This window comes from Petromyzon marinus, chromosome 1 (assembly GCF_048934315.1).
Source record: "Petromyzon marinus isolate PM22_M1 ecotype Great Lakes invasive population chromosome 1, UKy_Petmar_22M1.pri1.0, whole genome shotgun sequence".
NCBI classification, from domain to species: domain Eukaryota; kingdom Metazoa; phylum Chordata; class Hyperoartia; order Petromyzontiformes; family Petromyzontidae; genus Petromyzon; species Petromyzon marinus.
The window spans coordinates 19,903,118-20,479,833 of record NC_133667.1 but is presented as its reverse complement, the minus strand read 5'-3'; the positions used below and the strand labels follow the sequence as shown (position 1 = coordinate 20,479,833).

At 42.0% G+C, this 576,716-nt stretch overlaps 2 protein-coding genes across 2 annotated transcripts; both read right to left on the bottom strand.

Moving 5' to 3' along the window:
• Positions 1-137,913: 137,913 nt before the first annotated feature.
• IGDCC3 (immunoglobulin superfamily DCC subclass member 3) lies at positions 137,914-206,159 on the bottom strand. Its single transcript, XM_032970158.2, has 14 exons — positions 205,330-206,159; positions 199,060-199,428; positions 174,226-174,370; positions 173,674-173,804; positions 170,899-171,039; positions 167,348-167,506; positions 161,994-162,159; positions 151,293-151,540; positions 148,733-148,897; positions 148,110-148,298; positions 147,511-147,615; positions 145,933-146,074; positions 143,775-144,006; positions 137,914-142,138 (listed from the first exon to the last, which is right to left on the bottom strand). Exons 1-14 carry the CDS (start codon positions 205,397-205,399, stop codon positions 141,668-141,670), a joined length of 2,733 nt encoding a protein of 910 aa, XP_032826049.1. The 5' UTR covers positions 205,400-206,159; the 3' UTR covers positions 137,914-141,667.
• A 6,354-nt stretch (positions 206,160-212,513) lies between these two features.
• LOC116951417 (immunoglobulin superfamily DCC subclass member 4-like) lies at positions 212,514-558,944 on the bottom strand. Its single transcript, XM_032970032.2, has 20 exons — positions 558,134-558,944; positions 531,369-531,845; positions 485,018-485,159; positions 470,956-471,089; positions 466,082-466,219; positions 376,479-376,634; positions 366,316-366,494; positions 363,442-363,670; positions 350,026-350,190; positions 345,989-346,126; positions 328,463-328,630; positions 323,423-323,680; positions 286,818-286,919; positions 282,103-282,286; positions 270,973-271,100; positions 262,454-262,624; positions 245,413-245,541; positions 241,025-241,145; positions 227,722-228,019; positions 212,514-224,319 (listed from the first exon to the last, which is right to left on the bottom strand). Exons 1-20 carry the CDS (start codon positions 558,216-558,218, stop codon positions 223,819-223,821), a joined length of 3,903 nt encoding a protein of 1,300 aa, XP_032825923.2. The 5' UTR covers positions 558,219-558,944; the 3' UTR covers positions 212,514-223,818.
• Between the last annotated feature and the right edge of the window lie 17,772 nt (positions 558,945-576,716).

The following is a 576,716-nucleotide window of genomic DNA, read 5'->3' as shown; positions in this document are numbered from 1 at the left end:
ATCACGACGTTTCGGCCACAACGCAAGCGGCCGTCTTCAGGTGAAAGGTACAGACCTGTCGGGACGACAGAGCTTCATTGTCGTCCCGACAGGTCTGTACCTTTCACCTGAAGACGGCCGCTTGCGTTGTGGCCAAAACTTCGTGAGAATTTTATTGTGTTATTTTATTATTTTATTCTCATTCTACGTGACCTTACCGAAAGAACCAAAGAAGATGAATCCTTGCAGTCACGAAAGCTTTAAATCGAAATTTAGCCACCTTTAGTTAGACAGGGTTTTTAAGTACTGTAGAGTGAGATGACTCTCTCAACCTGGTCACTAATGGGTATGCAAGCATATCGAATTCAATTTTTTTTAATTTACAATTAACTTTTTTTATTCTAACTCTGTGATTACATTAAATTCTAACTATATGATTTCACTGCCCTGAGATAAACATCTATATGCAGTAGCAGATTGCATGATAAGTTCGGCAACTCTAACATAGAGGTAACTTCAAAGGGATATCAAAAGTCCCCGTGGTTCTGGGATATAACCTGTTGTTCTCTAATACAGGGTGATCGACTGCTCTGCGAGAGTTTTGAATGGACATTTTTATCTCAGGATATGATGCGAAAAAATTAGACAATATTGGTGAAAAATTGACAAAAAACTATTGATATTTTAATCCTAAGAATATTTAAGGATCTCTTGAGCTTCACAAATATATATGCTTAAACGTAATTTGCATCAATAAACACAATTCTTCATATATTTTTACCTTCAGCTGCCTACATTTTTTACAACCAGCTTTGGTAATAACAGTTGTCCTTTGAGCAGTGTTTCTGTTTAGCTAAAACTGTTTTCAAGGTCACCCTCTAGAGTTTATACTTTGAAAAAATATGTACAGGTTAACTGGCTTGTACACTTCAGTGGACGTTAAAACATGCCATCATTTTTCTTGCAAAAAAGTGCTAATTCACTGACATTTTGTGTCACTTGATGTAATATTCCCCATCCCTGTGATTGCATATGTAATGAGCGACTTCTGCGACGAGTCGTGTAGAGGGTACTCTTCTTTATTTCACGTACAGGCACAGCACAGGCCAACGTTACCTTCTTCCTTTTCCAAGCAAACACTTTGGATATTAACGTTCTACAGACTGCACACGCGGTTGATCGCACGGCGGATTCCGCCCGTCCACTCCCGGCCTCTTCGCTGGCTGACGGCGTGCCGCCGGTAAGGGCGGTGAAACTCCGCAGGAGATCCGCCACGTGGCCGAACGACGGGGAGAGATGTCGGCGAGCAGCGACGCAGTCCGGACCCAAGACTCCACACACCGACCCCGAGTCCTCCTCCGCCTCCGCTTATATTGCCGCGGTCGCGGCCAATTTATAAGGTTTGTCAGTAAACAAAACATGCCAATTATTTACTAGTTCAGCACACTGGTATGTTGGAGAATAAACCCACAACATTTGCAATTTGAGTACAACGTTTCGCCGGTAATTACAACCAGCCTCATCAGGCGACAGTCAGAGTTGTGGAGAAATCCTCCTGTTTCATCGCATTTACCGACACATTTAGATTTACGCGATCTAACCCAAAAAAACACCTCTATTATGGATATGGATCGGAATAGCCTCCGTGTTAAACTTGACAACCACCGTCACCGACACGGCATGGGGATGCTTTTGTTCAGCAGTGGATTGACAAAGGACTGTAACTTTTTCTAAGTATAAAACACTCACTTTTGAAAATGACGTGAATATTTGTTATGTTTGTAGGCATGCAAACATTCACCCCCCCCCTCCTCCCAGCAATTCAATTACGCGTCACGTTTTGGGGGTCGTGATTCGATTCAACAAATATTTTTTTGTTTGTTTCACATTTGACACGTTTAAATTTGTTTCGTTTGTGTTCACTCTATTTTTCGAAATGGAAGATAACACGTATCATCAGTTTAACACGTAAGCATTCGCGACCAATGTTATTCATAATAACGGTTGTTGGGTTAGATCGCGGAATTTATAAATGTGTCGTCACTCTCCACCACCCGACACGGCCAGTAAGGTTTGTCACGTAAACAACGCGGCAATTAGTTACTAGTATAGTGTAGTGTATAGCGTAGTGTACTACTTCAGCCCACCGATGTGTTGGAGAGTAAATCCACAACATTTACAATTTGAGTACGACGTTTCGCTGGTAATTACATCAACCAGCATTATCGGGCGATTTGTCAGAATAGTGAAGCAATCCACTTGCTTCAGGTCTTAAATAGAGCAAGATGACATCATCGCTGTAAACCCATTAGGTGCAGAGATCAGAGGCAGAAGGGGTTTATTGTAATTATATAATAGTTTAGTAATCAGTTAATTAGCATGCGTTTCCTCTATAAGGAAACAGTTATAAGGGGTATTACTTAATAATACGCTTCCAGGCCGCACTAAGCATGTAGCTGTCAGAGTAGTTAAAATTATTTGTATTTCTCTCAATTTTAATGGATTCTCAAATTAGTGTCGGCCAATAATAATTATTTTTACACAACACTTCAACGTTACCATAATTGAGTGTCCTTGTTGGCAAGCATGTTCTGCAACTGTCGACAGTTGTGTTTGAGAGTATTTCATATTTCTTTGGTGTTCTTTAAGTTTTACGCTGATGTTGCATCCCGTCTGTCCAAGATAGTATCTGCGACATAAGCAATTTATCCGATACACACCTTCTGCTGATAACTTAGGCAATTCATCTTGAGTAGAAGATGCTAGTTTTTTTTTATTTTGTGTACCGTGCCAAATCTTACTCTGATTTTTAGTTTTCATGACACATTTATACTTATGCGATCTCAACCAAAAACCTTTATTATGAACTCATATCATGTACCACATAATTTGTATAAATTGTAAACATTTGCAGTGCTATGCAGTACATGTATATAATGATTAATAATTAAGGTTGTTAAACAACAACTGGTAAATGAGTTACTATTTTTTTAATTGATTACCGGTTCCTAAAGTCATTTCAGTAATGGGATGCACCGATTGGCACACCGGACATGCAAACGGTGCGGTGACTCAAGCCACTGCGTTGTACATTTACCCCTCGCTTCCCATCGTAAAGGTAACGGTGCAGCCCTTCAAGTCCTTTGCTCGTGCAACTGCTAGTGGAAGGACGTCCACTAGAGAGGTACCTCTCGAGTGTCTATGTCCTTCTCTTCCACTTGACATTGCCCAATTGTCTTGGGAGAGGTGGGCGTACCCACAATTTACCCCACCAACACGTGACCTCTCAATGGATTCACTGCAGTGTATTCATTTATACTGCTGAGTGCAGAGGTGCGGGCGGCGGATTTTTATAAACTTGCCCGATCGTTTCATCTGTTGCAGTGGGAGATGGATTCGAACCAGCGACATCTGGGATTGCAAGTCCAGCGTGTTAACCATTACAGCATGGCAGTTAACCTTCCTTTCTCAGTGAGAATTTTTATTTCTTTCAATGTCTCTTCCTCTATTTCTATGTGTGTTTTTTTCGGCCACTCGTGATAATCTAGGTTATAAAAGTTGTGCATTTATAAATGTACTTCCTTAATTCACGTTTCAATTTAACACCCAGAGACGTGTTAAAAAGCACGCAGCCTTTGTGCATTATGCAAAAAACTCGCAGCATTTCCTGAATGATCTTCTTTTCTGAGGTCACCATGCAAATGCATTTGAGTAAATTACTAACAGCAGCAGTGATGCAATGATAGACAAGTGTGGACAAATTTTGATTTAAAGCTTTCGTGACTGCAGTAATTCATATTCTTAGTTTTTTCGGTAAAGTCACGTTGAAGAGAAACAACAAAATAACAAAATATATATAAAACAATAAAAAATTCCCACGACGTTTCGACCATAACTCAAACGGTCATCATCAGGTGTGTCGGTTTGCATAAATTTATTTTGAAAACGGCATATTTATTTATATATATATAAAAAAATAACGTTTGCGTCACGCGCAACGATTGGCAGTTTGCCCAGGACTAGTCCATCTATTTTTTGAAAAGAGGAGGGGGGAGACGAAATTTGTTTTTATGTATGCTGTCTGAAAGCCACTGTAAGCGTGAACAATCAATCAAGAACTGAAATGATTTATCAAATCTTTCCAATGATTGCTAAGATAGAATCCATCTTCTCGGTTGAAATTGTCTCTGTGCTTGTATATGTGAATAGCCTCATGAACGAATCTCTCATGGAAGCCAGATGGCTTACAAAGAACCTCCGTCTTGGAAAAGTCAATGGCATGTGAGCCTACTGAATTAGAACAATGATCTGCTACGGCCGAGGTGTTGGTCCTACCGTGTTTAAGGTCTGCTTTATGTTCACGAATGCGGTCCGAGATATGGCGTTTGGTTTCTCCAATGTAACTACTACCACAGAGGCAACTTAGTTTGTAGACACCAGGGTATTGTATGTCCGGAATCACATCTTTTACAGACGGAACCAGATCACGGATTTTATGTAATGTGTTGAAACGGACCTGGATCTTGTGTTTATTCAAGATTTTGGAGATCTTTTTTGTGATCCCAGCAATGTAGGGTAAAGTGATGGTTTTGAAAGGCTCCTCAAGAGGGTTCTTCTTCATGGTTTGAGTGATAGCTTTGCGGATTGTATAGTCGGAGTAACCATTAGCCCTAAGAGCTTGGTGTACGTGCTTGAGTTCACTGCTTATGTGTTCCTGGTCGGATATGCATTGGGCTCTATGATACAGAGTCTTAATGAGAGAATTCTTCTGTGATGGATGGTGGTGGGAATCCGGTTTCAGATAAGCATCCGTATGGGTAGCTTTCCTGTAGACAGAGTGGCTCATTGAACCATCAGGTCTCTTTTTTTAATTAGGACATCCAAAAAAGGTTTCTTGCCATCTATTTCGACTTCCATGGTAAATCTGATAGCTGGGTGTATGGAATTGATGTGGTCGAAGAATTGGTCTAGAGCAGGCCGGCCATGTGGCCAGATGACAAAAGTGTCATCCACGTACCTCTTCCATAAGGTTGGGCGCAGAGTGGCAGTCTGGATGGCGTCAGTCTCAAATTTCTCCATGAAAATGTTAGCTATAACTGGAGAAAGGGGGGAGCCCATTGGGGTGCCCTCAGTTTGTTTGTAGAAAGTTCCATTCCATGGTAGTTATACAAAAATAAAAAGAGATCCCACCAACAGCCTCGTCACACAAACCAACAAAATAATTTCTGATTCAACCGCATTAATTGATCAATCTAAACAGTTTTCGTTGAAACCTTCTGCTGCCAGGCCACCAAGATTATACGGCTTACCAAAAATACATAAAGTTGATACACCTCTTCGTCCCATAGTCTCTACTATCAGCTCCCCCACCTACAAACTAGCTCGTTTTTTGTCTGAAATCCTGCGTCCTTTCACTGGAAAAACCACCTCTGCGGTACAAAATTCTACTCACCTGGTATCAACAATCAAGGGTATTTCCCTGTCCCCAGACGACCTGCTTGTCAGTTTTGATGTAGTTTCCTTATTCACCAAGGTTCCTGTACCTGACACCATTGCAATCATTGAAGACTTGGTTAATCAAGGACTAAACACTGAGGTACCCCCCCTGGTGAGACACTGTTTAACCAATACATACTTCACGTGGAATGGAACTTTCTACAAACAAACTGAGGGCACCCCAATGGGCTCCCCCCTTTCTCCAGTTATAGCTAACATTTTCATGGAGAAATTTGAGACTGACGCCATCCAGACTGCCACTCTGCGCCCAACCTTATGGAAGAGGTACGTGGATGACACTTTTGTCATCTGGCCACATGGCCGGCCTGCTCTAGACCAATTCTTCGACCACATCAATTCCATACACCCAGCTATCAGATTTACCATGGAAGTCGAAATAGATGGCAAGATACCTTTTTTGGATGTCCTAATTAAAAAGAGACCTGATGGTTCAATGAGCCACTCTGTCTACAGGAAAGCTACCCATACGGATGCTTATCTGAAACCGGATTCCCACCACCATCCATCACAGAAGAATTCTCTCATCAAGACTCTGTATCATAGAGCCCAATGCATATCCGACCAGGAACACATAAGCAGTGAACTCAAGCACGTACACCAAGCTCTTAGGGCTAATGGTTACTCCGACTATACAATCCGCAAAGCTATCACTCAAACCATGAAGAAGAACCCTCTTGAGGAGCCTTTCAAAACCATCACTTTACCCTACATTGCTGGGATCACAAAAAAGATCTCCAAAATCTTGAATAAACACAAGATCCAGGTCCGTTTCAACACATTACATAAAATCCGTGATCTGGTTCCGTCTGTAAAAGATGTGATTCCGGACATACAATACCCTGGTGTCTACAAACTAAGTTGCCTCTGTGGTAGTAGTTACATTGGAGAAACCAAACGCCATATCTCGGACCGCATTCGTGAACATAAAGCAGACCTTAAACACGGTAGGACCAACACCTCGGCCGTAGCAGATCATTGTTCTAATTCAATAGGCTCACATGCCATTGACTTTTCCAAGACGGAGGTTCTTTGTAAGCCATCTGGCTTCCATGAGAGATTCGTTCATGAGGCTATTCACATATACAAGCACAGAGACAATTTCAACCGAGAAGATGGATTCTATCTTAGCAATCATTGGAAAGATTTGATAAATCATTTCAGTTCTTGATTGATTGTTCACGCTTACAGTGGCTTTCAGACAGCATACATAAAAACAAATTTCGTCTCCCCCCTCCTCTTTTCAAAAAATAGATGGACTAGTCCTGGGCAAACTGCCAATCGTTGCGCGTGACGCAAACGTTATTTATATATATAAATAAATATGCCGTTTTCAAAATAAATTTATGCAAACCGACACACCTGATGATGACCGTTTGAGTTATGGTCGAAACGTCGTGGGAATTTTTTATTGTTTTATATATATTTTGTTGTTTCTCTTCAACGTGACTTTACCGAAAAAACTAAGAATAAGTGTGGACAAGTTTAATCCTCATTGGGATTCATCAGCACGTCATAGTCACGAATGCCCACTGCTGTAGAATCTGCCTCCAAGAACTAGCTACATACGATGTGAAAGCATCGTATGTATCCACACTATTCGGGCGATAAACTATTCGGGCCATAAGCTTGGCATATGCCAACAATAATAAAATATCCAATGGTTGGATAACCCCATAAAAATACTTACAAGACGACCTTTAACAATCTCAGTGAGAATGAATTTAAATTGATCAATCGATGCATCTTTACGTGCCTCATATTTATCATAGGTGATTGTCAGAAGGCATCATTGCAGTATTGGTGACAAGCGATTATGTAATGTGCTTGATATGACATCTGCACACAGGTGTCCTGAGTCTACCATTGTCATTAACACGATGCATATATGAACAAATGGGCGACTGATTTTTTGTTGTGAAATAAAGTCTAAGTTGGGGACTTATGCACAAGTAATTGAAAAATATTTCACTCTCCACAGATAGGTTATTTTTGGTTGATGACAACTTGTAAAACAATGTAATTAACTGACAAAGTGTTTTAATACGTTTATCATTCATTGGAAGGCGCTATCAAAAAAACAAACTGTAAAAACAAAAATACTCATCATGCCATTCGGGTCGTGGGATTTTGTATTACGATAGTTGGTCAATGCTGGGTCAGTGCCAGTTGGTGAAGGTGGGAAGCAGAGAATGTGGGACCACAATAACCGTACACATGTGAGTTTTGCTGCACTTTCCTCTGCTGCACAACACATAGCCCCCACGGCCTATGACCAACTTGCTGCACATGTTGGTAACGCTTTGCAGGCATTCTTCAGGCTCGAACCCGCTTAGCTTCTGCGATCTTACGACATTGGGTGTATTCCCTGTAATTTGGTCGTAAGAATGTCATGACTCACAAATGACGGGAGGATGTAAAGTCGCACGCACAAAGGAGGTTGCACCACGTGTTTATTACGGAGCATTTGTCAATGTTTACAACACGGTATTTATAATAGTTCCTTTGTTCAGCGGAGGAGTGACAGTCTCATTAAAAACCAGATAACACCGATTACATGCACAATACCGAGAAAGCCCCTAACTCCGCCCAGTAGCTTTTTATGGTCACCAACAGCCCATGTATTTTGGAACTTGGATTTTTGTCAGATATTTTTGGTGTAAATATTACCCTCATTTAACAACATTGTTGAGGCTATGATGAACACATTTTAAATATATTTTTTTAAAACATGAAACGAATAACTCAAAGGCCGTATATGATGTGAAATTACATTACAGTTAGCTGTGTGGAACACTATGACATGGCACAATATTAATTAAGCAGCGTGCTTTCTGTTGTCAAAACATGATTATTGTGGAAACGCACAAGCATACACATAAACACAAAGACAAGGATCCCCGTATAGTCCTAAAAGACTAATGGGTCAAGTGCTATTCGTGGGCACGGGACACTAAAGTGTGAGTTGCCAGCGCCACGCCCGACCACTCTTGTCTCTCCAGTGCTCATGTTTACACATCAGGTACTCGTTAACCGCCTTTCGTCACTAAGTGGCAGTGACATTGCCACGGCGCTTGTGCCAAGCCAGGTGAACTTTAAGGCCACGTGAAGTGTCGAACGCCCGCTGGCAGGAGATCATGGGACAGACCCGAGTGCCAGAGGTTGTCTGACTGAGATGACTGGCCTGATGCACCACCTGTGCCCCCCTACTGTGCCAACTTGCTGTGTTTAATCCGCCCGACGCTCCACTCGTTGTAAGCATCACTCCTCTGCCCTCCGTTGTTGCTGGAGGGCGTCTGCCTCCCATCTGCCCAGAAGCAGCGTCCTTCACGAGCCTCCTCCACAGAGGCTGATCTTCACACCGCTGGTACCAGTCTTTGTCAAGTTCACTCAGCTCCACGCCCTCTTATACCACGTAACTTCATCTCATCTCTAGCCCGTGCCAAGCCCGTTTAGCCCTCTCTATCCGGCCAAACAAAAGCTCTTTCGGCATGCGGTGGCAGGGAATGCGGTCTACATGACCTAGCCAATGCAGCCTTGCCTGCCGGAGGAACTCATTGATGAGACTTTGTCTAGATCTTTCAAGCATTTGTGATTTCCTCACACAATCCAGCCTGGTTAAACCCAGGATGGATCGTAGGCAGGCTAGCCTGAATGTTTTTCACCGGCAAAGATGTTATACATTATTAGGAGGGTCCACGTTTTGCAATCATAGAGACGGGAGGGCATGACCATGGCCAAGAAGACCTGAAGCTTCGTGTGGAGTGACAGACCAGGCAGATTTCACACAGCATTACGTAGCTGACGAAAAGATGCCGCTAAAATTATTCCGGAGCTAGTTATAAGCACACTGCCTAAGTACGGAAAACTCTCTACTCTCTCCACAACTGCCCCATCACCAATGGGGAGTTGAGGGGGTGGAGTGTTTTATGGCACAATACCGAGGCAGGTGCTTAGTTTTGGTGAGGCTGATGGTAAGACCCCACCACCTCTTAGTGGCACGTTCCAGGTTCAGCAGCAGTGTCTCCAACTCCTCCTCGGAGTGAGGAGCAATCACCAGATCATCAGCATACATAACATGGTTGACCAATAAGGAGCCATCCCTCGACTGCACCCGGGCATCCATCAGCCTACCATTGTATCTGTACCAGATGTAGATTCCTCCAGTACAGTCACTGAAGGCTTCTCGAACTACGTGGCCAAAAAATATGTTAAATAAAGTGGGAGCCGAGAACATCCCTGTCGCACCCCAAGGTGAACAGGGAATAGCTCCGACTCCACACATACACATGAACACACAGACACAAAGCAAAATAACGGGATTATATCACACGTGTGTTTTGGAATATTCAGAGATTAAACTATTTCAAATGGGAATGAAAACCGAAGCCCAGTTCATGATTTAGGGGGGATATGACATTGCTGAAAGTTCGGTCATGTAAAACGTGTTGTGAAACCAATTTTCTGTAAATCGTAAGGTGTTTAACTTCCTCCACATGACATGAACCATGCACAAATCCATTACGCAAATGCCAACCGTGCTGCTCTGAGATGAAGGGTATATTTTGTTTGAACAGATAAGGTCCACTGAACTATACAGCTCTTTTCAGAAGAGACCCGGCCACAAATTATAACTCAACGAAGTGGCTTATCATGCGGAAACTTATATCAGCCAAATACCCTCAACGATTGTTTTCTAAATGTGGAGGGAAAAACCGGAGAATTTGGAGAAAATCCACGCGACCACATGGAGAATATGCAAACTCCAAGTATACAGGCGTCAGGGTAGTTAACATCTCGCCACCACGGCTCCCTTTGCAGAACAGCATCATGACACAAGCTAGAGATGACTAATCGGACTTTAATTCTTCTGTTACAGCTATATACATGTAGGTATTCGTATGTATGTGTTGCAAAATGGTTACACAAAGAGTGGATTTATGCTGCAACAGTGTGGCACCATTTGGAAAAGTGGGTGAGAGGTCTATTCCCTATGGAATGAGTGCATCTTGCCAAACTCCTTCTGTAAATATTGGAGGTTTGATAAGCCACAACGGTTGTGCACCTTGATTTTATATTTAAAAGTCAAACGTGGCCAATGCCACCGATGCCACACCACACATCACCATTGATCCTCACTACTGAAAGACACCAAAATAAGTAATAATTCAAAATACTTTTTTTTTAAAACACGCTTTAATGAAATGTACCGTACGGGTAATGGCAGAACTCCACGACTCCAGGAAGTGGCCCCGAAGCTTTCCATAACGTAAGGGTGTGGGGGCTAATGCCCCCCCCCACTCCCCACTATGTGGGGGCCGATCTCCCCCTCAATCACCACGAGCGGGGGGGGGCGCCACTTCTAATTGGTGGGGGCTGATGCCCTCCCCCCCACCCACCATTGGGGGGGGGGGTCAATCACCTCCTCCCCCTCCTCGCGCGGGGGGGGGGGTGTGGCTATTGCCTCCTCCCCCCCGTCCCCTCCGCATTTGTGTCGCTCGTGCCCCCCGCCCCATCGATCGGGTCACCCCCCCACCCCGTCCCAGGGTCCTCTTGGACCGACATAGCCAGCGGCTGGCCGACACCGCCTAGGGGTTCATTACGCGCGTGCCCTTCCCCCCAATCGCGCGTCCTAACCGCGTGGATCACGTACTTGTTTGGCTCGCCGCTGTGTGGGGTTTAATTAATAATTTCCACTAAGCCGTTGTGTCAACAAGGCGACCGCTCCCACAGCGGTCCGGATATTACGCGCGGTCCCCCCACCCACGCGTTTTCTCGGCGCGACGCTCGCGAGCGTCTCACAGCTAACACTGTGGTGCACACAGACACACGTGACACTAGAGCGTGTCTCACCGTTAACACTGCGGTGTGCACACAGACACACGTGACACTAGAGCGTGTCTCACAGCTAACACTACGGTGTGCACACAGACACACGTGACACTAGAGCGTGTCTCACCGTTAACACTGCGGTGCGCACACAGACACACGTGACACTAGAGCGTGTCTCACAGCTAACACTACGGTGCGTGCACAGACACGCGCCGGCGCGGGCAGCCGTTGATATTTTAATATGCGCGCGCGTCACACCCACACTGATTTATAGTCGCCCACACACCGTCGTACGCCGATCGCTGTCCCACCGCTCTTCACACGCACGCATGCACCACGCATCACAACGTCAGTCTGTGCTAAGATTTATTTCCCGGAGCGAATAGGGGACCCCTGTTTATGTCCCCCTCCAGCCAGCACCCTTCGGACAGCGCCTAACCTCCTATCACCTGGCCGTCGTGAAGTGCGTCTATCCTCCAAGCTCGAGCTGACTGCGAGCTGGGCTGAATTGCCCCCCCCCCCCCCCGTACCTACTTACCTCTTCAGCTGACCGATGGGGACTGGGGAAGATGCTCGCCTTGGAGACTTTGCCTGGCCGATCGTTTTCAGCTGCACTCTGCAGGCGTCGCACGGACGCTGAGGGCGGCTGGTTTCTCCACCACTTCAGGAGAGTTCTGATCAATCTGCCCCTCCAGCCTCCTTGTGCCCCAAAGCCCCTTAACCCCCGGGTCATCCTGCGCATCCAATCGAATCCTCTCTGCGGCCGTTTTTGAGGGGGGGGGGGTTGCGTCATCCCCCCCTCCCCTTCCCATTGTCTCTTTATCTGCGTTCCCCACCGTTGACTCACCGATAATCCCCTCGCTCCCTCCAACTTAAATCAACTCTTATATGCCGAGGGGCTTTTCCCTCCCACCCCACTGTTTACCCTGCCGCTGGGTGCTGGCCTTGAGGTCCCATCCCCCCGTGCTGTGTATGCTTCATCGCGGCCAGCCTGTAAAGCTTTATGCCCCCTTTTTTTGGGGGGGGGCCGCCATGTAATCCGGTCTGGGGGCTCAGCATGTGAGCATTTAGTGGGGCGTGCATGCGTGGGGGGGGGGGGGGTGCAAGGAGAGGGTAGCGCCGGCCGAGCTGCTCCACTGCGGTGGCACCACATAGCCCCCCGGGGTGTCCGTCCCCGTCCCGGGTTGGCTGGAGCACCTCGCTTGGGCCGCCCCCATGAGGTAGCGCCGCGGAGTCCGCGGGACTCGCCCGGTCCTTATTGCCGGTCTCGGGAATGGCGGCTCCGTTCCTTGGGGCTCCCACGGCGGTCTGCTTCTCCACTCCACAGCCTCCTCCCTCGTCATCTGTGGGCTGGGGAACAAACTCAGGAGCAGAAGGGTTTAGGGGCCGCCGTCCCCGCCGCCTCCTGTCCAGGCCGGGGCCTCCCAGGGGTTGGGGTCCCTCGGGGCCCATGTACGGTGCGAAACCCCCGAATATGGGGGGCGCGGGGATCCCGGGGTTTTGGGGTACTCGACTGGCGGGGGTCTCTCTCGCCGGGCTGCCCTCTATGGTTTTAATCGGCGGACGTTGACCACTGTCTCTCGGCCCCTCTCCCCGCCCTGGATCAGAACCGTCCAGGAGGAGATCTGCCGCACCACGGTCCAGGGTCCACGCCAGTAGGTGGTCAGTTTCCCCACCTGTCTGGCCCGTACGCGCGGGGTGTGCAGCCACACCTTAGAGCCCGCTGAGTGGAGGGGGGTTCCATGCGGGGCCGGGTGCCCTGCTCCTGCCGCTGCTATGCGGCCTCCCCCTGTTGGTAGGCCCAGCCGCGGGCCCCTTGCAGGGTTCCCATCAGGTGCTCTACGGGCTGGCTCCCTTCCTCCGGTTGTGGCGGGGGAACGCCGAACAACAGATCTGCTGGGAGGCGAGACTCACGAGCAAACATCATTAAGAACGGGGTCTGTCCCGTATATGTGTGTACCATGGTGGCGTAGGCGAACAGGGCTTATGGTAGGTCTTCGTCCCAATCCTGTTGATTGGCGGCCGCCATACATTTGAGCTTCCCAGCTAGGGTCTGGTTCATACGCTCCACCATCCCATTCGCCTGGGGGTGATACGCCGTAGTTTGGTCCTTCTGAATTCCGAACTCCCAGCACAGTGCCTGAAATAGCTCCGCCTCAAACTCACTACCCTGGTCAGTAATGACTCGTTCGGGGATCCCATGTTTAAGCACGTAATGTTATACAAATGCCCGGGCGACCACAAGGGCCATTTTATCTGGGATGGTCACCGCCACGGGGTAGCGCGTGAAATACTCTACCGCCACGAGGATGTACTGGTTGCCTCGGTGGGATCGTCCCTGTAGGTCGATCCCCATCAGCTGGTTTGTCCGACTGATGCGGTCTCAGGGGTACCTGGTACCGCGCCGGTTTCTGCCCACACTGCTGACAGGCCCGGCAGCCCTGTACCCAGGCGGCCACATCTTGCACCAATTTAGGCCAGAGATACTGGCGACGCATAGTCTCCCAAGTGCGCCGTTCCCCATCATGGCCCCCGAGCGGGTGGTCTTGCACCGGCCGCAGCAGCTGGGGCCGCGCCTGCGCGGGGACAGCTTCGGTTTGTTCCCTCACCACTCCATTCTCTACACACAACCGGGCATACAACCTGCTCCAGGGTCCCGGTAGGGCGATCTTTTTATCCCGCAGGGCCGCCTCCACCGCCGCCAGGTCCGGATCCCGCTGCTGGGTCTGTCTCAGCTGCTCGTCATCGAGGCCTGGGAACGCACAGCCGACGTCCTCTTGGATCCGACCGGGCGGGGTTGAGCGGCCCGTCGGGCTCCAGGATGTGGGCTCCATGGTCGCCGAGTGGTCCACTGGGTCCCTGGCTCCTTCTGCAGGGGTCTCTGTGGCACATACTGCACTTTCTCTCACCGGAGGGGGGTTAGTCTCAGCACGCTCCTGGGGGGCCGTTGCTTGTCGGCAGCGTCCCCCCATGAAGCACGGGCAGGCCTCCTCCACCCTCATCTCGGCGCACACCGCGGGCCGCCTTGACAAGGCGTTTGTGTGCGTCCGCCCGGCCCGGTACTCGATCTGCAGGTTGTATTCCTGCAGCTGCGCCAGCCATCAGGCCATCTGCCCCCGCGGTTCCTTGAATGTGAGGAGGAACTGTAGAGCATAATGGTCAGTGTGCACGCGACATTTCCTGCCGTACAAATACGGCCGGAACTACTTACATGCGAAAATTACGGCATACAGTTCCTGACGGGTCACGCAGTAATTCAGCTCGGCCCCGCTCCGAGTCCGGCTGGCGTATGCGATGACCCGCTCCGTCCCATCCTGCACCTGTGACAACACCGCGCCCAGCCCCCTGCTGCAGGCATCGGTGTCCAAAATAAAATCAGTGGTGGAATCGGGGAAAGCCAGGGTGGGGGTGTGGGTGAGGTGGTCTTTGAGGGTGGTGAAGGCCGTCTGGCAGGCCTCCGTCCACTGATAGGGGTTCTTAGGGGATGTGAGTTGGGTGAGGGGGCATGCAATCTCGCTGAATCCCTTCACAAATCGATGATAATAAGTGGCTAGCCCCAAAAATGACCTGATCTCCGTCAGGTTCCTTGGCCGTGGCCATTCCACTACAGCGCGCACCTTTTCCAGATCGGTGCGCACCCCTGCCTCGCTGACACGGTGTCCGAGGTACCCCATCTCACGCTGCGCAGGTAACACTTATGCGGCTTGAGCTTGAGATGGGCTACTCGCAGTCGTTGGAACACCTCTCACAGCCTGGACCAGTGCTCAGACAGAGATCTACTGAACACTGTCACGTCATCCAGGAAAATTTTCCCACTGTTCCCACTGTAAGCCCCGCATCACCAACTCCATCAACCGCTGGAATATCGCAGGCGCGTTAGTGAGTCCGAACAGGAGTACTCGGAACTCGAACAGTCCCATCGGGGTGGTAAACGCGGTCTTTGGCCGATCCTCCTCCGCCATCTCCACCTGCCAGTACCCGGACACTAGATCGAGGGTGGAAAAATACTGCGCCCCTGCGAGACTGTAAAATGTGCCAGCGATGCGGAGATGGGGAAGGCGTCGCCGAGGGTAACTGCATTTAACCTTCGATAATCGACGCAAAACCGGGTCGATCCATCCTTTTTCGTCACTAGTACAACCGGGGCAGACCAGGGGGTCGCCGAGGGCTGGATTATGTTATCACGGAGCATATCCACAACTGCCTTTTTGATCTGGGCCCGTTCAGGCGCGCCCACTCGGTATCCGGGGAGTTTGATGGGTCAGGCTGCACCGGTGTCAATTTGGTGCTTAACAAGGTCTGTCCGGCCCACATCTGAATCGTGCTCACTGAACATATCGGCGTACTCCCGCAATAACCCGCGCAGCTGATCGGCCTCCCCCTTAGGTAAATCTGCCTAAGGCACATGTAACGCATCACGCAAGGGGACGACCCCGGCTCGGGGAGTTGGGCCGACTCGCCAGGCCAGGTCCTGGTTGTCTTCGGGGCGACCGGGGTCCTCAGCCCAGAGTGCAAACACTGAGTCGTTAGAGTGGCGCGTGTGCATGGGGTGTACGGTGGCTACCGTGGTGCGTCGTCGTAGCATTGCCAGGGTACAATGTGGGTTGAACACCCGCATAAACAGTCGGCCCCCGTCTGCGTTGACCAGCGTGGGTGAACCCACAACTCCGTACCGCGCCGCCAACTCCGGGTGAGAAGTTAGCATTACCTCGCCCGATGGTCGGTGTGTGGGGTCAGTGGAGGGGGTTGCCACTGGCACCAGCATCTCGGCGAGCGGCCCGATGGTGACGGCCGACACCAGCGTAGCGGCCACGGGTGCAAAGTGGGGGCGATTCGGCTCGGGTCCCAGGAACGGAATCCGCTCCCCGCTGGCCTCCACGGTGGCGCATCGCTGGCGGGGCTGCACGTTGAGCCCCAGCTTTTCCAGGAGGTCTGTACCTGCGATACACTCATGGCACAACACACTCGAGACACAGAATTCCTGGGTGCACACCTGGCGTCCGAGATGGACTTCCAGGGTGACCCTCCCCAGCAGCCCCATCCCGGCTCCACTCGCTGTGTGCAGTGCGCGATCCGGGGCCTGCAGGCGGCCCACGTCAACCCCAAGCACGCTGCAGTGCGTGGCGCTCACGAGTGAGGCCACCGCCCCCGTGTCCAGCAGAATTCGGGTGCGCCGGCCGCTCATCTGCCCTTCTACCAGCGACGTGGCTCCTGTGATTCCCGCCACCAACTCCTGTAGCCAGTCGCCAGAAGTCACCGCGTTCTTGGGTGTTGTTGCCAGAATCTGTGTGGAGGTCACTCGCTCGCAATTATTGTCTTTTTGTGTTGGGACCGTGTCGATTGCACCCCTAGTTGGTCCACTCCCTAGGGGGCGTTGAAGTTAAACCCTGGCGTGTGTCTAGCGCGGGCGATCTGAGGACAGTCTCTCACGAGATGCCCTCGACGGTCGCACAGGTAACACGCTCGGGGGAGGGTGGCGGCCCTGTAGGAGCCCCGCCGCCCTCTCCCTATTTCCCCTCCAGTACGCCGCTGCCCAGACTCTGCCTCTAGTCGGGTCACTCTCCCAGTTAGCCCTCCTACCTCGGCCTGGACCGTCTCCACCGCAGTCTGCAGCGTAGTCATATGTGCCCGTACTTGGGCTACCTTGTTGTCTACTTGGGTCACCCTTTCACCTACTTGGGTCACCTTGTTGTCTATCCCCCCGATGCCCGTCTGTATCCCCGCTACCCAGCCCGGGGTTGTCTCGCGGGGTCCCGGGGGCTCCCTTACCCGTCCCCTTACCGTCCTGGCGAGCTCCTCCTCCTCCTCCTCTTCCTCCTCTGGGAGCAGGCTCGCGATGGCGTGCTCTCGTCCCAGCCCCCGAAGCAGTGCGCGCTCACTAGAAAGTCTCTCACATTTACGCGCGCGCACGACAAGGGCGTGAAAGGAGAGACGTGCACAACTTACGTCGGGCTGCCACCACGAGGTGCGAGCCAAGTACCGCTGGGTCTTCTCGGCGGCGAGGTCCTCAATTACCTCAGTCGTGTACCCCGGGCGTGCGATCTGTGTTAGCGCGCGCACGTCCTTGGCATAGTTACGAAAGTCCTCGCCGGATTGGCGGCGGCGTGCCTCTAAGGCTGCCTTTGCCTCCTCCTCATCACACGCACCGAAGCGCAGGTCAAGTCGGCGCATCAACTCTTCTCACTGGGTTTGCGCGCTTGCGGGTAGGGCCTCCACAAAGTCAGCTGCCCGCCCATCCAGATTCATAGTAAGTTGGCGTAACGCCTGCGCGTCCGTCCAGCCATTAATATCTTTAGCCCCGTTGATGTTGCGGGCAAACGCTTTCCATGAAGGGGTCCCCTGGCCGGTGAACACATACCTTATTTTCGCATGGAGTACCACGCATTTCTCCCGTGGGGATGTGGGGGTTCGTACCACTTCTGACACCAATTTGTGGGGGCTAATGCCCCCCCCACTCCCCACTATGTAGGGGCCGATCCCCCCCTCCCTCACCATGAGCGGGGGGGGGGGGCGCCACGTCTACTTGGTTGGGGCTAGTGCTCCCCTTTCACTCCCCATTAGGTGGGGACCGACCTTCCCCTCACCCACCACGGGCAGGGGGGGCGAACATGTGGAATATGTTGTCTCAAAGTGATGGGGTTCATTGTACCACAAAAAGTGGTATATGCGCTGGTAGTCTAAAAGCCTCGCTGTGTCATGTGGGATCGCCAAGTAAAAGTTAATCTCTCTCCTTTGAAATCGAGTCATTATCCAAAACGTCAGCATAAAAAAAAATTATTGACAAGGCATTCTTAATCATCAATGTGGTGAGTGCTATTTGAGTAGTACCTGTGCACCACTGTAAAACCAGTTCCTTCATTTATCACAACTTGTGTCAGAGCCACAACGTCTGGTCGGGTGCTGTGCGTGTATGGCAAATATTTACAGTACTATACTGGGCAACATCTGCCATGAAACCAGCAAGTAAAGCAGTAAAAAAACCCAATAATGTTACACAAGAAATAGCTACTTATGAGTCTGTTGCCCTATGACGCAGCAATCTTGTCATGAAATCAACACGTAAAAATAAGTAAAACTTCCAAACTATAAAGAAAACTAAATATGATTATTTTCAACATTGCAATTTAGGAGATAACTGTTGAAGGGAGCGGGGCAAAGATTCGTGGTCAAGCTGTAGGAAATATTTAGTCTAAGAGAAATAAGAACTTGAAACTATCTCATTAGACCTCCTTTGCCAGTACCAACATATAATAGGGTTTTTCCCCTTTTTTCTGGCACCAAAACTGAAACCTTTTTTACAAGGATTCATGTCTGCATTAACCACAATACTTGCAGTCAAAATGCAAACAAAAAACATACTCTGATAATATATGCATTGTCCTTGAAACTGATTGGCCTATGGCGCCCCCCAACAAACACAGCCTGTGGAACCCCCAAACAACCACAGCTTGCGGTGGCCCTGAACAACTACAACCTGCGGCACCCCCAAACAACGACAGCCTGCGGCGGCCCCCAACAGACTGGTCAAGCAAATCCTTACGATTCACTGGCACAACGTGCGGTGGGCCTTCATCCAGCAGTGGATTTAAGCACCAAAAAACCTCGAGTACTAATGTAATGGACAGAGCGCGGCTCTGCCTCAGGGCAGCAGCGGAGAGAGCACGGCTCTGCCTCAGGGCAGCAGTGGACAGAGCGCGTCTGGCTCCCTCACGGCAGCAGTGGAGAGAGCGCGGCCCTGCCTCAGGGCAGCAGTGGACGGAGCACGGCTCTGCCTCACTCTCACTCACCCGTCTCCTCTGAGCTGCATGCGATTGTGTGTGAGTGTGAGTGAGCTGTGTGTATTAGTGAGCCGTGTTTGAGTGAGTGAGCTGTGTGTATTAGTGAGCCGTGTGTTAGTGAGTGAGCTGTGTGTATTAGTGAGCCGTGTGTGAGTGTGAGTGAGCTGTGTGTATTAGTGAGTGAGTGTGTGAGTGAGTGTGAGTGAGCTGTGTGTATTAGTGAGCCGTGTGTGAGTGTGAGTGAGCTGTGTGTATTAGTGAGCCGTGTGTGAGTGAGTGTGAGTGAGCTGTGTGTATTAGTGAGCCGTGTTTGAGTGTGAGTGAGCTGTGTGTATTAGTGAGCCGTGTGTGAGTGAGTGTGAGTGAGCTGTGTGTATTAGTGAGTGAGTGTGTGAGTGTGAGTGAGCTGTGTGTATTAGTGAGCCGTGTGTGAGTGAGTGTGAGTGAGCTGTGTGTATTAGTGAGCCGTGTGTGAGTGAGTGTGAGTGAGCTGTGTGTATTAGTGAGCCGTGTGTGAGTGAGCTGTGTATTAGTGAGCCGTGTGTGAGTGAGTGTGAGTGAGCTGTGTGTATTAGTGAGTGAGTGTGTGAGTGTGAGTGAGCTGTGTGTATTAGTGAGTGAGTGTGTGAGTGAGTGTGAGTGAGCTGTGTGTATTAGTGAGCCGTGTGTGAGTGAGTGTGAGTGAGCTGTGTATTAGTGAGCCGTGTGTGAGTGTGCTGTGTGTATTAGTGAGCCGTGTGTGAGTGAGTGTGAGTGAGCTGTGTGTATTAGTGAGCCGTGTGTGAGTGTGAGTGAGCTGTGTGTATTAGTGAGCCGTGTGTGAGTGTGAGTGAGCTGTGTGTATTAGTGAGCCGTGTGTGAGTGAGTGTGAGTGAGCTGTGTGTATTAGTGAGTGAGTGTGAGTGAGCTGTGTGTATTAGTGAGTGAGTGTGTGAGTGAGTGTGAGTGAGCTGTGTGTATTAGTGAGCCGTGTGTGAGTGAGTGTGAGTGAGCTGTGTGTATTAGGGAGCCGTGCTTCTCGGGTCTCCGAGGTGCGGGGCGCACCACAACACGAAGTGGGCAGCTCGCGGTCACGTGATGCACTTCAACCAATACGGGGGCGTACATGTTTGGGAGGGGCGCACCTCTGGTTGGCTGCTTGGTCGCGGTCACGTGACACACTTAAACCAATCCGTGCCGCGTTAATCACAGTCACAGAATGACAGAAGGACAGATCTGGGATATTATATATGTATAATCATTGCACTCACACTTTTAGTCACCAAGTGTGGCCCATTTTAAAGACCTAATTAGGATTCACATGTTTTTTCTACAGACTGGCCTCTCCAAAATAAGAATGTAGAATTTCCATTGCTCTCTCTGGGCTGTCAACAAAAGTCATTACAGCTCTCTGATGCATTTTTGGGTTGTACTTCTCATTGCTGAGCATGGTTCCTCATGTTTTTCTCCATGCGCTGAGAGCTTCCTAACTGTGGACACCTATGCAGTAGAAATAATAAGTGCCAAATGCGTATTTGACCATGGAAGCACTTTTAATGTAGTTGAGCACGCAAATCAGATACCTATACAACTGTGCCTTTACAACTGTGCTAAAACCATGGAACTATAAAGGCAGTCATGTGAACCTGCATGTGGATGTTTATATTAAACGTGTGCCAACATCATATATCTCAATGTCCTGTAATCTGGTCGATGTATTTTTAGAGCAAAGTGCCGAACGAAGCAAAGAACCGAACGACTGAGCAAATTAGTTTATTTTTATAAGAATATAATGAGGGAGAGAGGGATGTTAAAGATCCCGTGATATAATTTGCAAGAGCAGGCCATTGTGTGCTGGCATTATTTTCCAAATATGGCAAATTTGAAACATTACCCACAGATTACTCTATTGGAATATACATCATGGCCTCGACTGAAGAAAAAAAACAATGCAAGACCCTCATGCAAAAGAGTCACGGCACTCAGTGAATCTTTCCTGCACAAACATAAAAAATACACTTACAATGGGGAGGGTGTTTGTGCAAATTGTAATCTCATGTTTTACGAGTAAATTTTTATAGAGTGATAATATATTTCATACCAGAGCACATACCGTACAGGTCAACTATTATTTACTTTCCAAAAATTGCTTTAATGCTGCATAGTTTAAGTTTACTTGAAACATTAGCAGCAGTGCAACATTACATTAAATATAGTTCAGTTTTAAGTCAAGGAGAAATGGCACTGCAACCGAAAGTTAAACTTTGGAGATATTTCACAGTTTAGTCTCCTCGAGCTTGGCGACTTGAATTACGGAACCTTTCAAGAATGATGTGTCGATTGGGGTGCCATTGCTTCTCAAGTAAATTGAATGTGATTTTATAATGCTACTGTTTCAACAAAACGTAAATTACGTAGCAGTAAAGCCGTTTGTGGAAATTAAATAATAATGCACCTGTTCGGTATGTGCTCTGGAATGGAAAAAATGTACCCATAAAGCATAAGATTACAAATTGCACAAACGCCCTCCCTTTGTACTATTATGTTCATACTCTTTGGTTCTATTCGGTAAAGTCACGTAACAAACAACAAAAAATAAAAAATTCACGACGTTTCGGCCACAGCACAAGTGGCCTTCATCAGGTGAAGGGACCGTGCTGTCATGAGGACAGCGTTGGAGTGAAAACAGCCAAGCCCAGGTCGCGTCCTTTAAGCTGTGTGGGAGGAAGAAAAACGCTTGACAAAGGAATTAGTATAGAAATGAGCACGATATACGTAGGAGGTGTATGGGCCATGATGGACCAGGAGCGGGTGGGGACCATAACGGACCAGCAGCAGGGGGGGGGGGGGGAGTAGAGTGAGTGAGTGGAGTGAGTGAGTGGAGTGAGTGAGTGAGTGGAGTTAGTGGAGTTGAGTGAGTGGAGTGAGTGGAGTGAGTGAGTGGAGTGAGTGGGTGAAGTGAGTGAGTGGAGTGGAGTGAGTGAGTGGAGTGAGTGAGTGAGTGGAGTGAGTGAGTGAGTGGAGTGAGTGAGTGAGTGGAGTGAGTGGAGTGAGTGGAGTGAGTGAGTGAGTGGAGTGAGTGAGTGGAGTGAGTGGGTGGAGTGAGTGGGTGGAGTGAGTGAGTGGAGTGAGTGAGTGGAGTGAGTGAGAGGAGTGAGTGAGTGGAGTGAGTGGAGTGAGTGAAGGGGACCAGACTGTCCAGAGGATAGCGCTGGAGTGCACACAGTCAAGCTCAGACCGCGACCTCTAAGCTGTGTGAGAGGAAGCCGAGCGCCCTGACAAAGGAATTAGCATAAAAGTTAGCATTTCATTGGCGGACTTAGAATGAAGGACGATGTACTGGGGGGGAGCATGTGCAGACAGGCGAGGGGGAGAGGGGGGAGCCCACATATTGATGGTGTGAAAAGGGAATTTAAGCAGCTGCGAAAGTTTGGGATACCACTACTTAAAAAATATACTGTACCATTGAAAATTAGCTTAAAGTTTGGTTTGATTCAGAACATCTTTCCAATGGTTGCTTAATTTGAAACCATCCTCTCGGTTGAAATTGTGTCTGTGTTTGTAAATCTGAATTGCCTCGTGAACAAATCTCTGATAAAAACCCGTGGGTTTTCAAAGAATCTTGGTATCGGAGAAAATTATATCGTGATCACCCACAGTGTTGTAACAGTGATCAGCTACGGCAGAATAATTCGTTCTGCCGTGTTTCAAATCTGATTTGTGCTCGCGGATTCGGTCAGAGACATGTTGTTTCGTCTCCCCGATATAGCAGTCACCACAGGTGCAGATCAATTTGTAAACTCCGAGGTACTATAAGTCAGGAATGACATCCTTCACGGAAAGGATCAGGTCACGGATTTTGTGTACTGTATTGAACCGGACCAGGATCTTGTGTTTGTTTAGGATTTTGGAGATCTTTTTAGTAACGCCTGCTATATATGGTAGTGTGATGGTTTTGATCGGAGTATCAAGTGGTTGTTTCTGTATGGAGGGAGCGACAGCTTGGTGGATGGTACAGTCAGAGTATCCATTCCTTTTTAGGACCAGATGTACATGTTATAATTCACTGGTCAGGTGGTGTTGGTCCGAAATGCAATGAGCCCTATGGTATAACGTTTTGATGAGAGAATTCTTGTGTTGGGTGGTAGTCGGAATCAGGTTTCAAGTAGGAATCTGTGTGGGTGGGTTTCCTGTAGACAGAATGTCCCAATGAGCCATCAAGTCTCCTCTCAAACAGAACATCCAAGAATGGCAGCTTGCCATCTTTCTCCACTTCCATGGTGAATTTGATGGTGGGGTGTCTAGAATTAATGTGGTTTAGGAAAAGGTTCAAAACCAGGAGGCCATGTGGCCAAATGACGAAAGTGTCGTCTACATATCTCTTCCACAGGGAAGGTATGAGGGTGGAAGTCTGGATGGCGTCTGATTCAAATTTCTCCATGAAAATATTGGCTATCACTGGTGACAAGGGGGATCCCATGGGGGTACCCTCATTTTGTTTGTAGAAGGAACCATTCCAAGTAAAGTAGGTATTGTTGAGGCAGTGCCTAACCAGTGGAGGTGTATCGGGTCTAGTCCATGTTGGACCAAATTTTCAATTATTTCAATGGTATCAGGTACTGGGACCTTGGTGAACAAAGAGACCACATCGAAGCTGACAAGGATATCGTCAGGGGACAGTACAACGTCTTTGACCATAGAAACCAATTGGGCTGAGTTAAGTATTGCTGAGGCGGTCTTGCCAGTGAAAGGAAGCAAGGTATCTGACAGAAAACGGGCTAGTCTATAGGTAGGGGAGTTGATAGTGGATATGATGGGTCATAGTGGGGTGCCTTCTTTATGAATCTTGGGAAGACCATAGAATCTAGGGGGTCTTGCAGCAGAAGGTTTTAGGGAGGGACGTTTAGTTGGGTCGATTAGGGAGGTCGAACTTGTGATCATCTTGTTGGTTTTTATCGCTAGGCTATTAGTAGGGTCATTTTTTGATTTTTGAGTAACTTCCATCGTTGAGCAGATTCTGGATTTTGTTGTTGTATGACTCTTTATCCATGAGTATATCACTTCTGTTTTTTAAAATTTTCCGCCGTAGTTGATCACTGTTACAACACTGTGGGTGATCACGATATAATTTTCTCCGATACCAAGGTTCTTTGCAAACCCACGGGTTTTTATCAGAGATTTGTTCACGAGGCAATTCAGATTTACAAACACAGACACTATTTCAACCGAGAGGATGGTTTCAAATTAAGCAACCATTGGAAAGATGTTCTGAATCAAACCAAACTTTAAGCTAATTTTCAATGGTACAGTATATTTTTTAAGTAGTGGTATCCCAAACTTTCGCAGCTGCTTAAATTCCCTTTTCACACCATCAATATGTGGGCTCCCCCCTCTCCCCCTCGCCTGTCTGCACATGCTCCCCCCCAGTACATCGTCCTTCATTCTAAGTCCGCCAATGAAATGCTAACTTTTATGCTAATTCCTTTGTCAGGGCGCTCGGCTTCCTCTCACACAGCTTAGAGGTCGCGGTCTGAGCTTGACTGTGTGCACTCCAGCGCTGTCCTCTGGACAGTCTGGTCCCTTCACTCACTCCACTCACTCCACTCACTCACTCACTCCACTCACTCCACTCACTCACTCACTCCACTCACTCACTCACTCCACTCACTCCACTCACTCACTCACTCCACTCACTCACTTCACCCACTCACTCCACTCACTCACTCCACTCACTCCACTCACTCACTCACTCCACTCACTCACTCCACTCATTCCACTCACTCACTCCACTCATTCCACTCACTCACTCCACTCACTCACTCACTTCACCCACTCACTCCACTCACTCAGTCCACTCACTCCACTCACTCCACTAACTCCACTCACTCACTCCACTCACTCCACTCACTTACTCACTCCACTCACTCACTCCACTCACTCACTCCACTCACTCACTCACTCCACTCACTCACTCCACTCACTCACTCCACTCACTCCACTCACTCACTCCACTCACGCACTCCACTCACTCCACTCACTCCCCTCACTCACTCTACTCCCCCTCCCCCGCTGCTGCTGGTCCGTTATGGTCCCCACCCGCTCCTGGTCCATCATGGCCCATACACCTCCTACGTATATCGTGCTCATTTCTATACTAATTCCTTTGTCAAGCGTTTTGCTTCCTCCCACACAGCTTAAAGGACGCGACCTGGGCTTGGCTGTTTTCACTCCAACGCTGTCCTCATGACAGCACGGTCCCTTCACCTGATGAAGGCCACTTGTGTTGTGGCCGAAACGTGAATTTTTTTATTTTTTGTTGTTTGTTACGTGACTTTACCGAATAGAACCAAAGAGTATGGATCCTTGCAGTCACGAAAGCTTTAAATCTAGAATATTATGTTCATGTTTGTTTGTGCAGGAAAGCCTCACCGAGCCTCGTGACTATTTTCCATGAGGGTCCTGCCAAGTTTTTTTTAGTGGGGGCCACAGTATATATTCAAATGGGATAATCTGTGGGTAATGTTTCAAATGTGCCATGTTTAGACAATAATGCCGGCACACAATGGCCTGCTGTTGCAAATGATATCACGGGATCCTTAACACCCCTCCCTCAACACGATTAATTTCTCAGCTTATTTTCTGGTAAATTAAATAATAGTTGACCTGTTTAGTACACACATTTACTTGTGCATATACATGGGTACTAATAAGTGTTTTTATACAGGATCATCATTCACGCAAATTGCATCTCACAGCACTGCACAATCCACAACACATGGAGATGTGTATATATGAATTCGTGTTGGCCAATTATTGCGTTTTTATACACGTCGAAGGAAACCGGAGCGCTCGGAGAAAATCCACGTGTGCGATGGGGAAACACTCTATCCCATACAGATTGAATAGATGTAGATTAGTCTACACTTCGCTGTACTGATTTATTTTGACGAGCCAGGGTATGGGACCTTGACACCCACAGGAAGGAAGTTTGTATCATTCACCAACCCTCTCTTCCACAAGACTGCTAACAATAATACGTAATACATAGCAAGACGGCGATGCTAGATAGTAAAAATAATATTCCACATTACTTATCTTATCCATGAAAAACGTGAATTGGACGAAGTTAGCACCTGGGGAAACTACGTAGGGGTTACTCCTCTTATCTGTCGAGAACATGGACAAAAAGGAAAATGTGGAAGAGGTGTAGAGTAGGGGTGCAATCCCATCAAGAGTAGCAGCATTGGCATGAGTCACAGCACGATGATGATATCCATCATCGTTGGCATCTTCATCATTATCCTCTTATGAAAAATAAAATACACAAATTGTATGATTTAGCACCCACTACAACCACCTATGGGGTGGCCGCTGTTACTGAAAAAATGTGGATAATGGACATAAGCTACAACTAAACTATTGCACAGTAATACCTCGATGCGTATATCCGACAAAACGAAGTTGCGGTAAAACAAATTTTTGATTTATTCCCATCATTTTGCACAGAAATAAAAAACACACTGAAATAAATAATGCACGTTTCTATATAAATAAAACAATGCGATTATAATAGGATATGGATTCTTGAGCGTTGCCTATCGCGATGGTCATTGAATGTTTGTTTACATTCGTCTCGGCCAATCAGCGCACTCCCCACAACTAAATCCAGATCCCTTCTCCCATCGAAGCCATGTACGGACTCTACGGTGTTTGGTGGGCAATGCAACCTTATGACTGCACGTAAAACTACACTGGTGAATAGTGAATATATTTTACAGTTAACTATGTTTATTTCCTTTATGTCAGTTTTTTTATACTGTGTAGTATAAAATGTATTATTTTCTTTACAAAATTGTCTTTACGTAGAAGGGAAACGTGACTTTACCGAAAGAACCAAGAATATGAATCCCTGCAGTCACGAAAGCTTTAAGTCAAAATTAAAAAAAATTGTCTTTGTTTACAATATGAATGGTAAGATGTGAAGTTATTATAAGATGACATGGTAAGTTACGAAGGCTGGGAACGCATCCTCAGTACTAATGTTATCAGTAATTCAATATACGAAACTTTCCTATACAAAAGCTCTAGGGAACCCATCTCCTTTGTATATCGAGGCATTACCGTATTCACCAGGTAAACCCACTGAGATATCTGCTCCTTTTCAGAGACGACCTGCCCAAGCATGATCGCTCATTGAAGTGGGAATGTATATTACCCCAGTAATCTAAACGCATGTTTCTAAACGTGCAGGGCAAAACCGGAAGGCTCGAAGAAAAAAAATCAACAGGACCACGTGCGGAGCATCGAAACTCCAAATATATCATAACAATGACAAGAGCACCCTCCTGTGGCTAATATGTGAATGTGCACACAGAGCTGCCGTGCTTTAACAATAGCGAGGGGCACTCTTAGCGGGTCTCAAAATATTGGGTTCAGCATGGCCAATCAGCAACGCTTTGGCATTAATCGGTAGTAGTGCCACCGGCTTTCCAAAATGAACTGAGACAGCACAGCTTACAGCACAGCTGTCTGAGTTCACTGAAGCCTCATATATAAGTCACAATGAGCTCGTTGCTAACTTGCCGAATACATGTATGATTCTTCCGCTTTCAGGACGTTCACAATGTCCACTTCAAACCAAATGACATCACCCTGTACTATTATTGTTGTATTAACATTTACACAAACCCACATTTCACCTCCAATATATATAAAGCATATTTCCCCCTATTCACGTAGATTTCGATTTCACTATTTTGCAGAATTATTGCAGATAACCACGACACGGGGCACTGACAAAGAACACGGAGGACTGGGAATGACTATATAATATGGATCGATGCATGCAGGAAATTACGCCAAGGCAAATAAGAACACATATTAGAGCACGTATGAACGAAAGACACCTTCGCGACTATTACAAACAAGTGGGCTTGACCATCACATACCCGAATAAAGGATCGCGAAACGAGACTGGTGACAGAATGGCTGCCCAAGGAGGGAGCATGCACAACAAGATAACCACAGAGGCGCATTCTGGAATTGCAAGAGGATAAGGGAATGGCAAAGGCATGAGGCACAGTGGTAAAGGCTGTTCAGTGAGCAGGCGGTGCAACTGCACTGAGTTCCATTAGCAGGAGTGGCCTAGGCACCAGGCTAAGAATGGCATGGAGGGTGGCCAGGGGACCCCGTTTCATTATTTGCACCATAGCCATTTGTTGAGCACTGGTGAGGAACTCTTTATTCAACGGTGGATAGGTGATGGAATGTTGACGATTGTTTATATGTATGTATGTTGAACTTATAATCTTAGTCACGTTGAAGGGAAACAACAAAATAATAAAATATATATTTTTTACCGAAAGAACTAAGAATATGAATTACTGCAGTCACGAAAGCTTTAAATCAAAATTTATGTTGAACTTATTTAGCACCGTATGTAGCCAACATGTTAATTGGAGGTGTGGGGGAAGGACAAACGTAACACTAACAATCAGTTTTAAAGGAATGCGTTAAATCAATCTAGACTTCAAAGTTCATAGTTCCAGTGGCTTCCTAATATTGCGATGTCTTTGTAAATGAACATAGAAATTAATCAACATGTCTAGATGCTGCTGTGATGTAGCAGTGCACTGGACTTGCAATCCAGAGGTTGCCAGCTCCATCTCCCAGCGCAGCAGTTGAAATAATGTGCAGATTTATCAAATCGGTCCCGCCTCTGTCCACCCAGCAAAATAAATTAGTACGCCACGGTCGATCGGCGGATCACACGTGGTGTGTCTGGGTACTCCCACTTCTTCAAAGATGTCTGGCCGGCATGGAAAAGTAGGCCAAATACCCTCTAGAAGGACACTCTAGAGCCCCCTTTAGTGGACGACCTCTTATCTGCAGTCACGCAATTACTGGGCATCACTTTTACCTTTAAGTTATAATTGCCACCACCACTGGCAGATGCTGAATGAGGCTGTTGTTACATTACGCCAATACTGTATGTTATTGCACTGCATGATTGATTCAGGTTTCTGGTGACCTCGGCTGTCTGAGGCGCTAGAGTTAAGGCTGTTTAATTAATAACTTGAAGCATAAAAAAAACTAAGTTAGGCATACATCTCTGCACAACTGTGTTTACAACGAGCAAGCAACTTGTAATTGCAGGGCCACAATTCCACCCACAAAAACTGTGCGTGCCTTGCTCAGGGAGTCTGACAACGTCAAGTGTTTTCGGTAACTGCTGCCTGCCACTAACATTTGCAAGGTCAGAGGTCGCTGGGTGGCTCAGATGATTAACGCGGGGCGCATGCAGGGATATTTTAACTGAGCTTGCACCGCTGAGTCTCCAACAACAAACACAACGTACAAGCAGGGTTTCAAGCGCATTTGAGTTATAAGGATTCAGCTCAGACAATGATGGTCGTAAGGTAGCAAAAAATTAAAGGTTCAGCTCTGTAATTACTCTTTGGTTCTATTCGGTAAAGTCACGTAGGTAAAAAAATAAAACAACAAAAATCACGTCGTTTCGGCCACAACACAAGCGGCCTTCATCAGGTGAAGGGACCAGGCTGTCTCGAGGACAGCGCTGGAGTGAAACACAGCCACGCTCAGACCGCGACCTTTAAGCTGTGTGCGAGGAAACAAGGTGCCTTGACAAAGGAATTAGCATAAAAATGAGCATTTGATTGGCCGACTTAGCATGATGAAGGCCGCTTGTGTTGTGGCCGAAACGTCGTGATTTTTGTTGTTTTATTTTTTACCTACGTGACTTTACCGAATAGAACCAAAGAGTATGGATCCTTGCAGTCACGAAAGCTTTAAATCTATAAAAGCTCTGTAATTGCTTGTTCATGCCACTGCTGGCAGAAGGGCCTCATTATAGGAAGTTATAGAGAGCCTCTCTAAAGGGTATTTGGCCAACTCTTCCATGCTGGCCAAACGTCTTGGAAGAGTTGGCAGTGCTCACATTTTACCCCACCACACGCAACCTGCCGATCGACTAACATCAGTGTACCCTTTGATACCACTGGGTGGGACAGGAGCAGGACTCTTTAATAAACGTTGCCCATTGCTTCAACTGCCATGCCAGGAGAACAAACCGGCGGCCTCTGTATTACAACCCCACTGTGCTAACTATTACACCACAGCAGCATACCACCGATGCTCGCAAACAAGTTAAATACATCTCAAGTGAAGTCCAGCTGCAATGACTAATTCAGGAAGTAGGGACAATGATTACCACCACTTCGCTGCTAATCCCTACATCGCGCGGTGGCAAGGGAGGGCCAGTGCGAGCTGGATGTGGCCCCCACACATGTCAGCTGAGCAGGAGCAGCAGCGGCCTCTCTGTGCTGGAGATTATTGGCAACAATGAGCAGGATCCCACTCTTGACTCGCTGGGGGGCCTCAGTGGCGCGACGTTGCTCTGCTGTGGCCCACTGGAGCAGGCACTGCAGGTGTGTGGCAGGCTAAGAATTAGGCATTGGGTAGCTCCATCAGATGAATGCTTTCCCTCGCTCTACACAGAAGTCGATGTGTTCCAATAAAAGGGCGCACAAAGTAAACCCGCGCGAGACAGCTGCCTTACGAGTAGCGCATGCAGTACCCAAACAATGTTGTTCCATGTCCGACCGCACAGTCGCATCTGAGTGGCTTCAAACTACATGCTGCATGGTGAATTTTGGGTTGAAATCGTTCAGCTGCTTTAATGCAAAATCGCACAAACCAAATCCGCGTAACGCGAGGGAAGGCTGTACTTATAATATGGACGTTAGCAGGACAAGACGCGACAGTGAGCAGTGGGACCCAAGGAAAGGACATAGAGAATAATACAACCCCAATTATTGTGAGCAAAGCCCATCCCTAGAGACATCTGGTGACATTGTGAGTGACTCAAGCCAACATCACATCCTTCAGTTGATTCAAGGTGACTTATCATTATAAGTATACACGCATAACTCGTGAATAAAAAGTTCCACTTCCCATTGTGTGTGTGTGCATGACGTGCCAACATAATGACGAGCAGTTCCGGATTATCCTCGTAGCAAAATGTAGCTGCATATGCTACAGGCCCCCCACTTTCAAGGGCCCTGCGCTAAATGCTTTCAAGCTATCAATTCCGGTTCAGTGAATCTGCACTTGCTCTATTACTATAGTACTATACTGCCTTCAGCTTTTATGAACGACTGGGTGTTTAAGGTTAGAGATTTGTCGTATTATCTGGCTGTATAGCGAATGAACAAATACAATTACTTTACTATGTACGTTAAAAATGTGTGTTTTAATATCTATGTTTTATTTTAATTTAATTTAGGCCCCGCACTAGCTTAATCCGACACTGATCACGAGCGTCATTGTGGAGAATATAAATAACAAAATTAATAAGTAGATAATGTCTCCTTAACATATTCGTCCATCAGCGTTCAAAAATTAAAGGTATTTCTTACACAACCCATCAACCACACAGACCTCTGGACGTGCATAATTTCAGCAGAATGTTTTCAAGACGAGCAAACTCTGCTTTAATTCTGCAAGTTGCCATGCATTCTGTGCCAACCCATGTTTACAACGCGTGTGATAATACCAACGTAATAATGGCCTTTATTTAGCCGAGAAATAAAATTGCTTTGGTCTCAAGATTTTCTTGTAGGATGGTGAAATGGGATGTTCGGTCAATTGCTTTAATGCGTGCTTGGCATGTGAGGGGGGAGGGGGGGTTCACAGAACACAGAACCTCACAGATACGAGGGGTAATACGTAGATGGATTCAAGAATTAATTGATGTACTAACACTCATTAACCTCAGCCCAAGTCGAGGCAGTCTCCTATGCGAGTACTAATCAGGTTCAACTGTGGCTCAGCTTCCGAGATCTTATTAGATTAGAGAAATACTGTACGGGGTGATTTTGGTCACGATACGTTATAGATTAGTTTGATCCTTTGAACCTGAAACTGGAATAAATAAATTGGAACAATGCAGACGGTTTTGCATTGCCATTTGTTATTAAAATGGCAGCATTTTTTGTTTGTTACCAATTGTCCATTTGGAAATGCTTAAAGTAAAAGAATTGAAGGTGAAAATCCACATTCCTATGGTGGACACCATTCTCTCCAAAGGACAGACATACTTAACTGTTTTAAAAGTAGCGGCCATGTTATTCCATCCAAGAGAGATGATGATGAGTCGATGACTAATCAGGATTTTAACTCCAGACATTCTCTATTTTGAGATGAACAGCCTTCCACTTTACTTGCTGATAGTACCGTGCAATATAAAGGTGATCCATTAAAAAAATTTCTAAATGATTTCTAATGACCATATGACTTTCATCTCAACCAGCAATTTATTATGGTGAAATCGATTACTATATCTTAGAGCAGAGAGTGTTAAAGATTAAGGAAACATTCAGTTCGGTGGACGATGTGTAGAATCTTTCATAAAAAAAGTTGTATTCTCTCTGTGTCCCTTTTATTTGTCGGGTATAGATAAATGGATCACCCTGATCCATTTATGTTTTTGTATCACCTTGCATATTAAGAATCTATAAATTCACTCCCATCAATTTAGCAAAACGTTCTTATTTGGAATCACAAATCAAATCAAGGATAGATCGTCTGATTTATTTTGTAGCTCGTGAAAAATGTCATTGAGACAGAGATATTATACCCATAGCAATCTATGCAATGCATTCTTACACAATGAATGCACGTATTATGCGCACAAGCAGACCCGCAGTTGAGTAGACTGGTCAGCAGATGGCACCAAGATTCCTTGACAGAGGCTTGTGAATAATGCCACTTGCCAGCTCGTGACAGCCACCCTCCAGCAATAAGACCCCCTAAGGATAACCCATAACCCAGAGCAATGTGTCACAGTCGGGACCACAGGTGATCTGTGTGTCAATCAACTCAGTTAACCCAAAATGTCCCCATGATCTCGTGACAGCATGACGTCAACACCCCACATCGCCTCAAACAGCACATAAAACACTGGCAATACTGTACCACCACTACTACATAGTGGCAATAGGGAATATTTTTTTTGTTATACACTTTAGAACTTTGCAGTTAATTATGATATGGGGAATCTAATGTACACAATATGAATACTATATGATTTAGTCTTCCTTACTATAATGTGCCGAGTAATTAATTGTATGACTAGTGTGCAGTATTCTGTTTCATGAAAAACAAATTCAACTGCATACATAGAGCAAAACGGTATTCTTTAAAAAGCTGCGGTTTCTTTTGAAAGTTAAATATCGTGGCAGCAGGTGGGTAACCTATTGCGAACCTAATCTCCATCAGTAACACAGATCCTAAAGTAGTAGGTGATTGACAGGAGGCTTAAGACTGCCAGCTGTAATCAGAGGGAAAGACAGAAGGATATTAAGTTCCCGAGTTTAGCAGTGTCGGGTATGACGGAGGATGGAGGAAAAGCTGATCACCAGAGAAACGGAATATGGATGGTGAGACAGAGATGCACAGCAAGAGTAGTTCAACAGACACGTGGCATAATCTACGAGATTTCAAAAGAGCTTTCATCATAGAAACACGAGTAGAAGAGGCGACGGGAGGCAACAGAGCGATATTGAGATACAGGAAAGAGATATAGGCAATAATATTATCTCGTGAAACCACAAGATCAAGCATTTGTTAAAATAATATCTACACACTTCTAAATTTGCCAACATTATCAACAAGGCCCACTGTCTATCCGCCGCTGGACAAAGGCCACATTTACAGATGTAAATCATTCATAGCCGTGTGAAGTTACAACACGTTTCACTCGTGCACATGAACCTATTACATTGCTCTATTAGTCTATTGTATGTATGTACATGGACTACTGTACCGAGTTAGGTTCCAGAGGCCTGTTCGTAAGTCGATTTGTTCGTAAGTCCAACTTTACTCCTGTCGATTTCAAGCATGTTGTACGGCATGCACACTAAACACGGAAAAATGGCTTTAAAAGTTGTATAATCTCCAGTCGATGTAGATGCCACTGGTTCTTCATGTTCTACAGATGTAGATGCCACCACCGCCACCTATTGCGCAGCAGTTGAACTTACGACTCTCGGTCCGAACAGGCAACTGGACTTACGGACAGGTTTATTCGTATCTTTCAGAGGTCGTAAGTCGAATGTTCTTAATTAGAGGAGTCCATGTATGTTGAACTTCTTTTGCATTGTATGTAGCGAACCGTGCTAATCGGAGGTACTCATATGTAGTAAAGTGGTCCCTCTTGCAGGTCCATTGGCTGCCAGGCTGTCACTAGCCTTGTCCATCAGCCATTATCGTTTCAGTTGTGTCCTGTCCTAGCCCAGTAACCTTTGTTTCAAGTCAACAGAGTATTGTCTCTGATATATGTCACGTGTTCCTTGGCGATATTCCAGGCATACATCTCTGCATGCTTTTGTGCACTTTTCAAATGTGTCTATGTTCTCTTTGTCAATGGCGGTATTTACGATCCACACATCAAAGTTGGCAGTATGCACTAACTGAAATATGTACTTGTGAAGCTAAAGGTGTTTGGTTGGCTGGAGCGGCTAATGCTATGCCCACGAACGAGCGCCTCTTAGAACCTAGGTTTGGATACTGGGCAGTATGCAAGTGTGGATAAACAATGAAGTGTTCAGTCAATTAAATTCAACCAGACCATTGTATCTATGTTTTCACCTGAATTAAGTTCAAGTTTATTTTGTTTAACCAGGTGGGAACTCAAGAAACCAGCACAGTCTGCTTTAGGGGAGTGACCTGGGTCATTAGCCTGCAGTCAGTGGCGATGATCGCTTAGGGTAGTCTCATTTGAGTAATTTGCAGGTGATATTTGAACTGGCAAATTTGATCATAGAAGGGGCACACAATGGCCTACTCTTGCGAATCACATCAGGGGATCTTTAACGTCCGCTGTGAAGCAGACGGCGCCTATTTTTACAGTTATTACACTCGCAGTAATAATCAGGGCGGCCGTTGGATCGGAACCGTGAACCCCTGCAACAATTGGAAAACGCACTACAGATTGGCCCATCAGACTGGCTTAGTTATATATATTTTAAAAAAATTATATAGTAGTTTCAAAGTCAACCACTCTCATAAGTATACGTTGTGCGAGACAGATATTTAAAGTATTGAAGATATAACCTCTTTTAGCCATAACCCTTTTCATTATGAATCTCTTTATTTTTACGTCGCACCCTATTCACATATCCATGGCCAGATAAATCTTTGCACGTGAGATACAGTAGTTACAAGGAGAAAAATATAACTTTGATGCAATCCCATTGACAAACTATGTGTTCTCTGTCAAACATAATCTTTATTGAGCATGCAAAATGCAACCACAGCTCTAGATTCTGAGGGAGAGCATTTGGCAAGGAGGTCAAAGAAGGGGAAGTTGATGCGACAAGCATTGTGAGCAGGAGGTAAAGACAGAGACCTGGGGCCAATGAGGACCTTGGTATGGGTCATTCCGACAAGGCCGGCGTGGCCCGGAGCTGGAGGCAGTCCGAAGGAACCCATGGCAGGCAGTGCGCGTGAAGCAAATGAGGCCTGTATAGAGAACAACTTAGTTTTGTGGTGTAATCTTCTCCATCGTGACGTTATACTCGTGTGTGTGTGTGGAGAAGTACAAACGCGCCTCGCCTTTGTGGAAGACATTTGGGATGGAATTGACAAATGACAATAATCCACGGCTAAATTCATAGATGTTTTATTCAAACATTTTTTCGGACGAAAATCTTTCCGATTAGTTTTTTTCTTTCTCCCAAGCACTACTGGAACCCACACGGGGGACTGTGCAGCAAGTGACCTCTGACTGCTTATGCACATTGACGGTTGTCCGTCCCACACATTAGCTGCAGCCACACAGAGTGCACTTCCCAGAGCTCCTCGTTATTGGCAAGAGCCCCACCGAGACTATTTGTTACACTTCCCAAGCAACATTCTCCAGCCTGCGATTCATATCAGCTAGCTCTGGACCATCCACATCCCATCCATCATTGCGACCTTCTGCACGGTTCTGACCGAGCAACTGCCAGTCAACCCAGGCTGTAACCAGCACGATGAATATTGCATAGGGGGGGATATGCAATATTAATGTGTCACTTTGCATTGCCTCTGAAATGGTTTGTGTGAGGAGACCCCAAGTCAGTAATGTGAAGTAAAGTAAAATGCTCTTGAATTGTCTTCATCTCTTCGTGAACACACTGCATATATATCGTTGTGGTATGTGCACTTTTGTTTTGAAAATAAGAACTCTTTCTTCGTGTGCAAAATTTACCTGAGAATGAGAATGTGTCTATTAAACGAGTTTAATATGCAGAGAATGCTTCACCAAGTATTGATTTGACCCTAAACATGGGGAAATACGGTAACATCCCTGTACTAGATTGTATTAAATGAGTTTTTCAGTCTCCTAAAGGTGTCTAATAGTAGAAAACATTTGAAAGTCAATTAGAGTGATGTTAATCCAGGTCGAGTGATGAATTTATCTGGCACTGCACTGTATTTCTGATGTTTTAAAAATAAACTCGAATATAAATCTTTCCCAATGTGTAGCAGCCCTAAGGAACAGCACTCTTTTTTTTGTAAACATCCACCTCATTTGAAACATTTCCCGACTTTAGGGAATTTACCTACATTGCTTTTATTACACAATAGCAATCATGTTATTGTGGTTTACGTTGATTATCTAGAATATTGAAGTATATATGTATCGTCTGCCATGATAGTGACATAACACTGTGCAAGGTTAGTGGAATACACCTGCATGCCGCTGCATCACGCAGTATGCACATATCCTCTCGAGAAGAATTCATCAAACAAGAGGCAATGCCCGTTCCCTCTATCTTGCCTCAGCACGTTGCCTAATTTAATAAGCCACAGCAAAACACCATTAAAGGCATTGATGACAGAGAAACAATTGGGCTGTCGACACAAAAGAGAGACAGATTACATGGGCAAATGGTGTATAATGTCCATATCGAGCTCCACATGCGAACAAACACTCAACTTTATTTCCAGGACACAAAGCAGCATTTGGTCAAAGCTTGAAAACTAGGATGACTTCGGTTGAGATAAGATTTTGTCATATGCAGTTTATTTATAAACTGTGTAGTGTAGGCTGCAAATACATATTTGTAGGTGTACCATATTATGCATAAGCGACCAAAATGATACAATCACAAGAACAATATTGTACTGGATGTATTCACAACGTCATGCCTGAAGCACTAATCACTGTGAATCCCGTTAACATGTTTATGTTGTTGAATACTGGATTTCTTAAAATGATGCTCCATTTATATCATACATTTCTGTATACTTCTATATCATTTTAAAACACATAAAATGGCTTCATTCAATTGGACAGAATACCAAGAAAAAAGAACAAGGAACAGTAATTAATACTTTAATATCTAACGAAGGACCATTTCATTTTTAGAGGCACCACCATGTCAACACCTAGCCTAGGGCAGATGAAGATGTTTAGTTTGAGTTTCTGACAGAATGAAGTACGTAAGCATCTCATTACAAACACATTTTTGTTCAAGTATTTTTAATTTACATGAAAGCCTGCCTTAATTTTCAATAATAATTAGAGCAACCGCTAGAAGCCGCTTTACAAGTCAAAAAGGAATAGGAATTCATGTTTGTACATTCACATGCTCGATGTTGTATGTAATGGTTGTATGTAATGGTTATGCGTGACCCCTGCAACAACTAGAGGCCGCTATATTCACCAGAGTGAATAATTATACGTTACTTAATTTAATCGTGACACTGAAATTAGACAACTCATACATACATACATGAATGGTAAAATATCAACTCTTAGACACTTGGTTTCATGCATGAGATAGATAAACGATGTAAAAAAAGTAATCGGATGCACCTATAAGCACGCAGCAGCCAATCCTAACACTGCATTGGATTGGGGCGTGAGATGTTCTGCAAAAGCACCATGAATCATACTATCAGACTGTAAACCCCACACTCAAACACTAATGTGTGACACACATTCGTGTGTGTTTGTGGAAGCACGTGCTATTTGGATGCTAAGGTAGTGCATCAATATTTTGTAATATTCTGCTGAATATAGCATTCTGCTGAATGAATATAGCAAACGCCACGTGACATATTTAGATGGCGATTGCCATCAGTCAGGCAGTCCATTAGTGTTTGTTTAATGGGCTGCACACTGCTGATTATTCGGAGATCCCGAAACCAGGGTTTCGTTTTAAGCAAATTTTACTCTCACAGAATGTACATTGGTTGATATAATCGTCTTTTATTTTGTTTAAAGCATTTATTTAATTAGTTACTTGAAGATACAGTATATCAGTCAGTTTTTTGTTGTTTACACAGGGTGGCTGGGAATATGTATATCCATGGCAATACAAGTTCACTGTTTCACAGCAAGCCCATCGTCAATAAATATACTCCTAAGGGAAGGTTTATCCATGCTGTGTCAGTAATAGGGGTTGTATGACTGCACTTCACCATATGAGGGGCGGGCAAAGGAATTAGTTCAGATATCACTTGCCACTGACATCTTGGGTCCTTCCAGTCTTGGGTCCTTGAGATCGGTCCTTGGCCCCGAGGCCAGCTAAAGGTCGCTTTCTCAGTTTTTGTCCTTGACCTTGTCCTGGTCTCGGGGTCTTGTCTCGGTCCCAGGACTTAGCTTACAGTCACCGGCCTTGATGCTGGCCTCAGTCTAGAGCAGGGGTCAGCAACCAAAAGAACAAGAATATATTTTTTTCTTCCAAATTCGGTAAAAAAACCCCGCAATCTTTCAAGATCCGCAATGCATGTAAATACGAGACAGTCCTGATTAAATAACGTCACGAAGCAGTCCTTAAAGAGCCACATGCGGCTATATAAGGTTGCCGACCCCTGGTCTAGAGGATCCAACCTTGAATTGGCCATGACACGGCCTTGACCTCGCCGTGACCTTGGGGTTCACAGCCTTGGCCTTGTGGCTTTCGGCCTCAGCCTTGGCCACAGCTTTGTGGCTCCTGGCCAAGAAAATCCAAGTCTGCCTGATTTATAACGTAGATGACCGTGCGCGCATACATAGACCCACATATACCTACACATGCAACATCCCTGTCCCTCAATCCACATCCCCACCTCGATCCTTCCATAATTATCCCTCCATCTCACTTCATCCACTGAAGTTAAAAAAAAGTAGAATTCGCAAGCATCTTTGGATAGAGTCTCAGATTGTACATTGAACTGTACATGTGTAGTGGATTAACACGCGCATACAGGGGGGAACGGTAAAGACTCGCGAGTTATGGACAGTGGGGGGGTTACGTCGGGCCGGCCAGGTGTGGCGGCACGAAACTGTGCGGTAATGACGGGCCAATTAAGCCAGGGAGCGATGTACGGCTGTGATTGGCTGGGGTTGGTGTCAAGGGCGAGGAGGCGCCGGGATGTCTGGGAATAGAGGGGGGCAAGTAACAGGTGCGGGGGGGGGCGTCGGTGGCACGTGGCCTAATTAATTGGTGGGTAATGAGAACGGGGATATATTCGGGAGACGGGAAGACAGAGGGGAGTTGTCGCTGGGACAGGAATGAAGCAGGTCGGGGAGAACCGGAGCGAAGACATAGGAGACAGAACAGGCTTGCAGTAGAGTTAGAGACCAGCAGAGACAAGCAGAGACGGAGTGGGACAGAGACAGAGACAGTGGGAGAGAGAAGAGACAGAGATACAGCGTGAGACAGAGACAGAGAGAGACAGAGATACAGCATGAGACAGAGACAGAGAGAGACAGAGACAGCGGGAAAGAGGCAGAGATAAAGACAGAGACATCGAGCGACGGAGAGAGACAGGGACATTGAGCGATGGAGGGAGACAGGGACATCGAGCAACGGAGGGAGACAGGGACATCGAGCAACGGAGGGAGACAGGGACATCGAGCAATGGAGGGAGACAGGGACATCGAGCGACGGAGAGAGACAGAGACATCGAGCGACGGAGGGAGACAGAGACATCGAGCGACAGAGGGAGACAGGGACATCGAGCGACGGAGGGAGACAGAGACATCGAGCGATGGGGAGAGACAGAGACATCGAGCGACGGAGGGAGACAGAGACATCGAGCGACAGAGGGAGGCAGGGACATCGAGCGACGGAGGGAGACAGAGACATCGAGCGACGGGGAGAGACAGAGACATCGAGCGACGGAGGGAGACAGGAACAAAGAGCGACGGAGGGAGACAGAGACATCGAGCGACGGAGGGAGACAGAGACATTGAGCGACGGAGGGAGACAGGGACAAAGAGCGACGGAGGGAGACAGGGACATTGAGCGACGGAGGGAGACAGGGACATCGAGCGACGGAGGGAGACAGGGACATCGAGCGACGGAGGGAGACAGGGACATCGAGCGACAGAGGGAGACAGAGACATTGAGCGATGGAGGGAGACAGGGACATCGAGCGACAGAGGGAGACAGGGACATCGAGCGACGGAGGGAGACAGAGACATCAAGCGACGGAGAGAGACAGGGACATCGAGCGATGGAGGGAGACAGAGACATCGAGCGACGGAGGGAGACAGAGACATCAAGCGATGGAGGGAGACAGTGACATCGAGCGACGGAGGGAGACAGAGACATCGAGCGATGGAGGGAGACAGAGACATCAAGCGATGGAGGGAGACAGAGACATCAAGCGACAGAGGGAGACAGGGACATCGAGCGATGGAGGGAGACAGAGACATCAAGCGATGGAGGGAGACAGAGACATCGAGCGACAGAGGGAGACAGGGACATCGAGCGATGGAGGGAGACAGAGACATCAAGCGACAGAGGGAGACAGGGACATCGAGCGATGGAGGGAGACAGAGACATCGAGCGACGGAGGGAGACAGAGACATCGAGCGACGGAGGGAGACAGGGACATTGAGCGACAGAGGGAGACAGAGACATCGAGCGACGGAGGGAGACAGGGACATCAAGCGACAGAGGGAGACAGAGACATCGAGCGATGGAGGGAGACAGGGACATCGAGCGATGGAGGGAGACAGGGACATCGAGCGATGGAGGGAGACAGAGACATCGAGCGACGGAGGGAGACAGGGACATCAAGCGACAGAGGGAGACAGGGACATCGAGCGATGGAGGGAGACAGGGACATCGAGCGACGGAGGGATGCAGGGACATCAAGCGACAGAGGGAGACAGGGACATCGAGCGATGGAGGGAGACAGAGACATCGAGCGACGGAGGGAGACAGGGACATCGAGCGACGGAGGGAGACAGGGACATCGAGCGACGGAGAGAGACAGGGACATCAAGCGACGGACGGAGACAAGGACATCGAGCGACGGAGAGAGACAGGGACATCGAGCGACGGAGAGAGACAGGGACATTGAGCGACGGAGGGAGACAGGGACAGCGAGCGATGGAGGGAGACAGGGACATCGAGCGACGGAGGGAGACAGGGACGACGCAGAGGGACAGTGAGGGATTGGGGAGGAAGCGGAGAGAGTGAGACGGGCGGAAGTGTGGCGAGTGAGCTGCGGCTAAGCGGAATGACGGAGTCACAGACGTGATGTGAAGAGTCACAGACGTGATGTGAAGAGTCACAGACGTGATGTGAAGAGTCACAGACGTGAAGAGTCACAGACGTGATGTGAAGAGTCACAGACGTGACGTGAAGAGTCACAGACGTGACGTGAAGAGTCCCAGACGTAATGTGAAGAGTTGTAATAAAAGTGGTGTCGGAGAAAACAAGAAATTTGTCCGCGTCAAGTCGACCACTACACATGTAATCGGCTATCCCACTCACACCTCCCAACGGTGTCTAAACTTAACTATTTTTTTTATTTTACCACGTAAAGCCCACTGCACTGCATAGCTCTTTTGCAGAAGTCACCTGGCTACAAATGATATCTGAACTAAGTGGCTTATCATGTGGGAAATTGTAGCAGCCAAATATTGTACTCTAAACGCATGTTTCTAAATGTTGAGGGGAAATCCGGAGGACTCGTAGAAAAGGTCATGCAAATATGAGGGGAACATGCAAACTCCAAATATACAGGCGTCAATGGGGATTGAACTCACAACTTCTTGCATACCCGGCGAGGTAGTTAACATCTCGCCAACTTGGCGCCTACTTAAGTTCATCACGATGGTGGTGAAATTTCAGACTGATGACTACAATATTTTGTCTGCAGTCGCAACATCTCACTTATTAAAAAAAATGCTGTTACATAGATAGGAGGGCACGTTCCAAAATCAGTATGCATTGTTCATTGCACGAATAATACATATTTCTAAGTGGACATATAAGATTAAAACATACGTTAATTTGTGTAATTATATATAATACCTATGCAAGAAGTCGTATAATGCGATAAAACAACATATGCTGTGATTCCCTGCAGTATCAAACGATAAAACATGTATTATTGCCGATCAGCTATTCAATCCGTGAGATTAAACTTGTTGCAGATGGCAGAGATGATAAATGCAATGCAATAATTACATTCTATACACACACACGGTAACTGCGCACAGGATAATAGGCCAAAAACCTCAGCAGCAAATACAACCAGCAATATCTATTACAGTTGTAATAGACGAGAGTTAGCATGTTTCTTGAAATGGGCAAGGTTTAAGACCATTGGAAGAGACAATTTCATATTCTGGTAGTGTTATGTTCTTAGTTCTTTCGGTAAAGTCACGTTGAAGGGAAACAATAAAATAATAAAATATATATAAAACAATAAAAATTCTCACGACGTTTCGACCATAACACAAACGGTCGTCATCAGGTGTGTCGGTTTGCATAAATGTATTTATTTTTAAACGGTGTATTTATTTATTTATAAAAAAAAACGTTAGCGCCACACGCAGCGATTTGTCAGTTTATTTAGAAGGACGAGTCCATCTATGTTCTGAAAAGAGGAGGGGGGAGACGAATTTTTTTTATGTATGCTGTCTGAAAGCCACTGTAAGCGTGAACAATCAATTAAGACCTGAAATGGTTTATCAAATCTTTCCAATGATTGCTAAGCCAGAATCCATCTTCTCGGTTGAAATTGTCTCTGTGCTTGTATATGTGGATAGCCTCATGAACGAATCTCTCATGGTAGCCAGATGGCTTACAAAGAACCTCTGTCTTGGAAAAGTCAATGTCATGTGAGCCTACTGAATTATAACAATGATCTGCCACGGCCGAGGTGTTGGTCCTACCGTGTTTAAGGTCTGCTTTGTGTTCACGAATGCGGTCCGAGACATGGCGTTTGGTTTCTCCAATGTAACTACTACCACAGAGGCAACTTAGTTTGTAGACACTTTAAATCAAAATTTCTGGTAGTGTTGTTTAGATCTGCAAGTGTGGTCGTTTAACACAATACGGATGAACGAGTCTTTGAACATGGTGGAGGAAGCAACGAGTTAAGTTCACAGGAACGGTGATGATGGCAGGGATAGAAAAGTGACACCGCTGGTGAGTAAGTGACCATTATGTAAACTCCTCCCCCCCACCCCCACCGTGCCGGTCCAGTACATCATTTTATGCTAATTCCTTTGTCAAGGCGTTTTTTGCTTCCTCCCACACAGCTTAAAGGACGCGACCTGGGCTTGGCTGTCTTTACTCCAACGCTGTCCTCTGGACAGTCCGGTCCCTTCACCTGATGAAGGCCACTTGTGTTGTGGCCGAAACGTCGTGATTTTTGTTATTTTATTTTTACCTACGTGACTTTACCGAATAGAACCGAAGAGTATGATCGAAGTAAATCGGTGAGTGTTGGTTGGATCGTCAATGATCGTGACTGCTTTAGTTTGAATTCTATTGAGTACAGTAAGGTAGATATGATAATAGTATTCCAATTTTGTAGCAGATTTTGTGCTTTGTATAGTAGTCATAATTATGTGGAGGTAATACAGGCTTTGGCTTGGCATAATCAATGTATGTAAAAAAGGAACATTCCTGGAAAATATGTAATAATCGTGGACATCAAATGAATGAATCCATTTCAAAAATATGTATTCAGAAATTATACAACCATGGAATGATGCAAACAACCATCATTCTACTGAAAAGGGAAACAAGTGATTTTAAAAATTACAGATCCTTTTACATCCTATCACATGTTTAGTTCATTCTCTATGGGTCTTTCGGTTTTAGTAGTCTGTTATGTTTTTAAGTCAGCTGGCCAAGATTGGGAAAACATTTCACCCAAGCAACCGTTGAGCACAGACGAAGTGTTTCTAACCTAAATTTAAAACTAACAATAACATCTATGAGAATCACAGTTAAGAGACAAACAAAAAATATACTATTTATAAGATTATTTAAAATAGCGTTTCTTTTTACTTAAAATCTCAAACAGATCAGAGGAAACAAAATTTATGACAATTTAGAGATTTAAAAAAATCACATGGGCAAGCTGCATTTACAAGATGCATTGCTACATTTAGCTAAATATTGAACCTGATCATAGGAACGACAAATTAAGTGCGAATACCATTGTTCCCGACGTTTTTAGACGAAGAACTCTTTTATTCAGTGAAATCAAGGCCAAACTATAAAAATACAAATTTAAAAATATCAAAACCATTTATAGAATTGGAACAGTTGGGCTGAGATCACACAACGAAAGTGAATAAATGCAAAAAAGGAATCAGACACTCATAAGTATGATTAAGATATATTAATATAAACGGGGAAAGGATTTACCATGTCAGATTTGCTGACAACATAGTCATTATGCCAATGGAAATTAAATGTAAGAAATGATTGAAAGGCATGATGAAGAGGGCTGCAAAGCTTATGTAAAGATAAATATCAGTTTCCCACAACAAATAATGTCTCATATTAAAACCAGTTTTCCTGTCCAGGAAAAAAAACATTTATAAATCATTTGCAAATAAAAGCACAATTTCCGTGGTTTTCATTTAGTAGAAATATGATGAAAACGGAGTGATTGTAAAGATCACAATAATGAACAGGATATATATATATTTTTCTCAAATGTGAACACCGTTTGAAATGGGAGATAGACAGTCTCATCCACGATCATAGCAAACAAGCATATGCCTATTGATTGTCTAATTGACAAGCCAAGTCTACGAACAACTTGGCTTGCATTGGAGCCAAATTGGGGCAATATGTCAACATGTTCAAACGATCACTGGGGCAGTGTTTATCTCCACTCTTCTCTGAGGTGGTGGTGGAAATTCCATACTGATAGTGGCGTGCTGCCGTCTTTCAATACAATGACTACTGACACCTGAATATATGGTACATTTTTTTGATCCCAGAGAGGTGCTGATTGGCTGAGTTGATTCCTAAAGAAGGCTTCGGCAGACACCGTAACCCTAAGCAGAGCAGTGCGTTTGAATCCTCATGCGAGACCCTCGGAATAGAGTGGGAGGTTGATCAGCAGGGGGCAGCTCGTAACCTTTACGGGGCTGAGTTCACCCGTTGGCGAGCTCCTTGAGTTGCCGCAATGTCAAATTTCATGACACATTACAATGTCAAATTTCATGACACAATACAATATCAAATTTCAGGATATGATGATTATCATGATATCAGTTTCCCATAACCTTGCAATGTTGTTTCACAATATTACTGTATTGTTTTGGTTCTTTGGTGTATAAATAAAGATTGTAATATATCTTAAATTGCAGTTCGCTCAAAGGCAAGCATGTCATGAATCCTATTTAAGTATGTATACAATTGCAGCTCTAGAGCCTTTAACATGTATAAAGCACATGCTGTCAATTGAACCAACACAATTATATAGTTGATTTACTAAAGTGATGACGTCCTATAATTTCCTTGCCATGAATAACTCTGAATATTTTTTGGGATAGTGATAATTCAATGGATGAAAGCTCTTTGTTTTAAACTTTAATAATTATGTTTCTTATTTTCTAAATATGTTGTCAGGAAATACAAAACAAAAATATAACGAGCAACAATATCACGATGTAACACAATTCTGAAAAGCCGACGTTTTGATTACCATGGTTTTTTTCCTGTACAATGAATTGTATTGTCACTTATTACTTTAACCCTGCGAGCTCCATTCTTAAGCTGATGTTTAATATGTATTTGAACTGCCTAATTGCCCAAATTAATAACGCCTATTGAATAACCACATGCTCAGCTGAAATTTAAATGATGATTTAAGTAAAATTTGTAGATAAAATTACCTTTTACATTTTGTCACTATTATATTAACGATTTGCATTAGTCAATACAGCAATTCCAAACAAAGATATTATTTTACCGATTTAGATCTTAATGTATGTAGTAATTGTAAATACAATTTCAATTTGCAGCTCTTTCTCAATTCACTGCCGGGATAAGAAGCGATCCACCCCATGTCCCATGCCGGTCAAGGGGTTTGCTGGACCATACTTCACCACAATGGTCGGTGCAGGGTTGAATATAATTCCGCAAGAAATGGTTGAACTTTAAAATTTGAAAAAGTGATGAGAATATAAATACTTTATCACTTGAGTAAAGCTGTCCCTAAATGGATGTATCACAATAAAATAGCAAGTGTATACGTTAAAAAGATCAAACGATATGCATATTTGTAAAACAAAAAATTTGTATTTTTATTTCTGCACAGATCAAATAGCTAACCATTTACAAGCACTCATTCAATCACCTTTTAATGCTCTAACATTGTTGTGTTAATCATAAGAGCATAGTGTTTTCAATCAGCATTATACCTACCCTCGGGAAAGCGTACAAATAGGTTACCAAACCATAAGGCACATGTTTTAAAAGTATATACATAGATACATCTTTAAAGTTTATACGTGTATTACCAAGCGTAAATAGGTTAACACATATTATGGAATATAGTGTTATATGTGACAGCAGTATAGATGCTTATAAAGGAACGTGTTAGAACAATGGAAAATGTTGAGATGTGGTTGTATGGTGACGAATTGCTATAATCAGTTGAAGTTGGCAAGAAATAGGCAATGAATAATAGCTAGAGTGTATCCACATAGGAGAGAAGTCTCATGGAAACATTCAGAGAAGGCAAAATATCTCGTCTTGGCAAACCTGTCAGTGAGGAAGGTTTGCTGAAATGGGCTCTAAAAGGGAGGATGCTGGGGGGGAAAAAGTCAAGACGTAGAAAGGTGCTGCTCGATAATTTGAAAGGGGGATCTTGTAACGAAATGAAGAGGAAAGCGCAACATCGGATAGGATTGAGGGAACTTGAGCCAAGAACCTGCCACGCAGCAAAGAACTGAAGGAGACTTGTATCGAAATTGCAGTATTTAAACAAATATAAATCGCTGCTTCTGGAGGTGAAATACACACAATGGCGTATTCTTTATTAATTTAGTTAGTGGTATATTCAAAAGTATATAAGATTCGAGAATTAAAAATGACAACAGCACGGTTGACACTTAAGAGAAATGTAAATGTGCGGGTAATCGTGTATTTTACCTGGTTGGCGAAATGCGATGCCAACAAATTGGCTTCCTCTCGAAGAACAAAGCTTCCCCTGGGCTTCCCCCAGAATCTAACAATGTGCAATGTCTTGTTATTGTATACAGCGTCACGAGACGTGGTGGCACTGCTTAGATGCTTCATGAATCCCAATTGTATTATATCGCACATTGTAAAACAGTTTGCTTAGGGGAAAAAAAAAAAAAACACTTGCCAACGGATTGTCCGAGAGCGTTTAGAGGCGTTGTGTTATTTCTTTGCAATCAGAGCTTACGAAGACAAAGATGCAGCCGTGGGATTTCTTGATCACACCACTGCTGGAAGAAGGGCCTTTCACGAGAATTTGTTCTCGAGAGCCACTCGAGCGGCGTTTCCCAAACTTTTGTTGGCCCGTGGACCACTCAGCCGATGCAAACATTTACGCTGACCACCCAGCCCCCCCCCCCACCCCTGGTGAAAAAACGCATTCACTTCCCTCTACATACCACAAATACAAAATGATTCATATTACAAGAACATAAAACTTGTTTTTTTTTACGTAGCTAAACGTTTTTTTTAGGGGTAACATTTAGATCTTAAGGTTGGGGTGGTTGTAATCAGGGTCGTTTACCTAACTTCATTTTTTATTTATTAATAAACATCTGCAGTAAATATTAATTTTCGTCTGAAACAAAAGGTTATTATTGCCATTATTGTCCGGATCAACCTGCATTGCATCACAGCCGCGCGGACTACCTGGAGGACCGTCGCGGACCACCGGTGGAGCGGGTGGTTGGAGCGCTAGGAAGTACCTCTAGATGGAGCGCTAGGGAGTACCTCTAGATGGAGCGCTAGGGAGTACCTCTAGATGGAGCGCTAGGGAGTACCTCTAGATGGAGCGCTAGGGAGTACCTCTAGATGGAGCGCTAGAGAGTACCTCTAGATGGAGCGCTAGGGAGTACCTCTAGATGGAGCGCTAGGGAGTACCTCTAGATGGAGCGCTAGGGAGTACCTCTAGATGGAGCGCTAGGGAGTACCTCTAGATGGAGCGCTAGAGAGTACCTCTAGATGGAGCGCTAGAGAGTACCTCTAGATGGAGCGCTAGAGAGTACCTCTAGATGGAGCGCTAGAGAGTACCTCTAGATGGAGCGCTAGAGAGTACCTCTAGATGGAGCGCTAGAGAGTACCTCTAGATGGAGCGCTAGAGAGTACTTCTAGATGGAGCGCTAGGGAGTACCTCTAGATGGAGCGCTAGGGAGTACCTCTAGATGGAGCGCTAGGGAGTACCTCTAGATGGAGCGCTAGGGAGTACCTCTAGATGGAGCGCTAGAGAGTACCTCTAGATGGAGCGCTAGAGAGTACCTCTAGATGGAGCGCTAGAGAGTACTTCTAGATGGAGCGCTAGGGAGTACCTCTAGATGGAGCGCTAGGGAGTACCTCTAGATGGAGCGCTAGGGAGTACCTCTAGATGGAGCGCTAGGGAGTACCTCTAGATGGAGCGCTAGAGAGTACCTCTAGATGGAGCGCTAGGGAGTACCTCTAGATGGAGCGCTAGGGAGTACCTCTAGATGGAGCGCTAGGGAGTACCTCTAGATGGAGCGCTAGGGAGTACCTCTAGATGGAGCGCTAGGGAGTACCTCTAGATGGAGCGCTAGAGAGTACCTCTAGATGGAGCGCTAGGGAGTACCTCTATATGTTGTTTTGGCCAGGTCACGTGTGTCCCTACCACACGTGTTACCTGCCGATCCACAGTGGTGTGCCCATTTAAGCCGCTAAGTGGACAGATCATTAATACGATGCAATAATTGTGTGTTTCTGTTTTAAAAGGCATGCCATGAATCAACATTACCACCATCTTAATTCTCATATTTTTCTACGTGCCAAGTTTGATCTTGGAATAGATTTGGCTTCGAACAGCAGTAAGCACAGAAAAGAAATATCATCCGATTTGGTATTTGCAGTATAAACTTTTGCTGCATTATATGATTGTATAAGCACACCCTTTTATCATAGATAATGCTTTGTTAACAATAGTTTCACTAAATATTAGGGAAATATATTGAAATTAGACAACTGTGTATTTGGCATAGAATGTTGCGCCCACTAAATTGACCTTATTTTGGCTCATTGAGTCTTAAAGATGAATTCTGCAAACTCAATTCATCCGAAAAATCAATAACTAAAATAAACTATACCCGGTGAACTCATCAATATTCATTGCATCACGCATGCATTATATAATGCATATTAATAAGCTCGTAGCTGGAGCCCTACCATTAACACCTGGCTCGTGAGTGACATTGCTGTTCAGCAGCATATCCACCTCCACCCTGTCCCTCCTTGTACTTGGAAGTGAATGGCAGGCAGGCGCTCATGAATCATTCATGAGTGAACAATGTCATCGCTTATTTATTACTGATGACATGAATAGATCACTTAAAATTAAAATAAAAGCGGTGTGCCTTAAGTCTTCAATTTTAAACCTTTGTCAAGATGGAGAACACGCGCACAACTTGCATTTGACGTGGACATTTACTACAAAAAAAGGCGCTCTGGTTGTGAAGCATCATAATATAGGACGTTATGTACACGGTATCAATTGAAGCTGTAGTCATTCAATATTGACCTGCAAGAGACACGAGCTTGTTCCTTGTATGGTCTTTCATAACACGCTTCGCTGGGCGGTTGGTGGTGCACACCTGTACTTCAGCACTGTGGAGGCAAGGATTGGAGGATCGCACAGATGTCGTGAAACTCCCATCCTTTGGGCATTTGAGATTGTTATATAGCCTAGCTTGCCATAAGATTACAGGACATCAAAGTGTGGACTAATCTCCATCTGTTTCCATCCGTACGGAGATCGAATGTTGCTCCCCTTCTTGCACGCGTGGGTTTTCTCTGGGCACTCCGGATTACTGCCACATGGAGTTGGCCAAACTTTACAATTTAAGGCCACAAGCGTTTGGGAAATTGTTGTACCAGTTCTGGCTGCCTTCCCAGTCGCCCGTGGTTTCCTGCGCCTCTGAATCTGAGGAAAAAACTGTGTACGTTACAATTTTAGAATGAATACATTTGTAAATTAATATGTGGTATCTCAATAGGCCGCTATCTGGTTAAATAACACTGCTTTTAAAATGCAATGAATATGTACGGTACTAATTGTAAATGTATTAAATGAATAGAATTACATTTTTGCAGTCCTTAAGGACACTTAACTCATTCCACTTTGTGTAATCGATGTATCAAAGCCTCCCGCTTCTTCCTAAAGCCGGTTGATTTTCCTTTTCATGGCAGCTGCTGAGATATCGATGAGGAAGGCACTAGTGTTAGACGCTTTACATAATTTAACACCAGTGGTCCGGGTTTGTAATATATGTGTAATGAGGTTTAAGAAAGAATAAAAAAAGAAAGCCCTCAAATGACCTGTATTACTTTGCAATAATTCAAGCATGATGTATGCATGTTGAACTTCTTTCGCACCGTACGTAGCCAACCGTGCTCATCGGAGGTGCGGTGGAAGGGCAACAAACTAAACACAAAGAGCAGTTCTAAAGCAATTTAAAAGTGCATAGCTCCAGTGGCTTCCTAACATCGAAAGCAAGAGCATCATCATCAGCAGCCATTGTCTATCAACTGCTGGATGAAAGCCTCCCCACCCTGCCACCATCCCTCACAATCCACCGAGATGACTCTGCATGAACTCCACCTCAGCAGTGGTCGTCCTCTATTGCATTCTATGGCTAGCTTCGTCCATTGGCCATCATCTCCACTCGTGATGTCTCCTGCCCGAGCCCACTTAGTCTTCTTAATAGTCAATGTGATGCATTTAATTTATGTTTGTTCCCTGATTTATGGGTTCATCGTTCTCTCTCTCTCAGTGTAATTCCACACGTGTACCTCGCCATGCTTCTTGTCACACTGTTCATCTTTTGTCCAATCGTTCTATGTCAGTGTCCATGGTTCTGATTGATATGTCATAGTGGGAAATATACACTGATGCATTGTTTCTGTTCATTATGAAATTCAGTATTCCAAAAGCACTCCATCCTGATCTTGCTTACCTCTTTATTTAATCATTTTGATCCTGATCCATATTTAAGAAATTTATTTAATTGACTATAGGTACACCAGTAAATGAAACCTAAATCATCTATTGCTGGATAGGCATTTTCTGCCAACATTTGGATGAAAAAATGCCTAAATATCATATTTTCCAAACATTTCTTCATTTATCAGAAAATGCCTTTCCATCAACATATTAATCAAACGCTCATATTAATTTGTTCAATACAAGTTACAGGATGTTACATTAATCTTTTGCATTTTACTATTTAATAACGAGACAATGTTTGTATTTACATATAATTTCTCACGTGCCATCTGACAATTGTCAGATGCCTTGCAATGATTACGAAATAAGCTTTGTGAAAAGCATGCTCATGTAATTCACAATATATTGTTTTTGAGATCATGACTGTGACGCCGCTGCCGTATTACAATGGATAGCACGCTGAACTTGCAATCTAGAGGTCACAAGGTTCGATACTCCCCTTCTGTCTAACTAGACATATAAATGGTCACACCACAGATAGTTCATTAGCAGGTTGTGTGTAGGGGCGTCACGTATGGGTACGCCCACCGCTTCCTTTTCATCTAGCCAAAATCGAAGAGTAGACCAAAGTACCCTCTAGAGCAGTGGTTCTCAACTGGGGGAGTGCGGACCGCAGGGGGTACGAGGCAATGTCCCAGGGATATACGCGAGGTGATTTATAAATGTGTGAGATTATATCATACGTGAGAGTCATTGATGAATATTCATGGTTGAATCTGCCAATATAAAATAACTAACCTAAAATTTTAATCCGTATGGTAACCTCGAACGATAAAAAAGAGACCTATCTAAATTCATTGATCGTAAACAATGTGGTTTCCAAGACGAGAGTAACCAGTGAGCCCGCATGCAGCACGTCTGTTGACATTTTTTTTATTCCCTTGCAGTTACCAGCTAGATGGGATACCTCACAAAATGGACAATTGGTTAAAATATTGATGTTCATTATTCAAACATGCATTTCTCAGAACCGTGTTGGATCATGCAAGGGGGTATACTGGGCCGAAACAAGATTCAACAAGAGGTACGATAGCCAAAGAAAAGGTTGAGAACCACTGTGGGGTGACGGTCTCTCTAGAGCTCCATCTTGTGTGTCTCTCTAGACCTATCGTGGTTGGAAGACCTTTCGGTCAGCATTGGCACGAGCAAGTCATTCAAGGGCAGCACCTACATAACGAATCAAAATACACAATCCTCTGGAGAAAAAAAAATCTTCTCGACGCAGTTAGACTACCTTGGTTAAATGAATGACATTGATTATTCAAATAGTTGGGTTTCTCAGAGCTGAAACCATCGTCCTCCGTGTTGATTTCGTCATCATAATCGATGTCCATCACCAGTGCTGGAAGGGCGATTTTTGAAAGTAATCAGCCTCCTATTGCTGATCACGTATGTAAATATACACATAATTTAGGGAGCAATATATAAAATATGCTAATATGTGTTTTTCTTTTTCATAAGTGTAATCCGTCTTTGAGACGTACTTTATACATTATTAACATCCTCGATAAATAATAATGAAAAATTGGAGCATTCATGGACATTTTTATCGATACAAACATCCACTTGGACTACTCCAAATATCAGGGCATGCACAATTCAACGTTATTGATAACAGCTATTTCAATTCCAGAAATGCACCAGCCTTGGAAATTTTTCCCCAATAGCTGACGGAGGAAATGGCAAAGCCGATGAAGAGCAAGGGCTATATGTAGCCCAGCTGCAAGGGGTTTTGGCAGAGTTTACGTACAAGTAGATGCTCCCTGATGTCTTTTGCACTTCTCAGCAAGGTCAAATCCAAGCCCAATACACGAGGGGTGAGGCAGAGGGCATTGGCTGGAGACCAGCTGGCCACCCCTCAATCATCAGATCCCCTTCGATGTGGAGCAATGGTTGTTGGCCCTGTGCTTGCGATGCACATCTCACAGGTGACGCTTTTGTTATCGCGGGGAGGTCCGCATGCTGGCTGCTTTTCAGACAAATCCAAAGCGTGTTCACGAACAGCAGTGAAACCAGCAGTGTGTCCTGCTCTTTCAGAATTAATGGGCACATTAAGAAGACACCCAGGGGCTGGCCTACAGATTGGGCATGTTTAGAGGGGGGTGGGGTTGTGGTTTGCATGTGAGGACTTCATGGTTAAGTTGAGAACGTAAATTTCTATTGCGTCAGCGGCATGACAGATCAAGTCTAATTGGAAAGATAAATCCACTTTACTTGTCCAAGATAGCCCTGCCACCACTAAGCAAACAGCCTAATTTGGAGCTAATGGTCCTCTTTTCATTTTAAACCTTTAAATGTGTCAGCACATATGGTTGGTGGTGCAGACTTATGCCTTCAAGAGGCAAATGGTCCACTTGTTAATGAGGTTTTATCAGAGACATTGATTTTCCATATTTTTCCTTTATTACTCGATGAACTCGTATATCATGATTTTACCACTTTTCAGAGTGGAACACTTCACACTCATGTGTGTGGATAATTTTGGTGATGCGAAATAACATGTTCATTTATGCAATTTTAGAGATCAGTTGGTGCCATGTAATTAACGCCACCTGCAGATCAGGACACATTGAGGCAGTAGCAACAATGCACGCACGGTAAGACGTTTCCTCTCGTAATAATATCGTATTTGTGAACATATCGTAATATTCAGATAAAATATGAAAACGATCTCACAGTGCTTATACTGGAGTATTGAAAGATGCCGACTCATGCCTTATCAAATCGAGGAAAACGCCAATTATCTACCATAAATTGTTGCGGATAAGCACATTTGCGGATAAGGGGCATTTACGTCCTGTTTTCGTGAATTACAACTCCACTTATGCAGCACTAGTATTTGCAATAATTACACATTTTATGGATTTCCATGTCGTATATCCACTGCCGGATTAGAGCCTCATCAACGCTGGACAGTGTGGGTTGGTGAAGATGGGGGGGGGGGGGGGGGAAGAGTTCAAAATAGAAATGGAATTTGCTACACTGCCTCTGTTGGCCACAATGCCCAATGCTCCTGTCTTTTACACCTGGTGGTCACCCATCCAGGCACTATCCAGTCGACATCTGGGCTTAACGTCAGTACTGCAACTGTTATCCGTAATAATCACGAAGCCAAGGGATGGATTTGACGCAAGGGTTGTTTAGTTCGCCTCAAGGCTGCCGCGTTGACTGGAAGATGGCAGCCAGTGTGACATCCTCAACGTTATCAAATATCATCACGCATTATCCTCATTATCATTAACATTGTTGTTGACATAATCTGCGTCCATAGTGTTTAATATCATCATAATCACCAATTGTTGTCTTCATCGTCATTTAAAAGCATTTCTAACAATATTCATTTAGCACATGACTAAATGTGTGCTTTATTTCTCTGATTTCTATCCCAAAGTCACAGCAAACAGGGGAATAGAATACTGTAGTTTCACTGTATCCAGCTCGACTATATGAAGATCAATACACCATAATACAGATTTTTTTGGGGGTTAGATTGCGCAAATATATAAATGTGTCAGGTGGTGGTGGGTTTAACGACACATTTATATATTTACGTGATCTAACCCCCCCAAAAAATCTGTATTATGGATGACATTGGTCGCGAAAGCCGACGTGTTAAAACCAATACACCATAAATTAACTTACAGTGTTTGTCGTCTACAATAACTATCACCTATTAAATTGTTGTTTAATATAACAACATTTGTCACAGGTCAACATGGCCAATGAACATCATGCATCACAACTCATCACTTCCTTCAATTGGCTCTTAAAGTTATTGCAGTTAACTTCCAGATACACTCCTACCATATTCTTTCAACTGCTTTCAGGTGTTCTTGGTGTATGTATATTGAACTTCTTTCACACCGTACATCGCCAACCGCGTTAATCGGAGGTGCGGGGGAAGGACAACAAACTCAACACACACAAAAACAGTACTAAAGAAATGGGTGTTGATCTCTGAGTGCTGTCTCCATCCTGCACACGTGCTCCACCTATATATATTCCTGCTGACATCTTTAATGCTTCATTGCCATTTTATATATTGAACTTCCACGTCGCCTGCACTATACTGAAATGGAGTTACAGCATTCGCAGCATGCACTCATATTCAAATGTCAGAAGCTTCTGATGATTTGGATCTCATTGGTCTCGTGTGCCTTTGGTAATACTGTGACTAAGCTGTTGCGAGTACCATTGGCTTACTGGAGACGATGTTTCTGTTGTTATATTAAACCAGAGTTCCAATATATGGATATAGTGGGACAAATTGTTTGTTGATACTGCACAGGCTGTGGTACACACGCACCTTGAGGCATGCGTTGAGTTTCCTGTCATTTCGCGAGACACTTATTCATGCAATATTTAGTACGCAGGCTAACATCATCCAACTCACTCGTTGTGACGAGCTCATAAATCATTTCAGAACAATGGAAATGTCAGGCTTCAATTCACTGCTGCCGAGCTACAGTCATGCGTGTCATGTAGGCGTTTTAGCCATCACAAGAACCTCTCTTTGTATTGTTACTGTTACTTTTTCAAATGTTAATCTTCCTTGCTGGACAAAAAAAATACCCTTCACAATGAAACATATTTTTGCGTGTTGTTAATGATAACAGCATGCGCACTAAAAATATTTAGAGCGTTATTCAGCATATATAAATGTTTTGTTATAGATGTTTTCATAGTGATAATAATGAGGACTCACTATCTTCACGAAGCTATAATATATTTACGTCAGAATGATACTGAAATGAGATCACACAATTTGAACTGTGTAGTAAAATGTTGAAGTAATTGTTAATCCAAAAAGTGCAAAGATGGAGCAATCTCTGCACCTTCAATTCACACGGTTGGCTACTTACAGTGCAAGAAAAAATTCAGCACACACACGTACACACAATCTTCAGCAGCACATAATCATGAAAGTATTTGTAACAATTATAATATGTTCGCAAAGACCTTGGACTTTCAAGTCTGAATAAGATGTTTGTCACAAATGGCAGGGTGGTCATTAGGAGGTTTATAGAGAGGTAAACTAATTGTTAAAATCTTCATATGAGCAACTATACATGTTGTATAGTGGTTTGAGCTACCTCATGCACTGTCTAAATATTTTGTAATCATTGATGACATCTTCATGGACAGCCGGTACGTTAACAACTAAATATGTTAACGACAACAACACAAATCCATTACGAAGGCATGCAATTTTTTAATATCTCCCTCCATTCGAATCACTTAACGAAAAAGCATTAATTTCCCTTTGTTTAAATTGAGACGTGGACTTGCATGCCACTGCAATGGGCATGTTAACCGTTTACCTCCGCTCCTGTACCAAGCAGATATGTAGGCACTCGGAAACATAAATCAGTATTTGACATTCATGGATAATGTTTCCCGTTCAGGATGAAGTGGCACCTTGTTTCGAGAAAGAGTCGTCAAGCAGAGCAGCTGCGTGTGACAGACTTGCGTTTCTCCTTGTTTCCTTTTCTGAAAATAAATCGTATGAAGCAGATAATTTTGTGTCGGTTGAAACAAACAATGGTGAAAATGTATAAAGTAGTAGTAGTAGCCTTCACGTAGTAAGATAAGACCACTAGATCTCCGGCAGAAATATTAGAGGAAACAATATATATTTGTTTTATGGTTGTCCGGATCAATACATATTTTTTTGATTTACACACACCTGTTTCATCTGCAGGGGGAAAATACAGCACAGAATGTCGTTATGGTATTCGCTCAAGTGCTGACTGAAAACGTGCACCAGTAATGCACGGTGTGTAGAGCTCTCGGGAGGATCCGCTGCTGGATGATGGCCGTCTCATGCCTGCGGATTGTGGGAGTTATTTCACCATACATCACCACGCTGGCCATTACACTTTGATGCCATATTTTGTTTCAATCTTACCGTCGGCATCATGTCGTGAGGTAAGGATAAAATAATTTTCAAACCCTTGCAGCTAGCAGTGCATCATCCTGTGCCAGTGAGGAGCCATCCATTAACCATGTGGCTTTTCTTAATTCTCATGTACGGAACAAACAAATGTAAATAAAAAACGAAATATACTTGTGTTGGGTTTTTTTTGTACACAGTATTTCAGTGACCGAGCTGAGCGAATTAACTTGCTACGGTTGGGAACCCACAGAGAAGCCTTGGTAGGGCCGTTGGATTGTGTAAAAAAATATATACGTGTGTTTTTTTTGTGCCGAAATATTTTTTTTTGCGTGGAGATACAGACATATTAATACACCGTAATGGCTGCTTATCTATTTTGTTACTTATATTCTCAACAATGATGCTCAAGGTTGTTTAGTTTGATCAAGGGTGGCTTCCCGGACTCAAGCATAGGACCTCAGGAGGGCTGATCCCTGAGTCACTTGGCCACCTCAACAGATGGATACAATGTCTTGTTTGAGATAGAATTGAGAGCATCCTGTGAACGTGCAGGGTAATTGGATAGTTTCTTGTTTAGCACGCTTATCTCTAAGCCAATTTGCATGGCTTCTATGATTCTAATTCAACTGTTGTCTATTATATGTTCAGCTTATTAGCTACTGTGAGGCAAAATGTTAAAGCAGCTGGTAAATTTGTTAGAGTAGACTGAAGCATTTCAATTTTGAGAAATAGAAAATAAGAATACTAAAAGATTTAAATAATTAAACATTTGGAATAGCTTTTATTCTTAAGTGGTAATATAAAAACATGGTTTATTTCTGTGTCAGAAATTGACTTACATGTAAACTAGTTCAAATCTAGATGAGAATAAACCAGATTTCCTGATATCCAACATATAATGTAACATGCCCAATAGTGAAGTTATAGAAGATACCTGGGTGAATCGTTTCATGATTATGCTTACCTAAAACTTTTGTATTTCAGCGACATCCTTCATAATATTCCAATTAACGAAGCATTTTGTTGAAATAAAATACTATTTTCCCCAAACGTCTTGAAATGCAAACAAATTGCATGCAGATATGCCTTAAACAATATTGATCTAATTTTCTATCCTGTTCTAAACAAATTAACGAATTGTATTGAATTCACTGTGGGTATTAATAAAATATAAATAAAGTGCATGAAGAACATGTTAGCGGATGGCAAGTGAAAGTAAAACAATACTCACGTTAAAAAAAACACGTGGGAAAATATAAGTATCCATTCACATTGGCACTCATTATATAATCAGTTGAAAGTAACATCTGCTATTTAACTCAACAGAGACACGCAGATGCTAGCAGGATAGTGGGAATCCCTCACAGTTTATTAAATTGTCTCCCAGTGCTTGCGATGACTATGGGTTTCAGATGTCACGAGTGAAGAAAAAAAGTATAAATGATGTAGATTCAAGGGGGAGATGTCTTTTTTTTTTCTTTCTCAAAGCATGCGAAAAAGTTCACCCTCGCACTGACACGGCACAGCAGGTTGAATGACAGGTGTCACGACCTGCTGAGCCTTGACACCGCCTTTCAGAAGAGAATGGGACACGATGTAGGGTTGCTCAATGGTTCTGTGCCAAGGGCGTGGGGTTGGGTGGAAGATTGCCTTGTTCTTCCCAGGTGGTTGACGCGTGAAGTCAGATGACAGTAGCTTTCCCCGGTTATGGTTGTCCGGGAGATCGTGGGCGTGTGCATTGATAAGGAATTTGGGACAGCAGTCAAGGCAACAATGAGTTAACGTATTCAATAGAGGCTCTACATGGGGTCACATCATTCAAAGGCAATATGCCACAGTGTGGAGGTCGCTTTGATCACGTATTTGGTATGCTCATTTTATGTTTTATGCTGGGTTTTAAAGACCCAAACCTTAACAAAGGAGTACTGCCAATATACGACACCACTAAGTATATGAAGATGGATAATATATGAATATGTATTGTTTAAATTAGGAATGTCCATGAGAAGACTGCAAAAGCATGTGTGGCCTTTAGCATATTTGCCACCAAACTATTTTGCAGAGCAAAAATTTGCATCACTTTATCCAATCCACATTTGTAAATGTGAACAAGCTGGTATCGTCATGCCCAGTAGTCAGCCATTTGTACATCTGTAGCGGAATAAATAGGCGCATGGGGGTAAATGGTGAGATCGCGCAGGGCAGGACAGCATGGTCATATTGGGACAGCCAGGTGCCATGGTTGGGACGATGAGGTAACGATTAGGCCAATTAAGCTGGGGGAGCCAGAGACGGCTGTGATTGGCTGGTGTTGTTGTCAGGGCTGAAGTGTGATTGGCTGGTGTTGTTGTCAGGGCTGGAGTGGCGTCTTGAAGTCTGGAGAAGTAACAGGCGCACGGGCACGCGGAGCGGAGTTGGGACGCGGGTTAATTAATTGGATTAATTGGAGAGTAATGAGAGCGGGGATAAATTGGGGAGACGCGAGGAGAAAGGGGAGTTCGATTAGGGGGCTGGACGAAGCAGGACGTGGAGCAGAGCTGAAGTGGAAGCAGCCAGCAGTGGAGAGAGCACGGTGATAGCGGAGAGCAGATATGAAGCAGTTAGCAGTGGAGAGAGCACAGTGATAGCGGAGAGCAGAGACGAAGCAGTTAGCAGTAGAGAGAGCACAGTGATAGCGGAGAGCAGAGACGAAGCAGTTAGCAGTGGAGAGAGCACGGTGATAGCGGAGAGCAGAGACGAAGCAGTTAGCAGTAGAGAGAGCACAGTGATAGCGGAGAGCAGAGACGAAGCAGTTAGCAGTGGAGAGAGCACGGTGATAGCGGAGAGCAGAGACGAAGCAGTTAGCAGTGGAGAGAGCACGGTGATAGCGGAGAGCAGAGACGAAGCAGTTAGCAGTGGAGAGAGCACGGTGATAGCGGAGAGCAGAGACGAAGCAGTTAGCAGTGGAGAGAGCACGGTGATAGCGGAGAGCAGAGACGAAGCAGTTAGCAGTGGAGAGAGCACGGTGATAGTGGAGAGCGGAGAGCAGAGACGAAGCAGCCAGCAGTGGAGAGAGCACAGAGACATCGGAGCTGACGGAGAAGTGGAGGAGAGACAAAGGCGGCGAGCGAGTCGAGTGTGGCAACAAGGGAACTGTGGCGCATTGAGGACATGTGGAGAACTGTAAATCAAGTGGTGTTGGAAAAAAGACAAAAGTTGTCCGAATGAAATCAACCGCTACACATCAATACCTTAACCTAAATCCCACCTGATAAATGCCTGCAATTAAATTCCATATGTGTTAAAACTGTTCCTATTTAACTAAGTATTTATCTTACAAAGAAGCCAGTACACCTTAATAGGTCCTCAACTTTTTGAAAGCATGGAGGTTAAATATTTGTAATTGCCTCATCCCCATTGTACTAAATACTAAGCATTTAATCAAGATTATGTTGTCAATAGTCACCATTTATATAAAAAAACAAATATGTATGTTGACAGCTAGAATATGGTAATAATAATCTAAAGATGTGTGTTTGATTTGTGGTCCTGGAAGTGTTAACTGTAATAAACCGGTGAAAGAAACCTAATATAAAGGTCCTGGTTTTAGGCAACCCAGTGGCGAAATATTCACACATTGTGAATAGGCTATGATAAATGAGCGTTTGCTTTCCTGAGCAGAACCGAGGTTATTGACAGCCACCCCTCCCGTCTTCCCTTCCACCACGACTCCCACGGCTTCCACTTTCAGAGTAATCTTACCACACCACGCCACTACACACACACACCTGTTACCGAATGCTATTGATCAATGCACAAAGTGTTGAGCCTCTGTCAGTTGGTTCATTGGAAATCTTTCAATCCACGGTGATAAAAAGCTTTGAAAATTTCTACATTTTCACCTGAAGCTTTAGCCAAAGGCTCAGGAATACAAATCGCTTACACTTTCGGTTAGCGAAAGCATGTGGAAGCAGACACGGTCAATGAATCCAATGTTGGGGTGACAATGCAATCAACCCAAGAAAATCCTCCCCTCCACTCCTACAAAAAATAGAGAAAATGCTTTAGCTTCTAAAAGTGAAAGTCGGCAATCTTGTCTTATTATGTATATTCTATTTCGGTGCTATAATAATATAGTATTACATTATATTTAAGCTTCATTGCTCGCTTTTTACGATTTTATCGAGTATTAATTGCCAGGTTTTATTTCCTCGGTGAAAATACTTGAATATAATGGTCTAGGTCTTTAACATAAACATTACAGAAGATTTTAAACTTGAGCACTTTCGCGTAAAACTGACTTAGGCACCTGACTGCAGACTTAACATGCCAATACGTGTCATGTGATGTGACCATATGTACATTTAGAGGCATAAACACAGAGGGGGCGTGGTGATGCAGTGGTTAGAGCACTGCGCTCTGAACCCAGCGGACCAGAGTTTGATATGGCTGACATTAGTGGGTGAGTGATCTCTGAACCAGTCCTAGGGCCCCCCACCTTCGCCAGTTTGCACCGACCAGCATGGTGAAGTATGGTCAAATCTCCTCCAAAACTGGCATGGATCGAGTGAGGAGGGCCCTGACCCAGCAGTGAATCGACAGAGGGCTGTGCATAATTTTGACTGTAATAGGAACAGTTGACATTCCTTTACCTCGTATATTCAATCAAGGACAGATACAAAATAAATAAATATATCGTTCAGTAATGCGCAACGCAGCATATATCACCGCACGTCATTTTAATTGAACGCCCGCGTTCATGCAATGGCTGAATTTAGGATACCGGTCAGCAAGGTGCGTGTAGAGCACCTGCAGTTTTAAACACATCACAATAACTCATTGTTGTATGTAAAACGAGGGGGCAGGGCGGGGGTAGGGTGGGGGGGGGAATGACAATATAATCAAGCTAATTGCCTGTCAACCCATTAAAAGACCGTCATTTCTTCAGATGATTAGACATGGTAAACACGGTCAGTTTACCGCAATATTACTGCAAAGACCATTATTAAATGCCAGAAGTGACAGCTTTTTTCACGTTAATATTGACCTGGAGTATAATTATGAGGGCCAGTGGTAATCATAGTCGCATTTACAAATTAAAAGAAGCTGCTGGAATGCACTATCATCTTCGCAACATTAAGCGGCATGTATAAACTGAATATACTAACTTAGTGGATTAATTATATTTGTATTAACATTTTAATTAACGTCCCTCCAGCGCTGTCCTCCAGACAGTCTCGTCCCTTCACCTGATGAAGGCCGCTTGTATTGTGGCTGAAACGTCATGAGAATATTATTGTGTTATTTTATTTTATCAATTTATTATTTTATTCTCATTCTACGTGACTTTACCGAAAGAACCAAAGAAGATGAATCCTTGCAGTCACGAAAGCTTTAAATCGAAATTTAACCGCCTCTACGGGGAGGGATTCCACACAACCTTAAGATCATTCAACAGACTCCGGGATAAGAAGGCTCAACTAATCGAGTCTCTCACCTTTCTGAAGAGATGCCGTGACTCTAAGGTAATACCAACCGCATTTACACTAACCTCTGCTGCTGCAACTTCTCTCAATGCAAAACGAATTCTAGCTAGAACTAGCTTCGCTCTTATCTCGGAAAAAATCAGACTTACACGCACCGAACTCGATCAGTTAGACAAGACACTCTACAAATCACACTTAACATTGACAGCAACAATGTCTACATCGGATTGGGAACATGTAGACAATATGACTACCTCTTCGGCTGCCACTATGTCGACCAAATGTAGGGACAATATGATTTCCAAATTCAATCACCTCTCCAACAAAACATCGGATCCACACACCGAAAAGATAGACGTCAACAAAGTCGTAATTCATCGCAGTAACAGTTCCATTTCTGATGGTCTGGAATCCGTTTTAGCTAAAGGTCTAAACTTTGCTGTCACACCGAGACACTTACCGGTTAATGATATCATTGCCCATGTCGACGTTGCACTCAAGGGCTTGAGTCACATCTCTACAGACGTAGCAAGATCTGAAATCGCTGCAACCCTCAAAAACGCTAAGATGCCACCCAGCAACATCAGCAAAGATGAACGTTTTGAATTATATCAATTAAAAAAGAGAGATGATATTGTCATCCTCTCAGCCGACAAGGGCAATGCCACTGTCATCATGGACAAAATAGAATATAACAACAAAATTCAAGAACTACTCAACGATGGCAGCTATACAAAAATAAAAAGAGATCCCACCAACAGCCTGGTTACCAAAACGAACAAAATCATCTCTGATTCAACAGCATTAATTGATGAGACCAAACAGTTCTCGTTGAAACCCTCTGCTGCCAGACCACCAAGATTATATGGCCTTCCAAAGATACACAAAGAAGATACACCCCTTCGTCCCATCGTCTCAACTATCAACTCCCCCACCTATAAACTGGCACGTTTTCTTGCTGATATACTGCGACCTTTCACTGGAAAAACCACCTCTGCGGAACTAAATTCTATTCACCTGGTATCGACAATCAAAGGCATTTCCCTGTCCCCAGACGACCTGCTTGTCAGTTTTGATGTGGTGTCCTTGTTCACCAAAGTCCCGGTACCTGACACCATCGCTATCATTGAAGACCTGGTTCATCAAGGACTGCATACTGGTGTACCCCCCCTGGTGAGACATTGCTTAACCAACACATTCTTCACCTGGAATGGAACTTTCTACAAACAAACTGAGGGCACCCCAATGGGCTCCCCCCTATCTCCGGTTGTAGCCAACGTATTCATGGAAAAATTTGAAACTGACGCCATCCAGACTGCCACTCTATGCCCGACCTTATGGAAGAGGTACGTGGATGACACCTTTGTCATCTGGCCACATGGCCAGCCTGCTCTAGACCAATTCCGCGACCACATAAATTCCATACACCTAGCCATCAGATTTACCATGGAGGTCGAAAAAGATGGCAAACTACCCTTTTTGGATGTCTTAATTAAAAGGAGACATGATGGTTCAATGAGCCACTCTGTCTACAGGAAAGCTACCCATACAGATGCTTACTTGAAACCAGATTCTCACCACCATCCATCCCAGAAGAACTCCCTCATCAAGACTCTATACCATAGAGCCCAATGCATTTCCGACCAGGAACACATTACCAGTGAACTCAAGCACGTACACCAGGCTCTCAGGGCTAATGGTTACTCTGACTACACAATCCGCAAAGCCATCACTCCAGTCATGAAGAAGGATCCTCTTGTGGAGCCACTCAAAACCATCACCTTACCCTACATTGCAGGGGTCACTAAAAAGATCTCCAAAATCCTGAATAAACACAAGATCCAGGTCCGATTCAACACAGTACATAAAATCCGTGATCTAGTTCCATCTGTAAAAGATGCTGTTCCAGACATACAGTACCCAGGCGTTTACAAACTAAAGTGCCTCTGTGGTAGTAGCTACATTGGAGAAACCAAACGACATATCTCGGACCGCATCCGCGAACATAAAGCAGACTTGAAACACGGTAGAACGAACTCCTCTGCCGTGTCAGATCACTGTTATAATTCAGTGAGCTCACATGACATTGACTTCTCCAAGACGGAGGTTCTTTGCAAACCAACCGGCTACCATGAGAGATTCGTTCATGAGGCCATTCACATATACAAGCACAGAGACAATTTCAACCGAGAAGATGGATTCTGGCTTAGTAACCATTAGAAAGATGTTTTAAACCATTTCCGTTCTTAATTAATTGTATTTTACGATGACCTTCAGACCGCAGCTCTTTCGCTGGCATTGACTCTTAATACCTCTCACACCACGGTTAATGGTATGGTTTACAACATGGGGTATAACAGCGCCTCGCAGCTGTCTCTCTCCCCCTCCTCTGTTCCGACCATGGATGAACTCGTCCATCTGAACGGGGCCCGTAGCTATCCGTGTTGCTAAAGTTGAGGGTAAGAATCCACCCATTTTTTTCGCCATATAACATTGTGATATATAACGACTTATTGTTGGTAGCTTAGCTGATTGGAGAATATATAGAGTTTATTGATAACATTGAGGTAATTTATATTTTAGTTTTTTAATTGGTTCACTATATAGTATTCATTATATATTGTAGTGTATACCCAGTTACTGTGAATAGCTCAGATGTGTAGGCCTTGACTTCAACATAGCCATATCTGTGACCAGTCACAAGCTAATCACTCAGTTATTTCAATGCTAAATTCGCCTAGTTATTTCAATGCTAAATTCTCCTGTTTGATTTGTACTAGGTGTCTCTGTGAATGTGTATGCTCTGACTTTAACATAGCTATTTCTGTGACCAGTTACAAGCTAATCACTCAGCTATTTCAATGCTAAATTCTATGCTAATTCCTTTGTCAAGGGGTGCCTCTGCGGATATGTATGCTTTAACTTAGCTATTTCAATGCTAAATTCTATGCTAATTCCTTTGTCAAGGGGTGCCTCTGCGGATGTGTATGCTTTAACTTTAACATAGCCATTTCTGTGGCCAGTCACAAGCTAATCACTCAGCCATTTCAATACTAAATTCTATGCTAATTCCTTTGTCAAGGCGCTTTGTTTCTTCTCACACAGCTTAAAGGTTGCGATCTGAGCGTGGCTTTTTCACTTCAGCGCTGTCCTCCAGACAGTCTCGTTCCTTCACCTGATGAAGGCCGCTTGTGTTGTGGCCGAAACGTCGTGAGAATATTATTTTATTTGATCAATTTATTATTTTATTCTCATTCTACGTGGCTTCACCGAAAGAACCAAAGAAGATCCAGAACGCTGTTTTGGAAACACGCACATACTCTCCGTGATGCGGATTTCTGCATCAAAACGTGGTGGACCACTTAGTGGCATTCAAGCAGCGTGCCCAACAAACACCTAATCAGTAAACACACCACCACAATGCCCAGCTTCCGCAATACGCAGCTCATCAGCGAGCCCACCACCACAATGCCCAGCTTCCGCAATACGCAGCTCATCAGCGAGCCCACCACCACACTGCCCAGCTTCCAAAATACGCAGCTCATCAGCGAGCCCACCACCATACTGCCCTGCTTCCACACTACGCAGCTCATCAGCAATCCCACCACGACACTGCCCTGCTTCCACACTACGCAGCTCATCAGCGATCGCACCACCACACTGCCCTGCTTCCACACTACGCAGCTCATCAGCAATCCCACCACTACACTGCCCTGCTTCCACAATACGCAGCTCATCAGTTGGGCCCACCACCACACTGCCCAGCTTCCACAATACGCAGCTCATCAGCGATCCCACCACCACACTGCCCTGCTTCCACACTACGCAGCTCATCAGCGAGCCCACCACCACACTGCCCTGCTTCCACACTACGCAGCTCATCAGCGAGCCCACCACCACACTGCCCAGCTTCCGCAATACGCAGCTCATCAGCGAGCCCACCACCACAATGCCCAGCTTCCACACTACGCAGCTCATCAGCAATCCCACCACTACACTGCCCTGCTTCCACAATACGCAGCTCATCAGTTGGGCCCACCACCACACTGCCCAGCTTCCACAATACGCAGCTCATCAGCGATCCCACCACCACACTGCCCTGCTTCCACACTACGCAGCTCATCAGCGAGCCCACCACCACACTGCCCTGCTTCCACACTACGCAGCTCATCAGCGAGCCCACCACCACACTGCCCAGCTTCCACAATACGCAGCTCATCAGCGAGCCCACCACCACACTGCCTGCTTCCACACTACACAGCTCATCAGCGAGCCCACCACCACACTGCCCTGCTTCCACACTACGCAGCTCATCAGTGATCTCACCACCACACTGCCTGCTTCCACACTACGCAGCTCATCAGCGAATCCACCACCACACTGCTCTGCTTCCACAATACGCAGCTCATCAGCGAGCCCATCATCACACTGCCCAGCTTCCACACTACGCAGCTCATCATCGATCCCACCACCACACTGCCCTACGTCCACACTACGCAGCTCATCAGCGAGCCCACCACCACGCTGCCCTGCTTCCACACTACGCAGCTCGTCAGCGAGCCTACCACCACACTGCGCAGCTTCCAAAATACGCAGCTCATCAGCGAGCCCACCACCACTTTGTCCAGATTCCACGATACACAGCTGATCAGATAGCCTACCATCACACTGCCTGGCTTCCATCTTCCAAGGAAATAATGGGCAGTGCTTCATTGGCTCTGCTCAAACCACAGAAGATGCGATTACCTGGTGCGTAAGTGGAACATCCACGAATCCAGTGTATGACTGTGGCTACACACACCGAATCATTGACCAAAGAACTTCGCACAGCGCCAAATATAAATAGATAGGTGGAGTATCTGTAATTAACACACTCTCAGGCAAAGCCACTGAATGGCTAAGTCACTTTGAAGTGCTTCTCTATAAGTTGCTCTTCATAAGCCATACACATCATCATCATTATCCCATTTGTCAATCCACTGCTGGATGAAGGCCTCCCCATGCCATGATGGTCATGAGAGTAATTTGACCATACTTCACCATGCTAGTCAGTGTCGGTTGGTGAAGGCAGAAAAGATAGACATACGATCATAGAAGTACAGGACAACGTTGTAAAGGCCGCCTCCAGGTTACCATGGTACGATTTACGACGCAGAAACTCGATTTACGACGCGCCTTCCAACATAACTCTGAACACATTTGCACAGAGTCAATCTGGTTTCTGATGTGGCTTGGTGTGGAGCTTTAGATTTTTTCAAGTTTATTTGTGCGTGTTGATTTTTTTACCGATTTAACTCTGTTTAAACACACTCCCTGGTTCTTTCGGTAAAGTCACGTCGATAGAAAAAATAATAAAATAAAACACGACGTTTCGGTCACAACACAAGCATCCGTCTTCAGGTGAGAAAAATTATCTGCTGCTGTTGCTTTATATAGGCACCGGCGGGAAGGGGTGGGGGGGTTGTGGCGTGCATGGACGGGTGGGGGCTGGAGAAATGGTTAAATATTGCTGATAAAATGAAAAAAAATAACACATCGGCAAGTGATGTTTCGATTCGGAAATAGGGTCCGATTTACGACGGGGGTTCCAAGAACGCATTGTGTCGTAGAAGCGGGGACCGACTCTATTTTGCGGCACCGCACTTTGCTGGACACCACGTACCCCACAGCACCAATGACAGCCTGTTTTCAGGATGGTGGTCACCCATCCAAAGCAATATCGGGCGCAACTCTTTTTCACATCCGAGTGCTCATTAAATTGAGTGTATTCCGCATGAATTGGTAATAGGCACATGTATACGATACATACAAATTATACCCACGCAATTCGAAGCATGTGTTGTCAGTTTAAGTATTTATGTTAATCAATTAATCGATATATCATTTCTCCAATGATATTGAAACCGTATTTGCAATAACTGACTTGTAACACATTAGTACGTGAATCTTAGAGCTAATGTATAATTCTGAAGGGAATTTGGGCTTTCTGTTAATACAGTATATCCATGTATGTTGATGCACATGGCTATTTATTGTCATATGTTTTCTTGCCTGTACTGAATGGCAGTCATATTCATGGCATTGTAAAAACACGACCAAGGTATTGATGCTACTACCTTTATTCACACGTTGAGTTTTGATACAAATGTTCCCCCTCTAACACTCTTCTAAACCTAACCAATTTAGCTAGGATTCCTTATCTGCCAGTCTTATCCCTTTGCCCACCTGCTATTGCATAATTTAGTATGTCTGACCTTCCTGAAACTACATGTAATGGTTTTAAAGTATATAATGAAATAATGTATATTCTTTCAACAGCTCTAAAAGCAGTGACCCAGGTAGAACAATGGATAGCCATGCATATATTCACAAGAACATTTACATTTCTTGATCAAGATGAAAGCCCATGCAGATTGTGTGAAACCACAATAATATTTTTTTTGTAGATAACGTAATTTCATTTTATAGATGTACATGCACTCGCAAAGTGGTATAGGCTACATGTTAAAATGTTAGCTTTAAGCTCTAATATGCAACATGCCACATATTTGGAAGTGAAGCAATATATTTTCCCATATCTATTGTGTCCTTGCACTTACATTGTGTGAAATATATCCACTCAGCAAATATGAAAATAATACATCTTAAATCTTTGCCTGTAGGCTGTAAACACACATGCCTTATCAAAATGTGCTTTGTCCAGCACTATACTACGTTTTGAGAAGCAGAATGAAGTAAAGAAGGATTACTGAAAATCCCTATAGAATGTTATTTTAGATATTAACATTATGACTTTGAAGATGCAATTCCTCTACTGTACCTCTAAAAAAGACAGCCAACCATGTAGAGCCAGTGACTTGATGTGTGCAGCAAGCACAGTTTAACACAGGGTTCATAATACAGTTGTTTTGAGTTGTATTACATCAATATAAATGTGTAGTGTATTCAACGGAGACACACTCTTGAACTTGGAGGCAACACGTTTATTTTATAACCCAAGCAGGGTAACTACATAACGCACAAAGATAGTGAACTAGACCCCAACAGGGTAACTACATAACGCACAAAGATAGTGAACTAAACCCCCAACAGGGTAACTACATAACGGACAAAGATAGTGAACTAGACCCCAACAGGGTAACTACATAACACACAAAGATAGTGAACTAGACCCCAACAGGGTAACTACATAACGCACAAAGATAGTGAACTAGACCCCAACAGGGTAACTACATAACGCACAAATATAGTGAACTAGACCCCAACAGGGTAACTACATAACGCACAAAGATAGTGAACTAGACCCCAACAGGGTAACTATATAACACACAAAGATAGTGAACTAGACCTCAACAGGGTAACTACATAACGCACAAAGATAGTGAACTAGACCCCAACAGGGTAGCTACATAACGCACAAAGATAGTGAACTAGACCTCAACAGGTTAACTACATAACGCACAAAGATAGTGAACTAGACCACAACAGGGTAACTATATAACACACAAAGATAGTGAACTAGATCCCAACAGGGTAGCTACATAACGCACAAAGATAGTGAACTAGACCCCAACAGGGTAGCTACATAACGCACAAAGATAGTGAACTAGACCTCAACAGGTTAACTACATAACGCACAAAGATAGTTAACTAGACCCCAACAGGGTAACTACATAACGCACAAAGATAGTGAACTAGACCCCAACAGGGTAACTACATAACGCACAAAGATAGTGAACTAGACCTCAACAACGTAGCTACATAACGCACAAAGATAGTGAACTAGACCCCAACAGGGTAGCTACATAATGCACAAAGATAGTGAACTACACCCCAACAGGGTAGCTACATAACGCACAAAGATAGTGAACTAGACCCCAACAGGGTAACTACATAACACACAAAGATAGTGAACTCGAACCCAACAGGGTAACTATATAACGCACATAGATAGTGAACTAGACCTCAACAACGTAGCTACATAACGCACAAATATAGTGAACTAGACCCCAACAGGGTAGCTACATAACGCACAAAGATAGTGAACTAGACCTCAACAGGGTAGCTACATAACGCACAAAGATAGTGAACTAGACCCCAACAGGTTAACTATATAACGCACAAATATAGTGAACTAGACCCCAACAGGGTAGCTACATAACGCACAAATATAGTGAACTAGACCCCAACAGGGTAGCTACATAACGCACAAAGATAGTGAACTAGACCCCAACAGGGTAACTACATAACACACAAAGATAGTGAACTCGAACCCAACAGGGTAACTATATAACGCACATAGATAGTGAACTAGACCTCAACAACGTAGCTACATAACGCACAAATATAGTGAACTAGACCCCAACAGGGTAGCTACATAGCGCACAAAGATAGTGAACTAGACCTCAACAGGGTAGCTACATAACGCACAAAGATAGTGAACTAGACCCCAACAGGTTAACTATATAACGCACAAATATAGTGAACTAGACCCCAACAGGGTAGCTACATAACGCACAAATATAGTGAACTAGACCCCAACAGGGTAGCTACATAACGCACAAAGATAGTGAACTAGACCCCAACAGGGTAGCTACATAACGCACAAAGATAGTGAACTAGACCTCAACAACGTAGCTACATAACGCACAAATATAGTGAACTAGACCCCAACAGGGTAACTACATAATGCACAAAGATAGTGAACTAGACCTCAACAGGGTAGCTACATAACGCACAAAGATAGTGAACTAGACCCCAACAGGGTAACTATATAACGCACAAAGATAGTGAACTAGACCCCAACAAGGTAACTACATAACGGACAAAGATAGTGAACTAGACCCCAACAGGGTAGCTACATAACGCACAAAGATAGTGAACTACACCCCAACAGGGTAGCTACATAACGGACAAAGATAGTGAACTAGACCCCAACAGGGTAGCTACATAATGCACAAAGATAGTGAACTAGACCCCAACAGGGTAGCTACATAACGGACAAAGATAGTGAACTAGACCCCAACAGGGTAGCTACATAACGCACAAAGATAGTGAAGTACACCCCAACAGGGTAGCTACATAACGCACAAAGATAGTGAACTAAACCCCAACAGGGTAGCTACATAACACACAAAGATAGTGAACTAGACCTCAACAGGGTAACTACATAACGCACAAAATAGTGAACTAAACTCCAACAGGGTAGCTACATAACGCACAAAGATAGTGAACTAGACCTCAACAGGGTAACTATATAACGCACAAAGATAGTGAACTAGACCCCAACAGGGTAGCTACATAACGCACAAAGATAGTGAACTAGACCCTAACAGGGTAGCTACATAACACACAAAGATAGTGAACTAGACCTCAACAACGTAACTACATAACGCACAAATATAGTGAACAAGACCCCAACAGGGTAACTACATAACACACAAAGATAGTGAACTCGAACCCAACAGGGTAACTATATAACGCACATAGATAGTGAACTAGACCTCAACAACGTAGCTACATAACGCACAAATATAGTGAACTAGACCCCAACAGGGTAGCTACATAACGCACAAATATAGTGAACTAGACCCCAACAGGGTAGCTACATAACGCACAAAGATAGTGAACTAGACCCCAACAGGTTAACTATATAACGCACAAATATAGTGAACTAGACCCCAACAGGGTAGCTACATAACGCACAAATATAGTGAACTAGACCCCAACAGGGTAGCTACATAACGCACAAAGATAGTGAACTAGACCCCAACAGGGTAGCTACATAACGCACAAAGATAGTGAACTAGACCTCAACAACGTAGCTACATAACGCACAAATATAGTGAACTAGACCCCAACAGGGTAACTACATAATGCACAAAGATAGTGAACTAGACCTCAACAGGGTAGCTACATAACGCACAAAGATAGTGAACTAGACCCCAACAGGGTAACTATATAACGCACAAAGATAGTGAACTAGACCCCAACAGGGTAACTACATAACGGACAAAGATAGTGAACTAGACCCCAACAGGGTAGCTACATAACGCACAAAGATAGTGAACTACACCCCAACAGGGTAGCTACATAACGGACAAAGATAGTGAACTAGACCCCAACAGGGTAGCTACATAATGCACAAAGATAGTGAACTAGACCCCAACAGGGTAGCTACATAACGGACAAAGATAGTGAACTAGACCCCAACAGGGTAGCTACATAACGCACAAAGATAGTGAACTACACCCCAACAGGGTAGCTACATAACGCACAAAGATAGTGAACTAAACCCCAACAGGGTAGCTACATAACGCACAAAGATAGTGAACTAGACCTCAACAGGGTAGCTATATAATGCACAAAGATAGTGAACTAGACCCCAACAGGGTGCTACATAACGCACAAAGATAGTGAACTAGACCTCAACAGGGTAACTATATAACGCACAAAGATAGTGAACTAGACCCCAACAGGGTAGCTACATAACGCACAAAGATAGTTAACTAGACCCCAACAGGGTAACTACATAACGCACAAAGATAGTGAACTAAACCCCAACAGGGTATCTACATAATGCACAAAAATAGTGAACTAGACCACAACAGGGTAACTACATAACGCACTAAGATAGTGAACTAGATCCCAACAGGGTAGCTACATAACGCACAAAGATAGTGAACTAGACCCCAACAGGGTAACTACATAATGCACAAAGATAGTGAACTAGACCCCAACAGGGTAGCTACATAACGCACTAAGATAGTGAACTAGATCCCGACAGGGTAGCTACATAACGCACAAAGATAGTGAACTAGACCCCAACAGGGTAACTACATAACGCACAAAGATAGTGAACTAGACCCCAACAGGGTAACTACATAATGCACAAAGATAGTGAACTAGACCCCAACAGGGTAGCTACATAATGCACAAAGATAGTGAACTAGAACCCAACAGGGTAACTATATAACACACAAAGATAGTGAACTAGACCTCAACAGGGTAACTACATAACGCACAAATATAGTGAACTAGACCCCAACAGGGTAACTATATAACACACAAAGATAGTGAACTAGACCCCAACAGGGTAACTACATAATGCACAAAGATAGTGAACTAGACCTCAACAGGGTAACTACATAATGCACAAATATAGTGAACTAGACCCCAACAGGGTAACTACATAATGCACAAAGATAGTGAACTAGACCCCAACAGGGTAACTACATAATGCACAAATATAGTGAACTAGACCCCAACAGGGTAACTACATAGCGCACAAAGATAGTGAAATAGACCCCAACAGGGTAACTATATAACGCACGAAGATAGTGAACTAGACCCCAACAGGGTAACTACATAATTCTCAAAGATAGTAAACTAGACCCCAACAGGTTAACTACATAATGCACAAATATAGTGAACTAGACCCCAACAGGGTAACTACATAACGCACAAATATAGTGAACTAGACCCCAACAGGGTAACTACATAATTCTCAAAGATAGTAAACTAGACCCCAACAGGTTAACTATATAACGCACAAAGATAGTGAACTAGACCCCAACAGGGTAACTACATAACGCACAAAGATAGTGAACTAGACCCCAACAGGGTAACTACATAACGGACAAAGATAGTGAACTAGACCTCAACAGGGTAACTACATAGCGCACAAAGATAGTGAACTAGACCCCAACAGGGTGCTACATAATGCACAAAGATAGTGAACTAGACCCCAACAGGGTAGCTACATAACGCACAAAGATAGTGAACTAGACCCCAACAGGGTAGCTACATAACGCACAAAGATAGTGAACTAGACCCCAACAGGGTAACTACATAATGCACAAATATAGTGAACTAGACCCCAACAGGGTAGCTACATAATGCACAAAGATAGTGAACTAGACCCCAACAGGGTAACTACATAACGCACAAATATAGTGAACTAGACCCCAACAGGGTAACTACATAATGCACAAAGATAGTGAACTAGACCTCAACAAGGTGCTACATAATGCACAAAGATAGTGAACTAGACCCCAACAGGGTAACTACATAACGGACAAAGATAGTGAACTAGACCCCAACAGGGTAGCTACATAATGCACAAAGATAGTGAATTAGACCCCAACAGGGTAACTACATAACGCACAAATATAGTGAACTAGACCCCAACAGGGTAGCTATATAATGCACAAAGATAGTGAACTAGACCCCAACAGGGTAACTACATAATGCACAAAGATAGTGAACTAGACCCCAACAGGGTAGCTATATAATGCACAAAGATAGTGAACTAGACCCCAACAGGGTAACTACATAATGCACAAAGATAGTGAACTAGACCTCAACAGGGTAGCTACATAACGGACAAAGATAGTGAACTAGACCCCAACAGGGTAACTACATAATGCACAAAGATAGTGAACTAGACCCCAACAGGGTAACTACATAACGCACAAAGATAGTGAACTCGAACCCAACAGGGTAACTACATAACGCACAAATATAGTGAACTAGACCCCAACAGGGTAACTACATAACGCACAAAATAGTGACCTAGACTCCAACAGGGTAGCTACATAATGCACAAAGATATTGAACTAGACCACAAGCAGGGTAACTACATAACGCACAAAGATAGTGAATTAGACCCCAACAGGGTGCTACATAACGCACAAAGATAGTGAACTAGACCCCAACAGGGTAACTACATAACGCACAAAGATAGTGAACTAGACCTCAACAACGTAGCTACATAACGCACAAAGATAGTGAACTAGACCCCAACAGGGTAGCTACATAATGCACAAAGATAGTGAACTACACCCCAACAGGGTAGCTACATAACGCACAAAGATAGTGAACTAGACCCCAACAGGGTAACTACATAACACACAAAGATAGTGAACTCGAACCCAACAGGGTAACTATATAACGCACATAGATAGTGAACTAGACCTCAACAACGTAGCTACATAACGCACAAATATAGTGAACTAGACCCCAACAGGGTAGCTACATAACGCACAAAGATAGTGAACTAGACCTCAACAGGGTAGCTACATAACGCACAAAGATAGTGAACTAGACCCCAACAGGTTAACTATATAACGCACAAATATAGTGAACTAGACCCCAACAGGGTAGCTACATAACGCACAAATATAGTGAACTAGACCCCAACAGGGTAGCTACATAACGCACAAAGATAGTGAACTAGACCCCAACAGGGTAACTACATAACACACAAAGATAGTGAACTCGAACCCAACAGGGTAACTATATAACGCACATAGATAGTGAACTAGACCTCAACAACGTAGCTACATAACGCACAAATATAGTGAACTAGACCCCAACAGGGTAGCTACATAGCGCACAAAGATAGTGAACTAGACCTCAACAGGGTAGCTACATAACGCACAAAGATAGTGAACTAGACCCCAACAGGTTAACTATATAACGCACAAATATAGTGAACTAGACCCCAACAGGGTAGCTACATAACGCACAAATATAGTGAACTAGACCCCAACAGGGTAGCTACATAACGCACAAAGATAGTGAACTAGACCCCAACAGGGTAGCTACATAACGCACAAAGATAGTGAACTAGACCTCAACAACGTAGCTACATAACGCACAAATATAGTGAACTAGACCCCAACAGGGTAACTACATAATGCACAAAGATAGTGAACTAGACCTCAACAGGGTAGCTACATAACGCACAAAGATAGTGAACTAGACCCCAACAGGGTAACTATATAACGCACAAAGATAGTGAACTAGACCCCAACAAGGTAACTACATAACGGACAAAGATAGTGAACTAGACCCCAACAGGGTAGCTACATAACGCACAAAGATAGTGAACTACACCCCAACAGGGTAGCTACATAACGGACAAAGATAGTGAACTAGACCCCAACAGGGTAGCTACATAATGCACAAAGATAGTGAACTAGACCCCAACAGGGTAGCTACATAACGGACAAAGATAGTGAACTAGACCCCAACAGGGTAGCTACATAACGCACAAAGATAGTGAAGTACACCCCAACAGGGTAGCTACATAACGCACAAAGATAGTGAACTAAACCCCAACAGGGTAGCTACATAACACACAAAGATAGTGAACTAGACCTCAACAGGGTAACTACATAACGCACAAAATAGTGAACTAAACTCCAACAGGGTAGCTACATAACGCACAAAGATAGTGAACTAGACCTCAACAGGGTAACTATATAACGCACAAAGATAGTGAACTAGACCCCAACAGGGTAGCTACATAACGCACAAAGATAGTGAACTAGACCCTAACAGGGTAGCTACATAACACACAAAGATAGTGAACTAGACCTCAACAACGTAACTACATAACGCACAAATATAGTGAACAAGACCCCAACAGGGTAACTACATAACACACAAAGATAGTGAACTCGAACCCAACAGGGTAACTATATAACGCACATAGATAGTGAACTAGACCTCAACAACGTAGCTACATAACGCACAAATATAGTGAACTAGACCCCAACAGGGTAGCTACATAACGCACAAATATAGTGAACTAGACCCCAACAGGGTAGCTACATAACGCACAAAGATAGTGAACTAGACCCCAACAGGTTAACTATATAACGCACAAATATAGTGAACTAGACCCCAACAGGGTAGCTACATAACGCACAAATATAGTGAACTAGACCCCAACAGGGTAGCTACATAACGCACAAAGATAGTGAACTAGACCCCAACAGGGTAGCTACATAACGCACAAAGATAGTGAACTAGACCTCAACAACGTAGCTACATAACGCACAAATATAGTGAACTAGACCCCAACAGGGTAACTACATAATGCACAAAGATAGTGAACTAGACCTCAACAGGGTAGCTACATAACGCACAAAGATAGTGAACTAGACCCCAACAGGGTAACTATATAACGCACAAAGATAGTGAACTAGACCCCAACAGGGTAACTACATAACGGACAAAGATAGTGAACTAGACCCCAACAGGGTAGCTACATAACGCACAAAGATAGTGAACTACACCCCAACAGGGTAGCTACATAACGGACAAAGATAGTGAACTAGACCCCAACAGGGTAGCTACATAATGCACAAAGATAGTGAACTAGACCCCAACAGGGTAGCTACATAACGGACAAAGATAGTGAACTAGACCCCAACAGGGTAGCTACATAACGCACAAAGATAGTGAACTACACCCCAACAGGGTAGCTACATAACGCACAAAGATAGTGAACTAAACCCCAACAGGGTAGCTACATAACGCACAAAGATAGTGAACTAGACCTCAACAGGGTAGCTATATAATGCACAAAGATAGTGAACTAGACCCCAACAGGGTGCTACATAACGCACAAAGATAGTGAACTAGACCTCAACAGGGTAACTATATAACGCACAAAGATAGTGAACTAGACCCCAACAGGGTAGCTACATAACGCACAAAGATAGTTAACTAGACCCCAACAGGGTAACTACATAACGCACAAAGATAGTGAACTAAACCCCAACAGGGTATCTACATAATGCACAAAAATAGTGAACTAGACCACAACAGGGTAACTACATAACGCACTAAGATAGTGAACTAGATCCCAACAGGGTAGCTACATAACGCACAAAGATAGTGAACTAGACCCCAACAGGGTAACTACATAATGCACAAAGATAGTGAACTAGACCCCAACAGGGTAGCTACATAACGCACTAAGATAGTGAACTAGATCCCGACAGGGTAGCTACATAACGCACAAAGATAGTGAACTAGACCCCAACAGGGTAACTACATAACGCACAAAGATAGTGAACTAGACCCCAACAGGGTAACTACATAATGCACAAAGATAGTGAACTAGACCCCAACAGGGTAGCTACATAATGCACAAAGATAGTGAACTAGAACCCAACAGGGTAACTATATAACACACAAAGATAGTGAACTAGACCTCAACAGGGTAACTACATAACGCACAAATATAGTGAACTAGACCCCAACAGGGTAACTATATAACACACAAAGATAGTGAACTAGACCCCAACAGGGTAACTACATAATGCACAAAGATAGTGAACTAGACCTCAACAGGGTAACTACATAATGCACAAATATAGTGAACTAGACCCCAACAGGGTAACTACATAATGCACAAAGATAGTGAACTAGACCCCAACAGGGTAACTACATAATGCACAAATATAGTGAACTAGACCCCAACAGGGTAACTACATAGCGCACAAAGATAGTGAAATAGACCCCAACAGGGTAACTATATAACGCACGAAGATAGTGAACTAGACCCCAACAGGGTAACTACATAATTCTCAAAGATAGTAAACTAGACCCCAACAGGTTAACTACATAATGCACAAATATAGTGAACTAGACCCCAACAGGGTAACTACATAACGCACAAATATAGTGAACTAGACCCCAACAGGGTAACTACATAATTCTCAAAGATAGTAAACTAGACCCCAACAGGTTAACTATATAACGCACAAAGATAGTGAACTAGACCCCAACAGGGTAACTACATAACGCACAAAGATAGTGAACTAGACCCCAACAGGGTAACTACATAACGGACAAAGATAGTGAACTAGACCTCAACAGGGTAACTACATAGCGCACAAAGATAGTGAACTAGACCCCAACAGGGTGCTACATAATGCACAAAGATAGTGAACTAGACCCCAACAGGGTAGCTACATAACGCACAAAGATAGTGAACTAGACCCCAACAGGGTAGCTACATAACGCACAAAGATAGTGAACTAGACCCCAACAGGGTAACTACATAATGCACAAATATAGTGAACTAGACCCCAACAGGGTAGCTACATAATGCACAAAGATAGTGAACTAGACCCCAACAGGGTAACTACATAACGCACAAAGATAGTGAACTAGACCCCAACAGGGTAACTATATAATGCACAAAGATAGTGAACTAGACCTCAACAAGGTGCTACATAATGCACAAAGATAGTGAACTAGACCCCAACAGGGTAACTACATAACGCACAAAGATAGTGAACTAGACCCCAACAGGGTGCTACATAATGCACAAAGATAGTGAACTAGACCCCAACACGGTAGCTACATAACGCACAAAGATAGTGAACTAGACCCCAACAGGGTAACTACATAACGCACAAAGATAGTGAATTAGACCCCAACAGGGTAACTACATAACGCACAAATATAGTGAACTAGACCCCAACAGGGTAGCTATATAATGCACAAAGATAGTGAACTAGACCCCAACAGGGTAACTACATAATGCACAAAGATAGTGAACTAGACCTCAACAGGGTAGCTACATAACGGACAAAGATAGTGAACTAGACCCCAACAGGGTAACTACATAATGCACAAAGATAGTGAACTAGACCCCAACAGGGTAACTACATAACGCACAAAGATAGTGAACTCGAACCCAACAGGGTAACTACATAACGCACAAATATAGTGAACTAGACCCCAACAGGGTAACTACATAACGCACAAAATAGTGACCTAGACTCCAACAGGGTAGCTACATAATGCACAAAGATATTGAACTAGACCCCAAGCAGGGTAACTACATAACGCACAAAGATAGTGAATTAGACCCCAACAGGGTGCTACATAACGCACAAAGATAGTGAACTACACCCCAACAGGGTGCTACATAACGCACAAAGATAGTGAACTAGACCCCAACAGGGTAACTACATAACGCACAAAGATAGTGAACTAGACCCCAACAGGGTAGCTACATAACACACAAAGATAGTGAACTAGACCCCAACAGGGTAACTACATAATGCACAAAGATAGTGAACTAGACCTCAACAGGGTAACTACATAATGCACAAATATAGTGAACTAGACCCCAACAGGGTACCTACATAATGCACAAAGATAGTGAACTAGACCCCAACAGGGTAACTACATAATGCACAAATATAGTGAACTAGACCCCAACAGGGTAACTACATAGCGCACAAAGATAGTGAAATAGACCCCAACAGGGTAACTATATAACGCACGAAGATAGTGAACTAGACCCCAACAGGGTAACTACATAATTCTCAAAGATAGTAAACTAGACCCCAACAGGTTAACTACATAATGCACAAATATAGTGAACTAGACCCCAACAGGGTAACTACATAACGCACAAATATAGTGAACTAGACCCCAACAGGGTAACTACATAATTCTCAAAGATAGTAAACTAGACCCCAACAGGTTAACTATATAACGCACAAAGATAGTGAACTAGACCCCAACAGGGTAACTACATAACGCACAAAGATAGTGAACTAGACCCCAACAGGGTAACTACATAACGGACAAAGATAGTGAACTAGACCTCAACAGGGTAACTACATAGCGCACAAAGATAGTGAACTAGACCCCAACAGGGTGCTACATAATGCACAAAGATAGTGAACTAGACCCCAACAGGGTAGCTACATAACGCACAAAGATAGTGAACTAGACCCCAACAGGGTAGCTACATAACGCACAAAGATAGTGAACTAGACCCCAACAGGGTAACTACATAATGCACAAATATAGTGAACTAGACCCCAACAGGGTAGCTACATAATGCACAAAGATAGTGAACTAGACCCCAACAGGGTAACTACATAACGCACAAAGATAGTGAACTAGACCCCAACAGGGTAACTATATAATGCACAAAGATAGTGAACTAGACCTCAACAAGGTGCTACATAATGCACAAAGATAGTGAACTAGACCCCAACAGGGTAACTACATAACGCACAAAGATAGTGAACTAGACCCCAACAGGGTGCTACATAATGCACAAAGATAGTGAACTAGACCCCAACACGGTAGCTACATAACGCACAAAGATAGTGAACTAGACCCCAACAGGGTAACTACATAACGCACAAAGATAGTGAATTAGACCCCAACAGGGTAACTACATAACGCACAAAGATAGTGAACTAGACCCCAACAGGGTGCTACATAACGCACAAAGATAGTGAACTACACCCCAACAGGGTGCTACATAACGCACAAAGATAGTGAACTAGACCCCAACAGGGTAACTACATAACGCACAAAGATAGTGAACTAGACCCCAACAGGGTAGCTACATAACACACAAAGATAGTGAACTAGACCCCAACAGGGTAACTACATAATGCACAAAGATAGTGAACTAGACCTCAACAGGGTAACTACATAATGCACAAATATAGTGAACTAGACCCCAACAGGGTACCTACATAATGCACAAAGATAGTGAACTAGACCCCAACAGGGTAACTACATAATGCACAAATATAGTGAACTAGACCCCAACAGGGTAACTACATAGCGCACAAAGATAGTGAAATAGACCCCAACAGGGTAACTATATAACGCACGAAGATAGTGAACTAGACCCCAACAGGGTAACTACATAATTCTCAAAGATAGTAAACTAGACCCCAACAGGTTAACTACATAATGCACAAATATAGTGAACTAGACCCCAACAGGGTAACTACATAACGCACAAATATAGTGAACTAGACCCCAACAGGGTAACTACATAATTCTCAAAGATAGTAAACTAGACCCCAACAGGTTAACTATATAACGCACAAAGATAGTGAACTAGACCCCAACAGGGTAACTACATAACGCACAAAGATAGTGAACTAGACCCCAACAGGGTAACTACATAACGGACAAAGATAGTGAACTAGACCTCAACAGGGTAACTACATAGCGCACAAAGATAGTGAACTAGACCCCAACAGGGTGCTACATAATGCACAAAGATAGTGAACTAGACCCCAACAGGGTAGCTACATAACGCACAAAGATAGTGAACTAGACCCCAACAGGGTAGCTACATAACGCACAAAGATAGTGAACTAGACCCCAACAGGGTAACTACATAATGCACAAATATAGTGAACTAGACCCCAACAGGGTAGCTACATAATGCACAAAGATAGTGAACTAGACCCCAACAGGGTAACTACATAACGCACAAAGATAGTGAACTAGACCCCAACAGGGTAACTATATAATGCACAAAGATAGTGAACTAGACCTCAACAAGGTGCTACATAATGCACAAAGATAGTGAACTAGACCCCAACAGGGTAACTACATAACGCACAAAGATAGTGAACTAGACCCCAACAGGGTGCTACATAATGCACAAAGATAGTGAACTAGACCCCAACACGGTAGCTACATAACGCACAAAGATAGTGAACTAGACCCCAACAGGGTAACTACATAACGCACAAAGATAGTGAATTAGACCCCAACAGGGTAACTACATAACGCACAAATATAGTGAACTAGACCCCAACAGGGTAGCTATATAATGCACAAAGATAGTGAACTAGACCCCAACAGGGTAACTACATAATGCAGAAAGATAGTGAACTAGACCTCAAAAGGGTAGCTACATAACGGACAAAGATAGTGAACTAGACCCCAACAGGGTAACTACATAATGCACAAAGATAGTGAACTAGACCCCAACAGGGTAACTACATAACGCACAAAGATAGTGAACTCGAACCCAACAGGGTAACTACATAACGCACAAATATAGTGAACTAGACCCCAACAGGGTAACTACATAACGCACAAAATAGTGACCTAGACTCCAACAGGGTAGCTACATAATGCACAAAGATATTGAACTAGACCCCAAGCAGGGTAACTACATAACGCACAAAGATAGTGAATTAGACCCCAACAGGGTGCTACATAACGCACAAAGATAGTGAACTACACCCCAACAGGGTGCTACATAACGCACAAAGATAGTAAACTAGACCCCAACAGGGTAACTACATAACGCACAAAGATAGTGAACTAGACCCCAACAGGGTAGCTACATAACACACAAAGATAGTGAACTAGACCCCAACAGGGTAGCTATATAACGCACAAAGATAGTGAACTAGACCCCAACAGGGTAACTACATAACGCACAAAGATAGTGAACTAGACCCCAACAGGGTAACTCAATAATGCACAAAGATAGTGAACTAGACCCCAACAGGGTAGCTACATAACGCACAAAGATAGTGAACTAGACCTCAACAGGGTAGCTACATAATGCACAAAGATAGTGAACTAGACCCCAACAGGGTAGCTACATAACCCACAAAGATAGTGAACTAGACCTCAACAGGGTAGCTACATAATGCACAAAGATAGTGAACTAGACCCCAACAGGTTAGCTACATAATGCACAAAGATAGTGAACTAGACCCCAACAGGGTAGCTACATAATGCACAAAGATAGTGAACTAGACCCCAACAGGGTAGCTACATAACGCACAAAGATAGTGAACTAGACCCCAACAGGGTAACTACATAACGCACAAAGATAGTGAACTACACCCCAACAGGGTAGCTACATAATGCACAAAGATAGTGAACTAGACCCCAACAGGGTAACTACATAACGGACAAAGATAGTGAACTAGACCCCAACAGGTACCTATATAACGCACAAAGATAGTGACCTAGACCCCAACAGGGTGCTACATAACGCACAAAGATAGTGAACTAGACCCCAACAGGGTGCTACATAACGCACAAAGATAGTGAACTAGACCTCAACAGGGTAACTATATAACGCACAAAGATAGTGAACTAGACCCCAACAGGGTAACTACATAACGCACAAAGATAGTGAACTAGACCCCAACAGGGTAACTACATAACGCACAAAGATAGTGAACTAGACCCCAACAGGGTAGCTACATAACGCACAAAGATAGTGAACTAGACCTCAACAGGGTAACTATATAACGCACAAATATAGTGAACTAGACCCCAACAGGGTAACTACATAACGCACAAAGATAGTGAACTAGACCCCAACAGGGTAACTACATAACGCACAAAGATAGTGAACTAGACCCCAACAGGGTAACTATATAACGCACAAGGATAGTGAACTAGACCCCAACAGGGTAGCTACATAACGCACAAAGATAGTGAACTAGACCCCAACAGGGTAGCTACATAACGCACAAAGATAGTGAACTAGACCCCAACAGGGTAACTACATAACGGACAAAGATAGTGAACTAGACCTCAACAGGGTAACTACATAACGCACAAAGATAGTGAACTAGACCCCAACAGGGTAACTACATAATGCACAAATATAGTGAACTAGACCCCAAAAGGGTAGCTACATAATGCACAAAGATAGTGAACTAGACCCCAACAGGGTAACTACATAACGCACAAAGATAGTGAACTAGACCCCAACAGGGTGCTACATAATGCACAAAGATAGTGAACTAGACCCCAACAGGGTAGCTACATAACGCACAAAGATAGTGAACTAGACCCCAACAGGGTAACTATATAACGCACAAAGATAGTGAATTAGACCCCAACAGGGTAACTACATAACGCACAAATATAGTGAACTAGACCCCAACAGGGTAGCTACATAACGCACAAAGATAGTGAACTAGACCTCAACAGGGTAACTACATAACGCACAAAGATAGTGAACTAGACCTCAACAGGGTAGCTACATAACGCACAAAGATAGTGAACTAGACCCCAACAGGGTAGCTACATAACGCACAAAGATAGTGAACTAGACCCCAACAGGGTAACTACATAATGCACAAAGATAGTGAACTAGACCCCAACAGGGTAACTACATAACGCACAAAGATAGTGAACTAGACCTCAACAGGGTAGCTACATAACGCACAAATATAGTGAACTAGACCCCAACAGGGTAGCTACATAACGCACAAAGATAGTGAACTAGACCTCAACAGGGTAGCTACATAACGCACAAATATAGTGAACTAGACCCCAACAGGGTAGCTACATAACGCACAAAGATAGTGAACTAGACCCCAACAGGGTAACTACATAACGCACAAAGATAGTGAACTAGACCTCAACAGGGTAGCTATATAATGCACAAAGATAGTGAACTAGACCCCAACAGGGTGCTACATAATGCACAAAGATAGTGAACTAGACCTCAACAGGGTAGCTATATAACGCACAAAGATAGTGAACTAGACCCCAACAGAGTAACTACATAACGCACAAAGATAGTGAACTAGACTCCAACAGGGTAGCTACATAACGCACAAAGATAGTGAACTAGACCTCAACCGGGTAGCTACATAATGCATAAAGATAGTGAACTAGACCCCAACAGGGTAACTATATAACGCACAAAGATAGTGAACTAGACCCCAACAGGGTAGCTACATAACGCACAAAGATAGTGAACTAGACCTCAACAGGGCAGCTACATAATGCAGAAAGATAGTGAACTAGACCCCAACAGGGTAACTATAAAACGCACAAAGATAGTGAACTAGACCCCAACAGGGTAACTACATAACGCACAAAGATAGTGAACTAGACCCCAACAGGGTAACTACATAACGCACAAAGATAGTGAACTAGACCCCAACAGGTTAACTACATAACGCACAAAGATAGTGAACTAGACCTTAACAGGGTAGCTACATAACACACAAAGATAGTGAACTAGACCCCAACAGAGTAACTACATAACGCACAAATATAGTGAACTAGACCTCAACAGGGTACCTACATAACGGACAAAGATAGTGAACTAGACCCCAACAGGGTAACTACATAACGCACAGATATAGTGAACTAGACCCCAACAGGGTAGCTACATAACGCACAAAGATAGTGAACTAGACCTCAACAGGGTAGCTACATAACGCACAAAGATAGTGAACTAGACCCCAACAGGGTAGCTACATAACGCACAAAGATAGTGAACTAGACCCCAACAGGGTAACTATATAACGCACAAAGATAGTGAACTAGACCCCAACAGGGTAACTACATAATGCACAAAGATAGTGAACTAGACCCCAACAGGGTAACTACATAACACACAAAGATAGTGAACTAGATCCCAACAGGGTAGCTACATAACGCACAAAGATAGTGAACTAGACCCCAACAGGGTAACTACATAACACACAAAGATAGTGAACTAGACCCCAACAGGGTAACTACATAACACACAAAGATAGTGAACTAGATCTCAACAGGGTAGCTACATAATGCACAAATATAGTGAACTAGAACCCAACAGGGTAGCTACATAATGCACAAAGATAGTGAACTAGACCCCAACAGGGTAGCTACATAACGCACAAAGATAGTGAACTACACCCCAACATGGTGCTACATAACGCACAAAGATAGTGAACTAGACCACAACAGGGTATCTACATAGCGCACAAAGATAGTGAACTAGACCCCAACAGGGTAGCTACATAACGCACAAAGATAGTGAACTAAACCCCAACAGGGTAACTACATAACGCACAAAGATAGTGAACTAAACTCCAACAGGGTAGATACATAACGCACAAAGATAGTGAACTAAACCCCAACAGGGAAACTACATAACGCACAAAGATAGTGAACTAGACCCCAACAGGGTAACTACATAACGCACAAAGATAGTGAACTAGACCCCAACAGGGTAGCTACATAACGCACAAAGATAGTGAACTAGACCCCAACAGGGTGCTACATAACGCACAAAGATAGTGAACTAGATCTCAACAGGGTAGCTACATAATGCATAAAGATAGTGAACTGGACCCCAACAGGGTAACTACATAACGCACAAAGATAGTGAACTAGACCCCAACAGGGTGCTACATAACGCACAAAGATAGTGAACTACACCCCAACATGGTGCTACATAACGCACAAAGATAGTGAACTAGACCACAACAGGGTAACTGCATAACGCACAAAGATAGTGAACTAGACCCCAACAGGGTAGCTACATAATGCACAAAGATAGTGAACTAGACCCCAACAGGGTAGCTACATAATGCACAAAGATAGTGAACTAGACCCCAACAGGGTAGCTACATAATGCACAAAGATAGTGAACTAGATCCCAACAGGGTGCTACATAACGCACAAAGATACTGAACTAGACCCCAACAGGGTAGCTACATAATGCACAAAGATAGTGAACTAGACCACAACAGGGTAACTGCATAACGCACAAAGATAGTGAACTAGACCACAACAAGGTAACTGCATAACGCACAAAGATAGTGAACTAGACCCCAACAGGGTAGCTACATAATGCACAAAGATAGTGAACTAGACCTCAACAGGGTAGCTACATAACGGACAAAGATAGTGAATTAGACCCCAACAGGGTAACTACATAATGCACAAAGATAGTGAACTAGACCTCAACAGGGTAGCTACATAACGGACAAAGATAGTGAACTAGACCCCAACAGGGTAACTACATAATGCACAAAGATAGTGAACTAGACCCCAACAGGGTAACTACATAACGCACAAAGATAGTGAACTCGAACCCAACAGGGTAACTACATAACGCACAAATATAGTGAACTAGACCCCAACAGGGTAACTACATAACGCACAAAATAGTGACCTAGACTCCAACAGGGTAGCTACATAATGCACAAAGATAGTGAACTAGACCCCAAGCAGGGTAACTACATAACGCACAAAGATAGTGAATTAGACCCCAACAGGGTGCTACATAACGCACAAAGATAGTGAACTACACCCCAACAGGGTGCTACATAACGCACAAAGATAGTGAACTAGACCCCAACAGGGTAACTACATAACGCACAAAGATAGTGAACTAGACCCCAACAGGGTAGCTACATAACACACAAAGATAGTGAACTAGACCCCAACAGTGTAGCTATATAACGCACAAAGATAGTGAACTAGACCCCAACAGGTTAACTACATAACGCACAAAGATAGTGAACTAGACCCCAATAGGGTAACTACATAATGCACAAAGATAGTGAACTAGACCCCATCAGGGTAGCTACATAACGCACAAAGATAGTGAACTAGACCTCAACAGGGTAGCTACATAATGCACAAAGATAGTGAACTAGACCCCAACAGGGTAGCTACATTACGCACAAAGATAGTGAACTAGACCTCAACAGGGTAGCTACATAATGCACAAAGATAGTGAACTAGACCCCAACAGGTTAGCTACATAATGCACAAAGATAGTGAACTAGACCCCAACAGGGTAGCTACATAATGCACAAAGATAGTGAACTAGACCCCAACAGGGTAACTACATAATGCACAAAGATAGTGAACTAGACCCCAACAGGGTAGCTACATAACGCACAAAGATAGTGAACTAGACCCCAACAGGGTAACTACATAACGCACAAAGATAGTGAACTACACCCCAACAGGGTAGCTACATAATGCACAAAGATAGTGAACTAGACCCCAACAGGGTAACTACATAACGGACAAAGATAGTGAACTAGACCCCAACAGGTAACTATATAACGCACAAAGATAGTGACCTAGACCCCAACAGGGTGCTACATAACGCACAAAGATAGTGAACTAGACCCCAACAGGGTGCTACATAACGCACAAAGATAGTGAACTAGACCTCAACAGGGTAACTATATAACGCACAAAGATAGTGAACTAGACCCCAACAGGGTAACTACATAACGCACAAAGATAGTGAACTAGACCCCAACAGGGTAACTACATAACGCACAAAGATAGTGAACTAGACCCCAACAGGGTAGCTACATAACGCACAAAGATAGTGAACTAGACCTCAACAGGGTAACTATATAACGCACAAATATAGTGAACTAGACCCCAACAGGGTAACTACATAACGCACAAAGATAGTGAACTAGACCCCAACAGGGTAACTACATAACGCACAAAGATAGTGAACTAGACCCCAACAGGGTAACTATATAATGCACAAGGATAGTGAACTAGACCCCAACAGGGTAGCTACATAACGCACAAAGATAGTGAACTAGACCCCAACAGGGTAGCTACATAACGCACAAAGATAGTGAACTAGACCCCAACAGGGTAACTACATAACGGACAAAGATAGTGAACTAGACCTCAACAGGGTAACTACATAACGCACAAAGATAGTGAACTAGACCCCAACAGGGTAACTACATAATGCACAAATATAGTGAACTAGACCCCAACAGGGTAGCTACATAATGCACAAAGATAGTGAACTAGACCCCAACAGGGTAACTACATAACGCACAAAGATAGTGAACTAGACCCCAACAGGGTGCTACATAATGCACAAAGATAGTGAACTAGACCCCAACAGGGTAGCTACATAACGCACAAAGATAGTGAACTAGACCCCAACAGGGTAACTATATAACGCACAAAGATAGTGAATTAGACCCCAACAGGGTAACTACATAACGCACAAATATAGTGAACTAGACCCCAACAGGGTAGCTACATAACGCACAAAGATAGTGAACTAGACCTCAACAGGGTAACTACATAACGCACAAAGATAGTGAACTAGACCTCAACAGGGTAGCTACATAACGCACAAAGATAGTGAACTAGACCCCAACAGGGTAGCTACATAACGCACAAAGATAGTGAACTAGACCCCAACAGGGTAACTACATAATGCACAAAGATAGTGAACTAGACCCCAACAGGGTAACTACATAACGCACAAAGATAGTGAACTAGACCTCAACAGGGTAGCTACATAACGCACAAATATAGTGAACTAGACCCCAACAGGGTAGCTACATAACGCACAAAGATAGTGAACTAGACCTCAACAGGGTAGCTACATAACGCACAAATATAGTGAACGAGACCCCAACAGGGTAGCTACATAACGCACAAAGATAGTGAACTAGACCCCAACAGGGTAACTACATAACGCACAAAGATAGTGAACTAGACCTCAACAGGGTAGCTATATAATGCACAAAGATAGTGAACTAGACCCCAACAGAGTAACTACATAACGCACAAAGATAGTGAACTAGACTCCAACAGGGTAGCTACATAACGCACAAAGATAGTGAACTAGACCTCAACCGGGTAGCTACATAATGCATAAAGATAGTGAACTAGACCCCAACAGGGTAACTATATAACGCACAAAGATAGTGAACTAGACCCCAACAGGGTAGCTACATAACGCACAAAGATAGTGAACTAGACCTCAACAGGGTAGCTACATAATGCAGAAAGATAGTGAACTAGACCCCAACAGGGTAACTATAAAACGCACAAAGATATTGAACTAGACCCCAACAGGGTAACTACATAACGCACAAAGATAGTGAACTAGACCCCAACAGGGTAACTACATAACGCACAAAGATAGTGAACTAGACCCCAACAGGTTAACTACATAACGCACAAAGATAGTGAACTAGACCTTAACAGGGTAGCTACATAACACACAAAGATAGTGAACTAGACCCCAACAGAGTAACTACATAACGCACAAATATAGTGAACTAGACCTCAACAGGGTACCTACATAATGGACAAAGATAGTGAACTAGACCCCAACAGGGTAACTACATAACGCACAGATATAGTGAACTAGACCCCAACAGGGTAGCTACATAACGCACAAAGATAGTGAACCAGACCTCAACAGGGTAGCTACATAACGCACAAAGATAGTGAACTAGACCCCAACAGGGTAGCTACATAACGCACAAAGATAGTGAACTAGACCCCAACAGGGTAACTATATAACGCACAAAGATAGTGAACTAGACCCCAACAGGGTATCTACATAATGCACAAAGATAGTGAACTAGACCCCAACAGGGTAACTACATAACACACAAAGATAGTGAACTAGATCCCAACAGGGTAGCTACATAACGCACAAAGATAGTGAACTAGACCCCAACAGGGTAACTACATAACACACAAAGATAGTGAACTAGACCCCAACAGGGTAACTACATAACACACAAAGATAGTGAACTAGATCTCAACAGGGTAGCTACATAATGCACAAATATAGTGAACTAGAACCCAACAGGGTAGCTACATAATGCACAAAGATAGTGAACTAGACCCCAACAGGGTAGCTACATAACGCACAAAGATAGTGAACTACACCCCAACATGGTGCTACATAACGCACAAAGATAGTGAACTAGACCAAAACAGGGTATCTACATAGCGCACAAAGATAGTGAACTAGACCCCAACAGGGTAGCTACATAACGCACAAAGATAGTGAACTAAACCCCAACAGGGTAACTACATAACGCACAAAGATAGTGAACTAAACTCCAACAGGGTAGCTACATAACGCACAAAGATAGTGAACTAAACCCCAACAGGGTAACTACATAACGCACAAAGATAGTGAACTAGACCCCAACAGGGTAACTACATAACGCACAAAGATAGTGAACTAGACCCCAACAGGGTAGCTACATAACGCACAAAGATAGTGAACTAGACCCCAACAGCGTGCTACATAACGCACAAAGATAGTGAACTAGATCTCAACAGGGTAGCTACATAATGCATAAAGATAGTGAACTGGACCCCAACAGGGTAACTACATAACGCACAAAGATAGTGAACTAGACCCCAACAGGGTGCTACATAACGCACAAAGATAGTGAACTACACCCCAACATGGTGCTACATAACGCACAAAGATAGTGAACTAGACCACAACAGGGTAACTGCATAACGCACAAAGATAGTGAACTAGACCCCAACAGGGTAGCTACATAATGCACAAAGATAGTGAACTAGACCCCAACAGGGTAGCTACATAATGCACAAAGATAGTGAACTAGACCCCAACAGGGTAGCTACATAATGCACAAAGATAGTGAACTAGATCCCAACAGGGTGCTACATAACGCACAAAGATACTGAACTAGACCCCAACAGGGTAGCTACATAATGCACAAAGATAGTGAACTAGACCACAACAGGGTAACTGCATAACGCACAAAGATAGTGAACTAGACCACAACAGGGTAACTGCATAACGCACAAAGATAGTGAACTAGACCCCAACAGGGTAGCTACATAACGCACAAAGATAGTGAACTAGACCACAACAGGGTAACTACATAGCGCACAAAGATAGTGAACTAGACCCCAACAGGGTAACTACATAATGCACAAAGATAGTGAACTAGACCCCAACAGGGTAACTACATAACGCACAAAGATAGTGAACTAGACCTCAACAGGGTGCTACATAATGCACAAATATAGTGAACTAGACCCCAACAGGGTAACTACATAATGCACAAAGAGAGTGAACTAGACCCCAACAGGGTAACTACATAACGCACAAAGATAGTGAACTAGACCCCAACAGGGTAGCTACATAACGCACAAAGATAGTGAACTAGACCTCAACAGGGTAACTACATAACGCACAAAGATAGTGAACTCGAACCCAACAGGGTAGCTACATAATGCACAAAGATAGTGAACTAGACCCCAACAGGGTAACTACATAACGCACAAAAATAGTGAACTAGATCCCAACAGGGTGCTACATAACGCACAAAGATAGTGAACTAGATCCCAACAGGGTAACTACATAATGCACAAAGATAGTGAACTAGACCCCAACAGGGTAGCTACATAACGCACAAAGATAGTGAACTAGACCCCAACAGGGTAACTACATAACGCACAAAGATAGTGAACTAGACCCCAACAGGGTAGCTACATAATGCACAAAGATAGTGAACTAGACCCCAACAGGGTAACTACATAACGCACAAAGATAGTGAACTAGACCCCAACAGGGTAACTACATAACCGGATCAGGCCAGTAACGTCCTGCCGGACCCACGTTGCGAACGTGACGACCAAAGACTGAGGATCGAGGAGACGTCGCCCAGCGGGTTGATTCCAGAAGACAGCCGTGATCGCTCTCGGGACTTCCCTTTTATGCTCCCGAGCACGTGACCTCGCTCCGCCTTCGGCCACGCCCCCTTCTGGCTCTTGCCAGAAGGTTCTCGACCAAGCATCACGTGTCCCTCGAGCCCCCTTTTGGGCCCCCCCAGACTGTCACGTCCTTTCGTGCCCTCTCACAGAACATCACCAGAACTATGCCCCCTAAGGCCCGCTTGCATGCCATATCCACTCTGGTGCCAGAGAGAAGCTCAAGACGTACAGTTCCACTCTTGTGACAGTGACTGGTGCTAAACACCATAGTGACTCCATTTACGTCACTACAAATGTGTCATAAACCCACCTCCACCCAACACAGCCAATTAGTAAGGTTTGTCACGTGAACAAAACATGCCAATTAGTTACCACTTCAGCACACCGGTGTGTTGGAGAGTAAACCCACAATATTTACAATTTGAGTACGACGTTTCTATGGTAATTACAATCAGCTTGCCAGAATTGTGAAGAGATCTTCCTGTTTCCGAACCCAGAGGCGTTAATGTATCATAATCCCTGCATCTCTTGTGGAATGCCAGTTCAGACATCAGTTTTACCCGAAACGTCGTACTCAAATTGTAAATGTTGTGGGTTTACTCTCCAACACACCAGTGTGCTGAAATAGTAACTAATAGGCACGTTTTGTTCACGTGACAAACCTTACTAATTGTCTGTGTCGGGTGGAGGTGGGTTTACGACATATTTACATTTATGCAATCTAACCACAAAAAACTGTATTATTAATAATATTGAATGCGAAAGCTGACGTGTTAAATTAACCCAGTGTACCTGCTATGGCAATCCTCATGACCCACCGCGGTACACCTCCCTTCCACCTATGTTCTCTATTCAGAATTTTTTTTTTAAGTACATTCATGCACCGAATTATTACAAAACATGCCCAGTGTGATGGTGCTTGCTCCCCAGTAACTTCGAGAGGGCTCTTTATTTTCACGAGTTCTACATCATGTGGGACGTGTTCAGCAATCATCAGGCACGTGAAAGGATATAACAACTTGATTTGCATTTGAACGGAAAAGATTGATAGGTAGGGGAAGGATTGCTTTCGTGGGACTCGAGAACTGGAGTTTTGGGAATCCTGGTTTAAACGCAAACAGCTACAGCGGTGACCAGATTAATTGTCAGGAAAAAGCCACATCTGTAGGAAACATCAACCAGTTAAGCAATTGGAATGAAGGGGCACAGCACTGTCCAAGTTACGAGAAGTAACCATTAATGTTAATGGTTACAAAAAAAAACTGTTCCACGTTGGTAGATAATATACAGTTGAGGCCGTAATTGCCAAGGGCGTCCAAGTCCACTCATTGATTCAGGAAAAGCAAAGCATTTTCCCTTTGGTTATTAAAATGGAAATATAACGGTCCCCGCTCAGAGTAATGGTGTTGGGATTTTATAATTGCATGACAACAAGGGGAATTGACTTTAAATAGAATGAAGTGAATGTGGTTATTTGTGTGGATGCACTGTTATTGTGGATTGCAAGTGACAATAAGGAGAGGGGGACAATTTAGAGCCGCATTTCATCCAGACGAAGGACCTCGGGCCAAAAAAATTGACAGCTGTACATCTTGCTGTCAATTCAGGCAATTATATTTTAACAAGCATTGCACCATATGTAACGAGAACCTGCCATTATTTTAATACACTTATTCCAATGCAAGTCAAATGTAATATACCTTTTTTAATACGTCAAATGTATTGCGATTCATTATTTTGCAAGAGAGATCTTGTTCATGGCAAGGTGTCAAAATGTCCCATTTCTCAAAATCGTAATGGGACAGTGCTCAGCTACATCTATGGCCCTGAACTAGTAGTGGAAATTACACATTCTCATGCCAAGTGCCAACTAGTATATAGGGGCAGTCATCTTTTTATAATTCAGTTATGTGTTTCATTATTTGGTTTTAAATATTTTTGGGTGATGGTGGATGAGGAGGTGCAGATTCACGTAAGATAGCAGAAAAACATACTTATCTTTCATAGATGTTCTGTTCAATCTCGCCTGCGTGGGCGCCATGATGGCGAAATGTTAGCTACCTTGCCTGGTATACAGGAGGTTGCGGGTTTGGTCCCGACCCTGATGCCTGTATATTTGGAGTTTGCACGTTTTCCCTCTGGCCGCGTGGATTTGTCTCTGGGTCCTCTGGTTTTCTCTCTACATTTAGAAGAATATGTTTAGAGTATTTGCCTGCTATAAATTTCCACATGATTAGCCACTTCGTTGAGCTATCATTTATGACCAGGTCGCTTCTGAAAAAGAGCTATGTAGCTCAGTGGGCCTTACATGATAAAATAAACAGAGTTTATAGTTTTATATTTTTTTGTGTATATAATTCGAAAACGTCTGCTTCGCAGCAGGTAGTATAATTTGGTAATTGCCAGCATACATTTCTTCAGAGATCCCTTCATGCGACGTCAGATCCACACTATGGCACCTTCCCATATACCCTGCATTAAATATGTGATTTCCATAGCAGGCAAACAAAGTTTCAGAGTTTGAGGCTTTGTCAAATTAAGTGGAAAAAAACGAATGCAATATGATGGATTTTCTTTCCACACTGTCATTGGTGATCAGGGTCAAACCATGAACTTGCTACAACTAAGAAACCCGGTCATACCGGACTCTGAGGAAACATTGTTTTAAAATTCAACTCATTCAGCCACAACTGCTTTAAAATCCTAACTGCTATTGCATATATTCTTGGTTCTTTCGGTAAAGTCACGTATAAGGGAAACAATAAAATAATAAAAATATGAAACAATAAAATTCTCACGACGTTTCGACTGCAACACAATTTAGAAGACCTGACCTCCCTGACACTGCATGTCATGTGGCTTCACCAAAAAAATGTTGCAAGGTTTTTATTTATTTTAACCACCCTAATAGCAGTAAATCAACAAAAAGGTATCATTGGGTAGCCATGCTTCTGGTCATAAGTGCATTTTATTTCCTTCATCCAGGCAAGAGTCCCTGAATATTTCCATCTTCTTGGAATGCACAAATGAGAAACCTATGCATATTTTTTATATATACCTTTGTAACAGCTTATACTTATAATTAATAGAAGCATGTATAAAGTTATGGTTATCTGTATATACGTTTTATAAACATACATATACAAATTTATTTAATACATACTGCATGTGCCTGTTGCTTGCTACACGCATCCTGAGTGACATGGCGCTGATTAAAATGAACGTGGTGGACTTTTGTGTGTATGTCCCAAATGATGTAGAGTGCCCTTTATTTGAGTCAGCACTTTCTACATGATGTGGTATGTGTTTAACAATCATCAGGCATGTCAAAGGTGCCTGAAACCCGGATTCAAACTCAGAATTTCAACGTGGTGGTTCAGTACTTTGATCACCAAGTCACCTGGCAACTTGATGTGCTTTTATCAAGGATTTAAGATAATTTTGTTTCATACTGAGTGTCTGCAAACGGGCCTATATATGTGTGCGTGTGTGTCTGCTAATGCAGACACTGAGAAATGCAAACACTGCTAGCTAATATAAAATGTCCAAATGTTTTCACCACACTGTTGAAGTGCAGTCTCTAAAAAATAAAAGAATTCAGTCAATGTCAGTCAAACCTTTTTCCAATTCCAGCTTGCTCACGCAGTTGCTTGTCCTCTTCTAAATTGTCCATTATTTTGTTCCCAATGATCTTCGTGAACAATTTATATTTGCCTGCTTGGAGGCTAATGGGTCTGTAAGTGTCCACGTCGGTTTTGTCTGCCTTTCTGATAAGAAGAATGATCGAGGCATCGCTCCGGAATTGAGGCATTTTATTTCTATGTGAATGTTTAGCAAATATGTCAGATTCATTTGTTCCAACGGTTGGCCCTGCTATGTTGGTAATGTCTACAGTTATTTCATCTGGTTGAGGAGCTCTCTCTTATTTTATACCACGAACGGGAGTATCTAATTAATATAAGTGTGGAAACCGTTACTTGCTATTCATCTGTAAAATGATTTGAGTACCGGGGTATACTGTGTGTGTATATATATAAAAAAAACACACATTCGACATTTATTCCACTAATTTTGAGGTTCTATAGATTTGCGTGAAGGTTCCACCTCTTCATCCTTAGGAATAACAATTGTGGAAGGACCACTAATAAACCTCCTTTTTTCAGCGTTCGTGCTTGCAATGCCATCTTCAATCATTGTTGTGTTGCGTTCTCTGATTTATTTCCCCATTTATTTCCTCACCGTTGTACAGAGTGTTTATACGTACACAGTGCGTATACATACACATATATATAAATGATTTAATGTCCCCTACCACCAAAGCAGTGTGCAGTATCCGGTCCGCTGGTTGCCAGGGTAACTGCACGTATTGTGTCCCACCAAATAAAAGCCCATTAGGTGGCCATTTATCCTGTAAAACACGGGATCATCACACATTTGCACAGGGCACTTGCGATCCCGTATTGGTGTCATATTGAAATGTCAAACGTTCCGTGCAATCCCATCTCAACACCACGGTCCTGGTCAGATGACAAACAAAACAATCAAAATAAAAAAAAGATATATATAAATTAAGAGAAAGCTGTTCACCCTCACAGCATCATTTCATTAGCTTCAATAAGCACATTTCATTGGTAACGTGTGGTCTGCGACCTGCCCGTAATAGCAGAATAACGGTGACAGCATCCGTCATGCTCCAGTGCCATTAGCAATCAAATGCAACCTGAAAATACTTTTCAGTCCTCCGCAAATAATATATGACAACACGAAGCATATATATACAGTACAGCTAGACTATACAACATTTATGATAGATGCTGTGAGATTAATACAACATTTTATGCAGGAAAACGTGCTTTTCATTCATGATACATTAGAAATCTTATCACTATGTGCCCTGTGCTCATGTCCGTCGGTGCATGCTGTATCAGCATGCCGTCCCTCCAGATACACATGTAGCGTATGGTGGAAGTGGGCAGATGTTGTGCAAGGATCTGAATCGGTTGCCTTTGCAGCAACTAAAGCCCCCCTAAACATTAATAATAGGAGTGTATCCACAGAAAATGTTATTGAAGAAAAAAACGTCGAAGCTTGTGAAAATAGAGAGTCGTGGGTAATTCAACCACAGGAAATGTGTTGACGTGTAGTTTATACCTGACACACAAGTTGGATAAGTATCCTGCAGGTCAAATAAATTATCGACCTCTAATTGGATTTTATCGAAGACATCAGCATTAATGTCCAACACTCCACAAAGTAAATAAGACCTCAGTGTCTCATCAAAGGAAATATATCCTTGCGTTATGGTACCACCTTGTAGAATAGAGGTTCACCATTAGCGAGATTTTGAGTGTGTTAATTTGACGAGATCAAATGGGTATTCGCTCAGTAAGCTGGTCCTGAAGTTCGGCTGCCACACACTCAGCCGTATGTGTATGTGTGTACAGCTTCTTTTGCACAGTACGGAGCCACCCGCCTCATCGGAGGTGCGGGGGAAGGACAACAAAATAACAAAAAAAGCAGTTCTAAAGGAATGCGTTTTCAATCTAGACTCAAGTCGAGATTTCGGAAGTTGTGATGGGTCAACTCTCGGAATGGCTTATCAGCCAAATGGCCAGCTGCAAAGTGGCCCAATTTAATCCCCATTATGACTGCAGTTTATGAGGTTAACCCTATTAACACGTAGGCTTTCGCGACCAATATCATCCATAATAGAGGTTTTTTGGGTTAGATCACGTAAATATATAAATGTGTCATTAAAACCCGCCACCACCCGACATTGCCAACTAGTAAGGGTTGTCGTGTAAACAGAACATGCCAATTCGTCACTAGTATAGTACACCGGTGTGTTGGAGAGCCAAGCCACAACATTTACAAACTGAGTACGATGTTTTGCCAGTAATTGATGAAGCTAGTTGTAATTACTGGCTAAATGTCGTACTCAGATTGTAAATGTTGTGGCTTGGCTCTCCAACACACCGGTGTACTGTACTAGTGACGAATTGGCATGTTCTGTTTATGTGACAACCCTTACTAGTTGGCTGTGTCGGGTGGTGGCGGGTTTTAACGACACATTGATATATTTATGCGATCTAACCCAAAAAACCTCAGTTATGGAGGTTAACCCTATTGTTGGTGAATATAATTTTTTTGATGAAAACATCCCAAGATTAACATTACCAACAGGATTGTTCTGTTTTTGAGGTTGCTGTCCTGGGAAATCTGTACATCTTACCGGCACATAACGTTGTCTATTATAAAACTAAAATAATAATACACCACTCGTGGCAATGCATTTGTTTGTACAGGCATCCTGCGAATTCGCAGTTACGCGATCCATCGTTTATCCAAGCGTTCAAGAAGCCCTGATGTTCCTCCTCATTAAGCAATCTTTGTAAGTAGTAATCTTTATTAATTATTATTAAACTCTTTAATAAGCTTTTTTTGCAATGTTAATAATATAACTATTAACAGTATACGTATTTTGTGAATCCAGGTCTAAAATAATGAAATTATACTTAATTTGTCTTCGGTAACGCAACCCCCCCTTGTACTATGTCTATGGTAACATCGACTTCATACAGCACAATTCTACTTACGCGCTGTTTTTCAGGCACACATGTCACGCGTTATGCGAGGGACGCCTGTACTTCTCCCCTGTACTGGCATCGTGAGATATTCTTATTCACATTTGATGCCCCTTTTCCTTTGTACTTCAGAGGTTGCAATGCTACCAACAATGGTTGTGTTGCAGCAATGGGTATGTGTACATATATGGGAATGGTGGTGGCACAAGTAAGCAACCTTGGTTAAATTCCTGATCACGGATAACACCAGTGGGCAAGTGGTATCTGAACCTCTACTATCCTATAGTAAGTCACCAGTGCTTGATGCAATATGTATAAACCAACACTAGGAAGACAATTGTGGCTTGAGATGGTATTGGCTGCCCCTCATGTGCTCTGCCAGCCTTAATAGGTGCTCACAAAAAGTACAGACCTCTTAATCTATAGAGCTAAATTGAGGTCTTTGTCTTTTGTCTGTAATGCACTGTTGAAAAATAATGCAGTTAAGACACAATGCAACTGCTAGTATTATTTAGTAACTCCGATTAGCACGGTTGGCGACGTACGGTGCGAAAGATGTTCAACATGCATGCACATTTTTTTTATTCTAGAATCAATTGAATATTTGTGTCAATATAGTATTTAAACTGTTGATCTTTGTTGTATTCAAATTATGGACTGGTTCAGAAAATATTAGAAATTTCCATTCATTGCTTTACTCGTCTCGATTTGAAGTTTTCGTGACTGCAGGGATTCATCTTCTTGGTTCTTTCGATAAAGTCACGTTGAATGGAAATAAAATACTCGTGTTTCTCAAATACTGAAGCTTTTATTTCAAATTACTTTTATAAATTCAAAACTCAAAGGTGTTTTAGCCGTGTGTGCCTGGATCCTGAGTAAGTGCCATCTCATAGGACATGCTGCTGCACTCTGAGGCTAAAGAAGGGATTTTGTAAATCTTTATTTGTTTGTGAGTGATACACCTCTCTATATATACACACACATATATGTATATATACACATATGTGCTTAATGGAAAGTGCAATGAGCTATTAACGTGGCATCCTTGATTCAATTCCTGGCCTTGCACATCATTGGCATTTGGTATTTGACTCTGTCCTGGCTTTCAGTCTACGCATACATAATACATGTGTTATATCCTGCTACGTAATACATATATAGTAGTAGAATAGAACACATTTATATATATTGCTGGTGTCACTAAGTCAAAGCTTTTAAGCTTGCGGTGAGAATCACGCGACTACTATAGGGAGCAATTATTCATTGATTGTGCAGAAATCATTCCACTCCAGGGTGATGGCCTTGAGGGGTAAAGGGGCACCCAGATGGATTTGCAACGAGCTCAGAATGTTACAGTGAGGAAGTGAACAGACGGCTGTAAGGACTCATTTCTTCTGAATGTGTGAATTTGGTATCAGAAGGAGATGTGAAGTGGCGACGTGCAGGAATACTGCAGATTTTAGCAGCAAATGTCATAGCGTCAGCAGCAAGGTGTGTTGAGCTACCTACCCGGCATAGCCACTGGTGGAAAATCTCAATTCCTACACTGTGGACAATTAAAATGCAGTACAGCAAGTGCTCTGTATTGGGCACGTGTGCATCAATCCAATGTGCATTTCACATAGGATTGATAAACAATGGGCACAACGCTGCAACTCTAAATCAAATTTGCATACCTATCTGTACATATTACCATAACCTTACATTGCCAAAACAGACCTCATTGTTACAACTTAAATTGAAATACACTACATTAATTTATATTCACTCTAGTTTATTATATTCAGAACACCATCAACTACTATAGAATTTTTTTTTATGATTTGCTTAACTTTCCTATACTTTGTACTTATGTTGTGTTTTTGTATTGTTTGTTGTTGCAACTTTCTGACCCGCCCCTACTGTACATCTGTTAAAAAGAGCTTCATAGCTCATCGGATTCCTTCAGTGTAAATACTGATTCTGCTTAACAATCCTAGACGAAATGCGCATGCATTGATGCGTACGTGCATAGGCACAGTTAATTAATTTGCTCCCGTGAACAAAAGTGAGGCCAAGTAGCCATGGAAGTGCTACAAGTGAAACGACAATCCGTGCATAGTGTGAGCGTACATCGCCAATGCTGTGCAGCAGTGGATGGAGCCTGGACGAGGGAGAATCGCACAGCCGACAATGGGCAGCAGCGGCATGCCCGATGGGAGAGCATTGCTGCTCGAAGCCAGGTGAACTTAATAAAGTATTAAAGCTTTCGTGACTGCATAAAATTACTCATTGCTTTTTTCGGTAAAGTCGGTGAACTTGTTTGCGGGTGTACACAGCGGCAAGCGGAGAAGCCAGCAGTGTGACAATTTGGCCTGCAGAGCGCCGGTGTCTCCAACACTGGAGGACGAGTAACTGATGTGGCCTTGACATGGCTTGGAAATGAGCAAACGAATTCGCTGAATAGGCCCGCATTTACAATGGAGGTTGTACGCAAACGTGCGAAGACTAACTGTTCTGTCGAGAAGTCCTTGAGACTATCAGATGTGGACTTTATTTGATTCAGTGAGTGGTTTCACATTCAGGCTTGTGAATACTGCATAAGATATATGTAGGCTTATGCGGAATGCATAGGCTTGTACGGAATATGTAAGAAAACTCCCATGCACTATTATTTGGGAAATAAAGTAAATGTGTTTCTTATTCTAATGCTTTCTGTCTGTTAAGCAGTCATTTTGCACACTGGGGTGGTGTAGTACCACACACACACACACACATTGGCAACTACGGGGTGGCCACAAAGTCTCGGTGCATGAAAACAAAATAATGTACCGCTATTCGAATACCACCCCCTGTGCTGTCCTGTATTCCCAGCATACAGCTGGACAAATTCTTCCAAGTGTGGGTGGCTGCTCACTGTAAAAAACAGTTCCACACAGCTGTTCAGAGTTCTCAATATTTGTCAATCTTAAGCGTGAAGTATTCCCCTTGATAATTCCCCAAAGGGTTTTGGTTAGGTCTCTTTTTCACGGTCGTGGACCCACACACTTGCTACTAGTCTTTCCTCTGTTGTTAAACTCGCTCGTGTCTGCCATGTTCAAACCCCACCTGGAAAAGCAGTAAATAAAAAGAACATTCATATTTGATGGAAAGGGACTTTGTGGCCACCCTTTTATGTACGCTTGTACATGGACACTGAATGGCAAGGGCACACATGCGGAAATTTTAAAAGACAAGGAATCCAGCGATTTAATTCAAACAACCAAGGCTCCTCTGCAACATAGCACACACCATGCAAGTCTTCACTTTTTGTATATAATACTAGAGGGTGTCCAAGAGATACTTTGTTTTAATGACATTAAAAAAATGCATTTTAAAATATAAGCCTCCCCTGTGTATATTAACTCAAGAACATAAAACAACCTCAAATTTAAATTCCATCTTCCTGAAATTTTAAGGTTTATTTTACATAATGGTAGCTTTTATCTTTTTAAAACGCGCGATGTTATTATTAGATTAAAGTCGTTATATCAGCTATTGGAAAGGGATAAGCGGAAGTTGGCAACATTGTCTAGTGGCGGCACCTCCGACGAACACGGTTGGCTACGTACGGTGCGAAAGAAGTCCAACATACATACGAGTAGAGCGTTTTGGGGCTGCAAGACCGAATAGCTCTGCAGCTGATTGCTCCGTTTCCACGACCATTGACAAGCTGGCTTGGTGGCCCAGGATGAACAGCTTGGCTTGGATACAGTCCTAATGCTGTGTGAGCCATGAGGCTCTGTGGTCTTCACCCCGCTGACTCCACCTCCACCGCCGCATCCATTACGTAGCATTATCATTTTAAAACAAATAATTTTACGTCACGTGTTTGTAACAACACACAGCTCTGAAGTTTAACTGCGTGAGAAATTCCATTGCCGATGCATCCTTTTTCCACTTTCACTCTGCAGTGTCACGGCTGGTTCTGAAGGTGGCCCTATGTGAAAGCACGTGGCTTCCTTCTGAAATAAAGTTACACGGTCCCTCGCAAATGTCGTTTGGTGCCGGGTCGAACCTATAAGGCTACTGTTGGGAATCTGGGCAATCCTCAATAGACCAATTTGTGAAATGTCCCAGCTTGCATCCAACTGGCCATGAAAGTACAGCACGTAAGTTTATATATCTATATATGACAATGTGAATGCCGATATGGCATTAATTTCACAGGGAAGTGGCGGTGCCGTTGGATAGTGTACTGCCCTATGACCCTGGCGATCTGGGTGTGATTCACAGCCACAGTCAACATCAGCGGAGAGTGATATCTGGAGTGGTTCTGGCTGACCCCTTCATTAACACATACTGACCAGCAGGGTAAAAAAAAATGATCAAACAACTCCTTGATTTACACAGTGTAGGGAGGTCTCCATCCAGCAGTGGATTGAATGAAAAAGGGTTAAAAAATATTCCTATTTGTCTTGGTAACTTAGTATCGGTGACTTTTTCATGGATGACCGGAGAGACAGCTTGGTCAGAGAGGTCAGGGGTGTGTGGAGGGGAAATGCTGTGGTCTAAATTATTCTACAAAGAAACCTGCATGGAATCAAATATTTAATTGGTTGCCACTCTATTGCATTGGACATTAAATAATAATGTAAAGAGTTTGCATACCCGTTTCAATCTATTGGTGGATGAAGGCCTCCCCAAACCCTGTTGTTCATGAGGAGAGTTTGACTAGACTTCACCGCACAGATCAGAGCGGATTGGTGAAAGGTGGGGGGGGGGGGGGGCAATTCGAATTTAATTTGCTTCTGATGTTAGCTGTGGCTAGGAATTGAACTCAAGTTGTTGAGTTCAGACTGCAGTGCACTAATCACTGTACTATTACATAGACTAACATATTAATCTGTATAAACCCCCCCTTACCAATAGGCATCGTTATTTATGATGCTGTATGTCATTTAAAGTAACCTTATAACAGTATGCGCTCCGCAATATATTTTCTACAAGCAGGTGATCTTATTTTGTTAAAATGTTTAATAATTTTCCAATGGTGAAGTGCTCAGAAACACATTGCTGTTGACGAAATAGGTTTATTCATTGGTTTTATTGTTCAACTATAAAACCATCCTGTCTTCTCTCAGATAACAGAGATTGCTGTGGTCTGTGGTTTTATCAGACCATGCTAATGGTTGGAGAATAAGCATGGGCACTTGGATGGTTAATGATTGTGTTTCAAAGCTTGGGCTTGGAATGGGTACAGATAGGATCTCTCCCACAGATCACAGCAATTTCCTGCTTCATCTCATTGGAGGCTTTGCCATCTTTTTGGCTCTAAAAATCAAACATGTCCACCATGGGATAAAAAAAAAATCCGTTATTGATGTTTAGAATGCATACCAAAATTATTTAATAAAAATGCAACTAAACAAAATACATTGGGCAGCTATTAATGAATAACTATGATTTTCTTGAGCCAATATGAATTTTAACCAGAAAATATTGAGGAAAGGTAACTGATATACATTGATTACACGTATAGAGCCTCAAGAGATCATCCAAAGATGAAATGAATAACATCAACATCAGAATGGCTTACTTTGATGTCAGAGTAATAAGCATATAATGTTGAAAACTAAGAATCACACCGTTGGAAGCTCAGCATAGGATCTCACAGCAATTTGCAGGAAATAAAATATCTAATTGTAAGTATGGCCGTTTTATTGAAATGACGTAATGCTGGTTTTCCATCTAAACGTAGCTCTATTTTGAGCATAACCACAGTAACTGTACTTTTATGGCGTTCATTTGTGGTCAGCATGAAACTGACGGTACCGCACAAAATCAACAGAAGCTTAAAAGCACCCAGAGCACATTGCGTTTTATGGAGCCCAGAACAGACTGGTGGCATTTACTGCTGGGCCGTGGCAGGCCCGTTAGGCTTTTACAAGGCCATAAATGTTTCCTGTCTGGGAGGATGAGTAAAGAGGCCAGCACCATCCTCTGAAATCAATATGGTTTTCTAAATCTACAACCGCACTTGCAGGATTTACAACTGATTGTTTGATTATTTGTTGGCTTAGAACTTCTATGAAACAATAAAAAAGTTGTGTGCTTTGACATAGCATTGTTCTTCGATAATGATTTGCATCAAGGCCTTTGCCTGTGATAATCTTTATTTCCAGATAAAATCAGAGAGCGATAAAAGAAACATGATTGCCGTTGCACATTATATGTTCCCTGTAGTTTAGACCCTTTCAACTTTATGCAATGACTGGAAAATGGGGGGCATTGGTTCACGTCGACATTACCCACAATAGCACGCAGCCATCAGAGTCAAACCTTTATGGAAAATTATTAGTGTGATATCGGGAACGCCACTATCTTAGCAGGGTCTTCCTGCCATTTTAATGTGTTTATGTGGGTGGCTGAACACATGAATTTGCTCTTCTACAGCCAATGATTGTGGTGCACATGATAGTTTTGGTGATCTCCCAGCTAAATTGTGTTGTTCTCTGTGTGGATGCATTGCCTAATACACCGACATAATCTTGCCCATTATTTCCACACGAACGTCTCCCTGAGTCGTGAGACTCACTTTTAGGTGGGCTTTGCAATGGAATGTGTCTAATTCCGTCAATGAGCGTTAAGCAATACATTGTTTAAGTAAAACGAAACTTTACACTTTGTCTGCGTAGCTTATAATGTGCATGGCTTCTAGAATTTTATGCAATACCTGCATCTTGCACTTCCAGTTAGCACGGTTGGCTACGTACGGTGCGAGATAAATTCAACATACATACATGCTTAGCTATGTGCATCAATCCGTGTGTGTGTGTGTGTGCTTTCAGGACGGATGGCATGATGGCTAACGCACTGCACTATGATCGTCGTAGTCCACACTCCTTTAAAGTCTGTGCACGTCAGTTGTAAGCGGTATTTGAAACAGAACTGGGTCTCCTCTGAAGCGACTCAGCCTTAAGCGAGTCACTCACGTGGTGCGGGTGAACATCAGCACTGAGGATAGAGAGAGGCGATGTACTGATGACACTACACGTCCATTTGGTGTACCAACCTGAATAGGTGACAACTTGATCCTTTACTTCAACGGAGTAAAGACAGTTTTCTGACAGATGGCTACACGTGTATTTCTTATATGTGTACACACGCTCTTTGCTTATGCCTTAGTTAAACCCCCTTTGGCGAAGAAGAAGAAGCAACAGAAAATGAAAGTCCCAAGGGAAAAACATGTATGTTGGTACATCTAAACCTCTCAAATAACATTGTCCTAGAAAATCAATGTGAACTTCATGGCTTCACGCGTTTGGGGCAGGAAGCCTCCTGCGTTGATCATCAAGAGCCTCCGGTTTATTGACAGTGCTAGTTTCCAGCAAAACTCAAGAGACAAATTAGCCTGAGTCCTTTATTTCTGCTTCCGACAATGTGTCAATTGCTGCTAGTTTGACAAGGGGCATCCAGAGATATCCCCACCACTTATAAAATGTACTTTTCAGAATGCCTGCGGGATCGAAGCGAGAGCTTTATTTGAGTTATGGGTAAGATGTGACACTATCTTTCTTATGTTAACCATTATGCTCACTGGTGAAACATAGAGCCCCAGGCGCAAGGTATAATATTGTTCCGAAACAATTGCAACACTACTGGTAAGTGGTATTTGTATTCCGCCTATATTGAATTTTAGCAGAATGTTATGTTCATAATCATTTAAGTTTAATAATACACCATTTACAAGCATATTTCCGCACAGTGAGTTTAGAGATAAACTATTTTAATACAAAGAAGACGAAACATAAGCAAACACATACCAATACGATTCATAATAAAGGTTTTTGGGTTAGATCGCGTTATTTATAAATGTGTCGTAACCCTCCACCACCCGACACGGCCAATCAGCAAAAAAGTGTCACGTTGACAAAAGACAAATAATTCACTACTTTAGCTCACCGGTGTGTTGAAGAGTGAATCCACAACATTCAACACACCGGTGGGCTAAAGTAGTGAACTATTTGTCTTTTGTCAACGTGACACTTTTTTGCTGATTGGCCGTGTCGGGTGGTGGAGGGTTACGACACATTTATAAATAACGCGATCTAACCCAAAAACCTTTATTATGAATAATATTGGTCGCGAAAGCCTACGTGTTAAACTGACATACCAATACGACTTACATCCAGTTATCCTCTCTGAAGTCGTACCATCTATCTTAGTTACATCAATAAAACGGTACACTACTGATATGCCACATATAACATGCACGTGTCACTGTTCTGCCCTCACATTAACCACAGCTCCTATTGTCTATGAGGTTTTGGCTACGTACAATTATTTGTTTTTCTGGTACCAGGTTCAGTCTGATATCCGTAAATTAACGGATAAAAATAAGACCGTCAAAAAGATGAAGTAGCCCAGGCCTTGGTAAGATGATTTGTGGGTAAAGAAATAATTTCTTAAAAACGTTGCATCTTCTGTTTATTCACAGACAAAATGAAAACGTTTAGTATTATCGTTAACATTGTTTTAATGGCAACATGCATGCCATATGAACATTCTCGCATGCTTTGAAAGCATAAATTAACATAAAATATTTTAGTGTTTCAATAAATATACGAAACAATGATTTATTTTAATGGTGACATTCATAAAACTTGCATCGTGGATCTAGAATTACCCATGTTAAACTGATTTAGCCCCTGGATGACACCCAATAATGAGAAATGGCAACACCCTTACGCAACTGCACTTAAGAAGAGCGGTAGGTATGTATTGCTTCGTAGCTGCAAAGGCGAGGGAAATTTAGACTTGAATGAAGCTGCAATATGTCGATAACTGCATGAATAATGTCAAAGGCACACAAAACATTACTCCAATTTGCTAAATAATCTTCTGTTAAAACGTTTGAAACGCGATGGACTCGTACTATATGTCAATATAAACTATGTGTAGGCAGCCCGCCCTGTCCCTCTCCTCCCGTGAAACGTAACGAGGTCGGCGAAATAGACAACAGAAATAATAAAGTTCTGCGTTGTGTTCTGTACTCCTGAGCAGTGGGTGACTCCACAGCAGATGAGCACCAGAGGTTTTTGAAACGCCAAACACTTTCTTTCAAAGTGTTATGCCGAGGCGCATTTGTGCGCCTGCAATAGTGACCAGACAGCACTCACATCACCCTACACGTCACAACAACACCTCAGCTCAATCCCTCAGCAGTGAGTCCACCCAAAAAATCTCAATCTGTACCGTGAATAGTCTCCACCAGTGATTCTTAACCTGGGGTGTATGCACCCCCTGTGGGGTGCAAGATGCCCTTTCTTAGAAGCAAAGGGGTGGATGCTGTAGTAAAGGTGAAGCACCACTAGTCTACACACCGCTCGGCGTGGCCTGATGTGCACCTGAGGCTTGGGGGTCCCTATCTCTGATCATCATTGCCTATTATCATTTTTTTTTAAACGCAACTCGCTCTCTCCCTGCAGCAATTACAGCAACACTTAACAGAGTGCCCAATTATATGTATGATTAATCACAGGTAAGCTCACACCGGCTACACATCGTTGCAAAGTCAAATGACCCAAGTGTCCTTTTTTATTGAGGATAAGAGGGGTTAAAATATGGCAAATATAAAATCACGGTATCCATTTTTAGTATATGAGTATAGTTGTTCACTTAATCGATCCTGTTATCTAGAATTTGCCAGGCAATACTGGATTTATGGCTTGGAATGTAGTTAAGGTTTACAATGCTCCACTGGAAATGCCTTGCAACAAGCACTCTCTCTGCAAATCATTTTACATTATTATCCATGCTACAGTTGATTCCACCATGTAAAGGAAACACAACATGAAAACTTTACATCTTATTACATTTATTCACGATCAAACAGTTTATTCGATAAATGAATGTCGTAATCCATCATTTCCGGAAGTTAAAATAAGTCGAGTTGTCATATGGGCTTTCAGCTCCCTGAGGTATGCATAACTATGAGAATGCAAAAGAAGTTCATATTAAATGAGCACAACTTCACGGTGAATCCCTCAAGATGCTGGGGGTTTTTTTTATCAAACACAAATATTCCATTGTAGTTAGAGGCAACGTGTTTGCTAACAGGTGCCCAGATGGGATCGCAAAACTAAACATTGTAAACCACAAAAATGCTGATTCTTGTAGCCCAATCAGTACGAAATTCGTTTTGTTTCATTTTGTGTGCTGTATGAGGTGGTATTCACATATTTGTCATTCACAGATTAGATGTCATAAACGACAGGTCGCCAAAATATTTTATATTGGTTTAATTTGTAAGAAAAGGTCACATGATCGTAAACTTGACTGCCCATCTCGCACACACAGACATGTGCAAACCCTTTGGGAGGTCATTTGCACTTTGCACAATTTTTATCTGCTCTTGCAGTATGGAAATACGTTCAGGAACTAAATGCCAATGTCGAGGTCTGCTAGCCACGACAGGAGTTCAGAACAGAGTTCGAATGGTTTTGCTCCTCCATTGATGGAGCGCAAACTCCAGTGGTTTACTATATCGTCCAAAAATATTTGGGTCTTTCGGTAAAGTCACGTATATAGGTTCAAAGAAAATAACAACTAGGACGTTTCGATCGCAGCACAAGTGGTCGTCATCAGGTGGAGAAGAAAGAGGGGTTAGACTCTAAAGGCAAACCGTTTATAAAGGTTTAAAATGGGCGTAGCCCAAGTGTCAGAACGGAGTGCGCGGGGCAAAAGAGCCCTCGGGAAAACTGAAGTTTGTTCTGTTATGCAATCATTTAATGGATGACAGAAATCGGAATATATAATCATCCTGTAAAATGAAAGAGCAACAGTGAGTTTCTTTCTCTCATACATTACAGATATGATAGTTTTTTATATTCATGTGCCAGTATCAGTATTCCCTGCAATGCCATTCACTGTTTTATGATATACTGCAATATACTTACTTATCTTTGTATTTTTTTCTCCAAAAGTTGTTTTAGTTACAAAACGATTCAGTTACACACAGAGGATATGAAAGGGATTGACATCAACACAAACACATTGCGGATTGCAGTTGCAATGAAAACCTGTCTACACCGCATGTTTCAATAAACTGTTTCAATAAACTCGACAACCCCCCTGGTGTCTTCCTAAGCTCTGATATCCCCGTAAGAGAAGGAAAAAAGAGGGAGGGGTGGAAGGGGGGGCTAAATACCCTAATTAATATTTTTAAGAATCAATGCCCACTGGATGCGAGGTAGTGAAGGGTTCCATGTTTGGTGGTAAGCTTCCTCCCCGCCCCTTAGTTTGTACTTACAGTGAGGGAAAAAAGTATTTGATACCCTACTGATTTTGTACGTTTGCCCACTGACAAAGAAATGATCAGTCTATAATTTTAATGGTAGGTTTATTTGAACAGTGAGAGACAGAATAACAACAAAAACATCCAGAAAAACGCATGTCAAAATGTTATACATTTATTTGCATTTTAATGAGGGAAATAAGTACTCTTTGGTTCTATTCGGTAAAGTCACGTAGGTAAAAAAAATAAAACAACAAAAATCACGACGTTTTGGCCACAACACAAGCGGCCTTCATCAGGTGAAGGGACCAGGCTGTCTCGAGGACAGCGCTGGAGTGAAACACAGCCACGCTCAGACCGTGACCTTTAAGCTTTGTGCGAGGAAACAAGGTGCCTTGACAAAGGAATTAGCATAAAAATTAGCATTTGATTGGCCGACTTAGCATGATGAACGGTGTAGAGGTGGTGTACACGCGGGTGAACATGCCGGTTGGCACGGGGGGGGGGGGGGGGGGGAGTTTACCTTCTGATGGTGTGAAAAGGGAATTTTTAAGAGCTGCGAAAGTTTGGGGTACCACTACTTGAAAAATATACTGTACCATTGAAAATTAGTTTAATGTTTGGTTCGATTTAGAACATCTTTCCAATGGTTGCTTAATTTGAAACCATCTTCTCGGTTGAAATTGTGTCTGTGTTTGCAGATCTGAAATGCCTCGTGAACAAATCTCTGATAAAAAAAAAAACCCGTGGGTTTGCAAAGAACCTTGGTATCGGAGAAAATTATATCGTGATCACCCACAGCGTTGTAACAGTGATCAGCTACGGCAGAAGAATTCGTTCTGCCGTGTTTCAAATCTGATTTGTGCTCGCGAATTCGGTCAGAGACATGTCGCTTTGTCTCCCCGATATAGCAATCACCGCAGGTACAACTCAACAAAGCTCAACATTATGTCGTGATATAACAGCGAAAGTTCCAAGTTTGTAAATAATTATTCCTAATTCGTGAAGAAATAGCTCTCTTTATACCCAAAGTGATCATTCAGAAGGATATTGTATCTTATTGAGCACCACATGGTGACATCATTTGTATATCAAAAGTCACAATTCATGTACTGTAGTTGCTTCTTTTTCTATACTGATTAAAGGTTACACAGTGCATTTTGTAATACAATCTAAAGTTGCTTTACATTAGTCATCATGAGGGGATGGGTAAGAAGTGGCTAAGCCAAAATAGGAAATGCTGTCTGAAAAGGAAAGTGAATTTATATAATTTTTACCTCCAACTTATTACAGAACGCATGAACATTGTTTAACTGCAATTTTTTTAATCTCAGGGGACCAGCAATTTACCTCGTGATGAATTTATTCAAAAGCAACTCATTTGGTGGCTTGCTGTAAACAACTGCATATGAATAGCCATTTGTGATCAATAGCTATTAATATCACTATACATTTTATATATATGAATATACTATTATTTGGGTCTTTCGGTAAAGCCACGTAGATAGAAAAATTATAAAATTATCACGACGTTTCGATCGCAACACGAACAATCGTCATCAGGTGAAAAAATATAGCGAGAGATGTGTCGAGGCAGGAGAAAATACAGCGGGAGAGCTGTCGAGGCAGGAAAGCTCTCGCAATACAAGGGCCACCTCCACAGCTGCGTCGTCGTTGTGGAGGTGCATCACCGATCTTACATTGACATGCAAATTCCACCTCTAGCCCCGCCCACTTACCCTTGGGCTACACCCATCTCAAGCCTATATAACGTCGTGTTTCAGCAGCTCACCGATCTTGCATTGACATGCAAATTCCACCTCTAGCCCCGCCCACTTACCTTTGGGCTGAGCCCATCTCAAGCCCATGTAACTTCGTGTTTCAGCAGCTCTCCCGCTGTATTTTCTCCTGCCTCGGCAGCTCTCTCGCTTTTTTTTTTCACCTGATGACGCATGCTTGCGTTGCGATTGAAACGTCGTGATAATTTTATAATTTTAAAATGTTTCTATCTGCGTGGCTTTACCGAAAGACCCAGAGAATATGAATTCCTGCAGTTACGAAAGCTTTAAGTCAAGATATGAATATATTCTTTAACTGTGGCATTACAAAATAATATACTTTTTAAAAATCTTATATCTCACCGATTAATTGCTTGGCATGTTTTATTTCTGAAATCTTCACAAGACCATTGCGTATTTTGTTTATATGTCTATACATTTAATATTCCAAAACAAAAGTAAAAATTATAAAACACCATAATTCACTCTGATACACATTAAACAAGTGACACACGTTGAATCATAAACAATGCCAAGCGAATGCTGTTCAATACAAATGTTTAAAAGTGCTCAGGAACCTCAGAAACTCTAATTTTGCTCGTGAGTTTTACATAACAATCGCTCGGGCGATTAGAATCTGCAGGTTAGGATGAAAGAGCGCTATCGCCATCAGCACCCTTCACGCCTGACATTTGGCAAGGATCACTACACTCTGGGTCATCGCATCTCACACACACTCCTCCAGCGGCTGCTTTATTTGGGGACAAGCGGAGGATTTACCGGTCAGCTCTGCACGGCACCCACATGGAGAGATAAACACATCTCATTACCCCGAGGGCCTATGTCCATCAGCCACTGACATTTCTGTAGAAGGGTCTCTTGCTTTTAATGCCGATCCTGCCTGTGATAAGGTAAAGAAAAACCACTGAAGCCACAACCACACACCTTGAACACTCTGTCTTTTTTTGCAGGGAGGTTTCCTTATATAATGTTTTCGTGTTGCTACAGTTTTATTATAACCAGTCCTGTAGCGATATATACATTCACAGAATTCAGCAGTTAAAAAAAATAATCATTTTTTATGATACCTGCGTCAAATCATGCTTGTCAGTGATGGTTATTTTTTATTCATGTATAGTTTATTCATTACTGCAGTTAATCTTGTCCCTGCACCCACCAGAGGCGCTACAGTGCATCACGAAATAAAAGGATCAAATCCTGAATTACTTGGCAACTGAAGTTTGACAATGTATCATTTTTTATAGTTGTGATATTAATCATATATCAATTATATTTAACTGTAATGCTGTATCAATCCAGTAATCATCGATTAGATGTAATGTGAAATGTATTTATTTTAACGTTATCTTTGTTTGGTTTAAATATTTTATGATGAACCTATAGTTTGTTGCAGTTCTCTTCTACATTTAGAGTTTTTTTAACACGAGGAAAAGAAAAAGTTAACTTCTTCCCAAAAAAAACTTCAACAAAAAACTTGATAGGATGATTGAATTTGTTGGTTGTTATGCTATATGTGTTATACCTGGCATATTTATATAATATAGCTCAAGAAACCAGCATGAGATGACAAATGGTCTAGAGGTTATGTCATATGAATTTTTAAAATTTCGTCCTGTTATTTTTTGCAAATAAATTTGTGGATTTATACCAATTGTACTTTGAATGTTTCACCGCACACTAATGTACAGTATTTATTTGTGTAAAAGTAATGATGACATGGAAATTAAAACTACATTTATTAAAATGTACTTGCAATGTCAATGGTAAATATTTACAAAAAAAAATTCCCAGTGTTCAGCGATACTGATTCTGGTATCCTCAGAGCATGAGGATGAAATGCAAGGGAAGGTTTATACTGGTAGGAACCCCCTGGTTACACCAGCCCACAGGGGATTACTGTGTCCGTCCGTCGTGCATCCAAAAATGGGAGGGGTGGGGCTGGGTGGAGAGGGGAGGGTAGGGAGGGGTTGGGTGGGGAGGGTGGGGAGGGGCTGCGTGGGGAGGGTGGGGCTGGCTGGGGGGTGGGAGGGGTGGGGCTGGGTGGGGAGGGGCTGGTCACCCCGTGGTGCCCTTATAAAACTCAACGTTTAACCTACTCACGCCGGCTTGTGCCTGCCCTCAGAGTCGGGCATATTTGCGGAATACACCACGTGGTGCCGCCGTTGACCCTGGCCATTGACCGAGCAACCCAACGTTCCTACCAGCTCCCTCCGCAGGAATGTGTTCATGCAGCACACTCTCCCTCCACCATGGACTGGAAGAAACCCACATTCATTGACGAACTATTGCAGCCAATATTCCATGCATTTCATTTTAATTTAACCGACTTAAATGCGAACCCACCATCCTCGTCATGGAAGATGGGCAGCACCATTAAACAGAGTCATCCAAAAGTGATGGTTTTGTAGTCCTTCCCCCGCACCTCCGATTATCACGGTTGGCAACTTACGGTGCGAAAGAAGTTCAACATACATACATGGTGAATGTGTCCCAGGGATGTATGTGTTTTCGTTGAGCTTCTCTCACACGGTACGTAGCCAAGCGTGCTATTTGTAGGTGCGGATCAGGTTCTGGGACTCCCTAACATAGCACAGCTACCAAAGGTAGATGAGCCCAGGGATCCAAAGAAATGTACAAAGACTGAGAGAACAGCTGCTACTGTCCAATATTTTGCCAGCCACCAACCATCACACCATAACATTGGCCATTAAATAAAAATCTTATGTCAGTTCAGGTGTCACCCAGATTAGCAATGCCTGTGTAGTCCGCTCGGGAACCATAGTTGCACAATATGACGTTACACTTTGTGGTCATCCCATTTTAAGGATAATTGCACAATCGCCAAAAGTAAAGCCTCCCATCAGGTCCGCATCTTGTCCATGAGACTGAAAAAGGGGTTTTCTTGTTTCTGGACTCCACAGATATTAGGGAGCCATAATGTCGAAATGTGCCTCCATCTACACTCTTCCATTTATCGTCACTCTTGCAAATGAGATAATCCTGGTCTGTTGATTTCTCACCTGTTTAAGCAAATAAACTTGAATCTTCACAAGATAATGATTAATAGGATGTGCCAATCAATGGATGGTAGGAATAATTGCGGATTGGCCCAACCTTACAGGTAATAGAAGTTGTGAAGAAGAGGGTGGTCGATAATCGAGGTGTCAACGTATTTAGTGGCTTTTTATATTCGCGTTATATTTTTAGCCTTCAAAAATATGTCAAGTCTCCTCTCACTGACTCACTGTCGAGTATAGAATGCTGGAAAACAGTCCTGCCATTCTAAGCCACTCTCCATGAAAATGGAAACGGACTTGACAATGCAGAAGTGGAATGACGCAGATGATACTAAAGTGGATGTAATCTATTTTTTGCAAAGAAAGCAATGAACAGAAAGTGCCAGCTGTGAAAGCAGCATATAAGGAAAATCACTTGGCAGGAATGTACATATATGACATAACCAAACCGACATGAAGTCACTCAGTGATGAATTATGTGCAAGGCTTCCATTGCTTGTCTTTTAAAACTGAAAAGCAGTCGTCACACGATTGAACATGAGCCCTTTATGTGGATGTAGTGTCTATGCTGTTTGTTTGTTATAAGCTCCGACTTTACATGAGACTAAATAACAATAATACTACATATGCATGTGAATGTGGTTAATTGTGCAGACATATGCAATATGTTGACGGTCTCCATAAGCTCAATGGGCCGCACAGTGGTTGTGAGAGGGGCCTCACCTATACCACCAGTATGGATTGAACAGAGCACACACACTACTCGTGAAACTCAACAAGTCTAAACCATTCCAGTGCTTTCTTGCCTAAAGAAATGCTGTTGGAAAACGCTGGTCCCTGATGCCCATTGGCTGAAGGACCAAAATGTTCCTTTATCATATTTTTGAAATAGACTCTCCACACATTATTATATAATTCCTACAATACAGTAGTTTTTTTAGGCGTGCATTTGTGCATTGGTTCATTGATTAATATTGATCCTTACGGGCGTCATGCATACAATGAATTGCGCCTGTAAGAATGGACTATTTACAATTCATGACGTTAAATGTCCATTAACATTTAGGCTAAAGGAGTGAACAAAGCTGTTCAAACAAGATAGAAACAAATCGCAAACAACTCAAAAGAGCTTTTAAAAAATGATACAATGAATTGATTTCATTTGAGTATGAGCAGATACTTTTATGATAGTATGTAAGGCTTCGTATCAACATGCTCTCTCTTATGTATCAAGTAATTATGTTCGTGTTTGAAGAGCTAGACATTTGGACAAGTGGTGACTATGTGGCTCAGGGTTCAGAGCAGAATCATAAAAAATATTTTTACTGGAGGAATCCGATGAGCTTTAAAGGTATTTGTCACGGATCTCCAGTAGTTTCACAGATGTCCAGTAGAGCACTGAGCTTGCATTGCTGAGAGCCTGGGTTTCATCTGGAAGGGCATCTGTGAATGAGAACGTTCTCAAGTCCAGCGGACTAACGGTCACAGGATGATCGCCGCTGACTACGCAAAACAATCATCAGATTAAATTATCAGAATTAATGTTTTAATATAAGTTCAAACACTCTGTGATGAATACTTCTCTGTAGCAAGAAGTGTGGGAAAGTGCGCCCCTCATTGTGTGGATATACACCATACAAACTATAAACTATTTTTATTTTGCCAGGTGAACTTCAAAGCTCTTTTTCAGAAGCGACCTGGCAACAAATGATAGCTCAACGAAGTGGCTTATCACGAATAATTTATAGCAGCCAAATACTCTTAACGCAACCACGGGGAGAGAGACATGTAAACTCTAAATATAGTAATTACCATCTCATTTTATAGAAGCAATAATATGAAATCTCCTCTGGTGGGCCATTCTTTAGCCCGGAGGAGTTTAATATTAATATTTTAGATCAAGTCAGCTGCAAACAGCACAGGATCAGCTGGCTCTAGTCAATTCTACAGATTCAGTTCTGTATTGGCAGATAGCCGTGAGAGATCCATGAGTGAGTGGGTGTAGGAGCTCCAAGACAAGGATGCAGACACTGTAGGTATCGTGGTTATCTGGAGACCCCCAACATTTTTAGATATGGCTAAAGTATGCATGTTGAACTTCGTTTGCACCGTACGTAGCCAACCGTGCTATTTGGAGGTGCGGGGGAAGGACAACATACCAAGGGGCACCCACAAAAATGTTCGACAATATTTATGGCGTTTTTGAGGCCATGGTTCGATCTTTTCAGCAAGGTGACACACATGCTGTTTTGCTGATGATGGACAATGTTAATATATAGTAGCACATGAACAGCAGTTAAATAAGAATCATTGGTTGTTTTTTTTTATATAGCACAATTCATGAAAGCTGCATCTCGCAACACCGCACAATCCGCAAACACGGAGGTGCATATACAGTATTGATGTTTTCAGCCAATTTCAAGAATGTTTATAAGCGTGGCAGAAAAGCAGAGCACCCGGTGAAAACCGAGACATCCGTGGGGGCTACACTCTAGCCCATACAGATGGAAGAGATGAAGGCTCGTCAAAACTTTGCTGGACCGCAAATTTCCTGCTAATCCGGGATAAGGTACCCCAACATGGATGAGAAGGGAGTGTCACAACGTGTGTGCGATCCACCAACCCTTGCTTCCACAGTGCTGGATTACAGGCGTTTCAAAGCCACCACTGACCGATTGTGCCACCACCGCCTAAACATCTCAGGCAGTGGGGGCTAAGCAAGGGGAGAACTTCATGGTTGCTATCTGTAATCTAACCAATAACGACCGAGGAACATTTTCTAGCAGGCTTCCCCCGATTTACATGGTGTGGCTGCACAGCTGCTCAAAATCCCTTTAATATGGCACACTGATGCAACATAAACAGGCGCATCATGTTGTTCCATTATATTTATCTTCCTGCGTATGCGAGAGGGTGTGCCAAGCACTTCTAAAAAAATAACCTGTAAATTAAATTTGTACACAGTCCTGCCATTGAATTTCTCATCCTATAAAAATGTGACGCTGCGTTGATGCACAGGCACAAACAACGATAAAACTCAACACACTCATCAATAACACTGCATAAAAGGAAAAACGATATGATACGTGACGTTTTTTGCCAATGGACCTTCTTCAGAGCACATACATCATTAATAACACTATGTAAAACAATTTTTGTTCCTGGTTAGTAAGTGTTATTTCGTAATTGCTTATGTACAGAAAATGGCTATTATTCCCCACAAACTTTGCTTTTGTGACCAGAACAGTGATATTTTGAAATTTACCTATTTTCAATGAGAAAATGGGCAAATTTGTCTTTTCGTTTACATAAAGTCCGAAAAAAAACCATGAATAAAAATTAACATGTATGTATACGAAAGTAATAAAAAAATTACTACAAAAGATTTAGAAGTGAGTAGTAGGTAAATTTAAAAATATCAATGTCTTGGTCACAAAAGCAAAGTTTGTGGGGAATAATAGCCACTTTCTGTACTTTTTAGGCATAAGCAATGAGGAATTCACATGTACTACCCAGGAACAAAAAAAATATTCCACAGTGTAATGAACGTATGTGCTGTGAACGCAAGTAATTGCCTGAAACATCACCTATTATATATTTTTTTTATTTTAAGGCAGTGCTATTGACGAATGTTTTGAGGTGTTTTTCGTGTCACAATATAGGAGGATGCTTTATATGATTTCAGTTAGCTGTGAGGGTGATTTAATTTGCATCAATGGGCCTCTGCAATCACAAGCCACACGGACTGGTTTGTGGATTGAAACTTACCTCGACAAAAAACGTGTAGGCCACAGGTGTAGTGACATGAATGGAGGGGTAAAGAGCATCCCAGTGAACGTGACGTAAAAATGTTTTATTGTCGACATGTCTCCACAACTATCATTAATGTGTAAAAACGGTTCTTCTTGTGAACATACAAACTCAGTGATTTAACCACTTGGTGGTAGCTGCATATTATACATTTGTTTTTCTTTAAAAACAAGACATTCCCATATTTATCACCAACCAACAGGTAAATGCAATCAAATTCGGACAAATTATTGGCCCACATTTATTGACTATACCACAACATAAAACATTTATAGCACCTATAAATAGAGCCTGAATCATCGCCGTCTTACTCCTTGCATTGTAAAAGTGGACCCATGTTTTGAGTGTTTACAAAGTTAGATTTTCTGAATTTGCAATCCAGTAACGCGGACATATTCAAACCACATAAAAGGAAGAAAAAAAAACATGATACGTGGATACTCTTTTCTCCGTGGTCAAGTTTAAGAAAAATCACACAAGTCAAATGATCTCAGACTGCCCATGACCCTATGCCTACACTGCGCACGACAGCGTCGTACACTGCAGCATTGTTCTGATAAAAGAAGGGCTTAGCAGCGAGTATTGCTTCTCAGTGCTCGCTTCTGTCATCCTTTTACTGCAATTTCAGCTGAAAGCCTCATTCCGAAGTGAGATGAAAACCATCCCGTTGCAAGTCAGGAACACTGCTCAGACTTCCTGATCCATTCAATGCCCTCATTTTCTCATCCCAGGATATCATGTTATATCTATTATGCAATTATGGGCTATGCGCGTGGAGAGAGCTGAAATGCCTTATTCTGGAGCGTGAGAAATGTGATACTGTGACCATATGTCAGGCACGAGATAGAGATTACCAAGGTGGCTTCAGAGGTTCGCCAAATCCACTGCAGTAATACAGTAAATTGAAAAACGATCGTAATATGTCACGTGCACTTTGAATTAATCTGTGGGATGAGGCCTGTGTCTAAATTATAGAATTCGGCAAGGCAATTTGTTACACAAGCTGCGGTGTATATAAAATCATTAGCAACTGGATGTAGCTTGCTCTTATTTTGGTAAAACTATGTTAATGCAAAATTACCTGACCACAAATTTGCAGACGTATTTTGCATTGTACCTTGGGTCCAACCTCATCATGTTAATTTAAACTTTTCTTTCGAGGGTAAACTCTTGACAACTCCTCTGTATAAGTGTTGAAGTACATGTACGAAAGTACACAGGCATGAAATATCTACCAAGCTGCAGCGTGTACAAAATAATTTGGCGTGTTGTGATTGGTACTGCAAGGTTCTATCATGTCCGTCCAGTGCTCAATGAGTTGTATTGGCTTCGGGTTAATTGAAACTCTTCTCTGGAGGTCAAACTCTTGAGAACTACTCTGTATGAATGCAATAAATTGTATTTAATAAATGTGTGTTATGTATACAATTCCAGTATATGCCTATATATGAATAGTTAGCAGATCTTCTGTATCATAATATACATTACTTCACACCCAGAATGTCGGTTGCTGTATATATTGGTATCATGAGAAAGCTATGCACATATTTAAGCAGCTACCAAGATTTCGAATGGACACCTTGAGTATTTCGTTTTATCTTAATTTCAAGTGATCCGTTCATGTCCCAGGAGACCAAAAACTAGAGAAATCATTCGTAATTCCATTGCTCACTCATAAGTGTATGCCTGCCTTTCACTTTTACGTACAAGAGTGGCAGGGTGAAGGTAGAAGTGGCGCTATACAGCAATGTCAAGCAAGAGCCAAGTCTTACATATATTATTAAATACGTACATGTACAGCCCTTGTGTTTATCCAACTGCTTTCCATACAAAAGAAGAATAACAATATAACAATATATCTGCTGGCCGATGGCTTGCGTGGGTGGTGGGGGTTATTAGACCAGACTTCACCGTGCTGGGTTGGTGAAAGTGAGGAGCATGGATGTGGGAGCATAGATTTTCAGTACAATGTATTTTGATGTAATGTCGCCTGCTGCCCATCACGTATCCCTGCAAGCCTATCACACCTTGTTGAGCATGGTGATTATCTATCAAGTACTCTCCAGCCTTAGCCCAGTTTAGCTTCCTAGATCTGAGGAGGTAGGGCACATTCATGGGTAACTTAGTCATAGGCATATTATTAAGTATGCCTAAATATAGCAAATTCCTCTCATCCAAGACAAAGTGTGAAGGAGGCGTTCCAGATAAGGGACCTCTCAGATAAAAGCAGTTGCTGCAGACAATCTAAAATAATATCCGCAGGATCTCTAGGTTACCGTACATTATGTCACGCAAGGGACAAAAAAATGCATTAATATATTCCATGTAAATTTCACATCATCTCTGTTTCCACTAATTGGGTGTGCCAATTTCAGGACAGTTTGGCAAGTCCTAGAGTCTCCGGGGTGAGCGGTGTCTCACAACACCAGACCCCAGGTCATGTCACACCAAGAAGTGCTCATTTCACACGGCCTGATAGGACTTAAAATGTTGACTCGTCTCCCTCCGAGCCAAACGCAAGGCGGCAAATGAGGCGAGGAGGCCCTCTCCTTCCTGACCGCCATGGCTCAGGAAATAGGAAGAGCCCCCCAGTCTTTAGCGGCATTTATTATGCCACAGCTTGCTAAATATGGCATGGAAATTGCAGCACTGAAGAGAAAATTGCCGCGATGTAGTTGAGCTCTACATTTTAGACGCATTAGCATTTAAGCACAGTACTGCATGATAAACTAAAAATAAATCCTTACCTTGTATTCAGGATAGCATGTTACCTGCCTTTGTTTTAACAAAGGAACACTGCCACGAATGTTGAATCCATTATTGTATGATAGAGGGAGTCATACAAGACAGTGGGTGATTCCATCAAGGTCACTGTTAATGCTAAGATTGGACAGCAGGTTTTTTTCTTAGTATCTCTCATCTAGTTTACGATTCTTGGAGACCTGCGGATAACACTAAGAGTTGTAGAAGCATGGCCCTTGCACATGTAACGCGTTGCAGGTAAGCGGATGATGGTTGAGAGAAGTTGTATTGTACATAATACTATACATGGTGAGTTCATTAACTAGTCATGAGCATATACACATAAAACGCTTTTCACAGTTTTTGTCTCATGGGATGCTTGGTCTCCTGTTGGCCTCACGTTCTTTGCAAGATATGCTAATTTTACATTGGTACTGTATTATAAAAAGAGATCATGTTTGTATGTATGCTGCACTTCTTTAGCACTGTATGTAGCCAAATGTGCTAATCCAGAGGTCGTTGGTTCAATCTCCTGGCGTGGCAGTCCATACAATAGACAGGTTTCTTCAATCCCCACATCTCTGTCCACCCAGGAGTACTAACGGGTACACCACAGCCAATTGCGATGTCGAATACAGCGGGATAAAGTGTGGATACTCCCACCAGTTCCAAGTCGTCTAGCCAGCATAGAAGAGTTGGCCAAAACACCCTCTTGAGTGGCTTTCTAGAGCTCCCTCTAGTGGATGCCCTTCGGCCAGCAGTAGAGTGAGCAAGCAATTGCAGGGCTGCACCATTACCTTTACCTAACTGAAACACTATTAGTGCCATAGTTTACCAACTATATTCCTAGCTTTTGTTTGGTACCACATTTATCATATTTAACCACGTCGGTGAAGAGGATGTTGAAATGTACCGATGTATATGCAGTATAAGGAAGCTCATCTGCAATGATGTAGGGGGCCAAGTCACAGATAACAGAATTTGTGGATTACAGAAAATTATCGCAGGTCATGAATCGTGGATAAGATGGCTGTGGATTAAAGAGTTGCCCTTGGATAATGAACAAGCCGTGAAGCCAGCCCGTTAAGAGAGCCTCCGTTTTCCAAGAGAATTCGAATGTACAATGAAAATGTTCTCACAAACGCACAAACGCACAAAAAGATGCAAGCATTGGATGCGCGAACTTGTGCCTATTCACATATGCGTTCGAGCGAGCCCTAACCGTGGCGGTGCTTAGCATGTCAGATTTTTTTAAAGTACTCATTGCCAATCTGTTCAAAGCGTATACAGATCTAGGCATTATAAGCATATTCTTGGGTCTTTCGGTAAAGCCACGTAGATAGATCAAATAATTAAAAATAATAATATAATATCGCAGGAAAGCTGATGGGAGCTATCACCACATTTTTTTTATTAATTGATATGTCTACGTGGCTTTACAGAAAGACCCAAGAATATGAATTCCTGCAGTCACGAAAGCTTTAAGTCAAGATTGAACCGCCTCTACGGGGAGGGTTTCCACACAACTATTAGATCTTTCAACAGACTTCGAGACAAGAAGGCTCATCTGATCGAGTCGCTCACTTTGCTGTTGTTTGTGAATGGCGGTTTGCCACCTTCTTCCACCTCCGTGTGGCCATAGCTCCCAACAGCTCTCCCGCGATATTGTTATTATTCTTCATTATTTTACCTATCTATGTGGCTTTACCGAAAGACCCAAGAATATGAATTCCTGCGGTCACGAAAGCTTTAAGTCAAGATTATAAGCATGCTGAACTTCGTTCCCACCATACGTTGCCAACCGTGCTATATTGCGGGAGTAACTGACAAAATTTGCTAATATTGCCCAGGCATAGCAATACAGTAAGTCCTCGTTTAACGCGATAGATGCGTTCCTGGAAAGTGCCGCATTAAGCGGAAAAATGCCTTAATAAAAAAACTATTTCCACGAAGTTTGGCGAGATACGATGTACGGCTGTATGCACACAAAGTAAGATGGCAGAACATGATCTGAGGGTACGCCACCGCGTTCCTGTATCATTCCGCTGAGCCACGCAGCTCAAGAAAGTAGTTTTGTTATCGACCGCTCAGAAACGGCGTTACAACGGTGTGCGTTCCGCATTAAGTGTTCCCGAATGGAAGAACCGTGCTATAGCGAAAACGCGTTGTGTGAGCACGCATTAAGCGAGGACTTACCATAAGTAAATTAATGCATGTAAGAGGGGCTAGGATATGCACACCAAAGACAACAACTTGGAGCACACGAGACTCTTATTTAACAAGCGGGACATTTAGTGAGCATCAGTTCGGAATTTCCTCAACATCACAATGGGCTTACATATCAACACAACCCACGGGGAGAGTTTTACATCGAGCTCCATTTGCAATCCGACTCATAGCTGAGCATTACATTAGAGGCCGGTGTGTCACAAATTTATCGCCATGGGTATTCATGTAGTGTAACAAGCTGTACCTCAGCTGTATTTAATTGACCTTCACCACAGAGCAGAGATGGCCAGTTTATGAAGACAAATTACCTGTACGACACTGCGCATCACCACCCTTCAAATGGAGTATTTCTCCCTTAACCACATCTATCTGTTACGTTGGACCCTACCAAGAGGGCTGTATTTCCCTTTGCCTGTGTCAAAAATGTCAAGTAAGTATCAGAGACAGTGTTGCTGTTCTTGCAAAGAAGACAGAAGATGGGGAGTCAGAGCCAGAAACAAGACACCATGCAGAGGTTGTAAATCATTTGTAGTTGAGGAATTGGCAGACGTTATATGGCCAGTTAGCAAGAGGAAGGTCTAAGAGTAAATAGCAGTGGGAGACTGCTTAGCCAGGTCTTGGAGGTCGAGTGTCGAAGGTAGAAAGTGTTTAAAGAGTTTTGAGACTATATAAAGCTCTCACGACAGTAGGACATTTCAGGATGATGATAACAACTCCAATCTCTTTCATGCAGTCAAAATATCTCATTGTAAAATAACAAGGCTGCGATGCCCCGATTTGTTGTCATGAGTGAAGCATGGCAACATTCAGTACCGTATCACCAAAATCGTGGACATCGCTTTTGCAGCACGCGTTGTTTTATCCGATGTGTGCCACAATATTTAGAGGGTGACACATATACTGCATGCACTAATTAATGGTGGATTGATGCTGTTTTAAATTAACTTCAAACTCAACGACCTCACCAGTGTTGAGGTGTACAGCACCATGGTCTTACCGAGCACCATGCCACATTATGTGACGCCAAGAAGGAGTGGTGCTATGCTCAGGTACCATAAACCATATTCTGTGGTAAGGCAAGCTTTGCAAAAAAGGTACAATCTCTCTCCAGGACAAATGCAAGTAAAATCAAGCAAGTGGCCATCTCATGCCCCTAGCCATGATTTGAACACGGGGGAAGCGTTATTATTGATTGAGTTGTATTCATCACACAGCAGGCATGATCAACACAAGCCTTAAGGCTCCTCTCTGATGCGCCACAATTCCATGGAACATAACTTTTACAGATTTGCATTGCCCGCCTGACGGCACATGATGAATGCAAGATACGTCCTCAAAAAATGCTTTGAGGCTGATGTTGCTCGCTTTCATTTACAGTTTTTCAACATGGGACTTCCTCCACATTTATGATGAGTGCTGAAGCGAACTTTGATATTGGCCGCGGACCATATGCATAGAACAATTCTTACAATAAAATAGATGACGGTCATGACGCAAGAACTTATCGTTTGCCATGTTTCTACTGAAATGGAAATCTTACATGTATGGCAACAAATGAACAACACATTACAAATAAGGCAGAATAAAAGAGGACCGCTACAAATGCTACGCATGAGATGGTTTAAAACATTCAATTGATGAATACAATAGCAACCTCCAACTGTGTGTCTGGATAGGGGAGGTCGGGGAAGGGGGTGGATCGTTACATGTTTAATATAATGAATCACAAGAAATGGGCGGCTATGACACAGCATAAACGTTTGGTTGAAGATGCAGCTTTTGGTTAGGGCCTGCATCTTACCTAGAGTGGTGTCTGGGGCTCTTCTCATGTCCGCCGATCGCACAGAAATCCCAGGTAATAGAAATGGCCAATCATTGGACGACAAAAAGATCGGTCCAGACCCCCCATGGATAGCAGAGTAGAGGCCTGTGATTCAGGTTAGTTTTACTGTATGTGACTGAAATGAAGTGGATATCCCTACAGAACAAAACTAAACCAGTTTGGAAAAAAATGTATTTACACCCGCTGGCAACATACCAGAATATGTGCTTCTAAATATTTACTCAACCCTAAATATTTACTTAAAGTGGGTTGTTTGACCATACTTCACCACTTTGGTCATTGTGGTTTGTTGAATAGAGGGGTGGGGTTTCAGGACCAGTGCAGTTATCGCTCGCCACTTATGTTAGCCATAGCCGGGGATCAAAACTGTTTCCAGATTCATAACGAAGTGCGCTCACCACTGCTTCTCCAGCCATTCAGTGACAAAAGGAAATAAAACATAAAGAAAATAGCATTGTGTAAAGCAAATATGTTCTCACTTCATAATTTGTAAACCTAAGCTTATTTTACAGTACTCATACAAATATTAACGTACTTTTTTCGTAGCCATTTCAGTTATAGCTCATAGTTATATGGTTGGAATGATCCTTGAAAACGAGAAGGAAAATAAATAACCCAAAGTATCAGTGACAGCATTATTATCACAGTACTATAAATAAACCCATGCTGAATGGTGCACATTACAAAAAATCTACACATTGAAATTCAATCCAACGATGTTGTTAGTGGCGAATGATAAATTACTGAAAAACTATATTATTGTCATTATTAACAAAAAAAACAACCACTAGGACAAATTATGGACAAGGTATCCTCTTCAAAGTACAGAAAAGGCCAAGCAAAATATTGCGACTGACTTCAATGTGGAGATTAAAATGTACTCGACATTGTGGTCTTAAATAGAGCGCACAATCCCTCCCTGCCTTTTCTCACTGTTTCCATGAACATACAAAAGGATCAACCATTTAAATAAACAATGTAAGCTGCTCTAACGTGCGCGGACGTCATATTGCGGATGCAATAACTCGCAACAAATACAATAAAGGTTCTTTGTACAGAAACCGATGCTGCAGTGCTTGCTAAACAATTACACTCGCGAACTCAACACGCAACCCCGCGTGTCTTGTCTCGTATTGTCGCCAGCACCGCTTAGCAACTAACGTCACCATGCCGTGTGTCCCAATGTAGGGCCACCCTCTCTCGACATGCACTGTGGCTGTCCAGGGGCCGTCCATAAATGACGTCACGCTCCTGGGGGGGGGAGGGGTTTGAGAAATGTGACGCCACATCAAAATGCGCAACTTTAAATAAATATAGACAACACGTTCACTCCAGCGCTGTCCTCTAGACAGTCTAGGCCCTTCACCTGATGAAGGCCACTTGTGTTGTGGCCGAAACGTCGTGAATTTTTTTTTATTTTTTGTTGTTTTTTTACGTGACTTTACCGAATAGAACCAAAGAGTATGGATCCTTGCAGTCAACGAAAGCTTCAAATCTACAACATCAGAGTGCAGCGCCACATTAAATACGCACTACAATGACAATAGTTTAAAGCGATTTGAAGCATGTTTTATTTTTTTGTGACGTCATATTTGGGGGGGGGGGGTCTGACTCTTTGTGACGTCGTGTGACGAAGGTTGGGGGGGGGTCAAAAATAGTCCAAAATCGCGTGACGTCATTTATGGACAGCCCCCTACTCACGCAAAGCGATCTCCGTTCGCAAGCACTGGTGCTGGAGCGCATTCTCAGCCCGTTTCTTAGCCGATCCCCGAGCTCCCGAACTGCTCCTGCCTTCTAGAGCCCCGTCACCGAAACACATCCCACGACCCCACGATTGGCATATCTCTTGAACCATTGCTCCACCTTGCGATCCTCCCATTGTCAGCCGATGGGACCTCCCAAACGTCGACGTTGTCCCCCCTTGCCCCGTTGTTGGCGCACCGTCGTCCTTCACTCAATCGATGTGGCCATTTTAGTACACAAAGATCCCCCGTATAGGCTTAACAGACTGTAGGGGCAAGTGCTGCTAGCGAGCACCTATTAAGGTGCGGAACGGTACACGAGGGGGTTGGGTGGCCAGCACCACGCCCGACCGGCTTTGTCTCCCTAGTGGCGATGTTTACTACACACCGCACCAGGTACTCATTTGAGGCTGAGTCGACATAGGGGAGGCCCAGGACCTGTTCAGATGATCGTCACCTGTGTTTGCCGTGAACGGGAATCGAACCCGGGTCGTTGGGTTCATAGCGCAGCGCAGCGCTAACCACTACACCACCGCTCCCCACACGCACTTTGTCACATTCAACGTGAGCTTCGGCATAGCCCCTTCTCCCCCGCTCCAGCCTAACACGCCAAGCACCGCAACACCATCCCCGAAGACTCGTTGTCATCACCCCCCCTCCCACCCCCACACGTTAACCGTCCCCGTTAACCCGTCATCACCGTCATTCATTCAACTCCGTGCTCGTAAGGGCACCGGGGGGCATCACGGTCAAAACGGAAGGGCGACGGATCAGTTCGATTGATTAATATCCATTCTCAAGCTCGTGTGTGAGAATACGCAGTCAACACGTGTTTGATGTTGTACGCTGTTGCGTACAATTGGTTCACGTCACACTTTCAGGCACGAAGAGGTGCGTGCGTTTACCACTCTGTTAAAAAAATATATATATAAGAAGAAAAGTGATCATTGAATCAAATTGGGATCCTTAATCATAACAATTCATCTAATCGCCTCGGGGATGAATTATTATTCTATAGATGGTGGTGAGGTCCACGCGGTGGGAGGTGGCTTCTTCATCATGAAGATGTCAGCCAACAGCGAAAAATGATTGACTGCGATCACAGTCAAGCAAATCATTGCGGTCTCATATTCACAACAACAACAGATAAAGGCATATAAACATGCATGTTGCATTACATCGATGAAACAAAACACGCAGAGGGGGGGAGCACAATTGTTTAAACAAACGGGCGTCTTTCTTGCAAAGAAATCCTGGTTGAAGGTCACAAAAAACACAGTGACAGGGCTGCAGCGGGGATTTTTTTCAATCGCGTTTGGCAGCTATAGTCTAATGCTGCAGATAAATGGGGTCTGCTGACTACAGATAAGGTTTCAACGAATACAAACAAACCTCACGGGGCTGCAGACGGTCTATTGTCATATTCCACACAAAAATATAAAGCGGTACAATGCTACAATTTTTTTTTATACTACCAAGTATATGATTATTGTGCTTCGGATTGTCCGATAACGTGATACATTTTCAATTTTAATTTAAAGATGACCTTTGGTGTGATTATCAATTTACAGCATAACAGTTTCATACACGTATTGATGGTAAAAAAAAATTCAAAGGCTATGAGTTGGCAAATACACACTCGCGGATGTCTGTTGACAGTAATAAATATCGTCTTGAGAAAGGCAAACAAGTGTGGACTACATTCCCCTTCATACAAATAAATGTTATGAATCTGCAGCTTTTCCTGCCAGAGTTTGCTATTGAACAAAATCCTAATCATATAGCTTTGGGTTTACGGATGACCTAGGGTCACAACCAAAAGGTATTTTGTCAGCCAATTAAAAGATTCCTGTTTGGTTGTCATGGGCCGTGTTGGTCGACCATCCCCTGTCTCAAATGACAAGGTCAAAGGTGCGAAAGTCAGAATATTGGCAGGTCTCTTCTGAGACAGCGTGCACGAGATGAATATAGGTCCGCAAGGAAGCACTGGCAGTCACTACGGTAAATAGCGATACTTTGAAGAGCTGCTTGCTATTTGCCATCATTTTAGCAATAAGCAACGTGGGACCGTGGAATGCAGCTAATTCAATACGATTTATTATACATTTTTTTCGGACAGTCAACAAAACGAAAATATTCTGATGACTTTAATTATCATTTAAGTATCCCACACTAAGGTGTGCATCGTTTGCTTCTATTGTTTATAAAATACAGTATTTTTTCAAGTGATATTATATTTATTTGAGGAACCATTAAATGGCACTGCGATTTAGTTGCAAGTGATTTAAACATCACAATTTAGAATAATTGTTCATAATCACCAACTCGTTGAAATGTCACGTAATATGTCGTGTTCTCTCTGCATCAGATGGTACACTCGTGAATGGATAGTTGACACCTGTGAACTGCTTTCTGTTTTGCGGCAGAAAATTCCGGTGGCGATATCTTTTTGCCAAGCAACTTTTGTCCAGTTTTTGATAAAAAATGTAAGTGCCATTCCACTCGGCAAAATGGACAGAACCCTTTTTCACTCATCAAACGACGGCGAATCCACGTAGTGGGATTGAGCTGCTACGATTACACCAGAACATCATGAAGCCACGGCATAATCTTAGCTCCTGGATGAGGCCGACCCATTAGGTCCCAGATCTTGACACACGTGTATACATTTGTTGTACGTAGCATACGTGTGTACAGGCTTTTATAATGTATTCGGTGGGACTCCTTTTATTAAATATATATATATATATCAAAGTGATTTCCTGCTCAATTCAAAGTGGGATACCACTCATCATTTGTTTCCAGTCCTGAGTCAGTGGTGGAAAATCCACATTTCTATAATGGGGGTAGGTATTTCAATGGGACAACCACTGAGGACTTTGCCACAAAGAGGTACTCGTTTGATCAAATCTGGAGGGATGAAGAGTGGAGTCGACTACCGAATAGAATTTGAACTCACAATGTTCTATCATGGGACCTTTTTTGTCAGTATCAAAGGATGAAAAATAAGAATAAGAATAGGATTTACCCTTAATGGAAATAAAACAGGTGTTAAGATGTTCAAACACCAAATAGATACTTTTTGCAAGGAATCAAGTCTGCATTTACTACACGTACTTGTGGTGAACATGCAAACAAAACATGCTCTGATAATATAGTACATATAAAGGTATCCCATGATATAGCTGCTCACCCCGAGCTATGCATGCTCCAATGTGTGCCTTTTACATTCCCTGGTCAGACACTGGTGGGACTAGGCCATAAAGAAGGCTGTGTCTTAATAATGGGTTTTTTGCCCTTTTATCTGGCAACAAAACTGATACCTTTTTTTACAAGGGATCATGTTTGCATTAACCACAAAACCTGCGGTCAAAATGCAAATAAAAAGCAACTCTGTTAATGTATGCATTGTCCTTGAAATTGATTGGTCCACACCCGAGACAGCTTTTCTTAGAGCCCAGTCTCACATGGTGTTGGACCAGATGACGTGAAGGCCAATCAGTTTGAAAGACAATGCATATATAATTATCAGACCATATTTTGTTTGCATGGTCACCACAAGTACGTGTAATTAATGCAGACTTGATTCCGTGCAAAAAGTTTATATTTGGTGTTTGAACGTTTTAATACCTGTTTTATTGGCAGAAAGGGTAAAGCTTATTTTTATGTTTCACCATTTCTTATTTCCAGCTCCACCACTGCAATGACCCTCGTATCCTCTTATCCGTGAATTCTATTACCAGTACGGCTGGGCTGAGCAGTGACGCTCATATTTATTGTGGACCAGCGCTTGCAGTGCATGTGTGTGTGTCCGAACTAATCTTTCAAACAATTCTGACCTTGACTGAATATCTCAGTGAGTGCGTAACGTATGCATGAACATGCCCTTTCGGTTTTAAAAACTAAACAACAAAGACACACAGACTCACATAGACACACGTGTAATCTCCCACACACAAGCACACGAACATATTTGTGTGTGTATGTGTCTTTGAGTGAAATAATGCGCACATACCTGAACCTGCATTTTGAGTCTATTCACAGCATATGGAACGGGGACATTCCACTTTCACAGAAATATGTTCACAACATTTGAAAATGGCCTATTTAAAACCTCTACTCGGAGGTTGACAGCTATCATTCCCCCAGGGTCAATTAAATGAATACCATTTTTGTGGGGACGTTAACAGTAGGGCGATTGACTCGCCGGCGCCATAGGATCGTGGAATTTCCACCGCTGGTTTCGGGTTGTAAACGGGAGATGAGCCCTGCCTCAAGCTCATTGTGCAGGAGATCACTTTTAATTGGAACTCCAAGACCAGGGGTGAGCAACCTGCGGCTCCGGAGATGCATGCGGCTCTTTGGCTGCCCCCTTGCAGGCAGCTCTTTAAAAGGTGACGTGAATCTTAGACGTAACTCAGCGTAAAGATGATTGACTAAATACGGCAGGGAATGTCTGGGTGACAACCAAATGTTCAGTCAAACTGTGTTGTTAACGAATAACTAAGGGATAAATAAACTGAAGAGACGCAGTTTATTCCATCACCTATTTGTTTAAGGCAGAATTTGGTTTTGTCATCGACTGTATATCTGCTGTGTTTGTGTATGTGTTCAAGTAGCTCTGCAGTGCAGACGCAGCTCTCGAACTATTTTAGTCAAAGACAAAAAAACAACAAAAAATGGCTCTTCTTCTTTGAAAGGTCGCCGACCCCTGTCCTAGCCCATCAATTCGGGGTAAATGCCCCTTTGCTCCCATCGGCCCTACACTGGCTGCACTCTATCCCCTCACACCGACTGCCTTTTGCCACGTGGAGCACATCTGCATAAACATGCGGGCATCTCCTCTGAGCGGGATGCATTTGGATGGATATGCATTTCGTGTGTTTCTGTTGCTATTTTTCCTTTCCACCGATAAGCGGCACAATGGCATCTTCCGCCACCACGTGCCTGCTGTCACTTCAACAGACGTCTCTTACTGAGCAATCAATACCACTTATTTATGCTCTTTTGAAGGTTGCTTGCTGCATGCAAATAATTTAATTTACGCTATAGAAAAAACACTTTAGCCCTCATTGTGAGACTATTCTAATCTTGCATGCGACAATATTTGAGCCCATATTTCCTTTTATGGTAAGCATCTCCTTCAGCAACTGTGCCATCTCATGCCACTAGTTTGTTTTAAACACTCTTGCCACAAGCTATGTTAGATGTGCGATGCAACATGTGCATGTCGTGTTTGAAAGTATGGAATGAAGAGTCAGTCAGGTTGGAGGCCTGGAGTCCAATGAATTCTCATTCTTAGATCAACTACTTTGTTTTTATCAACGAGAGATGTGTTGAGTTGATCGGTGATCAGGAGGAAGCGCTCGTAAAAAATACTCCTAGCAGAATCCCAAAAGATAAGTTAATTATAATTATTCAGTTTGGTCTTCTAATGTCAAGTTTAAATTACATTTAAATATATACTGTACAATGCACCACGCATGTGACATCTCTATCCAACAGCGTGTATTAAGAAACACATGTACTTTCATATAAATTGCTTCTATTAAATATTGACTTAAAACTTTCGTGACTGTAGGAATTCATATTCTTTGGTTCTTTCGGTAAAGTCACGTAGATGGAACAAATATCACGACGTTTTGATCGCAACACAAGCGGTCGTCAATAGGAAAAAGGGGTTAGCCTCTACAGGCAAACTCTTTAGAGGCTCACCCCTTTTTCCTGATGACGACCGCTTGTATTGCGATCGAAACGTCGTGATATTTGTATTCACTTATTTTTTTTCTATCTACGTGACTTTACCGAAAGAACCAAATAATATGGATTCTATTAAGCTTGACCTCAACCACGGTGGTGAGATGTTATCTTCCTTGCCTGGTATGCAGGAGGTTGGGTGATCGACGCTGACACCTGCTGTATATTTGGAGTTTGCGTGTCTCTCTCCCCGTGGTCGCGTGGATTTTTTCTCTGGATCCTCCGGTTCATACGTTGAGACTAGATAATTTTGCTGCTATAAATTTCCAAATGATAAGCAGCTTTTTTTGCGATCATTTGTGGCCAGATCGTTTTTGAAAAATAAGTGAATACCTTCGTGGGCTTTGTCTGGTAGGATGGGGATGGTTTAGTTTTATTTGTATTTGTTTGGGTGATTTGTTTACTTTGCACTTTGCACTATTGTCATGTTTTTGTATTGTTTGTTGTTGTAACGTTCTTACCCGCCCTGACTGGACACCTATGAAAAAATGCTTTATAGCGCATCGAATTCCTCGAGTATAAATAAATATTCACATTGTAAACTGTAAACGGAATTTCAACAAATATAAATGCCCATGCCTAATCACTCATTTAAGTGTTATATGTTTATTTTGTAAGACATGTTTTATGGGTGATTTCACATTTATTGTTTTCACATAGTGTTGCTTGTGTTCAATTTTTCATTGCCCTGCCCTAGAATTTATTGAAAACCAAATACAAATATAATGTAAAGGTGCACATTTCGTGGATAAATGAATTCAGTGAATAATATTTACGTGAATGATACTTATTTTAATCATATTTATTTTCACGTATTTAACTTTACTAGATTTTTTTTTATCACAGCCGGCACATTGTTCCATTAGTATTCGTTGCTAAAGCTGAGTCACACAAAGCACTAATCTCCATCATCTGACATTTAGGTTTTGATTTAATTGTGCTTTACATTTCACCCCGTGACCCCGGGCCTTGGCAGGGGTGGAAAGGTAGAGGTGGAAACCTTTGGAAAATAAATTCACCATGACCCTGCCTGTCAGCTCCAGAGGCCACTGCCGGAAGGGAAGCTAATGACTTTTCTTTAATATCCGCTGGCCATCAAAACCAAATGCCTACCATAATATCAGCAGGATTTATATAACCATGTCAATATTGCAAGTGTGGTATGTTATTACAGGGGGTCAAACTGCTAAAGGATTATTGATTTTTCTATATTATCAGCGTGAAGCTTCACAGGAATACGTGACAAAAGCACGTTCTGCGAAGATCAATTCATGGTTATTAAGACCCAATCAGATGATTTGGTTCAGGTCTAGAATCTCAGTAGAAGTGTGGCAGATTCCAAACCAACTTCTTCCACTGAAATAAATTCTACACACTACCCAAAATGCAAGTATACACACATGATGTACACATGTGCTAGTAGCTTGTTTACAAATAATAACCAAGCACACCAATGTTAAATGTATTGTTTTGTAATGGAAATGGCTCTGTCTGCTTTGATAGTGAAAATAATAAACACGCTTGTATGATAATTTACTAAGAGTCTCATTCACTGTATCCGTATGATTTGCAATCAGATGAAGTAATTGTTTGTCCTCTATTATGCTTTGTAGACAAATGTAATATTTCAGTTGTATGTTGTTTCATTGGATTAATTACATTACTATTTAAAATGTCTTTCTTGCTAAAGCAAAATCACTATTGTTATATTGGATCCCCCTTACCTATGTACTTTGTGATTATATTGAATCCCAGGCCTACTTTACAAACAGATGTCAGGACACTTTCACCTGGTTTTTATAAAGGACATTTCTGTCCTTCGTTATATTGCAGCAGTTCAAGTACACCTGTATCTGTCAATCTACTACCGAATGAGGGCCGTTTGTCATGGAAGTCGTGAGTTATTTGACCATACTTCACCATATTGGTCAATGCGACTTAGTGGAGCAGGGAGCACATGTGGGCGCATAGAAGTACAGTAAAACAATAGATCGGGTTGCACTTTTTGCCACGATGCTGCACAGCCCCGAAGATTCCTCCGACAACCTGAGCGTGCATGGTGGTCATCCACTGAAGCATTTTCCAGGCTTAAAAATCCTGCTTAGCTCATGAGACCATGCAGGTTCTGGGTGATTTAGTTCTAGGCAGCAGCAGCAGCAGCAAAAGTATCCTTCACGGAACTGTAAATGCAGGTGGTGATTCTCACATGCTTCAAAACAGATTGGTATATTTTCATGTGTTTAAAAGCGATGTAATAATACATGCAAGGAAGCTGTGTTTTCACACACTGCACGACTGATTAAAACAAACGTAAATACGTCTGCGCGAGAATCATTAATATCACAAAACTACGTAACTTCATGAACTGTCGTATAGTATGAAAATAAAAAATTACTGCCATTTCACAATTTATTGCTGGGTGAAGGCCTCCCCATGCTGTTAGTCATAGGGGTTGTTTGAGACCTTCAACACACTGCCCATGGAGTTTGGTGAAAGGCAGGCCCAGGAGCAGTTCAGATATCGCTCGCCACTAATGTTAGCTTTGGCCGTAAATTGAATTCAGGTTGTCGGGTTCATTTCGCAGTGTGCGAACCACTGCACCGTCGCTGCCCCCGCCATGTCCTGCAGTATGTAGTATTCACTGAACTGTAGTATGCAATGAAAAATGAAATTTAGTCAACAATATGTGATTATTCACTTCTGACATGTGCGTTTTGTACGAACATTACAGAAAAGGGATGTATTAACATGTACGAACACGTGGCCAACCAAGATTCAGAATTTACCAATGAAATTGAAACCAAATGTACAACAAATATTTGTTCAATATTATCTGTAATGGAACGTGACATTACATTATATAATTGCATCGCCACAACCATAATGAAAACAAAATTCTGAATGTCAGATGCGTACCCTGAAGAAAACTAAAATAAATTCACTATTTATGCGATGCCTTTTACAAATGTTCTTTTCAGAGCTAAAGGTAGTATCCCACCGTATGTGAAATAATTGCAGCTGTGCTGGTAAAACCGCGTGGAACACTGCAGCCATACTTAATTCTTAAGCTCAAGGCACATACATTGAAATGCATGTACTGTATATATGCATGTTGAACTTATTTCGTACCGTACATAGCCAAACGTGATAACCGGAGGTTATTGTTATTTTTCATTTGTGTATGTCATTTGTAGATTAATGGGGGTCACAAAACCCCAGCAGACACAAAGAGGCACTACCATAACCGTAATGTACAACATTCCACAGCCAAAACAATAAAAAAAAACTTTCACAGACGGACAACTGTAAGCTTATATGATGACAATTTATTTTTTACATCACTTTCGAGATTAATAGACAACCCCAGCTTAAGGCTGCTACTTTTGTCAATGAGAACAGAATACAAACGGTATAAAGCAAAACAACTCTGGTGAAATGGTGTTTTGTGTTTAAGTGAATGCTTCAATTCCATGTACAAAAGTGCTCTAACTGAAGTGCCATGAGGCGGTGATGTTTTTTTTCTATGAAAATGGCTGAGGCTTAGAGGTGAGTCAAACATTCAAAACACATTGGTTTACGCGGTTTCAAACAATGGTTCAGCGCACGAGCAAAGCTATTCACTAACACATGCTGGAAATTTGCTTACTTTCTTTCCAAAGCATTACAATAGGTAGATCAATAACATTTGTTTAAACCATAGCCGAGTCCATTTTTCCTACTCACTACCGCAACCTACTCAATACTTAGCTACTTCGCCTAAATGCTTCTACTTGTACTGTTTTTAAAGCACATATCAATCAGGGTAAAATACAATACACATACAAATCAATGTCATGTACGCACATAGTTTTCACCCTAAGTGTTCTCGTTACAAGAATATCAATCGGTCAACACAAGCATACAAGTGGTCACACAGTCCACTGGAAGAAAAAAAATGTAACCATCGAGATACAGTTCATGGCTAACCTAAGTTTGCTAGCAAACAATGGTTTCCTGCAAATGCCTTACATTACATAGTGAACGCAAAGATGAATGGCTGCAAAGTTATATTGTGAGGATGTGTGATCATTTGCATTTCCCCAATGCTAAATAATGCCCAGATAAGAAAAACCGGACAGCGTAAAAAAATACCCTGTGAATATTTTACATTCATCCGGAAACACGTATAAAACAAAAGTTTGTTCCCTCCCTGAGATGTCTGTGCTCCTCAAAGGTCACTCGATCACAAGAGAGCCACGTGTTTCAGCTGCACGGCTACAGTAGACACAACCAAGTTCAACCATTGCATGCACTATGCCAACCACATCGACAAATCTCAGAGCACTGCCAAATCATGGAACATCGAATTTGATGGGATTTCACTCAATTACTTTGGTCACAATCTGTCAACCAAGCGAGCTAATACGCCAGTCACAATGTGGTTTCCGCAGAAGCCTCGGATTGATCGATATTCGTTGGCGTTATGCATCAAGTTCTCGTGTTTGAGAGCTCCTCCGATGTGTCTATGGGGTTTTTTTTCGTGCTGTTCGGCATGAATTTCCCAGCTTGCAGAGCTAAATGTCAGACATCGCGCCGAACAGCCGCGCGGCACGTTCCGGCAGCGCATCGTCAGAGCTTCACAACACGGCCACGAGAAACTAAGCCGTGGTACTACCGATGTGCGAGTTTTGCATTCATGAGCGAGTTTTGAACTGTGGTAGTATTTTTTTTTTTAAAAGCTGTATTATTAACTGTCCAACATTTTTTTTTAATCACATCCGCAATATTTGATCACGCTTTTTTTCCTTCGCCGTATGTGAGACAACACGATATTTGTTTGCGAGGTGAGAACACTGTCATTTCACAATGTTCCAGTAAAATACTGACGGTTTTTTTTTGTTTTCAAGAGCACCAACATTTCTTGAGATTAGTGTGCAGCCTTCCAGCATTATACGAACACATATTTTGGTTTTTTCTTCATCAGTTTGAAGTCTGAGAGGTCCTTAGAAGGCAATATAATGATAAGCTGAGCAGTTTTAGTTCTCCTAATAAGCCGTTAACAATCTACAAAACAACATGCAAAAACACAAGATTTTTTTATTTTAATTTTTTACGCTTACAGGATTTAACTTGTGTTGCCATGTAATGACTAAACACTACTAAAACAGAGCAAGCTAGTAATGCTGATAAAGCTTCATAGACTGTGAAAACATGGTATACAGAAAACCATTTCCACAAAAAAATATAACTTGGCAAACAAGAAAGGAATACATGATACCTTAATGTTCAATAACACTTTTAAATATTTATATTTTACAGTAGTTTGACAATACCCCCCCCCCCCCGAAAAAAACTTAAACATTTTGGTTTTGATTTAAAATAAAGATATACCAACAAAGGTTATTTAAAGCCAAACTTACAAGTAATCAACTACAGCAATTTAGAGTTATCGTATTTTAATATCTGTAATCTAAGTGCTTCGTGAATAAAAATAACTGTCCACATATCATATGCTCAATTTGTCATGCATGGATAATTAATCCTTCTAAAACAAACACCTTTTACTTTGGACTACATCAATGTACACATGGTTCAGTTACATCTCTTCACACCACTAAAACAAATGATTTGGTCAAGAAGCATGCCTTTATAGTCTACACTTCAACGAAGTGTATTTCAAAAGGGATAAACAAAACAAGGAAATGTTAACATATATATTTCTTCAACATTACAACATGAAACCTGACATTTCTACATACTGGCATTAAATTACTTGTAATATGTAAAATTACTGCCTTGAGAGAACTGCAAGTGATTTGTAATGGAGAACAAAAACATAACACTTTGTCATACACATATTCTATGCACATTTCAACTTTGTTAATAAAAAACACAAAACATGAAAGATAATTAATAAAACAGCGAAGGCTGGATTTCATCATTGTTTGATATTGAATGTTCATACATTTTAGACTTCCTAATGCTTTAAGGCTTGAACCGTTGTATCTCCAATTGCCGCCCAACGACAGTATTTGACATTATCTCTCAATGATTTTGAGTATGACACAAATTAAATTTCAATATATAACAATATGAAGTCTCAGCCTCAATAACAAAATTCCAAAATGCCCTTAGGTTTTCAGCAAGCAACTAAAAGATGCGCATCATGCCAAAGAAATAAATTATTCTGGCTTTGGCTACATTCACTTTTTTTAAGAAGCCCAACTGGACGCTCAAGGCATCTGCACTGAACGGAGCACACGGAAAAAAAAATGTCTGAATCCTATGGTGACGCTTGCTTGCCTGCCGGAGTGTGGTAAAGTGTTGGGTCTGGAAGACACAGCTCGTAACAGCCACCTGTGAGGAAGGAATGTGCGAGTCTGAAGAGCCCAGCGTTGTTCGTGGAGTTGGTATTCATACTGCACTGAGGTAGAGGCCACAGCCCAACCTATCGACTTGCCACAGCAACACAGTTTTGTAACAGATGGATGATATAAAAAAAAACACATTAAGACACATGACATAACAATATGCACGTGTCTGTAAAACAATAACGTGTTTCTGTTTTTTTCTTTAACCCCGCAAGTTCCACACAGAGGTGTCAGTAGTAATAAGTCCCAGCTATAAAAAGCACCGATAGCCCCTTGCAGTTCCAGGCTGTGAAGCGGACGATGTATGTTGGTACTGGCTTCTCCACCAGACCAAGAGGCTGACTCTGGTACCTGACGGAAGAAAGAGACCTCACAAAGTCCCACGTACGCCACGTGGGTTTCCTGCTAGCCCTGAGGTAGATACGTTGGGCATTGAGTTTCAACTTTTGACCTGAGTGACAACACTGGCCTGTGACAAAATCTGAGCAAGGAGCTTCTCCATCTGAGCAATTGTATTATCAAATAGTGTAAAAAATTAACAAAAAATAACCTTGAGGTAGTTGCTTATTCCAGAAAATTCCTTCATCAGTGCTATACCAAAACAGTGGACTGGAAATCGGTAATAGCAATTCGACATTCAGACGGTATTTGTGGTTATATTAAAAAGTACTTTTGAAACATTTGGAAAGGCTCCTTGGTTGTTAGCCGGCCTATCGGAGTGCGACAGAAATCTCCGTCACAGCTGCTTTCCCACAGCCATTCTCCAACAGCTTGCAAAATGGTTTTGGGGAGGAATCGGCGGATGAATTGGTGACCACACCACTCGATAGGAGACTTGTCTCTTGGGCCTCATCCGTTGAAATGTCAGAGTTGCTCTCCTCCTTTGATTCATTTGAAACTTCTTGAAGGTCGCTCACATACGAGACAATCTCCACAGAAGCTGCTGAATCCACTCTCGTGATGGCGGTCGGCTGTGTATCGCACTGCGAGGTTAAGTCAGGGTTGAGCTCTTCGGAGGACTCTTGGCTCCTGTGCACAATGGAGTGCGACTCTTGAGGGACGTTCTGAGCCTTTTGCTGCTGATCCAACGGGTTGCCACGTGGAACCGAAGAAGAGTCGAAGTCCACACAGACACCATCCATCAATACGCCGTTATCAACATTGCTCAATGTTCCATTAACCTGCAAGAAAGAATACCACATATATGAATAACATTAAAGGTTACGCCCCCTTTTCACCCATGTATTAATCCCGATTCGCTATTATAAAGTCTCACTGTAGCTAAATTTTCACTTGTGTTATAGTCATGTATGCTGTTATTTCAGACTTTCGATTTTTACGTCTCAGGATTTAAATACTGTCTTCTATCATTCACACATTTGCAATCATACAATTATCTGTTAACATAAAACAAATATTTTTTTGTCAATTTAAATGGCCAAATATTATAACAAAGTCTACATATTTACAGAGTGAAGGGATAATGCTATACATTTACATACCTGTATTTTTATGTAAATTGTTATTGGCACTGCTTCAATGTGCAAATATTATTCTTTGGTATGAAACATCAGAAGAAAATATTGAAACAAACCACAGTCAACTGTTCTCTTTGGTTCTATTCTGTAAAGTCACGTAGGTAAAAAAAAAATCACGACGTTTCGGCCACAACACAAGCGGCCTTCATCAGGTGAAGGGACCAGACTGTCAAGAGGACAGCGCTGGAGTGAACACAGCTAAGCTCCGACTGTTCTTTATCCACTTTTAGACAATAGCCTCTCCAGGCTGGAAATAACCTTCTCTGCCAGGTGCACCTCTAATTCATCTCATGTCCACATGTAACTTATTACAGTACTCCACCCCCTCAGTGGTATGCATGCACACAAGTGAACAACCATTCACTGAATCCTCCGAACCCATGACTCAGTCTGCTTGACCCCTCATTCAGCGTTGTTCACTTCATCGCTTGACCACCCTTACGCCTCCACTCTGTTCACATAATCCTCCCATCGGCGTACCTGACCTCTCCTGCCAGTGCGTTTCAAAGTGGGTTGTACTCTGGGGGGTGCTACCCAGGGAAAGGATGGGGCGGGATTGCTAAGGGCCACGCCAAAACAATGGCAGCAAAGGGATGGCCAGGTGGGCATATCATGATGGTGGAATAGTGGAGGAATGACAGTGAAGAGAAGTGGTGATGATTACAGTGACGGTTGTTGCGATGAAGGTAGCAGCGATAGTAGTGATGATGATGATGACTGCGGCGATGATCATTTCAGTGGTAGAGTTGGTGAGAGGGAATGGACAATTTTTACATACCATTGTCACTTTTTGTACGACATGTATCTCAGAAAACATTAAGTAAATGCAGTATTGCTACTTAATATGAGTTAGCATCAGGATAACGCTACGGCACTAATTCAATGAAAGAGTATTCCACTTTTATGAAAGCGAAGCACAAGAGGATCAGATGTTTACCCCTTTTAAAGTGGTCACTGCGCTTGTGCCAACATCATTCCTGTGAAAATGAGCGTATGACAAACTTCTATTAAACTGTGCGAAAAAAAATAAAAAATAAAGAAGGAATAACAAGTTGAAGAATGTTAAACAGATTAACAACCCCCCGCTTCACAGCACATAATTAGGGGTGAAAAAAAACGTAACACCGCTGCCATTTTTAAAACATATACTAACTTTATCGTTGTTTCATCGCACCTCCGATTTGGGCAGTTGATTACGTACGTTGCAAAGAAAGTTCAACAGACACACGCACACACACACATATGGGCATCCCTCTACAGTTACAATCTAAACACTCACAAGGTCAGAAATGTCAGGCTCCGACACCAAGCACTCGAGTTCGCGGGGCTCGGCGAGCAGCAGCGTGGACTGGTGCTGCTGGGGCCCTTTCCTCTCGGTGCCCACGGCGGGGGTCGGCTGCCTGGCCCTCATCCTGCCACCGCCACCGCCGCCGCCGCCGCCGCCCGGGGCCGCCCCGTTGCTGTGCTGGCGACCCGCGCGCCCCTCGCTCGCGCCGGGCCACCCGAAAAACCTTCAACGCGCGCAGTGTGGAAAGAAACGGTGTGAGCCAACTCGGCAGAATCGCGAATTGACGGGTGAATGGCAAACAGTGCTTAGCGTTAAAATAATAAAATATCAATACATTACACATATGAAGCGTATTTATACGAGGAAGTCAAAGCGCCGTAAGTCAACAAAATAAATACGTGAATAAATGAATAAAATGTTGGACAAGGCGAGGATAATAACTGAGAAGTAGAGCTTAGCATATGACAAAAGCAAAATCCGTTGGGGCACTTTTGAAAATTAAGCAGTTCAGCTTCTCAAAGTAACGGTTGCTTAAATATTTCTTACGTTTAATAAGACACTTTTTAGGCGAAACTATGGAATGCGTATCCTCTACTGAATGGAGTGAGGATCCTATAGAAAAAAGAAAGTGTTCATGATGTCGGTGGACTAGGTCGTGGACAAGTCAGCTCATGGGTAACAGTAGCTGCCCTTGACAGTGATTCACAGGCAACGACGCAAGATGAGTCACGCCACTCTGCACTTTGCTTGTGCCGCAATACACACGCGCATTTTTTTTTTAATTCTGTTCATATCAATTGGTGTTCACGGTACGATGTGAGCACCCAGCCTCATTCACCTCCTCTCAATCACCAGCAAAGCAATTAAAGGGAAGCCCAGTCGTAGTTTGGGGTTTGTGTGTTTGTATTGTCATTGGTGTGATGCCACGCCAGCAATGGATTATTTTTGAAATAAAAATACATTTGCTTCATCGCCATTGCTGACCAGTTGGAAGGTGACGAGGTGAGGGACCTATCTGTGTGCATCCACTCACTATGATGCCTGGTCACGAGAAGAGCAATGACCTACATTGAACTCTCGATGTGCTGGGTGCATGAAACACAACGCATAAGGGTCCTGCAACTAATTGCCCCGTGGAGCTGAGCGATTGCATTTTCACTTGAAAGACATGAGCAGTGTGGCTTGCTTCATTTCGAATGCATTAGAGAACAACACCAGAATATGGTGGTGCCATCCACAGTCGTGAAACTGAAGCAATATTTTTTTGTCATCTAAATTATCTACATTACATTTTCATCTGAGTTTTTTTCTGTAAATACTTAAGGATCCATGGATAAAGGGAGAAATTGTGGATGCTTTGGACACCGTGCATAATAGATTGCACAGAGAAACGATTATGTTACTATGTTATTTTAAAAGTGCTATTGTATCCATCGTGATGTGAAGTTTTAGAAAATGTTACAGCAAAATGTAATGTGCTGTAAAATACAGGTTTCCCTCACTTCATGCAGATTCGATTAGTGCGATTTGGTACGTAAGCTGCTAATCTACTTCTACCCAAAATTTGCTATATGCAGTTTCAATCCACTCATATGCAGCTATGCGGTAAGACATTGGGCAACATTGTTGCGTGCACTGTATGCGCTACTCGGGGGGCAACTGTCTAGTGTGGTTTGGCTTTGTGTGCCCCTTTGATTTGGAACACATCTACCGCATAAAGCGAGGGAAACGTGTAATTTTCCCAGAGCATATAGCCAGACAATATTAAAAGTCTAGTCTAAAACCATTCAATTAAAGCTATTTACCCGACCATGTGAGAATTTTGTTTTTAAGGACAAATGTTACGTTGTAGATACAAATTATAATGTTTACTCTGTAGTAATGGGAAAATGTTCGTTTTTCAAGTTTTGGCTGTGACACCAGCTGCAAACAATTGTTTAATCTTGTAACTGATGCCAGATTATTTGTAAAGTGTACACTATATAAAAAAAGAACCCGCGGTTGTGATTTCACATAATTTCTGGACAGGTATAGTGAAGTGCCCACAAGACGTGAAGTAAACTGGCTTAGCAGCAATCACACTATCCACAAATCATCCAACCACCTATATCTGTGTGTGTGTGCATGTATTTGGTGCACAGGTGATGACCTGCGTCGGTATCCCAGAAGCAGGAAGAGGACACAGATGACGATGCAAGCCAGGCCAATGTGGATTCCGATGACGATGCCTGTGGTAGATGCCCCATCTTGCCACGTATCTCCCTCACAATCCGTGCCGGTTGGCTCCAACACTGGTTGAAGGAAAACAAAACATAACCCATAATGCAAAGCCCGCTTCTTGGCACCACCCATCCCAATTATACAATCATTCCTGGATCACTAAACCTCTACAAGACATATGGTCCTTTTAAATGTTGAATATAACTTATTACACCTGTGAAGTGCTGCCAGATATGTCAACGGGCAGATGCATGTCCAATTCTCAATGCCACTTCTCCCTGTGGTCATTACGAATCTGCCTGGGTGACTGACGTAGTTATGATTATGGACAGCTTGAAATTGACCATCACTCCTGGACTGATATCATCGTCAGCAGCCATTTATATCCTTTGCCTGATGAAGGCTTCCCCACGTTATCAACATCCTTTATGGCACTGTGACACCACAATCCATCTTACTGTTTTACGTGAGCTGATTTAATCATCACTCCATCTGTGCAATGGTCCTCCTCTCCAGTGAGTTCACCCTTTAGCTACCATTGTCACCAGTTTCTCGTGATGAGTCTTGTTCAAATCCACCAAACCCACTTTCCTTTGCAGTCAATTTGATGTCTTTTGATTTACATTTAATTCCTGATCCATGTGCTTCTCTTTCTGTCTCTTTAGTTTAATGCCAAGCATGCACCTGTCCATGCTTCTTTGCTCACTTTTAAGATTTTGTTTCATGTTTTTGTCAGTGTCCGTGTTTCTGATCCTGATGTCATCATCAATACACAAATGTAGAGGAGCCAGGCAAAACGTACAAGCATAATCATACAAGTAGAACGTTTGATCTTATATATGTTGAGACCATCGTTATTATTACAAACAATAACATTAACTCCTGGAAAGTACTGAAGATCTAAAAAAACAGTCTGCGAATTTGAACCCAAGATGCATATGATCAAAGCAAAAGTCACGTACAACAAGTTTGCTGCACAGAATAAAACATTCCCAGTGGATGGAATGCACTAGAAAACACAGCAGAATATTTAGAGCAATTGCAACTCATGAATGTGCATGAAAAATAAATGTTTCAATCAGTTCATATGACCTATTATGACACTTGGATCAAATATATGAACACTGATGAACGAAATGGAGTAGAACCTGGAAGGATATGCGAATACAAAATCATCATTCAAATACATTTAACAATCCGGCACTAATGAAAAACTAAAACAGCTTCTATAGCAATAGCAGATGAAAACAAGAAAAATAATTATTTATCAATTTTCATGTTCTGATGCTGCAACCAAGATTGTGGAATTGACACCAGAGCACATGAACATCGCAATAATACGGTTGTACTGACATACATATGAATTTGGATTACCCACGCTTCTGCAAAAAAACACATGCGATCAACCGCACATGCTTAGTATATAAGCTATTTGTGTTTTTGGAGCCAGTCGAATTTATTCTGATTAGAAGAAGCATTGACACGAGAATGATCGTTGGTGATTTACCTGCAGCCTGCGGGCTGTCTTTGAGTGACACGAGTCGGGCTGTGAAGTTTCCGTCTCCAAATTCGTTGAAGGCCAGCAGGCGAACCTCGTACGAAGCGTAGGACTCTGCAGGGCGAGCAAAGCAAACACTAAGACCCTTCATTCCACCTCGAATTAACGTACCGTATCGCTAACACTTGTTTTAATGCAATTTTAAGTACAGTGTATTAGCTTGGCTGACATTATTGGTAGTAAAAGCATGAACAAAAAATACATCATCACATGAGATTTCAAAGAAATTATTTTAAAAAGGTATATTTTTTCAGAGTTGCGGTCAAAAGCTCTTTACCTATTTTAATTCACTGTCAGCCATGCATATAATAAAGTAGTAAGCAATTGGAATGAGTCTAAAAGGATTCTGAATTGTGATTGTGAGGAATGACAGAGGAGGGCAATGAGTGCTCGAGTGTGGATGGTACAGGGGCATGAATATCAGCAATGAAATGCAATGCGCATGGCAGTACAAACAACGTTGGTGTAATCCGAAGCTTAAATCCTTCTGTTCAAAACTCGGCGAACCACTGCGTCCCACATTGTGCAAAGCACCACTGGTAACGTACCGAGGTGCGCGAGTTCGTAGCTGGTGACATTTGCCGGGAGCTCCAGGGGCCCTTGCAGGCGCGTCGAGTAGATCTTGCCGTGATAGAGCTTGAAGCCACGGATGCGGCCCAGCTTTACCGACGGCTCCCAACTCAGCTGCACGGCGGAGCTGTTGAGGATGCGCGTGAAAAGGGCCGGAACCGCAGGCACTGTGCGATGGCAGCGGGGGCGGGGGGGGGGGTCGAGCACAAGAGATGGAAGGCAGGTGAGAGGCACCAGCAGCCATGGCACCGCGGAATTTTAATATTACGGTCACTGCTATATCTCTCTCACAAGATGGACAATGCCATAAAAAGTGAACGTAAAATAAATATGGTAATAAAGCAACAGGAAAAATTAAAACTGTAAATTCTACGTAACCTACGTAAACCATGTTTCATGTCTCACTCTTTATGTTTAAAATATGTCGAGGCCATCATTATTACCACCACTACATTATTTAACACTGGATTCTGGACTGGAGCGCACGACCAATGTAAGGGAATCTTCGGAAACCAATGGCGCTTGACCACGTTGAGGGTAAAGCTTAGCAACATTACAATGGTTGACTCCGTTGCATAGTTGGCCATCAGCCGGGGATTACCTTCGCCGAGCGTTTCAGCGGTGACGTAGTCGGAGGGCTGGCTCGCTCCACCCGACGAGTAGGCCTTGACGTAGAAGGTGTAGTGGGTGGATGGCTCGAGCTCCAACACCGTGTGCTGTACGGTCGTCTGGCTCACTGCCTCCTGATACTCCTGATCCTCCGAGTCTGTGACAAGTCGAGAATTTTTTTTTACGTAGATTTGTGAGTAAAAGCAACAAATTGAAAGCCAAAGAAATCGTAAAAAAACGCTCATCTCATATCTAATGTACGTAAACATTTCGATTTAAAGCTTTCGTTACTGCAAGGATTCATCTTCTTTGGTTCTTTCGGTAAAGTCACGTAGAATGAGAATAAAATAATAAATTGATTCTACGTGACTTTACCGAAAGAACCAAAGAATACGTAAACATTTGTTTAAAAATATTTAACTGCAATTGAGTGTCTGATTACTCATCAAGAATTTAAAGTCAACATCAACGGAGCATGATTAATTTATCGTGTCACCGTGATAGCCTTTGATATAAGAATGGTGTGAATTGAATACCAAATGTACTGTACTTACTTAATTTCACAAAGTACAATGTATTAAACATTACTAAAATCAAGTATTGATCAATAATAGCAATTTAAAGGCTCATTGTAATTCCACTGCTGGATGAAGGGCTCCCCATGCCATGTCAAGCCATGGCAGGGGTTGCTTGACCATACTTCACTGCACTTGTCAGTTCAGATATCATTCACCACTCACATTATCTCTGGCCAGAAATCGAACTTAAATACTGGTTTCAGAGTGTACTATACCCACCACTTCGCTAATGTGAATTTCAATTAGGACCTTAAGGCGTATGAGCATGATGAAAAGTGCATATGCATGTAACATCACAGTTTTTTTTTCCGAAGCAAAATGTCATCTATGCATGTTGCTCCTTTTTAATAGGTGGATCTAGAACAAGTTCCAGCATCAACACCTGAAAAATGTTAAAGTAATGCCATGCCCAAATTGAGTAAGTAGAACTTCTCATATATGGGTTACATAATTTAGGTACGAGAGGAGTTTCTCTTGACTAGTGTAACATTATCTGTATGTGCCGTACACATCACATTCTGTCTGAACCCGCCTATGTCGCTAGCAATGATGTTGTCGCCAGCACATAGTGTTGTGATGCTCTCTCATTGCCCAGGTACGCAGTCTTGTTCAGATGTAAGATTATTTATTTCACACAATTGACCACCGAGAACAAACGCAAGGGAGATGAGTGATGAAAGGGGACCTAGCATGCCCAGGCCATGGGGGCCATAGACTTTTGTTAGCTGTGTTTAACGCGCCCGCTGCGCGTTAAGCAAGATTAAGAGTTCATGGCAAGCTGCGCCCCTCTGTGATGTCATGGAGCGGAACAACCACTTCTCCAACTCATCTATCTTGTTCGGGAAGGACAGGGCGAGCAAGCCGCAGTTTTATTTTATTTATATTTTATTTGGTTTTAACACGGGGATTGCTCTCTATTTATTGTCTACGGCCTTGGAAACTTCAACAAGAACCTATGCTTCCATATTGTACGCAATATTGTACACAATAGGGAGGGAAGATACGCTATAGACAGATCAATTGCAACTGTTTCCGCGGCCGTGATTGCATTTTCTTTTTTTGCTATCTGTCACCTGCGTTCTTATTCGCCACCCTTGGGAATCCTCGGCTAACGGAAATAACCTCATTTCCCAATTCCCATTTAAATAGATTATCTCTCCTTTGCAAAGAAGACCTGGGTGCATCTTGCTTTGTAAGGGTAGGATTATTTTTTCACAACAAAATAAAAAAAAAACACGTAACCAGCTCACGGGCCCTGTGAATATAATACTTTATTTACAACTGTAAGGTTGCATATTTCAATTTTGGCCTTGGGTCAACTTAGCATATCATCCTTTTTGGGTTCACTAAATGAGTAACATTCTGTGAAAAGTCAGCAGTTGTTATCAATAGGAAGACTGGTCTCTGCCATGAAAATGTGGAACTTCCACCACTGACCAGGGGTGGCTAATGCAGAGGATTACTGCCCATATCATGCTTGACCATCTTGGTGTTTTGACTTGGACAATGTTCAGGCCATGATATTGCACACAATGGCCTACTTCTGCTTACATAACAGGGTCTTTAATTATTACTTAACAGTGAACTTTGTAAATGGCCTGAAAAACATTGGTAACCTTCTACAAAAATTACCAAACAGCTTGGGCAATTAAACTTTCGACTGTGCATAGTGGCACTGTAATACATAAAGGCCAAACTAAAGTTTAATCACTCTGACTTTGCAGTGATTTGCTCTAAAACTTGCAGCTCGTAAGTGAAAAAAATGAAATACTAACTGGGTCGAGGATATGCTATGCACACAGTGTTCACATCATTTCGGGAGGACCAGCTTCTCTTTATCGAGGGACATTCATCCTACAATTCCACATTGGCCAGATACGTTTTATATGAAAAGCTTCAAACCGCCAATATCGCAGAGCCCGGCGGAATCCACCGCAAGCGGGCAAGGGGACGTGGGCACCGTCGTTGACGCACCCTGAGCTCGGCGGATGTGCAGCACGTAGCCGATGACGCCGTGGGGGTTTTGCAGGGGCTCACGCCAGGCCAGCTCCACCGCGGTGGCGGAGGTGGCGCGCACGCGCAGGTCCCACGGCGGGCCGGGCAGCCCGTCGGAGCCCAGCACGGCAAGGCGCGCGCTGGCCTGCGTGTAGCCGGCGCTGTTCTCGGCCGTGCACTGGTAGATGCCCTCGTCCTCGCTGCACACGCGCTGGATCGTGAGGGTGCTGCGAAGCCACGGCAGGAATTTAACGGTGTAAAAAAAAAAAACAAAGCCACATTTCACGAGCGGGGTTTTTTTTTTTATAATTGCACCGGCGTAACCATTTAGCCGCATTGTGGTGCACACGTAGCAGATTGTTAATGGCCACGGTTTAAAAAAATAATGTTCATGTATTTATGCCATATGTCAGTGAACAATTGTGCAATTTATTAAAATTACAATAAACGTAGTTAATCCAGTTACTTATTCGGAATTAACAATCTGCTGTCATTCGTATTGCACGGCATTGACCAGTTCATAAAACAGAATTCAAAGTGTAAACAATTATTACTGCGATTTGAAAAAAAAAATATTTATGCTGTGGGAGATCGACCACATTACTAGACCTCAGCACATGCAGCTGGGGACTTGTGGCGTTAAGAAAAATACTGCACATTAACCTCTGTCAGAAATGTTCCCTTCAAAGGAAGAAACTGATCACACTCTCTCCAATGAGACAATGATAATTGTACCATTTCACATGCTTCTTGCACAACAATTCGTGAACAATCTACGGCGCATTTTTTACGTTTGAATACGACGCAACCGTGCTATCTCACAATGGTGAGTTCATGCCAATTGCTTTCTCAGCAAGCTAAAGGCAGGGCTAAGCCAGGCACTGTGACCTTTTGTCCGTTTTGCACGATGTAGCTCTCAAAGCATCATCTATCATCGGCCCCTCGCTCACGGCCCCTTCAAGCTCTCATCAGTCTTTAGGCACCATAATTACAGCAGGGTGTGAGGCTGCCCCAAATACCCAATCCATTCTGCTAATGAAATCTCTTTGGGGAAAGGAAAGCCTTCTTTAGCCATACTGATTATTATCGAACAAATCTTTCATAAAAGTTGCACAATTGCGTGAATCTGAAAATAAGCAAAGAACTGCGAAGGGATCAAGTAAAATCACGTGTGTTTAGGGTGATACTCTTTTATGAATATTTCAAAAGCTCTAGATATATTCTAGCAGAGATGAGTGAATCCTTTTCTAAAATTGCAGAGGCAGGAAATCACACGTTACCCACTGAAATTCAATGTGATACATGTAATGCAAGCAACGTGTTAATTATTAGTCGGCTATGGAAACACTTGGTATTTAATAACATGTTCAGAAAAAAACACACCTCTGACTGTTTTACATTAATGAAAAATATCGTACTACAAAACACACCACACACCCTTTTCTTCTATGGAAATATAGTGATACGTGTTTGTATGCTGATGTCATTATCCTAAAAATCATAGCTGCTTCATGGTGCACTAGATAACTTTAATATAAATACGTTGCCTTTACAATGTTCATAAGCACATTAATGGGCAACTGGTTGTCTCATCCAGATCAATGGATAATCCAAGTAATTTCCATTAATTCTACATACATATATATTGGAACCTTTATAATTATTATTTTGGAAAAGCTATGGGCCAGATTCACGTTTTGACAAAATGGCTGAAAAGCATTGCAAAAAATATGATGAAAATGAACATTTGCCAAGATGGAAAATCTGGCCATATAATTATTGTATCGCCAGGCACTATAGTATTGTTTCCACAACCAGCTTGAAGTGAGTTGGACCTTTCTGGTTGGTGCAATCCCCAGGGGATTTGTGTTTCCATGATTTTAAAGCAGGCCTGGGTCACCCACATGTAAGCATGCCAGGCCAAGATCAGGTCAGCACTCATTGCCAAGGATGCTCAGACTCTGGGCACCTGGGCTCATCCAAAAAACAGTTGTGAAGTCATAGGGGTCACTGGGGTACGCAGCCTGTGGGCTGGGATGTCAATCGCTGCACTCAATTACTCCAGTGTCACAAAGTGTTTCCACGCTCATCCACTGCTGACCTCTTACAAAGTGATACTTACTGAATTGAGCCCCAGCGGATCGAGAGGCTGATGTGACACCAAGATTTGAACTCACATCGTTCCAAGTTTGAGCTGAGCACCCGAACTGACAGCGCCGCTCAACCAGAAATCTGAGTTCATATAACCGAAACCAATTGTGGAACTCTTCCAATCTGGAATGAAGTGGGGGTGCCCCATTGCAAATCAGGAAAATCACTGATTTTCAACCTGTGACAAAATCCCTTTTATATGTATATGACCTCCTGTCTGTTATATTGTGGGTGAAACGGTGAATTCACTGGCTCGACTACTCTTACAATTAACAGAGCAGATAACAGGAAGCCCTTGCTTCCTGAGTGTTGTCTGTGGTCGGCTACAACACACATGATGTACACGTGCTTCACTGGCATTTCTGGTAAATTGCTAAAATGCGGATGTTTAAAATATATTTCAGGTAACTTAACATTGGGTTGGCCTTAACACTAACCTAATGCCAAGGTTTGTGAAAAGCACAGTATGTGCAAATCGGAACATTTCCTGAATCCACAACTGGAATCAAAGTTAAGAGGGTTGCGTAGAAGACAGGCAAAGATTAACCACAGCAGGTTTCTTAAGAAGCACCTAAATCCCTAAGCTCTCTCAAATAAATGTTAATTGTTATTTGCCTCAGAGAAGCAAAGGACACACATCCAATCATCTTGCAGTACGGAACACATACATTGTATATGCCTGGTAGTTATTGTACTTAGCTGTTTATTCATTACCAGCATCTACGCATTTGCTGTGTAGGGGTACTTACCATTGCATACATTCATTAGTAAGGTCCTCAATTAAATGTTTTAACTATGGAAATAAATGAGATTCCTCTTATAACATATTGCAGTGATGTCAGCAAGTTCTGCTTGCACAGCTTACTCCTTATGAAGCATTGGCCAATCCACTTAACCCTTGCACTGACACACACTGTGGACACTTGAAACAATCAGTGAAAAATGTCATGAATTAACGTGGACTGAAACAAAAGGTTGTGGATCGTGTTCACTGGCTGCATAATGTACATGTAGCGTTTGATGGATTAGTTTAAGACTTTGGAAAAGGAGTGGCAAATGGCTTTTAGATCAATGAGGCTGTATAAATGTGAAGGTAATAAACAGATGGTCATGGATGCCTACTTCAGGGAGGCATAAATATTTTAGGTTTTTGGTCACTTTATGGATTACAGAGCAGAGCTGAACAAAATGAGGAATATTCACCTCTTGTCCAGGATTATATATTTTGGCGAAGCAGTTTAACACGGTTAATATATAGTTGCGCTGTCAGCCAAACTCTAAACATATTCTGCAGCAGTCAAGAGGAAATCAAATGTTTATATTTTTACTGGAAGATTTTTACTCTGGTCATATGAAACCTAAAATGGTATATCTGATAGCTAAAAATGGAATAGGTATATCTATGCATATACACAGTATATCATTATTTAACAGGATAATGGTTTTATTATTTCAAAATTATGTTGTAACATTACTCACATTTATTTATCTCAACTATATCAGTAATTAAAGCAAAAATAGATATACATCAACGTGTGTAAGCACAGCAATGTATTTATTACGAGATATTCGAGGAATAATGGGATTTTAGAGGAGTGATGTACTTTTATAATGCTATATATATAACAGTGATATTTAAAGTGTCTGATTTTATAAACGTTTTCATGGTAGAATATTTAATAATTGGCTACCAAATACAAATTTCTGATAGTTAATTTGTTGAAGAAAAAAATGAACTATGAGCTATGAATGTGGGATAATTAGCTCAAATTTGATTTACAAAACAACCGATTAAAATATATGCGAAGTTTAAATACAAAATACTGTTTTCATTTAAATAGAATTTACTTAACTTTTTCAAATTAATTATTTTTTGTGCCTGTAGTAGTTTCACACGTTGACTTTTGCGACCAATATCATCCATAATACAGGTTTTTTTTGGGTTAGATCGCGTAAATATATAAATGTGTCATTAAACCCGCCGACAAATCTGGCTGTTACCTGATGAAGCCAGTTGTAATTATTGGTGAAGCGTCGTACTCAGATTGTAAATGTTGTGGCCTGGCTCTCCAACACACTGGTGTGCTGTACTCGTGACGAATTGGCACGTTATGTTTACGTGACAACCCTTACTAGTTGGCTGTGTCGGGTATAGCGGGTTTAACGACACATTTATACATTTACACGATCTAACCCAAAAATTAATGCATTATGGATGCCTCCAGAAGTATACGTTTTTGTTTCAAAACCAAACACGATACAATTTGGATTAACAAAAGCATATTAATGCATCTGCATCTCAAAAAAATATAATAAAACAAATCCAATTAATTGCTTTACCATTTCATGGGACCTCCTTTGCCAGTACCATGTAATAGTGCCAACAATAAAATACATTTATATTTTTGTCATTCAATTTGGCTTGAATGAAACACAAAATTTAATTAGAAAACAATAAATGGCTAATCCTGCCCCTCATCTAGTGCTGATTCCATTCCTGCTGCACTGCTCCGCTGCTGCCCAGCCAAGGTGCAACAATTAAGCCCTTCAAATTCCGATGACATACGTGAACATCATAAGTTTTTCTTCCGAAAGTCAAGAAGAAAACGTAAAATAAAATAACTGTATCGTCTTCAGGCTTTCCCAAGGCCATGGGGGAGGACGTGTGGAACAGTTTGGCACCAGCTATCATAGAGTGCAGTCAGAGTGCGGTCATGTCGCTACAGTTCTCTGCGGTGAGTACAATTTATTTAAAAATAACGGCGCTATGCCTCTCTAAATAAAATTAATGCTAACCGCTTACGCGTTCCGAGATTCAGTGGTGAACGGCACCCACCTTCATAACGGGAAAGGGCTTAAGAGTCAAAATGCAGTGAAATCAATGTGACAATAATCATTTATGTTTGCTGCACAGATAAGTGGCCACCACTTGAAATCAATAATAATGCGACGTAATTCGCTTTAATACTTATAATCTAGAACCTGTTCAATGCATCTATATATTTTCATCACGTATCCAGATCACAGAGTAATAACCCCTAACTTTGCTCACATAGTATATACGTATGTACTCTTTGCATATCCAATAATTATATATAAATATGACTGTGGTAAAAAAAAATACTGAAATACATTTTTTTAACATGAAATCCCAATTCACGTGCTAGCAAAAAACATATTTCGACTGACTTTCAAAATAAAAATGGCTGAATCAGAAGAAAATTGTGGTTATTTGGCCATATTGTGGGAAATATTGACAAAACTGTCATTCTACTAGCACATAAATTAAATCCCCAAGACATTTTTTTTATTCCCAGCACCATTCACCTGCCAACAATGTTCCCAACATCTCAACATTCACTCGGCATGTGTAAGGCTGATCCAAAGTGGAGAGATGCAAAGGATAGAACAAGCAAAACAAATCTCACAATTGCTACATTTTCTAACAGGATACATTTTACACTCAAATAAAATCCAATAAAATTACAGCCATTTATAAATCCACTGCTGGATGAAGGCCTTCCCACAGTTTGTTGATCATGGAGGTTATTTGACCATTCTTCAGCATGCTGGTTAGTGCGGGTTTGTGAAGGGGGCAATCGCGTGGTTTTAAAACCACCGTGCCACTGCTACCTGATTTACAAGTTACTAAAATACAGTGAAATGTTTTAGCCAGAAGATTTTCAACTAGACCAAAAATAAAGCAATACATATATAAAAGAGGAAATATAAACATTGCAGTGAATCATATTCATAGAGACTCATATGGTGTCAGCAAATCATTGCAGTGGATACATTGGCAGAAGTTTATAAATAAGGAATAAAATATAATAAAGTAAAAGTGGAGTGATACTCATCTCTACCAGCAGCGCTAAGCCAGTGATGGACATTCCACACTATCATGACAGAATCCACTCTCTGCAAAGAATGACCACTGTTGACTTTTTACCAAGTGGTAAATATTTTATCGATCTCAGAAGGATGATAGGCTGACTTGACCCCGACAAGGATTTTAAATTGAATTACTCAAACCAAAGTACTGTCTGGTTGGATACATGATATAAACAGACAACACTCACACAAATATACACGTAGATGTAGATAAGACACCAACAATTGCTGACGTTCAAGGATGGAAAAACACTGAATACCTGTAACACACTATGCCAATATCCCCGCAATCCTAATAGCATCAATTGAGCTATTCACTCCAATAGACCATTGATTGTTACTTTGCTTTACTGCCTCATAAACAACCCCTTGGTAAGCAAACGTTTGTATCTGCTATGCTTCAGACTATATAATTAAATTCGAATTATGCATATCACAAGTAAATTCACAGCCTTATCTTTAATTGCTTTACGGCACAAATATAGGCTACCACAGCTGGCAGTAAACAATGAAAGGATTGTGGGAAGAGTGGAGGCTGTCAACCTGCTATTGTTGCACGTCTATTGTGGAACAACCAACCCGCGCAGTAAACACAGAGACCCCTTTTTATATCACTGGAGGTTGTTGGCTATGAAAATCTACGTGCCATTGTTTGGATTACTACGGAGCAATGTGTTGACGCTTAAGAGTGTTTAAAACAAACATCGATTTGCTTGAAGCTTTATTCAAATCACAAAAAAAAGCTTGACCAAAAACAATAAAGTCCGCTGGCTTTTAGTCAATCCCAATGTGTACCATCACTCGACCACAGCATAAAACTAGGTCTACGTTCTCCGCTTTTCGTCTCTCGCTCCTTCTTTTCCATTTAGACTTTTCCCGCAATGTAACGCTTGCCCGCTACATTCAGCCACAATGCATTAGATTGAAATCGTGTCATTGTTATGCTAATGCGGCCACTGTGTATATGCGCCTGTGCTTTGTGTGCCTATGGTGATATATGTGCGCACATGCTGTGCGCGCGCGCGCGGACTGCTCGTGTGTGAGTCACCTCGCGTGATGGGTGGGAGCAAGCTGGTTTTGAGCTTAGGGTTTTAAGTTTCGTGTCACATGGCTTAAAAATGCATTGTGTGTTGAGATGAGAGACGAGAAAAAAAAACGTCAGGCCAAGTACTGTACACGACAGCACTGATTACACCGTGTAACAAAAACATAGTTTTCTTCCTGGGTAGTAAGTGGTCTTTCCTCGTTGCTTATGCCTCAACAGTACAGAAAATTTCCCACACAAACTTTGCTTTTGTGACCGGGACGGTGATATTTAGAAATGTACCTATTTTCAATGCGAAAACGTGGTGTGCATTTGTGTCTTTCGTTCACATAAAGTCCTGGTCACAAAAGCAAAGTTTGTGGGGAATAATAGCCATTTTCTGTACTTTTTAGGTATAAGCAATTCCAAAATAACACCGAGTACCCAGGAACAAGAATTGTGGCACAGAGTGTGATTATGCAGCCAGCACTACCCCAGTGAAGTGCAATGGGGCTGAATGGATCACGCTGCATAATGGTGATGTTCCTTTTAGTTGTCCAATAGTCTTTGGTCAAATTACTCTCAAACGTACCTAATAGTGTGAGATTTCTTTAATGAAACAGGAATCAGCCTGGTGAGTAGTTGAATGGAGGACTGCCTGGGGATACTGGATATTGTAAGCATGGCCTGTGAGGTGACTAGGAGATGGTAGTACAGCAAATAGATTCATAAATATAACTGTGCAGAGCTTTGTGCGTTACCCCTTCGTACATGTGAGTTGTCTCTGGGTACTCCGTTGTCCTCCTATACACCAGTTATACATGTTCCAATGCAGGACAATCCTCTAATGAAAGAGTCTTGGAGCCCAGTGAGGCCTTTACAATTAAGTATGGGGCATGATTATGTATTATTCGCATTCGTACATAAAAAAGGTAAACGATACAATTGTTAATTATTATGATGTAATACTTAATAATCCATATGGTGACGTAGCCAACATACCATTCCAAAGACAACATCGATCTCACTTGGTTCTAACCAGCTCAAGTGGACCACTATAAAATAAATGAAAACTGGCACACGTAAAGCACGATCGTTTGTCTCTAATGAGGTATGTTTAAATTTAATGCATAAGACTTTTCGTTTCGTCGATTATTAAATGGTTATATTACACTTAAAATGCTTTAACAAAAGTAATAGCCTTTGGGTCAGCATGCCGGATGACAAAGGTGCTTATCCCGAAACGATTATCAGATATCTTCCTCTCATTACAAGAGAAATGAAAGTACATTAATTATCTAGCAACAGTTGCTAGGTTACATGCTCATTTCAAGTGTTGCTTGGGTTTCCTAATGAAAACAAAAATATCTCTGTTGGAATTCAAGAGGCAGGAAGAGGGGGGGGAAAGGAGAGTTTTGCCTCTAACCCTTCCTCCCACCCACGGCTATGACACTGCACTGTTCCAAACCCTCCAGACCTTTTCATGCCCACTCGAGCGATTCTCAACACGTTAGGTCACGGGCAAGCCCCTCAGTGACCCGCAAAAAACTCGGCATAAGCACAACCGTAACAGTGAAGGGAAAATGCAAACGGTGAAAAATAGCGTTTGATTACTATGATTTTTTTTTGGTCATACGCAGCTACTAAAGCTGTTTAAAGAACACCTTTTGGATGCGTTTTGAGTTCGTTTTTCGATGTGACATTAAAATGAAACCGAGCAGTACCTCTCAAGAAATGTTTGCTAAATGAACAGAACTTAACTTGGAATAAAACAATGAAAAAAGTGGACTGTCCTAAAATCAAGGTTCGGCTATTTATACTAATGATCGTTCATGATCAGCCATCATCGATCTACTGCTGGGTGAACATATTCCGAAACCATTGCCATCCCTCACGATCCTGTCATATGTTTTTTTTTTATCAACGTGTTATTTTTTCCTGTCTGTCGGTGAAATTCCAGGCATGCACCTCTCTGGATTTCTTTTCACACTTTTTTTTTACTTTTGTTCCCTTTTTCTTCGCCTTAATTTTGGCTGACTGAATTCATTAACATTGATTATGTTATTCACACAAGCTTTGCCCAATATGGGGATATATCACAAGACCACGTGGGTTGTGACTTAATATATAAACCGTGGTGACATGCGGATTTGTAGCAGCCAATGTGTTTCCATCCATTTAATTAGGGCTTGCGCATCCAGTGCTCATTCATCTTGAACTACCTCTTCAAAATAATCAGATTAAGTTCTTGATGAGCATTGCAAAGGCAGATCAAGCTGTTTCTAGTATAAACACGATCCGAAAAAAAATCCATCGTGAACACGTTTTAACTAAATTCAATAGCTGGATAAAAAACATGGGTCAATAGTAACACAACGGAATCCATTCTCTGTAGTAATACAAACACCAGATGAAACAAATAATCATTGCAAAGCCTAAGGGAACCATTAACACGACCAAGAACGATGTATATCTGAAGCATAATTCACCGAAAAATACCTCTTATGGAACACGTTACTCCATAAAAAAGAGTGCAGATAGATGGCTGGACAGGTTAGTTTGAGCTCTAACATCAAACCTCATTTTATTGACAGAAAGAGATATGTTTTTGTAGTAAAATACTGATAAGAATTACTTTCTCAGATGATGTAATCACCACATTATATTTTGACCTTTCAACAAATATGTAGGAAAATGTTCAGGACGATTCTGGAGTAAAATACATTTTATTCTTCCACTTCATGGATCTGTCATAATGTATTTACACAACCAATAAAACATAATTTTTTTAACTCTAAACATTTAAATAGAATAATATGAATGCAATTACATTAACAATGTAAATGTATTGTTCTTTTCACGCACTGGAACTTTTTATTTCTTTGTTATAACTCAAGTGAAACTCTTCTCACCTATACCTGTTATCACATACTCTGATTATCCGTGCCCACAAATTAATCCATACAAAATCCTATTGTGAGCTTCTCCACAGATAAGAGGATGCACTCAGAAGTGGCAGCAGATTAATTATATTATCTGATTCTGCGTTGATGTCATACCGTGGGAGTGATCATCCTTTTTGGAAACCTTTGTGCAGATAAACAGGAGTGACTTTGAACCAGTGGAACATTCGTCCTATTATCCATGTCCTACCACGTGAATTAAAAGGAATCATTTTCATTGATAAACACGGATAATGGGATCCACTTGTAGAAGGGCACCACGGTGGCAAGATGTTAACTACCTCGCCTGGTTGTGGGTTCGATCCCGACCCTGACGCCTGTATATTTGGAGTTTGCATGATCTCCCCGTGGTCACGTGGATGTTTCTCCAGGTCGTCCGGTTTTTTCCTCCACATTTAGAATCGGCATGCATTTAGAGCATTTGGCTGCCATACATTTCCAAGTGATAAGCCACTTGGTTGAGCGATCATCTGCGGCGAGGTCGCTTTTGAGCAATAGTTCTATTGCTCAGTGGGCCTTACTTGGTACAAAAAATACATACATAGTTTCGTCCAGTAGCACTCCCCACATCAAATTGGATAAGTGGAGGTTCGCCGTCTGCACGCTTGGCACGGCTCAGCGCTGAGAGTGCTCGACGAACGCTTGCATTACCTGTTGCCGTTCTGCAACCTGACGCGCTCGCTCTGGTGAAGGGGCAGCCCGTTGTGCAGCCAGATGATGCGCGGACTCGGGGTGCCTTGCGCGGAGCAAGTGAGCACAGCCGACGCGCCCAGAGATCGCGTCACCGACTGGGGCGGCTGCATGAACTCCGGTGGCGCTGTGGGTTGCCGAGGCGGAACAAGGACGTGAACCGTTAAAAAGCGACCCGTTTGGTTAGTGCTCCAAAGAGATGTTAACAGTCATCAGGAACCATTGGAACCTCCTTTGCCAGTAGCAAAATATGATTAGTTTTTTTTACCCTTTTATCTGGCAACAAAACTGACACCTTTTGGCGTCATCTGGTCCAATACCCATGTGAGACTAGGCTCTAAGGAAAGCTGTCTCGGGTGTGGACCAATCAATTTCAAGGACAGTGCATACATTATCAGAGTTATGTTTTTTGTTTGCATTCCGACCGCAGGTATTGTGGTCAATGCAACCATGACTACTTGTAAAAAAGGTGTCAGTTTTGTTGCCAGATAAAAGGGTAAAAAACTAATTATCATAGTCATCAGGAAACTAAGGTGAGGTTAGAATGAGTGTGCTTTCAAGGGGGATTTGATGGAACAACATTCAAGGGGCGTGAACACTTACTCATGCCAAACACTCAAGTTTGCCAAACGAAAGACTCAAACAATTCTTGGAAGTTTCTGTTTGTTACTCTTATACAAACACCACTGGTAAAGGGTTGGACGTTTGTGATGATTAATGTGCATTACACCAGGATGTGTATCTGAGTTATAGCTTTAGAATCGTAAATCAGGGCTTGTGGCAAATACGCTTTCACTGCTACATTAACCACCCCAGTTCACACTAAGCAAGCAATAACACACAAAGCATAACAGATATGGCCTGTTACCATCCTGATTTCAACATTAAAATGTATGTTCATGACTACAAATTTATGAACGTGGTAAAGTGTTCTCAGAAAGGGATCAACTTAAACCCAGGTAGCATTCATCACGATTTTAGTAGCCTCACAGAAATGGAGTGATTGTACGAGCCAGTGTTTATCAATCATTTATAAACGCACAATATCACGGTGTTGAAAAATGTAAGGATTCTGTAAAAAAAATGCAATTGCTTTATTTCAGTGCAGCACACTGCAATTATTTTAACCTGACCCTTTCACAAACACAACGAATGATGCATTAAACCCATCCATTGCCATCAAGTCACTTTAACTTAAGGAGCACGTCTTCCCATGTGCACACTACAGCTGTGCCATTGGCAGGGTGGAGTGGGAGATAAAAGTCAGTTTCCTTTAATAGTGAGACTGGTGATTAATGTTCACATGTGGTTTAGAGTAGACACCCTGGCGTTACTTTGCAGTTTCTTTGAATAGTCCCATCCCTTCATGTGACAGGACGCAAGTGAACACACACACACAGTATTTATCCAATGCAGGTGCATTACAAGGTTTTGTGGGCCTTGGTGCAATTGTAAAACAAAAATCCTTCAAGCTTGTACGGCAAAAACAAATGTTTTCAATGGAAACCTTATATTTCAATAGTGGTGTGTAGAGATAGGAAGCAGGAGGCATAATGTGTCTGTGGCCAGAGTACTGGGCTGACACTACTGACGACCCCGCTTCTAATCTACGCAGCCACCAACGATTAAATCAAGTGTAGCAGCAACTCCGTGGTCTCAGGCTGGTCATCTTGAGACATGACACACTGGGAGCATAATTGGAATGTGTGTTATTAATTTACAAAAATGCGAGCGTTACGTTTTGACAGCAGTAAAATGTGATGTGTAGAGACAATCATGACCGACTAAGTGATGTGAATTAGGCCTCCCAAACCATAAGGCCTGGAGGTTTCATCTTCTTGGTTCTTTCAGGTAAAGTCACGTAGAATGGAAATAAAATAATAAAAATAAAATAATAAAATTCTCACTCCCGGAGTTTGTTGAAGGAGCTTAAGGTTGTGTGGAATCCCTCCCCGTAGAGGTGGTTAAATTTCGATTTAAAGCTTTCGTGATTGCAGGGATTCATATTCTTGGTTCTTTCGGTAAAGTCTATGTGACTTTACCGAAAGATGAATCCCTGCAGCCTGGAGGTTTATTGGTTTTACTCAAAGCGCAGGGTCAGTGTCCAGTTCTAAAGTGCTTCAAGTCTCCAGATAAACACTTAAAAAGATGTGACCCTCATCATGAGTGAACCAAGTATTTGCCTTTTGTGAAATGCGATGCTAAAGCCAAAGAAAAGTGGTAAAAAGCTTTCACCAGCTCCAAGTACTACAATGATAATAATGACACAATAACAATCTTGATTTGAAGCTTTCGTGACTGCAGGCATCCATACTCTTTGGTTCTTTCGGTAAAGGCACGTAGTTAGAAATAAATTAAAATACAATTTAATTAAAATACAATTTAATTAAAATACAATTTAATTTATTTCTAACTACGTGACTTTACCGAAAGAACCAAAGAAATAAATTAAATTGTATTTTAATTAATTTCTAACTACGTGACTTTACCGAAAGAACCAAAGAGTATGGACACAATAACACAATGCCCTTTATTATTAACAACAATGACTTGTTAATAACAAAAAAATCGTAAAATATATATTTTTTTATATATATAGTTTTAGTTTCTTAAGTATAAACGACAAGTCGGACAGACGGCCACGTGCGCACTTATTTATATTGTTTTAATGAATCTTTCACGTGCAATTGCGTGTGGAGAAAAACAAGACGCGCTGCAGGGAGCCGCTGCCATTAGCGTCATGTCACCACGAAGAGGCATGGGCACATCACGTGATGCGCGGAGGCGCGTAAAACAGCGTGAGCCTTCCTTCCATCTCCCTGCATTAGTGGGTGCATCTCTGTTTACTCTTTGGGTTGTCTCCTGTTAATGTGGCCTCTTCCTGCGTATTGTTTTCGTTGCCTCTTTCTGCCCCGCCTGTTCTCTCTTTCCCTCTGTTACGCTGCCCTTTTCCTCACCCTTATTTTGCTGCAATCTCTCCATTTTTTTTGTGGTCTAGCTCCCTCGTCTTATTATATTTCGATGAAAAAGCCGTTTGGCAACACGCTAAATTGGTAAGCGCGCATGCTAACAGAATTGGGATTACTGAATGCATTCATGAAAATTAGAAGAAAAAAATTATCGTCTTTATTTCTCCGAGTGATGAAAATCAAGGAATCACGGTAACTAAACTGACGGTCGGGTTGGACTGCGTTCGATGCCACCATTACCAAGGAGATATAAACATTGAGAACTCTTAATATCCATCGCATTTCATTTCCTGCACAAAACCTCACTGTGTTAGCTTACATTGCACCATTATACCACAATTGTACAATGCTATTATTTTTAAAGGAAAACATTAACTTCACACCATCCGACCTTTCTTTAATTACAGGGACAAAATTGGACTTGTAGTATGTACGATCTTAACCGAACAGACTGCCTCACAAGCATAAATACACCAACGACAGACTTGGCAATGTAAAATTTTACTTAAAACGACAAACGAAGTTAAAACAAGACAGGCTATTAATCTCAAAACATGATGATTGTTTAATCTCCATAAGAAACTGCTAATGTGGACATCAATGGAAAAAAAAACTTGCCTAAGCTTCCCTGTTCTGACATGATGGATTGTCTACAAGACAAAAGGTCACACATGTATTCCATAATCTGTGCTTGCCTGTAATCCAATGCTCTCCCCATGCTCTCAAAGCTTCCAGCAAGCCGCGAGTAATTAACAGCTGCTGTGGCTCTTATCCCGTAAGAGCAGCCGAGCTCGCCCCCGCATGCGCAGGGCTTCCCGCTTTCCCCGTAAGCACGTGGAGACCACAATCTGCCACGCCCAATCGCGGATTACTGCCGCACGTCAACCACCAGTGCCTCTTGCCCACAACACACAAAAAACTGGCAAAGGTGATCCAACACTGCCACGGCCGAGATATGACTGGCGATATGCACCCCCCCCCCCCCCCCTCTGCTGTGCAAGCACGGTCGGCACTCTAAATGCAATGCAGATCCCTGCAGAGCCAAGTGGGTAATTTTCACGGGTAGATTACTGTCAAGAGTTTGACGGGCCTTTCACTCTCTTGTTTTCGTCTACGTGGGTTTTGCGAAAATGAAGCAAAAAAAAACGGCGAATATTCTTGCTTCAATTGATGCTTTATTACTTTATTTTATTGCAGTACAGTTTAACGGTTAATTACTTTTCGAGAGAGGTGTAACGATGCCTCAGTTCATTGATGAATATCCATGATTAGACTCAGGATATGTGCAAGCCGAAGAATGTATATAGTGTATATTGTATGTAATGGGTTTACATATCCCCTCCCACCACTAAATTCATGATAAACCAATGTTACAAGATGGTATATTCTGTTAATTGTGACCCTGAATCACAATTGATCAACATTGTTGGATGAGCATGAATCAATTACACTTCTACCTTTGACGGTAAACTTGAGGATCCAAGTGAAGTCTACAGTCTACATGTCTGCATAACACATTCAGTAATAAAAAAAAACGGAACATCTTCTCCTACACTAGGAATGTGATGCTTGACAAGCCTTACCAGCCTGGAGAATACTGGTGTCTGGTCTCCTCTGCTGCCCCCCTTAGTCTGAAGCTCACTTCCCACAGCCATCTCTCCTGTCCATTCCCTGGCTGAAGACCTTATTTTCCTCTACCTCGTACTGACTGCCTCTTTCTCTAATGAAATGACCTGATACTGTACATTTTCTTTCCCCAGGTGGCACATTTTGCGCTGTTCTTGCATGGTGTCTTGAGATGTGCCTGTTTATGGACAATATATAAGTCCACATCGTGTTGCTCATTGAATATTATGCTACAAGTGGATTCATAACAAAGGCTTCTAACATTATTTTCTTTGGCAGTGCACATAAAGAGTGAAATGTGCTCCGCCTGTATGGTATGGTTATAATGATGTGCTCCCAAAGTTTGGATTCATCTGAAAAATATGATAATTTGGCCTAGATACAATATTTTTTATAATAGAAAAAAATATATTATTTCGGATTGTCCTCAAAATATGACGTCACCGGACGTGATGTCACTTCTATGACATAATTCCCAAGCTTTGGTCAGTAAAATCTGTGACGTGACATTGGGTGATGCATCTTTTGTTCACAGGTAAGAGCCAGTAAAATGTGCACACAATGTAAAAGATCAGAACATGCAAATATCTGGAGAAAACCCCCCCCCCCCCCCCCAAAAAAAAAATTGTGTTTAAAAAAAAAAACTGAACATTTAAAAATCTACACAACGATATCCAAAAAAGGCTGTGTCCCCCTTCTACACCGAGTTGGTGCACTCACCCTGAACGATGAGGCGACCCTGAGCAGTGCGACGAACGCGTGTGCCTGGCCGGTTGGCGGCACACACGTACACACCGGCGTGCTGCACGGCTACGTCGGAAATCATTAGATTGCCAGTGCCCACCACCTGAATGCCCTCCACACCGATGGGGCGGCCGTCTGTCAGCGAAGAAGCACACGGCCGCGACAGAGGTGCAAAAAAAACAGCATTGGCGTCACGAGAGAAAAAAAAACATATATACGTTGACAACGGATTATATGTAATAGCTGATAAAGATTCCAATTTGGAATATTCCACAACGGTCTTTCATTTGGCAAGTGCATTCATTTGTTTTTTTTTTCCATTCAAAATAGGTGTGCATTAAAAATGATTCATTTTGCGATACCGTCATTTTTGAACTAGTGCTACCCACCTCACAACATGTGTCAGCAGGTACCACAAGCAATGTGCATGACAGTATTTGGGCAAATCAAATTGATACGTTTCAATATATATTTTGCTTAACTCAAAATAATGCCCAGAGAAAAAAAAACTAATTAAGTAACAACGCATATATTGTACATTTCACACATATGCTATATGTAAGTAAAAAAAACTGTGCTATTAAGGTAACTCATAACCAAGTAAAACATCTTTTTCTATATTAAAAAATGCAATTGAACTATATATATTTATCATTGTCAAAGGAGAGTAAATAAAGCAAGAGAATAATGAAATTCACTGTTTCAGATTAATTGTTAAATGCGAGCCCTGTGATGACAAAACGTGTAAATAATTGTTTTTAAAAAGTTATAGTATTTTACAAATCTTCGGGATACAATGTCCTTTAATTGTAACCACTGAGCGCCAGCACCAATCAAGTGAAATAAAAATGAAGGCATGCCAATTGCAACACCCTTTCACGTCCAATTGTTTTTTCTCTGTATTTCAGTTAATCAAGAATCAGGCTCCAGAAATGAAGGCAGAACACTCACGTCTTGAGAGTGAAGAGGTGACTGCGAGTGAGCATGCGGTTGGAAAGCCTATTAATGTGGGCGAATCCTAGCGCTACCTAAACAGTGCTGGGCAGTTGTGGCTTCTTAATGATTACGCAAAAAAGAAGCGGTAAAGACATTAAGGGGGAAGGGTGCCTATTAATAACAGGGATCTGTCATATTATTCCCACAGTGTGTCAGCAGGGGTTTATGGAAGCCTCCACTAATGATCAAAGCAAGTAATTGCAGTATGCATCAATCAGCCATCCATTTAAATTATGGCAGTTTCCGGCGCAACAATGAGAGCACTCCGAGCTCCCGGCAACGGTACTTAGTGAGCATCCTCGCCCCCGTACAGCAACGCTCTGAGTGCTTTCAATGCTCTTAAGGTAAACAAGAGGGTGCTTGCCTTTAATCTCGTCACCTTTGTCAAGGATAACGCTTCTCTCCATGTAACCTATTTTTACAGATGCATCATCGTCATCATCATCATCAGCCCTGGTCTAGCTACCGCTGGACGATGGCATCCACAAGTAGTCCCAAGCCCTAACGGTTTTGGCGAAGCACAAATCCACACATCTTCACTGTACAAGCCGATTTCATCGCTCTATCTCGACGGTGATTTCCCTCTCGGGTGTGTGTGTCCCTACTTTGGTTGCCACGCTGTCGGTAGTCCCGAAGTACATCTCTTAAGTCAACATGACATCTCTGCGTTCAATCTCTGATCCATGCGTTCCACTTTCTGACTATTAAATGCCAAGCATGCACATCTTCATGCTTTTTTGTGTGCTTTTCAGATTTTGTTTCATATTCTTTGTCAACGTCCATAGACGTGGTTTTCTTCTTACACGGCAACATTAATGATGTAGATGGTGAACTTTTAAATAATTTAAACTATGTGGTAGTTTGTTATGCTGGTCCTTTAAAGCAATTGTCTTAATGTCTACACTTATATATTCAGACCGTGTTGATTATTATGCGTTGTGGGACAATTATCATTTGTCAAATTGAGAACCTGTCCTCTGGTGATGCCCCATCTGCTACCTTGCACACATTAAGAAACCAGCGGTTATGTTAATATTAGGCCCTTATATGTTGGCCTCGGGGTGGAGCAGTGGCACAGTAGTTTGCTCACTGTAGCTTGAGTTCAGTTACCATCCATGGCTAATATCAGTGGTGGGTGTCATTTCACCCCCTCCCCCTTCAATAACCTACACTGATAAGCATGATAAAGAACAGTCATGACCAACATGGTGTGGAGAGGCTTTATCCAGCGGTGAATTGACACAATGCTGAAAAGAATGACTCAATGTTGCCATTATATATATATGAGCGAACAGAGTATGACCACTCCCTCAGTATAAACGTATTGAAAACACACACTAAACGAATATATTTATACACGAAATCTAGCTAATGTAACACAATGCCGAAAGGAGGGAAGAGGAAAGACCATACGCGTCAAGTCTCGTGAATTACGCATGAGACACGCATTTTTTTTTTATATATATATACGGATTCTCACATTGTTTGTTGTTCACCTTAAAACGAATGCACTCAGCGCTATTTTTCGCAGTGTCTCACCGCATCTGCTCCCGAAGGTTGCAGCCTTGCGTAAGGGTCAGCTCTAAAAGCTGTTGCCTTCTTCACTTACAGCCTTTCTATGACAAACAAGTGGGAAACAAATGCCAACTATCCAAGTATATAATTGTTCATTTGCTAAAGGGGGGTTGTTCACTAAGTGGCGGAAAATTAGCCCACCGCTGCTACGCAAACTCACTGGTCCTCCTCGCCTTTGCTTCTGTGACACGCCCATTTGCAACATTGGAACCAAAGAAGCAACCTTTGATATATTGGACGAAACATTCAGGTAAAGAATGTTTATAAGTGATGTCCTTACACTCTATATAGCTGTATTTTACACTGTATTTTGAAAAACTGGAGGTGTCAGTCAATGACTAACACAGTTATAATATTCGTTATATATTTTTTTTTATTATTGATGTATTTTTCCTATTTAGTTTTACCATAATGGACAACATTGTGGCATCAGAACCAAGAGAACAATCTGCTTTCTGCCCTCTTTGTAGATGGGATGTGAAAATGGCAGCATGAGGCGTGTATAACCTGACTGCACTTCAGGACAAAACTACCGTGACAATTGTTGACCCTGCTGTGAGGCGCACGTTCTTTGGGCAGAGGCTTTGCATTTAATATTTACTCAAATGTAAAGTATGATTTGTTCAGTTTTTGCATGTATAATTGGTTGTGAAAATGTCCATTATTTATTTTCACCAAGATTTAGTTTTTAAGTAGCGGTCTCACTTTATGTTAACCCTTTGTGGTTGCCTGTATATTTGGAGTTTGCATGTTCTTTTCGTGGCTGCGTGGATTTTTCCCTCCACATTTATAATTAACATGAGTATTTGGCTGCTGTAAATGTCACGTGATGATAAGCTACCTCGTGGCCAGGTCACTTCTGAAAAAAAACTCAATTACTCAGTATGCCTTACCAGGCAAAATAAAAAATAGTTTAGCATTTTTGTTTTGTTTCGATAGATGTTGCCGCTGCTCACCCAGCCGGCTCCAGGACACAATGGGCCGGGGGTTCCCTGTGGCGATACACTCCAGGATGGCAGTCTGGTGCACCGTCAGCGTGAGGTTCTGAGGGCCTGACAGGATCACGGGGTCCTTGGACGACTTCGCTGGAACTGCCGCTGAAAAAGAAACAAAAACATCACTGACATTTAGTCTCGTCGCAAAGGAATGCAAGAACCTGCTGGATGCCACACAGAGTAGCATGTTGCAAAATCCAATATTCAAGTAACTGCCTGGGGATATAAATCATTTTATATGGAACATAAGCTCTGTGTTCTCTGCAAGCTCAAAAGTTTTTGCACGAAATGATAACAAGCGTTGTTACTTCATTAAATGTATAAATAAGTGAAAGTAAAAAAAACAGGCCTCGCTTATGTTATCTCCTTTTCCAGCGCTAAGGTGAATGACCTTGTGATCCTGTAGGGACTGTGAATGTGAGTGCCGAGGTCCCTTAGGGCCTGTGGTCTTTGTGAAACCCAGTCTCACAATATTGGAGTGATGCCGCATTAGGAGGGTGGACTCTTGCTCCGGCTGTGCGAAGAAGTGGTTTGGTTGGGATTATTTTATTGTTGCCTCATCATTCTTGCAGTGACAGTTCACATAAAAGAGGGTGAAGTCACCCCTTTTATTTTAATTGTGCACGATTTTACATGGGAACGACCTACATTTCAAGCCTGCAGGAAAATGTCTTACCCTGGACTGTAACACACAAATTTACAGCATGTGAACTGCGCTGTCTGTGTGGGCTACATACACAGCCTACTGTCCATGACACAGTAATGAAATTAGCTCATATTCTTAGCTCTTTCGGTAAAGTCACGTTGAAGGGAAACAATAAAATATATATTTTATTATTTTATTGTTTCCCTTCAACGTGACTTTACCGAAAGAGCTAAGAATATGAATTACTGCAGTCACGAAAGCTTTAAATCAAAATTAGCTCATGTTTGAGGGAATTCTCAGATAAGAGAAATTGTTCTTGGATAATATCAAATCCTTGTTTATGTCACTGGTTTACTCTGTAGCACATGGCAAGCAAATTGGTCATATATGGCACATTATGCAGGAAAATCCGAGAATATTCTGTCCTTTAGTTTTATTTTAAATTCATACAAATTGTTGCAAATAATGAGTATGAATAATTAATACATATTTAGTTCATATCCACTGATCGTGACGAAATGAGCACTGCCGCGGTCAAATCTCGTGAGACCCACCGGCCCTAAGAGACCTGGGATATCACGAGATGAACCTGCTCGTGGTTATTACTCATGGTTACAGCGGGAAATACTCTTGTCCCGCTTGGCCCACAGTGGCACAGAGTGGAGCAATTATTGCTCCAACCTGTCTGTCTTGCTAGTCAGATAAAGAAAGAGCATGCCTTGCCCTTAAAGGAATAAAATGAAATTGGCCAATGTCACCCACTTTTATTCTAATAGTTTTTCAACGCGGAGATTACGTCGGGTTTAATAGTGATGGGTGCTTCACCGCGCGCAAAACAGAGAGGCAGCACATGGTGCAACGGTTATGTTTCAGCCACGGGACGTTGATTTATCCGTATCCATTGCATCTAGCATGGACTTACAGCCAGATTGTGCAGATAAATGTTTTAAAAACAACACATGCGGACGAGATGTGTCAATAATCTGGGTAAAATTACTGTTTAGCATCAGATTACCCTGTGGAACGATGAAGTATCGGGCATACAACCTTTATTGGTACCCTCAGAGTATTCTTATATGGCCCCTAAGCTCCAGCAGCCATGACATTTCTTTCACAATAATTAGTTTTTTTGGTATATAGGATGTAATCTTGCCTGCCTGAGGTGGTCACTCTGGGAATGACATTGTTGGCCCTGTTGTATAATTCCCAGGACCTACAGGTCACAGATTGATCCATCCCAATGTTCCTGATAATTAGCTAGCATCCCTTCCAGAAGAATGTTGAGATGGATTGAGGAGAGGCCGATTCCAGGCGTAGTCAGTTGGCTTTCTTTTCCTGAGGGCTCGGTGACATGTTTAAGTTGACTATTGGTAAGTGCCTCAGTGTCTAAAACAACCTCATTAATAGCTCATCCTCTGGATGCAACGAAATTCAGGACAGATGGGCAATTTTCTTACAAATGTATTTTGTTACAGTGTGCAAAGGAGCTGGAATGTAAAGTCTGACTAGTTGCACTGAGATTACACAAGAAACTGAGACTGTGTGTCTGTCACGTGACTTTGACAACTAGGCTTGTAGCATCTCATATTCCAAAAGTGGACATACACTCACAAGAATGTATTCACAGCCACATAGCAAGATGGAGGATATCCATTTCACTCACATAATAGCCACATATCAAGTCTGTTATAATTACATTTAAAAAATGTCCTCTGTGCCTTCTGCGTGTAAGGTGCTTTGCAGACAAAACATTCTACTCTGAAGATCGGTGGCGATCGAGAAGGTAACTGTTTTGCGGTTTTGATATCAAGGTCACAAATGGGTTTTTTGTTGTTTCGTTTTTATCCATCACCCAATTTATCTAAAAATCCTCAGGGGTCTGAAGATAACAGCTTTAACCGTGGATCTGCAGGCCAGTGTGGATTAAAACATTTGCATATGTGAGAGTTATTAAGAATAATACATCTACTGCATACATTGTAGATGCATGGGATTGAGAAAAAAAAAACCGGAATGAATAAGTAAAAAAACTAAAAGGGTATTTTTTGTAGTAATTCCACTCGGCATATAACATTGCATCCAACGCTTACGTGTGACCGTGAGAAGGGCATCCATGCTTCGTCTCCGTCCTGCCACATTGCTGGCTATGCAACGGAAGTAACCAGAGTCCTCTGGCCGAACACCTGTGATCTGCAGGACTCCAGAAGGTAAAAATGTGTACCTGTCCACAACAAAGAGCAGCCAGGCCACACACAGCTTTACTTTCAGCAACAACGTTTACACATTTCACCATCGTGAATCACTGTCGATGAGAACACATGTCTGCAATACCTACTTGCACACATCTGAAGGATTTTAGCTGAAATAACACCTTAGGAAATGGATTTCAGCTTTAAACCAGGCACATCACTCGGCTAACAATCTCAATGTTCAGCGGTAATCTATAGCACTGTTTTATGTTGAATTAGGGGAGCCCTTCTGAAATCAGGCCAGCCATTTAAGAGCAAGTTATCAAATGACATGAAACGAGGAATGTGGGCTTCATAGTTCACACACGTTGGTGCAAAATGACGTGAAAAGAACACTTTTCAGCAGAAATTCTCCCTATTGGCTCCGCTATGCGTTGAGAGCAGATTGATCACCTGTCGTCATCTTCTGTCAGAGCTGTACGGTTTTTCTCCCAGGTGACGAGCGGGTCCGGCCGGGCGTTGATGAGGCATTGGAAGCGGGCCACGCCACCTTCCTCCACTACAACCGGCTGTGGGTGCTGGCTGAACCGCGGCAGTGCTGAAACGATAGAAAAAAAATGAAAGGAAATCAGAGACCTCTGTCAGCAACGTATCCAGAAAATGCCTTCTTACGTGGAACACCAGAGCAATCAGCCGTTAATGGTTTGCTGACAGACAGTCTATAGAGACAAATCCCTCTGTTCCTATAATCTCACTTTGCAATAGGTCAAATATTCCAAATGTAATAGATTTGAGACATGTAAAAAAATGGAATTAAGATTTCAATTGAGCATGCGCCGTAATTTTTGTTAAGCCATTTTCAAATGTATCCTATCTTCCAATGGGGTTGACAGTGTCGTGAACAAACCTGTATTTGCTGGGTACAATAGACTTTAATTACACACTACAGTGATTTTGGATTGGAATTGAAAAAAACATAATAAGAACCATACATCTTGTAAGCCATTTGTATGTGTGCTGTGTAAGAAACTACCAGTATTACATTTGTAGTTATTACTTTAAATATAGCAGTGCAGTATTACATAAATTGCAGTCTTTTTCTGTTGGCTGAATTATTTTTTACAAAACGAATAATTTAATCTAAAAGTATTGTAAAATAATGAACATTATAAACCATTACATATAATAGAGGATGTAACATCCGATGAATGGCTTGTTTTAGTCATGTATCACCTTAATACTGCTCATATTATAACCATTGCCAGCAACTGAATATGCACTACCAAAATCCATGCGTTTACTTCTATAACCACATCAAAATGATGATCGTAATCATTATTATTCCATAATCACCGCCACTATTATTATCATCACCATTATGATCACTACAATCAATAGCAGCCATGCAAAGAAGCATGGCGAAGCGTGGAGCCGTGCATGCCTAGAATTACACTGAGAGACAGAAAGTGGAACAAATGTATAGAATAACAATTGCAAATCGTGGGCATGGGCAGAGATGATGCCCGATACACCTTTCTAGATGAGATAACGGCCAACGAATTATTGGTAACAGGATGGCAGCCAAAAGATAAAAACATGCCAACGAGGATGACTACCACAGAAATGAAGCAGTGAGATTAACTCATTTACAGGAGTGAGCGGGACGTGGGATGGTAATGGCATTGGAATGCCATCATCCAACAGGGGATGTCTGATGATGATATCACCATCATGGTTAATAATATCACCATGACAACCACCATAATAAGCACCACTATCATCACAGCTACTACCTTCATCACTAGACAGGTGAAGATTTCCTCCCGCATGATTCAATAGATTTTTACAATTCGACTCAACAATCGTTGTTTTGGTGAAAGAAGCCCCTCTAAATTGCTGCTGGAGTTACATTCACCAATTATGCTTTGCCTAAAATTTTTACATGCACAATTTGAAGCAGGTATCGTGAGAATTCAGAATCGATAACTCAATGCACCGTTAAAACCTATTCACCATTGTTATTGGACTGGGCAATTTCCCCAATCCATAGGATGGAACTGCAATTCAACTCTTGTAATGGAATGTGATTTGATGGGTTTTTGGCATTTTTTTTTCCAGTTTGAGCTATAGCCATCATGTCGCAGATCAAGAATATATTCAGAAATGTTGCAGAGAAGTGCATGGGCATGCAGACGGAAATGACCGTGGAAGGCATTTTTCACCGGAATTTTGGTAAAGACTTCGTGACCAATTCTAGATTTAAAGCTTTCGTGACTGCTAGGATCCATACTCTTTGGTTCTATTGGGTAAAGTCACGTAGGTGAAAATAAAATAACAAAAAATCACGACGTTTCGGCCACAACACAAGCCGCCTTCATCAGGTGAAGGGATGAGACTGTCTCGTCCTTTCACCTGATGAAGGCCGCTTGTGTTGTGGCCGAAACGTTGTGATGAGACTGTCTCGTCCTTTCACCTGATGAAGGCCGCTTGTGTTGTGGCCGAAACGTCGTGATTTTTTGTTATTTTATTTTCACTTCGTGACCATTTTATACTTTTCCCCGCAGAGATCGCACTTCCCTGTACACTGCTATGAGACAGATGAATGAACCCATTAAGGAATCAAAGCATTGTTATATATTACCAGTATTTTCCGAAAGGGATCTCCAAAGTGTGCTTTCTAATGAACAAGACAGTCACCGCGTCGCACACTTTCAGATGCGCTTTTGCGGCCGTCTAGAACGTTGTTTCATCCGACATTAGGAGGCCACTGGTGGTCTGCACTTTTAAATCTAGACTGAAAACTCATGTCTTGAGAACTGCTTTTTGTGTTTAGTTTGTTGTCCTTCCCCCACACCTTCGATTAGCACGGTTAGCTATGCAGGGTGCGAAAGAAGTTCAACATACGTGCAACTGAAATTTACACTAAAATTCCATTAATTGGAATCACCACTGAAATTAATGATTCCTGCATCTGCACTCAAATGAATGGGATTATTTGACAGCTTAAGTGGAATCCCAATGGAGGCACAGGATTCAGAATTAAAATGAACAGATCTTCTATAGACGATTTCTAGGCTGTATACATTTCATCCACACACAGCAAGCCATTGATATTGGCCAAAGTGAGGTCAAAGGGATGATCCAGTAAATCAGAGTTGCCTCTAGTTCAATTAAGTGAATTCCAGATCACTTTTCGAACCAGATATTGTTTAATTTATTACAGACGAAACATTGGCCATAAAGACTGCAAATGATAATGGGTGGCTTGAAAATGACCACATTTAAAGTCACGTACCCATTTCGAGAAATGACCGAGCCTCAATAAGAGACGCACAAAACGATATTATACGTGGGGATTATAGACCGGCAATATTATTACCTGAAAATTTCAATACACTACGCTGGGCAAGTGTGCTTTTCTTCACATGCAGCCGCCATGCCCCCCCCTATGCTAAGTAGGATTTAGAGGTGGTGTTCTAACGTGATCAGCCGCGTGCGGTCGCAAACCCCCACGGGTGGATCTGGCTGGCTGCCCATCTGCCCCTGCCCTCTCTCCCCACCCCGCCTACACGCAGCCGGCCACGCGCTGCCGAAACGCAATCGTGGGGATTCCCTCGCCCGCCTTGGCGGCCATCCAAACCGCATCCAACCCCGCGGTTGCTGCCGCGCTACAGGGATGCGTCCACGCGCACTGACACGCGCTGGGCCAGACGTGACAGTAGTGTAACATTCACACCCCCCCCCAATACCAATAAAGGATGCCACGGTGACAAAGACGACGACCCCCCACTCCCCCCCCCCCGTGTATAGCCATTACATACTTGTTGGGGCAAGTGCTGTTGGTGAGAGCCACAGATGAACCACGATACCTTGCCGATCTTGTCAAAGTGCATAAACCATCAATCACGTGAACTCCGGTCATCCTCGGCGGCGGCTTTTGGCTTGCCATCGAACAAAGGCGGGTCCACTGCATCGCGCGCTTTCAGATGCGCTTCTGAGACCATCGAGAGCGCTTCTTCTTTCCCATATGAGGAAGCCACGGGAGCTATGAACCCTTTTTTTTATTCCAGATTGAAAACCCATTTATTTTTTACTGCTTTTTTTGCGTTTACTTTGTTGTCCTTCCCCGCACCTCCGCTTAGTGCGGTTGGCAAACGTACGGTGTGAAAGAAGTTCAACATACAACACGGCACACGAGGGGGTGGGTGGCCAGCGCCACGCCCGGTCACGCTTTGTCTCCACTAAGTGGCGATGTTTTACACACTGCACCAGGTACTAATGCGAGGCTGAGTCGACCTAGGGGAGGCCTAGGCTCAGTTTAGAGATAATCGTCACCGGTGTTGGTTGATCGTGAGTGGAAATCGAACTCAGGTTGCCGAGTTCGTAGCGCAGTGAGCTAACCGCTGCTCCACCGCTCCCCCAGGGTTCCACGTCCAGCGCACATATACACAATGCTCAGCAAATGCAATGACGAGCCTATTTTCAGAGTAGACCGACAAGTGTGCAATTAGTCAAAGGGCGATTTATTAAGTTATATCATTTACATATACTGTACACCAATTAATGGCCTTGACATTTATATCCTTTGAAAGTTAATGATTCTAATTAAATGTTGCATGTGTAGCAATTTTAGGTGGGCACATGTGTACAACGGTGGCCCAAATTAAATCTCAGCATAAATGTGGCCGAGTACTTTTCCGCAACAAAACATTAATGAGTACGTAACAGAAGCATGAGGTGGTAACAATGTATCCTTAGAGATAATTAAATCATGAAATGCCGACAATGCCTTGCTGAAAAAAAATATAAACCTTCCCTGGAATTTAAGTATCTCACAGGTGCAAAACAACAGAATGGATTTTCCCTGCCTCCTCAAACCATACCCGCTGTGGATTTGATCTCTCTTAGAGCTTACCTTCACCTGTACCGAACATTTCCTGCCGCTTCTCGCTCTTATGTCGCTCTCATGTTACATTCGCACTTATTTTTGTTACATTCTTGTGTTTCGTTTACTAATACCTCATTGATGTGGATTATTCCTTAATGTATACTCGTTCACTGCAATACTCCTGTTTATGCATTTGTTTTTGTCGTCCCTTATAGAATTGCCGGGCAACTAGCTAAATGGGGTCATCCGTGTAACAAATAAATAAACCTAGGCGCAACAAAAATTAAACTGTATGCATGAAGAGTGTGGGAATCACCTTTGTGCAATATCTCTCTAAACGGTGCTAAGTAATAGCGACTGAAGCCAGATAAAACATGAGCAGTCTGTGTCAACTGTGTGCAGTAAAGATAAACTAATTCATTGGCATGTGACCAACATCTGAAGAAAAATGCCTGGGTTGTGTAATTGTAATTCTATAGCTACATTAACATTCACAACTGCATGTTCAGCTTCATAATAGTATAAAAAATTGAAATGTAATCGAATAACATATTCTACATAATGGTGAGAAAATACTGGACAAGGGACTTGTGCCAGCAGGGGGCAAGATAAACACTTCTTGAGCATTAAATTTCGATTTAAAGCTTTCGTGACTGCAGGGATTAATATTATTGGTTCTTTCGGTAAAGTCACGTAGAAGGGAAATTATAAAACAGCATTATTTCATTATTTCCCTTCTACTTTACCGAAAGAACCAATAATATGAATTATTGGGCATTGTAATACTTCAACATTCATAATAACATTGACACAATGTTGACCTGCCTGTGAACGTAATAATGATAATCTATAGCGATCTCTGTATTCATTTGAAAACAACTACACGGACTTATTTTCAACTTTTCAATAATGCATTGGGTACCCTTAGACACCCGGCTGAAGTTAAAGGCAACTGTATTGAACTCTGTATGTTGAGTAACATCCCACGTTAAATAATGCAACTGAGTTGCTTCTGTTTTTTTTTTACACACCGTTGCGAGTCACTAAACCATACAGTCAATAACATCCCATATCTCTCATCAACACAGCACGGTAATACGTTAGAGGCTGTGAAGGCCTCCATAATGACCCCTGCCCTCCCAAGCCCAAAGGGATCACCAACACTCATCATTGAAAATGTGCCGGCTCAGCCTATGAATAAAAAAAACTTGCCACTGATGTTAGATGTGGCCAGGAATTTAACTCTGGTCGCTGGGTTCAAGTACAATGCACTAACCACTACACCACTGTTCCAAATATTCTCATAGCCATTATCTCCAAACAGAATTAAGTTTACTCAGTGTATATCATCCTGTGTTTAGTGGTCTTCCATGGTGCCTGTGTCCTACTTCTATGCATGTAACTGTATTAGACGTTTGGCAAATTTGAAAAGCAACTGTAAAATGCGTGCTTAAAGTCCTGATAATAAATTAATAATCCTCCAAGTCTTCCCAGCTCTGTTTTGCATCCAACATAATTATTCATATGAAAGAATAAACTTGACAAAAATATGTTAGAATAAGTCATGACAATTTTTTTTTTACAAAACGAGAAACATAAAAGCAAATGAGAGGGAATTTTCGGGGTAAAAATGTGAGAACGAGAAGGATTGCAATTGAACAGGACGAGAAACTGGCACCAGTATGACGTGGATTTCATATAGCAGTTGAAATCACTGTAACCGATTTTACCACACTGTCCTGGATTCATGAATTCTGCCGTGGTGTAACGGTTAGTATAGCAATGTAGTTGTCCCCAGTTCGATCTCCTAGTGGAGCAGTTGAAACAACGGCCAAGTTTCTTACTGTAAAATCTCCCCCATCTCAGTCCATACCAAAAGAACCAAAGAGTATGGATTCCTGCAGTCACGAAAGCTTCAAATCAACATTAATTGTTTTTCCGCATTACATCGGCAGATCACATGTGGTGACATAAAGTGTGGGTACTCCCACCTTTTCCAAGACGTCTGGCCAGAGTGGAAGAGTAGGCCAAATACCTTCTAGAGGGGCCCCATCGACTGGAGCCCCTTATGCCAGCAGTGGTGCGAGAAAAGTGACAGGGCTGCACCCTTACCTTGGACCGGATTTATTATTCGTCTGCCCACTGAAGCACAGCTTAAAGTCAACATATTTATAGTGTAACCCTGTTGTGTACCTTCAGTTATATGCTATAAATGTTTGTAAGTCAATTACACAAAAAACTATTGTAAACATGGAACCACAGAAAAAGACAATGATATACCAAGCACTGTCATTTCATGGCATATACAAGCTTGAATACAAATATAAAACTGATGTGAAATGTGTAATGTTGTGGGAAAAAGCATATACCTTCAGAGTTATTCAAATTAAATCATATTTTAAAAAGGGGTTCACTATATTTAGTCAGTATAAATTGTTAGCTTTTTCTATACATTTATGAACATTTGTATTCTAATGGAATTCATTTTGGCAACCTGTGATCCGTAAAAGCAATCTGATTACTATATCTGCATTAACACACTGCACGGCGCATTTCACGATACAGAAGGTTTGTGACCTGGGGCAAGATGCAACACCATTTCCCGTTACCATCAAGAGAGTCATCACTGCAAAGCGATTAGCTTCACCGCTCTATTAATTTGTAAAATGCCTTTTCCTTATAATTATCGTTTGATTTGAAATCAAGCAACATTTTAGAGCTGTAAGACCCGTCGGTACATGGTGTATCTTGGTGAGCATTCCTACACGCAACCTCATTGACTATTCACAGTTCCTGCATAGCTGCCATTCCACAAGGGCATGGGTCAGCATCAGTGACCTTTCCCATATGAACTCTGCACTGGGATGTTGCGGGATAATACCAATTTGCATATCCGGTTGTGACCTTCCCCATAAACAGACACGCTTGCATGTGTAACCTTCTCCTATGCTAGCTGTACTGCACATTAGTGGTTAAGAGCTTTCAGCATAATTTCCATCCTAATAAGGCTTGTGCTATTTATAAATATTATCTTAAGGCTGTGATTTATACCGAAGAACGGTATGCTATTTATACAGCACTGCAGGAGATATGGCCATTCGCACTTTACCTAACCTACAACAAAGCATATACTGCGAATATTCACATCTCCCGTTGACAGCCCCATGTCGATGTATATGTTAAAAAACACGTCACTGTATTGGAAATGCGGACGTAATTAAGCGAACAGAAATGCTGTAATCTATAAAGATCTGTGTGCATGCTTAAATGGCTGAGTGAAAATTCCTCGGTATGTCAATGCGGTGGATTTCTCCCTTTTACTGGTTATAGCAAACGGAAATCAGTCATTTGCAGCTTAAATAACAGCCTCATTACTTTGTGTAAACAAAAGTCAAATGTTTTGTGAACAGGATATTAAAAGACACTTTTTTAATATTTCAGAGGAAGCCTAGCATTAATAGTATTCTATTACATGACTTGCACTTCAATAAAGAGGCCTATATTCAAGGCTTCATTAAAGTGGCTACTATAATTATTTGAAGCAACCCATTTTGCCACTTTGACAATATGCATGATTTTACATTTATTTCAATGTTTTATTTCCGAGGAATGTAACAATTCATTGGTTAAATACAATTTGTATGCTCAGAATGCATGCATCAAATTGGGCATGTGAGCTTTGATGTTTTTGGGTTCATACACGGTATATATAATGTTGTGTGCAATGGGTTCATGTGACCCCTGCAGCAACTAGAGGCACTGCCATTCACAACAATTGCCAAAACATCATTGACAACAATTCATGGAGTTTGACGAATCGTTATGTGCTGTACACCCCGATACCTTCTCAAGATAATGCACTGTGGGGTTTTGTTCCCAACAAGTTGTGGAAATGTAAGCTGCATTTTTGTTGATTGCCTATGTTTATTGCCTCTTTTTAAAGTGGAAGTGTGAGAGGATTTACAGCATTGTGGCGTCAAGAATTTCAAAAGTATATTGTTTCACCAGATGAGAGCGCTCAAAAGACCAGGAGAGTTTCATTTGCAAGAGTGACTTGGGGCATTAGTCTGCCAGTGTGGGGGGCAATGAGTGGTATGTATAATCCAAATTAAGTAATTTTAAAATTTGGCCAATTTGGAGCCTAACGCTTGTATACACAATGGCCCGTTCTTGAAAACAACGTCAAGGGATATTTAACGTCCATTGTGAAGCAGACACCGTTTAGCATCATTGTGGTTATTACACCCGCAGTAATAATTAAGGCGGCCACTGGATTCGAACCTCTGGAATATGCGGCGAATGTGCTTCCGCAAGGTCAAATCCCTGGCCAAATGCAGAGGGATGGTGATGAAATGGGGAAGCCTTCAGTGAGCAGTCGATAGACTATGGCCGTTAAATTATGGTGATGATGAAATTGCATGATTATTTTAACTTGGCAGCAGTCACTGGGAAAATGAGGTTTTTTTTCTTCTAAACAAACACGAAACCGCTAGCGCGTTACCTCAATATTTTATGGAACGGTACTACAATACAAAATATGCATTTTTTCACATCTCTAAAATTAGTTTTTGGGGCCAAACAAACCAGAATAAATCCAACATTGCCATCATGTGTGACCGACCACACAAGTCGGAAATGGGTCTTCCTTGTGTTCATATAGACTCCGGGGGGGGCTATTCTCCCAGTCTCTTCATATCACAAACCTACAACTTACTACAGATTAGATTAGAGATCAGTGATTGCCAATATTCTTCATTTCTTATTAATGTATTACGACTTCTGGCTCAGAGCAAAGTTATTTAATCAATTCTCACCTGCTTATATCTGAAACATAACTTATCTTATCGTAAGGCATCTTTAACGATTGTAAACCCAAGTATTTTTTTTCACAGTGTTAATCTCTGGCTCAACGTAGACAATAAGGCCCTGGATTTATTCAGGAAAGTGTAAACTGAGTATTAAGGCTGTATATTTTTTTTTTTATAAAGGCCTTGGGATATTTGAAAATTCAAATCACAAGTGATTTGGCATGCAGGAGGAAACCGGAGAGCCTGGGGAGACTCACACGTATGAGGGGGACAGCATTCAAAGTTCCGCAAAGAGCCATCACCTGGCCATCTGCCATTCAATTTCAGGCAATCTACCATTAGAGCACTCAGTTTATCTTTCCAGATACGAGTATGATTTGATCACGTGCTTTATACAAATTTTTTTACCACCACAGATTGTATTTAGTTTATTGTCCTTCCCCGCACCTCCGATTAGCATGGTTGGCTACGTATGGTGCGAAAGAAGTTCAACATACATACAAAACTTGCAAAATGCTTTGGTGCAACGGTTTGGGAAGGGCCAGCAGAGTGTGCATGCTGGGAGAATAACTGGAAAGATAACTGGAATCATAACTGCAAGAATCCCACCGGACTATTTTTAAATGTATAATTCACAAATACACATATTATATATATAACTTTTTCTGCACGTAGGAACGTGTTAAAATACTACCATCTATGCTATCAATGAAATAAAGCACAGATATGTGTAAATGATGGCCTGTGTATATATGTGTGTTACAAACTCTATAGGACAGCATGTCAATTCAAATAGAGTAACAAAGTTTGATTGCAAACGATTAAATGAATACAAATGTCGTTTTAGCCCATTCACAATTTATATATATCAAAATAGGCCACCTACTTTTTCCTCCGGGCTCTTTACTCCTTTTTTTCTAAAACATTATATCACTTACGTATGTATAATATTAATTTAACTTCGCAAATACCAAGCACATATAGGCGCTAATCTAGTATTAACCACATATTATTATAGATTGTCGAAGTGGCACCATGCTTACCACGGTGAATTATGAAACTATTAAACATTTTTTTTATTTTATCAGGGAAGGCCCACTGAGCTCTGTGACTCTTTTTCAGAAGCGACCTGGCCACAAATGATAGCTCAACGAAGTGGCTATCACGTGGAAATTTATAGCAGCCCAGTACTCTAAATGCATGTTTCTAAATGTGGAGGGGAAAACCGGAGGACCCGGATAAAAATCCCCGCGACCACGTGGAGAAAGACATGCAAACTCCAAATATACAGGCACCAGAGTTGGGATCAAACCCGTGACCTGCCGTATGTCAGGCAAGGTTGTTCACATCTCGCACCCGTGGCGCCCAATTTATAGGCCCGACAACCTGAGTTTGATTCTCGGTCACGAATAACACCAACCTTTACTGATCTGTGTGGTAAAGCACAGTCAAAGAACTTCCATGGTAACATAGGGTGGGTAAGACTTCATCCAGCAGTAGATTGACAATGGGCTGAACATTATTATTAAAATATGATATTCACTTCATAGCTTCTTAATCATGACAATAAATGCAGAAAAATAATGCTTTATGAAACCAAAAAGCATACTGTGCCGTGTTCGAATGCACCTCAATATCCTGTGTTTTTGCTCATTGCCAACGGTAATTTGAGTAACATGTTGAAAAGAGATTAGTTTGACCATCACAGTCTGGTTACTTGCACAATTGACATGGGAAACTAATTCCTTTTCAGCGTTATCATGGGGCATCACACCACAGCATACAATAGAATGCACTTACCAATCCGTTAAATGTCTCTCCAAATTGTATTAGCCTGATAGCTTGGTTAACCCTCAGCAGAAAGCCATCATGGCCATCTCAGTATTGACCGCTAGGGCAAAACACATAGCTCCAGCCTTTGTTTAGGAATGGTACGCCTCATTAACATTAAAACACAATATGAGACAAGATAGAACAATCTGCTTGAATTCTAAATCACTTAATCATCGCCCACAAAGATGAAATTAAGACATGAGGTGGTAATACATCAAATCAACAGTTTGTATAGCCTTATTTCATTGGCAAGAAATTAGCGCCTGTGGTTTAAAATAAAGTAATAAAAACACAGCAATGTTGGTGCACTTTGCTTGACCACAGCAATAGATTAATATCTTCATAGGAGTGCAACGCTCTAGTTCCATATTTGACAACATAATCACTGCTACTGTAGATCTTTATGTCTGTTTGTATTCATATTTTACAAGGGAGATCAGTGGTGCGTGAGCAGCAAGAACAAAACAAAAACGTCAATATTGCAGAGAATGCATACAGGGAGGGTCCTTCAGCAATTTTTCACAAATACACTGCATATTATAACTAAACAATGACAAGTACTTCACATGTTTGCCTTATATACTTTTATTAAATACTTTCGAATTCTGGGATCTATTTTTAAACAAATTTAACACACTACTTTTTTTACTGATAGCCATTTATCCTAAAAACTCCCCACCCACCTACTCACTTCCTCTGCTTCCCTTGCTACGACTCCAAGCATCTGGTCTGTGCCAGGGATAAACACATTCCAGGAAATTTGAGCTGTCCACAAGAAGGCTCTCACCCCCCCTTCCATTAGCTGCCCGCGGCAGAAACCGCTGAGGCTGTGCCCGACACAGATTTTGCTGTGTTATGGCCATTAGCGTTGCATTTGTAAAGCAGGAAATGCACGATTCTACTTATGCACCTTTTTTAAAGATAAAGCAAAAAATCAGAGGGAAATGTGGAGTGATAAATGTTTTGCAATGTGACATGTTAAGCAATAGCGAATCCTGTGACATCGAGATATTGCAACACGTCCTTTGACAGCACGACAAAAATTTAACTCCTCAAAGTACGGAGGCTTTTAAACGTTTTTTTTTTACGTTTCATAACTAGCTAGAAGAAATACTTTTTTTCTTAAACCCTTCTAAAATTAAGACTGTGCTATTTATAATCAATACATGTTTCTATGCAACATTGGTGCTTGTAAATACACCATTTCCATCAGTCTCTGACAGCCTGGCAGAACAAATTAAATTAACTCCACGGGAATTAGCACAAAGCCTCCTATTACACTCTCCTTGTTAATAATCCATGTCCAGTTGGCTGTCTCTAACCTCAAAACCTACCCCCCCAACTTGACAGCATGAGTGACTGATGGTGATGGTGATGGTGCGCAAGAAAACAAGGTCCACTAGGTAAACTCAAGAGCCCAGAGACACTGCCATCTGTTCCACACCCTGCACACAGCACGTTGTACCACATCAAGATTGCAGTCTCTCTCCTCTACTTCCAAAACAAAAAGACTCCATAAATGCACTGTCCTGTGTTCTGCGCACTATAAATCCCACACAGCTGGACAGAGATAAGGCAGTTTATGCATTGCCTGTTGGAGGGAGCACCTCTGAATGCTGATGAATTTATTGAGGCTCATATTAAGCTGGGCAAGCACCCTTTTTGCTAAGGACCTGCAAGTGGTTTGCACTATACAAGAGCATAAACCTGTCTAAGTTAAAAGAGCCAAAAGCATGCAAAGGTTTAACTCATGAAGCCAAAAAAGTTGAGCAAACAAGTGGTATTTTTTTTTAGAAACTAAGTAGTGATTTCAGCCAACCACAAGTAAACTTGGTTCCTGTTAAAACAAACATTCCACGAGAGATTGATATTCAATAATACTGATGCGAAGATCAGATTATTTTCAACATGACAAAAAAACAAAGGTAAAAATAATAATGATAATATTATTCGACTACAGAGTGCAGTTTAACATAATTATGTATTTGCCTCTTTAATGCAACATCGAAGCTTAGGATACATGTCTAAATTACATTGCTAGTACACAGCAATATCTGCGATCTTAATTAAACATTTAAATGTGGTATAAATAAAAAAATGCTGAATGTATATGTTATATATTTATGTCCATTTATCAAGTAAAATGCCAAAATGGGGAAATGTAAAACCTTGAAGGGTTTGCTTTTAGTTTGGATTAGCGTTCTAACATTTATTTATTTTATGGGCCATGAACATTCTTTTTGTGTAACTGTCACCCCTGATGGTTATCTTTGAAATATTTAGTGCTAGCAATGTGTTTTTTTTCCACTTCAATACAAGGAAGTCTCCACAACCTTTAAAGTTGGTAGGGTGCAACTTACTGCCCCTAACACAACACAAGCTTTGCAGTTTGTTTTAGTAGATCAAGCACGCACCTATGTGCAACTGTACGCCCCTCATTCAAGAGCTTAATACCTTGCGAATGTGAATCACCGCCATGTGTGTGAAATGTCGTATTTTTCCATTCGCGAAATACAATATACGTGTTAAAATACGTGTTCGTTTTTTTTTTCCCTCTAGCTGTATAATCACAAAACGGTGCAGTTATGCACGTGGTTTTTTTGGATTCGCAGTTGGTGTACTGCATGTTGTATAACTGTGTGTTGCTCTTTACTTTTGTTTTTTTGTATCAGGCAGTGTTCTTAAGAATGCAGGCACTTACTCTTGCCTGTTTATGACCTCTGGATTCTGACCTCACTTTAAGATGTTTTTCTTGTTCGTGTTTTTTGTTTGTTTGTTGTGGTTGCACCCGATTCAAGAGCCGAATGGCTCACAGGGCTATACCAAAGTAAATAAATAAATAAGTAAAACCTCCCCCCTCCTCCCCTCTCCAGTGTGGCCCCTGAACCTGGCTTGCAGGGTCCGGACATCTGCCTAGGAGATAAAGCAACTGACTCTTTGCTGAAAGCGCCTTGGTCAATTTCCATCTGTTTGTTGGATTCAATAGGATTATAAGAAAAAATGTCCCTTCTATTTTTCATTCGTCCTAAGAATTGATCAATAAAGCTGCATTTTAATAATTAATCAATGTTCATTTTGATTTCAACTGAATCTTTGTTCGTCTTGTTTTATGTGTTGCTTTCACGCTTTCAACTTGTTATCTTATTTCTACACAGGAGAAGAATAACTACTGATTTGTCTTTAGTTTACCAGTGTTCTAAGTTTCAATATTTTGCCCACAACATTGCTTTCTCCACAATATCTAAAATGTGTTTACCTTTATACTGAAGGCCTCATGTTGCATTCTCATCCATATAGCAGAGTGCCTGCTAACCAATTCATCTTGATGACTATAGCACTCCAACCTTATCTGATGTCCAAGTTGGCAAATGAGGCATGCGTCAGTCCTTGATGAATGCCAAATATCTTCTGATGCCCAATCATGTGATAAGAGAGCCCTGGAAGCTATACTTTTTTTTCCCTTTGGCCTCTTAAGGTTCTCTGCTCATTTTTTTGCTCGCTCTCTTTAGCGGGGCAGCAAACAGGATGTTAAAAGCCTGAGGAGCTCTGTGGGGAGGTCGGGGGAGGGGGATGACCCTGAGGGTCAGGCCAACCAAGCCGGTCAGGCGGGTCCCACCCTCTCCCAGATTAGGGCGCTTTCGCCCCCAGACCACAGGCCATAAACCACACAGCTCTCCAAGCCTCAGCCATCAATCTTGTTCACATTCAGCCGTGACCTCCCTGGCGAGGTTGGCGAGAGGGTTGGGGGGACGAAAAAGGGGCACACAAAAAAATACCCAATTCCTCAAGCGCACTCACCAACTTGCCTCTCTTAAACGTTTTTTATGGAGACACTTTCCAGAAGCCTTATACTCCCCAAGTTAGTTATTCCCTCTTTAAGTATTTACTAGGAATATTTCCATGCAGATTACACAAACTGATTTAGCCAATACACGTGAGTGGGGGAATAAAAAAATGTATGCAAATGCATACATAAGCCAATAATTGTAATCGCACAAATATTAACGTATTACAAAAAACACATCTTGACGTTTTTCATCAAATAATGACAGCCGATACATGAAGCGCCTCACAACAACATCACAACCATGCTAGATAACGGGATGGAGGATTTTTTTTTGTGTGTGATATCCTTAAATTAAAACCCCGAACACAAACAAAAAGGCCTCATTTCACATCGTCTGCAGCACAACGAGAGGCATTGCTGCCAGTCACACCCCCCCTGTGCGTGGCCCCAACATCCTGACAGCAAATGCAGCTCCCTCTGGCAATTTGCACAACAATCCAGCCAGCCTGCCTGCCCAGCCACCTTTTGAAGCGCGCACAGCCCTCGCGTGAACTGAAAGAAACGCCAACACCAAGGCTCTCCCACCCCCACCAAACCTTCTAACGCCTTTCCAAAGGGAGTCATCAATAACGTAGAAGGCTGTCCCCTCCCTCTCCCCAGCAGGGCTGTGACTGTGGTCGGAGAGGGCATATATTCTCCCCTCTCCCTTGTTCCGTTGCAACAATGACGCGAAAATTCTGCACACGTTCCAGTGAATATTTTCTCCGATGACGATCACATTTATCGGGAGATTATACAAATGCACGTCGTGCACTGTGTGCATTCCGCAAAAATAAATAAGCAATTAAGAGTGAAACGGTTGTGGTTTCTTTGCATTTTAAACATTTCAGGGACAGCGGGTGGCTCAGTGGGTGGTGGCTGAAGCAAGACACTTCAAGTGGAAACATCCTTGTTTCAAGTCCAATGGAGCGCAAAGACTGCGTAAAAGACAAAAAAATAACGCTTCATACATTTAAAAGTCGAAAAGCCTTTCCAATTCACGGGATTATTGTTTAACCTTTACCGATTTGCACTGGAAACCACTTATTTTCAAAGAGCATGAAATGTTGGTGCCATGAGTTGTTAGATGTCACGCTTAATTATGTATAACTGGCAATGCTTTCTAAAAAAACACACATATAGCCATTTCACTTAACACTGCAAACTAACAAACCATTACAGCACTTACACTAAGGCAGCAGTTTTTGATACAAATGTCACCTGTCAACTGCGTTCTGTAAAGTGTATTTTGTGTCACCTCTTTACATCAGGTACACTGACACAAAATTCCACGTGCCTGCAGAAAATACAAGGAACATGAGACCACATGCTCACAATAGAAATGGCACACTGAGGCTTCTAGCACTGGCTTGCACAAACAGAACCGTATGGACTGTTGAATTCCAATGATTCTCCTGCTAATTTCAGAAGCCTGAGCTTTTCAACACCTTCCTGCTCAGAGTGTCCAGCTTGTCCTAGATACGACAAAATAATAATAATGATGATACAACATTCGTGATTTACAGCCCTTTAGCAAGCCACTGCGACGAAAGTCATGGGTGTTGTTCAATCATACTTCGCCAAACTCGTCAGTGTGTCTCGGTAAAGAGTGGGGGTGGCCAGGATGAGTTTAGATATCACTCTTTACTGGTGTTAGCCGCAGAGAATCACACTTAAGCCAATGTGCTTTGTAGCACTGTGCTAAGCAATGCAGCGTCACTTAACCCTCACTTGTAAATATCAGAATAAAATTGTATTACATTTTTCTACATTAGAAGCCTTTATTTTATGAAAAATGCAAATCGATATAATTTATACTTCAGTACGTATAGATTTAAGCTGTAAAAATCTTATTAATAATTTAGGAAATGTTACATTAACATTATAAAGATTTACGATAATAACGTTATAAATACAACTAAAGTCAAATCCAGTACTGTATACCCACAATGAGATGCGTTACTTTAATGAAATTTTAAAAGCTAAAAAAGACTGGTTGAATAAAACTGTAAATAAAATCAATATTTAAAATAAAGAAATATATATAAGACTTTCCTGTCACTACATTCGGAACATTACTTTTTTTTTTAAACCTTTCTTTTACATCAATAAACACTTTGAAAAGGGTTTGAGCACTGCTGGTGGATACTCTTCAAGAACACATTTTCACTTTGGGCCCAAGCTAAGATTAGAAAGCGAGTGTAAAGTGCTATGTGGGACAAACTTAAGATCCTAGACGCCGATAAAAGGAGAATCAGTTCTTGACTCTGAGCCTGTTTATCAGATCATCCCTGAGGTTCTCTGTCCCAGCCGTCCTGGCGCAGAAGGTAGCAAAAGCAGCAGCAGCAGCAACAGAATCAGAAGCGCAACTCACAGCCAATTACTTGCCTGTGGTAACTGGAGAAGTCGTTTGTGCTGCAGGGATTAGAAGGAAGGATTAAAATAACTGGCAGGGCAATGCTGCATGACCAGGGAGGGGCCAGAAAGGTCAGAAGGTCAGATCAGGACTGCTGGGAAGGAGATTCGCCATAACAAAAAAGGATACTTGTGAACCCAAAATGAATATCTGGGAGATTCTAAAGGTGGACTTTTAAAAAAATATGTGTATTCAAAACGCATGATTTAAGAACAGTACTTACTGTATCTATCCCCCTGGCTAACTGCATTATCGTGCTGCTTGCTACGACATGCTGTCAGACATATTCCCTCAAGCTGTTTAAAAACGGAAACAAAGCTGCTCATTGAAATTAATGATAATGAAAATAACGTGCTTTCTTGGTATCAAAATCAATTTAAAAATAATAAATTACACCGTTTAACACAAAATATACTATATACACTTTAAATAAAAATATAATCTAAAAAACTACTTTACATTTGAATGACCGCTTTTAAAGATACAAAAAAAATATCCGCTGGGTCAATCAAAGCTCCAGAATTGTTTTGTTCAAACACAATTCATATTGTACTGTAAATTCAATCAGCACTGATTGAATTCTGTGAAAATACTGGCTCCCATAAAGGGAATGTGGAAATTCCACCACTGGCTAAGGGCCTTCAACAGAAATGAACAGCATTCCATGGCTGCTGTTAAAAGACACTCTGACTTTTACTTGAAGGCTAACCTTACTCTTTTTAAGTACTAATGTCAAGATTCTTTATGCCTATTGAGAGTAAAGGGACATTTAAAATACTCTCATTATAAACCTCAATATTTCCCAAAGGTCATTTGGCTGAATCATCGAGATATTCCGTTCTTCTCATGTAATTATTGCATTTTAATGAACCCTTTTTAAATGAAATAGGAACTATATACACGTATTACTGTGACCAACTAATTACGACAAAATCCCCTACGATGAAACCACCTGCAATTCGGACACTCACATAATCATATCTCAGAAGCTAAGGATGTTATAACCCTAGTAGTGCATGGGTGTGTGACCACCACGCATAAAAGGTTGTTATATGCTGCAGGGCTACGTGGTAGTGCAGCAAATCCAAGTGTTATACTACACTTATATGTCCTATTATATATATGCTTCCCGCCTTGACCTATTTAATTCTGTGAAAATACTGGCTCCCAATCGTGCATGTAACATTACATGTGACCATTTAACTATACTTGATATGTGTTATATTTTTGATGAACCATTAAAAAAATGAAACTGTTCACATGTACAACCAACACAATATATATTTTTAAATGTGATAACACATTGTCTAAGGCTGCCAAAATATACTCACGAAAATCATACAAATGTCAAAAGGCAATTGATCGTATTTAATTTAAATAGATTATTTTATAAGTATTTGTATACACAGTACCAAGTCTGTTTATACAGATGAATCAATATATAATACTGTGATGTTGATTCCACCTTGTACATAACTTTCCCATGTGGAAAGGCGGTACGTATTTGCGGGGATGTTTTAATGCATTTTATATGCCTCTGTCTACAGCCCTTTTTAAAACACATTTTATATCTTATGAATAAATCAACAGCATTTATGGCCACCACTGCCAGAATTCATAGCCGCAGACGGCAACATCCAAGCAAAGAAGACAATTTAGATTTACGACAGCCTTCCCTTTCCACCACTGGAAGTTGTAATTTCTAATTTCTAACATCGCAAACAAAACATTTTTCCTTGAAATAATACCTGGTCAAGTGCCAGAACTCCATATACCCGAAGGCTGCATTGACAAACGTTGGGTTTTTATTCACGTGTGGGCTTTGCCAACTCAGAAATCTCTAAACATTTATCCTACTCACCTGCAATTTACAAATTGCAGTAATTTAAATCATCCAGTACGACTAAAACAACACAAGTAAGATGTCTGACAAGTAAAACGTGAAGTTAAACGCCTGCAATTTAGGTAACAAGAGCCACCGTCAATTACTACGTATACAAACCCCTAAAGAATATAAGATGCATCATGGAATAGTGTGGGTAGATGCAGAAATATAAACAACGGATTGTGATCGCAAGCAAACCCACAAGGATTTGCAGTGCAAACTTGTAAAAGTGCAATTTGATGTTTATTTTTTTTATAACTGTTAACAAAATTTGTCAGAATTTAGCAACATCTATTGTTATATGTGACACACACGTACAGTATGTATATGTGTGTCCAACCGTTGTGAAACATAACTTGCCATTGATGATTTGAGAAACATAGCCAATTATGGTATTCAGACGACACTAATATGAAAATGGGATCATGGAAATTTGGGTTTATTTTCTACGCAAATTGTACAATGCCCTGAAGCAGATTATAATGCAGTATTACAAATGCTGCCAGTTATGGAATTCAGCATTAAATATAATTCATGTCGTGTTTAACTGCTTTCCTAATGCCCCCATATGTCTATTAACATATGTTAAGTTACTGGAAAAGAAATGTTAAAACTATATAGTTTATACATCATAGAGTAAATGCTACACTATTACCACTTGTGAATACGCTTGAAATTTAACGTTCAATAAAATGACAATGTAAGAATATGACGTAAAACTAAAATCTGACAGCAAATGAAATCACTGGGGATATTTTTGTTACAAACGCACGTTGTATCACCTCCGATTCAGTGGCCGTCTGGGCCTGCAAACAATGATGTCTTCTCCAACCTCTGCCTGATGACAGAGCTATGTGACTTCCTGCCAAATGTTAAGCCAACTGTCAGAACTCATAAATCCTACAAGGAGAAGAACAGATTGAACACCACGGCAGTAGCAAGATGAATGGATCGATGAAAATTATCTGCACAGTATCCCAAGAATGTTCCCCTGTACAGCACTTGATAAAGTTATCATAACACCGTTAACATTGGCCGTACACATTTCTTGTAAAGCTCATCTTTGCAAACAAAGTGTAGTTCCTTTAACATCCATATACTGCAAAGTCACGATGGATATGTAATAACAAAGAAAAAGATTTACAGTGATAGAAGATAGTTTACAACCAAGTATTATCGTTATACCTGTATTAATAAATAGTAAATGACAGTATTTTGTCAATCCACTGCTAGATGCAAGCGTTCCAACACCATGCTTTACTATATGGGTTGGTTAAATGGGGAGCGCAGCAGTAGTCAGATATCACTCGCCACTGATGTTAGTCGTGTACAGGAATGAAACTCAGGTGACCTGAGTTCACAAGGCAGTGCACTACTAACACCTGCACCTCCTACCTTTGTTTTCGTTTCAGTCTAGAAAGAAAAACGTTAGCAATTATCCTTTCAGTCCAATGTGGCTTTGTACGTCACGAAAATGAATTTTCCATACAATACCATGTAAATTATTACCTTTAACATTTCATCAACTGTGAAAATCTGCAATGACTGTTTTACATTAGATTTGTTTTCTTTCGCTAAAGCCTTAAACTGCATTGGTCTCCACAGCTGAGTGACAACACAATCAATGATTGTTAAGCAGTCAGTCATAGGTTTAGAAGGAAGGTGGTCAGCAGATGTGTGCTGCATTCTGCCAAAACTTCTACTCCCAATTATCGGATGCTAAAGATTCACTCCAAGATAAAAAAAAAACAGCAGGCACATGGAAGTGGTGAAGAGAGGGTCAGGTCATTCACCAGTAATATTACTACTATGACAGAAGCAAACAAGCTTGCCCATTGATGTCGTGTCTCTGAACTTGAACATGAGGTTCCCATCTGGACTGAGGATTTTTTTTTTATGTCAGAACAGAATGTTTGAAGTAGTGCTCTTGTCGTTTCGGCCACAGAGAAAAAAAAAGGTTTGCATGATTCATTTACGATTACTAATTATTGAATGTATATAGCGCTGCAATTTCACTACAGCATTGTTACATTTATAGAATAGTGGTCAGTCGTTTATCTCCCGTTAAGAAGTAGTTTAACATGTCCGATTATAACGCACGTAATTACGTGTGTTACTGCCCAGTAAACACGCAACATTGCGCCAATGTTGGCATGTTGGAGCAACGGTGGTCCAACGACTCATGTATACTTGGTGAATGGTTTTACAACGCATACATAATTACACGCATTGCAAAGCTTGCAATGTATTTCAAAGATACAGTTGCATGATTTGTACACATGCAGTGATCGGTAACCATGTGACTGTTATTGGAAGCTTACCCTTGCACTCTCACGAACAGGCACACTACTGCTGAGAGGAATACACATCCCATGATCCAACTCTAACTACTACTTCTTAAACAGCCAAACAATTAACAAGGACCCATGCTGTTGACTTTTAAGACATGAGGCACTCTAGTTTGTAAAGTGATCCGGCGAATAGGAAATAGTCTAAACCACCGGAAAAGCATCAGCAAGGTCACATAGCCGACAGTGTGCGGATCGCAAAGCACCAATCACGCTCCCCTTATAACCACAGCACACGCTGATGCAAGCTGATGGTCGCTAAGATAAACCTACAATTTAAACTAACAGCCAGCTCACATTCTGTACCGTAATTGCACAGGAGTTGTTTTCTTCTTTACTTATTACCATCTAATCTTTTGAAGTATTGTATTACTTTAACTGATGCACAGTATGCCATTTAAAATATAGGCCTGTTCCTGATGGGGTCATTGGTCATAAGCACAGTCAACAAAAATTGTCATCTTGAAAACGTTAATAAAATAAAATGAAATATCCTTATTAGTGTCCATCAAAAACATGTTTGCTTTGGAATCTGTTTCACACTCAAAATATAAAATATTTTTTAAACACTTTGTGTGCACATATTTCTCATGGTCCTGCTGATGTGTAACAAAGTGACTTTTACAGCCTCCTATAGAACTGCATTCCACCCTTCTCATGAGCATAAAGAGCAGTCGGTTGACATGTTTATTACCCTAGCAGAGACATGCCAAATTCTGTGGCATCTCAATGGCCCTGGCCACTGCTGAACATTTAGGTGACGGTGTGTAGTCATGCACACCCGTGTGATTAGAGTATCAAAGCTACTACAGCCTGGCCTCAAATGTCAGAATTGCTGTGCTGGCATGCTGAGGCACCGTGCGAATGATGTAAATCACTTACTGCTCCGATGGCAGTAGCAAGTGAAATACTTCCTCACGTGTCAGTGGAAAAAATTTGGTCTATTTGATCCATCGGAAATGAATACAAAATTTAGTTAAAAAAAATAACACAGCCAATCACTGCAGCTAATAAGAATACTGTACTTGGTAATAATTTGAATCATTATCAGCCATGATCAATCCACTGCTGGATGAAGCCCCCCCCCACAAGCTGCCACCATGTAATCGGTATGACATAAATCATATGGCGATTGAAGAGGGAAACAACTATTGGAGAGAGACACAACTGGAAAACACACGTGATAACATATACTCAGGGTAGCTGTTGAAGGTGGACCAGGATCAAAATATTGTAATTAAATAATAAGACGGATGAGAGCAGGTCAGAGTGCTTTTCAAAAACTGAACTTAACAAAGAAAAGCAGAGTATCAATGTCCCTCAAGCAAGAAGACAGTGTTTAGAAGAGAGTGTTTAGAAGAAGAGAGTGTTTAGCCAGGGCGCGTTATCTGCCATGACTTGGATCAGACACACAGACGTTAACAAAGAAAAGGGAACACTGAAAAGTGGTGTGGAAACCATGGGGAGGTGCATGCTCGTATCTCTACTACGAGACATAAAGAGGACCTGAGAATACAATACGCAAGTTGACTGAATCAAAATACGTGGGCTTGGGCAGGACATGACACTGTGAGGGATGACAGCCGGTAGACGAGACTAACGGCAATTTGGCATCCAACGGAGAGAACACACCCAAGAATACATACATCGCAGAGACAGTTATCAAGTCATGTAGATGGATTATGTATGACCGGGAGAGATGACAGGAGCTTGGGGAATTCTTCATCTAGCAGCGGATAGATCACGGTTTATGATAATGATGATTTGGCCAGTGTGTCTTGGTGGAGCCAAATATTGTGAGAGGGCCTACCACATAAGATGTCTTACCGACAATGGTTGGTGATGTGTTGTCCCGTAGTTGAAAAACTATAACTGAGCAAATGCACCCAAAGAGTTAAACAGCGCTGTAAAGGCCATAAGGGATTGAATTACACAATAAACTACTGTCATGTGAAAAATGCTAAATGTTGTCCTGAGATGCTCAGATGCTCGAGTATCATCTATGAAAGGTTTCTGAGACACATGCCGTCTTGCTTAGGAAAAACTGACCTGATAAATGTGTTTGGTTAATCAAATGAATGTACTGTGTTTTGAACACTGCATAAAAAAGCAGTAAAGATTGATCTGTGAGAGTCAAACCAAATTCGCATCAAAAACAATTACTTAAAATCACTTACCTTTTTTCTTAAATTGTCGAGCATTTACACGGCAGGCTATAATCGAACCTTTAAGCAACTCCATCATGCAACTGCAGATTTTAACGTTAAATGTAGTTAAATTAAACTTAACTGCAGTGTGTGACATGTTACAGCATTAACTATGGTGTATTAAGACAGCGCTCGGGATTTCAAATGGAATGGCTTCAGCAATGCGGTGATAGCGATCAGGTGTTATGCTGACTGAAAATGAAACGGTTTAGCCTATTGAAACAACCCTTTTTGATGCCATTTGATTACACATGCTCTCAAATTAGATCTGGTTTTGAATGTTCATGCTGCTAATAACCCATATGTTGCGTAAGGGATTTGGAGTATGGCAGCTAGAGAAAGAACCTGGGGTTGAATGTGGTGGTTAACATTTATACTCGAGATAATGTGAGAGATTAAATTAACACTATAACTACAGTTGCAGCTGATAAATACGAAACATTTCAGAAATGTAATGTACCTTTAAAGTATACAAGTCAAGTGATTAGTTAAAATGAAACGTATTGGTTGGTCATTTTGCGAGCTAATTGAGAGCTACATTAGTACTGTGCTAGTAAATTAGATTAACTTAATCATGTCTTAGGGACAATGTTTTATTTAAATTTTAGTTGGCAGTGATTTCGAAATTTGTAGTTGGGATTTGTTGGATCTACGAGTACGAGAGAATGGATGGCAAGTTATGATCATGGCGACGGCATTAGCCACAATGACCTCTTGACCTCCTGAACCTCTCACCACTACATTGGCACACACCAGCGTACGGTTATGATGCCGCCAACGCAAGACAAGTGCGTTGGAATCTCCTGTTAGAAAGTTGTTTACATCCTAACGTAACAAAAGAGCATCATTTAAATATAGCTGACGCAGGACCACTATCTTAAAATTCCCTGTGGTGCTTTGCCCCCATCTTAGGGACAATAATTTAAGTCAGTTGTGGGCGATTTACAAATTCGTCGTCGAGACTTGATGAATGCAGGAGAACGAAATAATCGATGGCAAGGTGTGGTGGTGTCGACGGCATTGGCCACGATGACCTCCTGACCTCCTAGACCCTTCAGCACAACATTGTTACTCACTTGAGGCCAGCACACGGGCACGGCGGCTCAGCAGCAGGCCGAAGCGATTCTGGGCCGTGCAATCGTACTCGCCCTCGTCCGACCCCTCGCGGCCACCGGCGCTCCGGCGGAACGAGGGGATGTACAGCGAGCCGTTGGGAAGGAGGGCGTGCGTGGCGGGGGTAGCAGATGCGGCGGGGGGCGCCGCCGTGGGACCGCTGCTCGCATCGCCGTCCATGGCCAGGTCGAGAGCCACGCCATCTCGCCGCCAGCTCACGGCGATGGGCCGCACGCCCTCAGCACGGCAGCTCAGCGCCAGCGGCTGCCCCCGCACGCCCACTGTGTCCTGGGGCTCCTCGAGGAAGGCGAGTTCGCTTGGCGCGCAGGGCCCTGCGGTGGTGGTGGTGGTGGTGCACGTCACACATTCAACAACAACCGATGCAGGAGTCATTCAAGAGTCAGATTTCCACGTGCATTTTTTGTAGTGGCATAAAACAATGGTTACATTATAGAGGTGCAACAAGTTGCTGCCACCCTCCCCCACCACCAATTCAAGGTTGTGATAACATTCAAGAGCCGATTTTTTTTAGCACTGTAATCAATGCAGCGGCCTCAGGTGGCTGAATGAGTGAGCCCAATTACCTAACACATATAATACACACGTTGAATCTTCCACACGCGGTTAGATGCAGGTGCCATGAGTTAAAAAACTAATATTAACTGATTAATGCATGCATCGTTACACTTTTATTAAACTACGTGACTCTTCTCGTCGGTGACATTCGTTGCTTGTGAAAGTGTTGCATTAGAATAACTTTCAGCAGTGCAGATCAAAGGCTCTGACCGTTTGGTAAATATAAACACTGGCGTGGCGCTGCAGAAGTTTATTGAACCTCATGCCTGCACGCTTTTGCAAGCCACGTGATGGACTAATAGCTTTCCATGACACAGTGATCATAGAGACCTCTTTAGGGGTAAGGAACAGAGGTGGCTCAGAGTGAACTATGCAACTTTTTTTTTGTTTATGGCCACAGCTTCTCCCAGGGCAGGCCTCCTTGCGCAAGGACAAAGAGCAGGAAATGAGGCCCTGTGAGCTGGGTGGATAAGCTGCACGTTATTGTGTGCTGGAGGTGTGCAGCGGACTGTGGCTCGATTTGTCGACACGAGCCATCGGTGGTTTGGGAGACAGCCGACTGTGAATGGGCTTGCTGTAACTACTTCCTGCTGTAAAAACAGTCTGGCCGCTCCCTTGTGGAAGCTACTAGCCGCATCTGGGCGATAAAACCCTTAAAGCGATCAGAGAAGGAAGCAGTGGGGAGGAAGGTGGGGCCACATGTAAGCCTACATTGATGCTAAACACGTGCTAAACAACACTGCCCACAGGAAACACTCCTCTGCCCTCAAACTGGAAATGCGTGATGTAAAATGTAATACCCCCACCATCATTATGGAACTGGAAAAGAGTGTCGATGCGCATTTCATGGCGAGGAATGCAATGTTAAGTGTATTGAGAAATGCCATTAAATAAGTCTTTCTGAAATATATGTTAGTGCAATTCAGTGAACTAGTAACATTGTGTACATATCTGGAACTATGTTTGAATCAAAAGAAGTTTTTTTTAAAATAATGCTTAACTGTGGTTTGTCCTTAAACTGTAAAAAAATATTTAGAAGCTATCCTAAGACCAATGCAACAAATCGTGCCATTAAATGCATGCAGACAAGAGCTCATTTCAACGAGGAACTGCGACCGCTATAGTCTCTACGAACTCAAGTGTATTAAATAAAAGCAGTCTCAGGCTCGCCCAATCAGATTCTGTTCAGAGTTACAACATACTTCATTTGTGGTTACAAGCATGAAAACACAAACACGCATCTTGTAAAACAGCCAATAAAATGTACGCTTGCCCCATCAGGAAGAGCGTCAAGCACGAGGCGGTGTGTGGCATCTCACGGCCAGGCTGCTCGGCCACCAGGGACCCACCCACTGAAGGGTCTGCTGTCACAACAGCCTCATGACAGACAGCATGCAGTATGTATGCATGCATGTTGAACTCATTTTTCACTGTACGTAGCCAACTGTGCAAATCGGAGGTGCGGGGGAAGGACAACAAACTAAACACAAAAACGCAGTTCTAAAGAAATTCTTTTCAATCGAGAACGAGTTTTCAATCTAGAAATTAGGTTTAAATCAGTACTCAGTCTTGGCTTGTGATTCATCACGTATTATTCTGATATGGATTAATCCATTCCATTTGCATGTGATATTCTATCAACTCAATTGGAACTTTCGATTTAAAGTTTTCGTGACTGCAAGGATTCATCTTCTTTGGTTCTTTCGGTAAAGTCACGTAGAATGAGAATAAAATAATAAATTGATAAAATAAAATAACACAATAATATTCTCACGACGTTTCGGCCACAACACAAGCGGCCTTCATCAGGTGAAGGGACGAGACTGTCTGGTACGACAGCGCTGGAGTGAAACAAGCCACGTTCAGATCACGACCTTTAAGCTGTGTCAGAAGAAACAAAGCGCCTTGACAAAGGAATTAGCATATAATTTAGCATTGAAATGGCCGAGTGATTAGCTTGTGACTGGTCACAGAAATGGCTATGTTAAAGTTAAAGCATACACATCCGCAGAGGCACCCCTTGACAAAGGAATTAGCATAGAATTGTTTTTTTATATTTCACATTTCCAAATTTGCTTGGCAAAATTAGGAAAATTAGCTGCAATTCCATTATAAACGCATTGTCTAACCAACAACTTCATGTCAGTATACGGACAGGTAAGCATTAGTTCAGGTTATCACGTAAATATATCAACTGCATACGGGAAACCAGACTTTCCACACGGTCACCAAAAGGCTTGTTTAGTTATTCACCAAAGTGATTTTCAACTAAAAACACACCGACTACTATTGCTTAGTTCATTTACTACTACAGTAGACTAACAACAGCTGGTAACCAATTTATGAAAAGTATTTCTATAATCAAACGGGCATTGGGATCTGCTCACCTCCGTTGGAGATTGTGACAGAAATTATGCTCACATTCTAGCCATAGGACAATCACAGTTGACTTCCCACGAAGCAGGACTTCCTTTATTGACCCAAGAGGCCGAGATGAATGATGGATTGAGCTGACCCTCGACCACGATTTAAATTCAGACCTTCGGATTGTGAGTTTAGAGTTCTGCCACAGCACCACATTATTGCCATCTGCCTAATCTGGTTTGTATCTTGTATTTTCCCGAATTTTAGTTAATATTTTCCCATTAAATATTTGGCTGATATGCCCTGTAATTTAAAATGTACCTCTGGAATTTTAATAGTTTAGTACTTATTCAAAGGCTTTTCGAGATGCAGTATCTGCATTTGTATTTACTTCAGTAATCTAGGTCTCCTTTGAAAAGAATGTGTGATCTCAATGGGCTCTCACATTAATATTTTACTATCATACTCCAATTTGCAATGCAATCTTACATTTACCCCTGCGCGTGCAACATGACTGACAAGAGTGCAATGTTCTTTCAACATTCTATTCAGGTGTCCCTTAACCAAAAAAATGGAACTTCAAGTCATAAAGGGCTCTCAATCAAGATTCTGGCTCACCTATGGAAAAGCAAAACCACCACGCGCAGCGCAGCCTCGTCCATTCAGCTTTTAATTAAGCCCACATCGTCCTTTCGTTGCGGCCAGTGGGATATTATGTTTAAAATCTGCCCATAAACAGTAATGAAAAACACGGCAATAAACCTAACGCTACCAATCAATACGTGGTCACTTCCAACGGCGTTGCCGCGGACCGGGCTCCATGTGCAGCAGAACGCAATAAAGAGGAGGAGGAGGAGGCGCTATGAGGAGGAGGGGGTGGGTGGAGGCGTCGCGTGAGCGGCCGTGCTGCTAAAGCCATGTATCACTCTCCCGGTCAAAACCCACGCTTTGTCCTGCCCGAGCAGGGAATCGCCACAAATGCCTTTTCACCGCCCGAGACCGGAGCGGACGAGCAACAAAGACGTGGCGAGTCGCGCGCGGCACGAGCGGAAGAAAAAAAAGCAAAAACCGCAAAGTCGGTTTTCGCGGAGAAATAGCGCTGCCAATTAAACCCCTTGCGCGTTTGCGTTAATGTGCGCTAAAGCTGGTTTTGATGGTAGGGTGGTTTTTTTTGTTATGTGGCGGTACTGTAGTGTTTTGTGTTAAGACCCTGAAAGGATCCTGACAAAACGCCCCCCCCCCAACCTCCCTGTAAGCGTGATCTTGGCAAGCAGTGGCGGTCGTGACGGGAATGGCCTTGCACAGTGAACACGTGCTCTGCTCAACTTCTTCCACGGTTTTTTTTTAACCCAACTCCGTGCGTGCCTCACTTTGCTCTTTAACGCATCTACTCTTCAGCTCCTCTCACGTTAGGGATACGAGTGTTTAAAACGCGAATTTGTATCCTGAATTGCACACGTGAACACATGCTCTACTATTATTAAACCAAGACAGCTTTAACCTGATAACTCCTAATTCAGCAGATGACTTTGGTTTCGTTTACAGATGCCCCTTCGACTACTCTGAACTTTTCTGGAAAACAGCAGCAAAGGCTGGCAACAGTACAACTACAGGACAGTCCACTTTGAGGTGCACCCGCGTGAGCAGTAGGTAAATACAGCTGGCAATCTTTGCGTGGAGCAGCTGTTAGCTATAACAACAGGACAATCGCCATCCAGACTGTTGCCACCGGGCTTGAATCATCAACACTAACTTATCCCACAGCTCGCTTCCAAAAATGATTGTTCCCCCATACGCTACAATATCACGGTTTCACAGCACCACGAAACACGGCGAGCTCAGTTTGACCACCGGTCACGGGTAACATGAGTGGGTGCCACGTGGTATCTGAACTGGTCCTTGGGCATCCAGCCCGCACTGACCAGTGTGGTGAAGTATGGTCAAACAAATCCCCAGCCGCGGATTTGACAAAAAAATTGGCAATTATGTTAAGTTTTAAAACCCTTAAAGCATGCTTTAAGAACCACCCAACAGACTAGCATGTGCCAGTTACATATTCTACACAGTTTATTGCACAAACGTGTTACTATTTCACTGTCAAAAGCTTTTTATTTGTTAACAATGTTAAGTTCTAATTGTTTCTAATGCTTCACAATGAACTCTCAGTTGTGTGATTGCCAACGTCACTCTGTGCGCTGTTTAGCTGTACCTGCTTTGATATTTCCTTTAGTAACCCGGGTCCCCCTCACTGCCGTCTCAATTGGTTATAAAGTTTCTGTATTCTATCTACGCTGACCAGATTCCATACACGAAATCCTCCCGTCCCCACACTCTTATCGAACGCATGTACAAACGATCTCTCGTTTAGATGAAAAGCCGCGGGAACAAACCTCCTCGTCGTCTAGGAGCATCACCGCAGGTGCACGCTACCACGTGTAATCCATAGAGATATACGAAAACATGACGGGGCCATCAAGCGCCGATGCTGCTATTCCGCACAACGCACCCTTTTTTTTGGCTGAGTACACCTAGGGTGAGTACCTTGCACGATCGAGGCGAAAATTGCCACCGGTGGGCTTACGTGGGGCCATCAAGCTCCCAGTCGACTGGATCCCCCATCCAAGATCCCAGCTTAGAAATCGTGTTGAGATCCCAAAACCAAAACGCCATGGAATTTGTCCCGCTTGAACCACCGATTCGCAAAAGAATATCCGTGAACCGCAATTTGGCAGTCACGCCAAAGCACGCAGGGTTTGAAGCAAGTGGCACTACACGTAGCGGTCTACTAAAACAAGAGTTGTGAATCGTGCGCCACGTGCTTCCTCGAGACGTGTGTTTACCTTACTGCGTATGGCGCGACTGTGACACATTTCCGATACACGCAATTTGGTGAGAAAATACATCGATGATGACGACGATGAGCGCGCGCATCATCATCATCACCATCACTCTTGAGCTACAAAGTTCAGCGATCAGGCTGGGGGCACGGGTAAACTCTTGCAGAGAGGAATCGAAGGAAGGTAATAGTAGTGGTAGTAGTAATAGTAGTGGGGGGGGGAGGAGGATTCCACGGCTTCACAACTTTTCGCTGCCCATTGCACAGCGCGAGTGGGGTTGCTCTTCTCGCAGGCACTCGAGAGTGCTCGCTTGTCGAGAGAGCGCGCGCGCGGAGTGGGATTCCACTCTCCTCTTTCTCTCTCTCTCTCATTCTCTCATCTCTCTCTCTCAATCTCTCTCAATCTCTCCCCTCTCTCTCTCTCAATCTCTCCTATCGCTCGCCACCGTTCACTCACCGGCCAGAAGCGTGAGCAGCATCGCCGTCACCGGCGCCCAGAGGCTGAGGTAGTTGTAGGAGACGGCCATGAGGAAGCGAAGCGAAAATAATAAGCAAAAAAAAACCGCCCCCCCCACACTACACCACACACTTTAGACCAACAACAACAAAAAGACGCCGCAACTACGGGCAGCAGCAGCGGCAGCAGCGGCAGGAGCTGCGGGTCGGCGAAAGCGACGGCCGTCCGGGTCGCCCGGGCAAAGCAGTCGCAGGGGTTGTCGGTCCCTCTCCGCCCCCCACGAGAGGAGCCCGCGGGAGTCACCACCACCACTACCACCACTACTACCACCGTCGCCACCAGCAGCAGCAGCGGCAGCAGCAGCAGCGGCGCCGAGAGCCGGGCCCGGCCCGAGGGGTCAGACGCCCTCGCGCCATCTTTGCGCATCCCCCCGAACGGCGCGCGCCGCCGCTTCTGTCCCGCGGTGCGCGCGCGCCGTCATCGCGGCAGCTCCTCAGACGCCGGTGGGGAGGAGGAGGAGGGTGGTGGTGGTGGTGGGGGGAAGGAGTTCGTGCCGGCGGTTGCCGGTGGCTGTGAGCAGTCGGTGGTGGTGGTGCTGCTGCTAGTGATAACGATGGCAGTAGTAGTGGTGGTGGTGCTTGGACGGGGGAGACACGCGATGCGACCCCGCGGAATCGCCGCCGCCGCCGCCGCCGCCCTCGACGCGCGCACAACGCCGCCCGGCTAAAAGTGCGAGCGCCGCGTGAAAGTGAGAGCGCGCCTCGTGTGCGCAGGCGAGCGCCGAGGCGCAAGCCGTGTCTTTTCACCCTCCCCAAACACTGCCCCCCCCCCGCCTCTCCTCCTCCTCCTCCCAACACACAGAACCCCTTCGCTGCCTCCCCCACCCCCTCTACACACCCCCCACGTGCGAGCGAGCGCCGTCTTCCAACCCCAACACTGCCCCACCACCAACCCCCCTCGCTCTCCTTGCCCCCAACACTCACGCACTCAACACACACCGCCACTAACCCCCCCCCCTGCTCCTCCCCGTGCGTGCGAGCGAGCGGCCCGTCTTTTCAGCCCCCCCCCCCAAATCCCTTGTCCCCCCGGTGCTCACGCAACGCAACGCCCCACTCACACCCCCCCACCACCACCCCCCCACCACCCCCCCTACCTACCCCGGGGCGTGCGTGCTTGCGTGCGCGAGCAATGCCTTTGCACTCTCGGGGTTGACCCCGCCCGCCCGCCCGCCCTCCTCCTCCTCCTCCGCCTCCTCCTCCTCCTCCCCGCCGCCGCCGCCACGCACACGCGCACACAACACCACCCCCACCAACCACGACTGCTTTGCCCCGTGCGTGCGTGCCAGAGCGGCGGTGTCTTTTCACTCTTCGCGCTCCTAACCCCCCCCCACACACACAGCGACCGACCGACCACCACCCCAGCAGCGCCTTCTCACCCTCCCCCACTACCGCCGCTACAGCCGCCCCCCCCCCCTCCCAAGGCACACGCATCCAAACACCCCTCCCCACACACACACAATACAAAACCACCGCCGCTATAGTACCCCCCCCCCCCCCCACGGGTGCGTGAGCAGTGTCACCCCGGCACAACACTCCCCCCACCACGACCCCATCTCCCCACTCCGTGTGTGCGCGCGTGTGTGCGTGTGTGTGTGTGCGTGTGTGTGTGTGCGTGCGTGTGTGTGCGTGTGTGTGTGTGCGTGCGTGTGTGTGTGTGCGTGCGTGTTCGTGTGTGTGTGTGCGTGTGTGTGTGTGTGAGTGCGTGTTCGTGTGTGTGTGTGTGCGCGTGTGTGTGTGCGCGTGTGTGTGTGAGTGCGTGTTCGTGTGTGTGTGTGTGTGTGCGTGTTCGTGCGTGTGTGTGTGTGTGCGCGCCGCGCCTCCTCGCTGAGTGCTTTTTTTTCGCAGCAGCAGCAGCACGTGGTGACGTGGTGACCGCGGCGTAACGCCGAGTGGGAGCGACCTCGGGGGGGGGGGAGGGTGAAGCAGCTGCGCCTCTCTCTGCCTCTGCTCCTGCCGCCGCCGTCTCGGCGTTGTGGGAGATTCGTGACGAGGTCCCGCCGCTCTCATCATCATCATCATCCTCCTCCTCCTCGTCGTCCTCCTAATCCTGCTTGCTCGTCGTCTTCTGGGTCCCGCAAGTGACGCTGGCCCATTGAACGTGTTTTTTTAAAAAAACACACACACACAAACAACCTGTGTGTGACCCTGCGTTAATTCTCAGTGGTGAATTGGTGCACGAGCGCAAATAACAACCACTCAACACGTTTGTCAATAACACTGCCCGAAAGAGGTGAACGGCGTGTATAAAAACGACCTTTTGTGGGAAATGGACCTTCCTTCTAGGAGCAGAATCATTGCCCGAAACGTCGCCTATTGACGAACGCGTTGAGTTACTGTTTTTTTTGTTATTTTTGTACAGGGGTGTGACCAATCGTCGCCTGTCTGCCTCCTCCCGGCTGCTTGATGGATAGTGGCACACGATTCCGAGCCGCGTTTCAGTTTCAAAATCGATGTTTTTATCCTGCCGTTTGCCCATTGTCAAGATTTCACTTCGCGTCTGCACAGTTTTGTTCGCTCTGTTAGCCTGAATGTAACATCGACGCAACATTTGTTCATGTAATTTGCATGAATGTGAACATATTTATGCTTGTTCAACAAGGAGGTTCTCAGCGTGTTTCGTGTGGTTAAATGCTGACATTAAGCGACACATTGGTCCACTTACATTTAGCAGGTGATGTGTGTACTGTATGTTGAACATCTTTCGCACCGTACGTAACGTGGTGATGTAAACACGCGTTAATTGGCCGATAACACCTTCATATATCGAGGACCGCAGAGCTTGGAGGGGAATTTGGCACTGGGTCACCGCCTGACTGCCTTTCCTGCTCGTCTGTGGTTCTTCCTCGCACCTCTGAGTCGGTACAATAACGCTCTTCACGAGCGAGGGAATACTGACATAGCAAACATGCTAAAATTAATGTTTTGATTTTCGTTACGAATGGTGAAGCAATTCAGTTTGGTGCAACTGATCTGACAGTTGTTTATAATTATGCTAAGCAACATAAAATAAACATCTGCAGCCCTTTTGACAATCCACTACGGCTTGAAGCCCTCCCAATCATCATTGGGGTTGTGTGACTATACTTTATCACGCTGGACAGTAAGGGTTGGTGAAGTGGCACCACCCACTGATGTTAGCCGTTGCCTGAAATCAAAGTCAGGTCGCCTAGCATATCACGGTGCACATGCCACTGCACCACCTTCTCTCCATGCTATACTTTGAAAAGTTAGATATTCTCGCGTTTCAGGTATACCTAAATTACAGGTGTGTGTGTGCTGATTTTGCAACTTGTTTTTTGCATGTGGTACACCGAGGGATTAATATATAAGGAGCATTTGTTTCATACTCACCAGTTTGGATGTGCATTGTTTCAGTAAAATTGTTCAACCTGGCGAGATGAAGAGGGTCCAGATGATAAATAACGTGCGATTGTCATTAGGAATGTGACCATCATTGGCGAGGTGAAGAACCGTTTTGGCCTTTCCTAGTCAACCTTGCAGAAATATTATTTTTTAAATGTATCTAGTGTACATTGCAGCGGAGGCATGACTTCTACAGATGGTGTAGAACTTAAAATTATTGTACAGGTAATTGACAATCCCACATACACGTGAACCTATAGTTGGTGATGTGAAAGGCTTTTGGTGCTATCATTGTATGACCCGCCATAGGTTTTCAATTGCCACACTCATTGAAGATAATATCATTACGTTGATGTCATAATGTGGAGTCTTAGATGTCTGTCGGAAATTAAGTGGAAATAGAGCAGAATGCTGCTATATTTCGATGGACTAATGTTTCATCTATAAAGTAATTCAAAACATACGTTTGTGTACCAAGCAAAACGCTCGTGAATTATGTATGTACTGTACCATTTAATACAAGGTAAAGCAGCGTTACGTGGTTAGCGTGATCCACTATGAATCTCCTCACTTAGTTTGATTCCTGAAAAATGATATCAGAATCAGTTTCTGACCTCCCCAAATCCCCCATGAGCAGACATTGCATTGGGAGGCATTCATCCATTGGTGAATAAAAAATGGTTAGAATTGATTTGATTTACATAATTTCATATAAATACAATAATTTACAAAGCTTGAATAAACTTGCATTGTGAACATGGTATTAGATGGTTGCATGAACATGTGTATTTGTAGATTTATATTTTTGACTAAATGTTTCCACTGTAAAAGTGTAATGTGTCCAATTTCTTTAGAATATCACGTTATCTAAGAATGTATTTGCAAATGAGGTCAACCCTATTGAGAACTGACGTATTTAACATAATACCTGTAGTGGGATTACAAATGTCACACTGACATAGTGCTTTTCACTATTGACCTCCAAAAATGCAGTACTGCAATTTGGAACGAGTAAATTTTTCTTATTTGAATTCTAAGTATTGTTTTCTTACAAGAAATATAAAACATGTTTCAATTGTTCTTTTGGCACATACCAAAAGCACATTTTAAAATGTGGTCTCCACCTAGAAATCAAATAAATATTTTGTCTGCCACCCCTGCTATGAATGCAAATTGCTCAAAACAGTAGCCAGCTACACATGTTTATTTTATACGTCAGGGCTAATGATGATGTTGGTCAGATGTATTGGGTGAGTAATAATATTCTGTCCCTCTTGTAAAACGTGTTTGAATTGTTTTTCTTTTCTGTTTAAGTAAGACACAAAAGTTATTCCATTGCTGTACAATGTCATGTGATACTACGCTGGTGTAATGCAGAGATGGCGTTATTATTGGCATAAAGATGTCGACTGGAACAATCAGCAGAACCCATGCCATTCATGGCACCACTCCTATCACAATTACTAAACCTTTTAGCTGTTGCACCATGAACACGCGACCTTCAAGGTCTGCTTTTACAATCTCCCATCAACTAGCTTGAGGTCTCCCCTCTTTATCGCTGACCTCTGAATGTCCACTCCAATGCCAGCCGAAATAACCTACCTTCCTCCATCCTGCACGGTTACCTAGCCATTGCGATCTTTCTTATTGTGTGGACAGTACCTGCTTGCTAAATTCTATTCAGTATTTCAAAGTTAGTTACCCTTTGGTGCTATGAAATTTATAGTATTCCTCACACGCATCAATATTGAAAGCCTCTGAGGTTTATTTTATAGTCACTTTGTTAAGCCACGATCAATTAAGAGTAAAACAAAATCCTATTTTCAAGAGAGACCCTTAGAAATTGCGGGGTACATGCCAGAGTAAAATATTATATCTCTGCAAGTTCCAATTAAGAATGATATGGGAACTGGGGACATACGCTGTTTTTTTTATTTAGTTTAATGAATAATTGAAGTCATATTTATTGTATTTCATATCTAAAGTTTACGACGATATTACACATTAATGCATGCAGGTGTATAGCTAAGGGTTAATGGTATTTAGCACCAGTGGTCTAATGATTGTGAATTAAGCACAATGCATGTATTTTTTTATGTGTAAAATAATTAGAAAGTTTTATATACTGACTGCACGCAACGATACTGTGCAAGCTTCATTTTATGCTGACAATAACACCCGGTTGAGGCTAAGGTTGCTTGCATTAAATGTAACTCGTAAGCCAATACGAACACAACCCAATACGAAGTATTAACCTAATTATTGAATACAGACCATTGTGCATTGTTGTGGAGCAGCACGAAAAACAATGTAGCGAGGGGTGGCGTCACAGTGAACAACACCACAACGTGCGCTATCGCTCTCACAGATACTTCACTGCAGTGTTGGCAGGGTGGCACAGTTATTACACTTGTGCCTCACAGCACGAAGCCCCTGGGTTTGATTCCTGGCTCGGGCACCTTTCTGTGTGGAGTTTGTAAGTTTTCCGGCGCTGTTTTGCATGGGTTTCCTCCAGGTTCTCCGATTTCTTCCAAAATTAAAAAAAAAATAATCAGTCTAACTGGTATTGGCCAAACATCCCAATGCTGAAAAAGTACCAAATTACTCAATCTGGACACATAGCAACATCGCCCCAACTGCGAAAAACCTGGCAGGACCCAACTGAAAACGTCTCAGGCTTTCCTGGAATAACAAGCATAATATGATATAAATACACCTAGAGGTCTGTTTATAAATATCTCCCATGACACTCTGCAAAACGCATAATGGATTTGTAAACACGGGGGGTGCGTTCTGCAGTGTTATGTTCCAGACCCATTCAGACCCCCTCCCCAGACCCAGTAAGTCTCACTCCTCTCTCACTGATGGACTAATAAAGCTCAAAGAAGGAAATGTAATACTTGTAGTGTACAATGATGTAATACAAAACAATGCTTAAGATCTATTATCATAGATACAGGCTAGTTGTGTTGGTGTATGTTTTTGTGTGCGTTTGGTTCACTTAAATATGGTCAAAAAGCCAAAACACATGTCAGTGGCTCGGGTGGACTCTGGACTACAAATCTTGTTCGGGCAGAATTTTTTAGTAAAGCGAAACGTTTTCTAGATAAAGGAGGGAGACGCAAGGGGCAGCCCTCCGCCCTATTGTTGGAGTAGGGGGAGAGCACGTGGCGTTGTTGACCGAAATTCAACAGGCTCCACGTGCACAGCCAGTCACCCCGCGGCCACGCAAAAGTCACGTGGAGAGAGAGAGAGAGCCGCGGAATCCCACAGCTCCTCAACCCGTGCGTGCAGCTGCGAACCTCATCCCGTGCCGCTTTCCGAATGTTTTTCGTAAGTAGGAAAAAAACAATACCAAGGAGTTGCAAATCCGTGCAGAAAGAACCCGTGCAGAGCGAGGGTCAGGTGTTTTGATTTTTTTTTGCGTTGAACCAGGCCGAACTGTTTAGATAGGGCGCTCTTGCCAATATCATCTCGTAACCCAGCAACATTTGTTTAATAAGCCTGATTGCCGATGGGATCGAGGTCTAGAGTTTGCTTGCTTAAACAAATGCTACGGGAAAATATTGGCCTGGAAAACCAATTAACCGGTGGCTAAAATGTGGAGATATACAGAATGGAGGTCTGAACTAAGTTATGTTTAATTGATTACGGTTTGAGGCTACCATTAAGGTTACAACATAATGTAATTTCGTCCGTCTTGGTAGTCGGTACTAATATACAGAATAGTCTCTGTAAGTGCATGACACACAAACAAAGGCAGCATGAGAGTACCCCTTTAATAACATAGTTGCAGATATACAGTTTACACGCATAAACCTCGTAGTCTGAATCATTGTTTTTAAAACCTCGACTGTTTACAAATTACGCAATATCTAACCGAGCTACACCACCAAATACTGCAGCAATGCGAGCCAACACTGATCAAATCTATTGACTACATTTGTACAAAGTAAGCTTTTGGTCATTATAAGTCTACGGCATCTACAAGACAACGGGATGTATTCATAAATACATTGTTCATACAAAGCTATTAAAAAATATATAAACGCATTACAGAATGGGGAATTTGGTTACATTATTACACTCGTTGATACATTGAAAAGATTCAGTACCTATACTCTTCCCGTAGACAATCTGTCACTCCAGTCACTCTACGGTGTGACACGGTCACAGGCGTGTGCACAGCTCTGCGTTCTGCGGCGATGCTATTCCGTGCGGGGGGCGGTGACACTGCCAAGTGGGTGTGAAGTCTGTTCCCGGTGAAATGCACTGAATACAACAACCCTGATAAGAATCCGACGTGACTTCAGACGTCCACACAACGTTGAAAACTTTAGGGAAAAAAAAACAACGATAGAATACGGTATTTTTTTTCTCTTTTTTGTGTGTTCCATCCCCTCGCCTATTATGTTCGTTCGTTTGTTTGTTTTAAAGACCCATGCTCATTTGCTTTAAAAGTCGTTACAATTTCCATGCTAATTAGGCATATGAACTTAACGTGAGTCACAGACTTTTAATTGATTTCTAACAATGCTTCACAGCATTGTGCAACCTTGACACTTTTCAAGCCTGTACATTCAATGTTGGGAGTTCCCACAATGCAATGACCCGGGCTTGGAGTTCACAGAGTTCAAGGACGTTGTTAATGCAGTCACGTGGACACCACAAAGTATGGCTTTTCACTGCGGGGCGTGCACAAATTTGGCCGTTGCGTTTGTGAATTAGTCGCACTGTTGAAGATGTAATAATATGCGATGATAGTGGCCAGCAGATGTTTTGTAAATCGAACCGAGATTGTGGATTCCCTGCTGTCACTGCCTGTCTTGCATATAATCACGTGTAGAGTATAATAAGAGAGGTCATCGAGTGCAAGGTGAAAGCTTCAACCTCAGCGTTTCACTCACCAGAGTCCACTTTTCTCAGCAGCAATGCTCTGACGGTATACGGGATGATTCCAGTTACACACAGCCTGCGTATGTCATGCACAACATGTTTTGGGATTTCTCATTAAACAGTTTACAGATAATAGAAAATAAAGTAAAAATTGCATAAAAATGTATTTTAAAACGTCTCGTTACGATTTGCAGGTAAAATAAAAAAAAACACATACGGCCTTGTTTTTTTGCACAAAGGCCACACAAGTGTATCGAAACATTCATACTGAAGGTAGCATGTACTGTACTGTACAGTAGTTATATTCCAAGATAACTTCGTTTTTTTTAATTATCCGTATGTAGTAGTAATCACTAATACATGTGTGTTTACAACAAAAAAACTAGTGTGTCGCATAACAGCAATGGAGCCAAACAAAATGTGAACGGAAATACAATTCTGAAACGGTAAATGCAACAAAGATCGCTGTCAATGATGTAACTTTTTCTTTCATGTCATCATTCGTGTTCAAGCTTTGTAATCTTTAATGAAGCCAATGTTCACGATTTATGTGGAAAATATGTTGCAATGACCATGCACTTGCTTTGAGAATAAACGGGTTGGCTTACAATGCATGACTGTAGTTGAAATAAGTAGCAAAAGAGCAAATAAATAATGTGGGTTACAGAGAGCTGTATGGAACCATGAACTACTGAATTATCAAGGTTATTGGCTGTTGTAAATACATAACGTTTTATTTAAGCTTTAGCTTTTTTAAATTTCACTACTTTAGAAGCCCAATGAAATGTATTATCCCTTTTGCGAGCGAGACCTCGGAAAGCATACGTACTTAGAGTCGATTACACCGTATTTGTGGGTAATGATCCGAATGAGGATTGTATGTATGATGCAGCACACAATTACCTACACTTCCAGGACCTAACCAGACACGTGTGAAAATCACTTGGTTAATATAATGCCTCGTAAACCGAATCGTCAACAAGAATGATGGCCACTAGGTTAGCCAAAAAACCCGTCTAATTCACATTACAACTGCCATATGCATGCAACGGTGTAACGTGTAAGAAAAATAAATCCTGCTATGGCCTCAATTAAGTTTGAGATCTGTGCATAGGATGACGTGTCTGTGGGATTGTGGTGAAGACTGGTGGAGACCACCCACTCGCAAAAGAAAACCCTTTTTAGTGCAGCCTGGAAATGGCAATCCATGCGCGACAATGTGCAATTGTTTAAGAGGCATGCCTGGATTTATGGTGTGCCAACACTTCCACAAGTGCGGTGGTAGTTCGTTTACTTTGGTGTGTTTGGAATGCATTTTTCTATAGTGTCCACGGTCGTGTTTAATAGCAGATAAACAATACATTACCACCGTTACGACTGTTGCATTATGATCAATGATAACGATGACACGTGTTTGTTTTTTTAAAGCCAAAAAATTGATTTCATAAAAACTGGAATCATATTGATGATGGTGTTAAGGTTTGTTTTTGTCAATGGAATTGTATATGTTGTATTTGAATACTGCTGTATATGTTGGAATGCTCGTGTATGTGTGTGAGTGACATTTAAGTGGGGAGCAGTGGTGTAGCGCTTGGTGTGATGAGCTACAAACCCGGCAATCACAGTTCGATTCCCGCTTAGGGCCAACAACAGTGATGCTTATCAAAACCGGTTCTGAGCCTTCCCTAAGTGGCACTCAGCCTCAAATGAGTACCTGGTGCCATGTGAAAACATTGCCACTAGGGAGATAAAGGCGGTTTGGCGTGGTGCTGACACCCTTGTGTGCCGTGTCGGCTTCCATAGGTTTTCGCTAACAGCACTTGCCCGTGTTAAGGCTATCGGGGGATCTTTGTCTTTGTGACATTTAATGGTAATTATTTAAACATATACGAGTTAATTATTACTTTTAACGTTTAGTTACCCTTCAAGTGTTGTAATACAAGGTGATTATTTGTTTTCATTGCGTGCTAAGCAGTCAGTGAATGGTAAAATTATACTCTGCTTTTTTTGGTAAAGTCACATACGAGTAATTCCTTCAGTCACGAAAGCTTCGAATCAAGGTAAAATTATAATTTTAACAATGCATCTACGAATGTGACTTTATAGAATGAATTGTGATTAAACGAAACTTATATACACGGGATGTCGTTTTTAAATATTAACACCATGTTTCTTATATAATCGCATACTCACGTAATTGTCTCAGAAGACATCTGCTTATAGTTCAATAGTCATATCCAGGTGTTTCCAATGCGTGCAGGTTTTTTTTACTGTAGTTGAAGGATTGAATGTATACCTTTTCAATGTGTCGTGTCCTTATGCATTACATCCCTGTCTTTCGCTCTTTGAGCCATCGTAATTTGTGTTACTTTTAAGAAAGCATTAACAATAGAGGATGGCCTGACGAGATAATGTCGAGAGATGAAATTGTGGACCAAATAATCATAAATCAAACTTTCAATTATAAAACAAGACGAAACTACACAATTTCTGATATACGGTTAAATTGCAAAGAAAATGTATAGCGTAATTATCAGCCTGAAGGAAAAGACAATTGATAAAAAAAAATGTTACATATATTTTAAAAGATGGGGTTTTAATGTCCACTGAATGCTATATCTTTCTGAGACACCGAATGAGTTTTGCAATTTATGAAAATCGGATTTGTGGATTAAAAAACTTAACATGTCAAGAAAGAATCCACTCACATGCACATTTTATGAGTGTCACAATGTATATGTGTGTCACCATGTATCTGTGTCACCAAGTATCTGCGTGTCAACATGTATCTGTCACTATGTATCTATGCATGTCATCATGTGTCTGTCACCACCATGTATCTTTGTGTGTCACCACGTATCCGTGTGTGCCACCATATGTGTCACCATGTATCTATGTGCATCACCGTGTGTCTGAGTGTGTCACTTTGTCGGCATGGTGCATCTCCGATTAGCACAGTTGGCTACGCAAGGTGCAACAGAAGTTCAACATACATACATGTATGGCTTCAGTCACTGCTGCAGATTAGGAAGTAAAAATCCAACAGCCAATGTGATGCTGCTCATTTCCATTCGTGGCCCTGAGCTATTGGTGCATATTCCACATTCCCATGGTGGTGCCCAGTCGTGGAACAATCTTCACTTCCTACAAAGTCGTACCGATTTGATCAACCCTGTCATAACAATAGGCTTAAGTCAGCTCTCGAATATTTATATCAGATTGTGAACCATGTCACCTGACTAGACAAGCAGTATGTAAAATACTTAGAAAACTTTTTTTGCATAACAAATCGCATTTTCTCTGTCTAGCATTGGGAAGTATGTGGAAATCACACGTGCAAGTTTAAGTCTGTGAGCCACGCGATAGCTTCGGGAGTTGCGCAACTAATACCGCTCAGTCCGCCGGAGAGCGAGCGTAGGATGCAGTTTTTTGTGATACGGTCCATTGCTTGGTTCGGGTGGCCGCAGCCACACTGTGGGTTGTATTTAATTATCGACTTGTGGAGGAGGTGTGCACAGCGACCAGTTGCTGTTCTGAAGCGGTTTAGTGGAGCACCGTGGTTTTATTGGCAGAACAAAGCCGTGCGGAGCAATGGTGGGGTCATCTATGAGGCTTTTATTTGAAAAACCTCACAAATAGCATTCAGCTTGTAAAATAATTTTGTGTTCTGACTTAGGCAACACTTTTGAAGTGTATGGCATCCTTTAATCCATGGGAGATTATGGATTTTCAGATTTCACTTTTTGAAAGGATTTATATTATTTGAAAATTTTCTGTTCTGACTGACACCGAGTGGCATAATTTTTTAGAATGGCTCACGAAACCACCATATTTGACCTCTCAATCAGAAAGATTTCTGGCTCCCAGGTGTCCTTTTATACAAGTAACGAGCTGAGATTAGGAGCACACTCTTAAAGGGAGTGCTCCTAATCTCTGCTTGTTACCTGTATAAAAGACACCTGTCCACAGAAGCAATCAATCAATCAGATTCCAAACTCTCCACCATGGCCAAGACCAAAGAGCTCTGCAAGGATGTCAGGGACAAGATTATAGACCTACACAAGGCTGGAATGGGCTACAAGACCATTGCCAAGCAGCTTGGTGGGAAGGTGAGAACAGTTGGTGCGATTATTCGCAAATGGAAGAAACACAAAAGAACTGTCAATCTCCCTCGGCCTGGGGCTCCATGCAAGATCTCACCTCGTGGAGTTGCAATGATCATGAGAACGGTGAGGAATCAGCCCAGAAGTACACAGGAGGATCTTGTCAATGATCTCAAGGCAGCTGGGACCATAGTCACCAAGAAAACAATTAGTAAAACACTATGCCGTGAAGGACTAAAATCCTGCAGCCCGCAAGGTCCCCTGCTCAAGAAAGCACATATACATGCCCGTCTGAAGTTTGCCAATGAACATCTGAATGATTCAGTGGACAAGTGGGTCAAAGTATTGTGGTCAGATGAGACCAAAATGGAGCTCTTTGGCATAAACTCAACTCGCCGTGTTTGGAGGAAGAGGAATGCTGCCTATGACCCCAAGAACACCATCCCCACCGTCAAACATGGAGGTGGAAACATTATGCTTTGGGGGTGTTTTTCTGTTAAGGGGACAAGACAACTTCACCGCATCAAAGGGACGATGGACGGGGCCATGTACCGTCAAATCTTGGGTGAGAACCTCCTTCCCTCAGCCAGGGCATTGAAAATGGGTCGTGGATGCGTATTCCAGCATGTCAATGACCCAAAATCACACTGCCAAGGCAACAAAGGAGTGGCTCAAGATGAAGCACATTAAGGTCCTGGAGTGGCCATAGCCAGTCTCCAGACCTTTATTCTGTCTCTCACTGTTCAAATAAACCTACCATTAAAATTATAGACTGATCATTTCTTTCTCAGTGGGTAAACGTACAAAATCAGCAGGGGATCAAATACTTTTTTCCCTCACTGTAGATGCAAGCGCAAATACAGGCAGAATGAATACAGATGCAGTGACAGTATTGCTGAATGGAGGGATAGAAATATATGGAGAGGGATTGTGTAAAAGAGAAACATAAAAGTACAGAGACAGTGATACAGATAACAAAAATTGTGAAACGGAAAAATACAAAGCGAGACACGAGAAGCATTCAATAAGACACACTCAAGAGACTGAGAGAGGGAGAGTGAGATGAAGACATGTGCACTTCTTCTTTCAGATGGCTGATGTAGACGCAGAGCAAAAGCTACAATTTCACATTCAGGTGGTCAAGCAAGATAACCAGTGATTTAATTGAGTTGTTTTCATTTATTTTACCCACGTGACTTTACCGAAAAGACCAAAGAGTATGAATCCTTGCAGTCACGAAAGCTTCAGAACTAGAACAAGATAACCAGGGCGGGAGTAGCGGAGTGTATCTCTGTGATGTCTCCTTCGTATTTGTGGATCGAGCATTGTGTCGTTATATGTGTTATGGTCTGTTCTGGGTGACCACAGTCGCACACCAGAGACTTTTTAATTTTCCATTTGTGCATCAGGCATGCGCATCTGCCATGGTTTGTGTGGATGCGGTACTGAGTGGACCATTAACTTTATGAAAGAGAAACTTGAAATGGAAGACATGTAAGACACGAGTGAAGCATAGGGAGAGAAATTGGAAGGAGATAGAAAGATAGACAGTGACATGGAAGGGAATGGAGAGAATCATGCATGGAGTCTCTCTAATCATGCTCAATGTGACACTAACATGTGGACAGAATTTCTATCATATTTTTATTTTAGTTGACCAGGTAAGGCTCACTGAGCCCTCTTTCAGAAGCGACCTGGCCACAAATGATAGCTCAACGAAGTGGCTTATCGTTTGCGGAAATGTATTGCAGCCAAATACTCAAAACGAATGTTGATTCTAAATATGGAGGAAAAAACGGAGGACCCAGAGAGAATTCCCCGCGACCACGGGGAGAACATGTCGACTCAAAATATACAGCGGGCGTCGGGGTCAGAATGAGGATCGAACGTCTCACCACCGTGGGCACCCCTGAATTTCACAGTGCACATAAATTTTACAGTAACTTGGCAGTACGACACCACTATGGCAGGGCGCTATCCTAACTTGTTTGATGCCTTGGAAAGGCGTTTTATTGTTACAATCCAACTTGCATGCGATATTTTCCTGCCAACCAATTGAATGCTTTAGGAATCGATGCGTTACAAATGAATGCAATCAGCGTGAGGGGTCAGGATATGGTGGTCTCAAGGCACGTCCACACCCGAGCAATGTTGCACAACCAAATCGTGCAACTTGACCGCCTGCCACGGCTTTGTCCACAATATAAGCGATGAGTTGGGCAACAAGGGTGTGTCTAGGTGTAGCTAGAGTGTTCCTGGCCATGCCCTTTACACTATAGCCCCACCCCTTTTCTGGGTAGCCCCACCCCTCAAACACGTCACAATTGTAACAACTATTCAAAAGTACACGTGATAAACTCCCGTGGTCACGACGAATCACTGAGCGGATCACTTGAACGTAGAATCTGTCTTTACTTTGAGCAACATCTGTCGCGCGACTGCTTGCAAATGGCAAGAGACGTACACATATAAGCGATTAGTTGCATGCAACCAAGTCGCGCAAACAAATCGCTCAGGTGTGGATGCGCCTCAAGCTCGTGAGTCTAAAAGACAGGGGAATCAGTTGAGGCTCGTGACCCAACACTCCTGGAATCCTGGTTTCCGACTGGATTATGCCAGTGAAACTAACCTGATTTATCAAACTTGTCAATCTGCACCCAGTTAAATAATACAGATGGTATTCGTAGCAAACACCTCTTATATACATGTTCTTAAATTTAAGCTTTTTTATCCCCATAGCACTATATTGTAAACAAGTCCAGTGAACCTGATCATCCATAAATAAAACTAGCATACTCTGCATGGAAATCAGTTCATGCAAACAGGTACTAAGCGACAACAAAAATACGTATTTTGGTTTTAAAAATAGATGTAGTTTACTCTAAAGTTTCTACCAATTTGTGCACTATCCTCGCCCCTTGGCTCTTTTCAACACATCTCCTGCATGGAAACATAATCTGCCCTTTTAATGTCGATAATCATTTCTATGCTGATGACACCGAGCTATATATTGACTCCACCAGCCACTCTCACATTCTGCCTTGACACAGTCTCATCTTGGATTTTGTTGTATTCCGTCAGATAAATGTTGCCAAAACTGAAAAACAGAAATACTACAATTGGAATATTTGTCTCTGGAGGCCCTGACATTACAATGGTAAATAGTGTGCACCATCTTGGAATTGTCATTGGATTCCAAGGCTTCTTCTCTTCCAACATATTTCTTCAGGACCTCATAACTCCATCTGTCCAACATCTTGTGTATCTGCCATTTCATTACACTCCAACTTCACGATTGTAACTCCCTCATCTACGCATTCCATACTCCTTTAGCTGATCCGATATCGTGCTGCTAGACTTCTCACCAACATCTGTCAATGAGACCACACTGCCCCGAACACTCCAATCGCTTCACTGGTTCCCAATTAAACCTGGATCAATTCAAGATCGCACTCACTGTCTTCAAGGTTCTTCATGGACTTTCCCCTGGCTACCTCTCCCCTCTCATCTCACACCACTCCCCTCCATGCACTTGCCACTTCAGTAATCAAGGCGTCTTTTGAAGCCCCCAGTCAACCTTTGCTGAGTAGGAGGTCATTCATTCTCCTCTGTTGACCCTCATAGTTTGTCTGAAACTTACTTCCCCACAGCCATCCAACTCCCTTCTTCATGTTCAAGACCAGACTCAACGACTGTAAGCCTCTTTCTATAAAGCACGTATGCCCCCTGTTTCTGTAGAGTGTTGCATTTAGACACTGCATGCATCCAAATTTGTATTGGTTTATTATTTCCTTGGCCGGTTATATATTCCGGATGGCCACGTAACTACATTTCGCAAATTCTACACGTAGTTTTATACACCATATCTGCATGGATTCAACCAACATAATTTGAATATTGAATTAAGATGCCGTATGACTACTAAAAAGAAAAATATACAAGTACAGTAAACATTGTCTACAATTCTTCAACAGTGACCTCACTATTATGATCCACATTGCTGCTAAAATACCACCATTCACATTCACATCCATACAAGTACACTTGCACAGATGACCTGATAGCTATATACACACTCACACATGGACACCCACTTGTATTGATATGCATGCGTGAACTGCATTCCTTTAGTGTGGTTAAAATGATAGCATTGTTAAAACATGTGCTGAGAGGATAGATGTTTTATGCAGAGAGTTATCTCACCCTCTCCAATGGGTTACATTATTGGAGAGGGTGGGATAACTCCACGGCAGAACCCTGCTCACATATTCGGTACAGGCGCAATCCTGCAGTTTCTTGGACATGTCACTGCCGGCAGAGTGGTCTCCACTGCAGTACAGGGAGATCTAGGGAGGACCTTTGGAGGGTATTTTGGCCTACTCTTGGAAGACGTGGTAGTTACCCACACTCTACCCTGCCACGTGAAAAGTGCTGCTCGACTAAGTGCGGTACTAGGTAAACACGGGCGGTTAGATTGATTAAACGAACAGGCAACCTCTGGATTGCAAATCAAGCGTGATAGCCATTACACCATAGCGACACCCTGCTTACATATTATGAAAAAATTATCCTGTCAGGGGATAGAGAGACTGAAACTGTTGTAAAATAGTACAATTTGTGATGAAATGATACACAAGCATGGCTTGAATGTTCTGCCACTTTCATGAAAGACACCGAGGTAGTTGAATTGAGGTAAGAACATCCACTGATGTTCTACACTCAATCACCTAAAGTACTGGGATGATTAGGAATATAATTTGTGATGCATAAAATCCACCCGAATAACGTTGTCACATATAACATTCTCACAGGTCACCTGGAACGTTCCTGCAAAAGCAGAATGAAACTCGCCAAGTTTTCTTGTTCCGCAATCTCTATGATTCCAATAGATATGTGTGCTTTTGTGTAAGTTTTCGTAAGGTAACTGGAATAAGCACTTAAACACAAACATCCAAACCAACATTAAATAATATTGGCAGTGCTGTCAGTTGGAGTAGTTTACTCATAATTGGAAGTCAACCCAGCATATTATCCCCCCATGACCGATAAAATCAGTAACCACAAGGTAAAATTACATCAGTGGTCGACCTGAGGAGAACCTGGTCCCCACGATGGGAATGTCGGGGTGTCCGGGGGAAGGATTCCCACCAATAGGAGGGGGAGTGGGACGGTGACAGGAGAAGGAGCAAGCGAGGAGATATAAGGGAAGCGAACGGGCGGGAAGAGGGAATCTTGGGGGGAACGAGATTGAGGTGGCTGGGGACAAGTGTGGATGGGAGAAAATGAATAAAAGACGAACCCCCTGCAACCTGGTGTCGGCTCTCCTTTACAGGAATATGGAATTTCCGTCATTTGTTAATGGCTGCCAATGGAAATGAGTGCCATCCCGAATATTCACTGCAGACACTTTTGAGACACTTTGACTTGACTTGATATTATCTTTTTTTGGAAATGATCAGGAAAGTATTCAATGAAAAGTCAGGCGTTGTAACTGTTCTGTTGTTAAAATAGTGTTATTTTCTGAAAAATGTATGCAACATAACTTCACTAAATTAACTTTCCTAATCATACATGGTATCTTTTCTTTGCCCGAGTGAACTTTGGATACTAAAACCGTCCACAATTCGGTTTGAAAATTTGAGGTAGTTTAGTGTCATGATTTTAAAAAACAACGGTTATAAAAACATTACAGTAGACACATGACTATACACTTTTTTTCTTTTGGCCACTCTAAATAATAAGAATAAAAAAACATTTTACATCATAGTAACACTCTGACATTCTGATGCTGTTGTAGATGATATAGGTTAACGTGTCCAAAAAAAGATCCAGTCATTTAAACAATTCCAGTCAATATGTATCAGTGAGTAACAACATCAATAAAACAAAAGGCATGTGTTAAACCCTGAAGAGATCAACAGAAGACACGGTTGTATTGAATGTTAAGTCCGGAAAATGCTTGTATTATTTAAAAGAGCGCTCCTGGAGTGCAATTACGGGCATGTGAGACTCCCCCCCCAAAGACCTGAGATGCCTGTAGTTGTTGACATGATATTCTGGTGTGGGATCTATGGGTTGTGGTGAATTAAAGCTGAGGTAGTGATGACGTGAAGGGTGTCGTGTTTGTTTCTGGAGCAGGGGCTCAACCCTGCCTCCGCGAGTCGCTGCGATGAAGCTGCTTGCGAACCGCGGCGACCAACTGGCTCCAAATGCCGTTCAGAAACAGGAGCCTCGGCAGTTGAGACGCCACTACTCTGAGCGTGCCTGCGAGGAGCGGAAAGTTCGCTGAAGTCTTTAGTACACAAATCTGGAGCTGGAACTCCAACATCTCCGTTGCCATTGCGGACGTCGCCCTGAGCCTCGGTGCAGGCAGTGAAAGCACAGTGTTCTGTTACACTGGAAATGTCCTTAACTGGGTCCTGAGCACGGCCAGTCGCGGCGTTGCCGTAAGAGTCTTCAGAGTTGAAAAAGTCCGCTTCATCTGGCAGCTTCTGAAATGCGCATGGCGATGTCTGGTTGTCGGTGACCTCCATCTCAGAGTACTCTGATGCTCCTTCGGCAGTGTTTGTCTGTAAAAAAAAAACATGATTAGAAATGCTGATTTTTTTTTTCAAAACTCTCTTAAAGTATTTTGCAACTTTTGAATAGGCTAAAATATTATCCATGGACACACCTATCATATTAAAATGACCAGGGCCTGCAGAGGCTGCAGTGTTTCACCTAGCAGTGTGGGAACCTCTCCAGCCAAAGCATTCATTTTTTTCCAGGAGGAAATACAGCATATAAAATAGCATACTTCTTACTGAAACGGTGGAATTAACTTTGATATATAAATCCAAAGTTATTCAACCGAGCTTTTACAACTATTTTTATTATTATTTTATTGTGGCTATGCTGGGGAAATTAAGTTTCACGTGGCTGTGCAACACAACTGTGGTCATAGTCATTGAGAAGGTTTCATTTGTTCAACCCCTCATTTTATGAAATGAAGAATTATTTCAGAAATGTTGCATAGCAGTATGCCCCGTGTTTCAGAGATTGGCTGCAGAAACCCTTTTATAGGATTTTCCTCTTAATCCTTTACACAGCAGGGGTCGCAATTTATCACACACCCTGCTGTTGGATTGTTTGCTGCACAACAATAAAAATATATATTTGCAATGCTTAGACATGGAATTTAGCCATATTGCGCACTAAACCAAATTCAATATGATTTTTTGGTGCAGTCATCAACTTGTTACACTTGTGATCCCAGTTTTATCGCAGTGTGGCGACAAGGATTCAAACCCAGGTTATTGTCGCTGATGGCTCTGCACTCTGACCTGGTCACCTCTCGAATATTGTTGTTGTTGTAAAAAGAACAGTTCGGATGAGGTCACATGTTTAAAAGTACAATTGTACAAAGCTGCCCCAATGAACTACATGGCATCCTCGTCTCTTGTGTCCTTCCTTATCCTGCTCCTCTCTCCATGCCTACCACGCTTTTCCTACCCACTATAGCCTCGTGTCTGAGACAAGGAAAATATATTTCCACTCGACACAAATCTAGGTGGGTTCAGAAGAGTGGTGATTGGGAAGCGAGGTGAGGGATTGTTCAGAGTTATGAAGACTTTTTACGAATGTAGGCAGTGTGTTCGAGGAGTGAGCAGAGTGAATAGTTATTGCTTTTTAAATCATCATACTGTTCATAAAATGTATTCTCTAAGGATGAACATTCCATCTGAGGGAGTGGATGTGGGATGAAGGAGTGCCAGTAGGCTTTAGAAACTGTTGGTCAAATCCTTATATATAATGTGGAATGTAATGATATCTTCAACTAGGATATGCTATATGCGCACCTTTATATTCTGTAATATTTCACTGCATATTTATAAACTGGCTCAGTTTCATATTTGAGGAAGACAAAAAGTGTTATAGGGTCACCATGATGTCACAAGTATTTGTAGAGTCAAAGCCCCGGATCACTTTTAACTCCATCTGACATCATGCATCTGCTTTACGAGTTGCAGGGACAGACTGAGCCCACCAATACGTACAGCACCTACTGATCTAGCATCCAGGATACATTAACAATACAACCAAAATGAGGTATAGGGCAGCACCACTACCTTATCCTCGTGGTTCTAATCGTTCATTATTAATGCTCAAAGCTCAGACAGCTGCTACGAAGGCCAAGACTTATGCAGTATTTCCATGGGAAATGAGCCAACTTGGGTCATGAACCAGGGAAGTAGGTTGGTGTCAGGTTGGCCTTGCCAAGCCAACCTGACACCAACCGGGCTCTGGTGCTGATACCAAGTGGGCCGGGAGGCTCCATTTCACACAGGGCCACACACTTTTGACAATGGCCATGATGTCAGTGGTGCCTCTCTCTATCTCTCTCACATACGTCAACTTAGTTTTGACTTCAAGCCTGTAGTTTTGTAAAAACGAAAATGGCAGAAAATGTACAGAATTAATACTTTTTGCTTGATATAGCCTAACCTGATTGACAATTTATCCACAACTCTGCACCTAGCAGTACATCATCCTGTTTACGTTATTGAAAAGAAGAGGTGGCTGGGTGGCTTGACAGAACATGGAGCCAGCACCGCTGAATACCTGGGTTCAAATCATTCATTAAACCAGCACCTGTGAATAAACAGTCCTCAAGTGCAGCAAGTTGATGGCCTCAGCCCAATTACCGATGACTTCACAAAAAATCCCCTCATTATTACCTTCATCTTTTCACTCAATTTGACAAGATTCTGACTCTAAACTTAAAACATTTTGGTTTGAACAGCATGCGACAAACATTCTTAGCAGGACATTAACAGGTGTGCCCTGAGTGAAAAGAAAGGTAACTTCCGAAATAGATCTGTGACATTATCTCGCAGGGTCGTACCCTGACACAGGAAAATGCACAGCAAGCTGCAGGGTTCTCAATGGAAAAATGTTAATCTCATAATATGATGCTGATAGCACAATCTGATTATAATTGGGGTAAATGTGAGCCCCTGTAATTGCTCACTCACACCACTGCTGATAGAAGAGACTCCACTATACGGTGGTTATGAGAGCCCCTCCAGAGTGTATTTGGCCTACTCTTTCATACTGGTCAGACGTCTTGGAAGTGAGAGAGTACCCCCGCTTTAGGGTTCTTCCTGGGTCACTGAGCCTCTTGCCGGCAGCCATGGAAATGTCGCATTAGTAATTTTAAGGTTCATCGTTCATGAACGATGCCTGTACAGCCATAATAATCCACTCATTCTTTTTGGCAAGGTGTACTGTATTGCCTCCAGACAAAGTGGAGGCACCTCGTAAAGAATGGTTAGCCAGCTTATACATTGCCATAGCACAAATGTTCAGTTTTGTTAATCAAAAATATTGTGATAAAATTCTACTGAACCACTCATTGACATGTTATCCTATTAATTGAAGATACCTTGTTTCTACTATCCAGACAAAACTGTATGTTTGATCAGACTTACATCATCATGTGTGACACTATTTTAGAACAATGTATACACAACATAATTATGAAGGCATCCATTTATAACTGTAAATGGAAATAGACAGATCAACGTATACATTTGGTGATCCTGCATTGGCAGTGGTGGACAAATATATGCAACACGAAAAAATCCAACACATTCATCAATAACACTGTGGCGTTAACAGTAAAATATAAAATAGGTGATGTTTTGGGCTATGCATCGTCTTTATGGCACGTACAAAAATGAACGGTCATTGCATTAAATTTTGCCTTTTATACATTTTTACTTGCAGGGCAACAGCGTTATTGAGAAAAGTGTTCTTAGCTCAACGAGCCTTACCCAAAATAAACTCACCGGTATATATATAGCTTAACACGCACTATGTAATACAAGTATCGAAGGAATGTATTTATTAAGAGAGGCAGTAAGCTTATGTAGCAGTACGCTCGCGTTTGTCCTGTCACCTTTGCACCCATGTCGACTCATGGGATTTACCTTAATCAGCTGCTGTGGGCTGTCCAAACTACGATATTGAGAGGTGCTCATTAAACTCTGCAGCTCTGCCTCCAACGCGGTTGGATGTGTGGCTCGCAATTGAACAAGCAGAGTGTCAGGGGTTGTTATTCCTCTTGCCGCACTGCAGAATGGGATTGCATGACCATTGCTGTGTGGTGTCATCAGAGTCTCCAGCTCATAGGCCTCAGGGGCAGCTTCTGCTGCTGATGCCTCCTGCTTCCCGTGTTGCACGGAGGGAGAGCCAGCCATCCTTCGTGGCACAGATGACGACGATGCTCTGGCATGCCAACGTGGGACAGGAAAGAACAAAGGAAAGCATGATGTTAGATCATTCGTGTATCTTGGGTCATCATCGGACTTGTATTATAAATTATCCATCCTAATTTACTGCCAATGAAAGAAAAAGGGATTGAATCGCAAAGAGATTTGGTGTGCTTGCCATTGCAACAGATTTCCTAAAATGTATTAATTGATTCATGGAGCAGCCAAGTTATATTTGCTAGCATAGCAGAACTCTTATTATCCATCATTCTCTGAAGCAGAAATCGTATTATCCACAGCCATCAGGGGATCCAAGGTTCTTCCCATTATCGATGGATTCCCAAGCAGTCATATGTATTTTTGATTAAAGACAAACGTTTAATCACATTTGTAATTGAGCCATCTGTATTGTGGCCTCGCAAGCTATTATATGCAATGGGTTTCCAGGTATGTGGCAAAGGGCAACGTACCGAAGAACCCTAAATGAGGAATTATATCCATGTTGAAAAGTATATCATAAATTAAGGATTCAGAATGGTGATTGGCGTTTATCTCACTTGTATATGTGTACAGTTCACACACATATTGGAGAGACACCTACGATTAGCACGATTGGCTACGTACAGTGCAAAAGAAGTTCAACATACGGTACATACAAGGCGAGTCCTACCTGCTGTTCCCAGTATGACTGCAGTGGTGCAAGTTGCTGTGCACCCTTAGTGTTGTGTTTATCATGTGAGTGTAGGCTATGTAAAGACCAATAAATACAGATTTAGACATTTTATCTAATCTAAAGGGAGAAGAGGCAATAAAAGAGTTTAACTGTGCCTAAGACATTTTACCAGCAGCTCTGGGAGGTAGTGAGATCTGGCGAGATTTTGCTTAAAGAACGTATTTTATTTATGAGACTGAACCAGAGTACTCTTTGTTTCTTTCGGTAAAGTCACGTAGTTAGAAATAAAATTTAAAAAAAATCCACGACGTTTCGATCACAACACAAGCAATCGTCATCAGGTGGGGCAACTACAGCAGGAAACAACTGCTGTTGTTGCTGTTGTTTCTTGCTGTAGTTGTCCCACCTGATGACGATTGCTTGTGTTGCGATCGAAACGTCGTGATTTGTTTTATTTTATTTCTACCTACGTGACTTTACCGAAAGAACCAAAGAGTATGGATCCTTGCTGTCACGAAAGCTTTAAATCTAGAGTTGAACCAGAGTAGTGCTTCGTCCATATTTGACAACAGAGATGGGGTGAATTCAGCATCAACGCATTTAATTCATTCATATTCTAAAACGTTTGTTAAATATTCAGAGTTATGCTGCATCATAGAACATGTATGACTAACAAGCAGTGTGTAAGACAGCGAGGACTGTGCATTGTTGGAGGTGATCTGAGGAAATATTTTGTCTGCGAGTTTCATATGCAGTGGCCTTGTCTCTCCACATAACAGATGCGTTTTACCATCCTTTTAATAAAATATTTCAATAATTTACTAATTACTATTTTACCCACCCTGTATTTAGAAAACCCATCTATTTAAATAATGATGTGCATCTAAAAATGAGCTGACGACCTGGGGATGTATTAAAAGTACATTTGGTAAAATAAGCCGGGAATTAGGAAGATGTTGGAAAATTGCTAAAGGGAAGCCTGCTGTGACCAGCTTAGCCGGAACAGTCAGCCATGACCTTTGATCCTGCCGCCACTATGATTGTAAAATATGCAGCAATGTACAAATGAAACACCTTAAATAGTACCGTTTGTATTATCGGCATTTTATTTCAATGTTACTCACAAGTTTATGGTTTACTCAATAAAAAAACCACAATGTAAGTATACTCAATGCTACCTTTGATGGAGGTCATATTTGATCATGAGTTCTTAAATTTCACATGTTGAAGTCTAATTAAAATATGCAGGAATGTTAGGAGATTATTGATAGTATTTTAAGTGTTGTTTGCTTGTAAAATATGAATCGTCTAATGAAATTACCATATATGCACCCAATTTAAAATCTCAGAAGCTTCGCAGGGTTGAGCCTGGTTAGAACTTGAATGGAAAATGTTTGGGGTATACCAGCTGTTGGAAACTTGGACAGGCCGATGGTAGTACAGCTGTGGACTCGTGAATATATATGCGCGGTGCTCTTGAGTGCTCTGAGTGTTATACCGGTGTATACACACCGGTATAATCCAAGTCCTCTCATGTCCGCCCACATGCCAAACACTCGTCAACAGAATTGGCAAAACATTCCAATGCAGGACACTCTTCGATAAAAAAAGTTCTGGAGATTCAGTGGGGGAAGTGACGGCATTGTCACACACTTCTATAATGAATCATATTCACCGTAAGCAAGGGAAAACACGGCAAAAAATATTTATGGACATCCAATTTAAGTTTTAACAAACGTACACTTGAGGAAAATAAAGATTTTATTTTGGAATATGTAGAAAGCTAACTACGTATGTGCTTGCTGACTCATTCACATACCCCCCGCTTTCCTATCTGACGGGAGCAACTCATGCATACGTGAACCTGTTGTGCTCGTTGACCTATCACCATTGTGGCTTTCGTGCATTTCACTTGGCCCCCTTGTTACCACCCAAGAGTGCCGATATGCCTGTTTTCTAACATGTCACATGTTCATGCACCAATCGACCACTCTCTGCAGCTTCTCGTCATCAATCCTTGATCTTTGAAACCTCACCTCAGTTTGTGTGCACTGAGTAATGGAGGCACACTTTTACCTTGTGTGATGTTGACTGACGCATTATATTTAAAAAGGCGAATGGTCAAGTCTTGTTATAATATATGTCCATGGCATCTAAGCATGAGTCGCAATATATTTTGTATCATCACGTATAAAAAATATAATACTTATATGTCTTTACGCACGCGGATAAAACATATCGTACACTTATTTGACGTGAGGAAAACATCACTTATCCTACCAGCGGCCCTATTATCCATGACTCCTAATATCCACGGGGTCTTGCCGATCAGCAATTTTTAGCATTATGCGTGGTTCGCAGAGAGACATCACGACTGGAGTTTGCCAAGGGGGAATGCCGTCACCTACTTTTGTTCAATGTCACGTTTGACTAAGTGTTCAATTAAAACTATGCCTAAGGTAGACCTGGGAAACTCGGATCATGAGAAAGACGCAGCTGTTAAGCTAAGACTCTGGCACAGGAGTTTTAAGTGCCGAACATAGACAATGGGGCCTGAATAATGGGGAGCTTTCAACAAATGATTTGATGCAATCCATTACTGTTATTGCAGATGTTAGATATCGCTTAATAGCTTTGGAATCTAACATGAAGAAGAGGTGTGGTTTTAAATCGAATTTGCATTCCAATCAAATCACGAAAAACGTGCCTAACATCATCAGATCTCAGAAGCTAAGCCGGTGCAAGACTGGTTATTAAATTAATGGTGACCACTAGGTAGTGTAGACATAGGGCTAGAAAGTGGTGCTCTGGCGTGGGTTTTGGGTTTTCTCCAGACTCTCGCATATCCTTTGACATGCCAAACACTCCTTTAAAGTTTTGACCAAAAATCCTAATAAAAACGAGATCTACTAATCAGTGAGGATTTATTGTTATAATAATAATCAGTGCCACAACAAAAATAATATGTGAACACAGTGGGCAGTAATTACAATTATAATTAATAGGTATTACTATAATTCATTATTATTCCTACATAAAAATAGTGCACATTGTGTTTTTATATAATCTTTGTTGTGCCATTGCTTTTGTGTGCCTTACAAAGGTGATTTAGTATTGGTGAATGTTTGTTTTTGTGTTTTCTCTTAACCAGTTTTCACGGGGCTGGTGATGCAGGTCCTGCAGTACCCTGGTAGTTTTGGGGAGCGATGGTGAAGACCCTACATTATCACTCACAAATGTATGCTATTCTGTCTTGGTGTCAGAAGTAACTCCTAAAAATGAAAATTCAAACAATAACAATCATTCCCAGCTCTTTTGTTAACCCACTGTTGGATGAAGTCCTCCTCATATCATGTCAGTCATGGGGGCTGTTTTTTTTTTACCATACTTCATTATGCTGGTCAATGTGGGTCGGTGAATGAAGCACCCGAAACCGGTTCAGATATCACTCGCCATTGCTGTTGGCCATGGCCAGGAATCAAACGTATGCTGCGGGTTCATCACAGTGCAGTTTGCAAAGTATTGTAAAGCAATGCTTCATTCAAGTTGAAACTTACCCACAGCTCAATGGTATAAAAATCTAGCATGTCTACCTTGAAAATGCTATTATTCCTCCATCACATGGTTAAATAAAATTCATTACATGATATATAAAAACATATATATACTTATTCTATTGCCAGTGATCCAGAGGTTTCTCCAAATATTTAAGCAAACTTCAAAGATCCGCAGTGGCACCTACAATTAAGTGTAAATAATGTTCAGTATGAGCAAAGTGCATACATTCAAGGCTCTCCATACAGGTGCGGGATAACAACTGTTTGCAGAGAACACTTACAATATACGGCATTTTCTCGATGACAGTTCAATAATGCGAAGAAAAATACATGGTGAAGTGACAGCTGACTTCCAGTCACCAGCAACTATGTAAATGCAGGACTGCATTAACATAGTTGATTTGTTTTGCCCCACAGATATTAATTCACTGTCCAACTCAAAGCTCGGTCCAGGTGGTACTATGGCTGTGTTCTCGTGTATCCTTTCAATAAAATAACAACAAACATCTCTCGATTCGAGAGCTCTCTGATGTCCTTTCGGGGTTGTGCCGTGCGTTGCTCAACATCATGTCACGTGGCACAACTCGAAAACAGATCGGAGAGCTACACAGCACAACCGTGAACACCTACACAGTGGTATAACTCTCAACATCACTTATTGTAGAGGCCGCACGCTGAATTAGACGCAACATTTAATGGGATTAAAGTTAGGTGAGGTTTCAGCTAACCCGAGGGTGGGCAACCACAAAAATCCATGTAGTGCGCAGTTCAATGTTTAACAGAAGCATCTTGAAATGCAGGATGCATTTTCATGTTATAGTGAATATAAGGCTGTTCTTTTTAACTCAGTGACCCAAAATACTCCAACTTGTTTGCTCATGTTTCAATTTTAGATTTTTTTGGAATTCCAAAGGTGACGTAAATTTACATTTAATATTAATAAATATACACAAATTGTAGTGAGATATTTACAACTACTCTTCACCTCTTAAAATAATAACGTTTCATAGCTCTAATTTATTCCGTTTTTAACGAGCCTGGTTGGTGATGAGACGCAACATATTTTAACCGGTCCAGAATGTTCTTGTTTAACATAGCTTGCGGGATCATGCTGATATGGAAAGCCTAGAGACTGATAGACTAAAACATACTTTAGTTTTTATGTGGAGAGACAAACGGAGTTCTGTTTATTTCATCACGAACGTTATTATAATTTCTATCATCAGTCAGACACACACAATCAGCTGTATGTAGGTTTGTAGGCTTACAAACGAGATATAGTATTACAGCTGTCGTGGGCCAAACGAGGCTACGATAATCAATCCTTCTCTCTGACCTCAGGCAACCCAGAACTTTGAATCACGTCTTAAGTCAATACAAAATACTTTTATAGTTGTGGTCATAGCCAGAGATGGGCAAAATTTTGCCATGAAGTTTATGTGTTTGTAGAGAATTTCAAATCGAGCATTCCTAATCTTAAAAAAGGATTGGGTTCTTCATGCAAATGTATTTTAATATTTGGAGCAAATGCCTCAGTTTAAACATAATAAAATATACGGGTTTTACCTTTCAAACGTTACTGTCGCATGCAATGTTTCCCATCCACCCATGAACGCACACAAAGACAACGATCCCACCTCTGTCATTGTAGACCACGGGGGCAAAAGTGTTTTTTGACAGGCACAGAACATGAGGGAGTGGTGTGGTCAGCACCAAGTCCACTCCAGTTGTCATTTAAAGCTGAGCCAACCGAGAGAATGCTCAGAATATGCTCAGACACCACCGATGTTATTCTTGGCCAGGGGTTGAACCAGGTTCGTAAGATTGTCGTGTAGTTCACCCGCTATCGCAGCTTATATACACAAAAAAGTCCTCTGTATGGCTGTCCAGACTGTTGAGGGAAGGGTTAGGCCAGTACGGCACACGAGGGAGTGGTGTGGTCAGAATCCGGCTCAACTGTCCTCATATCTCCATACTAAGCTTTACACATCACACTAGGTACTGATTTGAAGCTAAGTAGGCCTAGGCGAGGTACAGGATTGGTTATATTATTCCCCAATAATTTAAGCAATGGCTGGGAATTGAACTCGGTCACTAGGATCACAGCGCATTGCACTAATCGTTACGCTACCGCTTGTCATATAACACTGGATATTTGTGTAGTGTCACAATCAGTGCAACGGTCATGCAACCTATGAGACGTATTGAGGACTGCTGGCTCTCTCTGTTGTTTCAGCTCAGGGCATGTGATGACAGAGCCGAAAGGAGGAAGTGGAGGAGCACCTGGGACTCACAGTCCACTCCTTGTCCAGCATTTCCACAAAGATTGTGCGATACAAGATCGGATTGCACCCGAGGGAGGTCATTTAAAGTGCATGCAGCTTTGACCTTTGTTGTACCTCCGACTCGTGTCCAGTGTCTGTTTTAGGGAGGCTCATGTGAATGCATGCATGTTTTTTTGTAAGAAACCGGTGAGAAAGGTTGCCATTTTATTATTGTGAAAGCTCGCTCGTAAACAAGTTCATAGATGTGGCAAGAAGGATATTAAACATACTTTATAACAGCGTAATGTGTTTTGGACTGTTTTCTTCTGATGCCTGTATATCTGGAGTTTGCATGTTCTCCCCATGGTCGTGTGGATTTTTCTATTTTTTCTACCCACGTGACTTTACCGAAAGAACCAAAGAGTATGGATTCCTGGAGTCACGAAAGCTTCAAATTAAGATAGGAGCTATAAAGCTCAATGGGCCTTACTTGGTAAAATTTAAATATATATATTTTAGTTTAGTTAAAAAATAAATGTCAATAGTTTTCAGTTTTCTATCTGCAACGTGCTCTACTTACTGATAATTTAAACTCAATGCATCAGCAGCATATTTTTTATTTGTATTTGTCTGTGTGTGCATGCATGTATGTGTGCATATGTTACTTGAGTTTGTGATTCAATATGCATGTTTGTACAATTGCTTCGGTATATACCTGTTATAAAGACAATAAATGTGATTGTATAAATAATTTATCGATATCAATTTAACGAGTAAGTTTCATTTTACATTTATATGGAATATGAAACTTTATTAACCTTAAAACTGTCAACAACAATTATCTAGCTTCCTTACTTAACAGGGGGCACCGTGGTTGCATGATGTTAACTGCCTCGCCTGGAATACAGGAGGTCACGGGTTCAAACCCAACCCTAACACTTTCATGTTCTCAACATTTATTTCCCCTCCATATTTAGAAACTTGCGTTTCGAGTATTTGACTGCTATACATATCCACATCATGTGCCACTCCGTTGAGCTATCATTTGTGGCCAGGTCGTTTATAAAATAGAGCTATACAACTCAGCGGGCCTTACCTGGTAAAATAACAAAGGTTTAGACTAGTTTACATGCCTTCTGATCACTTTATTTCGCAAATTCTCACTGTTTTAAAAGATGTTCAAATTTACACTCGTGAAAATTCCACATACAATTGTACACTGCGTCACCTCTGTTAGCTCATGCCCTGCCATCTGTGCTCGGCCTACTTTCCTACGTTGTGCAGCATGTCCAGTTAATTGTTTTTTTACTACAGCGCAGCCTTAATAAATGCTTTAAGTCACGGTTAAAAGTTGTTGACACATCCCTATAAACCTAAGTTCGATCCCTAGATTTGGCCATCATCGGTGACAAGTAATATCTGAACCAGTGTTTGGCCTTCCCCCTTCACCTACGTACACTGACCAGCAAAGTAAAATATGGTACAGTAAAACAAAAATCCCATGACTAACATGATATAAAGCAGTCAACTGACAACAGACTGTAAGTTATTGCTATTATTCTTTGAACATGACCTGGACATGCTCAAGACGAGATGTGACGAGGGCACATTCTCCGATCTCCGCATGCCCGTCCTGTGGAGTGCAGCTGTAAATTAAGTCAGAGCAACTGGGTCTCCTCCTGGGTGGGGAGTAGTGACGCAGTGGTTAGCACACCGATCTGCGTCACCCGAGTTCCATTACCGACTGCGGCTATTGTCAGTGGTGAGTGATATCTGAAAAACAGACCTCTGAACCCCTTTCACGAACCTGCACTTAGAAGTGTGGTGAAATATGGTCAAACAATCCCCATTACCGATACAGTATGGGGAAGCCTTCGTTCAGCAGTGGATTGACATTTGTACGTGAAAAAAGACGGATTTCCGCAAACAACACTTCAGGGTTGTGACAACTGAAATGGTGTGCAACCTCAAGTAGAGTTTATAGGTGCATCACCAACAACTCTGTATTCAAAAGATTTGAACATGCCGGGGTACCATGTGGCCCGTGTAGTTGAGTGGTGGCATCAATGTATTCAGCGTGAGTGCTGACTGTGGCAAATGGTTGCTCGATTAATAAAGAATAGCCATTTAGATGATGGGATGCGCTTCAGAAATAACAATGATGAAAACTAATTTTCAGCCCTCTGACAATTCACTACAGGATGGAGGCCTCCCCAGCATGTCAGTCATGTGGGATGTTTGTGCAATATTCACCGCAGTGATTGATGTGGGTAAGTGAAGGGAGTTCCAAGACCTCTTCAGATATCAATCACATCGCTTACCACTGACAGTAGTGGTAGTGCCGTGATTAGCACACTGCACTATGGACCCAGTGACCGGGGCTCGATTTCTGTGCACTATAAAAACATGGCTGTTCTTTCTAAATGTGTGGATTTATATAAGTTTCACACCAACAGTTATGTTGAGGAGCATATAAATCAAATGTCTTACTCTTTCACCAGCAAAAACTCTGTACCAGGTGTAAAACTCAATCCACCTGCACAGAAAATAGTTCGTATCAACGGCAAGGCAATGCAATATTTTTGCCAGGATATCACTGCTAATTGGTGAGAACCCCACAAAATGTATGCATATGCATTGTGTGTGAAAGGCTTGCCACATCTTATCTGCACACACCATACTGAGCACAAACTTAGCCCCGTTTATTTGTAAACATTTGATCATCATTAATTCCGTCACAACTCCGTGCTAGCCCCACGCAGGTTTCCAACAGGTGAAATGTCAAAATAGAAGTTACTTCTATTTATAATGGAAATCATTTGTATGCTTGAAGAATAAACTTTGCTCAGTTATTCCCAATATCATTGGGCGCCACGGTGGTGAGATATTAAATGCCTCGCGTGGTATACAGGAGGTTGTGAGTTCGAGCCAAACCCAGACGCCTGTATATTTGGAGTTTGTATGTTCTCCCTGCGGTCACGTGGATTTTTCTCCAGGTCCCTCCGGCTTTTCCCTCCACATTTAGAAACATGCGTTTAGAGTATTTGGCTGCTACACATTTCCACATGATAAGCCACTTTGTTGAGCTATCATTTCTGGCCAGGTCACTTCTCAACAGGAGCTATGAAGCTCAATGGGCCTTACTTGGTAAATTTAAATTTATATTTTTTTAGTTTGGTTAAAATATTTTTTTCAGTAGTTTTCCTTTTTCTATATTGAACATGCTCTCCTTAGTGATCATTTAAACCCAATGCATATGCAGAATATTTCTCATTTTTATTTGTCTGTGTGTGCATGCATGCATGTGTGCATATATTACTTGAGTTTGTGAGTCAATATGCATAATGATTGTACAATTGCTTCGGTATATACCTGTCATATAGACAATGAATGTGCTCATATAATTAATTTATCGATATCAATTTAACGAGTAAGTTTCGTTTTACATTTGTATGTAATATGAAACTTTATATTTAGAATCAACAAGTGTTTAGAGTATTTGGCAGCAATACATATCCACGTGATAAGCCACTTAATTGAGCTATCATTTGTGGCCAGGTCGCTTCTCAAATAGAGCTTTATAGCTCAATTGGCCGTACCTGGTAAAAATTAAAATTATTTTTAATAGTTTCATTTATTGGAATGGTCATGCCAATAGTTGGAAGAGAGTCTGTTTTCTCCAACACATGATCCAAGCACAGCAAGTGTGTTGCTTGAGTTAAAGTTATATCAATAATCATCACGTTATGTTTAGAACCACTTGAGATCCTATGAAGTCAAAAAAGACGTCAGTACAAATACAATAAAGCGTATCGTAAAGCTTTCCACTCGAGAAAAAAAACGAAACCAAATAAAACCAAAAAGCTGTAGAACGTGGTCAAATAAAGCGGCCTAAAAGGTAACAAGAAATACGACAGAATAATTAAAGAGACAACATCACCAATATGTGGATGTCACGAATTATCGGATACAATTCTATTAAAACTCAATTTACCGAAGCTTATCTGGAAGAATTGCAGACAGGCATAGAATGTATGACTCAAAGATGTTCACGGCAAAAAGAGAGTATTGGTGTGTAATGCATGAGTTGGCCAGGACGTATCTCGATGGAAAGTTTTACACGAAACACATTATGCCAAACTTATGATGAGATTATGATATGATTTATGTTTGCTCAGCAGATGTGCCCAGTATGTGAGGGGACAGGAGTGTGGGAATATTGCCAAGTATCAGTGTGCTGGTGCTGTGTGGAATTGTTCCACACATTGCAGAGCTATTCTGATGAGAGAGGACTCTTTCCACATAGTGAGGAGGAATGGCTCTGTTTTTTGGGTCCACATTTTGCCAGACCCCCCCCCCTTCACCCCTCTTTAATTTGTGGATTAGGTCTGAAGAGTCTCAGGCTGGTGTGCATAGCTGTATTCTTGTGCCATCTGTGTCGGAAAATTTAAATAATGAAAAATAAACAGGTCACCAGAGTCTTGAATTGGCACCACTGAGAACCTGAGTTTGAATCTGGGAAAGCACCTGTGATTATAAATGCTGTTCTCGTGTGTAGTGAGTCCCATCTGGTCACCAATGAATGCACACAACAACCGTCACATTTTTCACTGACATACCAGCTGAATTGCTGCTCTGCAAATACATAAAAATGTATTGGTTTGGCTGCCATCCGATTAACATTTCACTTTAGCAGGGCATGTGGGAACATGCACCCTCTAACGTGTGGATAAAAAAGGTCACTTGAAGGGCTCTCTGCTCTCAAAAGAATATCTGTGTTTATCTCCTGTGCTGGGCGATGTTGTAACACAAAGGGTGATGCACTACTCTGTGGGAGTGGTGAATGGAAACATCGACTTAAAGCTTTCGTGACTGCAGGAAATCATATTCTTTGGGTCTTTTTGTAAGGTCACGTGGATAGGTTGAAAAATAAGATAAACAAAAAAACTACGCAACATAAGCGACCGTCATTAGGTGGAACCTATCTACGTGACTTTACCGAAAGACCCAAAGAATACAAATGGAAATATTGTTGCCTAGCATGATGTCAAAAGTACAAATTTTATAAAACTGGGAAAGTCAAAACATATTGGGGAAAATAATTAAGATATTGGCTTTGAAAGTATGATCGATTGCAAGCAAGTTTTCAAATATTCTTATCCACCTCCGATTAGCACGCTTGGCTATGTATGGTGCGAAAGAAGTTCAACATACATACATACTTGAGTGACAGTCAAGTAATTGCCTGCGTTAAGAGGCATTAATGCTGGCTCGCCCTAATATATCTTTAGAATTTCGATGTAAACATGGTGTGATGTATATGGCACATTAACATTTTGTAATGCACGTGTAACTATGCTATTTGTAAGGTGTGTTGCTAATATTGATACAATAAGTTGTTGTTCTTCAAGTAATTCATTCTCAATTGTGCTTGAACCTATTTATTTTTACAAAGGTATGGTAATTACAAATCAAAATCAGTACACTGCAAATTGAACCTCATTAAGCGGACAAACCTTTATTACAAACAAGCCATTTTGGTAGTTCATCAACGTCATAAAAAATATAATCAATTAGTACAGCGGTGGAGTAAAGGGGGAGGAGGAAAGTGGGGAAAGGTCCTGGAACAAACGGACTGAGTGCGGGGGATGATTCGGCATCAATTACAAAAAATGTAAGTACAACTTAATCCCCACGTTTAAAAATAAATTAACCAGTTAATCATGTGTATGGTTGATTAAATTACGCTTCAGTAATGGTTTACTGTAATACGCGCTGAGCACAGAGTCTGGAACCCCTCCTCTCCCCCCCATGAATATCGTACAAGTCAAACCAGCGTTTTTATAAATCACAGAAGCTTTATTTAACGATCACAGTAAAAGTCCTATTTGTACCACAGTAAATCGTCGTCGAAAACATGTAACATTATCTAGCAGGTGTTTGGGATTTTCATTGGTTGAACAGTATGCTTTAAGACAATGGTGAGATTTCTACCAGACTTCCTTGTCATTTATGTGGGGGAATTGCCATTGAATGCTGGCTACTGTAAAGTAGTATCATTAACGACTATAATGTCATTTAAACGATCAAGCCATTCCATGTAAGCGTTTAAACCAGGCAGTACATTTACAATTTCAGAACAAAGATAATGGAAACAAATTTATATTTCCTTCCAAAAGCATCAAGAAATCTAAGTGTGTTTCATCTCGACTTAAAGCTTTCGTGACTGCAGGAATTCATATTCTTTGGGTCTTTCGGTAAAGTCACGTAGATAGAAAAATAAAATAATAATAATTAAAAAATCACGACGTTTCGATCGCAAACACAAGCTTGATGACAATTGCTTGTGTTACGATCGAAACGTCGTGATTTTTATTATTATTTTATTGTTCTATCTACGTGACTTTACCGAAAGACCCAAAGAATATGTGTTTCATCTCGTTAGAGAACATTGATTTATTGAGTACAACGGAGCATGTAATATTTTTTACAGCATTCCTGCTTAAGAGCGGCAGCCCTGGAGGTACCTTTGCCGTGCTTTGTGATGGTGGAGAAGGCGTATGCCACAGACAACGGAGCCGCCCAGTGTCACACACACCCCGGCCATCACGCCCACCAACAGGTGCAAGCTGGTGCTTGAGAACATGCCTGTGAAACAAGCGTCGATGATTAAAAGCCAGAATCAAACGTCTTTTGTAGTGTTTCGTGATTTGTGTGTTTCTTTTCAGTGAGGTTTGTGGGGGTGCTGACACGGAGGAGCTCGTGTGTCGCTTGTTTGCACAGGTTCGTGGTTTAAGCCCAGCGGCCGCCCTGGTTAATACTGAGGGGTGTATGAAATACAATAAATATGCATGCCATCTGCTTCACAGTGGACGTTAAGGATCCTGTGATGTTAATCGAAAAAAAGGTCAGCCACGTGTGTGGGCGTCACTGCTCCAAATTTGCCAAATTTGAGCATTTCTCGCAAACTGCCCAACTGGGTCAAACCACGTAGCAGCAGACTTTACTCATCTTCGTGAAAGCGCCTTCGTGATAGCTTTGCACTATAAGAAGCGCACGGATACAAACGCTGATTTGGTTTGACGAGCAGTTGTTTGTACAATATTTATATGTGCAGAATATTTCACCCGCATGTGTATTGTGGCTCACTTATTCGTGTTGACTACAAATGCTTTAAAAGCCAGTCTGTATGCAACAAACCAAAATGTATTGCAGCAGCATGTTCCACAGCATTTTAAGGTGCACTTAAAGTTTTTGTGAGAGTGGTTAGCACATTGCACTATGCATCACATTCTAACCCACAACTAATATCAGTGGAACATGGAAAATCTTACCCTTCCAAAAATTACCCTAACCAGAAAACAAACTCCACTGATTGACACGGTCCAGCGAGGCCTTCAACCAGTTGCGGAATGAAAAGGGGGCTACGAATTAAAGAGGGTAAGTTAATTCACGAAGTTTTAGATAACGTAACTTTAAGCATTTTAACCATCCACATTATTTCCCTTGACAACCAGACGAATAAGGATGCGGTTGTTTTTTTTGTATCGAAAGCAAATAGCGGCCGAAAAAAAAAGTTTACATTGACAACTTTACATCAAGAACATTGTTCTGGTTTCATCCAGCGGTTTTCAACGTCTTTCACGCCACAGAATATGTGGCGCACATGTTTCTGCTGTGCAAAGCTCTGATTCCTGAAACACAAGTTATGCACGAAGTTATTGCCGTGAGCGTTGTGATGGCAGCGCATAAATCCCAGCCCTGGGTGAGGCCGGTTTAAGCCCTGAGCTGTGCCCAGCATACTATAGTGTGCTTATGATTACAAAGACAAACACAAACATGCCACGTATAGCCTTAACAGACTGTTGGGGCAAGTGCTGTTAACGAGCACTCATGAAGGCCGGAACGGGCACACGAGGGGGTGGGTTGCCAGCACCACGCCCGGCCGCCTTTGTCTCCCTCGTGGCGATATTTCCCAAACCACAAAAGGAACTCATTTGAGGCCGAGTACACTACCGCTCCTCATAAATCTTCATTTGATGTGTGTTGCCAACACGATGGCGCATCCGGAGAGGTTCAGAGGGATGACACTCGTGGAATAAAATATTCACGTAATAAACTGCTTGTGCGTGCAGTTCCATTGTCCTCGTGCAAATTCCAGACTCAATGTAATGGACACGCTGTGTATTTCATGCATTCATTGTTTTATTATTCATTATGTTTGTTTACCCGGGAGAGCCTCATTCCGTCTTGACACTCTTGTTCAGGAGGATCCTACCGACTGTTCGCAGTCATGGGTAATGTTGCGATGTGTAAGTCCAATTGAGTAATTTGCAGGTAATTGTTCAGCATTGGAATGTTTGGCCAATACCAGTTACATTTTACGTGTTTTTCCTGCTCTTATCAACAAACCTTAGATCCCGGAGGAATCCCCTGCAGATCAGCGAGAACATACAAACACCACACAGAAAGTCGCCTGAGTCGGGAATCAAACCCAGGGACTTCTTGCTATGAAGCACACGTTATTACCACTCCTCCATCTGCCATTTGAACGTGTGTTTAACAACATAAATTACACTACCGCTGATACAGACACACATCACACATTTATAAATACATTGTACCACCTATCCCGTTACGCCACGCTGGTCTCATGCTGCCAACTCGTCAGTCTCATGACGCCTGTTGACAACCCTCGCATTGCTCAGCTCCAAACGTGAGACATCCAAAAATCTGCAGTGACTTATTGAGCATTCGGCGTGAACAACGATAAACCGACCAGGTGGCTCAGCAGCAGAGCGAGTGGCTCACAATCGGTAGGTTGCGAGTTAAACGACCTGGTGAGGGGTTGACCCAGCCTATCATCCCTCTGGGATCAATAAAATTAGTGTTACACTGTGGGGAAGACAAAATGGGTGGTCATGAATTAACTTTCCCCTGTCGTAGGAATATGGAATTTGACAACTGGCTTAGGGCTGTAAACCAAGGCACTTCCTCAATCCTCATTTGATCAAAAAAAATCACCTTGACTTGACTTTTTTGAAAGATCAATAAACAACCCTATGTCTCAAGACTGGCATTAAATGTCTTCCAAAAGCATTTCAGATTAGGAATGATTGAAAAGTCTGTGGCGTGACAGAAGGCAATAGAAGGTGAAATTTTCTACATATTGTATTCCTTTTGAACCTGCAATGTTCTGGGTGTATTGACGTCCCAACACTTTAATCTTTACCAATGGTTCACGGAACATATCCCTTCAATTTCGGTAGAAAACGTATTTCTCCGCGAGGTTTTTTTTCTTCCTATTTCCAACTGTGGAAACGTGGGGTGGTGACTGACCAATTAAATTGTGGCATCATGAATGGTTGCTACTGAAACTGGAGACGTGTGATCTCGTGTTGTCCTGGTCAAACAGCATGGCATGTCTCAAATTTCCACTCCTATTCTTTGATAACCTGGCCAGGTGGCTCAGCGGTAGGGCGAGTGGCTGACAATTTAAAGGTTGATAAAATATATATATCTAACTTCGTGGGGAAGTCAGCAGTGGTTGTTCTCCTATGGATAGACTCGACCCCGCCATAGGAATGTGAAATTTCCAACACTGACTCAGAGATGTAAACAGGATATGAACATTGCCTAAATGCTCATTTGTCCAGAAAATGACTTAGATATATATAGGAATTGCAGTGTTATCGCATTGCGTATATGTTCTAAATCACCACGGTGATTTCTTCTACATGCCATACAACTGAGATCGTCACTTTGCTCACAGAAGCCAACTCACAATTTTCCTCACGTTAGTGATTCATGATGTGTCCATCAAATAAACTAACCTTGAGTTTCTCAACACAATGGATGTAAATATGATGCCTCTATTGCCACACGTGGTGTGGAAAAACTTATTCTGGAATTCACTGCCACTTATCCAGGAGCAGCTGACTATGAATGTCTCTGGTCCACCTTTTTTATTTTACTTTAATAAAGAACCAAGATTGTAAAAGTAAAACAAAGAAGAGCCCATTCTTAATATTGAATCGAAGACCAAACTCACAATAATTAATTGAATCACCAGTGTAGAGGGTTGTGGTGAATCAATACACCACTATGAAGCATTGTTGTTGATGAATCTTTGTATGTATGTTTAATTTATTTCGCACCGTACATAGCCAACAGCGCTTATCAGAGGTGGTGAGTTCATATAAACTTGTAATCGCACTCCGAGATAAACTCTTAGCAGTAGAGAACCAAAAGCTTATTCATGTCATCGGTAGTGGTGAAGTGATGGTTAAGGTCACCAAACCTCCTGCTTTCCCCCAGACAGTCTGGGTTTCAGAAAGGATGTCTCAGTGTCCTGAAGCTTTTTGTGAAAATTGGGATTTTTGCCCCGGTTGCACATTTTTGAGCCAGATACACTTTTTTTTAAATGTGGGCCTGGCACACACACACACACCACAGTGCAACCCGCTGAAATGCATGTGCGTTGTTTGCACGTCCCTGTGTGCAGGCCGAGCTCATGGAACTGCAGGGAGGAGCCTTGGGAACATGGTCGGTCAATCAAGGACACCTCCCAGACATTGAAAAATGTCTGGCCTCTTGTTCAACCCATGATACCTGGAAAGGGGTGGGGTGGTTGGCGTGGTGGGGCAGGGGGGTACCCGGGTACTGGGAGGGGTTGGCAGAGAAGTGTGCGGGGCCGACGAGCATAATTGTGCGGCCAACTTTAGGAAGAACGAGTCTGTTTTCTGTGCAGGCGGAGCCAGTGGTTTTGTGGGCGTGGTTAACGTAAAAGTAGGTGGGGCTTACCGTTCCAAAGTAGGAGCTGCCAGTTCAGCGCGAGTGTCGGTTGGAGCCTCCCAGAAACGTGACAGCCTTGAGCAACGGTGCGTCACATTGTGCGTGCAGACGGCCGACTTACCCGTGGGGGGAGTGTTCACCTCCTGCACGGGCGAGTAGGGCCCGCCCCCCACGACGGTGCGTGCGCCCAGCCTGAAGAAGTAACGCATAGCGCCCTGCAGCCCCTTCACCTCCGCCCTGAGAACGCTCCCTGCATGCAAAGACAGAAGAGACAGCGTGGGCCTGCAGACTCGGCAGCATTGCGGCATCAGGGAGCAAATCATATGTGGCTGATTTATGGTGTCTGTCCACATAAGGAATGGTAGACAAAGAAAATAACGAATGATTTTATTTCACCCACCGTTAACTGCCCGAATTTGTACATTTGCAGAAAGTGTCATTTTTCTTAAAATAAGCAATTGCCAAATCATACACGCACAGCTATGCATTGGATTGGGTACAATATATACAGACAATGCTAACCATGATTTGTTTCAAATTGGTAGTGATAGCTCTACAGTAATTTCAGGATTAGACTATTTGTGCTTTAAGCTCTTGTGAAGTCGCAAAGGCACACACAAAGACGCATCTGCTAATGCTGAACAGATCAACAGTTTATTCAGCATTCGCAACACTCTAGCAAGCATAAAAACATCTGATCTGTGAAGAAATTGTGATCAGCTTAATGCACGCTTTCTGTAGGGGAATAGTTATGGGTACAGTATGAATTGTATACGTTTTAGAATATGTTCATGAAGTTGAATGATCCCCATTGTTACTGGATAATGCACTAAATGCACTCTCAATTGTATTAACACTGTGTTTTAGCTGTGCGATCGATATTCATAATACATTAGGGATGAAATATGAAGTCACACTGACCGAGTTTTACAACTGGAAGAGTTGTAAAAAAACCTGTCAGGCAGAAAAGGGAATGTAGAACCTATCGCATGGGTGTAGGAACAGTGCAGTGGCAAGTGCACTACACTACGAGTCCGGTGATTTTAGTTAATTTCCAAGCCACAGCTAATATCAGTGGCGAATGAGATCTGAACATGTCCTGGACACCCTTCACCAACCCACGCTGATCGGCATGATGAAGTATATTCAAGCAATCCCCGTGGCTCATACGGCGTGGGAAGGCCTTCAACCAATTAGTGACTTGACAAAGGGGCTTTTATTATTGTGAACACAACAACCCACAGACTTGCCCAACCTTTTTCTGCCCTTTCATCTCTCTAATTGCCTTCACCTGGTCCCCGCTCCGGCACCCAGGACCTTCTTTCAAAAGACCTGTCAACAATCGGCGTCCAATGGGACGTCACTCGTTCTGGTGCCGCACCCGTGGTCGAGGATTCCCTTCCAGCCATCCCTGCTCCTGTGGCTCAAGATTTTCCTATTTACTCATACCTAAATACTTTTTCCTTTCCATACTTTTTTTTGTCAAAATTGCATACCTCACATATATCTGTGATTCATAAAGTGTGCATGCTACACACACTCACACAGATACACATGGCGTTTGTTCCAACCTAGGAACACTTTGAGGCCACGTGAAGCAGTGAATGGTCCCTCGTCAGAAGTCGTGAGACAAACCCAGCGGAGGGTCTGTGCGGCTCGTTCCGGTACGCGTGTATGTATGTTGAAGTTCTTTTGTACCCGGACATAGCCAAAACGTGCGAATCGTAGGTTCCTGAGAAGGAGACAAGCTGGAGTATCGCTCCCACCGCTGTGAAAGAGCAATTATATAGTGGATTGCAATCACATTTCTCTCTTATGAGGGAGAGTGAGACGACGTTGCCCTCCTGCGCCCCGTTGCAAACAGGCGGTGGACTTTTTAAGGAGGGTTCTATTTCATTGCCCACTGATTGTGTCTTGTTCATCTGTTGGCGCCAAACTTAAACACTGGGCACTACACAGGGATACATTGGAGGTGTACAGAGCTACGGGATGGCATGGGAAATACCGCATGTGCGTGCATTACAGTGGCGCGGGAAGGCTGCATTGAATTATTATAATAATTATCGACCTCGATCTGGATTAATGTGAAATACGGCTAGCCATGGCCTCACTATTAAGGGTTTTACTGTATTTACTTGGCAGTTCATCAGATCACCTGCTTTGGCTGTGATGTTTATGTAAATACACTGCGGGAAATGGCAAAATAACTTAATTAAATGAAGGCTGAACAGTTTGACTCGAGATACAAAGAGGAAAACAGAGGTCGAATACAAGTTCGCGAAATAATTGTATACATCTTTCAGAGGGACCCAACTGTGAAACACAGCACAGAGTGAGTGTACTTGGCACAGCTGCTGAAGGGTGACCAGGAGCAATAAAGATTAGATGAAGAGGTGGACGGGAGCATATTCTTTGGGTCTTTCGGTAAAGTCACGTAGATAGGTTCAAAGAAAATAACAAAAATAACATTTGTTTCTTTTCGGTAAAGTCACGTAGATAGGTTCAAAGAAAATAAACAAATGTTATTTTTGTTATTTTCTTTGAACCTATCTACATGACTTTACCGAAAGACCCAAAGAATATGAATTCCTGCAGTCACGAAAGCTTTAAGTCGAGATTTTGGACGGGAGCATGTCGGGGTGCTCTTGGAATGCTGAAGTTGATAATGAACATACCAGTGTGTCTGAACAAAATAAAGTTTTTAATCAGCATGTACTATCTGCTATGACGTATGTATGTATGTTGAGCTTCTTTTGCACCGTACATAGCCAACCGTGCTAATTGGAGGTGTGAGGGAAGGACAACAAACTAAACACAAAGAGCAGTTCTAAATCAATTCGTGTTTGATCTCGATTTAAAAGTGCATTGTCCCAGTGGCTTTCTAATATCGGAAGGAATATACCTAACATATGATTCAGAAACATTGTCATGAATGAAACATATGGAACAATAACTCAAATGTACGCAAAGAAGAATGGAGAGATGCATGCTTGAAGCTGCATTGAGAAACGGAGGAACGCGTGAATTAGAGGGCATACAGAGGTTAAATTTCGATTTAAAGCTTTCGTGACTGCAAAGAAGAATACAGAGGTTAATTATATGATCCAAACTATGAAGAAGAGTAATTGGGCTTGGGCAAGATATATGGGCAAGATATAACGCGAGCAGGGATGGTGTATTATGGTCAAAAAGGTGCTGTGTTTATTGTGTTGCATTGTGAGACCACGAGAGATGGTGGTGGCTTGGAGAGGTCTTCATTGATTAGAGGGTTTACTCTTGTTGTTGATGATAATAGAATATACACTTTCAGCGACACTGGCAGTTCGCAAAACGAACTAGTAATCCAGAGGCTGCTAGTTTGATCCCGCGACACAGCAAGTGAAACGACAACGGGCAAGTTTGTTCAATCCTCCCGCTGCTGTGAACCCAGTGGTATAAATGGTCACATCGTCAATTAGCAGGTTGCTTGTGGCGAGTTAAAGTGTGGGCCTTCCCACCTCTTCTAACACATCTGGCCAGCATAGAAAACATAGGCCAAAACAACTAAATAGAGGGGCTCTTTATAGTTCATTCGAGTGGAGACCCTTCTGGCAGCAGTGGTGTGAGCAAGCAATTGCAAGCCTGTACCTTTACCTTTTTAATATTGACCTTCAATATCTACACGGACATGATCTTACATTTTTCCCACAGCCCAATGTCAAGTTGCCTGTTATGGGAACTGAAGATTGGAAAAGTGAGGCTTGTGTGATTAAATAACACACACACAAATGAAAAGCGAATGCAATATTTACTTTGTTACTTTTTTAATCTTTCATAAAATAAAATGTGCCTGGCCATAACTCAAACTCGTGAAGTTCGGCTTACCTAGCGAGGCTTATGGCAGTAGTTTTTACACTACAGTATTGTGATTTCATGCTAGCAGATGTGATTGCCTCGTTTGAACCAAATAATGTATTCTCGTTTCCAATACTTGTTCTGAACTACAAATAAAGTTTTGTTCACGCTTAGTAAGAGTACAATTCTGTAACCTATAGGTGACATTAATTTATCTGTGTGTGCATTCAATACAACATGAAAATTGGATTATTATATTTTTGCATAGCCATTTATAAAGCAACACCTCTTCCAGTAGTAATACCATAAAATTGTGTAATTGTCTCATGTCATATGGAAATATCCCAATGTGTGCATTATACCCATATGTCTGCTGTTGATGAAGAAACAATCTGCTGGGAACGAGAGGCCACAAAACGAAGAGATTCCATCATAATCGTATGAACATATAAGCGAATTCAAGGCCATAGCCATGAAGTCAACATTGGGGGGGACCAAATGTTCCAGTGTGTCTGGGGGTCCCAACCCAGAAAAATATCTAAATTTGAAAACTAATTTCCTGCCTAAAATATTTTAAAATTCACTAACACAAGGGATGGATTTTTCTTTTTTACCAAAATGTCAAATAGTGTATTGTATTACATTGCTCTGTTTTTACTTTTTTACCATTTCTTGATTCATTGTATGTAATGGCAGATATTAGGGATTAATAAAGTACAACCATAACCACAATCATATAAACATAAATCTACGCATTGATTTATATGAAGACACGTCCCGATATTGTGGCCAAGGTATAACAAATTGTTGTTTTTATTTCCATAGCATAGCAATTTTTATAGCAATATATTGGGGGGGACATTTTGGACATATTTGAATATTGTGTCCCCCCCAATATATATTATAATTAGGGCCTTGAGCGAACTATTACTGTTATGTGGCCTATACTGCAAACGATGATCCACCCACATTGTCACGTAAGACATTGCACGGACAAGGATGTCACATGTACGATCGCATGTAGTCGAGTTGCCGCACACGTTGACTCTCGGCAACTCTCTGCCGTACGGAGTAAAGGATCGCCTTAGAAAATGTCTCCAGCGTCTCCAAAACAGCGTCGTTTGCCTGGCCCCCACCTCTCGCGAGTTCTTCGAACCTTGTGAAGGAGCTGCACTGGTTAGCAGTGCATTAGAGAGGTCCGGTTCAAGGTGGCAGTACTCGCTTTTATAGCAATGATAACCGGTCAACCAGCGATGCCAAGCACCCATAGGTACCATCACGAAACGTTACCTTATCATACATTTACATAGCGCCTTAACGAAGGCGCTGTACAGTGAACGAACTATGGTACAAGACGGTTGGCGAGATTAAACGAGATGAGTGGATGGGATATATATGTGGCGGTGGTGGCGGCGGTGGTGGTGACGATGGTGGTGGTGGTGACGATGCGTGGAATAAACGAAGATGGAAATGAGATGAGCGGATTCATGATTGGTGACCATGGGGAGTTGGGGACAGGGAAGGCGGCGTTAGTACGAGTGGGGAGGACAACAAGGGGAGAAGGAAGGGTGGGCAATAGAGAATAAGTGGGGTTTAAGAGAAGAGCGGAAGGTTGTGAGAGAGGGGTGACTCTTTGACGTGCAAGGGCAGTTGATTCCAGTGAAGAGGCGCTAGGCGAGAGAATGAGCGAAACCGAGACTCTGCGCACGGAGGAGGAGGAGGAACGGAAAGAGACAGCAAAGATATCGAACGCCAACCTACGCTCATCTTGCTATGGATCTGCTGCTGTGTGAGATCCACTCGGCATCGGACAGCAGAACGGAGTTTTCCATCTGCAGCCCCGATGATCAGGGAGAGTGTGTCAAATGAAGTCTGCTCAGCCGTTCGAATATTTATTTTTGTATTTTCTCTTCTGTTCAGTTTCATTTCGTTTTTAATTAAGAAATTTTAATTTATATCTGTGCAATCTGCGATTTCATCTCAACATATTGCTGAATACGGCGCATTACAAATCTTGAATGTATTGATTGTGCAGAGTTTTTTTTAACAAATATTCTATGTATTATATACTTCATGTATTTCATTTACATGATTTCCATGGGAGTAGTGCACAGTGGTTCACGCACTACACCCTGAACACATTGACCACAGTGTGATTCCTGCAATCCCGAGCTAGCCCCTTTACCAATCCACACTGACAAATGCGGTGAAGTATGATAAAACCAACCTTCACGACTCACATGGGTTAGATTTCATCCAGGAATGCTTCGATAAAGGGCTGTTATTATTTTATTATTATTGTTGTTATTAACATGTTTTCCATTTCCAATAATTTCAAATAAGTTTAATTCCACGATTACTTTCAAACAAAAATACTAAGTTTTACATGAGAAAAGAATATATGCAATATTTTCATTCGTCAATAATATACATCTCAAATATTTAAATTATGTCTGGAAGTACAGTGAAAATCCCAAACCACTCGCCCAGCACATTTAGCCGTAATAACTGTCTTCGGAAATGTCAAGTGGCTGTTTTGATGATAGATGGCCTCCTGGCAGGTTCAAGATAAATAGTACAGCAAATCACAGCTGACATTGTGATATCACTAACCCAGTCTTTGAACGTCCACGCCACTCATCCAGAACCAATAAAGTGTCCCGACCACACATTATCTCCCCACAGAAATTTTCCAAGGCTGTTCTCTACACGCTCCATCCTAAGCAGAAGATTTTGTTTTTGTTTTTAAAGATCAACCACGCTGTTAATATCACTTAAGTTGCACTTGGGATTGACACAGATGCTTATTACAATTGCAGTTGCTGCAGTCATTTGTAGTGTAGTTGCCTCAATTATAATTTTACAGTTGATATCTAGTCGCGTGTGGTTTAAATAAAGTATTTGCATACTGCATCATCTAATGTCACTGTGAATCAGAATCAGAATATTGATTTACACTGGAGAAATCCGATGAGCTTTGAAGCGCTTTTTCACAGATGTCCAGTATTGGCAGGACAGTGTATCTCTTGCCTGATTCCTCTTCTGATGTATTTTGCTACATCATGCAAATCTCAGTGGAGCTGTTCCATCCACTTAAATTCCACCCATTTTATAATTATTTGTTATTAAGTGTTGGTTCATGAGCGCTAAGATAACTCTATCGATTTTCCCGAATCAAATTACTTTTCAGTGTCAACCAACACGAGCCATAATGGTATTTGACAATCATTTGTCTTTCTCAAAATCTGATTAAAAGAATGGACGTGGGCGAAGATAGAAAACCATTTTTCATAAATCCGGCTTGCTCAAGTGGTTGACCAGACTCTCAGTTTTCCATCATTTTATTCCCAGTGATCCTCATGTACATGCAATCGGAGGGTTATTGGGAATGGAGTTCTCCAAGTCAGTGTTGTCTCCCTTTTTGAATAGAAAACTGATCGAGGCCTCATTCTATGGTTGAGGCATTTCAACTCAATGTAGATGTGAAGTAAACAGGTTTGGCTACTTTGGCTCCAACTGGTGGTGGCGCTTCTCTGATGATGTCGACAGGTGCCACGGTGGCGAGATGTTAACTACCTCACCTGATATACAGGAGGTTGTGGGTTGGATCGCAACCCTGATATCTGTATATTTTGAGTTTGCATGTTCTCCCTGTGCTTTCATAGTATTTAGCTGCTATAAATTTCCACGTGATAAACCACTTCGTTAAGCTATCATTTGTGGCCAGGTCGTTTCTGAAAATATCTATATAGCTCAAGTGGGCCTTACCTGATGAAATTGAAAAAAAAACTAATTTAATAGTTTAATAGGTATTCCATCTGGTACCGCAGCTTTCCCTGTTCTTGTTATGTGAAGTTTGCTTCTTGCAGTGTGACTTATGGTACTTCCTTCTCTCCACCTGAAAAAATGGTTTGATTCCTGGGATATATGATTGTTTATGTTGTAGAGATATGCATACAATTATTTCACAAACGCATAAGAGTCTGCCTATTATGTGCAAAGGTTTTATCTTTCTCCCAAAGGGATACAACATAAATCTCCTCATTGCTGCTTCCATGCTCCCATTGCCTTCTATGATGTCTTCAATCATCATTATGTTGTGCTCTCTGATTTATTTCTCATTCTCTTTTATGCTTTTTTTACAGAGTTCTCTGTATTATATCTTTTATTTGGCATATTTTCATACCTCTCTACCTCTACGTAATGTATTTCCTGGGTTTCAGATACAGTGTTTGCATTTTTACCTTTCCCCCCCAAGTTTCAACGTATTTTATAGTTACTATGCTTGCTTCTATTATAATTACTTACAGGAGAAACAAAGGCATACACTGGAATTGGGATATTATTAATAATCTCAGATTTGGTGTTGATGAAGTCATTATTACAACCAATGAAAATGTATTACAAGTAATAACTGAATATTTTAATAAAGAGTGCAAAGGTGGGCTGAAGATGAAAAAAAGAGTTTAAACAAAATTTAAGTAGAACACATTTTCTAAACAAACCAATGCTCGTTGGAGGGACACAACTGGAAAACACATCAGATTATGCATTCGTAGGGCAATTATTGAAGGAGGACTGGGATAAAACGATGCCATAAGGCAAGTAAGAGCAGATTGGAGTTGGGAAATTTTCACTTCATAGCAAAAAGCATCATATCAATGTGCCTAGAGAAGTACAATTTTATTCAGTGCACATTACCTACAAGAGCACAAGGATCTGCAACAAGGAAAACTAAGCAAAGAAAGTAGAACATTGTATTGGGCATTAAGAAGCGAACATTGTATTGAGTGTTAAGAAACGGAAGAGTGCTTGGACCAGAGGTATCACTTGAAGGGATCGTTGGCCGAAGATCAAAACTGATGATGGAAGAAATACGTCCAAGTGGACGGCCACCGTGGAGACGGAGAGATGACCTCACGTGCAGGAGTTAGACGGATTGTTGCGGCTTTTGGCTGCGAGCCATCGAACAAAGACGGTCACTGCATCGCGCGGCGCTTTCAGGTACGCCTCTACAGCCGTCTGGAACGCTCTTCCTTCCGACATTAGGAAGCCAGTGGAACTATGCACTATAAAATCTAGATTTAAAGCTCATTTCTGTCGAACTGCCTTTTTGTGTTTAGCTTGTTATGACAAGTACATGACTCAATGAAGAAAATAAGCCAATTTGGAATGAATGGCCGTTTATATACCGCTCGCTTCAGCAGCACCTTTTGTGAGCTCCCACATCACCGCAGGGGTGTACACAGGAATTCGACCATGCACGCAGGGGCTCTCATCCGTTTGGTTTTCAAATCTCTTGGTTCTCATTTCCCGAATCACATTCATTCACGAATGAACAGGGGCATGCCAGATAAACACGTAAACATCTTTCAATACTCCGATCAGCATGGTTGGCTACACACATGGTGCGAAGGAAGTTCAACGTACATATACGTATCACAATGCCTTGCTGTCATGGCAAGCGACTTGGGAAGGCCTTCATCCAGCAGTGGACAGAGCATGGCCACTGTTGTGGACGATTAACGTGCAGGCTGCAATGGTGTTTAGCAAAAGCCTGTGCAGCTATGCACAGAGAAGTGTGATCACGAGCACTCTTTGGTGATTGCGCTACATTTACTTCACGGTTTTACTGCGTTTGTCCTCGTGTAAATGCAGCTTGGTGCAGTACTCATTTGAGGCGGTTCCTTAATGATGGAAAATTGTTTACAAGGTTATTTTAGATTTCTAATGTGTTCTCCTCATTGAATTCAAGGTTACGAGTCAGTTACAATTGTTGTTCTGCTCACAAAAGAAAAGACAAAATTAGCTGACACTTTTATAGGATGAGGTTTACAGGCCTCAGTTTATGGACTGTTGCAAGTGTCTGGAAACAATTTGAGCTATAACGTTTGGAATATTTTGAATAACAATACGTCAACTTTGTTCATTTCATGTTTGGCCATCTGTAAAAAGCATTACTAACACAGAATAAAAGAAACAGTGGCTAAAAACAGCAATACTGATATAAAATGTTAACTACCAAGTAGCATCTAATGAGGTTTATTGAGGATTTCTAAATGGATGTGATTTTTCTAGAATCCAAATATTTTTTTCTAAATATCGCGTGTCATTTTAATGGAAAACTATTAACCAGTGGCCTCGTGTCTCTTACATCAATATTCATTTGTTTTCCTTTAATGCATATTGACATAAAATCTATGTAACACAACCAATTAAAATGTAACTAGTGAAGTGTTTTATATACATATATATATAAATTCACTGTCATACACAGCCCTGGCCGTAACAACTTAATTTTATTGGTTGCGGTGCTGTGGCACTCACAAAGCTCTGGGCATTTATAACAAGCAGGCAATTCTGTGGCTTTTAGGGCTAAAAGGTGGCTAATGGTCAGGTCGCCATCCCAACGGGTCTTTATAGTATTGACTTGGAGCATCACAATAGTTTGAAAGGGCCATTAGTAGAAAACTGCATTGAAACTGACAAGCCCATCCAAGAAATTACAGGAATGTAACCATCACGTCTACCATCAGCATGCTGGTGACACCAACTTTGACACATCTTATTTATCTCTTCCAGCCGGTAAGACCACACAACAAATGTGTGTTCAACCTTTGCCTGGTAAATTGTTTGTGTGAAACATTCATGCTTTTATTGCCATGTGAGGAATATTGCAATGGTTGACACGTAATGCGTATATGATAGCATTTTTGAGCTATGGTTACAGCTGATAAGTGGCCATATTTTTCATCATTCCAATTATCATCTGTACCCAGTTAGCGACTTGTTCATGTCTATTGAAACCAGTGCCTGGTGTGGAATTTGCTGTGAATGTGGATCTAAAATAACAGACAAGGTGCTTCGCAGAATTATTCACTCAAGATGGTGACATTTGTTGGGCATGAGTTACAGGTCCAGGATCTTGTAGAGTTAGTGTACACGACTGCCCCATGCTTCTGTATACATCATTCGTTTCAGAATGCTATGCACAAAAATAAAGTAATTACCGTGTAACTTAATCATAGGAACGGATGCAATGCACAATTGTAATATTCGTAGACAGCTCTAAAATATAGATTTCTAAGCTTCGTCCAAAAAATAAAATAATAATGTTTATGCATTTGTCAATCCTCTGCCGAATCAAAGTCTCCTCACACCATGCCAGCCATGGAGATTGTTTGACCATACTTGACCACTTGGGTCCATATGGGTTGGTGAAGAGGGGGGGGGGGAGCTCAGACGAGTTTAGATGTCACTCACCACTGAAGTCAGCCATGGCCAGAAAGCTAAATCAGGTCATCGGGTTCATAGAGAAGTGCACGAACCGCTCCACCACCATACCACAGAAAAGGAGGCTGTAGAATAATAATAATGCTACTTAAATGTAGATGTGGCTGAAAAGACTGCTTCATATTCTAAATCTTGACTTAAAACTTTCGTGATTGCAGGAATTCATACTCTTTGGGTCTTTCGGTAAAGTCACGTAGATAGAAGAAAAATAATAAAATAATTTGACATCACGACGTTTCAATCGCAAAACAAGCTCTCGCTATATTTCTACCTGCCTCAGCAGTCCGCCTGCTGTATTTTTTTCACCTGAAGACGATTGCTTGTGATGCTATCGAAACGTCGTGATTATGTTATTTTATTATTTTTCTATCTACGTGACTTTACCGAAAGACCCAAAGAGTACTTTAGATTATGTTTAGAGATGAGCACAGAACAGCAACAGAGGATGATTTCGATCTGACATGAGCAAATTGGAATTGTGTTTTATTTTTGGGATACCAATTGATAAAATCTAAATTGGTTAACCAATTTTGATTTCATACTCTGCAATGCTCTACAAATGAATGGACACAGTGATGGGAGTCAGCGGGTGGGGGCAAGAACGTACAGAGGAACGCGAGGGAAAGGAGGAGCTGGGGTTGAAGGGTTGCGATTCAGAGTACAGTTGTGCAGCAGTTGAGAGCAAGGCGGGAAGAGTGGTGACGCATGATTGCAGTAAGTGTGCATGTGTGTGTGTATGCATATGTATGTACGTATGGTGGTGATCCGGTGATCAAGTGCTGTTAGCGCCATCACCGGACCACACTTGCCCAACAGTCTATTCAGCCTATATGTGTGGGTCTTTGTCTTTGTTGTGATCTGGTAATTGCTGCTCACTCAGAAAAGGGAGTGGGAGGCGCTGCTGCTGAACCTGGAGCGTGCTACTCAGAGGTGGGGCCGTATCATTAGCCCCACAAAAACTAAGCACCTGCCTGGGTATGTTGTGCCATTAAACACTCCACCCCATCAACTCCCCAATGGTGATGGGGCAGTTGGGGAGAGAGTGAAAAGTTTTCCATACCTGGGCAGTGTACTTATGACCAACTCCTGTTTGACGATAGAGGTCTGACCTCTAATCAGTTGAGTGGCATTATCTTTTCATCGGCTGCATAACGCCATGTGGAAGCTACCTGGTCTGTCGTGCCACACAAAGCTTTGGTTCTTCTCAGCCACAGCCATGCCCTCCCTTCTGTATGCTTGTGATACGTGGATACCCCTAATGGAACATCTGGCCAGTTGGAAATATTCATGCCGGCCTGCCTACAATCCATCCTGGGTTTAATCCGACTGGGTGGTGTGAGTAGCTCAAAAATACTTTAAAGATCTGGACACAGTCCCATTAGCTAGCTCCTCCAGCAATAAAGGCTGCGTTGGCTGAGGCATATAGCCCGCATGCCCAGCCACTTCATGCTAAAGCAGCTTTTGTTTGGCAAGATAGAGGGGGATAAATGGGTGCGGCATTGGCTAGAGAAGAAATGTACTGATGTGGTATGAGACTTGCTGATGACTGGTACCAGCAGTGTCAAGATCAACCTCTGTGGAAAAGGCTCGTGAAGGACACTACTAGGCAGTTGGAGACAGTCGCCCTCCAACACTCACAACAACGAGCGGAACGCCAGGTGGCTAAAACACAGCAAGTTAGCACAGTAGGGGGCACAGGTGGTGCATCTGCCAGTCAGTTAACTCATGGCACCTGGGTCTGTCCCGTGAACTATCAGCATGCCTTCGACACTTCACGTGGCCTTAAAGTGCACATAACCCGGCACAAGCGCCACATAGTCTGGCATAAGTATCTTATACTTCATGGTCATACTCTTATCAACAGTTAATCACGGATAATTGGATACATTTCATACAACTTTAATGTCACTCACTAATCTTTGCTGGTGAGGTGAAAGTCAGGTGCCTTTTACTTCCCTGAGAACCTAAATTAAAAACTAAACTACAATTTTTATTTTACCAGGTAAGGCCCACTGAGTTATATATCACTTTTTTAGAACCTACCTGGCCAGAAATTAATAGCTCAACGAAGTGGCTTATCACGTGAAAGTGTATAGCAGCCAATTACTCTAAACCGGAGGAAAGACTGGAAGACCCGGAGAAAGATCGACGCGACCATGGGCAGAACATGCAAACTCCAAATATACAGGCATCAGGGTAGAGATCAAAACCCATGATCAAATCCACGACCTCCTGTGTATCACGGCGCATACAGTAACACAGGCAAGAAGCGGTCCCCTCTCAGAGCTGCATCTTGCCCAAGTGACTATGTGCAGCCTTCCAATTTTTCGATTAACTCGCACATACTGGGAATGTTTTACCACGAGTCCCTGGCTACTTTTGCTCTTGGATAAAGTGAAGAACCATAGTTTGTCCTGATCCCGCAGAAAATAATAAAACTTGATTTTTAAAAAAGCTATGGATAACAAGAGATTGCCCGTATGATATTTTTTCTTTAATCAGAATGCGAATATTTATTTGTACTGGAGGAATCCGATGAGCTATAAAGCTCTTTCTCACAGATGTCCAGTAGAGGCGGGTAAACACGTTACAACAACAAAGAGTACAACAACACGACAGTAGTGCAAAGTACAAGAAAGGTTAACAAATCACCCAAAACGCAAACCATCCCCATCCTACCGGGCAAAGCCCACTGAGATTTTAACTTATTTTTCAGAAGCGACCTGGACACAAATGATAGCTCAAGAAAGTGGCCCATCATTTGGACATTTATAGCACCAAGGTTTAGCCTTTTTGCGATGATTATTATTATTAATGTCGATATTTTCTGCTCATTAATGATTAGTTTGACATTACAAACCCATGCCTGCAGAGCCATAAACTCACGCTGTGCCTTCGTTCGTGGTCCACGACAGCTTTACCAAATTGAACAACTGGAGAGGTCATTAATAAGCATATCTTATGCACTTGAACACACGGGAACAAATGTGCTGACTCACGTGCAACAGCATATACATATCTGCGCACTATATCTTGTATAAATATGGATAAAGATGAAACTGCCATCGGCACTCAGTGTTCTCCATTCTTATCTCTGTATACAGTGTGGTGCGGGCACATTAATGTCTGTCATGCTAAAATGGTGTTCTGTGCTCGGCCTACGTAAACACTTCACCGTGAGAAAACATTTTATTACTTTATGCCAACCCTTCAGAGCCCCGTGGTAAAAGCAGCAGTAATTTGATGTGCGAGCATAAATGATCCCTTTGCGCGGCACATTATATGGCTTCGTGAGATAAGTCATGCTAATGGTGTTGCGCCCTCCAAGCGGTGGTCGTGACACTGCAGATGAAAGGTCACCGTTTTTTTGAGGGAACATTTGTTACAGTGAGGGAATCAAAGTATTTGATCCACCGCTGATTTCGTACGTTTTGCCCCCTCTCGGCTCTATATATGAGGACTTGTTTCAGCAGCCTGTTTCTCTCTCCCGCCTGAAGACGAGTGCTTGTGTGGCGATCAAAACGTCGTGATCTATTATTATTTCTGCCCACGTGACTTTACCGAAAGAACCAAAGAGTGTGGATTCCTGCAGTGACGAAAGCTTCAAATCAAGATTTTTTTTACCAGTTGGATTATGGTTAACACAACCATCTCAACACGAGACAAAGTATGTTACATAATCTACAAACTTCTAAGTTACAAAACCTAAGGAGACCCACCACCGACAGAGAAGATATTTACTACGATTTTGTAGCCAACGATGACCACAGGCTGAGACACTCATACATGTCCTATGTGCAAGAACCAGTTTTTTTTTCTCTGGTATGAATCTATTTTCACATTTGAAACCATGATTACTCGTCATTCTGGCTCAATACACGTAAAATACAGTGATCGAAAATATAACAATCATGAACATGATTTGCCCACGGGTCATGTGAGCAATTGGAGTATTCATCGCTGTGACTCTGGCAGCACTTACGTACATACAGAGCGGATAACAGAAGGAATTCCTATGCTTCAGTCCCCTTGCTATCACCCAGCCCCGATTCTTCATCTGGGGAAACAATGTCCACTAGCACTCGTTACAGCCACCACAGCACCTGAGTGACCTGCACAAACATTGTTAATCTGGGCAATGTCTGAGCCAGCAAGCGGCATCTTACCTAAACTCACATGAGGTTGTGGTAGTTAGTAGGACCCTGAGCAGTTGCCACTTGACTCGTAATGTTTGTTGATCAAATGTTTCTACCGGAAACTATTTGCTTTTTCTGCTGCTATAAATAGCCACTGATGGATATCAATGGCCTACCAGTGCTTCGACTCCAAATATCCAACCCCCTATCTTAATCTTGAGAGAAGGACAATATCCTGAGCAGGCATCATTTAAAATACTGAGCTACAGAGACGCATGTCTAAAACCATACAACCCTAATGCCGTAACAACAACCATTAGTGAATGGTATTACATAGGCCACCATGTAACCAGTTTAACCATTTATTGGATGTTACAGTCACCTCCTGGAGTTGAAACTGCCAATAGTAATACGTATGTGCTTTGCCTCTATCAATAGTGGTGAAACAACTCTTATCTGCACACTTCTTACCCAGGACTTGTATTATGCATGGTCAAGGTCGAACCACTAAAACTGATTTCCACAGAACGATTCCTCCTACCGTCGGTGTTTTGTCATGGATCAGAGGAATTATCCAGAAGTGGTTGAGCGTGCATAAAAAGAGTTGCAGAGTAAATTGTTCTATTATCAATTTGCGAGGTACACCTATAATTATTGGTCACCGCAGGAGCTAAACGATTGATTGATGATGTTGAGGATGACAATAACGTATTGATGCTTTGTTGATGAGGATTGCAATGAAGTTCAAGATGATGACAGTGATCGTGCTAAAAATGGCAATGTCTAAATGAAGATATGAGGATATGGTAGTGGAATGTGCAAACCCTATATCAAGCAGTGACAACAGGAATGATAATTAAAGAGCCTAAACAGCCCACCATCATGAATGACTGAGTACTGCCTTTTATCTGTGATCTGTTGAAGTCATACAAGCCATCATGAATTCTCTTCTCAAACTATGGTCTGCAGTTGGTGGTTCCCCTGTGGAGTTTTCATGTCTTTGCACTGCACTGCGCAGAGACTCTGGAATGCAATGACTGTGACTATCAAGAAAACCACAAGTATATCCATTCTATAGAAGAGCCTGGGTTTCTGAATGGGTCAGTGAGCTGGACTCTAATAATGCAAGTGGAGAACATCATCTGACTCTTGGGTGTAGGTGCATAGAGACGATGTTTGCAATTACATGGCAGAACCGAGTATGCAACTTGGACCGTTCCGATATCATGTGACAAGAAACGACTATCAACGTGTTCGAGAAGAGATGGTCATGGCTGCAGGTGCCGAATGGAGAGCAGAATACCGAGACGCACACTGGCGTGGACACCGGTAGATTTGGTGACCTAGGGGAATGCCTCAATCCAGACGGTGCCATACTGTTAAAGGAGACCTTAGAGGTTGTGTGTCAAGTGTGCAATCATCGAGGCATCTGAGAGAAGTCAATTAATAGTGCAGTGTAGTGGCATCAATTGAACTACAGTAATGACTTATTGATCTTCATGTAATAACATTATATATTTAGTTAACAAGTCGTGACATTTTGAATAATACTGAGGGTACCTTTGGCTCCATTGCATTTGCACCTTTAGGAAATCACAGACAACAACAACAACCGTCATTCGCCACTAAGTGGCGGGGTGACGTTACCACGACGCTTGTGCCAGGCTATGTGCACGTTGAGGCCACGTGAAGTGTCGAATGCCCGCTGGCAGGAGGTCACGGGGCAGACCCAGGTGTCACGGGTCGACTAAGATGACTGGCTGATGCACCACCTGTGCCCCCTACTGAGCCAACTTGCTGTGCTTTAGCACACACACACACACATCACCGCCTCTACTATATGGAGCCTTTGACGTTGAATGCACTGGATGGCCCGAGTGTGAGTGAATGAGACCTCACCTGGTCTGAGCAAGAAGGCCCATACATCGTAGGGCTGACTGTGGTTGGTGTTGTATAGTATGACGTACTCCAAGATAACTCCGTTCGGCTCAGCTGGGGGCTGCCAGCACACCAGCACGCGGCTGGAATCCAGGGCTCTCAGCTTGATGTCTTTGGGAGGATCGGAAGGCCCTGTGTGAACCGCACAAGCACATTCCGGGGGAGCGCATAAGTGGTGATCGTGTATACGCACACACAAAATGACAAAGATGTTCATATTCTTTGGGTCTTTCGGTAAAGTCACGTACATAGGTTCAAAGAAAGAAACAAAAGAACAAAAAACTATGACGTTTCGATCGCAACACAAGTGGTCAAAACGCCATAGTTTTTGTTTACCTATCTACGTGACTTTACCGAAAGACCCAAAGAATATGAATTCCTGCAGTCACGAAAGCTTTAAGTCCAGATTTTTTGTAACAGGTGTAGTTGCTTTTTAGTGTTTAGTTTGTTGTCATTTCCCCACACCTCCGATTAGCACAGTGCGAAAGAAATTCAAAATACATACGTAGTTCGTAAGCATATTCGTAAGCTGAGATATGACCTTGTGGAACGTCCAAAGGTAGTTCTGCAGTGGACCACTGCTGCACGTGTAATATAGCTCTCAGAGACACCGTCTTGTTCAGTTATATGTATATTTATTATTAATAAAGTCCGCCGACTCACTGATAACTTAACGAGTAACCACGAGTGAATATATACACTTGGGTAACTTAGATAACTCTATTCTGAGACAACATAACTCATAGCCTTCCAAGACTACAAGGTGCCCACTGCAGGATGACGAAGACGACCCGCTCCAAGGTGACGACGGCGACGGCAGTGCCCCCACAACAGCAGCCCAGGGCCCCGGTTCACAACGGCTTTTATCCCCCTCATGACCCGGCCACGCCCCTATTCCCGAAACCTCCCTCACCGCACCTGGCCCTGTCTGTCTCTGTTCGTATTACAATTTACGACCGTTAGGTCACGTGCTTCCCCTCACGTGACCCTGTCAAAGCTTGTCGCGTCAATCATTATTAGCAACCACTTAGGTCCCACATTACCCTTACATGACCCTGTCTGTTCCTGTTACGTTAATTAGTAACCGTGGCCACGTGGAGCCGTACTGTCCCTACATCACCCCGTACTGTCCTTACATATGTATTTGATGAATAATTTTCACAAATTTTCGATACAAAAAGAACATCTACATCCACAGATGATAGCAACAAAAACTTTCCCCATAATGCAACCAAGCATATGAGTGACCACTAGGAGGAAAGATGTTTATTTCATGGCTGTGTTCCACACAGGAACAAGTCCAAGGTTGAGGTGGCCGAGTGGCTCAGGAGTGAAAATACTGAGCCAGCACCACTGAGATCCTGGATTCAAATCTATGTTTCAACAGGGTTCTCAATTGTATTAAGTTTATGGTTTCATACTCTTTGGTTATTTCGGTAAAGTCATGTAGGTAAAACAAAAAAATGGTTTCAGCCTGGTCACCAACAACTCTACAAATACGTAAAAATGAAAATTGGATTTTAATGTAATTTTGCTAAATTCCAGCTCTGAGAATGAAAATACTGTGGATGTTTGACTGTCAAACTACGGATACCAATCTCATAGAAGAGGGTATGGGAAAGTCTGCCCCCTATTGTAGAGAGCTTAAAAAGGCCACTTGAAGAATCTTTAATCTCTTGCATCGCTGTTCTCAGGGAAATGAGGTCACTCTGCTCTGCAACATTCCCAAAGGGATTCTTTGTCTCGTGGCATGACACTCATAACACACGATAAATAACATTGTAGAAAAGACGACCCAACTGTATTTTTACAAGAAGTATGTTATTGAAGAAAAAAAAGAAAAACAGGGGAAGGTACAACACATGGTCAGATGGGGATCAAACAATATTTAAAAAATAAAACGTCAAAGGCAAGTTGAAGGCGAAGCTATAACAGGGACTAGAGAGGAGCTCGTGCAAGAAGCTGGGAGTGACGAAGGCTGAGAGACCCTGTGCTATTCATGGCCAGCACTCTGCCGAAATACCAGCGTACATTCTACAAGGACTCTTTGTGTGCCTTGACCTCCTGACATCGGGTCTGTTCTGGCAGTAAATGTTCCTCTGATATGTATACGTGCGCATCATACGCATACATTAGTGTACGCACATACCATTGCCGGGCTGGTACCGGACGACGAGCTGAGCCCGTTTCTACGCAACAATCCTTTATGAAACTACAACGAATGTGTTATTTAAAGCCTCATTAAGCTTAATACGCCACCGCCCGGTAACTTTCGACCTCATCACGTTTACTCGATGAATGAAAACTGCATTCCACGTGGGTGAACTTAAGCCTCATTAGGCTTTACTCTCAACCACCTGGTCACGTTTGACCTCAAGCATTGCCAATAAATGAAAGCTACATTGCATATGCGTGACCTTTAGCTTCGTACTGCTTTTCCCACTGCCTCGACCTGGTCACTGCTGTCCTCTGGTGGTGTTGATATAATAGCATGATATCTTTTAGGTCAGGTTATAGTCTTTTTGGACGTAGGTTAGAGGTCATACATAATTCATCTTCAATATATGTGCCTTATTCCTCCTGGTCAGAATTAGCCCTTACTTAACACTATAAGACTACATTTACTTAAGTGCTGTTATAAACAGTTTCAGTTTCTTGCATATGAGAATTATAATTGGGAAATATTAAATTTAAGAGGAATCTGAGTTTGGTCTGGATATCACCTCATCCATTAAATAATCACATCTATATCTCGCTAACATACCCGATTATAATAATGTGAATGCCCACATTCTATCATTGGCACCTTTTCACAATAACAAATGCTCATCATAGACTAAGAATGGAACAAAATAAGTTAAGTATGGACATCGGGAAAGAGGGCGGAACGGTGACACTGTGCCTAATGCACAAGGAATCGAGTCCCAGCCATAGCTAACGCAAGTAGCAAGCGATACCGGTGATGGCTGCACAAGTCGCGGCCCTCAGCACCTTCATGAACCAACGCTGAACAGAGTGGCTAAGTATGGTTTAAAAAAATGCATCTGCGACTACAATGGCATATTAGTACCTTGATAAGGGACTGTACATTATAATGTATTGAAGTGTATGCGCATACAATGGGACGAGATATATGTATTTAGAAATACATGCAAACACATACATATACACGACACACAGCATATACCCGTATACCTACATTACGGCATTTACTCTGCAGGTGTATTATAGCACACAATAGGGTGCACACAATTTCAGAGACCTATGCCCTTACGAATGCAGCTTGATATATACACACCCCACATGCATGCTGCTTACCTACAGAACACTAACAGAAGACAAGTCACAAGGTGTCCCTGCTCAAACGAATGTGTGGTGGTGCTCATTTCCATTTATGGCCCTGGGCCAGTGGTGGAGTCAAGCCACCGAACAACCACATGCGCACACTCGCATATATAATACATGACATGCACAAACAACACATGCGCAAAACATATACATAGTAAAAATGTGCTTTGTACCCATGCCGGAGAAGACAAACAATAGCCCGCATAAAACGGGTCATTGGTCACTTTAATACGTAGGCTTTCACGACCAATATTATCCATAATCGAGGTCTTTGGGTTATCGCGTGAATATAAATGTGTCGTTTATATTTACGTGATCTAAACCAAAAACTTTAATGACGGTCATTGGTGTTCGTGAGCGCCTATTAATGCCAGCATGAAAGGGTGGTGTGGCCAGAACTATGCCTTTCCGCCTTTGTCTTCCCATCTCTGATGTTTACCCACTGCACCTGGTACTGATTTAAGGATGACCTGACATAGGGGAGGCTCAGGGAGTGGCTGAGACGGCACCACTGGTGTTAGCTGTGGCCAGGAATCAAACCCAGGTCACTGGGTTCGAAGCGCAGTGGGTGCTAACCACTGTTACCACTCCCCTACCACATGCAGAATACACAAACGTGAACGTGCACAATTAACACGTGCATCTATACGTAACGGTACTGCATTATGAATGCAGTGGCCTGAGTTGTACTCATGGCCCCGGCTAACATCAAAGGTTAGCGATGTCAGAACGAGTCCCGGATCGCCCACTTCACTCCGCAACCATGATCAGCGTGGTGAAGTATGGTTAAACCCCCATGTGACCAACATAGCACGAAGAGAATTTGTCAGTGGATTTAAGGACAACGAATTGTGGTGTTGGCGAACACATAGTCGAACAACATTGAACTGAGAGGGTGATAGGATATCACATGCATACACATGCACGAATGTGTATGAACACAGCTCACTATATATGAACCTGAAATAGTTAAAGACATCTAGTTTCATGCATATAGTACTACATGTACATACAACATACATGCATACATCGGTGGAACCTATGATAAGGAGCAGTGGCGTACTGGATAGTGGCCTACGTTATTAATCTGGTGATCTGAGTTCCATTTCTGGCAAAGGCTGACAAGTCCTGGACTGCCCTTTCACCCCTTCACCAATCTGAAGGGACAGCCCAATGTTTGATGAAGAACGGTCAAACAACGCCCTTTACTGACACGGCGTGACAAGGCTTTTATGCAACAAACGGTTGTAAATGATTATGTATTCATGATAAAACATAATTACTTGCATTAAAAAAATTTTTGTTTATGTTATAGGAAAATAATAATTAAACTTGTATTTGCTGATTGGCCTGCTTCGGGAATTTCTAAGCTTTAAATGATAAATATCCATTGCATTCCCAAAGAAGGCCAATAAGCATTGTAGACATTCACTCGAGCAGCACCTTACATAATACCAAATACACATGTAAATGCACAACTATAAATACATAACAAACACACATATATATGTGGAGTCATACATACGTACAAAACACACACAGGCACATACAGAAATGCATACACATACATGCACAGCGCCATAATATGCATGCATACAAAGTATATAGCACGCCCACATGCATACATCTCACTGTCACCAAACATTGGAGCAGCTGTCACCGTCTACCCAGCCCCCCTGGCCCCTTCTCCAAGGCCTCTCTCGACACCTCCCCCGCTGCCCCCGCTTGGTCCCCATGACTCCTGCCCCTCTGTCCCCACAGCCACAAAGCAGCGTGGGTTACAAAAACACGTCAATGGATCTGGATCCATTGGATCCCAAAAATAACGACGGAATCAGACAGGATGGAGATTCAGCCCGATCGTGATATATGCTGTATATGTACGAGGATGCATATGCTGTATGTTGTACATGGGTTCCCCCCCCCCCACCCCTCATATAAACCAGAAGGCCAGAACGACACCACAATGGAACATGTGAATCACACTGGCAGGGAAGGCAAGCATGCTGGTAGGTTATACAAAATGATACGAGATCATGATTCACGACCTGAAATTTGACTTTGAAATTTGGACATGCAGCAATCGATGGAATATCAAACAAACAAAAAATGATTAGGTAGCCGAGTGGACTCGGGAGCTGAGAGCAATGAGCTGGCTCCACTGAGATCCTGAGTTCATATCTGAGTAGGTGACACGTGTGATGAGAATGGGTTCTAAAGTGACGCAAGTTGAGAGTCTCAGTCCAGTCAACAAAAGACTGCACACCCCAAATAAAAAGCCACACAAACAAATTGTAATGTTGCATTTCAACAAAATCCAGCTCTGACTAAAAAACTTGGTTTGATTGCCATGCCACCGAAATTCCTTTCATTGCGTACAAGAGGTGCACCACCGAATACGAACTTATTTTGAATTAGTCCCGAAAGCGGTCTGTGATATTACTTATTTAATAAATGAAACAAGATTATGCACTGCTTGAGGGTGGGATCACAACGTGAATGTGACCCCAGTGCAACCCTGCCCTGACAACAGGGTTGGCTGCCACTTTTGGCAGCAGCACGGGCATTACCCACATCAGCACACACAACAGCATGCCCCCACAACTACAGTACACATAACAGCATGCACTCAACTACAGCACACACAGCTGCATGCCCCCACAACTACAGCACACACCTGCATGCCCCCACAACTCCAGCACACACAACAGCATGCACTCACAACTCCAGCGTACACAACAGCATGCACTCACAACTACAGCACACACACCTGCATGCCCCCACAACTCCAGCGTACACAACAGCGTGCACTCATAAATCCAGCGTACACAACAGCATGCACTCACAACTCCAGCGTACACAACAGCGTGCACTCACACCTACAACCACACACAACTTGCACTCACAACTACAGCACACACAACAGCATCGACTCACAACTACAGCCACACAAAGGCTCTCCCGGATTAGCGTCCATAGCACATCACGTGGGTGACACGATGTGACTTTGTTGGGAATAATTTAGATGCAGGTGACATCACCCCCAAAATCGGGGTCACTCATCCCCCTGTCCACAGGAGGGCTGAGAGTGACAAATATTCCTATAATGACATAATGAATCGCAATAGACGTGTGTGTGTTTTTCTTCCCGGAATGATGTATATATATGCCTCCTTTACCCTTGATGCACACGTCATATTGTTTCATACCGCATCTGAAGATGCATTGACTTCCGGTTTTCCGACCGAATACATTTGCAGCGGAGTATGAAGGTGTGTTGTGGGAACTGCGCAATTGCATAATCACACGGACAAAGTGTGGGTTATCTTAGGTCAGCCTGTGGAGAAGGCGAAAACAGTGTGGGTCGTGTTAGGACAGCCAGGTGCAAGGGCTGGGATGATGAGGTAACGGTTGGGCCAACTAAGCCAGAGGATCAGCAACGGCGGTGATTGGCTGTGGCTGTTGTCAAGGGCGTGGAGGCGTCGAGATGTCTGGAGAAAGGCAGGTGTTTGAGGACGCGAAGCGTGCGGGGGCACGCGGGCCAATTAATTAGCGATAATGAGAATGGGGATAAATTGGGGGGAGACACAGGGAGCGGGGAGTTGGAGTTGGGAGCTGGACGAGGAAGATGTGGAGTTTGGAGACAGAGTTTGGAGACAGAGTTTGGAGACAGAGTTTGGAACCAGAGTTTGGAGACAGCGTTTGGAGACAGCGTTTGGAGACAGCGTTTGTAGACAGAGTTTGGAGACAGAGTTTGGAACCAGAGTTTGGAGACAGCGTTTGGAGACAGCGTTTGGAGACAGCGTTTGGAGACAGAGTTTGGAGACAGAGTTTGGAACCAGAGTTTGGAACCAGAGTTTGGAACCAGAGTTTGGAGACAGCGTTTGGAGACAGAGTTTGGAGACAGCGTTTGGAGACAGCGTTTGGAGACAGTGTTTGGAGACAGCGTTTGGAGACAGCGTTTGGAGACAGAGTTTGGAACCAGAGTTTGGAACCAGAGTTTGGAACCAGAGTTTGGAACCAGAGTTTGGAGACAGCGTTTGGAGACAGAGTTTGGAGACAGCGTTTGGAGACAGCGTTTGGAGACAGCGTTTGGAGACAGCGTGGAAAACGGAGTTGGAACAGAGTGTGAAGCAAGACGAAGTAGTTAGCAGTGGAGTGAGCGTAGCGATAGCGGAGCTGAAGACGCTGTGTGCGGAGTGTGCGAAGTCGCTGTGTGGGAAGACGCTGTGTGCGGAGTTGCTGAACGGGGAGTCGCTGAGTGCGAAGCAAGTGAAGTGATGGTGGGGAGACAAAGGTGGTGAGCGAGACGAGCGGAGCACGGCGAGCGAGCCGTGGTGACCAGGATACTGTGGAGTGTGGAGGACATGTTGAATGATGTAAATAAAGCGGTGTTTGAAGAAAGACAGAAGTTGTCCACGTAAAGTCAAACACTACACATTGTAAGGTCGCTCTCATTGCACACAAAGTGCTTGCCACAAATGAACCACAATACCTCGCTGATCTCGTCAAGGAGCACGTGCTCCTTGACAAACTCCGGCCATCCTCGCAACGGCTTTTGGCAAACATTGGACAAAGAGGATCACTGCATCGCGCACTTTCCGATGCGCTTCTACAGGCATCTTGAACGCTCTTCCTTCCGATATTAGGAAGCAACTGGAGCTATGCACTTTTAAATATAGATTGCAATTTGGATACTGTATATCCACATTGATGTATATCCAAATTACATTGCATTACATCAACAATCTTAATACGAGGAAACATGGGGAGCCATCTGAATACATGTTTTATATTCATATCAGCTTGCCGTTCATTACTCTGATAATTTAAAACCATTCATATACCAATTAATGACCCTTCACATACAATTTAACAGCTCCTGTTCTCATAAACTTAGGCTGGCCATTTATGTTTGGCGTTGTAAAAAAAACACATGTGGCATTTTTGCGCAAATTCCAAAATCCTGTTTTTGCTATACGACGCTTTTTGTATCGCCGTATTTTAAAGTCAAAGAAAATGAGCGATTTCACGAACAAGAAGGAGCAAAAGAAGATAAAGGCCGGTGCTCGGGTTCATCGCATCGCCGCTGTCCGTGCTCTAGGTCGGTGCTGGGACAGGGTGAGGCGTACTGTCAGGCAGCGTGCTCTGCTCCACGCTGGCTCCAAACGGCCCGTGGATGTCAGCGCCGTGGGACTGCACTGCGAAGATGTAGCGCGTATACGGCTTGAGGCCGCTCAGCAGCAGCTCTTCTGATGTGCTGCGGGGGGAGAAGGGGCGCAACAGCGACAAACAATTAAACCCAGACGCATGGTCTGAAAAAAAAGTGGTGGCCAATCTTCCTACACATGCCGACCAATGTCCACCATAAAAACATTTTCACGTATCACCAGGCACCGATCACGTATTTTCTTTTGAAATCAAAACTATTTTTAAAATGCCGTAATATTTTACAAAAAAATCGACTAATCTAAATAGTGGTTGTTCAAAGGGTGATGCAAACAAAATCTGGAGTTTCTTTTTTTTTTTTAAACAAATCTCATCTGCAACGGTTCCCGCAGACCAATTCCCACAGCAGTGATCTCCAGACCACAGCAGTGATCTCCACAGCAGTGATCTCCACAGCAGTGATCTCCACAGCAGTGATCTCCACAGCAGTGATCTCCACAGCAGTGATCTCCACAGCAGTGATCTCCACAGCAGTGATCTCCAGACCACAGCAGTGATCTCCAGACCACAGCAGTGGTAACCACCAATCCAGCGCAACGCCATTACGAGAGGGAATTTAAAACTGTTGACTTGCAGCTGGAGATGGCAGATTATATTATGATGGTGTGTCATGGAAAGACACAACAGTTTGGAGACATGTGATATAGTTTACATATATACACATGATATAGTTCATGTGCAACTTTATATTATGAGTAATTGGACAAAACACTTGTATACATATAGACAATTAACATATATTCACTGTGTAGTAGTCCTTTGAGAAATAAACTCTATTAGCCATCATATACTTGACTGATATAAAACAATGTTGATTATATGGTGGTGGTGTTGTGTTATTGGCTTCTAGTTGTACACTACTAACTACAGAGTTATTTTAAAGTTTAAATTAAATATTCCTGGTTATTTACAATCACACGAAACAGTTCATGGAGGGTGGGGAAAGCTGTGCTTGCTTTGAATTTTTTGGTCTTTCAACATTTTTATAAATTTGGATTCTTCCCCCATGTATGAAAATCATGGGTCCCATTCAGTGAATAAAAATTAAAAAGAAAACAGTGCTCTCATTTACCCAGAAATTCCTCACTGATTCTAAAGACCATTTTTTTCCATTGCTCCGCGTGTGCAGTGGATAACCCTCTTAGACAAATTCCCTCCTCGTGTGTCTGCCATCGTGCCCTGCCCAAGCACACTCACATTTTAACAGTTTATAATACAGTGTCTCTAACCTTGCCCTGGTTCTCTGTCCCACGTGTTCCTCTCTGAATTAGGCATTTTTGTTACTCTGTAAGATATTTTCTGAACATTGAATTGCCAATGGGATCGTCATCATGACGACCAATGGAAATGAACTCGACAAAATGATCGAATCATTTAAATGAAGAAGGCTAAAAAGTGTGGCTCCAGTTAACTATGAGAAAATCAAAAGTCACGTACAACAACAGGTTCACTAAACAATTGTAAATATATGTTCGAGAGACGCAACTTTTTGACACGTCAGAGTGTGTACAGGTGTGGGATTTATTGAAGGCGGTAATCTCCACGTTCCTCGAGCAATTGGGATGCGCACAACATCTGGGTTTCTGCCGCAAGGGAGGCACATATATATTTTAAAGAATTTCAGGAAGAGCCCTATAAGGGTACAATCGGTGTAAAACTGGTGAAAATGAATAATAATAAAATACTGAATGGGCTTTTCAACATAAAAACATAGCTGGATATTATGCACAGAAAATTATTTTCCTGATTGTAAAATGGATTTTGTCTGTGAAAATGATTCACTTTTCAGCATCATTTTACGAGTGACATGCCCAAGGCTGAAATGAACGAGTATTAGGTTTTACTGAAATGGCATTTGCTTCTAAGGTGGCTACAAAATGGTTGTCACACCTCAGCGGTGCGCTCATATTTCCAGTGGGTCGGGAAAGCACAGCGGTGGAACAAGAGCACCATTTGTGGGGTGCAGATGAGCCCACAATACACCCTCTCTTGTATAGGGAGTCCTGTGTGTAAAATCTCCGGTTAGCGAGACAGCTGTAGAGAAGATGGAGCAGTGTTGGGAGGCATTTAAACAATTAGCCTCTTCCTGCCTTTACCATTAGAAACACCTGCATTTACACTAGAAACAGCACTGCTACACCCCTGACAAACAGAGATCACACAGACTGGCAGTGTTTGTAGAAACACCTGCCTTTACACGAGAAACAGAGATTGCGCAGTGCGCTGCATAAACTCTGCCAGATGGAAGAGAGGCTTCCGTGAGATATGTAAGTTAATGGTAATGGGTTAATGAGCCAAAACCATGGCACGCACAGAAAAAAAAATCATTATAAACCCATCGCACCCGGGTTTAAAAGTCATTCCTAACCAAGGGAGGATGATGAACCCTAAAATCAATATTATGGATATCTCTAGTGCAGGCACCAGAGGATACGGTCACATCAGGCGTGCCAAGACGCTGGCTGCCAGATTACTGCCAAACGCACTACACAACAAGATTTATTGATGCGCAGTGCTGCACGCCATTCACAGATATGGTCCCCAGGAAAACATGACACATCATCTGTGCTGGAGCAATATCTCCAGGTAACATGGAAAAATAAGTCCAATACATATACGCATGTTGCTACACCTGCCTCTCGCACTGGAGCAGATTGCTTTGAAAAAATACAATTTATCTCAGTGACAAAGACGAGCAGCAAGTATATTTGGCACTCAATAATGGGTGAAAAATGCACAGACTGAATGCTGTATATGATGGGATTTTGGCTTGCGGAAAGAACCATTAATAAGCAATGATAGTCAATGATAATTGCATTGTTGCAAACGCGAGTATTTTTTATCGTGTGTATTTTTGCATATTTTATTAGTCTAGGATCAGCTAAACAAAATTATTTTTGACTTTATTCAATTCTACATGATATCTGCAGCAATAGCAATTCTTCATACTGGACTATTGTATTTTGTAAAAAAAGAAAACAGGTGGCAGAAACATGAAAAAATTGTTTCATTCTCAGCAACATAAAAAATCCTGTTCACTTAATCAAAATGTTCACATACTGTATTTTTATCATGATGTATACAGGGATTTCAGATGCACTGAGAGGGAAAAATGAAGAATTCTGATAAGGATGGACAGACGAGCAGAACATCATAACATATACACGGGATATTTAAACATACATTCAAACATGCAATTTTAAATTGTATGCTTAATTCAGTTTTAAGCTGATGCACAAACCCACCACACAGCCTCAGTATTCGCACATGAATACTGGAATAAAATCGTATTAAATTCAGTCTAATATATTTGGAGTGGTGGCGTGATGGTTAATGCATTGCATGATGAACCGAGCCCCCTGAGTTTGATTCCCAACCATCAAGGGCGAGTCGTGTATGAACAATTCCTGGGCTCCTCAACCCGTTCACCAAAACGCACTGAACAGTGAAGTGATATATCGTGGAATATCTCAGAGGCCTGACACGTGTTTTTATTTTGTGAATGTGTGTCCTACGGTAGTGTAGCGGTTAGCAAATTGTGCTACGAAGCCAGCGACCCGAGTACTCCCACTCATGGTCTTTAGGTCGACTCAGCCTTAAATGAGTACCTGGCGTGGTGTATAAACATCGCCATGAGGGAGACAAAGGCGACCGGGCATGGTGTCGGCCACCCACTCCCTCGTGTGCTTTGCTGACCTTCATAGGTGCTCGCTAACAGCACTTCCCCAAAAGTCTGTTACGGATATACGGAAGATCTCTGCCTTTGTCAGTACTTGGATAAGTCATTGTATGTGTAGTGACTGACTTGGAGACACTAAGAGTAGGAGGCACTCTGTTTATTAACACGGCATGACTGTTAACACTTTATAACTCGTCACTAAATGAACTACGGTTCCCAGTCAGGCCAGCTGGTAGAATGCCTGACTGGCGACGCCGAGATGGTGAAGACAGAGACAACGGCGATGACTCCAGCAGCAGCACGACGGGGATCCCACTCCACACGACAGCCTCGAGGTCCCCTACAGGGGCCCCTCTTATACTGTCAGCATGGCCTGGCTCCGCCCCCGGCCACGCCCACTTTCTGGAACCTACTAGCGGGTTCTTGATGTCCTGCTTCCGCAACCTTTCCCCTAGATCCCTCTCTAGTCTATCACCTGGCCTGCTGTCAGTCAGTGCTGCTGTAAGCTGCAGATCCCCTTCCCCACCAACAGACAGCGCTATGCTGCTAGGTGACCGATTCTATGTCACTACATCACCCCCCCCCCCCCCTATAAAAAATGTAGTCGTCCCGGCTGACATCACTCACCCTTGTAGCAGGGAGCTTCAAATAACAATATAAAACTGACAGGGACAATTATCAATTTCCGGAGAGAACCCACAATAATGAACCCGTGGCCCAGGGATTGAACAATGACCGACGACCGTCAGTGTGCCGCACTCCGCGAGTGTCGGGAAGGACCCCAGATCAACCGATAGCCACAGCCCGGCTCGCGCCTGCGGCCACCCACCAGAAGGCGTCGTAACTAATTTGGTCAATAATGAAAAAGGGGCGGGTTATCAAAACCTAACACTTTTGGAGCGGGTCCTCATCGCTGGGCCCCCAGGTGGGACGAGGATTGACTTCCTGGGGACATCCGGGATGATGTGTAAAAGGCCTAATGGGTGCGGCACCTCCCGAGAAGAAGAAAAAAAAGAAGGTGATGGTCGTTCCGTCACCCCCGGTCCATCTTTAGAAGGCGCTGCCGGTGGGTCTGCGGGCGTCAGGCGCTGGAATCCTGTGGGCCCGAGGAAGTGGAGATCGTCGGGGCGGAGGAAGATGAAGGCGAGGAAAATGATCCAGGGCCGGCGCAGCATCCTTTGGCGATGTGGCCCAGCTGGCCACACTTAAAACAGGTGATCGGAGACTTCCATGCTGGAAGGGGGGTCCCACCTTGCTGTTCCCGCTCCTGCCATCACCCCTCGCTTTTCCTCCCGTGCGGGCTCCGGACGAACGATGCGCAGGCTTGCTCCGGCTTCTGCAGCTCCAGCGCGTCCTCGTCTTCTGGGAATCCTGCGCAGGTGGCCACCGCGGGCCACCGCTGCAAACTGACGTGGGTCTGGATGCAGCGGGCCACCTTCAGAGATGTCAAGTCGTTCTCTTCCGTGGCAGGATGAGAGATGCCCAGCTCCTGGGCCAGCGACAGCTGTCTCTCCAGCGCCAGAGAGTCCAGCGCTGTCTGCTCCATCCGCGGATATGCTGCGTGGCCCAAGGCCAGTAACACACTGCGGAAGGCAAGAGGCGTCTCGGTCTCCCCCCGCCTTGGCAGCACGAATCTTCGACGCGCGTTGGTTGGCGGGTCGAAAATATCAGCAATCTGGGCGCATGCATGAGGCAGCATCGCTCGGTCCGCTGCGGGGATGGCCTCAAATGCCACCAAGGAGTCGTCGTCCAGCGCCGTGGGCAGAGCTCGCAGAGCCTCGTCGTCGGACCACCGTGCCAGGGTGCAAGCTGCAATGAAACAGTGCTGGAAAACCGTCCAGTTGCCCCCCGCAGCCACAAACTCCTTGATAAAAGGCAGCCGCTTTTGTAGAGCAGACACCTCCGCCAGAGCTGCCAATGGCGACTCAAATTTGACGAGAAGCGTTTCCCGCCTGGGCGGCCAAATGGCGGGCGATTGCAGCGCCCTGCTCACAGCGGGCCAAATGGTGGCCGCCCACGCGGGCGGGAGCTCCGTCGTTTCCCGTGCTGGCACGGTGGCAACGGTCGAGCTGCCTGCCTACTGCCCCCATGCTGCAGCATCCCCAGCAGACTTTGCATATCTGAGCTGGACCACCAGCTCCGATGCGACGGAGAGCAAGCCCGCGAGACGTCTGGTGAGCTCGCGCCACCCCTCTCCGACCGCCGGCAGCAAGGGGTCGACGTCCCTCCCTTGTTACTCCACCGGGACCTCCACCTCGGGACGTGTCACCGGAGTCCCCGATTCTGGGGCTGTCGGGGAGATCACATCCCCGTCGTCCTCTTCACCTGAGGACACTATCGGCGGATTCTTCCTCTTGGCCGACTTGATGAAAATATGACGATAATATTTATTTTCTTGAATTTCTTTAACACTTCTGACGCCAAATGTAGTGACTGACTTGGAGACACTAAGAGTAGGAGGCACTCTGTTTATTAACACGGCCTGACTGTTAACACTTTATAACTCGTCACTAAATGAACTACGGTTCCCAGTCAGGACAGCTGGTAGACTGCCTGACTGGTGACACCGAGATGGTGAAGACAGAGACAACGGCGAAGACTCCAGCAGCAGTACGACGGGGATCTCACTCCACACGACAGCCTCGAGGTCCCCTACAGGGGCCCCTCTTATACTGTCAGCGTGGCCTGGCTCCGCCCCCGGCCACGCCCACTTTCTAGAACCTACGACCGGGTTCTTGATGTGCCCCTTCCGTAACCTTTCCCCTACATCCCACTCTGGTCTATCACGTGACCTGCTGCCAGTTAGGGCTGCTGTAAGCTGCAGATCCCCTTCCCCACCAGCAGCCAGCGCTATGCTGCGACCTGACCGATTCTATGTCACTACATATGTTAAAACTAAATAATTTGCACGAATAACGGTTCTCCAGATTTACATTTTCTCTCTTTTTTTTTCGGTATGAATTCATCATCTGATTTTACAGTACAGTATTGATTCTGCGCAGTTGTCAAGACTCACATGTTAGTGGTGTTTGAAAATAAAATATAGGTAGTAAAATTACATACATTTGTAGTGGAGTAACGCGCATGGGGTTTTGCAAACAGTGTGCATGTACGTGTGAGGAGCCGCGGACAGCGAGGTCACATCAGGGCAAACAGGTGCTGTGAGAGAAAGCAAGGCGAGAGACGACCAATTAAGATGCATAGCCGTGATTGGTTGGCTGCAAATGCAGGGCAGAGTCGGCGCCTCGGAGTCTGCAGATTGAGGCGATAGCAGCGGACGCCAAGTGCTGGAGGCGACGGGAGGACGCCAGCTTAATTAGGGCGTTTAATGAGGAGGAGGAGGAGGATAAATACAGGACGGGTGAGGCAGGGAGTTGAGTCGGTTGGAGTGAATACGAGAGGAGAGAAGTCCGGGGCCTGCTCGACACACCTCGCCCTCTCCAGCGGTGATGGCTGATCCCCCACTGGAGGCAAGGGCGAGGTTGGAGAAGTGAGGGCAGACACGCTAGTAGTAGAGAGGCTAGCGGAATCCTAAGTGTGAGTTCGCGAAGACTAGCAGAAGAGAGGCAAGCAGAGTGTATAGCGAAAGGCTAGCAGTGGAGAAGCTAGCAGAGTGTACGGTGGGACGCTACCAGAGGGTGTAATGATAGGCCAGCAGCGGAAAGAGCGAAGCGTTGCAGGCAGGCTAGCAGTGGAGAGGCTAGGAGAGAGAGAACAGGCTAGCAGTGGAGAGGCTAGGAGAGTGAGAGAGAGAGCAGGCTAGCAGTGGAGAGGCTAGGAGAGTGAGAGAGAGAACAGGCTAGCAGTGGAGAGGCTAGGAGAGTGAGAGAGAGAACAGGCTAGCAGTGGAGAGGCTAAGAGAGTGAGAGAGAACAGGCTAGCAGTGGAGAGGCTAGGAGAGTGAGAGAGAGAACAGGCTAGCAGTGGAGAGGCTAGGAGAGTAAGAGAGAGAGAACAGGCTAGTAGTGGAGAGGCTAGGAGAGTGAGAACAGGCTAGCAGTGGAGAGGCTAGGAGAGTAAGAACAGGCTAGCAGTGGAGAGGCTAGGAGAGTGAGAGAGAACAGGCTAGCAGTGGAGAGGCTAGCAGAGTGAGAGAGAACAGGCTAGCAGTGGAGAGACTAGGAGAGTGAGAGCAGGCTAGCAGTGGAGAGGCTAGGAGAGAGAGCAGGCTAGCAGTGGAGAGGCTAGCAGAGTGAGAGAGAACAGGCTAGCAGTGGAGAGACTAGGAGAGTGAGAGCAGGCTAGCAGTGGAGAGGCTAGGAGAGAGAGCAGGCTAGCAGTGGAGAGGCTAGGAGAGTGAGAGAGCAGGCTAGCAGTGGAGAGGCTAGGAGAGTGAGAGAGAGAACAGGCTAGCAGTGGAGGGGCTAGGAGAGTGAGAGAGAACAGGCTAGCAGTGGAGAGGCTAGGAGAGTGAGAGAGAGAACAGGCTAGCAGTGGAGAGGATAGGAGAGTGAGAGAGCAGGCTAGCAGTGGAGAGGCTAGGAGAGTGAGAGAGAACAGGCTAGCAGTGCAGAGGCTAGGAGAGAGAGAACAGGCTAGCAGTGGAGAGTGAGAGAGAGAGAACAGGCTAGCAGTGGAGAGGCTGGGAGAGAGGGGGAGTGAGCGAAGCGAAGCAGGCTCGCAGCGCAAGCGGGCGAGTTGCGACGGAGTCACGTGGTGGTGGTGGTGTTGAACGCGAGGAGTTCTGTTTAATAGAAAGTGACACGGGAGAAATACATTGTCCGCGTGAAATAAAAACACAACACATTTACCAAAAAAAAATATTTTTAATATACATAGCAAAAATCTTTTGACAAATTACAACTTGAAATTGTTTTAAACATTACATTGAATAATAACTCGCATCCGAATAGAAGCAGCTTAAAACTTTCAATCAACCTTTTATCACACCATGTGATTCCAATAGCTCTCAAATACCTCCGATGAGCACGGTTGGCTATGCATGGTGCGAAAGACGTTAAATATAAATATGAACGATTTTGTATTGATAACAGATAGTGAGAACAACATGGTGTCACGGTTAGCACATTGGACTTGCAATCCAGAGGTCGCTGGCTCTTTTTCCTGGCGTGGCAGCTCATGTGATGGGAACGTTTCATAAACGCCCTGCATCTGTCCCCCTAGCAATGTGAATGAGTTCACCACATAATAATAGGGTTTTTCCCCTTTTTTCTGGCAACAAAATTTAAACCTTTTTTCAAGGATTCATGTCTGCATTAACCACAATACCTGCAGTCAAAATGCAAACAAAAACATACTATGATAATATATGATGCATTGTCCTTGAAACTGATTGGTCCACACCAAGGGACGGCTTTCTTTTGAGCCTCGACCCAATTGGTGCTTGACCACGTGACGCCAGAAGGCGTACAGCTCAAAGACAATGCACTATCAAAGTAATGAGGGCTCGGGGTGAGCATCTACATCATTAGACCTCCTTTGCCAGTACCAAAATGTAATAATAGGGTTTTTCCCCTTTTTTCTGGTAACAAAACTGAAACCTTTTTTTTACAATGATTCATGCCTGCATTAACCACAATACCTGCAGTTTCAAGGACAATGCATATATTATCATAGTATGTTTTTTTGTTTGCATTTTGACTGCAGGTATTGTGGTTAATGCAGACATGAATCCTTGAAAAAAGGTTTCAGTTTTGTTGCCATAAAAAAGGAGAAAAACCGTATTATTACATTTTGGTACTGGCAAAGGAGGTCTAATGATGAGTTCACCACAGTTAATTGATTGTCCGGTTGCAGGTCGTAGGGTAAAGTGGGGATACTCCTACCTTCCCCACAGTGTATAGCCACCATGGAAGATTAAGCTAAAATACACTCTCAAGGCGTTCACAAGATACCCTTCCTCCTGAAGTGGCGTGAGCAAGAAATTGCAGGGCTGCACCTTTATCTTTCACTGTTACCGATAGAGGTAAATATTCTGTGGAAATTGTATATCCCTTTTAAAGATGCAAATGCACCACCTATCTGCTTATAATTGAACTGATATCGCCAGTTGGGAAACTAATATAACATAAGGAAACAGCAAACGTAAAACATAAGTGATATAAGAAGGCATACATTGCGTGGCTACAAAAAAAATTGCCTAATTTGGAAATTACCCACAAATTACTCAATTTAGATTAAACATGGAAATCATCGCTCCCTACGGAACTTGGTTCAAAAGCGTTTAATGTAGCTGCTCCAAGTTTTTTTGGATCCAACTGGCAGTGTCTTCTCTGGGGAACACCACTCTGCCATGACTGTACTCTTTTAAACAGACATGATTGAGGTCGAAACAATTCAAATGCGAATGTACGTTATTGTTTTGTAAACTGATTGGGTTTGATGTACTTTATATATATTTTTATATTTTATATCTTGTTCATTAACTCTTGCTGCCACGTCTGTTTTGCTGGCGGAGTCGCCCTTGAAAAAGAGCCGCATAGCACAATGTATTATTTACTCAGACAATAAACTTCTGATTCTGAAAAGGTACTCAAACACCTTGTGTCCACTGGGACAGCTGTCACTGGGGGTCCCCTTTAAAATGTTTGAGATGAGATTTGATATAAAGTGCTCTGAGACACTCTGGTATATAGGGTGCTAATTATAAAAAATATAATCATGATCTATCTGACAATAATAAGTATTGTTTTGCTTGCAAGGTTATGTATTTCATTCGTGCAAATGAAACTAAAGGCATTTGCGAAAACAGGGCATCTTTCAAAATGTATGACTGTAATCAAAACTTTTATATGGTCAACCAGCGGCAGTGATTTAAGCATGGTGAACACTAATACGGGAGACTGCCTGTGAATGCAAGCTATTGTAGGTGTGGGCTATGAGATGACCACAGGATAGCCGTCAAGCAAATAATTGCATTCGTCTGTGCAGAGCTTGGAGTTTTATCTGGTTGTGTACTTTTTTTATTTCAGGTATTCTAATTTTCTTCCAGATAACAAATGCTAATTCATGGAATTAGTCTAATATCCCAAATACAGGACCCATCACTTTACAAAAAATACACTATTTGGTATTAACCTATAGACGTTGCTAGGCACCATGTGAACTAAACTTACATGCGATGCAAAACATCTAAAAACAAGTAATAACGAATATCGTGCATTTTAATTATTATTAAAATGCATGATATTTGTTTTTTTCCCAAAAAGTAAGAGATACATTTCTCTGTTTCCATCAACCTACGAATCATGTCCGGATCAGTTTAGTTTGTTGTCCTTCTCTGCACCTCTGATAAGCATGGTTAGCTACGTGCCGTGCAAAATAAGTTCAACATACATCAAAATAGGGCCATACATGCATGCACAAAAAGCAAGTCAGAATAGGGAATGCTCACCACGTGAAATAGAGGACGTATGAGGCATTAAACACTTCGCTGGGGCTGCAACGGACGGTGTAGTTGACGATCTTGGCGGCGGAGAAGAGGGGCTTCCTCCAGTGCAGCCACATGGTGGTCGAGCCGTTGGGGGTGGCCGTGATGTGAGTGGGAGGCAGCGGCACGTTGGGCTGTACGGATGGATCTGCAGAACAAGCTCACGCTGGAGTCCACGTGTCTTTGCTACCATAACATCACTCACGTGCCAATTGAAATATATATATAGGGGGTCAATACATTCATACAAATTTGATGCTGCTACTGAGTGCAAACTGCAGTGGTAGTGCCCACCTCAGACATTAACAAGGTTTCACTGAACGTTGCCTGGGCTGTGTGGGCTGTAATTCACAGCTGTTACAGTCTTTTTACGTGTGTGTGTGTGAAGTGGGGGGAGGGGGGGGGTTATTTTGTATCTCCCTTGCCAACACAGTAGTGCTGCTACCTTAATCATACCGAGCCAATTGGATCCTGACCCCAAGCAAACAGCTTGTGACATCCCTTGGCTTCAGCCATCGACAGCCACATTAAAAATTGCAAACTCAGTGGATCTGAAGGCATAGATGTAATTCGCCATCAAAATACCTCAGTTTTAGGGCAATGTATTGTTTATTTAAATGCTTTCACAAAAAAAATATCAATGATTTCTACATTTTAAAAAAATAGCGTGAATTAAATTTTGTTAATGATTTCCACATTTAAAAAAATATCATGAATTTAAAATTGTAAAATGTAAACCCCTTTCACCATGTCTGAAATATATGGGCAGATGTGGTAAACTAAATAATGAGTAAAAGTAGTTTAATGTATTACCTGTAAGAAAACAACCCGGTAATTACAATGTAAGAGATACAAGAATGAACTAAAATTGCGAACACGTGTTATATTATGCTAAAATAGAGGGTAACAATACTTAGCTTTATGAATTGTAAAACCTGACAGCATAAAAACACAAACTCCGGTCATCTTCACAGCAGTGGCTTTTCATTAACCATCGAACAAAGATGGTTACTGCATTGCACGCTTTCAGATGAGCTTCTGCAGCAATCTGGGATGCTCCTCCTTCCGATATTAGGAAGCCACTGAAGATATGCACTTTTAAATCTAAACTGAAAACTAATTTCTTTAGAACTGCTTTTGTGCGTTTAATTTGTTGTCCTTCCCCCGCACCTACGATTAGCACGGTTGGCTATGTATGGTGCGAAATAAGTTCAAACAAAAACACATACTACAAGGTTTGTAGTGGGTGTAATCATGGCAGTGAACATTCTCACTGGGGATGGGGCATGTGGGTGGGGCATGGGGGCCCCCTCCACAACACTGCCAACCACCTGGCTTAGAGCTGTTTAATTACATACGATGTAGACGATGATAAAAATGATGGCAGATGATTTTAATTGAAGTTGACGATGAGACGAATGGTAAAGATGACGAATGGTGAGAAGAGACGTGATGGTGACTTCGATGTTAAGTTAGTAATAATGGTGATAATGTTGATGATGTTGACAATCATGGCGACGAGGATTTTGGTATTGACGGCAACATGAATTATAAATGCATGATTATGATTCTTGATGAGGGCAGTGATGACGGGCGAAGAGGGAGATGCCCCAGTACCTTCTTTAGATCCCATCTTCACTCCTTAAATTCCGAACAACAAAAGCACAAGCCACTACTCCTACATTTTTCTACATCGAATATCCAAAATGAATATGCACGTACACTATGGCCATTGACAGCTAATCGCAGTGCGATTAATGTAAAGCTCAACTCGCATAATCCATTTTAAATAAATCATGGAGAAATCCTCATGTTATCCGTTTGATTACAACCTGTCATTCACAACTGTAGCCGATGGCCAATTTTTTTTTATTGATGTCCAGTGCACGCCAATTCTGTAGAAAGGCTTAGCTGCACTGCAGCAGTAAATATCTTCGATTTAAATTGTTTTTTTGTCTACGTCTATACAGTGCCTGAAAAATACAGAGATGATTGCCCATGAGTAATGTTATACGTATGTATGCAGAACTTCTTTCGCACCGTACATAGCAAAACGTGCGAACCGGAGGTGCGGGGGAAGGGCAACAAACTAAACACAAAAAGCAGTTCTAAAGAAATGAGTTTCCAATCGAGATTTAAAAGTGCATAGCTCCAGTGGCTTCCTATTATTGGAAGGAAGAGCAGTCCTGACGACCGCATAAAGTACACGGGTGTAATATAATAAATTACTGTCTCTCCAATACTGGTTGAAGACCTATACATGCCGTTTCATTTATGGAGGTTGCTTGCCAGTACTTTACTGGGCTTGTCAGTGTGGGTTGGTGAAGGGGGTGGTGGAGGCGGTGAGCCCACTGATTTTAGCCATGCAGAGGGATAAGTACTCAGGTTGCCAGGTACACATCACTAAGCACCATTCTATTCTTGCATATGGCAATATGTTCAGTAGCTAAATGCGAATGTCGAGGTCTGAGAGCCATGGGAAGGCTTCAGGAGAGAGTCTGTGGAGTTTTGTTATTCTGCCGTCGAAGGAGTGCAGACTGCATGGCTCATAGTTTTGGTTGGATGGCCACAGTCACGACACCACAAAAACGTGTGTTGGTTATAGCCCTCGCTATAGTCATTCATAGTGCTTGTTAGAATCGAGAAAACTCTTCTCAGATAAGCAGCACTCTGCCAATGGACTCAAAGCTGCTAGGAATTACGTGCACGATATATGTGGGGTGGTTGGTAAAATATTAATTCAGCTGCCCAATCAATCTACCTCACTCAAGCATCTATATTTTTTATTGGATAAAGCCAAGATTCTAAATCCTTAACTGCAAACTATTTCTCCCTTATTGGATGTGATCTGGTGACAGGTGTGCTGATGTGCGTTTTTGCTCAATGTTTTCAGTTTAGCCGAACGATTTGAAAATCCACAAGCTTGTCAATTTACAGGCATTATTACATGGCTCAAGGTACTTGCATCTGCATCTTTGCCAGTAGATAATGAGAGAATTTCCTCACCTATGATGAGCTTTCTATATTCTTACATATACATATTTTATTAAGCAGAGAAAAAACGAAATGTCCAGAGTCCATCATGAGTAATTTATCCCAGCATCACTATTTAATGATCCTGTTATTTCATTGTTATACCATGATTATTGAATATGCACGACCTTACCAATGCGTAATAGACAACACATGTCAAACCTCACCAAGCACTGTTGCAAAGCATTCTGGGTAATCCAGTACAAACACCTCATTCGAGACCCAAACATTATTTAAATGCATGCAGGTTTTGTTGTTGTATCGCACTTGATAAGAACACTTTTTGGAAATCTATCCTGTCTGTGTGTGCTTGTGTGCCCACGTGTATACAAGCACCTAATTCTAGACCCAAACATCGCACCTCCTGGCGTTGACATTCCTCGAAGACACTGGTGGAACCATCAACCGCATTAGAACATCAACAGGCCAATGCGCACATCTCCTTCATAAACGGGAAATTAAAGACACAAGCGACAGTTTAAAACTGTGGCCATGAAACCCCAAAACTATGGACCATATGTTTAACCACTGTAGTGTGTGCTCCTTCAATAGAGGAACAGTAAAACTACACAAACTGTCTCCATACGTTCTCTCGTTAGACCTCAACATTGGCATTTAACTCCTGAACATATTGCCGTACACAAGAATATAATATATTGTATGCTAAGAGGATCATTTCCTTGCAGACTTATATGAGCCAAAATAATTGTAGTAAATACGCAAACTTTAGACCAGCTTTGCCCATCTTGAGCTCATGAGCAGTCAGGTACACTAAAATAAATACTGATGATTTACCAAATATTATTGGTAAGGGCTATCTCTCCACACTGTCGGTCAATATCACAATTCCACCACAGCACTCAGTAAGGTTTTATACAAAATTGTATTAATAAAAAACAATACTGTTTACAATAATGTTTTGCATGCCCATGAATTGACCTTAGGTCACTCACTAGGTTTGTAGGCAGTGTGCTAACCACTGTGGCACGTAAAGCTATGTTACAGCTAAACAAACATTTGCAGAACACCTCCAAATACGATGTGCCCTTCTAACTTTAATGATTGAGTACATGTGCAAGGATTTACCAATTTGCAGAGCTCATGTGTCAGTGGCCTGGACTTGACGTATGGCCAAGAAACTACTCTACCTCCTCAATGCTTATATTCATACGGCATGTTGGGTACACACTTCAGGCAGAATAGCGTTAGCAATCATCCTAGCCAGGCTTCAGCTACCACACGACCCCAAACACAAACGGGAATGCATTCGCCCAAAGACAAAGATCCCCCGTATAGCCTGCAACAGATTTTTGGGGTAAGTGATGTTAGCAGGCACCTATGAAGGCAGGCACAGCACACGAAGGGGTGGGTGGTCAGCATCACGCCCGGATGCTTTTGTTTCCCGAGTGGCGATGTTTACACACCGCACCAGGTACTGATTTGAGGCTGAGTCGACCTAGGGGAGGCCCATGACCGGTTCGGATACTCGTCAATGGCGTTGGCCGTAAGTGGGAAATCAAACTGGGGTCGCCGAGTTCACAGCGCAGCGCGCTAACCACTGCACTACCGCCCTCCACGTGTGTGCAAAATGCATCCGCACACACACACACACACGCGCGCGCACAGAAACGTGTAACGGTACCTACCAACGCTTGGACTCCGTGCTGTCTTCCCCTTCCACACCGCGGCGTAGCCATCGCTGTGCTTGTTGTATGCCACCAGCTTCACCTCGTACAGAGTGTCGTGCTCTGCACAGCACGCATCACAACGGGTTGTTGCCCATTTCCTCTGTAGGCTTGACATTTATGCACGGGTTTATCTAAAAACTTACATGAGTGATAAAGTTCACAATCGGCTACTCCATTCTTTCAGTATGTGTGTTTTCACAGTATGTGGGATAGTATTCCGTGCATGCATGTGTTGTGTAGAATACTATGTGTATGTTTTTAAATGTTTCATGTAACGTGATACAAGCGTAACTACTGTCGAGCTGGAGTGATGGAATCAGCTCATGTCCAGGTTCTAGACGGATTGTTTTATTGCCAGATTGTGTGGGATGGTGATGAGGAGGACTTCGTCCAGCAGCGGATGAGTTATGACTTATCATCATCAGCCATGGTCAATCCACTGCTGGATAAGAGTCTAACGCCATGCCATCCCAATAATCTCCAATAATCCCTCTCACTCCTGAACATTCTAAACTAAACAAAAACTTCACATTTAAATTTTGATTTAAAGCTTTCGTGACTGCAGGGATTCATATTCTTGGTTCTTTCGGTAAAGTCACGTAGAAGGGAAACAATAAAATAATAAAAATATAAAACAATACAATTCTCAAGACGTTTCGACTGCAACACAAGCAATCATCATCAGGTGTGAAAACCACAGCAAGAAAATTTGAAAAAAAGTGGCAGATCACTGTTATAATTCAGTAGGCTCACATGACATTGACTTCTCCAAGACAGTGGTTCTTTGCAAACCATCTGGCTACCATGAGAGATTCGTTCATGAGGCTATAAATTGATTTATATATCTCTGCACTTTGAAATATACAAACACAGAGACAATTTCAACCGAGAAGATGGATTATGGCTTAGCAATCATTGGAAGGATTTGATAAACCATTTCGGTTCTTAATTGATTGTTCACGCTTACGATGGCTTTCAGACCGCATCCATTATTTTCGTCTCCCCCCTCCTCTTTTCCGAACATAGATGGACTCGTCCATCTGAATAACTGCCAAATCTCTCTCCGTGGTGCTAACGTTAAAAAAAAACCGCCACTATTTTCAAATGTTCTTGCTGTGGTTTTCACACCTGATGATGATTGCTTGTATTGCAATCGAAACGTCGTGAGAATTTTATTGTTTTATATTTTTATTATTTTATTGTTCCCTTCTACATTACTTTACCAAAAGAACCAAGAATAAAAAAAAACTTAACAGTTTTTATTTTCGCTGGTAAGGCCCACTAAGCTATATAATTATTTTTCAGAAGCGACCTGGCCACAAATGATAGCTCAACGAAGTGGTTTATCATGTGGAAATTTATAGCAGCCAAATACTCTAAACGCATGTTTCTAAACGTGGAGGGGGGAAACCGGAAGACCCGGAGAAAAATCCACACGACCATGGGGAGAACGTGCAAACTCCAAATATACAAGCATCAGGGTTGGGATCGATGCCCACAACCTCCTCCATACCAGGCGAGGTAGTTAACATCTCGCCACCACGGCACCCAGGGGCGGAGCCAGGGGGGGGGGGGGGGGTGACAGGGGTGACATTCTGCGTATAAGTGTACGACACTCGGTCTGGCGGACTCCGTGCAACTGCATTGTCAGAGTGTGTCCGCCAACCGATGGCGTCTAGTTCAACAGCCTGACGACTCTCTAATCATTCTTGAAATTAAAATTTGCTGAATGTCACCCCGGCCTGAAATCCTGGCTCCGCCCCTGACGGCACCCCTCATTCCATTACACGCTCCCTGCAGTGGTAATCTTGTCGGGCATGTTCTCTCCTTTGAATGCCATTCCATCACCCGTCTCGAGCATTGGCTTTCATCCCTTCCATCCATGATGTTTCATGCCGTCGCCCACTTACGTTCCTTAACATTCAGTGCTGTAAACAAGTTTCATTCGTTCTCCGATTCACGTGTTACTATGTCTGTCTCTCATGTAATTCCAGGCACGGGTTTATATAATGGTATTTCATTATATGCATGTGTATCGATTAGGTATTCTTTAAAATGAACCACCAAATGTATTTATGTTATATGATTTAAATAATTAATATTGAATGTGTTTGTTGGATAATAAATATTCAACAATTACTGTGTATTGAGCACCGACTATGGCGTGTCAAAGAGTCCGGGTGTGAGATCCAGGTTGACATTTGTCATAAAGAAAACGTGATTACTCATGTGTCTCTGAATTGATTTATATCTCTCTGCACTTTGAAATATCCATACAAAATGCTTATGCAAAGACATGTAATGATAGTTTAAGAGCTGACCTGAGATGCCACGTACTGACTAAGTAAGTTACAATTCTGGCAGGAGGAAGGACGTGAGGGTGAGGTCTTGTGAAGAGAGAGAGATGGCAAGAGAGACCTCTTTATCTTTGGTCAACTACGTAACATAATCTGCATTGTCATCAAAATAAGCAGATTTCCCAATTGTATTTCTGAGTGTATTCATATCTCCAAAGTGTTGAAAATAAACACTTTGTAGTCAGTAAATGTACATGCTTTACATAGGCAGATACTCCTTGTCTTACATAAAGTGCAGAAGAATTGTCACTCTGGAAACGTGTGGAAGCACGCGATCCATCGAGATTTTGTGGCACTCTTTAAATAAATGGAACAGACACGGCGACGGGCTCGTGCCGCAAGACTTTGCGTTCATGAAGTGGCTATGCACCTATGAGGCCAATTGAAATGTCCAGGTTCATAGCAGGGTGGCTGGGTGGCTCAGGGGGCTAATACCATGTCAAATACTGAGCCGGCACCACTGAGATCCTGGGTTTTGGGCAGCCACCCGTTGATTAAACTGGGTTCTCAACTCTCAAGTGTAGTTATCTGATGGTCTCAGCTGGGTTTCGGCATGGAAAAAAAACAATATCATTACATGGCATAGATTTTTTTTTGCGTAGTTACTGTGAGTACACTATAGCGCTTAAGATTGTACATTTTGGTTTGTTGGTTAGGTCGCCGGTTTAATCTCCACCGGTTGAAACAATGGTGCAGGTTTCTGAAATACCCCATCTCTATCCACCCAGCACTATAAATGCGTACACCACTTTTCATTGTCAAGTCGTGTTTGGTGGGGTAAAGTGTGGGCACTCCCGCCTGTTCTAAGACATCTGGCCAGCATGGAAGAGTCGACTAGAGAGGTTCTCTTGAGCTTCCTGTCGTGGAGGCCCTTCTGTCAGCAATGGCGTTATGTAAGAAATTGCAGAGCTGCATTTTTACCTTAACATTTTTATAAAGGCACGTAGAAGGGAAACAATAAAATAATAAAAATATAAAATAATAAAATTCTCACGACGTTAAAAGACTAAAATAATAATATATTTTTTATTATTTTAGTCTTTCCCTTCTACGTGACTTTACCGAAAGAACCAAGAATATGAATCCCTGCCGTCACGAAAGCTTTAAATCAAAATTTTTATAATGCTTTCCCACCTTATGACGGATGCTTGTGCTGCGCCCGAAACGTCGTGATTTATTTTATTTTCTACCTACGTGACTTTACCGAAAGAACCAAACAGTATGGATTCCTGCAGTCACAAAAGCTTCAAATCAAGATTTAAAATGTGTCTAATACTCTTTGTAGGGCTCAAAAAAGTATGTATGTAGTATCATAAGGTGGCCTCAGAATTAGTTCTGATGCCAGAGGGCATTCACTGATACGGGGTGGTACACTGCCCATTGTGAGAATTGTAAATCTAAATGTCTTCATGTTATGACATATATAACACATTCTTTAAACAATGGAGCAAATGCAATATATCCAAGATTTTTAATCCTCGTCTATCATACTGAGATCTATCACATTATGTTGGTAGTTAACAAGTGGTGAAAAGGTGTAGTCCAGTTCGTAAAGTTTGTGTTGCCCACATTGCATCCAAGATGTAGAATGCATTGCTTAAGCTCATCCATTTATCCAATTTGTTTCCTTTTGTTTTAAAATAAATCTGCTTTAATTAAACATGCATGCTTACTGACTTTATATGATTATGATCGACAGATTCTCTGACAATTATATTTAAGATACATCATTTGTCGTAGGAAAACTGTGTGTGCGAGAAAACTGCTTGCATGACATTCGTATTCCAATGGGCCATTTAAAATAATGTATTCATGGATTTGTAACATTTTACAAAAGCACCTATTTTTGTTTCTTTAAATGTGAACAAAAACCATCCAATGCATTTGATTTAGGGTAGCAACTGTGACAAGACGACAATATTTTACACGAGAAACGATTTACCTTTAAACCGTTTTGCTACATATCGTTAAACTGTCATTATTGTTGCTGATTTTGTTTTTCCTACTTATTTTATTTCCGAACAGAATATTAATGAAATGACAAACTTGATCATCACAGTTGTAAATAAATAACTATTATGCACTGAATTAGTGCTTGTGGAGTACTTGATGGTATGGCAATTACATGACATCATAATTTTAAGTTTATTGTAAATCATTTATTATTGAGTAACGGAAAGCATTTGCAATAAAGACGTCAAGGATTGTTATGATGAGAACGACTCAGCAGGCTTATGTCGAGCAGTTCCGGATTAAGCTAGTGCGGGGCCTGTAGCATTTGTTATAAAGGCGCCCTAAATATATTAAAAAAACACTAATATTAAAACACACATGTTTAACTTGCATAGTAAAGTAATTGTATTTTTTTCATTTTCTAGACAGCCAGATAATACGACAAACCGCTAACCTTAAACACCCGGTCGTTCATAAAAGTTGAAGGCAGGATAGTACTATAGTAATAGAGCAAGTGCAGAGTCACTGAACCGGAATTGATAGCTTGAAAGCATTTAGCATATGTTATAAAGGCGCCCTAAATATATTTTTAAAAAACACTAATATTAAAACACACATGTTTAACTTGCATAGTAAAGTAATTGTATTTTTTTCATTTTCTAGACAGCCAGATAATACGACAAACCGCTAACCTTAAACACCCGGTCGTTCATAAAAGTTGAAGGCGGGATAGTACTATAGTAATAGAGCAAGTGCAGAGTCACTGAACCGGAATTGATAGCTTGAAAGCATTTAGCGCGGGGCCCTTGAAAATGCGGGGCCCGTAGCATATGTAGCTACTTTTGCTACGAGGATAATGATATTATGCGGCACTGATGTCGAGTGAACTGCAATGGAAGAACCTTGAAGTAATCTTCATTCCTACTGGAAGTATGGAAAACCGCAACAACAAAAAAACAATACAATAAAAATGTGAAGTAAAAATCAATCAATCTTAATTTTTAGTGGCAATATCACCCACAATAGAGGTGGCATCAGTGCACATTACACTAGAATGGGAACGGTACAGGGGGGCGGGGCATGGAGCAACAGGAATTAAAACAGAAACCCGCCACGGCCTCAGCGGCTAACACCGACTGAGCAGAGTGAATTGCAATTGCCCGCAAAAGAAAGTGCATCCGTGCGCAACGAATAACAAAGGAAAGGTCAGTGGTAAATACAAATATATAAAGTGAGTGAAATATTTTTTTTTAAATAGGAAATTGACATTGAGATATTCACCATATAAAGAAATTCGATACGTGTCGTAAAATGAACAATTATATCGCAGAAGCCTTAATTGTAACATTTGTGAAACTTAGATTTATGCCTGTTTTACCATTGTTACAAACGGCAAAATCCAGATAAATGTGCCATGGGAGCAAGAGCTCTAAAGTGATGATAATGCACAAGTAAGGACTAATGAGCGTGATTATTAACCAAATTTAGAATGTATAACGTTGCCAAACCATAAAGATAATTTCCATGAACATATAATTTAAACTAAGTGGATTTTCCATCTTGGGTCTGGTATATTTATGATATATTCTTTATATCTATAAATGTATGAAAAACAGGAGCATTCCAACTGACAGACAACAATATGAGTTTCAGATTGGCTGGACCCCACTGAACAAGGGAATCAAGGATAATGAGATCAGAGATGATGGGGAGGAGGACTGTGATATTGTAAATTATAATTTTGTTTAAGTTAGTCCAATTGAATGCATTTATTATTCTGCAGGGACATCTGAATACACATTTTTTTGCCTTTGTCTCAATATCACACAAATGTCATATAATGAAGTAAGTATCAATTTAGCACACTCGCAAAGCAGTGCAGACTCACGTGTTAGAGAATTGACCACGGAAGGAGATATAACATAACGAAAGATTCCTTCCAGTGACACCAGGAGCGCACGCTCTCACACGCCCTGACACAGAGAAGTGTTATTTACATGAGAACCAAAACAATAATATTTTATTGTCAGAGCTGACATTTTTGTGATTTAAGTCATACTTTTTTTTTATATATGATAGGGTTTTTGTGTGAAATCATTGATGACCAGGCTGAGACTATAAACTCGTGAGACTTTGTAACCAGGTTCGAATCACAGGTGACCAAGTCCACATTTGAACTAAGGATCCTTAGCAATGTCAAGTCAGTGCTTACCACTTTGAGTAAACATTTTTTTTATTTATATCATTCTAAAATGCGATAATTATGCTGCATTTGGTACATTATCTCACAGGTTGTAATCCTCACATGTGATGTTGAACTTATGTAATTCTTATTCTTTGTTCTTTCGGTAAAGTCACGTAGAAGGGAAACAATAAAATAAAAATAAAAAATATATAAATATTTTATTGCTTCCCTTCTACGTGACTTTACCGAAAGAACCAAGAATATGAATCCCTGCAGTCACGAAAGCTTTAAATCCAAATTTATGTAATTTTGTCTACAAATTGTCAGGTGGTAGTGGAATTCAACCATGAACGTCACTTGAACTGGCTAATTTGTGAGCAAGCTGATAACTAGGCTTTCCAGCCTTTCTCCTATATATACTATATATACGTTTAAATACATCAATTTGGTGTCAAGAACCTTGCCTTGTGGCAGTTTGGTCAAAATGCAACAACCCCATTATTTGAATTTCACACATTTTTTTCTCTTGTATCATAAATAGGATTGTGTGAGTATATATATATTATGCACACGCATGCTTAGGGGTCTAATCATTAGTTGTTGCTGGGGGCCCCAATTTCTCTGCAAAACTATAAGAGCACCTCTGATTTTTTTTGTAGACTGCAAGCCTCCCTATATATACTTTGGTCATGCTGAGTCATTAGTCTCATAGTTCCATGGCAAATAATATACTGTCACACTTCGTTCAGGGGCTGGCAATCTGCCAAATGGCCAGTTGCACTTTCCAAAAAAATCAGCTTGCCGAAGAGACCATTGGAAAATTATTATTGAAATGATTTATCTAGCAAGACACTAATTACTCAAAGCAGCTTATTATGAAAAATGTTGGACAAGCTGCCAAAGGCTGTTTGGATCATTATAGTATTGGTGCGCTCTCCCCAGCCTAATACATAATGCAGATTTCTAAATTAGGCTGCTTGCTGAGCAGGTGATGCACACACACAAAAACTGAAAGAAGCCAATGTAACTTGAATCACCTAAATTTTGATTTAAAGCTTTCGTGACTGCAGTAATTCATATTCTTAGCTCTTTCGGTAAAGTCACGTTGAAGGGAAACAATAAAATAATAATATATATAAACAACCGAATGGGCTAAGAATTTGAATCACCTAATGCAGGACAATTCCTGTGCTTAGTACAAAATAATAATTAGGATCGTAGCGGAGGATATAAATAACAAAATAGGTAAGCGGACAATATATTTCCTTCAAACATCTGTCTTGCCACGTAAGTAAAACAATCGGCCCAATGGCCTTCTGCGAGTGCTTAATTTCAGCATCATTGATTCAAAATAATCAAATCCTAGACCGGTTTCAACACACAGTGTCTCATCAGAAGAGTCTGACTTGCTTGAATCAAAGCTGGGGAACTGCAGGGTGTTGTAATTGAGGGCCTATTCTTTAAAGATATGGGTCCTAATTTGACACAGAATCATACAATACATAACTGAAAATAATGAAATGTACCAATTAATCATATTAACTTTTGGTGCGATATTTTCCCTTGAAAAAATCCATTCAAAACAAAACTATGTTTTAAGTGTAGTGAATTTGATGCAGTAGTTTTCATCAAACCACGCACGAAATACATTCGGACTCGCATACATTTATTTTGTGCTTCATATACTATTCATAAAATAAAACAATTGTCTGGTCGTTACAGCAAAGGCTTATTGAAGAAGCACCATGGAGGCAGAATTCTTACGGAGGTAAACGTAATTCCAGCACCTTTAAAAAAAAATGCTGAAATCCCCAGTTATGAATCAAAATATCTGCCACCACTTTTGGAAGGCATTCTACCGTGTGTGCATCAGGTGCGATTGTCAAACTCCCCAGGATAGGGCAGAGTCAGGCCAAGGCCAGATATATTTGAAATGTCCCTGTAAATCACAGTCGGTGTTTCCACACTCGTAATCATGAACGTATGCAAGGTAGCGAAATTACACGGTAGAGGATATGGGGAAATTGTGGAGAGGATTGCATGCGATTCTCCGTGTTTTTACTCTGCTGTAAAGTGGTGGAAAATCTGAAGGAAATTCCTCCTGGTTTTAGCTCCTCGAATCCAGTATGTCCAAGCGAAATTACTCAATTCTTCATGTTATACAGAGTCTATAAATATGTGGAAGTCATTCTGCAAGCTATAATTTCTTATATGTGTTGCTGTACTTTCTAATACACAAACGCATGCACTTGAGTGCATGTGTTCTTGGGCTAATTGTATGTGTGGAATGCATGCATGCTATCAAATACATAAATTGCACAAACTTGCTTCTGGGCTGTCATTTTAGATTGTCAGTAAGAAAAACAATAATTGACTTCACTGGGTAAACAAAGAAACAATTTAAATATTTCAGCCGAGGAGTCTTCTGGGCCAGTGTTTCCAGCAGCATTAGTCTCGTTTGGTTTCTGCTTTCTGAGCATCAGCATCAGCATATTGTTAGTTGAAGAAATGGAGCCGGGCTGCTGAACGAAATTTGTAAAAAAAAAAAAGCCTGTTAAGCACAGTCCAGAAAATTGTACAAAATGTAATGAAGTAAAATTCTTCCTCTCCGTGATCCTACTACCTGCTAACCTTAATAGTCATGTGCGTTGTAGGTCTACAAAAACACGAATCGTCCATGCTTAGTATCTGCATTTTTCCATATCCTGCTTTACCAAAATACTTCTTATTATCTGTGATTTTTTTTTCATGATTAAGAGGAGACAGGTGACAAATTCATCCAACTCTCCGTGGATTATTCTACATTTTTAAAACACGGAAATTGAATCAATATCAAGCAGTGAAAACCAAACAGCCAAAAAGTGCACCAAATATATCATGAAAATTAAACAACTTCTAAATTGCGGCAAAATATGCAACGTAATTATCATTACGCATAATCGTGGAGAATGTTAATAACCAAATAAAAAAGCGGCCTTCCCATTATAATCTCTCTACAAATAATACAATGAAAGCGTTTTTCATGCAACCCATCTTACGATATGATAAATAAGGCAACTAAAGATGTTGAGAATATAAGTGTGGAAGTGACAAGGCAGAGGAAATTGTATGCAGGAAAGTGGACAGGTTACCGTGACAAAACTAAACACATTTTCTTCTCCAAACTTGTATCATTATTAACTGGTAATCTTTGTATGAGGGCGTTTCCGTAAGTAAATAGAGTTTTTAATTATTTTGTATTCCTCTCTTTGTCAGTCCACTTTTGTTTAAAATCGTGTACCTAAAGGGGTATGACCCTGGTATTCATATACAGCATGTTCCTAAATGTTCCACTCGCTAGGAGACATATCAAGAGATCAAAGATGCGTACCGCATTTGTACAACTGCAGTGAGTTATTATTTGTCAATTTGGCCACTGGGCGTGTAAAGGCAAGTAAAGTATATCAAGCAACGAAGCCGCAATATGTTGACAACTATTAATCATGGCGACGTTTATACATTCGTAGAATGGCTGCGTTGATACAAAACTGCATTGCATTATTGTAGGAATCTGGCTGATAATGTGAAACCTGTTTCATTGTTGTCCTCCATGTACATTTTTGGCACCCAGTGGGCACACAATTTGGATATTAAACTTGTCATGAATTAACATATGACATGTTTCCACACTTACCCCTGTAACCGCTGGTGTGTGCTTCATGCCCACTTACCTGCCACCTAAAATCAAGCTCTGAACATGAGCTGAAGCATCATAAACATGCTCACATCTTGATCGTAGCCATCCCACCAATTTCTAAATGTTTTTATTATGTTTAAAGTTGCTTCTATATTACTGCTTAATTCTTCGATTAATTTAATTTAATTACACCTTCAGAGGAAGAAAAACATAACAGCTCACTGCTCTACTAATGTGCATTTCTGCAAGAAAATCACCATCTTTATACCCTGGCCAAAGAAAATTGGTCAAAATAGATATTTCTCAAGATTACCACAGTCATTCCCAATTTACGATGCATTCTATACCAAAATTGCACCAACATAGGTTAAGGTATAATTACCAGTCTCTTCACTTAAGTGAAATAATTTATGCATACCAATTAAGTGATATGAATGCATACCAATAAGCACTTATACACCAATTCCTGGAGGTTTAAAGTACTTAATGTGCATGCTGGGTAAGCAGGTTTCTGAGAAAGTATATACAGAGGCAGAACACTGAATAATGCAGGTTGATCTCACCTTTTTATTTCCAATATAAAGACATCTTCAAAACTGCTACACCGTCCAGTCCCCGTTGCTCGTATTCTGGACCACTTGTGGGCAATTTATCACTTGTTACCATTTTGTAGGCAGCACACAGTAAATTCTTTAATAGTACGTTGTGGCCTACGCTATTAACGGTGATTAAAATGAATTGCCTAGAATGTGCTGCAGTAAGCTAGCCATGCTGGTACAAACCACATTACCTCCAGGAGAAGATTTCTTGCCGATTCATCAGCTGTGTCTGAACAAAGTGCACTTAGTGACACCATCGATTCGCGTACCATTTATACGGATAATAATAATTTACAACAAGTTAATCGACATCACGCTGGTTACCCAATTCCCTACTATGCCCAAGCGACTCATTGAGACCATCATTAACAGTATTCTTGCAGAAGAGCCACACAATACGATGTAAACAATCAATGTTCCCCACATAGACATACTTACATGCATTATATTATTTGATGCATTACACATATTACAATTGTAAAACACTAGGGGTGGCAATCTTTGAAGAATGAGCATTAAATATATGTAATGACTAATCCTTGGTTTTAGTTTTATAACCGTTGACCCATAATTTACATAGAGCAAGACCTTAAATCTTAAGACTAGACCTTGAACATTAATAGGTTATTGGAATTTTCATATTTTATCATTGTCCATGAAGATGATAGTGTGTGTGTGACTCACTGTAACAGGGTTGCATGTTTAAATCCCGATTGGCAGGCCACCGCCCAGCAACAATTCTGCTTTGAGCAATGTTCATAATCACGAAGCTACATGGTAAAAGGCGAATCGGTGGTGAAATAAAGTTATACAAAGTTGTATTTGAGTTTTGCTAAATGCAGACTTAAAAAAAAACCTTTTTGCATTTGATCGAGTTGTCGCGTGGCTGCAGTATATATGTTGAACTTCCTTTGCACCGTACGAAGTTCAAGGAGGTACATTTTGTAAGCAGAAAGTTATTTGGATGTCTATCAATTTAAAAAAAGTACAACTATTAAATGACATTCATGAGGTAAATAATATCGTACCCTTAATTATAAACATTTTGTTGTTAATTTCAAATTAAGTTTTATCGTGCATATTTGTAAGAAAAAAATCATAGACAGAACAAGATAAAATTCCTTTCCCTAAGTCCCCTGTGGAGCTGCTGTGGGCCTCTTTAGATGAGTCACCTTAGCAAGAGGGGAGAGCGAGGCTTGAGTCTTAGACGTAACTTTGCCTGCCCTATATTAATGATTTAAAATATGGAATGCGGTTCACTCGCATTATGTATTTTACATGCAAACAAACTCACTGGGGGGGGGGGGGGGGGGGAAACAAGCAAAATGTTACGACGTTTGACATACACTCTCGTGCAAGACTTGAAAAAAGCAACTTAACATGAATAGTTGAACCTCAGGTTCAGATTGGTGCGGTTTTTTAAAGAAAGCCTCCATAATTGGGGCTCCATGGGCATGTAGCTTCTGAGTTCCACGAAAACTAAAATAAAATAAAACGCTACAAAATGCACTACTCCACTTTGCTAAGCCGATCACTCGGAAGCCTAGTGTTTTGCATGATTGCAATCAAAACGATGGTAGCAATTCAAAAATGTCCTTTCAAAATAAAATAAAAATAGAGGCTGGATCACGAATCAGCCTTGCATAATGTAAACACAGCACGCGAGGGTGGTCTCTTATTCAGCAGCGAACATTGGCACATACGGTGGCATTTATAGCTAAGAGAAGACAGTTGTCCAGTGAATAAGCGTACACGGTGCACACTACGAATAGCACCAAATAACACAATGGGTACATTTAAAAACCCTCCACCAAAAGATGCCGTCGTGATAACAATGTTTGTGCGGCAATAATATTGGCACTGCTAATAGTGCGTGAAGGTGTCTCCCTTTTCAAGCGAGCGGTGGTGCGGCACTTGCCTCCGGAGCCGGCCCTGAGTCCAATGGCAAGAATTACAAATTCCCATGGCGAGGGCTAACAGCAGCTGTGCATACGGCAACCACTGCTAACTTTTCACAAAGTGGTATTCAATTTAAGTACCATGGAGATATGCTCACGCTCTATGATAAGTGAGACGCTTTTCAATTTGGCGATTTTAAGTGGGGCAGAACCTTGATCACCCAGGGCTCAGAACAAGACTAAGGCACTAATAAGTCTCTTGAGGTGTTACTTCTGATGAACGTTAAGTACGCTTTCTTGTTCCGTGTTAACTCGGAGACCCAAACATCTATGCTTAGGCACCCTTCGGGATTCTGAGGGTTGCGTGTTAATGTTTGCGCTTAAGTCGGAGACAGACGGTATTTTCCAAAAATAAATGTGATGGGTTTTTTCATAGACTCACCTACCAGAATATATTTACTTTAATTCTCCAAATGTTTTGCGAACCACTTCTGTACGTATACCCCATACTACAATAATTAAATCACAAAGGATTTAATTATTGAAGCTACCTTTTGATTTAAAGCTTTCGTGACTGCAGGGATTTATATTCTTGGTTCTTTCGGTAAAGTCACGTAGAAGGGAAACAATAAAATAATTCATATTCTTGGTTCTTTCGGTAAAGTCACGTAGAATGGAAATAAAATAATAAAAAATAAAACATAATATTTCCATTCTACGTGGTGACTTTACCGAAAGAACCAAGAAGATGAATCCCTGCAGTCACGAAAGCTTTAAATCGAAAAAGAAAATAAATTGTATTGTTTTATATTTTTATCATTTTATTGTTTCCCTTCTACGTGACTTTACCGAAAGAACCAAGAATATTGAAGCTACCGTTTTGAAATCAATGTTTTTATGCATACTCCATTTGTTTAGTTGAATAACCATTCAAGAACGTGGGCAAGTCCCAGCTATGTACACATTTACTCACTATGTTCAGAAAAGATGAGCATGTGTTACTTCTGTAAAAAAATATATTAAACAAACAAAAAACGAAACTAGTAATTCACATTTTACCCTACATTTGAAATGAAAATTTGTGCGCATGCAATACGTAGTATTTTTGGGCTTGCTTCCACTAACGGTCGCTGTATGATGGCCCAACTTCCAGTAGCCTGTGACATTCCCTGACCTACCTCCTCCATCGCTATCTCGTCGTCACCAGCGTTGTCTCCGCGTGGTTCGTCATCATCCCTGCCGCTGTTCCTTCGCCCCGCCGCCTTCTCCGTGCCATGACCCGCCTCACACTTCTGTGTCCATCAGCCGCGCACCCCTTTCCCCATCGGCCCACCACCCACAAACGAAATAACCTTCCATTTTTCACTAAACCTTCCACTATGATGAAAACGTAAGAATGTGTTACCCTTTCTGGCAATGAACAGGTGTTAAAATGTTCAAACACCAAATAGATATCTATGTCAAGGCATCAGGTTTGCATTAACCACACATACGTGTGGCAAAACATGCAAACAAACATGCTCTGATATTATAGGCAATGTCTTTGAAACTGATTGGCCTACACCAGAGACAGCCTAGTCTCACCACCAGTGTTAGACCAGAGAACGCCAAATGGTGAACAGCACAAATACAACGCAAGTATCAGAACACTGACAGCTCTTGAACGCCCTTCCTTTCCGACATTAGTAAGCCACTCGAGCGACGCACTTCTAAACGTAGACTGAAAACGAATTTCTTTGGAACTATACTCTTTGGTTCTTTCGGTAAAGTCACGTAGGTATAGAATAAAATAAATCGCGACGTTTCGATCGCAACACAAGCGGTCGTCCTCAGGCGGGAAAAAATATAATCCAGCAGTGGAAGTGCTTTTTGTGTTGAGTGTGTTGTCCTTACCCTGCACCTACGATGAGCACGGTTGGCTACATAGGGTGCGAAAGAAGTTCAACATACAGTACATACATACGTGCTAATGATGCACACGTGATTTGAAGTGAGATGCGCCTGTGGTACAAGAGGTAATCCAAGGTGCAGCCCTGCAATTGCTTGCTCACACCACTGCTGGCAGAAGTGCCTCCACTATTGAGAGCTCTATAGAAACCTCCCAGAGGGTATTTTCGCTTACTTTTATACACTCTTGTGATATATGCATGGCATATACTGTATATATCCTCTTTTCTGTGGTACATGGAACTTTTATTGCCTGAGTTGTGGTTATAACAACCTTATGAGAATAGCGCCTATGAATGCAAATATTTTACATGAGCATACAATGTTTTTTTTAATATGCTTTCAAAGCAGCGTAACATGTTTGACTCTGCTAAATATGCAAAATATATGAATTCTTCACTGTTGTCACTAGCGTATGAGTGCACCTTGTTTTTAATGTGTGGAGCAAAGTGAATACATGCACAGGAGTCTTGCATGAATAGACAATTAAACAGGCAGCACTAAATCTTGTAAAAAAATTGTATAAAAAGGTACACAATATCCCCTTTCAATACATCTGTATCACTTTACTGTTCTCTGTTCGCAGCCTTCAAGCCTTTTCTTCCCCACAGGGCACTTGGTCTCATGTCAGCACATGGGCAGGTATTTATATATATAATGCAGCACGCATTCTATTGAGTTCACTCCGATGCGAATAAACCATGAGAGTTTTCGACAGGGGTTTAAATGAGTCATTTCTCTCCATCCACGGCCGTAACCATGCCCTTGTGACAAAAGACTATGCCAAGAAAGCTCTGACAAAGCCGTGAATCAGGGCTGCCATAAACCCGCAACACTCAGTGACAACTCAATAGTTGCCCGTAAGCTGATGTCTATTCACCGGGAAGGGACGCCAATGGATCTGGAAAGGAGCAGCCGACCCAGGCGGCTTAAGGCAATGGCCAGCACTCTGTCCGCATCCTAACAAGGGGATTTTAGGCAAGGCATTTCCTTGTTTGTTTCCCTCCGGGCCATGCTTAGATGGGTAGCAGGGTCATTTGGACAGAGCAGATTGCTTGCATGAATTGTTAATGAGGTTATTTCGAATAAGGGCCCCTAGTGCCTCCTGGCAAGCTATAATGGACGATAGGAAAGCTTAGCTAAGTATTTTGCTTTAAAATGCTGCATACAATTTAACCGATATAATAATCTTTAGTTTGCTCAACTTCTAAAAAAACAAGTAAAAATATGTTTTATTTTAACATCAATATTATATCGTTAAATTCGCATTTTTAACAGTTAATTTACTCTGTTAATGCTGACGATGGCCACTAAAGGTTTTTATTGACCAATGATGACATGTTAACACAATATACAGCTGTGGACATTCCTTGGGTGCAAAGTGTGTTACAGGCACATACAAGCTTATCTGGTTAGAGTTTTATGCAGTCAAATACAAAATAAAAAAACAAGCAATTTCCACACACTCCAGCGAACGTTAGGCAGTATTCATTTCAATTCACGGTCCTGAGATAGTCGTTGAAATCCTAAATTTCCATGGTGAGGGCCAATCTCTCCATAGTGTAACCACTGTTGACTTCCCCCAAAGTGTTACCAGAGGGATGAAGGGCTGAGCCAACCCTTGACCGGGATTTGAGCTCACAACTAAGGCTGCAAAGAATAGCACATTTCACTGCCTGGCCTAATACTGAATACCTAACTAGGAATCTGGCCAGAGCCAGACCCGCAGCCGATTGAGAAGTCTCCTTAGTTTGATGAGTGAAGCAACCTCGGCTGTGTGGGGAATCACCAAAAAATGTAGTCTGGTGTAAATTCGACATTCCATAGCATCATTCATCATTTATAGGATAAAGTGTTGCCTATTAAGGCAAGGGTAATTATATATTTTGTATTATTACCATGTAATATGTGAATAGGTATGCAAGTTGCATCACAAAGCCGATCTTTTGTCAAACTCGTTGGGAATGTTAAGCTCCTAACACCGTTCATAAAAAGCCAATCGATTATATTATAGGGGTGAGGGCAAGAGTATTCTGCCACAGCTTTATGACATCATGGCATAATCCCTGCCTACTGCCATAGCCGACCAGACAGTCTCACACACGTGTGTGTGTGTGCATGGACACTTTGTGGAACGGTTCTGCAAAGAGCGGATTCATTCCGTGCAGCGCGGAGTCACGCCGTGAAGTAAATGAGTGGCTCCACACCTTGTGGCGAGAGCCTGTATGTTTTCAAAGCCACATGACAAAGAGTGCAACATCCGATGAGCAGCAACATAAGAGTGCAGATGAAACGTGTGTGTCCGCGTGTATACATGTCTATGACAAAGACAAAGAGTGATAGTGCAGCGGTTAGTGTGCCGCGCTACGAACCCGACGATCCAAGTTCGATTCCCACTCATGGCCAGCATCCGTGACGAATATTCGGACCGATCGTGGGCCTCCCCTAGGTTGACTCAGCCTCAAATGAGTACCTGGTGCGATGTGTAGACATCGCCACAAGGGAGACAAAGACGGCCGGGCGTAGTGGTGGCCACTCACCCCCTCATGCACCATGCAGGTCTTCATAGGTGCTCGTTCATGGAACTTGCCCCAAAAGTCTGTCAAGTCTGTCAAGGCTACACAGACGATCTTTGTGTCTTTGTATATGTCCATAAAAGTGTACATTGCAAAGACAGTATGAATTAAACTCGATTTGGTGCTTTCGTGACTGCAGGAATTAATCTTTGGTTTTTTCGGTAAAGTCACGTAGAAATAAGAAAAAATATAAAATTACATAATATACGACGTTTCGATTGCTATTTAAGGCCTCGGTACAGAGCTGCTTCACCTCTTAACTGTGTGCGTGTCTCCCACCATAGGTCTCTCTACGGTATGTATTCTATCACTATCTTAAATTTCACACTCAACTTACAATTTAACAATCTTTGAAATAGTGTATTCAACCAGGCCATGCGTTCATTGTGTTTTAACCGACCGTCTGTGTTGCTTTACATAGTTTCCAAAATTTTGCTAAACCCTGTTTTGATTTAGTGTGATGCTCCATCTCTCTGTATCCCCTGGTATATTATCTGTGTTAATTCCTTCTACTTAAGGTCTGTATACATATCTGCGGTTACGTGTTTCCTCTACCTGATGATGATTGCTTGTGTTGCAATCGAAACGTCGTATATTATGTAATTTTATATATTTTTTTCTTATTTCTACACAGTGTAAATTAGTCAACATGGCCAATTACACTGATGCCGCCACACCTTGTCACCACTTTCTTGCCGAAACACCCAGGAACATGTTACACATTTGACAACTACCCTCATGGGTCTGATTTTACACTACAACAAACACTCTGCTGTGATGCTTTCTCTTTGGTTGCTTTTGGTGACCTCAAAAAACGCCTTGATAGCCTTCCGTTCCTTAGCCCTTCACCGTGTGTTCTACATAATACAACTTGATATTCCTAGGCACATAATTGATCTTCACCGACACTTTACATTTTAAATGCGAAAGTTTTTGTCCCGATTCTGCACTCCTTTCCCCAGTTTAACACGTAGGCTATCGCGACCAATATCATCCATAACATAGGTTTTTTGGGGGGGGTTAAATCGCGTCAATATACAAGTGTCGTTAAACCAGCCACCAACTGACACAGACAATTAGTAAGGTTTGTCATGTATGTAAATGTTGTGGATTTTCACTCCAACACACCGGTGTGCTGTACTAGTAACTAATTGGCATGTTCTGTTTACGTCACACACCTTACTCATTGGCTGTGTCAGGTGGTGGCGGGTTTAACGACACAGTTATATTTACGCGATCTAACTAAAAAAATGTATTATGGATTCCTTTCCCCATCCGCATGCACAGATATTCAAAAGCAAGTGGCTTTAAAATTGCTCTGTTAATGTGCATTAAAATTGCTCTATTAATGTGCAAACAAAAAAACGCATTACTCCAATCTAACACAGTAATGTGTCCAACGGTAACAACTGACAATTGTAGTCTTCCAAATTGATTCATGAACGGATAACTCTGATGAAAAATCGAAGCCTGTAGGGCAGGCTTGACCGCTACAGAACACTTTGGGGTGGTATGGTGGCGAGATGTTAGCTACCTTGCCTGGTATACAGGAGGTCGTTCGATCCCAACACTGACGCCTGTATATTTGAAGTTTGCATGTTCTCCCCATGGTCGCGTTTACTTTTCTCTGGATCCTCCGGTTTTTGTCTCCACATTTAGAAACATGCGTTTAGAGTATCTGGCTGCTATAAATGTCCGAACGATAAGCCACTTCGTTGAGCTATCATTTGTGGCCAGGTCGCTTCTGAAAAAGAGCTATATAGCTAAGTGGGCCTTACCTGGTCCAAAAAACAAAAATTGTATTTGCAAGGAGTGCAACAATGTGTGCAATCGTGACACTTCATGCGCTACACACAACCCCCGCGGGGAATTCACACATGCACACACCTCAGAGAGCCATTCTCCCCACACTAAAAAACATTAACCTCAACCCGAACTCCTGTTATCCATGGAAACATTTGGACAACAGAATAAATATGCCCCTTGACTCCTCTTATCCTTTAAAAAAAAATGACCCAGGAAGGCCCTTTCCATTATCCATTGTAATCGTACAGTGTGATTCCGTGTCTAATGAAAGCACTAATCCACAGATAATTTGAACAATTGTAGATTGGCCCGACTCCGTGAATAACATACGTCACAGATGAGTGCACCACATTCAAGATAGTTGTTGTACACATGAAGAAAAGTCATAAAGTATATAATACAACATAACATAAAGAGATGAGAGCTTACGAGAAAACTTAAAGCAATGATTGTACAAACAGAGGGGAGATTAATATTTGAGAAGTACCGTACGGAAAGAGGAATGGTTTACAAATATGCTGATCCCGTGCCGAGCATATTGACGAGGAGTCACTGTGAGGGTACCAATTGTGGAACCGGGTTTTTTGACCAGAATGACAGCAGTGACCATGAACTTCCACACACTCCTACAAGGTCCGTAAGTGGAGCCATGGAGATTGACAAGACCACGGGTAGAAAGAGAGGGAACAACACCAGCAACTGCTGCTCAGCAATACTTCACTAACTCCACAAGTCAAACCAGAAACTATCACAAAGTGGTGGAGCGTGCAAAGACAAACTGATTCCAGTGCCTGGGGAGGTTGACACCACATTCCATAGATTGAGGCGAAGAGGGATTGATCGAGATAACTTTCAGGCCGCTTTCAACACCGTTACATCATGCATATTATGTTACTCGCTTTTTTTGCCCGTCCAAGGACGGGTGTATATGGCAGTGAATCTAAAAATATTCAAGAGAAAAATTGTTCATCTCATGATTATTAATGAGGGGGGAGAGGGGGGGGGTTGCCCCATGCGGAATGACGTCACCCCCTCATGGTTATTGGGGAGGGGTGCGGCATGTTGAGTGACGTCACCCGCTCATGATTATTAATGAGGGGAGGGGTGCGGCATGTGGAGCGCGCGACCTTCTTGTGCGTCCGTGTAAATTTCCACGCGGGCATGAATATTAATGAAGGGGGGAGAGGGGCTCTTTTGCAGTGACGTCACGCACGAGTGTAGCACTGTGCTGCGTAGATTTATTTTTTACCGTCACTTTCTGTAAAGAAACGTCGTCATATTTGAAGTGACTTTGCGCAATAAATTATTTAATTTGGCTCGACCTTCCTCTGCGTTAGTGTCAAAATCCACCCACTCATGAATAATAATGAGGGGGGGGGGGTGGGCCTCATGTGGAGTGACGTCACGCGGGGGGGTGGGCCTCGTGTGGAGTGACGTCACGCGGGGGAGTGGGCCTCGTGTGGAGTGACGTCACGCGCGTGACGGACAGACATTTCTGGGTGATCATAGTAGGTAATTTGCTACAGTGTGTCACACACGCAGGAAGCTTTATTCAGGCGTTATGAGCCAGAGTGTAATTTATAAAGAAATGAGACACTGACACTAGTAGAGTACATTCAGCATGTCTGTTAGGCCATGTAATTTGCATGGCTAGACAATGATCATTAACACACGTTGCCCATCATTAAAGAGGTCCTATCCAACTACTACTGTGACCACTTGCACATCAACCCCAGCATCGACATGACACTGAAGTCAGTGTATTGATTGCATTTGAGTAATCGAGCCCACAAATTGCTATCTTGGCCATCGCTGATGAGTACACAGGTTCATTGGAAGACAACACCACTCCGGCACAAGATATACGTGTTGACCCATTTCTAGATACCCCACCACAATAATAATAATGATGATGAGAAATTATAGAGACATTTTAAATACAAAGCCGCTTTGTCTCCCACTGATCCCAATAGTCTTATTCAATAACCCTTCTCTGTATATATGGATCTATCACTTTCACAAAATTCACTCACCTGTTGAGAATAAAGTAAAAGGATTAGTCGAAATCAGTGGGGTATCTATAAACGGATCACCCTGTATCTTCAGCACGGCAGCCCTGAAGTCACCCCACTGCAAGTTGCATTAGATGATGCAGCCCTGTCAGATAATCTTCTGAGTCTTCAACATCTTTGTGAAGTGCATGAACGTGTTATCCATCACAACCAATAACAACTCCTCTGCCAAACGTAAAGCCCAACTTACCTACCTGCGAGCAACCTGGCTACATCCATATGGATTGACCATATCACTCCCAGCACGACAACTGTGATATTGCAACTCCATGCACGACAACAGAGCAACAGCAGCCCCAACAGTTACTAATATAACTGTGGGAGTCTATGAACCTCATGAGCAAATGTACCACCACCAATACAACGGGCCTAAAATTCCAGTAGCTGTCACCCCAAAACCCACACAACTAGGCGAATAATTGAGCCACTGTCCACATCCTCTTCATTGGGTACAACTAAAGGAGCACTTATTTGTTGCCGGCACAATGCGTAGTAAATTACCAAACATTCCTAGAAACAATGGGGCAGTGTCCACTCCAAATAGCAAGGAAATGCTCTACTTTTATTTGGCATTCTCTGAGAATATATTAAACGCCGACCCAGGCTACCTATATGCTGCAAGCAAGGGGACCCATGCTTATATGAGGGGCAAGCAGCCTGACATCGAACTCAGTCCACCCACAGCATGACACATACGGCTCCAAAGCTATTTGAACAACCAATCTCGTTGGAATTAACATGTCCACTCACAGGCCTTCCAGGATTGATCCTAAAAATAAATGGGTGCAAGTCCCCAGTACTGCCAAAATAAGCCACCACCAGCTGATGAAACTGTTCAGAAAACCACAGCCATCGTAAACACGATAACACCATATTTACTTCATGGGACCTCCTTTGCCAGTACCAAAATATGAGAATAGGTTTTCCCCTTTTTTCTGGAAACAAAACAGGTGTTGAGATGTTAAAACACCAAACTGAAACCTTTTACAAGGAATCATGTCTGCATTAACCACAATACTTGTGGTCAGAATGCAACAAAAATCATAATCTGATAATATATGCATTGTCCTTGAAACTGATTGGTCCACACCAGAGACAGCTTTCTATTGAGCCTAGTCTCAAAAAGGTGTTAGACCAGAGGACGCCTTTTGCATATATCAGAGTATTTTTTTTTGCATTCTGACCACAAGTATTGTGGTGAATGCAGACAAGATTCCTTGTAAAAGGTTTCAGTATGGTGTTCTAACATATTAACACCTGTTTTGTTGCCATAAAAAAGGGGAAAACCTATTATCACCATATTTACTGTTTGAGTCATTACTATCACTGCTCGGCTCACCACAAACTAACATATGCTGTATGGATAACCTAACCCATGCAGCAGATGCTTGATACGCCATACACCAACCCTCCCCCCCCACAAAGTACCAATTATAAAATAAATGGCTGCGTTGGCAGGGTGTGCAAGCACAAACAAAAGCACTGCCACCATCACTGACACTGCCTTAAAACATAAATATATATGGTAGGTTCACATTTTAATAAATGGTCCTTTCTTCAGGGCAAAGCCATTCTCTATAACCACTTAATGTCACTAACCCAGAGTTTGGCACTGCCTTTTACACGAAGTTTTAGAATTGGTTTATTTCTTCCACAGGTAACGCAGGAAAGTGAGAGTGAATACCGAAAACGAAAACAATGTTTCCTACATTTTTGCATCAAGCTCATCAATCTCAGAACAGGTAAAAGCTAGAGATAATATGAATTTCTCTACGAGTCACATATAGCAAACAAGATGCATTATGCAATTGTGTGTCATATAGTTACCAATGTCATGGCAATACGTTATACAGGTAACTAATTGCCATGAGGGTTGGTGTCTTATTCAGATTATATTGTTGAGTAAGTACGGTGCAAAATAAGTTCAACATACATATAATGTCACTGGACGAGAGGGACAATTTAACCCAGCAAACTGGGATTCGATGAATACACTTCCAAGTGTTCCTCCTGTGCGAGTAATACTGCATTTTAATATCACATATTTTTAAAATATCTCACCTCGGCAAAATAAAGAAGCATACACCAACTGAGAACAAGTGCTAATTAACACCTTTTTATTATCAAGTGTTTTGTATGAATTCATTGCTTTTTTTAGATCTAGGTGAAAATCTGTTTTTTTTTTAAAGACTTGAAAATAAACATTCGTGAAATATTTTTTTTTAAACTACAGAGAGCAGGGTGTATAAAATTGTAAATCATTGCAGGAAACAAGTTGTCGACCATCAAATCAACTGTTTATTTTTCGTATTTGCTTGTAGAAATGTGTGCAATAATTCGATTATTTAATTATAGCCATGGTACAGTGGTGATTGCTCTCTGTTATGAGCTTGGTGACCCAAGTTAAATGTTCAGCCACGGCTAACATCAGCGGAGAGTGCAGTGTCTGTGAGAACCACTGTGCCACCGCTCTTCTCCTATCATCATCCCACCCTTCAGAGGGTGAAAACTAATTGTTTCTAGAGTGCAAACCATTTAGATGAATAATATTATCACACTTGAATGAATTTACACTTATTTAGCAGTTTTTTTTTTTTCTGGCAAAAATTAGCAATTCGCTTTTCACCAAAACACAAGTAAGGCCAAACATGTAATTCAGTGGATACTAACATCCTATATTTGCTACCTATTCAGGAGTGGAAGAGCAAGATGAGGACACATTAAGGGAGCGGCTCAGAGATAGACGCTGAAAATTTAGTTTCCTGCTGGGGTGTTAAGATATTTTGACAAAAAGGGTAAGATGCAGTGTAAAGAGGGTGGGTTATACACGAATATTCACCAGCATCAGCTACATATGACGATCATGCCTTTTTTGAGGCAGTGACATGTTGAAAATGGGTATTGGGGGGGGGAGTAAGGGGAACAAGAAAGTGGTGGTATGGGGTGCTGTTGGAACAGGAGCTGAAATGAGGGAAATGGGTACAGATTTTTAAGCGATGGTCAGGGGAAGTGCGAATGCAATGAGTGCTGGGTGGTCAAAGTGGCTAGATGAGGACACGGGGAGGGATATAAGTCAGGGATTATTGGAGGAAACCTTAACAAAAATGGCATACATATGTGGAACAGTGGCACAGTGATTTTAGCGCACTGCAATTTAAAGCCGGTGACCTGAGTTTGATTCCCTGAAGCAATCTTGCTCCTAATCCCGTCCACCTTTTCACCAATCTACACTGAGAAGTTTGGTGAAGCATGGTAAAAAAAAGCATGACTGATATCGTATGAAGATTCCATTATCTGGCAGCGGATTAACAAAGGGCTGTAAAATATTCACATTATACATCGAGCCTAAACCTGGGAGATTCTAAAAATTCCTAGCCTGAAATCACAATTATATTCTTAATATTGAATATCATTCTGAACAAGATTGTAATCATGTAATCATAGGAGTTGGCGGGCTGTGTGGAGCTTGCTGTAGTATTTAGTGACAAAAACAGGACTCACGGGGCCTGGTTAACCAAGTGGAATCGCAATTGAAACATATATACATAATGACTAGTGCACAGAACTGCCCCAATTTCACCCCGATTCTAGAACGGTGTTCAGGCACGATGGGAGAACAGGTGGGACCTGGTGGAGGCCTAGGCTATACACAGATGAAGTATGTGTAGACTGTCGAGGCTAGTATATACATGCTCCGCACAGTCCGGCCTCCCTCTAAACCCAGCAGTGGTTCTAGAAGGCCATGCGATGCTCCTAGACCACTATCCTTACTAGGATCACAACGACTATAAGTCAGACCACTGGAACCACCACTGGACTAACACTGGGGCCGCCATCAAAACTACCACTCGGACCACTCAACCAAACACTCATACTGTTGCGCCTACTTTGTACTACCACCAGTACAACCAGAATTACCACTAAGATCACTGGGACCACTACTCGGAATACTGGGTGTACCACTTATATATCTCAGTCCACTGGGACCAAGAGACCACCAGGACTTCACGGCCTATCATTCACACCAGTTGGATGACCAAATGGTTGGATTATCACTTACTCATGTATTCATCCACACATTTTCTTAATCATGTATATACGTATGCTTATTTTACACGGGAATCGCCCATAGAAGAAACGTGATTCCTGTGGGAATCGCCCACCTCGAAATGAAGCCTGATTTGTGGTATGGCAAAACATACTTTCCACTGGTTTGCAACTTTAAAAAATGTCACGTCAAAAGAAAAAAAGCATCGACCTGGAAATAATGACATGCTAAGAAATGTATTTGATCTATAGTATTCCTTACTTCATTCTCACAATGTTTAACATTGCCAAATCTTTACAATGTGTGTATGTGTGTATATCTCTGTATTTTGACACCGTACAAAATCAAGTTGTATATAATGTTGGCAGATTGCCAATAATATTTTAGAGCTCCAGTCTTCTTTGCACATACTGTATTACTTTTTATTGAATGGCGAGCGGAGTGACGTTTGCAAAAAAATATATCTATGTCTTCATCATCAGGTCTGTGGGCATTTTGTAAATCATTCAAATGAGTCGGCTTCATATATAACATTTAATAATCACCACTGCCTTACACCGTATTTAACACATTGATTTTAAAGCATATTCAACGGGAGCACCTGAACTTATTATGCTGGTCTACCAACTGACATCAAGCAAAGGGTGCTTTAGTGCCCAAATATTTACAGCACTCAAGTGACTTCTAACGAGGTAATCGAAACTCTGACCTGCCACTCCCAGAGCCACAATTCAAGTGGCTTTGCTGGCCAAAAAAAACCCCATATTAAATAGAAAATAAAATATCATCGTACTTATCCATGCTGTCAGTAATACAGGTACCACACTGGCATATCACATGATGCTGTTCCAGGATAAAGGTCAAAAGGGCAACTGAGATCATAAACATTGAGTACTAAGATCTTATTTTGAATGAAAAGAGACAAAAAAATCACAAAGGGTCATTGGTCATATCACATTTTATCTGATTCTTTCCATATTAAGTCAGCATAACAAAAAGAGAAAAACAGGTTGGCTGAGTTTGATGGACTCGGACATTTGGAAAGGTTATGAGAGAAAGGTCCTTGGGAATCCATCAGGTGATTAAAGGGGCATATATTGAATTGACATTTAATCTCTCCAACTAATGAAACCTCATGCTTGAATTGATCTGGCCAATGCAGGCTCTTAGCATTGGCCTGTGGGACCACATCTGCTAAGGCATGACAGTCCTTTCAGGCCAAGGTGTCGTGGTTTACTGTGTATTTATACAACCTACATCTAGCACAACATCTAGGCACAAGGTGGACACACAACACTGTCCTTGTCCATTTGAGTTCTATGTAACATATCTACAATTAATTTAACAGGAATTATGTTACTGGAATGTTGGGCATATTGTTTTAAATGAATGTGGTGGGTCCCAGGACTCTGTACACGAAGTATTACTGTGTAGATTAAACATTGATTCATACCTTTTAGACATTTGTAGCTCTAGAACACAGTTTGAAAGTACATATGACATCTCTGATAATAATACTGTGAGCGTACGGAAGAGGCCAGTTAATATTCATTAACGAGATGAGTGAAAATACCCCCCCACCCCCTAAAAAAAGAACCACAAACCAAAGAAGCATACACTTACGTCCTGTTTTACAACAGATAGATAACAGATTGACATCGAAGCCCTTATTCTGCACAATTGCCGAACTTTAGCAGACCCTAAAGCCCCAAATGAGGTTCCTTCTTCTGCGCTAAAACTGCGTGATACATTCTGTTCACAGGGTGGTCCAGATGTCTTGCGATCCCCATTTAATTCTCTAGAACGTAATATATATGTTTTATCGTAAGCGTTTATTTAAAACAGAAATAAATGTGTAATGAGGGTCACAATACACCTGGACCACCATGTACAACAATACGAAATGTGCAGTGTACTTGTGTGTGTCCATGCCACCTCTCAATCAAAGTAACACTCTGTGCATTGTTTATTCTACAGACACAGGTTGCTCCTCTAAGTAAATTGAACCTGGCGCTGAAAATGTATTTATATCATGATCTGAAAAGGACATAACCCAATAGGAAATGCGAATATTTATTTTATTTTATGCAGCCAGTTATCATTGCGCAGAGACGGTATTTTGGCAATAAAGTGGCAATTCACCTGAGCGCCTCAAGTGTATGTCCAACATACAACGCTTAAAGTATGCCATTCAAGGCAGTGTACTTAGCCTCCATGTCAGTGACACGAGTCTTTGTCAGCCTTCAGGCAGGTTGGTGCAAGGCCAATATGAACGTTTCTCTATTGGGATCTTTGGCATTAAAGAGCAGCCCTCTGAGATTTCAGACTTCAAAAAAAGTGAGCGACATTACCATTATCCTTGTTTCTAACAATACGTCAAATAATCCCACAAAGCCTACATAAGGCCAACAGAAAAAAAAATCAGTAGTGGCCACTCCATAAGCCCTCATCCCCCATATGCATCACTTATGGTCCTCTCCACTCTCTTATTCACAAATTGAGCCCTGCTTCTCCAATTAGTAGCCTAGACAACTCCTCTCTGCCTTCTACTCAGCCTAACAGGTACTCTTGGTCCGTTGGCGGTACAGAAGATGAAAGAGAACAGATGTACTTAAATATCCACCCTACCTCTTTGAGCAGCTGATACAAATTGTATTTCGGTAGGATGATGTATATTTTTTTATCAAGCAAACCGAATCCCACCGTAAACCCCATAAGCGTGAGGTATTTCAGAGAATCAGGGGGATCAGTCCAAAGATAAACTTGAGGAAAACATGCCTCAGATCACAGCAGATCCATCAAGTAAAATGTAACCAAACAGGGTTTGCATTTTAAGTCTGATAACTCAATGGTATGTTCTTTTTTTTTTATACCAGCTGGTAAGCTACGAGTAGCAAAGTGCACAATTGTTTTCACTCTGACGTAATTAACTTCATGAAACTTCAGTTAACTTTGTTGCAATTAATTTCGCTGATTTAAAAAAAATCTAATTTTATTGTTTTACCTTGAACTGTCTTTAAATCACCCAGCCAAATTATTAAGGCATTGAACAGCTGCTCAAAGTGGTACAGGGGGTATTTAAATATACATGGGGTGTTTTCTTTTTCATGTGCCAATTTAAGAAGTGGAACTGTAGTATTTAATGAAAAATGATTGAAATAAAGCTCCGCTCTCAAAAGTTATCCGACAAAATAATTTAATAATGTGCTTCATGTTACAGTTAATTGCTTTAGTTTCAAGAAGCATCGTGTGTAGTTGATGTAACTGTTTTTTTAACATTTACTGTCCTCTTCCAGATTGTACTGTATTCTACAGTTGTTATTTTATACATTCACAAGGATATAACTGTATTATTAAACAATATAATTTGTAAGGCAGCAATACAAATGTGGATTGCTGTAAGATTTGTTTTAAAATATGGAAGAAAATATTGTAGAGGGGAACTTTATAGAACCTTCTAGTTACGATAAGTCGTCTAAAATATTGAAAAAAATGTAACAGTTTTGCAGATTGTGTAACTGTTACATTACAATTAATAGTCAGAAACATATTAATCTGTAAATGTTCATATAAACGGTAGCCATTATATTTACATTACATGACAATTACAGCCAGTAGTAAGCTGTAATTCCAGTTTTAAATTACAAATACAGTACATAATATTGTAATAGATCAATGCTATCATTGTATTGTTTGCAGTCATCATAACGTGAGTTATTGGTGGGTCGTAGTAGATTGTGACTGTGGTAGTTGGTTTTCGGAGTGAACTGTAATTGCGTTATCGTGATAGTAGCTATGGGGTCACCTCATTAGCATGGTACATTTTTCCACCTATTGGGTAGAAACTTCGACAACCCCCACGGACCAGCATGGTGAAGTATGGTCACATTTCCCCCAATGTATATTGAACTTAACCCAGTCTCCAGTTCCCAACAGAAGAACACATTCCTGCGGAGGGAGCTGGTAGGAACGTTGGGTTGCTCGGTCAATGGCCAGGGTCAACGGCGGCACCACGTGGTGTATTCAGCACAATATGCCCGACTGTGAGGGCGGGCACAAGTCGGCGTGAGTAGGTTAAACGTTGAGTTTTATAAGGGCACCACGGGGTGACCAGCCCCTCCCCACCCAGCCCCACCCCTCCCACACCCCACCTTCCTCACCCAGGCCCTCCCCATCCAGCCCCTCCCCACCCTCCCCCCCCACCCAGTCCCTCCCCACCCTCCCCTCTCCACCCAGCCCCACCCCTCCCATTTTTGGATGCACGACGGATGGACACAATAATCCCCTGTGGGCTGGTTTAACCAGGAGGTTCCTAACCAGTATAACATCTCTGTGTGTGCACCTCCGGAGACACACACACACAGACACGTGTAGTAAAGAAAAGCTAGCTCCAATGAGTCTGAGGAAGAAATGTTTAATCAGTGTATAGTTCCTGCCATGGCATATCGATCCGAAACATGGACAATGACACGCAAAATAGAACACAAACTGAAGAATTGAGTGGTGCCTGCTTACCATTAAACTGAAATGCAGAAAGAAAACACACGGATCAGATAACACGATTAAATCAGATACATCACGGTGACTGTTAAAAAAAAAGTTAGTGGATTTCTGCAGGAGGCTAGGCCGGATAATGGCTGATGTACGAAACTGGTGGTGACATGGCCACCAGAGGTGGGATTGTGATCGACGGCTTGATCACCGCAAAGATGAAGCGGTGAAATCAACTCACCAGTGCTAATGAGATGGATTGTAGATTCGCGAGACTAAGGGGAGTGGCAACGACACAGGGAGGCGTTCATCCAACAGTGGATTGAACATGTCCGAGGATGAGGATCATGATTAACTCGCAGTAGGAGTGATGCCATTGTTCAATGCTCAACACATACAACTCTCACATGAGCCTGCCTAAGAATTACACCAGGGATGCAAAATCACAACCATTAGTGAGTGTTCGGGTTTCCTAAAGGTACCATCACCTTATGGTAACTATATATAGTAGAGATGATTATATGTTGGAATTTAGAAAAATAAAATTGTTGTGATTTTACAATTGTGTAGAAATGTTCAGGGAGTACACGTGACATTAGTAATTAAGAGGCGTTAAAAATGGAGGGAAATTACTAAATTAGGCATCTCATAAGCAGAGCCAAAATAACAATGAAATCCACCAATAAATAAAGCAAGACAAATATAATTCAACAAAGTATTGCAAACTGCCGCGTGTATCTTTGTGTAAAATACAGATATACGTGAGGTGAAATGAATAGGATTTTTTCAAGCAAAGATTGTAGCAATGGCAAAGCATGCTGTGGCATGTTTTATTTGGGTTTAACCAATAAGTAGCCACCTCCACAACTATACACAGCCACCCAGCAAAGCTGCCTGGGAATAATGGCACCTGAAGAAACAAAAAAACATCCAACAGGAGTGGCTACGGATAATGTAACTTACATAGTCTGCTCAGGAGATGTGTAACACGTAGGTTTTTGCGACCGATATTATTCATAATAAAGGTTTTTGGGTCAGCTCGCGTAAATATCAATGTGTTGTTAACCCACCACCACCCGACACAGCCAATTAGTAAGGTTTTCCATGTGAACAAAATGTGCCAATTAGCTATTACTTCAACACATTGGTGTGATGGCGAGTAAACTCACAACATTTACAATTGAGTATTCGCTGGTGATCACAACAAGCTTCATCAAGCAATTTGCCAGAATTGTGTCTTCCTGTTTCCAATCTTAAATAGAGCAATATGATGTTAATCACTCTGAGTCTATCAGGTGAAAAGATCGGGGGGGGGGGGGGGGGGTTACGCTAATAATATAAATTACAATGGATTATGTTAATCTCAAAATATGCTGTACATATTTACAGATGGGCTAATCACTGTGAGCTTATCTGCTCACGAGAGTACTGCAGAATATACAACGAGGGGGCCAGCTCAACCAGCGTCTTGTAAATGGCATGCACAATGCCACCTATCAAGGAACTGCAACGAGAATAAATGTATTGAAAGGAGACCATGACTGATATTCCCACCTTCAAGATAGTTAGGTATGAAGCAATGGAATCGAAATATGCACAAAAGGCAAAATATCAGTTTAGGACGCTTTGTGTGTATGTGTTTAATAGGTACTACATGAAATAAATCCTGCATGAGAAGAGAAAAATAAGTGTTTTAGCCAAGTAAAACACTTTTGACACAAGCTGCATGACCAAAGAGTGAATATGTTCCACGGTATTATTTAAATAGTGGGACAACGGCTCGTTATGAAAAACTATATAATATAAATTAATTGGTAACGATACTGAAACAACATGTGTAAACTGATGGCCCTTAAATACACCCTGGTGCTTGGTGCAATCATAGGTACTGTAAGACTGTAACCAGGCGTGTAACAAATAGTCCATGGGCCCAGACCAAAAAAATCACTTATTGGGACCACCTGAGGTGGCAGTCTCGTCATGATTTTTGTAATCCTCCATGTGTGTGGGACATATTCTGATATGATAACCTTTGCGGAGTGGCATCTTAGTTGTAGTGACCATGACTTTTATACCCATACCCTATGACAGGCGTCCGGAAAGATGAAATGGGCATTATTACTGAAAAACTACCTAGACCAAAGCCAGTTAAGTCACAAACTGGCCATTATTGGTTTAAATACACAATTAAAACACAGGATAATAAGGAATACCATAGTGAGGTAAGGAACTACTTGAATATTATAAACATTGACATTCGCATATACTTCGTCAATGATACATGTAATCCCATATATATCGTTAGTGATGGGTGTATGTGAAGAAGGTTACATTATTGTTATCAAGCTCTGTGTGTACTTAGATGGTGTTAACAAGGGTAGCCAAGTTCAGAATAACCACACTGTGCATCAATGTATACTACTACTACTACAGTAATACCATCATAATCACTACCCTATGTCACTCCTCAAACTGCTCGTCTATCTCGTCATCTGATTCCCTGAGTTCAAAGTCAGGTTCTTGATCATCCTGCAGTTTTTGGTTACTGCAGGTCTGTAACCTGCACATGCATGTGCATGTCAGTCCATTTGACAGGCACGTGCAGCTTTGGCATTTTGCATGAACACACACACTTGCATGTGAGCAGTTCCAAGACCACATCTGGTGTGGGTGGGGAGCGCATCCAGTAAATGGCCAGCTTGCCATCATCGTCTGTCCATCCATACACAGTAGGGGCTTGGCACCACAGGGTTAGCCTGCAGACAGCACATCCAGATTTCTGCCTGATAGTGAGCTCGTTGAACATGCATGAAGAGACAGTCTCTGCATGGTGACAGCTGGCTGGACTCGACTTCTACCCTTCTGGTGCAGAAGAGCTGGTGTAGCGCAGTTCGTTCACCTCACCAGTGTGGAACAGCTCATCACTCACATTCCATGACTGCCCTAGTCGACTAAACGTCTCTTGGCAGGAAGCGCCCTTTCTCACCATCTTCAGGGCATTCAGCTTCCCTCGACTGGCGAATGCACTGACAGTGTCGCAGCTTGTGAAGGCGTGTAAGCCAATTAGGCTGTCACAGATGCTGTCTTCAAGTGACCTTGCCAGTTTGCTGATATCGACAAACCGTGTGCGGTTCTGTGTCCCACATTTCTGGTAGATGGGACAGGTGATGTCCTTCTGGAAGCCAAGACAAAGCACCATGACATCAGTGTCCTCAGCTGTGATGATAACTGCCTTTGAGCCCACATTTGCTGCATGCAGGAGCAGATGGGTGTCAGCTTCTTCATGCGTGGAGTGCAGCTCTGCTACTTCCTCACACTGATCTTCTGTCAACTTGTAGCAGGTTTCCTCACAGGTCATGTACAACACCTTGCCATGCAGCATCTCTCTGTATCGTGGGAGTTTCCACTCTTCCACCAAAAACTTGATGAGACTGGTCTTGTTGGAGGGACTGCACAGGAATTTCCTCCACTGCTGGACGTGGTGTCCCCCTGCAATGTTATTGTACTGGAGAGTGGTGTCTGCACCCCAATTCAGTCGTTCAGCATCTTTGATCGAAGTCTGTCGGTTGACATCAAAAACAAAAACCTCAATCCTCTCACTCTGTGCCCTCTCGTGGAGGACCTGGGTCAAGGCTGACTCTGCCACCTGTGCAAAGGTTTTATTGTTGACATTCATTTTTTGGACCAGGCTCATCCCATCAATGATGGAAGTAGATGGGGTTGGGATGTCTTCTGCAGGAGACACATTCTTTTCAAGCTCTCTGGCAAGTGCAGCCTTGTTTGTTTTTCGTAGGGACCCATCAGCATTTGCCAGTGCCCATGGCAGTAGGCCCAGTGGGTGGTCAAGGACATCCTTCATATTCATCTTCCTGCTTTCAGCCACTAGGATCATGTGGCTGAACAGGTTTCTATCTGCCTTCAGTTCTACATCCTATTATTTATTTCCATGTGCTGTGTTTGTGTTGATATTGAATCATGTCTTAAGACTTTGATTGGTCATCTTGTTGTGGAATTTCACAGATGGTGGGTCCTCAGCTAACTTTGTTTGCTTGAATACCTGGTAGGCCTCTTCTCCTATCTCAAGAGCTCTCAAGAGAACCCTGGTCACATCAGGTGGAGCCATGGTGCCAGTGGAGAGGCTAACCAGATCTGTCTCATCAGGGGACATAGGATTGATCCAGTTATTCTTCATAAGGTCAATGAGAGACTGGACATCTGCTTCATCTCTCTTGATCCTTGGACCCTGTAGATTTGGATTGGGCAGTTTGGACCTGCCGTGACCTATCAGGTCTTTCAGCTGTCTGAGGTACATGCTTCTGTACTCAGCTGTTAGGTAATATTTGGTCACGGCTCCTGGCTTCAAGCTGAATCTCTTTGTCCCTCTAGCTGTCTGGGTGTCTTTGCCCACCGTTTCTCTATAGCTTGGTCAACAGGGATTCGGCCAAAGGGATTGGTGCAGCCCAGTTGAACTGAGAAGCCTCCTTCCATGAATTCCATGTAGACATCTGGGTGTGCGATGGGCAACTGAGACATCTGGGCGTAGTAGTAGGGGAGGTAGCATGCATAATTCATCCTATCATAAGCGAAGCACCATGGGATCATTGTGCGAATGCTTGCCATGTGTAATATCCAGCCTCCCTCTCTGGATGCTCAGATGAGCCCCAACAAGATTTCAACCATCTCCAAATAGGACGTCCAGAAGGTCGAGAGGCTGCCGTTTCTACCTCTCTGGAACTCGCGGTAGACCTCAAACAGTTCCATGATGCGTGCACATGAGCTGTTCTCGAGAACCTCCTTCAAAGAAGCTTCTGAGACTTCTTTCCCAAGGTTGTCAATGGTCCTCAGTGTCTCATCCAGGTGAACCATGCTTCCAACCAGGACAGGAAATAATTCCACGTACAAATAATATCAAAACTGACAAACTGAACAAAAATAATTATTTTTGCCTGTAGTACTTGGCCTTAACTAATAATCTTAACAGGTACATTGAGGGTAAAGTTAGCATCTTAGATATCTTTACTGAACATAAATAATACAGAACCTCCAGTACTTGCCTCACCTGCCCGTAAATGGTCATGAGCAAACGAGCTGCTAGAAACAGAAGGGAAACAGATAGCGCCAATCTATTCCAGACTTAACTAAGTCACTCAACCTGAAGAACAAGTGTGAACAAATGCAAGAATATATATGAAATACATGCCTCGGGGACAAACATCCATTTTGTAAATTATTTATTGTCTTAATTAACATCAGAGGTGTTGGAATGTTTTATTTGTAACGTCCAGGCAAATAGGCGTGATTGCGATAGGTGCAAAAACAGGTTTCCTGCGAGAAAAAATGTAACAGCTGCTCATTTGGAAAGGTTATCATGATTTTACATTATGAGACCTCCTTTGCCAGTAGCAAGATATAGTAATAGGTTTTTTATCCTTTTATCTGGCACCAAAACTGACTTGTGTTGTGGCTATTGCAAACATGATCCCTTGTATAAAGGTGTCAGTTTTGGTGCCAGATAAAAGGGTAAAAACGTTATCATGATTATATTACTTCTTTTGGTGTAACAAAAAAAATGGCACCATTGAAGTTTTGCCACCTTGGGTGGTACCAATATCTGGTCTGGCCCAAGGACTAAAAGCCTTAATTAATCAGTTAATATAGAATCTCAAGAGGGGGGGGTAATTAATAATTCCACTTGTAACGCGTTCACTTGTATAACAAGGTAGATAGCAAAATACAAATCCCTCCCCTTACCTCCTTCCCACTTCATTTACCACCAATATTTAATGTATTTATTTATCTCCATATATATAAAAGGCAAAGTTGTGAATATGTGTGTCTGTTCAAAATGTTTAGCGTACTTCTCGACATGCAACAAACTGGAAATTTGCCATGTGGGTACTTTCCAGACTGTACACCATGCAAAAATAAAAAAATACACTTCTTGGGGGGGGGGGGAGCTCAATAATGCATATATTTTTTGCACGGCAAGTGAGCTGTGACATCAAATCTGTCACGTGACCCGCGCATGTGAAAGTGTAACGCATTGTAGTGTTGTGGTTAGCGCGTTTTGCAACGAACCCGGTGACCTGAGTTTGATTCCCGTTGAAGGCTACCACCGGTGACAATTATTTGAACCGGTCCTGGGCCTCCCCTAGGTCGACTCAGCCTCAAACAAGTAACTGGTGTGTTGTGTGAACATCGCAACTGGATGAATCCAAGTCCCGGATGAATCCAAGTCCCGGGCGAAGCCGGGTAGCAAAGCTAGTTCATTATATGCCCCAGCTGTGAAATGTATACACCACTTAGTTGAAAACTGTGCTTACAGGAGTAAGTGTATGATATTCGTAAATATATTAATAATATTTTACTGGTGTTTTTTTTACTCCTTAAATATGAAAACTTTTCAAATATCACTACACTTGCAGTGTGGGCAGACAATACAAATTAACCCAAATGGGATGTTTTCCAGTTTGCTTCTTACCCATAACAAGTATGCAAAAGAGACAAATTAAATTATTATGTGAACTGAGAAACTAACTACGTTAACGTTTGCAGAATGACGCCTGGCGATTTCGTTAGTTAATGCAGATATATTTATGAGTGCTCAGACTAATATCACTTTAAAAAAGTGGAACATATCTTTGCCGACAAGCAAAAGGGATGTTTAATGTCGGTTGGCAGCCCTGAGTGGTGAAAAGTCCACCTTCCAAAAGGATGCCCACTGTTGACTTTTTACAAAGTGTTTTATATTTTATTAACCCAGAAAAGATGTTAGACTGACGCCACGCTTGAATGGCATTTGAACTCGCAACTTTCCGATTGCAAATTGAGTGACGCAACCACACATGGAGACTAATGATGTAAAACGTGGACAATAATACGTTTGGATAAGCACAAAATGGAATGTGGAAAATTACAATCCTGTACGTGCATTTGACAAAGCCAGCGCGCTTACCGAGGCCGGTGATCTTGAACTGCCGGGTCCTGCGGCGGAGCGACACGGGCCCAAACATCCACACGTCCTTGTGAATCAGCGTGGACATTCGTCCTCCATCCCTGTTGGACTCTGGTGGCTGTGCCTCATCCGTGCTGTAGGCCTTGCGGTAGAAGATGCGGTAGCCACGCACGCCACTCATGTTGGTGGGTGGCAACCAGATGACCCACAACGAGGTCGGCTTCGCCTCCACCTTCAGCTCTGCTGGGGCCAGGGGCACTGGGGCACACACACACACACGGGAAGTTCACCCTCTTGTGGGAAAATAGCAATCCATTTTTTTTTACAATACAATTGTAGAAATGTTTTTTTTAGTATGTGCATTACAACATGTGCTATACGTAATCCTACAGAAACAAACCAACTCAAACCTCTACCGTGCTACTCCACAACCACGCTGTGAACATCTATAATGGGTACAATGCATTTGATGGTTAAAATATGAGTCACAATTTTCCTTATTTAACATTGGGGTAGCCCATTATGATTCATTTTCTATTGTACAGTGAGGGAAAAAAGTATTTGATCCCCTGCTGATTTTGTACGTTTGCCCACTGACAAAGAAATGATCGGTCTATAATTTTAATGGTAGATTTATTTGAACAGTGAGAGGCAGAATAACAACGAAAAAACTCCAGAAAAACGCATGTCAAAAATGTCATAAATTGATTTGCATTTTAATGAGGGAAATAAGTATTTGACCGCCTCTCAATCGGAAAGATTTCTGGCTCCCAGGTGTCTTTTATACAGGTAACGAGCTGAGATTAGGAGCACTCCCTTTAAGAGTGTGCTCCTAATCTCAGCTCGTTACCTGTATAAAAGGCACCTGTCCACAGAAGCAATCAATCAGATTCCAAACTCTCCACCATGGCCAAGACCAAAGAGCTCTCCAAGGATGTCAGGGACAAGATTGTAGACCTACACAAGGCTGGAATGGGCTACAAGACCATTGCCAAGCAGCTTGGTGAGAAGGTGACAACAGTTGGTGCGATTATTCGCAAATGGAAGAAACACAAAAGAACTGTCAATCTCCCTCGGCCTGGGTCTCCATGCAAGATCTCACCTCGTGGAGTTGCAATGATCATGAGAACGGTGAGGAATCAGCCCAGAACTACACGGGAGGATTGAATGCACTGCCAGTGTCGCAGCCTGTGAAGGCGTGTAAGCCAATTAGGCTGTCACAGATACTGTCTCCAAGTGACCTTGCCAGTTTGCTGATATCGACAAACCGTGTGCGGTTCTGTGTCCCACATTTCTGGTAGATGGGACAGGTGATGTCCTTCTGGAAGCCAAGACAAAGCACCATGACATCAGTGTTCTCAGCTGTGATGATAACTGCCTTTGAGCCCACATTTGCTGCATGCAGGAGCAGATGGGTGTCAGCTTCTTCATGCGTGGAGTGCAGCTCTGCCACTTCCTCACACTGATCTTCTGTCAACTTGTAGCAGGTTTCCTCACAGGTCATGTACAACACCTTGCCATGCAGCATCTCTCTGTATCGTGGGAGTTTCCACTCTTCCACCAGAAACTTGATGAGACTGGTCTTGTTGGAGGGACTGCACAGGAATTTCTTCCACTGCTGGACGTGGTGTCCCCCTACAATGTTATTGTACTGGAGAGTGGTGTCTGCACCCCAATTCAGTCGTTCAGCATCTTTGATCGAAGTCTGTCGGTTGACATCAAAAACAAAAACCTCAATCCTCTCACTCTGTGCCCTCTCGTGGAGGACCTGGGTCAAGGCTGACTCTACCACCTGTGCCAAGGTTTTATTGTTGCCATTCATTTTTTGGACCAGGCTCATCCCATCAATGATGGAAGTAGATGGGGTTGGGATGTCTTCTGCAGGAGACACATTCTTTTCAAGCTCTCTGGCAAGTGCAGCCTTGTTTGTTTTTTGTAGGGACCCATCAGCATTTGCCAGTGCCCATGGCAGTAGGCCCAGTGGGTGGGCAAGGACATCCTTCATATTCATCTTCCTGCTTTCAGCCACTAGGATTATGTGGCTGAACAGGTTTCTATCTGCCTTCAGAACTACATCCTATGATTTCTTTCTACGCGCTGTTTTTGTGCTGATATTGAATCATGTCTTAAGACTTTGATTGGTCATCTTGTTGTGGAATTTCACAGATGGTGGGTCCTCAGCTAACCTTGTTTACATGAATACCTGGTAGGCCTCTTCTCCTATCTCAAGAGCTCCCAGTTATTCTCCATAAGGTCAATGAGAGACTGGACATCTGCTTCATCTCTCTTGATACTTGGACCCTGTAGATCTGGATTGGACAGTTTGGACCTATCAGGTCTCTCAGCTGTCTGAGGTACAGTGAGGGAAAAAAGTATTTGATCCCCTGCTGATGTTGTACGTTTGCCCACTGACAAAGAAATGATCAGTCTATAATTTTAATGGCAGGTTTATTTGAACAGTGAGAGACAGAATAACAAAAAAAATCCAGAAAAACGCATGTCAAAAATGTTATAAATTGATTGGCATTTTAATGAGGGAAATAAGCATTTGACCCCCTCTCAATCAGAAAGATTTCTGGCTCCCAGGTGTCTTTTATATAGGTAACGAGCTAAGATTAGGAGTACACTCTTAAAGGGAGTGCTCCTAATCTCAGCTTGTTACCTGTATACAAGACACCTGTCCACAGAAGCAATCAATCAATCGGATTCTAAACTCACCAACCATGGCCGAGATCAAAGAGCTCTCCAAGGATGTCAGGGACAAGATTGTAGATCTACACAAGGCTGGAATGGGCTACAAGACCATTGCCAAGCAGCTTGGTGAAAAGGTGACAACAGTTGGTGCGATTATTCGAAAATGGAAGAAACACAAAATAATTGTCAATCTCCTTCGGCCTGGGGCTCCATGCAAGATCTCACCGCATGGAGTTGCAATGATCATGAGAACAGTGAGGAATCAGCCCAGAACTACACGGGAGGATCTTGTCAATGATCTCAAGGCAGCTGGGACCATAGTCACCAAGAAAACAATTGGTAACACACTACGCCGTGAAGGACTGGAATCCTGCAGCGCCCGCAAGGTCCCCCTGCTCAAGAAAGCACATATACATGCCCGTCTGAAGTTTGCCAATGAACATCTGAATGATTCAGAGGACAACTGGGTGAAAGTGTTGTGGTCAGATGAGACCAAAATGGAGCTCTTTGGCATCAACTTAACTCGCCGTGTTTGGAGGAGGAGGAATGCTGCCTATGACCCCAAGAACACCATCCCCACCGTCAAACATGGAGGTGGAAACATTATGCTTTGGGGGTGTTTTTCTGCTAAGGGGACAGGACAACTTCACCGCATCAAAAGGAGGATGGATGGGGCCATGTACCGTCAAATCTTGGGTGAGAACCTTCTTCCCTCAGCCAGGGCATTGAAAATGGGTCGTGGATGGGTATTCCAGCATGACAATGACCCAAAACACACGGCCTAGGCAACAAAGGAGTGGCTCAAGAAGAAGCACATTAAGGTCCTGGAGTGGCCTAGCCAGTCTCCAGACCTTAATCCCATAGAAAATCTGTGGAGGGAGCTGAAGGTTCGAGTTGCCAAACGTCAGCCTCGAAACCTTAATGACTTGGAGAAGATCTGCAAAGAGGAGTGGGACAAAATCCCTCCTGAAATGTGTGCAAACCTGGTGGCCAACTACAAGAAACGTCTGACCTCTGTGATTGCCAACAAGGGTTTTGCCACCAAGTACTAAGCCATGTTTTGCAGAGGGGTCAAATACTTATTTCCCTAATTAAAATGCAAATCAATTTATAACATTTTTGACATGCGTTTTTCTGGATTTTTTTTGTTATTCTGTCTCTCACTGTTCAAATAAACCTGCCATTAAAATTATAGACTGATCATTTCTTTTTTCAGTGGGCAAACGTACACAATCAGCAGGGGATCAAATACTTTTTTCCCTCACTGTATAAGGGAGGCTCTGGGAAGCTGCAATTGCATAGAGTATGGTAATATATTGACTATATAGCTGTATACAATTGTACAATTATGGTCCAAATGGTGATACTTCCATGCAATGGCCTACTCTTGTAAATTATTCTGAAGGGGTCTTCACATCCAATTTACAGCACCAAGTGTGGTCGAGTGATTCTTTATTTTTTTTTTAAATATACGGGGAAGCAATATCCACTTAGATAAATATACTCTACGTATTCCAATACCTTTCTGGAAACCCATTGTGACTAATATCTCAGACCAAACAATTCACTGTTCTATTCGATCTCTTGTGTAGCATTTGTAATTTTACAGTTTCGTGTTAATCCAATTTTTTTCGTGTTCTACCCACTTTTCCCCAGTCCAACTTTTCTCTCCCTCTCTTGGAACTTTGAGCACTAGATTTAGTCGCACACTATGCCTTAATGGACAGAATATTCTTTGCAAAATGCAAATAAAACAATCAATAACTTGTCTTTATAATGTCCTTGTAATGCTTACAGAAAATCCTGACAAACACGCTTGATTCCTTCTCAACTGTAACATGTACTCATGAGAATTAATTATAATTTGTATCCTAAACAACTTAAATCTATGCTACAACACACTACTCTTTTCCTTCAGCCTTTGGCTCCTGTGGACTATTATTTTGTGTCAGTCAAACAAACAATACATCTCCATCAATCTCATTACAGAGATTATAAGTCACCATAACATATGATTCAACAAGGACTGGTAAAACATTCAATGTAGTTCTTTTTCCATTTCTTTATTTTCTTATACAACAGCCTCCTGCTTGCCCCACCAAGTAGAACTGTCTTGAATTTTTATTTTATTTTATTATAAAAGCCATATGTCTCACTTTAATAATAAAAATGGGCCAACAGCCAACGCAGGAAATATTGTCAAAAGGTCAGGAGTTACAAAATAGCATGGTGGAGGAAGACAGGAAGCGTGTCACAGGGTCAAGTGCACGAGGTATCCTATCACGTTAAACTCCGCGCACAGGTCATGCACGCCTGGGGCTGCGCGGTGCACAGGGCCCCACCCACCTCTGCGATTGATCGATGGCGGTGTGCGGTACTGCATCCACTCTGAAGGCGCACCGTACCCGGCAGCGCTCGCGGCCGTGATGCGCACCTTGTACACGCGGTTGGGCAGCACGCCGCCGAGCACCGCCTGCGTCTCGGAGCCATTCACCTCCACGTACCGCGCCGCGTCTGTGGGGCGGTGGGCATCACGCTGTCATTGCTTTTGGTGGGCAAAGCCCAGTGGGGGGTGGGGGGGGTGGTTGCCCCGAATGTAACATTTCTACAGGAGTCTGCACCCTGAGATGCAACTGGGGCGGGGGGGAATAGTAGAGGGGTACAATATCGGGCACATATTTAGATGGCCAATACATCTCAGGACATTTTTGACGTTAAATTTGGAAGTTAATAATTTCGGAAATTATTATTTACTATTCGCTCCCCTCTGAAATGTTTAGCTTCGTGCACCACTGCCCACAGCAACAGGGAAACCGAGAAACATAACACATCTTAAATGAGCAAATACACATTCTCTTTGGTTCTATTGGGTAAAGTCACGTAGGTGAAAATAAAATAACAAAAAATCACGACGTTTCGGCCACAACACAAGCGGCCTTCATCAGGTGAAGGGACGAGACTGTCTGGAGGACAGCATTAATAATGGTGGAAAAGTCCAATGCACATGTTAGCAATGCAACTGAACTGGTTAGAAATTCCCTACATTTGCCTGATGACAGTGTATGTTAATGACTATGCTATTTTAATGAATGTTTCTTTGACGTGACTTTGTGGCCTCATGGTTCAGAGGTCTCGTGAGCTCTGCTCCAATTAGATTACTCTCAAGTTTGAAGCCCTAAACCATACACCTGACATTGTGACAGAATGTTTTATAAATGTATGTTGTTTGCTTGGTGAAGATGTTAAAGGTCATTAAACAAAATTGGCAAATGTACTGGGGTTGTAGTATCATGTTCCTCTAACTCAGTGATTTGGATGCAGGGTTGGTGGATGAGATGACACGCAGATCTCTTTCAATTCTGCACATTATCAACACACACCGCTGGGAAAACTAAAGTCCCTTTGTTCAGTCTCAGTAGACCTCCCCCCCGATGTATTCAATCCTTTGTAAGATATACATATACAAATTGGAATCTAATGCCCCAAATTAGAGGCAACGTTTATGAATCACATAGAGGTGGAACTTGCATAAAATACCCACCTTCAAGGCACTGCATTGATTGTAGATGGCAGTGAAGTAAGTAGGTTTACGATCTATTCGTTTGAAGCTTAACTATTATCGATTCATATGAATGGATTATCTCTGTGAACTGTTTTCCACTCACAGACAAAGGAACTAGACAATACTTTGGGACTCCCATTGAGACATTCCTGAGTCAATCACTATTAGAGCATATGTATTGTATACAGGTTTCAAGATTAGTCATCAAAGTAAACTATGGTAGTATATTTAACAATTAATCATGTTGGATTCAATATCAATAAGACGTAATACCTCTCCATGACTTCTATCCAGCCAGCCTCCGAGGTCTTTCCTTACAATATCCCACCACCTTTTTTTTTACGTGTTTTTGCTGATTTCCGAGTGGTAATCTGAGTTCCCTCCTCCATCCTGCACAAGTTCTCCGCCCAGGGGCAGAGCCAGGATTTCAGGCCGGGGTGACATTCAACAAATTTTAATTTCAAGAATGATTAGAGTTGAACTAGACGCCATCGGTTGGCGACACACTCTGACAATGCAGTTGCACGGAGTCCGCCAGACCGAGTGTCGTAGACTTACACGCAGAATGTCACCCCTGTCACCCCCCCTGGCTCCACCCCTGTCTCCGCCCATCGTAAACTTCCCATCATTACATCTACACTACTACTCTCGTTTAACCTTGTATTCTGAACTCTCAAGTTGCTTATCCTATTCTGCCATGAAAATGCCGAGCATCCTCCTCATGCAACGATGTTCAAATGCCAGAAACTATTGTCCATTAATATTAAAATATAATAATGAATTGTTCTTTGTACACGGTCAAGACAATTTAAATGTGCAAACTTAACTGCATCTTAAACAAGCAAGAAAACATTTGAAAAATGCAGCTATCAACATTTATGTCTCGAGGCAACAGGCAAAGGTTGCAGATTCCCCAGGGCAGGCAAACGTGCAGAACGAGGGAAGATTTCTCTCCTGCTGCTGGGCTACGACTACCTTGAGTGAGCTCAGCAGCCACGATGATAATTAAGCATTGACCGATTGATTTAATGCCGCTTCTACTTACCAAAGACAAACCCATAATGTCTGACAAAACTGTCAAACATGCTGCAACGTCAATTGCACTTGCACAATGTTTTTTACGTGTAACATCATAATGCTCATCATCGTCATCGCCTTCAATAGGATGGGTGACCAATTGAAATGCAACACTCCAGCAATGCATTGGATGGCTCTGAGAGTAATACTTTATTGTCATGAATCCCAGCTATTGAGCACAAATATATATTTTTTACGATTGGATGGTTGAACACCATTGGTGTAGCTTTATAAAAATGAAAAACTTAAAATAATTTTCTTTAATGGCATTTTCTTTAATGGCAGTAATAGTTCAGCCCTGAGGCCAGCAAAATGATGTTCTCAAGGTTGTCTAATAAAATCCTGATAGAGCCAACTTAAATAACACTATGTAACACAATTTTTGTTCCTGGGTAATATGTGTTATTTTGTAATTGCTTATGCCTAAAAAGTATATAAAATGGCTATTATTCCCCACAAACTATGCTTTTGTGACCAGGACAGTGATATTTTGAAATGTACCTATTTCAATGAGAAAACGGGCGAATTTGTGTCTTTTGGTTCACATAAAATCAGAAAAAACAACATATTAATCAAAATTAACATTTATATATACTAATGTAATGCAAAAATGACGACAAAAGATTTAGAAGTGAGTAGTTTTTCGAGATTTACGATTATACTGTAAATCACTTTCACGAATCAGCCCCCAAATGTAGTCTCCCATCATGTTCTCGTTATACTGTACTTGGTAGCGGCATTCAAAGTCCAGTATATCCTGGTGGAAGTGCTCGCCTTGCTCCTCCGAGTACGCTCCCATGTTCTCCTTAAATTTATCAAGATGAGCATCAAGGATATGGACTTTGAGAGACATCCTACAGCCCATTGTGCCGTAGTTCTTCACCAGTCTCAACCAGCTCCACGTAGTTTTCGACCTTGTGATTGCCCAGGAAGCCACGAACCACTGCGACAAAGCTGCTCCAAGCCGCTTTCTCCTTACTAGTGAGTTTCTTGGGGAATTCATTGCACTCCAGGATCTTCTTTATCTGTGGTCCGAAGAAGACACCGGCTTTGACCTTTGCCTCAGACAACTTAGGGAAGAAGTCTTGAAGGTACTTGAAGGCTGCCGACTCCTTATCTACAGCTCTGACATTGTTTCATAAGGCCCAATTTTACATGCAGTGGTGGCATCAGCACCTTCTGGGGGTCCACCAGTGGCTCCCACTTGACGTTGTTCCTCCCCACAGAGAACCTGGTCTGCTGTGGGGAAACTTGGTAAAACTGCCTTGGGGAATGCTACCATTTTGAAGTCTCTGATGATCTCCCAGCCGTACTCATCATACTTCAAGGCGTCCAGCAAGGTCTTGATGCTGTTGTAATCCTCTTTGAGGTGTACCGAGTGAGCCAGGGGAAGAGACGGGTACTTGTTACCATTATGGAGCAGCACGGCTTTGAGGCTCTTGGATGAGCTGTCAATGAAGAGGCGCCACTCATTCTGGTTACAGGCGATTCCGATTGCCTCGAACAGACTGGTCACATTGTGGCAGACGCAGAGCCCATCTTGACAGGTGAAGAAGCTGCAAAAAGGTTGGTGATGCTTCCTCTGATCTGCGACTTGCACACTTTCATCCAACAAGTTCCACTGCTTGAGCCTAGACGTCAAAAGCTCGGCATTGGACTTGGTGAGACGAATATCTCTGATCAAGTCGTCGAGGTCTTTTTGGTTGGGGTAGTATGGGTTTCTCTCCTCAACTCCACCTCTGAAATTGTCATCTGGATATACAATGCCTTCCTCGCTCCCTGACTAGCTGCTCTCTTCAAGAGACGGCTGATATCTCTCCGGAGGAGTGGATACAGGGAGCTCATGGCAGGATGAAGGAAGGTCTGGATACGTGATAGCAGGTGCATTCTTGCCAGTCCGACGTTTGGAAGGGTCCACCATGCAGAAGTAGCAGTTGCTTGAGTGGTCAGTGGGTTCCCGCCAAATTCTTGAGATAGCAAACTTCATGGCTCTCTTTTCCCCTCTGTACCATCCTACAAAAATACATTTATTTCACCCATGACTAATATCTGATATATGTTTTATATATTTTTTCAATAACATTGAAAATTGTAAAACATTTGAAAATTAAAAACTTAGGCAGCTGGAACTAAACTGAACTGGTAGGCTGAAGGCCCCTGTATTGATACTACTTTTTATATTACTGGAAAGTTCTAGAATGTTTTAGAAGCACTGAATCTATCTGGAATGTTCTGGAAAATAGGTAAATTTCAAAATATCACTGTCCTGGTCACAAAAGCAACGTTTGTGGGGAATAATAGCCATTTTCTGTACTTTTGAGGCATAAGAAATTCGGAAATAACACTTACTACCCAGGAACAAAATATTAATTTGTTACACAGTGTAATCAGTGCAGCATCATCAGCCACTTTAGATTCATCATAATTTCCATGTTCGTTCAATAGCGAACCGTTCATAGTTTTAAGTTATTCATAATAATACCGTCAATATTGGCACTCTGCAGTACTCATTACCAGTCAGTGCCATTCTCGTGGTTCAACATCCAGTGTTACAATGAAACAACATTGAGGAATTGCATATACAGTATACGTACGTTCATGAATATCTTACAAGCATTACTACATCAAAGTGCGTGCTGTGCGATTCGCTTAATTCCCACGCCATTCGTTACAACACGCGATGTTAACTATTGAATTGTTCTGCACCAGCCTTGTTTACCACAAATTTATGATATCTCATGGTGTGTTCCTCAAGATAATTAAATAGCGTTTCACTTACACGTGTGTAGTTATATAAGACTGGCATATAATACAATACATAAATGCCAACAGCATTAATATATGTTACAATTTTCCTTCCATGCTCATATTCAATAAAACAATGTTTTTAAGATTATCTTTTTTTTGTACAAATCTCATCTGGTCTATTAATATTGTACGACATTAACTGTAAGACACTTTGATGGTCATTAGGCCTGTCAGTAGGAAATAGTGATGGCAATTCCACAATTAGCGATCATTATAAAATGGAGAAGTAATAGACATAATAATGGGTGGTACCAAGAGCAATTACAAAACACGATATTTATCATCTTTACAATGCCTATTAAACCTTCATTATCTCCAACGGGAGCAAGATAAATTGAAAATGTATGTACTTTTTTTCCTAGTATTCCGATTTAAGAGTCTATGTGTTTTATATTGAAACGTCAGTAAAATGACTATTTCATGGCAAAATGGCATAGTTATTGTTCACGTACCATAACAAAAAAAGTGCACAATGATGTTTTGCCTATATTGCAGAAGCCTGTTAAAATCACGCCTTATATAGTCACAGTCTTTATATAAGTCCATTGGACTTACTTCCAAGGGGTATGTTTAAATCGACTACATTATTGTTATTGTCATGATTGATGAAGATAATTAATGATCGATTATGGAAACTTCGGGAAATAAAGAAAGTGAAAGATGAAAATAACAATGGCATTTTCAACACGGCTACTGCCTTCATCACCAACAATGTACACTATTAGGCGTTAGTTAATCCTATTATCTGCAATAACCATGGATAATCATGGACAAGATGAATTATTTTAATGCAGATCATATGAAAACTTACCCAGTATTTGTTCGCGACTTGCTTCATACAATTCATTGCAATTCATAGTAGTTTTACCATCCTTATTCACAAAAGTAATTACTTTTGTTTCATTAACAATTATATGATAATTGTGCTTTTAACAGTTAGGTCATCTACAAAAAAAAAACATCTTTCCAGAGTATCAGTGAAGCATTACATTGCTAAAGAACCGCTCTGAATGTGACTCGAAAAGTTTTTTGTTGAGTCACTCTAAAAGGCTCCTCTTCCTCAACACGTGCATTCATATGCCAATGGCTGATTCACAACATGAGAGTCTTCTTATATATCTACACATTGAATATCCTGCATAGGCTAAAAGCAGGGAAAACCCACACTCCCTTATTTTTTTTCATTATATAATCAGTGATTATCTTCCCACTTTGATATCATTATTTATACATGGCCAATCGCCAATTTTGGAATCCAGAATCTAACTAATGTTTGCTCAGTGATTAGATACAGGCTTTAGCTACAAACCATCTAGCCATCACCATACATTTGTTTCCACTTTTGTATTTTCTCTACATATTTATAATAGGTTTCCGTAAAATTACAAATTATGTAAATGTAAGTACTGTGATAACAATGTCGGATAATATTTTTTTTAAATACATAGTATTGCAAGTATACGATTTTAGCAAAGTCAGAATTGTAAAATGTAATACAATCTCTCTGAATAAAGAATATTTCCTTTAGAATTGTCAATAAAGGATTTTTTTTTAAATAAATGGTTTATTGCAACACAACATTTACGATGCTGGCCTCTTAATTGTTTTCAATTGTAAACAACATGACAGCCACTTAATAATACCACACAACATTACTTTAGAAAAGCCCTTTACACACATGTGTCAAATTTAATTAAATGTTATAGGTTAGGGTTAGCCTAAAATGTTATTTCAGATTTCTGCAAAAAAAAACAAGAGCTCGTTGCAAAAATGCTCTGGGCTAGCACTTTATTTAAATATGTTCATAACGTTTTATTAAACGACATTTGTCAGACAATATTGTGTACATGTTTATGGATACAAATATAGAAAGGTACCAACACCTGCAGGACAAATGAACATAATATACTAGAAACACTATAATCATATCCATAATTCATTGGTTCAGGATAACAAAAATACAATTTTAATTATAAACAGAAAAATGTATAAATCTGTCTTGTAATCCTATGAGGTTAAACAATAATTTGCTGTTAAAGGGACTGTATCTCATTTATCATTTGTGGCCCAGGTCAGACACTGGTACTCACACGTGGCTCTGTTAGTTACCCTCTGCAATGAGCTTAATTAATCTTCACTTTAATTGTCGCAAGCTCTTAGTCGGCCAATAAGGTATTTCTGGATAAATCCTCGTATGACGACTCTACAACGCATATTCGGCACTTGCAGATTATATAATGGAGAGTAATTAGATATGTTAAAGAAACAGTTATACTTATTACCAACAGATAATGATTTAAATTACGCTTCAGTTTTGGTTGGTGAGACTATACGTTTTTATTTTAAACAACAGCTGCTACATTTGAAAGAGCAATGCAAATGTGTTTGGTTTGGAATAATTAATGTAGTTGTATAATGAATATTTCGGAGATAACTTTTTAGGAGGAATTGATTAAAGAAAAATAATTAAAGTCACTTTTTTATTATAACCGTTTTCATTACTAAAACATCTAAATACAGCAGTTTTTTTTCTCCATAAAAACAATGGGGTGGATAAGGAACCATCATAATGGGGAAGGTGAAATTACGGGAGTGGGATTATTATACGTTCTCATTTTGACATTTCATTTTAGATTTTATCTACCATTAAGAGACGAGGAAGATGGCAGCAATTTTTAAGAGAGGGGGACAATAAACAATACAATGTGCAATCATTACCACATCCACATTGAATCGGACCCAATTTTGGTGAATTCCATCTGAATGGGTTATTTAACTATTCATGCATAGGATGAGATGATTAATGTGTAGCCAATTTTACAAAACTAAAAACACATATATAAAATAAAGTAACAGTTACAATATACATATATTTGTAATGACACATTATCCATTGTTTTTGAGAATTATGGTCAAATATATGAATGGACATACAAACGTGTTGCTCTCCATATAAATTTTCTTATACTGTATTTGTCTTTTAGCCTATGTGCCTTCTGAACTAATTATATACGGTACTATTTCCTGAAGCAAGCCAACTGAGCTTCTTTCAACCTTCTGGTTCCCATTGCCAGTCAGGCTTGTTAAACAAATACTATTTCGAGATTTGAAGTTTTCATGATACAGTAATTTTGCTGTGACGGTTCCACCTGAAGACGGAAGCTTGTGTTGCCTCTGAAACGTCGTGATTTAATTCAGTTTATTTTTTATTTTTTTATTTAATTTTTAAACTACATGACTTGACCGAAAAACAAATACTAGTGAGTTACCAGCTCGTAAAGGCATTAAAGGAAGAAAAAAATGTTCAGCATTAAAACATTCACACATTCAAGAATGCCATAACAACAAACTAATAATAACGAATGTAACATTGCCCGTAATCTTTAGATGTTGTCAGAGGTAAATGATAAGCGTCCCGACTTTGGATGCAAACTACTGCACTGTCAGACCACCTGGTTACAATTATTTCAAGGGTTGTAAAACACATGTAAGATATCGTAATGAATGCCCAGTCAGTTTTAATTCTTCTCCGTTACATTCTATATACACAAGTTTTTTTTTTTAACCCCATTTTCAGACAAGTATCAAACCTGCAACAATTTGGCTTCCACGTTCTAGGTGGAACGTGCCTATCGTCTATTTAGACCGCACTGCAGTGGCCTCGGGTCACCCCGCACATATTTTAGACATTTGCTTTGACCCCCAGACATCTAAACGAACGCTATTAATATCAATTCTGAATCATAATCAATGCTTATGCGATGAACTACCTCTTATACACGACGATGTGGAGGGGGTGAGATTATTGATAAATAATGTGGATGCAATGGAAATTGTCACTGGATCTGCAAGCTGTGCTTCAGCGGTGAAAATGTTTCCATGCGCATAGCCCATAAAAGTGCTTTATGCGAGTAAATTTAACTCATTGTACAATATTCACTCATTCTTGGACACAGATAAGGACTCACAGGCGCAAGACACCATAGACAAGCAGGAAGGCAGCCATGCGATAACCAGTGCTAACAATTGCTCATCTCCCGTGGCCCTCTATATATTAAGGTGTTATCAGCAAATTAATTAGCGTTTACATGTGGGAAGAAACCGAAGCACCCATTGAAAACCCATGAATCTGAGGTGGAAACACTCTCCCATACAGATGGAACAGGTGGAGTCGAGATTTTTGCTGTAGTGCATTATTCTGGCAAGCCAGGGTATGGCAATTTGACACCCATGGTAAAGGATATTCTCGACAATTGTGCGATCTTGACTTAAAGCTTTCGTGGCTGCAGGAATTCATATTCTTTGGGTCTTTCCGTAAAGTCACGTAGATAGGTTTTTGTTATTTTCTTTGAACCTATCTACGTGACTTTCCCGAAAGACCCAAATAATATAATTGTGTGATCCACCAAACCTTGCTGCCTCCACAGTGCTGGATTACAGGCATGCGCCGCCGCCACCACCCAAACATTTATGGAACGTAATCTTTGTTAACTGAGCTTTAACAAATAATGCAAACTCATTTCTTCTCTGTCATCAGCAATAAGATGAATGTCATAGAGGTCCAATATCACAGGTTCTGGAAAACTTAGAGCCTTGGGACACAGGATACCAGGTAAGAGCAACCGAGGAAGCAGAGGCTTCCCATCAAGCAACAAGAAGCCACCATTGGACAAGCTTTAAAACAAATTATCCTCATCTCTCTCACGGACAAACGCGCGGGAGATTGCGCGAGGAGACCTGCCATACTCCGCATCACGGCACGTATGTAAGACAGCGTTTAGCAATTTGTCGACGCAAAGATAGCCTGCGGATCGTTTTAAGGGCGACTTGTGTCTCATGTTAATTTTCATGACCCCCCCCCATACCCGCACTTCATTATGGCGATAGCAGCCGTGCATTATTTAACACCTCGCCTTGTGAAATTGTGCAACCGTACATTTATAAAAGGGAAAATAAGATGGGGTGCGAGCAACAAAAGCGCTCAAAAATATATGATGAAAGCGGGTTCTCAAATGAAAAAGCCATCAAGGTCATTTCTAACAACTGTTATTGGCAAATTCTGCGGTTGATATCTTATTGTAATTGTAGATTTCATTAAAAAAATATCTATATTTACGAAGCATATTTACATTTTTATTTCATTCTTCTGTTGTACATTGCCAATGACCAAATAACTCTCATGTGCCCGATCTCAATCTCATATCAGAAACTAAGCAGGAATTTTGGCCTGGTTAGTAGTTGAACATGTGCCTGCCTGTGATTACCATGTGTTGTGGGTTTGGACTTTAGGGTGACCTGGATATGGCAGTGGAGAGGTTTATTCTTGAATCTATCTGTGTGGAACTTTTATTGTTACCCCTCGCGTGAATTTGTTTTCCTGGTTTCCTCCGACATGCCAAATGCTCATCTTAGTATGCGGTGCACTTGAAAAAGAGACTTAAAACGCAGTAAGATTTTCCTGCATGAAGTGTTTTTATGATTTCACATATAAACTTAAATAGTCTTTACATGCATGTGTCTGTGTATATGTGCATGTTTATTCCTGTGAATATATATTATCTTCATTTCGTTTCAAATGGAATTGAAACAACAACAAAAATTAGCGCGTGCGTCAACGCCTGAAGAAACATTTTAAACACGTCTCCTTTATTGCACTTTTATAGAAACCTAATTTTCCATCCTCGCTGTAACGGGTGCAGATTTAATATGAGCTCAGTATTTTTCCTGATAATTGCTCGCGGAGCAAGTTAAACATGTCCAACCAAGACAAGGGAACATGGAGATGTGGTCCCTGGCGGGTGGCTATCTCAGGCACAAATTAAAACGCTGGCTAGCATATATGACTGAATGGCATGCGGCGATAGCGTTATGTGATTTCTTGGTAAATATCTCAATTATTTATTACAAACAAAGATAATGTTCGTGCAGGCAGTGCGACCACACTGTTGGCATTTAAATATGTGCCAAAAGGAAAATGAACATTTACGGAAAATTTTACACCATCACGTATGTTTATTATTGATATATCTGCTATTTTAAGGTCCAATCTTCGCACTAAATTAAGTATTTTTTTCATAATACATTCTTGAAACCAACAACACTATATGTTAGAGCATTTCTTGAAGGTGAAATTTTTGTTTTGTTGTGCATTATAGATAAAAAAAATGTTATCAAAGCATATTTTTCATAGTCAAAGGCACTGCAATTACCGATGTTTTTTGTGTTGCTGTAAGACCTTTAAAAATGCTTACCCAGCAACACAGAATGCAGTTTATGATATAATAGGTGCCACTGAAATGGGTGAAAAAAAACGTCTTCTGAAAGCGAATGGAATGGTGGATTGAATGCAATTCTCTTAATGCTTGCTTTCCCTTTTGTTATTCCATAGTTCAATTAGCCCACTCAGTGCACCTGAAACCTTTGAGTGTTTTGTATGGCGCAGCAGCAATTAGCGTGTGTCGGCCGAAGGTCAATGCCGTAGCAAGCGCTGCCGCACGTAACACAAGCTTTCCTAATTAACTTTCGCTCAGAATTCATCAGCCATTCAGCAGGCCTCCCTTTTTGCATTCCACATTCATTCTTCAAAAGTAATTGGCCCAACACATTTTATATGGACTCCGCGAACAACTATTGATGCCGAAGGCCAGATATCTGTGAAGTTAATAATTATTTCTTTATTTGGCACATGGACATGTCACCTAAAAAGGTGCATAGCCATGAAAGTAATATTATCCTCTCGTTATGATAAACTTCAAGAATGACAAGGTACCATTTATTATCTTCCAAATATGCACCAAACAATATATTTCTTCATGACATACGAATATATGTTTTGAAGACAGTAGTCATTTACATGTTTAAGGCATCCTTAAAAAATTGATCTCAGAGAGCCATGCATGTAAAGGAGGGAAATAAGTGAGAAGTAACTAGGGAACAGAAAGGCTAAAGAGACAAGTTTGAGAACGAGAGAGAGAGTGGGAATGACATTAAATAGGTGGGGTCTTCAACCTGGACTTAAAAGTCTCCATGGACTGTGAGTTTCTGACCTCCAAGGGCAGGGAATTGCAGAACCTGGGTGCCGTGTGGACAGAAGCCCCGTGGTCAGCTCGGGTTCGAAGCCTGGAGCACGTTTATGCTGATTAGGGCACAATCGTTTGACGCTTTGACTTTCGATCACCAGACTGAAGGGACAGCAGGTGGGGGGAGCCAATGACCTTGGTTTTTATCACCGTTAAGTTGAAGAAGATTAGGTTACAACTGAGAGCGACGATGATAAAAAAAAAGTAGGACCAAGCATAGATTCCCGAGGGAAGCCGTATACAACCCGACTATCAGAAAAAAACTAAAACTGCCCAAAGTGACATTAAGCACACGGAACCATTGTAAGGCGGAGCCTGAGATTTCCATCATGAGTTCCAACCACTCGAATAAAATGCTGTGATCAAATTGTATCAAAAAGCTGTGCTAAGATCAAGCAGAACGAGAATGCTTGGAAAACCTGTGAAGTCTGCAGATGTTAGTCAATCATTGGCAACCCTGATCAGAGCTTTGTGGGTGCTGTATAACAGGTCTAAAACCTGAATAAAAAGGATCAAGCGAGTTGTTAAGGACAAATGGTGAAGAAATCGTGTGGCCACTGTACGCTCAAGCATTGTGGATGAATATTGAATATTTGAAATTAGACGAAAACTGCTAGTGAGTTCCGTGCCTAGGCCAAAAGTGCTGCTACGACTTCCATCTACAGAATCATTATCAGAATCTTTATTAATACGGGAGGAATCCGATGAGCTATGAAGTTCTTTTTCACATTTTGTCCCGTGGGTCAGAAAGTTACAACAAACAATACAAAAATACAATGGCAGTGCAAAGTATAGGAAAGGTAAGCGAATCGCTAAAAACGAAGAGACCTATACCAGTTTTGAGGGACCTGATGAGCAGATCTAAAACAAATGAGACCAAGGGAGCAAAGTTATTCCCGAGTTATCATGTGGGGAAAGGGCACAGAGGGCAGTGGGTAGAATGAGACCTGGCAATGAGCGTGGTGAGTTTAGAATTTTTTTTATCAGAGAACTCAGCTAACACTGTGCCCCTAAAAAAGAGGTGGTTGAAAATCAGGAGGGAGAGGGGCCGTTTTTGTTTGCAGTATTTGAGAGCGAATAGTGGTGATTTTATCAGAAAGAAATTTTTTTCTAGTGAATTGCAATGATAAGCAGAGATTAAGTAATTAAGCTGTTGGCCTGGATTCAGAAGGTGATTAACAGTGGCGAATAGAACTCTCGAATTATAATTTCCGGTAGCAATTCGGGAAGCAGGATGAACAGATTTTGCTTGAGAGATCGCATCCTTACGGACTGATGTTTAAAAACATATATTGCTCTGCATTCCACGATTGCATTGTTCTATACAAAACTGAGCATTGTATAATATATATACCCACATAGTATTTCTCATAAGTGAAAATGCATGTTTTATGTAAGCAGGTGTTACCTATGAGGGGATGGTCAATACTAAGCATTCACTGCATAGAAAACCTATCTCCCATTAAAAACGAGCCTCTTTCATGTTGTTCAGTAAGTCATTTATGGTAATCGCCATCTATTATATTTGCATTCCATGTGCAGCACATATACATATAGGCTAAATAAAATAAAATATAAATTTAGAGCGTTAAATGAGACAGATTTATTATTCAAATGTATACTTAATTTTTATTCAAACAATATATTGTTTGAAAACACATTTTTTTCCCCCATGATGGTGAATGAGCACAGGCCTGAAAGGCCAATAAGGATGTTTCGGTAAGTGAAGAGACGAAAATAATTTTTCCAAGGACATGTGTAAGTATAAATTAATAGAGCAGGTTATAAAGTTGGACTCAGGATGAGTAACATAAAGGTCATGTGTTACAGTGAAAGTTCGATTTAAAGCTCTCGTGACTGCAAGGATTCATCTGCTTTGGTTCTTTCGGTAAAGTCACGTAGAATGAGAATAAAATAATAAATTGACAAAATAAAATAACACAATAAAATTCTCACGACGTTTCGGCCACAACACAAGCGGCCTTCATCATGTGAAGGGACGAGACTGTCTGGAGGACAGCGCTGGAGCGAACAAAGCCACACTCAGATCACGACCTTTAGGCCTCAACTAAACCAAAGAAGATGGTACAGTGAAGTTCGCTAAACAATTGGAAGCAGGGGCGGAGCCACAGGGTGGGCTGGCTAGGGGGCTTAGCCCCCCCTGAAATTTTGGGAAAGTCGGTAATCGGGATAACCGGATATCCGGCTGCTGCAAAATGCTGCAGGCTGCCACCTCGTGCTGCCCTGCAGGTTGCTTGAGCGGTAGCCTTTAAAACTTATCGAACTTATTAGCCACATCAGCGGCTCCGACCTATTAATAAACTCCGCGTTCAAATCCAATAAAATGTGTTTTATACATTTGTGGCGCCCATTGGAAAAGATACACTGGATATCTCAGAATATTGAAGTCAGCCCCCCCCAAAGTGCAAAATCCTGGCTCCGCCCCTGCTGGAAGTATCTGTCAGAGGGAAACAACTGCAAAACCGAGCAGAGTATATATATACCTCGGATATCTATGAACGCGAACTGGGATCCAAATGATGAGATAAAGAGGCAGAAGACATGAGGTGTTTTTGAAAAGCTGAACTTGATAATGAAAGGTAGCGTAACAATGTGCATGACTCATACAACTTTTTTCTCATCGGTGTGTACTGCCTGTTATGACATACTGTATGCTTCTTAAACATGGACGTTAGTGAAAATAAGGACCGGAACACTGAAAAGTGTGCAAATAAATGTGGAGAGATGCATGCCTGGAATTACACTGAGAGACAGAAGAAAGAGAAACACGTGGATTAGAGAATACCGATTAATGATATCCAAACCATGAAGCAAATTAAATGGGCTTGGGTAGGACATGTCGCTTGAAGGAATGATGAATGGTGGTCAAGAATAATAATAGAACAGTAGCTAAGGAATGGAACACATGTGACAGGACTTCTTCCAACGAGGAAATGGAGGAATGAATTCCTATCATGTGGCTAGATTAGTTCATCACAAGACCATGAGACGTGGTGGTGGTATGGGGAGGTCTTCATCATTCAGTGGATTTCCGAATGCTGATGGTTTGTTAAGATGATATTGGTAGAGCGGTGGAGTAGTGGCACAGTGCGTATCGCACTGTGCTATGAACCCAGCAAACTGAGTTCAATTCCTGGCCATGGCCACCATGAGTGGCGAGTGATATCTGAACCAGTACAGGGCTCCCCTTTCACCACTACGCACCGATCAGCATGGTGAAACATGGTAAGAAAAAATACATGACAGTGTGGAGATGACGTCATTCAGTCGTGGATTGACAATGTGCTGTAAATTGTTGGGTTTTTTTGTAAGCATTACACTGTCCACATAGTCACTGTCTACTAATATACACTTGCCCAAGGACTTTTCAAGTTTCCTAATGCCAGCAGCACAGACGTCTCGTGGTTGATCCTTTAGCTATGACGGCACCACCGTGTTCGCAGCCAAGTCACTATCAAACCACCTCCACATATAGAGCTTCTTTAAGAAATCCGAACAGATGCAAGTGTGAAGAGGCTAGTTCTGAATGTTCCAGAACATCATGCACAAGATTTCCCAAGTGCCATTGTTGCGCTTGCAAAGGGTGTCTGATTATGTTGAAACAGTTCATGGCGTCTCTGACAAATGGTTTTCAAACAGGAATTCCCAAATCCCATACAATAAATACGTACAATACTTATATATACAGACGCTTTTGAATTTCTAGTGCATATATGCGCACCTCCGATGAGCACGGTTGGCTACATATGGTGCGAAATAATTTCGACATGCATTCGTATACAAGTCCTGCTTTCAAAGCTTTTGTTGCACAGATAAGGGTAGTGATGCAGTGTCTGCAATGGTCCAGCAAAATTATCAAGGGAAGCTTTACATAAAATGGTAGAGTTTGGCTTCTATAGCCATGGTGTGGGAAGGGCTAATGGAAACACGCCTTCTTTTGAAATTAATATATATTTTTATTAAATATTTTAACCAGGAAAGAAATCCCATTTGAAACGTATAATTTTCACAGGTATCCTGGTGCAATTGACAAAAAACTAGGCTGCAGCAGCAACAATAAAAGTTCGAGAACCAATTACAACACGACAATCTAATCTAATTTTAGATTAATAGAGCGCCTTCACTCAAGGCGCTTGACAAAGTAAAAAAAAACGGTTACAAAACAGGATAATTTAGATGCAGGGCCGGATTATGACATGCTGGGGCCCTAAGCTATGTCAATCTTAGGGTTCATAAATCGAGGAATGCCTGTATATTGTTGTCATATTGGAATGAAAATTACATTTTTAGAGAGTCTTTTTTCTCTGTCTCCTTCATTTTTCAACCAATTATGTAAAACTTGAAACTTCGCACGATAATTTATTTTTTAGTATGTAGAGGCCCCTCATAAAGCGAGACCCTAGGCTGTAGCCTACTTAGGTTATGCCTAAATCCGGCACTGTTTAGATGGCAGGGGCATACACGGATTGAAGAATGAGTGACCGTGATCGAGGCTAGTTAGAGATCACTGAAGGGTCGGGGACTGAAGGAGTGGATGGGCGAGACGAGGGAAGACGATGAATATGAGCGATAGAGAAGAGGTGAGCTTTAAGAGAGGAACAGAAGGAGATTTAGGAGGGGTCTGCCAAATGTACAGGGGAGGTTGATTCCAGTAAAAATCACAGCTTAAAACAGAAAACAAAAATAGTGTTACATTTTGCTTTAAAGCTTTCGTGACTGCAGGGATTCATATTCTTGGTTCTTTTGGTAAAGTCACGTAGAAGGGAAACAATAAAATAATAACAAATATTTTATAAAATAATAAAAAACATTTTTTATTGTTTCCCTTCTACGTGACTTTACCGAAAGAACCAAGAATATTATATACTTAGTTCTTTCGGTAAAGTCACGTTGAAGGGAAACAACAAAATAATAAAATATATATAAAACAATAAAAAAAATTCTCACGTTTCGACCATAACACAAACGGTCGTCTTCAGGTGTGTTATGGTCGAAACGTCGTGAGAATTTTTTAAAAATAGTTTTATATATATTTTATTATTTTGTTGTTTCCCTTCAACGTGACTTTACCGAAATAACTAAGAATATTAATTACTGCAGTCACGAAAGCTTCAAATCAAAATTTTACCAAGAATATTGTTACATTACCAAAGTACGAAGCACACAAATAGGCTCCAGATGCACATTTAGTGTGCCGATAAAAAAAAGTTGCGTGCGGTTTTCTGTATCGCGGCTGACCCGTGCATGCGCACCTCTGTAAATGAAGGCACGTTTTCCAGCGTACGTTGCGCAAAGCCATTTCCATGCGCGAGCGCATGTGCTCACCTTCACTCTGGGTGAAGTACTCGACGCGGTATTTGATGACGCGACCTCGGCTCAGGTCGCCGCTCAGGGGCAGCCAGGTGACAGCGATGTTGTTAGCGCTCCTGCTCAACAGCGAGATGTGGGGAGCACCCATCGGCACTGCGTGGAGGAGGGGTGAGGTTCGTGGCGAGGGGAACAGGCGGCAATTGAGACAAAACTCTAGTTCAAGACGCCAAATAGAATAGCTTGAGGTTTTCACCGAGAATATGAAATAATCCATAATTTTTTTTTGGTTCTAGATGCACGTCCCTTTGGCAATCCACTGCTGGGTACAAACTAATTAATTCGATATGTTGCATTGCCAGTGCTGCACAAGGACAATTAACAAGAAAACAAATATTGACGAATGTGTTGAGTTTTGTTTCTTTGTTAACACTGCTGTGTAACGAGCTGCCCACGCCGTGTAAGTAATTCGGGTTGTTAGACCATACTTGGCCATGCCGGTCAGTGTAGGTTTGAGAAGGCGAGGAGCATAGAAGTACCCTAAAACAATGGAATTTGCTACACTACCCTTTGCTGCCCGAATCCTACCACCAAGCTTAAACCCTGCTTAGCTTGCGAGACGTAAGATCAGGCACATTCCAGGTGATTTGGTCATTGGCTTAATATGGATATCATTATGATTGACATTTTGTGAATCAATTTAGTAGAATCCCACCGAAAAAAACATGCAAATCATCTGTTGGTGGATCAGCAAACACCCCACATTGGGAGTGCATAGAACACATATGCCTTTTTATATTAATGCCACGACGACCACAATCAATAGATAAGCATGCACAGAAAACCAAAACATTACAGAGAACAATGAAACAACAATACGTCATGTTTTGGGGACCAGTTATGCTTCCCACGGCCAACCGTGGGCTGCATAATGGTGGCGAGATGTTAACTACCTCGCCTGGTAATAGGAAGTCGTGGGTTCGATCTCGACCGTGATGCTCTGTATATTTGGAGTTTGCATGTTCTCTCTGTGGTTGCATGGATTTTTCTCCGGGTCCTCTGGTTTTTCTCTCCACATTTAAGAGTATTTGGCTGCTATAAATGTCCACGTGATAAGCCACTTCATTGAGCTATCATTCGTGCCCAGGTCGCTTCTGAAAAAAGAGCTGTATAGCCCAGTGGGCCTTACCTGGTAAAATTTAAAAGAGTATAAATAGATAAATTAAATAAACTAGCTCTTGATTCGTTTTTACATTTGCATCACTCATACCCTGATGCTCTTTGTTTTTACTCTATGTAAAACCCACCCAGGGGCAGATAGAGGAGTGAAATTGTATTACCGGAAGATCAACGTTGGTGGTATCAGTATAAGGAGGCCTTAAACTAGCATAAGTATGGCGGTTGCCCGTGAGTATCAATAGACCTTCGGGTCAGTAGTCTTTAAATGTCCACGTGAAAACCCATTGAGACAATTAGTACAATTTGCAAGATTGACCTGGGGAACCTGTCTAAAAAATTTGACTTGCCATTTGTTTTGTCTGTCCATGGGCAATGGACAATTTCATGCCCCCTAACTGTCACACCATGCTCAAGCACCCCATTCACCATGTGCCCTGTCTGCTAAGCAGACTGAGCACGATATGTCATTTACACTGGTACCACCGACATTGATGGTATCGGTAAAGCAGAGGTAATGCGGCTGGATAACATAGTTAAAGCACTCTTGCTTTTTAGCTGTTTGGTGCCTGGTTAACAGTTACAGATTCTAAAACTCTTTGATCACGTTGCAGGCCATTGCCATGCATCACCGTCTGCTCTCACGTCATTCAAAGAAGCTGCGGGCGGGGGGGGGATGTCACTGTGTGCTGAAAATACGGATTAACTCAAATTGCTAGCGGCTAGGGTTGCTACCTTTTGGATTTGCGCGTCCCGTTGACGGGTGCACCGTAGCGCAAGGGGGAGGAAGACACGGGGGGGGGGGGGGGGCGGGCGGGGGGGGTAACAGAGTGGTGGAGCCCCATGGCTGGGGTGGGGGGTGTAGGCAATGCGTTGGGCAGGTGGGCTGGGGAGGCCTAGAGAGCAGAGATGAAGTGGACGGTGGAGTGGCTGAATAGATCGGGGCGGGATGAGAGATGGCGCAGAGCCTAAGCGATGGGGTTATTTGGGGTGAGGGAAAGATAGATCGCCAGGAAGGAACCCAGTCATTGCCACCGGTGAGGTGCACAGAACCGGACACTTCATTGGTCTGGTTGCTTATGTCCTGCATCGCAGGCTTAAGAAACGGCTCATTTCCTGTGCGGACATTTCAATGTAACTTTATTTTCACTTGCCCGTTTGACTTTTTCACCGTGCGTAAGATAAAAGGTGTGACACAATGCTTTTGCACATTGGTGTTTTGCAATATGAAACTGTGTAATGTAATTCATATTGAGAATCAGTCTCGACTTGTCTTAATCAGAATATTTTAGAATCAAACTCAACATTTCACATTAATTTTGGTTCAGACTTTAATCTGCCATACTCTATGTAGTTAACTTTTGACAATTTATACAACCATCAGATATAGTTAATCATTGGATGATCCTTGATTGTGAATTAAATACTGTGAACATTCAGGGGTTAACCATGCTTCCTGCTGTATAGGTTACCCGAGTCTCCAGAAACCTGCTCAATTTCATCGTGAATTGTATCAGTCTTGACTTAAAGCTCTCGTGACTGCAGGAATTCATATTCTTGGGTCTTTCGGTAAAGTCACGTAGATAGGTTCAAAGAAAATAACAAAAAAATAAAAATTAACTACGACGTTTCGATCGCAACACAAGCAATCGTCATCAGGAGAAAAATGAGCGGGAAAGCTTCTGAGGCAGGCCGTTTTAAAGGGCTACACCCATTTCAAACCTTAAACCTTTAAAACAGCCTGCCTCAGCAGCTTTCCGGCTCTTTTTTCTCCTGATGACGATTGCTTGTGTTGCGATCGAAACGTCGTAGTTAATTTTATTATTTTTCTTTGAAACCTTTCCACGTGACTTTGCCGAAAGACCCAAGAACGCGAATTGCATGTTCAGCGTACACATGCATGTTGTGCATTTTTTCATTCATATCTATTATGTAAAGTGATATTGCAATTTTGATTTAAAGCTTTCGTGACTGCAGTAATTCATATTCTTAGCTCTTTCGGTAAAGTCACGTTGAAGGGAAACAATAAAATAATAAAAAATATATAAAACAATAAAAATTATCACGACGTTTGAACCATAACACACCTGATGACGACCGTTTGTGTTATGGTCGAAACGTCGTGAGAATTTTTATTGTTTTATATATTTTATTATTTTATTGTTTCCCTTCAACGTGACTTTACCGAAAGAGCTAAGAATGTATTGCAATGTCGCCTCTAAAAATCTCTCCTTCAAAGTATTGCAGCCTGCCTGCTCTTTAAAATGCAGCAGTCATTGAAATTGCCCTTTGTGAAGCACCCGAGTTGGTTTATGATCATGCTGCACGCTAAGTACAGTCGGTAGTCTCTTACCGGCGATGTAGCAGAGGTTGTCACAAATAATAGCCGTTCCCTACAGGGTGCCAGATGTTACGCGTGTAATGTGACACGCACAGCCCGGACAGACAAACAGGCTCCCCACCACAGCACAGCAACTTCATCGTGGCTTGCGATGACAGGTTTGGACTCTGAGAATCCTATCGCATGCGAATCCATGGGATTCTATAGATGACAAGGAGACTCATAGCTCTAATGCCCACCAAGGATAACAGGATTTGTTGCTGAGATAGTCGCAGGTAAGAGGCGTTCTACTCTATAACATCTTCACCTACACCAACAATTCAATTGATGCTAATTTATACAAGCCTTGCACAGTTCGTGGTTTGCTTGCTCGCATTGAGAATTTCCGCTCGTGACGACTCACAAGCGCAGCGCGTGCGCGACGTGCAAACAACGCATCCGTGGCAATGTGAGAAATTGGGAGCGTACGATGAATTGTAAGCGGTGCGCCTGACAAATTATCATCCTTAATCGTGCGCGTCCCAGCAAGGGGACCCACCTCCCTCCAGGGTGTGCACCGCGAGGTACCCCGAGCTGCTACTCGCCCCACGCTGGGAGTAGGCGACCACATAGAAGGTGTAATTGGTGTTGGGTTCCAGGTCCTCAATCAGGTACTGTGTCGTGTCATTATTCACCGCCTCCTGGTATTCTTTGTTGTTGATTCCTGCGCAACGGGAAAACGGCCAGCCAACAAGACAGCGGCACCGTGCAGGGTTCGCAGTGAGGCGAGGCGGTCGACAGCGATCGTGTGCTATCGGTCGTCCGCGCACGGACAACAAAAGGGGGGTTTGTGACAAGTATGCGACTTGATGGGAAGGAAAAAAAAAAGCCAATTTTGAATGAATGGCCATTGATGCAGCGCTAGCTTCGGCGGTGCCTTGCGCGCTCCCGCACCACGGCAGCGGTGTTCACAGGAACGCGACCATACGCACAGGGGCTCTCATACATTTGGTTCTCAAACCCCTTGGTTTTCACTTCTCAAATCGTATTCATTCACGAATGAACAGGGGTGTGCCCAATAAACACGTGAACATCTTTCGATATTCCGGTCGGCACGGTTGGCTATACGTGCAGCGCGAGAGAAGTTCAAAATACATGCAAAATAGTATAATTACGGTGAAATGGAAAATCTTTCAATGCATCTTTAGCGTGATAATTACATTTAAAATATTGTAATTAGGCCATAAATAGGTGTCTCTCATGAGAAATCACAACCATCCAAGAGTTTCATTCGACGTGTATTCTGCTTGCTCTACAGGTCATATTGACATCTTACAAAATCAGCTTCATTTTGTTGATTAGCAGAGTGACACATATCTTGCAATACATTAATAATGCTATGGTAGTATGATAAGCACCTAACTAGGTGATTATATTTTGCAGATTCAACAATAGGCCAATGGCAGGTAAAAAAAGACTCACTGCTGATAAGCAAGGGCAGGAATTTAACATGATGATTTTCAGTATTACTGTTAATGTTTCAATGCAAGTATTTTGCATGTTCGCGCACCTGTGTGTCTCCTGTGTGTTACAATTTTTTTTGCAACTCAGGTTACATTATTGGCTTTGCATTTCAATATTTGAAGCTATAATTGGCAAAAGGTTGAATCAGCAAATAAACATCAGCATCTGGTGTTGGTGTGTCAGCAATAGGAGCGGAAAGAGCCAAGGCAGTCGAATAGAGTGCTGAGCGAGTCATTCATTTTTCTCACGAGCTCTGCTCTCTTGTGTGAACAAGATCCTGGGATGCAGAATCACAGCACTCTTGTCCCAACAGTTCAGATTCCTGACTGGGGATTTTTGTTGTTGTTAATGCACGAGCCAGGGAATTCACTTAAATGGCTCTTACAGTTTTCCGAAATATAATTTTCGTTAGCTTAACTAGCACATGGCATAAGCCAAATGTTGTTGAACAGGTACCACTTCGTTGATAATGTACATTCAGTCCATAACGTTATTTATATTACTTGTGTAGTGTTTTTATTTCACGCGGACAACTTCTTTTCCTCCTGCGTCACTTTTTATTGAACAGAACTCCTCGCATTCGACAGCCCGTCGTGATTTTCCCGCTTGCTCTGCTCGCCTGCTTCGCACCGCTCCCCCTCTCTCTCTCTCAGCTTCTCCACAGCTTGCCTTCGCTCTCTCTCACTCTCCTTGCCTCTCCACTGCTAGCCTGCTCTCTCTCTCACTCTCCTAGCCTCTCCACTGCTAGCCTGCTCTCTCTCTCTCACTCTCCTAGCCTCTCCACTGCTAGCCTGTTCTCTCTCTCACTCTCCTAGCCTCTCCACTGCTAGCCTGTTCTCTCTCTCTCACTCTCCTAGCCTTTCCACTGCTAGCCTGTTCTCTCTCTCTCACTCTCCTAGCCTTTCCACTGCTAGCCTGTTCTCTCTCTCTCACTCTCCTAGCCTCTCCACTGCTAGCCTGTTCTCTCTCTCTCACTCTCCTAGCCTCTCCACTGCTAGCCTGTTCTCTCTCTCTCACTCTCCTAGCCTTTCCACTGCTAGCCTGTTCTCTCTCTCTCACTCTCCTAGCCTCTCCACTGCTAGCCTGTTCTCTCTCTCACTCTCCTAGCCTCTCCACTGCTAGCCTGTTCTCTCTCTCTCACTCTCCTAGCCTTTCCACTGCTAGCCTGCCTGCCACGCTCCGCTCGCCTCGCTCTCTCCGCTGCTGGCCTACCACTGCACACTCCGATAGCTTCCCACCATACACTCTGCTAGCCTCTCCACTCATTAACTAAGCTGGCGACCTCCCGTCGCCTCACGCCCGTGGCTTCCACCGTTATCGCCTCAATATCCCGTCAACCTGGCGCCTGTTCCGCGCCTGCATTTGCAGCCAGCCAATCACCGCTATGCATCCTAATTGGCCGTCTCCTTTCCGTTGCTCCCTCTCGCCGCACCTGGTCGTCTCGATGCGACCTCACTGTCCGTAACTCGCACTTGCGTACACACCGCTTGCAAAACCCTTGCGCGTGTTATTCCACTACACCCCCCCCCCCCCCCCCCCGTAATGAAAAATCTGGCCGTCCCGGCTAGCCTTATATACAACTAAGTAATGCGCGAATCTGTGACGCAGGTTATAACAACAAAATACAACAGCAACAAGAACAACAATATAAGAACAGCAATAACTACGCGTATATATACAGGTGTGTGCACTGCAGTCTGTTTCTTTGAACGCTCCCGCATTCCTCAATGAAAAACAGTCCTCCTTGAGGACCGGGTCCCGCACAGCCGGTCAGGCACCACGGACCGGGTCCCGCACAGCCGGGGGAAGAAACGGCTCAGCGCTCGTCAGAGAGCCACGTCTTTTCCTCGATGAACCGTGAGCCTCTTGTGGGTCCCAGTCGCGCCAAAACGAGCAACACGACTGCGGCTGCTCCTTCAACTCAGACTCCAATGGCCGGCAGGTCGGCCCCCCTTGTCTTAGTCGGCGTGATCCTGTGGGCGAAAGGGAACCAGACTCCTGAGGCGCGTCCGCTCGGGGTGGCGTGACAGGCTCGTCGGACGCATCTGACACAGGCCGTATCGGGATGGGAGATGACGCATCGTAAATCGGCGGCACAAACTTCTTCAGCCGTGACGGGTGCACATACCACCGGCGTTGCCCGAATTGAATATGAATATACTGGGGTCGACGAACATCAATGACCTCTACCGGCCCTTGCCACGGGCGTTGTAGTTTGGGCAACGTGCCCACCGGCACCATGGGGCAATGGAGCCACACCTTGTCACCCTCACGCCACGGATCGCGTGGAGGTTGCATACCCCGCAAGCGCTCGTTGGCCGCCTGACGCCGTACCGAATTACTTATGGAGGCCTCACGAGCTTCCCTCAATCCCTCAAGGGTCACCTGCATGGGAACTGGCACGGCCGACGCCTTACCCAGTGGACGCACGCCCAATTTCACCAACGCCGGAGCCTCCGGCTTCCGCCCATACATCAAATAGAAGGGTGAATACCCCGTCGAGGCATGTGGGGCCAATCTGTAGGTGGCCAGAACGCTCGGGATGTGAAAATCCCAGTCGGTTTGTGCCGCATTAACTTGTTGACACAACATGGATGTCAAGGTTTGATGTAAGCGTTCCACCATCCCGTCTGTTTGTGGGTGGTACGGGGAAGTCCGAATCTTTTTAGTGCCGAGGGAATCACACACCTCCTTTAACAGCTTCGATGAAAATTTTTTACCCTGGTCAGTGAGCAACTGCTCTGGTGCATCCTTGTCCAGCACGCACCCTTGCAGTAAGGCTTCGGTTATGGACGCCATCAATTGGTCAACCAACGGCCACGCCATCGGCCACCTGGTGAGATACTCAACCCCTACCAGCAAATATTTGTGTCCCCTCTGGGTAACAGGAAATGGGCCCAAAATGTCCAATGTCACCAATTCGTTGACCAGAGAAACTTTTATGGACTGCAGCGGCACTTTATATGGTTGCGCAGGCTCCTTCCGACGTGCACATTCAGGGCAAGCTTTAACTAACAAGTGCACATCATTGTCCATACCCGGCCAATAGAAACTCTTTGAAGTCAATGACATTTTATTCACTCCCAAATGCATCAAGTGATCGTGCACCGTGTGCACAAGTCTGGCTCATAGGCTCGTAGTCACAATAATACAAAATTTCTGAAGCATGACGTCCCATCACAAGAGGAGTCTATCCCTGAGCCGTAAAATGGGGCGTACAACTGACCTCGGTGTCCAGGCAGCCCAGCACCGCAATCTCAACAGGGAGGAATCCTCCACCTGTAGGCGTCCCCACTCACCGAGGTCGAGCCCCAAAATGCGATCGTCCAGCGCGTACATCCCGCCCGTCGGGGCCGTAATGGCTGTGGCGACCGTATCAGGGCCCGTCTGCAATGGCGGCCCACACCGTGACGAGTCGGGCGGTGGCGGCAGGCGCAACAGCGCGTCCGCATCAACGTGGCGGGTCCCCTTTCTATACTTCACAGTAAAGGAGTACCCTTGCAAAAATTTCCATCCAACGGGCCATTTGGCCGGGGGGTTGGTCTACACGCAGCGAGTACTGAAGCGCAGCATGGTCAGAACGGACGAGGAAGTCCCTGCCGTACAGATAAGGATGATACAACTGCATAAAGTGGACCATGGCAAGCAGCTAACTGCATGTAACACAATACTTCTGCTCAGGAGGGGACAAAACACGGCTGCCATACGCGACCACTCTCTCCACTCCATTGACCACCTGGGACAAGACCGCGCCCTATGCCCGTATCACTAGCGTCAGTGTCGAGGATGAACGACTTAGAGCAATTTGAGTAAACAAGCGGCGGGGCATCGGCCAGGGCATCCCGAAGCGCTTTAAATTAATCCTGATGATCTTTGTTTCAATGGAATTCATGTCCTTTAGCTGTTAACGAATGGAGCGGTTTCGCGGTCATTGCAAAGTCTTAACAAACCGGCTGTAGTACGAGGCAAAACCCACAAAGTTGCAGACCTCCGACATTGATGTCGGGGTCGGCCACGTGCGCATGCAGCTCGTCTTCTCCGGATCAGTAGCGACTCCCGACGCGCTAACCACATGACCCAAATACTTAACTGATGTCTGTAGCAAGTAAAATGTTTGTGGTTTGAATTTCAATTTGGCGTTCCGCACCCGGGAAAAAAACAGAGCGCAGCCGCTGCAAGTGTTCATTGAAATTTCACCCAAAAACAATGGCGTCATCCAAATAGATAAGGCACGATTCCCATTGTAGTCCCGACAAAAACAGTTCCATAAGGCGCTGAAAAGTGGCTGGCGTGGAGTGAAGTCCCATCAGAAGGACATTGAAGTGATACAACCCCTGCAGCGTACGAAAATCTGTTTTTGGTTTCGACTCCTCATCCAAAGGCAATTGCCAAAATCCCGACAAAAGATCGAGGGTCGAGAAGAACCGCGCACCGGACAAGGCGTCCAAAGATTTGTCCATGCGCGGAAGTGGGTACGCATCCGCCACAGAAACCTTATTAAGTTTTCTAAAATCCACACAAAATCGCGACGAGCCATCATGCTTTTTGACTAACACAATGGGCGCCCCCCAAGGGCTGGTGGAGGGAGAGGCAATGTCTTGCGCCAACATCTTGTCCACCGTCTGACGAATGCAATCTTTTTCATGCGGGTTCATCCTGTGGAAGTTCAATCGAATCGGGGGTGCATCCCCTGTATCAATATGATGCTGTATTAGGGTTGTCCGACCTATATCGTACTTGCTGTTACTGAAAATATCTTTAAACTCATGCAAAAGCCGGCGAAGTTGCACCCGCTGCTTGGCTTTTAAATCCAGATTTTCCTCACACAATTGCCACAGCCACTAGGGTTCAGCATCGCATACCGGCCAAGCCTGTGCCAATTCCCCTGACATGCATGCCCTGTGTCCCGTACCCACGGTCGCCGTCGTGTGTGCCAATATGGTGCCTTCCTGAATAACAATCGGCGTATGCCCTGCATTAACAACTTTAATAAGGGGGTTGCTATTCGCTGACACCACGGTCAATGCCCCCACCAAAGAGGGTGTCCACGACACCGCATTCGAGGGGGTCAAGAAGACTCCCTCCGCCGGGTTCGCCAAGGGCAAGTGTTTACGCAGACGTAATGGCACAAGCATCTGCGTGTCTGGTGGAACATGTACCGTGCGACTAACCTTAGCCTGCACAACAGCATTGATCTCGGTATATTTCGTAGATGTTGTCAAGAATTTTAGATGCTGTCCCGATGGCATCTCAATACAGCCCTTATCCAGCGGAATGTTAAGGGGCATCCTGCGCAAGAAATCTGCGCCCAATAAGCACGGCACGGCCAAAGTCGTGGAAACCAACATAGGGCCATCTATGCGTACATCCTCTATTTGTATCGTAGCAATCATGCGACCCACAATCCCAAGACTACCACCATTTGCCGCAATACATGGCCCGTCCACCTGCTCTAGCGGCCGGGGTGAGGTCGGCAACGAACGAAAAGTCGCCAACGAAATGAAGTTAGCCGAAGCACCTGTGTCAATCACCACATGGACCTCTACTGAATAAACGCCATAACGTCCGACGAACCCGGCGCGGAACCGAATGCCCGATACGCCAACGCACACCATTTACTATCGTCATATAAGCCGTTGGGACGAGCGGTTACAGGGCAACATGGCGCAGATGAGTGATGAGAATGAAATGGCCATATGCATGATGCGTCGCGACTCGCCTGTGGTCCTCGGGATGAGGAGAAGTTGACGCCATAGGTCGCAGGAGCTCCCGGCGGACCGCCAACGTGCAGCCGGCAGTTCCTGGCGATGTGGCCCGTCCGCCCGCAGTTGTAGCACCCACGCGAGGCATATCCCCTCGGCGGTTCGCGACGTGGTGGCCACCCAACCGGCGACCCCGCATCTCTGCACATCGTGGACTTGAAGATCTGGTTGCGTATCCCGTGCTGCTGTCGCTGGCCATCGAGTCCCCTTCCACCGTTGTGCACGCTATCGCAGCTGACTCTTCCCTGAGGCCCAGATACGCCTGAGTGTTCTTCGCCACTTGGAGGGACGAAAGGTCGTCGTCGGCAATGGAGAGGATGACCCCCAACTCCTTCGCTACCATCAATAGCCGTTCCAAAGAGAGCGAGTCGAGAGCTGCCTGATCCATGGAAAGATAGGCCACCCGCCCGCGGGCTAACAGAGCGCTGCGGAATGAGAGGGGCGACTCCGTATCACCCCGCTTTCCGAGCTGGAACTTCCTTCGGCTGGTCGACAGTGGTTCATAAATAGCCGCCATCGCAGCACAGGCACCGGTGAGTGACGATCGATCGGCCTTGGGGATGGAGTAGAAGGCGGCCAACGAGTCATCATCGAGAGCCGTCGGCAGGGCCCGCAATGCCTCGTGCTCCGACCAGTCGACAGAGCGATACGCTGCCTTGAAGCGGAGATTAAATGCCATCCAGTAGACCTCGGTCGCGGAGAATGCATTGATCTGCGGAAGCCGGCGCAACGGAGCTGAACACACCGCCGGCGGAGTAGATGCAGAGCCCGACGCGACTACTGCAACGGCAGGCCCCGTGCCCGCTCACTCGGACGCGATCAGCGCTCTTGAAGCGACGTGAAGAACATGTACGTAACCGCTGCCAGCGTGGTCTTCAAGTGCGCAGCAATGTCCCGCCAACTCTGTCTCGTTGTGCTGGCCGGAGTTTCCTCACGCTCACTCCCTTGCGCCGAGGGCAGCCGGTCCTCTGGTTTCGCCAGCTGAGCAACAGTCTCGGGAGCCGTGGCTGGAACAACCTCCTCATCCTTCTCATCGTCGGAAGAGTCGACGGGTAAGTTCTTTCATTTAGCCACTTTTTTGACATGGCTGCGTAATTCTTTTACCACTTCTGACACCAAATGTAGTGTTTTTATTTCACGTGGACAACTTTTTTTTCCTCCTGTGTCAATTATTATTGAACAGAACTCCTCGTGTCCGATACCCCGCAACTCCATCGTGATTTTCCCGCTTGCGCTGCTCCCCTGCTTTGCTTCGCTCGCTCCGCTCCCCCTCTCTCTCTCTCAGCCTCTCCACGGCTTGCCTTCTCTCTCACTCTCCAAGCCTCTCCACTGCTAGCCTGTTCTCTCTCTCCTAGCCTCGCCACTGCTAGCCTGCCTGCCACGCTCTGCTCGCTTCGCTCTCACCGCTGCTGGCCTACCACTACACACTCTGATAGCTTCCCACCATACACTCTGCTAGCCTCACCACTGCTAACCCATTACTATATACTCTGATAGCTTCTCCACTGCTAGCCTATCACTATATCTTCTGCTAGCTTCTCTACTGCTAACCTTCCGCTATATACTCTGCTAGCTTCTCTACTGCTAGCCTGTTCTACCCTCATCTCTCCAACCTCGCCCTTGCCTCCAGTGCGGGTTTAACCATCACTGCTGGAGAGGGCGAGGTGTGGAGCGCAGGGCTTGGGACTTGTCTTTCCTCTTGTCTTCACTCCGACCAACTCAACAACTCTCTCTCACGCTCTCGTATATATCCCCCTCCTCATTAACTCCTCATTAATTAAGCTGGCAACCTCCCGTCACCTCACGCCCGTGGCTTCCTCCGTTATCGCCTCAATCTCCCGTCAACCCGGCGCCTGTTCCGCGCATGCATTTGCAGCCAGCCAATCACTGCTATGCATCTTAATTTAGCCCGCTGCATTTGCAGCCAGCCAATCACCGCTATGCTTCCTAATTGGCCGTCTCCTTTCCGTTGCTCCCTCTCGCCCACCTGGTCGTCCCGATGCGACCTCACTGTCCGTAACTCGCACATGCGTACACCGCTTGCAAACCCCAGCGCGCGTTATTCCACTCCACTTGTATTGTATTATTACACTCCACTTGTATTGTTTTTATTCTCTCTCTTTCCATAAATTATTAAATTATGCAATTGCATGACAGTCGACCTTGATATGTTGAATTCTTTGAGCTCGAATGTAGCTAATTTAAGTAAAAAAAACACATTTTACGTGATTTTTGTGGGTGTGCAGCCATGGGTAACTGTCAGAGAGATCCAACAACTCGTTATGCATGAGCACCCAGCTTAATCAGAGGAGGCTGCCTGGATTGAAAACCAGAACCTTAGCATTCTGACCTTTAAAAACCGCCCAGGCCACCTCGTTTTTATCGGTATTTCTACTTCGGATTTCATTTACAACATTTCACTTAGAAATAAGCAGGGTCAAACAAAATAAAATAAAAATCACAGAATTCCATTTCCAAATGCAGTTTGTCTCCGTACGTAATGTACTTTATTTATATTTACTTACACGTATGTCCATGATATCATCAGCAAATTGTACCAATAATATGATGCTGGGAAGACCTGATTATTAAGAAGATATTGAACATCTATTAAGATTGTCAATAAAAATGGGTGAAATAAAAACAGTGTATAACTAAATAGGTCATTAGTGAAATATTTGGCCAAATTCCCATTATTTTGTAATCCTGACTGAGTGAATGTAGTGGTGCTGGTGAAGAAAGCACCACATAAAATACATATTTTAACTTCATTGCGTCCGCTAGCTAAAAGGAAAGCACAGCCACTCAAACAAGCTGTTCTGCAGTGCTATGGAGCACTCTTGCTAGTGGTGAACTATATTATAAATGTCTAGATATTCTATCGGTGACGGTGGTGACCACAACACCTATTGTCAGAGGTTAAACAATTTAATTCCAACACCCAAGACAGTAAATTTTTGCAGGAATTAGAAATGCACCGAATCTGCTAAATTGTGAATGTCTAGGACCTTTTCAACTTTTTAAAGGACTGACATATGTCTATCAATGTCATTCATTTTCAATTTTATCCTTGTTAAATTTAATTAATTTGGCTGCCTCAACGCAGCTGGCTGCTATATTATTCCCCAATGGCTCTCGTACTCCTGTTTAGTGGAAGAACGTTCAACTCTGGAATTAAAGGTAGTTACGTAAAATATAACAATGTTCTGCTTGTCATATCTGGCACTATTTTGTTTAACATAGTGTGATGTCTCGCATACACTTGCTTTTCAGAAATGTTTCCCCAAAGACTTTATGCCCAGCTATACATATATAAGGCAAAGTTGTGATTGTGTGTCTGTTCAAAATGTTTAGCGTACTTCCCGACATGCAACACACTTAAAATTTGCCATGTGGGTAGCTTCTAGACTGTACACCATGCAAATATTATAAAAGTACTTTTTTTTTGGGGGGGGGGGGGTCTCAATAATGCATATATTTTTTGCACGGTAAGTGAGCTGTGACGTCAAATCTGTCATGTGACCCGCGCGTGTGGAAGCGTAACGCATTGTAGTGTAGTGGTTAGCGCGCTGTGTATGTGTCTGTGTGTGTGTCTGTGTGTGTGTCTGTGTGTGTGTCTGTGTGTGTGTCTGTGTGTGGAAGCGTAACGCATTGTAGTGTAGTGGTTAGCACGCTATGTGTGTGTCTGTGTGTGTGTCTGTGTGTGTGTCTGTCTGTGCCTGTGTGTGTGTGGAAGCGTAACGCATTGTAGTGTAGTGGTTAGCGCGCTGTGTATGTGTCTGTGTGTATGTGTCTGTGTGTGTGTCTGTGTGTGTGTCTGTCTGCGTCTGTGTGTGTGTCTGTGTATGTGTCTGTGTTTGTGTCTGTCTGTGTGTGTGTGTCTGTGTGTATGTGTCTGTGTATATGTATATGAGGAGGCTTACCGCAACCTTCGCTCGGAGGTTCGGAGAGCCGTGAGGCGCTGCAAGGATGGGTGGTGGTCACGGGTTGCTGAGGAGATGGAGTCTGCCTCAGTGGCCCGCGATCACAAATCTCTATTTAACTCCATCAAAAAAGTAACCTGCAGCACCACACCTATTACCATCATTAGGGGAAAAAACGGTGATCCAATTTCTGACCCCCAGGAACAGGTTTGCAGATTTGCTGAGCATTTCTGTGAGGTCCTGGGGGAGGGAAAATCCCTCAGCCAGGAAAACATCGTGGCACAAAGTGAGGATGACCCTGCTGAGGCTAAGGTGCCTCAAATATTGAAAGAAGTCACCCCCTGTGAGTGGCTGGCTGAAGTGCCATCTGTTGAGGAAGTACTGAGGGCGATCCGGAGTCTGAGACCAGGAAAGGCAGCGGGCAGAGATGATCTCCCAAGCGAAATGCTGAGGGAGGGTGTAGTTTGTGCACAGACTGCCCTATATGACATCATAACAACAGTCTGGACAACTGGACGGGTTCCGCAGGATTGGAAGGATGCCCTGGTGGTCCCCCTCTTTAAGAAGGGGGACCGCACAGACTATAACAACTATAGGGGCATCTCACTCCTCAGTGTGCCGAGAAAGGTCCTGGCAAGGATTATTCAACATCGCCTTGCCAGGCACGCTGAGGAGAGGCTTGCGGAGCCCCAATGCGGTTTCAGGAAAGGGCGGTCCTGCACAGATGCCATATTTTCTGTCCGTCTGCTACAGCAGAGGTGTAGGGAATTCCAGCAAGACCTACATCTCTGCGTTATTGACCTGGTCAAGGCCTATGATACCATCAATACGCCTGGGCTCTGCGTTGTTCTTCGTGCTTTTGGTGAGCAGGCCCGGGTAAAACTACGTGGCTGGGAGTCCGAGCCTTTCCCTGTACACCTTGGGGTGCGACAGGGATGTCCTCTGGCTCCCACATTATTTAACATCTATTTCGACCACGTAGTTCGTGAAGCCTTCAATAGCTGTACCGGGGGAATCTCCATATGGTACAGATATAATGGGAGGCTGATCAATGCCCGGGTGCGGTCAAGGGATGGCTCCCTATTGCTCAACCACGTTATGTACGCTGATGATTTGGTAATAGCTGCTCATTCAGAGGAGGAGTTGGAGATGCTGCTGCTGAGACTGGAGCGTGCCACTAAGAGATGGGGCCTTACCATCAGCCCCACCAAAACTAAGCACCTGCCTGGGTATTTTGTACCATCGGACACTCCACCCCCACAACTCCCAATCGGTGATGGGGTAGTTGTGGAGAGAGTGGAGAGTTTCCCATACCTGGGAAGTGTGCTTATGACCGGCTCCAGTTTAACAGCAGAGGTCTCACTCCGAATCAGTCGAGCGGCAATATATTTTCATCGGTTGCGTAACGCTGTGTGGAAGCTACCTGGTCTCTCGCTCCGCACTAAGCTTCAGGTCTTCTCGGCCACGGTCATTCCCTCCCTTCTCTACGCTTGCGAAACGTGGACCCCCCTAATGGAACATCTTCGCCGGTTAGAAACATTTAGGCTGGCCTGCCTACGATCCATCCTGGGTTTAACCAGACTGGATTGTGTGAGGAGCTCACAAATCCTTGAAAGATCTGGGCAAGGTCCCATCGGTGAGCTCCTCCGGCGGGCAAGGCTGCGATGGCTGGGTCATGTAGCCCGCATGCCCAGCCACCGCATGCCAAAACAGCTTTTGTTCGGCCGGATCGAGGGGGTTAAACGGGCGCGGCACGGGCTAGAGAAGAGATGGAGTGATGTGGTACAGGAGGACGTGGAGCTGAGTGGACTTGCCAATGACTGGTACCAGTGGTGTCAAGATCGGCCTCTGTGGAGGAGGCTCGTGAAGGACGCTACTGGGCAGTTGGAGGTAGTCGCCCTCCAACAACAACGGAGGGCGGAGGAGCGACGCTCACAACAATGAGCGGAGCGCCGGGTGGCTAAAGCACAGCAGGTTGGCACAGTAGGGGGCACAGGAGGTGCATCAGCCAGTCATCTCAGTCAGTCGACCCGTGGCACCTGGGTCTGCCCCGTGACCTCCTGCCAGCGGGCGTTCGACACTCCACGTGGCCTCAAGGTGCACATGTCCTGGCACAAGCGTCGTGGTGACGTCACCGCCACTTAGTGGCGAATGGCGGTTGTTGTTGTTGTGTATGTGTCTGTGTGTGTCTGTCTGTGTCTGTCTGTCTGTGTCTGTGTGTGTCTGTCTGTGTGTGTGGAAGCGTAACGCATTGTAGTGTAGTGGTTAGCGCACTGTGTATGTGTCTGTGTATGTGTCTGTGTGTGTGTTCTGTGTGTGTATGTGTCTGTGTGTGTCTGTGTATGTGTCTGTGTGTGTCTGTGTATGTGTCTGTGTGTGTATGTGTATGTGTCTGTGTGTGTGTCTGTGTATGTGTCTGTGTGTGTATGTGTCTGTGTGTATGTGTCTGTGTGTGTATGTGTCTGTGTGTGTCTGTGTATGTGTCTGTGTGTGTGTGTATGTGTCTGTGTGTGTATGTGTCTGTGTGTGTATGTGTCTGTGTGTGTGGAAGCGTCACGCATTGTAGTGTAGTGGTTAGTGACAACGCTGACGCGTATTCACAATGTGCACTCACCCTGCTCATAAACAATGGCAGGGTGACGACTAATCGACAGGGCCATAGGGTGCAGTCGCTCTCATCGGAATACGCCTCATCTTGACCCTCCTGCAATTCCGCACATACTGTGCACGGGGCCGTCAGTGCCATGCGCCTGGCGTGCATGGGACCTGTCGCACGCTGGTAGTGAAGAGAGAAGCCGATGATGCGCTCGCTGTGCTGCAGCGGCCGCTCCCATGACAGCAACACGGAGGTGTTGGAGAGCGACGAGGCGGTGAGGTGGTGAGGCGGCGACAGGAGGCTCTCCAGCACGCTCACCTTGAGCACAGCGAGGGCACACGCGCTGCCCAGCGGGCTCTCTGCCATGCACTGGTAGTAGCCGGCATCGTCTGCCCTCACCTGCAATGCACGCGCGCATCGTCCCAATGGTTACGCGAAGAATATGCAGCCAGCCACGTGGGGACATCTGTTCGCTAGCGACTGATGGTGATGTTTGTTTTTTTTATATTTGCGGCAATTTGTCAATCCACTGCTGGATGAAAGTCTCCCCACTTGGCAGCGACAATAACAACTACGGCAGGCACAAATTAAGATATGTAGATGGGGATGAGACAGAGATGATGGTGAAAGAGATGCAGAGTTGAGAGAGAGATAGGGAGAAACAAAGAGACATAGGGAGACATGAAGAGTAATGCAGAGGGAGACAGAGAGACACATTGGAAGGAGGGGGGGGCGGGGACAGATGGAGACAGACACAATTGGGCAGACAGGTGAAGACAGAGAGACGTGCCACTTTATTCAATAAATATATATTCATTCTATTCAGCCTCTAATTCGGATTTGCAGAATACCTATACAGGGTGTTGGGCTGAAAAGTAAGAGGTGCTATTCGGTGCAACTCTAATAATTACACCCCTAGTGGAAACCCAGTGCTGTATCATGCGTGATGTATGACATCGTGCAGACATCACGAGCAAACACTGGATCACCTTGCCATCGTGTGAAACTTCAATTAGGCTGTGATAGAGTGCTTGTTGGAAGTTTTCTATTCATCATCAAAATTATCTGTAAATCCTCAGGCGTTCTCAGATAACGACAAGATTCATGGATCTGCTAGTCCTCAAAGATAACAATATTGACAAATTATATCCTCTACTGTACATAGCAAACACATTTTAAAATATTTGTCTCTGTTTAACTGGCTGTTGAATTTACGGGCTGTTGTCCCATTCTGTTTGCCATTTATAAGTTTCATTATTCGTGCAATATGCCTCACTGTTAAACTGCTTGTCCGTGTTAGCCATTATATTTTTATGAGTTTCTCCCATGTTCTGTCAATTTAACTAACAATTGGAAACAAAACGATTTCTGCTACATCCATGAAACAGTTAACCAGCGCAATGACCGCCTTCTAGACACGTAGGGTAACACGTATGAACACGAGTAAAATATAAAGCTTGCTCAAAGCAACTCACTGGACCGTGACTATATCTGCGCACTACACACTTCTATGGACAGCAATTTACAGAAAATATCATATACGTACATTGAGTATTTAACTATGGATAGATACCTAATATATATTACTCCCAACGTACATGCATACACACAACAAAGACACAGATCCCCCCTATAGACTTAATATACGTTTTGGGTAAGTGCTGTTTGCAAGCAACCTATGAATTTTGTTTGTTGCGGTTGCACCCGACTTAAGAGCCGCATGGCTCACAGGGCTATACCTAATAAATGAAACTTGAAACTTGAATGCTGGCACGGCACACGAGGGAGAGAACGGCCAGTGCCACGGCCTGCATTATTAGTCTCCCTAGTGGCAATGTGCATACATTGCACCAGGTACTCATTTGAGTCGACCTAACGGAGGCCCATGATCGGTTCAAATATTCGCGGCTGTGATTGGTCGTGAGCGGGAATCGAACTCGGGGCGCCAGATGCGTGATGCAGTGCACTAACCACCACACTACCGCTCCCCCAAATGCCTGGGATAAAGCTCTCCTTGGTGACCCCTCAATAAAACGAAACCATTTCCTAAACTTGGGTGATGTCTGGGCACAGGGCTCGCTCACGTGGAATTCAAACAGGTGTCTCTGTAAGGAAGACTTTGTGAACAAAATTGAGTCCCGGACTTGTGCGACCTCCTCCACATTGCTTGGAGGTCACACGAGGAAGCCCCGAGTATGACCTTTCTGGGATACCACGGATTGGAGGGATGTAATTAGGCTTCGCTTAATCTCTTGCACAGAAACACATGGAGGAGATTAGGCAAAGTAGTTTTATACGATTGCTTATTTGTTTAAAGTGTGACGATTGCCTGAAATTAAAATGTTAATGCCACAACAGAAAGGCCTAGGACTTACCTGAGCCCATAATGGCACAATTTTTTAAATGTATTTTAAACTGCCGTAGACATTTGCAGCATAAATATTACTGGCCACTAGGTTTCAATATTATCATCTGTTTTAGTTTAAATAATTGTATTACATCACCCAGCCATGATATTGAAAAGTTATCAGCAGGCACTGAAATCCTGCTGTACACTGCAAGAACCCCACAATAGCAGCAATATCGCAGCCTATTGATCTTAGGAGGGGGTCTCATAATAACGGTAAGAAGCATACGTTCACATATACTAGCAGAGAGAAGGTTTGCTGATACGATGCATTCTATTATTACGTTTGCCAATATGTACACGAGCTCAATGCCAATGTCCGAGGTCTGATAGCCATGAGAGGGCTTCAGGAGAGAGCTCGTTTCGTAGTTGTTGTATTCCTCCGTCGAAGGAGTGCAGACTGCGGTGGTTTACTGCATGCTCCGTGGATGGGAGACAGAAGAAGCCTTCTTGCGGCCCTCCTGTCACGTGTGTTCACGTCACCCTGAACAACACGGACGCCGGCAATACGGCTTCAGATACGAGGGCTCACAATGTATACGCAGAACACGACGAGTGCACTACCACCAGCAACACGCCCGGCGATGCGTGTGGAAGGATGGAGGGTGGGTGGGTGGCGAGTGAGTGAGTGAGTGACCTGGTTGATGATGAGGTTTCCGTTCTGCACGTTCACCCTCCCGTTGGAGACGACGGGCTGCCCGTTCTTGAGCCATCGCTGGCGCGGCACGGGCTGCCCCGAGGACCTGCAGAGGAAGCGAGCCGTGCTGGCGCGCATCTGCGTGCTCGTCTCCGGGTGCTGCGTGATGATTGGAGGCGCTGTCCTCGCATCACAATCCGTGCGTTCGTCATTTTACACGGCATTTGTTTTGCTCTCGATATTCCACAGGACAACGAAGAAATGTAAAAACAAAAGCGAGGTGCGAATCCGGGAAATGGAGTTTACGCCAGCTACACGGACAAGCTATTTTTAGTCTGTAAAAGGGCTCTTGAAATACAAGTTTGAGTTCATTTGGTTTGCTGTACGGTTGATCCAATTTAGCCAGTTCACTGGCCATTTTACATGGGAGATCAGTGGTGCGTGAGCACAGCAACAACAGAAACAAAAGACAAAACACATCAATATTGGCAGATAAAGGGTACAGTTCCTGGTTGCGACCCACTCGAATCTTTGCTTCTTGGGGCATGGTGCGAGATGCCCTCTCGAGTCGATTCTTATTCTTGTCAAGTTAGAAAACTTGTCCAGTTCCCATGACAACGTGCGTTTGTATGCGCTGGACGTTCCAGAAAAAAGCGAATTAATGGCTGTACTTTTGTTCTTTTTTTAAGTCAAAATGTCTCCATGCTCAAATGAGCATTTAACAGTGCTCATCTCTGCCCACAGCCCTAAGCTAGTGGTAGGATTTCCACATTACTATGGCAGGAGCCAATCTCTCCAAGAGACAACCAAACTTAACAGACATTGACAGCACCCGAGGTAACAAACAATTCAGGGGTCTAAATGTCTTAATTCCCATAGCCGGTAAAGTTGCTTTATAAGAATACTTTCAACCCGTAATGAGCACAGTTTCCGCTGACTTTCGAGAGAGAGAGAACGACTGAGAGGCGTCAGGAACCACAGACAAGCAGGAAAGACAGTCAGAAGCTGAGCTGGTACCAAATTTCCCATCAAGCTCTGCGGTCCTCTATATATTAAGTTGCTATCGGCCTATTAGTGTTTACATGTGGGAGCAAACCAACCAGTGCACCTCGAGAAAACCCAAGCATGTGTAGTGAGTCCAACTGAGTCGCAGACGTTCCTTTTAGAGGGAACACATTTACTTGTAACACAACGGGGTAACTGTCCCTTCACCAGATACAGCCTAGGGTGGTGACCACCCAGCTAACTACTCTATACAGAGGAGTTACTGCTTCGAAGGGTCGGACCCTCACTCGGGTCTCCGACCACGTGGTTGCATCATAGGACGAACAGTTTCAGCTTGAGATGTAGAGCTTCCCGCTTCCAGATGTTGAGCTTCCAGCGTGTAGAATTCAGCGACCCCGGTCCCTCTCAGGGACCCGCCTTATATCCCCCTATGGTCGGGGCCGCTCCGCCCTCGGCCCCGCCCGCCTTCTCGAACATTCTCGTTCCCTCTCGATCCTTCTCGAGAGCTCTCCCCGGACACGTGATCACCCACTAGCCCCCCCCCCCCACCTGGGGCCCTTTGTGTGGACTCTCCGAATCACGTGTCTACGGGGTCAACCAGAGTGCCATGGCCCGGGGCAACCCTGCCCCTGGGCTGACGCTCACCCACTCCCCCTCGTGGGAGCCCCTACCACACGCTGTGCGTGGTGCCCGCACTATCCCTGTGCTCGCCAAGACCCGCTAGGGCTGGTGTCACACACAGCCACCCACACGGTGCTGTCCACGCTAGGGCTGGTGTTACACGCAGCCACCCACACGGTGCTGTCCACGCTAGGGCTGGTGCTACACACAGCCACCCACACGGTGCTGTCCACGCTAGGGCTGGTGCTACACACAGCCACCCACACGGTGTTGTCCACGATGTAGGAACATCGAACGGCACGGCCCTTCCGGGCCGGCACCATACAGTGACATCCCCGATGTCACTACACATGCGATGGGGAAACACTCTAACCCAGGGGCGGAGCCAGGATTTCAGGCCGGGGTGACATTCAACAAATTTTAATTTCAAGAATGATTAGAGAGTCAGGCTGTTGAACTAGACGCCATCGGTTGGCGACACACTCTGACAATGCAGTTGCACGGAGTCCGCCAGACCGAGTGTCGTACACTTATACGCAGAATGTCACCCCTGTCACCCCCCAGGCTCCGCCCCTGCTCTAACCCATACAGACGGAACAGACAATAATCCACATTTTTGCTGTACAATCTTCTGGAAGGCCAGGGGTATGGCACCTCAATGCTCACGGGAAGGGACATTCACAACATACTGTATGTGTGATCAACCGACCCTCGCCTCCACAGTGTGCCACCACCACCTGACATTTAAAACATTTAAAATTGGTAGATCATCACATAACAACCTTCATCTCAAGAGACAAAATGACCCTTTGTGGAATATGGCCTCGTGGGTATTTTCCAATTTCTCTTATCCGTGAAAAAAAAAACATAATTAGATTCGTGTCTGTGTTTGCATTCTTCCTATTATCTGTGAATTAATGAAGAAAAGGAAGAGCCACTCCATGGTTAAGGAGATGATTCGCAGAGTTGCCTGACACAGCAGATGGCAAGTGTCACAGATAAGAAGGCTGCAGGTAAATGGAGTCTCACATGTTCATCTACATGTGTATGAGAAACATGTTTGTGACAAAGTGTTACCAATGGTCTTGACACAAATGTTTATATATAGGGGTTTTCTTGAGCACTGAGTAAAAAATATATGAACATTGACCTTATGTGCGGGTTAAAATATATCGTCATCCAAATAGTCAAAATGTACAATTGGAAAATATCAATATATGAGAACAAAACTCTGCTTTGATTTTTTTTGACTGAGTCAAACAAATTACAGTTTCTAAAACGTGTCATCGCAGCGTTCAGTTATAAGGGCTAGACAGCTGATATTCCTAAATGTCAACATATTCGTAAAACATTGTGCTGGGTGTGGTGAAGGGGCAACAGGCTGCGGGAGCAGGGAGGTCAGCTAAAGGCTAACACAAACTTATGAGGGCTGCCATCTCTCTAGGGACTTCTTTGAAAATACCATGGACCCCTGGACAGTAGGCAGTGTAGTAATTGCATAGTTGGCAGTGCAGATATGTGATGAATGGACGGTTATACCACCATGTGTCACCTGACCAGCCGAGCAGCAGGAGAGAGGAGAGAGTCAGTTGCTATTGTGACGAGGCCTACTCTTTTCCATGGACCCTCTAATGCTTATCCTTATGGACCACTTGACCTTGTATAGCCCCCTTGATGGTGAATGTGGCCCATTAGGGGTTGGCGAAGCCTGGTTGAGAACCTCTGCTGCCTCAGAGCACAAGAGTTCTTAATTAAGGCTTTGCAAAAACATTATTGAGGCAATAAAAAAGGCAGTCTTTTAAACTTGCGTTTGCGAACACGAATTCCATTTACTACCATGAAATCGGCATACGACATTACGTTGCAACAAAATACAATGAATCGATGCCAACCAACATATCCTTTTAAATATTTTTTTATGTATTTTAGAGATTCTGACCACTAAAACTCTGATCAGTATTCATACCAACACAGTCATGGTGTTGGACTTCCTCAGGTTCACAAAACAGTCAGTGAGGCAAAAGAAGTTATTTAATTGGCCAGAGTCCAGTACAGTATATGTCCACAATTGCTGTGCTATTTTAACTGACAATAAGTATCTATCCCTACACCAAGGCAGATATGACTGCATAATGTTCAATGTGCTACACGTGACATGACTATGAATTGAAAGTCAATGAAGGCAATTGTTTTGCTCAAGGTTTTAAAAACTAAGCTATTGAGCAAGGATAAAGTATATTAAACAACTGAACATCCAATACTCTCATCACGAGCTGCATGGCAATAAGTTTGGTAGTTGAGTTGAAAAACGTTATTTTCTATCAATGAATATTTGCATAATCAAGAGGTGATTTCCTCCTTTCTAGTGATATGGCTTTGGAGAAATCTTTAGGAATTGCATCCAGATAATAATATAACTCTACTGCATGATACTGTATAAGTAACCACAGAATATAAGCAGGGTGAATCTGCCATCCCATGATTTGTCCTTGTTTGCTAGGTGGTCAATAATGGACACGTTATTTTCCTTTGCATTAAATTCACCTAATGCCATTCTTCCAGTCTGCTGCCCAGATGAAATGCTACGGTGCCTGAGCTCTGATTCCTTGAGATTATTAAATCCATTTCGCACTGGTGACATAGCACAATCGGAAAATGTGTTTAATGTAAGAGCTAGGATCTTGCAAAAAATAACTTTTTTTTGCAATTAATCATGAGGTAGTGTTGTCACCTTTTGGTTTTGAGTGGGGTAGGAGGGTCAGGTACAGAGAGGGCAATGGATGCAAGCAAGGGACCACAGAGAGTGTGGATGGGTGAGCAAAGCAATGAGCTGGGGAATGGGATAGGGATTGTCTGGTGTGAAACCTAGCCAATGCCCGTGGGATGGTCTCGTTTAACCATGTCTATGCGTTTTGTGAAATCCAAAGACATAGTCTGATTCCAGGGGTGAAACTTAGCCAATGCCCATGGGATGGTGTCCTTTAACCGTGTCTGTGCATTTGATTAAAGACAAAGTCTGATTCCAAAATAAACATATCACCACGACGAATGTAAAGAAAACAAAAAATTGGAATTACTGAATTTGCAACGGTGTAAAAATATAGATTGAAAAAGTTTGTTTGATGTACTTCTTGGTTGTACCTGCGTGTTGTTCGTCACGATGTCGAACGTTTTGCTGGACATTAAAAAGCTGGGAGCTTCTTTAGGAATGCAAAAAAAACTCAGAATTTGGATCGAAACGTTGGACTTCATGCCAAACAACACACAGTACAACCCGAATACACATCTGAGGGCTGTATAGAAACACTGAAAATCTGTGTAGTAGCAGATATTGGCTCTTCCATGTCACAGACATTATTGTAATGGACCTTCTAAAGAGCAGAATGGAGTAATACATTTTGTACCTACAGTTTGAGAGTGCATTTCATATAATAAATAAATGTACGTAAAAACTTGGACCCAATCTCTCTGAGTTATTACACTTTACTCTTTACTTTGTCATCCATTGACTGGATCCAGTAGTGCAAGAGCAGTCCATCTTGAATAGGTTGGGTGGCCTATTTTCACCGTATTCACATTGGGTACTAAAAATATATATATATTTACTTTTTGTAATTTGGGGGGAATTCTCATCTACTGAGAGTCTTCTTCTTTCGTACGAACATAAAAAGAAATGCTTTTGAAATGTGTTATAGTGGTGAATGATACGCTTTTCAACCAATCCAAGGAGGCAATAGGTGCTGTATGGATCACTGCTGCATTGCCAGGACATTGTATGTTTGGCACATTTATCGGCGATGCGTTTGACGGTTTGGACATCACCACAGTTTGTGGAAGGTGTAAGCGCATCTCTCATGTTGTGTTCGAGTGTGGTTTAGCGAGCACCATAGTTGTCGTGAGAGAGGCAAGCCCAGTCCTTCTATGCTCGGCTCCTCAATGAGGTTTTTGTACCAGGTCCAGATTCGGAGTTTCATCCTCAGCTGCCGATTCGTCTTCTCACAGGCTAAAAGATGGGCCGCTTTCAGCATCTGATGAACCTTGTGACTCTTTCACGGCTGAGTTGTGAGCACTTTGTGTGAAATGCATCCATCCTGAAATATTTCATGATCATCTACTTGAAAAGATCTTGCAAAGACATCCATTTGTGATAACGACCTGCCGTGGTTTTCTCATTTGTTTTTTTGTTTTTCTTGGCCGAAGAAACATTGAGTTTTAGTTTTCTGGATGTCTGGCTATCACTCTAAAGGAGCACGATAAAATCACTGTGTCTGCATGAAGAACTTCGTTGCAAATAGGTGCATACGATAGGGCACTGCACTGGTGGTGGTCTCGACCTCTTCGCTCTAACCCCGATCAGAAGGCTGTTGATCTGCAATCTGAAGCTTCATTGGCCGGTGGTACCTTCTCCCCTTTCAGTGATGAAGGCGATATCAGAGCATTGCTGCCCGCATCCGCTCCCTCGTGCTCTGACGCAGTTCCCAACAGTGGCTATGAGTGAGAGTCCTCTGCTCTCGTAAGATGCTGCTCTAAAACTGCTTGTATCATGGCCCAAAAGTGGCTCATCGCTCAACCCATATTTTTAATCAGACCAATCAATCCACACACATTGCAGTTGCACCAACACAACATTTGAAAAAAATGTGTCCATTCCGCCTTCCGAACAAAGTCAGTGCTAGGGCGGTTCTGGGGTGGGCCCGGGTGGGCCCGGGTGGGCCCGGGTGGGCCCGGGTGGGCCCTGTCCCTGCCTCCCCCGCCCCCAAATTCACGCTCCTTCACCATCTATCACTGTTATGGTGGCACCCCACTCGACAGCTCTAGTGGCACTTCCATCCGAGAGGAGCCGGGCCTGCTTCTGATGGCAGCATCAGCAAGCTTCATTCATCTCACCTTCTGTTCTCCCAGGCACACAGACCATACAAGCTTTTTTGCCCGAGTTGCCTAATGCGCTCTACCGCTTGCAAGCAATTGTCTGCTCACCACGTGGTGCTATTACTGCACAGAACTATCCAGGTGCTGCTGAACTATGCACAATACGAATTATTCAATTATTGATGTGCACATGAAACAATACAAAATTTTACCTCACACGAAGTAATACATTTCAATGGAATCCCTTATCAATACACTCGTTTTGAATGAGTCAAATATAGTACGGTATCATTACATCAATCTGGAGTTTGGATTTCTTGCTGCCATTGAATTGTGTGCAGATATTTTACTTTTTAACACGAACACCTAGCATTGTTTCTTATTCGCTCATTTGTCTCCACGGATTCTTACACAGATAATGACCAATCCCATACCTCCTGCTGACCAGTCTAACACATTACCGGTCTCGTAACATGAGAGTCCTGCTGTTTTAATTTTGTGTTCAAGTTCTCTCTGCAGGTGGTTACAGGATCGATATTTGTGCCATTATAATATACCATGGAGAAAGACTGTATTCCGTCTGGAACGCTCTTCCTTCCAATATTGGTAAGTCACTGGAGCAATGCACTGTTAAATCTAGATTGAAAACTCATTTCTTTAGAACTGCTTTTTGTCCTTAGTTTGTTGTCCTTCCACACTTCCCATGATCGCGATTGGCTACGCACAGTGCAAAATAAGTTAAAAAATATTCCCATTGTATCTCCGCATTTAATATCTCCACACTTAACTGATCACGACCAACAAAACGATACTAATTGCATTAACTCCATAGAGATAACAGGCTGAGAAAAAGGCTGGAAAATGGGTTCCCCTAATCTTCCTATTAGTTAATTGAATATGTGATTGCTTGGAGGCAATTTTCTTGGACTGCTCTTTCCCTTACGTCACTTCACCGTTTATTCATCTCCCCACAACGAAAACAGACAAGAGCGTCGTCGCCCATCATTGTAAGTACTTGACCAATGGCTATCCTTTAACTATTCAAATCCCAGGCACAGATTTTCTTGTCCATCGTGGTGGCCACTGTCATGTTGTCACACGCTACCCAGTACTGTTTTCCCCCTCTGATGTCAATGAAAATGAGATGCACAACTTATACATAAATTGATTGTGCTTATTCCTAAATGTTTCTCTCCCTGTCCGACCTTCCGCAGGCAGGTTTCTCAATCAATTATTCCTTTTAGAAATATCATCTCACATCTCTCTGCGTGATATTGTCCAAGGGAGGGCTTCCCAGTGGCTTTCCTCCAATCAGATTCACAAGTTATAACTATCGCAACGTGTGTCTTGCTTTGGAGGTGAGTTGAATTCAAGCCAAGTCTAACTTGGCATATTCCATTTATTTTACGTGGTTAAGGGCAACAGACATGTATGTGCCTCGTACAACAGTGTGCAGCTAGCCAGTGATTTAGCATAATGTTGATTGCAAAATGGGTATAGTATGGGTGTATGGTATTTGCGCAGTTATCTGTTTTAGCAGTGACGGTTGGAGATTTTGGTGTGAATGTGTCTGTATGTGTAAGAGGGTTAGAGGGTGGGGGGTGGAATGGTATGGGTTCTTCTTTGGTGTCCCAGGGGCAAAGTTAATTAAATCCAGTCCTGGTTCTACACTTTTAATATTGCATTCATAATGTTGTAACCATTTGTGAGTTCAAGCAGGTGGTGGTTGCACACGTTTGTAGTCCAGCACTGCGGAGGCGAGGGTTGGTGTATCACCACACAAATGTTGTAAAACTCCCTGGCCGGCAGCAGGAGACCGAACAGCAACATGTGGACTGATCTCCATCTGTTCCATCTGTATTCACAGAGCGTTGCCCGCTCACATTTGTGGCTTTTCTCTGGATACTCCAGTGTTCCCCCACATGCATAAACACTCATTAATTGGCTGAAAACATCTTACTATATAGAGGACCGCAGAGCTTGAGGGGAAAATTGACACCTGCTCATCAACTGGCTGCTGCCTTTCCCACTTGTCTCTGGTCTCAAACGCTTCATATTCCTCTCCCTCTTCAAGAGCGAGTGCATATTGTTCGCATTAGAATTTGAAATTATCATAATAAAATGATTATTAAAGCCTCCCCATGCCATGTCGGTCAAGTGGATTGTTTGACCATACTTAACCATACTGGTCAGTGTGGGTTGGTGAAGGGGAAGGTTGGGTCTCAGGAATAGTTAAGATATCACTTCTCACTGTTATTAACTGTGGATGGGAATAAATCTGAAGTCACCATGCTCATAGCAAAGTGAGGTGGCCACTGCACCACCACTCCACTCACCATCTGCACCACCGGCATTGGTAAATCCCAATGGAATGCAAAAAAATTACGTCTCATATTTGGATATGTTTCCAAAGAAACTGAGCTTAAATAGAACCCAGGAATATAATCTAAACTTTTTTCTTTTACCAGGTAAGGCCCACTGAGTTATATAGATATTTTTCAGAAGCGACCTGGCCACAAATGAGAGATCAATGAAGTCGCTTATCATGTGGAAATGTATAACAAGCCAAATACTCGAAAAGCATGTTTATAAATGACGTAAACATGACTGGAGCTTTGTCTAGTTATACTTATGGTACATTTTCACATAGGACATTAGTTTTACAGGAACCAAAGTGCACAGCAAAACATATGCGATTATTATCAATTTCTTTTAAAGATATATAGAGAAAATAAACATCAATAACTATTAAACTGTATTTTCTTCAGTCTAAATGTTTTGTAGAATATAAACTCTTAGAAAACCTCAGCAATGTGACCCATAAATATAAAAAAAACGTGTGAGACGTTTTGGATATTATACAAAATATTTAAATCAAAAATGGCGTTTTAAAAACGCTACATTTTTACAGTATCACATCACTATCATTAAAGGCACTTCCATTAATGCAAGGCAATCTTATTTGTAAGCCTGCTGTCACACCTGCCACTGGGAAATGTGGTTAACACAGGCATGCTTTCTTGATAAAGATGCACATTATGGACTGTAATGGAAAAAATGCCATGGGATATTCAATCAATGCAATGAAGGCAAGGAATCGGTAGATTTAAAATCTCCAGCCCTCTAACATTAACATATCCGTATGCCACGTGTCAGCGTTACAAACAAAGATGAAATTACTTAAATGTTAGTTATTTGTTGGCTATATAAAACACAGTTGCTTGTCCATGTGCTTTAATGGTGGTCACTGGGGGATGGGTGAAGAGTGGAAACATTTTTGTTCAAAAATCGTATTCAGTTCAATAGCGACCAATCGATTCCCCACTGAAACTCCTGTCCCTCCTGCTCCTCCTCACTGCATTGAATTTGTTTTTGAGAATGAGTTTTGGAAGAAAAAAAATGCATACCAAAATAATCCCAGCACCAGTAATTACCCACTGGTGATGTTGCTTATTAAGCAGAAGGCATGTCAAAAGTTTCAAAGCACACAAAAACGTAATGTTTGTTGCAGGCCAACAGCTACGCGGGATTGCGATGCCAGTCAAAACTCAGAGACGAAGTATTAAAACGGGGAACACGTGAAATTAGATTTGCTTTCACGGATGCATCGGCGCTGATGCAGCGTCGGGCCTTTTTTTTTGTATTCATGGCATGCGCGTGCCGTTTACCGTAGACGGTGAGCTGAGCGGCGGCCGACACGAACTTGCGCTCCCCCAGTTTGTTGGCACGACACACGTACACGCCAGCGTGGTGAATCTCGACGCGCCGTATAACCAGGCTGTAAATCCCCAGTGGCACAATGTCCAGAGCGATCGGCTTGTTATCTGCGGCAGCGCACACGTACAACCACGCCAAAGGCATCTTCAGGGGCACGCTTTACATCAGCCCTACTCAACATCAGTGCAATGAGATGGACCCCCAAGGGTCGCCGCGGGTCCTTTCCAGGACACGTTATAAGGAATGTCTTCAGTGGCAGCATTAATGGTCGCAGAAAGTGGAATAAAGATGTCTTTCCGCACGGAAATCTATTAACGGCGCGCATCCCGGGCCGCAGTGTGAAATGTCATCTGTGAGCTGTGACATTATGGAGGCACAACCAAATAATACATGGTCACATCAAATCTTGGTCTGTGTTTAGCATACTAATTCCCATTTAGCACTTAATGCAAGTAAACTTAGGTCATTACCCCATACATTTGAAATTATAATATTTTGTTATAAATTTATGAAAACTTATTTTCGTATTCTGGAATTGCATTTAAAATGTTAATTACCCCATTTATAATTAACATAAATAATTAAAGATGAAAAAGACGCGTTACAGTGAAACATATGCAACGTTGTGCTTATGTATAGCTGTATAATATTACTATTTCAATATAATTGTTTTATTGCTTCAATGGATTAGATTTCCTGAATAAAAAGGGCAAACTAATTTTGGCTGAAATTATTGTTTTTGCAGTCCTTAAATAGATTAATGGTACATTAAAGAAGACTGAATTAGCAATGCCCTTTATAACCATTTAAATTTTATGAGCCACCACACTTTTATAAATGTCAGATATTATTAGGCAGTTAAGCCTGTCAGTTTATCAGGTGTATGGGAGCATGGATAATGTCTTTAAACCCTGTCCAGGCATGTTATTGAAGCTGTGATTTATATGCATATATAGGGCCCCTTTTGCAATATCCCATGAGTGAATAGGCTGCTAGAGGGCCTCCTCATTTAATGAACAGCATTATCCATTATATACTACATTATCTGGCATGCACAGAAATTGCTTTATCATTAACTACAACAGAGGCAGCTTGGAGATCAAATCTTTCATTTCATTTTTCCATTCCTGCATGACCTCTTTGCCAAGATGACACTTCCATTGAAATCTTATCCAGCTGGTTTGCTCTGATGCCCTGTTATGCATTTCAAAAGTGATTCAAAGACGTATACCCCAACTTGGAGACTTTATTATTTTTCAATTACAGCAGCCATGAATGGGGTCTCGGGGTCAGAAAATACATTTTTGTCAAACGTGTGCATCTCTGTTCCTGTTCATTAATAAAAAAAAGCCCACTTTTTAAATACCTTAAAAACTGGATCACCAACATGAATGAATATGACTTGTTTTAATTACATTGTAATGCATGTTTTATGTACTAAATTGTTCATAGCATATTCGTACAATTGTTTGCTAGCATGATAGCCTACGTGCACCTCTGACAGTTTACAAGACTTAATCCTCAAAAGTTGAATTCCCATAACTGCGCTCTGACATCTACAGAGAATCATCAACGGATGGCTTTTCTGCGAGTATTTGGCCACTATAAATTACCACACGATAAGCCACTTTGTTGAGCTATCATTTGTAGCCAAGTCGCTCCTGAAAAAGAGCTATATAGCTCAGTTGGTCTTACCTAGTAAAATAAAAATAAATAGTTAACAGTAAATACTCATGACATTATATGAAGTAATATGCTATTCGTATGCCAAGCTTACATTTTTTTGTGGAAAATAATCCTCAATCCCCAAAACTAAATTGTTAAGCACACTGGTGAATCTGCGGGTTGTTATTTTCATAACCGTCACCTTCAGCCATTCTCTATCCACTGAACTCCAACATGCTCTCATCTACTTAGATATTTCATAATTTTGATCCTGATCTGCCTTCAACAGCTCCCCTTTCAAAACATACTCTGATGTGTTTTCCAGTTGTGTTCCCCTGACAGACGTCTTCAGTTGCTTAGCAAACTTGCTGTACATGAATTTAACACTTAGGCTTTCACAACCAACATTATTCATGATTACGTTTTTGTTGGTTTAAATCACGTGACTGTCAATTTGTCGTAAACCCACTGCCACCCGACACAGCCAATGAGTGGTATTGTTTGTCACGTAAACCTCAGTAATTGGCTGTGTCAGGTGGAGGTGGGTTTACGATAAATTTACATTTACGCGATGTAACCTTAAAACGTAATCTTGTTTACATGCCTTTTATTTTGCTCATATTTATCTTGAGCCCCACTGTCCTACCTTCTTTACTACACTCCTCTATCATTTCCTTGTAGTTGACTTCAATTGGTCATTACAACTGTCTTCACTAAATCTTAAATAGTTAATATTTTTTTCCATTCGCATGAATGACTTCATTTCTCAAATCCAACTTTTTTGAAAAGCATATTCTGTTGCTGTTAATAACTTCGGAAAAAATAGCGTCTCCTCATCTGACTTCTCTTCTAATAAACATTTGGTTTACGTTCCTCATGGAATTTCAATGTATAGGTGTTCCATTTTTTTCATGAGTTTCGTCTAAATATGTGGGTTTTTTTTAGGCTTCAGTTTGTGAGAGCTTGGATGAGAACATCATTATGCAGTGAGTCCAATTCATTTTCATAGCCTACAAAGGCCAGGTATAATGATATTTGATGTTTATTATGTTGCTTTTTTTCTCACAGAATCGTAAGGAGCTATACACATTTTTACATAAACGTTATGTTTCAGGGTTTTCTCTTTTATATATATAAAACTCTTGTGATTAAAATTAGGAAGCGTTACCTTTTGAGGTAACCCTTGCTGATATGGCACAATTTGAAGAGCTCTCCAATTTAATTTGTATTCTCTGGAATCCCAGAAAAGATGCAAAACCTAAATGGCAGTCTATGGCACTGTGCAATCTGTCACATGGTAATTGCTTTGCAAATAGACACTGCCTTTGCATCAATGACACCATTGCATACATCATGGCCAATGCGTGGATGCATTCCAGTCATGTGATAATCAATAGTGTGCCTCTGTTTGTGTAAAATTACTTCCAATTTTAAATATGCAATGACAATGCGTAACATAATGATCTTATTTAATGTTTTGTTATTTAGTTCATATATATAATTTAAGCTGCTAGTTATTAGAACATTTTCATGAGACAATTATTCCATATGTGCTTACTAGGGGTGCACGGTCCATTGGGTCTCTGATAAATCGTGATTCCTATCCGGAAATGATAACTGAGAAACATCCTCTCAAAGACAGACTTGAGTAAGCCAGAATTCAGGGTAAGCTAGATTTCAGGGTAAGCCAGAAAGGCTACCAAAAAATTGGCAATTTTTCTCAAAGTATAGAAAACAAACCCTCTCTGGCAAAATATATTTAGATTGCATCAGTATACCATTAAGTGTTAATCTTGTACATAATTTTTTAATCTGGAGTTATCAACATTAGGAAGCGAAAAACGCTATCTCAGACCACCGTAATAAATACAATTGGCATGTAAATTCAACACGTGTGCTTTTGCGACCAATATTGTGATTCATAATTGATTTTGTATCAGATCGCATGAGTAAAATGTGAGTCATAAACCCTCCTCCACCCAATGCACAGCCAATTAATAAAGTTATCACGTGAAAAAACGAGACATTTTACAGGAAAATTTCTCTACAATTATGGCTGGCGCCTGATGACGCTGGTTGTAATTATTGGCGAACTGTCACTCTCGAACACACTGGTGTGCTGAATTCTTAACTAATTGGCATGTTTATTTTTTTACAAACCTTACCAATTGGCTGTTTCGGGTGGTAGCGGTTTTAAAAACACATTTCTATTTACGCGATCTAACGTAAAAAAAAGAAACTATAATGGAGACAATGTATTCTTACTTCAGGGGCACCACCAGTGTGTTGGAGAGCAATCCTAAAGACAATCCAAAGATTAATTTGAAATGCAATAAAAAAAATACTCCCGTATATATTGCTGAAGTCACTGATAAATTAGCTAGATTTTTTTTATACAAAAGGAAGATTTGGCAACATTACACAAAATACAACAACGGTTAACTGGTACCAAGTATAAACTTTATTTACCCAAACTAACAACAGGCAGAGTTTACTGGATTACTTGTGCATGTGGAGAATGCCTTCTTGGCCAGGTGAGATGAAACATTGGCACAAGAATAAAAGAACATGAGGAGCATCGAATACTCACCGACACAATTGTCGGCACCAACAGTGCCTGGCAACAACTACATTCAATAGATTTTGATGGCGTTGATGTTCTACGCAAATCTCTATACTATTGCCGTAATTGTGCACTCTCAATTTTAAAGCTATATATTTGTCTGTTGTGTGGAATTTGGTGAAACCGTGCCATTGGACACCTCTGTCATCCGCGTCCTCTGTTCAGACACAGTTGTTTTCATATTTATTTATTTGACAAATAACAAATAAACTCAAGCATGTAAAAAGAAATATCTCGTCTGCCTTCCACACCTTGTGAACATAAGCCTTTCACTTCTAATTCATGGTGAGTTAATATAATAAAACCGTACAGTTGTAACTTTTCAAATATGATTACATCAAAAATATTACATTAGTTACTTTAATGTTATAAAATTACCAAGTGTTAATTAAACGTGTTAGGTGTTTTGATGTAAAGCTTTCGTGACTGTAGTAATTCATATTCTTAGCTCTTTCGGTAAAGTCACGTTGATGGGAAACAATAAAATAATAAAATATATATAAAACAATAAAAATTCTCACGACGTTTCGACCATAACACAAACGGTCACGACGTTTCGACCATAACGCAAACGGTCATCATCAGGTGACCGTTTGTGTTATGGTCGAAACGTCGTGAGAATTTTAATTGTTTCATATATATTTTATTATTTTATTGTTTCCCTTCAACGTGACTTTACCGAAAGAGCTAAGAATATGTGTTAGGTGTTATGTGTGAAAAAATAATTTAACTTTAGCATTTCTGTAAAATGTATTTGCAACGTTGCTGGACCTCCCCCATAACCAGAAAGGCTTTGCACCAATCAGGTTCAGCTACAAGAGTTTTTTACTGTATGTGCATGTTTTGGTTCCAATTTATCTGATGACAATAAGGATCAATTAACGTTTGATCTGTATCAATTCATAAGAATAACACACGTTCAGTTCATTAGATAGCTAGTGAGAGATTAACTTTAATGTTACAATAGTATTTAAGCAAAATAAGGCAAAAAAGAGCATTAAAATGACCTAATTGAATAAAGAAAACCTAAATATGACCCACCCTATTTTTTCCAACTTAATTTGGTAAAATTACAACTCTCAGCAATACAAAAATAGCTTTGAAGGGCAAGTAGGAAAAATGCAGCGACCCCTAGTGTGGATAAAAGAAGCGGATCAAAGGGAACTCTGTATTAGTTCTGTCTGATATCCTTCTGCGAGCCATTCGTTAACAAGGGATATTTCTAAATAGATTCTTCGCCTCGTGACATGAAGCCAGTAGCGCAATAGAATAACAACTGGGAAAAAAGGCCAAAAATAATAAGCAAGCAATAAAAAGGAAATTTACAATATCATACAAATAAAAAAGATACCAAATAAAATCTACAATAGACTGTGTTTTAATAATTACAGTGTGCAATAGTATGTCCCTTGCACGAAAAAAAAAACACTGAAATATAACTAATGATACCATGAAAACATAAAATTGATGAATACATTTTTACATGTCACGCGAGGCATTTACATGCATAATCCAACAAGCAAATCGAGTCTATTTTTGTTTCCGCTGAAAATTGGGTTTTAATGCTCACTGTATTGCAGCAGTACCCCACCTGGAATTTGCATTTGTTTTTTTTTTCATAACATAGGAAACACAATTGTAACATGACCTTTGTAGCACCGCAGTCAGCATATATCCAGGTGCACTTGCCATTTCCCATTCGTCCTCTCCGATGTTATTTCCATGTAATGGCACAAAATGTTCGCCGCATCTATCAATTGTGCTATTGTTTACTAAGTGCTCAATACCATACGCAGTACATGTGGCCATCATTCTACTCGACATTGTATCGGGTACCATCAGAATATTACTGCACAATTTGTTTACACGGATGAGATGTGTAATATTTGATAGTTAAAAACCAATGTAACAAAAATTTTGCTTTCTTATTTTATAGTCAAAGTGTTTGCCTAGGCAAACAAGAAACCAGAAAATGGGGATGTACTTTACCAGCCTTAAGCCCGCTTTTAAAAATCCATATGCACATGGTAGAGGCCATAGGATGAGCACAGTTGGTATTGCACAGATTTCAAATAAGGTTAAACACATGTATGAACATGCACAGTCACAAGTATGTATAGAGGTACTGCATATCTGCATGGGCCAGTGGTGCAGTGGTTGGTATTGCACTGCACCACAACGGGGCCAACCTTTCGATCCGCAGCCACGGCGAATATCAGCAGCGAGTGACATCAGAATACCGGACAGCCCCGAGTCGCCAACTAGTACGGTGAAGTATGGTCAAACAACTCCTTTCACTGAAAAGCACAGGAAAGGATTTCAACCAGCAGATGATTGAACAATTGGCTCTGGATATTCATTATTTTCATCATTACAGTAAGTGTAAGAATTTCTACGTGTATATTTTCATCCATATAAATGCTTACACACAATGTACATGTGCCACGTACATATGCGCCAATTTGTGTGCCAGTATATGTGATGTACACCGTCGATTAGGGATGGGCATTTTCATAACGAAAATATTGCAAAGTATAGCAACACGTTTTTCTCCTGCTTGGGTTTCGATGTGACAGTTGATTATTTCGTACGAACTGAAACAGCAGATGATGACAGTAAACAGTAATTTTACTCCGGACTTAAAACGTCTTGGCCATGACACAAAAGTGTGACATTTTCCTCCCTCTTGGAGACTTCACTGCACGAGGTAGGCATCGAGAGCAATACATTGAATAGAATGAGACAGAACTAGAGTTGAATCAAATGTAAATATATACCTAGGCCGATTAATTGTGCCATGGCAATAGGCTAGTGTTTTGTAAAAATATTCACAACGCTTTGTAAATCCACTGCTAGATGAAGCCCGCCCCCGATGCCATGCCGATCATGGGGTTTACTTGACCATACTTCACCATGCCGGTCGATGTGAAGGGGCAGGTTAGGGGGTTCAGGGCCAATTCCGATATCACTCACTGCTGCTGTTTGCCGTGGCAAGGAAATTAAGTCAGATCGCCGCTGGGTTCTAAGCGCAGTGCACTAACCTCTGCGCTACTACTCCTCCTTTGTTATTTTAAAGAGATAGATCCAACGGAAAAAAAGTATCTTACAATGACACGGATATTATTAGATGTCAGGACAGGGATATATACCGCACTGTTTTAAAGGCGAGGATATACAGGGCTGTATAAACACGTTCAAACCGTGACCTGGTTGTTGCATAAGCAAGAGCAACGCTAACAAGTAAACGAGTGGGCGGTGCAGAAGCACACTGTGACTCAGCGAGGTTGTCCACTGCCAATTCGCAACAGCATTTTCAACAGCAAGTGTTGGGGATGCAGCTTTGCAGCTCTTGTGAACTTTACAAGGCTGTCTGAAATAAGTCCGTCGCGTTTACAGGGTGGGCTTTTTTACGGACTACACACACCACTCTGAAAGAGGTTAGAGGTCAACTTTAACGTCAAGAGATGAGTAACTTTACAACAGCTGTAATGTCCTGTGTTACCGCTTGAATCAGAGTGGAACATTCTGACTAATCAACCAGAAAAGAAGCTTCTGGCCTTTGCATTTATAGTTCGTGAATAAGGGGCACGTACGGAAATTTCATGGCAAGGATATGGTAAACAAGTTCACAGTCAGACTCTAAAACAATGGTGTACATTTAAATTTTGATTTAAAGCTTTCGTGACTGCAGGGATTCATATTCTTGGTTCTTTCGGTAAAGTCACGTAGAAGGGAAACAGTAAAATAATAAAAATATAAACAATACAATTCTCACGACGTTTCAACTGCAACACAAACAATCATCATCAGGTGTGAAAACCACAGCAAGAAAATTTGAAAAAAAGTGCCGTTTTTTAACGTTAGCACCACAGAGAGCGATTTGGCAGTTATTCAGATGGACGAGTGCATCTATGTTCGGAAAAGAGGAGGGGGAGACGAAAATAATGGATGCGGTCTGAAAGCCACCGTAAGCGTGAACAATCAATTAAGACCCGAAATGGTTGGTCAAATCCTTCCAATGATTGCTAAGCCAGAATCCATCTTCTCGGTTGAAATTGTCTCTGTGTTTGTATATGTGGATAGCCTTATGAACGAATCTCTCATGGTAGCCAGATGGCTTGCAAATAACCTCTGTCTTGGAGAAGTCAATGTCATGTAAGCTTACTGAATTATAACAGTGATCTGCCACGGCCGAGGTGTTGGTCCTACCGTGTTTTAGGTCTGCTTTGTGTTCACGAATGCGGTCCGAGACATGTCGTTTGGTTTCTCCAATGTAATTACTACCACAGAGGAAACTTAGTTTGTAGACGCCAGTGTACTGTATGTCCGGAATCACATATTTTACAGACGGAACCAGATCACGGATTTTATGTAATGTGTTGAATCGGACCTGTTTATTCAAGATTTTGGAGGTCTTTTTTGTGATCCCCGCAATGTAGGGTAAAGTGATGGTTTTGAAAGGCTCCTCAAGAGGGTCCTTCTTCATGATTGGAGTGATAGCTTTGCGGATTGTGTAGTCGGAGTAACCATTAGCCTTAAGAGCTTTGTGTACGTGCTTGAGTTCCATCCATCCCAGAAGAATTCCCTTATCAAGACTGCACCATAGAGCCCATTTCATATCCGACCAGGAACACAGCCAGTGAACTCAAGCACGTACACCAAGCTCTTAAGGCTAATGGTTACTCCGACTACACAATCTGCAAAGCTATCACTCCAACCATGAAGGACCCTCTTGAGGAGCCTTTCAAAACCATCACTTTACCCTACATTGCGGGGATCACAAAAAAGACCTCCAAAATCTTGAATAAACAGGTCCGATTCAACACATTACATAAAATCCGTGATCTGGTTCCGTCTGTAAAAGATGTGATTCCGGACATACAGTACACTGGCGTCTACAAACTAAGTTTCCTCTGTGGTAGTAATTACATTGGAGAAACCAAACGACATGTCTCGGACCGCATTCGTGAACACAAAGCAGACCTAAAACATGGTAGGACCAACACCTCGGCCGTGGCAGATCACTGTTATAATTCAGTAGGCTCACATGACATTGACTTCTCCAAGACAGAGGTTCTTTGCAAGCCATCTGGCTACCATGAGAGATTCGTTCATGAGGCTATCCACATATACAAAAATAGACATTTTCAACAGAGAAGATGGATTCTGGCTTAGCAATAATTGGAAGGATTTGACAAACCATTTCGGGTCTTAATTGATTGTTCACACTTACAGTGGCTTTCAGACCGCATCCATTATTTTCGTCTCCCCCCTCCTCTTTTCCGAACATAGATGGACTCGTCCATCTGAATAACTGCCAAATCGCTCTCCGTGGCGCTAACGTTAAAAAAAAACCGCCACTTTTTTCAAATTTTCTTTCTGTGGTTTCACACCTGATGATGATTGCTTGTGTTGCAGTCGAAACGTCGTGAGAATTTTATTGTTTTATATATTTTTTATTATTTTATTGTTTCCCTTCTACGTGACTTTACCGAAAGAACCAAGAATATCGTGTACATGTAATCGTGAATGGGAGGTTTCAGTAGGTTGGGCATGCGTGTCGGGAAGGCGGAGAGCAGGTTATCAATCCAAGCAACGCAGGTGGTATATAGAAGCCAGCAACCAATAAAAAAATATCTAAAGCCAGACGGCAGACTTCATAGTACGGTGTAACTTGTACAACAGCTTCATTATTTGACGGAGGGAAATTATGGCGGACATGCGAACTAATGTACGAATGAATAGGATATGTTTCATCAAGCAAAACACTTTAGTCCATCAGCTTATGGACCTTAAGAACAATGTTTTCCAGCAGCACGTGTTTAAGAAGACAGACTCTGGACCGATATTGATTTCATAACCCTCGTTATCAGTAAACTGTTAAACAAATGCTGCCGGTTTTCCTGCAGTACAGCAACATTCTACACATGTAAGAAACACAATATCGAGGGTTTGTTTCACTGTTGTGAAATAAAATTGCTCAAGAAGGCCCTTAGGCCGATGGTGTTGCATGTTGTGTTATTGTTATTACATGGTGAAACAGGGCCCCTTTTTGTTCATTGTTTTATTATTTAAATACCTAGAACCAACCACAAGGGTGCACTGTACAATTTCACGGTTCTGTTGTGAGTTCAGCAAGCCTCGGTCGTGCTTGTTTTGTGGGTTGTCATTGGATTTGAAGTAGAAATAATAGATAGGGTAGAATTCCTCTGCTCTGCGATCGTTTTGGCGGAGAGGTGTTGCAGATAGGACAACTTCCTGATCAAAGGAGCTCATTATCAAGCAGATCCAGGTCATTAACATCCAGAGTTCACACTAAGTGTGTCTGCCACATCACAAGGCGACTGATTGGGGGAGGCCTTCATCCAGCAGTGAATTGATCACGGCTGATGATGTCCCATCACGTAAGGTCAATAATTTGATGCATTTTAAACCAGGGAAGGAAGAAACAGTGTTTAAACATAAAAGCATGCAACATTACATTATTATATGTTTGAGCATCATCATGGTAAACAGAATAAGTTCAAATTAACATTTAATCTTGGTACAATACATTGACATTTTGAGGTAAATTTTAAATTTTGCGGCTATAATTATGGATATTATTCCATAAATATTTCATGATCAGGCCGGTATTTCTTCTGGCAGAATCATAATTGTTTGCCTGAACATTCCCACATACTTATACAGGAAGAAAACCATCCTGATGATATGATGTAAGGATGTCATAAGCAGGTCTAATATGTGTGTGCATGTTACATGACGAAAGGACATGACGAGACCGGCATGAGGAGTATCTTACTGCTGCATACATCTGCGCCTGTGCCAATTTTCGAAGCACGCAATTAAATGCATGGCCGTGCAAATTGCACGCGCACAAATTAAACAAGATGCATGGTCTGCAGAAAACAGCACACACACACACATGTCTCCAATGTACATCGGAGGGTGCATGGTGACATACATAATGCACGCGGCGGGCGCATCGCATTATCGTGCCCGTGAAATCTCCGCAGGCAGCGCTTCGCACTGCATTACATAGACTTTATAAGCCAAAAGCACAAGCATTCCCTAACACTGCAGCAAAACTTAAATTGGCGCCAACATATGACTGCCACGATGACGTTTCCATTCCATTTTGATATTAACAGCGAATTCGTAGTAAACTGTGGAAATCGGGCAGATGTGACGGTCGGCCATGCAGTTCTACTGTAAACTATATATATAGACTGTGTGTGTATATATATACCAAAAAAGTTTCATGCATGGTTGCAAATGCACATTGTATTAGCATCTTGAGTGCAGTAGAAGCCGCATTTTTCCTGCGATATTTACTTGAGCCGGACACGTTTCAGTCACGCAACGCGAAGCACGGCACCTTCATTTACAGGGATCGCCGTGGCTGCTTCCTGGACCCCCTCTGTACGCGCACGCAAAATGAAGCGATCAGCGGCCAGGCACACTGACTTACAGCACACACGCTGCCTCATTCCACGTGATGGTGCGTTCACGCACAGAAGTTGTACGCCCGAACACAAATGTGGGATTTTTTTAAAAAGTTCTTAAAATAAGGAATACGCAAAAAAATAAAATCAAATAATTTACACCCTTTGTCAATAAATCCACTGCTGAATGCAAGTCTCCCCATGCCGTATTGGTGATGGGTTAATGAATGAGAGGGCCAGGACTGGCTGTGAATTGAACTGAAGAGATACGTACCGCTTTGCCATTGTGTAGTTTAATTTATGATATTATACATTCCATTTTGTGAGGTTACTTTGTCAAAAAACCGATGTAATTTTTTTGCATTCACACAATATATGATGGGATGAGATAAAAAAATGTTACTTTTGTTTTAAAAGTCAAATTTTTCAACAACAAAAATGTAAATAAGCTCACATTTTTCAAAATGCTGGTGTACAAATTAGTGTTTCAGAACATAGAAAATATAAGGTCTTAACTTATTTTAAGACTGTTGTTATTCTGTCACGTAGTAGCTTAGCTCTCTCTTGTAAAATAAACTCTCTGAGAAAGATATGTGCTGGCGGAAAGATTCAGCAGTACAAACAATTTCGATAACAACTTTCTGCCAAAGTCACGTTTGAAAAATCCATGTTACAATTAGCGTGCGGTTTTGTCCAGTGACATGGGCAGAGCCCATTTTCCTCGACAAACAGCAGCAAATCCTAGTGTAGAGACAGTGCGTGGACTAGCGGTCACGAGTGGTAATTACAGTTGTAGAAAGTATAGGGGACTGGTGGTCACAAAGGGTAATAACAAGTATGAAGACAGTATGAAGGGCTCGCGGTCACAAGTGGTAATAACAGACTAGGTAACAGAGAAGGGAACGATCTGGAATGTTCGGGAAGGTTCAAGAGCTTGCGAGAGAGTTCGAGAAGTAGGGGCGTGGCCAGGGGTGGAGGGATGGCCACGCTGGGGATAAAAAGGGGCGAGGGGCCAGGTTCGGGACTGCTGTGGGAGTCGGGGTCGTCGCTGTCCGGGGAACGTGTCTTCAAGTCGTCGCTGTGAAGTGATCTTGCCTTTAATAAAAAGAAAACCCTCACAAGTCCGTGTCACTAGGACTGGTGTGGGAATTCGGGCACACTGCTTTAGTGCCACTAGGTTAACTAGCCTGGGCAGCAGTATTTCCACAGCCGTAAACTGGAAGTGCAATGCAGAGGAAACAGGTTCCACCGGATGTAATGCGTTTCCATCTGAGGTGGAAACGTGCTTAGGAGGAGACTTGCCCTTCTACCAGGGGGCTCTTGTAAAAATGAGATAGCTTTCGGGCATTGAAGACATAAAATGTATTGGTAGAATTTCCGCTGCTAATTCCAAGGAATACGTTTTCTCATGCATGCGTGAACAATTCTTCATGCTTTCACCATCCCTGCTGCTGGGCATGATCCATTTAAAATAAAATACATTTTGTATTGTCATTAAAAAACCCAGAATGCAAGTGGATTTCAAAAAGAGGGAGAAAACAGCTGATAACGTGTAACAAGCTCGGGGTAATGCCCCCTCAAAATGAAAGATCGAACGAGGGCTTCCGGGCTGCCTGCCCTACCGCGGTAGGGGCAATGATCGGGAGCAGTGCATTTAACGGGGAGGGGAAGAAATTGGAAGGAAGAGGAGGGAGTGCATGATCCTACTGCAAAAATGTAAGTTTTTGTTGGAGAGCTCCACTCTAGCATTGCCTACTTTTGTGGTTTGTGGCATGAGCAGACAAGAAAAACATCTTTCTGAGACGAAAATTGTTTACGAATTGCTTGAAAATATATCGATGAATAGCTGTGGAAGATTTGAAGAATTCCCCAGCAGTAATTTTCGGTTCATTTGGTCATATGCTGTGGGGTAAAATTTGTGGACAAATACATTCTGGCCTCGGTCGCTTAAATTCTGCCACTGGATTTTTGAAGCATCATTTTATGAACACAAAAACATTCACACAGCTTTCACATGTTTTGTTAAACTATAACACTGGAAATACCCTTTGTAGTAAATCAACGTTATATATACAGTTATCAGTGATGAATGGCCTTAATACACAATAAGTGCTTAGAGTTAATTTATATTCAAAAAATGATATGCACGCAATTATGTTTTAGAAATTAACATCGGTTGTACTGCTTAGTTGTGTTGTAAAGTAATTTGGTAGTTTTGTCCCTTTAAATCGTGTTTTAGTATATGGACTTTAAACATTATATTTGATCTTTGTGTGCATATTTTATTTGTTGATGTTTCCATTCCACTTATGCTTCATTTACATTCCCTTGGGTATTCCTTGATGAAAATGTTTGTATGTTATCAGTGAGTCCTAATTCTGGCGAAATATCCCTGTCTGTAAATGCATCACACTTGCATTTACGACAGACACATGTGTTGGCGAGCGGCATTCACATTATACTAAGGGTGATGATGTCAAATGTTTTTTTGTTACTTTCACCGTGAAAGGCAGGTATATAATTAAATAACGGTGACAGCTTGCTGGTGATTCATGTTTATGCAAATCAGAATGGCAAAGATAAAACACAATTAAGTTTGTGAGTTTCATTCTACGTGAAACTCTATTAGGCATCTGTAATGACTACAGCTATATCGTTACTGTCCTGGTGATATCTAGACACTGCCACGAGATAAAGTGATTGATAGGAAATTCTGCACTGAACGACAAGGATGCATCCTGAACTTGCCGATGACGTCTTCACCTTTGCCGAATAAACCTAAACCATGTTTGTTCTTTTTTTCACCAAATTTTATTGCAAAATTTTGGCTATTAATTCAACGCAAAACTTTAAACCAAACTTAAACCACATTTGGACAATTTCGATTTAAAGCTTTCGTGACTGCAAGGATTCATCTTCTTTGGTTCTTTCGGTAAAGTCACGTAGAATGAGAATAAAATAATAAATTGATAAAGAATATTATTGCGTTATTTTATTTTATCAATTTATTATTTTATTCTCATTCTACGTGACTTTACCGAAAGAACCAAAGAAGACTTATTGGACAATCTTTACAAGAGTTATCATAACCCCATGTCAGAGATGACAGACAGGCGAATGGATAGAGCTTATGCTTTAACGTATTCAACCTTAGTTGGAACATGTAAATACATATATATCATAAATACATACAAGTGTGTATGTTACAGCATTTAGACCTTTACACAATCAAAAAAAGTCAGCACATAATTATCATGTATTTTGTTGATAATCTACAAAAAGTAATGCTCATCTTGACTGACCTGTAGTTTTCATACAAAGTAATCGTATACATTATACATATAAACATGGTTTGATATCCACAGTACACTTGCAGGCTTAAAAAAATAAACTCTAAATAGCCTGTATATGCTAACCCTGCTGATAGAAAAGGTTTTTTTTTTAATGAATTTGAAAATAGAAGCAATAATGCAACAACGATTAAACTAAACTTTAAAAAAATATATATTTCAAGGTAAGGTCTACTGAGCTATAGAGTATAGCTCTTTTTCAGAAGCGACTTGGCCACAAATGATAGCTCAATGAAGTGGCCTATCAAGCGGAATATATAATAGCAGCCAAATATTCAAAACGCACGTTGCTAAATGTGGAGGGGAAAACCCGGAGGACCCAGAGAAAAATCCACGCCACCACGGGAAGAGAGACATGCAAAATCCAAAAATGCAAGAGTTAGGCTCGGGATCGAACCCATGGCCTGTATATCAGCCGAGGGAGACATCTCGCCACCGTGTGGGTAGAACGATGGTGTTAGAACGATAGCAGTTGCTAAAACCTTGAAATGTCAATGCCATGAAGATACTTCAGAGGGAGGTAATCGACAGACATAAACACACAGTGATCGCCTGTTTAACCTTCACGTCTGCCAGCAATGGCACACGAGGGTGTAGTGTGACCAGCACGAGCCCTACATGCCTGTGCTTCACCAGGGCCGCAGGTCATTATTTACCACAGGAGGTATCTTTTAAGGCTAACGTTGATCTAGGTGAGGCCCAATGACAGCTTTAAGATTCCACTTGCAGACTGATGTGCATGGCCGAGAATTAAAAGCAGATCACCGCATTGCAGCGCAGTACACTAACAGCTACAACATAATTTAACCCACCCTTCCCCCACTTTGCTCTTGTATACAACTACAAAGACGAAGATCCCATCGTATAGCCAGACAGGCCGTTGGGGCAAATGCTGTAATTGAGCGCCTATTAATGCTTGAACGGCACACGAGGGGGTGTTGTGGCCAGCAACATGCCTGACCGCTTTTGTCTCCTGAGTGTTTACACACCAGGCCTGGTACCCGTTTAGGCACGAGTCAACCTTGAGAAGGCTCGGTACAAAATATTATACGACTTGCCACTACTGTTGTTATTGTTAACTGTGGCTGGCAATCGAACTTAAATTGTGTGGTTCATTACGAAGTGTGCTAAATATTGTGCCACCACTCCCGTTATCCTTCCTACACATGCACACACGTACAAAATTGCAGGTGAAATTGCCACATTGCGCACAATTCCACACCCAAGATAACAGGCAGAGGCGATAAACACATTTTTCTAGCATACCTTCAATGAATGACGTGCAGACACTACTAATAGAGCACGTGGCATAAGATGCAGCCTGAAGGTGCGATATCACTAATCTGAAGCCGAGATATTTATAAACAACCTAATAACAGGTTAATTAAATATAATAACAAGCTTTGTATACTGTCACTGCGAGTAACGGAGGATATTGATGTATTCGCTGACTGGCCTCCTGTCGGAAATATTGAGGTTTACGGTCCAGAAAATCTGAAATAACTTTGGGTATAGTGAGGTTGAATAGTGGGCCATTACGTCCCTTGTCACTCCCCAACCCCGGTTTAGGACTCTCTCTCTCTCAGTAAATCTAAATATTTCCCAAAGAAAGTCAGTCGAGACAAATGTTGAGATCTCCCTTTGCTCTCAGTGACAATATATATGTATAGATATCAAAACCTATTGTGAGTTTGTATTAACCTGTAATTTAATGGCTAGGTTCACTGAAGCGGCAACCTGAACAAGTCTAGTATTTAGAAATAACAGGGGAGCATTCGTTGTTTATTTATAATTTCATAGCAAATGCTCACACGTCTCTTCCCATGAACATTATACTTGCACGTTGTTTTGCTTCCTCCACCTCCGGCCCCTCCCTCCCTCCCTCTTGAAAGCCTTCCATTAATGGTGTATGTTTGCATTTGAAGTATGCCTGATGGCAGAGGCTGTCAAGCCATCAAGCCTCCTGACACCAGAAGACAATGGAAGCCCTCGGAGAGGTGACACCAGCATCCTAGGATCTCCTCCACTGCGCAGACCGCAGATGCGATGCCCCGTTGTGTCAAAGTCCCTTCCCGTTTGCTCTTTGCTTCTGTGCGTCTTTGTTTCACCACGTTCATTAGCAGCATGTTTACAATGTGGGGTGGGGGGGAGGGAATCAAAATCCAAGTGAAAACTGGCCTGTTGTTTTATTAACTCATGGTGAGGTCAACAGTTGTATTTTTTGAAATACTACATTTGTGTGAACCTTTTTATTTCATAAATTATCCCACAGAAGTCTTTGGGATTAATTTCGTTTTCATTTTTTTATTTTCGACACCCCCACCTACCCCCATCCAAACCCCCGAACACAATGGCTTCAGATGAAATTGTATGGACAATTTTGACAACCTTAACAGGGGGTCATCTGCATACAGCATAGGTCCTCTTTGTTTGTGACTCCAGGACCCTCAAAGGAAAGGTCAGTTCATTTCCATTTTAGCTTGGGATAATTCTGTCTGTAGTTTCCCATCCGTCTTGGTTGACCTCTCAAACCATCAATCTGAGAGCTACATGCTGTTGTCGGCATCTTGCGCGATTGATCAAAACACATACATCACAAAGGCACTAAACACGATCCTAAAGCGTGTTTAACAGACAAGAACTGGCAATGTGTGGGCTGGAAATGTTTATATAAAGTGTGTGCTAATAATTATTCACTGAAGCTATCAGGGCTTTTCATCATTTTTTTAACAATACTGTCATCTGTAATGTTGGCCCAAATGGTCTGTGGTAACGGTTTCTAAAACATGTTGGCGTGAGGCTGGAATTGTGTGTATAATTTGTCTATCGTTATGCTATGAAACCAACGGTTACATTTAAAAATGCGAGATACAGTGTGTGATAAATCTCTGTGTTTAAATCATCAGTATTTTTAATGTATTGCTGGTCACCATTTGTAATGCTCATGCAAAATACGAGAGAAGGTAATTAAATGCACAAACAATACACATATCACACTGAGACTTGCATGACTGCTTCATTATACAATTTAAAATTAATGTATTGCAATCATCTGTACTTCACCATGCTGATTTAATTATATTTTTATACTCTAAAAGCAATTAGTGTAAATGCTACACCGATGTTTTTTTTTAAACCTTTTGGAGCCTGTCTTAAACTGAATTATAAAGGATCATATATGCCATATCATATATATGAAAGACATATATAGATAAGGTGAGGTTGATGCAGTTGTGTAATGGCTCGCGACAGAGGTTACTGGTTCGATCTCCCTTCCCGTGGCAGTTGCAACATTGGTAAAGTTTCTTAAATGTCCACATCTCTTCTCACCACGAAGTATAAATTAATACTCCACGGTGGGTAATCCCACCTCTTCCAAAATGTCTGGCCAGTGTGGAATACAAGGCCAAAATACTCTGCCATGATGGCCAATTGCAGGGCCCCTTACCTTATAAATAAAGGTCACCATTCGAGCAATAATAAACAAGAATTGTTCCATCGAGGACATTGGATTATAACTAAGCCTGCTGCTGTTTCTCCCCTGTAGGACACTAGCGATCTTGTGATAATCTTGCTTATTGCTTATGTTGTGCCAACACATGCCTTGCGGGCTTACTGAAATCTTTTCATAGTGTAAAATGAAAACGTTACACATGTCAAAAATTAGAATCCAACACCTGTCGTGGTGACTTCTATAGCTTATATTCTCTAAGAACAGACCTTTGGCATCATATGTCAATTGTGTAACAGCTGCTGCATCTAGCAGAAGGAAAGCGATGGAAAGGTTTGGCATCAAAATAATTAGTGGTGATGACCTCTTGATTTTGACATCTGTAAATGAAGCACAATTTTATCTATCTGAAGTCTAGTTAAAAAGAGGTATATTATGAGATATACATCACGCTGTTATATTGTGCATGAATGCTAAATATGCTAATGTAATGACCTCAATAATTCCAAAAGGAAATGTATAATTTACATTTCCCAGGCTCTTAAAATATTATCTATGTTCAACTCATCATCATCAGCAATGGCCTCTTAAAGTCACCGCCACTGCTCAGGGTCCTGCAATGTAACATTCCATTCAGCACGTGCACACAGCTAATTTAATCGCTCCATCTCCGTGGAAAACGTTCTATGGGGCATTTGGCTGCCACTCCATTACCAGCTTTGACGCACGGCTATCATCTTGCACCCCCCCCCCCCCCGGTCTTCGCACCTGATTGGCTCACAGGTGATGACATCACATTTACCCCTCTATTTAAGACCGAAACAGGAGGCTTTAGCCACAATTATTGCTGTCGCCTGATGAGGCTTGTTGTAATTGCCAGCGAAACGTCGTACTCGAATTATAAATGCTGTGGGTTTGCTCTCCAACACACTGCTACGCTAAACTAGTAACTAACTGGCATGTTCTGTTTACGTGATAAACCTTCCTAATTGGCTGTCGGGTGGTGGCGGGTTTAACCACATATTTATATTTATGCGATCTAACCCAAAAATCTCTGTTATGGATTATATTGGTCGCGAAAGCCTACGTGTTAAACTAGCTTCAGCCCAGGGCTACTTACGTTTCTAAACAGTCATGGTGATGTCTCTAACTTGTGCATGTTATATAATACAAGTGTTTCTGTTTCTTGAGTGTAATTCAAAGCATGCACCTCGTCACACTTCTCTCTGCACTTTAATTTTGTTTGAATTTTACTTGTCAATGTCAGTGTCTCTGATCTACATGTCACAACAGGTAATATGCACTGATTAAAATGTTTCTTTGTTGGGCACTATTAAGTTCAGTTTTATAAAAGCATTCCAAACAACCCATTATCATTCACCTAATCTCAGTCCTATAAAAAAAACTGCCCCAGTATAGATACATCTTACATATCTAATTTGAGAATTTCCGAAAGATGTTATATTAATTCAAAGGTTCCAAGCATGTGTTGACTCTGGATATACAATTCAAAGGTCCTTTTTTAGAAAGAAAGATAACATACTCTGCATTGTAGAGAATATATAGTTGCACATATGCTTGACCACAATGCATTCTCAAGTCATACATGCTGCAATCCACAGCTGATAATGCAATACATGTAATGTTTGAAACGAAAGTAAGACAATCATAATTGCTGTAAGAGTTACTGTTGCAAGACTTTTTGTTTGAAGATTACGCAACTGGCAAAGGATGATCATTAAAGCATGTTAATACATTTACGTCAACCTAATTCAAATAAGGCAGTTTCAAAGTTTGTCACAAAGAAAGAAAAATAAACATTTTCAAGACAATCAATGCAAGAAACAGTTTGGACCATGCTGTATTGTTAACCTAAAGCTACAAGGCATGGTTACTGAACACAAGCATAGCAGAGCAACTTTTAACGATGCTTCCTCTTAAATTTTTCAAAATAAGATTTTTATTAATGCAATTTATATTTTTTCGTGTAATAAGCTACTATATTATATATAATACCAAACTGAATAGCTATTAAAATCGAAGTCTAGAATAAGCAAAAGCCCCCCGAAGGGCAAGCCAGTTTGTTATTTAGATTTTCCCCTGGAATGTTTGCCTCATCACTGTCGTGTACCCATGCGCAGTGTCCATTTTCATCACAAGCCATCAAGTTTTACTTATGATAATGTAAAGGTAAACATGAAGAGTTTCATACGCACAGCATATACATAATGTAGTTCTTATGTTGTACGTAGATATATATGTTATTTGCCCATTTATAAGATACATTATTCGGTGATACTACATTGGGAGTGGGGCACAAGTACAAATAAGAAGACAACTGAACACAATTGTCGAATGTGTTGAGTTTTTTTTCATATACAATATATATTGGTTACATTTATACTTTAATTAAGATAGATAAGTCACAATAATGATATAACTTCAACAACAAAAAGCTTTGTTACTAAATAAGGCATCATATGTCAAAGTTCGGAATGGGATAATTTTGAACACGTGACTCTGCACATTGTAAACCCCAACAAATATCAATACCCCCACTGCCATAACATATCTCACGGAACAGTGTGCCCTTGACATTCCTCGGCTTGCATGAGTCAGGGTCACGGGGCAGGCATTTGTGGCGCAGTTATGTGATGGAAACCATTACGGACACGTCAGCTGTGGCAGAGATACAGCGGGGTACTCGATGGGGCCTCTCTCCTGGGGTTGAGCACTTGCTTACAGCTGGTGTGAGCCACAATTCAAACCACTTTACTTGTTGACAAAGGTGCTTCATAAATCTGGCAGATTTATACCTTCTCGCCATACATTTTTTTTTAGAACAATAATAGCTCATATCTATCATAGTGCTATGTTCAACAAAAGATTTGATTCATCTGGAACCTTGCAGTGGTGATCTCCGAGATTAGAAAAAATCACCAGCATGATCCAACCTGGCTTTTTCATTAATGGGCTGAACAAAGAATTAATGGGAGCAACTGCTTTATTCTAAGTGAAAGCTGGGCACATTTATCATAAGAGATGCATAATACCTGTGGTAGAGCACTGCAATTTGTTATCATTGGCCCTGCTTACAAAAGCCTGAAGCTAAAGAATGTCAACACTGCTTAAAATAATATACATTTTTGTAGCATTTTATTGGAAGTCTACAAGCGGGGTCAAAACATTTATTTTACTGTTGCTGATGAAGTTGCAATGTGCATGCCGTATTCGGTGCTGACTGGATTTAAGATGCCATCACTCCACTGGGGACATATGCAAGCCACTAATGAACGACATGTTTTGTGCTGATCAGAATTTAGATGCCATAATTAAAATGGGGACACATGCAAGCCACTAATTGATGAGATGTTTGATTCTGACTAAATTCAAGATGTTACTGTTGCACTGGGGACATACGCAGGGTAAAACAATTAATTTTTTAAAAAAATCCGTGTTTTTTTTTTACTTTTATTAAAGATGCATACGGTTATAAGCAGGGTAAAAAATTGGGGGCACTGTCGTGGAGAGGTCTGATCCATCACTTATAGCAGATATGATAATCACGTTATTACAACATTCTTATTTTTGACAAAAACATACCAATTACTTCTTCTTGCCCATTCATGTTATCCAAACAGTCAGCTAAGCAATTGGTAACGAGTCGTTATCATTCATAATCATCTTTATCTGACATTCATATCAACGGTCAGTTTTCATCATCTAGATTCCAGCATCATCATTCATCATCCAATCGCCATCACTTCATTTATCTACATCATCCATCATCTTCAACAATCTTTATCATCAGAACATCACCACGGCCTTACTTTTAACATTGATGCCATTCATCATTACACGTGATCAATGTCAATATCATATTTTCTTGTTCCTGCACAATTGACACCTGGTGATAATGACGACGATGATAATAATCTTAATCATATGTAAAATTGGGTATGTATTCGTTTACACTGCAGTAATATATTACAGTGTCACGATTCATGTTAAAGGTATCTTCTTTTTACCATATAATGTAGAATTTGCATACAATTTTAACAAATAATTAATAATGGATTATTACAAACACATATTTATGCATGTAACGTGTACCTGAAAAGTATATGAATGAATTTATACGTAATTATATACCTTATTAAAAATGTCCTTAAGCACGTGTGTAATGTATTTTGCAAAGGGGTTATTTGGGCAGATCGCAACTTCCAAAGCAACCTCGATGTTGTGCTTCATGGCTATACTCTTTATCTGTGAATAATTGCTCGTAATAATACGATTACGTTATTTCCCAAAATTTATTCTCGCTTGTGACACCGACAATGAAACAACAGCTGACAATGCAACGACAGCTGAAAAATGAGCAAAGAAGCATGGAGAGGTGCATGTTAGGAATTACAGAGAGCGAGAAAGAGAAAAACATGGAGTTCGAGAACATACGCGTAAGTCAGAGACATCATATTGACTGTTAAGATAGAGTGGGCTTGGGCAGGACACTTCGCTAATGAAGAGTGGCAGCCAAAGGAGGGAAACACCAGAGAACGTCTACCGTGGATATGCAGATATAAAATGAGCTCATGCGTAGGTGCTGGGTGGATTATTCCATCGCAGGATCGTGAGAGGTCGCAACAGCTTGGGGAGCCCTTCATCCAGCAGTGATCATGGGTGATATTGATGATGATGCATCCCCACATTGTCTGTGTAAAGTCTGTGTAAACAGACAATGTGTATTTGGATGATGTGGAATAAATAAATAAAATCCCATCCGTGCGTTCTTCGCGAACGTGAGGCTGAATTGACCGGTTGACCTCTCCCACATGCTTAACACAGATTTTTGTTGTTTCGTTTTAAAGAGAGGACTACGTGTGTACAACACCGCATATGAAGGAAAATATCCTGAGGCTGCAAAGGAGGCTATGATGCTGAGCGGACTTGATGTTGGCAGATACCAGAGCAGTGTCAGGATGAGCATCTGCGGAAGGAGCTCAAGAGTGACGCTAATGACAAGTAGCAGTAGCAGGTGTCTCAATCCAACAACAACGGGAGCTGTAAAGAGCAATGTATGCAACAAGCAGACCATCTGGACATAAAAATGCAAAAACTCAGTGCATCTGCCGGTCAAACTAGTCTTCTGATAGACCATCACATCTGGATACACCAATAGAACCAAAGAGTACACCCCCATACGTGTTTAACGATTTACCTCCCCCCACCGTTCCCTCTTAGTGATTCGATGACTTGTCATGATTCAGGGCCCTTGAGTCACTTCTCTGTTTTTATCACGCAGTTTGTATTTCCTCTTGTTTTGTTTGCCTCATTAATATGGATTTACCAATGGCATATAATTTGTATATAATTGAGGATGCGAGCATTTTGAGGATGAAAATAAATTTCACTCAAAGAGTAAATGCATCGTTAAACTCCTCTAATACCGTGTGACATCTGAGCAGCTGTCACGACTCCACATTGCCTTGAAGTGCACCAAGTGTGGCACAAACTCCATGGTGATACCACTACCAGTTTGTGGAAAATGCTGGCTGCTGATATTTTTGCGAACATGTGTCCAGTTATGCGGGCATGTGTACTGTATAATGTATTATGATAACAAATAATATGTTTCGCCCTTTGTCAATCCACTGCTGGGGGTGTATGACCATACATCACGTCGCTGGTCAATATGGATTGGTGAAGGTGGAGCCCACGACTAATTAATATAGCACACACCTCTGATGTATGTATGTTGAACTTATTTCGCACCGTACGTATCCAACCGTGCTAATCGGAGGGGCCATTGCCAGGAATTGAACTCGGGTTGCCGGCTGAATAGGGTATGTTTACTACATTTCCATATTTCACCTTGCTGATCAGTGCCGTTTCGCTAGAGGGGAGGCCCATGACTGGTTGAGATATCGCTCGCCACTCTACATTGCACGCGTATGTCTGTGTAATAATGTATGCGGCTTCATGTGTACCCTATCAATTTACATGACCATATCCCTCTTGCCTTCCACTAACTTTAATATTTTTTTCTTCGATAAGAGAAAATGACTGCACTGTATGCTCACATACAGTATCTATAGCAACATAATGTCATTTTAGTAGCCATACCTGGATATTTAGAATATATTCCATTTTGCTTCAACACTAACATCCAGGAACGGGTATATCTTGTGTATTTGACAACTTCCGGCACAAATTCAAACTACGGTTGGTGCCTACTCCCGTGTCCGTATGCGTAGAGCTACAGAACGAATGAACACCATCCGGCAGAGCAAAGCGGAGAGACACGTTTACGGGAGACCACCGATGGAAATGGGCGCCTAACATTGTGCGAAGGGCTGACTGCTCTGCAGAAACTGACCTCAGGCTAGCTAGGGGCAGGGATAAATGGAGGAAGGGGGGTGGCAGCAGCATTGATGTTCTAAAGAGTCATGGGACAGACACGATACGGCAGGCCTACTCCTGACCCGGTGGACATCGAAGAACAAAAAGGGGGCATTTTCCCAGGGTGCATAATTTGGTTCTGAGCAGAAATGGTCATGCCAGATACAATTGGAATCACGTTCAATGTCAATGCATTTGCATATGATTTGGAACCGGGTCGTCAATTAGCATTGTATTCTAATTATTGTTGAATTACTCGTCACACAATGCTCGATTAAATAAGAGGAAAACGTATTCTATTTTGGCTCTTATTAAGTCGTAGGAACTTGAGATGTTCACAAACAGTGGTGTGACAACCTTGCTGAGGTTGCCCAGATCTCTGTATGGGAATTGGGAGGCTTTATCAGTTAGGCCCTGCGAGGCCATGATGGTCATGCTCAGGGCTCGGCAAGCACAATAACAAGAACAGTCTTTTTTTTTAATTCGGTAAAAAAACTCAATAAATCAAGAGCCGCAATGCATGTGAATATGAGACGGTCCTTAGTAAATAACGTCAAAAAGCAGTCCTTATAGAGTCACAGGTTGCCAATGCCTGGCCATGCTGGTCACACTAAGAAACCGTGAGTCCAATACACCTGAGAAGGACATCAAGAAGCAATAATGCCCACATGCGGGAGTCCATGCAGCTGATTCACCATAACGATGGCTACATGTAGGACTTTGTCAAAAAATATTTATTTTTATTCAGTCGAGAGCATAGTCGTTTCTTGTCATTTTTTTTTAAAGAGCCATACAACATTTTCGCTTAGTTTTGCAGAAAAGTAAATTTCCTGTTATAAATATATATCTCATTTAGCCTGCATTAAATGCTTGTTGGAAATAATCGTTTGCGTCATTGCGGAGGATATGAAAAACAAAATAGACAATACCTCTTAATTACATATCTGTCTCTTCACATAAAAAGTATATATTCAACAACCCATGGGCCCCATGGCCTTCTGTGAGCACATACATTCAGTAGCATTGATTCAGCACAGGCAAACATTGTTTAATGTGAAGTGACATGCGAAGGAGATATTCTTTGCCCATCTGTTTTGTTATTTACATATTCTTCAGTCTATTTGAGTGAAAACTAAAATACATTTTTAAACCACAATAATGTGTATTTAGTTCGTATAGAATTTTAATGTATCCATCCTTCATTAGATTTTTAAGTTTAGTTTTTTTCAAAACAAATGCTGATATCATAAAACACTGGATTCTGTGGACTAAAATGTGTGAACTCATGCGTCATTGTGCATCTTGCATGCAGCACATAAACTGCGCTGCAGCTGTGAGATCAACATTTATGTCGTGGTGATGTGTAACATTTGTTTATTTATTTTAAAATGTTCCGGTTTTGATCAGAGCTGCAGTTTCCTCTAACACGTAAATGCTCATGAATTGGCTGAAAACATCTTAGTGTACAGAGAACTGTAGAGCTTGGACAATTGTTATCAGCAGCTCACCGCCTGGCTGCCTTCCTGCTTGTCTGTGGTTCCTCGCACCCCGCTGAGTCATTCTTTCTCTGTGAAAGTCAGCGGATACTCTGCGATGCGTTACAAGTGAAAATGGCTAATTAAATTAAGAGTTTAATGCCATTGTCAGGGATATGTTGCATTCAACATTTAGCATTATCTATTTAAAATAAATAAATAAAAATAAATAAAATCTGAGTTTTCTCTGTAAACATCTACTTCATAGGGGACCACTCCACCAATTATGATTGTTTTTATTTTGTTCATAAAAGCACAATATTAATTATTTCCCCTGATAGTCACCAACTCCTCTAAATATGAGTTGTGTAACAAAAACAACACCGGTTATTTCCTGTCACTCATCAGTTTCTGTATACTGTAGTTTACATAATTCATAGCATCATATATTTTCGTCGGACTATACATATATGTACATTTGAGTCGGAATGATTTAATTTGTTTTCATTATTCGCTCGCAATGAATTACCGTTATAAATATATCCTCAATATCACTGACTAAATATTGATTGCTCTTTACAATGTTTTCACTTTTGTCAGACATCATTAACGCCAAGGTTGCGAGCAAAACTATTTCTGACTTGATAATACAACCGTTATCTCACCAACGCACGGGCAGCCTGTTGTACAGCTGTCCTCACCACTTCGTCACACAGTGAGCATCTCACATTAGATCTGCAAATGGTAAAGAGCACCAGAGGTAACGTTGACTCCAGATGAAATTATATTCTATTCTGCGCATGGCAGCAATACGTTCAGGAGCTAATGCCAAAGTTCGCCACCACGAGAGGGCTTCAGGAGAGAGTTTGTGTAGTTTTGTTATTGCCTCTTACAGTGATTCACGAATATGGCCCATGTTGCTGACCGAAAAAATTAACCATGGCTATACAACAACGTTCGACAGGAAACGCCTACAAACGAAAGTAGAATATAAAAAAATAAAAAATATTGTGCAATGTACAAGTAAATGGTATATATTTTTCAATTTCAAGCTCATATCCACCTTTCTGAAAATGTATTGATGACTCTCATATGTAAGTTGAATGTCCATATATGTATCTATAATTTAATATTTGAATCGCGTATATTATTTATTATTTTGCAATCTACTATTTTGTATTGAAGAATGCTTTCACTTGCATTGGCAAAATGTGTCTATGACTGATGTACGGTTTGTTTATTTTTCTAAGCATCATGGGTTCCAAATTCCACTCATGCTCCATCCATTCACACCACACAGACATACAATGGCTAAACAAATGCAATCTCTCACATCCGAAAAAAAACACTTTTCATTTGGCGTATAGCGCGTGGCAGTGACAGCGTTTCCACACGGCGCGGAAATCATGGGGACTATCTCTTTTTTAGGTCAGCAACATTTTCATAGCCTCCCTCCATTAATCTTAGTCATTTTCAATTGTGCTAAAAATCCATGTTTGCTTTTTCAAATTCAAAATGGCCCTAGCGGTCTTAAACAAGATTACAAATGTGCTTGTCATGTGGGAGCATTGGCTACACTCCGTTGGTCACAGTACACAACTTCCCGTATCAAGTCTCAACTGAACTATTTTATTTCACCAGGTAAAGCTCACTGAGCTATTGTTTCATGGGCTGGAGTGATGCAGTCAGCTCATGTTAAGGTGCTAGATGGATTGTTTAATTGCTGGGTTGTAAGGGAAGGGAGGCCTTCGTCCAGCAGCAAATGGGTTATGAATGATCATCAGCAATGATCAATTCACTGCTGCATGAGAGTCTCCAAATCCAATGCAACCCCTCGTGTTTCTACGATGTCAACAATCCCTCTCACTGCTGAGCATTCTAAACTAAACAAAAACGAAACTATTTTTTTTATTTTACCAGGTAAGGCCCACTGAGCTATATAGCTCTTTTTCAGAGGCAACCTGCCCATACATCGAAGTGGCTTGTTATCGCACGTGAGAATATAGAATAACAGCCAAATAACCTAAACACATGTTTTTAAATGTGAAGGGCAAAACAGGGGCGACAGGAGAAAAATCCGCATGACCACAGGCAAAACACACAAACTCCAAATTTACAGGTGTCAGGATCGGAAGTGAAAGTCAATAGAGAAAGGAGCACATCGCAAAGGAATGCTGCAACAACACCCCCTTCATATTACAAACAGGAGCATTCATAAATGAAGGAGGATACCTCAGTCCGCCCATTCAAACCGATGTATATTAACCAAGAGCATATGCAGTGCTCATCTCTATTGGTGATTTTATTCTCTGGGAAAAATTCCATATTCCTATGGTGGGAGTTATTTTTTCCCATAGGAAAAACCACCCTTCACTCCTGACAGCATTGTCAATAAGCAACCGTTGGTGGACTCAGGACGAGAGAACATTTTCTAGTGTGCTTTTTTATATATAACACTTTCCAACTAAGATAGATTATGTTAATGCATTAACTCCGTCTGGCTGGCTTTCCATTTATCTGCAACAAAGGGGCATGATAGCTGTTGTAAAGAATATCCAATAGGAATGGATATTTAGTTTAAAGTTGTGCTACTCTTAATGGCTATTCTTCATAGCAAAAACATTATCCATTATTTACATGAAGAAGAGCCTCTGCTCAAAACGTCACCCATTATATATGTTTCCTTTGAAGGCCGTGTTATTGACGATTGTGTTGTCGTTTTTTGTTGTTTGTGGTTGTGCACCACTGTAAATGTAGCATCACCAAATCATTTGTGTTGGGGGAGCGCCACGGTGGCGAGACGTTAACTACCTCGCCTGGTATACGGGAGGTAGTAAATTGGAGCCCGACCCTGACGCCTTCTGGAAATTTGGAGTTTGCATTTTCTCTCTCCCCGTGGTCGTGTTGATTTATTTCTGGGTCCACCGGTTTTATAATGCGTTGATAGTAGTTGGCTTCTATACATTTCCACATGATAAGCCACTTCGTTAAGCTATCATTTGTGACCAGGTCGCTTCTGAAAAATAGCTATATAGCTCAGTGGACATTACCTGGCAAAATAAATAAAATAGCTAGTTAATATTTTATTTAATAATGGAGCCACATCAAATTAGTCAAATAATGACATTTACTTCACATTAAAATCAATGCATGTTCATGCATTTAATAATGTTGTGTTATTGAGGTGTAATGATGCATTGATTAATCAATGAATGTATTTCTTTTATATCACAATAGCATACATAGAATTGTGCGTATAAGAATCACGGTTTTTAAACGTGTATATCTTCTATGAAATTGGTGATTTTAAACCAGGCAGCCACGAGTGGCCACTACATTCACCATCATGTTAAACAAGATTCAACCAATACAGTTTTATACAGGTATATGTATATATTTTGAACTTCTTTCGAACTGTACGTAGCCAACCACACTCACCGGATATGTTTCATAATTACAAATTGTAGGCAATATTTTAAGAACATTTATGTGTGAAACAAATTACAAGATAGTACAATTTTAAAACAAGTATGGTTAACTACTAACATTGGTATCACTTTCAACAGTAAAGCTATAAAAAAGCATTAGAATATATTACTTGACTACAACATGATTAAACATTCACATTATACCAACACTTCCTTAAAAACAACAAACTAATCATAAGTGGCTCCCCTGTAGGTTTGCAGGTTCAGTGAACATTCACTTGCACATGCCATACACAGGGGTTCCAATTACATGCAGGAGAAATTACTCCACTTACATAAATAAAACAATATTACTGCCTTACTCTGGCTTTATTCTTAACGCATTTGTACATATATGTATGTACATATATAAAATGTCCAGCTGTAAAGTGGGAATTAATTATTTAGAGGTCCAATTTTCGTTCACCTGTTTATCTTCCGAACCCTCTTTACTTGTATAATCAGTGTTTATTACAGTAAAATAACTTATTGGAAACCCAGTAATAGTCACCACTCAGGTTAAGAACCAGGCTACAGTCTACATTATAGACTGCCAGTACACTCACTCCAATTAAGAACCAGGCTACAGTCTACATTAATGTTTTTTTTGTTTTTTATTATTTTTTATTCACTTTAATTTTTTTTATGATTTTTCTATCTACGTGACTTTACCGAAATAACCAAAGAGTATGGATTCCTGCAGTCAAGAAAGCTTCAAATCAAGATTGAACCAAAAAATAGTCACCACTTTTTACACAAGCCATGGTGAATAACCCAGGAATAGTCACGATAATTTAGACAAGCCATGAGTGCCATGATTTGGCTTTAAAGGATTACAAAATTTTACAATAATGGATCCCAGCAGTCAATAACCAGGTGGACTGAAGTGGAACCCTGACCATCATCTGCCCGAGTGCCTATTGAATGATATGCTAATGATAGCAGTCAAGAAGCTTATGGAATGATAATGACGTTTATCGTAATTATCAGGCATTGTCAATCCACTGCTGAATGAAGGCCTCCCAAAGCCACTGTCGATCACAATCCTGCGATATAACACAGAGCACCTGCACATGAGCTCAACATTCAGCCACATTTCAGTTTTTTCAGTTTCATTTATTTGGCATAGCCCTGTGAGCCATTCGGCTCTTGAATCGGGTGCAACCGCAACAAACAAAAAACAAAAACATGAACAAGAAAACATCTTAAAGTGACTATGCGCAAACAGAAAAACCCGGGAAAAAAACAGCAAAAATATTCCAGAAAAAGCACCGTACACAAACGCTCTGTGCAAAAATCCCAGTGGGATGAAAGTCAAACAACCACAAGATAACTTAGATTAAAGCCATCATTCTAACTCCGTACTGCAACACTCCATTATTCTTCACCATCGGCCATCATTCCTTCAGGCAAATTCTCCTGCCCAAGAACACTTACTTTTTAAAAAATAGTTTATAAATTAATTTACGTCATTAGCCTAGTGGTATAGTATGGTCGAAACACTTATCATGACCGATGCACCTAAATTGTGATGATTGTGACAATAATTATATAATTACGCCTGTAATTACGTCTATCCCCACCCGAACAATTTCAAGACTTGCCACAATTAAAGATTGTGCTCTGACAAAGGTTGTGCTCTGACTCACGTGAGTTGTAACAGTGCGATGTAACATAGCGCTCTAGTGGCTGTAGGGGTCATGTGAATGAATTACATACAACTCAAAAAATAATGTGTTCTTACGTGCACGATTTAATGAATGCATTAATCGATTAATCAATACTGTACATCATTAGACCCTTAACATTATTGATTAGCATCATGGCGGTGGATTGTGGGTATGTTGATAATGGAATATGATCAATAGCCATCTCTGAAATACATCTGTGTATGATGCAAATACAAACACGCATACAACTGTATCAGATTATGGCAGTAAAGTTATTCATGTAAAAAAAAGTGTTCTCTAGCACACAGAATTACAAGTAGCATGTTTTACGTGTGCTATCCTGCTCTATAAACAGCATTCAAATTGTCCCCTATTTCAATTTCCTTAGACCTACCATAATCTTTTGCATGAGAATAAAATTAAGCCAGAAATTCCTTTCATATTATGTGAAAAAAGGTACGCCCTGAAAATGTGACTGGAATATAAGCAATTTCCCTTTGTCAACACATTGGCATAAAGTAGTCAAATGGTATATTAGAATATAAAGAATGTTCAAACATTGAATCCGAATTTTTTTTAAAAAATAATGTTGCTTGGAAAGATAATGTTGCTTTCAAAAAAAAAATCTGTCCTTACTTCGCTCCAACAATACAACAGGGCTCTAAGTCCCTCAGTTAAAAAACCATGAACATTCATCTCCACATTCCCAAACCCTTATACACTGTCAATCCGGAAGTATGTGCTGCTACCTTTATATCTAGAGTCAGCAGGGACACGTCTCCTGAGGAGTACACGCTTGTATACTGGGGAGAGGAGTTAAGAGATAGTGGCAGCCTCCACCTGAGTGTCAGCAGGAGAAGTGTTCTTAATTGGGCATCTAGAGATGCATCTATTCAGCAAGGTTCTCACATTCACAATACTGCATATGAATGACATCAATGTGTAAGGATCGATCATGTGCAACTTCTACAAAATGTATTATCCCAAGGCCTTCTTCTGTGAGTTGCGAAATCTCCCACCCACTGTTACATTGAGGCGAATGGGGTGAACACAGCTGTACAAATGAGACGTAACGAATGGGAAATGATACAAACGACACATTAAAATGACAGAAAAGAACCGATTCTGAAATTTAATCGGATTATAACCAATTATTGAATCACTCAAGGTTGAATATATTAGTTATCACCTGCATGCACACCTCATGTGAGGCTTAAAATAACATATTTGCAATCAATATTAATCCTGATAATTGTTCTTTTAACACACTGACACCTGACATAAAATATATAAAACAATACAAATTCTCACGACGTTTCGACCATAACACAAACGGTCGTCTTCAGGTGAGAATTTTTATTGCTTTATATATATTTTATTATTTTGTTGTTTCCCTTCAACGTGACTTTACCGAAAGAACTAAGAATATGAATTACTGCAGTCACGAAAGCTTTAAATCAAAATTTGACACCTTTTTGTTACAAGGAGTCATGTTTGCACCACAATACCTGCGGTCGGAATGCAAAGGTGTCAGTTTTGTTGCCAGATAAAAGGGTAAATAAAAAACAATTATCATATTTTGCTACTGGCAAAGGAGGTTCCAATGGTGGAATATTAATACTGTCAATATTATATTAAATAAAATTTACTTAACATTGTGTTGTAGAAGTGTGGTTACACCTTCATATGACTACAACTAAAACTTCATTGAAATAAAACGTATACTTTGTCATGCTGATTATATTATATTGTTATCCTTATGACCTCAACATGTTACGTTGTTTAAGATGTTGTAATTTGACGTTCAGTTCTTAATTCCAAAGCAGATCGAAGGAAGCAAGTTTAATAAGCCAAAAGCAGTCATTGCAAGTTACTCTTCCTGAAGCACATATTCAAACAATCGCAGCTTATATTAACTCTGCAATTAATAATACAACAGCGTTACGGAGATCACGTGATGACGTGAGGGTTCTGTAGTGAGGGTTGTGAGTTGACGCCGAGGAGGGGGGAGGAGGCGCCTCGCCCCCCCCCCCCCCCCCATGTGAATTGATGTCACCCCCTAATTATTATTAATGGTTGGGGGTGTCCATTTGGAAGACGTCACCTCTTCACGATCATTAATGAGGGGGGCTGTTCAATATGGAGTGACATCCCCTGCTCATGATTATTAATGAGGGAGGGGGTGCTACATGTGGAGTGACGTCACCCGCCGATGATTATGTATAATGAGGGGGTGGCGTCCATATGGAGGACGTAACCTGTTCATGATTATTAATGAGGGGGGCTGGCCGACGTGGAGTGACGTCACGCGCAGGACACACAGACATTCTTGGCTCATTATAATAATAAATATGCATATTCTGCTTAATTAAGAATGCAGTATTGCACAATGACCAATAACGTATCGTTTGTTTAAAAAAAACCGAACGAAATATATTCGACCATTTGAACAGAAAAATGCAGGCTAAGTCTCAGCAAACTAATGCGAGTTGAAAAGTTCAGTATATTGTCCGTGTTTTCAAACAAACGCCTTCACAATAGTAATGGTGCGCGTCTAAAAACAGATGCAAGTTAAACACAAAGTGACCTAATGGCATTATCATTCACGCGTAACAGATGGCTGGACAGCACGCACACAAGCCACTCGAGTGCGGTGCATGCCAGCTGTGTCCTAGGCAGTCTCTGGGGCCGGAGCGTAGATTAACCCAGGTATAGCCAACTCACGGAATGCTGCTGCGGTGTATATTTAAACACACAGGACTTTTGCAATCCAGAGGTCAACGGTTTGATTCGATCTCTGACACAGCAGCTGAAACAATGGAGCGAGTTTCTTAAATGTCCCTCCCCACACACACATATCTGTCCACCCAACAGTAACGAATTTGGCACACCGGTTAGTTCATCAGTATCTGGGTGTGGTTGAGTAAAGTGTGGGCATTCCCACCTCTTCCAAAGACATGTGGTCAGCGTGAAAAAAGGTAGACCAATCACGTATAGACTATAGAAGGGACTCCCTCGAGATATGCCTCGAGTGGAGGCCCTTCATGCCACTTGGTGGCGTGAGCAAGACGTTGCAGGGCTGCAACTTTATCCTTTGTCACCGGTAACCAACCTCGTGCGTTCCTCGTGCTCTGCCCACTCCATACCCGGGCTCACGCCATTCGCCACTTCGACTCGATTACACCTTGACTAGACCCACGCCCACTTCCTGCGACACGTCCCTCGTCACTCGATGAAAACTCAATATTCGTTTAACGTTGGGTGGAAATGTGGTCCAGTGGTGAGCGCATCGTTGCCATGAACCCCAGCGACTTAAGTTTGATTCCCGGCCAAGGCTGCCCGTCAGTTGCGAAGTGATCTATGAACCGGGTCTGTCACGCAGCCCATCTAGTCACCAACGTGCACTGACACGGGAAGTATGATAAAACAACCTCCATAATTGAAAGGCATGGAAAAGCTCTAGATTTGAAGCTTTCGTGACTGCAAGGATCCATACTCTTTGGTTCTATTCGGTAAAGTCACGTAAAAGTATAAAACAACAAAAATGATCACGATATAATTTTCTCCGATACCAAGGTTCTTTGCAAACCCACGGGTTTTTATCAGAGATTTTTTCACGAGGCAATTCAGATGTACAAACACAGACACAATTTCAACCGAGAAGATGGTTTCAAATTAAGCAACCATTGGAAAGATGTTCTAAATCGAACCAAACACTAAACTAATTTTCAATGGTACAGTATATTTTTTCAAGTAGTGGTACCCCAAACTTTCGCAGCTCTTAAATTCCCTTTTCATACCATCAATATGTAAACTCCCCCTCCCCCCCTCGCCGGTCTGCACATGTTCACCCCCTCTACACCGTTCATCATGCTAAGTCCGCCAATTAAATGCTAATTTTTATGCTAATTCCTTTGTTAAGGCGCCTTGTTTCCTCTCACACAGCTTAAAGGTCGCGGTCTGAGCTTGGCTCTGTTTCACTCCAGCGCTGTCCTCGAGACAGTCTGGTCCCTTCACCTGATGAAGGCCATTTGTGTTGTGGCCGAAACGTCGTGAATTTTTTTTAATACTTTTACGTGACTTTACCGAATAGAACCAAAGAGCAATCAGAAGTGGATTTGCAAAAGGGATGAAACTTATTTCTGTATCATTATTTATACAATATATGGTTATACACTGTCCATATAAATCTGATGGAGTGCTATTACCATTGTATCTGGTAAACTGGTAGTATCTGTCTTCTTGGTTCTTTCGGTAAAGTCACGTAGAATGGAAATAAAATAATAAAAATAAAACATAATATAATAAAATAGTAGTATCTGTTTATAAAGCATGACACTGATGATGCGATCCAGAAGGTCGTCCAGAATGTGCTGCTTAAACAAATGCTGCTAGTTAGTGTGAAGCATAGCAAGCTAATAGGCTGATAGACTAAAAAAAACATTATTTTTCCGTACTGATAACTAAATATGATCCTGCACTCCTGCGATTTGATGAATTGTCACGATCCTGACATCACAATTCAGTTTAATAATTAAGTCAATCTCTTTTTGGCCATCGTGCCTTTCGTGGCCCTCCTCCTTAATTACATTTAACATGAACCAACGGAAAATAATTGTCGATTGCACGCATGATTCGATGCGCTCATCGTTAACAAAGAATCAAATTTAATCAATAAATCCATGCACACTCTTTACTGTGGCCTAAAAACACCATTTCTCTTTCAGTAAATTGCATCCCTTTGAAGCACCTATTTTTCACGTCTCATCTTTACCCCTTCACAATCCGTATCACTGCACCACGTCCATTCTGTGCGGTTTCAGTATCCTGCCACTTGTGCACCTCCGTGGTTGCATTCAATCTTCGGCTAAATTACCTCCTGTATGCCATAATGTTTCCCTCAACCACCCATTGCACTCTGCCCGGCATTCTTAAAAAAAAAACACCTACCACCACATTTCCTCCAACCCCCTCTCCTAAGCACCCTAAGCTAACCCACTCTGCTGTCCTGCTTTAACCCTCTCAGGTCATCAAAAACTCTTCTTGCCATTACCCTTGGCACTCATAATTCTTACACCCGGCTAAACCAGCGATTATCTTTAAAGTCATTTGTATTTAAAAAAAAGGGATCTAAATTTAATTAGGATGTAACCATCTGTTCCATTTAGCCAGGCACATATGTTTAATGAGTATTACTGTCACTGAGTTTTATGTGATTACAATACAATGAAGCACAGCACTCAATTGCCATTATTTTTGCGTGCACACAAATGTCACATTATCAGGGTACAGATAATTGATATTTTATATCACCGATATTTTAAACAGTGGCCAATGCGTGCAAATAAATAGTTAACGATGTTTTATATCACCAGTTGTTTGGCGTTGCACAAGGAGTGTTAACACAAACCTTAAAAAAATATTACAACTATAATATAGTAATTCGTTTTAGAGATTTTAACACTGCATGCAACGTGGACAATCATTATTGTGATATCACTTAGAAAGGACATGTATGTTGAAAATGCAGACTTAATCCCGTTGGCTTTGTAATCTGTTGTATTGTATACATCTTTGGTTATAATTGGTGTTGATCAATGCAATCGCATGTTTTGCTTATGACTGGAATACGAATATATCTGCCCGCATTATAGGTCTCTTGACGTATGCTCGCAGCTTACTACATGATGCTGCGTCCGACGGACAGCAATATGAGCACGTGCTGCCCCCAACTGAGAGTAAGAACATGTTTTTTTTCATCTAACAATTGATGCTTCTAACAATTACCAATGTATAAACTATGACTCCACTCGCAGAATGAATATTTGTCCACACAAGACATATTGCCAATTAAGTGTGAAGACATTGTGAAATTCATCACAGTATAGCAACCACCAACATCGATAGGAGTTTCACCGTGCGTTCATGTTGTAGTTGGTAGTTGCTGGCAACATTATTTATTTAAAGCGCATCTGGTGTTAGAATTCAAAGTCTAACATCGCTACTAATGATTAAGGTTACCTTTCAGACAAAAAAAACACTCCTGCAGGCTGTGATCAGGTGGGAGGTAATGAGTTGCAGGGTTTAGCAAGGTTGAGTTATAACAGAGGATGCAAAGGTTGACAAGGAAACACAATTCTCTTGGTAAGATGAAGAGAGGTGAGCGGGTCAAGGGAAAGTTGGAATAATGTGAGAGGCTTCAGAAGAGCACTCACCATTAAAAATACGGGCAGAAGGTGCAAAGGGAGGCCATAGAATGATGACTGAATGAGAAGCAAGAGAGGCAGACATAGCTAATTGGAATCTATGAATACGTTTTAATATTGACTTTGAGGCGCCACCCCTAGGACAATAATTTAGAAAAGACTAATGATATGTAGTGATACAAATTACTCCTTGCAAAATAGACATTTTGCCCGAAAAGGCAACCCATGTTTCTTCGAAGAGTATTTCGTTAGACCAAAAATGTGAACGTTCAACAATATTTTAGCAGGGAGGTTGCAAGAATAATGAACTTAGGTCACTCGTAAGAGGCACAGATTGAACACAGATTGAAGGTAGTTGTTGTACTGATTTAATGTAGACAATGATAATTCAAGGTGAAAGGTCATTGGCATTTCCTATCTATATGAAAGAAATCCATATTTAAGTGAAAACAATGTTTAAAATGATCTAATATTTTGCACAGTCATTGGGTGGCTGAGCTGAGACCAAAGGGGCACTTGAGAACCCAGTTTAATCACTAGAGAACTCAGTTTAATCACTAGAGACCCCAGTTTAATCACTAGAAAAACCAGTTTAATCACTAGAAAACCCAGTTTAATCACTAGAAAACCCAGTTTAATCACTAGAAAACCCAGTTTAATCACTAGAAAACCCAATTTAACCACTAGTGAACCCAGTTTAATCACTAGAGAACCCAGTTTAATCACTAGAGAACTCAGTTTAATCACTAGAAAACCCACTTTAATCACTAGAAAACCCAGTTTAATCACTAGAAAACCCGGTTTAATCACTAGAAAACCCAGTTTAATCACTAGAAACCCCAGTTTAATCACTAGAGAACCCAGTTTAATCACTAGAAACCCCAGTTTAATCACTATAAAACAAAGTTTAATCACAAGAAAACCCAGTTTAATCACTAGAAAACCCAGTTTAATCACTAGAAAGCAAGTTTAATCACTAGAAAACCCAGTTTAATCACTAGAAAACCCAGTTTAACCAAAGAAAACCCAGATTAATCACTAGAAAACACAGTTTAATCACTAGAAAACCCAGTTTAATCACTAGAAAACCCAGTTTAATCACTAGAAAACAGTTTAATCACTAGAAAACCCAGTATAATCACTAGAAAAACCAGTTTATTATCACGAGAAATCTCAGTTTAATCACGAGAAAACCTAGTTTAATCACTAGAGAACCCAGTTTAATTACTAGAGAACCCAGTTTAATCACGAGAGAATCCAGTTTAATGACTAGAGATACCAATTTAATCACTAGAAAACCCAGTTTAATCACTAGAAAACAGTTTAATCACTAGAAAACCCAGTTTAATCACTAGAAAAAACAGTTTATTATCACGAGAAATCTCAGTTTAATCACTAGATAACCCAGTTTAATCACTAGAAAACCCAGTTTATTCACTAGGAAACCAAGTTTAATCACTAGAGAACCCAGTTTAATCACTAGAAAACCCAGTTTAATCACGAGAGAACACAGTTTAATCACTAGAGAACCCAGTTTAATCACTAGAGAACCCAGTTTAATCACTAGAGAACCCAGTTTAATCACTAGAAAACAGTTTAATCACTAGAAAACCCAGTTTAATCACTAGAAAAAACAGTTTATTATCACGAGAAATCTCAGTTTAATCACTAGAAAACCTAGTTTAATCACTAGAGAACCCACTTTAATCACTAGAGAACCCAGTTTAATCACTAGAATCACAGTTTAATCACTAGAGACCCCAGTTTAATGACTAGAAAACCCAGTATAATCACTAGAGAACCCAGTTTAATCACTAGATAACCCAGTTTAATCACTAGAAAACCCAGTTTAATCACTAGAGAACCCAGTTTAATCACTAAAGAACCGAGTTTAATCACTAGAAAACCCAGTTTAATCACTAGAGAACCCAGTTTAATCACTAGAAATCCCAGTTAAATCACTATAAAACCTAGTTTAATCACTAGAAACCCAGTTTAATCACTAGAATCACAGTTTAATCACTAGAGAACACTGTATAATCACTAGAGAACCCAGTTTAATCACTAGATAACCCGGTTTAATCACTAGAAAACCCAGTTTAATCACTAGAGAACCCAGTTTAATCACTAGAAACCCCAGTTGAATCACTAGAAAACCCAGTTTAATCACTATAAAACCTAGTTTAATCACTAGAAACCCCAGTTTAATCACTAGAGAACCCAGTTTAATCACTAGAGAACCCAGTAAAATCACTAGAGAACCCAGTTTAATCACTAGATAACCCAGTTTAATCACTAGAAAACCCAGTTTATTCACTAGGAAACCAAGTTTAATCACTAGAGAACCCAGTTTAATCACTAGAAAACCCAGTTTAATCACGAGAGAACACAGTTTAATCACTAGAGAACCCAGTTTAATCACTAGAGAACCCGGTTTAATCACTAGAGAACCCGGTTTAATCACTAGAAAACAGTTTAATCACTAGAAAACCCAGTTTAATCACTAGAAAAAACAGTTTATTATCACGAGAAATCTCAGTTTAATCACTAGAAAACCTAGTTTAATCACTAGAGAACCCACTTTAATCACTAGAGAACCCAGTTTAATCACTAGAATCACAGTTTAATCACTAGAGACCCCAGTTTAATGACTAGAAAACCCAGTATAATCACTAGAGAACCCAGTTTAATCACTAGATAACCCAGTTTAATCACTAGAAACCCCAGTTTAATCACTAGAGAACCCAGTTTAATCACTAAAGAACCGAGTTTAATCACTAGAAAACCCAGTTTAATCACTAGAGAACCCAGTTTAATCACTAGAAAACCCAGTTAAATCACTATAGAACCTAGTTTAATCACTAGAAACCCAGTTTAATCACTATAATCACAGTTTAATCACTAGAGAACACTGTATAATCACTAGAGAACCCAGTTTAATCACTAGATAACCCAGTTTAATCACTAGAAACCCCAGTTGAATAACTAGAAAACCCAGTTTAATCACTATAAAACCTAGTTTAATCACTAGAAACCCCAGTTTAATCACTAGAGAACCCAGTTTAATCACTAGAGAACCCAGTAAAATCACTAGAAAACCCAGTTAAATCACTAGATAACCCACTTTAATCACTAGAAAACCCAGTTTATTCACTAGGAAACCAAGTTTAATCACTAGAGAACCCAGTTTAATCACTAGAAAACCCAGTTTAATCACGAGAGAACACAGTTTAATCACTAGAGAAACCAGTTTAATCACTAGAGAACCCAGTTTAATCACTAGAGAACCCAGTTTAATCACTAGAAAACAGTTTAATCACTAGAAAACCCAGTTTAATCACTAGAAAAAACAGTTATTATCACGAGAAATCTCAGTTTAATCACTAGAAAACCTAGTTTAATCACTAGAGAACCCACTTTAATCACTAGAGAACCCAGTTTAATCACTAGAATCAGTTTAATCACTAGAGACCCCAGTTTAATGACTAGAAAACCCAGTATAATCACTAGAGAACCCAGTTTAATCACTAGATAACCCAGTTTAATCACTAGAATCACAGTTTAATCACTAGAGAACACTGTATAATCACTAGAGAACCCAGTTTAATCACTAGATAACCCGGTTTAATCACTAGAAAATCCAGTTTAATCACTAGAGAACCCAGTTTAATCACTAGAAACCCCAGTTGAATCACTAGAAAACCCAGTTTAATCACTATAAAACCTAGTTTAATCACTAGAAACCCCAGTTTAATCACTAGAAAACCCAGTTTAATCACTAGAAAACCCAGTTTAATCACTAGAAAACCCAATTTAACCACTAGTGAACCCAGTTTAATCACTAGAGAACCCAGTTTAATCACTAGAGAACTCAGTTTAATCACTAGAAAACCCACTTTAATCACTAGAAAACCCAGTTTAATCACTAGAAAACCCGGTTTAATCACTAGAAAACCCAGTTTAATCACTAGAAAACCCAGTTTAATCACTAGAAAACCCAGTTTAATCACTAGAAAACCCAGTTTAACCAAAGAAAACCCAGATTAATCACTAGAAAACACAGTTTAATCACTAGAAAACCCAGTTTAATCACTAGAAAACCCAGTTTAATCACTAGAAAACAGTTTAATCACTAGAAAACCCAGTATAATCACTAGAAAAACCAGTTTATTATCACGAGAAATCTCAGTTTAATCACGAGAAAACCTAGTTTAATCACTAGAGAACCCAGTTTAATTACTAGAGAACCCAGTTTAATCACGAGAGAACCCAGTTTAATGACTAGAGATACCAATTTAATCACTAGAAACCCCAGTTTAATCACTAGAGAACCCAGTTTCATCACGAGAGAACCCAGTTTAATCACTAGAGAACACAGTTTAATCACTAGGAAACCCAGTTTAATCACTAGAAAACCCAGTTTAATCACTAGAAAACCCAGTTTCATCACTAGAAAACCCAGTTTAATCACTAGATAACCCAGTGTAATCACTAGATAACCCAGTTTAATCACTAGAGAACCCAATTTAATCACTAGAGAACCCAGTTTAATCACTAGAAAACCCAGTTTAATCTCTAGAAAACCCAGTTTAATCACTATAGATACCAGTTGAATCAGTAGAAAACACAGTTTAATCACTAGAGAACCCAGTTTAATCACTAGAAAACCCAGTTTAATCACTAGATAACCCAGTTTAATCACTAGAAACCCCAGTTTATTCACTAGGAATCACTAGAGAACCCAGTTTAATCACTAGCAAAACCCAGTTTAATCACGAGAGAACACAGTTTAATCACTAGAGAACCCGGTTTAATCACTAGAGAACCCAGTTTAATCACTCGAGAACCCAGTTTATTCACGAGAGAACCCAGTTTCATCAATATAAAACAGTTGAATCACTAGAAAACCCAGTGTAATCACTAGAAAAAACAGTTTATTATCACGAGAAATCTCAGTTTAATCACTAGAAAACCTAGTTTAATCACTAGAGAACCCAGTTTAATCACTAGATAACCCGGTTTAATCACTAGAAAACCCAGTTTAATCACTAGAAAACCCAGTTTAATCACTAGAAAACCCAGTTTAATCACTAGAAAACCCAGTTTAATCACTAGAGAACCCAGTTTAATCACTAGAGAACCCAGTAAAATCACTAGAGAACCCAGTTTAATCACTAGATAACCCAGTTTAATCACTAGAAAACCCAGTTTATTCACTAGCAAACCAAGTTTAATCACTAGAGAACCCAGTTTAATCACTAGAAAACCCAGTTTAATCACGAGAGAACACAGTTTAATCACTAGAGAACCCAGTTTAATCACTAGAGAACCCAGTTTAATCATAAGAGAACCCAGTTTAATCACTAGAAAACAGTTTAATCACTAGAAAACCCAGTTTAATCACTAGAAAAAACAGTTTATTATCACGAGAAATCTCATTTTAATCACTAGAAAACCTAGTTTAATCACTAGAGAACCCACTTTAATCACTAGAATCACAGTTTAATCACTAGAGACCCCAGTTTAATGACTAGAAAACCCAGTATAATCACTATAGAACCCAGTTTAATCACTAGATAACCCAGTTTAATCACTATAAAACCCAATTTAATCACTAGAGAACCCAGTTTAATCACTAAAGAACCGAGTTTAATCACAAGAAAACCCAGTGTAATCACTTTGAGAACCCAGTTTAATCACTAGAAAACCCAGTTAAATCACTATAAAACCTAGTTTAATCACTAGAAACCCAGTTTAATCACTATAATCACAGTTTAATCACTAGAGAACACTGTATAATCACTAGAGAACCCAGTTTAATCACTAGATAACCCGGTTTAATCACTAGAAAACCCAGTTTAATCACTAGAGAACCCAGTTTAATCACTAGAAACCCCAGTTGAATCACTAGAAACCCCAGTTTAATCACTATAAAACCTAGTTTAATCACTAGAAACCCCAGTTTAATCACTAAGATAAAACAGTTTAATCACTAGGGAACCCAGTTTAATCACCACAGAACCCAGTTTAGTCCCAGGTCGATGCCCAGATTCGATCCAGAATTTCAGCAGGGGTGACTCAATGTTATAAACCATGAGCAATCCAGACACATCTATTTCTATCGGTTTATAATGTTATTGTACAATCTACTTTGCCAAGTTATGATACCATATCATAAGACGATAACTCATCCTTGCAGAACACCTACCGTCAGAAAAGCTTGACACATCACCTTTTAAAATTGCTCCACAATACAACACACCAAACCTAGTGGAATTAAAGTTACTTTAATAGGCCTACAAATAGACAGTGCACCTTCATGCCCTGTAATACTTTGGTCCATGTATAAATATACATATTTATACATTTCCACTATCAGATCTTGGGAAGGCTGAATTAATATAAAAATAAAATTATATGATATTTACGTGTACGGTCATTGGTACCTGGGCTGATAAGCATCAAATTCACTGCATGGCCTCTAGTGGTAGCAGCTCAGTGCACTGATTGCGATTTAGGATACCCGTGAGACAGCTGGCCACTTTGCCTGTGGTTTTACGTCTTCGCTCAGATTTTTTTCACCATGTTTTTTTAAATCTATGATTCTCTCTCTACCATTGTATTCTTCTTTTTAAACATGACACTCTGAATTTGCTTTGTCTGCCGGTCAGATATTTAAATAAGGTAATTGGCCTGTGGCTGACCACTAGAAAGTGAATTCAGTGCACCACTCTAAATAATGCTACACTACCTGAAATTGTGCCATTAAAACTACCGTGCAACATGGCATCCACACAGGTCGGCGTGGGAAATGTCTTATCGTATGTGCTCTCGATATATTATCCAAATGCATGAACTCAATTAACTAAAATATCCACAAATGTGCACTAAGCTATCCAATTTTGACGAAGCTTTCCACACTCCAAATGATGCAATTATTTGAATGACAAAAGTTGTATAAAACCTAGAGGTGTTGTTAACTCAATGTATGGGTAAATCAAGTAAACTTAACTTGTTAGTGTATTAATGTAGTATATACTTGCATGCCATTACAAACATGTATCCAACATATGGTGTCTAGGCATGTATGAAAACAAAGTTTACTTAATTTGTCGAACAGACTTGGACTGGCCACAACTTAATCCTTATGCGTTGGACATCAGCACCACCATTTAGAAACATAGAAACATTGTATACATTCGGAAAGGAATTACAAAATGTTGTAGCAGACTAGTGAAATCATCCCATCATCTTCTGAGGCAAATAAAATAGGTAACCCTCTTTGATACTTTGAAAGTATATATGTAACATTTGGAAGCGATTAATCTAACTTTTTGATTTCCCAAGGAGTCCCTCGATAGTCAATACTAGATCTACTTTGTTCCCTGTAAACATAAAGATAAATGTTGGCTGGAAGTCAATCTACTTGAAAATATATTTTTTATGCTGAAGATACACCTGCATTTCAATGGAAAATTAAGTACAAAATTCCAATTAGACTTAAAAATATTAATCAGGATCTAACAATGTTAGGCACAATCCTCTTTTTTCATGTAAAATGTGTGCTTTATTATTAACAACTTTATAAAAATCTGCTATTGATGTCAACTCCTACTAATATTCGGCATCTGGCTTGAATTTCACCTAACTCTTAATACTTGTACAAAACCGTATCAAGAAATGAAAAATCAAGTTAGGATTCTTGTTTCTGAAACAAATCTGGTTGTTTGTTATCCACTCCCCAACAGCTATTTGCATCATATTTATGCATATGTATTATTATCATTAAGAAATCATGCCAGTCAGCTTTAAATAGTCCATAAATAGTTTTCCATTCCACTGTGTTTTATTTTTCATGGCAGGCAAATGGATAACGTCCTGTATCAATACAGAAGAACATACATCGATATAAGTTTGTCTTGAAAACATTTGCAAATAAATCGCATTCCAGTTTATCAGGTTTACATGTACCGGACTGAAAGGTTCACAACTCAGGACGTGTTACACAAATCCTTTGTTACATGCCAAGAGTTAATAGGAGTTTCACAGAATATGTATGCGTCCATGATGTTTCACAAACCTGGAACAATGCAGTATCTCTCTTGCATTGAATGACTATTTTCTGTTATATTTATATACACCAAACTGTATTCAGTGCTTTGACAATATGAATATAATTGTTGTTGATCAATGCCTTCTACTTCATATATAGTCTCTATAATGTATTACTGATCATTGTGAATATTCCTCCACTGTAAATGGTTTAACTGTCATAACATCTAATTACATCAAATTACATCAAATTACATCTAATTAAATTACTTTCATTTTGGTCCCTTAGACATTTTTCTGCAATTTGCAATTGTTACACCGCACATACCTTTCCTGGTTTCTACTTGTTTGCTTTTGTAAGCCAGCTCCCCTTTAAAGTTGTAGACTTTTAATTTTCAATGGTTTACCACAATGATTCACGAACACTTATTGTCAGGGTTAACGAATCGGATGGTGTTCAATTGCTTGCTTTCTCTTTTTTGGGTATTTAAGTAGACCACTCTACTCATTCAGTGGCGAGGAAAAAGGGAACATTTTCTTTTCTAAATCTTAAGGCATTAGTCTTCAGTACTTATATAATTCTGACAGTTCCATTGTGGGCTAGGTTGAAAACCGAAACTATCAGGGAAGAAAGAGGTGGAGTTGGAGGGTTGGAGATGCAACCAAGTGGCCAAGAGATATCCTGCATTAACTTGGTGGGTTTTTGATGGACTACCCAATCCACCTTAGCATTAACAGAGGGTTGGTTGAGGCAGGAGCGGTGACCGTGTCGTTATATAAGCTGGATTTAGACAATATAATAAAATAACATTTTTTATAAAGAGGTACAATCAAAGTATACATGACATTTTCTGGCAGGATGAAATTCTAATAATTGTAATGGAACTAATTGAGTTAGGAAAGCACCTCTTCTCAAGATGATTTTTTTCTTAATTGGATCCTACGTTGGGATGTTTGGCTAATTATTTTCAAGCAGTGCTTTGTGTGCGGGAGGAAACTGGAGCACGTGGAAAATAACCGCTATACACGGACAACAAGTTCACGCTCGAAGGTCCACACAGAGGGGGCCACAAATCCAATTTCTGTACTGCCATCTCCTGGCCACTTGACCGCAAAAAACGCAGTGGTGGCATGAGAGGGATATGCGAAAAGGGACGCTGATTCTGGTGTAAAATGTGAGAGGCAGAAAAAAATCATTTCCGTGGTCCCACCCCAAATGCCCCCAAGGGGCCCTAGGCAAAGCCTTGTTCTCAGATAGGCAAATGAATTTGAGTAATTTGCCTCTGTTTCAACACTTACAATTTATATATTCAGCTTGATTGAATGTAAATCCCTTACGAAATAATTTGTTATTTAGAACAGAAATATTTTCATAACAGAGCAGATGACCCTACTGAAGCCATGAATGTTTTATAGTTCAAGGCCAGAGGTCATGGTTTACTTCCTAATTGATTCTACAGGGAGAGAGAGAGAGTGCACCGAGCATACATCCGTCATTATTAGCCACTTTTGAAGTCAATGCGATGATGACGCTGAGTTTCACAACAGCAACTGAATTTGTATTACAGCAAAGGGGATATCTTTTTCACGGAGGTTGTATTTGCAGTACACATATATTCGTGGCCATTTTTGCAGATGCCATAAACATAGCAATCAGCTATGTTTATGGCATAGTGATAGTCATAATAGAGTTATTTTCACAATTTCATGGCAGGTGTGATGAATAGAGAGGGAAATGTTTATCTAAAAAACATGTTTCCTCTGCTATATCGTTATGATATTGGTCGTGAAAGCCTACTGTTATATCTGCACACGTCCACAAGAACAGCTTTTTTTCCAACATGGGCAACAAGCTCATTATATTCTAGATTTGAAGTTTTCGTGACTGCAAGGATCCATACTCTTTTAGTTATTTCGGTAAAGTCACGTAGGGAAAAAGTAAATACATAAATAGATAGATAAATAAATATACCGACTAAATTTAGTTTTTTTTTTCATTTTATAGACACTGAATGAAAATCTCATTCGAAATAAAATGTGAGGTAACGTCAGTGTGATTACCACATTGTGAGGTTGCCTATCCTGTCGCCGCACAAGCTCTACTCTTCATTAATCGTGGTCTTCTCTTCTCGGCTTGCAAGAGGTGGAGACACCTTACAGGAACATCTTGATAAACTATTCATATTCTACCTTGAATTGTGTAGGGAGCACACAGATAATAATGAGTTGTCATCGACATTCCAAGAGGGATTCTCTGGCAGATGAGGCTGTATTAAATTGAACATGTATGCCCAACTACTGGTATAGACACAGCCCCAGCGGTGTAGTTTGGGCTGGAATATTAATTGCATTTACATGGCACAAAATTTAAGTGCAGGGGACTTGCTGCTGGCAGAGGTAACAGTTGCATTACAATCGACTTATTTTCTCTCCACAACTCGGCAACCATTTCCAGCGGTGCGTGGGGCAGTGGTTAGTGCGCTGAGCTACGATCCGAGTTCGATTCCCACTCACGGCCAACACCAGTGACGGTTAGCTCAACCTGGGCCACCCCTAGGTCGATACAGCCTTAAACGAGTACCTGATGTGCTGTGTAAATATACGCACCTCCGTTTAGCACGGTTGGCTACGTACGATGCGAACGGATATCAACGTACATACAACAGGAGGTGGATTGTCTACTGACAGCAGGGGGCCGATAGGCAACACCTGCCTAACACAGCAAAAAGGGACAGAAGTTGGATCAAACGGTATTGTTACTCTTTAGTCTAGGCTTGTTCCACGTTCTTTGGGCAGGAATCACAATTGTGCTTTCGCACGACGTCATAGCCTAGAAGAGTTAAATTAGAGATGGGACAATTTGTCAATGAAGTGGATTAAGCAAATACAAATTATAAGCAACTCTAGTGCTCGTTATGGGGTCGGTTACTCGTGCCACTTCAAAAAAGGGGCAGCCACCCCGACGTCCTTCCTCCTGAAGGCAGGAAACCCCTACAAGCCACGCCCAGCGTGACACAGTTGATTATACCGATGACACCACCAACCCAGCCCTTCACCCCACGTGGGAATACAAGTGAGAAAATTTTCCCCATATATTTTCATGTTATCCAATCTGATGAATGATATGACCAATTATCAGTAGACACATCAAAAATACTTAAATGAGTGGGTCATGTGTGTTTATTGGGTGGCGCTGCGCTGCACCTCCGTGGAACTTTCATGAAAGTATTATGCGATACATGGTAGTGGTCTTAAATACATTGATAGGGGGACTTACACCCACGTTTTTTTCTCTAAGCTTAATTGAGAAGAGCCCATGCACTACAGCTGAGGTGCATCTGTGTGTTTCTGTAGTTATAGCTTACTCAATATCTGTACAGCTGTCCCTGTCTGAATATCTCCAATACCTTTCTAAACACATTTCCCCTATGTGCTCTCTTTGTGCGTTTCATTCTGTGCCTCTGCCTTTGTGATTTTGTGCTTGTGTGCCTGTCTCACTGATTGCATATATCTTATTTGTCTGTGCGTCTCTGCTGTTGTGTATCTCGCTGTCTCTCTGAGTCTCCAAGTGTCATTGTTTTTTCTGTCTTTGAATGTGTTTTCATCTCTTTGTGTGTGTCTTTCCACACTTATGTCTCTTGTTCTCCGCATCGTATTCTTGGTTATTTCGGTAAAGTCACGTAGAAGGGAAATAATTAAAAAAAATAAACATGATGTAATAAAATTCTCACGACGTTTCGGCCACAACGCAAGCAGCCGTCCTCAGGTGAAGAAACAGAGCTGTCAGAAAGACAGCGTCTTAATGAACACTGCTAAGCTTGGCAGCGTGTTTTAAGCTGGGTGGAAGGAGGAAAGAGCCTTAACAAAGAAGTTTACAGTACATATCAAAACCTGAGGACGGCTGCTTGCGTTGTGGCCGAAACGTCGTGAGAATTGTATTATATTATGTTTTCTTTTAATTATTTTATTGTTTCCCTTCTACGTGGTGACTTTACCGAAAGAACCAAGAATATGAATCCCTGCAGTCACGACAGCTTTAAATCGATATTCTCCGCATCTGTCTCTGTTAACTTGCTCTACTGTGTGTGTCACCGTTTTTCTCTGCCCTCTGTGTCTTACTTGTGGCTCTATCTGAACTGAGGGCATCTAACAAAATCACCAATGTCAGCCACGAGTGACATATACACTAAAATACTAACTCATTGAAAAAAATGACGAACCAATGCCAAATACAACCTTGTAAACTGCATTGGTTGTTGTGTAAATGCACAGGTTGAAAATACTTGGGTCACAGCCTCATCAATAACACTGCATTAAAAGTGAATATGATGAATACCGTATATGTTAAGCTACAGTGAGGGAAAAAAAGTATTTGATCCCCTGCTGATTTTGTACGTTTGCCCACTGACAAAGAAATGATCAGTCTATAATTTTAATGGTAGGTTTATTTGAACAGTGAAAGACAGAATAACAACAAAAAATCCAGAAAAACGCATGTCAAAAATGTTATAAATTGATTTGCATTTTAATGAGGGAAATAAGTATTTGACCCCTCTGCAAAACATGACTTAGTACTTGGTGACAAAACCCTTGTTGGCAATCACAGAGGTCAGACGTTTCTTGTAGTTGGCCACCAGGTTTGCACACACGTTATTCTCATTTCACGTTCATAATGAAATGAAATATAATATAAAATATAATATAATTTGGCTTTACATTATGTAAATACAACCATATATCAAGATACTGAACAAGGAGATTTGATAACATTTCGAGGCTGTTGAAGGATGGCGATCATAAAGAGTCAATTTATACATGGAGGAAATATTGGGAACGAGCAACAGAGAACAGAAATCGAAATTGTAAATATATTAATTGAATGATAGATGAGTCAAACCTAAGTTATAGGGGAATAAAAAAAACATCTTCGTCTGCACTTTTTTCTAAATTGATAAAATGTGTAGTGGCATCATTTTCCCATGATGGAACCATCTGAAAGTCAGCCCTCTATACATATGGTAACCTGCAGCATTTGTTTAAACATCCAAACTGGACCCTTTACCCTTCTCGTCGTAATCAGCAGTCAGGAATGCTAAACAAATACTGCCAGTTTGCCAGATGTTATCGGTGAATGCCTTTTCTCTACACTACTGGCTATAAGTGCAAAAAAGCGATATTTAATACAATCTTACTGTGCGCTGTAGTGGCCCATTCCATGTAATATTTTATTAGCCCAGACAGTTATCTTAAATGTTTAAAACTGTATTTTGTTACTGCTCAAAATGGTCCCTCAAAGCTTCAGTTGGATCTTGAAAGTTTCCAGTGCTTAGATGACATATGACATGGTAAAGGCCCACTAAGAGTAGTTCAGACAGAGTAGTTTCGACAATTTGCTAAAGGAGTTGATAACCTTTCTATTGACAGAAGAGGTATGCAAGCATCAAGCTCATTAGTGCTGCATGGCCCGATGATATCTCATTTAACACAAACCTATTGTACAAAACACGACCATTTGTGCAAATAAAAGAATGATTCATATGCAAGTATTTCAGTGCGGAAAAATGAACAATATGAAACATCTACACAGACAAAACCATATGTTAATAATAAAGGTTATTGGGTCAGATTGCGTAAGTATAAATGTGCCGTAACTCACCACCACCCGAAACAGCCAGTAAGGTTTGTCACGTAAACAACGCGGCAATTCGTTACTACTTCAGCCCACCGGTGTATTGGAGAGTAAAAACAATGCACATATATATACAAAAGATCACAATATGCAAGATCAGTAACTAAAAATACATCATGGCTTTTAATGTGCTCTCCCGTGTGTGGTAAATTACCGTCTTCAGTCCGCACACTGTGGATCGTTCTCACTCCTACTTCTCCTGGACCAGGGGTCGGCAACCAAAATAACAAGGGCAATTTTTTTTTTCCCACTTTGGTGAAACACTCAATATTTCAAGTGCCACAATGTACGTGCATAACGGCACAAATAAGTCCTTAAAAGGAGCCACGCCCGGCTCCGGAGCCATAGGTTACTGACCCCCTGTCCGAGACCTTGATTCTGCTCTTGACACGCAGATCACTCCATTCTCCTTGATCACTTTCGTAACTGCTTATGGGTCTCCAGCTTTCACATTGTGATTGATTATATTCATTAGCAAGAGTGTAATCAACGGCACCGGGCAATGATAATGCAATGTGAATATATTTGGATTTATTCACATGTTGGTGAATATATTTTTTTTTTATAAATGTCACCAATGCTGCCAGCTATGCAGTGATGCTGAAACGATTTGTGTTCTTAAGGTCACGTGTTAAAATGAATTGATATGTCTAAAATTATTAATAATCATTCAAATTTGCATTAAATTGTTTGTTTGTTCATTTCCAACCTGCCCAGATTTTTCCCTTGTGTAATTTTCTTTTGGTGAAAAATCCTACTTGTAAAACACAATCGTATAACTACCTAATCGACACAGAATACTGAACAAACGCTGAAGAGCACACCAAGAAACAACGGGAGATGATGCATACTTGAAATTGCATAAAGGAGGACATATACCAGGGAGCAATCCCAAATTAAAGACATCATATGGACTGGTTAATAAAAGCGGGCTGGGCAGGACGTGTCACGAGAAGGGATAATAGCTGACGGACAAGACTAGTGATGGAATAATATCGAAAGGAGGAAATATGCCCAAGAGGACCATCACCATGGAGGAGAAGCGATGAGATCCATGCATGTGCAGAATTGAGATATATTGTGGCATCACAGGACTGTGATGTTGACATGGGGAGACCTCCACTCAGTCGCGGATAGATAATGGTGGTGATGAGCATCGTAACATTTAGAACACATTTTCACGCAATGGAAAGCTCGATTAAAACGATGCATTTTTTATTTAACTACATGGTTTGACCATTTCCATCACAAAAATCCACAACATTCAAACGAACCCAATTATTTGGTTGCATTTGCAGTAGCAAGTGTGAGCGCCGTAGACAGCTGATGTGTTACAAAGCCTGCGCAAATACACATCTTCATATGCGTGTTAACTTTGTCCCGGGTATTTCATATTAAATACGAAGCGATCTACAATTTAACGATTCTGATCGAAAGTGAACTTGGAGTAAGAGAACCAGATATCCCTGCAGGTGTGCCAATGCAGGGTAGTGGTAGATGCGACGCATTCCTAGAGCACAGGGAGGGCCTATCCCGAGGGTAAATCAACGCTGTCAAATTCCCGACCAAGAGGCTCTCATTTCATCGACCCACAGAGGAATAAATATCTGAGTTGCCCTCAAACCAAGATTTGGGCTTCAATATTCTGATTTGTTTTGTGGAGAGCCATCATTATTGTACAAACACGCGATCTTTCGCTTGCACACATGTTTACGCATACATTTTGCACACGTATGCAATCTCGGAAAAGCAGCACCCATCGTGTACGTGCGTACGCGAATTAATGTCCGTATGTGTAGACAATGAGCACGCTATCAAAAGCGACTTATAACGTGGAGAACACCGACGTACGTGTGTGCACGTGCTGCATCTGAATGTATGGGTGCATTTGTGAGTTCAAGCACACGGACACCAGCGAGCACAAGTGGGAATGTAAGTGCTGTCGTGCTGCAGCAATAACCGCCAGCTGCAGCACATGCTCTGCAGCGAAATTTATTCTGAAATGCAGAAAATCTTTCCTGTTTGGTGTAGAGCAGCGAGTGATATATATGTTCTAAAAATGAGTGATAAAGAGTCCAGAAAATCATATCACCTGACGCAGGCCTTGCATCCTTCAATCCGAGTCATTTGATTTAAATGTAGGGGGGGGGGGGGGGAGATGTTTAAACTTATGTTGTTGTTGGCTGTCCATCGAAAACGATGATGACGATTGCTCCTCTTGTGGATGGGGGGGTAGGGATGAACTTATATCCTATTGGTTAATTTACTAGAATTTCATAGCTTTAATACAATTTTTGACTTCTGTTGAAATTATAGTATTTTATGGGGTTAGGAATTAAAATGTGTGCATTTTTTTTGCCTCCCTCGCGTGATATTAATCAACATTCTGCAGCTCTAATAAAATTTCAGTCGCTTTTCAAGTAAGGAAATTATTTTCTCTTAACTGTGGTTGTTAATAAAACAAATTATCTTCATAGCTTTAGAAAAAATGCTTTACGATACTTTCTTTAATGATTTCAATATTCAAGAGGTTTAATATAATGAGTTATAGCCTTTTTAAAACGCGAAAATACATCAGACACAAGCCTTCTTGATGATTCCTTTTTAAATATATAAATATATTATTTATTTGGGTCAAATATGAAAAGCTTTCTATATGCGCATATTCACAAGTACTTATTTTCCTTATTAAATATTAATCTCAAAATGCTTAGTCCCTCGGCTAGGATATAGCCTTGAAGATAACTTGGAATGCCACATCTTGAACTAAAATTTCCCCTTTCACTCTTTTACAATGCAAAGAATAATCATAAAAAAACATAAAATCAACTCATTTTACCGACAAATGATCCATTAAAGCAAAGTACTGGTTCAATGTGAGTGGGAAAACGGGGTTTTTATACTGTACTTAATAATATAGCTGTGTATTTATGAAGTACCATTAGCAGTGGAATCCAATTTCTGGAGAAATAAGAAAATATTTAGCCTTACCTTGAACACAAAAGGGCAGTGCTTCACAAAGCAGACGAATCCCATTGGAATGAAGCAGAACTCACTTGATTTGACATTATCACTTTGCAAGTCGATAAAGCTAAATGCTGCAGCAACAACGTTTTTTTTGTCAATTACGAACCTTTTTTCTATTGACTTACAGAATTCCACGTCAATTTTGCTGATTAACTGCTTTATGTGCACATGAATACAACGCATCCTCTAAAAGCGTATGAACATTCCACCTGTACTTTATTTCCAATATTATTTATAAAAAAATAAAAAAAATGTACGAGGCATTTTTAGTGGTCACCCAAATAATAAAATACCAACATCATTGTCATGTCTTTATCGACATACAGAATAAGAAGAGCATTCAATGTCTGAACCAAATTGTCATTTAAAGGTGAAAGCAATAAATACATTAAATTACATAAAGGTGCAACTGAGTGCGGATTGTGTGGAATGTAAAAACACCGTGATAAATGTACATTATTTTTCACGTACTTTTCAGTGAGTTTTTGTGCTCATCCTGTGGACTAGTAATACCTACACCCCGTGAGGGGGAAAAACATGTGAAAATGATTGGTAAAAATATTAACTAAAATCAATTGTACAATTTCAGTAAATAAGGGGGAAATGTGGATTGATGAGATAAAGGGATGTACTAAATCATCCATAGGTAAGCAGAGTTCACCATACACCATTATTCACGTTCTGGAGCTCTTCCTTTCAGATCAACACCGAGTTCCCATGCCTCACCGTGTGACGTCCACATAGTGTCACCTGCATGACGCTTGTGGTGCAGCTCAAGGTATCACTGGGGCAATAATAAACACACATCTAACATGGGTGATATAGGCCGCTATCAGGTAACGTTGGCCAGGCGTGGGAGGATCATTCACCTTATCTCTCCCACATGTTTCGGAGTACAAGATAAATGCGAGTGTTATACGTCTCGTAAAAAATGTGTATCGCAGGTAAGAAGAATTCCTGACGCTTTCTCTTGAAACATCCATGCCACGTCCCATGCGCTACGCATCAGACGCTGAGTGTTTCACAACCAGAAGACCTCCCTCCAGTCCGCAATCAGCTCCGGTCAGAGGTGGTTGTTGTGTTTGCCTTACCTGTCCAATGTAAATTCTTGTTGGTGAAAATGTGAATAAACATTCTGTTTTGGATTGATTTCACCTGATTATGGGAGGCACCTCCGAATTTGTTTGTCTTCCTGGTTGGTTGGAAAGTTAAGTTAAATCAATTCAAAGTGTCTCTATCACCCAAATGACTTTGGGGCATGCTCCTCTTCATCTGTAACAGCGCATATTGTTAATAAGCATTTGTATATTGTCTATAAGTTGTTACGTTTATTTGAGACGTGTTCTTTCTTTGTAAAAGTATTGTTGTGGATAGATACAAGTAGGAATGAAAGAGATAACCTCACCAGTGGTTCTACAAACTGTCACAATCAAGAGCTGCGATTCTAATCAAGAAAAGTTTTATTTTACTTGCCTGATTGTTGGGGAAGTAATTCAAATAAATCATTAAACATTTAATTTATTTAAATTTCCGTGAGGTAAATGCCAATAAAATTTTACCCCTGCATTAATGAAATCCCTATGGCAGTAGCTGGAGTCATATAAAGTAAATAATAAATAACATTCAATAAATTATACATTTAAAAAATCTATATGCTCCACACATCTCCCATGGAAATACACTCTCAAGTGAAACTACCCAAAAGTGGGAAACATGATTATCTATGGGCGGCTACATCTCGCATATGACGGCTACATATTTGAACGCCGCGGTGGCGAGATGTTAACTCCCTCACCTGGTAGGCAGGAGGTCGTGGGTTCAATCCAAACCCTGACGCCTGTATATTTGGAGTTTACATGTTCTCTCTGTGGTCGTGTGGATTTTTCTCCATGTCCTCCGGTTTTTACCTCCACATTTAGAAACGTGCGTTTAGAGTATTTGTCTGCTATAAATTTCCACATGATAAGCCACTTCATTTAACTATAATTTGTGGCCAGGTCGCTTCTGAAAAATAGCTATATAGCTGGTAAAATACGAATATTTTTGGAGTTTAGTTTTAAATGATGCAGTGGACACACAGGCCATGCAAAGTGGCCCCATCTTTCATTGCGTTTGAGATGATTCACGAGTGAACATGAAGACAGGCATTGCTCTTTTTAATTGCATCCATGACTATCAGCAAATAGTGCAAATAATGCAGGTAAAATGTCACAATGTGCACTCCCAATTAAATACTATACATGAAGTTTCAAAATTATAATTCCTGTATGTCCATCCACATGGCCAAATTTGTATTTGGATCTGAACTACACGCAGTTTGTTTGCTTTAAGCTACTTTAGGCAACTGTATTTGTATTTAAATTTTACCTGTAGACTTTGGTGTTATATATGTAGTGACAGGGTGCCATCTGTTGACCATGAAGGGTAACTACGGGTATGGGTACACTATATAACAGCCAAACATAAGGGGGGTGTAACTGGGCCAAGGGTCAGAGGCGGGGATCAGTCGGGAAGCTCCTGGAACCTGCACGAGAGTTCTAGAAGGGGGGCGTGGCCAGAGGCGGGGCTTGGCCACGCTGAGGAGTATATAAGAGGGAGGTAACCGGAGGTTCGAGGCTGTCGTGGGGTGCTCGGGTCCTGGCTGCTGTCATTGTCTTCACCGTCGTCTCTTCATCATCGTCCGGCCGTATGGCCGATCCGCTGTACGGTCCCCATCGTCGTGGTCGCTGTATCAGTCAGCCAGCTATATAGTTAGACGCCGGCGATGTGGCTGTATGAGTGGGTCAGCTATACCTAGGCCAGTGTATATGTTGCTAAGTGACTGCCTGTAAAGTGTGAGAAATTAACAAGGAGCCCTCTACAAGTCATGTCTCAGAAGTCGCTCACTACATATATTATTATTATTATTGTATTTGTGTATTCAATTAATTTCACTTTGCGGGTCTTTAGAGTTATTCACACAACTGTACAGTGCAGACACTGAATATTTGCATTTACTCCTAATACCCATTCTATTTCTCCATATCGGTCATTCTCTCATCAACCCCTCCCCCATCCATGCCTTTCTCAATCCATCCACTCCTCACTCATCAGCAATTGCATCGCTAAAGGCTTCTTTGCTCTTAGAAACTGCTTTGAAAGTTATTCGTACATAACATTATTATTTAGTGTAGTAGTTTAATAAATACGCTATACAAAATAAGAAAATTCCACAAAGACATGAGAAAATATAAGACTGAATATATAACAACTAACCTGGAATTGTGTTTTAAAAACTTGTATGATCGTTCTGCAATATGCAGTACTATGCCATAATCAGAATCTTTATTTATTCCGGAGAAATCCGATGAGCTATAAAGCTCTTTTTCACAGATGTCCAGTAGAGGTGGGTCAGAAAGTTACATCAACAAACAATAGAACACAACGATAGGAGTGCAAAGTATCGCAAAGGTAAGCAAATAACTAAAATAAATAAATACAAATAGATTAAGTACATGAGTAAAAATTGCAATTACATCAACCGCACTCACTACACAGCGTGTGCCTCTCATCTGAAATGTCTTTAGCAGTCACACTCGCGTAGCGTGGTACTCAGTTGCATGTCGCACCACGCAGAGACAATCTGAGCTGCACAGTGGTGCTGCAGTAGTCACAAACAATATGGCTGAAGTGGATTTGTCATTTAAGCAGAAAGCTGTGATGCAATTTCAGCCCTGTGTCAATCCACTAATGAATGATGCCCTCCTTCGCATGCGAGTCATGGGGAATATTTTACTTAACTTCACCATGCTCAGCTTGGTGAAGGGGAGTTCTGAATTGGTTGTTTAGATATCAAAACCATTATCAACCGTCAAAACAATTTTCATTTGTTTTTTTTATTCACATAGAATCAATTGGTGCATTCAATCAATGTGTTTTTTACTCATTGTTTTTTTTCGGAAAAGTCACGTATGTAGAAATACCATAAAATTATATTAAAATAAAATGGTATTTCTACATACGTGACTTTACCGAAAAAAACAATGAGTAATTTATACAGTCACGAAAGCTTTAATTCTTTATTAATGTTTTTTTCTCCTGATGTGCTATACTAATAAATAAACCATTCCTAGAACAGTTTCATAAAGGCAATTAAACACATCTAGGACCTTTAACAATTCCATTTGTTTTCAAAGGTAAAACAAATAACGATATCTCTTTATCATATTTTCCCAAAGAGCTAAAGAATTACACAAAGACACCAGCAGGCACCAAGGACCTTGCATTAATCACCATGCTTTACCAAACACCAGAAAGCAATCTATGCTGCAGAAGAAGAAAAGACCCTGCTTGGAAACAATCAATCTCTGTGACAAGTCTTGTATTCAAGGCATTAAAATGTATCTTTTCTCGTGTCGTGACCAAAGCGTAAATTATAAATCTTCATTTTAGGGATTTACTAAATATTCTATTTACAGCGGCGGACACAAGGGGAAACATTCAATTTATTTTGATTTACTTAAAGTACCCATCAAGCGTACTCTTCCCCCCTCCTTACCTAAAGTGTGATATTTCACACTCTGCTCCCCAATAAAAAAAAAACAATCACATAAATTGAGTGCATTTAAGAGACATGGTTCTGTTACACGCATAAATCTGGAACGAATGATTCATGATGGTGTTCGGATAAACGGTATGGATGTAAGCACACACTAATCTGTTGTACATTTGAGCAAAGTGTCACATATCAAGGAGTCATTTAAAATATATTAACCATGTGAATGTTTGTAAAATATATATATCCTGTACGTTTATACCACAGTACATATACCAAAGTGTTTTCCAGTGAGGTGACAAGTATTCATTAAGAGTTTGGCATGTGTTACTATTTCATTAACAGAGCATTAACTGAAGCATTATGAACCAGATTCCTACGTGTTGAATGCATGTTTTTGTTGTTTTTGTTGGACAAAATAGCCATATCAGCAGAAAGATTCAGGTATGAACTCACCAAACATTGTCCTGCTATTCATTCTAAACTGTTTCTGCCGTATCGAAAGGTGTTTTATTATTTTTACCGTAGCTAGTGTGCATTACATAATGTAGTGGGATTGCACAAAGGCGAGGCTGGAATTTAGGAGGATTCACACACATATATATGATTTGCGGACTGTACCTTGAGCAGCCAGAAAATATTTTGAGAGCGCAAAGGCCTTCTGTTGTTGTGTGAATACAATACGAATAGGGCAAAGATCAAAATAATATTCATTTCAAAAATGTAAGAACTTGTGTTTAACTCAAATGATTCATGCAAAATAATCACATGGAATTCAATCAGCGGCTGTGCATTTACATAACTAAAAATGTTCAAATGAAAAGTACAATGCAGTTAATAAGTCCTCTCATGATTCCAAGGCATTCCAGGAGGTTGTAGACCATATGAGAGGATGGTTATGGGTCAATAGCTTGCCAGGTTACCAAGATTAAGGCCTGGTTTCTTGAACCTCGGAGGGACTTAACTGATTTTCTAGGAAGGTGGGAAATGCCCCACTGTAAAATAGGCATTGCTAATATTGGCAGCCATGATAGAGAGTTATGTGGCAGTACATGTGAGAAGGAGGACAGGAAATTAGTAGGGGGAGTCGGGTTGGGGTCTGATGCGTCAAAGAGGTTTGGTTGAACTTTGACTGATGCCTTGATGGTTTCACCAACAGTGGCAAGTTTGTTGGTGAAGGGAATGCTGAAGGAAATTGTGAGCATCAATCATGCTTGTGGGTCAGTGTGATTTGGGGGCCAGGTTGCTGCCGGGATGGAGGAGGTCTTTGAAGGTTTTCCAAGGTCGTGAACGCTTCCTGAAGAAGCTTGGATATGACCTTAGATGTAGAAGTTGCTCAAGGGAAAGATGCAGACTTTGGGGATATGTTATACTTCGTGGAATACTTATTATAAATGTTATATTTTTTAATTGTTTTTATTTTCAGTATTGACGTAAGAAGTGAACCTCGAGGGGGTATTGCAAAGGCCATGCATGGATCCATGGAACCAATCACGTCTCGTGGGTGGCACTGCAGTGCATTTATTCTTTTGGGAATGTTGATTGAAATTCCCCCACAACACCGCACTATTTATTTGAACATCGTGTGACCGATTTTAAAAGCAGTGGGATTATTGAAAAAGTGTGTTATCAATTATAATGGAACTTTTCTAATCACAAACTTCGAATGAATTGCACAGCTGTTGAATTCATTGCAGCCTATTTAAATGATATACATTTTACAATGGGGGGTAAAATGATTAATATTCCCATGCCATATTATACTATATATTGTGAAATTAATATCCATCACATCTATATTAAGTTAATCATCATTCGATATATACTAATGAGTTGTATATATATATACACACACAATATATATGGTACTGAATACATGTACACACATAGCATATACTCGAGAGCTGAGCTCTTGCTAACAACCTGATGATGCTGGAAGTAATTTCCATTTTAATCATCAAAGCACCAGTATTGTGCTACTGAATCAGAAAATTAATGTAGCACATTTGATTCACGTGACACTTTTATTAATTGGCAATGTCGGGTGGAGGAGGGTTTACCACAAACGACGGCCTAACCATAAAGAAAGCAATGATTCATTTACGTATGTTGAACTTCTTTCGCACCGTACGTATCCAATCGCAACTAATCAGAGGTGCGGGGGAAGGACGAAAAATTAAACATGAAAATCGGTTTTAAATAAATTAGTTTTCAATCTAGATTTAAAAGTGCATAACTCCAGGGGCCTCCTGATATCGGATAAAAGAGCGTACCACAGACACCCGCAGGAGCACATCTGAAAGCGCGCATTGCAGTGACCGCCTTATTGGTCGTGGAAGCCGATGAATGAAATACACAGAGCCACACGAGCATTTGTTGACGGTCTATGCAATTCTTGGACATGTATTGTAAATTTCGATTTAAAGCTTTCGTGACTGCAATGATTCATCTTCTTTGGTTCTTTCGGTAAAGTCACGTAGAATGAGAATAAAATAATAAATTGATAAAATAAAATAACACAATAATATTCTCACGTAAAGTCACGTAGAATGAGAATAAAATAATAAATTGATAAAATAAAATAACACAATAATATTCTCACTAAAGTCACGTAGAATGAGAATAAAATAATAAATTGATAAAATAAAATAACACAATAATATTCTCACAAGAATAAAATAATAAATTGATAAAATAAAATAACACAATAATATTCTCACTATAAAATAATAAATTGATAAAATAAAATAACACAATAATATTCTCGTGACTTTACCGAAAGAACCAAAGAAGATGTATTGTAAAATTACAATAACGGCCCAACTGCTGTTTTAGATGTTGGGTGGGGTCCTCTTGCCACAAGCTTCCTGTGGGCATCTTCATAAATGCTCAAAACGTGGCCTCCTTTTCAAAAAAATATTCTGGACTTTTAGCTTTCGTGACTGCAGGAATTCGTACGCTTTGGGTCTTTTGGTAAAGTCACGTAGATAGAAAAATAATAAAATAAAAAATAACAAAAAATTCACGACGTTTCGATCGCGACACCAGCAATCGTCCTCAGGTGAAAAAACATAGCAAGAGAGCTGCTGAAGCAGCAGGGTGTTATGTATAGGCCTGAGATGGGTGCAGTCCAAGGGTAAGTAGGCGGGGTTAGAGAAGGAAGATCGAGGGCACCCCAGAGCTGTTCGGCTGGCCATTGTCTCGTGAGAGATTAGCGTGTCAATGTAGCCACCGCCACATTGAGGCCTGAGATGGGTGCAGCCCAAGGGTAAGTGGGCAGGGTTAGAGAAGGAAGATCGAGGGCACCCCAGAGCTGTTGAGCTGGCCATTGTGTTGTGAAAGATTAGCATATCAACGTAGCCACCGCCACATTGAGGCCTGAGATGGGTGCAGTCCAAGGGTAAGTGGGCGGGGTTAGAGAAGGAAGATCGAGGGCACCCCAACGCTGTTGGGCTGGCCATTGTCTCGTGAGAGATTAGCATGTCAATGTAGCCACCGCCACATTGAGGAATGCAACTCCGAGAGTCGGAAATAATGGCTAACATCAGCAGGTAGGGTGGAAACATCACAGCCAGTTACGACTTAAGCTGGTTAATAAGCTCCCTCCAGTGAATGGAAGCAAGGTCTCAGACAGAAATCGGGCCAGTTTGTAGGTGGGTGAGTCAATGGTGGAGACGATAGGACACATTCAGATTACCACTTATAGCCTCACCTACTTTCCCCCCCAGCCTCACTTAATCTCCCCCTCGCGCTCACGAACCCCTCCCCCCCTTCCCCAGCTCCACCCCCCTCTCTCTCTCTCTCTCCCCCTTTGCTCCTCCCCCTTTTCTTACCTATATAACCTCTTGCCACGGCAGCTCTCTCGCCTACTTCAGCATTTTCTCTTGCTGTGGTTGTCCCACCTGATGACGATTGCTTGTGTTGCGATGGAAACGTCGTGATTCGTTTTATTTTATTTCTACCTACGTGACTTTACCGAAAGAACCAAAGAGAATAACAACCTGCTTCAGCATTTCTCTTGCTATATTTTTTCACCTGCGGACGATTGCTTGTGTTGCGATTTAAACATCGTGATTGTTTATTATTTGTTATTATTTTTTCTATCTACATGACTTTACCGAAAGACCCAAAGAGTATCAAAAGATTCTGGTTGGGAGGTATCACCACATCCTTAAGTGTTTTGGGGCAGGGCTTAATGATATAATATTTTCTGGGGGGCACTCCAGCTGGATGGCTCCATCCTAAATTAAGTGACGTGTTTCTCCGTGGATACAGGGGAGAAAAAAAAAACTAAAGTGCACAGAGAAAACCCACGCATACAAGCCAATAACACCCAAAAGATCTTTATGGGGAAGAAACGCAGTTGGAGTGTGGTTGTCAGCAAGACCTTTTTTTATCACCTTAACCTCCTGCTAATACATAAATCAAACTCAATGTGCGTCAAGTGCCTTCCCCCACCAAATTTTTCCACCACATATGCTGCTTTAATTTTCTCCAAGAGTTATTCACTTTAGAATGTTTAACAAGCTGTGTAGTAGGCACCCATAGACTGTAAATCAATCATATAGCCTTGACATTAGTTTTAGTCATAGGGTTCTGACAGGTTGCACAGATTTTCCTACTTGATGGATGAGGGGGGTTAATTATGCATTATGACAAGATGGACAGGTTTCTTTTTCATTCTGTACGTATTTATATATTGGTTATCCAGTATATGGTCATCCAGTATATAAATGCATGTCCTGTTTGATTAAAATAAACCAGATAATTCAATTCAGCTCTCTAAGCAAGGGAGCTCCGTTTGCTAAGTAAACTTTTTCAGAATTTGATGAACCACGTACGTAAAACAAGCATGAATATTTTCTGGTGTTAGAACTTAAATGCGTTGATTTGTATAAGGTCGCACTCATTGCACACAAAGTGCTTGCCACAAATGAACCACAATACTTTGCTGATCTCGCCAAGGAGCATAAACCATCACGCAAACTCTGGCCATCCTCGTAGCTGCCTTTTGGCTGCGAGCCATCGAACAAAGACGGCCACTGCATCGCGCGGCGCTTTCAGATGCGCTTCTGCGGCTGTCTGGAACGCTCTTCCTTCCGATATTAGGAAGCCACTGGAGCTGTGCACATCCGACTAACACGGTTGGCTACGTAACTTGCGGAAGAAGTTCAACATACATACATATAATTTATTTTGATAAGTGGCACTGAGATTCCTTGACTATCTGTTGCCCTTTGTGCGTGGCCGCGGGCCTCTCTTTTGTCTCTGTGTTGGTCGTTTCCCTCTGATGTTGATCTTTTGAACGTCGCGTTCTCTTTTTTCTTCCCACCTTTTGGTCACTACTCGTTTTCGTTTTGTTCTCACGTGTTTTGTCTGTACGTCCTTTCTATTTGTAAGCCACTTTGAGATGCTGTGCTTTTTTTTAAGCGACTAACAGATGCAAATCCTTATCCCTGCAAATCCACGAATAACAATTTCAGCAGAGTGCCTAAAGAAATGTGAAATAATCAGAGAATAAAATTAATGTTTCATTCACATTTGCTTGGTGAATGTGACATTTACTGTTCAATAAATATTACTCATGTTATAGTAATAGGTTTTACCCTTTTAACTGGCACAAAAACTGACACCTTTATTCAAGGCATCATGTTTGCAATAACCACAACACAAGCAGTCAAAATGCGAATAAAAGAGACAACTCTGATAATAATATGCACTGACAGTGCATATTATTATCAGAATTTAATCAACTGCATTTTATTACACAAGTTAACCAGCCTGGAAGTTAAAAACATGCAAACATCAGCTAAAGAAGAGTGAAAAAGGAAAAACACAAAACAGTTTTGCCCGTCTATCATAAGAAATATATAATGAACGTTTTTTTCATGAACGTTGCTCGCCTATGAACATAACCACCACAGCAGCGCAGATCCAACAGTAGTAAGTGATTGATACTCGAATTACAAGACCGTAAGTTGTAATTGGGGGGGGGGGACAATATAAAGGGGGGGTAATGAGTTGTAAAGTTAAGTAGTGTGGAGCGTGAAAGAGGAAGAGTGTTCCATGCGAAGGTTCGAGAAAGAAACAGAATTTGCACGGCAAGATGAGGTGAGTAAAACAAGCGGGCTTAAACGGTGGAACAATCCGAGAGACTTTAGAAGAGCTATGACCATAGACACATCAAAAGAAGAGGTAACGGGAGGGAGCACAGCAATGATGAGATTGGGGCAAAGGGAGGCAGACAGGACTGAATCATCAATAAGGCAGATAGTGTGTGTGTGTGTATGATTGAATTAAATTAAGAAGTTTTAGTGTTGACTTTGACACACTGCCTCAAATGTTGAAGCAGTACTCCATTGTGTGGTAGATCAATCATTTTGTAAAAGGTTAGCAGATGATCTTTGCTCAACAGAGGTTGTTTTTTCACGTGTAAAAAGGAACCTACATTTTCCATGAAATTTCACAGAGCCCTTAGCAACAAACGTTGATGCGCGAGTCCCATAAAAATATTAGGAGACACAGAGGGGCAAGGTATAATGAGGTCATGGTCGTAAGCAAGATACAGATATTTGATAGAGATTGAAGGTGATTGTTGCAGTGACTTAGCTAAAACATCCCTGCAGATTAAAGCTCAAATGTAAGTAAATATCCTCCCAAGTTTTCCCTGAATAGTTTTATTTCAGAAATAAAACGTAGATTCAGAAATAAACGTAGACATTACGTTGAAAGATAATAGCAACAATAAAACCAAGACAGCGGTGTAAGCAATACAAATATTAAAGCTGCCATTAATGAAACAAAACACTTGTGCTGTGTGCAGCATTCAGCAAGCATGCTCGAAAAGGTGAAAGCCATGGGGAAGGCAATTGAGGTGACCAATTGGCCAAAGAGGTAAGCGATCAGGAGTGAGGGCTATCGAGCGAGTGATTGATCGTAAGGGTGATTAGCTGGTAGTGAGGGCCATTGAGCAAGCTAGTAAACCATCGGTTTCTGGTGCAAAGGGCAAAGCCACAGTATTTATATCGCATGCTAGTAAAGGCAGACATTTTTCTACAAAGTCATAGATCAAATTGCACTTCATAAATCATATTGAAATCGCAGGATATCATAAGCACACCCTTTAAATTCATATTAACAATATCCCGCAATGGTGCATTGCTAAACATTTTTTTTAAGATGTTGCATTTAAAACATATATTTAGAGTAACACGTGAAAATGACCAGCAATTATTTTGAGATACATGACTAAGATTGATGCATGTTTTGAATTCTGCCTGTAACACCGAATAGCATTTTCACAGTTCCATTGAACCATGAGGATCCCATTCTGTGCATACACTGGATTTAATCACGAGTCTGTTCACTTGTGTCAAAGCTATCAACAGCTCAATTTCTTCCGCTACAAGTGAGCTCAGCTGTGAAGTAGCATCCCATCTCACTTTTGCCATCGAATGGAAATAGGACACCGTACTCATGTGAGACCCTACCGACTTTGGCCTCGAGATAAATTGAAGAGGCAGAGATGTCCTATTGATGCGCGTATTTCCGTTTTTCTTTTTTAACAATGAGGCATGCATCTGCCATATATTTTATGTATTTGAATTACAGTATCTTAGATGAGCACTCGATAACTACCAACGTTCAAGTTCTTTAATCCTTACATTTTGCACTGTGTATACGGACCCATATTGTAAAGTGTTAGGGAGAAATGATACAGCAAGCATGAACCTGGTGACCTGAGTTCAATCTCCATCCATGGCTAATATCAGTAGAAGTAATATTTTAACTAATCCTGGGCATCCATGTTTGACCAACCAGCACTAACCAGAATGATGAAGTATGGTCAAACAACCCTCATGACCAATATGGCATAGGAAGACCTTTAACCAGTAGTGGATTACCAACATGTTTTGAAGTGGGATCTCCTTTGCCAGTGCCAAAATATGATAATAGAGGTTTCCCCTTTCTTCTGGCAACAAAACAGGTGTTGAGATATTCTTGGTTCTTTCGGTAAAGTCACGTAGAAGGGAAAAAAACCCGCCACTTTTTTCAAAATGTTCTCGCTGTGGTTTTCACACCTGATGATGATTGCTTGTGTTGCAGTCGAAACGTCGTGAGAATTTTATTGTTTTATATTTTTATTATTTTATTGTTTCCCTTCTACGTGACTTTACCGAAAGGACCAAGAATATGAATTCCTGCAGTCACGAAAGCTTTACATCAAAATTTAGGTGTTAAGATGTTAAAACACCAAACTGAAACCTTTGACAAGGAATCATGTCTGCATTAACCACAATACTTGTGGTCAGAATGCAAACAAAAAACATTCTCTGATAATATATGCATTGTCCTTGAAACTGATTGGTCCACACCAGAGACAGCTTTCTTTTGAGCCTCGTCTCAAACGGTGTTAGACCAGAGGACGCCAAAAGGTGTGGACCAATACGTTTCAAGGACAATGCATATATTATCAGAGTATGTTTTTTTGCATTCTGACCACAAGCATTGTGGTTAATGCAGTGACATGATTCCTTGCAAAAGGTTTCAGTTTGGTGTTTTAACATCTTAGCACCTGTTTTGTTGCCAGAAAAAAGGGGAAAACCTATTATCATGTTTTAAAGTATAAACGTGAATACATTTTTACAACGTTCCCTGCAATATTATAGTTTTAGAAACAGTGTTTATGTATAATATTGTGGAATGAAACACCTACAACATGTGATATCAATATTACTGTGGAAGGTTAAAAAACAATATGATCAATATCTATTGTATTTGTCACATGTTTTCCAAATACAGTTAAGAGTGTTATGAATACAAAATGACAATGCACTGGCTCTGACTCAAGGTATTACAGGTTTAATTTCAATATTTAACGGCGCATTTTGTTGCAATTACAAATTTTTACAAATATTAATTCACGAACGTAAATAAACTAAGACTATGCAATTTTTTTAGCAGGTAAGGCTCTTTTTCAGAAACGATTGGCCACAAATAATAGCTCAACGAAGTGGCTTATCACGTGGAAATTTATAGCAGCCAAATAATATTAACGCATATTGATTCTAAATGTGGAGGGATTAACCAGAGGACCAGGAGAAAAATAATCCCTGTGACCAAGGGGAGAACATGCAAACTCCAAATATATGGGCGTCAGGATCTGGATCGAACCCGCAACCTCCTGTATACCAGGCGAGGTAATTAACATCTCGCAAAATGGCCATCACAGACAGGTTCTGTTTTGAGAAGACACAGTTATCGCAAACAAACAAGACAAATGAGTGCTGAGGTTTGCCGCACTGCACAGCATGCCATCTCACTGCCCAAGGAAGCACTTACTCATCGTGATACATTTGTAAATGCACTTACCTTTTGACCTGCGAGTTCATATGAAACAATAACAATAAATACCACGCATTTGTGCACATTTCTACAGAATAACGTTTAGAAAAGCTGCAATAGAATGGTAGAGGAAGACTTGCAAGTCTAACATTCAATTTTAAAACATCCTTTTGAATAGAAAATGTCCATGAAGAATCATTTGAACCAGTAATCTCGGACCTTGTCTTTAAACTAATAATTAATTATTATTCCTTTTTCCGGAAGTATAAAGGTAATAACTGTTGGCTAGCATATTCACACATACAGAATAGAGACAATCGAGGTTTTTGAGTTAGAAGCCTCCATGTTAAACTGATATCCACACGTATATGTCAAATTCCGGAACAGTGACATCCAATCATTAGTTACCCAATACACTATGAGATTAATCACCCATCTGAGAAATGATGTTTAATTATCAATTGCTAAATACATACTGAATATGATTACTTTCTCATGTCACACTAGCTATGTCATGCTGAGCTGCACTCCAGACTCCAGAGAACTATTTTGTTTTTTATATAAATCAATGGCAGTGGCACAGATACGCTTGAGGACGTGTAGCAGTTGGATATTTAGACATGTGCTTTGGTGATAGATAGCCAGGAGTGAGCCTTGTGCGATGAGATGTCATAGCTGGGCAGGCTTCTGTATCCAGGTTGTTTTCCCCCTACCACAAACTTAAAGGTCTTAGGTCAGAGCACAGATGTTAGGAACGCCTAGCTATGTGTTTTTTAAATATTATTTTACTAGGTAAGGCCATTGAGCTATATTGCTCTTTTTCAAAAGCGACCTGTCCACAGATGATAGCTCAACTAAGTGGCTTATCATGTGGAAATTTAAAGCAGCAAAAACTGTGAACGCATGTTTTTTTTTAATGTGGAGGCAAAAACTGGAGGACCCAGACAAAAATCCACGCCACCACGGGAAAAGAGACATGCAAACTCCAAATATACAGGTGTCAGGGTTGGAATCAAACCCACGACCTCCCGCACACCAGGCGAAGGAGTGAACATCTCACCACTGCTCCATACCCTAAGCACCATTAGAATACAACACTACTCACATCGTACATGGAACCCACCTACCATCAGTCACTGTTAATTCCCGTGCACTTCAGTGGCACGTCACTGCAAGTACTATATTGTACGAACATTTTACATTTGAATTCATGTTAATTTTAATTTGCACGGTATTTTTAAATTTACGAATGTTATTATATTTATCGTGAAGAGAGACATGTATTTCAGATGGCCTACTTTTGGTTTTGCCGAACAGGAAAACATGAGCTGCAAGAAATAATTTCGCAAATCTGTTTCAAGTAACTCAGCAGCAAGACGTGCTCTTAGCCAATACGTTGTCAGTTACAACAATCAAATATATTCTCATATTGAAAATAAGTCATTTACATGGGAGATCCTTCAAAAAGAACTCCTAAAATGCTACATTGAATACTCAAATCTCAAGCACTAGTTATATGTTTTAATATTGACACATGAGCCTTTAGCTCAAAATAAAATCTCGGTTCATCTGGTTTTTTTATTGTCAATTATGCTTTTGGTACAATTTCAGTACCCTGCCTGCAGGTGTAGCTGGAAAGTGCCCAGGAGATCAAGAATCCCTGGGTGTAGATCTTTGAGTGTTCCTCCTCGTAGGTGTGGGTTTTCTCTGGGTACTGCACTTCAAATTGGAATGAAAAAACATTGCACTAGTGGAACTGGGCAACAACCATTCCAATTCCTGGGCCGTCTACGAAGGGTATTGAGACTCAGCGAAACTTCTCTTTAAAATAAAAACATGTTTTGATGGAAATTAATTTGAAATGCCAAGGCGAATAAGAGTTTATAATCTCTATCACAGCTCCAAATAGTTATACTAACGTTTGAATGAATTAACTGATGTAATGTTACATATTGCTACTGATATATATAAAAGTTTATATGTATACTAGCAGAGAACCCGTTGCTCTGTAATGGAAAATAAGAGACAGCTGTCAGGTTTACACCCTACACAATTCTGTACTTGTGCATTGAAAGTAATCCGATTTTTACGTAATAAAGTAGCAAAATAATGCGTATCGTAAGATTCGTTTTATATTCTCTAGGATTTCAAAAATATATTCTGGTGAAATAATTACATTAATAGGAGGACAAATGGAAAAACAGTTTGAAATTAAGTGTCAGTCCCTGTATTCTTGACTTAAAGCTTTCGTGACTGCAGGAATTCATATTATTTTGGGTCTTTCGGTGAAGTCACGTAGATAGGTTTTTATTTTTCTTTGAACCTATCTACGTGACTTTACCGAAAGACCAACAGAATATAGTCCTTGAATTCGTTACTCCCACCTCTTCGGTGCCATTATCTATTACCGCTTCAGAACTTCTTCCGGCATTTCAATTAAATTAAATCTTTATTTGTTACACAGAAAGTCTGGTTAAGCCAGTTATCCAGCCCATTAACATTCGAGTTATTGTTGGGGTGGAGAGGGGCCTAACTAGCAGCCAGCCAGGAAACTCAAGGCATAGATTAATTATGTTTTAATGATGGTGATGCCGTGCCGTTCTTGAGCGAAGTGGTGCAGAAGCACCATTCACCAAAAAACGTAATATATGTATATATGGGTCGGATTCCTACATTGACATTATCACCAAAACAAAGTTTTGCTACAATTCTGATGGAAAATTTTACTGCAGTCAAGTTGACAAAACTTGCCCGATAACTTTTGCAGTGAGATTGCCAGGTGGCAAGGGCAATCGATGCTTTCGGCAAAGGAACTGAGGTACCACTGCTGACAACCTGACATTTAATCCTGGGAAGTTGCCTAGCATAATGTACGTTGTTTTCTTGCGTAAAAGTTAACGATCGCATTCCTTTCTCATGCGACTCATTTTTTAAATAGCTTTTTTTCGTTATGAAATAACAGCTCTTATAGCGATATTTTAATGTACGCAATTACGTATTGAAAGTCTCATTCATTACAGCATGTTGACAGTAGACATGTACCTATCCACCACAATCAACACTCTCTCACCACTCTTTCATAGACTTGACAGTACCATGGCGCTCCATTCCACTGCACTGACATTGCAGACACATTCGCTTGTGGACCTCTGTCAACGCCTTGGACACCCCCTGTGCACCCCACGTTTTGGTATTCCAATCAAGAAACACTTCATGCACAGAAGAGAGACCCATCTGCAATGTACTCAAGATGTCCCTAAATCTAGCTCACCGGTTGGCCTGAACAATTTTAAATTTGATCACAGCTCTCGGTTTCAACAACGGCTCCAATTAAGCCACGTTCACAACTACTGCAGCAGCACATATAACGCAGCGGAATGGCATAACCAATTGCGGAACATGCTGAACGAAGACTTTCTAATAAATGTGTAGGAATAATGGACTTTGATACACACTTTCTGCGAGAACCTTTTATTTGTATTCAGTGGTCGTTGTTTTTTTTACTTATTTCCAGAAATAAAAGAATGTATGTGCTGCGATGATGTCATGCAATTAACAAAGACATCATCTGTCTTGTTACTGTGCCCTTGTTAGCGCAAGGCGCCTTTAAAAATAAAACCAGAAGTGCTAATTCACGTGATATGTTTTATAACCGTGAGTCATCTTATTTTAATGCAAGTAGTGATCGCCTTCCTAATACAGAAGCATACAATTTCCCCCTGCATAATGAGCAATCATATGGAAGGAAACCTACTGTGAAAACTTGGAGAGAGAGAAAAAAGCCACTTATTCCTGCTTGTCTGCACGCTCTTTGTTTACGCTAATGATCTAATCCGCTGCGCTGAAGTTGGTTGACGTACAAGATTAATGCAAGCAGACATTTCCCAGTGGAGAAGTGCTAGATTTTCAACTCCCAATTACAGCTGATTTATCACGGTATCAGCTTATAATTGGGTAATTTTCATTTCTTTTTAGGTGGGCGTTAGAAAACGACTCATGAAAATTAAGAGTAACCTCCGAGGGGTCACGCAGGATCAGTCACTGTCCGCCACAACCATTAGGCGCTCACTTTATCAGACAAGACTTTGGTTGCAAGGAGTGGCACGCTGAGCATATGCACTCGTTATTGCATCGTCTTATTTTTTTATAATAAGGGTGCACACTACAAATGATTGTTCCAAGACAGGTATTGAGTTATTGTTACCTTGTTGCTGCTCATGCAATGACGAGCTTTCAATCATCTCCACTTGCTGTAAAATGTATTATAATTATTTTGTAATATTTCGTTGCGTTAATAAATACTATTTTCTCACGATGATGTTCCAAATATTGTTTCAGCACCTTGCCATGTGACGAGGACATTTTCATATTGAATGTCTGCAGTGAGAAGTGCACTGCATTGTGTAAAAGAATGGCCCTGCAGCAGGATGATAGTCACAGAAATATCTTGAATAGCCTATTAGTCACATGAGGAGGTGCATCTGCCCAAGGTGTTATACACACTGCGAAGAATGCTCATCGCATAGCAATCAAACCAATACTGTAATACCCGTCGAGCTAGATCGTGCCAACTTAAATGGCAATTCAAATGTAAGAGTATGTTTTATGTTATTATCATGTGGTTACCCAGATTCTGACCCAAGATTTGTATTGCTAATTTCTTCGTAAAAAAATAGGGAGATCAGCAGCACGAGCAAATTGTGACGAGAAAAAAAAATGAAACATCAAGGTAGTAGATTTCCACCCAAAAACTGGCAAGATTTAAGGACAAAATCAAGATTAAAACCATATAAAACAATGTCATGCTAAGCATTAAAACTCCTTCCTGCCTGACATCTGCTTTAACCTGAGCTGCTTTCCTCTGGACACCATAGCACCATGTTGGGTGGAACGATGCACTGCCCACGTGAAGTCTGTGAGTTGCTGCAAAACTTTTTGTTAACGTTGCGGTGAAAGGCTCTGGCTAGCACAACCCATGGTTAGGATATGCCTGTGTGTAGCATGCCTGCAAATGATGCCTCTAAGCTGCTAGCAGCTGGGCAATATTTTTTACGTCACCGATCACATTTAAGAGTCTAGTAAAACTACAATAAACGACACTTAAAACGAGTGTAAATTACATACAGAAAAGGTATTATGATGCGTGTGCATCTCTGGTGGTTGGTGATCACACTTTTATTGGATATTTGCCTGCATAAAAAATAGCGTCGTCATCGTTCATGATAACGTTGTTTTGGGTTAGGTCGCATGAATGTAAAAGTGGCGAACATCCACTTCCATTCGTCACAGCCAAGTCACGTATGACAACTTCGGTGTGTTGGAGAGCAAACCCACAACATTTACAATTGTAAAACATACAATTGTAAATGTAGATGCCTGTAAACGTTTACAATGGTAAATGTTTTACGTTTGTGTAAACTAACCCAAGAAAACGTTATCATGACTAATATTGGTCACGACAGGCTTCATGTTAAATTCATTATTATCTTCAAGATCACGGTGTAAATCATTAACATTTTAGTTATCACAACGTTCATCATCGTCATTGCTTGTGCAGAGGTGTTAACTACTCACTGTTGCGCAACCTGCATTGCCACCAGGGCAGTGCAGCATTACCTCTGCGTACAACGGTTGGGGTCAGTCGAGGTGAAACGGATCGCAGCCAGGGTTTGGTCAGAACCAATCAGACGGTTCCACGTGGGAATGTATGATTGGTTCTACCTGGCCACGAAGGAGTATAAGAAGGGTGACCCAACAGAGCTCGGGGAGTTCTCTCCCTACACGAAGACAGAAGACTGGGCTGAAGCCTAGCTAGGAACCTGGACCAGCCTTCCAGCCCTTCTAAGAGCTAAGGCTCGGCATACCCAGTGGTCAGGACCCACCGGGCCAGCGGTGGGTCAGATAGCCTCCCCTAGGTCCTAGCCGGAGGACTCTAGGCTAGGATAGCGGTAGACGTGTGAGTCCCGCCAAGTCCGGAGGCTGTACCTCCCTAGGTATCAAGGAGGTTAGTGGTAGACGTGTGAGTCCCGCAAAGTCCGGAAGCTGTACCTCGCTAGGGTATCGGGTGAGGGGACTGTATATCCCTCTGTGTGTGTTAAGGACTGTACGAGGAAATAATACAATAAACAGTGTGCCTCCTAAGAAGTCTGCTCGTCTTTACAACACTACACTTGCATACTATCCAAGTGATGTGGAAACAATCGTTTGTGGGGTAGCTTTCTACCCAGGAGTGCCCTTTCCCTCCCGACCCAGACTTGTGAATTGAACATTCTGCAACCCACAAGTCCTGTTGAGATGCGGGGTAGCCAACCTATTATCACGGGTGGCTACGTACGGTGCGAAAGAAGTTCAACATACATAAGTATCAACACCCAAAAACAAGGCCCCATTCCAGCATGAGATCAGATCACTTGCATGGAGAGATTCAAGTCATACCTTTTAACAATTGTATATGTTGAGTATGGGGCCGTCCATAAATGACGTCACGCGATTTTGGACGATTTTTGACCTCCCCCCTCGTCACACGGCGTCACAAAAAGACCCCCCCCCTCAAATATGACGTCACAAAGCTCTGCCCCCCCCCCCAAAAAAATAAAACATGCTTCAAATCGCTTTAAACTATTGTCATTGTAGTGCGTATTTTTAGGTGGTGCTGCACTCTGATGTAGGAGAAAACATTTATTAAAAAGTCTAATTAAGTAGAACGTGTTGTCTATATTTATTTAAAGTTGGGCATTTTGATGTGACGTCACATTTCTCAAACCCCCCTCCCTCCTCGTCACACATCGTCACAAATGTCTGAACTCCCCCCCCCCCAGGTGCGTGACGTCATTTATGGACGGCCCCTATGGTATACATTTTAGTTGGAAGTAACTGGGGATTCTATGTCTTGGAAAAGTATGGGTTGCAAATACTGGTATGCAAGTTATGCAAGTGCTTACGACAACCAAAAAAACACAAACCAACAAAATGATAGTTTTATTAAGAACCCCGCATTCATGCATGAGTCATGCTCTGCAATGGAAGAAACGCAGCGATGGTATGAATAAACAATCAGCATTAAGTGTAAGGGTGTGCATATCTCTTTAACGTGCCATTCCCAAACATCTGACATGTGTCGATTTAAAGCTTTCGTGACTGCAATGATTCATCTTCTTTGGTTCTTTCGGTAAAGTCACGTAGAATGATAATAAAATAATAAATTGATAAAATAAAATAACACAATAATATTCTCACGACGTTTCGGCCACAACACAAGCGGCCTTCATCAGGTGAAGGGGGCGAGACTGTCTGGTAGAACAGCGCTGTCGTTTCGTCGTGAGAATATTATTGTGTTATTTTATTTTATCAATTTATTATTTTATTATCATTCTACGTGACTTTACCGAAAGAACCAAAGAAGATCTGACACGTGTTCATGCAGGCGTCTTTGGAGAATATCTACTTGTAATTTCCCAACAATATAAAAATGTCGTCATGGCCAAAACCTCTGGTGCCACCGCACCTTGTGAATGCTCTCTACCCTCTGCCAGATCCGGCAGCTTTTACACAGCGGACACACAGCCTCCAACATCTGCCCTGACAGTCTCCCACCATCAGCGAAACCAAACAACAAACTTTTATTTTTTTTTACCAAATAAGGCCCACTGCACTGTGTTTGATTCTGTGATTGGTGAAATGCTATTTACAACATAGCTCTTTGTCAGAAGCGATCTGGCGGCAAATGATAACTCAATGAAGTGGCTTATCACGTGGAAATTGATAGCAGCCAGATACTCTGAACGCGTGTTTCTAAATGTGAAGGGAAAAGCCAGAGGACCCAGAGAAATATCTATGTGACCACCACGGGGAAAACTCCAAATATACAGCAGCAGTTGTCAGGGTTGGGATTGAACCCACGACCTCCTGCATACCAGGCAAGGTAGTTAACATCTCCTAGCCACCATGATGATGATAAGAGAGAGAGACACGCAGACTCCAAATATACAGCAGCAGGTGTCAGGGTCGGGATTGAACCTACGACCTCCTGCATACCAGGCGAGGTAGTTAACATCTCGCCACCTTGGCACCCCTCCGTGGCGCTCTTAGGTCTTCTCTTCCCCCTGGTCGCCAGACTCACGGAGACCAACTCCATTGCTTGTCTTGGCAATCAGCCCTGACCCATCCTACCTACAGTGAGGAAAAAAAAGTATTTGATCCCCTGCTGATTTTGTACGTTTGCCCACTGACAAAAAAATGATCAGTCTATAATTTTAATGGTGAGAGACAGAATAACAACAACAAAATCCAGAAAAACGCATGTCAAAAATGTTATAAATTGATTTGCATTTTAATGAGGGAAATTTCACACACTCCACTCTGCTACGTATAATTCATGTAAATGTCTAGTTATAAATATATAAGTTTGTTTTTATTTATCATAAATGTTATATTCCAAAATAACATTTACATGTATTTTTAATAGAATAATGGTAAAGCTTATGCAGGTCCCTGTGAGCATTTATTTCCCAATGGGTTTAACCTGTGGCAAAGTAAAACTTGCACCAAACCCATAAACCGTATGCAGAGTTGGCAGGTATATATTGGCTTCTGATATGCAGAGGTTTTAAAAACAACTGCGAGTTATAGGAGTCACCAAGCAAATGATAAACCATCTTTCACGTGAAGTCAATCGTTTGCAGCATAAAACATGACTATAATAGATGTGAAATTTAATTACATCACGATAAACTCTGGGTATTTTCAAGTAACATTGTCACCATAAAGCACAGAGCAGTCGTAACATAGGATGTAACATTTCAAAACAACATACTTCATTCAGTCCTTTACATCAAAAAGGTCACTATTCTAAATTCAAATCATGGTTTAGAAAGAAGAATGCTGTTTATTAACTTAAGAACAGCCAATCACTGATAACTGCTGTGTATCGTATATTACACTGACTATGCAAAAAAAACAAAAAGGTAGGCAAAAATCTTTGCAGGGGTTATCTTGAATTTTTAAAAGGTTGTTTACCCTGAGCATCCAATCGTAAGCAATCTGCCTGATTGATGCGCCAGATAGTGGACACTGGGCCCTAATGTATTCCCAGGATGCTCATAGCAAGACAGCAGCAGCCTGCTGTCAGAACAAGACACAGTGCGTGCATCAAAAAACCCCGGAGGGAGATGGCAACACCATTTGCAATGTTTGGCTGCTCAGTATCATTACCACACACCAGTGCCCGTGTAAGACTAGCGGTGCCCGTGGCTCTTGTCTCCATTACACTCATATTCTGGAGTGTCATTTTTTTGTCGATGTCACCATGGCTTGTCTAGTTGTAGTTGCGACCAGTGAAGCTTTCGAAACTTGTCAGGGAGAGTTTTTTTGTCGGCGTACGTGATGTGGTGAACGTACGCAAGCCATAGCATGCGCGCGCATAATGTCCATGGATGCATATAGTTTTGCAGATATACCTCTATTAATTTCAACTTTCATGATGCATTTCCATAAGTATTTACATGAAATATGTTTACAAAGAAAATCTGAATTGTTTTACTCCATGAGTCGAAGAGGCAAACGATACTTATGCCCATTGGTGTACTTCATAGGCGGGTAAATAATATTTATTCATTGCAGGGTCTATTCATATAAATATCTTCTGATGCAGCAACCAAAACAAGGCTTATCCATGTTTGTCTTCTGCTTTAAAATTATACTTTAAGTACTATATATTGTAAACACAACCTCGTCTGAATTCAGCAGAACGAGATCCCTTATTGATCAATACATTCTTTCCAAAAATGTTACATTTGAAAGTTGCTGACGAAAAATTCAGACCAATTGCGAGGTTAATGACCCCTGCTAAAGAGAGACTCTTTAACATTGGTAAGTAAATAATATGGAGAATGACTGCTTGGTAGCTAGAACATTGGTTGAGTCTCTCTTGTTGGGGATATGTTGCATGTGTGTATGTTGAACTTCTTTCGCACCGTACATAGCCAACCTTGCTTATCGGAGGTGCGACATCAGATGGAAAGTTTGGATACTTGTAAAATTCTTAAAAAGAAAAGACAAGCCACAAGAGAGACCACATGTTTTCTGAACTGTAACACAAATGTTATTCGGGCTTAACGGTTCTTGTTGTCAAGAGTTTGAAAACCGTACAATTTAACTCGCAAATACATAGCCTACAAGGTTATCTTTACATTGAAGTAGCTCGCAATCCAAGCCACCATGGCAGACTAACGTGGGTTGGTGACATAGCCGAGTTGTTGCGCACTTGCCACTTGTTGCAGAGGTTCATGGTTCATGCCCAGCAGCCACCCTGGTAATATTGTCAGTGTATTAACCATCAATACGTGATGTGTTGCTTCACAGTTGATATTAAAGGTCCACTGACGTTATTCGAAGATGAATATAACACGCGTCCTGGTCCAAATTTTCCAACTGTTAAACATTACTTATAAAGTAGTTAATTAGGAAAAAGAAATAGCAAGATACCGCCCTTCTGGAAGACTAACAATGCCCACATACAGGCCAGTGATGTATTCACCTTGTACTGCACAGGGACATCTGCCACTGGGTGTCCCCTTGGCTAGACTTCAGCAGGGCAAAAGCATGGTTAATAATTCCATGACATAGCTTTAGAAAATGACCAACCAGACCAGTCACTGGAAGGTCAAAACTACTTTTGCACTTCTCCTTCTGTCGATGCACACATTTTATGAGCAGATAAGCTATTTCATTATCCTTTAGAGTCACCATTACAGAAACCTGGAGCCAAGCCAGACGTATCAGCCTTGGCGCAATGCAGGATACAAACTCTAATGCCAAAACTGATATTTATACCACGGATCCCATGTCGTACATCTCGAAGTGGCCTACAGCAGGGCACCTCTACTAGCGGCTGTCCATGTGTGGCACAAGGTAAATGCTTCACCAGCCAGCAAGTGGTTCACAAGTAGGGGGCAATGTTTTGATCAAATATAATGCAATGATTCATTTTATATACCGTTGCCAAGAATTGCTCTGCAGTTATCTATATATTAATATCTTTTCAGACTATTAGTGAGTGTTTATACTCCATGTGGGAGGAAACCGGAGCACCCGGACAAAATCCATGCATGCAAGGGGACAACACTCTATCCCATACAGAAGGGACAGATGATATCGGTCCACACTTTGCTGTCCTGCATTCTGGTGGCAAGGCAGGATATTGCACCTTGATCCCCATGGGAAAAGAGTCTAGTGACATTCTGCCATTTGTCCGATTCCACCAACTGGATTACAGGTGTGCGCCACCACTGTCCGGCTGACTTCCCAATTAAGTAGTTTGCGAGAAATGTATCGGCTTTCTCCAATTTGGACCATGACGCCAGACGGGGGCGGTCCTGCACAGATGCCATTTTCACTGGCCATATGCTGCAGCAGAGGTGTACAGAATTTCAACAGGACCTACATCTCTGCTATATTGACCTGGTCAAGACTTATGATACTATAAATAGGCCAGGGCTGTAGGTTATTCTTCGTGCTTTTGACATCCCAGATCGTCTGCTCACAATCATTAAGGACATTCATGATGGTGGGTAGGCCCGGATAAGTTTGTGTGGCCGGGTGTCGGAACCATTTTCTGTTCACCTTGGGGTGCGACAGGGATATATTCTGGTCCCTCCACGATTTAACATTGTCTTTCACCATGTAGTTTGGAAAGCGTTTTATGGAAGTACCGGTGGAATTTCCACCTGGTATAGATACAATTGGAGGTTGATTGATGCTCAGGTGTGGTCAAGGGATGGCCCCCTATTGGTCAACCATATGTGGATGATCTTGTGATTGCTGCCCACTCTGAGAAGGGGTTGGAGATGCTGCTGCTGAATCTGGAGCATGCTACTATGAGATGCGGCCTCACCATCAGCTCCACAAAACAGAGCACCTGCCTGGGTATTTTATGCCATCAAACGCTCCCCTGCCTCAAATCCCCATGAATGGGCAGTTGTGGAAAGAGTGCAGAAGTTTCTGTACTTGGGCAGTGTGCTTATGAGCAGCTCCGGTTTTACAGCCAAGTTCTCACTCCGAATCAGTTGAGCGGCATAATATTTTCATCAGTTGTGCAATGCTGTGTGGAAGCTATCTGACCTCTCGCTCCATACAGTCATGCCCTCCCTTTTCTATGCTTGCGAAACATGGAGCCTGCTAAAGGATCATCGACACTGCTTTGAAACATTCAGGCTTGCCTGCCACCGATTCATCCTGAGTCTAACCAGACCGTTTTGTGTGAGGAATTCACTGGTCCTTGTAAACACTGGACAATGTCCCATCAGTGAGCTCCTCCAGCAAATGAGACTGCATTGGCTGGGTCATGTAACCCCACATGCCCAGCCACCGCATACCCAGCTGCTTTTGTTCGGCCGTATAAATGGGGCTAAGCGGGCGCGGCATGGGCTAGAGAAGAGATGGAGTGATGTGAAACAGTGGGATGTGGAGTTGAGTGGACTTGCTGATGACTACTACCAGCAGTGTCACGATTGGCCTCTGTGGAGGAGGTTCGTGAAGGATGCTATTGACGAGTTGGAGGCAGTCGCCCTCCAGCAACAATGGAGGGCGAAGGAGCTACGCTCACAACAGCGAGCGGAGCGCCTGGCGGGTAAAATGCATAGTAGTTGGCACAGTGTGGGGCAAAGTTGGTGCATCTGCCAGTGAACCCATGGCACTTGGGTCTGTTCCATGACCTCCTGCCAGCGGGTCTTCGATGCTTCACGTGGCCTCAAAGTGCACCTAGCATGGCACAAGCGCCATAGTGATGCCACTGCCACTTAGTGGGGAAATGCAGTTGTTGTTGTTGTTGCATTTTTCAACTCATGCAGTACTAAGAAGGTTGACCACAGGGCTCAAACCTTTATTTCAAAGGGTAATGTTGGGATAGGTTGGGCTTGAAATAGTTTGTCTCTTCGTGATTTTTGCCCTAAACCCAGATGTTGGTAACTTTTTTCACATATTTGATTTTGAATTCAGTGTTTTTTTTAATCTGTTTAATAATTTATGTTTCCTTCTGTCATCTGTACTAATGTTATTGCTGGAAATACATTTTGAAAACATCATCTCGAATCTGTACAGTGTTAAAAAAAGTTGTTCACAACAACCGAATATTTTAACTAATTCTCTCTTATAAAGACAAAAGTGATATTTAACTTTCTAGTCAGGAGCTAAGATTCATGCCCATATCATTATCTTTAGACTGAAAGCAGAGCATTTTCATTGTGTAGTCGTTAACAATATGTCCCGTGGAGTGTATAGCATACGTGCATTTCAACATATGGCATATAATAACAATGCATATCATAACACGCATAATATTTCACACACATATTTAACCGTGATTCTGAGGTGCAGAAATATGCTCATGCAGATGACAAAATAATCAAGTTTCATATTTGTGATAATTACTTTTAATCAAATAGTGACACTGATGGCTATAAGAATTAAACTCTTGACATATAAATGTTATCAACGACTTAAGAGAAACTCATACACTAACAGCTCATTGCATCTGCTTAATGCAAACCCACTCATATATTTAGCTCTCAGCACAGGGCTCTTATTTAATCATTATTTATAACAAAAACACTTTACGCAGTCGACCATGAAGTCTTGCAATATGGTTGTCCATTGTATAAAATTGTCCCTGTTTATGTAATTGGTTTGCATAATCCTTGCAAGAATCACGGCCTTAATATAAACCACGAGGGCAAAACAGAATAGATTATTGAATCCAATCGTGACCTCGAATCGTAACAATTCACTGAATCCCAAAGGGAACAAATTATTACGCATCTAATGGCTAGCAAAATGGAGCAAACTAGATGCAGGGTAGGATCAAAGAGCAACAGCAAGATATTAAGAGATAAGCCTGCTCCGGCTAACATTCTTGGAAAAAGCGGGCTGAGCGAGTGAGAGATACCAACAGAAAGAGTGAAATGATACAATCTAAATAGTTAACACATTAAGTGGTAATAGGTCAGGAAGTTGCCACAATACAATGCTATTACTATACCATAAATATGGGGTAGCCTTGGAGGGTAGTTTTCTTAAATAGGGAGGGACCATACGGCATAATTATTGAGAGGCATTCTGCAACATGAGAAAAGTTTTGATTTAAAGCTTTCGTGACTGCAGTAATTCATATTCTTAGTTTTTTTCGGTAAAGTCACGTTGAAGAGAAACAACAAAATAACAAAATATATATAAAACAATAAAAAATTCTCACGACGTTTCGACCATAACTCAAACGGTCATCATCAGGTGTGTCGGTTTGCATAAATGTATTTATGCAAACCGACACACCTGATAAATGTATTTATGCAAACCGACACACCTGATGATGACCGTTTGAGTTATGGTCGAAACGTCGTGAGAATTTTTTATTGTTTTATATATATTTTGTTATTTTGTTGTTTCTCTTCAACGTGACTTTACCGAAAAAAAACTAAGAATATGAGAAAAGTTGTTTAGAAAGACAGAGAATATTGAAGAGCTGGAGAAATAGGGAGTGATATAAGAGGAATGATATAACATCTTGCCACTGCGGCACTGTACGGTGGCGAGATGTTAACCCCCTCTCCTGGACTGCAGGAGGACGTGGGTGTGATCCCCGACCCTGACGCCTGTATATTTGGAGTTTGCATGTTGGAGAAAGATCCAAGTAGTCACTTGGATATTTCTCCGGGTCCTCTGTTTTTTTCCCTCCACATTTAGAAACGTGGATTTAGAGTATTTGGCTGCTATACATTCCACATCATAAGGCACTTCAATGAGTTATTATTTGTGGCCAGGTCGCGTCTGAAAAACAGCTATAACATTCAGTCTGCCTTACCTGGTAAAAGAAAAATGTGTTCATTTAAATAGTGTATAAGATAAAATATAGTTTAAGAGGTCAGAAATCAGTCAAACAAGTTACGTGTAATAGTTACCAACGATTTCAGCAGTAGGCTGCTCTTTTTAAAAACCTAGCAAACCACAACTGCATGTTCATTGCTATGATTATAAAGGTTGTGCTTAGAATTATATAGTGATAATATAATTAAGCTTTCCAGTTGCAGTGGATATTACACTGACACACATCAACGGTGGGTCTCTTAAACATTCATACAAAAAACATTGATAAAATAACGGTCCTACTCAATTAGCCACGTTATTACACTCACACGGGTTAAAGTGCATTTCGAGATGTTCCCCGAAGTAAACTGATCAGAGTCGTTGCTCTTTCACGATCCACCAATACAGGTGGCCACCATCTGCTATTTTTTTTCATGCAGTATTTACGAACGGAGGTGAAAAAAAACACATTCATCTCACCCTCGTGAAATCCCCTCCATCGCAGATGGAGGAACTGTGAGAATATAATTGCTCTTTTGGTGTGGACAGGGTGGAATGGTGTGAATTTAAATGCACGCAGTCTTCTATCAAAAGAGGATAGGCTCTTGGGTATTTTTGCTCGGATGGAATATTTAAGAAGTTATCGATAATGAGCCTGATTTTTTTTCTTCTCAGAAACTACGGTACGTAGAGAACAGTGGGAATGTAGTCAGCATGTCTTTATTTTTAGTTGTAGTTTCATTCTATACTCTTTGGTTCTTTCGGAAAAGTCACGTAGGTAGCAATACAATAAAATAAATACAAATGTTTTGTTTTTATTTTAATTTTATTGTATTTCTGCCTACGTGACTTTACCGAAAGAACCAAAGAGTATTGATTCCTGCAGTCACGAAAGCTTCAAAGCAAGTTTCATTCTAGTCAATGACAACCTGTGAAATTTTAGTCTGAGGATTTCAGTTATTCTCTGAGTTGAAGGCAGTCCAACATTGAGTCTCTCCTTAGTTATTGAACGTTTGTTTAGTATAGTCTTAGTCATTTGCCAATTACTTTATTATTTTCAGTCCACAGATTTAAACACATTCCTGCGGAGGGGGCTGGTAGGAACGTTGGGTTGCTCGGTCAGTGGCCAGGGTCAACAGCGGCACGTGGTGTAGTCCGCAAATATGCCCGACTGTGAGGGCGGGCACAAGCTGGCGTGAGTAGGTTAAACGTTGAGTTTTATAAGGGCACCACGGGGTTACCAGCCCCTCCCCACCCAGCCCCACCCCACCCAGCCCCACCCCTCCCACCCCCCACCCAGCCCCACCCAGCCCCTCCCCACCCTCCCCTCCCCACCCAGCCCCTCCCCACCCAGCCCCTCCCCACCCAGCCCCTTCCTACCCTCCCCTCTCCACCCAGCCCCACCCCTCCCATTTTTATATCCGAATATCCGGATACACGTGGACAGACATCCACAGACATACAAAATTAATCCCCTGCCTCCTGTGAGAATTAATCCCGGTTGGGCTTCCATTCCACTACGTTTCCTACCAGTAATGCCCACTAGGAGCGCATTTGTTATATATCCGGGTGTCCGGATACACGTGGACAGACATCCACAGACATACACAATGAATCCCCTGCCTCCTGTGAGAATTAATCCCGGTTGGGCTTCCAGTCCACTACGTTTCCTCCCAGTAAAATGTAGTTCATTAATTACTTAATGTGTTCGCTTCTGCAAAATTTCCCCGTGTGATGTATCATACGGCACTTTATTTTTAACCACTGCTTACCTTTCTGTCAATGTTTATCCGTTCAGTTAATATTATCCTACTTCTCAACATTATCTTAATTCAAAATAGTAATACTGATATAACTTCTGAAACTTTTAATACAAATAGTGCTAAAGGTGTGAAGTTTAAATCAGTTGTTATAATAGGGTATCAACAATGATACTGCAGCAATCACAAATAACACACTTTAAGCTTCTCCTAATACCCGCTTAACGACAATATATTTAACTACATTTTTTTATACAAAAATGTCAACACTTCATGCAAAAATTAAAATCAAAGTCTTGATATTGTATTGCACTGTACTAGTGCGGTGCAGGGCACTGTTGATTCGATGGGTCAGGGTAAGGGGCACATCAGTCGCCCTCCATTCCCCACCAGCCCTTCCCTCAATCATCGATCACCCTCCAGACACATCCCTTGATCACTCTTCCCCTCCATCACCCCATGGCTCTCCTCTACACCCCATCTCCTATCGGTCCTCGCCCAACCCCAGCCTCCCCTCCCCTCTATCCACCAAAAACTCTGCCCCATCCTCTGTCACCTCCCCCGCACCTCTCATCTCCCGCCACATGACATGCTAAGTAAAATAACTGAGTCTTCATTGTTTATTTAGACTCATTTATTCAGTCTCATTGTCGTCAATCATGATTGGTCTTTCATGGGAAGTCGTCATTGTCATGTGTGATTTTTGTCCACTCATAGTCATCGTTCACTAATATAAAAACACCTTGTTGGCAAACACATTTTTATCAACAATATCATTTACGACATTAACACTCTCAAAGATGCTACAACTGACAGTAAAAGCATTCCCCGGTACAAAAAAAAAGGTTTTATATAGCGTTGTTCATGCAAATTGCATCTCACAATCGCTAATGAACCACGGACAAACTGGCGTGCTGCCAGGCGGTGAGCCGGCGTTAACAATTGCTCTGCGGTTCTCTATATATTCAGATGTTTTCAGACAATTAGTGAACGTTTATACATGTGGGAGGAAACCGAAGCGCCTGGAAAAAAAACCCCCATGCATGCGAGGGCACAACACTCTACCCCCGACAGAAAGGACAGATTATATCACCGCACACTTTGCTGTACTGCATTCTGCTGGCAAGCCAGCGTATTGCAATCTGGATGGCCACGGGAAGGGAAGTCTCACAACAGTTTTTTTTCATTTGCGCGATTAATTCACCAACCCTGGCTCCCACAGCGCTGTATTACAGACGGCGCGCGCCACCACTCCGTGTGTATCCGCGTGAAACATGATTTAAAACAGTCACCCACAAAAATATAAATGAGGACGGCAAAAAAAAACTGGCTCAGTGAAAAAAACCTGTGGCTGTCCTGCAGCAGCCAACGGCGGAGAGTGCTCCTTCCATTGCAGTGGGGAATGTGTTCGATGAAGAGAGAGAGAGAGAGGGAGCGAGTGAAAACAAATTGCAACGGGACGAGGTCAGATGCGGTATTGTTGTCAATGCAGCATTCCTTGTGGCCAGCCGCTGTCATTCAATGGGACACAAGCGGTCTCTCGTGATTGTGTTGCAGCAGAGCATCTCTGATGTTCGTCGCTGAACGCGTCCCGTTCGAACGCACGTGCAAACCTCTGCAGGGTGCCAAGGGGCCGTCCATAAATGACGTCACGCGATTTTGGACGATTTTTTGACACCCCCCCTCCCCCCATTCGTCACACGGCGTCACAAAAAGTCAGACCCCCCCCCCTCAAATATGACATCACAAAGCTCTCCTCCCCCCCCCCCCCAAAAAAGATAAAGCATGCTTCAAATCGCTTTAAACTATTGTCACTGTAGTGCGTATTTAATGTGGCGCTGTATTCTGATGTTGTAGGAGAAAACATGTATTAAAAAGTCTATTTAATTAAGTAGAACGCGTTGTCTATATTTATTAAAAGTTGCGCATTTTGATGTGACGTCACATTTCTCAAACCCCTCCCCCCCCCCCCTCGTCACACATCGTCACAAATGTCTAACCCCCCCTCCCTGCCCCTAGGTCCGTGACGTCATTTATGGACGGGCCCCCCCCCCCACCCCCAATGCACCGTGCCGCGTTGATCGCTTTACCCTTGAGGAGAGAGTCGCCACCAGCGACGATGCCATCGACGTCGCTAACCACGGCGTCGCTAACCACGGGCAAAGACACGACCTTCCCCGCAGATGGGCACGGCCACGGCTTTGTTAGTGGCGTTGATGTCTGATGACGCTGGACCCCGCACCTCACCGCCACGACAACAATAGCATGTTTTCCCTACAGTGACACTTTGGATTTACGAGGCGTGCTTAAGGCTGACTCCGTCTGATGACATTCGCCGGGAACGTCCCGGGTTCAGAGCGTTCCAGGTGGTGCCTGCAAAACCCCGAGGCATGTGGCCGCGGTGCACACACACATAGATACGGTGCACACACATACATATGTACGCCGGTGGCCCCAAGGCAGCCGGCAACGCAACGTGCGCGCACCCGATTTGGAGAACGCAGTTCGTCCACCACAAGCCGCCGAGCAATGGCTCGTCACCGATGTTTGCCTCGCCGGATCTCCACGATGCACCCACCACTTAGATATCCCTCGCCGTTCGCGCTGCCAGCGCTGTACACGCTGACCAGCCGCTCGCGCGTTTGCTTTGCCTCGGTCACTTCACCTCATTCGACAGGAATGTGATTGCGGAGCACTGCTTGCGTCTCACCTCCGTTCTGATCGTTTTGCTCACGACCGCGGCGCCACTGAGGATGCAATTTACTCCGCGCAGTGTTCGAGCGAGGGCGCGCATCCCTCTCAGCATCATTTGCACGTGAGCGCGCATGCTGCTTTCACTACCAGTGGCATTACGGTTTGACTAAGCCCTCAACATTAGCAAATGGAATGAAGGCATCAAACCCATTAATAGTTGCAAGAGACAATGCAACAACATAGTCCATTTTGGTAGCCCACAAAAGGTGTTGACAGAACCAAGGTTCATATGTTGTTCCTATACACATGTTAGGAGTAGCATGCTCTTCGCACAGACTGTGCCAAGGTCTGCTGGCATGATTAGGCTATTCGTTGCAGCATGCTGAGGGCACCCATTTTTTCATCTTTCAGTGGTTATTGTCACATTAGCGTCTTCTCTCCAATGGTTGGGGGACTGAATTAAAAGCAGGGTTCTCTTCTGCTCGACCCATCGCCTTCCCAGAGCTATTCAGTCTGATCTGCCTGGCTTTGAAATCAGATGTTTCATTTTCGTAGATGTATATCGGTTCAGGGCACCGTTTTGGTTTCCCCTGGAGGAGGACTTCCTCTCTCAACAGACTGAGGGACGTACGCCAACGCCGACGTTGTGTCCCAGTGGCCGGTGTCTACACGTTTACCAATGTACACACTTCGCTCTGAATTAAAAGCGTGTTTGCAATCAAATCAAATAAACCGTCTAAATGCATGTACACATCATTACCTGCTACTTTATGTTCTCGTACATTGCAAATGTGTCATCATCATTTTCAGACTTGGCAAAAAAAAAACCGCCCGTGTTTTGTGTCGTTTAGAGGCACAACTGATGGATCACACATCTAGGTGCTCTGAAGCTCCTATAACCTGCTGGGTGGCGAGGTTTCCAGGAGATGCTTGTACATTAAATGTGTTTGTGGATGCCATCCCTACATATGCTAAACAAGCCATTTAAGAAAGAGCTGGTCAGAAAACCCACTGGGGGTTCTTAAAGTATTACTGTTTGGAGGCTCCGCATGAATACAGGGAACTACTTGCTGCGATGTAATGGTTAGCACACTGGACTTGCAATCCAGAGGTCAGTGGCTTAGATTCCATCTGCCGGCATAGCATTTAAAAACATGGTAAAACATTCTTAAATTCCACTCCCCCCACCTCCACTGCCACTGTCCACCCAGCAGCGCAAATGGCCACACCACAGTTAGTCAACCTGCAGGTCAAGTGCGGTGGGGTCAAGTGTGGGCTATCCCACCGCTTCCAACATATATATGACCAGCGTGGAAGAGTAGCCCAAACACCCGTTAGAGCTCGATTTAGTGACGGGCCTTCCGCACGCAGTGACGCGAACAAGCAATTGTAGAGCTGCACCTCTACCTTACTGGTAATTATAAAATAATAAATAGAAAACAGAAACGGGGAATGATTTCTATGGAATTGGGGCAATCCAACACATACCCGGGTATCTCACTCTAAATCTTTAGAACACCCCCTTTATTGTATCGAGGGGGGGGGGGGAACGAAAAAAAAACTACGTGTATACAAATTTAATGCGCGTGCAATTAAATGATATGCTCGATAGCTATCGCCAGTAAACCAGGTAGTTTTATAAAGGACAGATTGCTTTCGTATAAAAAGATTACCTTAAATACATTAAAGGTCATTCTGCTCAGAGAAGGATCAATGCTTGTTAAGGCCAGGCAGGTTTGCTGTATCAAAACGATCTTCAACGCAGGTTTGATGCACACAACCTGATCATTCCAGCGGTGCACAGTTTGAACAGGTGGGAGGGGAGGGGGGAGGTGGGTGGTAAACATACCGAGGCGGTACCACGATATTATGGGAGGCGGCTGGCCCAGCGCGAAGCATTCCAGCACGGCCGTCTGGCCGACGACCACCGTGCTGTTCTCCGGCGGCGCCACGATAATCACGTCCGCTGGCTGCGGCCTCAGTGTCACTGGGGGGAAAGAGGACGGACGAGAAAAAGCATTCACGTTTACCCAACCCCTAAATAGAGATGGGGGGCGGGGGGGACCTTTCGTGCATGAAACATGAAGGTGGGTTTTTTGCTTTTATTTTTATTTAAATTTAATTCGATTTTTTTTTGTTTTATCTACGTGACTTTACCGAAAGAACCAAGAATATGAATTCCTGCAGTCACGAAAGTTTTAAGTCAAAATTTGCAGCGTGCTTGTTTGAACATGCAGCCGCCCGTTTGACTGCCATGCAAGTGTAGCCCTGGCGTGAGGAACAGAACACAAAAGGGAAAAGGACTGGTGTTCTTTACAGAACAAAATGAAAGAGGCCAGAATGAAAATCAGAAGTTGAATGGTAACATTGCAATATTTTTGCGATGAAATGTTTCGATGGAACCGAAACATATTTAGAAAAAATGGCCACGTCTAATTGGTATATAAATTGTTTGGGGTGTATAAACTGTTTATGTCCATTCCACTAGTGCAACACTTTTTTAAAAAAAAGTTGTGTTCTAAATTCACCAACATACGGCAGGCAGTGCTAAATTTAATCATTGCTATGAATAAGCCAATGCGTAATGTCTAATAAAAATAAAAGTTGGCTAGCCAATCTATAACGAGCAGTTTAGGTGTTGCCTTTGGGGAAATAATACACATCCAAATAAAAGCATGGACTTCACATTTATAAGCATTATCGGCCGATTTCTGAGACTTGAGCATTCACATTCAAACCTCCAAATGTTCCGTGTGTTTTAGGATCTATGAGGCTTTAGAATGACCACTCGAGTTTCTAAAAATTCTAAGGGTGCTTTAGTCTGACACTATGAGATTCGAAAGCTTACTCTGATTCTTATAGAGCCTAATGCTGCCCCGGACTTGCTCTACGAGGCTATGGGAATTCATAATAAACCTTGTGAATGCTAAGTTTCCTTACCCACTGTGTGGATATAACCTTCCTAAGTCATCGCCATCCCCCATGACCTCGTGGTTCAACAATTCGTCCAGCTCCTGCCCATTAGCTGATCTCATTGCTCCATCTCCGTATTGGTCATCCTCTCAAGTATGTTCCCTCATTTGGATGCCACTCCATCACCAGCCTTGATCATCAGTCATGATCCTTCCCAGCAATGTGTCCTGCCCAAGCTCACTTACTTTTCTGAACATTCAATATACTGTCTTTAATTTAAATTGTTCTCTGATCCACATGTACCCCTCTCTCTCTCTCTCAGTATAATTACATTTATGTACCTATCCACTTTTCGGCTTTTTATCTATTGAGCTATTTTCTTTGCCAGTGTCCATGTATGTCACCCGTTTGTTATTCGATGTGCAATGATTACAACCTTTCTTTTCTCGGGACATAGGTATGTTGCTTGTCATTATTAAGTTCAGTTTTATTTTTTAAAGCACACCGAACTACACTCATATACCGAGCTATTTCACGATCTTGATCCCAATCCGTCTTCAATAACTCGCATAGCTATGAATACTCTGATGTGTTATCCAGTCGTATCTCTCCGACAGATATATCCGATTCTTCAGTTTATTTGTTGTACGTGAATGATTATTTGCTCATATTTATTTTGAAGCCCACTTTTCAGTCTTCCTCATTACATTTCTCTATCGATTACCCTGTAAAATATATATATATCATGTTCTTCTTTAGGTACACTGGTATGTTGCTTTTCATTATCCAGTTCAGTTTTTCAATGGCACTTCAACCTGCTTTACTTTGCCTTTGAATTGTATCATCTTGAAACTGGCCCACCATCAATCACGGTCTTAGGCAAACAAACGTTGCTATGTTTTCCAATTGTGCCCAATAAAAATATGTCTACGCTGTGTTCGTCAAGGGGGTTTGTTGGACTGTGGCTTGCAACGCTGGTCAGTGCAGATTGTATGTATGTATGTTGAACTTCTTTCGCACCCTACGTAGCCAACCGTGCTAATAGGAGGTGCAGGCGAAGGACAACAAACTAAAAAAGGGGGCAGAGATTGGGTGAAGGGAGGGCACAGGATTGGTCCAGATACCGCACGCCGCTGACGCTAACCATGGCTGGGATTATAAATCAGGTTCCTTAGTTCATATCGAAGTGAACTCATCACTTTGCCACTACCCAACCCTCATCAGATAATATGTGATAAATCACAGGTAATGTATTACAGTATTTTGAAAGGCAACTCACAAGTTCTAGGCATCTGATTGTCAGTCGGTACAAATACTAACTTTTGCGAGTTGCACACCATGTATTAGGGCTGGGACAATTAGTCCAATAAAAATTGTTATTGACACATTTTTTGCGGTCGATTACTCGGACCCATTTTTTTTAAATTCCGGTGCCCCACATTGTGCCTATCAAAGGTGGGAAATCCCCTATGCCATGCCCAGCGTGATGAGGCTGATGATGCTTATGATTCTAGATTTGAAGCTTTCGTGACTGCAAGGATCCATACTCTTTGGTTCTATTCGGTAAAGTCACGTAGGTAAAAAATAAAACAACAAAAATCACGACGTTTCGGCCACAACACAAGTTGCCTTCATCATGATCATGATTACAACCTTTCATGATCATGATGAAGGCCACTTGTGTTGTGGCCGAAACGTCGTGATTTTTGTTGTTTTATTTTTTACCTACGTGACTTTACCGAATAGAACCAAAGAGTATGGATGCTTATGATGTAATCATGCCCCAACCATCACTCTCCTTCCAACAGTACACGTGGGAACAGAGGTGAGACTATTTTCCCATCTATTTTCATGTTAAATCTTGACTTAAAGCTTTCGTGACTGCAGGAATTCATATTTTTGGGTTTTTTGGTAAGGTCACGTCGATAGGTTTTTTGTTTCCTGAAGACGACCGCTTGTGTTGCGATCAAAACGTCGTAGTTTTATTTTTTTATTTTCTTTGAACCTGTCTACGTGCCTTTACCGAAAGACCCAAAGAATATTTTCATGTTGTCTGCATAGTCAAGTAATCGAATCCATCATCAGAAGAGTAACGAATGGCATAAATAATCGGATAACCCAGTTCTACTATAAAGCCTGCCCATGTTGTACATTTTGCTGAATTACACAGCCCACATGTTAAGGAATCCGAGTTGAATATACAACCTTTTTGAGTAATAATTGTGCCAGTGGAGCAAGTTTTTTTTTGTAAGCAGAGGCAGAACCTGCAATTAATCTCACTGCACACAAGCCACTGAAAATCTTCACACCAATTGTGATAATTATACAGTGAGTGGATCTGCCAGCAAGTTAGGAAGTCGATTATCCTCATAAATCCAGATATTGTAATACTTATACTTTCCCTGGCGGTGCTCTGGTCAGAGTGCTCAGCCTGCTACTGGAAGGTTGCAAGTTCAAACCCCAGTCAGGGGTAGACTCAGCCCATTAAACCACCAGAGTCACAAAGTGAGCGCCACTTGGGTGTAAAGTCAACTGAGGCCATGAACATGGTGGAATGTTGACCAGCAGTGATGAGCATTGTCTCATGCTTGTCTGAGCAGGGAGATACACTGACTTTGACTCGACATTAACTCTTGGCAGGTGGTAAATCCCCCCAAAAAATTAAATACGTAATAATAATTTATCGATGGACAGTAGAGAAGAACTTGGAATATTGGCAGACTATTTGGGTACCTTTTGTAGACTTGAATCATGAAATGATATTCTCAGAGAGATTGCATCTTCACACTCTGAAGCAACAGCTATTACTAGCGTGTCAGGGTATTCTAGATTTGAAGCTTTCGTGACTGCAAGGATTCATACTCTTTGGTTTTATTCGGTAAAGTCACGTAGGTAAAATATGTTAAGCGACATAAACACTGATGGCACCTTTCCCTCTGAAATTCACAATACGACAAACGTCACTCCCATTTATCACATCACATTTGCAGGTTTACTATGGAATCCCTCGCAATGTATTTAGCTGCCAAGAGACTATTGTGATTTTTGATGTTACGTGACTATAATTGATTCAACATCGATTTCGGTGTTAATTGTTAACATGCAAATTTCTGCGTGAGTTTGGTAAATAATGCATCATAATTTTTGGTCAGAAATATTGGTATGGAAATTATTGAGCCAATGTTTAAAAGCTAAGTAGTTAATCCTTCGATACACAGTGTTTTACATATCAAGTTTAAATGAAATGTATTTTTTATTGAAACAAAAGTTACATTTTAACTGGCTAGGAGTTATCAAAATAATGTGGCAATGACAGAGCCATGATAATTGAACAACTTTCTCACACAATATGGTATTGACACAACATTGTTATGATACATTATTTTACAAACTGACAGTCTGAAAGAGCAATTTGTCCAACTTTATAAGTGTAAATGATCCTCACATTATTACCCTTGAAGTTTTTGGAGGCAAAGTATGATTTTTCATCGCCTCTTTTGACAACTTCAAACGCAGTTGCTTTCTATTTAATATTTCTGGAAGATTTAATTACATTTCAGATGCACGCCATTTATTGTATTGGCTGAGATTGGCAATGAAATGGTGGCTAAAGAAGGGAACACACCCAAGAGGATGACCACTTCTGAGTGAGATGGATTGTGCCGGAGTGAGATGCATTGTGCTATCACAAGACCACGAGGCCATTGGAGATGTTGCAAAGAGGCTGATCACGATGTTGATGATCGCCATTAATATGCCACTGGCTCCCGCATTAAAGAGCACTGGGTGTCAATCGTCAGCTCGGCATACCCTGCTGCACAGTGAGGATGGCCTCAGGGCTGGTGCGTCGCCGTGCTGTGTTGGAGGCCACGCAGCGGTAGAGGCCAGCGTCGCTCGGCCGCACGTCACCCACGTGAAGCACCCCGCTGGGTAGTTCTGTGTGTCTAAAAGAAACAACATTAAAATTAGTGTTGTGTGAAGAAGTATCAGGGTTGCCTGCTGTGGCAGGAACCTCGCGCAAAGGTGCATTCACAACGGAGGTGGCAGGGTAGCTCAGCAGACTAATGCTGTGGCAGAGCAGTGCATCTGCACCACAGGGATCCTGGGTTAAAATCCGGGTTTCTTCCTCCTGTGATAAATCTGGATCCTGAATTGTAGTATAGTATTGTCATAAATACGGATAGTAGAGGCAGCTAAGACAATTCAGTACATGTAATAACCATGATTGAATAATTTTTGCTATTATCTAATCCAATTAATATTTATTTTGGGATTTACAAAAGTATAGGAGAATGAAAGATCCCCTCGACCCCATAGATAATATTAGGGTGCCACATAAGAGCAGTTGTACTGTAATATAGTATTCGTGTTTATTTGGATAGTATGACCGTTATGCTCATCACTAAAAGCTGTAATTCATTATATAAATTATGATGGAAATGTCATGTTACCACAATAACCAACAGCTATAATAGAGATGCTAATTACATGGAAATGGAGATTATATCAATAGGAAAAAAACAATCTTGATTTGAAGCTTTCGTGACTGCAACACTCATAAGATGATCATTTACTAAGATTCATGACACTAATTTTTCAGCAAACCCATAAAGACACTTAAGTGACCACAAGTCAGGGTGTATTTAAATAGTTTAACAATTGAATAAGCAACACTTAGAAAATAAAGCAATGAGCCTAGAAAAATTCATGAAGTAGTGTGAAAGATGAAAGGCTCAATTCTATTATATTTTCATTCAAGAGATAGATGCCAATGTCGCAGGCACAACATACTTGCTCATATGCTGGGCAGCTGGGCATACTATGAACTGACAGAGCCATTTCCCCTCCCATAGCTGCAATTTCTAAAATAATATTCTGAATTGCCTTGCATTTGTAAGGGAAAAGATGAAGCAGCTACTCATGTGGGAAGGGATATGAAAGGCTCAAAAAGTGTAAAACACATAGATTGAATAGTGTTTTAAAAAAAATACGGTATCTCAGTCTGACTGATTGAGCCTAAACAAATAATAATGAACATTAACAATCGTAGGTATACCTTCGTTTAGGATCTGTGAACCTCGCGAATGATCGATGCACCCAAGAATATTTCGTGTGCCTTTGGGCTCCACGAGTTTCAGAAATTAACACTTAGCCGTGAGAATGCTCCAAGGTACCCCATGTTCTGAGCTTCGCGAATCATTGATGAACGTCACGATTTCTCAGTTGCAATACCATACACCCATGGCGCTTTATTAGACTTCAATAATTACTGCTGTTTTGACCTAGTTTAACGTTGATTAGGCTCTTCGGTATTCACTGTATTTGGCTGATTATATTTCTCATGTTTCCTGATCTTTGTTTAACACGTAGGCTTTCGCGACCAATATTATTCACAATAAACGTTTTTGGGTTAGATCGCGTTATTTATGAAATTCTGCTGATCCTGAGCAGTGTTTGGTTAAGTTCCCTTACCCTATCTGTGGTCTCTATAGATTTAATTCTCACCCATTTCCCCTATTTGTTCTAACCTCATGAGCTGGAGCCCTTGTGCTGTCTCAACTACGGTTGTGTCTCTTCCCAGAGCATTTATGATTATGCTTTACCTTCTGTAATGTTTGCAAAAGTTGCGGGTTACGGTGGTTATCTAAAAATATGTTTTGTTACATTCAAATTTGATTTGTAAAGGTGTCCTCTAGTATATCTAGCTTATTTAACAGCCAGAGTCTGCAATAACGAGGCTGCAATCCAATGATATTTGCAGCCTTAGTCATTAAAACAGATTCAGAATATGTATTTATATTAGATAATCCGATGAGCTATAAGGCCCTTTTTCACAGATGTCCAGAAGTGGTGGGTCAGAACGTTACAGAAAAAATATACAAAAACACGATAGTAGTGCAAAGAATAGCAAAGATAAGCAAATCACTAAAAACATATAAATAAAGTTAAATATTTTTTTTATTCTATGGTTCTTTCGGTAAAGTCAAGTTCCTGATGACGACGGCTTGTGTTGCGATCGAAACGTCGGGATATTTTTTAATCACTTTCTTTTTATTATGAGTTGTTCTATCTACATGACTTTACCGAAAGAACCATTGAATATTAATTCCTGCAGTCACGAAAGTTTTAAGTCACTTTTATTTTACCAGGTAAAGCCCACTGAGCTATTAGCTTCTTTTTCAGGAGCAACCTGGCCACAAATGATAGCTCAACGAAGTGGCTGATCATGTGGAAATATATAACAGCCAAATACTCTAAACATATGCCCTGCGCTCATATTCATATATAAGATATAACCTATCATTAATTTGTATCATCTGATGAGTTTATTGTCTCTGATATATGAATGTATCATGATCCACGTGTTCCCTTATCTGGCTCTCTGTGTCAGTCCAAGCATGCGTCTCTCCATGCACTTTTCAGGTTTACATCTATATTCTTTGTCAGTTTCCATGTTTCTAGTCCATATCATGTCTGGCAACAAAGACTCTTTATTTAATCGTTTTGATCCCAATCCATTGTCAATAACTGCCCTCGGCACAAACATTCTGCTGTGCTTTCAGGTGGTGACCCTTCAGTGGCTATTTAATTGCGTTTAGAAAACTTGTTGTGTGTTGCTTTTATTGACAATTACGAACGGTGAATGAGTTCCTGCAGGATACATCGCTGGACGGGATAATTGCCAATGGACGAGACTGGTGATGGAGTGGCAGCCAAAGTAGAGATAAATTCAAGTGCAGAAGATGAATGGTAGCAGCACTGCACCATGAGGGAAGCGACAGCATGGGGAGGCCTCCATCCAGCAGTGGGTAGACAATGGCTGATGATTATTATTATTTCCATTTCTGACTTTTTATGTTGTGACTGGGCGTTACTGTTAACAAGCATTTTGCCACCAAACTGTTGAGAGTTTGAAGGTGTTTGGATAGTATAAACAAATAAAATGGTGTTCTTGTTAAAAGACATAACGGTTCAAGCGAGGAGATGTAGTAATAATTTATCGATGAACAGTAGAGAAGAACTGGGAATATTGGCAGAATATTTGAGTACGTTTTCTAGACTTTCAGCATAAAATTATATTCTAGGGAGAAGGCTGTGGGAACTTGGCCACAGTCTTGGCTTGTCATTAATTTTGCATTCATGAAGATGTGCACATCGGTCTGTTGTCGAGGTTCTGATGCGGTTGATGGTTCCACCAGTGTCTTTAAGGGGTATGTCAATGCCAGGAGGTGCGATGTTTGGGTCTAGACTTAGGTGCTTGTATACACGTGAGCACACAAGAACACACAGACAGGATAGATTTCCAAAAAGTGCTCTTATCAAGTACGATACAACAACAATACCTACATGCATTTAAATAATGTATGCACACGCTTCATATTCAAAATATGTAATTCTTTTGTCAGAGATTGGACTTGCATTTTATTTTTGTCCCATCATCACAGCAGTAACCTTTTTAAAGATAATTGGTTTAACGCTCTGTCATTACCCTTTGGAGGCTTTGAAAATGTATGCAAGGAATTAGCAAAGTGCACATCTGCCATATAATGGATCTTAGAGACACTGCGACATAAGTAGGTAATTACATTGCATAAGTAGTTACAATATACTACCAAGCACAATATGTACTCGTGAAATTATCCAAAGCACAGATGCAAAGATAAATCCAGATGGAAAGGCTCATTACCACCTTCATTATGATCATGTGTAAATTGTACACAGCCCGGTAATTACTTTTTGTGTTCTAGTAAAGCAATGGAATCCTATTAATAAAACATTAAAAAATTAGTCTTCCATAAAGACAAGCCATTTCATAAAATAGAGCAGTTATAATTAAGGACATTTTTTGTCCAAGATCTTATTCCTAATTAAAGACAGAGAATGGATTTCTCAACTTAGCCAAGTGGGATGTTTTGGTCTTTTTCTATAGGTTGGAAGCAATTTCGTTCTGCTTGGCAAGTACGCGATCATTTTTCAGTAGACAGTCATGGTTATATTCGCATTCTTGAAAAATAGGATTAAGCAGATGTAATTATATATTCTGCCTAAGTGCTGTGCGTAACTTACACAGGTTAAGGCACTTAACTGAACACAAATATGCCGACAATAATTCATGCTCAATGTGGAGATAGTAACATTAAAATTGCTCAGTGAGGCTCTAATTGTTGCAAATGATGGGGAAAATGTTGGCATCTGCACTGCTTTGCCTGGTTTAAGAGTGTACCTCACCGACTGTGCACCAAAGTGTACATCGCTGCATGTTGCCACTTAAAGGGGAAATAAGTCGCCATAGCAACCGCAAAGTGAAAAATCTGAGAACATTGCTGCCAGATAAGAACAATAATAATGTCTTACGACCGTGGAAACACCAACAAACATTTGTATTGCACGAAAAGTGTAAAGAAAATGAAAAATATTACACAAGGGACGCCCATCACTGGCCATTTTCCTTAACATTGTCCAAGTTAAAAGTAGATATTAACTATTAACATCCAACAAAATTATCCTCGATGTACCTACCCGAGAGGGGTGATTTTCTGAGTTAATTACCTACCAAGATTTGAAATTGCAACCTTCCAATTTATAGTTAAGCCCTCAAGCTACAGCCAAGGATTATTTGTCATCGTGCCAGCCAACTAGGGTTAAAAATATTATAGCAAAAACATAATTCCATGCATGTAGCCTTACTCATCAGTTGATATTCCTTACGGTGGCTAGTTTGTGAGTAACGTATCGAGGCCTCCACTCATAGTGAGGCAAAACTTCATGCATTATGCATGATTGTTAAGTGAATGATTCAAGTGACACTTGTGTGAATAACAGCACGGTGGACACACAATGGGGGCACTGTACTGCATTTCATTTTACGCACTGACCAGCAACAAGGTCACCACTAATTCACAGGAACATCACAGATGTTCACTGATTTATAATTGGTCCACCAATACGGACAATTTTTAAATAAACGGAGTCAGGGGGGTGATGAAAACTTATGACTTTTTACCATCAAAGTTTAAAGTGTTGTATCCGCTGATACTCCATTTATAAATTCACATTATGGAATGAATATGTTTCATATAGATATAATGTATTTGCCCATGATGAGCACCAAAGTAGTTTCCAGATGAGTTATGAGCCACGAACATATATTCTTTATGCCTTCGCTTATTATACGTGTGCCTGATACTGCCCAGACGAATTGCACCTGATGGCAGACCAGGAGAAAATAAGGGACGATAAGACAATGCCATTAGTGTGGAATGCCATTCATCTGCAAGCAGTTTGACTTTTGGGCAATGATAAGCTCATCATCACGGTCATAAATCTCCCCGAAGATCACTGAGCATTGCAAAGTAGTCACCACCTATTTGTGGTGTCGCGCGTCCGGCCAAAAAAAATATACCCGTGTAATTTCTCAAATCCCTACGCATTCTAGATCTCACTTTTTAATGACTGAAAATAAAAAAATAAAATTGTCCCAAATGAGACAGCCACTTGGTGCAGGGGACTTGTTAGCTCTGTCAGAAGGAGTACGTGAATATTGAACCAGCACCCCTGAGAGTCTGAATCGCACGCTCATGCTAAGCTAAACGCACGGCTAAGTGTGATAATTTGATATTCTCAGTTGGGTCACCCATGGTCGATTAAAAACAAAAATGAGCTCTGCACTTATTTCAGGAAAGATCAGCCGTAAGTTAATGTTTGCTCACGTGTTTGTATGACGCGTGAAATCACATTCAAGGACAAAGAAGAAATTCAACAGCAATGAAAAAAAATGCATGGAGGCCAGAAACAATTGGTAAAATATACGAAAACATTGTCTGAAACAGCAAAACATAACAGGGATGCCGGCATGTTTTTGCATGTTGAGATGACCACTATTCTTGAGAATATTCTGCACACAGCCCTGTGATAGTTACCAACTCAAAAGGGACAATACATGTATGCCACACTTACGGTTAATTTCAACTAGTAGCAAATACAAGGCTGCAGGCATAGTACAGTAACTGAAATAATGGTGTTGTCATCTTGACATGCAAACCATGCTGGAATTCCGGTTGATTGTCGCTAAAAACACCTATTTTTAACGAGTGAGTCATCTATTGTTGTAACAATGTCAATTGCATCAAAGCAGTAATCTTATATGAGGTATGCCCTAAGTGTTTCTGAGTATATGGGAAAAATATTTCTCTGCTGCTAGATGTCAGTACCATATTGGGGTTGTAATTGTGTGTAACAGTCAACTTTAATACAATACCTTAAATTTACATTTAAGAACAAATCCAAGTCCGCTTAAAATGTTAATAATTCTAATGTGCACTTATAAGCACCTTGCACAAATGTCTTAAAGCACTTTGTAAAATGTTTGGAATGTTATCTGATGTTTTTCTTTTTTGGATGAGTGCCCATTAATGTCATCAACACAATAGCAAGCACAGCTAAGGTTAAGAGTTTTTTTGTGGAATGGGTATTGCAGTATTAAAGCCTTGAATACAAAAGTTAACACACCAATCCCCCAAGATTCTTATTTTTTTAATGAAATTCACCAGTGCTCGCCTTGACCCTAGTGGCTAAAATGTGCAGCTCCTAATGCATGGTACACCTGTAAGTGTAATCTACGCATTTCACACATCATTAAAATACACATGTAATCACTTTCACTGTATACACAGGCTCAATCAACGGTGTAGTGGTAAAAAAATAGAAGTGTGTAAATGACGCCATAGTCCCAAAATGAGCAATGGGTAAGCACCATAATTCACCATAGCTCCAAATAGATACATTATTTGGCTGCTGCTGTAAATCCCCACGTATGATGATAAATAGCCACTTGGGCTTGGTCACATCTGAAAGAGAGCAAGTAGCTCAGTAGGCTTTACCTGGTAAATAAAATGCATTTTTTTAAAGGTAAACTCCTATTACCTGCAATAACCACTGACTAAATACTATGATCAATGTGATAAAGGCGAGAAAATAAGCACCCTTGATAACAAAAATACATTACCATCAACCCGCACAATGTTTATAGCAGAAATAATGGCAGTAAAATAGGTTATGTAGCCTGCTAACATGAGAGTATGGCTTCTAAGATGAAACAAAAATACATTTTTTAAACGTAATTACATCTCATGATAAATTAGCCACCTATGGAGCCTGTGCAGACAATCCAACCTTGCTCATGATGATGGCCTTGCCCTGTCATATAATTTTGGAAAAAGGTTGAAAATGGACGGAATAACATTTTTTTTTACATCCAATGCGAGAATCTGCAATCAAGTGTGATTACTGAAAAGTAAGGGTTGGGATGTCATCACACCCGGAAACAACTAATGGGGCAATCAAGCCTAACGACTCAAGCACTGCATAGTTTCTCCAATACACACACATCCATATAACAACATAGTATCGTCAAGGGTAGCATATGTAGTTGTAGCCAGAATGACAGAAAAACTGCTCAAATAAGACGGTCACCATAATTGTCAATGAAAGTAAAACGGTGTACACTGCAAAATGAAGTAATTTGGTATTTAATTCTAATAAAATGTTAAAATATAATGCATTGATCAACATTATAATAGTCTATGGATGGCTGAGCGGCCCAATAGACCATACCTAAATTGCCAGTAGGCGTGTGTAGGATTGATGCATTGACTACCACCACCAGTATTCTAATTCCCTAAGGCATTACTAAACTGTACTGTCCGCGGTAATGTGGATGTATAAGGTGCTTTTGTATAATTTGCAATCGTTGGCCATTACGTGCCATGACATGTGCCTTGTCATGAAAATTGTTAATCAAATACTGAGGTTTTCCTTTGCTAGATGGAAATCAATTGTAACTGTACGAAAGAACATCTGTGCTACACACTACAGACATACAACAGATGCACTTTCCTCACATTCAGGATTATCCACATTGGGGGCCTTATTATTTTGTATTCTCCAAGAAATCTTGCTCATTCTTCCTCAAAGAGGATATAGCATTTTAAAAGTTCACGTAAGAGATTTTATAAAAAAGTTTCAAGACCATTTCTTTACTTGACATATGTCTTCAAAGTAGACTTGCTATTTCCCCTGGAAACTTTAATGTTTATTTTTTTTCAATCATAACTGTGAACTGTTTCATCACCTGATTTGATGTTTTGAAGAAAATTTGGATCATCCTCACAATTTCGATTTCAGATCCTGGCCTCAGAGAAAAACATCACATCCCCAGATCCAACGTAATAATGTGCAGTCACTTGCTTTAAGAATATTCAGCCTCTTCAGCTACCTCTTGTATACCAATTGGCATGTCTGCATGCGCCAAATCATGAATTGTATCATTCACGTGTTAAGTTGTTGGGTGCCTCAGAGTATGAATGAACCTAAACAAAAAAAACCCTAATATTTCGTGTACTAATTATTATCGAAAAAATCTGAAGTTACATTTGAAGCAGAAATATTTCTGGCTCAATCCATTTAAGAAAATATATTATAGTCGAGTCATTGCAGTCTTGTGCCAATCTGCTTTTCGGCAAAACACCAGTAATTACACTCGCAATTTTTTTCGTTGCAAATTAAGCAGAGGCTTAACATGTTCACTATTCTGATTCTTTGTAATCACGTGGTGGGTGTTCTGTTACTAGTTTGCACTACTTCTGTTACAAATAAAATCGTAGGAATTTGAAACGCCTTGGGGAACCGTTGTTTTAAGTAAGTGCAGGCGTCGTGAAATATGACGCTATTAAACAATACCCCGCTATTGGGAAAGATGTTAAAAGGTCTTTTGCACATCCACTCTCAACTTTACAGCAGACAGAACACTTAGCTAATGCGTCACGTAAATTATGGAGCAGCTGGGTTCGGTGGAACGACCGATTCATGAAAAATGGCTCGGTGAGTTTGCGTGATGGCGCACGGGAGGGGGGGGGGGGGGGTTAATTCTGTGTCAGAGCTCTGAACTGCTACTGCCGGGACTCAGGGTTTTGAATCCAGGCAGTCACCCTTAATTAAAGCGGGTTATCAAATGCATTGAGTTTGTAGTCTCAGCCTGTCACCAATGTCTACAAAAGAAATCCCAATATATGATATTTGGGTTGTCACTCAACTCAGAATATTCCTGCTCTGGGTACTAAACTAAATTTGGTTATCATGTGACAATATGGGCAATAGACATATGGAAGTGACTTTGGATGCACTGCAGCCTTGTGACATCTTTTTTCTCTCTCCGGGGGAGGCTCCTCTTTAACACAAGGTTAATGCAGCACCCGTCGTCAGAGTCCAAAATGGAAATTTCTCTATCTCATAACACAGAGATAAACACACACATTTGGACACCTTACACCGCTAAAGAAGTGGGCAGAGTCTGTCAAGGATACGCAAATAAGAGGATATTTATTCTAATACCTGCAAAAATGTCTCATTTGCTACCTATTAACCACAATACACAATCAAAAATAATAAGAAAATGTTTCACTTTGACTATATTCACGCAATTAAACTATGTGCAAGGGGAGAGCATTCCTGTTAAGGATGTTTCCCTATGCCACACGGACGGTGGCACAGCTTAGCATAAGCCACTTGTTGCAGAAGTACATTGTTCGAATTCAGCGGCCGCCCTGGTTAATACTGTGGGCGTAATAACCGTGAGACTGCACGCCATCTGCTTCACAGTGTACATTAACGATCCCCTGATGTCATTCGTACGAGTAGGCCATTGTGTTGCTGACGTCAGGGCCTACATTTTTCCGAATTCTGAATTACCCAAAAGTTACTAGATTGGCATTATGCATAGCAACTATCACCCCTTACTGGCAGATTATCGATCCAGTTCACTCTTGCAAATGTGATTATTATGATCTCTTGAGTTGTCACCTGGTTAAATAAATATTTGATTTGCAAAAAACACACACAGAAGGGACTGATTTCACTGAACAATGAGTAAACTCATAAAAATGCTATTATTTAAAATATATATTATTTATCTAGATAAGCTTACTGAATTGCAAGACTGTTATTCAAGAGGGAACAATGACCATTCAGATTTAAAATGTGCATCCTCTCCATAAAGTTATCATGACAGACGAGCCTAACAATTACTGCCCTATCTCAATCATCTCCCCTCTTATCAATGTCTTTGAGAAGAGCTTAAAATTACAAATCACAAATTTCATCTCAGAATTTGCTCTATTTCATTCTAAGTCATCTGGATCTCGAGACAAATGTAGCACTGCCTCTTTGGCCCGCGATACTCTTGACTTCAACGGTCTTCAATCTTGGCATCGTTGCGTCATCCTTTGTCCAAAGTATTTTACACCGTGGATAATGCCATAATGTTGTAATGTATCTAAAAATGCGTACATTTTTTTAAAATTTTGCAATCACCCACTGGGTTTGCAACTACGTATCTTGCCGATTTAAAATGTTCTCTGTCAATAATACATCATCTCAGAGGTGCTCCATTCCTAAGGCAGTTCCTCGGGGCTCTGTGCTCGGCCTTATTCTGTTTTCTCAGTATGTCAACAATCTAAAGGCATCTCTGACTTTGACATTAAACCTTTTTTGCTGTTGATGACACAGCCCTGATGGCCTCCAGAAATTTCATGGTGGAGCTACAAAAGCATTTACAACAGGAACTTTGAGAATCTTCAACTTTAACTTAATGCTCTAAAACTAGTCCTTAATGCCAAAACGGCCAAATTGATGTTATTCTCGGGCTGCTCCAAACCTGTCTCGCCACTTACAGTAAGGGAAAACAAGTATTTGATCCCCTGCTGATTTTGTACGTGTGCCCACTGACAAAGAAATGATCAGTCTATAATTTTAATGGTAGGTTTATCTGAACAGTGAGAGACAAAATAACAACAAAAAAATCCAGAAAAACGCATGTCAAAAATGTTATAAATTGATTTGCATTTTAATGAGGGAAATAAGTATTTGACCCCCTCTCAATCAGAAAGATTTCTGGCTCTCAGGTGTCTTTTATACAGGTAACGAGCTGAGATTAGGAGCACACTCTTAAAGGGAGTGCTCCTAATCTCAGCTTGTTACCTGTTTAAAAGACACCTGCCCACAGAAGCAATCAATCAATCAGATTCCAAACTCTCCACTATGGCCAAGACCAAAGAGCTCTCCAAGGATGTCAGGGACAAGATTGTAGACCTACACAAGGCTGGAATGGGCTACAAGACCATTGCCAAGCAGCCTGGTGAGAAGGTGACAACAGTAGTGCGATTATTCGCAAATGGAAGAAACACAAAAGAACTGTCAATCTCCCTCGACCTGGGGCTCCATGCAAGATCTCACCTCGTGGAGTTGCAATGAGCATGAGAACGGTGAGGAATCAGCCCAGAACTACATGGGAGGATCTTGTCAATGATCTCAAGGCAGCTGGGACCATTATCACCAAGAAAACAATTTGAAACACACTACGCCGTGAAGGACTGAAATCCTGCAGCGCCCACAAGGTCCCCCTGCTCAAGAAAGCACATATACATGCCCGTCTGAAGTTTGTCAATGAACATCTGAATGATTCAGAGGACAACTGGGTGAAAGTGTTGTGGTCAGATGAGACCAAAATGGAGCTCTTTGGCATCAACTCAACTCGCCGTGTTTGGAGGAGGAGGAATGCTGCCTATGACCCCAAGAACACCATCCCCACCGTCAAACATGGAGGTGGAAACATTATGCTTTGGGGGTGTTTTTCTGTTAAGGGGACAGGACAACTTCACCGCATCAAAGGGACGATGGACGGGGCCATGTACCGTCAAATCTTGGGTGAGAACCTCCTTCCCTCAGCCAGGGCATTGAAAATGGGTCGTGGATGGGTATTCCAGCATGACAATGACCCAAAACACACGGCCAAGGCAACAAAGGAGTGGCTCAAGAAGAAGTACATTAAGGTCCTGGAGTGGCCTAGCCAGTCTCCAGACCTTAATCCCATAAAAAATCTGTGGAGGGAGCTGAAGGTTCGAGTTGCCAAACGTCAGCCTCGAAACCTTAATGACTTGGAGAAGATCTGCAAAGAAAGAGTGGGACAAAATTCCTCCTGAGATGTGTGCAAAACTGGTGGCCAACTACAAGAAACGTCTGACCTCTGTGAGTGCCAACAAGGGTTTTGCCACCAAGTACTAAGTCATGTTTTACAGAGGGGTCAAATACTTGACATGCGTTTTTCTGGATTTTTTGTTGTTATTCTGTCTCTCACTGTTCAAATAAACCTACCATTAAAATTATAGACTGATCATTTCTTTGTCAGTGGGAAAACGTACAAAATCAGCAGGGGATCAAATACTTTTTTCTCTCACTGTATGCATATTGTGGCTCTGGACTCACATCTTATTGAGCAGGTTGACAACTTTAAAATCGAGGCATTATCCTGGACTCGAAACTGTCTTTCAAGACCCACAATGATCAACATTCCATTATACCACTCCACTCTCCATTTGGCCCTTGACGCCCCCTGTAGAACCCATCATTCCAAGCTGTACATTAATTCAAATCTGTTCCCTCCTGGATATCCAGAGAGAGAGAGCACCACTGGGCTGTCTTCATCCTAAAGGTCCTCTTAAACAAATCCGCCAATTACCTAAAGGACCACTGAGTCCCTCTAACTCCCTCCCGTGGTCTCAGAAGTGCCTCCTTATTCCTACTAAAAATTCAATTTGCTGAAACTTTGTTTTGTAAAAAGTGTTTCCGGCATTGCTGCTCCGCGTTTCTGGAATACCCGTTGCGGCTCACCTACAGCTTGGCTCCCTCCCTTCACTCCCCCTCTTGACTTCCCTATTAAACCAAAACACAGAGCATACTTGCACCTATACCTAACTTCTTCTGGCGCTTCTTGCCTCCACGTGTGTGCACTGTGTATTTCGACTTGCGTGTGTTTATGTCACCGTTAGACGAAGATACAGAGCTTACGTGCACCTTTACTTAACTTGTCATGTTACATACTCTTTTGGTTCTTTCGGTAAAGTCACGTAGGTATAACCGAAAGAACCAAAGAGTTTGGATTCCTGCAGTCACGAAAGCTTCAAATCAAGATGGTCCTATTACGCTTGTACTGATTTTGACTCGTGCGTTTCTTTGACACCACGGATCTCCCATGTAAAATGGCCAAGCAACTGGCAAAACGGCACCACGGTGTAATACATGAAATAAACCTAAACTTAGAACCCACAAATATATGACAGGGTGGCACTCAACTGTCATTTCCTCACCTGTGTGGCCCCACCCCTGCACCACCGAGCAAGCCATGGTCATCACTCATCCTAATACGGTAAAAATCCAGGTGCGCTAACATGCAAATTCGTTGCCATTTGCCCCCCCCCCCCCCCACCAATGTAATGCAATGTTAGTCCGCTTATAATAGAACTGTGCTTATATAAGGTTTGCTTGTAACCAGCTTCCATGAAACCAGAAAAAAACACTGCCTAACTTCTGAAATCCAATGAGATCAGGGTGTCACGGTAGCAAGATGGTAATAGCCGCGCCTGGTATACAGGTCATGGATTCTATCCTGACCCTGACGCCTGTATATTTGGAGTTTGCATGTTCTCCCCCGTGGTCGCGTGGATTTTTCTCCAGATCCTCCGGTTTTTCCCTCCACATGTAGAAACGTGTGTTTAAGAGTATTTGGCCGCTTTACATTTCCACGTGGTAAGCCACTTCGTTGAGCTATCGTTTATGACCAGTTTGCTCAGTGGGCCTTACCTGGTAAAATAAAAAAATATATATATAAAAACATGTTTTTTTTCATTAAAGGTGAGTTGATCAGAGGCAACAATACCGCGGTGCAATAAACTGTAGCGACAATGTTTGATCAGTGGGTGTAATTGGGTGTTCTGGGACGCGGCCGTGCAGCTTTGTGAGTGGGCGCATGCCCCTCTCGCACCTGGCGTCGGTGACGATAGGTGCACGGTTTTTCTCCCAGCGGATGCTCGGCTCCGGCAGGCCTCGGATCCGACACTGGAAACGCGCCACTCTGCCCTCCTGCACCGTCTGAGACGCGGGATGCTGCTGGAACCGCGGCAGCGCTGTGGGGGTGTTTGTGGATGCACACGAGTCCCACGCGCATACTTAAGCGTAAGGGAACACGCACAAAGACATATATGCAATACATGGCCAATAGCTTCAGAAGTGCATTTATATGCGCGTTAAAACAAAAATCTGCTTTTGTGCGCAAACAGACAAGTAGAATGGTCCTGCATTAGACATCAAAGTTTTTTTTTTTTCCCCAACAATCTTTGACTGATGGGTTATGGTGCACGCTGCCTATGCAGTCTTCATCATCGGTCACTGGGTTCCTGCGCTGTGCACTGATTGACATTTTTAAGGTATTGTCATACAATCAGGGAAAAATCAAAAGTATCATGTGGCTAAACACACCATCCAGTCATCTGACTGTGGAAGACTAAATCACAAAGGACCAATGACATCCCTTGGCTGGGCCAACTTCATGTTTGGCAAAGAACACAAGGGATGGGTCCCAAAGTAAAACATCAGTCAGCACTGAAGCGCTTTTGTTCAGAGGCGAATTAGCACCAATTTTAGTTGTATAAATAAACAAATAAATGCATAGCTTATTAGCAATGTAAAATATGGTAAATATTTGTTTTGGTCTTTCGGTAAAGCCACGTATAAATAGTTTCGTTTTTAATCGTTGTTTAGTCATTTTAGTGTTCTCCACAAGTCCGGCAACCATGGGGAAGACCCAAGAGCAGATGGTGTGAGACTGCTAGGGCAGATCTTGGCGGTCGCGTGTTTACTTTATGACAGCCGCGGGATCTAGTGGAAGGTAGAAAAAGCATTCAGGAAGTGCGGTGACAACAAGGGATTTGGCCATGATGACATCTTGATCTTGAAAAACAAAACAAAAACAGATGAGATAAGTGTTCTTTGGATCTTTCGGTAAAGCCACGTAGAAAGAAAAAAGAATATGAATTCCTGCAGTCACGAAAGCTTCAAGTCAAGATGAGATAAGGTTGAAGTGCTTTTTAAAAGTGAACTACTTAATAGTGAAACACGACTTACCGATGTGGCAAACGAAGTAAGTCACAGGTCATCACTGCTCAATATTTTCAGTTTAACTTAAGCCTTGCAGGATGTACAAGCAGCGCTGGACATCATGATCAACGCTTTACATACTAAACGATCAAGTATATACTGATCAGCTGTTAAGCATATCACTCGATGTTGATTGGGTCACATTCCAACCGATGCTCATTCGATACAATCATCTGTTCTGAACCAACTATGCACTCCTACTATCCACCATGGCAGTTTTCATACCGTAAATAAAATACCTCCAAGATACTTTAATTGTTCATTAAATGACTCATTTGCGCTGGGCAGTAATCGAACTCAACCAGATTTGGTGTGCGAATGACCTCGTCAAGGAGCATAAACCATCACGCGAACTTCGGTCATGATCGCAGCGGCTTTTGGCTGCGAGCCATCGAACAAAGACGGCCACTGCATCGCGCGGCGCTTTCAGATGCGCTTCTGCGGCCGTCTGGAACGCTCTTCCTTCCAATATTAGGAAGCCACTGGAGCTATGCACTTTTAAATTTAAATTGAAAACTCATTTCTTTCAATGTTTTTGTAGTTAGTTTGTTGTCCTTCCCCCCGCACCCCAATTAGCACGGTTGGCTACGTAAGGTGCGAAAAAAGTTCCACATACATACATACAGACATATACTGGTTCACACAAGTTTAAATATATACTGTATCACATTCATATGCTTGCAGTCAAAATCATATGCACATACACAATCAAGATCACACGAATAATATGCAATGTGTTTGTCTAAAAAGGTTGCACTTTATTAAAAATATAAATATATGTACAGTGTGCAGTGTTTAAACAAGGTATGTTCATCCGTGAACAAATCGTTGTTTATATATTTAAAGATATTAAACAGCTGGAAATGGTATTGTGATTTAATTGTACAGTCTCCTAAAATATAAATGTACAATAAAAAACAGTTAAACACATAGTTAGAACCAATTCCATTTTATATGTAATATCCGCTAAGCATCAATAGTCTTAGTAGTATTAATCTAAGAAGCAGTAAATTTTATGAAATTTGAATGAAAAAATCTCCTCCCATTCTCATGCAATAATCAAGAGCGCAATTACATGTATTATGATTTAGGCTCACGCACATGAATACACGTCACTTATTTTATTCCTTCAAATTTTACTCATTCATTTGCATTTTTTTTAAATGCATTGTCCCCACTGACTCACCTTTAAGCCCCAAATCCACGTGAAAATTGCCACTTCTCAATTTTAATATATTTCACACTACCTAAGCGATTACCTCCCCTCCGACAGCTTCCACACTTTTTGATGTCCACTGGCCACATTCCACATTGGACTGAAAAGAACACGTTTTTATGCATCGTTTGTATGCATTTAAAATATGGTCAGAAATGTCTAATGGATTAATTCTGTTAATTTATCTTTCTGTAGTGGAGGATCACGATAAGTCTCATGAAGACAATCCAATATAAACTAAACCTCAGTATATTATGTACTGACCCTATTCAAATTGGTCAAAACTAGGTGATAAAAAACGGCTAAATAAAATACAAAACCCTTGGCCAAGGCGGTGACATCACATTCCACACCTCACAAGTCGTCACGTGATATAATCTCTTCGAAGACAATGTCATTTATCGTCTCCGGCCATAATCATCAACCCACTTCTGGATAAACGTCGTCCCAAGTCAGCAGAAACCCACCCAGCACCTGCACACGAGTTAATTTCATCGCTCCATCTCCTTGGTGCATGTCCTCGAGTGCATTCCCTTCCTTGGCTGCCACTCCATTATTGGTGTCGACCCCCTGGCAACCACCTCTCCAAGCGATGCGTCGCTGCTCAAATGCAATAACTTTCCTTCACAGTCAATACAATGTCTTAAACCTGCATGTGTTCTCTAACCCACGTGCTCCTCTTTCTCTCTCCTTCAATGCGATTCAAAGCACGAACCTCTCCATGCTTCTCTGCACGTTTTCCATTCTTTGCACACCTTTCATTGTCTTAATTTAATGTCCATATTTCTCATCCATATGTCATAGCATAGAGTGCAAGGTCATATCAAGGACAAAAAGCCTTTTCGAAAAGGATTCCCAGAATCTATGAATATGCATTATTTGTCTTGATATTTTTACATGTTTAGGAATATATACTTTTTTAATGTATTTTTGTTCTACAATTATTTCGCTGAAAATTACATGTTGGTTACATTATATCTACTGGTGTCACAGTCAGAAATGACAATTACTATCTATTATTTCCAAATCAAATTGACAAAGAATTGTAAGCCAAAAATCAATGAACTAGCTTTGCCATTGTCGATCACGTGAAATTCTCAATTTACAACGTTAAGTATTTCAGTGACTATTGCGTTCACTTGAAATGTAAAAGTGTGTGCACAATTGTTGAAACACTGTAAAAAAAGTATGCTTAATCATAGATGTGATCAATGTGTGAATGCGTGTGCAATGTGTAGAGTGATAAACAAACATTTACTGCTGCGTACAAACAATACGTAAGTGTGTTATTAATCGAACACTGGCACCAACAACATATTTTGTGATATTGCAGCAATGTGCCTTGTGTAAATCACACCATAATTTGTCATATCACATAATGTAAAAGCATGAAAGACATATGATGCAATTTGTAATTTAGAGCACATTTGAGGTACCACATTAATACACATGCATGCATACACCCCTGCACATTCATGTACATGCAGATTCATTCTGCATGCAGAGGCACACTTATATGAACAAAAAAGGCAAATACTCATTTTAGAATGAATACCATTACGACAAAGAAGGACTTTCATGAAAAGTAAAATGTTACAATATGTTCAAGTCTCATATAAAACACAAAATAGTACAATACCATGCAAAGTACACAAAGGGGCTAAAACATGCATCTGAAACAAACCACTTTAAAAAATGTCAATAGAAAATAGTCATCTACATGTTGATGAGGCCAGCTTCAGGAGGTATTTCAGTCTGTCATTGGAAAGCCTCGCCTATTTTGTGCTGTTTTTTTTTATTCAAAGAGCGGTTACAATGAAATATTAAGGAATTTTAATAGGCTAAGACACAGAACCCAATTTGTACCTTTAATTGGAAGAGTAATGTGTAAATGCCAGTGGGGAACCTTTCGCTTGACAACTCTCCTGCAGGGAAATGCAATTAAATACCTTCACACACTTCTGTTTGTCCGTTTCGGGTTACCGGCAGAAGGAGGTGTGGGATCCACAGCAGTTCCATCAGCAGGTTTCGCCTCTGCTTTCCCAGACTAATGATGCATAGCTGATTTGACAGCAGTCACTAATTGCCTGGCAGTTCAATTTGCACACCGCACCAGTGTGGCTGCTTGACCAGCTCGAGGAAAAAGGGCACTTGTTGAATCCACTCTGGTGGAATTAATAATAATAATAAAAAAAGCGGAGGTAGAAAGGGTCACGATGTAATTATTGTATTTTATTTTTAAAGCACTTTGCAAGTGAAATACATGCTATTTACATAATTCAAGCTTTCGGGGGTTTTGAAATAAAAGATGGGTATGCTGAGATGCGTTTTTTTTACACTGTACGCATTATGTTTTTGCATTATATATTCAAACCACTCTGTCTCCCAGCCACACAAGTTTGAGGCGAATCGTATAAGGTCTTGAGGAGTGGATTTATCTTACATGGAATTACATAACAACCAAGACTTTCCTGCAGCCCTTATCTGCACAAAGAACCGCAATTTCACCTGAAGTCGGCAAAACCTATCCCAAGATGTTCCTATTATCACCTCTGATTAGCACACAACAACGCAAATTGTGAATTTGTGTTACGTAATGTCGTGTCGAACAAATTCATTTCATGCTAATCTCCCTCCCTAATCTCTCTATCTCCCTAATCTCCCCCGTGAACACAACTTGACGTGCTTGTGTCCGGGGGTGAAATTCCTTTCCAGCTCAGACCCCGCTTGCTTGCGTGCCCATCGCCACATAAATAACCTCCTTGTTGTTGTAACAGCTCTCTCGCTGTGTTCTTCCTACACTACATCTATAACCTCGTTGTTGTAACAGCTCTCTAGCTGTGTTGTTACTTCACCACATCTATAACCTCCTTGTTGTTGTAACAGCTCTCTCGCTGTGTTCTTCCTTCACTACATCTATAACGTCTTGTTGTTGTAACATCTCTCTCGCTGTGTTCTTCCTACACTACATCTATAACGTCTTGTTGTTGTAACAGCTCTCTCGCTGTGTTGTTCCTTTACTACATCTATAACCTCCTTGTTGTTGTAACAGCTCGCTCGCTGTGTTGTTCCATCGCCACATCTATAACCTTGTTATTGTTGTAACAGCTCTCTCGCTGTGTTGTTCCTTCACTACATCTATAACGTCTTGTTGTTGTAACAGCTCTCTCGCTGTGTTATTCCTTCACTACATCTATAACCTTGTTGTTGTTGTTGTAACAGCTCTCTCGCTGTGTTGTTCCTTCACCACATCTATAACCTTGTTGTTGTAACAGCTCTCTCGCTGTGTTCACCCTCCACTACATCTATAACCACCTTGTTGTTGTAACAGCTCTCTCGCTGTGTTTTCCTTCACCACACCTATAACCTTGTTGTTGTTGTTGCAACAGCTCTCTCGCTGTGTTGTTCCTTCACTACATCTATAACCTTGTTGTTGTAACAGCTCTCTCGCTGTGTTCTTCCTACACCACATCTATAACGTCTTGTTGTTGTAACAGCTCTCTCGCTGTGTTCTTCCTACACTACATCTATAACGTCTTGTTGTTGTAACAGCTCTCTCGCTGTGTTGTTCCATCGCGACATCTATAACCTTGTTATTGTTGTAACAGCTCTCTCGCTGTGTTCTTCCTACACCACATCTATAACCACCTTGTTGTTGTAACAGCTCTCTCGCTGTGTTGTTCCTTCACCACATCTATAACCTTGTTGTTGTAACAGCTCTCTCGCTGTGTTCTTCCTACACCACATCTATAACCTCCTTGTTGTTGTAACAGCTCTCTAGCTGTGTTGTTCCTTCACTACATCTATAACCTTGTTGTTGTAACAGCTCTCTCGCTGTGTTCACCCTTCACTACATCTATAACCTCGTTGTTGTAACAGCTCTCTCGCTGTGTTATTCCTTCACTACATCTATAACCTCCTTGTTGTTGTAACAGCTCTCTCGCAGTGTTGTTACTTCACTACATCTATAACGTCTTGTTGTTGTAACAGCTCTCTCGCTGTGTTCACCCTTCACTACATCTATAACGTCTTGTTGTTGTAACAGCTCTCTCGCTGTGTTCTTCCTACACTACATCTATAACCTCCTTGTTGTTGTAACAGCTCTCTCGCTGTGTTCTTCCTACACCACATCTATAACCACCTTGTTGTTGTAACAGCTCTCTCGCTGTGTTGTTCCTTCACCACATCTATAACCTTGTTGTTGTAACAGCTCTCTCGCTGTGTTCTTCCTACACCACATCTATAACCTCCTTGTTGTTGTAACAGCTCTCTCGCTGTGTTCTTCCTACACCACATCTATAACCTCCTTGTTGTAACAGCTCTCTAGCTGTGTTGTTCCTTCACTACATCTATAACCTTGTTGTTGTAACAGCTCTCTCGCTGTGTTCACCCTTCACTACATCTATAACCTCCTTGTTGTTGTAACAGCTCTCTCGCTGTGTTATTCCTTCACTACATCTATAACCTCCTTGTTGTTGTAACAGCTCTCTCGCTGTGTTGTTACTTCACTACATCTATAACGTCTTGTTGTTGTAACAGCTCTCTCGCTGTGTTCACCCTTCACTACATCTATAACGTCTTGTTGTTGTAACAGCTCTCTCGCTGTGTTCTTCCTACACTACATCTATAACCTCCTTGTTGTTGTAACAGCTCTCTCGCTGTGTTGTTCCTTCACTACATCTATAACCTTGTTGTTGTAACAGCTCTCTCGCTGTGTTGTTCCTTCACTACATCTATAACCTTGTTGTTGTAACAGCTCTCTCGCTGTGTTCTTCCTTTACTACATCTATAACGTCTTGTTGTTGTAACAGCTCTCTCGCTGTGTTGTTCCTTCACCACATCTATAACCTCCTTGTTGCTGTAACAGCTCTCTCGCTGTGTTCGTCCTTCACCACATCTATAACCTTGTTGTTGTAACAGCTCTCTCGCTGTGTTCTTCCTACACTACATCTATAACCTCCTTGTTGTTGTAACAGCTCTCTCGCTGTGTTGTTCCTTCACTACATCTATAACCTTGTTGTTGCAACAGCTCTCTCGCTGTGTTGTTCCTTCACTACATCTATAACCTTGTTGTTGTAACAGCTCTCTCGCTGTGTTCTTCCTACACCACATCTATAACGTCTTGTTGTTGTAACAGCTCTCTAGCTGTGTTCTTCCTTTACTACATCTATAACGTCTTGTTGTTGTAACAGCTCTCTCGCTGTGTTGTTCCTTCACCACATCTATAACCTCCTTGTTGCTGTAACAGCTCTCTCGCTGTGTTCGTCCTTCACCACATCTATAACCTTGTTGTTGTAACAGCTCTCTCGCTGTGTTCGTCCTTCACCACATCTATAACCTCCTTGTTGTTGTAACAGCTCTCTCGCTGTGTTCGTGCTTCACCACATCTATAACCTTGTTGTTGTAACAGCTCTCTCGTTGTGTTCTTCCTTCACATCTATAACCTCCTTGTTGTTGTAACAGCTCTCTCGCTGTGTTCGTCCTTCACCACGTCTATAACCTCCTTGTTGCTGTAACAGCTCTCTCGTTGTGTTCGTCCTTCACTACGTCTATAACCTCCTTGTTGTTGTAACAGCTCTCTCGCTGTGTTATTCCTTCACTACATCTATAACCTCCTTGTTGTTGTAACAGCTCTCTCGCTGTGTTGTTACTTCACTACATCTATAACCTTGTTGTTGTAACAGCTCTCTCGCTGTGTTCTTCCTTCACTACATCTATAACGTCTTGTTGTTGTAACAGCTCTCTCGCTGTGTTATTCCTTCACTACATCTATAACCTCCTTGTTGTTGTAACAGCTCTCTCGCTGTGTTCGTCCTTCACCACATCTATAACCTCCTTGTTGTTGTAACAGCTCTCTCGCTGTGTTCGTCCTTCACTACATCTATAACCTCCTTGTTGTTGTAACAGCTCTCTCGTTGTGTTCTTCCTTCACATCTATAACCTCTTGTTGTTGTAACAGCTCTCTCGCTGTGTTATTCCTTCACCACATCTATAACCTCTTGTTGTTGTAACAGCTCTCTAGCTGTGTTATTCCTTCACTACATCTATAACGTCTTGTTGTTGTAACAGCTCTCTCGCTGTGTTATTCCTTCACTACATCTATAACCTCCTTGTTGTTGTAACAGCTCTCTCGCTGTGTTCGTCCTTCACCACATCTATAACCTCCTTGTTGTTGTAACAGCTCTCTCGCTGTGTTATTCCTTCACTACATCTATAACCTCCTTGTTGTTGTAACAGCTCTCTCGCTGTGTTCTTCCTTCACATCTATAACCTCTTGTTGTTGTAACAGCTCTCTCGCTGTGTTATTCCTTCACCACATCTATAACCTCTTGTTGTTGTAACAGCTCTCTAGCTGTGTTATTCCTTCACTACATCTATAACGTCTTGTTGTTGTAACAGCTCTCTCGCTGTGTTATTCCTTCACTACATCTATAACCTCCTTGTTGTTGTAACAGCTCTCTCGCTGTGTTCGTCCTTCACATCTATAACCTCCTTGTTGTTGTAACAGCTCTCTCGCTGTGTTATTCCTTCACTACATCTATAACCTTGTTGTTGTAACAGCTCTCTCGCTGTGTTATTCCTTCACTACATCTATAACCTCCTTGTTGTTGTAACAGCTCTCTCGCTGTGTTATTCCTTCACTACATCTATAACCTCCTTGTTGTTGTAACAGCTCTCTCGCTGTGTTATTCCTTCACTACATCTATAACCTCCTTGTTGTTGTAACAGCTCTCTCGCTGTGTTATTCCTTCACTACATCTATAACCTCCTTGTTGTTGTAACAGCTCTCTCGCTGTGTTATTCCTTCACTACATCTATAACCTCCTTGTTGTTGTAACAGCTCTCTCGCTGTGTTATTCCTTCACTACATCTATAACCTTGTTGTTGTTGTAACAGCTCTCTCGCTGTGTTATTCCTTCACTACATCTATAACCTCCTTGTTGTTGTAACAGCTCTCTAGCTGTGTTCGTCCTTCACTACATCTATAACCTCCTTGTTGTTGTAACAGCTCTCTCGCTGTGTTCGTCCTTCACTACATCTATAACCTCCTTGTTGTTGTAACAGCTCTCTCGCTGTGTTGTTCCTTCACTACATCTATAACCTCCTTGTTGTTGTAACAGCTCTCTCGCTGTGTTGTTCCTTCACTACATCTATAACCTTGTTGTTGTTGTAACAGCTCTCTCGCTGTGTTGTTCCTTCACTACATCTATAACCTCCTTGTTGTTGTAACAGCTCTCTCGCTGTGTTGTTACTTCACTACATCTATAACCTCCTTGTTGTTGTAACAGCTCTCTCGCTGTGTTCGTCCTTCACTACATCTATAACCTCCTTGTTGTTGTAACAGCTCTCTCGCTGTGTTATTCCTTCACTACATCTATAACCTCCTTGTTGTTGTAACAGCTCTCTCGCTGTGTTGTTCCTTCACTACATCTATAACCTTGTTGTTGTTGTAACAGCTCTCTCGCTGTGTTGTTACTTCACTACATCTATAACCTCCTTGTTGTTGTAACAGCTCTCTCGCTGTGTTCGTCCTTCACTACATCTATAACCTCCTTGTTGTTGTAACAGCTCTCTCGCTGTGTTATTCCTTCACTACATCTATAACCTCCTTGTTGTTGTAACAGCTCTCTCGCTGTGTTCGTCCTTCACTACATCTATAACCTCCTTGTTGTTGTAACAGCTCTCTCACTGTGTTCACCCTTCACTACATCTATAACCTCCTTGTTGTTGTAACAGCTCTCTCGCTGTGTTGTTACTTCACTACATCTATAACCTCCTTGTTGTTGTAACAGCTCTCTCGCTGTGTTCGTCCTTCACTACATCTATAACCTCCTTGTTGTTGTAACAGCTCTCTCGCTGTGTTATTCCTTCACTACATCTATAACCTCCTTGTTGTTGTAACAGCTCTCTCGCTGTGTTGTTCCTTCACTACATCTATAACCTTGTTGTTGTTGTAACAGCTCTCTCGCTGTGTTGTTACTTCACTACATCTATAACCTCCTTGTTGTTGTAACAGCTCTCTCGCTGTGTTCGTCCTTCACTACATCTATAACCTCCTTGTTGTTGTAACAGCTCTCTCGCTGTGTTATTCCTTCACTACATCTATAACCTCCTTGTTGTTGTAACAGCTCTCTCGCTGTGTTGTTCCTTCACTACATCTATAACCTTGTTGTTGTTGTAACAGCTCTCTCGCTGTGTTGTTACTTCACTACATCTATAACCTCCTTGTTGTTGTAACAGCTCTCTCGCTGTGTTCGTCCTTCACTACATCTATAACCTCCTTGTTGTTGTAACAGCTCTCTCGCTGTGTTATTCCTTCACTACATCTATAACCTCCTTGTTGTTGTAACAGCTCTCTCGCTGTGTTATTCCTTCACTACATCTATAACGTCTTGTTGTTGTAACAGCTCTCTCCCTGTGTTATTCCTTCACTACATCTATAACCTCCTTGTTGTTGTAACAGCTCTCTCGCTGTGTTATTCCTTCACCACATCTATAACCTCCTTGTTGTTGTAACAGCTCTCTCGCTGTGTTATTCCTTCACTACATCTATAACCTCCTTGTTGTTGTAACAGCTCTCTCGCTGTGTTCGTCCTTCACCACATCTATAACCTCCTTGTTGTTGTAACAGCTCTCTCGCTGTGTTATTCCTTCACTATATCTATAACGTCTTGTTGTTGTTGTAACAGCTCTCTCGCTGTGTTATTCCTTCACTACATCTATAACCTCCTTGTTGTTGTAACAGCTCTCTCGCTGTGTTATTCCTTCACTATATCTATAACGTCTTGTTGTTGTTGTAACAGCTCTCTCGCTGTGTTATTCCTTCACCACATCTATAACCTCCTTGTTGTTGTAACAGCTCTCTCGCTGTGTTATTCCTTCACTACATCTATAACCTCCTTGTTGTTGTAACAGCTCTCTCGCTGTGTTATTCCTTCACTACATCTATAACCTCCTTGTTGTTGTAACAGCTCTCTCGCTGTGTTCGTCCTTCACTACATCTATAACCTCCTTGTTGTTGTAACAGCTCTCTCGCTGTGTTATTCCTTCACTACATCTATAACCTCCTTGTTGTTGTAACAGCTCTCTCGCTGTGTTATTCCTTCACTACATCTATAACCTCCTTGTTGTTGTAACAGCTCTCTCGCTGTGTTATTCCTTCACTACATCTATAACCTCCTTGTTGTTGTAACAGCTCTCTCGCTGGTTCAGCAGCTTCACTGCTGGATTATTTCTTTCCGCCTGAGGACGACCGCTTGCGTTGCAATCGGAACTTCGTGATATATTATTTTTGTTTCATTTTATTTATTTTTCTACCTACATGACTTCACCGAAAGAACCAAAAGAGTAAGGACCAATATCATAAAGATAAAAAAATCATTGTCTCTAAAATCGGCAGTTCACCAGCGTTGATTAAAGCAAACCCTGACTGTGCTGATGAGAAACTGAATGTCAAAACCAATTCAGAGTTCCCATGTCTTGAATCAATGCTGCTTAAAGTATGCACTCCTAGATTGCCGTGCAGCCGATGCGTTTTTTAAGGAATACGTTTATGTTTTAGATGGAGAGACAGATATATGAAGGAGACATTTTCTGCTCATTCATTTTGTGACTGTAAAAATAACTACTGGAATTCCTCCATATTCTAAACCCATACTGGTTTCATTTGTTTATATTTATATCTGATTGTTTATTCTATTCATGAAAATTCGGTAAACACCTTCCCTGGAAAGCTGCATAAACCTACCATTTTGGTATCCACACTTCCCCTCCTTTTGAAAACTGTTCCCTCCTCAATGCAAATGTGATCATTTTATATGCAGTTCCTCTTGTGTGTTGGCCACTTGTATTTTTCAAAAACCTTTCCCCCGTGAAACCACACACTCCCATTGGTCTGAAGGCCATTCTTGCCCCTCAGGTCACTAAAAGTGCACGTGCAGGAGGCAAAAAGTCAGCAGCGGGCGATCTGGTCAACAGCGTTGTTTTTTTGTAGCGCGCTGTCTGAAGGAGGTGGTGCAAGTTCACGCGCATCTCTCAGTCGGATGAGCTTGAGTAGGAACGGGAGAAGCCTGGCACTGGTGTTGTCAGCAATACATGACGTGACGCAAACGCTTGCTGTGCCCAGCAGGGTTTTTCTTAACAATAACACAAAATAAAGCAAAACACACACGCACGCGCGCGTGAAAATAAATCGAATAAATGGCCCCACACTCACAAAAAACTGAGTGGAAGCCAGACAGGTAGTCCTGACGACTATGACTTATAAAGGTCGTCTCGGGTTTGTAATAGTTAATGATCGTAAGATCTCCGCACCTTCTGAATGTGTTGATTTCAGCATAGGAAACAAACTCATAATCGAGTTACACAACACAAAACCATGGTAAACGGAAAGCATGATATAGTGTATGCAACTGCCAATGTCAGAGGTCACTTCCAAGTGATCGTGTACGGCTCTTAAGGCGTATTTAAAAATGATGATCTTAGTTGGGGTGACGATACGGCCTCATGGCAGTGCGTTCACCCCTTGCTACAGAGTTTCACAGTTCGACTCCAGTAGCCGTCCTGGTTAATACTGCGGTGTGTATCAACCATAAAAAAATAAGCGCCGTCTTCGTCAAAGTGGGTGTTAAGTTCCCGCGACGTCGACCACAAAAGTAGGCGATTGCCAGCGTCACGGTACTGTACTGTGTAGGATTTCACCATTTTCAACGTTTTTACTTCAGTAAAAGTCAAGATGTCTGAAGCCAGACATCTTGAAAGTTTAAGATTTACTGCATTACACCCGTCCTTGGACGGGCAAAAGGATAGTTTTAAATAGATTTGCCATAAAATATGTGCTTTAAAAAGGATTGCTGGATTCTGTGATTTTATTATGTTTTAGTGTCATAAATATATTTTCCGAAGGAATGCATCTCCAATTATATAAAGGAAGTCTTTGGTAAAAAATAGAGTCCGACGTACTGAATTTCCCTTTCCAGACAACTTTTCAGGACCATATCTGCTCCGTGTATCGAGGGGTGCCCGTACTTTGACTTGGTAGAGCGGCACGGTCAAACCAAAGCTGACCTTGTCTCCCAGCTGCATTGATGGATGACTAAAGCCACATGTTACTCCGGATTGCAGGTGCTCTGAGTTGTTGTTCCTTGTGTTTCACACGAAGAATTACAGGTTTTACTTGGGAGTCTTCTGAGGTCACGAAATGTACTCTCATGTGACCTCCATCGGAACAAGTCAGTGTAATCTTTGAATATATTTACTGAGTGGAGTTCTGTTATGGGTTTATATACACAGCTGCTCAAGTGATAGGCTTACTGTGGTGATTGGCCATTTTGCTACAATCCATTCATGATTGTCAGAAAACAACGCAAAGCAACATTAAAATTGGAAATCAGGGCTAAACGATCTAGTCTGTAATGGAAAGCAACACATTGGAATAGAAAATCACAGCAGCCATCTAATCAAGCAAACTCTTTGAACAAGCTAATAAATAAGCCAGCTATGAACAACAGCTGTGAATCTCACAAAAAATATTGATTAACAAATGAAAATTATTCTCAAATGATCTAATCATAATGATCAGTTATGATCCATCTACTGCTGGATGAAGGTCTCCCAAAGCCATCGCCATCCCTCACAATCATGTAGAGTAATGATCCATCTAGTGCCTGCAAAATGAGATTATCTCATTGGTCATCTTCTCAGGCATTTTCCCTCCTTTGGCCACCACTCTATTGTCAGTCTTGATCATCGTCATCATCCCTTCTAGCGGTGCATCTTGGGCTAATGCTGGCTTGAACAAATTGGCAAGCCTCGCCTTCCTCTGCCATAGTGTCCTACGTAATGCCACTGCTGCCATGATCCTAGATCCCAGTTCAGAAAATCCAGGCCTGAATTTGTGGACAACTGTGCTACCACATTGTTATTCTCAATGCCACTTGTAATGAAGGTGCTTGCTGCTGGCCTGTGCTTAACTTTATTCAATGTCCTAAGGGAGAACTTACCCATGTAAGCTACATTTGTCAAAACTTTCATAAAAGTTGTGGCAACCCTGTGGATATTTTTAGCCTCTCTATCCAGCGAACGGTTGCTTGTATCCAGGATAATAATGTGGAAGAGCCCACATTGCCATTAAGGCATCCATTTCCGGGACTGCAGCAAACCAATGACCTTGACCTAATAGTAACTTACGTTTCTTCTCTGCTGGTTTTGAAATATTTAGCTGTTTCATGGCTTTCTCCCAAGTTTCTTCGTGTGATCATCAAGTGGAAGGAGAGAGCCAACATGGGATCTCAACCTCCTTGAAAACAAGTGCCTTCCTCTTGAGTCCTTCCTCGAGTTATACTTTTCCTCTGAAGGCTCATCCACAAGGTTATCTAAGATGAGGTACATGCTGAAAATCAATCTCTCTCAGCTGCCAAAGGTGCTCCAGGATAAACTTCCTCTTCTAACCTTTGTAATCTGAACGAGGAGCATTTTCCTTCCTCTCAAGAAAAATAGCGTTTGAAGGATCAGCACAACAATAAAGATGAGTGGGAGACAGAAGAGAAGGTGGATAAGGAGGCGATTGATTTTTTTCCATTTTCCACTTGTCTCTCACCTTCCACTAGACCTTATCCAGATCGCAGACGTTCTGCTTCCTCTTCCACGCTCGAAAATTCTTAAAAGTCTTCGGCGATCTTACAATTCCAAGCCTTTGGATCGACTATTTCCTGGATACTCTGCTGCATATTGTAGGCCTGCTCCTTCACACTCCTTTTGCCCAGGCTCTTATGACAGCGTGTAATGTCTTTCTTTAAGACTCCAGGATATTCGAGTGCAGCATCGGCCTCGTCAAAGCTGTGGAGCTCTTGATCCTCTTGTTTCTTCCCCATTCTTCTAGGGAGACCTTCCTGAATGAACGGGCCACATTTAGTCAAGCGTTGAAGAGTGCTCACCCACAGGCGGAGATGCACTGCTCACATAATCATCCAGGTTGCTGGCGCCTTGCGTTCACGCATGTCCTACCTGGTGGCTAAGATAAGCCTAAATGTACCTCGGTCATGGCATAATGGGGCCAGCGAGTTTTACCGCGGCGGTCGGCACTGCCTTGATCTTTCCATGTTTAGGCGATCCCCATGCCTTTAATATGAGCACAGACAAGTGCCCCTTCAGGGTGGCAATGTCCTTGTGAGAGGTGTCCGGTGCTTTGCATGGCTGCATCCACACCAGTGTTGGTGGGTGATGGCTGCAGACTGCCCCCTCTTGTCTGCATATTAGAGCGCCGTGCACTTATCCATACCTCATGCGCAATGTGATAATGTGTGTTCATGCTCTGCGGCCTGCCTGGGACCCAAGAATATAGGGCACTTTAAGTGGGCATCGGCCTTTTTTGAAGAAAACGCCACATTCAGTTCAGAGCAGCCCATGAGCGGCCATGCATGTGATGGTGTCGCAAGCCATGAACAATTATGGGGGCAATATTTCTTCTGCTGGATGTAGTTTTTATGATCTTCCCCAAGTGAGTTGCTCACATCATGCCACACATGCACAATTTTTGGGCAGAAAGCCAACCAAAATCGGGGCCATCGGACCAAAATATACTAAAGTGTAAAAAAAAACTCCAGCACACGGGTGTGTCGGAGAGCAATCCGCGTGTTAAAATAATTGTTTGCTAAAGCAATACTAAATTTGCACCTTTGTTGACGTGGCAACTTTATTAATTGGCTGTGTCGGGTGGAAGGAGGGTGTACAACACGCATTTACTTACATGATCTGACCCAAAAATATGTCGTAAAAGCAAAATATGGTAAAAGTAGATAAAAACATTGAAACCACTGAAAATGACAGCTGAATTTAGAACTTAACAAACCAATGCTACAGTATAGTACTGAACAGAACTAAACTGGTACTGTCTGGCACATTATGTTTCTGTGCAGCATGGAGATGTTGATAACAATATCAGCATTGCTTTGCACGCTGTTAAATGTTTGATCTTCGGCAATAAAGATTGTATTCGTTTCCAAATTCTTTCACTTCTAAGGGACGTTCCCATAAAAACCCAATTCTCTGCAAATATATCCACTTAGGTTCTATTGAGGACACGGTTCTCTGTGAGATAGCATGCATTGCGTGGCACGTCCATTTAAGCCCTCTCACAAGCTCACAATCAAACACACAAACACAATACTCACGGCCACCAACCTCACCCTCAGACGCGAGCACTCAATGCATACAATACGTTCACAGTATTCATGTTAATATACATCATGTAAGAATTCCATGTGGAAGTGGTGTTATTTTGCTGTAAGATATATAAAACACACAATGTAATGTATATTCATGATTAACTGTTTCAGAAGGTTTAGAAAGCCACATGATTGCCGCTGTTGCAGTTTGTGTAGATTTGATGATTGAATTCCACTTCTGCCCAATAACTTCAAGTGGGTAATTTCAAACACACACTCTGTTGTAGATAATGATTCCTAGTATTATTATTAGTCTAGGGTTGATATTATTTACATCACTCAAGGAAAGGAAAGCTTTACAGAATATAATTCTTTTTCAGCAGGTTCATGCTTGGAATATTTGGGCATGTACTTTCATAAAATGTGCACCTTTTTATCATTATTCTTACACTTGTTTACCCAGAAAAGCCTCACTGAGTCTCGCAATTCTTTTTTTCAGGAGCATCATGCCAAGTCTTTCCACATTAGGAGGAGGTGGTTGCTTTGTATAATTTCAATCGAGGAAGTTGGACCATGACGCTGGCACTCTATGGCCTACCTTTGGGTTCTTTCTCTAATACAACACACAGTTGTAACCAGGGAAGCAGCTGGATGCAAACCATGAACCTCTACAACAAGCAGCGAACGCACTCCCGCCAGGCCATGTCACCAGCCGTGAGAGGTTGCTTTAGCGTCCACTAAAGAATTACACATATGAAGGAATTGCATTAAAATTTTACACAGAGGGGTGAGAAAACGACTTTCTCAGCTGGTTTCTCCAGGAACCTTATTGCTCCTTCAAATGGAATATTTATTTTGAACTAGCTGGCTGCATTTCTGTGTAATCCACCCACCTCAGCCCCAAGTTGTTGGATGCATGACATAATTTGCAAGACGGGGCCATTATCTGCCTGTCACGGTCCAAAAATAATATAACGTCATCAGTAAGTAGAAGTAGTATTAAAAATGCATAGGGGCTGTCCATAAATGACGTCACGCACCTAGGGGGGGTGTCAGACATTTGTGACGATGTGTGACGAGGGGGGGGGGGGGTTTGAGAAATGTGACGTCACATCAAAATGCGCAACTTTTAATAAATATAGACAACACGTTCTACTTAATTAAATAGACTTTTTAATAAATGTTTTCTCCTGCAACATCAGAGTGCAGCGCCACATTAAATACGCACTACAGTGACAATAGTTTAAAGCGATTTGAACCATGTTTTATTTTTTGTGGGGGGGGGGGGGGGAGAGCTTTGTGACGTCATATTTAAGAGAGGGGGATTCTGACTTTTTGTGACGCCGTGTGACGAGGGGGGGGGTGGGTCAAAAATCGTAAAAAAAAAAATCGCGTGACGTCATTTATGGACGGCCCCATACTTTTTTTCTACCTGCCTGTTTCTGTTCATCAGCGCGTGCTGCAGGACTCGATGGAGGCCTAAGCGAGCTTCGGGCCACTTGAGAAAGACTTGGTTGCCTTCTTAGAGGCAACAGCACCACCTGCAGTCGGAGCAGTCGTGTGGTGGGCTGAAAAGAACGGTGCTATCTGACTAAATTGGGACAGTGGCCGCCATCCCATCTTTACCCTACTAGTTTTATATATACTGCGCATGCATAGTATGCTGTATATTCAATAGAGTATGACTGGCCAGTAGCACTGTAATTAGTAGGGGTGGAATCATTCCCCACTCAGCCCTGTCCCCAGTAATTCAATGACCTGTCACAATTCAGGGTGGCATTTTGATTGACGAACACATCTTTTTTTTACATTGTGGCAAATGGAAAAGCCTCGACGTGACTGCAGGAGGTCCGTTAACCCGTTAAATATCATAAATACGAGTTGAACATTATTATTACACGCGCGTTTTGATTCACAAAATATGTTTGGAGAAGCGTTACCTGGGCATGTCACGGGAACAAGAGGATCTTAAAATAGCAGAAGAGACGAAAACTACGTAACAATCCATTGTCCAGAGTAGTGTTTTGTAACCCGTCCGACGAAAGTCTGGACTTTTAACATCCCGGGAGGAGTTACAGATATCCCGGAACAGCTGCCTCAAAAAGGGGACGATTACAGGACAATCAGGATATGGATGGACAAGCTCCTAATTGTGAGTGCTCATCAATGAATCGATGCATTATTCCACCCACGGTGGTTAGACCACACACCTCACAATCAGCAGGGTGGAAATCCAAATGCTGGTCAGCGCCCTCCACCCCCTTTGTGACTGATAAAATGATTACCTCTTTGCACCGCTGTGTACGAGGTCAATAATGGCCATCCTATGCTTAGATTCATCCTGACCACGTGAATTTAGAATTCCCAGGGCTACCACAGAACACGAGTACCAGCCCAATTGTTTTGTTTCAGCACAAAGACTCTGGCTCTCATGACTCTGACTCGTGATTGTGTTTTCACGAGCGTATAGATGTCAAGACATGCCATGCGTATGATGTTCATACCACGACAAGTATATGGCCCTACACTTCTGTCTATCGTTGATCAGATAAGCTGGAAGAGATGGTTTTACTTACAATTACCTCACCAGAAGTAATATGATTATTTATTTAGTGAAGATTTCATAGCTACGGCGCCTTTTTTTGCCAGTATCACCTATTGCAAGGCATCAATGGGTGTTCATTTGGTGTTTGAACATATGAACACCTGTGTAATTGCCAAAAAGGGTGAAGATGTCATACTTATTACTGTATTAATTTGCCAAGCATAACTGAGCGACAATATACATTTTTTTATAAAATTGATAAATATGCTGAGTAGTGCATTTTAGTGAAGATAAAATATGAATTTTAAATAATATTTTAAACAAACTTAAACTACAGTACGTAAAAAACTTTCATAATAACTAAAATACACCAAAGAAATCATGGTTTTATATTCAATATTAAGCTAGGATTCCCGCAACTCCGATTTACGAAACTTTTGACCTTGAACATGAGCACTGACCTTCAGGCTAATTAAACTGTCAGTAAGATTAAGGCCCAACTGAGGCTGAATGATGGCCTACATTATCGGGTTAGATTACGGCGAGATAGGCCTCTGGCAGGCCGATAATCCCCCGCTGTGTGACCGATGCTCCTCTTGCTTGCCACCGGATGGCCAAACCTCTTGTCACAAAAGCCCCCTGACTTCAAGGTTTCACTTTCTCTGAGCATGATACTCGCCAGTGCAACGTTATATAAAACGCCCATCTTTGTTCCTCTTAAGTCTATTGATAAGCCACATTCTCAGTGTTTCTGACATAGAATTTGTAACCTCCGTGTGCGGGTGTGTGTGTAAGAGAGACCGAATGACACAGAAGCCAAAGCCTTTGGTTTGCTAGTCCCCTATATTTGGCCATAGTAACCTGTACTCATTTTGTTCTTATATAATTTATATTGTTTAATTATGTCCAATCATATACGAACGCACTAAAATTAACTATAGCACTAAATTACACGGCTGGTTCAATTTGGCCAAAATGCAAATATAAAATCATGCGTAGGCTTAAAAAAATATATAACATATATAATTAATAAACTTGTAAGGTTTACCTGCTGACAATATTTAACTGCCATCGGCCATATTATTTGGCAAATAGGCCTTGAAGCCATTCGACAATCCACCCACAGCTATACAGTAGAGACAATGGAATGCACCACACTACTTAAAACATATACCAATTATTGAATTAAATCAAAACCCTGAACCATGACAAGCAATGTATTGCATGGAGAAGGTTCTTATAATTACAGGTCCATTCGTCAGTGAAAGTGTAATTTCATTTATATCTATAGTGTAACAAACCTTTCTATATGCAAACATGCTATCCTACTTACATATTGAGATACGTGTGAGATTTAACCACTTGAATCTATTTCTTCGTCTTATTTGTCCACATACTTTAAAAAATTTGGCTGGGTGGTTGAGCAAGCCGAGTCACATCACCGTGTGAGCGTCCCTATTCTCTGTTTGTCACGGTGACTCCGTGCTTCCAGCCTGGGTCTAAAGGGGCAAAAGTCAGCCTGGCTCAAAAGAGGTCAAATGATTAAACACAGACCCTGAGGGACAAATTGTTAATTATGCTACCAAAACAGGCTTTGGTCTTGCCTCGTGCCAGTCGTTGGAGGAAAGAGCCTGGTAAATGTTTCCCAATAATTGTTGCACTCTCTATGAGTCCAACTCATTTACAGTGAACCGTATGCCCAGCTACTAAAGGCATGAAATCACATTCCCTACCTTCTCCTTTCACACAGTGCCCTAATCTAGGAAGCTCATTCACTCTGGGCAGGGGATACATTTATTGTACTTATTTACAAATCCATTTTAATTCATGCAAGGATCACAGCCCGACGAAAGATAATAGGGAAAACATTAGAAATCGTGTATAAAATAGATTTGTTCATTTACAGAAAATAACGAGTCTGAACTGATGAATTATAAATAAGATAGTGCTTATAAGATTATCTATCCTGGTGGTGCTGCGGTTAGGGCAATTGACTAACAATCGAAAGGTTGAGAGTTCAAATTTCAGTGGGAGGTTGACTCAGCCGATCATCCCTTGGGGCCAACGACAAAAATGAGCATCGTTTGTGAGAAGTCAGCAGCAGCCATCCATTGGAGAGTGGCCTCTGCCATGAGAAAGTGAAATTTCCACAGGTGGTTTGAGGTCACCAATGAAAATGAGCAAAATAGTAAATTTCAATAGGGAGACACTTTGACGTTGACGAACAAGTAATATATTCCCCTGACTTATCAGCTGCACAGTGTTACATTGTGATGTAAACCAATTATAGGTGCCTCAAATGTCTGTTGTCCGACTTGCATCTGACGTTGTGTTGGGGTCATAAGGCCGATAGTTGTCATCTTTGACAGTGCATGCATACACATATGCAGAAACTGAGTGATGGTGTTTACATAGAAATTACAGCATGTTCCACGGTTTCAGTTTTTATTCATTTTAATCTGTTTGATTTTAGTTTTTTCTTATAAAAAAAGACTTTAGAACCAATGTAAAGATAACAAAAACAATATGTTCTTGCCAAAGAGTAATGTGCAAAAAATATTGGCTAAATTAATGTGATGCAATTAAAGTGGAAATGACTATCAATTTAAATTTACAGAAGTGATATTTTATTTGACGATATGTTCCTCTAGCAGATGCAATAGCACCCTCTAATTGAGAACATGCAATTGTTCTTCTTCCTGGCACTTTTCCCACTCATGAGGTGGGGGGAGGATCTCTTCCTTCTTATTTCTGGCCCTCGATCCTGCCCTGGGCCGTCTCCACATCCACTCTACTGTCCTTTATTTTATGGTTGTTAAAATACAAAAAAATACAAATGTGTATATTACCAGGTAAGGTCCACTGAGCTATATAGCTTTTTTCAGACGTGACCTGGCCACAAATAATAGCTCAACGAATTGGCTTATCACGTGGAAATGTATAGCAGCCAAATACTCTGAATGCATGTTTCCTAATCTGGAGCGAAAAACCGTAAGATATAGAGAAAAATCCACACGGCCACGGGGAGAACATGCAAACTGCAAATATACAGGCGTCAGGGTAGGGATCAAATCCACGGCCTCCTACATACCAGGCGAGATAGTTAACATCTCGCCACCGTTTTTGAATTGTTGGTAACCGCTTAAAAATAGAAACGGTAAAAACCGGTGACGGTTTCACCGCACGTATAGATGCGTCTCGTAATTAAAATAGCAAATACTGTAGCTTTTTAAAAACTGACAAACGAAGAGAGCTGCCATGGTGTAATAGTGAGTATGCTATGCATAGATACAATCTATACATTGCATGCCATCTATAGATGCGATCGATATATTGCATCACCCGATCACCCGGCCCGGGCAGCTGAAACAATGGGCAAAGTTTCTCAAATTAAATCTCCTGCCCCGTCTCTTTCGACCACTGCCGAACAGCAGGTGTGAGTGCACCCACGTCTTCCAAGACGTCTGCCCAGCGTGGAAAAGTAGGCCAAATACCCTCTGGGAAGGGCTGTCGAGTAAAAGGCCCTTTCGCCTCCAGTGGCTGCGAGCAAGTGAACAATTGCAGCACCGCACGTTTACGTGTTAACCGAGACATGAGATCAAATGTTCCACTCGGTGCCATCATGCCCAGTTCACATATCACCACTGACGGTAGCCGTAGCTGGAAAGTGAACGCAAGTTTGCTCGGCTCATTAACGCGGTGCTCGCCAAACCATAGACAGTGGCACCAAGGCTCGCAGAGTTGTACTGTCATGAAGTTCGTGGTCAACCATAACACCGCATTCGCACAAACATTGGCAGATGTGGATACCTGATGCACATATGAAAAATATTTTTTTTTTTATCCCAGAACGGACCGTACAACAGTTAACGACGTAATGCCTGATCCACAAATACGAAGGAGACATCGCAGCGATCGATACACTCCGCTGCTCATGACGCGGTTGTCTGGCTTGGCCACCTGAATGTGAAATTGTAGCTGTTGCTCCCAGTCTACATCAGCTGCCATACGAAAGAGACTATTTGTATGTACGTGGCAGCAGTGCCACTTGCTGGTGACACCTGCACGTTGCAACTGTGCGTCGAACAACAGCTACGAGAAACAATGAACGATATTGTAGAGCAATCCTGTTTGCAAATACTTTAGTTTCGGTCCGTAATGTCAACATATCTGGACGCAATAATAATAAAGTTCAGAGGGTAAAAAGTATAAACAAGAATATCGCCAATCTTGATTTGAAGCTTTCGTGACTGCAGAAATCCATACTCTTTGGTTCTTTCGGTAAAGTCACATAGGTAGAAAATTAATAGATCACGACGTTTCGATCGCAACGCAAGCAATCGTCATCAGGTGGGACCAGGGGCGGAGCCACAGGGGGGGCTGGGGGGGGGGCTGAGCCCCCCCTGAAATTTTGGGAAAGTCGGTCATCGGGCTAACCGGATATCCGGCTGCAAAATGCTGCAGGCTACCACCTTGTGTGCTGCCCTGCAGGCTGCCACCTTGTGTACTGCCCTGCAGGCTGCTTGAGCGGCAGCCTTTAGAACTTAGCGAACTTATTAGCCGCATCAGCGGATCCGACCTATGAATAAACTCCGCGTTCAAATCCAAAACAATTTGTTTTATACATTTGTGGCGCCCATTGGAAAACATAAACACTGGATATCTCAGAATATTGAAGTCAGCCCCCCCCAAAGTCAAAATCCTGGCTCCGCCCCTGGGTGGGACAACCAAGATATCGCCACTATAAGTAATCAAATAATTAAAATTGTAATGGAAAGGGCACAGAAAGTTGGTGCAAATTTAGAAAAGAACACACAAAGTTATCTTGACACCACGAAAAAGTAGACAATAATTAAATGAGAGAAATGAGAAAGGTTGAAATTGCCAAACATAAATATAGAATGTAAATAACTCGATAAAACTGTCAAGGTCATGATGAGAACTGAACTCACAAAACACAACTAAAGTTACTGAACATGTCAGACTAAAAATGGGAGTGCGATAACAGACAAAAATGCCATTGGTAATTGGAAAATGACAAATGGTATCTTGAAGAGGGAAACATGGAACGAGAATAGATTATAGACATACAATAACACAAACTAATGGAGAATGTTCTAAATTTTAACTCAAAATATTTTCAAAAATCATAGGGTGAACGATATTTTCTCAAATGAGGAAGCTGACGTACACCTGAGGAAATATTCACTTCCCTGCGCAGTATTAAAGAATAGAAAACTCCTGGAACAGACAGAATAAGTGTGGATATCATCCTACTGCACATCTGTAAAAAGAGCTTCACAGCTCATTGGATTCCTCCGGTCTCAATAAACATTCTGATTCTGAATGTAGCAGGACCAGCTGTTGAAACTAAATTAGCGGACCTATTTCCTATATGTTTACAGATAGGTTAGATACTTAAATTGTGGAATTACGGACAATAATTATTCATTACAAAAATGCAGACAAAATTGATTTGGAGAATTACAGACCTGTCGCACGTACATAAATTGTTCACAAATATGTTAGGAAATTGGATAATGTAAGTTTAAAAGGACAACCCACTGTGTGAGCAAGCTAGATTTATCTAGGAAAGGCTTTTCCTCCATTGACCATATACACACTATTAATCAAATCCTCGAAAGGACACATTAATGTTTAATAGCATAATGGCTGGCTTTTAGAGACTATGAAACGGAATTTTATTTGGTGAACTTAAGAAATCATTCAGGCGCTCACCAAAGCATGAATAAAAAAAATTTAGACATCAAAACCACTTAGAAAGAATGAGTTGCTGTTTTGGGATTGCATGACAAGAGCAGTAAAATAGACATCAGAAGAGTGGGCATGAAGGGAGAAACATTACAAAATACCTTCCAAATATTATATTGGAGAAATAAGGCTTAAAATATATATACAGTTTTAGGCATCTCAGATTTGCGAATGACATTCATTTTAACAAGCATTACAATTGGTTATGTTTAATCTTTAAAGAACTTCAGGAAGAAAATAAAAGAAACGTGGATGAATTATACATATGAACAAACTAAAGTAGTTTGCTAAACAATTTAATTTGTGTGTATGGCAATATGCGCAGTAGCTAATTGCCAATGTCAAGGCTTGGTAGCCACGAGATGGCTTTAGGAGACAATGTGTCGTTTTGCAATTTCTCCATTGAAGGAGCGCAGACTACGTGTACAGTGTTTTTCTTTGGTTCTTTCGGTAAAGTCACGTAGAATGAGAATAAAATAATAAAATAAAACAATAAAATTATCACGACGTTTCGGCCACAACACAAGTGGCCTTCTTGAAGAAGAAGACCACTTGTGTTGTGGCTGAAACATCGTGAGAATTACTCTTTGGTTCTATTGGGTAAAGTCACGTAGGTGACTTTACCCAATAGAACCAAAGAGTATGGATCCTAGCAGTCACGAAAGCTTTAAATCTAGAATCGTGAGAATTCTTGAAGAAGAAGGCCACAACATCATGCGTTTAGAGTGTGTGGCTGCAATTAATGTCCACATGATAAGTCACTTCGTTGAGCTATCATTTGAGGCCAGGTCGCTTCTGAAAAAGAGCTATACAAGTTCAGTGGGCCTTACCTGAATAAATAAAAACTAATTTTAGTTTTTAAATTAGTTTTGAGCATACTTCACCACGCTGGTCAGTGCAGGTTGGTGAATAGAGGGGTCCCTTAGGACTACTGCTTGCCACTGATGTAAGTCCTGGCCGGGAATCAAGTTCGGCATACCGGGTTCATAGCGCAGTGTTCTGGTTCTATCCACTGCTCCACCACGATAGTCACCACTATCCCCAAGCCATTCCCAACGGGACAAACCCAAGCTGTAAGCACATGCTAGCAGCGCCACTCACTGGGGAAATATGCACATTGTAACTGGGTGTTCGCATCATCAAAAATAAGCACTCTTTAATTTCAGAATTTGAAGAACGTTAAAATCAGTGTAAAGATATCGAAGTGCAATTTCAACTATTTTTTTTACACGATTTGAACATTATTCTCAGAGAGTATAGAGTGCAACTAGAATTTCACAAGGCAAGTAAAAATATAATAATTCATGGAAAGTATTTTTCTAGGAATGCCTCAGTGAGTCACACGACTATTATTACAGGAGGGTCTTGCATTGTGATGTGCTTGCCTGGTTGTCACTTATCCAAATACTAACACGGCCCCCTTCCCTACTTAGCGTGGGTGGTCACAAGAGATCAGGCACATTGAGAGTGATAAAGCTGTAGGCTCTAATTCCACTTACCTATCTTACCTGTTCACATATTTTTGGTAATCAACAAATCTCTGCACTTGAAAAAAGGAAACGTGAACTGATTTAAATAAATAAGTACACCCAGTACATAGATACTTTAAATATGCACACTGCATTTTTCTTATTTGAGAATCAAGAACTTAGTATATTGTGGGAATCCAATGGAAAACATGTTGTGGCGAGGAGCAATGGATCATCCGTTAATAGGTCAAAATATTGCCTAAAAGAAAAACTATATGATAAGTGACGTGTTGGGCAATGACCCTTATTCATAGCACTAAAATAGATGTCAATATTGTCAAATCAATAAAATGTGTCATGCCACTTCTCCCTCGGATACCATGTTGCGTGCCACAGCCATTTTGCAATGTAACGATTGAGTAATGAAAAAGGTGCTTTTTCTGAAATTCTTTTCAGAGGTTTTATATTTATAGGTTATTTTGAATGTCTGAGGTCCCTTTAAAAGCTGCATGAAGTTAATGTATTAGCCTCACAATACTGTCAGATATGCATTTCTGAATACAGTAGTCTCTTTCCTCATTAATTGATAAAGCAGATTATGCGCAGTGATCATGTGGCTTCTTGGAGCATTCTGGAAACCTTCAGTGACATACTTATTCCAAATGCCATTTCACATTTCATGTAATATCCTCACCGATGTTTTAAACAAGTTATTTTTTAAGCAAGCTTTACATTGCACATTCCCTGTGTAGGCCTGTGGTAACACGGCAAGACATTTTGGAAAGTGGCTTTATCCAACTTCAAATCTGATGCTGCAATGTTGCTCTTTCTGTGCAATGATCCCAAACTCATACTGACAAGGCCTGCTAATGTGATTGCTGAATCACGTGACTGCATGTGTACTACACTGGAAATGAGATGAGAATTCCAATTTTAACACAAAGTGCATTCAATTGTATTAAAACTATTCCATTAACTTTCTGGCTGGCCCTCAAATGCCTACTGATGGGAAGAACAATCTATGCTCGTATTATTTTCAATATAATTGTTATTTAGTCGGTAAGATTGTAGCAATGTTTTAATATCACGTACACTTTCCATATACACACAGATGTGTGTACGTGTATGTCTCAATCTTGTCTATCTGTACATACACTTTCCATATACACACAGATATGTGTACGTGTATGTCTCTTCTGTCTATCTGTACATACACTTTCCATACACACACAGAGATGTGTGTACGTGTATGTCTCACTCTTCTATCTGTACATACACTTTCCATACACACACAGAGATGTGTACTATATGTCTCTTCTGTCTATCTGTACATACACTTTCCATATACACACATAGATGTGTACGTGTATGTCTCACTCTTCTGTCTATCTGTACATCAAAAAAACTCAGTTGTTGCAAAAAATCCGTACATTTCCTTATTCCTTTGCACTCAATCGTTGTAATTTGTTCCGCGCAATGGATGGGTGATGAATAGCATGCCACTATTGCACTCTGTTCACTTACTGTTTACTTACCCGGTTTGGAAATATGCTAAATAATTTCACAAAGTGCAGAATACTTCCGCTAATGTCTCACCCCTACCAATTTCTATAACTGAAGAGGCAATTCAAAAGTCAGAGGGGAAAAATGCGTTCAGGCCAAAAAACAACTGCGAAGACACGCACACAGAAACGGTCCGTCTCTTAATATCAGAACATAAGAGGAAGTACGCAATTCGCTGCATGTCAAGGTGACATGTCACGTTACTTACGCACGCCCTGCGTAAAGCCGTGCAATGTCCACCAGCTCCAATGAGCATTCTAACTCCTGTAATACATTCTCCTGAAAGCAAGACAATGCATGGGCAAAATGCTGCTGCTCTTATTTCTGAAATGATCGTGCCAAGTTTTTTTTTTGCCCAATAGAGGTCACTGTGGAACACTAAAACTGCCCTCTCACGTCTGGAAAGAACGAATGGCTGCGATTGAGACATGTTTGGGTTGAAGTTCGGACGCATTTACATACAGTATTTATATATTTTACAATATTCCACGTGTACGATAATAATAATATGCACGTATTTATTTTCATGCATATAATGTAGTGCTGCATTTTAAGTACGGAACTGTATAAGCAACTCTTGATTACCTGGGGTAAAGATGGGGAAAGGCATGCAAGATAACACAAAAACATGGATCGTATGTGAATTAGACTATAACAAACATATTTATTGATTACATAATGAGCGTGGGGATGAAATCAGCGTACATGCCAAAACTGCCCCCGTGATGAGTGAGGAGCAGTACATAATTGAATCAGCGCACGTAAAGAATTGCTTTCTCTTGCAAGAATGGTTCAGTCACAATCCAGGTAATCTACCCATGGATAATCGAGAGTTAGCTGGACTGAGTTAATTGTGAGTTAACTGTGAGTGGTTCCCACAATGCACTATGTGGCTCACACACTGCCCTATGAACCCAGCCACCTTAGTTTGATTCCCGACCACAGTTAACATTGGTAACAAGTTATATCGATATCTGAACCGGTCCTGGGTGCCCCTTCACCAACCCGCACTGACCAGCAAGGTGAAGTCTGTCCAAACAACCCCCATGGCCAACATGTGAATTAACAAAGGGCTATTACTTTATTGTAATTTAAAGTTACATTTATAAACAAAGTACAGCTTCTGTGTATGTTGAACTTCTTAAGCACAGTTGGCTAAAGTGTGAATAACTACATTATTGCTTTCATGATGTCAATTCATTTCAAACGGTGGCTTGCAGCGAGTGCAATAGCTTGTGGTGTAATATGCACGCAGAATAATAAAGTCAAAGCAAAACCCTCGTGCCCTGTCACCACGTGACAGCTCCACAACGCAACCTTTAAAATACCACCGAGCAACGTTTGTATTGCATTAACCTTTCTATTAATGGTAAATGCAGAGAAATATATTTTATTTTTAACTCATTTTGACTTATGATAAGAGTCCAATTTTGAAATATATCGCCATTCCAATTAATAATTGAGCAATGCTCACATGCCCTGAGCCAGAGATTCCACATTTCTATGGAAGGAGCCAGTCTGTTCAAATTGACGACCACTTTTGAGTTTGCACAAAGTGTCACTCATTTGATCGACTTCAGAGACATGATAGATGGAGCTGACCACCCCCAATTAGGATGGGGTTTTTTTCATTTTCATCCTTCCAATTGACAGCTGCGAGAATTTAAAATATTGAGTTTGCCAGCCATGTCAAGAGGCACCAGAAGTGGTTATGTGATAACACCTGACGAGGACTGTTCAATCGCATGCAGTGATGCACTGCGTCAACTATCGTTCATTCCACGACGCCGATGAGCACAATTGTAAGATAATTGAGGAAGGGACCAAAACAAACAAAAGGCATTCAATGAAAATGTGTATTATTTAAGCGCAGACCATCGCAAAAAGGGTTTTAGTGACATCTATAATTCTTCCTGCAATACAGTGAAACTCAACGCCCAGCAACAGCCACATAAAATAACCACATAAAAGTGAAACAAGATTGCATCGTATCGTGAATACATGTACACCAATATCAAGTGTCCAATGTAATGGTATTTGAGGAAACTAAATTTTCATCGATATATGGTGGGGGAAATGTAAAGATTCCCCATGGAACGCAAGTCCCCACTATTCATCCAATGTGTTTTCTTCCGTCGAGAATGCGCTTTCCACAAATGTGGGTAGGGCATGGCGTTTACTGTGATTCATGGTCTGCTCTTCTGTCATATGGGAATGTGTATTTTGGCCTCCAGGGCCCACTCTGCACTCGAGTCAAAACTTGGAGCAAAGTTTTCATGTGCCTGAAGCACCAAAAAAGTTGATTCATCAACACATGAACGCTGTTTTACCCTGTGGATTAACAGTTCCTGGATGGCATAAATCAACAGCACAGACCGTGAGAGATGCAGAGACTTGGGGAGGCCTTCATTCTGCAGTGGAATAATTGTGGCTGATTCAGATGAGATACCTGCTTAGGACCGAAAATAAAACAATATATACAAAGCCGACACAGTGGCCATGATGAGGTTGGTTCCCCCCTTTATATCATAGAAGTCGCATGTCTTTTGTCAAAGTATAAAGTTGTTGCTTCACTGACATAATACAATTAGCATATTTCTGGAAAAAACTGTTTTCTTGTTCACTTTTACAAAGAGGAAATATGGTGAGTCAGCTTAATATATGTATATGCCAGTTAGTGTGAGGGTTTGGGTGGTCGGTGATATGAGGCTGTGTGGAGAATTAAATTCATCGTGGAATTCCTATTGGAATTCCTCTTGTGTAAAGAATAGAATGTGGATAGGCATCCATAATAGAGGTTTTTTGGGTCAGAGCGCGTAAATATATAAATGTGTCGTTAAACCCGCCACCACCCGACATAGCCAACTACTAAAGGGTTGTCACGTAACAGCCCCTTCGTAGTTGGCTGTGTCAAGTGGTGGCGGGTTTAACGACACATGTATATATTTACGCGATCTAACCCAAAAAAAAACCTCTTACGGATGATATTGGTCGCGAAAGCCTCCTTGTTAAATTACCAGGACGCATATTGGTTCCAAGCCTCTGGAGTAGCCACTCTGCATTTTTACGACAAAAATAATTGTTGAAGTTGGACAAGAGACCATACCAGAGAGGCTGTATTTCTTGGATATGAACATTGGATATGAATATGTTCGTGACTAGTTTAGTGTGACCAGCAATGGCAACACTTATCAGGTGTTCCCCAAGTCTGTTTGCCAGCATTATCTGAGTTTCACCAATGCGCATTGCAGGACAGTACAGCAGATCGGTTGTACAGTATACACGTGACCAAGTGTCGCATGTGAACATGTTCCCTTGGCCCCTACACAAAGGTGGGACCGTTAATGTGTCCAATTTTTACGCTGCTAGTGTCTTGTTCCAAGCCCTTTCTAACCAGAGGGCCTGCAAAGGTTACGTGGACAGCAGGAGGGATATTGGGGTGGGGGGGGTGTTGATTTGGAACGTGTCCTCAGCCGTTAAAGTCAAAGAGGGAGACGCTGAGAAGCAGGAGTGAACATCAATTTCCTATGGCGTGTGCCAGTCTCTCCAAGACAGCCAATTTGTTGACTTCCCACGAAGTGGTGCTAAATTTGTCTAAGCTCAATGGATGGACTGAGTTCACCCTCAAACTGGGATATTAACCTGCGACCACGTGCCTCCACAATCGAGCACCCTGACCGTGCTACCAGAGAGGACGTTTAGCACAGCACTGTGTATTCTAAATGAGCCACATTGTTTTCATACTTCATTAGATTTTCTCGACTGTTGCGCGAACACGAACAAAAAAATTACTCGGAGGGAACAATCACTGTATTGAGCTTGCACTGTCTCAATAAGTCATCATGCAATGTGTGTCTGGCATTACAAACTATGTAAGGACCTTTGACTTAAAACTTTCTCGACTGCAGCAATTAATATTTTTGGTTCTTTCGGTAAAGTCACGTAGATAGAAAATATAAATAAAATATAAATAATAAAATAAAATTTGAAAATAATAAAAGCAAAAAACCCACGACGTTTCGATCGCAACACAAACGGTCTTCATCATGCGATGAAGACCGTTTTTTGCTTTTATTTCCAATGTATAATTTAACATTTTTTTATTTTCTATCTACGTGACTTTACCGAAAGAACCAAGAATATGTAAGGACCTTTAAATATTAATCTGCAGTGATGAACACTGCCGTGCACAGAATTATAATACAACACGCCACTCTGCTCATACGAAATCCTAATTACCAACCAAGAACAAACTCCAGTAATAGGAGAACTGCACGAACACTCACTGCACAATACAGATAGCATAACATTGGTTGGTCTTCATTTGCAACGTCTACATCATAAAGGTAAAGATGCAGCACTGCAATTGCTTGCTCCGAAGCCTGATTGGAGGCCTTAAGTTCGCAGCAAACTTTCAAGGGACTATAGCTTTACTTCATCAATTATTCGCACTGCCTCATAGCAAGAAAAATATATAGATCCGGCTCTGAACACAGCCATTTGCAGACATTTTGGCAACTGTATACGTTTCTTCTAGATGGCTGTGCTTGTACACCTCTTCCTTAGAATGCATCTGAATTCAATCAGCATTAACATCTGTATAACATAGCTGCCGCTCAGATGACAGCTTGCTGAGGAGTTTCTTGATGTAACACCAATATAACAAATATTTTTGTAAAGATTAAATATTTGTTTCTATTTAAAATCCACCAAAAGGTGACTGACTGAATTAGCTTTGAGGATGCCCTTCAAATGTCAATTTGTAAAATGAGTATAAACAAAATATATATTCAAATAGTTCTAACACGATCGAGTACATGGTCTGGCCGAGATGCAGCATCGGGAAAATTCTTCGACTCCTTCACCCCCTCTTTTCCACTCTCTTCCCCATGCGTTCGGTCCGTTACTTTATTCGCCGTTGACCTCTGTATGTCACGCTTCGGCATCACACACCCACACTCTCCTCCCCATGACACATCCCTCCTACTTGCTCCACCAGGCCATACCTTCAATCAACACGCACACTCAACCGATTAAATAATCACCCCACGAATCACCCAACCTCCCACAACACACACGCCCAACCTCCATCAGTTGCCTTCCCCACAGCACTCCTCAAAGCATCCGCCCCTCCACTCGTGTCTCTCCCACTTAGAACGTTCGCCCCCACTGCGTGAGACCCTAACTCGCTTGTTGGTGTTGCTTCATTACTCTTTACCCCTCGAGTTCACCCCCCCCCCCTACCCGACCCCATCTGACCGTACTCTGTACCTTACCATGGGTTTTATTTTTCAATCAAGACACTCCAGGTTAAAAAAAAAAGTGCTTGACTCACAATCAAAAGGTTTACACGCTTAAATCCCATCAACCTTCAGGGTCAATGAAAGCAAGTACCGTACAGGGACTTCTCTACTTATGAATGATTTAGGTTCCAGAGGTCTGTTCGTAATTCGGTTTGTTCGTAAGTCCAACTTTACTCCTGTCGATTCCAAACACGTTGTACGACATGTACACTTAACATGAGGAATGGATTTAAAAGTTGTATAGTATCCTGGAGATGTAGATGCCACTGGTTCTTCATGTTCTGCAGATGTAGATGCCTCCACCGCCACCTATTGCTCGGCGGTTGAACTTACGACTCTCGGTCCGTACAGGCGACTGGAAATAGACAGGTTTGTTCGTATCTCTGAAAGTTCGTAAGTCGGATGTTCGTAAGTAAAGGAGTCCCTGCACCACTCTGTGGGAAACAATCTTCTTGAGAAACCAGCCCAAGCCATAGAATGTAGAATTACCACGACTGACTCAGGACCGCCAACAAACATCATCTGAGCCAATAATTACCGGCAGTGATGTACAACCAAACTAAATACCTCCAAATGTATCCACCACTCATTCAGATGAAACCAAACCTAAGTTGGTTATTCCTAATAAGCTTGACAATTACTCAAAAGTAAACTGGAATAGAAATGACTTAATATCTCGTCATGCATGTCACTGAAAGAGTTGTACTGGGATGCCGCAGTGTTATAAGGAGGGCTAGTAAACTATTTCCGATGATCTTCTTTGGTTCTTTCGGTAAAGTCACGTAGAATGAGAATAAAATAATAAATTGATCAAATAAAATAACACAATAATATTCTCACGACGTTTCGGCCACAACAGCGCTGTCCTACCAGACAGTCTCGTCCCTTCACCTGATGAAGGCCACTTGTGTTGTGGCCGAAACGTCGTGAGAATATTATTGTGTTATTTTATTTTATCAATTTATTATTTTATTCTCATTCTACGTGACTTTACCGAAAGAACCAAAGAAGATTAATCATTGCAGTCACGAAAGCTTTAAATCGAAATATTTCCGATGATATTATTAAGCTGATTAGGCTGCGCTTAGCAGCCGACAGATATTCAATGTTGAGTTTAAGAAATTGTAGTGCCGGACCAATGGCTCGCAAGTCAAAGGGTGGCACTTCGCAAGGATCATCAGTTGGCAAATTACCCACATTCATTGAAGCGTGCGATCTGCTTGGCTGGATCATTAGCTTCTCCGCACAGGTCCAGAAGGAGAGTGTAACGAGAATGCTGAATCCAATGCTTTTCTAATGTTCCACAACCACCCGAAGAAGAGATCAGCCAAAGTCAGGATGAATAACATCTTCTTCAGAAAACTGGCCCGCTCAACTTGGGGTGCAAGTGGCGCGCAAATGCTTCGCACAGCTGTTATTACCCTCCACTATTCAACCACCGAGTAACACCCACTCCGCTCTCGGTCGTCGCACACAAAACTGGTTGACGTCCAACGTTGTTCAACCACGCGGATCGTCACAGGAACGAAGCTACGACCCACCCCACCGCCTTGGCTGCCGGCGCTGAGCAACATCGCTTCCCCTTGGCATTCGTCCTGAGGTGCCAACAGCCGAGATTGTGAAGGTGCTTGCAAAGACACGTCTCACTCTACACACGGACACGTTCAACCCTCCATGGGATGGGTTCTGTGCTTGGTCCAATGCTGTTCTTATTATATTTAAACCATCTTGGACTACACTTAAATCATTCAGAATTAAATGTCCTTCCTGATGACACTGTCATGCTAGTATTGAGTAAATCTGCAACAGAATATAAGAATAGCTTTTATCCTCTCTGGCAATAAAAAAAGGTGTTAAGATTTTGATTTAAAGCTTTCGTGACTGCAGGGATTCATATTCTTGGTTCTTTCGGTAAAGTCACGTAGAAGGGAAATAATAAAATAATAATAAAAAATATTAAATATAGTTTTCTATTTTTTTTTATTGTTTCCCTTCTACGTGACTTTACCGAAAGAACCAAGAATAGGTGTTAAGATGTTAAAACACCAAACAGAAACCTTTTGCAAGGAGTCATGTCTGAATTAACCACACATACTTGTGGTGAACACGCAAACAAAAAAACATGTTCTGGTAGTATATGCATTGTCTTTGAAACTGATTGGTCCATACCAGAGACATCTTTCTTTAGTCTCAAAACAGTGTGAGACCAGAGGACGCCAAAAGGCGAACAGCACCAAGACAATGCCACTATCAGGACATTGAGAGCTCGGGGTGAGCAGCAGCGACATCATGGGACCTCCCTTGCCAGCATCAAAATATAAGAATAGGTTTTACCCTTTCTGGCAAGAAAACATGTGTTAAGATGCTAAAACACCAAACTGACACCTTTGCAAGGAATCATGTCTACATTAATCGCATATGCTTGTGGTGAACATGTAAACAATCTCCAACACGATTTCGATTTAATTCAATATCAAATGTCACCACTAAAATTGCTCCTAAATCCCCCCCCCCCAAAAAAAAAAAGATCGTGCTCTTTTCTTCAAAACAAAAAATCCTGTTTAATTCTCCTCACCTACAGTATTATGGGTATCAAAAACAGCATCATTGAACAAACGGAGTGCTACAATATTTACTGATTAATTCAAAACTTACATTCCAATCCCATTGTAATAACATATTAAAGAAAATCTAATAAAAATATGGGTTTTTCTCCAAAAAACATTGTTTTCCCGTTCAGTTTATCACTTTTGACTCATGTGACACTACTTACAGCTACTAATGAATCACTCATCAGACCAAACCTACATTATCATCTGTTCTTCGATTTGCCCTGGAAGTACCATATAGGACTCATCATTGTGTCCTCTACTTAAAATCCAATCTCACATCACTTGATGCAGGAATAAATCTACATTGGGCCCTGTTTATCCATAAAATCCCTATTGGTAAATCTGCGCTGTACTTAGCTTATTCATTAACCCCACTGTCAAACCCAAGAAACATTAGACGTCCATCGAATTGCCTTTTAACTATCCCAAGAACAAGAATTAGAATCGGTAACAAAACCTTTGCTTTTGCAGCACCAACGCTTTTGAACAACCTTTTTTCCTCCCTTAACATCATACACCTTGCTTCCAAAAAAATATGCTGAAGCAGAAGATTAGTGCTGGACACAATCACATTTGCCAATGTCATTTGTAACTTTGATCCTTACCTATGTATCGATAGTTTAATTTTAATGTGCAATTTTATGTTGTCTTGGTGTGGTCTGGGACTGTTTTTGCTGTTGTTTCTCTGCCTTGCCCAAATATTGGGAATTGATGCACTTATACAATTTGAGCTCATGTACTTTATTTTTTATTTATTCAAGGGATGCCTCAGTGGCGCGATATTATCTTTCTCGCCTGGTATGCATGAGGTCGTGTATATTTGTATGTTTGGAGTTTGCATGTTCTCCATGTGGTTGCGTGGATTCTTGTCTGGGTCCTCTGGTTTTTCACTCCACATTTCGAGACATGCGTTTACGGTATTTGGCTGCTATTCATCTCCACGTGATAAGCCACTTCGTTGAGCCTTCATTTGTGACCAGGTCGCTTCTGAAAAAGCGCTAAATAGCTCAGTGGGCTTGACCTGGTACAATAACAAAAAAAAAGCATTGTTTAAAAAAATATTAAATAGTTTAAACAGGTGTTGTGTGTAATGAAATTAAGTGAAAATAAATGTATGTCGTCCAAATAACTAGTAATTATCATTAAGTAATGTTTGGGACGTAACCATCTCAAGTATGCCGGTGACACAATCATTATAACAACCAGTGCAAATGAACAAGAGGAAATGGTATAAAAGTACGGGCGGAAAAAAAACGTTATATACAACACATTCATTAAGCAAGTCAAGATATCTCTTTGTGGTAAACCAAAATAATCTGCTTCAAACCACATCACAGTATCCCACTGCACATTCACAGCATTCAACCCACACTGACTTTTCAGATACACGAAACGGCTGACCGCCTTCACCTGGCTTTCGAGTGACACTGAGATTCGCTCCTCGCCTTAGATTCTCACAGTAATGTGTATGTCTGTGAAGCATTGTGCGCATTATAAATGTTATGCTTATCATGATGTTGTACGATTGTTGTACCTAAGGTAGTTATTGAAAGTCGACCGGGATGTAAATAACGGGGTGAAGAGGCAGACTGAATTGGAAAATAAGAAACCAAAAATGTACCTCAATAAATATGGGTTTCAAACGTGCTGTATTACCTGCTATAACATACGGATCAGAAACATGGACATTGGCAAATAAAATTCAGCAAAAGCTGAAGGGTAAGCAATGACGCATGAAGTGTCATTTTTTTGAATTACACAGAGAGTGAAAGAGCAACACGTAGTGAGACAACATCATACGGAGGTTAGAGACAATAAATGTACTGTTATGAACAGCGAGCTTGGGCAGCATACACTGCTGGGAGGGATAATGGCCAGTGGTTGAGATCAATGGCGAATTGGCAGTCAAATGACGGAACAAGCCTGAGAGGTCCGTTTGGGTACAGGAGCTAGTTAGATTGTCACGCAACAAAATAATGATAAATAGTGACAGCCTTTATCCAGCAAGAAATAATCATGGTTCATGATGATGATATTGTTATGGTCAGATCTAAATATCTAACATGTTTTTTTAATTTCCATTTGATTGTATAAGTTTTTAAAGGATGCAAAATATTTAAACTCATGTTGTGATTTTGATTTAAAGCTTTCGTGACTGCAGGGATTCATATTCTTGGTTCTTTCGGTAAAGTCACGTAGAAGGGAAACAATAAAATAATAAAAATATGAAACAATAAAATTCTCACGACGTTTCGAGTGCAACACAAGCAATCATCATGAGGTGTGAAAACCACAGCAATGTATTTTTTTCTAATTTTCTTGCTGTGGTTTTCACACCTCATGATGATTGCTTGTGTTGCAGTCGAAACGTCGTGATAATTTTATTGTTTTTTTATTTTTATTGTTTCCCTTCTAAGTGACTTTACCGAAAGAACCAGGAATATCATGTTGTGATTGTTGGATTTTTTAAAAGTAGAAATTGTCATGTGAGGGGTGGACAAAATCTGTTTTCAAAATATGTTGGTGAAGAATTTAAGATAAAGGATCAAGATTGAAAGCCTCAATTCATGCATGGGATGAGATAACGTCTCAACCAAATGCAATTGCAATATTTTGGAATCCAAGAGCGTTTTCAGTCTCATGATGATGATGAACAGATGTGAAATAGAACAGAGCCCGTGACTGACTTCATTAAGGAGGTGCTATAGATATGTAATGTATATATATATTTCCAGGAGCCACCGCATGTCAATTCCAAGAACACAGGATATTGTTTTCCTCTACAGGAAGGTTAAATATGAGCCTGTAAGACATTATCTTGGTGTCTGGTAGTAAACATCTATCAATATCATAAAATTTAAAATTGTATCTTCAAATTATATTTTATTGGCTAAAACCTAAGCCTTTTAGATTTCTCCAAAAGGCCCTCCCAATTCAGAAGCACTAACTTTTCTCACTTCAGTCTTGTGTTTGTAAAATGGACGTATTTATGATTATACGAAATGCATTCTAATATTTAGAATTATGCAATATCCATACTTGAGAACTTTTGATAACTCCATGTCGGCAACAATTTCAATGAGAATTAATGAAATTCAACATTTGGACCAACATTTTTGAGGATTATGAATATTCTACAAAAGGCTGTGATGCAGGCAACAACGCAATGTGACTTGTCTCAAGTTGTTTAGTCGGCTTGTTGTACATGACTGTGGTTTTCATTATTTATTTTGAGCCCAACTTTGCAGCCTTATTTAATAAGTTCTGATATAATTTCATGTAATTCACTCCATTGGTGATTATAATGAACAAATCTGAGATGGTTAATATATTCACTATTATTGCTCATACCTACATTTCTCTAATTTGATTCCAGAAAATGGGTGATTTACGTGAAAGTTTGTAAAATAAAAAAGCAGACATGGGAGGTAGAACTGTAAGTTGGTTGGCATTGGAGTAAGGGATGAGAGAGGTCAGTATCTAATTGAGTTTGCAGTCAAAAAGGATTATTCAAAATAATATGTTTAGTTTTATAGATCAGAATTCATATAAGTTGCATCGCACAACGCTTTACAATTTGTAGTCGTCCACGGTGGAGCGAGGAACCACAGACAAACAGAAAAGCAACCAGGCAGTGAGTCAGTGCCAACAATGTCCCAAGCTCTACAATCCTCTATTTAATACAGTAAGCTGTTTTCAGCCAATTCATAAGGGTTTATACATATGGGAGGAATCCAGAGCACCCGAAGAAAAACCCTTTTTTAACCAAAGTGGTGAAATTAAAAGTTTAATTGACTTAAATCTAATGCATTAACCGCATGACATCTCTGCCTTCAGCGAAGTCGGCACAGGAAGTGATCACAGGCTGGTGCCAAGCCAACGAGAACACTAATTACCGTCAGTGCAAAACAACAGGGGTTACATTAACAATAGTCGGCCATGAGGTAGCAACGTTTAGATATCCATTGCACATTGTTACAAATACACGAAGTTTATTACGTACCTCAAATAAAATACTAGGTTGATAAAAAAAAACATAATTGCGGCACTAGGCTACTTGGAATAAAAAAAAATTAACCAGTTTAATACGATTGTTTCCAATATCATAATTATCATCATATCCTGTCTAATCAGTTTAGAGCCCACTCACTAAACCGAACAGTTACTTTACCTCCAAACTGTCCGAATAAGAAATCATCAAGATGACTGCATTGGTGAAATTTGGCAAGGAAAGATGTTTGAGGGGGATAAATTGAGAAGAAGCAATTTGTCCCAAATTACCATAAACATTTTTAACATGGCATACAAATTGTAGCATATCTGAAGCTGCATAGGTTTCCCTTTGGAATTGTAGAGCCACTAAAAATAGAGTGAAATAATATTGTGTTTCCAATCATGGAGTCATAGTTTACGGAATAGGGAGTTTGAAAACAAGATTTATATTCAGCACAAAACACATGATACACATATGTCATACAACACCACACAACCTGTACCAATGCTGTTTAAACTTAAATAGAACTGAACAGCAATATTTGCATACTTTTTATATTCACAATTGTTCTTTGAAAAGTAATTCCTCTTAAATATGTTAATGACTTGAGGATCACAGATTTAATTTCGGCCTTGAAAAAATAAAATGTAGAAAAAAATCATCTCCCACTGGGTCCTGATCAGAAAGGTTCAAAAGGGGTTTCAATTTGTGTACGACTGATGGTAAGGTCAATTTCTGACACTCCTGCAAGTCATTGTGGTTCATTCCAATAATCAATGTAGCCCCAGTCAGCCCTTTGCCAAATGCCAGTCGGTGAGAGCATGTCCGCCAGACTGCATTAGAGTGCATTGACTAATCACGCCTTTTTAGACATTTGAACGACCCTGTTCAATATTAGTCTGCTCACCTTGTATCTTAGTTGATTTCACAGGGATGAAAGGGTTTACCTTTGACTTATGCTCACAAAGTACAATTCCACAGAAAATACGAATGAACTCAACAAATCAACTTAAAAAAACACACAAGTGCATTCTATATCCAGCTTATAATGCAAAGGACCCCAGAGAGAAATAATACATAAGCTCATGCCTATCTTCGTCGATCTTATCGCATTTAATCAAGTGTATAACATTTATTATAATTTTCCGTATTAACTTTAAACTAAATAATATTCGTAGAAATATTAATATGTACAGGATAAAAAAAAACACTTAAGCTGAACATCTTATTTCCCAGACTCCTTTGCAAGGTGGCAGCAGTACATTAGCGACACAGTAAACATAGCCAAATAGAAAGATATTTTATATCTCATTTTATTTAGGCCTTGGGTTATGAGAACCGCACCAATTTACTCAATGTTCATGCACTTGCTTCTCCAATTCAAATGTTTGAAATTATCTTCAACGGTCACTGTGAATAACTTTGACTCCTCTTTTAATATGCATTTTGCTTTCTCCATATAATCGTTTACGGGCCTGTTGTGACTTTGTAAATGCGTTTTCTATTATTTCTAAAGATATTTATGTAGTACTTTGTGAGTGCTTGGATGGCTGCGTAAATCTCCACACAGTAAAACGGTGCATGATAATCTAAAGAAACCAGGCATAACGGTATTTTATATTCACTTCGTGTTTTCTATCATCTAACAGCATGTTTGTGATCGATTATGGAGAAACCATGCTTATAGCTAGCTTGCTCATGTTGTTGGATGGCCTCTAAATGTTCCATTATTTTATTCCCAAGGCAAGGTGTTTATTTACTGTACTTGCTATAACAGACGAATAGGTATGTTATTCTTAAAGACAGTTTTATCCGCATTTTTATAAATAATTATTCAGGTATTTAATTAACGTGTATATTATTTAGTTAATAGGCCTGCTAATTTTCTTCAAAATAACTGGTCTTTGTTCTTTGGTGATGTCAACGGTTATAACATTCAGTCCAAGAGCTAAAACCACCCCCATAGTCACACTGTGAAGGGGCAGTGTTTACTTCTTCAACTATCACGTGGAACTTCCTCCACTTCAACTAAAAATGGGTTGATTCCTGGAATACCCTCTCAACAAAATCACTCCACTAATTTTGAATGTCAATCTCTATCATGCGCCATCGTTCCATCTTTGACCTATCATTATAAACAATATCATTATAAACAGTTAACATAATTGGATTTTGAAATCATGAAAATTATTATATTTAAAATGTTCACTTTGAGAAATACAATGTTCCATTATGAGTTAATGCTAAATAGAATACAAGTATGAGCTAAAATACAAGCTCTCAAAGCCAAACTTGAATAACTAGAATTCAGCGTAAGCTGGACGGCTATTTGAAATAAGTATGTAGAGATTTTGCTTTTTTATGGAATTCATTAAAACCATGGACACTGCCGCCATCCAAATGCTTGGCTTGCTCAATCCCTTTTGTTTTAAATTTAACTTTATAGTAATTTTACAAATATAAAAAATAGGATACTCAAGCATGTCAGAACAATCTATTCAGCATTTTTCACCCAGTGAGCCTCAGCCTCCACCTCTGCGTCATAGTGATGTTGAGTGACTCAGATTAAACTGTAGGTACATACTCTTCGGTTCTTTCGGTAAAGTCACGGAGGTAGAAAAATAATAGATCACGACGTTTCGATTGCAACACAAGCAATCGTCATCAGGTGGGACAACCACAGCAAGAAAAAACTGCTGATGTTTATGTTGCCATGGCGTATTAAAAAAACATGTTGTCATGGTGTCATGATAAGCACGATGGAACTGTAATCTTTAGGTCACCGTTTGATCTCCCGATGCGGAATTTTAAACAATGCACAAGTTTCTCAAGATCCCGTTGCCTCTGTCCACCCAGCAGTATATACGCGTACCACCACAGTTGGTCGATTAGCAGGTGGCATGTGGTAGGGTAGGCTGTGGATACTCCCACCTCTTCCGAGACATCTTACCAGCGTGAACGTCGGTCAAATACTCCCTAGAGGGGGCTCTCGTGAGCTCCCTCTAGTGGAGGTCCTTCCACCAGCAGTGACGTGAGCAAGACTGCACATTTACCACCGAATTAGATGTGAAGCGTATCTTGATCAGAAGGACGTTGTACTGAGATCTATAGAATGCGGCATAACACATGCCTCGTTTTTGACGACCATGGTAATCCGTGCCGAGACTGTGCTCACAACAGGTGGGGCCAGAGAGCTACCGTTCCCGCAGCAGTCTGCCTCGGCCCCTCCTGATGCCAGAGAGTTTCAGAACAAAGCCTCCGAGCTCCCTTCCCAAACTAAACTACGCGCTTAGGCCCAGGCTGACCCTGTATACTAGCACTGATGGCACAGGATCAATATGCTAACCAGGTCAGTGATATCACTGTCTTGGAATAACTTCCCATGATCAAGGGATTTCCCTGATTGGAAAGCCCAATTACGCCCTTTTCCATGTCTCACAGATAAATATTACAAAGCTAAATTTCACTTTTTCAAACAGTAACACATTTGGATATTTTTCTAATAACCCACCTTTTTCGAAAATACTTTCTCAGTCATCTATTAATTTATTTTCAAGTGTGACTCATTGTCTAGGCCACAAACAACATCACCCCAGAGTGGCATAGTCTCATTCAATTTCAGATCATAATTGGTCACTCATACTCTTTGGAAGGACGTTATTAACCAGGTAAAGTCTCAACTGACTGTGACTGTGATGTTTCCATCCTACCTGCCTATGTCAGCTGTTATTTCCGACTCTCTGTCTCTCTCTCTCTCTATGCCTCTCTCTTAGATCTCTAATGCTCACATGTCCTTTGCATTGCACTCTCATGCCTCTGGATTGCATTATCATGCTCACATGTCCTTTGGATTGCACCCGTTGGGTTGCACTCCCTCGTCGAGGAGGCCGCTCTCCTATCTTACAGTTACATGCTAATTTCTCACATTAACATCACTAGCCCCGGCCACTTCTTTATGTCCCTTGGGCTACACCCATTTAACACCTTTTCAAACAGTCTGCCTCAGCAGCAGACCATGCTTTCCCACCTGATGACGGACGCTTGTGTTGCGCCTGAAACGTCTTGATTTATTTAAATGTATTTTATACCTATGTGACTTTACCGAAATAACCAAAGAGTATGGATTCCTGCAGTCACGAAAGCTTCAAATCAAAATTGGTCACTCATTTGATAAGCTTCATTTTGCAGGATCAACCCCACCAAACTTAGACTCCCACAGTTTAAGTGCCTATATGGAAAACACCACACGAATACATACTGCCTCAAATTGTTCCTCTCCAACTAACCCGAGCTGCTCTTAGTGTTTCCGAGGCACCTTACAAGCATAAGCACGTGTATTTTCTTCGTGTCTGGATGCAGAAAATCTATATGGCCGCATGATTCATCACTTTAACCGAGCGTGCGCAACCTCGGCTTCCCCATCAGCAGAAATCTGTCTTCTTAACCTCACATGTGGCCATTCCTTTTCCAAATATCAGCATACATTCTCGCAGATTTATGATGCCACCGTGAGGTTGTCAAACCTGAAGGAATGGATCGATGGTTGGACGCGGACCTTGCACACGTGGCTTTGCAAGATGTACAATGCAACTGATCTGGAACACACTGGGCTCTATAATGGAACAGGAGGTTAATATGTTCATGCAGGCGTGGGATCCCCCTTTTAATAATTATGCTACATGGGGTTAGATGGTAATGTCAAGCTATTTACTATAGTAAATAGGATACTACTAATGCTTTTTTTTATTTTACCAGGTAAGGCCCACTGAGCTATACAGCTCTTTTTCAAAAGCGACCTGGCCCCAAATGATAGCTCGACAAAGTGGCTTATCGCGTGGGAAATTGATAGGAGCCAAATACTTCTAAACGTGTGTTGGTTCTAAATGTCAATGTCTGCTCATTACGCTCGGGAGTCAGACAGTATGTCCATGGTTGTGGGGGGTTCACAGTGTTGTTGCATTAGACCTGATGTTCTTATTCATATTGCATCCCGACGTGTCTCTATTTAAATCACTGACGTGTCATGTCGACTTGCCTCTTTTTGGTTCTCGCCCCTCCCTCCACTCTTCCCTTTTATTAAAAAACCACGGACGTGGCAAAAAATGTTTGATAAAAAAAAATGTGATGCCACGTTGAAAGTAAAATTTTGCAAAATACAATAGTCTCGCCCAAATCCACACAACACTCACCGGTTAAAACCTACACATTTGTAAGACCATTTAGTTTGCCTCAATGTAATGTTATACAATTTGCGTATAATTTTGTAACTTGTAAGGAAATGTGTAGATGATCCAATTTGAATGAAATTTGAGTATAACGTTGTGCTGCTATTTGGGTCCCACGGTGGTGAGATGTTAACTACGTCGCCTGGTATACAGGAGGTTGTGGGTTCGATCCAACCCTGATGCCTGTGTATGTGAAGTTTGCATCTTCTCCCCGTGATCGCGTATATTTTTCCGGTTCCTCCGGTTTTTCCCTCCACATTGAGAATCAACATGCGTTTAGAGTATTTGGCTGCTATACATCTCCACATGATAAGCGACTTCGTTGAGCTATCATTTGTGGTCAGGTGGCTTCTGAAAAAGAGCTAGATAGCTCAGTGGGCCTTACCTGGTTTAAAATATACATATATAGTAACAAAAAGCACCACATAGAAAACGGTTCCGATTGAACAAAGGGTTGCCCATGCCCTTTATGGTAAAGGTGCATTTTGAGCCCCATGTCTCATAGTGGCCTCTGGAAGTACTGCTTCCGGCACGCCTGGCATGAGAGTGGCCGCTATTATTGCTCATTAAACACCTCTGAGGACAACACACACGTTGGGAAACGTTACATAATCCACGAGGACGAAATATTGTTCTTCTTCCTTCATATTTTACTTGGTTGCATGCGTAAGAAAATGATGCTGGAGGAAATCTACCATTAAATGAATGCTTACACGTATTGTGCACTGCCTAACGTGATTATGTAAATGTGCGTGCTTTGCTCACATGTATCATCTTAAAATAAGAATAGCATGTTCGTGAGCTATTTTGATTATGCCACTGAAGCCTTTTCGAACATCTCACCAAGGTTTGCACAAGCTATGTGTTGTTTTTAAACTTTGAGGAATGAAGCTTTGGGCAATGGTCCTTCAAAGCAAAACTAACCTTAATCTAATGGCCAGAGCTTGATATCCTATTATATATCTTTCTGTTACGACCCAGTGCAAATTACCTAGCTGGGGTATTGTTAAGTCTGTGCTGGTTTCCTAATGCCAATTTAATGCCAAAGCAATTCCTTAAGTTTGACACTAATCACATATTCTAGGGACAATACATTGTATAATGGCTTCTCATCTGTTGGTAAGTCAATTGGCATACTCTTCCTTCAAAATAAATTAGCAGACAATATGTCTCTTTTACATATCTGTTTCTCAACGTAAAATATGTAAATGTATTTCTTACAACCCATGAAGACAAGCGTAGGAAGATGCAGCCGTCCGATGATTCGTAATTTACACATGCAGAGGTTTCCCATACAGGGTGCGAAGTGCCTCACCTGCGAATTCCAGTTGTATCGTGCGGCTGACCAGAGTACCTTCTTGTCTGTGAGCGACGCACACATATTCTCCCTTGTCTGAGTTTTCGCCACCATGTTCAGATTCCTGGGCTTGGGACAGGAATATAGATCCGTTGGGTAACAGTGTCCAGCGTGACGAAACATTGAGGGTCTCCGAGAGGAGCAGGGGCATGCCGTTTTTGCGCCATGTCACGTTGAGGGGCTGTTCTCCACCATTGCTGATGTTAACTGGGCCTCTCCTGCCACCCACAATGCCCCCACGGTGACCAAACACACCGCTGCCGCCCAAGAAGCCTTGCCCAGGATGACCAGAACCAAGTCCTGAGCCCAATCTCGATCGGATGGCTGGGCAATCGAGCAGCACCGGCCGCCCTGGCACCACGAACACGTCCGTGGGTCCAGGGCCGCAGTGGAGGTCGTGCGCTGCCACCGGCACCGCCACCGTCACCACAGACTCTGGAACAAACAACGCAAGGCCAGTGCATCGCGGTTAATGTCCACGTCGCGCTTAACAAGATATCAATGTACTGTGCGTGCAATTTGTGTAACTACATGTGGAAAATTATCTCAAAGCGTTAAGCCGTATTTATGTACACAACACACATATATATAATAAAGCATCAACCGAACCACAAGAACATTTGTCAACATAAAACATCATCACAATTAAACATTTCTATTACAGCATTTGGTCAATACACTGCTGGATAAATGCCTCCCCATGCCTCGTCGGTCGTGGGATTTGTTGGACTATACTTCCCCCCCGCTGATTAGTGACGGGTTGGTGAAGCAGATGCCCCAGGTCCTGTTTCATATCACTTGCCAATTATTTCCCGGTGGCTGGCAATCCACATGTGGCCTGGTTTATAATGCCTGCAAACACTGCTCCACCTCATCGTAAGTAATACACAGGATGAAATTGGTTCAAATACTTCAATGGTGACCATACGGACGGGATATTCTGCCACTGGCTCAAGGCCGCAAATTGAGACGAGCACCACCCCAATACTGTGCTGACTTGATCACGGACAGACTGTTACTTGATTTGACAGAAACTTGATAACGTCTAGCAATGAGAAATGGACAATGCTTGACCAATGCGACCCTACGAACCATCCACACTGCGTGACCACTCCACCAAAGTCAATATTTTGCACGTAATCAAAAAACACGATCGTCTGCTAAATTAACACTCTTTTCATTGTTTTACGGTGGCTTATCTCAACTCGTAAAGGTTTAATTCAGGTCCTGTGGGCAATTCTGTTTCTGCCATTGTACTTTATATTTGCCCTGCAACTCGGTTGAAATATGAACAAACTTATCTAAACTCTGTGACAATAGTCTTCAAAGCATGGCATGGGTACTTCTGTAGTTTTAATGAAGCCTTTCAGCATCTTACTCTTAGCATATTTGATGTTTTATGTTGAAATATATAAATAGTCTATTGGTATTGTGAAGCCAGCCTAGTTCCCATGTCCCATGCTGGATCATTCTACAAGTATATTATCATCTATCATTATTATCATTCTATATCCGATGCTGGACTAGCATATGTCCCTCATCGTACTATTTGCCTCGGGAGCCGAGTATTTCAGAAAGAGTACATGACACGTGGCTATTACACTGTAGACTCCTTGCACTCTGTTGGTTGCAAAGATGGTCGCAAAGCTCTTCTTTAGCTTCACACACTAGACATGAGATTCATACATTCAAATTCATTTCTCATGGGCTCACATGACACAGAGAAACATTTATCATGCTGGGACTGGGATTTTGCTACAAAAAGAATTGAGAATGTTCACATATGGCAATACGACCCCTGGCAATCTTATGTTTTACTGACCCAACAAATCATGTCATTATATTATTGGTTCTTTCGGTAAAGTCACGTAGAAGGGAAACAATAAAATAATAAAAATATAAAACAATAAAATTCTCACGACGTTTCGACTGCAGCACAAGCAATCATCATCAGGTGTGAAACCCACAGCAAGAAAATTTGAAAAAAGTGGCTTTTTTCTCTTAATGTTAGCACCACGGACAGCGATTTCGCTGCGATTTCGCTGTCCGTGGTACTAACGTTAAGAAAAAACGCCATTTTTTCCAATTTTCTTGCTGTGGTTTTCACACCTGATGATGATTGCTTGTGTTGCAGTCAAAACGTCGTGTGCATTTTATTGTTTTATCTTTTTATTATTTTATTGTTCCCTTCTACGTGACTTTGCCTAAAGAACCAAGAATATGAATCCCTGCAGTCACGAAAGCTTTAAATCAAAATTAATGTCATTATAGTTAAGCTCAAACATGGACACTGAGAAGGAATCGTGAAGAGATGAACACTCAAAATTACACTGGGACAAGAAGGGAACCATATAAACCTGATAAAAAATCCAAATCCGAGACATCACTGAAATTTGGTGTTAAGAACAGCGGGCCTGGGCATGACATATTGTTATAATGGATGATGGCCAGCGGAGAACACTGATTATAGCCTGGCAACCCAAGGAAAATCTGCACCTGAGAGTGCGACCCACCAAGGAAATGAAGGGATTATATAATTTTACGTGCAGAAGTGCAATGGGTTATTGTACATTGGAGGAGCAAGAGGGATGGTGGCCACATGGGGAGGCCTGAACCCAGCAGTGGATAGACCATGGCTGATGATACAGTGAGAGTGATTTATTCTTATTATTCACGCTTGCTAACTAGCATTCTTGCCTTATCTACTTTCAAAAAGAATCACACATTTCACTGCCCCAACCTTGTTCAGACCTTCCTGTTCTCGTAAATCCAGATAATTGTACTTCGTTTTAGTGCTATACCTTAATGTGTGTTAGTGACTGCGTATTCAATCATATTAATTTGAGTTTTATCACGTGGGTGTTTTAGAACTGTCTGTCAACATGATAAATTTTGCAGAATTTCAGCTTCAACCTAATTTCCTTCATGGCTTTATACAAAAAATGTGTAATGTAAATGTTCAAAGTTTATTGACCCTATTATTCAACCCTAAATTATTCATTATCGCTTCTCCACTAAAAAAAACTAACCACGAGAAAACTAATCAGAGATAAAGATTAAGTTCCTGGAAAACAACACTTTTAGTGGCCGCTTTAATTTGATCTTCATTACTGACTGCCAAAAGGGCTCACAAATGTGTAATGCAATCAAAGCCCCGTCTGGCTGACTGTGCGCTGTGTCTGGCGCTACTGCTCATGTGTACAAGAATCAATAAAAACAAGGCTGGTGGCAGGCAGTGGCAGGCAATTTTTCAAATTTGTACGACACGTAATGTATAAACTGTTATTATATATATGGTTTAATGTGACCGAACAAGCTATATATATTTATGTGATATCACGTTTCTGGGAACAATGATCTCTGAAGTTACAAAAATGAATTCTGGGAAACAGTATATGAGGTTTAAAACATGAAAATGGCAAAACAACCACTATCACGACCTCTTTGTTTTCTTTGTGAAGATACCAAGAATGAGTTTATGATTTTAAAATGTCGAATTTTGGATTTCCACAATTTCATGGGCAATTAAAAACAACATTCACATTATTAACGTAATGCAATTACTTTAAGTGCCTTCGTGCTAACAAAAGCTACTTAACTCAATGCCATGATACACCCCATGAGAGTTGGCACAATACGTGACATAATTTCTTGTGACATCATACGTTGTGATGAATCTGAAGTAAACCCATTTTCTGAGTCACCCCTACATTCCGTACCTCGTCCTGAGTTTTTTTTTTTATTTGTGGACTACGCCAAAAACTGAGAACACATTTAGCTGATACGAAACATGCTGTATCCACACGGCTGCCAGGATCAGGGGGGGGGGGCGCTGTCATGACAATTGGGGGGCAGGGGGGTGCAAAGATTCACCCACTTGCGATTCAATGATTTGTTCCAATTCATGGTCGTGGTTAAAAAGACATATTATGCTGGTTTAATTTTAGTCACTTTCTAGTGGCTGGAGGGGTTTATGTCAACACATTAAATATGACACACAGAAGAAAAAACACATTTACTCTTACATAATAGATTTGGGACATATATCATGAGATTAATAATCGATTGTGATCCGTAAATGTATGATTACACGGCAATAACAATTGTATGAGCTCTCCCATTCCTTTGGGGCATGACGTACCTTTTCATTGGCCCATAGGTGTTCAAGAGGCCTGCTAGGTAATCCTACGGGACCCAAAACGTTGTAGGGAGGCAAGAGGATGTGCATACATAGTGTGGATGATGTGTGAGTAGAATGTGACCATAGCAATGTGAAAAACAAAGTTTGTAAATACAACATTCGCGTGTTTTACTTGAGTTTCACCACCGGGGTGGATTGATGTGGGTAAGTCCGTATGCAGCATTATATTTTGTTTGCAAGGCCAGAATTGTTAGCTTCGCAAGTCTACGAAGAAAGGTTTCACTTTCAGACTGAATCTATTTCAGTGAGTTACAGCGCTGTGTAAATGCACCGCTGGGTGGAGAGGTTCCTGACCCATTTCAGCAATTAGGGGTTGTTTAACCATACTTCACCATGCTGGACAATGTGGGTTGGTGAAAGGTTCGGGGAGAGGGGGGCAGGATTAGATTAGATATTACTCGCAACTGATGGTAGTCATGGCTGGGATCAAAACTCAGGATCAAACTCAGCATAGTGCAACGGTCTACCCACTGTGCTGCTGCAGCTCCGCCCCGAATAAACTGAGTGCTATTATTATATTTCTAAGCTACAACACTGGCGATGTACGCAAGTTCCGTAGCTGCACCAGCAATCTGCTGCATTGCATTTGATACGAGATATATGGTTACAATGGTTTATTGACACACCGGGTAAAAACGACGCGTTGATTAAATATCGATCATTTGTATCATCGCTACGATTCATCAAATCGTGTAAGAATCCATGTTCACTTGTATTCATACACGCTGTGCGCAAAAGGGCGCATATCATCCGATATCTCGTGGAGGCACATACATTTATGCGCAATATATATGTATATATTTTTTTCTTGATTCAAATCACGGCCCTGAATCGCAACTATTCATCAAATTACCGGGGAGATTAATTGTTCCATCCCGAATACATGTCGCGAACAGCGACAACGACAAAAACAAGTTGTCAAAAAGTACTCTTCATTTTGACGTCTGCTTAATGTATTTTTTGAACTATTACTCCCGCGTGTTTGTGTGCAAAACATCAAGTACAGCTGTTTAATCGTGTGGCAGAACTCCTATTACAGTATTGGTGATTCCCTTCGTGTGAATTCACTAACCCACGGGGTTCAACCAATACATAATATATCACGCTACCTGCAGATTGCTTTTTCCAGTTTTACAGATTTGTAGATAAGAGGCGTGTAAAATGGATTACAGGCACATTTTCCTGTTGGCCCTGTTTTAATAGTTGTGAGGAATGGCTAGCTAAATTAATCTTGCTACCTGTGATTCCACACAGATAACGATTCGATAGCAGGTATGACGGGCTTAAAATTGTCTTTAAACTGAAGATAAATGTAAAAAAAATCTAATTAACTTTGTTGCTGCACTACATTTGTTTCTATATTGCATATAAATAACTGGTCACAGGATGAGATGGTGTCAAGTGTAAAGAACAAATAACAGACAAATCTTCATCTTATCAGTTTTTTTCTTTTAAAATTAAGAGGAGGTATGCAAACATTATGTTTTATATTGAACATTTCTTGCAACTCAGACTGTTGAAGATAAAGTCTGGGAATAATTTTGATGCATAAAATGACAACTTCTAGGATGCATTTGGCAATAATAATAATGTGGTGGTGGTGGTGGTGACTGCAGCAGTAATAGTGGTGGTGGTGGTGACTGCGGCAATGGTGGTAGTGGCGGTGGTAGTGGTGGTGGTGCCTGCGGGGATGGTGGTGACACTGATGAAAAACAATGACGTTCACAGTGACAAGCGTCACCTGACGGGCGTGTTAAGTACAGTCTACAACCCTTATTAACTCTGGCTTCTCAATTTCTGTGCTATGAAAAAGGGCCACTGCCCAAAACGACACCTATCATACATACCTATTTTATTTTGAGGCCACAGTGTTGTTGAAGAATGTGCCGGCTCTGTGTTTATTAATTGTGCTTGTGCACCACTGCCAATGCAGCATCACAAGTGGTGTAACTACATGATCCGCTCAGGGGGTGCTGCAGTCAGTCTGGTGGAGCCCCAATATTTGATTTGTCTCGCACGTTCGTACTTAGGCTATACATCGCAGCTTCTCTTGTCTAAAATCGCATCGTTACGCTCACGGTCTCGAACATTTAACGCTGTAGGGGGGGCTCCATCTTCGCAAAATGCAGCCGCTGCTAAATTAAAGTATGTTCATAAAACAAGAAATGAAACCGTGTTTTTAACTTCGTTTTTGTTCTTTTACACTGTTGTTGAAAACAAATCTCATGGTGGTTGTCAAGGGGATCCCAACTCGTAGCTTTGGCCACCAGAGGGGGGCAAGGCACCCCCTGCCCCCACGCTCGTTCCGCTGCTGAGCACCATCAAAACATTTGCCACCTAGAGGTGGCAAACATGAGCTCTAAATGCTTCATATTGTTCACACAAAGGTCTGGGTAAGAGGAGTGACCCACAACTGTGCCATGTACAATGCGACTACAGTCTGTCAGTATATCCCTGCTTCTTCACGTGCGTAACAAACTGACGGTGTTGGCGCATGCCTGTCACCCAGCACTGTGGAGGCGAGAGTTGGTGGATCTCACAGATGTTGTTAAACTCCCTGTGGGCGTTGAGGCGCCATACCCTGGCTGACCAGGACAATGTGGACTCCACCTGTTTCTGTCTGTATGGGATAGAGCGTTTCCCCCTCACATGCGTTCATTCTTTCCGGGTGCTCCGGTGTTCTCCAACATGTAAACACCCATTAATTGGCCGATAGCACCTTAATATACAAAGGACCGTGGAGCCTGGGCAATTATTGGCGACGGCTCACATTGTGCCTGCCCTCCCGCTTGCCTGTGGTACCTCGCGCCTCCGAGTCCTTCACTATATGCGAGAGTAAAGCGAATGCTGTGCGTGGTACAAGTTGGATTGTTCATCAATAAGATCCACCGATGGCAGTGAAATAGCGGCATGGGATGAGTGGTGTTCGTCCGTATGTATAGTAATGTTTACTGCACTGGGGTGGCACAACATCTCGCCGTGGTGGTGGCGAGATGTTGTCTCCCTCGCCCAGTACGCAGGAGGTCGCGGGTTCGATGCAGACCCTGACGCCTGTATATTTGGAGTTTGTATATTCTCCCTGCGGCCGTGTGGATTTTTCTCCGGGTCTTCTGCTTTTTCCCTCCACATTCAGAATCAACATACGTTTAGAGTGTTTGACTGCGAAACATTTTCACGTGATATGCCACTTCGTTGAGCTATCGTTTGTGGCCTAGTCGCTTCTTAAAAATATCTATATAGCTCAGTGGGCCTTACCTGGCCGAATTAAATAGTTGACTAGTTTCATGATAATATTTTTTTTAATTGCTTAAAGCTCCTCCACACCGATGTTAATACCTAGTTAGGTACAGATTTGTATCAAGTAAAATGTTTGTTGTGTACATTGTCGTGATTAACGATATACTGTATATTTTTATGTTTTAACAGAGAAATGTGGAGCTCCCAAGAGAGGGCGCTAAGCAATCGGCTAAAACAAAATAAGAAATCTGACGCCCTTTTCTCCCGGCCTATCTTTTATCTTAAAAAGGGGGGTGGAGGGGGGGATTACAGTAGCTTACACCAACCTCTGAAGGTGACTATGGACAGATAATAAATAATTGAAAAATAATAATAAATAGTATTATTTTTCTATCTACGTGACTTTACCGAAAGACCCAAAGAGAATGAATTCCTGCAGTCACGAAAGCTTTAAGTCAAGACGTAACTATGGACAATTTTTAAGTGTTAGTCCGGTACTATCATGAACCCAAATGTAAGTGGTAGGCTGCAAATTGAATATGTTACCACATGCTGATTGTCAGAGATAATCATACCGCATCTTAAAAGTGCTTTAGCGGGGAGAAATCGCAGCATTTTTTGCTTTAGAAATCGATATTTGGTAAAATGCTTTAAAAATTTGCAGCATACCACTGAAATTGGTAGGGTTGGAACATTTTATGTTTGCAATGTATTCTGAGCAACCGATTCGTTTGAATTTAATTGATTGAATGTCACTGGATTGATTCGGGTCAGACCCCTAGATATTCAGCTGAGGTATTTTTTTTTGGGGGGGAGGGGTGATTTTTTAGCAGACACTAAAGCTTTTGCGTGAGTTCCCTGAAACGAAGTTGATGACACTCATAATGACAGATGCTTCCACAACCTTGAGATGTGAGAATGTAGAAGGGGGGGGGGGTAGCAGAGGACTTTGTGCGTTAAGTTTATTGTGCAAAAAAGAGGGGGGTTGTGAGAAGTAAAAAATACATTGCATTATTAGACAGTCAACACATGCATCAATAACACCGTCATAAAAAAGGACTATATACATATAATCGGTGGCATTCCAGGCAATGGCCCTATTGCATGGCAGAGAGAAGTGCCGTTGCTCAAAAGGTAACCGACTCAATATTAATTTCATCTTTTGAGCACTGTTATTAACGGACGTTGTTGGGTGGGTTTTGTTTTCTGTGTGAGTACACCCTTGCCAGAGTAAGCTTAGATAGGTGAACTTTAGTGTTGATGGATGCACTAGGCAGGAGTGAGGTCTTCATGCTACACAGGTCAGAGAGCTGAACTTTAAAAAAACTACAAGAAGCTCATAAATGAGGCCATCTCCGACAAAGCAACGTGGAAAAACAATTGCGCTCGGAATTCCACGGCAGAATTGGGTAAGCAAATTGGTAGTTCAGAATGGAACATGACTAGTAACCGTCGTAGATGCAATAAGGAGGTGGTAGAGGTTCGGATAGGTGAGGTGCACGTGCAGGATGAGCAGGGTAGGTTAGAGAGATGCATTGGTATGGGCACCCAGTGACTGAGAAGAAGAGGCTGTGATAGAGGTTGTGTCAAGTGTGAAACTTTGCAAGAAGGCAGTTATGGTGTCATGTGGTGGCACCAGTGGAATTGGCCAAGAAGACCTTTTGAGCTTGATGTGTGAGTATAAAGTACAGTACACGAACGAATATAATTTCAAGAAGTAGCCATCATCAAAATAAGCACAAATGCAGTTTTGTTATTTGCACAAATAATGTAGAAAATTCGGCTATATTCAGCAAGACAGCCCAATTTTCAAACCAATTAATGCTGAAATAGCGTGCACGGGATTTACAATATTATTCCTGCCTCTTTCCGGCCATTTGTGAAGCATTACCGAAGCAGCCTGCTGTAAAGTAATGGTCTAAGGATGTACAATATAGTGGTATCACACACCATCACTCCCATGTGTAATGTTACTTTGCTGGTACCAGCAAACTGCTTGCCCCTTCTAAACACTGCACAAAGAGCAGGATGCTCGCAAGAGTTGTAGCGAAGATCTGGGGGTGAGTGTGGAGCAATGGCAACAGCCCAATGTGTGCTTTGTGCAAGGATTTCCATCTTTCTAAGTGTGTGTTGGATGTGCGTGTCTGTGTACTATACATGAATAACCATAAAATGCATCTGTTGTAAATATCTATCAACCAATTGCATTAAAATATATTTTAGCAAGAACAATTATTTATAACCCACAATCTTTAGACACGGCATGTAATGATGTTGAACAATTTCGCTGTACGCTACTGCGTTGATTGTTACTTGTGGCCCAAAGTCACAGTCACCTCTTGCCTTTAAACCCTGTGACATTCCAACTCCATGCGCTTACTGGGTCACACCATGCGGAGGAGACTCAGCCAAATCCAAATGGTCCGGTGCTTATACCTTTGTGTGAATAAAAAGACGCTGCTGTTAAGAATTGGTCAGCACATTATCTGAGGTAAAAGTAAAAGGTGCAGCCATGCAAGTGCTTGCTCACGCCGCTGCTGGCAGAAGGGCCTCCCGTAGAGGGAGCCCTAGAGAGCCCCTTGAAGGGGAATTTTGGCCTACTCTTCCACATTGTCTCAGACGTCTAGGGAAAAGTGGGAGAATCCAAACTTTTCCCCCACCACACGCGATCGACCAATTGATTAACCTTTGTGCTCCCAAAACTCAGTGCTGGAAATGGGCCGGAATGTCCCGGAACGGCGTGGTGGAAGTGAACATTTGGAAGTTGATCATACATACAACCCGACTGCGTTCCAGAAGGAATCAAGGATTCATCTGTTGTATTTATTTATTTGACTCACAGCAGACAGACACACTTACACACACAGAGACCCACAGACGCGCGCAGATACCCACAGACGCAAAACCCACATACACACACAGAGACCCACAGACGTGCACAGAGACCCACATACACACACAGAGATCCACAGACACACACACAGAGACAAACCCACAGACACGCACGGATACACACAGACACACACAGAAACGCACAGACACACACAGAGACAGACCCACATACACACACAGAGATCCAGAGACACACACACAGAGACTAACCCACAGACACGCACAGATACCCACAGAAACACACAGAAACAGACACGCACAGAGACCCACAGACGCAGATACCCACAGACACGCACAGAGACAGACCCACAGACACGCACAGAGACAGACCCACAGACACGCACGGATACACACAGACACACACATAGACCCACAGACACGCAAGAGACAGACCCACAAACACGCACAGATACCGATTGACATGCACAGAGACCCACAGACACACACAGAGACCCATATACACACACAGAGACCCACATACACGCACAGAGACCCACAGACACACACAAGAGACAGGCCCACAGACACGCAGAGAGTCCCATACACGGAGCCAAGGTCCTCCTCCTCCTCAGATCGAGTGTACGGTCCAGATCTAGTGGGAGTGGAGGGAATCATGAGTTCCCCCAGTAATTTCTTCCCATTTCCAGCCCTGCCGACAATACTGTTGGGTGGAGAGAGGTGGGGTATATAAGAAACATGCTCATTTCTTCCACAGCCGCGCCATCAGATTAAAAGCCAAGCTCTGGATTTCAAGTCCAGTGTGCTAACCCTTACACCATGGCGACATCTGTAGCAAGGCCGTAGGCATGGAGTCAACATTGGGGGGGACCAAATTTTCGAGGGGGTCAGGGGGTCCCCCCCCCCCCAGAAAAAAAAATCTAAATTTGAAAACTCATTTCCTGCCATTTCCTGCCTAAAATATTAAAAAAATCACTAACACATGGGATGGACTTTTTAAAAAAAAAATGTTTAATAGTGTATTGTATTACATTTCTCTGTTTTTTTCTTGTTTACCTCTTCTTGTTTCAATGTATGTAATGGCAGAGATTAGGGATTCAGAAAGTACAACCATAACCATACATATGTACAAGCTTACTGACAAATATAACGTAATAGACATTAACGTGGGCACCATTGTTGGTCGCTGGGTGACTGTTTGGCTAATTAACTTTCCAAGTATTTTACTTAGCTATGATAGCTAACATTAGTGATGGTTGATTGATGAGCAATCGCAAATCGGCCCGTTTTCACCAAAAACGTTTGTTTCCACTCGACAGTGATGTAGCCTTTGTGACACTCATTACATTCTAGTTTTCCACTTTTTAATACATTTGAAAGGAATGAAACGGAGAGACAGCACAGTGTTTGACATTCATTGTACCTACCCACAGCAGTCGAGCAACAGCTTCTGCTGGGGTACGGCAACACCACGTGGACAAACCACACGCAGAACTGCAGTACACCGTCATACTAGAACCGTGGTGCGCAAATTTTGCGTGTGTGAGCATGACTGAACGCATGGGTGTAGTATTATATGTGTGTCAGAGTATGGGAGGTGGCAGTGACGAATATTTGATATGAATGTGCGAGACGCGTGTGTGTTTGCATGCGAGGACGCGAATGTCCTCTGATATGTGTGTCACACAAGCATGATATATTCATGACACGACTATATATATACACGTGTATACAAGACACACTGTGAAAAGGAACCAAGGTTATCACGCCACGAACATTGACGTATAACTAAGCTCCTTTCCATCCTGGTGGCGCCTTTGTTCGAAGGATCAACTCACGATGAGAAAGATTGCAAGTCCCGGTCAACTCAGCCTATTATCTACCTCACAGTGAAATCGATCAAACGACAGCACAGAGTTTTGTTTTGTTTGCCTCTCCACATCAAAATGAAATATTCTATCATGTGCATCAGCCTGAGCGCTTTCTAGAGGAATACTATCTAGCAGCATTTGTTTAAACGAGAAAACGATGGACCCGTTTAGACCTCCAGGATCTTATCGACAAGAAGACTTGTTAAACAGATACTGCTGGATTGCTTGTTTAAACAATGCAAAATGAGGTGTTTACTTAGAAGCAATGCTTAGATGTAGTCCAGTATAGACACCATAGCCCTCACTATGAAAATGTGGAATTTTCACTACGGAGGCCTCAAACAAAGATGAATACTGCCCCAACAGCATTATAATAAATCACAGCAGCAGCAGTGTTAACATTTTCATTGCCTTCCTCTTATTTATGAATATACACTGATAATATAGAACATTTTTCACGCGACTCCTCTTATGCATAAAATAAATGTAGGTAATAGGATTAATTGATCACTCACTGCAACAATTCTTGACTCCTTGTATCGATTAAAATGTGTGGATAATAAAAAAAAACGGTTAAGAACAGAAGTTTTTCTTTTCAAATCAATTTGGGTCCACGGAAAATGGGATTGTGGATAACAGGAGTATGGTACCGATAAGTGGATTTTTTAAAGTCTGGCGTTTGTGTAATTTTGAGATTTAGCGAAAATGGCTCTGAAAAAATTGTCTCGATTATGTTTAATGATATTGTGCAGCAAAGTCTTTTAAAACATAAACGCAGCTGTTCTAAGCAATGTTGGAGAGATCATATTGACTGTTAAGAACAGTCAGTCAGCTTGGGCAAGATACAATGGATGCCCGATGGAGTGTAGCCAAACGTGTGAATGTGCTCAGGGGTATGGACACCATGGAGATGGAGTGATGAAATCAGCACGCGTGCAGGAGCTAGATATATTGTTGCATTGTGAGACCCTAAGAGACCTTGACGGTCTGGGGCAATCTTCATCCAGCAGTGGAGAAACCATAGCCTTTGTTTAATGATCATGCAATCACCAGCATTATGAAACAGTATGGTAATTGCCAAGTTTGCATATCCAATACATTTCCTTGTGCTGTTTTTCATTGCATTGCAAGTTCATATATTTTAAAAACATGTCTTTAAATATTTTCATTTTGACTCAGCATGTGTCAAAATGGAAAAATATGATATTGTTTTTTTCTATTTTTTATTTTACCAAGACCCACTAAGCTATGTAGCTATTTTTCAGAAGCGACATCACCACAAATGATCGCTCAACGAAGTGGCTTATCACGTGGAAATTTATAACAGCCAAATACTGTAAACACATGTTTCTAAATGTGGAGGGGAAAACTCGAGGACCGGGAGAAAAATCCATACAAGACAGGGTGAACATGCAAACTCCAAATATACAGGTGTCAGGGTCTTGATCTAACCCACGACCTCCTGTATACCAGGCGAGGTAGTTAACATCTCACCACCGTAGTGCCCACGGTGTTCTTGGATTTCGCAATTTATTCACGGAGTCATCAAATGTATGATATATCTCGTACGACTTGGGTTTTGCTATTATAGCAGTCCAGTAAGATATTCTGCATGCTCAAACGAGGATGCCACAATGCTCATCTTCTTTGGTGGTTCAGAGCCAGTGATCCACTCCGCATTCTTCCAATAGACAACCACCTTTGATTTCCCACAAAGTGGTGCCCCTTTTATTGATCCCAGAGAGATGATGAGCTGAGTATACCCCCAATCGAGAATGCACCCATGACCTTCAAATATTAAGTCAAGCGCTCTGCCACAGCGACACATACTATACACATACACCAAATATACACAAAGCATTCCACAAACATACCGTCATCATACCAAAAACAAGAAAAAAATATCTCCTGCGCAGCCTGTATAGACTGTTGGTGGAAACATTATGTTAGCGAGTACCTATTCAGGTCAACACAATGCACAATTGAGTCGTGCGGCTATCACCATGTTCAACCACCTTTGTCTTAAATTTCGATTTAAAGCTTTCGTGACTGCAGGGATTCATCTTCTTGGTTCTTTCGGTAAAGTCACGTAGAAGGGAAATAATAAAATAATAAAAATAACACATAATAAAACAAAATTCTCACGACGTTTCGGCCATAACACAAGTAGCCTTCTTCAGGTGATGAAACAGGACTGTCCAGAAGGCAGCGCTTGAGTGAACACTGCCAAGCAAGTGCAGCGTCTTTTAAGCTGTGTGGGCGGAATTAACATATGAATAGGGGCAAGCTTCGGAACGGAGGAGGGAGGGGGGTGGTGGGTAAAAAAGTGACCTTTGTCTTGTTAGTGCAGAGGAGTAAAATACTCGGTGCACACCGTTCACCGAGGATAACCGAGGGCATCAAGGTGCGCGTGTGCAACTTGGGGTTGCACGAACAAACCGCCACCTAATTCAGGGGCTAAGCGGACGCAAAACCGGGTTCGACCGATTGTGCACGGAGCTGGGTTGATGAATGGGCTGACAGGCGCCAGCCTGGCTAGCCTTAAAGGGACACACGAAGACATCTTCGCCCGCTGCCGCTCAAGCACTCAACGGACCTCCAACTTCACGAGTCGCCGGACGGTTGATGGTTGATCCCCCCCCCGGGACAGACGAATGAGTGGGTCTGTGGGAGCGTAGGCGAAGGCAGCGGTGGAGTGTGAGAAGCTTCTGTGTGCCGAGGCGCTGTGTGCGAAGCCTCTCCATATGTGAAGATGCTGAGTGCGGAGCAGAGCTGCCGAGGGCAGGATGGGTGAGGCGTAACGTAGAGACGAGTGGAAGAAGATAGATCTAAGTGACCGTGTAGATAGCTCTAGGAGTGCCTACAACTGGTGCAAGAATAGGTTCATAAAGTGTAAGCAGGTGACTTGTTACAACATGTCCGTTTGAGTGATTTACAAGACACTGCATTAGTACTATCTTTGCAGACCACACCGGGTAAGCATTTAAGGCTGAGTTTATACAGGGGAGGCCCACGACCGGTTCTGATACTACTTGTGAGTTATGTTAGCTATAGCAGAGATTTAACTCAGGTCACCGAGTTCATGATGTAATGTGCTAGCCACTGCGCAATCATTCTCCATCATCATGCACGTAATTCATGCAACACGCAGATGCAAATACACTTCATGTACACACATACGGATGCATATTAAACAGAAAACTACAAACATTACGACACGCTTGTCAGGTTATAACAAAAAAAAAAACACAATTATCTGTTACCCATAAATGTACATATAAAGAGTGCTTAATAACGCTGGAAAAAGATTTTATGTTTAAGGGATGGGATCAATGCATTGTACAAAAGGGTTACAAAGTGGCCATCAAACTGGCAAAATAAATAATCGCACCAATATGGCCGGATGGTGGGAGCTGCTTCAGTGCTTTGTGTATTTCCTGGAATTGTGGGCTGATGCTGCGAATCCAGGGATTGTTCAATGCGAAGGGCTCCTCTTGCTGTTTAACTAACTGAACGCTTCCCAGCTTAACGGCTCAAAAAAGCAGAGGTGTATTGTAGTTTATAACGCTTCACAATGAAGCTGCTGCGCCGTGTACAACAAAATGCTGCATCCCATGCATGATGAAGAATAAAGGCAACAAAAAATAGGCATGAACTCTAAAACGTGGTTTGTACGTACAATTCTATTGCATGTCATATATAAAAAATCAATGTAAATACTCCGTAATGTAGTTCAAACTATAATTGGATCACTGCCCAATGGATTTTTACAAAGGAAAATGGTTGATTGCAGTGTACAATTTTTTTCACAATAACTTATATCATGACAAATTTGCATTTAACTGTATAAGATAAGATATTGCATTTTTTTTCAAGGATCAAGAAACAAACTGGCATACCATTTGCAGTTCACCTTCATTGGAAGCCATTAACTTCTTGCAATATTGGCACTGCAATATTAGCTAACCGCTGAAGAACTTGTAAGATGGCACTCAAGCCTCTGTGTGACATCAGATTGATTTGAGACAGGCTAATATTCAGCACGGTTATATTTTACCAACCACTTTGTTCTTCATGATAGAGGGGTTTTTTTTGTTAGGTCGTGTAAATATAAATGTGTCGTTAAACCCGCCACCACCTGACACAGCTAATTAGAAAGGTTGGTCACGTAAACAAAACATGCCAGTTCGTTACTAGTACAGCACACCGGTGTGTTGGAAAGTAAACCCACATTTACAATTCGAGTACCACCTTTCGCCAGTAATTACAACTAGCATAATGAGGCGGCAGCCAGAGTTGTGGAGAAATCCTGTTTCGTTTTTCGAGGGAGAAATGTGATGTCATCACCTGTGAACCAATCAGGTGTGAAGGCCATATCAATTACAATGGATATTCATTACTGGTTTGGTTATTCATAGCGTAATCAACATAGATTATATGTGCACATTATGCATGTACGTTGTGCTTGTACATCCTGCCATTTTTTTATGTGCATGAAAATCGCAGTACCTGTTGTCTGCTCATAGTTAATCACCATCGACTTATGGTGACCTGTATAGGCATGCAGTTAAACAGTGGATTACTTGATCATTCGCTTACAAGCAGCACTAAGCCTGCAGCCTTCCGAATGGTTAAAAAATATATCTTTCTCTTAACTTCGATAGATTATCTAATTAGTCTTGGCCAGTAGTAATTAGTTTTGTACATAACTTTAACATCAAAATCAATTGAGTGTCCTTGTTGGCAGGTGTGTTATGCCACTGCCGACAGTTGTATTTGCGAGTATTTAAAATTCCTTTGGTGTTATTTTACTCTCATGCTGATCATTCGTCCTGTCTGACCAACATAGCATTTGCCACAAGAGCAATTAATCCGGTACACACCTTGATAGCTTCGGCAATAAATCTTTTGTACCAGATATGACTTTCTGTATTTTATGTACCATGCCAAATCTCACTCAAATGTTTGTTTTTTTCCCAAAATCTGGCTAGTTTATCCATTACTCCCGCAATATACAGTGAGAATGTGCTAGCAGCAAAGTACGTTGAGTATTTAGGTGATATGAATAACATAAAAACAAGACATGTTTTCAAAAGACTGCACAGACCACTTGAAAGAGTATTGAGGGAAAAATTAATTATTAATAGATGATATACTATAATGGACCATTGTGTGAAACGTTGTCTACTTTTTTCTTTTGAAGGCAGTGTCATTGATAAACGTGTACATGTTCTGTTGCTGTTAAGATATGGGTATTTGTGGCAGGTGCAATCGCCGTTACCGAATCTACCAGACCGCTAGACTTTAACAACGCAGTGAAACTCCTCATGACCGCCCTTCTATTATCCATGCTTGCTATTGCCCACACTTTCCATTTAAATCTGCAAATCATCCTGTTATCCATGCAGTAATTATTCCTATTATCTGGGCATGTTCCCTCCTTTTGGTTGCCCACACTTTTGTAAGTCTCGGCCACCAGACATCATCCCCTCTAGCGTGTTCTGACCAACACCATGTTTCTTAACAGTCAACATGATGACGCTATCTTACATATTTTCTCGAATCCATGTGTAGTGACATTGGGGATGTCACTGTATGGTGCCGGCCCTGGAGGGCCATGGCGTGCGATGTACTTACGTCGCAGACAGCTTCGTGTGTTGCTGAGTGAGGCCGGCTCTAGCAGAGCACGGCGTGCGATGCACCGTCATCGCGTACACCCCGTAGGTGGGTGTAGTACCAGCCCTTACGGGGCTTGGTGAGCACTGGGATAGCGAGAGCACCACGCATAGTGTGCAGTGCGGGCTCCCACGAGAGGGAGCGGGAGAGTGTCAGCCCAGGGACAGGGTTGCCCCGGGCCATGGCACTCTAGTTGACCCCGTAGGCACGTGGTCCAGAGTGTCCATAGAGAGACCTCAGGTGGGGGGACTAGGGGGTGATCACGTGTCCGGGGAGAGCTCTCGAGAGGGATCGAGAGAGAGCTGGAACGCCCGCGAAGGTGGGCGGGGCCGAGGGCGAAGCCGGCCCCGACCCGGGAGGATATAAGGTGGGTCCCTGGGAGGGACCGGGGTTGCTTCGTTTTGCGAGCTGGAAGCTCCACGTTCTACATCTGAAGAGGCACCAACACGTGGCCCGGGACCCGAGTAGGGGTCCGGTCCGTCGTAGCCATAACTCCTGTATGGTAGTGTAGTTAGCTGGGTGGTCACCACCCTTGGCTGTATCTGGTAAAGGGGCAGTTACCCCTTTTATATATACATGTTGTGTAATAAATGTGTTGCCTCTGAAGAACAATGTCTGCGACTCAGTTGCACTCACTACAACTGATGCCGGCAGTGGCCAACACGTTAGTCTATATAGCTAGCGGTAGACTATGTCTTCACGTCACAGACCACGTACGAGGACATCGGACAGCGGGGAAGAGGACCTCGTACCGCCTACGGCTCCGGAGGATGGAGGGGAGACGCTGCCGGCGGAGCAGAGCACCGTCTGAGCGCACGACGCCTCACGGAGCTCCTCCAGGCTGCGGCTTCGATCTTCGCGGAGCTCCGTCCCACAGTCTCGCCGGTTGAAGGGGGGAGCGGCGGTGCCACTCGTGGACGACGACTCTGCCGCCATTTCGCAGCGGGCGGGAATTCCGGTGGCGCGGCCCGCGTCCTCGGCCGTGATTTCATCGTCGGCGCGGAGCGCGCAGCCCGCCAAAATTGAAGATGCACTGTCAGCACCGATGGACATCCCGGCTCTCCACCGTTGGCTTTCTTTTATTTGAGAGTTTGCGGCTACCAGAGGCGACTGGGTGGCCTTCAAGCAGTGGTTCTTCACGAACGCCGACTTGGCTGGATGGACGGAGGCGGAGGCGCTGCGGGCGTTGCCTGCTTTCGACCAGATGGCGTCAATCTACGCGCCTCCATTGAATACGGCCAAGGTGCGCATCGCTGATGTTAAATTGTCGAAGGGGGAGTTGACAGCCGGGACGGCTGAATGCTTCGAATGGGGGGGATTGATGTATTGACATTGGGGATATCACTTTGTGGTGCCGGCCCTGGAGGGCCTTGGCGTGCTATGTACTTATGTCGCGGACAGCATCGTGTGTGTTGCTGAGTGAGGCCGGCTCTAGCAGAGCACGGCGTGCGATGCACCGTCATCGCGTACACCCCGTAGGTGGGTGTAGTACCAGCCCTTACGGGGCTTGGTGAGCGCTAGGATAGCGATGGCAGTGCGGGCTCCCACAGGAGGGAGCGGTAGAGTGTCAGCTCAGGGACAGGGTTGCCCCGGGCCATGGCACTCTAGTTGACCCCGTAGGCACGTGATCCAGAGTGTCCATAGAGAGACCCCCAGGTGGGGGGGGGGGGGCTCGGGGGTGATCACGTGTCCGGGAAGAGCTCTCGAGCGGGATCGAGAGAGAGCTGGAACGCTCGCGAAGGTGGGCGGGGTTGAGGGCGGAGCCGGCCCCGACCCGGGAGGATATAAGGTGGGTCCCTGGGAGGGACCGGGGTCGCTTCGTTTTGCGAGCTGGAAGCTCCAAGTCCTACGTCTGAAGAGGCACCAACACGTGGCCCGGGACCCGAGTAGGGGTCCGGTCCGTCGTAGCCATAACTCCTGTATGGTAGTGTAGTTAGCTGGGTGGTCACCACCCTTGGATGTATCTGGTAAAGGGGCAGTTACCGCTTTTGTATATACGTGTTGTGTAATAAATGTGTTGCCTCTGAAAAACAACGTCTGTGACTCAGTTGGACTCACTACACATGCGTTTCTCTTTCTGTCTCAGATTACCAAGCATGCACCTTTCCAGGCGTTTTTGCTCGCTTTTCATCTTGCATATCAGTGTATATTTTCAGACAATGCAAAACGCAATTTTATTTCCCATTGCTGATGGGGAAATGTAATCCTCGGGTCAAGAGAGAAAGGAAATAGTTGTGCATGCACCTAGATTAAATGTGTTTACAAACAAAACAAATAATGGACTGATAGTTTGGTGGGGGAGGGGGGACAGATCGTGTTATCACAGATGTGTATGGCAGTGCACAACAAAATCACCACATTGTTTTTATTCACAGATCAGTGTAACTAACACCCCTGAAGCCATTTCCTCGTGCAGATTTCAACTTCCCACATCGGATCGCACTCACCACCCCAATAGCATGCCACGCGTTTTCGTATTCCCGCCATTCTACGTTTGTACACGTCGTTTCAAAATGGATGAGCATGTATCGAGCACTTAAATGCTACCCATACTGAGGTTCTAAATTATAGCAAGAACATCATCTCTCAGGCTATGTCTGTACCCCTGGTATGGGTGTGCAACAATTCCAGTTTAGTCAGGGGAACTGTTGACCTCAATGCAGATGTTAGTTTCATTATTGAATATCTTGTGGTTGTGACCTCACTATCGCAATGCTACCTAAGCACAGGCCACCATTTCAAACATTTATATCCGTGGATTGTGCTCTATTTTTGTATCCTAGCCTGTATAAATATAGTGCGAACCTGTTTTGAATAAAAAGTATATACTGTATATACCCAAGGTTTAACCTGTGAAAGTTTTCAAAGGTGTGCTATTACAGAAGCGACAAGTGTTGTTTTACAAGCCAATCATTCATTTGCGGTCTTACCTAAAGAAAAATGATGACTTACTTAACAATAGCTATAATATAATATTGGCTTTCTGCTGCTACTCAGGAGATGTAACAGGTCTCCCAGTAGATATAAATAGGTGTACTTCCCCTCAAACAGATTTACAGGTTCAAATTGATATGTCGTTTTAAATCAGGTGATGTGCCCATCTGTAACCATTTCATTGTTTTCAAAGCTCCGAGTGGAGGCCTGTTCCTTTGTCAATTTAAAACTGCTGACAAGCATCATTGTTCTCAAAGCACTACACTATATCTGAATTGCCATTTATTAAAGTGTTAGCCTATGATTAAGTATTTTTGCACAATAAGGCAGTAAAATAGCAAGCATTTTGAGGGGGGTTATGTACAGGAAGTTTGGTATGTGACCATTTGAGTCATGAAGTCCAAGTGTCTGTTTCAAGCAAGACAGAAAACAGGTTTCTGATCTGCCTCTGCTATCTCCTCATACGTCAGAGAAATCCAATTTCCTCCAAGTCACACAACGTCCAAAATAGCCAAATACACATGCCAAAAATGAGTTGAGCCACAGTGAGGTTTTCCTGGGTTAAATATATATACGTATAAATACCCCAGATTACGCCCAGGATGCGTTCCTGAAAACCAGAATGTAAATAAAAAGTATTTACATTTAAGCAAAGAGATGGGATTGTGCATCATAACGTGGTACAGAACCTAAACAGAGGATGCTCAGTAACCCATTGCGCATCTATACTGTACAACCATCGGTGTGAAAATTAAGTGTATGATATTGATATATGAAGATATACTATATGTATTATAACTAGGTATTTATCATATATAATATGATATATACTATGTGGGGAAAAGAATATGAATCGAGTCCAAATGAAAGAGACTATATAGCCAGTCAAGGACGCCAATGCTTGGGCGCCATCAAGTGCAAACAAATTGGGTCTTCGTGGTAAAATTTCGTAAATCTCGAGTACGTTATGGCGAGGTACCACAGTGCGTAAACGGGATTGGGTAGCAATAAGTTGAGTACGCTCTAGCGAAAGTACGTTAATCGGGGCATCACTGTGAAAGGTGGTATTAATGACTGGGGCTGCATCACTGCATTGTTCCCTTGGGAAGCATGTTACCTGCCTTTTATATATTTTTTAAAAAAAGGGCAGGTCATCTTTAAAGTCAACGAGAGAAAAACAAAATAGTCCCTTTTCATCGGAAATGTTGAGTGCAGATTATACTGATGTGCAAAAGGCAGAACAGTGGCTCTGGCTCACCTAAAGCGTTGGTGGGTAGATTTTTTTGTCAGGTAAATTATCGCATGCTTTTTAAGAACCTATGGAGCATATATTAGAATATGTCTGCTGAAATCTCTACATTTCTTGTGCTAGAGAGTCTCTGGCACAAAACATATCCAACCAATATATTACCATTGATATATATTGCATGAACATAAGTTATGCTGTAATAACCCAAGAATGAACGTTTATTTTCGTGACGTAAACATGATCTGTCCTGATTCTATGATGCCTAAATCCACCCCAAATCCTGAATTCTTTGCGTTTCTGGGCCAATGTCTTGAATTTGCTGTGAAAAAAAATTTTCGCCTATCACAAAGGCCACCACCCCACCAATGTTTTAATAGACCACACAACTGCCACATTATTCTGCCTTGCTTGAGTACTTCCTAGTCGAATGATGATATCTCGTGGAATCGCCAGAAATACACATTCAGAATTGGTGCTACTTTATTTTTTGACGTTGTTGCAACTATTAACAACATAATGGACAAATGATGGAAGAGTACAAGCCATGAAGGACATTGAAACGTTTACTGATTCCTACATCCAGGGTTACTTAGCATTTTACCTGCTTGTCAAAGAGTCAAGTTACATGGAGTTTACCATTTAAACTGAGACGTGTTACTCGAACACATCATCCTTCTGTAAAGCGGATGTCGAAGAGCAATAACGTCTGTTACAATAGTGCAACATTGCAGACCACTATCAACGTTTAAATTATACTTTTTAAAACAAACACAAAACTAAATTTCACATCTCCTGTTTACAGCTCTGGGCTATAAGTGGAAATTGCACAATTATTACAGCGTAGACACTGTAACTAACACGTAGCACAATCAACAGTGCTTTGAAACTTAATTCAGACTCAATAACAACTTCCAGTTGTTTAATTGGCCTCTCTTGGAAATAATATGTTGTATCTTACTTAATTGGTTGTCACCTTGATAAATAAAGAGGCACCGATATAAACCGGAGATGACTGGTGGTTAGGACACTTCATTGCCTGTGGCTCTTGTGTTTGATGATATTGATCTTTCCTCAACACCCTGCTAATATTGGCCGATGGTGCGAACCAATACAATATAAATTCCTTGGGCTGCTTTGCCACAGGGCTGGAGTTTTTATATCAGCTGCAATGCACGTATTAGCAGTTGCTTAAGTGGACAAGGAAAATAAATACTCGCTATGTTCATAATTACTACCGCCTTATAAAATAAATATGTACCAGGGTGTATCAATAAGTATAATATATTCTTAATAGTTTTGTAATCAGGAGGTGGCCAGGTGGTTCAGAGGTCAGAGCACTGAGCTGGAAACCACTAAGATACTGTGCTGGAATCCAGGTTTCAGCTGCCCATGATTAAACCGGATTCTCGAGTGGAGCGAGTAGTTGGTCTCAACCTGGTCACCGATGACTAGAAAACAACTCATCATACTAAATTTTATTTTGCACCTTTATTTGACGAAATCAAACACTCTCATCTCAATGCACAGCCTGCGGAAAAGTGTGCCCGCCAATGTGTAAAAGGGTTAAAAGGCTATTTGAAGGAGTTTTCAGAGGTACTTCCATTAGCTATTACCTGATGAACTCGGTTCACTACTCAATGATATTTCCAATGACAGTCTTCATCTCATGACATGACGCTAATAGCACAATTGGAATGAATTGCAGGAAGAGGCAATAACCAGACAAATATGCACATATAACCTGTATACGTGTGATTTGGGTAATAATTGCGTAATGAAAGATGCATGATCCTAGCATTAATGTGAAACTTTTTTTTAGATTGGCAGACATCACGTAATCAAAGATGGCAGTGCCCTTGCACAATTGCACAACAAGAGTAGTGTGCTGTTATTCACTTTTGTTCTCTGAAAGTGAGATGTATTAAACAAAAAAGCGGCAGTACGATGACAGCTGAATGAATGGTGGTAATGTTTACAAATTGATGGAAACGCTGCAATCAGTGCATGAGCACGTTTATGATGACAGCAGAAGTGGTAGATGAGTCGATGCTGTAACTCCAGCCGACATTTTTTTTTTAAATGTAAACGTAGATGTTTAGATGCAGCCTGATTAATATTCACCGTAATTGCTGCAGACTGGTAAAAAAAAAAGGGAGAGATGTTTCAGCACGATCCCGAACACCCACACACTGCACGCGCGACAAAACAATTGTTGGGAGAGCTTGGATGGCACGTTCTGGAACATCCTACATCGGGGCCAGACTTTGGACTTCTATCTGTTCTGAACTTTAAAAGAATATCCACGTTGAACATGGTTCGAGGCTGTGAAAGCAGCGCTGTGCTCATGGCTTATGGACCAACTCAACGGCTCCTATTCTGTTGGCATTAAGTTGCTTGTGGGCCACTGGAAGAAAAAAACGCGATGATGTAGAATAACATTAGCCATTTTTTGTATTAATTAAATATCCTCGTATAATGGATTTACGTTTGAGGCATTGGCCCTTCTTTCTGATACGGAGACGACAGAGAGATTGACGTATAGCCAGAGAATGCACATTAATCGGTGGCACCTTCATTACGTGAACACGTGGAACACGCGCGTGATTAGGTTTCAAATAACATACAATGAGTATCCAAACACTCACAACAACAAAATATATAAAGGTGCAAAACTGCTGGTGGAATCGCCCCTCTAGAGGGACCTCAGGAGAGCCCCCATAGACGGTGCTTTGGCCTAATCTTCCACACTGGTCGGACATCTTGGGAGGAATTGGAGTATTAGATCCACACTAAGCATGGAAAAACTGAGATAAATGAAGTCGCGCACTGGGATTATGGGAATGCTTTAATGGGATACTTGGACCGGGAGCAGCAGAGGAATGTCACTGTGTAGATAAGCCCATTGTTACGTAAAGCAAGGCACTTAATTGATCGCAACGTTCGCCTTACCATATACAGTCCCGCATGTCTGTTACAAGGCAGTGAAGGATGACGAAGGTGGTGCTTATTTTATTTGTGCGTGCGTTCCACCGCCAATGCACCCTCAATTTCGTTCGCATTTGATGAATACTCAAGAAAATGTCTATGGTCCCCTTGCAAAGTGGCGCATTAATCTCCCTGTCCCGCAGTACTGTAATCGGGAGTTGAACTTGACCTTCTGTGGAGGACGCGTGCCTTAGACAATGCAGCCGTTTGGCCACAGCTCCGCAAGTCCTGGTGTTCGCTTAAAAAACAAAAATCGGTCTCAAATCTGGTACAATAATAACAAAAGGCGGTGGCGGTGGTGGTGGCGTGAGGGGTTCGCACCAAACCCGGGATATTTGCCGCGCCTGCACCGCACGCTCCCCTTCCACACAGCCACACACGCACACAGAGAGAGAGAAAAAAAGGAAAAATCCACCCCGCGACTTAAATCGAGCTGGGTTTTTTTTATTGCGTTTTTCGGGCACCGTCATCACAGTTGCCTCTCCTAAATTCGCCCGGTGTGAACGATGTCTTTTTCCCACGCGCTGGTTACATAACACGATTCAATGGGGAGGGTTTTGGGGTAGTGGAGCGAGGTGGAAAGGGCGGTTGTTGCACGCCACAATAACATTCTGCACAGAGGCCCATACTGTAGATCGTCGTGTGTGTGTGTAATGAATATAGCGGTGTTACGTAACAAAGCACACCGTGAAACATTGACACATTGTACGCATTTTCAATAGGTAGCCTGTTTCCCGGCCGCACAGAGGAGCGGAATGTGTGGGACCCGTTGCCAACCTCCTTATCGTGAGCAGGAGGGCTGCTTTGCTCGCCCCTTTTTGCGGAATGTTTATATGCTGGGGATAAGCACAGTGCGGATTTAACAAGAGCGCAATTTTCTCACATGGTTCAAGCACGGACGGACAAGATAGCGGGCCTTGGGGTACGAAGGAGAAAAAGCCGAACTGTAATCACCGCTGCTTGCCAACCAAAACACGTTTTCTGGCTGGCACTCATCCATTCCATCACAATTGTGCACAAACGGCTCGCATGCATGTGTAAAGGATGGCTATATATGTGGTTGTTGTTGTTATATATGTGGGGGCATACACTCATCTCAAGGGGTCAAGTTCAAATGGCAATAATGGATTGATTAACGAGCAGTGCTGTACGTTGCTCTGCTGATGCCACAGCGTGACAATGCGGTGGTCCTGTGGCATTCATCTTATTAAACAAATATCCAGCATTTGACCTGCGCATATCTCAGTTCCAGGAATCTCACCTACCGCAAAATCCGCCAGTGTCTCTTTCAGTTGCGTCTCTCCCAGTGTTACTTTCCACGCACGGGCCCCTCGGCACTCCCCACGCACCTGGACGTCTCTCTAGGTCGTCTTCTCGTTACGTTACCCCGCAACTTTAATTGGATTCTAGCCACGTCTCCAAAACACCCGAGCGATTTCATCACACAATAAAGCAGCCCCCCCGCCCCCCCCCCCCAAAAAAAAGAGAGATGTATCGTTCCCTGTCAACGCATCACTCGATTTTGTTTTTACACAAACATACGCCCGCATCTCTCCCCCAGCTGCGCACCCCACGCGGGACACTACTCTGAGTGGACTCCCGCGTGAGGACTGCCATGCCCTCTGCAGGAGGTGCGCTCACGCGCGCCTGTCAATCAATGCAGGCATGGCCCGTCTCCCCGTCCCCTCCTCCTGCAAGCTGCCGCAGCCTCGTCTCTTACCTTCCCAGAGCAGGACGAGTGTCCCGAAGGCGACTTGCAACAAGGCGATGCTGCTGCCGCTGCTGCTGCCGCCTCTTCTCGCCATGTGAGAGAGAGATGTGTGTGGGTTGGGTGGGGGGGGGCGTTGTGATCGCAGGACGTAGAGGCGATGGCTGGCTGCTGGTGCCAGCTACTCCTTTGTGCGCACGCAGCAGCAGCAGCAGCAGCTGCTGCTGCTACAGTCGTGAGAAATTCGCCTTGGGCACTGTCACTTTCTGCCGTCTCACTCGTCGCTGATGCTGTTGCTTCTGCTGTTGCCACTGTCGCTCAGCAGCACAGGGCGCACAACACCACCCTGCCCGCATAGCTGCCCCCCCCCCCCAACCGCACTCCGCTAAAGCTTCGCTACTCTCTATCCAGACGCGCTTCGCCACCACTCGCCGATGTCTCACTCCCGCAGCACCCAGCGCTTCCTTGCACCACGAACTGTGATCGTGGTCGCACGGAAGATATCCCACCCCTCCCGCTGTGCCCCCCACCGCCCCCCCCCCCTGCGCGCGTGGACGATGTTACGTGTCGCCGAGCATCAGCCAACTATTCATCTATTTGCGCGGTGAGTGGCACGAGATGGGCACTGACGCTGCAACAGCATCGACGACGCTCGGGACACGACTACTATTGCTGCTGCTGCTGCCACACTACTCTTCACCACGCTAGCAGTGACTGCACACACAAACGCGCGCACGCACACCCCCCCCCCCCCCGAACTGCAGCGCTTATGCAACAGCAGCCAGCAGTGAGTGGCGCGCAGAGCGCCCAACCTCGTCTCTCCGTCTCCCTCCATTCACCATCCCTCCCCACCGCCACCGCCACTCCAGTCACGGACCACGTCACGAGCACCACCAACCAGCCCCAAGTCCAGGAGGATGGAGAGCTGCTGGGACCGATGATGGTCCATTGGCGCTGCACGCAATTAGTACCGCATCATTTGCAATATTACGCGGTTCTATATACCCCGCCCAAATGTGTGTGTGTTTTTTTTGTTGTTGTTGCGTGAAAATACGTGAATTGACTTGATACCGGGCGCGTTTTAACAATGTTACAAATTGCTGAGGTTGTGTTATGATTTGTGCAAGGCTTTGAGAAATAAGTTGCTGTAACTTGGTTTAACATCCATGGTTTTGTTGAATCGTTCGCACCAAACTGGTTTACTGTATTTTTGTCTTACTCCACGCAAAAGGGGATTTTCAACCCCACGCGCCAATCGTTTTATCGCATTACTCTCTGAATTAACTTTCGAGCAATGCATTAGTTAATGATTCAAAAAATAAATAATGGCGTGGGTGAACAAACTTGTCCTTCATACAACACTTTACAACTACAGCCATTGGTCGATATGTCAATCATCACCCGTAATATAACGAATACATACATCAACTAGACGTAATGTCTCTCGCAAGACAGACCCGGAGCAAGGCACACCGGATAGACATATTCATCGAAAAAAAACGAATATTCTCTACATTTGCACAGTAGAAAATGTTTTGCATTTTTTTGCACACAAAAGCCTGATGTTGTTGGGGGAGACAACATCACATGGCCTTCTTACATAGCAGTGGCCACAGTCGCCTGATCACGGCATAAAGGCATTGTCCTGTGCATGAACGCGCTGAATTATTTAGTAGGTATACAGTGTAATTATTAACATTCATGTACAGCCCGTCGTGAATCGTGATATGGACGTGTTTGTGCCAAATGAAGCGGCACACTTGTGGCTGGGGGGCTCTCGCGAGGTCAGCAGTCCACGTGTTTGCTGGGCACGGTGATTACCAAAGCGCTTCGTCCACTACGATGGGAAAAGTTAAAGAGATGGTGACATTGCCGAGGGACGCACATTTAAATGATTATTTGTTTAAGTGCATGTAACGGTACTTTTTTCAATCCGCTGCTGGATGAGGGTTCTCACCAAGCCGTGCAGATCGATAGGGTTATTTAACCATACTTCACCGCGCTGGTCAAAGTGGGTTTGTGAAGGCAGGAAGCACAGACGTGGGAACATACGAGTACAATCCAACAATGGATTTATTTTTCGCACTGGCCCTCTGCGACCCACAGTGTAGCTCCGCACCTAAATTGATAAAGATGTAGATAAATAATTGTCCTTATGTTCATGACAGTTTTTTTTTTGCCAAAGTCTGCATCAAAGAGTGGAAATACATTTAAAACGGGGCACACCTGTACCGGTTAAACGATGGACACGTGAATGAATCGGTAATATAAGGCCAGGCGAAAGAACGTTTTCATCACATGTTCGGGTTATTTTTAGATCCCTCATATTTTTGCCGCGAGGTGTTGACGGTGGCGCGATGATTAATAACACCGTGCCCATGAACCCGGCGACCTGAGTTTGATGCTCGGCCACGCCTAGCATCAGTGGCGAGTGATAAATGACCCCCGTATCCTGTGCCCCATCTTCAGCCACCGGCATTGAGCAGCAAGCACCGTGGTAGCATCAGGGTAACGAATTGTGGACACAAAACTCCGCATGACCGGCACGGTTTGAGGAATTCTTCATCCAGCGTAGTGGATTGGCCAAAATTGTTCTAAATGTTTCTTTCATGTATTTCTGTATTATTATGTAATGCAATTAAAACATGTTTGGTTAGTATTACAAAATAGTTTTAAATGGGTGAAATAATTGAACATGGTTCCCTTATCATTAGTTTTGAAAATTGCATAACACATAGCAGTAACACCATATATGGGCTATTTGTTGATCCAGGATAATAACAGATACGTGTTTACGTTGAATTTGTTCTTACTTCTGTTGTTTATTGGCTGTAGTAATGATAATAAAGCTGGCATGTCGTCTGGTTGTGAGCCAGTGATATATCAAAGGGTTACAAAGCAGCACTGTGGTGTTCTGGGTCTTGCTATTCCATATTGTACCCTGGGGTGAAATTCTGAAAAAAAGATCAATACATTTAATCAAAACTGGTGCAGTCCTCTTGCTAGGTCAAATATTGACTATGATTTAGGAATGCACCTATTTTAGTACTTTAATGCAAATGATCATGCTAAAGTTATGAAATAGAGTACGATTTGTAACAAATTGAAGTCCATTATTCATGAACTGTTGGAAAGCCTGTGAGCAGTCATATCACATTGTAGGTTTTTTTTATATTTTAAAGTAAAATAAAAACGTGTATCGGAGGAAATGTGAAACGTGCTGTACAACTGACAATTAAATTTATATTTAAGTAAAGTTATTATTTAGCAGTATTTTCGAAGGAAACCTGGGTGCATTTTCACTTATCCTTTTGAGCTATGTCATAGCAATTTGGAAACTCAATCATGGTTTAATATTATAGAAAACAATGTGCATTAAATAACACCAGCATGCTAACCTATGAAAAGTTAACATTGAATTCACAATTGGCAAATACGCTACACCTACATAACACATTTTTGTTTGTACGTTTCAGAATTATTAACATTTTATGGGCAGAAAGGGCTTGAACAGAACCATAAAACTCTGGGGTTTGAGGGTTGTTGGAAACAGAAAGATTGACGTCTTCTGAAATTTCACCTCACGTACAATGAATGTGGTTTTTTTTAAGCATAACCCAGAAGTGATTTCCTCACTTTCGATGTGCAACGAAGAACATTTTCTTTAAGGCTTTTTCTTCATTCCAAAAATAAATACTTTTCGAGTGTTCAACCTATGTTTGAGGTAAAATACATTGTAATTTGAAAATGATATTTACTCGGGGTGCAGGTTTAGATAAAACATGATTTTGTGATTCTGCGTCGGCAGTGGTGCACATGCATAATTAACAACACATTCTATGTCATAATGGTAATAATAGCAATGCTAATTTTCATCTTCATCCAAAAACACCTCGCCAAGTCTCAAGATCATGTTTCAGGAGGGTCATGAATTGGAATATTGTGCAATTCCTGAATGATAATTAATTGGAAGAGGGTAATAAACCAGAGTTGATAGGGAATATCCACGAATCACACAAAGGGATAGAAATCAGATGTCAACATGAAAGGTTTTACGATCCCACCTGCCGTACTTTTGTCTTGTCGTGACCATCCTTTTCCTCCAGGCTTGTGTTGTTACCACAATCCATGAATGCAAAACATAATTGAAAAAAAATGATAAATCGAGTCAATTCATGCAGCAAAAGCAGATTTTTGCATGCTTCCCACACTTTTTGTTTGCTAAAAGATTTCTCACATGCAATTATGTAATTAAATCTCGTGCCCATAAAGTATGCTTATTATTCTACTGTACCACTGTTCCATTGATCACTGGAGACACAAAGGAACAGTATCCTGAAAGCAATACAAAAAGCTTTAGTTGGGAATTTGCTATTCAGCAAAGCTAACACGAATGCATAATTTTCAATGCACTATTATTAACCTTTGGATGTATTTAAATGAATATTTTTTGTTTTTGATGTACTGTAATCCAATATTAATATTATGGTGTAAATCGATTCTGTGTAAGGCTGGCTGATCTTCCAAATTGGTCTAAATTGGGTGAATTCGAATTCTGAACTGACCTTACAACCTTGTTAAGGAAAAGATTACAAAATACATAACAGAAAAAGCAAATTTCCATGGAAAGACATTTGGTTTTTTTTCCTAATTTCTCCCAGAACTCGACTTAATAAAGCACTTGAGTCATTGATTGATCATGTGAGTCAGTAAAAAAAGTATAATTTTCAAAGTTACTCAAGTAATCACGTGAGTTGGGCAGGTCTTTCCCACAAATGTATGTTTTTTGGACCAAATTCTTATGCAGAATTCAAGTCAGCGTGAAGAGCGAAATCAGCCAGAAGAATTTGGGCTCCTGCCCACATTTCCAGCTAAACTCAAGTTGTCTAAAAGCATTGAAACCAGCTGTGTGAAGTGGAGGAGTGGGAACTCAAGTTTGTACTCGAGTTCTTTGGCTCATAGAAACAGGGGTATAAATGGGAGTCTGTCCAAGGATCATAAACGAAGTGGGCGGGGCTTACATTAACATAGCCACCTCCGCGCCCTCGTCGTGGAGGTCGCCCTCCGATCCTACATTAACATGCTAATTTCTCACATTAACATCACTAGCCCCGCCCACTTTTTAAACCTTTAAAACAGTCTGCCCCAGCAATTATCCTCTTATTTCCTCCTGATGACAATCGCTTGTGTTGTGATCGAAACGTAGTTTTTTGTAATTTTCTTTCAACCTATCTACGTGATATCTTAGTTTAAAACGTAGGCTTTCGTGACCAATATTATCCATAAGAGGTTTTTGGATTATATCTCGTAAATATAAATGTGTCGTTAAACCCACCACCACCCGACACAGCCAATTAGTAAGGTTTGTCACGTAAACAAAATATGCCAATTCGTTACTAGTTCAGCACACCGTTGTGTTGGAGAGTAAACCTACAACATTTGCAATTTGAGTACAACTATCAACATCAGGCAGACAATTATGGCTTCCGCCTGATGATGCTAGTTGTAATTATCGGCGAAACGTCGTACTCGAATTGTAAATGTTGTGGGTTTACTCTCCAACACACCAGTGTGCTGAACTAGTAACAAATTGGCATGTTTGTTTACGTGACAAACCTTACTAATTAGCTGTGTCAGGTAGTGGCAGGCTTAACAACACATTTATATTTACGCGATCTCACCCAAAAACCTCTATTAAAGAGTGATGTCTTAAATTGGGTTGTCTTGCTTCAACTTATTTAAACTACTTTGTATTATTGTAGACAATAAATAGGGTGCCGTTAACCTGCACATTTATAGAATGACTATATCTGTTTGCAATTAAATGTCTTGCCTCTTGAACGTATTGCCTCCCCGGCAGCTAACTTCAGAATAGGATCAACAGCCAAACCCCTTCTGTTCTCCTATTGTATCTCTGCCTATTCCAAATACTTTCGCGCAACAAAAGCCGGACAAACTTTTACGTTGAAATTACAAAATAAATGTACACACCACGGTTTATCTTCAAATTCAATTGGTCAATCCGCATGCTGCGTCAGTCATTGAGGTTATTTAACTAAACTTAATGCTGGTCCATGTGGCTTGGTGAAACATAGGCTCAGGAATTGTATAGCTATCGCTTGCCAATGATGTTGGGGCTGGAAATCAAACTCACGTTGCTGGGTTTATAGTGTAACATAGACTTGTGCACTAACCATTTTGCCATTGGTCCACCCATAAATAATGCACAGAATGCAAGTCATTCAAATACTTATATTCAAATTGAAATGTGGAATTTTCCCACTGGATGAAGGCCACAAATGGAGAATGGCCACTGCCCCAATATTCACTTCACCACGGAATCATTTTGACTTGATATTAACAGCAAGTTTATGCATCAACATTTTATACATTATATAATGTGGTTACTTGTGCAATACTACACGTCAATCCGTTGTACTGTAGCTCTGTCACTGCAAATTTCACAAATAGGTGAAACCACCTCTGTATATTATGAGAGCTTTGTGTTTCCAAATGTGTTTCCAAGGACAACCAGTGTTGATTCTATACAAAAGCAGGGCTGGAATGGGCTGCAGGGTGCCCTTTGCATCTGTCTGGTGGGTCCGTCCTGGAGTTGAGCCAACTTTTAGTTAACCCAACCTATATCTCAACTCTAGTTGGTGACTGGCTGAAGTCATAAAAGACTGCAGATACAACAGGTAGAGGTGCCGCCTGAAACACATTGGGGGAGGTTGGGCTGGAGCCCAAGGGCAGGTGCGGTTGAGGCATATCAGAAGCCGAGGCCAAGACATCGGGAGCCATGGGATGACAAGATCTGGGAGGAGGTGGTGGGGCATAGGGGAAAGTGAGTGTTGGAGTTGTGACAGTTTACCCCCATGGTGATTTTAGGAGTCGTTGCAATTCAAGGTCTTCGTTTGATTTAATAATTAAATACAGCAAGCAGCCTGTAGTGGCTGTAGCGTTCACACAAAACATGGACAAATAGAACATTGTTTCTTAAACACACCATTCAGGAATGCAGGGCAGTTAAATTAATTGTATTGTAATTGGGCCCAGGAATGTATTGATAAGTGATATTGTGGCATGTTCTCATAAGAGCAAAATCTCCCACAATGCAATGTTTCAACAACATTTTATAACAATTTTTTATATATCTGAAAGTTAGTTAATTTATAAATGTTTGACAATTGAAGGGTGTGTCTGTCACTCAGTTGCTATTATTTGACACCTATTCATATGGCTATTTAAAGACTGGTCATCAGAAAACATTATTACACGTTCTAATCAGGCCTTATGGTGTTAAGTGCAGTCTCCAAACGCATCCACTCTCACTATATGAGGCTAGGCTCTAAGAAAAGCTGTCTCTGGTGTGGATCAATTAGTTTCAAGGACAATGCATAAATTATCAGAGTACTGTTTTTTGTTTGCATTTGACTGCAAATATTGTGGTTAATGTTAACATGATTCCTTGCAAGAGGTGTCAGTTTTGTTGCCAGAAAACAGGGGAAAACCCCTATTAGTATATTTCGGTACTGGCAAAGGAGGCCTCATGAAACTATAGGCACTTTATGATATACGAATTAGAATTTCCGCGCGAACGAAATTTCACCGGCACGCGCCGCGAGATCAAACAAGAAGCTCCCGGGAGGCTGCGTCGTCTTCCATCCGCGGCAGTGTCACGGTGTCCCTGCAGTGCAACGCTAACGCCTCCCCATGTCACCTTTCCAGGCATTCCAACATGCTAAAAAAAAAACGTTTGGGTTCCCTGAAAAGGTATTTTTTTTATTATTATTAAATTGTTTTAATAATTATGTTCTTTACTATTTGTGTATTGTGAAAAGTGATGTAGGTGTATATTACATACTCTTTGGTTTTATTCGGTAAAGTCACGTAGGTAAAAAATAAAACAACAAAAATCACGACGTTTCGGCCACAACACAAGTGGCCTTCATCACCATCACCATCACCTGATGAAGGCCACTTGTGTTGTGGCCGAAACGTCGTGATTTTTGTTGTTTTATTTTTTACCTACGTGACTTTACCCAATAGAACAAAAGAGTATGGATCCTTGCAGTCACGAAAGCTTCAAATCTAGGTGTATATTTTTAGGTTCAGAGTCTTTTTTGGAATGACTGTCCTAAAAACACATCTCTATTTTTTTGTTTGTTTTAAATTCATATTAAAAGCTCTTTCGATTTACGAAATGTTGTTTTACGCGTGCGTTTTTTTCAAGAACGCATCGCTCTCATACATCGAGGGATACCTGTATTCCACATTTCCTCTGAAGTAAATTGTACCAGACGACTTTAAGGTCACCCACCCTGCAATGGCTCACGTTTTCTACAGGCACTGGGTAGCCTTCCTCTTGCCGAAGCTGAATACTTTGCTGCAGTTAATGACCTTGAGAAACTTGTTAACCAAAATCCCTGATATAACTCTTGGTATGTGTTTGATCTCATCGACCGCTTTCTTCCATTTTTTTACATCTATGTATTGCTACCGAGAAGCCAACCTGATAATGATATAATCATATTTGAATCTCTCACACTGTATCAATGCCAAAACTTATAAATACATATTAACACCCAGGTCTGTCATTCTGTCAGTGTGATTAACGCGGCACGGATTGGTTGAAGTGCGTCACGTAAACCGGGACCAAGCAGCCAACCAGAGGTGCGCCCCTCACAAACATATACGCCCCCGATCACGCGCGTATGGGCGACGACGTCAGCTCCCGTTCACAACACCTCAGCCGTGTTCGTGTGTAATGACGTCACGCCTCCGACCACGAGAAGCCTGCGGTGGGCCTTCATCCAGCAGTGCATTTGAACACTAAAAAAAAGTAGAGCACTCATGTACAGCGCTGACTTTTTCCACTATGAAAGTATAATGATATAACAAACACACAGTTCCGTGTGTCATTCTGTCTGTCACATTCTGTCACTAACGCGTAAACTTGCCAAAAGATGTATATAGAATAAATGATATAACACAAACAAAAAACACAACACACACCACTCACGCACGCGCTACACGCAACACAGACAACGAAAAATAAATGAAAGCACAACTTTTTTAAAGCTGTCTATGATCATCATTAACGCTGTCAACGCTTCCGAGAGAGAGAGAGAGAACAGCTGTGATTGTTGTGGGATGCCGCTGGCACCCCCCCCACCAACAGGCTGTGGTTGTAGTGAGCCGCCAGTCATTCTGTCACTAACGCGTCAAGTTGCCAACATATAATTTACAATAAATGACAAATATTTTTTTGCCATTACATTTTTTAACTCAATTAAAAAAACATCTACAACTTTTTAAAGCGCCGATTTATATTTCAGGCAAAAATTACACGATATAGGAATAGGTTTTACCCTTATTAACTGGCACAAAAACTGACACCTTTATTCAAGGCATCATGTTTGCAATAACCACAACACAAGCAGTCAAAATGCAAACAAAAAAGACAACTCTGATAATAATATGCACTGTCCTTGAATTTGATTGGTCCACACCCGAGACGGCTTTTCTTAGAGCCCAGTCTCCACTGGTGTTGGACCAGAAGATGCCAAAAGGCGTACAACTCAAAAACAGCGCACTATCAGAGTATTACACGAGTCATCTTTTTTTAATCATTTATTTTATATCGCAAGTGCCAAATCATCCTAACAGTTATTTCAGTGATTAATAAGTCATGGCTCTTAGAAGCGAATTTAAATATCACAACTAAAGTTAAAATACATTTTCATTCATCACATTAAAGTTACATCGCGGGATCGTCAAAAGAGGTATGTAGAGTGAAAGTTTTAAGTGAAAGCCGCGTAAAGCCACTCTTATTCAACAACCTAGTAAGCTATAGATTTGTAATTACTAATCTGCAAAACAACGGCATCTTGAACACATTTTTACCTCATATTCCTGGTATAAACTCTACTTTGGTGACTCAATCGCGAATCAGAAACACTGACACAATCATGTCTGGGATGGTTGGATTTATCTTGGCCTCTATTTAGGCTGGGAAATCGGGCCCAGCTCCTTAGCTCCACTGTGGTGATCTAACATTGTCTGTAACAAGAACTTTACATTCAAAGGTTGGTGGAATAATCCTGATATACGTTGCACCTCTTTACATAGCTGCGTGTATCAACTACGTAACTTGTATTATATATAAAAAAGCAAGAAATGTAAATCTGCTCTTCGGCTTTACCTTCAATCTTTCGTGTTAGGAATTTTCAATTCTGATTACATGCACTTATGTCTGGTTATAAAAGCCTTACCTGCCCAGGCTTTATGCTGCCTATCCTTTTGCCATTATATCAAACAGTGCAATTAACAATCCCAACTTACCTGAGTTTATCGTTTATAGCATTTATCCATAATGGGTGATATTGGATATTGGTCGCAAACGCCTACGTGTTAAACTATAGCATTTATGTTCACAAATTATCATCCTTTCTGGCCCATTGTAAGAGGGTTAGCGAATTCCAATGCATTACTCTTTGTTGAGGCCTCGCTGCCAATGCGATAAACTCTTTCCAAATCCCCTTCATTGTATCCATCACTCAGCACTGCATCCTCATCTGAGGAATCAAATAATAAAGTAATAAACTGGAAAGTAATTCTTTCCAGTAGGAAGCAAATTTGCATAATGTTCACACAATATGGTCAAAATGTAGACTATAAGCAATGTTATATAACTAGCTTTATAACACTCTTTTAATACTTTTTTCCCTCTATTAAACTATAGTTTCAAATAAAAATGTGTCCACTTCATGACAAGGATAATGTGCAAGTGTTTGTATATACACTTTTGTTAATATCTGAAATGTTCTGCGTAGAGGAAAGACAGATCCAATTTACAGGCTGTCACAGGTATTTTCGATTTGAAATGCATTACAATTTATTATAGGGAACTGAATCAATCACAATGAAATATTAAAACCGTAACAGTATAGTGACAATAGTTATGGAAAACAAGATCGATTTCGTAGAACAGAATTGTTGCTACTTTCCATAAATGAAAGTTTAGGGAGGCGGCCTCAAAGAGCAATATTGCCATGCAGTCAATTGCCCCATATCTAAAGCGACTTTACAATCGTAGCCACCTAAATCAATGTTTGGTGTTGCATTTCAGTTCCGAGAACAATCACGTCGGTGATGCTGACGAGCAGTGTAATAAGACAACCTCCAGGAACATTTATACATGTGTGGTGACATCAGGGATGTCACCGCATGGTGCTGGCCCGGGAGGGCCGTGGCGTGCGATGTTCCTACGTCTTGGACAGCACCGCGTGGGTTGCTGTGTGATGCCGGCTCTAGCACAGCACGGCGTGCGATGCACCGTCATCGCGTACACCCCGTAGGTGGGTGTAGTACCAGCCCTAGCGGGGCTTGGTGAGCGCTGGGATAGCGCGGAGTGCGGGCTCCCACGAGGGGGAGAGTGTCAGCCCAGGGGCAGGGTTGCCCCGGGCCATGGCACTCGAGTTGAGCCCGTAGGCACGTGATTCGGAGAGTCCACAAAGGAGGCCCCAGGTGGGGGGGGGGGGCTTGGGGGTGATCACGTGTCCGGGGAGCGCTCTCGAGAGGGAGCAAGAACGCTCGAGAAGGTGGGCGGGGCCGAGGGCGGAGCCAGCCCCGACCGGGGTCGCTTCATTCTACAAGCTGGAAGCTCTACGTCCGACATCTGAAGAGGCATCAACACGTGGCCGGGAACCCGAGTGAGGGTCCGACCCTTCGTAGCTGTAACTCCTCTGTATAGTGTAGTTGGCTGGGTGGTCGCCACCCCAGGCTGTATCTGGTAAATGGGCAGTTACCCCTTTGTACGTGTTACAATAAATGTGTTGCCTCTGAAGAATAAAGTCTGCGACTCAGTTGGACTCACTACACATGTTCCATCAGAGACTATAATTGCAGTAATTTAAGAGTTTGGTAAATTGCGTGTAAAATACAAGCAAATACTTGTATACAGAATGTTTTAGATTACGTCTGTGTCCATGCCACAGATACTTTAAATATCCACGTAGCCACATTTCATTATGGTTGGTTTTGTAACCCGTGTAATTAAAGACTGAGTGGTGCGATCTCGTCAGCATTTGTTGACTGTGCCAAACGTGGTTCACTTGGAGGCCACATTGTGTTCAGAGGTATTCTGAAAAGTCGCACCCAGGTGTATGGATTAATAGAGCACTCGGTAACATTTGCCACACAAGCATGTATGAACACACCCGTATGGGCGATTTTAATGGGCCGACACCAACTTTAGCCCACGTAAATTGCAAATATTACAAGTACTCCATGGATCACATATAACTCACACATCTGTACATGTGGACATTTACAATGTTTGGTAAACCTGTGTGGAGGCTCCAAATAAACACGTGACTCAATATACACATTATCTACATGGAGTTCTTTGCCATATCCACGTGATTGCTATGGTATGGCGCATCCACATTTTCTGAAAATGTGAACAGATATTACAAGAACATGTAGGCACTTAATTTCACATGAACAATAAATCACGACCAGTACAGGCATATGGAGGACACAACATACATACATCTTTATTGGAGAATTAAATATGGTACACTTTATTAGGCTGGAGGTCACAGATTCTAATGGAAATAGAGGCTAAGGAAATGCATGCGCAATCACTGAGACAGAATATAATCACACTGCACATGGGGCATGTTTTATACAGCAGGAATGTTACCATCTTAAGGGAAAAAAATTAAAGGCCCAAACGGATTTTGCAACTCCACCAACTTTGTTGAGGTGTTAAATAATAACTGACCTTAATTGCACTGTCAGAATGAATGATCGTCTCATCGTTGGTAAACACTGGGCAATGGAAATGCTGAGATATATTGTCTTAATGTATAGCCAAATATATTATGGCCTTCGTGATATTATGTACTACATAAATATCTATACATTATATCGTCTAGATGTCCATATATGTGTGTACATATACTGTATGTGTGGCCAGAATCACGGCTTAATTGGTCTGCCTCATTCAGAGTCATGGTTTCTGCACTAGTGCCATGCCATCCTACCAATCCCACCACTGTGTCTGGCTTGACTGTCATCTGCGGTGGAAAGGTGGGCTCCACACATTGCACGTTGTGGAAAGGCACAAAAAATAAGACATGAGCTGATCCTCAATTGGAAGGAAGCTGTCAGTGGACACTTCAACTTCCACTGCTACTTTACACCAACGCAAGAATTGGGCCCTCATTTACGTGGGGTTGCCACCGGGCTAGAAAGTAAACAGTACATTGGATTAAAAATGTAATTATACTTTGTGATGCAAATTTGGGCTATATGTCTGCAAGAACATTTTGTTTCTTATGTTTAACAAATCTTGTCCACTGCATATTTACGTTTATACAAACATAATTGTGCTTTATACAGGCAATCATATCGCGCACCTTCATATAAGATTATGCCCACAAGCTGATAGAGTCTATATTAATAGAACAGCACATTGTTCATTGCACATATGGATATAACACAAGGTTTTTTTTTTCAATGCCACTTACAAATATATCAGAAACAGTATTCCTAAATATCCAACATCGAATTGAAGTTATTAACTCTGCTGGTAGCAGTGGACGGCCCTTTGTATTACTGCAATGTGGCTGCAGTGGCTACAAAGGGACAGGGAGTTTAAAGGTGCACTGCTTAAACATTTTACAACACATCCAGCAGCAGAGACAAATGCAGAAGCACATACAATGTCTAATGATTCATGTAATTGCTTTCAAAGAAGATTCAACAAAACACCACCTATATTACACGATTTGACACTCACTTCAACAATAGCAACACATACACACATAAATAAAAAAGCAGATAACAAAAATAAACCTTGTTCATTACAAAATAACAGGTGCTTTGTTTTAACTGTGACCGAGGGGAAATGAAAGTCAAGGCTGCTCAGCCAAAATATCGGAATTTTGGTTTCGTCTCGGACACTGTTACACAAGCTGTTATGTTTAATCAACTTGTTATTTGATGTTTAAGTTCACCGAAGCATAACATTGATACCTTATGAAATGCAACACTGATGTCACTCAGCGAAGTTCCATAAAAAAAGAGATATATATAGCCAACGATTTTCACAAGATGCTGTGCTTAGGCTGCCCTGCTTATATCTTCATGTCTATATAAGACAACACGGGAGCATTTTGCACATTTTATACGTTGGTTGCAAAACAATAAAAAGGCCGTCTTTGAATATTATGGCAATACATATGAAGATGACATTGTTCAAAGCAACTACTAAATACGCTACTTTCTGAATTTAAAACTACGCGTTAAACTGCAGCTATAAACAAATACAAATGTGTATTCCTGCATTTGTTCTCTAATCTCTCTCAATGAAATTCCAAGCATGCATCTCACCATGCTTGTGTTTGCTCTTCTGACTTTGTGTATTATTTTCCGGATGTCTTACACGGTATTCTTAAATAACGTCATCATTTTTGTGCATTGTATGTACATACGCTATTGGAATATTAGGATTTAAATATGTTTAGCCAAACATGACTTAAATAAAGCAAATACAGTAGTGTATATTTCCAATTAGTGCAGAACAAGTAGCTGATTAAGATTTCTGTGTGAAAGTATTTTGGATGAATAGTATAACACAAGCATATATACATTATTTCTATAACTCCAATACTACCTGTGCTTTCTGAAACTATAAAGAATAAATACATCACAATGTATAGAGTTAACACTTTATACAGCACATTTTTTAAACATATATGTCCAGCCGTCTAATAACCCATACCACAAAAACACAAACGGGGCGATTTAACTTAATGACGGTTAACTATATTATTTTATTATCATCAAACACAGCACTGAGTACTACATATCCTACATTTAGTGTTGAATGTTCGTGACATTTTTTTACCGGGTTTGTTTGAAAGTATGCTGCTAAATTTTGGTGACCTTTGACACTAGGTTACTATAAAAAGCACAATAATGTAAAAAATATAGGTAACGCATTTTTATATTGTGTCACTTTCAACAGGCTCTTTACACATTATTTAATGAATGACTAAAATAACACCGACGTAACTTATTTTCTTCTATTCTTGGTTATTTCGGTAAAGTCACGTAGAAGGGAAACAATAAAATAATAAAAATATAAAACAATAAAATTCCCACGACGTTTCTACTGCAGTCACGAAGAATATGAATCCCTGCAGTCACGAAAGCTTTAAATCAAAATTTATTTTCTTCTGTTGATAGTGTCAGTTGTATGTGTATAATGTGTGTGTGTTTTTAGTACTATATGGTATGTGGAAGAGTACAATCAGTTCTGCAACATATCAGTGTGTGTGCTCTTAATACCAACTAAACCACCACGAGACTTCATTAAATATGTAATTATGTTCAGCATTTCTATAGTGATCACACCTATTACAAGCTATTCCCACTTTAATACGCTTACAGAATAATGTAAAACATGATGATTGAAAAAGTGTATGGTGGATAGATTCGAATAGAAATTCGAAATGTGTCACCATACTTCAATGAGCTTTGGGCAAACAGTCCTGAGCTTCCACATTCCTAAGGTGAAGACCAGTTTCTCAAACATGAGTTGAATTATCGCAATGACAGTTGTTATTTTACCTTTGTGCACCTTGATTTTATTACCTTTCATGGACAATAAGTTATACAAACGTTGAAGGGAATCAATAAAATAATAAAAATATAAAACAACAATATTGTTTTATATTTTTATAATTTTTTTATTATTTTATTGATCCCCTTCTACGTGACTTTACCGAAAGAACCAAGAATATGAATCCCTGCAGTCACGAAAGCTTTAAATCAAAATTTATACAAACGTATAGTTTTTATTTTATCCAGTGGATGGTGCATGGCTTGAGACTGTCACATTTGTAATTGCTATCCTGATGTTACAAATAAGAACCACCCAGAAAACTAGGAAAGTTTATCTGGAAAGCTCACTGGTCAAAAACTTAATAAATCTCCTTCATATTTTATTACATTAATTAACTGAAGCAGTTAAGAACACTTAATTCGAGAGGTAGCCGAGTGGCTCCAGGGGCTAACACAACGTCAGAGCACTGAGCTGGTGCCACTGACATCCTGGGTTCAAATCCAAGCAACCACCCGTGATTAAACGAGATTCTCAAGTGTAATGAGTTGATTGTCTCAATCCGGTCACCAGTGACGGCACAAAAAATGTATCCCCGATGAGCCGGAGTCAATGGTGGAATTTAAATATTCCCGTGGCAGTAGCAAGTCTCCCACGGGTAGCAATGTTGACTTCCCACAAAGTGGTGCCTATTTTATTGACCCAGGACAGCTGATGAGCTGTCATGCCCTGAATGGTACCCGACCTCGGAATCTTTTGATTGTGTAGTGTACTGTATGTATATAATATTACGTTGTATTTAGTAGTCGTTAAATTCCAGTGTTATAGGAGTTTTAAGGACTGTCACGATTTCATATGCTTATACTGTACTTGAGTGCACTTTAGACATAACAGCTCAACATTGGTCATTTAAACGCTACAGTATTACCTCATTACTCGCGAGGGATGCATTTCTGAGATGCTCGTGAATAGTAAATTTCGTGGATAATGATATTTAATTGTCTTAAATAAACTTGTAAATACATGCAAATTATCATAATAAGACATCACTCTCTCGCATCACTCATTGCTTTATCTCTCATCACTTCATCTCATCACATTATATCTCATCGTGGAAAGCCAAAATCACGGATAGCCAAGTTTGTGAATAATGAGGGAATACTGTACTTTACATTTGATATTTTGAGCAAAGCTGTATTTCATATTCTTAGTTCTTTCGGAAAAGTCACGTTGAAGGGAAACAACAAAATAATAAAATATATATATAACAATAAAAATTCTCACGACGTTTCGACCATAACACAAACGGTCGTCTTCAGGTGTGTTGGTTTGCAAACCATATATTTTATTATTTTGTTGTTTTCCTTCAACGTGACTTTACCGAAAGAACTAAGAATATGAATTACTGCAGTCACGAAAGCTTTAAATCAAAATTCAAAGCTGTATTGTTACAGCATCTGAAATACCTTGAGAAATCTTCATCTCTGTGGTAAATAGCAAAGGAAATTTAAATTTGAAGAAACACACAACCCACGGGACACTCCATTGGAAGTGGTTTGTGTCTACAGCCTTGATTTTAAAACCACTTCACTGGAGAGATGCTTATGCTGCAAAGATATTTAACTGATGTTTAAGTCACGATATTTTTGTCTTTGTTTTTCTAATTGTGCTTCATAATAAAGGTTCTTGGGTTAGATCGCGTTTATTTATAAATGTGTCGTAACCCTCCACCACCCGACACGGCCAATCAGCAAAAAAGTGTCACGTTGACAAAGACAAATAATTCACTACTTCAGCCCACCGGTGTGTTGAAGAGTTAATCCACATTTACAGTTTTAGTACGACGTTTCGCTGGTAAATACTTCCAGTATCATCGGGCAATTCGCCAGAATGGTAAAGCCCTCGCTTGCTCCCGGTTTTATATAGGGCAGCAGGGTGACGTCATCACTTAACTCATCAGGTGCAGTGATTAGAGGCGGAGGGGGGGGTGTAATGTAATTATATAATCGATTAGTAATCAGTCATTGGTTATGATTAGTAATGAGTTGTAGATTAGTAATTCTTTAAATCAAAATGTAATGTGTATTATTTAATAATACGCTTCCAGGCCGCACTAAGCCGGTAGCTGTCAGAGCGATTAAAGTTATTCTTGTTCCTCTCAATTTCAATGGATTCTCTAATTAGTCTTTGCCAGTAATAATTAGTTTTACACACCACTGCAACATTGTCAAAATCAATTGAGTGTCCTTGTTGACAAGCATGTTCTGCCACTGCCGACAGTTGTGTTTGAGATAATTTAATATTTCTCTGATGTTCTTTTAGTCTTACGCTGATGTTACGTCCCGTCTGCCCAATGTAGCAGCTGCCACATGAACAATTAATCCGATATACACCTTCTGTTGATAGTTTAGGTAATGCGTCTTTAGTGCAAGATACTAGTTTTTGAATTTTGTGTACTGTACCAAATCTTACTGTAATGTTTTGCTTTTGCAAAACACGGGCTAATTTGTCAGTTACTCCTGAGATATATGGAATTTTTATTGTTTTAACAATCTGGTCGCTTTCAGTAGTATTGCTTTGCGATCGTGATTTGGCATTCAGTGCTCTGTTAATTTGAGCATTATTGTAGCCATTCTGTCGTAGTGCGTCTTTAACGTGTTTAATCTCTCTCACTAGACTCTCACCATCTGACACTGTTTTCGCCCGATGTACGAGCGTCTTGATAAGAGAGGATTTTTGAGCTGGATGATGATGTGATTCTGCATTCAGATAGGCATCAGTGTGCGTTTGCTTTCTGTAAACGCTGTGTGTTATTTTACCGTTTAGGCCATGTCCAAGCAAAATATCTAGGAATGGGAGTGTGTTATTCACCTCCATTTCCATGGTGAACTGGATGGCCGGGTTTTGTGCATTGAGATTATTTAGAAAATCATTAAGTGTATCTTTACCATGTGGCCA

Bases quoted from the DNA above. Each gene is read 5' to 3' on its own strand.
- IGDCC3 (XM_032970158.2), bottom strand. From the start codon at position 205,399: ATGGCCGTCTCCTACAACTACCTCAGCCTCTGGGCGCCGGTGACGGCG. The intron at 171,040-173,673 runs GTAAGCGTTGGA...TTTCTTTTTCAG, and splicing joins TGCCCTTCTCACGGTCACAC to CGGCAGTTCCAGCGAAGTCG. The intron at 142,139-143,774 runs GTGAGTGTTTAG...TCTTTCTTGCAG, and splicing joins AGCCTGACATTTCTGACCTT to GTTAATGGAACATTGAGCAA.
- LOC116951417 (XM_032970032.2), bottom strand. From the start codon at position 558,218: ATGGCGAGAAGAGGCGGCAGCAGCAGCGGCAGCAGCATCGCCTTGTTG. The intron at 466,220-470,955 runs GTATGCCGAGCT...CTTTCCCCCCAG, and splicing joins CATCCTCACTGTGCAGCAGG to TGACACTGAGGCCGCAGCCA. The intron at 271,101-282,102 runs GTGAGCATTCCC...CTCCCCCCGCAG, and splicing joins TACGTCCTCTATTTCACGTG to CACATCAGAAGAGCTGCTGC.